At 39.4% G+C, this 541,852-nt stretch overlaps 2 protein-coding genes, 1 long non-coding RNA gene and 3 other non-coding genes across 11 annotated transcripts; 4 read left to right on the top strand and 2 right to left on the bottom strand.

Moving 5' to 3' along the window:
- Window positions 1-6,550: 6,550 nt before the first annotated feature.
- LOC122696701 lies at window positions 6,551-6,657 on the bottom strand. Its single transcript, XR_006341831.1, has one exon. It is a non-coding gene; the product is annotated as a U6 spliceosomal RNA (small nuclear RNA).
- A 7,275-nt stretch (window positions 6,658-13,932) lies between these two features.
- LOC122696213 lies at window positions 13,933-61,757 on the top strand. Its single transcript, XR_006341710.1, has 3 exons — window positions 13,933-14,031; window positions 43,804-43,866; window positions 61,712-61,757. It is a non-coding gene; the product is annotated as an uncharacterized LOC122696213 (long non-coding RNA).
- Window positions 61,758-104,404: 42,647 nt separating this feature from the next.
- LOC122696636 (basic proline-rich protein-like) lies at window positions 104,405-105,692 on the top strand. The gene is made up of 3 exons (XM_043906891.1): window positions 104,405-104,603; window positions 104,790-105,028; window positions 105,345-105,692. Exons 1-3 carry the CDS (start codon window positions 104,405-104,407, stop codon window positions 105,690-105,692), a joined length of 786 nt encoding a protein of 261 aa, XP_043762826.1.
- SLC4A4 (solute carrier family 4 member 4) lies at window positions 104,647-456,216 on the top strand. 6 transcript variants are annotated; one of them, XM_043906523.1, is made up of 26 exons: window positions 104,647-105,155; window positions 154,969-155,042; window positions 175,505-175,684; window positions 248,817-248,952; window positions 259,790-259,950; window positions 269,720-269,899; window positions 309,796-309,872; window positions 344,596-344,753; window positions 351,864-351,951; window positions 354,165-354,319; window positions 355,259-355,372; window positions 357,511-357,685; window positions 372,883-373,016; window positions 380,512-380,783; window positions 394,150-394,220; window positions 403,362-403,553; window positions 418,061-418,174; window positions 420,047-420,208; window positions 429,540-429,718; window positions 430,870-430,942; window positions 439,236-439,304; window positions 442,103-442,276; window positions 444,028-444,189; window positions 448,169-448,265; window positions 450,928-450,998; window positions 451,690-456,216. In XM_043906523.1, exons 2-25 carry the CDS (start codon window positions 154,970-154,972, stop codon window positions 450,969-450,971), a joined length of 3,240 nt encoding a protein of 1,079 aa, XP_043762458.1. In that variant the 5' UTR covers window positions 104,647-105,155; window position 154,969; the 3' UTR covers window positions 450,972-450,998; window positions 451,690-456,216. The 6 variants fall into 6 exon arrangements, with proteins under 6 accessions (XP_043762458.1, XP_043762457.1, XP_043762460.1 ...); XM_043906522.1 differs by lacking the exon at window positions 104,647-105,155 and adding an exon at window positions 119,436-119,564; XM_043906525.1 differs by lacking the exon at window positions 104,647-105,155 and adding an exon at window positions 150,160-150,180.
- LOC122696680 lies at window positions 287,562-287,666 on the bottom strand. The gene has a single exon (XR_006341814.1). It is a non-coding gene; the product is annotated as a small nucleolar RNA U13 (small nucleolar RNA).
- Window positions 456,217-461,162: 4,946 nt separating the features above from the next.
- Window positions 461,163-461,234, top strand: TRNAG-ACC. The gene has a single exon. It is a non-coding gene; the product is annotated as a tRNA-Gly (tRNA).
- Window positions 461,235-541,852: the final 80,618 nt, after the last annotated feature.

Below are 541,852 nucleotides of genomic sequence, written 5' to 3'. Positions count from 1 at the left end.
TGTCATGACTTAAAAGCTGTACCGCTGGATGAGCACGAGAGTATTGAGCCTAGCTGTCTGCGTTATCTGTTGGATCCTGTCTCCAAATCAGATCATCTTTCTTCAAAGTATATGTACTACTTTTTATAGTTTTCTCTTCTGAGAAGGTAATCAGTTGTACAAGACTTATCCCCTCATTAAGAGTTTTCTTACCTTCTATGCCTGGAATTTACAGCAGTGTTTATTCAAGCCCCCAGAAGTTAAGTCTGTTATGTTTTAAAGGACAAGAAGTCCCAAAATGTTTTTTACATAAAGGTGTATATTTCAATACCTCCAGAAAAATGCTGAGTAATACTTAACATACTTAAAGTATTTACAAATCCTGGTAGACAATGGCCTTCCTCATTTGAAAATCTTACTTTTCTTTAAAAAAAAAAAAAAAGAAAAGTTTTTTGGAAATAATTTAGACTCACAGAAGTACAAAATGATCAGAGCTCCTGTGTATCCCCATGGTAACATTTCACTTAACCATAGTATATTATCATGCCCACGCAATTGACTCTGGTACGCTGGTGTTAAACTAAACTACAGAACTTATTTTTAAGTCTTTATTTTTATTTTTCAGAAATGTTTTAGGTTCACTGCAAAACTGACTGAAAAGTACAGAGCTCCCATATACTTTCTGCCCTGACCCTTGCACAGCTTCCTCCAATATCACCATCCCCCAACAGAGTGGTCCATTAATTATAATCAGTGAACCTACATTGACACATCATCATTATTCAAAGTTCATAGTTTGCATTAGAGTTTACTCACTGTTGTAACTTCTTTGGGCTTTGACAAATGAAAAATGACATGTAATCACCATCGTAGTATACAAAATAATTTCACTGCCCTAAAGATCCTCTGTTCTGTTCGTCCCTCCCACCCTCCTAACCTCTGGCAGTCACTAATCTTGTTGTTGTCTCCATAGTTTTGCCGCCTTCCAGAATATCACAGAGTTGGAATCATTCAGTAGAGAGCTTTTTCAGTGGCTTCTTTCACTTAGTAACTTGCATTTAATTCCCTCTATGTCTTTCATGGCTTGATAGTTCATTACTTTTTAGCACTGAAAAATATTCTGTGGTCTGGATGTACCATAGTTTATCCTCTCACCTACTAAGATATATCTTGATTGCTTCCAGGTTGGGCAATTATAAGTAGTATAAATGTTGGTGTACAGGTTTTTATGTGAACATCACTTTTCAATTCATTTGAGTAAATACCAAGGAGTGCAGTTGCTGGATCGTCTAGTAAGAGTATGTTTAGGTTTCTGAGAAATTGCCAAACTGTCTTCCAGAATGGTTGTATTATTTTGCCTTTCTGCCAGCAATGACGAGAGTTCTTGTTCCTCCACATCCCTGTCAGCATTTGTTGTTGTCAGTGATTAGGATTTTACCCATTAAGGTAGACTGTTGTATTTTATTTTAATTTGCAATTCCCTAGTACATATGAGGGCTTCCCTGGTAGCTCAGCTGGTAAATAATACACTTGCAATCCAGGAGACCCTGGTTCAATTTCTGGGTCAGGAAGATCCCCTGGAGAAGGGATAGGCTACCCACTCCTGTATTCTTGGGCTACCCTGGTGACTCAGACGGTACAGAATCTGCCTGCAATGTGGGAGACCTGGGTTCGATCCCTGGGTTGGGAAGATCCCCTGGAGGAGGGCATGGCAACCCACTCCAGTATTCCCGCCTGGAGAATCCCATGGACAGAGGAGCCTTGGCGGGCTACAGTCCATGGGGTCGCAAAGACTCCGACATGACTGAGCGACTAAGCACAGCACAGTACATATGATGTTAATTGTCTTTCTATCTGTATATCTTCTTTGGTGAGGTATCCGTTAAGATCTTTTGTCTGTTTTTTTAATTGAGTTCATTTTCTTACTACTGAGTCTTAAGTGTTTCTTTTTTATATATTTTAGGTAATTATCCTTTATCAGATGTGTCTTCTGCAAGTATTTCTCCTATCTGTGGTTTGTCATTTTCTCTTGACGTTGTGTTTTGCCGAGCAGAAGTTTTTTAATTTTATTGAAGCCTAGCTTATCAGTTATTTCTTTCATGGATCATACCTTGTGTTGTTATCTAAAACGACATCACCATACCAAGGTCATTTAGGTTTTCTCATATGTTATCCTCTAGGGGTGTTATAATTTTGCATTTTATATTTAGATCTATGATCCATTTTGATTTAATTTTTGTGAAGGATGTAAGATCTGGGTCTAGATTCTTTTCTTTTTTTTTGCATGTGGAGGTCCACTTGTCCACTGTTTGTTGAAAGACTGGCTTTAATTGAATTACCTTCTCTTTGTTGAAAATCAACTGACTATAATTATGTGGGTATATATCTAGGCTCTTTATTCTGTTCCGTTGATTTATTTGTCTCTTCTTTTGCCCATGCCACACTGTCTTGATTACTGTAGCTTTATATTAAGTCTTAAAGTTGGCTAATCTTGCATTTGCTAGAGGCATGAGCTACCTAGGTTTAGTAATATTTTGGATGTTTATTGAGGTGATCCTAATAAGGTTTTTCTTCTTTAAAGAATTTATTTGTATAATAAAATTACTTTTTGTCATCTTCAGTTTGATAGTTGAATATTGAAAAATGAAGGCAGACTTGATATATTTCATTTTTTCACTTAGTCTATGTAGTGCCTTGAAATTTTGTCATTAATTATTAATTATAAAATGTATTAGTACTGAGATTAATAATGCCAAAATGTTTAAATACAGTCTTCTCCCGTAAGAACTGTTCAGTAGTGACTTTCTACTATTACATCTATTGTTGTTCAGACAGTCACCTTTTTTTCTGTCCTTGGGTATAAAGATTCTTCCTACTCTTAAATAAAAATATATGAAAGTACACAGTAAAGAACAATATTTATACATTTCCATCTCAGACAAAAGCATAATAATTTACTATATATGCAGAGATTATTAGAACACATTTGAATTATACATTAGGTAAATTTACTTTGCGTAAGTATGTGAAATGAGAGGAATGAAAAAGTTATATCTTCTAGGACTCTTGTCTATTATGTACAGATGCTATTTCCGTGTGTTTTGAAGTTTCTGTGTTATTTTGTATTGTAACTTGATTTTAAGTGGAGTTTGAACAAAGATAACCATTGGTTCCCAAAAAGGGTGGAAAATTGGAGGGAGTAAATGATACAGAAAGCAGAATTCACCTGAATGATTTCTTTATCCTTCTCCTCTACCAACCATCACCAACTATCAAATGTTCTTCTTTGGCAAGTACAGTAAACCTTGTTTACAATGTGTTTTATGCACAATGTATATTGTATGTTTCTTGTAAACTTGTTATTGCTTATGCATGCATGCTAAGTCGCTTCAGTCATGACCAACTCTGTGCGACCCCATGGACAGCAGCTCACCAGACTCCTCTGCCCACCGGATTCTCCAGGCAAGACTACTGGAGTGGGTTCCCATTTCCTTCTCTGATTAATCACTAAGTCATCCTAACTCTTTGGAACCCCATGGACTATAGCCCACCAGGCCCCTCTGTCCATGGGATTTCCCAGGCAAGAAAACTGGAGTCAGTTGCCATTTCCTTCTCCCATTATTGCTCAATCAATGCATTTTTGGAATCTTGGGATATATAATCCATTGCCCTATTATAAAATTAACGGAAAATATTTCATTTAAAGATTTTTACTTAGTGATAATGCTTTTAGGAATAAAAGGCATTAAGTGAGATATAGGTATGTCATTTGAGTTTGATTCAGTTTTACCTACTCCTTTCCCTACCTTTTTAAAGATTATTGTGACTGCGGCTCTGTAATTGTATGTTTCATGCTTGTGCTGAGTCATGTCACTCACCAGGCTTCTCTGACCATGGGATCTCCAAGGAAAGAATACTGGAGTGGGTTGCCATATCCTCTCCAGGGGATCTCCCTGACCCAGGAATTGAACCCGCGTGTCCTACGTCTCCTGCATTGGCAGGCAGATTCTTTACCACTGAGCCACCACCTGAGAAGCACTAATTGTACATGTAATGGGTATAAATTCTTCATATGATATTGATGTCCTCGAGAGTATCTTATATCAATGAAGAGTTGGATTCGGTTCAAAAATTTCACACTAAGTTCTGTTTTGGCAGATTTTGAGTTGATAAATATCAAAGTGTTTCTTTTAAGTGTTAAGACTACCTCCAAAGAAGACTATTAGTAATATGAATACCCTTTGAATTCATTTAATTTTAGTTCTGTGCCTAGAATAAAATAAGTTCTATATCAACCAATGTTCATCAATGTACTAGAGTATAATAGGTAACAATTAGAAGTCAAATTAAGTAACAGTACTTTAGTTTTTGGTTTATGTTTTTATGATGAACTTAAAAATATTTTAGATATATAAAGTAGCAAATACCATAAGTAGAATAAAAGAACCATTAAATATCAGATATTAAAATCATTTCTTAATCATTGTAACTTAGAGTTTGTGGTAGACAAAATTTATCACCATTTTATAGATGTGTGAGGCTAAGGGGTTTTCAAGGTTCCGAAAAAATTAAAGCCGAAACAGCCCAGATATTTTGACTTTCTAGTGTGGGGGTTCATTTTATTTTAGTGAGTAGTGATTCTATTTTTACCTGTGCTCTTTATATCTAAGGTCATTTTCCTTTCCTTCCCTAACCTTGTCTAGTTATTTAATGCCCATTTAAAGTTGCAATTTGAAAATAAAAATCCAGTAACAAAAGTGGTTTAAGCCTGTGATTATGTTATAGTTAATTCAGTAATTGTAGCCCTTTGCCACATGAGGTCATTATATACTTGGTTCTTTCCTTGGCTCTGGCTCTAATCCAAGCATCATAATCTTGGTGATGAGTGGTTGGGAGAAGATAAGAGCTGATGAGAGATCTTTTGCATCGACAAAGCAAAAGCATTAATTGATTAATAAATACTTTATTGAGTGAGATTTTATGTGTACCGATGCAGGAAGGAAAAGGAGCTGTCAGATAAAGGCAATCCAAAACGTAGTGCTTTGAGAATTATTTTACTGTAAGAATGTCTGCTACACAACTCTCGGGATTCTCTAGGTAGTAGATTGAATAATACCTATTTTTTTTTATGGGATAGTACTCAGCTAGATAATTATGCCTAACAGGTTGCCAGGAAATTTAATTTTCTAATGTTCACTCATTAGATGTTTTGTTAAGGGCTGACTTGCAAGACTGTTTACCGTTTACTTAGCAATTAGGTATACAGAGAAACTTCCAGTTATTTTATTATTCTGTGGACATACATGGAGCTCAGCCAGATGCTTGTTTTTTCAAGAAGAAAGTTTACTTAAGGAAATCATGATCTAGAAAGTGATCCAGTATCAAGGGTAGGTGAAACCTGGTCTTCGATTGACTCATCATCTGAAACATAGCAGCTTTAATGTTACTTGGCGTCACTTTGAAATGTTGGTGGTATTTTGGTGACACTGAAGAGATGTATATGTGTGTGGATGCACTGCTTTTACTGCTCTGCCTTGTTCAAACTAATAAGATTCAGTCAAAGATAAGGCATCTTCTAAAGCTGCCTTTTTTCCTTGCTGTTACTGTCAGTGGAATCACTTTCTGTTAGGAGAGTAAATTAGGAAATTGGCTAATGTTATAAGACAATTTATGCTTCACTTGGCTCAGCAACACTATTTTGATATGTTGTACAGGCTTAGAACTTTGAATACTAGCTATCAAATCACTAGTTTGGAGACAGCAGACAATATGGACATAAGTTATTTCACTGGTTGACATGAACTGGTTGCTAAATTAGTAAATGAAAGAGACATGTTAAGTGTGGTAACTTTTAACAGACTGTCCTTACACAGATAATTGAATATTGTTCTCTTCAGAATAGTTACCTTGAGAGACAATACATTTATTCCAAAGATTCTGTCATTATTCAAAACACTCTTGGATCTGAGTTAAGAGTCAGTTGTATATTTTTTAAATGTGATTCAGGTTCTTTTTGTGTGTGTGACTGGATATAGTTTTTTTGTTTTTGTTTTTAATAACCATAAATCATTTAGTGACAAGTCTAATGAACAAAACGGGTAGTAAAACTTATATAAAAGCTGCTTTTGGCCATTAAGAAGGTAATAGTAAGGTACTTAGATGTCTTTTCTTGTTCAGTTTATGAAATAAATGTGAAGGAAACATGTATTTTTGCTAATTCAAATGTTTCTGACTAATGACAGACTCTGAACATATAACCTATTGCTGTGATTCCTTTGAAGGCACTGCTTAGTATAAGGTTATGATATAGTTAAAAACAAACAAACCCTGACATTGTCTCCTATTCTTTTTACATCTGGTATATACTAACAGTCAGCTGTTGTTGTAAGAATCTATCTTTATTATTTTTAACATCACAGAGGCAGTAGTGACTAAGAACACAGGCTCCCAAGACAGACTGCTGGCTTCACATCCTTCCTCTGCCACTTACTGTCTAACTTTAGGCAAGTCATTATAATCTTGGGGAAGTAATATTTTTTTTTTCTTTTTTTCTTTTTCTCTCTTTTTCTTTAAAAATATGGAACGCTTCATGAATTTGCGTGTCATCCTTGCGCAAGGGCCATGCTAATCTTCCCTGTATCGTTCCAATTTTAGTATATGTGCTGCCGAAGCGAGCACGGAAGTAATATTTTAAAATTTCTTTATAAGAGGTCCATAAGTAATAGTACCTACATATAAAGTTGTGCAATTCTAATGTGTTCAGTTCAGTTTGGTATATATTAATATAAAGCATTTAGAACAATGCTCAATGCATGTTAGTCATTACTACTAGTATTTTTATTTCCTTTCATTCAGTATCTTGGTTGCTGAAAGCATCTGGAAAACTGGTAAGTTCATGTAGTTATTAAAATGAATAAAATAGAACTATAGTAGGATAATCTCTATATTTTTTGAATGGAAATAGTTATGGTGTGTGGAGAGATTCAGCAAACTTCATTGTGGTTACCTCCAGTGAGTGGGATTGGAGTGATTGTTGAGATTCTTGGGAGAAGGTTTTCATTTAATATTAGATTTGTTCATTCAGCAAATATTTATTGATTTCCTACTGCATGCCAGAGACTGATAAAAGAACATCTCAGTTGTTAGAAATTACTCTTTCCCTTAAGGAATTTTGGAGTGATATAGCAGATTAGGTTTCTACCCAAGTTCTTAGCATTTTCCTTTTTTGAAATTTTCTGTTCTTTTACTTTTTGAGTGGTACTGAATAAAAACATTTTTGATATCTTCATTAATGTTTCAAAAATTATGATTTCATTTCTGAATGTAAACATCCTGCTACTTTTGAAATAAGTAGCTTTATTTTCAGATGTTATGTAAAGCTCTCAGAAGAATTTGATGCTTGATACTTATAACACCAAGAGACTTTCCTTCTCTTGGGAAGTATATGAGATTAATAGACTCTGGTTTTTCAACCCAATCAAAGAATGGGCAGAAGATCTAAATACATTTCTCCAAAGACCTACAGATGGCCAACAGGCACAAGAAAAGATGAACATTGCTAATTAGAGAAATACAAATCAAAACTACAATGAGGTACAACCTCACACGGGTCAGAATGGCCATCATTAGAAAGTCTACAAATAACAAATGCTACAAAATAACAAATGCTGCAGGAGGTATGGAAAAATTACACTGTTGGTGGTAATATCAATTGGTGCAACCATTACAGAAAACACTCGAGAGGTTCCTTAAAAACTAAAAAAGTTGCCATATGATCCAGTAGTACCACTACTGGAAATATATCCCTAAAGAACTGTAATTCAAAAAGACACATGCACTCCGATGTTCATTGGAGTGCTATTTATAACAGCCAAGACATGGAAACAGCTTAAATGTCCACTGAAGGGAGAACGGATAAAGATGTGGCACATATATGCATGGAATACTACTCAGCTACAGCTTCGCAAATGGTGCTGTGAAGTGAAGTGAAAGTCACTCAGTCCTGTCTGACTCTTTGCAACCCCATGGACTATAGAGTCCATGGAATTCTCCAGGCCAAAATACAGGAGTCAGTAGCTATTCCCTTCTCCAGGGGATCTTCCCAACCTAGGGATTGAACCAAGTTCTCCCATATTGCAGGAGGATTCTTTTCCAGCTGAGCCACCAGGGAAGCCCAAGAATACTGGAGTGGGTAACCTATCCTTTCTCCAGTGGATCTTCCCGACCCAGGAATCAAACCGGGTCTTCTGCGTTGCAGGCGGACTTTTTACCAGCTGAGCTACCAGGGAAGTTAGTAGTAAAGAATCCACCTTCCAATGCAGTTTAGAAGTAAGAGACATGGGTTCGATCCCTGGGTTGGGAAGATCCCCTGGAGGAGGGGGCAGCAACCCACTCCAGTATTCTTGCCTGGAGAATCCCATGGACAGCGGAGCCTGACGGGCTGCAGCCATCAGGTCACAATTTCAGACATGACTGAAGCGACTTAGCACTCTCGCACACGTACTGAGCTATCAAAAGGCGGAAATGATGCCACTTGCAGCCACATAGATAAACCTAGAGATTATATTTATGAAATAGGTTAGAAAGAGAAAATTACCATATGATATCACTTATATGCAGAATCTAAAATATGACACAAATGAACTTTTCTATGAAACAGAGACTCACAGAACAGACTTGTGGTTGCCAAGGGGGAGACGAAGTGGGGAGGGAGGAATTGGGAGTTTGGGATTAGTAGATGCAAACTATTATATATAGAATGGATAAACAACAAAGTCCTACTCTCTAGCACAGGGAAGTATCCTGTAATAAACCACAATGGAAAAGAATATGAAAAAGAATGTGTATATGTATCATGTATGTATATGTAATATATATATTGCTGAATTACTTTGTTGTACATTAGAAATCAACACAACATTGTAAATCAACTATAGTAAAATTTAAATAAAATAGGCTATAGTTCTTATCAATTTTCAGCAAGATACATAAGGATCTTGTACACCTACCTAGGAAAGATAGATTGCAACAAAGAGAACTCTCAATGTCTATAAGTTATCTTTAAAGTCTTTTTAAAAATTGCCCTTGCTCTTTCTATTTTTGTTTAAGTTAGCAAAGATATGTATTGTTTTTGTTTGAGTAAAAGAATATTATGGTTACTGTTATGAGTTTAATGTTTCTGCCCTGGAGAAGTGATAAAAGGACAGAATGCTTTATTCCCCTCCACGCCCCACCAAAACCGTTACCCAGATGTTCCTACAAGGGCATCGTTACAGGCTGCAGGCAAAAATCCTGCACTGGGCCCATACCTGGTTGGGACCTCTGGGCCTTTCAGATAGAAGAATGCTGTACTTTGTGAAGCACTGCAGATAATTCCTATGTTATACTTAATACTATTTAATAGAGACCTCTAGACCATTGAGGTATGACCTAAATCAAATCCTTTATGATTATACAGTGGGAGTGACAAGTAGATTCAAGGGATTAGATCTGATAGAGTGCCTCAAGAACTAAGGATGGAGGTTCATGACATTGTACAGGAGATGGTGACCAAAAGTGAAAGTGAATTCACTCAGTCCTGTCCGACTCTATGTGACCCCATGGACTATAGCCTACCAGGCTCCTCCATCCATGGGATTTTCCAGGCAAGAATACTGGAGTGGGTTGCCATTTCCTTCTCCAAGAGGTCTTTCCAACCCAGGGATCAAACCCAGGTCTCTCACACTGCAGGCAGACTCTTTATCGTGTGAGCCATCAGGGAAACCCAAAACATCCCAAAGAAAAAGAAATGCAAGAAGGCAAAATGGTTGTCTAAGGAGGCCCTACAAATAGCTGAGAAAAGAGAAGCCAAAGGCAAAGGAGAAAATGAAAGATTTACCTAACAATGCAGAGTTCCAGAGAATAGCAAGAAGAGATAAGAAAGGCTTCTTAAGTGAATGATGCAAAAAATAGAGGAAAACAATAGAATGAGAAAGACTGAGAAAGACTAGAGATTACTTGAAGAAAATGGAGATACCAAGTGAACATTTCTTGCAAAGATGGGCACAATAAAGGACAGAAATGGCAAGGACCTAACAGAAGCAGAAGAGGTTAACAAGAGGTGGCAAGAATACACAGAAGAACTATTTTAAAAAAGGTCTTAACGACCCAGATAATCACATTGGTGTGATCATTCATCTAGAGCCAGACATCCTGGAGTGTGAAGTCAAGTGGGCCTTAGGAGATATCACTAGGAACAAAGTTAGTGGAGATGATGGAGCTATTTCATCAACAGTGGAGCTATTCCAAATCTTAAAGGATGATGCTGTTAAAGTGCTATGCTCAAGATGCCAGCAAATTTGGAAAACTCAGCAATGGCCACAGTACTGGAAAAGGATAGTTTTCATTCTAGTTCCAGAGAAGGGCAATGCCAAAGAATGTCCATACTACCGCACAATTGTGCTCAGTTCACATGCTATCAAGGTAATTCTCAAAATCCTTCAAGCTAGGCTTGAATAGTTTGTGAACTGAGAACTTCCATATGTAGAAGCTGGATTTAGAAAAGACAGAGGAACCAGAAATCAAATTGCCAACATCCAATGGATCATAGAGAAAGCAAAGGAATTCCAGAAAAACATCTACTGCTTCACTGACTACGCTAAAGCCTTTGTATGGATCACAACACACTGGAAAATTCTTTAAAAGATAGGAATACACGACCACCTTACCTGCCTCCCGAGAAGCCTATATGCTTGTCAAGAAGCAACAGTTAGAGCCCAACATGAAATAATGGACTGGTTCAAAATTGGGAAAGGAGTAAGTCAAAGCTGTATATTGTCACCTTGCTTATTTAACTTACATGCAGAGTACATCCTGCAAAATGCTGGGCTGGAATTAAGATTGCTGGGAGAAATATCACCAACCCCAGATATGCAGATGATACGTTAATGGCAGAAAGCAAAGAGGAACTAAAGAGCCTCTTGATGAAGGTGAAAGAGGAGAGTGAAAAAGCTGGCTTAAAACTCAGCATTCAAAAAACTAAGATCATGGTATCCAGTTCCATCACTTCATGGCATATAGATGGGGAAACAATGGAAAAAATGGCAGATTTTATATTTTTGGGCTCCAAAATGAATGTGGACAGTGACTGCAGCCATGAAATTAAAAGATGCTTGCTCCTTGGAAGAAAAGCTATGACAAACCTAGACAGCATTTTAAAAAGTAGAGACATTACTTTGCTGACAAAGGTCCATACAGTCAAAGCTATGGCTTTTCCAGTGGTCATGTACGGATGTGAGAGTTTGACCATAAAGAAGACTGAGCACCGAAGAACTGATGCTTTTGAACTGTGGTGCTGGAGAAGACTCTTGAGAGTCCCTTGGACAGTAAGAAGGTCAAGCCAGTCCATCCTAAAGGAAATTAGTCCTGAATATTCATTGGAAGGACTGATGCTGAAGCTCCAATACTTTGGCCACCTGATGCAAAGAGCTGACTCATTGGAAAAGACCCTGATGCTGGGAAGATTGTGGGTAGGAGGAGAAGGGGATTACAGAGGATGAGATGGTTGGATGGCATCACCAACTCAATGGACATGAGTTTGAGCAAAGACCAGGAGATGGTGAAGGACAGGGAAGCCTGGCATGATGCAGCTCATGGAGTTCGCAAAGATTTGGACTCAACTTAGCAACTGAACAATAGCAATAGAGACCAAAAGGGAAGTGAAAGAAATCCTTGACTGGTCTCTATTCCTTCGGTGTTCTGTAATGTCTATTTTATTGCAAACAAAATAAGGTAAATGAGAGAGGTAATAAGGTAAAGGGAGGTATTCTAATTTTTATGCAAAGAGTTGACTCATTGGAAAAGACCCTGATGCTGGGAGGGATTGGGGGCAGGAGGAGAAGGGGACAACAGAGGATGAGATGGCTGGATGGCATCACTAACTCGATGGACATGAGTTTGAGTAAATTCCGGGAGTTGGTGATGGACAGGGAGGCCTGGAGTGCTGTGATTCATGGGGTCGCAAAGAGTCGGACACGACTGAGCGACTGAACTGAACTGAACTGAGTGATATTTAATATAGAAAATTAAAAATCTGGAAAATTATAAATAAAGTATAATCTGCTGGAAATCCTACCACATCCTTGCATATCCATTCAATGTATATACATCCTCATGGGTTGCACCTATGCACATACATAGACCTAGTTTCCACATTTGTGTATATTTGTAATCTTTAGAGGGCTTTCATTCATCTTCAAAAACCAAAATTTTGAATATCATAATGAAAATGTAAAATACAGGGAGGCCCCTGGTAATCCAGTGAAGTCCACACTTTCACTGCCAAGGGCATGTATTCATTCCCTGGTTGGGAAACTAAGATCCTACAAGCTGTGTGCATGGCTAGAAAAGAAAAAAATAAAAATAAAAAACAGGTTGAAAAAAGAAAATGTAATCATACAGAGTTTTTTAAACTAAAATTGGATTATAAGCAAAATTTATTGACTTATGTTTAGTGATAGATATGCTCATTACATAAATTGAAAGTTTTATTATTTAGAATTTGGGTATATTGTTTTCCATTGATTTATAATTTGAAATGATTTTCTTTACTTGATTTCCAGTTGGCAGTGACAATAAACCTAAATATTTTTCTTTTCTTTAAAAAAGTGCAACATGCCCATGAAAACAATTTGGACTTTGCAGAAATATTCAAGTAAAGCAATCCCTGGATCCTATCACTCAGAGGTACTATCCTGGCAGACTATCACCTTCCAGCTTTATGTCTACAAAGAAATATTTTTCTTTTTTATTAAGTTGAGACCGTGCTCTATATTTAACTTTGTGTCCTGCCTTTTCCCCCTTAAAGTATATTGTAAAAAATTTTTTCTTGCATCAAAGTTAAACCCATAATTTCTTGACTCTGTAAAGTTTGAAATGTGCAGAAAATATGAGAAGAAAAAAATATTTGTAATCTTACCACTAAGAGATAACTACTTACACATTAGTATTTCCTACTAAGCTGTGAGTTTCTTTGTTCCCACCTTCAGAAAAACAAAACCTAAATCTTAACTATCCATGGCAATTCCCTATTTCATTTCTTTTGTTAAAAGAATAATAATTCTGAAAAATGAACTTCTTGGATTTATCATATAATTGATATGATTAGTAAATTCATATTTTCACATTTTATAGAACTTTTGTATTTGTGAAGGACCTCTAATTCAAATTTATTGTAACCTTTTTCTCTATAGAATATATTTGTATGTGCTTACATGTGTGTATAAAACTAAAAATTTAATTTTTAAATGTCATTTTATGTTGGAACCTTTAGGGAGAGAGTATATTTGTGTGTGTGTGTGTGTGTGTGTATGTGTGTAAGACAAATGTGAAATTTGAAGATACTCTTTTTTTTTTTTATCTGGATGACCTTGGGCAAACTTCAACCTCTCTGTGAGCCTCAGTTTTATCATTTTTCAGATTGTAATGCTAGGACCTTTCCAAGGAATAAACTTGTTGTAAGGAGCCAGAAAAATCTGTAATAGGACCTCTTAAATTATAAAATATAACAAATATTAGTAGTTATTGTTTAATGAGCTCCAGGAAAGAAAAATAAAAGGCAAAGGCAGTTCTTGATTCCCGCAAGCTTATGGTCAGATTTCCTTTCAGTGCAAGTGGAAACTGAGTAAGGGAATCTTGATGTATGAAATGTAGCTTTACATTGAATTTCACATCAATTTACCTAACTGACCATGCATCTAGATCTTACGACAAGAGAGAATACAATTCTTTTTGTACTATTTTAATTTTGAACAAGTCATGTTTATGGTACCTAGCTCTTAGAAAAAAATAAAAGAACAAGAGAGAAATGGTATATCTGCCCACCACCACCTGCTATTTTTAGATTGGCTAGGAAGCCCTATCTGGCTGCCTTTGTCCATCTCATTTGGCAACTCTTGAGCCTGCATCACTCAGAGAGAAAAGAAGCTTAGAAGGCAGAAAACTGAATTTCTTTGATTTTCCCGTCATCATTGATGAAAAAATATATCACCACAAGCAATTTGAAGGACATTGGCTGTAAGTAAAACAGTAAGTGTTTTTATTTAGCGAGGTGGGCTTATGCAATGTGAATGACATGATATATTTTCACCTTTCTACTTTAATAAGAGGTGAGGAAGGTATGAACCTTCAGTCCTGATCTGATTTCTATTTATTAGCAAGAGAAATAATAGTCTAGAAAAAGATGCAAATACTGTGCATACAAACACACACACACATATATATTTATATGCCCATATATTTTTATGGCCTTTTAGAATAAAATCCTTAGGGAAAAAAGGGAAGCAATATGAAGTCAAGCAAAGAAGAACAGAAACAATTTGAGAAATGACAGATTTTAAGATTAATGTACTCTGATGAATATGAAGGCTAAAGAAACAGTATTTAAAGAAATTAACTTTCCATTTACCTGGATAAAGGGAGATAATATACCCATGGATCAGTTTTAAATGAGCATGCATTTGGGCATCTTATAGATAATAAAATTTAATCTATTTTATCTGTAGTTTCTATGAAGTGTTCTGAAACATTTCTATTGTTGAATATAGTAAAATACCAAAGGCTCTGGTAAAAGTCAGGTTATATATTCTAGGTAGTTTTCCTTTGCCTGTAATTATTATTTTATTAGCTTGCTACACTAACTTTCCTTTTACTTTCCAGTTGACTTTCCTTTAATTGTTAAATTATCATTTTCCTATAATTGAAGAATTTTATTAAATGAGTTACCTAGTGTCAAGTGCTCAATAAATGTTTATTCTAATTGCACTGATATTTTTAATATGTGCACAAAGTCTAATGAAATTATATAAGAAAATTCATTTAAAATCCATCCTGTTGCAAGCCATATTAATTATTTTACATAGTTGCACATTAACAAGATAAAATTCACTTTCATATAGCTGTTCCAAAATTGATATTTTCCTCCATCTCTAAAAGTGTTTGAGAAAAACTTACACTGTAATCTTAGTCTTATGTCTAGTAGTAACATTAATATAAAGTAATTTTGCCTACTAGGAAAAGTTGTGGATATGTTTCTCTCTTTAAGTCTGTGATTATGAAATCAGAGATGTATTCAGGAGAATTCATTTATAATGACTTAAATTCAAAATAAAAAATTTGTTTTATAAGTCTCCACTACTTGTGAGGAAAATTTAGGGAACATTTATAAAGTGCTTTATTTTTACATATTGTATCATTTAATCCTCACAATAACCTTGTGAGACACATAGAAGTATTGCCTTTAATAGATGAGAAAACTGAGATTCACAGAGGTCATAATTTGAATGTGATAAGCCAGTGTTTCTACAAGAGACTGGATCACTGGAAAAGGATACTTTAGAAATGGAGCCTGCACAGGAAAGGATCTTGTAAAGGATCCTACAAGTTCCTTTCAAATTTCACATTTGTGTGATTTCTATATTTTTAGGTGGGAGGAAGCAGGTTATATAGTAGGAATCACCTGGGAAGACCCAAATTTACTATATCCAGGTCTTGAGCAAAGTTCAGCCTCTCTGAATCTCAATTCCTTATCTGTAAAACACAAACATTTTAAAAATAACTTGCAGTGTTATTGAAAAGATAAAATGAGATAATGTAAAGAAGAGCTAGACCCTTCACCACTTAACGATAGAGCTATTGTTAATATATGGGCTTCCCTTGTGGCTCAGCTGGTAAAGAATCCACCTGCAATGAGGGAGACCTGGGTTTGATCCCTGGGTTGGGAAGATCCCCTGAAGAAGGAGAAGGCTACCCACTCCAGTATTGTGGCCTGGAGAACTCCATGTACTGTACAGTCCATGGGGTCACAAAGAGTCGGACACGAATAAGCAACTTTCACAAACTGTTAACATATGTAAATCCAAATACAGTAGCATATAGCAGTGTATAGCGCAACGGGCAGACTTGGGCTTCCCTGATGGCTTAGACAGTAAAGAACCTGCCTGCAATGCAAGAGACCCAGGTTTGATCCATGGGTCGGGAAGATCCGCTGGAGAAGGAAATGGCTACCCAGTCCAGTATTCTTGCCTGGAGAATTCCATGGACAGAGGAGTCTGGCAGGCTAGAGTCCATGGGGTCACAATGAGTCAGACATGAACGACTGAGTGACTAGCACTTTTCACATAGTACTACTAATTAGCAACTGTTTTGGGGAATGAGGAAAGTGAGTGGAGAATTTATTGAAGATGTTAAAGCAGAGAAAAGTGTGTGTGTTAGTTGCTATTTGTTAGTGTGTGTTAGTATATGTTTGAGGTGGGAACTAAAATCTCAATGAACAGCAATACAGATGGAAGAAAGAAACTTGCAGGACAAGAAAGAGCCTGGGACCTAGCTCAGTGGAAGCAAAAAGCATGAGAATCACTTGGCAAATCCTGGGCAAACTGTTTCAGAACCGACCAGGTATCAGAGAGGCCTCCAGCAACCTCTGTCATTTAGGGAAATGGAAAGTTTCAGCACTGAAGTGGAGTGGCTGATGTTGGGCTTTATGAACTGACTGACCTAAGTTAAAATTTTGGCTGTGAAATAAGAGAGATATGTAAAGGATCTATTTGTTTTCTGTTTGTTGCTTCCTTTGCCAACAAAAATATAAAATCTGTCTCTATGGACAGGACCTTTGTTTTGTCCCTGTATCTGTTATATACATGTAATAGTAGACCCTTAAACATTTGTTGAATGACCAAGCGAACCTGTCAAAAGTATGTGTGTGTATAATAAGCCAATTTGAATGATGTGAGGAAAATACTCCCAAGCTGCAGTGGCGCTAATAAGATTTTTATCATGATCCATCCTTGTCTAAATTTCTATTTCACTTATTATCCAATCATTCAAGTAATATTTAATCACATACTTGTTGATACTCTAATTTATTTTATATTTTACTTGCCCAATTGGACTGTTAAGCTTACGGAGAGTAGAAAGCTGTCCTTATCCATCATCATCTAGTCTGATACTATGCTTGCAGTTCTCCAAGTTGTGATAAAAATATATGTTGTGAATTATTGGGCCACATACCAGAAATTTACACTTATTTTTTAAAAGAAATTTATACTTGATAATGGTGGTTGATCATGGCAGGATTTTGGCTGAAATGAAAGTTATGTTTTCTTCTGTTGTCTCCCATGGATATTTGTCAGATGAAAGGCTGAAAGGCATGAGGTCAGTGGATAAGGAAAAGACAGAAAGATCTATATGAGAGTATTTATGTTCTAATCCCAGAACAGAGTGTAAATGTGCTGGTAGATATTTTGAGGTTTCTGTGACAAATCTCTCTCTTGCACATGTCTTTGCCTAGAAAATTCCCCTTACACCCTCTCCTTCATTTGCTAATTCCTACTTAGCTTTCAATTTTCAACTCAAAATCGCTTTCTCCAAGAAGATTCTGTAAGCTTCTTCTTTTGACCAGACTGACCTAAGTCTGGCCAAAGTGTCTCTCATCTGTGTTCCCATTGCACTCTATACCTTCCCTACTATTATACATAGAAAATTATATTGTATTATCTGTTTCCCAGCTAGGCAATCACTCCACGAAGTTAGGAATTGTATATGTCTTGCTTACCATTATACCCTAGAGCAGTGCCTTTTAGTAGTAAACATTTGTTGAATAAACAAATGAAAAGTGACTAAAGGGGAAAAAAATCTGTAAAATAATAGCTGTCATTTATTGGTGTCTGTTAAGTGACTGGAACTTTATAGAAGTTAATATTTAATCCTTGCAGGCATCTAGATGGAGCAATTGAGTTCAGGGAATTTACCTTCAAAGTGATACTGCTGAGATTTGAAACAATGTCTTTCTTGATTCAAAGCCTGTATCCTCTCCGCTTTAATATTGCCCCTCTCACATCTTACATTTTTGTAAGTTGTTACAGGCTACAGACACCCTTCTTATGACACCCTTGTGAAACTAGATCTTATCTTTCATTTTATATCTAGTAAGTGGCAAAGCCATGGCTTTCAAATCAAATAGTCTAGATCCAGGTTCATTTTCTTTCCATTATAATACACCTGTCTTATTCTGGGGACTCAGAGGTGTAAGGCTGTCACAGAAATGGTGAGATAATAAAAGTTTTTAAAATGTCAAGATGCTTTTGATTCATAAATAATAGAAACAATTCCAAGCAGATGTATTTTAGCAGGGCTGGAATAAATTTTATATTTTCTTTGTCATTTTTCTCAAGAAGGGGGGAAATGAATACAGTTGGGAATGATTGCTATTAACACTATCAAATGTTTTCCTCTCTTTTATATCTGATTGCTTCCTGGCCTCATATTGTTATGAGCTCAAAATTCATAGGATTTCGACAGAAGGGACTATTGCTTTGGGGACAAAACGATGTTGTTGGGTGAATTTAATGCAGCTTCTTCCTATCATTAGCCCTTATTCTTGTAGCTATTTGTTTTACAGTTACTCTGCTTATCCCACACCCCTCAGATTGTGGCTTCTGTTCGGAGCAGGCTTAGCTAGGTTTGCTCTGGAGGTCATTGACTTGGGCCACCCTCGGCCTGTGGCTTAACTTTGCTCTTTACCCTTCGGCCAAAAATTACTTCTGTTGAGAAGTAAGGGGGGCGGGGGTAGGTAGGAATAGGATATTAGGGAGTGTTTATTTTCTAGTGAAACAAGCAGAGGCTCAGAACTAAGGAAAGGAAATCTCCACAACCCCTTCCTGAAAGTAGAGGTCTCTCATGTTGACAGATAAAAGAAAACTCAGTGTGAAAAGGGATTCAAATTTTTTAGTCTTGCTAAAATTCTGGTAGCTGCTTTGACACATATAGTTTGCTGGACTGTAGGGCAAAGCAAATGCAAAATATTTCAAAAAGGAAAGAGTATTTTTTTTTAAATTTCAAAAAAGTATTTGTAAAAGCACTAAAATTTATAGTTTTCTAAAGCCACAATTAACCAAAATTTTATTTTTTATATCTTTTAATAAAATGTTAGACTTAAATGACTTAAAAACCAATCACAAATTTGAAAATAAATTGTTCTAAAACAAATATAATCCCAACGTATATCCTGATTATTGGCTGCTTTGTTCTGCCCTGTACTGTTGTGTAAATGTTTGATGAAGCCACAGTTCATTTATTTACTTTTCTTTGATCTCTACACCAGCTCAATATGTTTGTGTTTCTGTTTTCCTTGTGACTTAGCATTTGCACTACTTGGCCCTAGAGTTTTGCTGAACAGGTGAGTTTGACCCTTTTTGGCAGGCAAAGAGAAATGTGGGTAACCCAGGCCCAAGTAGGTTGTGACAGAATAGAAGGAAATCCCAGGGTCGTTTTTAAAAAACTGAGGTATAATTTATATACAGTGGTCTGTAACTTTTAAGCAAACAATTAAAAGTATGTAGACATGCATTTAACTACCTCCTGTCAAAATACAGAATGTTTGCAGTATCTCAGAAGGCTCTTAGATGTGCCTGTCCTGACATGACTGACTCCAAAGGATGACCACTTTTCTCATTTACTTCATCATAAATTAGTTGTGACAGGAGAGCCATTTTTCAGTGTTTTTCACAGAAGGCATCATGAATGGGAATGACTGACAAAGTCTGGGCATTGAGAGTTTTCAAATTCCTTGGGATGATGTACGTAACAGGTGTGGTGCGTTCTTCGTTTCCTAAAGACAGAGACATTCCCAACTGGTTCTACTCAGTTCCAGACTGGTCAGGGGGCAGAGCTTTCCCTTAGGTATCCATAGGATGTGCAAATTGCCCACATCAAGTCCTACACATCTTAAGAGTGTCCAGGTTGTTTAGATGGTTAATTTTCAGAGGCAAAGTGTCAGTGTGGGGTACACATTAAGAATAACTCATCATGGCATCTTTTTCTCTCTGTTCCAGACCTCAAATTCCTACTCCCTCTTTGAAAGTTTCCCCAGTCCTGGACCACATCCAGGTCTGGTCTCCATCTCTACTTGTCTCTATCTCATCTCCATGCATGCTAACTCTTTGGGGAGAAAAAAAGCTAAGCTAGATGCATGCATCCTTACTTCTATCTCACATTTAATCCAAGGGGTGTTGGGTCTCCGTTTCTGCTCCTGCACTAAGGGAAGATAATAGTGATCCCAGAGATCATTTCATACTAGTAAGTACAATTTACCTTACTCTGAGAAAGTTGTGTATGATTCCATTATATAGATGTATTCCAATTGGTACAATATTTTAATATTTTATTTATTATTTATTTATTTATTTATTTATTTTTATTAGTTGGAGGCTAATTACTTCACAACATTTCAGTGGGTTTTGTCATACATTGATATGAATCAGCCATAGATTTACACGTATTCCCCATCCCGATCCCCCCTCCCACCTCCGTCTCCACCCGATTCCTCTGGGTCTTCCCAGTGCACCAGGCCGGAGCACTTGTCTCATGCATCCCACCTGGGCTGGTGATCTGTTTCACCATAGATAATATACATGCTGTTCTTTCGAAACATCCCACCCTCACCTTCTCCCACAGAGTTCAAAAGTCTGTTCTGTACATCTGTGTCTCTTTTTCTGTTTTGCATATAGGGTTATCATTACCATCTTTCTAAATTCCATGTAATGTGTTAGTATGCTGTAATGTTCTTTATCTTTCTGGCTTACTTCACTCTGTATAAGGGGGTCCAGTTTCATCCATCTCATTAGGACTGATTCAAATGAATTCTTTTTAACAGCTGAGTAATATTCCATGGTGTATATGTACCACAGCTTCCTTATCCATTCATCTGCTGATGGGCATCTAGGTTGCTTCCATGTCCTGGCTATTATAAACAGTGCTGCGATGAACATTGGGGTGCACGTGTCTCTTTCAGATCTGGTTTCCTCAGTGTGTATGCCCAGAAGTGGGATTGCTGGGTCATATGGCAGTTCTATTTCCAGTTTTTTAAGAAATCTCCACACTGTTATCCATAGCGGCTGTACTAGTTTGCATTCCCACCAACAGTGTAAGAGGGTTCCCTTTTCTCCACACCCTCTCCAGCATTTATTGCTTGTAGACTTTTGGATAGCAGCCATTCTGACTGGCGTGTAATGGTACCTCATTGTGGTTTTGATTTGCATTTCTCTAATAATGAGTGATGTTAAGCAACTTTTCATGTGTTTGTTAGCCATCTGTATGTCTTCTTTGGAGAAATGTCTGTTTAGTTCTTTGGCCCACTTTTTTGATTGGGTCATTTATTTTTCTGGAATTGAGCTGCAGGAGTTGCTTGTATATTTTTGAGATTAATCCTTTGTCTGTTTCTTCATTTGCTATTATTTTCTCCCAATCTGAGGGCTGTCTTTTCACCTTACTTATAGTTTCCTTTGTAGTGCAAAAGCTTTTAAGTTTCATTAGGTCCCATTTGTTTAGTTTTGCTTTTATTTCCAATATTCTGGGAGGTGGGTCATAGAGGATCTTGCTGTGATTTATGTCGGAGAGTGTTTTGCCTATGTTCTCCTCTAGGAGTTTTATAGTTTCTGGTCTTACATTTAGATCTTTAATCCATTTGAGTTTATTTTTGTGTATGGTGTTAGAAAGTGTTCTAGTTTCATTCTTTTACAAGTGGTTGACCAGTTTTCCCAGCACCACTTGTTAAAGAGGTTGTCTTTTCTCCATTGTATATCCTTGCCTCCTTTGTCAAAGATAAGGTGTCCATAGGTTCGTGGATTTATCTCTGGGCTTTCTATTCTGTTCCATTGATCTATATTTCTGTCTTTGTGCCAGTACCATACTGTCTTGATGACTGTGGCTTTGTAGTAGAGTCTGAAGTCAGGCAGGTTGATTCCTCCAGTTCCATTCTTCTTTCTCAAGATTACCTTGGCTATTTGAGGTTTTTTGTATTTCCATACAAATTGTGAAATTATTTGTCCTAGTTCTGTGAAAAATACCGTTGGTAGCTTGATAGGGATTGCATTGAATCTATAGACTGCTTTGGGTAGAATAGCCATTTTGACAATATTGATTCTTCCAGTCCATGAACACGGTATGTTTCTCCATCTGTTTGTGTCCTCTTTGATTTCTTTCATCAGTGTTTTATAGTTTTCTATGTATAGGTCTTTTGTTTCTTTAGGTAGATATACTCCTAAGTATCTTATTCTTTTTGTTGCAATGGTGAATGGTATTGTTTCCTTAATTTCTCTTTCTGTTTTTTCATTGTTAGTATATAGGAATGCAAGGGATTTCTGTGTGTTAATTTTATATCCTGCAACTTTACTATATTCATTGATTAGCTCTAGTAATTTTCTGGTAGAGTCTTTAGGGTTTTCTATGTAGAGGATCATGTCATCTGCAAACAGTGAGAGTTTCACTTCTTCTTTTCCTATCTGGATTCCTTTTACTTCTTTTTCTGCTCTGATTGCTGTGGCCAAAACTTCCAACACTATGTTGAAGAGTAGTGGTGAGAGTGGGCACCCTTGTCTTGTTCCTGATTTCAGGGGAAATGCTTTCAATTTTTCACCATTGAGGGTGATGCTTGCTGTGGGTTTGTCATATATAGCTTTTATTATGTTGAGGTATGTTCCTTCTATTCCTGCTTTTTGGAGAGTTTTAATCATAAATGAGTGTTGAATTTTGTCAAAGGCTTTCTCTGCATCTATTGAGATAATCATATGGTTTTTATCTTTCAATTTGTTAATGTGGTGTATTACATTGATTGATTTGCGGATATTAAAGAATCCTTGCATTCCTGGGATAAAGCCCACTTGGTCATGGTGTATGATTTTTTTAATATGTTGTTGGATTCTGTTTGCTAGAATTTTGTTAAGGATTTTTGCAGCTATGTTCATCAGTGATATTGGCCTGTAGTTTTCTTTTTTTGTGGCATCTTTGTCTGGTTTTGGAATTAGGGTGATGGTGGCCTCATAGAATGAGTTTGGAAGCTTACCTTCATCTGCAATTTTCTGGAAGAGTTTGAGTAAGATAGGTGTTAGCTCTTCTCTAAATTTTTGGTAGAATTCAGCTGTGAAGCCATCTGGTCCTGGGCTTTTGTTTGCTGGAAGATTTTTGATTACAGTTTCGATTTCCTTGCTTGTGATGGGTCTGTTAAGATCTTCTATTTCTTCCTGGTTCAGTTTTGGAAAGTTATACTTTTCTAAGAATTTGTCCATTTCATCCAAGTTGTCCATTTTATTGGCATAGAGCTGCTGGTAGTAGTCTCTTATGATCCTTTGTATTTCAGTGTTGTCTGTTGTGATGTCTCCATTTTCATTTCTAATTTTGTTAATTTGGTTCTTCTCTCTTTGTTTCTTAATGAGTCTTGCTAATGGTTTGTCAATTTTGTTTATTTTTTCAAAAAACCGGCTTTTAGCTTTGTTGATTTTTGCTATGGTCTCTTTAGTTTCTTTTGCATTTATTTCTGCCCTGATTTTTAAGATTTCTTTCCTTCTACTAACCCTGGGATTCTTCATTTCTTCCTTCTCTAATTGCTTTAGGTGTATAGTTAGGTTATTTATTTGGTTTTTTTCTTGTTTCTTGATGTAAGCCTGTAATGCTATGAACCTTCCCCTTAGCACTGCTTTTACAGTGTCCCATAGGTTTTGGGTTGTTGTGTTTTCATTTTCATTCATTTCTATACATATTTTGATTTCTTTTTTGATTTCTTCTATGATTTGTTGGTTATTCAGAAGCGTGTTATTTAGCCTCCAGGTGTTTGAATTTTTAACAATTTTTTTCCTGTAATTGAGATCTAATCTTACTGCACTGTGGTCAGAAAAGATGACTGGAATGATTTCAATTTTTTTGAATTTTCTGAGACCAGATTTATGGCCCAGGATGTGATCTATTCTGGAGAAGGTTCCGTGTGCACTTGAGAAAAAGGTGAAGTTGATTGTTTTGGGGTGAAATGTCCTATAGATATCAATTAGGTCTAGCTGGTCCATTGTGTCATTTAAGGTTTGTGTTTCCTTGTTAATTTTCTGTTTAGTTGATCTATCCATAGTTGTGAGTGGGGTATTAAAGTCTCCCACTATTATTGTGTTACTATTAATTTCCTCTTTCATACTTGTTAGTGTTTGCCGTACATATTGCTGTGCTCCTATGTTGGGTGCATATATATTTATAATTGTTATATCTTCTTCTTGGATTGATCCTTTGATCATTATGTAGTGTCCTTCTCTGTCTCTTTTCACATCCTTTATTTGAAAGTCTATTTTATCTGATATGAGTATTGCGACTCCTGCTTTCTTTCGGTCTCCGTTTGCATGAAATATTTTTTTCCAGCCCTTCACTTTTAGTCTGTATGTGTCTCTTGTTTTGAGGTGGGTCTCTTGTAGACAGCATATATAGGGGTCTTGTTTTTGTATCCATTCAGCCAATCTTTGTCTTTTGGTTGGGGCATTCAACCCATTTACATTTAGGGTAATTATTGATAGGTATGGTCCCGTTGCCATTTACTTTGTTGTTTTGGGTTCATGTTTATACAACCTTTCTGCATTTCCTGTCTAGAGAAGATCCTTTAGCATTTGTTGAAGAGCTGGTTTGGTGGTGCTGAATTCTCTCAGCTTTTGCTTATCTGTAAAGCTTTTGAATTCTCCTTCATATCTGAATGAGATCCTTGCTGGATACAGTAATCTAGGTTGTAGGTTATTCTCTTTCATTACTTTCAGTATATCCTGCCATTCCCTTCTGGCCTGGAGGGTTTCTATTGATAGATCAGCTGTTATCCTTATGGGAATCCCTTTGTGTGTTATTTGTTGTTTCTCCCTTGCTGCTTTTAATATTTGTTCTTTGTGTTTGATCTTTGTTAATTTGATTAATATGTGTCTTGGGGTGTTTCGCCTTGGGTTTATCCTGTGTGGGACTCTCTGGGTTTCTTGGACTTGGGTGGCTATTTCCTTCCCCATTTTAGGGAAGTTTTCAGCTATTATCTCCTCGAGTATTTTCTCATGGCCTTTCTTTTTGTCTTCTTCTTCTGGAACTCCTATGATTCGAATGTTGGGGTGTTTCACATTGTCCCAGAGGTCCCTGAGGTTGTCCTCATTTCTTTTGATCCTTTTTTCTTTTTTCCTCTCTGCTTCATTTATTTCCACTATTTTATCTTCTACCTCACTTATCCTATCTTCTGCCTCCGTTATTCTACTCTTGGTTCCTTCCAAAGTGTTTTTGATCTCATTCATTGCATTATTCATTTTTAATTGACTCTTTTTTATTTCTTCTAGGTCTTTATTAAACATTTCTTGTATCTTTTCAATCTTTGTTTCCAGGCTATTTATCTGTAACTCCATTTTGTTTTCAAGATTTTGGATCATTTTTATTATCATTATTCTAAATTCTTTTTCAGGTAGATTCCCTATCTCCTCCTCTTTTGTTTGACTTGGTGGGCATTTTTCATATTCCTTTACCTGTTGGGTATTTCTTTGCCTTTTCATCTTGTTTAGATTGCTGTGTCTGGAGTGGGCTTTCTGTATTCTGGAGGTCTGTGGTTCCTTTTTATTGTGGAGGATTTACCCCGTGGGTGGGGTTAGACGATTGGCTTGTCAAGGTTTCCTGGTTAGGGAAGCTTGCGTCAGTGTTCTGGTGCGTGGAACTTGATTTCTTCTCTTTGGAGAGCAATGGAGTGCCCAGTAATGAGTTTTGAGATGGGTCTATGTGTTAGGTGTGATCTTGGGCAGCCTGTATGTTGGCGTTCAGGGCTATGTTCCTGCGTTGCTGGAGAATTTGCGCGGTATGTCTTGCTGTAAAACTTATTGGCTCTTGGGTGGTGGTTGGTTTCAGTGTAGGTATGGAGGCTTTTGGACGGTCCCTTATTACTTAAAGTTCCATGTAGTCAGGAGTTTTCTGGTGTTCTCAGGTTTTGGGCTTAAGTCTCCTGCCTCTGGATTTCAGTTTTATTCTTCCTGTAGTCTCAGGACTTCTCCAACTATACAGCACTGATAAGAAAACTTCTAGGTTAATGGCGAAAAGATTCTCCCCTGTTAGGGACACCCAGAGAGGTTCACAGAGTTACATGAAGAAGAGGAGAGGGAGGAGGGAGCTAGAGATGAGCAGGAGGAGAAAAAGGGGGACTCAAGAGGAGAGAGACAGATCTACGCAGCTGTCTGTTGCCAGAGTTTTCTCTGTAGCCCAGTCACCTACAAAGATTCACAGAATTGGATTGGGAAGAGAAGGGGAAAGGAGGAACTAGAGGTGTTCTGAGGTAGAAAACAGAGAGTCAAGATTGGGAGAGAATAATCTTCGGTTTAAAAATAGGGCTTCTCTTCTTTTTTTTTTTTTTTGGTAAGGTTATAGTGTATTGAAAATGAAAATTAAGGAGTAGTAGAGGAGTACTAGAGGACTTTAAAAGAAATAAGAGAAAAAGAAAAATAGAAAATAGAAGAGAAAAAGGAAAGAAAAAAAAGAAGAAAAAAGAAAAGAAAAAAAAAAGAAAGAAAAATTTTTTTTTCCCTTAATTAAAAATATCGTAAAAATCTATGGAAATGAAAGTTAAGGAGTAATGGGGGAGTAGTAGGGAATTTTAAAGGAAAATAAAAGAGAAAAAATAAAAAAAGAAAAGAAAAAAAAGTAAAAATATATCTAGGAGTTTCTCTGGAGCTGTTGCGGTCAGTGTGGGTTCGGCTCAGTTTCAGATAGCTCCTCGTTCCAGCTTACACTTCTCGATATCTACAGGCCCCTTCCGGTGTAGTCGGTGTTTTCTACAGGGATTATAATCTGTTGCACCAGTCCCTTCTGAAGCGGTTCCCTTTGTTTATTTGGCTTCTGTTTGCCGGTCTCTTCAGAGCCTCATTTCCGCCCTGACACAGGCGGGAGGAGGTGGACTCTTATTCAGGTAGCTAGTTCCGTCGCTCTGCGGGGAGGGGCTGGCCCTGCGGGGGCGGGCTGGCGCTGCCGGGAGGGGCTGACGCTGCTTTCTCCGTCTGTGCTGCTCAGGCTCCCGGCTGTTCTATATGGAGCGCGCCCCGCGCTGTGGGAGGTTCCAGCCCTCGGGTGTTCCACAAAAGCGCAGAGCGAAAAGCTGCGCCTGCTCTCTCTGCCTTCCCCGTCAGAGCGGTCCAGGCAGCCAGGGCTTGGTGGGCGCACTCTCCCCAGGTGTGGCGCGCCCACTCCCTTCCGCGGACCCAGTCTCAGTTTCCGCTGGCGCCAGTCGGGTGCCTGCGCCTTCTGCCCTCCGCGTCCCCAGCCCCAGTCCCCGCCCGCGCCGGTCGGGTGCCTGCGCCCTGTGTCTCGCCGCGACCTTCCCCTCCCCCCTGCCTCCTGCCTCCGGCGGGGCTGGGCCGGTCCGCAGCCTGTGAGCTCTTCTCTGGACTTGCTTGGTCTCTTTGTTCTGCGAACGGTCAGCGGTGTGTTCGGGCGGTTAATTTTCTCTCTCTCTTTTGGTCTCCCACAGTTCAAGTTGGCAACTCACTGAAGCTCCCTCCAATTGTCCTCAGGGCACTCAGGCCCGGACCCTACCCCAAGCAATGCCGCCTAAGACTCCCTTCCCAGGACGGGTCTCCGTCCTTAGCTCTTTTGTCTCACTTTTTATCTTTTATATTTTGTCCTACCTCCTTTCGAAGACAATGGGCTGCTTTTCTGGGCGCCTGATGACCTCAGCTAGGGATCAGAAGTTGTTTTGTGAAGTTTGCTCTGCATTCAGTTATTCTTTTGATGAATTTGTAGGAGAGAAAGTGGTCTCCCCGTCCTACTCCTCCGCCATCTTGGCTCCTCTCTCCCAATATTTTAATATTTTAAATAATGCTGTGTAAATATCTTTGTATATGTCTTTCCTCTCACGTATCAATAAATATTAAGGATAAATTCCTAGAAGAAATTTCTGAGTTAAAGATGTATATACTTAGAATTTAATTTTGATAGTGCCAAATTTCTCTCAATAGAGCTGGTACCAATGTGTACACTCCTACCAGCAATGTGTGGATATTCCTTTTTATACTTGTTGAAATTAAAAAAATTATTTTTTGCTTATAACATTTTTGCTATGTGGAAACTAAAAAATTTTATGTACTTTAATGATTTCCAGATTGTGTGTTATTATTAGTAAGGCCCTCCCTAGTCTGAGTCTCCTCTTTATAGTTTTTTAATGTTTAAAACTTTTATGAACATTTATAATGGTATAAATGATATGACATAATTTTTCATAGATAGCTATCCCACTTGTTCTAAAGCCATTTACTTAATAATCTCCCACTGATGTTATATGCCAACTTTACACTAAATTCCCTAACATACTTATGTCTGTTTCTAGACCTTCTAGTCTGTTTATTCATCTGTCACTCATTCAGTGGCACCACACTATTTTAATTGATAAAGTTTCAAAATAAATATAATTTTCGTAGGCTGGTTCACCTCTTATTGTTACTTTTATATTTTTTAGAGTTTCCCAGGCTTTTGGCTTTTTTTCTTTTCCATATGTACTTTTTAAATATACCTCACTGTTTTTCCAACAAAAATTCTGATGATATTTTTATTGGAATCATATTAAATTATAGATTTAAATTAGGAAGAATTGCTGTCTTCATGGTGTTGAATCTTCCTAATTATGAACTTGATATTCAGTTTCATGTATTCAAGGTTATTTTTTGTATTCCTTAGTAGTGTTTCAAAATTTTCTTCAAAGTTCTTGCACACTTCTTGTCAAGTTTGTTCTTAAGTATTTTGCAATATTCTGTTATTATTGTAAATGGAATTTAATCTTCCTTTATATTTTTAAACTGATTGTTGTTTGTATTAACACATATGAAGGCAATTAATACTTATATATTAATTTTGTAACCATTCAAATTGCTGATTTCTCTTTTAGTTTCAGTTAATTTTTGTTCCTCCTTCAAGCTAAAATGATTGTTAGATGATCTACAAATTATAATGTTTACCTCCTGCTTTGCTATTTTTATACCTAATTTCTTCTGTTGGCCAATTTCATTGGCTATTGTCTCCTCCAGAACATTATTAGATACTAATGATAGGGATGGTCATCTTTGAGCTAACATATTTAAATCTGTGTAAAGTGATCAAAAAGGCTATAAAATATGCTTCCTTAAAAACACCACAGAGAATATGTTTTTAGAAAGGAAATTACATGAAGTAAAATTGCTTCCTGAAAGGATATCTTATATGTTTGAATCTTTCATGTATTTGTTCAAGTGAATCTTCTCAGGGATATCTTCCCTGACCACCTATTTTAAATCACATCTGCCCCCCTCCACCCCTAGTCCTTTTCATTCCCTTCCTTCATCATGTTATCATAGTCCCAAAGCTACTGCATGTTTCCTTCCACTGGAAACAATAGAAGGGATTTTTCAACCTTCTTTTCATTTACCTATCTTTAGCACTCTATCTTTAGCACCTAGAACAATACCTGGCACATAGTAATGTCTAACAAATACTTGATGGATGACACTTCCTAAGACAGTCCAGGAGAGGTGCTAAATAGCTTTGCTTGCCTCCAGTTAGATGTCAGTATAGAATAGGAATTACCCAAAGATCTAGGTGAGATTTACATTTTGTTGTGACATCCTCATGATTTGAATTTCTGTTATATTTCTTCTTCTCCATAGTAGTGAACAATAAATGAGTGTCTTCATATCCCAGTGGGTGCGGGAAGAAAAGGGCCAGGCGGTGGTAGCTGTAAAGACAAGAATAGGCAGGAATTCCCATAGAGCTCTGACTGGCATCTGTTTTGAAGAACAAAATTATTTTTCATCTCTTTTGTAGCAATAATCACAAAAGTATTTCACTAGAAAGTGTTCACCAGGAGGACTTGAACTTCACAGGACAATCCTAATATTGCTCAAAACAGATGTTCTTTTCTTTGAACCTAATTTACCATTAAAATTAAACACAGGAAAGTTCTGTTACTAACACAGGGAAAGACTTCACCTCTAAAAGAGACAAGTCATGCCCAGAATGTAACTATGATTACTAAGAAAAAGAAAAGGAGGGAGGAAGGCAGAAGGAAGGGAGCGAAAGCTTGTAAGGCTTAAACAAATTAGCTGGCAATATTCTGGGCAAGTTCTGTTGGAAAATTATTCTAGTAGCCTCAATGTGGGAAAATGAGTTGCTCAGCATGACTGCTAAAAATACAGCAAGCAGAAAGACGAGGTTACTGCATGCTGGCACATTTGCTGGGCTAGTGCTTGGTCATTTGTTCTGAGGTCTAGCTCTGGGGGACGATCGATGCCTCTCCTTTGAGTTTGCTCACCACAGGATGAAGATTAGCCTGGACCTGGAGAACATGGAATGAGGCTTAATTCAAACGTAGAAATTGGGGGTCTCCAGTTCAGAGGCGCTTTTCACTTTTGTGCTATTATTGACACCATAGCTAAGCTAAATTTAGACTAGCATTCCTATCTCACCTGATAGGAAAATAGGAAGTTACTGCATTTAGATGGAAATCATGAGTGTCAGTGTGCTATTAACAATGTTTTCAGATAAAAATGGCAAGAGCCACATGTTATGATCCTAAGTGGATTTCAAATCAGTCTCTTGTTCACTGGGACTAGTCTCTTCTCTCCTTGGTACTGTGATTCCTGTTAATATATTCCTTTCCTTCCTTCCATTCCATCCCAGATGGAAATGAAGGGCAGACCTCATCAGTAGAGTAAAGGAAACTGAATCCCATCTTTTGTCTCTCATTTCAATCAGAGGCAAGATGAAAGACCTTCCTATTCTTCTGTTTTTAAAAAATATTTTATTTAACTTTTTTGCCGCACCATGCAGCATGTGGGATCTTAGTTCCCCAACTAGGGATTGAACTTGTGCCTGCTGCAGTGGAAGCAGAGTCTTAACCACCGGGTCATCTGGGAAATCCCTACTATTCTTTATAAGGTATTTCATGATCTTCACATCTTCCTGCTTTCCTCCTTGCTCATTTCACAGAAGAAGCCTGGCCTCTGCCAGTCTCGTGAATATGCCAAGCACACTTGTTCCAGGGACTTTACCCTGATGGTTGCCCTGCTTGGGGTGCTTTCCCCCTAGATCTTTTCATGGCTCATTCCAGCACTTCCTCAGGTTTCTTCTCGAATGTCACCTTATTAAACACGCCTTAGCTGACTACCCTAACCACCTGCCTCTCTGCTCCACGATTCCCCTCACACTGTGTTTATTGTATAAATTATGACAAAGTATGTATTTGTTTGTAGTCTTCCTACACTAGACTGTAAACTCCACTGTCTTCCTACACTAGACTGTAAACTCCACCAGAGCAGAGACTTGTTTTCCTTACCACTATGTTCTCAGTGCCTAGAATGGTTTCTGGAAAATGAAGCAGATGCTTGAAAAACACTGATTGAATGACTAAAAGAATTTTTAAACCTTGGCACTTTACTGTACAAATTTGTTTTTGTTTTCTGTAATGTACTTGATTCTTCTGTAGCATATGGGAATGTACTTGTCATTTAGCATTAGCAATCATTTATGTCTGTGAAATGTTTTATAAATGTGAACAAAATATAATAGGATATTTGTAAAGATTCTGTAGGAAGGTGGTTAGTAAAAAATGATCCTGAAGTTCTTAGAGTATATACTTTTAATTGTGGTTTCTGTCTTTTTCTGCCCATCACACTCAATGTTAGGTAGACAAAGATAGACCAAAATAAGATACTCAGTTCTTCATTATCCATACTAATGAACAAATTGTAACTATTTTGCTTGCATTTATTTCTATACTTTTCCTCAGTTAAAGAAGATCAGTATTTTGGTTGACAAAGTTTGGTTATAGACTATAAAAGGGAAAAAGTAAATATGAAATAATAAGCATTGTAGCAGATGGGTTTGTTATGTATTATACTTAATGATGCCCGAGAATTTGAAAGCAAGATTTTTTATGGATCACACTTCCCCTGTTTTTTCTCCTATTTCCAATAAAAATAGATAGTTAAGTTTTTTTTCTGTACATTAACAAAATAATTATTATCTTGCAAGTATACTGAATGATTATGCATTATTGAGAAAAATCAGGGCAAATGTAAATATTTAGGTTAATCAAGTGTGAGTTTCAGGAAAATGCCTGTTTAGATAGAATGGGCCTCTTTTTGTCTCATTACTTAGAAAAACCTTAAAAAAAAGAAAAAAGAAAAAAAAGAAAAACCTTGATAAGGAAAAACAAGATTTTAGAAGCTCTAAGAAAAAAAGGATGCATTCTACGGAGAAAAGATAGCATGAGGAATGATTTGAATATAGGAGTACTGTGTTTCCGTGAATGGGTTCTGGAAGTTAGCCAACACATTATGGGCTCTCAAAATGCATGAAATCCTTGTTAAATGTACAGTTGGCATTTATTAATTTATTCATTAATTCATTCATTCTTCATTTACTTATCAGACACTATAGAATGTCCACTGTGCTCCAGATTCTTTTTTTTTTTTTACTGAAGTATAGTTGATTTGCAATGTTTCGTTAGTTTCTGGTGTAGGGACACAGTGATTCCCTGGTTGAGGAAGGGCCTCTTGGGATCCAACTGTTTCTATAAAGACTTTCAACTTATCTTTGTTTCAGCCACACTGAAGGACAGGTTCAAAATTTTTGGAGCATAAATCTTATGTAACTTAGAGGTTCCGCTTTAAGAAAAAGAATACAAAATTAGTTACTTGGCTTTGGTAGAGCCTATATAAGAGAGTAAACCTTGATTGACTTCCCTCCCTTTTACTCTCATAGGTACTAGTGCCTTCAATTTCAGAGTGGTTCCAGTGTTGAATGGTGAATTAAATGGTTTCTGTGCAGCTACTTAAATCTCTGCTCAGCAAAATCAGTTTAATTGGTCCATATACTTTCTACTTTTGTTTATTTTGTTAACTTATGTATGTATGCAAGCTCAGTCATGTCCTACTCTTTGTGACCCTATGGACTGTGGCTGCCAGGCTCCTCTGTCCATGGGATTTCCCAGGCAAGAATACTGGAATGGGTTGCCATTTCCTATTCCAGAGGAACTTCTTTCACTCATTTATAATTATTTTTCTGGTTGGTATCATTTTCTTGTAAGTTTTTAGGAGGGAGCCGAGCAAAACGAGATTGTTTAATCTGACAAGCTTAAACAGATCTTCCCTAAACTCATCTTGGAGTTGGAAGAAATCTCAAAAATCATCTAGTTCAGGGATTCTTAACCTAAATCTTAAGGTTTGTGACTTACCTCCTAAAATTTGGAAAACTCAGTAGTGGCCACAGGACTGGAAAAGATCAGTTTTCATTCCAATCCCTAAGAAAGGTAATGCCAAAGAATGCTCAAACTACTGCACAATTGCACTCATCTCACATACTAGTAAAGTAATGCACTCAAAATTCTCCAAGCCAGGCTTCAGCAATATGTGAACCGTGAACTTCCAGATGGTCAAGCTGGTTTTAGAAAAGGCAGAGGAACCAGAGATCAAATTGCCAACATCCACAGGATCATCAAAAAAGCAAGAGAGTTCCAGAAAAACATCTATTCCTGCTTTATTGACTATGCCAAAGCCTTTGACTGTGTGGATCACAATATACTGTGGAAAATTCTTCAGAAGATGGGAATACCAGACCACCTGACCTGCTTTCTGAAAACCTGTATGCAGGTCAGGAAGCAACAGTTAGGAATGGACTGAACAACAGACTGGTTCCAAATAGGAAAAGGAGTACTTCAAGGCTGTATATTGTCACCCTGCTTATTTAACTTATATGCAGAGTACATCATGAGAAACGCTGGGCTGGATGAAGCATAAGCTGGAATCAGGATTGCCGGGAGAAATTTCAATAACCTCAGATATGCAGATGACACCACCCTTATGGCAGAAAGTGAAGAGGAACTAAAGAGCCTCTTGATGAAAGTGAAAGAAGAGAGTGAAAAAGTTGGCTTAAAGCTCAACATTCAGAAAACTAAGATCATGGCATCTGGTCCCACCACTTCATGGCAAATAGATGGGGAAACAGTGGCTGACTTTATTTTTGGGGGCTCCAAAATCACTGCAGACGGTGATTGCAGCCATGAAATTAAAAGATGCTTACTCCTTGGAAGGAAAGTTATGACCAACCTAGACAGCATATTAAAAACCAGAGACATTACTTTGCCAACAAACGTCCGTCTAGTCAAGGCTATGGTTTTTCCAATAGTCATGTATGGATGTAAGAGTTGGACCATAAAGAAAGCTGAGCACCAAAGAATTCATGCTTTTCAACTGTGGTGTTGGAGAAGACTTTTGAGAGTCCCTTGGACTGCAAGGAGATCCAACCAGTCCATCCTAAAGGAGATCAGTCCTGGGTGTCCATTGGAAGGACTGATGTTGAAGCTGAAACTCCAATCCTTTGGCCACCTCATGTGGAGAGCTGACTCATTTGAAAAGACCCTGATGCTGGGAAAGACTGAGGGCAGGAGGAGAAGGGGATGACAGAGGATGAGATGGTTGGATGGCATCACCAACTCAATGGACTTGGGTTTAGGTGGACTCCGGGAGCTGGTGATGGACAGAGAGGCCTGGCGTGCTGCGGTTCATGGGATCGCAAAGAGTCGGACACAACTGAGCGACTGAACTGAACTGAACCTCCTAAAATTATGTGCAGAATTTTGTATGGAAGTGTTCGTATTTTTTTTTTCCTAGGGAGAAGATCTATACCTCTTATCAGAGTCTCAAAAGTTAATATCCCTTGATATTCATAGTTGAGGGAGCTATGGTTAAGAGAGACAGATGTCAGACAGCTCCTTGATTCTATGGATCTGACAATAGAACAGCCTTGATTCTTAAAGAGGTCAATCAAAGGAGGAATGTTTCAAGCTGTGAGATTTCATACTCCAGTTTTCCTAAACACATGCCAGTCCTCTCTCTTGGGTATGTAAATATGGACCTATGCAGAATTTTTGTTCTTGCTTAGTTGAAACCCTTTTCTCTTATTTAATGAGAGTTTTGTCTTCCTTTGTGAAGAAGTCATATTCCTTGAGAAAGTGATGTACATGGTCATAAATCAAGTCACCTTAACTGTACTTATCCCAGGTTTGGTCATTCCGGGAGGCCTGTGTCTCAGGCTTCCTTAAATTTGCAAGGTCTCTAGAAGTCTATCTACAAAAGGGGCTGAGCAGCCTGCTCAGCAATAACTCACCCTGAAGAAATAAGGGCTGGAGGTGGCCGGGGGTTGGTGGGGGTGGGATACTTTGGGGGCACATTGACGTTGCTTTCTTCGTCTCACACTCTCTCCAGTCCCCACACATCCTTGTCTGAGTGCTAGGGAGGGCCTGTGGAACATTGGAAGAACAAAGTGTTGCTGTTTTGAGATCTGCGTAATAATTTATGAAGGAAGTTGTGGAGATCTATCCCCTAATCTGGGCTTCCCTGGTGGCTCAGTGGTAAAGAATCTGCCTGCGGTGCAGGAGCTGCAGGAGATGCAAGTTCGATCCCTGGGTTGGGACCCTGGGTTGGGATCCTCCCTTCAAGGAGGGCATGACAACCCACTCTAGTATTCTTGCCTGGAGAATCCCATGGACAGAGAAGCCTGGCAGGTTACAGCCCATAGAGTCCCAAAGAGTCATACACGACTGAAGTGACTTAGCCCAGAGGCACATCCCCTACTTTGATGGAATGTGACGTAATGTTTGTTCTTTATCAGCTTTCAGGTGCTTCTATGGCAGAGCTGAAGCTCTCAGTGGCTTTGGCAGTCATCTCAGGGAGCCAGGACTGCAGGAAGGTGGTTGTCAGTTGTTCATTGTTGAGAACTCTCGTATTTAGAGACACTTTCTGGGGAGAGAAAGGGGCTTTTTGAGTCTTGTAATTGCTAGGCATTCCTGTTCCAAACCTATGATTTGGTCAAGGCAGGGAAAACCTGAGCACATATGCAATGTGTTAGGACACCTAGGGCTGTAGAAGAGATATGTCCTTTTGTATGTTGAATTTCAGGCATGCTATTCCTTTAAAAAGTCTGTAGCCAGGATGGTGTCCAGGTATCATCAAATACTCAGGCCCCATGATGACAGGATTTGAATTTCACCAAAAGGAAGTGCTGGCATTTGATGGTGGACCATTTTTCCACAGAAGCCAGGCTGCCTGCAAGTCACTGTATGTCACTGCCTGGAGACAACCTCCTCTGTGGGTACCACCTTTATTGGAAGCAGAAAGAAGAAGTGAAGTGCAAGGGCTATGGGCTGTTCCCACAGCTGAGCGATGCTGACAGTCTTCTCCGGTGGGATTGATATATTGATCTGCTCTCTGGAGGGCAGTGACCTCCTAGTGGGAGAAGTCTGGCTAATCCCTCAGCTTCTCTGACAGCAGGTCCGGAAGGATCCTGTTGCCAGGAATCTAAGGTAGTTGTTACCTTGACAGCAGAAGTGCAGCATGCGTGCATCTCTCCGGTCCCCTTGTGGTCCTTCGCTGTCACACCTGTGTGTTTATACCTGGGCAGGGCTCGGGAAGGTAGAGCCCTCGGGTAGCCCCCATGGCTGCCACCTGCCCTCTTCAGGAGGCCGGGCCAGGCCCGCTGGGGTCAGCATGCAGTCTCTTTTTGCCGCCCTCTCAGACAGCACCTGATGGGACTGCGTAAGCCGGAGGGGCATCTCTCATTGAAGCCAGCATGATCCCTGATACAGGCAAAGTGCTGGGTGAGTAAAGGCACCTGCGCTTTCAATAAACCGATCAGCTGAGATGCTTCTCCAGTAGGACATGTGAGAGGATGGCTAGCTGCCCTTTCCACCATGTTTCTGGGCATTACTGCATCAGAATTATCTCCAGTGTTTCTGCTGCTCCTGCCTTTCCCTCTTTCATTATTTTCCTTTATTCATATATTCACATACTTTGTAAATTGAGGACTGCTTATATATATGGGCTTTTAAGTGTCTGGGAGTGATTTGGGGGGCTTTTTAGATTTGGGGCCAGCTCTGACATCACTGTTAAGGCTCAGCTCCTCCTCATCTCACCTGGATTTATATCCACTGTCATCCCTGCTTCAGGTGTCACGTCTCCCCTTAGACCATCAGGCTTCAGGCTAAAATTCTGGTTATTACATGAAGTTTCATTTAAAACAGGTTCAAGTTTCACATGTTTCTCATTGTTTGCAATTGAAGCAATTGTCATCATGATGTATTATAAGTGGATATATTTGGTCATTTGCAGTTTCTTCTTTCTTTTCCTCTTCCCTTCCCATTCCCCTTTTTAACCAAAAAAATTCCTCTTATAAGATTTCCTATCTTAGAAGTATACAAAAACGTTGGAAAGAATGATCTAATTCAGACGTGTGTTTTATTTAATCATGATTTTCTTCCTCTGAAGCATGAGCTTCCCTTGTAGCTCAGGTGGTAAAATCTGCCTGCAATGCAGGAGACCAGGGTTTGATCCCTGGGTCGGGAAAATGCCCTGAAGAAGGGAATGGCAGCCCACTCCAGTCTTCTGGCCTGGGAAATCCCATGGACAGAGGAGCCTGACAGGCTACAGTCCATGGAGTCACCAAGAGTTGGATACGACTGAGCAACTAAACACATTCTCTGAAGCACAGAGTCTTTCATAAACGTGCTGTCTTTCACAGTAGCAAGTGATGGTGACTTGAACATCTCAGCTTTTCCCACCCTGGGAGCACAAGCATTCACGTCTCAATTCCTCTATGCCTCACCTACCCATCACGGTTAGTGTGGAGCTCCCCTCCTCCATGTACTTGTGGAAACTCCCTCACAAGATGCTTTTCCTTTCATCCATGCTGAGCCCAGCTGGAGCTCATTTCTGAGCCTTCCTATACTGAGAACCACTGCTGCCAAAACCGGGACTCTGCCGTTGCTACTGCAGTCGAGCTGCAGATTCCAGCAAAAGGCTTGGTCCTGCTGCCTCACTGGTGTCAGCCTGTCACAACGCTGCCATCACTGCCTTGGTGTGGTTCTCATCTCAGATACTGCAGCCAACGAAACATCATTTGCAAAGTGAGAGAAAGAATGCTTCCTTGCTCTATGTGAACGGTGAAGACAAAGGGTTCTAGAATAGGCTTGCTTAGCCGTAAAGCACGGTGAGTTAGATAGACAGTGCTGTCCCCCTGACTTGAATGGCATTGCTCCTGCTGCAGCCAGAACTTCCACCTGGAACTAATCTGGTTGGAACTCTGATGTTGCAGCTGTCTTTGAGCCTGGTAAGTTGGGACTTTGCGGCCGCCAACACCTTCTCGTTTGGGATCCTTGCTAATAGCTTCACCAATTTTGTTTTGGAGAATGAAAATCTGTTTTTTCCCTTCAGTTTGGGGAATGGTGCAGAGGTCTTTACCCTAAAGTTCCTCAGTTGTGAGCCAGATGTTAATTCATATGCACAGGGCTCCAACATGCTGCTGGAACACCTGGGTGCTCCTGGGTTCTGCTGTGAGCTGCTAAATTCTCTGCCCTCCACTTGGGTCCTTTTGCTGAATTTACTGTACCAGGCATTTAGCTCCCTTTGGTAAATTTTCTGTTGTCTCTTGTTGTTTCTGATTTTACTTGAGTTTCCCTCAATTAAACACACATAGTTGTATATGTGTGAAACCTAACTGGGGTCAGGGTTTAACTATTTGCCCAGAAGGATCCACAGTCTCAAGTAATTGAGTTTATTTCAGTAAATTCTGTGTCTGAAGGAGGGGATAAGGATGGTAGATGTCCTCTTATTCTTCCTAACTTGGATGTGTCTGAGTCTGGGATCCGGCCCAGCATCTGCATTCAGTCATCGTTCAGGTTTCAAACATTTCATTTACATATGGCTCCCCCTGAAACAGGACACTGTATCCTCTCAGCCCCCTCTCTCCTCCCATGCTCTATCTAACCATGACTTTGACATCTTCCCTCTCCCCAAACTGCCTGCTCCGAATAGCCACCAAACCGCTCCATGTTCCTTGCATTTACCAATGGCTGGTCAATCTCTTTCCTGTGGCCTTATTTCTCTTTTCTCAGAAGAGAGTATACATTGTCTATCAATACTTTCCCTACCTCACAGTATGTAATTGTCTATTTTCACAACTTTTCCCACCTCAGTTGTGCAGTTGAAATGATAAACTATTTCACACATTCAGAAAATTACATTGAAGTAAAAAACTTTCAAATATTCAGGAATTTATAGAAATGAATATAACAGATACCATTAACCATCTCTTTTTTTAAAATTTATTTTTATTAGTTGGAGGCTAATTACTTTACAATATTGTAGTGGTTTTTGCCATACATTGACATGAATCAGCCATGGATTCACATGTGTTCCCCATCCTGATCCCCCCTCCCACCTCCCTTCCCTTCCCATCCCTCTTGGTCTTCCCAGTGCACCAGCCCCGAGCACTTGTCTCATACATCCAACCTGGGCTGGTGATCTGTTTCACACTAGATGATATACATGTTTCAATGCTATTCTCTCAGATCATCGCCTTCTTCCACAGAGTGCCAAAGTCTGTTCTATACATCTGTGTCTCTTTTTCTGTCCTGCATATAGGGTTATCGTTACCATCTTTTAAAATTCCATATATATGCATTAGTATACTGTATTGGTGTTTATCTTTCTGGCTTACTTCACTCTGTATAATGGGCTCCAGTTTCATCCATCTCATTAGAACTGATTCAAATGTATTCTTTTTAATGGCTGAGTAATATTCCATTGTGTATATGCACCATAGCTTTCTTATCCATTCATCTGCTGATGGGCATCTAGGTTGCTTCCATGTCCTGGCTATTATAAACAGTGCTGCAATGAACATTGGGGTACACGTGTCTCTTTCAGATCTGGTTTCCTCAGTGTGTATGCCCAGGAGTGGGATTGCTGGGTCATATGGCAATATTCTATGCCAAAAGTTCTATTTCCAGTTTTTTAAGGAATCTCCACACTGTTCTCCATAGTGGCTGTACTAGTTTGCATTCCCACCAAAAGAGGGTTCCCTTTTCTCCACACCCTCTCCAGCATTTATTGCTCGTAGACTTTTGGATAGCAGCCATTCTGACTGGCATGTAGTGGTACCTCATTGTGGTTTTGATTTACATTTCTCTGATAATGAGTGATGTTGAGCATCTTTTCATGTGTTTGTTAGCCATCTGTATGTCTTCTTTGGAGAAATGTCTGTTTAGTTCTTTGGCCCACTTTTTGATTGGGTCTTTTATTTTTCTAGAATTGAGCTGCAGGAGTTGCTTGTATATTTTTGAGATTAATCCTTTGTCTGTTTCTTCGTTTGCTATTATTTTCTCCCATTCTGAAGGCTGTCTTTTCACTTTTCTTATAGTTTCCTTTGTTGTGCAAAAGCTTTTAAGTTTCATTAGGTCCCACTTGTTTAGTTTTGCTTTTATTTCCAATATTCTGGGGGGTGGGTCATAGAGGATCTTGCTGTGATTTATGTCGGAGAGTGTTTTGCCTATGTTCTCCTCTAGGAGTTTTATAGTTTCTGGTCTTACATTTAGATCTTTAATCCATTTGAGTTTATTTTTGTGTATGGTGTTAGAAAGTGTTCTAGTTTCATTCTTTTACAAGTGGTTGACCAGTTTTCCCAGCACCACTTGTTAAAGAGGTTGTCTTTTCTCCATTGTATATTCTTGCCTCTTTTGTCAAAGATAAGGTGTCCATAGGTTCATGGATTTATCTCTGGGCTTTCTATTTTGTTCCATTGATCTATATTTCTGTCTTTATGCCAGGACCATACTGTCTTGATGACTGTGGCTTTGTAGTAGAGTCTGAAGTCAGGCAGGTTGATTCCTCCAGTTCCATTCTTCTTTCTCAAGATTACTTTGGCTATTCGAGGTTTTTTGTATTTCCATACAAATTGTGAAATTATTTGTCCTAGTTCTGTGAAAAATACCGTTGGTAGCTTGATAGGGATTGCATTGAATCAATAGATTGCTTTGGGTAGTATACTCATTTTCACAATATTGATTCTTCCAGTCCATGAACACGGTATATTTCTCCATCTGTTTGTGTCCCCTTTGATTTCTTTCATCAGTGTTTTATAGTTTTCTAAATGTAGGTCTTTTGTTTCTTTAGGTAGATATACTCCTAAGTATTTTATTCTTTTTGTTGCAATGGTGAATGGTATTGTTTCCTTAATTTCTCTGTTTTCTCATTGTTAGTGTATAGGAATGCAAGGGATTTCTGTGTGCATTAACCATCTCTTAACAACAAATATTTACATTTTGCCATCTTTGTTTGAGACATTTTGAAATAAATGCAGCAAAGCAGGTATAAAGTCTTCTACTTACTCCCTAGCCCACAACTCCCTAAGTTGCCCAGAAGTAACTAGTCCCGAGGTAGATTTTTTCTGCTTCCCATAAAAGTTTTATGCATTTCATTTACATGTTTGTGTCCATATCAATACATAATGTTATATTATGGGTTTAAAAATTCAATGTATAATATTATTCAGTACATAACACATTCCAACTTGATTTCTTCATTCAAGCTTAAGTTTTTCAGATTTTTCCCCCCCATGTTGCTACATTAGATACAATTAATTTGTTTTAACTACTATAAAGATTACATTTGAGACTATACCACAACTGGATATATCCATTTCTTAGTTGATAAGACAATGAGCTACTTTGGAAATAGAAGTTCCATTCTTTCCCACTCTTCCACATTTTGTCTTCAGTTCAGTTCAGTTACTCAGTCATGTCCAACCCTGTGACCCCATGGACTTCAGCACGCCAGACTTCCCTGTCCATCACCAACTCCCAGAGCTTACTCAAATTCATGTCCATCTAGCCAGTGATGCCATCCAACCATCTCATCCTCTCTTGTCCCCTTCTCCTGCATCAGAGTCTTCTCCAATGAGTTGGTTCTTCACATCAAGTGTCTAGAGTATTGGAGTTTCAGCTTTAGCATCAGTCTTTCCAATGAATATTCAGGACTGATTTCCTTTAGGATGGACTGATTTGATCTCCTTGGAGTACAAGGGACTCTCAAGAACCTTTTCCGACACTGTAGTTCAAAAGCATCAGTTCTTCGGTGCTCAGCTTTCTTTATAGTACAACTCTGACATCCATACATGACTTCTGGAAAAATCATAGCTTTGACTGGACGGACCTTTGTCTTACTACCACTTAAAATTTCATTATTACTTCCTAATTCTAATCACTGTAGTTGTTGTTCAGTCATTAACAGGCCATCTGGACAGGCTATCCAGACAGGCCATCAAGATTAAGGGGAATACCTTGTATTTGCATCTGCCTTCAATGCAGGAGACCCCGTTTCAACTCCTGGGTCGGGAAGATCCACTGAAGAAGGGATAGGCTACTCACTCCAGTATGCTGCTTCCCTGGTGGCTCAGCTGGTAAAAGAATCCGCCTACAATGTGGGAGACCTGGGTTCAATCTCTGGGTTGGGAAGATCCCCTGGAGAAGGGAAAGGCTACCACTCCAGTATTCTGGCCTGGAGAATTCCATGGACTGGATAGTCCATGGGGTCACAAAGAGTAGGACACAACTGAGAAACTTTAATTTAATTTAATTTTGGCTTAAGGGATTTTAGTGACTGTCTTCATTCTCATAACTCCTGTGTTGTATCGCTACTCCCTTGGGGTATTATTCAGTAAAATACACACAGATGTTATTGAAAAAAACATGGTTTATTATTTTCTGGGAAAAATGCTAAGGCTAAAGGTAGTATGGGAACCTCTTCAGAGTGGTTCTTTTTTCCCAACTCTCAAATGATTTGTAGAGATTACTCAAAGATTGGTTATTTCAAGTGGCTCTGGGTGTGTTAAGTCATTTCAGTCATGTCCTACTCCACGACCCTATGGACTATACCCACCAGGCTCCTCTGTCCATGGGATTCTCCAGGCAAGAATACTGGAATGGGTTGCCATTTCCTTCTGGGGATCCTCCCAACCCAGGAGTTGAACCTGCATCTGTTGCCCCTGCGTTGGCAGTCAGCTTCTTTATCACTAGCACCACCTAGGAAGCTCTACTAGGACAAAACAGTGACTGTAGTGATTATAGCCAGAGACAGTGGGGGAAATAATGCTAGACACTTGCACACAAGGAAGGCTGTTCATTGTGGATATACTTTAAACAACGATGCATTAACCCTGAGGATGAGCTGAGGGTATGTGTGTTGGTTAATTCCCCAAATCTCAAGTAATCAGCAATGGGTCATGGTCCTTTCACAGTCTGGGTTCATATTTTCTTTACTCTGTGGGAATTTAATTTCTTTCACAGGGACAGAAAATAAAGAGCTATGAGCTTTGGGAAATACTGCATGTCTATGGCTCATAACATTAGTTTTGCACCTACTTTCCAAAACTGCATGCATTATGCAAAGACTTTCCCAAGTGTAAGAACACCTATTATAACACCTAAAATAACATGAAAACATTTTATTGCATTTGTACAATAACTATTAAATCTTTGAGAACCATATGTAGACCATATGTAGAACTACACGGTAAAGCAATATAAAGATTTTCATTAAGGGACAAGATAGGAGATCATGTATGTAAACAGGAACTGGCAGTCTGCTAAGTAAGGAAAATCTGGTCACAAATTCTATGTTAAAATTCATTTTAAGTATGAATTATTTTTTAAGAGAATCAAATCCTATGGTTAATGAATTCCAATAGATTTCTATTGTTCTATATCTGAATAGGATTCTATTTTTGTATATCTTCTTATAGGGACTTTTTCATTTTGACAAACATTTAAAAATAAATATTTGTATTTATGTGTTTTAAATCTTAGTAAGAGATTAGGAATATATAACCTTATAGAAGTTCTTATAGAGATTTGTTGTGGTAAATTTTCTATATATTTTCTAGAAATAAATCTTTGTTTTTTAAGCATTTTGCCAGTTAATGGAAATTTGCACATCATATTACCTCAGCAATGAGTGTAGAAATCTAAAAATAGAATGCCAAAAACAGAACCTGAAAGGGGGGTAAAAGAGAAGAAATGAAGAAGAGATTCTTATATGGATTTAGGTATCATGAGGTATCATACTTTCAAAGAAAAATTTATATCATTTGAAATTTACCAAGTAATTGTTATTTTTCTTTTTACAGATACCTGCACCTGTTTCATAACCTCTCCTGGCTATAAACCTGAGCACCGATGCTTGACTTATTGTAAGTCAGAAAGTTATGTATGGAAAAAAAACAGCTTTGCATTTTAACCTCTTTCCTGTCTTTACTTTAAAAAAATTAGATTTAAATCAAAAATGGTTAGGAAGAGAAAACCCTTTTTGTTTCTGTAAGCAAATGTCTGAGCTTGTTCTGAATTGATAAACTGCATAGGCCTAGCTTTACTAAGTTAAACTCCCAGAGTTCCTTTTGTGATACTGGTGGGTACTCAAATCATTGCTATTGTTGATAATGAATATAGGTAATAAGGAGGGTAGAGATGCATTTTTCCCTTTTATGACTTGGTGTAAAAAATTCCTTTTCAAACTATTGTAGGAGGATATCTGTAAGGACTTTATGGTGGGTCATTTATGCATCCTCGTATAATTTGTTCTAGATACAACAATTTTTATCTTCTCATGGAAACAAATTGGAAAGAAATAATGAGACGCCATTTGGAATTGTTGGCAACTTTAAATGTTCACACACAAAAAAAATGAAGTCACAAAAGCAGGGGAACAAAAGGCCTCATCCTGGCTGATTAGATGATTTAACCAGCAGTTGTTGTTGGCACCAAAATGTCAGCTAGAATTTTAAAAAAAATCTCAGAGGCCTGGTAACTCTGTCCTCTGTGGGGAAAAGATCTAAAATGTATTCCTCAGTATATCTCTTGGTATACAGATTTCCCTTATGAATTTCTAATTGGAAGAAAAATATAAGGATATGGCATTGCAAGAAAAGCCAGCAGTGAGGCAAACAAGAGTAAAAAGCAGGGCTCTACTGCAAAGGAGCTTTATCCTTTGCAGTTTGGGAAGCAGTCAGAGTATCAAGTCTTGTTCTATTGTGGTGTCTCCTCCTGCTGGCATTGAAATTCCTGTGGCTTACATACTGATGTTCAGAGGGAAAGACCCCAGGAAAAATAGACTGGCAATGTACTCATATGTATTGTAAAGAGCCTCTGCAGTGGAGTAGCACATATAAGATCTTTTTCCAAACATTAAGCAGTATCTGTCTATTTTGGGCATCACATTAAAAATAGGGCTCATGTTGTTGTGATATAGAAAAAAGTGCTTTCAAGGAGAATTCATGTTCAGTTGTATGTACCACTTTAAAACATTTAAGGCTGCAGTGCTTGTATAGATGATGCTCATTTGTTAGTGAAGCTTATTAGTTGTATGTGTCTCAGCCCTTAGTGTACATACAAGGATATGTGGTCAGGGGGAGCTCTGAGTGTCTTCTGACAAATCTCCACATGTTAATAGGGAATATTAACCACATACAGCAAAGTTAATGAAGCTCTTTATTCTGTGTTTTTTGTTATTTATTTAGCACTTTTGGGGGGGTTATAAGAAGCTGGATATCTTGTGCTTATGTCCAGCTCACGTGATAGTTTTCATTCTCCCAGGAGAAGTTTCTTTCTTCTCCTGCACAGTCTTCAGTGAAGTCCCCCCCAGAGCCAAGTTCTATATTTCTAGCTTGACTCTGTTGACTTTTGTTTTAGCTATACTCTTATCAGTTTTCAATGAACAGGCTAAAAGGTAAGCAATTGAATTTTTTAAAAAAATCTATACAGCTGGACTTGTTTCAAATTGTTGTTCAGTAAAATCATATGTGTCAGTTTTACACATCGTATAATATGAGCATACTGTATGTAATCTTCTTGGGAGAACATTATAAACCTAACCATGTTAAGAAGCAGGTCTAAGCTTCACAGTGAGCTCTTGTGAACTATCCAGCTTGAATTTCTTCCTTACTGCTGTGTGAAGCCATTCTGTACTACTCTCCAGTGAGATGCAAGAGCCAGCAAACAGCAAGTAAAACCCTACATCTTGGAAAAGATCAATAGACAGAGCATTTGATCACAGAAGAGCAGAAATGAGTTTCAGGGGGGATTCTAAAGGCCAGATGGCCCTGCAGAGGTATGCCAAGATTTCAGAGGTCCCAGGTCAACCAAGCCAACAAATGGATTGCACTGTGCCTATTATACAGGTAGTACTAGGGTAAGGGGGCTTTCCTGGTGGCTCAGACGGTAAAGCGTCTGCCTGCAATGTGGGAGACAGGGTTCAATCCCTGGGTTGGGAAGATCCCCTGGAGAAGGAAATGGCAACCCACTCCAGTACTCTTGCCTGGAAAATCCCATGGACAGAGGAGCCTGGGGTCGCAAAGAGTCTGACATGATCGAGCAACTTCACTTTCTTTCCCTAGGGTAAGGAGTCCTGGCTATTTAGCAGAAAAGATGTATACAGGATTAGAAAAAAAACCTGGGAGTTTCTACTTAGCTTTTTCCTAATAGTGGCTGGATTCTGTGATCTTTGTGTCTGCTGCCTTTTGCTGATTTGCTCTGTTGCTTATTGATTGCACCGGTTCTGCTTAGATGCTGTGTGATTCTCTCTGACTACCCTCCTTTCCTTATATAATTACTTACTGAGTTGCTGATAAATCCTGAGCAGTGTGCTAAAGCTGTATATATGATGAACAAGATGACTGTGGCTTTTGCCTTTCTGGAGTTTATGGTCTAGTGAGGAACAAAGGAAATGGGATGAGTAGTTACAATAATACATAGAAAGGAATAAAAAAGAGAAGGTACAGAGCCCTTTAGGCACACATAGCAGGGGAGCATAATGTAATCTAGAGGGCAGAGGTCTCTCTGGAAGGGATATTCAGGATGCGGCTTGTAGGAAAAGTACAAGTTTACTAGCAAGTAAGGGAATATGCCAGATAGAGAACCCAGTGTGCATGAAGTTGTAAAGCTGAGAGACTTTGGCAGAGCTGAGCAGTTGGAGGGTGAGGTGGTTGGAAGGATAAAATGGAGGGTTCCGAAGGATTTCTATTTCTTTCTCTTCTGTCCTGTATACTAGGATATGAGGGAGGCATGGTGGAGGGGGGGGAGAGGGTTTTGCTGGGCACAGAAATTTAAATTTTGGCAAGAGGAAGTACTTCATTGGAAGTGGAAGTATGTCTCCAGAAATGCATCATGGGAGCAGAAACTGAATGATCTACAAGAGCAGAGGATTGGGGTTAGATTAGGATTAAGTTATCGATATAGTGTGGCTCCTAGTAGGCTGGAGGGTGAAGTGAAGGGGAAATAGTTTGACAAGCAATAGAATGTAGAAGTAACTGAGATAACCCAGACAATATGTGTAGAGAAAGGAAAGAAAACTTAAGAATCCTGAAGAACATTGGCCTTGAAGTGACAGACAGAGGAAGAGCTGCAAAAAAAATTGAGCAGGAGAGACCAGAAAGCAAGGGGAAGAACTAGTAAACAGTGATATCACAGAAGTGACAGGAAGAGTCCTTTCAAGGCTGGGACTTACCTCAGGACACAAAATTTAAGAGGGTACCAAAAATCCCAGTGATTATGATAGGTAATGTTTTAATGCAGTGTTTGGAAAAAACCAAGTTAATGTAAAAAGCCATGATAAAACATCAAACTTTTAAATAAAGACAAGATCAGAATTATTGAATTTTCCTTTTTGCCTCAGGCTTCAATAGTCTCCTCGGGATACTATTACACAATTAGATTTAGAAATCTTTCATATTTAGATATCTAATATTTTGATCACATAGAAAGAGAAAGTGATAAGCCGTATTAAATGTAGCTGAGAAGTCAGTCAGGAAATGGGTTGAAAAGAGCTCATTGGATATGGAGACAAGCAAGCTATTACTATTAGATCTTTTCTTTACTGTGTTTTAGTAAATCATAATGGGGGTTATCTTATGTCTCTGCAAACATGATTACCATGTGACCTTTTCTGAATTAGGAGATTATATCAATACAAGCGTTCATTTTTCCCCTTAAAATTGTTTTTTATTCTGGTAAAATACACATAATATACAATTTGTTTCCTAAGCATTTTTAAGTGTACAATTCAGTGTTGATAAGTACCTACATATTGTTGTACAACCATCACCACCATCCACTTTCAGAACTCTCTTCATCTTGCAAAACTGAAACTCTATACCCATTAAAAACCTATTTTGATATAAAGTCTATTTTGTCTGATACAAACTAGTATAGCAATATTCTGCTCTCTTTTGGTTACTAATTGCATGGAATATCTTTTTCCATCCTTTCATTTTCCATCTGTTACTGTCTTTGAAGTCTCTTGTAGAAAGCATGAAGTTGGATCATGGTATTTTTTCCCATACTGTCAATCTCTGTCTTTTGATGGGAGAATTTAATCTAGTTACGTTAAAGTAGTTACTGATAAGGAAGGACTACCATCATTCCATTGTTTTTTTGTATATACTTAATAGTTCTTTTGTCTTTCATTTCCTGTGGCAAGAGCTGAAATTGACTAATACCAATAGGACTGCAATTTACTGCCCAAGTCTTCTCCTGAAAGTTGCAAGCCTTCAGTAGACTCTGGAGTTCCAAAATAGTTAAATCAGACAGATTCTGCTAGTGTGATTGTTATCTGTGAGAAGGCAGATTCCTGACACTTCCTATTCCATCATCTTCCCAGGATCCTTTCTCCCCAAACACACATTTTTAACCTTATGGAGTTTTTGTATCAACTCTAGGGCAAAATGAAATAATTCCTTAATGTTAAGAACCCGTCTCTTTATAAGTTCTCTGAATGAATCCTCGTTCTTGCCTAAATACATGGAGCTTGCCTAAATCTATGACCCTGTGTATCTGAGGGTCAGAAATACAGGCTGGGAAGTCAGGTAAATAGGTACAATTGCTAAGCACATACCCCTGTGAGAAGTCAATTGCTGTTTCATTTTTAGGCTTTTGTAACTGGGAGGCACTAGATTCCTACTAAATAATTCACTTCCTGATGGCCTCCCCAATTTGAAGTGCCATGTATAAATCAGTGCTATGTTTAATACAATCCCCACACCCTCTCTGATAAAGGTGTTACCCACATTCCTTCCCAAGTGCTCTGTTGCTTTTTATTCAGATCATACCTCCGGTCCTTTTATGCTCAAATGCTATTTTTATTTCAATCATGGTTTGGATACCTCAGATGATTAAAAATAACTTGTCATATCCCAGCCACCTGTCTAAAATCTGGGGAGCTCCATTTTCACCTCTCAATGTGTCAAAAGCTTAACTACATTTACAAGGTAAACATTTTTTATTTATATCTCATGAACTCAATCTTTGGCTCTAGAATGACCAACCATTGTGTTTTGGCTATGACTGCCCAGGTTTTAGCACTAAAATCCTGTGTTGTGGTTAATCTCTCAGTACTGAGTAAATCTGGACTATGGACCACCCTATTTGGCCTAAAAATATTTCCTGGATTCCTCTATTACAGCCACCTCTTTCTTCCAGGTCTAAGAGTAACAGGTGACTTTGGTAATTTTACATGTTCATTTTCTTGTTAAATTTCTAAGGATGTCATTCTAGGATTATGAACATCCATGGACTGCTGGCAGTGTACAGTGAGAAGAGAGTTAAGAGATCCTGCACTACAAACCATCTCATTTTACAAATGAATAAAATTTCAATTGCATTAGGAAGCTTTTGCTATCTTTGTTCCACTCTGGCTGCCATGGTACCAGTTTTCTGCAATGTCTTCAAACATCTCCTTTCCCACTAATTAAAAACAAACGATTATGTTGGAACATCAGCTACAGTAACAGGAAAAAGTAGTATTCTGTTAGTTTTAAATTGTCCAATAATCTTTTTCTAATGCCCCTATTTGCGTCATAGGCATTTTAACTTCCCTCGTGTCTTAAGTTCAGTGTCTCTCATGGATTACTCATATTATCTGAGTGTGAAAATAAATATGGTTGGGTTAATTAGCATCAACTTTAATAAGATCCCAAAGTAATTTTATACAATGCTTCCCAAGAAAAAAGAAATTAAGCTTGATAACTGAAATGATGGGATCTAAAATAAAAGCAATACAAGGGGTTTGAAAGAAAGAAAATAAGCACAGAAAAGAGAGAAAAATGTTGTGAGTACTGTGTGTGATGGATGAAGAAGGTTTTCTTTGCAAATTCACACAGTCAGTCAGTTCAGTCGCTCAGTTGTGTCTGACTTTGCGACCCCATGGACTGCAGCATGCCAGGCTTCCCTGTCCATCACCAACTCCCAGAGCTTACTCAAACTCATGTCTATTGAGTCGGTGATGCCATCCAACCATCTCATCCTCTGTCATCCCCTTCTCCTCCTGCCTTCAATCTTTCCCAGCATCAGGGTCTTTTCAAATGAGTCAATTCTTCACATCAGGTAGCCAAAGTATTGGAGTTTCAGCTTGAACATCAGTCCTTCCAATGAATATTCAGGACTGATTTCCTTTAGGATGGACTGATTTGATCTCCTTGCTGTCCAAGGACTCTCAAGAGTATTCTCCAACACCACAGTTCAAAAGCATGAATTCTTTGATGCTTAGCTTTCTTTATGGTCCAACTCTCACATCCATACATGACTACTGGAAAAACCATAGCTTTGACTAGATGGACCTTTGATGGCAAAGTAATGTCTCCGCTTTTTAATATGCTGTTTAGGTTGGTCATAGCTTTTCTTCCAAGGAGCAAGCGTTTTTTGAATTTCATGGATGCAGTCACCATCTGCAGTGATTTTGGAGCCAAGAAAAAAACATGTCTGTTTCCATTGTTTCCCCATTTATTTACCATGAAGTGATGGGACCGGATGCCATGATCTTAGTTTTTTGAACGTTGAGTTTTAGGTCAACTTTTCACTCTCGTCTTTCACTCAATGACCTTTGTTGTTTTGCCTCCAAAGAAAGTCAGAGTCCAGTGATTTTCAAAAAGTAGATTGATCTCACCAGCTGGTTGAAAACTCAAGTACCTGACTTCCATGGTTGGTCATTCTGATTCAGTGACTCTGGAGTGGGACCTGGAAATCTCTATTTTTAGACTCAGAGATGCAACTGGTCAATAGAGTGATGTCTGGAACCACTGGACTAGGCTATTTGAAGAGGCTTTCCTAATTTCAACTTGAGAAAAATATTCCTGACTTCACTTTTTTGCAATGGTAGGTATCTTTATGCTTCCTTTAAAGAGAGGAAATTTGAGAAAGTTAGAGTTACATTTTAATGTAAGAATAAGAGAATTTTTACCCTCCACTTTCACTTTTAAGAGTTTATTATTGTCCTGAAATGAGACCTGCTATAAAGAATGAGGGTACATACCCCCAGAGGGCATGTAGGACTATGCAAGGCAATTTGTACATTCTACACTTGACCATAATGAAGTGATAGGGTTGGCTCCTGGGAACTGCTGAAGAGCCCAGCATCTTCAATCTTGTCTGACTTGTGCTATAGAGATTACACAGTCCTAATAGGGTGGAGAAGAAATGTCTGACATCTCTCCTGTTCACTGTCTATGGTAGAAGTATCTCTTACCAAGAGTATGTTTACGTGGCCATGAACACATACCCTGAAAAGTCATCTGGGAAGCTAACAGGAGGCCCTAAGTTCTTAATTAGCAGAGTGGATTCTCCCGCCCTGTGACCTAATGGTATAGCAGAAGATGTGCTCGGCAATTAATTGGATGAGCTGTAAGACTGAAATCCTGACCACTTTAGTCATTAAAGATCCCAGGATACTTTCCTTATGGCAGGTGGAGTCCTGGAATAATTTCAGCCGTGATAATTAAATTAGATTCTGCCCAGCTTCCCTTTACATTTTCAGTTGGACTCTCTTCCCTTTCTATCTTTGATTGCAGTGAACAGGTACATTAATAGAGAGCCACTAGATTCCACAGATGATTAAAATAAGTAACAATGTCTCTTAATTTATGGAGTGAGATTCCCTGAGTTATTGGGAGATAGGTAGCACAATTTATACAAAGAGAAATTGTTGGGTTGGCATCTAAAGAGTCATAGTGAGTGAAAGTCACTCAGTCGTGTCCGACTCTTTGTGACCCCATAGACTGTCCATGGAATTCTGCTCATGGACTATCCGTGGAATTCTCCAGAGCAGAATACTGGAGTGGGTTGCCATTCCCTTCTCCAGGGGATCTTCCCAACTCAGGGATTGAACCCAAAGATACACAGTACTACTTTTGAAAAATTAAACCTGTTAAACATTTCAACTTGTTGATGCAGAATCTGACTTCATGTTTCTTCATTTCTTCACTATAAACAGTTTGATTCTAATCTTCTACTACATTCTTTCAAAGTGAGGAGGTTTGTAGTATAGCATGCTTTCTCTTAACAGTTGTTTTTTATTACCACAAACTGTTTTATTAATAAAGATTTTAAAAGCAGGTTATTTATTTATTTTTGGTTTCACTGGGTCTTTGTTGCTGCACAGACTTTCTAGCATTGCAGTGAGCTGGGGCTACTCTCTAGTTGCAGTGCATGGGCTTCTAATTGCAGTGCTTTTTCTTGTTGCAGAGCACGGGCTCTAGGGTGAATGGGCCTCACTAGCTGAAGCTTTTGGACTCAGTAGTTGTGGCCCCAAGCTCTAGAGCATGGGCTCAGTAGTTGTGGAGCAGTGGCTTAATTGCCCACTAGACCACCAGGACAGTGTAGTACAGATTTTTTTTCAAGTAAATAAAAATTTAGTGAACTGAGTTGCTGAAAATAGAGTGCTGTTACTTATATGCAAGGTGAGTAAACCCCTGCAAATTATTGTTTAGCAGGCTGTCTGCTTCTGGGAATTAAATTTTTCTCTGAAATATTTTTAAAGATATGAACGAAATATTATTTTCTCATTGTGGATAATAGTTTTCCATTTGAAAAGTATTTAAACCAGACTCTGTTAATGGACCAAAATAGTCCTTTATTTGGTATGCAGATTAACTCATACATATTTGGGAAAGCAAAATGTACTCTTCAATTCTATGGTTTGTCACCATGTTTGAGATGATATCCAGTGGTAGTTTGTTTTTGTCTGCTTTGTTATTATTGTTAAGATTATTTTATGTTTCAGATAATATACCTGACTCAAAATTTCCTCCCTTTAACACAAAGTGGGTCAACACACACACACACACACACACACAAATACATAGGATGTTAAAAATTTGAGAATTTTGTGACCATTTTCTGTGCATCTCTTCTCTAACCCATGATAAATGTTGCTTCACTTCCACTGGATAAGAGAAAAAAAATCAGGAGGTGGACACCAGCTGGTTTTCATTACCTGAGCTAATAGGAAGAAGATTTTTTTTTTGAAAGTGCATTAAGGGTGCTTATAAAAATGTTTTAAGTATAAATATATTCTTTTAATGAAAATAAGTGGAATTTTATCCTTAGAAGATTCTTTCAAAATAGTGAAAATTCTCAGAAATATAGACAGCTTGTGAATGAATCTGTCCTGTACTTGAAAATAAAAATGTAGATAGAACTGATGTTTAAATGGGAAAAATTTTAAAGCTGAAGAAGAGAAAAAGAGGGAGAAATAGTACATCATATTGTGTTATATCTTATACCTGTTTAAACAACTTAGTGGAATTTTGGCTCTAAGTGTCTGACTGAAACATGTGTTCATCCCCTTTTCCTCTAGAGACTTCTCTAAAATGAAAGTAAGCAATAAAAATTCTTATACCTGCAATGTCAAAGAGAGTGAGATAGAGGCCATCATCTAGTGGGAGAATTCCTACATTATTAATTTGTTTACCCTTCTGTGGGTAAACAGCTAGCCCTTCCAAGATCAAAGGGTCTGATGTTGCAGTATATTGTAGTTCTAGTTTCTAGTATGATTTCTTCTTTGACCAATTCAAAATTCACAAGTTTATTTCTTAACTTTTAAACATATTTTCTAGTTACTTCTGTTATTGATTTTTACCTTAATTGCATTTGGAAATCCTACACTCTCTTTCTTTTGTGGTTTCCTTAGAAATTACAACATGAATCTTTAATTCATCAGAGTCTAAAGTTAACCAATATCTTTATCCTTTTTTTGGACAATATAAGGTCCTTAGGACACCTTCACCTCACATACCTCGCTTCTGTGTTACATGGTACTGTCGTCAAAAACTAATTAACCCACAGGATACTGCTATTATTGTATTATATAGAAAATGTTTATTTAGCTTTATCTACATTTTTACCATTTATTGTGCTCTTCATTTCTTTCGTCTTCTTTAACCTATCTAGGAGCATTTTCCTTATGCTCAAATCGCACCCTTTAGAGGTTGTTTTTTTTTAATTGAAGATCTATTTGTGGTAAAGTATCTCTGTTTTTGTTTTTCTGAAAGTATCTTTATTATGCCTATATTCTTTAACAGTTACTAGTAGACCTCAAATGGGCAAATATTTGCTTTTAGCATGTTAAAGATATTACTCCACTATCTTCTGGGTTCCATTGTTGTTTTTGTGAAGGTAACTGACAGTCTACTGCCCATTTTAGTCTCCTTCTTACCTCTGGATTCTTTAATGATTTTTAAAATTTATTATTACCCTTGAGGTTCTGCTCTTTCACTATGAAATACATTGGTTTCAGTTTCTTTTTATTTATCCCATTTGCCACCTCCCAGAGAAGCTTTGCATTGTTCCTGTCAGGCAGCAACAAATACCAGTATGGAATTGGCTCAGCTGTGTGCGTAGCTCTGGGTTCCTTGATTCATCCAGATGATAATACTTCAGTATTTTCTGATGTTGCAGTCCTTTGGAACCCTAGTTTACTGAGGAGAGCTTCTTTTATTAGAAACTTCGCAGCGTGTGGGTCCTGGGACTTGAGTTTATTCCCTTTGGTGGTCAATGCCATCATGGCAGTTCTGCTTCTGTGCTAGTTTATCTCTGGAGTCTCTGCATTCCTTTCAATTTGGCCTCAAAATTGCTTAATAACTTGTGATTTCTTTGCTGCTCTAAATAATACTGAACAAATATTTGATCTGGTCATTTTAGTCATTTTCAGTAAGAGAACGGCCTGAACAACATTTTCTGCCATTGTTGGAAACCAGGAAGATTTTAATGTAATTCTGGAATCAGAAAGTAGATGGAATAGAAATAATCAGTAAAACTAAGAGGTGGAATTTTACTACTGAGTGTTTTCAGAAGATAGAGAAGCATGGAAATTTGATTTGCCCCCATAGAATTTCACAAAGGCTTTAGACTCAGCGATGCCAGGTAAAGAGGGGAGTGGAGGTGAAATGGAGGGCCTAAAAGGGATTGATCACACAACACTGACCAAAGGAGCCTTTCCCCTGTAGGAGGTTTCTCTGAAGAAATTCAGCTGTCATAGACTTCCACATGCTGACCTTGGAATTTCCCCCAGAGTATTCTCTTGGACATCTCCTTGTACGTAGTTACCACAAAGTGAAATCCACTGATTAAAACACTGTTAACATACACAGAACTCCCAGCCATTTTTAATGTATTTGTGCCTCATGTCAATATGAACAGCAACCAAGGAACAGCAAAAAACTGAACAGTTTAATTTGTGAAAGAAGAGACAGAGATAAATGCATAACATAAAGTCAGAGAAAACAGCTGCCTACAATGCAGGAGACCCAGGTTCAGTTCCTGGGTTGGGATGATCCCCTGGAGCAGGGATAGTCTATCCACTCCAGTATTCTTGGGCTTCCCTTGTGGCTCAGCTGGTAAAGAATCCGCCTGCAATGCAGGAGACCTGGGTTCAATCCCTGGGTTGGGACAATCCCCTGGAGAAGGGAAAAGGCTACCTACTCCAGTATTCTGGCCTGGGGAATTCCATGAACTGTATAAAACAAGAAAAGGGTAAAATAAAAAGATAGAAGAGAACAATGAAAGTCTTTTGAAAAGCAAAAATTTAATGGCTGAAAAATATCAGCAGAAGAGTATCTCTTAGACAGTATAGCAAAAAAGTCAAAGATATGGAAAGTAGAGAAGAAAAGACTTAAAGGAGCAATAAACTAATCAGTGTTCTAGGAAGAGATAACAGAGCAAATGAAGGGGAATATCTCAAATATGTAAGATAAGAGCTGGAGTAAGCAGGTTTCTGGATCTAAAGGCCATATTGAATACTTTATAAAATAAATCCAAAAGACCCATATCAAGGAACATAAGTTTACATTGCAATATCCTAGGGGAAAAGAGTCAGTAATGTCCCAGGATAACTCTTGTCCCATAAGTCTAGAAAATAATCAAATTGCAGTCAAGTGACAGAGGGCTATAAGAAGGAGTTACTTCTCCCCATACCTGTAAAAGACTCTGTAGCATTACTGATAGATAGAGCTTTCAGAAAGAAAAATGGAGAATTATTATAATAAAAATTCTACCAGAAAAAATAAGCTTCAGGAAAAACATTTCTCCAAGAAAGAAAACATATCTTGCTCTTTGGTGAACTTTATGTTATCATATTATGTAAATATTGTTTATAGACTTAAAAATAGTTATGTAACCAATAATGTGCTAGTGAATGTTTAACAAATGGCTCTCAGAAATGCATGTATTTATATACATACATTTATTATAAATTTCACTTAAACCCAAAATTATATAAAAGATACATGGGGCTTCACCAGTGGCTCAGACAGTAAAGAATCTGCCTGCAATGGAGGAGGCCTTGGTTTGATCCCTGGGTTGGGGAGACCCCCTGGAGAAGGGAATGACTACCCACTCCAATACAGGAGACATGAGAGGGGTGAGTTAGATCCCTGGGTTGGGAGGATCCCCTGGAGGAGAACACCACAACCCACTTCAGTATTCTGGCCTGGAAAATCCCCTGGACAGTGGAGCCTGGTGGGCTACAGTCCATGTGGTCTCAAAGAGGGAGACACCACTGAGCGATTAAGCACAAAGGATACGTAGCCCACAATATACAAACAATGACAAAATATAAAAAACTCTATTGTGCAAATTCCACAAAGCGATTGATTCTCATATAATGTTTTGTTGATTTTTGCTGAATTCTTGAACTATAGCAAACCTATGGTTACAACTGACAAAGGAACATACTTTTAATATGAATGGTAGTTGAGTTTTCTTTTACCCTAACAAGTAAGAAAAAAAATGAAACAGTAAAGACGTATGTCAGAACTTCACTCATTTACCAATGACATGAACAACCTCCTTGCTGAAATGAATAATATTCTTTGAATAATGGAAAAATATTCCCTCATTTTTGTCTATTCACAACATAATGGGTGCAAATATAACACACTTCTACATTTAATCTAAATTATAAAAGTTTTTCTCCACTATTTTCCTGACTCTAAACAAGTCTAGACAATCATCAAGCCAATAAATCAAACCTGAGATTATGGCATTTGCTGATTTATGTGGTAAAATACTCCCACCATGATCAATATCAAGCTACTATTGTGACCTCACTAAACAGAGTTGGGAAGGTATGTGTAGTAACATGCCATTATGTAGTATTTCTACCATACAGATACAATAAATATGAGTAACCTCAGAAACATAGATAATAGTAAAATGAAGTAACATAATTCAGTTCAGTTCAGTTGCTCAGTCGTGTCCAACTCTTTGCGACGCCATGAACTGCAGCACCCCAGGTCTCACTGTCCATCACCAACTCCCAGAGTCCACCCAAACTCATGTCCATTGAGTCGGTGATGCCATCCAACCATCTCATCCTTTGTTGTCCCCTTCTCCTCCTGCCCTCAGTCTTTCCCAGCATCAGGGTCTTTTCAAATGAGTCAGCTCTTTGCATCAGGTGGCCAAAGTACTGGAGTTTCAGCTGCAACATCAGTCCTTCCAATGAACACCCAGGACTGATCTCCTTTAGGATGGACTGGTTGGATCTCCTTGCAGTCCAAGGGACTCTCAAGAGTCTTCTCCAACACCACAGTTCAAAAGCATCAATTCTTTGGTGCTCAGCTTTCCTTATGGTCCAACTCTCACATCCATACGTGACCACTGGAAAAATCATAGCCTTGACCAGATGGACCTTTGTTGGCAAAGTAATGTCTCTGCTTTTTAATATGCTGTCTAGGTTGGTCATAACTTTCCTTCCAAGGAGTAAGCATCTTTTAATTTCATGGCTGCAATCACCCTCTGCAGTGATTTTGGAGCCCAGAAAAATAAAGTCAGCCACTGTTTCCACTGTTTCCCCATCTATTTCCCATGAAGTGATGGGACCAGATGCCATGATCTTAGTTTTCTGAATGTTGAGCTTTAAGCCAACTTTTTCACTCTCCTCTTTCACTTTCATTAAGAGGCTCTTTAGTTCTTCTTCACTTTCTGCCAAAAGGGTGGTGTCATCTGCATATCTGAGGTTATTGAAATTTCTCCCAGCAATCTTGATTCCAGCTTGTGCTTCATTCAGCCCAGTGTTTCTCATGGTGTCCTCTGAATATAAGTTAAATAAGCAGGGTGACAAGAAGTGTAAATTAAGTATTTATTGCCTTTGTTTTAAATATAATTTACTTAACTTTAAGTTTGTGTAATTTAATTTTTAATAATGGTTGTGTTTAATAGTTGGCTTGTGAAATTCCTAAAACAATGGGCTCTTGCAATCTGGCCCAAAATGTTTCCACCATATCACCAGATATAGTGCTGTTGGGTGAACTGGGAATGGAATAAATAGATAAATCTTCATTTCTCATAGCATAAAGCAAAAATATCATGACTGATGATGTTAAATGAAAAAATAATAGTTTTCTAAAGATTTATGTATAATCACTGAATTATTTAAATATGACTATAGGGAGAAGGATTGGGAGGCAAGTTGGTTGTGGGGCAGGACAAAGCTGTTATTAGAAGCCTTTCATTTAATATGTAACCCTGAATATTTACTGATTTGAAAATAATTAATCAAAATAAAATAACTAAATTAAAAATAAGGTTTAATGATATAGACATTTTGAAGTAATGTGAGATGGTATTCTTGCTCCTTCTGTCCTGTCTTATTCAATGCTCCGGTCTATCAATAAGGAAAAAGGTCTAGTTTACTGTTTGAGAATCTTCTACATCAAATCACTCTGAAGATCTAAAATTTGATATAGCCTTTGGATATTCCCAGTTGAGCTGGTTTTAACTGGTATTTTAAAATTTGCTAATTTTTGATAAGACGTGTCGGCTGGGACAAATCTGAGATGTTGCCATTTTGAGTGTCTAATTTGCTGTTTTCTTCGGCAGTCACTGAACTCTCACAGTTTTGGCTTTTGTTGGCTCACAGGGATTTTAATTAGGTAGCTGAATCCCATATGTTTATGTGTATTGCTGTAATTTCTCTAGTATGTGGTTGTAGCACTTTAACACTCTGCTTTCCCAGAGGACATGTAGTCTGCAGTCTGGTAATTTGATATATGATGTAATCACAGGAAATATTGCAGTTAATCAAATGTCCTAGGCCCACCACACCTTCAAAACCTGTCTGATAAATGAGTGTATTGTAAATTCTATTCATTCTTCTTTTATCAAGTCAGTTTGTTGTTTCTTCTTTCTTATTTTCCTTTTCACACTACTAATTTTCATTCATGTTACCTCATTTTTATCTCTTTTTTTTAAATTAATTTTTAAGTTTTTGGCCATGCCAAGTGGGATGTTTATTCCACAGCGAGGGACTGAACCCATACCGCCTACAGTGGAAGCATAGCATATTAACCACTGGACCACCAGGGAAGTCCCTCACCTCATTTTTAGATTATTGTTCTGGCCTCCTAACTCATCTTTCTACCTGCAAACTCAAGCATTCAATATATCATAGGATAATTATCATAGAAAAAAATAATTTTCCAAAAATATTGCTCTAATATCTCTCAAAAATCTTCAGTGGTTTCTTTTTTTTACAAAATAAGTTTACACCCATTCACTAGACCAGTAATCTCCAGAATAGGTTGGGTATGCTTAGAGGATGTGAAAGACAATCCCCTGGAGTAGGAGAATGTGACAGAACTTTTTACTCCTGCTTCCACACTATATAAACAATTGTAAATAATTTTAAGTAAAAAAGAAATTAGGCTTTGCTAACATGTCATAGGGCTTCCCTTGTGGGTAAGCTGATAAAGAATCCAGCAACAATGCAGGAGACCTGGGTTCGATTCCTGGGTTGGGAAGATCCCCTGGAGAAAAAAAGGCTACCCAGTCCAGTATTCTGGCCTGGAGAATTCCATGGATTATACAGTCCATGGGGTCTCAAAGAGTCGGACACAACTGAGCAACTTTCACTCACTCACTCAACATGTCATATACAGATTGATGCAGGGACTGTTTCAGATTCTATGACAAGTGACCATGTCACTCATGGTATCTGAAGTGATATCTTGAAGTAGTAGTTGAAGTTTCAAAGTGCTTAGAGGATAGTAGTTTATCTTGGGGATTAGCTTCCAGCATACTGTGGTATTTTTCTAATTAAATGTGTCTACTTTTGATTTATTGATTGTATGGTTTAATGAATGAGCAAGTGGCTTACAAAGATTTCAGGAGGAAATTTCACAAAATAAACTGGCTTCCATTTTCTGTTAGAAAAAAATAAAATACAGAACATCTGAAAAAAAAGAAATCACAGATTAAAGAGAAGAGTAACTGTAAGTATGAGAGAACAATAAAAATGGCCAAGCTGTTACTTTTCTTCATGTAAACACTTTGTAAGCCATGTTATGCAGTAAAAATAATGCAGTTAATCAGGTCTGACAAGAATTTGGTCAAAATGATTCAAAATTACTGAACTAACAATTTGAAATATGAATTCTTACATTTAATAATATGTCTTACTTTAAGTGTACATTGTGGTTGAGTTGTTAGTAATAGTATGTGTGTGTGCATGCTTAGTCACTCAGTCGAGTGTGATTCTTTGTGATGGTTTGTAGCCCGCTGGGCTCCTCTGTCCGTGGAATTTTCCAGGCAAGAACACTGAAGTAGGTTGCCTTTTCCTGCTCCAGGGGATTTTCCTGACCCAGAGACGGAACCTGCATCTCTTGCATCTCCTGCATTTGATTGGCAGGCAGATTCTTTACCAGTGCGCCACCTGGGAAGCCCCTAGCAATAGTATAGAGCCATTAAATAAGCAAGATACTTGTAAACTGAGCATGAAAAAAGAGCAGATTCAGGTTTTGTGGAGCTGGAACCTGAGTTAGTTTTGGAGGCCTCTTTAAGAGTAAAAAGACAAAATTGCATATGCAAAATCAAGTGTGAAAATGACATTTATTTAGAATGAGAAAAGAAATCACAACAGATTACTCATTTTTTAAAAAGCTAGAAATACTAAAATAACACAAGATCCAGAAAAATAACATAATATTTTTTGTAAGTGAACTGCTAACATGACTCTATAATGCTTTTTTCATATGTGTTTTTAGCTGCATCTTCTTTGAGCACCCCTTAGAATGACAATCACTTTTTAACATTTTCTAAAGAGAAAATAGAAAGATAATTCATGCTTTCCTTTAGCATGACTGATCAAAATTTGTTTTTTATTGTTGATAATAGTTGCTATTAATAATGTTTCACAGATTTTTGAGTTGTAGTAACTTTGGGGAACCCTCTATCATGTTTATATTTGAGCTGTAAGATTTGGGGGAGTTTCATATTTTATCATTGGTGTGGGTTCCCATTTCCTTGCATGATATTTTATCATGCAAGACTAAATGCTCTTTGAATTAACAGTACTAACTTATTAGAGCAAATTCAAGTGCATTTAAAAATTGCCCTTATGTTGTAGTGAGCTATATAATTGTATAATCAAATTATTCTTATGCTGTATATCCTGACTTATTGATAAATATGTGTTGGAGTTCTGTCATAGGAAAACTAGTTTGTGGCAATTTTGTATGCCACTTTATCCAGAACTGCCAGATTTCACTAGAACAAGATACGTGAGACGTGATAAAACATGCTCTGATAGCTAAGAACACAAAATATGTGAGTTCACATGCAGACATACTCACTGATTGCAATATTGCTGTAGGTTTGTGCCTTGAAAACCCCTGAATTATGACAATTTTGTTTCACATTGTTAGGGGAAGCACACTGACTGAAACCGCCCACCCTGGCCAGGCACCACAGTAACCATTTGCATGAATTGTTTTACGACAGGAGGTCCTGGTAAGGAACACGGAACTAATAAGCCACTACCAACCGGAATAGTTCAGGAAAGGTCAAAAGGAGACACCATGTGTCCGTCCACCTCCCAGAATCCTCTCTGGCATCCATCTTGGCTGAACAAGGCGTGTACCACCAGGAAGGACTCAGTCACAATGATTGGCAAAGGACAACCGGAAGCTAATCCCATCACCATAAAACCTTAGACTGGGAGTCACATGTCAGAGCTGTTCTCCTGGGTTTCTTTACCCTACTGCTCTCCACCCGGGTGCCCTTTCCCAATAAAATGTCTTGCTTTGTCAGCACATGTGTCTCCTTGGACAATTCATTTCTGAGTGTTAGGCAAGAGCCCAGTTCTGGGCCCTGGAAGGGGTCCCCCTTCCTGCAACAACATGAATACAATAAAAAAACAAAACTATGATTTATTTAAAGTTGAATATGATGACAGAGATAATTCCTATGGAAAACCAAACCCTTCACTTATCATCTTACACTTCTGGTGACTGGAAGAATTTTTCACAGACTCGCTTCTGGTTCCATAATTTCAAACCTTGTTTCTCATCCACTTTCAAATATTTTTGTCCCTGCACATCACAGAACGCACTGATATTGCATCTTCATGTCACAATCACATATCAGTACAGTGGGCAGGAACATTCCTGAAAGGCATCTTCTATTGGGATGGCTAGTGTTAACCTGAGTTCATGGAAGAGCTTGGGAACCATATAAATATATCCTATTAAACCTGAGCTATGGGCTTCCCTAGTAGCTCACTTGGTAAAGCATCTTCCTGCAATGCAGGATACCCAGGTTTGGTCCCCAAGTCAGGAAGACCCCCTGGAGAAGGAAATGGCAACCCACTCCAGAATTCTTGCCTGGAGAATTTCCCGGACAGAGAAGCCTGGTGGGCTACAGTCCATGGGGTCACAATGAGTCGGACATGACTGAATGACTAACACACACACACACAAACCTGAGCTGGGACTTCCCTGGTGGCCCATTGGTTGAGAATCTGCCTTGCAGTGTGGGGGTCATGGGTTCAATCCCTGGTGCGGAAAGATTCCTCACGCTGCAGAGTGGCTCAGTCCATGTGTCCTAAGTACTGAACCTGTGCTCTAGAGCCTGGGAGCTGCAAGTTTGAACTCATGCCTAGAGCCTATGCTTCACAACAAGAGAGGCTACCACAATGAGAAGCCCACGCACCACAACTAGAGAGTAACCCCTGATTGCCACAACTAGAGAGGGCACATGTGTAGCAAAAACGATCCAGCACAGCTAAAAATAAATAAATAAAAATTAAAAAAGCAAAACAAAATGTGCTCCCAACTCTATTTCCCCTTATTCAGATCCAAAAATAGCTTGCAGTCACTTATGTCTCATCCAACAAAAGGAAGTGTCATAGAGGCTGTGAGAATGTAAAGAAACACAGTCTTAATTGTGGTCAAAATGCCCTACCTTTATCTCACCTCTGCAACCTTTGCTGAAATATATGACCACATGGCTACATTCCAGGGGAGATGTCAGTCAGGTGAGGGCTCTTAAACTCAAGCTTCATTAGTTTCATAGTAAATTTGTCTCTGTCTTCAGAAAATAAAAATATTTTATGGTGACCCTGATGCTGGGAAAGATTGAAGGCGGGAGAAGGGGACGACAGAGGATGAGATGATTGGATGGCATCACCGTTTCAATGGACATGAGTTTGAGCAAGCTCCAGGAGTTGATGAAGAACAGGGAAGCCTGGCGTGCTTCTATGAGGTTGCAAAGAGTCGGACACAACTGAGTGACTGAACAATACCAAAAAGGAAGTGAAACAATAAAACATAGAATGTTGCTGAACTTAATGGTAAATTCTAATGAGAGTCCTTTCTTATTTAAAAGTGAAAAAAAAAAAAAAACACCCACTCACATATCTTTTGCCGCTTACATCAGCCACTAAAACCAACTATCAAAATAAATGTAGTCAGACTTTTGATCACTATGTCACCAAACATTATAAAAGATTAACAAAGTGTATTAAATCATACTGTTTTCATTACAGATATTGATTTTTTACTAATGATAAAAAGAATTTTTGTACCACAATTACAAAATTTAAAGAAATATAATTTTATTTCAAAATAGAATAATTATATAATTACTCACAAAGAATAATTATATTCTTTGTGACCCCATGAACTACAGTCTACCAGACTCCTCTGTCCTTGGAATTCTCCAGGCAAGAATACTGGAGTGGGTTACCAATCCTTTCTCCAGGGGATATTCCCGACCTAGGAATTGAACCCAGGTCTCTTGCATCTCAGGCAAATTCTTTACCACTGAGCCACCAGGGAAGCCCTCTGTAAAGTACATGATATACATGTATAACATGTATTATGTGTACATGTATTATGTGTATTATGTGTATACATATAATTGTAGATGTGCTGAAATATTTGCTAATTAAGATGAGCAATCCAAACTATTTGAGTATCATTGAATTAGGCATTATATCTGAGTATCATTGAATTAAGCATTAAAGAGCCTCAAAATTTGACCGCAAAGGACTCCTTCTCTAGTCTGAATTATTCCCAGTCCCTAAAAAAACTCTTTATACTCTTATTCTAGTGTCATTATCTGAGTGAATCCTACCCCAACTTCCAACTTGGAATATCCCATTTTCTTCTGGCTAACTCAAATTTTGTCTATCTGCAATGACCTGTTCTTCAAACACTCCCTTGGGTTCTTCAGTTTTTAGAGTTCTCTCATTTTGACATATGAATAGTACTTACTATTTTTAATATGCTCTTAGCACCAGGTGATAGCATACCTTAAGGAACCTCTTTTATTGTCTTACTTTTTTTAATGCATGTATATCTTATTTTGCAGTGTCTCAAACTTTTGTATCTCCTCAGCACCTTACACAAGACTTTTTGCTCAGACTTTTGTATCTCCTCAGCACCTTACACAAGACTATGCAAATAATAGATCCTCTCTGAAGATTTGTGGAATCAGTACCATTTTTGGTAAAAATCAAGTTAAGGGGAGATATCTTTGGTGTTCACAAAACCCTTGTGGGGGAGGGCGTGTGTCATAATGACAGATTTTTTTCATCCCAATGACACAGTGGGAGAAAGTTCTCCCCCTTACACATTTATCCCATGCTGAGAGTACAGTCATCATGAAGAATATCAAGTAAGTAGTATACACTCAAATTTCAGACTATGACACTAAAGGGAAAGAATGGCTTTATTTAGAGTCACAATGCCATTAATATATTCTCATTACCAGATGAGATAATTTTATCTTCTCAGCAATTTAGTTTTCTGCCTTATTCATTGTAAGATCATGTTCACTAACAGGAGCAGATGGGAGGTAGGGGTGTGTCTGTCCACCTCACGCTGGTTTGGCAACTCGGCAGAGAGGAAACAAATTGATAAAAAAAGAAATCCTGTTTCCTTTTTGAGATTTTTTGTGATGGCTCCTTAGGGTTTTACCTTTTCAGAATTGAACTTTCACTGTCCCTCTGAAGATGTTGGTTCTTTTTTAACAGCAGAGGTCCTCCTAACTCAGCAGTGCTCCAGGATCAAGTAACTACTCATCCTAAAAGCGTCAGCTAGTTGGGAACTGTGTGACTTAAACGGATTATTAAAAAGTCATTGTCTGTGCTGTAACTGGGTTTATGATGTCTTTTCATCTCGACACCTGCCGACATCTCAAGGTTCTAATTAGCTGCCAATCAGGGTAAAAAAGCTCAGAATAGGCAGCATTGTGCCTAGAATTACTATGTGGAAGTATATGCAAATTACTTGGATTAAAGAAGAAAGACTCTGTACTTTAGAGAAGGAAAAGCTATATTAATCTAGGATTATCAAACACTGGTAAATGTGTTATTGACCTTGTCATGACGCCAGACAGAATAATACCATGATCCAGAGTCCAGATTTCCTGGACACTGGTAAAACATGCTGGCTGTGTCCTGGCTGGTTCCATCTGAATCACCAGGAGTGGAAAGAACTGAGCTTGTGCTAATCTGAGTGTGTCTGAGGTCCCAAACCCATGAGATCAGGACAGGCTCTACCCTGTGCCACCCACCTTTTCCCATCTGTATCCATCTCCTACTGTGTTATCAGACGCTCCAGATGGAGCTTCCTGTGCAATTGTTAATTATTATTATTATTTTTATCTCTTTACCCATAATGTCTCTAAATCTCCTGGCACTGCAACTGTTGTCTTTGTTGGAATGAGATGATAGCCTTCTGAGATGGAGATGGCGGTGTTTCTTTGTGAGCTCTCAGAAGCAATGTGGATACTATTTAAGTTTTAAAAAAATAATAATTATGTCCTGACACTTTAAAAAAGTGAATTTCTTTGTAATTAGTTCTCCTGTTCAGGATTGCTTTGAAATTCACTAGGGCTTTTCCTTTATACAAGGAGATGAGATTCAGCTTGTTTCCCTTGTTTGGGATCCTTTGGGATGAAAAGCACTATAGAAATGTAAGCTATTATTAATCCGCCCCTTCTCAAGACACATGTTGATGGTGGCTTTAAAATGTATATCAGCTGACAGTATGTTTCGGCTCAAAGGAAGCTGCACAATTATTTTTAAGCATGTACTTTGAATTTGCCCAAAGTCTGTCTATTGCCATGGAAATAGAAGTGGCACCCTGTGTCTAAGCATCCTCGTTGGTTTTAGAAATTACTGCAAGTTCAGTCGGACCAGTGCTACCTCTTGGATAATACCTAATGCTTGTCTCTAAATGGGCTGTATAGCAAGGAGGGAGGAGCGGGTTGGGCTCTGCCTGGATGCAGAGCGGTAGATGGATCTTGCGGATTTCCTCCAAAGCTTTGCATACAATAATAGGGCCTTGATAACGGTTATCCCTTTTGTGATCACTTACAGGTATTACAGAGAAAGAGAAAGTCATCATGTCTTGCCCCATGTAGCTTTACCAACTGTGTACCTACTTGGAATTTTTAAGTCCCACTTCCCGCCGCAATGTTACTTCACAACTACTGTTGACTGACCCCCAAACCATCCAGAAATCATGATCTTTGTTACCTTTGTCCTCTGTGGGATTTTAAGTGTCTGCACGTGTGTGCCACTGTGTTGGGCACTATAAAGGCCAGAGAGCTCAAGACCACCCCCTGCTAATGGAGATGTGGAGAATGTGGTGGGAAGCAAGCTAGCAAGCTCTGAGCACCAGAGGAATAGACAAAGTTGTACATTTGTGTCACTTATTAGTTACTGTACATGACATTTGGTGATTTCCATGTTTCTCAGGGTGAGATTTGTGGAAATTTGGGATATTGTCATCATAGTTTGGAAATGGTGAAAGCACTTGAGCTATTTTTAGTTCCTTGTCCCTGTACTCCCCAGGGAAAATTTTAGGAGCCTTAGGTTAGTTGCATGGAAGTGTCCAGCCATCTTTTCAAGGTCCTTGTTCAGTTGCTAAGTTGTGTCTGACTCTTTGCAACCCCATGGACTGAAGCACGCCAGGCTTCCCTGTCCTTCACTGTCCCTGGAGTTTGCTCAAACTCATGTTCCTTGAGCTGGTGATGTCATCCTAACATCTCATCCCCCACTCTGTCGCCTCCTTCTCCTGCCCTCAATCTTCCCCAGCTTCAGGGTCTTCTCCAAAGAGTAGGCTCTTTGCGTCAAGAGGCCAAAGTGTTAGAGTTTCAGCATGAGTCCTTCCAATGAATATTCAGAGTTGATTTTCTTTAGGATCAACTGGTTTGATCTCCTTGCAGTCCAAGGGACTCGCAAGAGTCTTCTCCAGACTTCTATGTTAGTAGCATGGAAGCATCCATTCATCTTTTCAAGGTTCCACTTGGACTTTATTTCTGGCATAGCTCTTTAAAGCTAATGTTTCACCTAGTGTTCCAGGTATCTCTTCCCACAAACTCAATGGTTTAAACAACAATCATTTATTTGCTTCTGATTCTTCAGTCTTTGTTCTCTTGCTTTTAAGTTTTCAGGGATTCTATCAATATATATTCTAATGCAGAGATTCTTTCCTCAGCCATGTCCAGTCAACTCATAAGCCCATGAAAGGCATTCTCTGTTTCTGTTATAGCATTTTTGATCTCCAGCATTTCCTTTGGTTCTTTCTTAAAATTCCCATCTCTTTGCTTACATTGCCCATCTGTTTTTGCTTGCAGTTTATTTTATCCATTTGAGCCCTTAGCATATCAATCATAGTTGTAAATTCCTGATCTGATAATTCCAACATCCTTGGCATGTCTAGTTCTGATGCTTGCTCTGTTTCGTCAAGATGTGTTTTTTGTCTTTTGGTATGCCTTGTAATTTTTTTCTTGATCGCAAGGGCATGTTGTACTGAGTAAAAAGAACTGCTACAAGTCAGCCTTAATAATGTGGTGGGGAGGTATGGGGAGGGAAGTGTTCTGTAGTTTGATGATTAGGTCCAGTCTTTTAGAGAGCCTTTGTCTTTGGAATGTGAACTTCACAAACACTCTTCAGGGTTTTTTTCTCTCTTTTTTTTTTAACCCCTCTTCCCTGATATCTCAGTTAGTACAGAATCTGCTTGCAATGCAGGAGACCCCGGGTTGATTCCTGGATCAGGAAGATCTGCTAGAGAAGGGATAGGCTACCCACTCCAGTATCCCTGGGCTTCCCTTGTGGCTCAGCTGGTAAAGAATTTGCCCGCAATGTGGGAGACCTGGGTTCAATCCCTGGGTTGGGAAGATCCCCTAGAGAAGGGAAAGGCTATCTTTCCTACCTTGCAAAGAGTCAGACACGACTGAGTGACTTTCACTTTCACTTTAGGTGAAACTGGCTAGAGCTTTCCAGGTGGCTCAGCAGTAAGAGTCTGCATTGTAGGAGCTGCAGGAAATAGGGGTTTGACTCCTGGGTGGGAAGATTCCTTTGGAGGTGGGCACCGCAATCCACTCCAGTATTCTTCCTGGAGAATCCCATGGACAGAGGATCCTGGTAAGCTACAGTCTCATAGTGTTGCAAAGAGTTGGATACGACTGAAGCGACTTAGCATGCATACACTCAGGGTGGACTGGTGTTGAGTATTTCCCTTCTCCAGAGCTGTTGGATTTGTGAATTACCCTGCCCCCAAATCAGTTAGGCTCTGCTAATACCCCAGCAGCCTGGACTCTGTTTAACTTGTTTCCCCTAAGGGCAGGCCTTATTAAGAAGAACAGAATGAGGGTATTTCAGAATGGTTCCTTTTTCTCTTCTCCTGCAGGAAATAAGAGGAGATTTTTCTCCTGTATTTACTATGGGAATCTGTTTTGACCTCTTGGTGGTGAATCTCACAATATTGTGGGAGCCCCTCCCAGACCGGGTCCCCTTGGAGTCTTTAGCTCTCTGAGCTGTCTGCCCTGAGCCTCCAGCAATTCCTCGATTACAGTTTAGGTCTTCCTACCCAGGCACGGGTTCCCATGCTGGTATCTGCCAGGAGTCTCTGCTCTGGTAGACTCTTATCCTCTGAACTCTCCTTTTGGCTCTCTAATTTGGGGGGAAGTGGTTTGCCTCATGCCCTTTCCTGTTCTATGGATCCAAGAAGAGTTGTTGATTTTCAGTCTGTTTAGTTTATTGTTAGGACCGAGTGACAGCTTCCAAGTCTCTTACATGCTGAACTGGAAAACCTGCATATGATTCTTTATTTTGACCACTTCTTGACAAGGACAGTGTGATTCTGCTCCATGTGGTGTTATCTTCCAAGATGGCTCAGTCACACGGCTGGCAAATTGGTACTTAGCTGGCGATGACAGCCAATGGCACCTCATCTGCCAGGTTTCCTGGCGTCCTCTCCATGTGGTCGGTCTGAACTTCCTCATAGCAAGGTGGTCCAGATTGTCAGGTGTCATGCATTTTGACTATCTTCCCGCAGAGTACAAAAGCAGAAACTGCAGAACCTTCTTTTTTTATGTTTGTGTGGACCATTTTTAAAGTCTTTCTTGAATTTGTTACAAAATTGCTTCGGTTTTATGTTATGGTTTTTTGGCCATGAGACATGTAGGATCTTAGTTCCTCGACCAGGGATCAATCCCGCACCCTCTATGCAGGAAGGTGGATTCTTAACCACTGGACCACCAGGGAAGTCCCCTGCTTTCCTCTTGTCAGAGCTTCCAAAGACTGAAGCCCTTCTCTTCCAACTTTGTCCTCATACTTCTTTGATACTTGATGTGTGCTCAGTCATGTCCAGTTCTTTGTGACCCTGTGGACTGTAGCCCTCCAGGCTCCTCTGTCCATGGGGTTTTCCAGGAATGAATATTGGAGTGGGTTGCCATTTCCTTCTCCAGAGGATATTGCAGGCCCAGGGATCAAACTCTCATCTCTTGCATCTCCTACCTTGGCAGGCAGATTCTTTACCACCAGCGCCACTGCTGGATGGACAGAACCATTGATTTTTCCCTATGAAGTTTTCTGGAGGCTGTCTACCAGATTGCCTGGGCCTTCACCATGTTGCTGACTCTGAGAGGCCTAAATATAGGCATATGGAACAGTGTGCCAAGGACGTGTGGGAATTGCACAAGAAAAGCATGAATCATTTTCCCTGCAAGTTGATTTTACTCAAAAATAAAGATTAAAAAAATTCTCATTTCAATCATTACTTTTTACATAAAAGCACATGTGAATATGGAAGAAAATGTGGTTCTATTGAGTATTTAAGGTGGAAGACAAGGCTTCAAGGACATTCAAAAATACAGTGTGGCTGCTGGGGTCATGGGTATATTCTTGTATGTCACTGTAGGTCTGTTGAGGTTTTCTTTTTTTTTTTAGTATTTATTTACTTATTTATTTGGCAGTACCAGGTCTTAGTTGGGGCCCATGGTCCTTTTGATCTTTGTTGTGGCACTCAAGATCTTTAGTTGTGCTTCAGTGGCACTCAGACTCTTAGTTGCAGCATGTGGGATCTAGTTCCATGACCAGGAATTGAACCCAGGCCCCATGCATTCGAACACAAAGTCTTAGTCACTGGACCACCACTTAGGGAAGTCTCGCTAAGTTTTTGTTACTAGAGATTCTGCCTATCTTGCTTATCCTGCCATCCATCCAGGTCCTGGTTAAACTTTGTTATGCTCTGGGCCTTGGCTGTGGTACATGCAATGCTTGGCTTCCCTATACAGGGAGAAAGTCATTCCACGAAGGAGGAGGAGCAGTATATTGTTTTCATACCCTCTTTCTGGAGCCCAAATCCTGTTCTAAACATCACTCTATTAAAAGCAGACCCTACCATCTGCACTGCATACCGCCCTTGACACTTGCTTTCTCAGCCTCTCAACACCACTGATTAAGGATACTCATTCAGTACAATGCTGAATTGTATCACTTTGAGTGGGAGCCCCAGAGGCCAGGGATTTTGTTCTCCGTTACTGTCCTAAGCTTGACTAAGAGGCTTCAGTCGTACTACTGGGAACTTCAGCAGCTCCTTCTGTCTGATTCCCAGGTGTTCCATGAAGTCTCTGAAGGCCCTTCTGCCCCACGGGCTGAGTCAGTTACCATGGACCCCAGTCCTGTTTCCCCAGTGGGGGAACAGTGGATCCTAGTGAGATTAGTGGTGAATATTAGACAGGCCTCAGGAAGGCCCACAAGCTTTCTCCTCTGTGTGTGGCAGAGGCTGGAGTCTTCACCTCACAGACATCCAGGATGGTGGTACCTCTACTGAAATGGGAGACAGGAGGCCATGGACTGTGGTCAGTGCTCACTGGGGATCATGGTCGCTGTGAGTCCATTGCTGAGCTCATTTGAGATTGCTCTTTAACATAGCTCGGAGATCTTCATAGAAGCCAGAAGTGACTACTTGTCTTCTTTGAGCTGTTGAGTGGTTGAAGCCCAGCCCAGTGACCATGCCCTGATTGAGATGGCTTGATATACTGGACTCAGCTGAGACCCTCAGCACTTTTAATGCTTTTCTGATTAAGTTTTCAACACTTCAGAGCTTCTTTCCTTGCAGTTCATAGTGCTGCAGGGCTAGGCATGATGGGCACACAGACCTTGAACCTCCTTTTCTTGTCTGGACCTTGTCCTGTCACTTGGGATGGCTTGCTTGAGAGTCTGGTGTAGCCAAGCTGTTTGTAAGCACAGGCTCACGTGTTTATCACATACCCTGTGTTAATCCTTCTGGATTTAGTTAGTCTTATCCCAGGGCCTTTAGCTGAGTTCTCTGGGGCTTGGGAACTCAATGCTAAGCATGTCCTTGATAACCTGGATGCCAAGAGAATTGGCTACAAGCCCAATGTAGTTAGGGAAGAGCCCTCACGCATAGCTGAATGTTCTCACAAATCTTGCACAGGAATATATGTCTTGAGTTCTCTTGAGAAAGAGCCAGAAGTTCACCTGTCACTTGGAACACATTAAAGCAGAGCTAATTATTGCCCTTTAGTAACTGAAGAGTTAGGATTAGGGTGGAGTTGCCTATAAACTCCATGTGTTTTGTGTACCATCCTCTGAGAAGCCATCTGGGAAGGGCCATTTGAGATTCTAAAGTGGACTCAAGACTCTATTATCATGTAATGCTTTCAAGGATCAGTATATTATAAGAGCAAAGGTTCTGGGGTTAGACAAGCCGGTTTGAAATACCAGTTCTTCCGGTACTAATTGTGTAATCATGGACAAGTTATATAATCTCTTGGGGGTCTCACTTGTCTTGTTCATAGACAAGTGGCAACAAGAGCACCTACTTCAAGGGATGTTGGGTGGGCTGCGATAGGGTCTGGTATGTCATAAACCCTCTGAAGTAATAAGAACAATAACATTTTTTGGTATAACTTAGTGTAAGTCTGGCTTTACATACAAAGAGTCTTGATATCACCAGAGTCTTGATATTAACAGCAAATAGATGAGAAAGCTGAAACTTTTGTCTATCTCCAAAGCCTATGCTCTTATTCTTGGCCAAATAGGCAACATCTCTGGTAGTCTGGTAGCGCCTTCCCATAAAACTAGCTATAGGAATCCTTGAGAGGAAGATGGTATAATGACCAATCTGGTTTCCTTGGCATTTTAACTACCATTTCCCAGAATTGGAGTAAATCTCACACTTAAACTAGATCTGGCTCAGACTCTGACTCAGACTTTAATCAGGGAGAATGTTAGCTCTAGGCCAAGAGGCATCTTACTGCTGATTCTGCTCTGACTCTATACCATGTACCATGGTTGTGATAGAAGCTTCCATCTTGGACCCAAGTTCTGATAACTGTCGTATTTCCTTCTGGCCACACCTTATACTTCACCCTGCACCTTACTGCCTTAAGAGTCACCCTCCACTGATTGCTAATCCATGGAACTTCTTATCCTGATCCTTTTTCTATCAGACATCAAGCTGTTCTTTGGACAAGATACCTCAACAGTTTGCTCAGCATTCCTTCTATAGTCTAGAAAGTGATGCTTCCTGGATTAGCTTCTTACTTTGAAGAGACCTTTTCATTCATTCAGTAATTCAATAATATTTAGTGAACATGATTATAAGCTTCCTGACCTCAAGATACCCACAAGGTCTTTTAACTACCCTCTCTTTTAGAGCCTTCTAACTGCTTGAACAAACCCTCACTTCTCCCAAGAAATAACTCCTGGTCACAACTTCATTCTTATTTGCTTTTCACCTATCTTCTGAACATTCAACCATCTTAGGATAGAAAATTCTCAAGTCATTTCTACCTGTCCCCTTTGACCTCTGAGAGTAAGGCTCACTGCTGGTCCCACCGGACAAAAGAAGTGGAGATGAGTACAGGAGCTGTGTTAGTATCAGAGTCCCTTGGGCAGCAAGGAGATCAAACTGGTCAGTCCTGAAGGAAATCAACCCTAAATATTTATTGGAAGGACTGATGCTAAAGCTGAAGCTCCAATACTTGGGCCGCCTGATGGGAAGAGCCAACTCTTTGAAAAAGACTCTGATGCTGGGCAAGATTGATGGCAGGAGGAGAAGGGGGCAACAGAGGAGATGGTTGGATGGCATCATTAACTCAATGGACATGAGTTTGAGCAAACTCAGGGAGAGAGTGAAGGACAGGGAAGCCTGGCGTGCTGCTGCAGTCCACGGGTTCACAAAGAGTTGTACATGACTCAGTTACAGAACAACAACACATGTTAGTGCAGAGAAAGACTCTCTTGTTTCTAGTTTGTTCTGCTCACCAGCTTAAAGGCAAAGGGTCTACTTTACTAGCAAGTTTTACCTGCCAAGCAATTTCATGAAACAGGTCCCAAAACTTTGGCAAGCGCGGCTCCTAGCACACAGGGAAAATGCCCTGGGGACTTTTTCTTTTTGCTGATACTGGACTCTAATTAAAAGATCTTGTTAGTTTTTCAATGTAAGAATGCTCCATGGATGTATTTGCCAAACTTGTTTCCATTTTTAACAAAGTCAGAGCAGGATTCTAAAAGACAGACTTTGTGCATGATGTCAGTGTGGCCTCGGAATGACAGACCAGGTAGTTAAGTTGATTAATGAAGGGAATGTTTAGTCACCAATTCGAATAAAAGGAAGTCAGTGGGGTCAATAAATGAACACTTTCTGGAGGCCAGTGTTATCACTTCTATGAAAATATTAACACTATCCATTCCCTAGCCTCACTAATCAATCCTTTTTTTTATCTATTAATTTAATTTTTAGGTTAAGTTCTTTCCCAAAGCTTGCCCAGGCAAGCAAGACAAACCACAGGTGGCAATCATATCAATAATGGTCATGGCTAGTGTTGACTCTTGCAAAATTCTAAATATGGTCTATGGGAAAGAACTGTCCTTAGGGGGAGAGAAGGGGAAACCAAGGGCACACCAACACCTTCCATCTTTTCAGTTTGAGAAATCAGTTTATTATTAAATCTCACTCAATTCATATTATCTCCAAGGATCTGTACAGTCAGTGAGCAAAGTTCTCTTGAACAAGCATATCTCAAGGTTCACAGATTATCCAAACATTGCTTCTTCTCCATACTGATTGTATCCTTCTACCTTTGTTACAGTGATTCACACTTCCCTGCCTGTGAAACCGAATTTTCTGTTTTGCAGGGGTGAGGGGACGGGCGAGAAGGAGACTGGTGAGGTACTTTGGGGCTAGAAAAAAGAGTATAGGTAAAAAAAAAATCAATAAGTCAGTGATTGATCTGTCTTTCTATATTCAACACAAGGGACTATCCACTTTAGAGGAAAGTGGTGATTAATTCATCAGCACAACTGCTTCTTTGGGGGGATAGTAGAGGTGCTTAATTTTCTGTTTCCCTTTTCTTGGATTTTCTAGTAAAACTGTTTTAAAATAGGTTGTTTTTGAATTCATCGTAGCATCTAATGGTAATAAATAAAACCTGTTAATGATCTCCAAACTGATTTCTCCAAGTTTGACTTCTCTTTGATCTCCAGACTTCTGTATTTAATTGCCTTGCATTTCCACTTGGATTCATAACAGACATCATAAACACATTGTTTTGATTTTCCCTCCAAAGCTCCCTCCCTACCTCTAACTGCCTCATCTCATTAGACAATTTCATTTATGTAGCACTAAAGTGCTCAGGTTCCAAATCTAAGACTCCTTCTTTTTTCCTTTCTCCCTCACTCCCCCACAACATGGCCATCCATAGGTGGTTTACTTTCAGAATGTGTATTAAAAATGATCAGCCCTTATGATCTTATATGCTCACTTTCTGCTCTTTTTTCCCTCATTCATGCTGGTCTAGCCACATGTCCTGAAACATTTCAAGATTTTCCTGTCTCGGAACCTGGTTGGATTCTACATGCCTGGTGAAGCACAACTCTGGCCTGGGTGTCCTGAGGGCAGTTCATATCTTCTCTTGGACATTCTTCCCTCACACCTTCACTTAACTTGAGCGCTCACTTCACTTGGGTCTCAGCTCAAATAGCTTCCTTTCAGAAATATCTTCTACAGCACCTTTTCATAAATAAGTTTTAAAACTTTGTTTATAATTTGTCTTCCCCACTGGGAATTCCAAGAAGTCTGCCTTGAGAGGGCCTTGTCTACCTTCTTCTTTAGTACTGCCAGCGCTTAGAACAGTGCCTGGGACATATGAGTACTTAATACATGCCGAATGAATGGGTGGATCCATTTGTGTATATACTCTACTGGGAACTCAACTAGAGAGAATCAAACGTATTAGAGATCAGCAAAGCTCTCAAGTCAGGGTTCAATGTTTATAGACTAATAGGAGAGTGAATAAGGAAGAAGAAAATCCTGCTTGATTAGGTAACACCTTTCTAACCTTACCTATCTTTTAATCAGAAGGCATAAACTAAACTAAGATAACATTTATTGATAATTTATTATAACCAAGGCATGGGAGAAGGGAATACAAAGTTGTGTAACATATGGCCCCACATGTTTATATGAGGGATGTGTTTGTGTAAGAGGGGCAAGTCGTATTCAAAAAGAAGAAAAGAAACTTCCCAAAACTACAGATAGTCTTTGAGAGTTTAGCTCCAGGATGGAACTTCCCTGTGAATTTGCCAGTTATAAGTGTGTCTCACGAGCAGCCTCTTCCTTTTGTGCTAAAACCAAAATAAACATATTAAAAGTAAAACTAAACACTGCATCAAAAAAAGTGGAAAGCATTTAAGAATGAAACAATGGAGAAAGAGACATGATTTGGAATCTGCTGGGGTAACTTTACTGGGAACTCATGGGGCCATTTCTGGACATCTATGACATTTGAACTTAACCGTGGTTCTCGCTGTCTCTCTGTTTTAGAAGAAAATAGTTCTCAGTGATGTTCCCATTGTCAACTATCCACCTATGTCATTGAAAGCAGTGGTCTCCTCCTATTACAGGTAATTCACCAACCTGGCCTGAGTCCCAGCCTCCTTCCAGTACCTTCCCTTGTTCTGCTTGGAGATAATATCCCGTAGTTGGAAATACAGTACAGTAAACTCAACTCTCTGCAGTCATTCCAAAGGAGTGATTATATATTTATTTATTTTTAAAGACCATTGCATAATGGGGGGCTGGGATTAGTGTGTGTGTTGTTGTTAACAAAATGCCTTTTTCTTCCTCTCCTTTCAAATGTCTCCCCTGAAATTTCTTTTATTCTTTTTCCTCTCCTTTATCTTTGCTCTCTCTCTCTCCTTCCTCTGCTCTTCCTGTCCTCACCTCTGTCTGCCATCTCCTGAATTCTCCCAGGAGCTGGCGGTCAATGACAATCAATGAGTAATAAGCAGCTGGAGAGATGAACTCCAAAGTCAACTGTGAGAAACCAAACCACACACCACAGTGATGTTTTCCTTCCTCTTTCCTTGCCCTTCTGTCCTGTATAAGCCAAGGACTTGGGTTTTTCTGCTAGTGCCCTGTGATGGAGTGAAGCAGGAGAAAGAGGAAACAGGAAACAAATGGGGCTTGACTTAATCACACCAGGAGTTCATTGTCAGAATACCAACTTAATTTATAGCCCTGCGACATGGAACGTCATATTTCAGGATGTGGAATTAAATCAAGGAGGATCTGGTGGTTTTTCAGGTGCGGTCTTTCTGAAGAGGGGTCCTGAAAAGGCACTGCAGCCATCTGCCTGCATGGTAGCCAGAAAAGTAGCTGTTTTCCACAGCCCGAAGGCAGGGTTTGTTTTGGCTAGATTCCTTGTGCCTGGTAAAGCACCGGTCTGGCCCAGTTGTCCTGAGGGAGGGGAGAGTTCTTCCAATAAGCCGTGACTCGAGAGGGAACAAGGCTGATCTCTAGAAAGCCCTGGGCCTGGCCCTTGCGAGAGTCTCTTCTTTCTTCCTAGTTCCTCCGTTCTTTCTGCAGTTCAGATAGGAGACTTGTTTCAGAAGGCCGGGAGGGGAGGCTCATGGAATCACAGAAACTTAGGAGTGGAAATGACTTTAGAAACCCTCATTCTCACTGCTGAGCAAAGCTTCTTCCTTCCTCTCTGCTTCAGCCCTCCCTCTGAACAGTGACAGAACGCTGAGGTAGCACTTCTGGTATTTATAATTTTACAGAGAGTTCTTCTTCCTCTTGAGTCAACCTCTCTCTTCTGCCTAAAGTTTTCCCAATGACCCTTCTTAATGCTCTTATGGGACCCTGTGAAATGAGTTTCAGGTCACGCTAAAAGGAAATAGGGTCTGGAGACCCTCTAGAGGAATAAATCTCCTAAGGTCCTCGGTAGAAATAGCCTCAACTCGAAGCTGGGATAGAAGAAAGTGATTGAAGCGAGATGTACCATAAGCTCAGTGAGTGTAATCAGAATGGTAACACTTTTGTTGTTGACTTTTCTCACTATTAATTCTTTAGAAGATGGCATGGAGTCACTCTTTGCTGTTACTATTAGCAGTTTAAAACTAAAGGACTAAAAATGGACTAATTCCACACTACGAAGAAGATTACATGCAAATTCTCTCCTCCAAATAATATTCTTTTTCTGGGCTTTTTTCTGATATGACTTCAGGGCATTGGTTCAGAAAGGACATATTAATAAGACATAGCTTTTTTTTTTTTTCCCCTAGCAAGGAAAGCAGTGGGTGTGAGAGCATTAAATTCCTTCAGCTACTGGATCACACTAGAGAGGAGACTTCTAGACTTCTTTAAGGTGTGAGTCTGAAGTTCTGTAACTACTCATAGGCACGTGAGTGCATGCTAAGTCACCGTCATGTTTGACTCTTTGCAACCCCATGGACTCTAGCCTGCCAGGCTCCTCTGTCCACTGGGATTCTCTAGGCAAGAATACTGGAGTGGGTTGCCATGCCTTCCTCCAGGGATCTTCCCAGTCCAGGGATCAAACCCAAATCTCTTTTGTCTTTCCTGTATTGGCAGGCAGGTTCTTTACCACGAGCGCCATCTGGGAAGCCCACTCATAGGTATGGAGAGTTTCTATTCTGTTTCTCATTATTTATTTGTTCAACAAATGTTTATTAAGCCCCAATCACCTGTCAGGTTCTGTGCTCCAAATGGATGGGGGTAGGAGAAGGGCAGTGTTCTCATTAACCTTCTGAAGCTTAACTTGGAAGTAGTTTTGTCAATTCTGCTGATAGGTTTGGATGAGATTTGCTGTTAACTAATGGCTTTTCTCTTCCTATCACTATGAAAATGCAGAGGGGCCAGCGCTTTCCTGGCCTGCTTTCAAAGATGGCATTATTTTTTGATTCATCAAATGGAGCCCTTAAATCCAATTAGCCATCTGGCTTAATTTAATTGTTCATAAATTGAAGTGTGAAATATATTACATATTTATATTACCTGCTTATAAATAGTTACATATAGTATATGTTTGTAAGACCGTTTTTTTTTTTTTATGCTTCAGTATCCCTACAATTTTGTGCTTGAAAAAGAAAATGCGTCTTTAGTTTTGAGTATCATTATAGAAATAAACGCTGAGCCCTGACAATCCTAGGAGCGTCCAAGCATTGAGTTTCTGTACACAGTGATGTTGCCTAGGGAAACAGAGAGTATCTGGGAACTGAGAAACCAAACTTGGGTTTGGCTGAGAGCAGAGGGGGAAGTAGCCACTAGGTTCTGGGGAGAACCAAGAGCCACATGTAAGATGTGGCTGAGAAAACAGATGCCCTTCTCATAAATGGAGATGCTCTGCAAGCTGCCTTCCTCTGGGAACCAAGGTTTAGTTTTAGCCAGAAATAGTGGTCTATAAACACCCAGATTCCCTCATGTGCAGACAGAGGACTGAGCCAGTAAATACACAGGACTTTTTTTTAGCCCACAAAAGGCAAAGGAAAACTCAGTTACGTGTGTTACCTAAATGGAAAGGTAAATTCAATTTGCAAAATGCTGTGAAAGTCCTGCCATCCAGCAGGACTAGCAGAAAAGATGATTTAAAAAATAAAATCCTTTGCCTTATCGCATCAACTGCTTTCCACTAGTGACTCTTTAAATAAGTGCAGAGATGGGAATAGGAGGAGGGCAGGTGGGGGTGCTTTGTTGGTGGGGGAGGGGCAATCTGAACTCCCCCTTCGGCAGCTTGCTTTGTCCTTCAGGCTGGCAAGGACTCTGGGACCACACTCTGGCTTTAGTTGACCACGCCTTTTTCCATCAGCTCTTCTCATTTTTCTTGTTATGTTTTTCTTCTGTCTTCTCGTAAGTCTAAAGGAATGTAGGGGTGATGGTAGAAGAAGAGTTATGCTGTGATTCAGGTGTGTTGGAGAAATATTTTGCTGTTTGGCAATGGAGAAACAGACATAGAGAACAGACTTATGGACATGGGGAGAGGGAAGGAGAGGGTGAGATGTGTGGAAAGGGTAACGTGAAAACTTGCATTACCATATGTAAAATAGATAGCTAATGGGAATTTGCTGTATGGGTCAGGAAACTCAAATAGGGGTTCTGTATCAACCTAGAGGGGTGGGATGGGGCAGGGAACGGGAGGGAGGTTCAAAAGGGAGGGGATATATGTGTACCTATGGCTGATTCATGTTGAGGTTTGACAGAAAACAACAGAATTCTGTAAAGCAACTATCCTTCAATTAAAAAATAAATAAATCAAAAAATAATTTTCCTGCTTGAAAGTCCATGCCTCAAATTGTTCTCACATGATTTTATTTCATTCCTAGTTGTGGGGAGATGGGGATACCCTGCTCTGTCCAATACAGTAGCCACTAGCCACATGTAGACATTGATCTAGCTCTTAGACACTGAAAATATGTAACTAAAAAGCTGAAATTTTAAAAAGAAATTAGAGAACCTAAAAAGTGAAAAAGCAAAAAAGTAAAATAGCTTAAACTTTTAATTTATTGACACATTTTAGAGGAACAAAGAAAAGATGTTTTTACAAGAGAGAGTATAGGAAAGAATTCTCCTATTGAAAGGCCAGTGTATAATCAACAAAGAGTCTGGGTGAGTGTTCACAGTTGGGGTTCATAGAACTAGAAAATCGTTATGAAAATGTATACCGGACTTGGTTACAAGGTAAACAGCAAGAGAATAATAAATATTGTAAGCACTGACACTCTGAGGTAAAGTAAAAATGCTAAGACACATTAGAGACAACACAGGAGGACAAAAGTCATATTGGTACATATTATAGATGAAGAAGAAACTAGGGAAAAAAAGCAAATCTATGCCAATTAAAGGGAGAGTAGTTATAAATAATCAATCATTTATTATTTCTTATATTTGTGAAGGAAAATTAGATGATCCATGCTATGGAAAAGATTGATATATAAGTCCATTTTTGTATCATTTTTAAAATGAAAGGAATTGGATTTCATCTATAATTTATTTCACTCATATAAACTGCCAAAGCTGGAGTATGGCCTAAATTTTTAAACTGTGGGTTGAAACCCACCAGTGGGTCACAAAATCAATTTATTCAGTGACAATGAGCATTTGAAAATAGAATAGAAATTCTGAGTGCCTTTCATAGGGTAGGGGTACTTACTGTTTTGTGACACTGTTCTGTGTATGTGTATGGTTGAAAAAGTTTGAAAGCCACCAACCCACATGACATCTCATAAATCCTTCCGCTTCTGGTATACAGCAACTCTGGATGTGTAACAGATTGAGTTCTGTAGACAGGAATCCTTTTGCAGGATTTCAGGTACTTCTATCTGGGAATAACACTAGTTTCTGCTGAATGGAATTTGACTTAAGGTGTCTCTCCACTTTGGACTGAACCAAGAGAGCATTTAATTATTAAAGAACCAAGGAAAGAATAAACATCATTGGCCCCATCTTGAAGCCAGTCCAAAGCTATGGAGCTGGTAGACATAATTAAGGGGAAGCTCCATCACATGAAAATATTTCCGCTATGTTTCTCTGTATGAGTTTACTGGAATTATCCATTTAATTGGAAGCATTCTAAATACATAAATTAAGGTAAAAATAAGTGATCTTTTTTTAAAGTACATTGGTGTTGCAGGTGTTGGAAACATTTATTTGCATTTCTTGGCTATATATATGCATAAACTTTGCACATCCTGATTCTTTATAGAGCAGTTGGTACAGAATTTATAAGAATACACATGAGCTCTGCTGGTTTTTCACACACTAATTTAATAAAAAGGAGCTCAGTCTATCCTTCCTTATTATATTTTTTTGTTACTATCCATAAGAGCCCATTTTTGGACTTGTGGGAGGGTGATGCGCTGTGTAAACAGGCCAGTCCTGTGGCATATAATTCCAGAGTACTGCCATGGAGGCTGTGGTGGATGGAAGTGAGTTCGGTTTCCTAACAGCCTGTTCTGCTTGCGCTTCGGTCAGAGATTCTGGTGAACCTCAGGAAGGACTCTTGACACCTGACCACAGTTGGGTGAGATTAATTTTTTTTTTTTAATTTATAGCCTTAACAAAATTTCATTACACTGATGAATTTTCACTTCATGCACACCTCGTGTATATATGACATTTTTTGGGGTATGTTTTATGGTCTTTGACCAGACTATGCTCTCAGCCTTGCAAGTAAAAATTGTGGGGTTTTCATCACAAGTGACTCTGATACGACCAAACATATTCATATAAAAACAATAAAATTAAACCTTGAGAGAAGCTGGTTTATGTCCAAGCAAGCACACATAGACTGATTTCATAGGCAGCTGATATAAAAATACTTTATCAAAAAATAGGAGCCTTTGAAACAACACAAGGTTTATTTTATAGTGAAGCCATCTTTGCTACCTCTAGTATTCTCCTATGGATTTCTTGCCTTTCATCAGCAGTTTTTGACCTCATTTTAGTAATGCTGAGGCAACATTTTTTTTGCTTCAAACCCTTAACAGTTTTAATTAATAGTACTTATTCAGCTCATGCTTAGCAGTTTTATTTTTGTGAAGCAATTTATAATCATTTTTATTAGTTATTCTAAATTGAGATTTAGAATGGAATGTCATAAAGAAAATGCTTCATGTTTGAAAAAAGACTATTCCTACAGCATTTGTCTAAATAGCATAATTATGGCAATATTACTCATAGATTGTTAATTATCTATTCCTTAATCTGTAGATGTAAATACCTCACACTCCAACCTGCAATTATGGAAGGTCTGCTAACCTGAATTGTGATGTTCAACTTATACCTGTAAGAATTCTTCAGGTAAAGTTGACTATGTGTCTATGGCTAAAACACTATTAAAGGTAAAGGAAGTTAGAGTAATAATATAAATGATTAGACCCTAATGACAATCCAAATTAATAGTATGTATAATGCTGCCATACCATTAGAAATCAAGAGTATAGAATAATACAACTTTTAATGATGTAAAAGTAATACATGTTAATAGTCTATGTATTGATGTGTTTGTAGCAGTATCAAACTGGTAATTGGAAAACACCTTTTCCCATGATATGAATCAAGATTGTCACTAGAATGTTTATTTTTAAATGGAATTGCTAGATTTTGTATACAAAAAGGCAAAAAATTAGCATAAGCAATATTTTTAAAGTATTTATTTATTTATGTATCTATTTGGCTGCATCAGGTCTTAGTTGTGGTGTGTGGGCTTAATTTCTCCATGGCATGTGGGATCTTGGTTCTTCAACCAGGGATTGAGCCCATGTCCTCTGCAGGGCGAGGCAGATTCTTAATCACTGGACCACTGGGGAAGTCCCAGCATATCCCATTGCATATTAAAATAAGCAATATTTTAATGATCCTGCATTTACTACTTTTGCATACATTATAGAATTCAATGTAAAAATTCAAAGCTCTGAAATTAGACAGTTTGAAATGAAATGTGATGTTCTAATTACATTAACTCAGTACACAATTTTTGACTCTTCAGAGACCTGCTAATCTTTGGATTATGTGTACCTCAGTTTGCCTTTTGCACCTGCCTTTTGGGCTTTTACTCTACACTTGTAAGATTTTTGTGAGAGAAGCCCTCCAGAGAGAGATATGGGGAAACACTGACCACCTTCCTTGCTTGCTGGTGTCTCTGTCAAGGAGGAATGGTGGGAAGAGGAAAACAGGACCAACCAGGAAATCTTATATAAAGGAAAACTGGCACCCTCTGACTTAGAGCAATTTTTTTCCAATTTTCATGCAATTTTCAGACTATGGAATGATGAAAAATGAATGTCATGGAAAGTTTTCTTTCACTGATTACCATGGCGTTTATGAGAGAATGAAACTATAAATAACAACTGAGGTTTATGGGAAAAGACCCAATTAAAAAATTGGAATGCCAGGCAAACACATCCTCAACTGTGTCTCTTTTTTAAGGAAGGATTAATATAAACATGCAGCCACATGGTATCTGAATAGATATTAAATATGATAAAGGGATTTATGAATGTACAACTGTGACCTGAATGAAAGGGCATGTCTAAACATAATGAATCCAATTTTCTGCTTACACTGGCAAAGAAACCAACTACTGTGCCTAAAAAAACAGTTTAGTTTTATTAGCTAAATAAACAGACTAATCAACACCTCTGATCCCCTGCTCCCACTTCCCCAAAGCTTTCTGAAAAAGCAGGGATGTTTCTCAAAGGCAAAGTATAGATGTTAAATGCTGAATTGAGGTTTTAAATACACCCAAATTCAAGTGATGGTTTCCATGGTGACCTTCTCACAGCTATTTACTTGGAATGGCAAAGCGCCACCCTTTCAAATATCAGTTCCCTAAGTCCCTTTCACCCTGTAGCTATGTGCTGAAAAAAGAGAGGCTGAAATGGAGAAGGGTATTTGGTGTTGGCAGGCACTTCTTCTGTCAATATGGATTCAGGTTCCTTCTCGGACCTGATTCTGGGATTCTACTGGAACTCCATCTCTTTTTCGCCACCCAGGGTGTTCTGGGTCTGGGCAGAGGAGAGTGTGGGTAAAGTGTGGGCGGGCCAGCAAGAGATGAGTTAGCTTCTGTGAGTCTCAGATTGAAAGAATCTAATGGGGAATCTTTGGAAGGAAAGTTATGACCAACCTAGACAGCATATTAAAAAGCAGAGACGTTACTTTGCCAACAAAGTTCTGTCTAGTCAAGGCTATGGTTTTTCCAGTGGTCGTGTATGGATGTGAGAGTTGGACTGTAAAGAAAGCTGAGCACAGAAGAATTGATGCTTTTGAACTGTGGTGTTGGAGAAGACTCTTGAGAGTCCGTTGGACTGCAAGGAGATCCAACCAGTCCATCCTAAAGGAAATCAGTCCTGGGTGTTCATTGGAAGGACTGATGTTGAAGCTGAAACTCCAATCCTTTGGCCACTTGATGCAAAGAGCTGACTCATTTGAAAAGACCCTGATGTTGGGAAAGATTGAGGGCAGAAGGAGAAGGGGATGACAGAGGATGAGATGGCTGGATGGCATCACTGACTCAATGGACTTGGGTTTGGGTGGACTCCGGGAGATGGTGATGGACAGGGAGGCCTGGCGTGCTGTGGTTCATGGGGTCGCAAAGAGTCGGACATGACTGAGTCACTGAACTGAACTGAACTGAATGGGGAATCTGATGTGAATTGGAAAATGGAGTCCTGAAGTAACATGTTCCAATATTTTTGCCTGGGAGATCTTAAAAGTCCAGTGTTTTAACCCAGGAAACAGCTGGGTGAATTTCACAGTACCTCATGTATAGTTTTGGGATTTCTTCATGGCCCGGTGGTAAAGAATCCACCTGCCAATCCAGGAGACACAAGAGATGCGGGTTCCATCCCTGGGTCAGGAAGATCCTCTGGAGAAGGAAATGGCAGCTCACTCCAGTATTCTTGCCTGGAAAATTCCATGGGCAGAGGAATCTGGTAGGCTACAGTCCATGGGATCTCAAAGAGTCACAAACAACTGAGCAACTGAGCATGCATGCATGTGTAGTTTATTAGAAATATACATGTATAATAAAAAAAGACAAAATGAGATGTAACTTTAATTATAAAAGAGAAATATAAATGCAAAGTGTGTGTGTGTTTGTGTGTGTGTGTAGAGTTGTATGTTTCTGTCTATATAATGAGAAAATATATAGGACTCTCCTGTACTGCTAAATGATGATCAATAAGTCACTCAAAAAATCTGGGTAGTTCTCCAATGCATTTATTTTCTATAGTATTAGGATTCAAAAGAGAAAGATGGGGATTCCTAAAATTTGGAATCTATTGTAGTAATACAATAGCTAACATTTATTGAATGCTTCCTGTGTACCAGAACTACTGAGCATTCTGCATCTGTTTAATTAATGTAATCTTTACAACAACTAGATGAAGTAGATACTTCTTACTAGTGCAGAAGCTGAAACTCAGGGTCGTTAGATAGCACTGACCAGGGTAAGCAGGTAGTAAGGAATGTTCCAGGATTTAAACCCATGTAATTTGATTCTAGAGTTTAGCCTCAATCATGACCCAATGCTCCCTCTTCCTTGATGGTATCTCTATTTGAAAAGCATTTAACACATTCCCTGTTGTTTTCTCTTATACATATGTCCAGGTAAGTGTTAACTCTCACCCTTCCCCCTCCCAAGAACACAGGGATAGCCATTATAAATGTCAAATTTTGCTCAATGCCATTTTTTTGGTGCTTGACAAAATTGTAATTCTGTTATATATGGGGTTTTTCTCATGTGGAATCCACTTTACAGCTATTTAATGGGAAGCAAAGGAACATTCACCTTACATATTCAGGAAACAGCTTATATAATGAGAAGAAGCTTGAAATTGGGGGGAGGATGTGGGCAGAGGGGAGGGAATGTAATATCTTGCATATCATAAGATGGAAGACAGCAGAGATGAAGGATGAGGTAAAAGAAGCAGAGAAAAGAAGGGAGCTATGAAAAAAACAAAAAAACCCAAACAACCTTTGTCTAAGGAAAGTACATAAATGAAGACAGTTTGACAAAAATATCCAGACTAGTAACACAGTGTTGGTGGTTTGGAATATATCTTTTAACCACATTTGAAAAGTAAAAACAATGCAACTACAATCCTAATAATTAGGAAAAAAAGGGCTTTGACTAATTGTTTCCTTATAGTAACACTCTTCTTTCATATACAGGGTAGATGTTAAAAATGAGACTTTAATGAACTCTGAGGGGAGACCTATATTTTAGAGAAGCAGTACCTTCAGTAGTATTTACCTCCAGATAAATATAAAAATCCTAGGACTGCCTAAAATTGTGAAGAAACCATACTTCTACAGTACTGATTAGGGCTGTGTGCCTGAGTGGGGTGGGGAGGGGGTTGTATTTATCAGGGGGCAGAAGGAGAGGAGACTTCAGGGTTTCCAACTAGATTTTCCTTTATGAAGATGAAAACATGAGAGAGTCACAGAGTTCTGATGGAAACATCACCCTGAGTTCTCCTCCACAAAGCAAATAAGCTTCTCAGTGTGACTTAAATAAACAATTTGTGTGATTTCCCTGAAGGCAAGTACAGTGTTATAGGGTGAGAAAAGGTATCATGTGGCAATGTGATTATTTCATTTACCTACTCTACAGGAACATTTATTGCCCTACCTGGGCATCCTCATCCATCTCCCATTGTTGGGTTTTACTGAGGGGATGAGGTCAGCAGCACGGAATGTAGAGACAGGAAAGCTGTCTTCAGTTGCCATCCCAGGAGGTGTAGAGGCAATAGCTCAGCAGACTTCCTAGAGCAAATCTCCATCTATTCTCTCTCCATGAGGATTGTTGTCTGATCCTATCTGTAATTAGCAAATTACTTATTTGTATATTTATTTAGTATCTCTTTTCCATGGGAACTCTACAGTAAGCACCATGAGAACAAGCATTGTGTCACATCGTTAACTGTTGTTTATTCCCAATACTGAGCATGGTATTTGACACGTAAACTGTATAAATTGTTGAGTGAACAGAATTCAAAACAAAATTCAGAGTGAAGAGTAAAATCAACTAGAAGCGTGGCAGGTGATAAAAGACACCCTAACCCTAACCTTAACTCTAGGTCTAACATTGTGTTAGGACAGGGGTTTGCAGCCTCTGGGATCTAATGCCTGATGATCTGAAGTGGAGCTGATGAAATAATAATAGAAATAAAGTGCACCATAAGTGTAATGAGCTGGAATCACCCACAAACCATTCCTCACCCTTCGCAGCCCTCCATCCACCCTCTCAATCCCCTACCACCCTGCCACCCTCAGTCTGGAAAAATTGTCTTCTACGAAAATGGTCCCTGGTGTCCAAAGGTTGGGGACCACTTGGGTTAGAATATCTTTATAGGGACTTTTTAAGACACGAAAGACACCATGATATAATGGGAAAGAATACTGTCTGCTTTCATGATTTTTTAATTCGGTTCTCAGAGTTTAAGAAAGAAATAAAAATGTGTAGAAGGCATCTATTTCTCTCCTCTTCTGACCTTACTCCCACCCCAATCTACTAATTGAGTGTAGGATTACAGTGAGGTTTGCAGCTCCATAGGAAATAAGAGGATGAATTTAATAGTGAAGACTATTCCAGTGCTTATTTCCATGCCAAGCTGTGGCCTTAAATCAATCAATATCACTTTAAAGAGATAATATTCTTGCTCATTCGGTTGAAGATAGAATATGGATTGAGGCATTCAATATGTCTGATGGACCAAGAGGGCTATTTAATAATATTTTGGCACTATAATTGTCTTTTCTTTGCTTGGTTACTGAACTACCAGTAGTACCCCACCTTTACCACCTGACTGAGAGCCCACCACCACCATAATAGTAGAGGGCTTCCCAGGTGGCGCTAGTGGTAAAGAACCCCCCTGCCAATGCAGGAGACATAAGAGACATGGGTTTGATCCCTGTCTCTTCCTGGGTCAGGAAGATCCCCTGGAGAAGGGAATGGCAACACACTCCAGTATTCTTGCCTGGAAAATTCCATGGACAGAGGAGCCTGGAGGGCTACATTCCATGGGGTCGCAAAGAGTTGGGCTCTGAAGTGACCTAGCACGCAAGCACTCCTAGAATAAACAGTTGAGTGAAGCCTCAACCCCAGATTGGTCAGACTCCAAAGCTCATGCTCTTTCCTCTTTGATTCCTGTTACAAAGCAAATCTTCATAGCCAGATCGTCCTATCAGTATAAGGATTAGGACAGTTACATCCCACTTGATACCAAAACTTTCAGGTAAGTGCCTGGTTGTTAATCAGATAATTCCAAGGTTTTAGTGGTCTCAGTTCAAGGCCAAGTGGTGGAACACCTGTGTTCAGTTCCTGGCTAACCTTGCCCTGATCTCATCTTTATCTTCTAAACAGAGTTCATAAGAATGGTTGTGAATCATTAATGATTGTAGAGCACAGGGTAAGGTAGATTAGTGGATTCACTCAAGAAAAGAACTAAAGATTATTACTAAGAAAGAATATCTCACCATTGTGCTACATTTTGGTTCAAAACTTGGAAAGACTGTGGAAAAGAAAAATAATTACTTAAGACCACCACCTATGGTCAAAATTTCTTTATGTAAGATTAAGAAGACAAGACACTCAAGGATTCATTAGACATATTTATTTGATATTTCAGCTCCATTTATTTTTTCACCTCCTTTATTGCTCCTGATTTTATTGTTTATTACTTTCGGTAACACTATTTTTCAACTAAAACAATGTTCCCAAAATTGTTCTGTGCTTCTTTATCAGTAATGATTCAATATTTGGCAGAGATTAGGGGTCACAGAGCTAGAAACCAGAGTCATACAGGTAGAAGAGAGATGACTTTTGTGGAAGTGATTAGTAACGCAAACTGGGAAGAAAAAATTAAGCTAGGTTGACCAGAGGAATATAAATACTTTAGAAAGTTAATCTATTACTCTACCATTTTCTTTGACTTTTACTTCATCGTGAGAATGGTTAGGGTGTGGGCTCTGGGTTTGTTATTCTAGTTTTATTAGGTTGTCTAATTTAAGTGACATGGGAATGTCCACTTCATTGGATGTGCTTTTAGTGCCTCTGAGGAATTGACCCCACATCAACCATCATTTTAAATCTAGATGAACCTACACGAGGTAACAGGATGCTCTGCTAAATATTTTGAACTAGTACTTTCACACCTCCCTCCAGCTCTAAAATGCGAGATGTAGTCTTTCGGTCTGTTTCTTTCTGCAGTGGTGTCTCAGAGTAGTTTTGTGGCATTCCAATCATTGATGCAATATAATTGACTCAGTCTGCTGCAACCACGAAGTTGGCCAAGTGAAGTGGCATGGTAGAGTCTGCAATAAAACAAAACAAGAGGTGTAAAGACATACTAACAAGACTTCAAAGGTAGATCTTTTCATAAATAAACATGTTTATATTCCAGTGTGTGTGTATGTGTGTGTGTGTGTGTGTGCGCGTGCTTGGTCATGTCCAACTCTTTTCGACCCCATGGACTATAGCCGTTTTCTGTCCATGGAATTTTCCAGGCAGGAATACTGGAGTGGGTTGCCATTTCTTTCCTCTTCCAGAGGACCTTCCCAACCCAGGGACTGAACACCCATCTCTTGTGTCTCCTTCATTGGCAGATGACTCTTTACCACTGCGCCACCTGGGAAGCCCTTACATTTCCAGTATATTTTATTAATGTAGTCTGCCTTTAGTTTTAACCAGGGGTTGGCAAAGTGTGGGCTAAGTCTGGCCACAACCATTCATTTGCATATTACCCACAGCTGATTTCTCCCAACAGTGGCAGAGTTGAGAGTAGTTGAGACATAATGTATGGCTGTCAAAGCCAAAATCACTTACTATTTATACAGAAAAAGTCTGATGACCCCTGGCTTAAACTAATTTCTAATCCTATTTCTTACTGAGTGTACATTCATGACATATAACAAGCCCCTAAATTTAAACTGTTTGGAAAACAGATATTTGTTTTGAAGCCGTTAGAGCACATCATTCAAAAAAATGACATGACCCATAATTTCCAAAATAAAAACTTCCATATGGAAGCCAGGGCATTCTAAGGCTCTAAATACTGAATATGTCAGTTTCTTTCTTTGAAAAGAAATGGAAAAATATATATAATTTTTTACTGGTTTCCTGATCTTAACACTCCTGCTGGAGTACCAATACTGGTATTATCCATATGGCATAATAGTGAAGGTAGGGAGTAGGGTCAAGGGCCTTGAGTTCAGTTTATTTTACCCACAAAAGACTAAAAGTTTCATATTGATTATGGATCTGCAAGAGTAATCAAAACTTACTGGCTCATTAAGGAGTTAAATATGATCCAAGATCAACTAAAATAACTGCTGTCTCAGCGATGTAATTTATTGTTAGTGCTTGCTATAGTCACTCATATGAAAGAGTGACCACTCACTAAATATTTCTGATTGTTGTTGAGGTACAACAAATTGACTTTATTCACTCATAGGATGGCAGGCACTAATTCCTAGGAAAACAATTCACTTTTTTTTTAAATTTTTTTTTTGAAAACAATTCACTTTTAAAATTCAGTACATTGTTTTAAGACAGTTTTAAAATCAATGTGTTCTTTTGAAAAAAAAAATATTGTTGGGACTTCCCTGGTGGTCCAGTGGTTAAGATTCCACATGCCCAGTGCAGGGGCTCAGGTTCGATCCCTGGTGGGGGAACTAAGATCATGCATCCTGCAAGGCACAGCCAAAAAACAAAACAGAACAAAAAATCCTACTCTCCAAGGCCAAATTCTCTTGTTTCACACTTTTTGAAAGAAAGGTGAAGAGAAAACATTGATTGTTAAGAGAAGAAATAAAAATGTAGAGGGTTGTTTCTGAAAACAAAACAACTTTGTGTTCCAAGCCCCTAAGCATCATGCAGGAATTGTACCTATCAGCAGTCTATTCTATTGGTAGCTCTACTCATGTGAACCTAGCAATAGCTGTAGGAAAACTGCTTATGAAATACAGGGAAGTCACAAGATTTGAAATGTGGATATGTGCCTCGGGGCTTTAAAATATGGCCCCATTTGACTTGAGCTTTTATCAAAATTGAATATGCTTTACTACCAAACTTAATTTTACCAAGAATTAAGTGCCAAGTTTACATCTGAACTTGATTCTTTGTCTGTCCCATAGTCACCACTCATATGGCTACTCAAACTTTATTTGAAGAGGTAAAATGACAGTTTCAGAACTTTGAGAACTGCATGCTCCTCTGAGAATGTAGTATTCAACTGTACAAGTAGCATCTTGTAGGATTATAGCTTGTGTGTATTTATTCCCTGAATGTTTGATTAACAGGCTGACCTGGATACTACTGCTGCTAAATGAAATACCCCAACATTTAGTAGCTTACAATAATCATTTTATTATGCTCACAGGTTCTGTGGGTCAGGTCAAGGAACAGCAAGATTACTTGTCTCTGCTCCACAGTGTCTAGGATTTTAGCTGAGAAAATGCAAGGGCTGAGGGGTGATTCGATGACTGGGGGCTAGAATCATTTGGAGGCCCCTTCACTCCTATGAATGGGGCCTGTCTGGAAAGGCTAGAACTGTCAACTGGACTGCCCATAGCTGGCCTCTTCATGTGGCGCTTCAAGTGGTTTGGCTGGGAGCCAAGCATGTTAGCTTTAGGACAGTTGGATTTCTTATGTGGCAGCTCAAGGCTCCAAGCATGACTGTTCTAGCAAACAAAGTGATAACTGCATCATCTCTTATGACCCAGCCTTGAAAGCATACAGCTTCACTTCCACTGTATTCTGTTGGTCAAAGCAGTCCCAAGACCATCCAGATTCCAGGAGAGGAGAGTTAGACTCTGCCTATTTATATGGGAGTGGTAAGGTTATATTGGCTTCCCTGGTAGCTCAGCTGGTGAAGAATCTGCCTGCAATGCAGGAGAGCCCAGTTCGATTCCTGGACCAGGAAGATCCCCTGGAGAAGGGATAGTCTACTCCAGTATTTTTGGGCTTCCTTGGTGGCTCAGACAGTAAAGATTCCACCTGCAATGTGGGAGACCTGGGTTCAGTCCCTGGGCTGGAAGATCCCCTGGAGGAAGGCATGGCAACCCATTCAGTATTACTGCCTGGAGGATCCCGTGGACAGAGAAGTCTGGCGAGCTACAGCTCATGAGGCCGCAGGGTTGGACATGACTGAATGAGCACTCACACGAGGTTACATTGGAGACGAGGATGTGGGAATGGGGATTTTTAAAAAGCTTTCTCCAAGAGTAAACTTGTAGTAAAGTATACATATTTTAAGACTCTCAAGTCAACATACAAGCCAAAAAAACTCAAGCAATATGATAATCCCATTAGGTGAATGTAAAAAGGAACACATTTGAGTCAGTTCTAATGAGGTGGATGAACCTAGAGTCTATTATACACAGTGAAGTAAGTCAGAAAGAAAAATACAAATAGCATATATTAACACATATATATGCAATCTAGAAAGATAGTACTGACGATCCTACTGGGAGGGCAGCAAAGGACACAGACAATTTGGACACAGTGGGGGAAGGAGAGAGTGGGTTGATATGAGAGAATAGCATTGAAACATATATATTACTGTATGTGAAACAGCCAGTGGGAGTTCAGTTTATAACACAAGGAACCCAAAGCCAGTGCTCTGTGACACCCTAGAGGGGTGGGATGGAGAGGAAGGTGGGAGAGGGGTTCAGGAGGGAGGGGGCATATACATACCTAATGCCGATTCATGTTGATGTATGGCAAAAACAATCACAATATTGTAAAGTAATTATCCTCTAATTAGAAAACTGGATGAAAAAACCATTAGCTGAATACACTGCCTTTTTTTTTTTTTCAGAAAAGGAGAGAGACTTTTATTTCTTTTAATTGAACAAGTGCCACCATCTAACCTTTAGAGTAGAAACATCTTCTGCAAGCCTTTGAGCAAAGGGAGGTGTTGAATGTTAGAAGTGACTCAGTTCCTTGGCAACATTACCGAGACCCTCTTTGGGAAATATGCCCTGCCACACTGGCCAAAAAAGGGGATACACAATTGAGAAAATATAAGTATTCAGTGAAATGTTAACATTTTTATGATTTGATATTTATAAGAATTGGATGTCTAGAAGTCATCTCAAACCAGCTATATTCAAAGCAGTGTTCTATTTCTTCTTCCTAAATCAAAACAGTGATTTTTGTCTTCTCCAAATTTGGTCTTCATCAGGTATTAGGAAATTGCACAATTTCTCAGTCAAAACTTAGGAGTCACCCTTGATTTTTCTTATCCTTCCAATTCTTCAATCTAATCTACCACGTCCACTTAGTTTTACCCCTAAAGTGCTTCTGAAATTCACCCACTTCTCCCCATCTCTAGTACTCTCTCCCTAATGCAAACCATCAGTTCCTTTCTAATCCATCTCCGTTTAGTATCATTGTTCAGTCACTCAAGCCGTGTCTGACTCTTTGCCACCCCATGGACTGCAGCACGCCAGACCTCCTAGTCCTTCACCATCTCCCGGAGCTTGCGCAAGCTCATGCCCATCGAGTCGGTGATGCCATCCAACCATCTTGTCCTCTGTTGTCCCCTTCTCCTCCTGCCTTCAATCTTGCCCAGCATCAGGGTCTTTTTAATGAGTCATTTAGTATTAAGAACACATTTTCCAAATCCTAAATTTGATCATGTGCCACCCTTGTTTGTAAGTCTTCGGTAGCTTATGATTGCTCTTAGAATATGGTATTAATTTCTTTCTGGCTCTATGAAACTGCAATATCTGGCTCCTGCCTTCCCCAAACCTCACTTCATGCCTTCCTTTGCTCCTGTACTCTACCTCACCAACCCTCAGCTCCCAATGGTTTTTGAAACTGTTGTCTCTGTCTGTTTTCCTCACAGTTTTCCACACAGCTGACTCTTAAAGTCAGTTGTTACCTCCTCAAGTCTTTCCTGACCAGCCAATGTAAAGTACTCTATCTTATTACTCTCTCGTTTACCATCATATTAATTTCTGTAATAGAAATTATTTCGTACATTTGCTTACTTGTTTATTGCCTCTCTTCCCAACTAGAATTTAAGCTCCTTGAAGACAATTGCCTGGTCTGTCTTGCTCACCCCTGTTTCTTTAGTATTTCATTGGATCTTGTACATAATAGACATTCCAAAAGTACTTTTTTGAAAAATAAATGAAAGATTGTTTAAAACAATGAGAAATCATAGCTTAAGCCTAATTTCTCATGAAAACATATCCTTATTTTACTAAAGAATATGACTGAACATAAAAGATGATTTTTAAATTAACAGCCACAAAAAAGTAAAAACTCACAAGTGCTTTCTGAGTTCAATCCAGTCTTTCAAGTGGGATCTTGCTATATCTGAAGTTGTAGTTGTCATTAACTCAGCCTAAGCTTCATTTATTCATTCAGTTTTTAGTGAGAGCATCCTATATTCATGGGATTGTACTAGAGAAGAAGAATGTGAAAATGTAACACATCCATCTCCTACTTTCACAGAACCTACAATTTTGTGGGGGAAATGAAGAACACATATTGAAAGCCTCATTACATTGAGATGTAAGTGGCACAACCTAAAAGCTATCCATACAGAAAAGAGAGAGTTCTTTTGTACTGAACTAATCAGAGAAGATAATAGGGATTAGGTAGCACTGTAATTTGGTATTATTGTTTAGTTGCTAAATCAAGTCTGACTCTTCTTGACCCCATGGAGTGCAGCCCGCTGGGGTCCTCTGTCCATGGGATTTTTTGGGCAAGAATACTGGAGTGAGTGGCCATTTCTTCCTCCAGGAGATCTTCCCAACCCAGGGATCAAACCCTTATCTAGTGCATTGGCAGGCCGATTCTTTACTGCCGAGACACCAGGGAAGCCCAGCACTTTAACTGGATGTTTAAAAATAAAAAGGCTTTCAATAGTTGGAGATGGAAGTGGAGGAAAGAAAGTTATTCCTGGTAAAATAAATTGGTCCCTGCCAGTAACCAGGACCAAGAAAATGAAATGCATGTTTAGGAAATGGTGAGATGCCCATACATCAAACTATGTATGGGGTCAGTAGCAAATACAGCTGGCTGAAACCTGGTCAAGCAAGGTCACTAAGTCAAATAATTTGGACTTTATTCAGTAGTTGATAAAGAGCTTTGAAAGTGTTGTTGTTTAGGGAGGGCAGGAGCTTAATAAAACAGTGCTTTAGGAGATTAACCTAATTATGTGCAGTTTAGACTGAAAACAGGGTGGGTAGTAAGGAGCCCAGACTTCTTCCACCAAAGACCATGTAATCTTAACTTTCTTCATGTACCTCCTAGAGATGGATTGAGGAATCATGGTAGAGTGGAAAATGTGGAAGTTTAGGCCTAGTTTCAGAACCCTGGCTCCACAACTTTGGCCCATGTTTCTGATCTTCTGTTTCCTTAACTGGATAATTTTTATCCTGTCTCACAAAGATTAGGAAATTTTTGACACATGGTAGCTATTATTAGTTATTGAATACAGCATTGAATTTATTTGTTTAAAATAGCATTACACTGGACTACTTCCATCTGCTTGATTGGTGGTCTATGATAAAGCAAGATGATGAAAGCAGTTTGTTAGGATGGCACCACTATACCTAGTATGTCATATTTTCTTCTGTATTCTCTGAAAAATCACCTCCATCTACTTGATTACCCTGCTCTTTATTCCAAATAGTAACTGCAGCATCAGCAGAAACTTTTGAATAGTTGTTTCTCTAAATGGACTGTCTTTTACTCTTGCCAGGATAGACAAAGTGTTAAATAAGTACTCAATACTTATTGTATTTTAATTTAATCAAAGAAGCAGTAATGGAATTTGAGGGTCACTGGCTGGAGCAGCAAGTGCTGTCTAGCACCCTTTCTTTCCATTTTGTCCCTCTTTAGGGTTTATTTTAATACCATCCTTGGACCAGGATGCCACTGTACTGGTTCCAAGACATCACTGCATCTGTGAAGAAATGTGAGTACTGAGGAGTGATTTAGTGATTTATTTACTTAGTGATTTACTTTCCCTGAATCAAAGTTATCACAGTACTCAAATAGAAAATTGAGAGGAAAGGGATTTATCTTTTAATTATTTGAAAATTACCTTCCTCTTTCAGTTTCTGTCTTACCATTATAGATGCTAGCATAGAAGTTTCTGAATGATTTTTGCTAAATACTAAATGTGTTTGCTAATACTAACCTTTAAATTTAAGCAAGTAAATGCTGAAGGAGATTTTTTTTTTTACCCATTTCTGTGTGATGCTGGATGAAAAGTTCATTTATGGTAAACAGAGATAAAAGTCTTAAAATTTAACTTAGAGATGAAGATTGCTATTACCAGCGTATATGCATTTAGTCCCTTAGTCGTGTCTGACTCTGCAACCTCATGGACTGTAGCCTGCCAGGCTCCTCTGTCCATGGGATTTTTCAGGCAGGAATACTGGAGTGGGTTGCCATTTCCTTCTCCATGGGATCCTCCCAACCCAGGGATCGAACCCACATCTCCTGAATTGGCAGGCGGATTTTTTACCACTGAGCAACCAGGGAAGGCCAGGCCAGGGCCTATTTGGTATTTACTAAAATAACAATGACAATACCAGGATACCAAGAAAAAGATTTTCTTCTACCACTTATTTCAATATGAAAAATTAAAAAGTTAAGAAGGGAATGGAACAAATACCATAGTGTTACCAATTCATGGAGAGTTCTTAATGGCCTTCAAACACATGTATGTTGTATGTCTATTTTATGCCCTAAAGGAATGACTGTGGCTATAAAGCACATACACGTGATTGAAGTTAAAAGAAAACAGCACCAAAAAAATCTCATTTTAAATGTTGTGACTTAAATAGCAGCCACGGTTAAAACAACAATAACAACAACAAAAAAGAAACTCTAGTGCTTCAACTTCCCCCAATTCTGGTTTTGGATAACTGAGTTCTCAGAAGGTATACACAGGTGTTTATATTACTGTACGTGTGCTCTGTCAGCTTTGATCGAAACTGGAGCAGCAGATGTAATGTAAGTATCACATTGTATAGATTTCTCCAACAATTAGCCAACTCTCTGGATCAGATGTTTAAGTTCACAGAGCAAGACCAACCCCCAACTCCAAACTTCCACCAATTTTGAGGAAATCTGGAACAGAGTTGATGTGTAAGAAACTGTATGGAGTTCTGGTACTCACATCGCTTCTTTTGGTAATGGGAGTGATAACACTATGAGTGAGTAATAGGCTTATTATGAAGATTAGGTGAGTTCACTTAAGTAATTAGAACAGTCCCTGGAACATGGTAATGACTATGTAGGTCTTGGCTATTAACAGTATTAGTGTTATTAGTGGGATAATTTCAATAATTTCAATATTTTCAGCCAGGTAATAGAAACTGTCAATAGAGAGTGTATTTCATATAAATTTTCATAAGCAGAAGGGCAGTTCTGGAACTGTGATGATGTAAGTGTGTAACAACTATCAACTGGGCTTAGGAAGATGGAGCCAAATTCAGGCCCCACACCCCCTTTTTTCTAGCTGTGTTTGTTAAAGCTTGTGTTTAATGCCAAAAGAGATCATCTTGACTTAAAGTTAGCCTCGATGACCACATCATTAAAAAAAAATACACCATGATCAATCATCTTGAAACCTCAGACCTTAATTATGCAAAAAGGAAAATATGCCAAAATATTAGCAGTCATCTCTGAAGGAGGGTATTTCTCATGCTATTCCATCTAATTTGTCTCTGTTGTACAACTTTTTAAAATAATAAAACTGTTACTACTATAACAGACAAAAAAGCAACAGATTTTCATTTTTGAAAAGCAAACAGCTATAAGCAAAAGTACAGCAAGATGCCCAATAAAATGTTATTTGAAAACTTTGTACTGTATTTTTATTTGCCCAGGTGCAAGAAAAGCAGCAATATTGTAAGATCTTTTCACTCCATGACACTGATTTGAATGAAGCCCAAGTGGGCAGTGAGCAAACCCCGTCAGCACGGAATGGCATTCAGTAACTGTGAAAGGGTTCAGACATTCCAGCACTGTCCCTGGTGTCAGAGTAGCCACTATTTCATAGTTTGTAAGGAGATTAATCTTACTGTCTATCAGAAGGGTTTCTTGTGAATTATATATTACAATAATATGTCATTATATATTGCTTATATGGAAAATAGCAATAGGCAGGAAAATGAAATTATTTTTATATTTTAATTCAACCTTAGGTTAAAAAATAAGTCATTGATCTACAACGGCTCAAAATTCAAAAACTTGCAAGGGCTATAGTGAAAAGTCTTTCTCCCCTTGCCTATCCCACAATCACCTAGATCTTTTTCCTGGAGGTAAATACTGCTTTTAGTTGTTTATATATCCTATCCTTCCAGAGATGTTTTATGTACGTGCAAATAAATACATAGATATGGTTCAAAAGTTATAGATTAGGAAAAGTGATGTTTTAAGGAATTTGTGGAGCCTGAATCTGTCTTAATAGAAATGTATTCTGGTTGAGTAAGGCTCTCTCTTTTTAATGCTCCACAAAAATGGATGTGATTGATCATTCTATAAATAATTATTGAGTTCCTACTATGTGTAAGACTCTGTGTCAAATGCTGTTTGTCCTGTCAAGTCGCCTTTAAAATTTTAATACATATTCATTATCATTCAGATCTGTGTGCTCAAACATCACGAAGTAAGAGAGGCCCTCTCTGACACCCACTCGCAAATGATTCTCCCTATCCTCTCACTGTGTTTTGTTTCTTTTGCAGTTAGGGTGAGTCTGTAACTTCTGACCATTTCTCTTTTGAGAATGGAGAGGGCTATGGCCATGACAGAGGAAAAACAGGGGTAAACTGGAAGTATAAGCTGGGATGGTTGGTCACCCTATTTGTACCATTTACTGCATTTTGCATTCCAAGGAAATGGAGATTATCTTGTTAATGTATTTGTTCACTTGCAAGCTCCACGAAATTGGAACTTCGCTTGTTTCAGGGACCCATCACCTCGAAGAGTCCTTGACACATAGTAGGTTCGTAATAAATATTTGTATGCTGAACAGATGACCCAATCAAGCTTCACGTTCTGTGTGGAAGTGAACCCCTTCTGGTCAGCAAGGGGAAATGGAAAAGTCATAAAGGGCAAATTTGCTCAGAATGTTTCCTCCCTCAGGATAGGGAGCTTTTAACACTCAAATTACAATCTTGCTGTGTTTCCTGTAAAGAGATCAGTCTGGCAGATGTGTACTGGAAGTATCAGCTGTTCGGTTATTTGCAAAAGGATGGGTGTATGGTAGTCTCCAGGATAGGCCTGGTCTGGGGAGAGAATGGTCGTGGACCAGTCTGACCCAGTGGTTGGTTAATCTGTAGAAAACCTGTCTCCACGCAGTGGAACAGCCATGTCCATGTGACTCAGTCCACAGGAGAAAAGGAAGAGCAACTTTAGGGCAAGCAGCTGCCATCTGGGCTTGTTCATCCTCCAGGAGGCGAGAGGCCATCAGGATACAAAGGAACGAGTACCTTGGCTTGTTCATCCTCCAGGAGGCGAGAGGCCAGCAGGATACAAAGGAACGAGTACCTTGGCTTGTTCATCCTCCAGGAGGCGAGAGGCCAGCAGGATGCAAAGGAACGAGTACCTGTCTGTGCCTGGGACGGGGCTGGTGGGACACACACACACACACACACACACACACACACACACACACACACACACACACACACACACACACACACACACACACACACACACACACACACACACACACACACACACACACACACACACACACACACACACACACACACACACACACACACACACACACACACACACACACACACACTGATTAGCAGAGTCAGCAGAGTCCAAGGGCCCTGGGAGTTGGTTTTGGTAGAGAAGTCTGATGTAATTCTCTACTATCTTACCTAAAACCGGACTAACCTTTTTAATCATAGAGGGCATAGGTTTCAGTGGCTTAGTAGCTCAATTTAATTTTCCTTTTTCCTTTTCCAACAGAGAGGCCTGTGTCTTGTTGTTAGGTTGATGTATACAGGAGAATTCCTGTAGGGGAAAGAGGCTGAAACTCTGGCCTAAGGTTATTAAACAGAGCATTCGTAATAAGTGTATCAATGCTATTTCTGAAATATTTGCATGTTTCTCTATCACAAACATATTCAAATTTTATTAAAAGAAAATATTCTAGTATATTGTTGAAATAGTTTTTTTGAGTGATTCTCTCAAGCTCCTTGATTTTATTACTGCGGGAACTGAGGTCTAGAAGGACTGAATAACTTGTCTTCCTTGACGTGAACAGAGATAGGCTTCTGTTTTTAGATGCTAGAACCTTTCTTAATATTTGATGTTAGGTATGTGTTTTAAAAATGACAGTTGGATATGGTTGAGAGTTTAGCAGTTTAAGCTGTGAAGCAACTTATGACACATTTAACCAAATAAAATTATTTTCCCTAACTTGTGCCATGCTGACAGCTTACAAAAACAGTGTTCACCTTTCTCTACTCCTCTTAAAAAGGGACTATGGTTATTTTTAAACTTGGAATCTGAAGGAGGAAATATAGATTGTAAATTGAGGTTGGCTGAATCTATTCAGGAATTTGCCAGACTGAATATGTAATTTCTGGAGTGTGAGTGAAACAAAAATGAAGTTTCTAAGTGATCTCTTTGTTTTTCTCTCTTTGTCTATATCTTCAGTTTCATCCCTGACTAGTCCCAGGATGGAAAGACAGGTGCTTTTCTCTCTCCTTACTCTTATATCCTGAAATGGTTAATGAAACCGATTCCAGATTGGCTACTTTAATGATCATTCGATGGCAATATTGTTTATTAACAAAATAACTACAAGTCAAAATACTAGCACAAAGAAAAATACCTATTCTATATGGCAAGATTTTTGTGATACATTTACTAATTAGTCATATATTTAAAAAGAAGCTGATAATGAGAAACATTACTGATCATTCTTTGAAGTTTATAGTCTATACTGTCTCCTTTTGTTTAGGGCCCTAAATAAGATGTGTATGAATGTTGCAATTTTGTGTAACTCAGGGATAAGCATTCATTGATATCTTTTATCCTTTTTTCTTTTGTAAAACAGTATAATAAAAAACCTGAAATAATATTTATATTTATGGGCTCTGCTATTGAACAAAATCCTTTATAGATAATATTCAGTGACGAGCCATCACTCTTTTTGATTTTATAATGAGGAAACTTAAATACAGAGGTCTTTAAATGAAAAAAAAAAACCACTGAGGTCTTTATAAAGAGGTGTGACTATACGAAGTACACAAAGACTGAGAAAACTTTTTGTGGCAATAATTCTACCCGCAGGTCAGATTTGTAGCCTAATTCTTTGAATAATCATCATGGGGTCCATTAGTTGTATTATTTTTCTACGTACAACCTTCTTGCTTTAGAATCAAAGAGCACCATGCTTCTTCAAGACCAGGAATGCTTGAACCACCTATTCAAAAACTTGCATCTTCATTCTTGCTGGAGACATCACGCTGACACGAGCTTTCATCACCTGCTGCCACTAGATGGTGCCTGTCATTGAGACAAAGGTTCTTCCTCCCATCTTTGTTTCCTTTAGGTGCCTATAAGGACCTTGGATGATATCAAAGAAACTTGATTGATAAGCTAAAAAGTAGTGGGTTAGTATCCTAGAAGGTCATTTAGCAGAGAGAGTTATTTATTAAACAAATAAATCATTATCAGTAAAGATTACTTACACTGTTTTTCTAATTCCATTAATTTTTTCTGTTCATTTTTCCTGTCACCAAGCTGTGTGAACGCCAATATAAAATGAACAAATAAAGCTTTGTTTGGGCTCATGAGAATCAAGGGACATAGCGTGTTTTAGGATCAGTGAAAAAAGGTCTCAGAATTCATTGTCCTAGCTCTGAATAGCAATAGCAAAGGTGACCACACGCAGAGATAACGAGAAAAGTTAATCAATGACCTTTCAAAAGAAAAACACATGCATCTCAATTACTGGACAATAGTCAATAGGAAAGGAAATGGAACCTGCGCTTTTAATTGTGGGATAGCAAACATCAAGTAATGAGAATGATAACAGGTTGCTGGCTTTTTGCCAAAGACAACTCTTTTTTTTCTCATTAATATAAGGGACACACAACCCCTCACCACATAGTGCTCTAATTCTCTCCCTGCCTCCTACCCTACTCTCCAACTTTATACTCCTTTCAGGGTAAAATTTTGTCCATCTTTTTTTTTTTTTTTTTTAATTTTGTCCATCTTGATAGAGAAATGCCTTTAAGGGTTACCTTTATGGTTTGTGTAAAGGCCCGTTTGATGTGTTTTGCAGCAGAATCTTGGAAAATGTAAGTTTCTTGGACTTTTCCTTTCCCAGTCACCAACGCTGACCATTCATGGCTGGTTCACGATGATAATGAGAAATTGCCAGCTATGTTGAAATACATAACCCACAGTGTGAAAAACTGCCGAACAACAATGGCAAATTCTTAATACAAAAGTGGCTTCTCTTTTCCTGGGAACTTACTTTGGGGTTGCTGATTCTTGCTAACTGTGTGCTCAGGGACTGAAAGTTAATTTTAACATTAGTCTAAAAACAAAGTATAGTTATGTAGGCAAAATCTTTACATTATTTTTAAATTAAAAAAAAAAAACCTTTTGAATTTCCCATGTTAGTGCAGTGGGTCATGTAAAATGTGTGAGCATAGACATAACAACAGCCGGACACACGACATTAATGCATTTCAGTTTTAGACATTAGATAGTTTCTGGTCATTCCCAGTGTCTCCTGAGCACTAACCAAGGATTTTAAACACACTGGGTTTTTTTTTTTAAAGGTGCAAGTATATACCTGTTTCGCAAGCATTGGTGAGGTACAATAAATAATGTCTAGTCCAGTTTTAAATACTAGAAAGAAGACTTTTGTCCCCAAGTTATTTTCCTCCAGATTTTTTTCCCCACTAGGGGTCTTATTAATTATAGCTTAGTATTGAAGAAAGGGCTTCCCTTGTGGCTCAGCTGGTAAAGAATCCGCCTGCAATGCGGGAGACCTGGGTTCGATTCCTGGGTTGGGAAGAGCCCCTGGAGAAGGGAAAGGCTACCCATTCCAGTATTCTGGCCTGGAGAATTCCATGGACTGTATAGGCCATGGGGTCGCAAAGAGTCAGATGACTGGGTGACTTTTACTGGCTATTGAGGAAAGAATTTGGAAACAAATCTTTGGCGGAGGTAGTCAGCATGTGACATTATTTCTTGAGGGTTTTATGTGTTCCGGTGGTTACCCTCAGAGATGCAGTTTGGTCAGTGACTTCCACATGTATATTACATGTATATTAAATATATAATATGTATTAATAGGAAATGCACATGGGCTTACATCATATATTGTGTGGCTCAAATCCATTAAGTGGCTCCTCTCTAGCAGTATTCAGAACCTTAGATGGTGTCACTGCCGACAGTCTGTTCCTATATTTATGGTCTACTTAACTGATCAAAATGGGGCTGGGTCATTGATATATTATTAGTAGTATTATTTGCTTGGCCAAGCGGACTTAAACCTCTATTAGCCTTAGGAACAGAGTAAATACAATAATCCATTTATATCCTCAAGAAACTCCCTTGGATGACTAAAGATGTTTCCCAAACTGGTTGAGGAAGACAGAAGTCATCAGTGACAAGCGAAGGACAAGGCTGACAGTTGCGCTCTCCCCAGACATCCCGTGGCAGAGGTGAACGACGACTTCACACTGCGGGCAGCGCGCTCTCTATCTGCTTCCCTCCACTTTTATAAAAGTAGCTTCAAGAGTGATCTGTCCCAGTCACTTCGGTTCTGCAAGAGAGAGGAAGCTCTCCCCGGCGGGGAATTCTTGTAAACCGGACAAAAATGCTGGGACTTAGCAGCCGGTTCAGGGCACGAGAGAGAGACAGAGAGGCAGACAGAGCCAGAGGCAGAGACAGAGTCAGAGAGAGAGAGAGAGACAGAGGGAACCCAGGGAAGCGGAGGCGGCGGGTCGGGAGCCGGGTCTTCGGTCAGTTCCAGCCGGACGCGGCGCGCAGAGCCCGGGCCCCCGGGGGCGGTGCGGCCTGAGGCCCCTCCCCGCCGCCGCGATGCCCGGGCTGGTGACGCCGAGCGGCGGCCCGGAGCGGTGGGGGCCGGGCGGGCGGGCGCGAGCGAGGGCAGGGCCGGGGGGCCGGCCGAGGCCAGTCGCGGCTTTAAATATGGATCGCTGGCTCGCGCTCGTGGCACAGCCTCCGCCACCGCCGCCCTCCCGATCCACCCCCCTCCCCGGGCTCGCTCCCGAGGGGCGTCCGGGCCGGGCGCCGTCGCTGCAGTGGTAGTTACCGGCAGGAACCTCGGCGATCCCCATAAATATGCAGGAGCTGCAGAAGGCAAAGTAGAGTAGACGCCCCGCGCTCTCACACACTCACCCGCCGCGCACCACGCGGGCAGTGTAGACATCTGCCCCCGCGCTCGCTCGCTCCCCTCTTTCAGGGTCCAGTCCCGCCGGCTCCGGAGACCCTCCCGCCCCCGCGCCCTCGCCCGGTCCTCGCCTCCCTCCGCCCCGGAGCGCGCACCCACCCGGGCGGCAAAGTTGTGACTACTTGGGCGGGGGTGGCTCGAGCCCCGCGCCTCGCGCCGACAACTTTCCGCGGTTCGGCCCCGCCGCGCCCCGGGCCCGCGCCTCCCGGGCTCCCGCGGGCTCCCGGCTTCCAGCCCCGGCGGCGCGCCGGGCAGCGCTTCGGAGGCGGCGGCGGCGGCGGCGGCGGCGGTGGCAGCGAAGGCGGCGGCGGCAGCGGTTGCTGCAGCCCCACACTCAACCGCCAAGCTGGACGAGCGACGGAAGCCGGACCCCAGGAGGTGAGCACCCGGCCGGGGCCGGGGAAGGAGGGTCAGCCCGGGGCAGATCCCGGAGGGGGCGCGGGCGGCCTGGGCGCGCGCGGGGAGCCAGAGAGAGAGAGGTCAGTTGCGGGCCGGGCATCTTCGGGGGCTGGGCTCCCGGCGGAGTGTGGAAGCAGATTCCGCAGAAAAGTACTTTTTTCTTCTTAGGGTTCAGAGGGGGACGTTTGCTGCACCCGCAGGGTCAAGCCCGCCCCCGTCCCAGACCCCCCTCCGCAGCGCTCACCTGGCGTGCCTGCCCGGGCTGTGGGGCCATTGTATCCCGGGGGCTGGGCTCCGGCGCAGGACACGTGTGTTCCTGCCTGGGTGAGCTTTGGTGGCCTCAGCGTGGCCGGGCACCTGCCAGAGACGGAGACTTCCCCAAACACACTCGCGGGGGAGGCCGGCGGGTTGGGGGGAGGGGACTTTCGGGGCCACCGAGACCGCGGCCCCCACTTCACTGCCAGCCGGGAGACCGATCATTCACATCCCTCCCTGGCACGCCGAAAGCGGGGGTGAGTCAGGCGGATTCTCCGCAAGTGGCACGCATACACACACTTATTTGCAGTGGATTTGGAAAGGGGAGGTTAAACTGGAATTTCTCTTGGCCGGCGACCGTGGAGCTCTTTCTCAGGTACTGGACACATGTGCGTCTTGGCAAGAGGAGGTGATTTCTTCTTTCTTAAGTGCATTTTGCCCGGCCATTGCCAGTCCGTTAATAAGAGTCGCCAAAGGAAGGTAGCAGTTGGGAACTACATCAGCAAACTGCAGCAAGCCCCACAAGGAGGGAAGTTAATTAAAGAACAAAAGAATCGCAACAACAAAAAAAACCCCCCGAACTTGACAGGAAAGATGGGGAAGGAAGCCATTCTACCTGTTTTACCATCGTAAACCATTTTTCAGAAGAGTTCCTTGTAAAACTTCCTTTTTCCCCCCATCCCTCACTCCTTCTCAAGGCCTTACCTTCACAACATAATTGGCCCTCAGCGAGATCTTTCCAGACTTGACAATGAAGAGCACGTAACAGTTTTGGTTTATGTTCCTCATTTCTTTTGCCATTTCACTTCAGTGCTGGAGAAAGTTGTGGCTAATGGGAAATCGTGAACACTGGACTGCCAAACACACATTGTCTCAAATCCTGGAATGGTTCCTTTCCTGAGAGACACTCTTGTACCGTGTTTCCCGTTTTCCTTGTATCTGGGACTTGGAGTTTGAGTATTACCTGAATTAAATTTAAGCATACTTTGCCCATTAGGGCTTATTTTTTCATGTTGATTTGAATCGATTGTTCACAGCAATGAGAACAGTATCCAGTAGCTTCTTATGGCCAACATGATGTCTTTTGAAAGGTTTCTGACTTAACAGCTCTCTTCCTTGTATCTATCACATTAGCATTTAAGTGATATTCATGGTCATAATGGCACTTAGATTGAGGTTATTGGTATAGCTTCAGTCAAAGGAAAATGTCTGCTTTTTTTTATAGCTTTAACAACTGAGAAAAAAACTTTTACTTTCATTTTAAAGTTAAATGTAGTGATAGGATTCTGTTCTCTTGCTGTTACATCTTGAAATTCAATAGTTTTTACTTTATCTTGGTGTCTCTGGTAAGATGACAAAAACCTGCCACATATATGGGTAGAGAGAGGAAAGTAGTACTCTTATGAACTCTTGAGGCATAGCGCATTTATCAGTGTGTGAGGGTGAGAGGGATAAGATGGGATAGTTTGATAGTTCTAGGCATGTCCACCTTAGTGAAAACAGAAAACAGACACCTTGAAGAAGGTGTCTTCAAAATGAGATTTGGAGTATCATTTAATGTTTCGGGGTCATTCTGTACCCTTAGTAGCATATATAAGGCACACCAGCCAATGAAATATCCAGAATGTACTGTTTATAGTGGTGTATTTCTTTTAGTTCATTTTGTTAACATAAAAGGACTTTAAATGTATGAATGTTAGTGTTATTATTTTCATCTTTTAAAGGATTAAAATATATTTTGGGTTTACAACCATGTGTGACACCACTACAGGGAATCATATTTAGAGAAAAAATGTGATAGAAACGGGTAACCTTTGGGACAAATTCCAGCACACTCTGGTGGTAATTTCATCTTTCACTGAGCTCTGGCAAGTATAATTTTCAGGTTCTGATCCCTCATTCTGATAACAAGATCGATAGTCTGGCCGTCGCTTACATCTTAAAAAAAAACACACACAACACTTAAGGAAAGGAAATACACATTAGTTGGTGAATCACGTAGATAATCAGGTTTCTCCGCCTGCCTCTGAGGGCGCTGCAGTCCGCGAGGACTAGTGTTGTTAGTCCTGTGAGAATTCCCTGCTACTTAAATGTGCCAATACACATCATCCGCTTGTTTCCTGGGGCGTTTTTTGTGTTCGTTTTTAATATGAATGAAAGCCGAGACTGGAGTTGATAGGTATGAAGATTGGGAGTGGAAAGAACAAACTCAGCAGAGAAAAATGTAGTAATGATGAAAGTTTTAAGGAGTCTTTCCTTTACATAGCTGAATGAAAAGAATCAGAGTACATGATTTGATGGGACAGAGGAAGCTGTGAGCGGAACACGTATCTGGGTTCTCGCTGTGGCTGCAGTTTCCGAGGCCAACCTGTGAATTGTGAAATTTATCTGTGTGGGGGAAGCCATTTAGCCAAACACATAGTTTAGGAACATCCAGAAAGTTCATAAGACTTTATGAAACTAGATCTTGTTACTTTCAGGGATTTTTTGCATAATGTCGGAATTTGAAAGGAGGGAAAGAATAATGTTTATTTCATACAAGATCAGGGCTAAGTTGTATTTCACGTACATGTTTGCCTTTCTCCCAATAGCTAAGAGTTTGATTTATGTCACGAATAGAAAATATGCTACTGTCCCTCTAACATTAATGTGATATTTTATATCCCTTGTAGTACACACTGTTGGTTATTTTTCCAGCAGTGAAGATGGATTTTTCTAACCCACCATTTTACTCAGGTCTTTTGTCCGATGTACATCACACACAACACACAGGCACACACACAGGTGCACGCGTACTCCTCATTTGTAGAGGTGGCCAATTTTATTTTATCTGAAGCGGTATTTATGGCTGTCATAATGATTTTGTGGCAATGACTTTTATTGCATTTCTCTAGTCTCCGCAGTGGAATGGCATTTCCAACAGGGCATCAAAAGGACAGCCAGCTATGAAATATGATGGATTTATTTACCTGCTGTGACAAAGAAGAGAGAAAACTTTTTCTTCCAATCTTCTTCATGATGTTCATAATTTCACCCTCGATGATACGGTCTTATTTGCCTTTGGATTAAGTTATGTGTTCGAAAAGATGGAGATGGACCTCATCATGGTGAAACCCTGTACATCTATAGTTGTTTCTAGAAGCCAAAGCATCATCTTTTTCTGCAATTTAAGTAGATGTAAGGGATTATCAGGCTTGTTTAAAAGATGAGGAAGCCAAGGTACAGGGAACTTTGTATGCTTTTCTTAAACTAAGCAGAAAATTATCGGTGAGGTGGGAATGAATGTTTCATCTTTGAACTACTGATACCTGTTTCTGAAATGACTGTCCTCGAATAAGTGTTGTTTTAGTCACAGTTTTTAAGATACTAAAGCAGATAAACATTGATCCTGATGTAAAGTGAGAGTTTCCGTTCCTTGTTTATCATTCATTGTAGTGGATGCACCCACCTGCCTCTTTATTTCAGGACTTGCAGTGCCCGTGGGTGACTTTTTTCAGTTTGTGTGCCCCAGTTCTAGCTCCGGTCTTGAGAACTAACTTTTATTTTTCATAGAGAATGAATACAGAAAGAAGTTACATAAATTAAGATGTAAAAGGATTTTACAACTAATATTTCAGGTTTTTTTTTTTACATTGGGGATTACTGTGTAGAAAGAGGCTATGTCTGTTGCACTTGAGTTTCTGTTTTGGAAACCTTAAAAAAAGTTTAAAATAAAACTTGCAGTATACTTTTTGGGAGGATTTAAAAAAATCAAAGTTAATAAAAATACAAAATGAGAAAGGAATATATTCTTTAAAACTGATAGGATATTCTGTGAGTGACCCAATTAGCGAAGCTGTTCATAATGTCTTAGATAAGAAGTTAGCAGTTCTTTTCTTTTTTTTATAAATATATTCACTAGTGATATTCTCTTATACTATTTGCAAGTAAGTAAACTCCTGGGATCTGGAATTTTATGTTGGTTGATTCTAGCTTTAGCCCAGAGACCTAGTATTCATGGGTAGAGCCCAGTGGATAAATGAAAGTGTTAGTTGCTCAATCATGTCTGACTCTTTGCGACCCCATGGACTGTAGCCCGCCAGGCTCCTCTGTCCATGCGATTCTCCAGGCAGGCATACTGGAGTGGGTTGCCATTCCCTTCTGCAGACCATCTTCCTGACCCAGGGATCGAACTGGGGTTGCCTGGGTTGTTGTTTTTCCTGTTGCTCAGTCGCTCAGCTGTGTCTGGCTGTTTGTGACCCCATGGACTGCAGCACTCCAGGCTTCCCTGTCCTTCACCATCTCCTGGAGCTTGCTCAGACTCATGTGCATTGAGTCAGTGATGCCATCCAACCATCTTGTCCTCTGTTGTCCCCTTCTCCTCCTGCTGGGTTATAGACTGATTCTTTACCAGACATTTGGGCCACGAGGAAAGCCCTAGAGCCCAGGAACATCTCCATCTTTTGGTAACTCCTGTATCTGGCATATTCGTCAGCAAAACAGCCTCTAAGCAGGCAAAACAGAGTTTAAAAAGAAAGATAGACATTAAAGAGCATTCACTTTACTCATAGGAGAGCCCTCACATGAGTGGCTTTTCACACGCAGTGTGGCTGATTATAACATTTCTAGCCCTGTGGTAAGCAGCAAACTACAGATTGGAAGATAGAAATGGCCTGGTACTGTCAGCTGCATGGCTAACATTGAAAAGTGCCCGAGAACAGCTTGGTAGTCAAGGAAGAGATCGGCTAAGAGACGGGAGAATGAAAAGAAGCTTGGTGGTTACGGACTCTTTCCACCATCCTGATAACATCACTTCATACATTTCCTTCTTCCTCCTCCCTTCCTCCTTTCTTTCTTTCTTTTCTCCTACTCTTCTTCCTGCCTGTTAAAGTTTTTATGGAAATACTGTGTGTATAGAAAAGTATGCTGGTGTTTAGTTGCTAAGTCGTGTCCAACTCTTTGCAACCTGCCAGGCTCCTCTGTCCGTGGGATTCTCCAGGCAAGAATACTGGAGTGGGTTGCCATTTCTTTCTCCAGGGGATCTTCCCGACCTGGAGATTAAACCTGCGGCTATTGCATTGACAAGTGGATTCTTTACCACTGAGCTACCAGAGAAAAGTATGGTATAGAAAAGTATGCATGTCATTAAATGATAAGTAAACAGTTCATTGATTTACCTAAGTGAAAAGAGCCCTGGGCATGAGCACCAGAGGCTAAGACATAGACCATTGTCAGCAGTTAGAAGCCCCACTCTCCTCCCCGCCAAGGGTAGCTTGCCTCCTGAAGTCCCTTCCCGGGCTGCAGGTTACTTTTACCTGTTATTGAACTTTCTACCAGAATACATGTTCTCTATCCTTTTGCCTCACTTCTTTTGCTCAGTGTTATGTGTGTGAGGTTCATTCTTGTTTTGCATTTCGCAACAATTTGTTTTTTCTCATTGTACTGTCCTGTTTCATTTGATGAGAAGGCCACATTTATTTATCCATTTCACTCTTGATGGACATTTGAGTTTTTTTTTTTTCCAGTTTTTGGTTATTATGAAAAGCAGTGCTCTGAGCATTCTTACATGTGTCTTTTGGTATGGGTAGGAATTTGGGATGTGTGTGATGACTTGAATTGTTGAGCCAGTCTTAGTAGATAGTGATACCAGCATCTATTGAGAGTTTTGACTGCCCCATATCCTTAAAAACAGCTACTGTTATCTCTCTTTTTAATTTTAGCCATTCTAGTGGATATATAGTGGTATCACATTGTGGTTTTAATTTGCATTTCCTGGAGTACCTTTTGTACTTTTTAATATGTTTATTGGCTTTGTTTTTCTTCTGTGAAGTTCTAGTTCAAGGTTTTGGCTTAGGAGTTTCTGTCCAGTATATTATCCCAACTAAAAAACATATTAGGACTTGGGGAGTAAACTTACCTTATTTGTCTAGAAAGCTCAGCTAACCAGGCAGACTCATTTCACCAGGGTCTTTATATAATAAGTAAAATAAATGGGTGAAGAGATTAGAGCAGTTTTTTAAGTGAAAATGAGTTTATTCAAAGAGACAGAGTTTCCATAGGCAGCAGGTGGCCATCTCAGAAGATGAGAGGGGCTCCAGAGCCTAGGGGGTATGGGGTTGTTGGTTTTTATGGGCTGAGTAATTTCATAGGCTAACAAGTGGGAGGAGAGTCCATCTACTTTGGGGAATGGGCAGGGATTTCCAGGAATTGGGCCACAGCCCACATTTTGGCCCTTTATGGACTGTTATGGCACCTGTGAGTGTGCCCTTTAGCATGTGCTACTGTATTAGATGAGCATATACTTAGCATGTTTATGGGGAAGTGGAATCTTGCAACATCTGGGCCTAGTTGGGTCTAACCAGTTTTTGTAGTATCTTGTCTGATCATGCCCTGGTCTGGATCTGTAAAACTTTTTCCTTGAAAGCTTTAACACAGTTCAAAACTGTATAGAATATATCCTCTGTGGTTACCATGAAACTAGAGCATCTTGTAATGTGGTCCTGCCCAGTGACTGATGGAAATGTGCATTTGGAAGGTATGAGTTGGAGACCCAGCTCTGTTACTTATAAGTTACTTGATTTGGAGAATTTAGAAAAATCATCTAGATCTCTTATTTTTTCATTATTATTAAAGTGGCTGTAAAACCGAATTCATTAGAGCTGTTATGGGAGACAATTGAGGTGTTATTTATAAAGCTTTCTTAAAAACTGTAAATGGCCAAAGATATTTTAGTTATTTTATTATTGTTGTCATGTTCTAAACATACCTTACTCTTGAATTGTGCCAACAGTGAGAACAGTTCCTGACACAGTAATAGATGCTTGTTTGCTGAATGAATGAACTACACACTTAAGCAGTCTTTTTGAGCTGTTAACTCTGCATGCTTCACACTGTGTTTTTACATTTTTTTTCTCTAGGACTTTTACTTTTTATTGCGAAAGCTGAGCAGGAAACAGGATTTATTAAACATCAGCTTGAAAAAATGAGTCTAATAGCCAGCAGCTTGAGATCACCCATTTCACTATATAGCTCATATCAAATTTATGCCTCCAAGTAACACACATAGGACCGGGAGAACCCTTGAAAATGATTAAAGTGCTCTTCACCCTATGGGTGAGCCCTCAGAGCTTACACACTGAATATTTTTTGCTTCTATAATTAGAATGCTGGCCAACAATTTTCAGATTTAAAATCTTGTAGTGGGTTTTCCAGTGCTGATACCCTGGTAACCATGCTTCCTGATAAATTGAATATTTAAAGGTGAACAATCTGATAACTGGAGCTTGTAGAGAGCCCTTTCAGCTTAGTATGGATAAGATCATTCTCAGATATGTTGATTATAATGTCAGAAGCAAACTTGCGGCATATACTTTATAAACTCTTGTGTAAAGCAGTGATTCCTAATCCTTTGAAAGGTCTGACTCTCAACTATTGGTTTGACTTTTTGACCCTCTTTTTTTCTTCATCTGGAAAGTTTAATGCTTATATTTATATTTACATGAAATAGAACAAGAATTTGCATGATCTTTATTTTGCAGAATTACATGATAAACAATAGAAGGTATCCCTTTGCAAAACCAGACTTGCAGCAGAAGGAACTTGGAGTTTGATGTGTAAATCTAGTTAGATTTTCTTACCCAAAGGCTGAATTTTCTTTTTTCTCATATTTGAGTCTTTTTCTTTTCTTTTGAGAGCTAGTGGTGGTAGTGTTGGCTGGTTGGCTTTTGTCATTTGAGTAAAACTGTTTTGGGGTTCTGAGTACTGAGTATGTAACACATATTGCTTCAGAATAACATAAGTTAGTCTACATTTTATGAGGACGTTTACATTTTAGGTAGCATCCCTCATATGTGCTTGACCCGAATGTGGCTGCTTTAGGGTGATTTACTGGAAAAATGGAATCATCTGGAATAACAAGACAGCTTTTGTTTTCTTGTTACAGACATAATGCTATGGAAAATTGAAATAAATACAAGGGGTAATTATGGTCTGCCTTGTTAAATTACTATTTTACAAATAGTGAATTTCAGAAAGCCTCATCTTCTGTTCTGGGTGATTTCATTCCTGTAAGAAGTTAAAGTGGGTCTTTTAAAAACAAAAAGCACCCAGGCATGTCTGGTTATTGCTGTGTTAAATGCTGGATGCAAGGCTCCTCTCTTTTGTGTCTATTCAGCCCTTGTGACTTTTAAAAGACATTGACGCTGTGGATTTAGGGAAGAGCAACTATTTAAAGAATAGGATCATGACAATGATAATTTCTAAACTGATGTCCCAGGAGAGTGGAATGAGATTAGCTCTTCCATTTCTCTGGTTCTTCAGCGTGGAAATCTGTTGTCTCTAATGGCCTCATGGGGAGATTCTTTTTTTTTTTTTTTCAATTTTTTTGACATGTGCACACTGCTATACTTATTTATTTATTATATATTAAAAAATTTATTTTTGGCGGTGCTGGGTCTTTGTTGCTGCATGGGGGCTTTCTCTAGTTGCGGAGAGCGGGGGCTACTCTCTACTTGCGGTGCTTGTGTTTCTCCTTGCGGTGGCTTCTCTTGTGGCTTCTCTTGCTACGGAGCACAGGCTCCGCAGTGGCAACTTGCAAGCTCTAGGGCGCAGGGGGCTTCTGTAGTTGTAGCATTGGGGCTCATTAGTCGTGGCTCGCAGGCTCTGGAGTGTGCAGACTTAAGTAAGGGTGGCGTGTGGGCTCAGCAGTTCTGGTGCTGGGACTGAGTTGCTCTGCAGCATGTGGAATCTTCTAGGATCAGGGATGGAACCCGTGTTCCCTGCATTGGCAGGTGGGTTCTTATCCACTGTGCCACCAGGGAAGTCCCTGGAGGTTCTTAATGTCTTTAACACAAGGCAAGGCTTTGGTCCTTTCTACCCCAGACTGACCGTGAATGAAGTTCTGAAAGTGTTATTTGTGAAACATGTTAGTTCAGAGTGAGGACCGAGTGAGGTCTTCAGCCGGGGAGTTGGATGGGACCTTGGATGGATGGCTGCCGTCCTAGGACCCTCCCCTTGAGCGTTGCATGTCGACTGCATCTGCAGCGAGAGCTCACACCCGGAGCTGCTGCAGAAATGCCTTCACTCCTTTGACCTCTAGACATGTGTCCTTAGGAATGTGAGATGAGCACTCCTGATGTTCACAGAGACTAGGGCTTCGTGGCTGGAGATGGCTAGCGTACTGATTACAATCGCCTTTAGAAAATTGCTGAGTGTTAACAGGTTGAGAAGAAACACACAGCTCACACATTTGCAGTTTTACAAGTTGAACTGCTTTGCCAGGGAAAAGAGAGAAGGCGGATAAGAAGCGTCTCAAAAGATTTAGATAAATGAGATCAGATAATTTCCCTCGAAAAATACCTTAAGATATGAGACTAAAACATCCATCCAGAAACATCAGAAGAAAATATTATTCAAGTACTCACATTTTTTTTTTGCCAAAATATTCAGCAGTGAATTGTACACTAATTGATCCCTTTATTGCCTACTGCTCTGCACTGCCTTTGCTTTCATCTGTATTCTTGTTGTCTTTGTACACTTTCTGTCTCCTCACTGTGAGAACTGTGTCAGAGTCACTTTCGTGGTCCTCACAGTGGATAGCATATTTTGTAGTGAAAATACTTACTTAGTGGAATGATAATTAGTCACCTAAAAAAATCTGGACAGACCAGTCAGAGATGCCCAATCATTACACTCAAATTTAATCTAAAGTCTATTTCTTCTAGAGAAATTCCTCCACTGTAGTATCAATAGGTTTGATCATTGCTATTTGGTCTTTCAAATATTTCTTGTGAAATGTGTTGTCATGAGGTTTGGAATCCAGTAACTTTGGGGATGAAACTTTTGTTATTAGAGTTTGTGATGTTTTATAGTTCCTTGGAAAAATTACCTAAACTTTTTATTTAGATAGGACTGTATTTTATCTGTTCTCTGAATTGGATGCAGTTTTATGCACTAATTTCTTGAAATTAAAAATGAATTGTTAGCACTTAAGAAAGCCTTTTTGTTTTGTAATAATTGTAGGTTCAGAGGAAATTAGAAAAATATAGTCCAGTTTTTACTTAGCTTTCATCCAGCTTACCCCAATGAGCATTGTTTTTAAGATTTCGAAAGAGGCATTTACCTAAAAAAAAGTTTATAAGGAATTGTAATTTTTATGCCTTCTCTGAAGAAAATATATAGAAATTATTGTTTAAAAAAAACACAAAAAAAACCATGGGGAAATGAAGCACATCTAGTACTTTTAGGGTCAGTTCAGTTACTGAGTCGTGTCTGACTCTTTGCAACCCCATGGACTGCAGCACGCCAGGCTTCCCTGTCCATCATCAACTCCTGGAGCCTGCTCAAACTCCTGTCCATCAAGTTGGTGATGCCATCCAACCATCTCATTCTCTGTCGTCCTCTTCTCCTCCTGCCTTCAGTCTTTCCCAGTGTCAGGGTCTTTTCCAGTGAGTCAGTTCTTCACATCAGGTGGCCAAAGTGTTGGAGTTTCAGCTTCAGTATCAGTCCTTCCAGTGAATATTCAGGACTGATTTCCTTTAGGATTGACTGGTTGGATCTCCTTGCAGTCCAAAGGACTCTCAAGAGTCTTCTCCAACACCACAGTTCAAAAGTGTAAGTTCTTTGGCGCCCAGTTACTTTCTGAGTTATCATTTGACAAACCTGAATAGGTGCCTCCTGTGGTAGGCGACGAGGGAGTCATTCACTCACTTAGGTATTCATGTCTGTGAATTTGGTGTTTGCCTCACTCAAATCATTCTTTTATAATATATTGAACTAGGAGTTTTAAATCCAGATGTTGTTCTCGTAAAATCTTTGGAAGATGTAACACAAATAAAAGTGAGGGAAAGTAAAACTTCTTTATGGTACAGCTCTTAGGGCATTGTGATATTACTGGGCTTTATATAAAGGTAAGAGAATATCATTACTATATATATCTGTATTATTCGATGTATATTATTTGCCTTATAGTATGTGTACCTTATGATAGGAGCTAATGCACAATATATTGAGACATTAGAGAACAGATGTTTTATTTTTATTTGTTTATTTATTTGACTGTGTCGGGTCTTAGTTGCGCCATTGGGATCTTTTGTTGTGACTCACAGTCTCTTTAGTTGAGGCACTTGAATTTAGTTGCTCTGTGCCATGTGGGAACTTAATTCCCCCACCAGGGATCGAGCCTGTGTCCCTTGCATGGCAAGGCAGATTCTTAATCACTGGGCCACTGGAGAAGCCCCAGATGTTTTACTTATTATGTGTAAATGATATTTCCAGTGAAATCTCAAGAATTTCACTGTTCTTTGGTGTATTGATAAATATTGCATTTGAGCACATATTTGAGTTCAGTTATCACCTCCTAGGACTTCCCTGGTGGCTCAGATGGTAAAGAATCTGCCTCCAGTGCTGGAGGCTTAGATTTGATCCCTGGGTCGGGAAGATTCCCTGAAGAGAATGGCTGGCCACTCTGGTATTCTTGCCTGGACAACTCCATGGACAGAGAAGCCTCATGGGCCGCAGTTCATGGGATCACAAAGAGTTGGACATGACTGAGTGACTAATACACACACACATCACCTCCTAATAGGGAGCTTTTCATGCTGAATGTCTATGTTCATCCATGTATCTGAACCAGGTGAATTTTTCCTACATGGCTCCCTTGAAGGTTTGTTCTTGCACCTCAAGACAGACATACCTGGGAAAGGTCTAGAGAAATGCACTGCATATCATGAGGGTAGGGGGGTGTCTTTAAATCGATGTGAATGCTGTAGTCTTAAACAGTGAAGTCTCAAAGGAGACTTCACCTCATCTGAGTCCAAGTCTCTGCCACAAATCAAGAACAGCAGTGCTAGGAGGACCACATACAACTGACAGACATAGGTTTAACATAAAAGAAGAGTTTAAATTTATGTAGTAGGTATTTCTGTGAGCAACATTTTACCCCAGGAGGAGAAACTGGCTTCTCAGGAGGCCCAGAATAAATCTTTAGGTAGATCAAGTATTTGTACAATTTAAAAGAAAAGATGGATATGTTTGATCTGTAGATCTCTTTGGACAGTCTTCTGTCTTGACTCAGAGCTCTGTCGCAAGACTTTGTTTGAGTCACCTTTCATTCTGTAGAGTGATTTCTTGCTCTTTGATGTCGCTGTCAGATGTCACAGAAGGGTGGTCTGGGGGATCGTGGGTCTGGCTTCACATGACATTTCCTATAAAGTTAACCTACTTCATCTGGTCTTATCTTAGCTCTTAACCTTGACCGGAAGGTACTAGTCTAAGTGCATTGTTTTACTTGAGGCTATAAAATGATCACATCATTTAACACTCCCTGTAAAATTTCTCTAAATCAAGTCCACACCTTGCTGCTGAGAAAATCAAATTGGGTGTTTCTGAATAATTAAAACCAACACTTTTGGTTCAGGGTTCGTTTGGGATAATTCCATTACTCTAAAAGAGTTTGCTTTCCCAACTAAGTGAAATTTATTTTGTAGATTTAAAAATAAGTGAGTTGGATACCCTAGATGTCATATTATATCCACAGATTAAATAGCTTGGAAAGTCCAGTGCCATGTATTCCTGTTTGACCCACAGCTCTTAGCTTCTGTGATGGAAGGACTCTAGTATAAGGATTTGAATAATACGGTGTCCTTTATATAAAAACCGAAGTGGCAGAAAAAACCAGGCTAGAGTAGGTGGCCCAGGCTTTAAGCAGGTGGCTGCCTGAATCAGGAGCTGGTGGTATAACTTCTCAGTCTTACTTAGACAGTGAAGGATTCAGTTCTAAGGTGGGTATCCAGGGATATGGGATCTAACAGGGCCCTGACGACTAGGGGAGCGGTGATGGCAGGGTGTGAATGCCTGAAGATTGGGCAGTAGGTACCATGGGTCCCAGTCTGTGGAATCAAGGGAGGGGAAGTCATATTTTAGGAAGCCCATCTCTGGGAAATAAAGCTCTTTCTGCTTAAACTGCAGGAGTGATCTATTTATCTACTGTCATTACAGTATGAAGTATTCACTTTAATTGAATTTTCTGATAACTGAAGCTTACCTAATTAAGCGTCCAGTAAAAATTGTCTTAAAATATGTTTCTGATGTATATCATCCTAAAATGAATTGCACACACTCATCTCCTTTCTTAGCAATCTATTGAAAATAATTTCCCATTCTGTTCATTTCTCAGGGTCTTCATACAGTTCCGCGGTGCTCTTTGGGCTGGAGGTGTGTGGAGCTGTTGCTCCTGCCCCACCTGTTCTAATATTGCTCTGCTTTAGACGTTCTTTTGCTTATCTTTTATGTTTGTAAAGAGATGTCTGAGCTATGTCTAAACAAAGATTAAGGGTTTTGCTATTTGCTTTCATGGTGGGCAGTGACCCTCAAAGTGTGTATTCTCGTGAATTGAGCATGTTTGAGCCTCTTGAACAGTATTTTTGTTGTTGTTGTTGTTATTTTGGTTTGGTTTCTTCGGCAGTGCCACATGGCCTGTGGAATCTTAGTTCTCCACCCGGAGATGGAACCCACACCCCATGCATTAGAAGTGCAGCGTGCTCAACACTGGACTGCAAGTGAAGTCCAGAGGCTGCGATGAGAGAGGGACTGGTCGGGTACTGTGCCCTAACAATGAGGCCTTAGCTGTATTGAGAGAGAGGCTGTAAGGCCGAGTGGAAGGACCCATTTCCATGAGGGAGTCTGAGAAGCGTGGGCCAGCGAGGGCTGTTTCAACCAGCTAGCAGAGTGGGGCTCTGGGGTGATGGAGCCTGAGGTGGTGGCTGTGTCTTCCTCAAAGGTTCTGAGGATTAGGAGACCAGGAGAGAGGATTCTGGGCAGGTCTCGAGGCCTGTGGAAATACCCGGGGAGCGTGTTTTCTGAATCTGCCTTACCGTCAGGATTTCAGTGTACTGTTTATGGGCATGGACTCTGGAGCCAGAGTGCCTGGACTTGAGTCCTAGGATGGTTTTAGGTTGGTTCCTGGAAAGCAGGTTCTGATTGGGCGGGATGTTTATTGGGGCTTGTGCTGAGGTATATAATACCTGTGAGGGAGTGAAGGACGTTGGATGGGGCAGGAGGAGGAGGTGAAGTCGATACGATGGCAGCCGAGGCCTCTGCTGACCCCCTTGGGAGCTCCGGAGCTGGGCAGACCCTTCAGAGTTGCCTTGTGTCGAGGTAAGGGAGCCAGGCCTTTCTGCCTCATGTCAGCCAGTCGTGAGATGGGGGCTGTCCTTGGAGAGGGCTGTGACCTTGGCTCAGGTGACTTTCTGGAGTAAGACTGAGCTGAGCATCATCAGTTACCCAGGATTCCCACTGGGGAAGCCCCTCCTTTGTGAGGAGGAGATCTGGGTGGAGCAGCCCGGACCCCAAGTCTGTAGTGCTTCAACTCTTCATCTGAACCTCCCTCCTGTAATTCCGAGGCTCTTAAGTGAGTTAATAAATGTGAAATGCTTAGAAGGGTTTGTAGCACACGGTGAGAATGATTTCTTAGTTATTATCATCATACATGACTTTATCAGCTTTACATTTCCCTTATAATATGGTTCTTCTAGTACAATACGAGTTTAAAAGATAATGCTCTCTTTATTAATTTTTTTCCTTGCAAGAGGAAAAAATTTGACAATATCCTTGTAAGAAAAATAATTTAACGTGGTATGTGTCTTAGTATTCACAGTTTTAATTTTTACCGGAAGAAAGGAGCAAAAGAGATAATCCCTGATGATGAAATTTGAAGGATTTGGACGTATGGTGAATGACATTTTTAGGTAGTTGTGTGTGTTAGTTTTAGCCTCTCTCAAAGTAACTTAGGTAAGGACCTTCCAAATATAGGGGACATGGACTCAGCTCTGCTGTTGTGTTGGGGAGTGGCTGGATAAGGCAGTTCATGGCTAGGTGATAGTGTCCATCTCAGAAGGTCACCAGGCTTCGCAGGTGGCTCAGTGGTAAGGAAATTGCCTGTAAATGCAAGAGACGTGAGCTCAGTCCCCGGGTTGGGAAGATTCCTTGGAGGAGGAAGTGGCAACCCACTACAGTAGTCTTGCCTGGAGAATCCCATGGACAGAGGAGCCTGGTGGGCTGCAGTCAGTGGGGTTGCTAAGAGTCAGACACGACTGAGTACACACACCCACATGCAGATCACCAGTCTTGCTCTTTGTCTTTCCTCTCACTCTGGTTCTACATCCGAACATTACAACACAATCAGTAAATACAGCATTACCACTTAATTAAATTGCTTCATTTCTTAAGCCTTTCAGAATCGTTCTTTTCAACAGTCCAGTATTTAAGTTCCATAAATATAGAGCGGATCACCTGGAGTGTTTTAGAAATTTGGTTTTGATTCAAAATAATGTTCTCATGGAGGCTCAGTCCCTGCCAATTCATTTCTCAGTCACTTGGGAACATAGCTAATTCCTTTGGACAGTTTCTGTCTTCTTCATATTTGTATGGATGGAAAACATTGCACTTGAAGTTACTTACTTCCCCTCCACCCCAACACCCCCAGGCAATTATATTATAGTAAATTGTTTATTTTTAAGGAACTGTCCGGTTGCCCTGTTAACATTGAAACAGAGATAGCTAATCATGTCTGCCACAAAACACTTCTTTAAGACATAAAGTGTGCCCATTTCTTCTGGTTGCACTAATAGTCCACTGTTGGCATATCTTATTAAAGCTGGCAGAACAGAGGAGGAAATACTGTGATACTTCCTTTGAAGGAATTTTTTTTTTAAGAAAGGCCTTCCTTGGATTCATTTTCTTCCCTAGTTTGCAATTGTTTGAAAGTATTCTCAGTTTCTTTAAAATAAATGACAATGTTAGGAGTGAACAATGAAAAATCATTTGTCTGCCTTTTTATTACACAATGATTCATAGAAGTTGAAGATTATATGGAACACACAGTAAATATCAAGCTGAGTCAATAAGAAAATTTGTCTTTCGGTATTACCTTATTTGGGGGTTGAGCACTTTATTGTGGGTTCCACGCAGAATTCCAGTTAGTTTTGTTCCGTGAGCCAGGAGCCTTATGGAGAACATCTCCTTCAGAAACCAGAAGGGCTTTTTTTTTCCTATTGAGGTTAGGAATGTTGAATACATTTAAGATTTTACATCCATGCTTTTTTTTGTTTTCTTGGTGGGGGAGATCTTGGGGAAGGAAGAATATGGATAAAAGACTTAAGACTGATAGATGGGTAGAAGGTATTCATGTTTAAAGTGGTGAAAACTCATCTCGTGATAAGCCCTTTCTAAAACCAAAGATGACTTTTTAAAAACTGTGCATTTTGGGGATTAAAATGCGTAAACCCTCTTTTTAGAGAAATGTTGTTGAGCTCGATGTAATGGAAATAAGTCTCAGATCCAAGAAGATTATGTCAGTACAGCTTTTAATTCTCTAAAACATGAAATTATGACATTTGCGTATATGATCTTTCACTGTGTAAGAGACAGGAAGTAAAAAAAATTAATATTCTGCACAAAATTGTTTCCAAAATGGACAGAGGTAAGAATGATTGTATATCTTGTATGTTGTATATTTAATCCCAGAGTGACCACAATTACCACATGATGCCTTTGCAGAGTGTGGCCTGCTACTGTCTCATCGGATCGACACATATACACTATTGAAACTATGTATAAAATAGTTAACTAATGAGAACATGCTGTATAGCACAGGAAACTCTGTTCAGTGTTCTGGGGTGACCTAAATGGGAAGGAAGTTCAAAAAAGAAGGGATATGTGTCTCTGTATATCTGATTCACTTTCTGTGCAGCAGAAGCTAACACAGCGTTGTAAAGCAATCATGTGTGTGCTAGTCACTCAGTCGTGTCCGACTCTTTGCAGCCCCATGGATTGTAGCCCGCCAGGCTCCACTGTCCATGGAATTCTCCAGGAAAGAGTACTGGAGTGGATAGCCAGTCCCTTCTCCCGGGGATCTTCCCACCCCAGGGATCGAACCTGGGTCTCCTGCATTGCAGGCAGATTCTTTACCGTCTGAGCCACCAGGGAAGCCCGTGAAGCAACTATAGTCCAATAAAAACTGCTTGGAAAAAACTGCTTCATGATTCCTCCTTTTTTTTTTTTTTTTAGCATGAACTCAGGTGGGTTTTTTTTTTTTTAATTTATTATTGGAATATAATTACTTTGCAATGTTGGGTTACAACAAAGTGAGTCACAACAAAGTGAATCAGCCATATGTATACATGTATCCCGTTCATCTTGAGCCTTCCTCCCCACCTCCCATCCACCCTCTAGGTCATCACAGAACACTAAGCTAGGCTTCCTGTGCTATGCGGCAGCTTCCCACTGGCTATCTGTTTTATACCTGGGAGTGTATGTATGTCAATATTATCCTCCCAATTTGTCCCACCCGCCCCTTCTCCCTCCCTGTTCCACCTGTCTATTCTCTGCCTCTGTGTCTCTATTCCAGCCCTGCAGATAGGTTCATCGGTCCCATTTTTGTAGATTTCATGTATATGCATTAGTATGCGGTATTTATTCTTCTCTTTCTGACTTGCTTCGCTCTGTGTAACAGACTGTAGTCCACCCACATCACTATAAGTGATCCAGTTTTGTCCCTTTTTATGGGTGAGTAATATTCCATTGCATATGTGCTTCACATCTTCTTTATCCATTCATCTGTCTGTGGACATTGAGATTGCTTTCATGTCCTGACTGTTGTAAAAATAGTGTGCAATGAACATTGGGGTACATGTGTCTTGAATTATGGCAGATTGGCTTTTATGTAGGTTTTAGTTGTACTTTGGTAAAAATAATTCCTAAATTTTGGACCCCTGTTTTGAGTTTTAAAATGAATAGATTAAAACCAGAATATACTGTAAATAAGGAAAAATTCTTAACAAAACCTAATTTTTTAATTTAAACAGAATGATTTCTTGCCTTCACTAGAATATTAATCAGTCAATTCTTAATTGTTCATCTAAATTTGTGTATGTGGTATAGTCATGAACATTAAATGTTTGCCTAATGATCACTAATACAGTAGAAGTATGTTAAACTAAACTTTGATTACTCTCAAAGCTTTTACACATGAAATTTTTAGTAAATTAACTGTTCATTATGTTACTTAAATAAAAGGCAGAGAAGGAAGGATCCTTAATAAGCATCTCACTGTGAATTCCAGTGAAACCACATTATTAGAATTTATATATTTTAAGGACTAGTTTTTTACTCAGTGACACTCAAAGGTTGTCTGAAGGGAAAGGAAGGTTGCATGTGAGTGTCAGCTGTTTGGTCTAATGTTCTAAATGAAATGAGAAAAAAAGAAAAAGAAAAAAATCATGGACTTAGACTAATGGTTCAGTTTCCAACAGTAAACCTGGTGAGTTCACTTTAAGTGCGGTTTGCTGCAAATTGATGGTGGTTTTTAGCACTTAGCTTCTTATCTCTAAAGCACTTTCCAAATGTTGAATAATTAATTACCACAATCTCTGTGTGGGGGTAAAATAGCAAGCATGTCTTTCTGTTTACCAGGAAACCATTATGGCAGAGTCTGTAAATGTTGATTTTTATTTTTAGAGGTTTCTGTGCTTTCCAAGGTGACCAGCTTTTAAAATGCTGTCCTGATTTTCAATCACAGGGTCATGGGAAAAGTAAGCAAGGATATTGAGTACTTGAAAACTTTTTCTTCTCATTGTTCCTGTTGTTTTCATTTCAGTTCTACCTGCTCATCATTTTGGAATACACTTTTTTTTTAATGGAATAATAAGTTTAGTCTCTGAAATTAATATAGTCTTAATCTCACCTGGTAAATTCAGAATTTGGGAAGCCTGGTGGAACGATGGGAGTAAATCTAAGTGGCAAAAAAGTCACATTTGGAAGACCTCTTTTTTAGCATTAAATCAAATTGTGTCTTTTAAAAATTTTATTTATTTTTGGCTCTGATGTGTGGCATGTGGGATCTTAGTTCCCCAACCAGGGTTTGAACTCATTCCCGCTGCAGTGGAAGTGCAGAGTCTTAACCACTGGACCGCCAGGGGAGTCCCCAAAAATGGTTTTAATAAATTAATGAATCTCTCAAACACTAGTTTTTGTAACTTAAACTGAACCTTGGAGTCTGAGGAATAATGAATATATCAGTGTATGTTTTAGTAGTATATTATAGACAATTGAGCTGTGTGATATATAGAGAGGACAAACTTTTAAGAAACTAGAGAACAAGAAAGAGGATAAGAGGCTAATTTAGTGTAGAATAAAATGTGTAACTGAACACTGCTTTTAAAAAATCTGAAGGGAATTTAAGAAGACAGCTGTCTTAAGTGAAGGTGCAGGATGGCAAGAGCCTTGAGGAGGTGGGTGGCTGAGCAGTGCTGGTGAGATGGCTTCCGGTGGCGACCTCAGTCTACCAGATGGAAACACCTGCATTAGCCAGGCTAATTCCTGGCTTGTTTATGTTGCCAGCGTCAGAGTGTCTACTGATTAGCTCTCTGGAGAGATGCAGTGCGAAGTCCCTGTGGCAGAAGCAGGAGGCTCTCCATCCCTCAGCTTCTCAGCCTTCCAAACAGAAAAGAGCCAGAGCCTTCCTTTAAGAGGAATTAACTAAACCGTTTCTGTTTTGAGAAACTGACCAGATAACGAAGAGAATGCGGTGGTGACTGTTTCTGATGAGTGCTGAGTTCTTTGCATTGGATGCACACCTTTAAAGGCAGTGCAGAGTTCACTTCTTCATGTCGTTTTCAAGGAGGTGAAGTCCTGGAACTCTTAGAGGTGTCTGCTCACACTTGTCTGCTGAATGCAGAGATAGGTTCTTTATTTTGAGATCAGGAGGCCACAGCTGGGCTTTAGGTGGGGCTCATGATCACCCCAGATATCATACATAGAATTTATATATGCATATGCTTTTGGAAGAGTGCATCCAGAGCATTCATGTTGCTAAAGTGGTGACATAATACAAAATATTTAATATTTAATAAGGACTAGTATCCCTTAACAGTGTTTACTTATTAATCCCCTACAAATAACAAAACATTATAGTTTTCAGGTTTATCTACTGCCCCCCAAATCTGGGTGGAAGGGAAATGAGAGACTGTCAGCTGTAAGGTCTCACCTCTAAAATCCAGTCTTTTTTTGGTATCAGAAACATCAGAAAGTGCAATGATGCAGTTAAAACCACTGAACACGGTTGTTTAATTAGAGCACATTAAATTTGGAAAGGTAGTGCTCGAGTCCAGCTTATCTACAATCAGTCATGGAGCTTTCTTCCTATCAGAGCTGAAGAAGGTGTGCCCATAAGAATAAGGCAACTTTGATTATATTTTTGTGGTTTAGGTTACTTTCAGATGTGAGGGGCTTTGATAGCATTTTTGTGGGAAACTGCTCACTGAATATGTGGTACATATGGGCAATAGGGAATTCTTTGCCCATGGGGTTCTTTTTATAAGCAATGGAGTTATTTTCCTGAATGTTTATAGGTTAATTTTTATAAATGAAATCATGTTTATGGGAAGTTTTACAAATAAGATCTTGATTACAGCTCCTTAGGGGAATCTTGATATTTCAAGGAACGATGCACATACAAGAGAATTGGTAAGTACTAGTGCAAAATAATGCCAGAAAATTAGGGATCTTTACTTAAGTTCATAGTTGGCCTTTGAGGGAACAGAGGTTCAATAACCTCATGAAAATAGAGCACCATTTAAGTTATATACTCATATATCCATTTTATTTTGATATATTGACTACAGCTTTCATCAGATTTTCAAAAGGTCTGTGGTTCCAAAAGCATCGTTAACTTATATAATGTCAGAGTCTCATATATGCTTATCTAGAAAGAAGCCTTCTATATTGAAGATTTTGTTCAACCTCAGAAGTTTAAAGATGGGTCGTTGATAAAGAATAAAATGGTGCAACAGAATGGACCACAAACGTGTTTAGGACTGCTGTGGGCTGAATGTGTGTGTTCCTGTCTAAATTCATATGTTGTAATCTTAATTCTCAAAGGTTACAGTATTAGTAGATGTGGCCGTTGGGAGGTGGTTAGGTCATAGGGATGGAGCCCGTGTGAATCGGATTTGTGCGTTTGTAAGAGATTCCCAGAGCTCAGTAGCCCCTTCTGCCATGAGAATGTACAGTGAGAAGTCTGGAAGAGGGTGACACCTGACTGCTAGTGGCCTGACGTCAGACTTCTGGTCTCCAAAACTGCAAATAGTACATTTCAGTTGTCTGTAAGCTTCTCCTCCATGATAATGTGTTACCGCAGCCTGAAGGGACTAAGACAAAGGCTGAAAGTTCTGGAGATTTATTACACAACAATGTAAATGTATTTAACACTACTGAACTGTGCACTTAAAAATGGCTAAGATGGAAATTTTTATGCAATTAAAAAAAATAATTTAAGGCCGAGTACAGTGTTTGATAAATATGTATTAGATTTGACAAAGACCCAAGAAGATAAGAAAGGTCAAACCAGTACCCTGCAATTGACTGAGGGCCTGGGATTGAATATGTGAGTTAAAATCTATGGATAATCCATGAATCTCATTATGATCAGTAGTTGGAAGCATTTCACCCATGAAATGCACATTCATTTTGATTATGTATATCGGAAAGGGATAGGGTGGTTTCTCAGTCTATTGATCAGTTTGGATTTCGTTTCCTCTATCATGGTTATCTCTTGGAGGCAGATCTTGAAGTCCTTAAGTATTAAGTCTCTGGCATCAGACTTTGGTCATTTTGCTTTGGACAAGTCATTTAGCTTCCTTGAGCCCCTCTTCTGGAAAATAAGCATTGTAAGGGTACTGATCTCATAGAGCAGTTGTGGGAAATCATATGCTCTTGTATATATTGACAGTAGGGCCTGTCTCACAGTAAGGACTTAATAATTGCCAGTTTATTACTACTTTTGGAGTGATGCCTGCCAATAAGATAGATAAGATACAGCAGGCTGAAAGGACAGTGAGAAGAAATGAGGTGTTGGCCATGTTCCAAACGCTATAATCGTCCCTTGAATAAATGGGAGTTGATACTTTATGTTATTGATACTAGTGTGAAGGCACTTGGAGAGTTTTGATTTAATATGTCTAGACACATAGGCCTTCCAAATCGAATATTTCTAAGCTTCTTAATTCAGAATTATAGAAATTAAAACGAATCTATAACCATGTGTGAGGATAAATTTATAGGATATGCTCCCAAAACCTTAAAGGAAACTGTGCTTATAGGTATGTATCACTGTCGATTTTAAATCTTAATATGATTTCCCAATATTTCATACACACATACAAACTAAACGAAGGCCACAGACTGTGAAATGCATTTTCAGATGTTGAGATCAGACTATTCAGTGAATAAACTTAGTTTTCGTCTTTCTGCAGTGGTAAAGGAAGATCTGGAAGTGGGAAAGTGATGCAGAGTTTGCTTCTTCAGATTCTCCTTTATGGATCACTTCATGGTCTTCTAAACATATTTGAATTTTTAAGAACCTCATGAAAGCCTTTTCCTCTTTATGTAGAAAAATTAGTGCTTGAATTCTGTTTTTTCCTCTTTCATTTACATTTGGGTTTAAGAAGTTTTTGGAAGGCTTCCTTCCTTGGGGAAATTAAAATAATTTGATATATCAAGGTTACTATTACAGATATCTTCTTACTATTGGCTAATTGCATCTCTAGAATTAAAAAAAAGATTATTGGAAATAAAATCTGACATTACACAGTTTATCACATTACATTAAAAGGGTTGTATTGTAGTGTGTGGAAGCACACTTGGTTCCTTTTTTTTTGGTACTAAAATCTTGTAATCTCATTTAATGATTTATCAATTATAGTTTTCCTTCCTGTTATGGTATTAATATTTGCTTTCATTTATTATCATCTGGACTCTTCCATTTGAAGTCACCTTCCTGTTTACGCCTGTGAGAGCAAGCTAACCTCATTAATTTGGGTTCTAGTATGTCTGGATCAGTTTTTCAGGTCATTTGTACCATCTCTTGAGGATTGCAGATGGTACTCAGAAAACCCTCACTTGGCTCTAGGGTAACTTTCTTGTCATAACCAAAAAACACTTGACTTGAGATGAATATCTCTCAGCTTTTTTCCTCCAGTTTGCAGACTTGATATTGCTAGTAAGCAAGGGCAGAGTTATCTTTTTTTTTTTGACTGTTGAATAGTCATTATTTGGTTTCAGAAGAAATCATGACATTTATGTAGTTACTGTCTAAAGAATGAATGACCTCAGTGTACTCAAAGTGACCATCGCAAGAAATGCTGAAGCGTTTTTGAGCTGAGTTTGTAGTCAATGTATTGTCCATGTTAAAATGACTATAATTTTTCCGGAAACATTTTCCTATGGTTTATTTCTCATAAAAAGAATATTATTTGTGATCTCTCTCTTTTTCTGCCTCTTTCCGTCCACTCATCATCCTCACCCCAAGTAGAAGCTTAGGGAGATTAACCCAACTGAAGAGAAGGCTTTCTTCCTGCTACTGGGAATGCTATCTTTGTAGACAGAAAGGACGAAGAAATAGCTCTGTTAATCTTGAACAAGTGTATTTCTTGGTGTTTGAAGCTATGCAGAATTGTCTGTAATGAGTCTTTCTGTCTCAGTTGACTAGACTCTCTCCTCTGTGAAGGGACTGTATTTTATTTATTTATTAACCAGTAAAACGATGTTTTTATAATAAATATTTATTTTTTATGTCACTGATCCTTGACTTGGACTGCTACAGAGTAGGTCTTCAATAAAAAGTTAAGTGAGCTGAACTGTAGGTGTGTACAGTTGCAGTAACAAAGGCGAAAAGTGAAAAAGAAAGAGTGTCGGATAATCAGAGTTCCAAAGAGTTGTCTAAAAAGTCTGGAGAGACTTCCAAATAAATATACGACAAAGCAAAGTCACATTCAGAATGTTTTTCTTTGTAATTTATCTTGGGAACATTTATTCATTTGCAGATCCGTGTGGTTTTTAGATTGCTTTCAAATAATATCTTTGTATGCCAGAGTAACTGCATCATCCCCTTTTACCACAAAAGCACCTTCATAAAACAGTTTATCTTTTCATAATCACCTTCCATCTTTTCCCTTGCTTGTGCCTACAGATTTTGGTCTTTGGCTGGTGATTTAAAAAGGATTTATAATTTATTAGCTTTTTAACAAGATAAAGGCATAGTGATACTCCTGTGTTTTTATACCAGAGTGAATTTAGATCTGTCATTACTGTTTCATTTAAAATGCAAAAGTTTTTACAGACTGCCTCTGAAACACCAAACAATTTGCAAGATTAAAACATCAAAATGGTGAATGATTGTTTACACCATTCCCTAGGTACTTTTATCAGGGAGATAGACACTTTCTATTCAAATTTCTTTTATATTTCTGTCCGAATTATTAACAGTTTACTGGCATAAATGTCACTGCATTTGGAGGTTTGTGTAACAAAACTTCCTGATAAATGTGGGCATGAACCTGGAGAGTTGGGCCCCTGCCCCCATCAGGCAGACGGGCCTTTCCAAATCTCTCTTGCTAAGAGGGTGGAACATTTGGCAATCTAAACCTGCATAGGTTGGGAGTAAACACACATTGGTGATACTATCTTTCGATTTTTTAAAAAAATTTTATTTATTTTAATTGGAGGCTAATTGCTTTACAATATTGTAGTGGTTTTGCCATACATTGACATGAATCAGCCATGGGTGTACATGTTCCCCATCCTGAGCTCCCCTCCCACCTCCCTCCCCATCCCACACTGTGTGTGTGAAGAGCTCACAGTGTTTTGTGGATCTTTTCAGAACACACATAGCATCATCAGGCCTCAGGCTGTGTGGAAAGTGAGCCTTGTCTCTTGAAGCTGAGGAAACAGATGCAGACAGCAGGAGACTTGTTTGGAGTTACCCAAGTCAGGGGTTGTAAGACAGTCAGCTTCATGGACGTGATGACTGCAGTGCCTGTCACTAAGGAAGTCAGCCAACCTCCAGGATGCCTCATGGGTCATTTACAGAGACAACTGAGATGACATCCAAGGAAAGTAAAGTGATGGGTCCAGATGCCATGATCTTAGTTTTTTGAATGTTGAGTTTTAAGCCAGCATTAATCTTCCAACCTTTGCTTGTCCAAGTGTGTCTGCCCTTAGAGAGTCTGTCTTCCATCTGAAATAATGAATTCAAGCCTCATTCCAAAATTGCCTAATTCCCACCTGAAATTTTGAGATTCATGTTTCTATTCTTCTTTGATTTGGAATACTTTGGTACTTTCTTAATATTCTATGCCCTGGATTTGGTTTCTTGGTTAAGTTCAGGGTTAGTTTTAATATAGTCTTCCTACTGTGTCTAATCCTCAGGAGAAGGAATGGATGTAGGCAACATTGTGTCTGGCTGGGAAAGCAGCAAGGCAGAGGCCCAGTGCTCTGAGGCTGGGTGGAAGGCGGGGTGGCCTTTGCTTAGAGCAGGTGGTGAAGAGCAGTGCTGACCTGCTCTGGTCCAAGGGTCTCACCAGAAATGAGAGAAGAGCCAGGAAGTCACTAAGACCAGAATTGGGCTCCCCAGGGCAGAGTTATATTGGGATCAGAGACCTGTGGAATGTGAAGGTGAGAGGCAGAGGTTGAGACTAGGTGAATGAGGAAGTGTTGGCCTATATTCCAAACTGGTAATGATGTTGCGTGTGTGTGTGTATGTGTGTGTGTGTGTGTGTACGTGTATGTGTGCACTTGTGAATAGGGTGCCAGGTGCAATTTTGGGTAAGCCAGGTCACATTATAGAAACTGGGATGAAATAGATAGCAGAGAGCCAAGCAGAGTGATTTCCATGAGGCCCAAACTCCTCCAATGCTGGGGAGAGTTTTCTAATGAAATTGGGAGTGTGAGATGTGATGATATCTCAGACTTTGGGATCATTCTACATGCATTGTTGCTAACTGGCACGTAATTTGTACCTTCTTTTATTCTCTAGCAGTAATCCTGAAATTTTGCGTCATAAAAGATTGGCCTGGGAATGCAGTTCTTGATATGTTAGAAGGAGTCAGTGAAGCAGGAGTAAGGGGTTTCTGTTCTTTGAGGCTTGCGGACGCAGGCGAGCGCTGATGCCCGGCTGGTGGGCTTGAAGGCAGGGGCCACGTTTGCCACCACACAGGCTCATCGTCGCGTGCAGAGCTGAGTTTCCATTGCACATCAGTTGCTCTTTAAAACAGTCATTTCTGAGGCTGTCCTTACAGTGGGTATTGTTAGATACAGCGACAGATGAAAAGGCAAGAAGGAAACCTGCCTCTTCTCTGCTCCACTCAGGCTGCTGCTCCTCTGCGGTGTCATCCTGATGCTTCACATAGCACTAACGCCTCCATGGCTGCTTTCTTTTTTAAACACTGAAATGTAGTTGATTTACACTATTGTATTAGTTGCAGGTGTTCCCACAAAGTGATTCAGTTATACACCAAATATATGTATTTTCAGATTCTTTCCCATTACAGGTTACTACAAGATACTGAATATATTTGTGCTTTTATAGTAAATCCTTGTTTATCTACTTTATGTGTATTAGTATATATCTGTTAATTGCATATAACTAATTTACTCTTGAGAGTCCCTTGGACTGCAGGGAGATCCAACCAGTCCATCCTAAAGGAGATCAGTCCTGGGTGTTCATTGGAAGGACTGATGTTGAAGCTGAAACTCCAATACTTTGGCCACCTGATGTGAAGAGTTGACTCATTGGAAAAGACCCTGATGCTGGGAGGGATTGGGGGCAGGAGGAGAAGGGGACGACAGAGGATGAGATGGCTGGATAGCATCACCGACTCGATGGACATGAGTTTGAGTAGACTCCGGGAGTTGGTGATGGACAGGGAGGCCTGGCGTGCTGCAGTTCATGGGGTCGCAAAGAGTCAGACACGACTGAGCGACTGAACTGAACTGAATTTATCCCTCCCTCCCACCCTTTCCCCTTTGTTAATCATAAGTTTGTTTTCTGTGTCTGTGGCTCTATTTCTGTTCTGTGAATAAATTCATTTGTATTATTTTTTTAGATTCCATATAGAAGTGACTGTTGTATAATACTGTCTTTCTCTGCCTGACTGACTTCACTTAGGTCTCAATCACTTGTTAATGGGGCTCCCGGATACGCCCCAGCACAGTTTGTGAATGGTCTGTGCGCAGAACTGAACCCCGTGGGGCTCCCCCTTGTGCGTCCGCTGACCCTGCACTCAGGGATGTAGAAGTGCCTTCTCCGTGGCCTCCCACCTTGGTTCACTTGTATACAGCACTTCAGACAGCGTGTCCTTCTCAGTCTGGGATGACGCTGGCCAACAGCTGTTAGAAAAATAATGGCCCCGTGGTGGAGGGACCAGGATGAAGGGGGAAGTGGTTATTCAATGTTTTTCTAGGGACATTCTAGACTTTCTAAGCTGTTGACATTTCCTGATCAAAAGGTTGGTGAAACGATGCATTCATTTGCTAATGCTTTTGACCTTTGTCATGTCATAGAATGCTTAGTAAGTAATAATATTTGTACGGTACTCTGGGTGAGCAGTCTAGACATCCTGTGGATGGAGGTAACTGGCCTGGGGCCCTGTCTGTGCCTGACTCTGCCTGGAATGAGGAAGGACGTCTCAGCCCACCTGGAACATGGTCCCAGCGCACTGGCTGGGAAGCATCAGGATTCCTGGTTGACACAGTGGCAGTCTCATCAGAGAAACAATTTCTGTGCTAGGAGCTTGGATTGCGATTTTTGCTTTTGCTGTGACTCCTTCATGTGCTTAGAACTTCCTTTTGTTTGAATTGTTATCAATTCAGTTGTCTCGCAGTCGTGTCTGACTCTGTTATATCTCTAACCTATGTCAGCTAATATCCTATTAGCTATTAAGCATATTGAGAAGATAAACTGTGTGAACTCTTTGAGCGCTAGAGTAATACCCTGGACGATTATGGTGGTATCACAGGAATTTAGAAATCCTTGTGTTTATTCTCCTGTGCACCTCTCAGTCCTATTGATTGTAGACTGAAACAAGATGGGCTTGTTTTTTTTTTTCGGCAGGGAGTTATGGGGGTGGGGGAATTCATTAATTTGCTTCTTACTGCTTTTTTTTGGTTTACTAAGAACTTTGTATTCTGGCCCTGTCCAAGGTGCAGATAGTTGTGCTTTCAAAACAACTTAGCGTCATAATGGCACCCGTTTAGATGAATCAATATGTGCTCTCAGCTTCACTATATTCGGCATCGTTTGCTAGGTCCTTCAGGGAAAGGCGATGCTCCTCCACTGATGCTCCGGGTCTGCTTTTCCAGGAGTCTCCATCCACTTTGTACCTTTCCCTCGTCAGACTCTTGAGAGTCCCTTGGACTGCAAGGAGATTAAACCAGTCAGTCCTAAAGGAAATCAACCCTGAGTTTTCATTGGAAGGACTGATGCTGAAGCTGAAGCTCTAATACCTTCTCCACTTGATGCGAAGAGCTGACTCATTGGAAAAGACGCTGATTCTGGGAAAGACTGAAAGCAAACGGAGAACGGGGCGGCAGAGAGTGAGATGGTTAGATAGCATCCCTGACTCAATGGATTTGAATCTGACAAACTCTGGGAGATGGTGAAGGACAGGGACGCCTGGTGTGCTACAGTCCACGGGGTCGCAAAGAGTCAGACACGACTTGGCGACTGAACAGTAACAGTGACAAAGGGTGGGAGGACACAGGAAATGGACCCTATGCTGGGCACTTTCATAGCTAACAAGGGAGAGGCTTAGTTTTCAAGTCAGATCTGAGTGTGAATTTCCACTCTTCCTCTCTTAATGTCTGCATTCTTGAGCCTTTCCCTTTATGGCTCTGAGACTAGATTTCTTCCTAAGAAAAATGAAGCTTAAAGTAACTTTAGCGCTTGTGCCTTATTATGAAGAGCCACAACTGATCCATCTGTATGGATGAGAACTAAGTGTACATGTAATTATCATTATTGGTAATTCTTTAGCATTATAGAGAGTCAGTAGTTTAGTAACACAAGAAAAATTATTATTACTCATCTACCAAGTCTGTCATTTCTATTTTAGGAAATCATTAATCTTAGAAAATTAGTTCCTACCAAAGCTATATATTGGTAAAGACCCAGCAACACATTTTTTTTTTCTTTCTTTTCTTACCTACGTCCCTCTGTCACTTCTATTTTTTATTTTTCCTTTACTCTGATGGTTAAAAATTGGCATTTGGGATCATTTTCAACATTTTCCAAGCCTGAAAAATTGCACAAGCCAGTCTGTATGTCACAGGGTGACCACCTTTCAAAAATACTCCGTTGGCTTATTTCCAGTCCTCAGGCACTTTTCCAGTGAGTCGTCTGAGCGTTATCAACCAGTTGTGACCTCTGGCATGTGAAGAGGTGCAGGTTGATGACCTCTTTCCTTGCTGCCCCTGCGGGTCACTTAAGGTTTAGAAGAGGGAAACTCTTTCTTATTTCTGGCTCCCAAATTGGGACTCGAAAGTATGGAGAGATTTTGGAAGAACTGCCTGGTTATTTATTCCTCCTGTTCCATGCAGGGGTGGAGGTGTGGCATGCGGGCATTGGGATCAGGCACAGCTGGGTTTGAATTCCCTCTCTGCCAGTTGTTAGCAAATGTAACCTTCATGAACTTGTGCCTGTCTGGGGAAAGCTAAGGGCCTTGCTGTGTAATAAAACCAGCTGCCTGGGTAGACTGCAGATCCATGACCAGCACCTATCATGTGGTGTGCTTTTTTAAAACAAATTATTTATCCTTTGTACTGTTTGATTTTTTAAAAATGATATTTGCTTATTTAGTCTGTGCTGGGTCTTAGTTGTGACACCTGGGATTTTTGTTGCAGCATGCGGGATCTTTAGTTATAGCATGCAAAATTAGTTGTGGCATGTGGGATCTAGTTCTCTGACTAGGGATCAAACCTGGGCCCCTGCAATGGAAGCAGTGAGTCTTAGCCACTGGACCACTAGAGAAGTTCCCAGTGTGCTTTTGTCTATATTATCTTGTAAGTTTCCCACAACTGAACAATGTAGGTATTCTTAAACCCATTTTTCAGAGGAGGAAATTGAGACTTAGAGAGTTAATAACTTGAATTACTTTAATTCATAAAATATTCTTTTCTTTATTGAAGGATAGTTGATTTACAATATTGTGTTAGTTTTAAGTGTTAACATAATGATTCAGTATTTTTATAGATTATATTCCATATAAAGTTGCTATAACATATTGGCTCTTATATCCTGGGCTGTACAATATATCCGTATGGATTATTTACTTTATACATACATCCCCTACCCATATTTTACCCCTTCTCCTTCCTTTTACCCATTGGTAACCACTAGTTTGTTCTCTGTATCTGTGAGTCTGTTTCTGTTTTGTTATAGTCATTTGTTTGATTCTTTAGATGCCACATATAAGTGATAATGTCTAGTATTTATCTTTATCTGGCTTATTCACTAAGATTTATAGCCTCCAGGTCCATCCACATTGTTGCAAATGGCAGAATTTCATTCCATCCTTTTTATGGCTGAATAATATTCCATTGTGCATACATCTTTTTTATTACATTCATCTGTTAATGGACACTTAGGCTGTATTCTTGGCTGTTGTAAATAATGATGCTGTAAACATTGGTATGCGTGAATCTTTTCAGATTAGTGTTTTCATTTTCTGTAGATTATACTCAGGAGTGGAATTATTGGATCATATATTCGGTAGTTCTGTTTTTAGTTTTTTGAGGAACTTCCATAGTGGCTGCATTGTTTTACATTCCCACCAACAATGAATGTACTGTGTCTCCTTTTTCTCTATCCTTGCCAGTGTTTGTTGTTTGTAAACTTCTTGATGACAGCCATTCTGGCAGGTGTGAAATGATACCTCATTGTGCTTTTGTTTCTCTAATAATTAGTGATCTTGCGCATCTCCTAATGTATCTGTTGGCCATTTGTATATATTCTTTAGAAAAATGTTTCAGTCTTTCACTCATTAAAAAAATTTTTTTTTGGCTGTACGGGGTCTTTTTTGTTTTTCATTTATTTTTATTAGTTGGAGGCTAATTACTTCACAACATTGCAGTGGTGTACGGGGTCTTCGTTTTGGTGCATAGGCTTCTCTAGCTTTAATGTGCGAACTTAGTTGCCCCACAGCATGTATAATCTTAGTTCTCCAACCAGGGATTGAACCCATAACTCCTGCACTGGATGACAGATTCTTAACCACTCGGCCACCAGGGAAATCCGTCATTTTTAAACTGGACTGATTTTTTTTTTTTTTAGAGAATTTGAGTGTGTGGAATAAGGTCAGGGGAACCAGAACTGGACAAACAATACCACTTGTAAGTTTGCCCAGACGTCAAAGTTTCTTCCCTTAAGTAGGCTAATCCTGACTGAGGGTGAATAAGATGTTTCCGCTAGTGCATGGGCCATCAGTGCCAATGACCAAACTGTGCAAATCAATAGTGTAATGAAGTGATAAATGATTTCGCTGCTAAGAAAATGGCATCTGTATAGGTTAGCAGGTAGTTTTTAATCTCTGGGTGCTTATTATATGCTCGCCTTTCAAAGCCCATTGCAAACAAAAATGAGTCTATGAGGGTCGCAAAAACAGGCGGTGCTCAGCTAGGCAGGGTTTCCCTTGGGTATGAGAACTATCGCTTGTTCTTAGCTCTCCTTTCCCACTGTTGACTCAGTTTTACAGAGCTGTAAGCATAGGTAGGCAGACTTACAAAACAGACTCGAAGGTCTCCATCAAGGCTGGAATGTGGTAGTGACAGTCTGACTTGCATTGTTTCTGACTCTTTCTTTTCAGCTTGTCTGCAACTAGTAAGCTGGGCGGACTGCAGAAGGACTCTTAAAGCTCCAGGAGGACTGTAAAGTCTCCAAATGGAGATTGGAGAGAACGTCATCATAACTTCTAAGACTCTTCTTGGTGAAGGGAATTATCTTCCGCTATTTAAATGAAGAAATAATTCTTCCTTTTAAACTAGTGGTTTGTGAAATTGGTTCAAGTTGGTAAAAGTTCACAAGCTCCAGAGACGAAATGTTATGACACTGAATAGATCTTTAAGAACTGACCGGTGTTTTACTTTGGTCTTTAGCGATCATGTGTTTATATAGATAATTGATTTTTGAGATAAGGAGAAAAGCAAATTTAGAAAGTTGCCTTAGACAATATGTGTATGTAATTTCTTCTTGGAGTAGGTTTGTCTCAACTGATTGCAGTTCATTTATTTGTGATTATCTATTAAAGATAACACTGATATTTATCCTCTAGTTTCAGTTATTTGTTTAATGCCCTTTCTAACCAAATGCATGCTGCTTGCTACTCATTTTTGGAATGCCATCATTGAATATGGTTATTTGAAACTCAAGATGTATTTTTTTGATAGAAAATAATACCAGAATGATGCTTGGGGTTCCATTCAACATCACTGAAGCCTATTTCACCCGTTCTCTACCTAAAACACTCTTTAGTACAATACAGTTATTAATTATTTCAATACTATTAGCTGATAATCTATGTGGATTCCATTATTATGTAACCTTGACAACTGCTTACATCTTCATGTCTCACTTTCATCATCTGTAAAATGGGGATATTAATAGCACTTATTTCATGGACTGGTATTAGGTTTTAAATTATTCATACAGTGCACTTATTGTATTAGCTTTTATTATTATTACTATAATTTGGCCACATTTGCAGTAAATAGCTTTTTGTGAGTTGTCTTTGGAACCTAACCAACAAACGTAATATTATTTCTTTGGGAAAAAATAGGTGCCCTGTGTTTGGCAAGAAGGGGATATTGTGTCACCAGGACATCCTTCTTCCGCTTTCTCCCTGCACCTCGCCTAGCAATAGACGGGACTGTGCTGGCTTTGGATACTTCTCTTCTTCCAGGATCCCAAAGAAAGCTCGCTGTCCTGTGCATGGACATCATTCATTTGTACATACAGGCAGCCCTGACTTCCTACCTTCAGCTTTGATGCAAACTATGTTTTACTATACAAAGAGCACCCCCCGCCCCACCTGGTAATTGCCGTTTCACACTGCGCTTGTGTTCTTTGCGCTGAGTGGGGAGCTGGAGGGAATTTGCAGAGGCATCTCACACAGCCTGTGGCTCTGTTTTGTCAATGTCGCCAGGTTTATTAGCACCTCAGTGTTTGTTGCTGCAGATAGATGGATGTTTTGTTGCATTTTGTGTGTGCACTCAGTCCTGTCAGACTCTTTGCAACCCCATGGACTGTAGCCTGCCGGGTTCCTCTGTCTGTGGAATTTTTCAGGCAAGAATACTGGGGTGGGTTGCAATTTCCTACTCCACAGGATCTTCCCCGACCCAGGGATCGAAACTGTGTCTCTTGTGTCTCCTGCTTGGCAAACGGATTTTTCTTTACCACTGTGCCACCCGGGAAGTCCCTGTTGAGTTTTTGACATGCAGCTTTACACGGATGAGGGGAAAAATTTCAAAATGCTGATGCTTGTATTGGGAAACATAAACATACCATAAACTTCGTTTTGTTTTGACTAAAATGAAATTATTGCGTACACTGAAGTCAATCCAGGAGTCCTTGGATGACAGCCTGTGGATTAAGGTGTGAAGGAAAAGAAAACACATGTTGAAATCTTCCTATACACTTTAATTTATTATGTCTAAAATGAGGGACGAGAATGTGGACATTCGAGTTTATAATAATCTTTGGGAATGGAACTGTCTCTATAACTTGTGAATATATTTGTTACAACTTTTCTATTAATACCTGTTTTCTGGAAGGCACTGGACGTAGAAGAATGGAGACTTAAATAGGATAGTTAGGAATTTTTTTTTTTTTTGCTTTTATTTTTATTTATTTATTTATTTATTTTTTATTAGTTGGAGGCTAATCACTTCACAACATTTCAGTGGGTTTTGTCATACATTGATATGAATCAGCCATAGAGTTACACGTATTCCCCATCCCGATCCCCCCTCCCACCTCCCTCTCCACCCGATTCCTCTGGGTCTTCCCAGTGCACCAGGCCCGAGCACTTGTCTCATGCATCCCACCTGGGCTGGTGATCTGTTTCACCATAGATAATATACATGCTGTTCTTTCGAAACATCCCACCCTCACCTTCTCCCACAGAGTTCCAAAGTGTTCTGTACATCTGTGTCTCTTTTTCTGTTTTGCATATAGGGTTATCATTACCATCTTTCTAAATTCCATATATATGTGTTAGTATGCTGTAATGTTCTTTATCTTTCTGGGTTACTTCACTCTGTATAATGGGCTCCAGTTTCATCCATCTCATTAGAACTGATTCAAATGAATTCTTTTTAACGGCTGAGTAATATTCCATGGTGTATATGTACCACAGCTTCCTTATCCATTCGTCTGCTGATGGGCATCTAGGTTGCTTCCATGTCCTGGCTATTATAAACAGTGCTGTGATGAACATTGAAGTACACGTGTATCTTTCAATTCTGGTTTCCTCAGTGTGTATGCCCAGCAGCGGGATTGCTGGGTCATATGGCAGTTCTAGTTCCAGTTTTTTAAGGCATCTCCATACCGTTCTCCATAGCGGCTGTACTAGTTTGCATTCCCACCAACAGTGTAAGAGGGTTCCCTTTTCTCCACACAAAGAGGGTGTTTTTAATTTGAGAGTACCATGCTTCTTTGGGATGGCCCACCCCTTGCTAAGAATCCACTAGAGCCAAACAAGCATTTCTTCCGCCCTTAGGCAAAGGATGACAAACTGAGGGCATTTACCTTAAAATACAATAGATGTTAACTAAGGAATTTGCAATTGTTCCCTGTCTTTCCTAGTCTCACAAGATTAACCCAGAAAATTTACTGTTAAAGACAAGTGTTAAAGACAATTTTAAACATATTCCTTTATTATGTAAAACATAGATTTGAGTCACAGGTGTTAAAAAGCCACCAACAAATCAATTCCATTCTGTTCTCTTGACACGTACGTATTAGTCATCTGCTTTGGCATCTTCTAGCACTGAGTTGCCATCCCTGGGGCACATTTGGGTAGGTGAGCATTCAGGTGGCAACTGCAGAAGTCATGAACTTTGAGGCTAGTTTGCAGAAGTTAATAAAGATTATATGAATATAAAGTTAGTGCAGATCGGCCGTCGTTGGAGGACTGACCCGAGGCAGACGTCATCACACAGGCTTTGACCGCTAGGGATCCAGTCTTCTCAGGTGGGTCTGCACCCAGGGGCCTGGCTGCTGTAGGAAGCTGCCCTGGCAGACCTGCTGGTAACTTTCATGCTGTGGCTCCTGGAAGACCTTCTGGGTAGAATCAGGTTCCAGGAAGGGCCTTCATGAAAATGTTTATTTAATGACAGAGATTTAAAAAGTAAAGAAGACTGTAAGCTTGAGGAAATATCACGGCTGCTCACAATCCCCCAGTGGTTTCTAGTTGCTCAGAGTAAATGGCTAAGCCCTCTGAGTAGCCACCCAGGCCACGTCAGCTGCTCCTGTGTTAGCTCTATCTCTCTGGACTTGATTCCCAGCCTGCTCTGCTCTAGCCACTGGCCTGCTTGATAGTCTAAGACTCTGCCACTCTTTCCTGCCTCAGGGTCTTTGTATTTGTTGTTCCCTTGAATAATTACTTCCTCATCTCCTTCAAGTCTCTGCTGAAAGTGTCACTGAGGGAGATCTCTCCTAACTGCCTATTTAAAACTGACTCCCACCCCATCTCATCCCTCCAGCACCCCCTAAATCTCTTCCTTGCTTATGTTTTTTCCATAGCAGGATCACCTTCTAATGTATTATACAGTTTTAATTTTACTTCTTCCCTATTTTTCCACTATGGATTTATCCTTAGTGCCTAGAGTAAGGCCTATTGATAGGAGACACTCAATTAATTGGTTCAAAGAGTGAGTAGATGAATTAAGCTTTGGAAAATTTGATCACAAGTATATACTGAGAGATTCCTTGAGGAAACGGAAGGATAAACCTTGAACAGTACAGTAAGTCTGCTTCATATGAATGAGTTCTGTTCTGAGAGCATGGTTGTAATTCCAGTTTGTTCTTAGGACCAACAAAGTTAGCCTAGGTACCCAACTAGCACCATTGGCTGTATAGTACTGTACAGTAATAGGTTCATAACACTTTTTTAATACAAATAATACATAAAAAACAAACACACAAAATAAAACATTTTTAATCTTACAGTTCAATACCTTGAAAAGTACAGTAGTATAGTGCAGCAGCTAGCATACGGCAGTAAACTGGTGGGAGATGGATGAAGGATTGTCAGCAACAGGAGGTGGAGGGCAAGCTGCAGTTTCCCTCATGCCTGACATTGATGCACAGGTTCTGGTTCCTTGCTTGATTCAACTCTATCTGTAAAGATACGGTACTGTTGTCCTCTATACAGTTCTGTACGGTAAACTACACAAGAGCCCAACTCCTTGCAGAGGTGCACACGTGTGACAGAGTACACCAGACACATGAATTCCCTTATGTCATTGGACACTCAAATGCATATTCACATGTGATTGGACATGCGAATGCATACTCACATCTTTGAAAGTTTGCAACTTGAAGGTTCGTATGCAGGGGACTTACTGGGTATTGTGGTAAGAGACATTGGTAAGGGAATGTGGATTAGAGAAGCGCTTTCCTTGTTGATGTAACAGTGAGCAGTGCTTGTAAAGTTTATGAGATAAAGTAGTTTTTCTGCTTAGTAGTCTAGTCCACATGGGAAGTGATGCATTCTTCTGACTTTTGGTACAGTAGGACCTTTTAGCTATTGGCTGGTAGCCCTGAAGGGCCACACCATGCCGTCATTTGTGCTCTGTAGAGATGCTCATGGTGAGCCCTTTGCTACTGGTGAACCCAGGCTGAGCCTGGCAGATGGCACACGCCCTGAACTGCAGGTCATCCTGGTTTCCCTCTTTTCCTTGAATTCAGAAACTCGTATAGGTACACTTGACCACATATTATATCAGAAATCATAGGTTACCGTGATATTTGTGAGTTTGAACATTGGCAGAATAGGATTGAGAGGAGGAGTTTTATGAATGTCTAGGGTCTGCATGCTCTGGAGGTATTCTGGCGAGTCTGCTATTTCTCCAAAGATCTGTTTAATCTTTGTGAGCCTGGAGATTTGTGATTCTTTGTGAATCACAAAGATGAGCTTTGTGATTCCTGGAGAGTTTGGAAGAGATCAGTCAAATTAGGTGAAGGGAGGCAGCATGACATGTAGTGGCTAAGAGCACAGACTTGGAGATCTAGACAACCTGGGTTTGAATCCTGACTTTGACAATTATTAGCTGTGTGACTTTGGGTAAGTTACTTAATCTCTCTGAGCCTCAGAGTTGATGATGATAAAAATGATACATACTTCACTAGACTGTTGTAAGAATTAAATAATCTAATATTTGTAGCAGTTACAACAGTGACTGGCACATAGTAAGCTTGACCTCAGTGTTTACTCAATAAAGATATTTATTTGGGAAGCCTGTCATAGGGTCCTTCAACTTTTGGCCAGTAGGTACACCCAGATAGGATAAGAGGTGAGTGTAAGTGGTAGAATCTGAAGTTATGAGAAGGCATATTGAAGTTAAGTAAGATAAAAAAAGATTCTTGAAGGTAATCCCTGATGGACATCCGTTAGTTAATTGTGAAGGGGTATAGGAGAGTGCTTAAGATAAACTTCCTGCCTGGGTCTTCTTGTCACACTTATTGTGTAATTTTGGGTAAATTATCAACTTAAAATTACTATTCTACATGGGTATGTTGAAAGTATTTACCTTATGGGGTTGTCGTGAGGACTGAATCAGACAAGCATTATAAAATGATGAGCCCAACACTTGGTATGTAGTACATGTTTTATACATGGTACTTTTGAAAAATTAATTGATAATCAGAGTCCCTATCCTCAGTCCCCACATGGTTATAGGTATTGAAGTCTTTTAACTAGAACCTTCAGCCCTGTCCTGTTATTAAGGCAGCTGGGCACAATTTTACAGCATCATGAATGAAACATTACATGCGTGATGCTTAACACAGTGCCTGGCATGTAGCAAGAACTCAGTAAAATGCCAGGAGCCTCATCCTTGCTACCTGTTGTGGTGGTTCAAGACAGAAGATGTGAGTGGGGTGACTGCCCCTTCAGGTGGAGGTGGGAAGGGAAGGCTGTTTTCTTCAGGGTCAGCTCTGGGTGTCAGAGGTGGGAGGTCACGGGCTGTACCTGCTCAGCTGCCCTTCAGCTGACTCCCAGCGCTGTGTCCTGGAACAGACGCCTACTCTGGAGTTCCTGTCCACTTGCCAACCTGGATCTGACCTGAGGTCACTGTAAAAGCCGCAGTGAATGTCTGCCAAATCACAGACTCAGAGGAGAAATACGAAATTAACTCTGGTTATCTGGGCTGGCCCTGTGCTAATTACTATAGGTAATTAACATTGACTATGTATAATTTTAAAGTTAGGCTGCAATTTCCAGAGCTCAAAGTTTATGTTGACATTTCAAATCCTAATTTCCTTTTGCAGGTATTTGCTATCCAGCGTCTTTATTGGTTTACCTAAACACATTACAGGGTTTTATTTGTTCAGTTGCAGGCTGAGGAACAAAATTGAGCCTTCTCTTTATTTTTTTGGGCTCCAAAATGAGTGCAGATGGTGACTGCAGCCATGAAATTAAAAGACGCTGGCTCCTTGGAAGAAAAGCTATGACAAACCTAGACAGCATATTATAAAGCAGAGACATTACTTTGCCGACAAAGGTCCATCTAGTCAAAGCTGTGATTATTCCAATAGTCATGTATGGATATGAGAGTTGGACCATAAAGAAAGCTGAGCATTGAAGAATTGATGCTTTTGAACTGTGGTGTTGGAGAAGACTCTTCAGAGTCCCTTGGACTGCAAGGAGATCCAAGCTGTCAATCCTAAAGGAGATCAGTCCTGAATATTCATTGGAAGGACTGATGCTGAAGCTGAAGCTCCAGTACTTTGGCTGCTTGATGCTGAAGCTGAAACTCCAAAACTTTGGCCACTTGATGCAAAGAACTTGACTCATTGGAAAAGACCCTGATGCTGGGAAAGATTGAAGGCAGGAGGAGAAGGGGATGACAGAGGATGAGATGGTTGGATGGCATCACTAACAAGATGGATATGAATTTGAGCAAGCTCCAGAAGTTGGTGATGGACAGGGAAGCCTGGCATGCTGCACTCCATGGGGTCACAAATAATTGGACACCACTGAGTGACTGAACTGAACTAAACTGATGGCTTCTCATGCTTCTTCTGGATTTTTAAAGCAGTTTAAACTGTGATTTAAGTTTGTTCATTTATATAGTTATTAAGCAGATATTTGCTTTGAACCTATTGTGTGGCAGATCTAGATACTGCTTAACTTTAATAAATTAAAAAAAATTATTTTTTTCAAAAGTAGACAAAGAGAAATTCTCTTGATTTTAATTTTACATATTGCCGTGCAATTATAATTATAGTCTATAGAAAGGGTTAAGTTCTCAAGTTAGGTAATAAGGAGAAAATTAAATAATTTTGATTATTTAAAAAAAAATCTCATAATTCACCCACGGACATAACATCATTCAGGGGATATAGTGTAGCCTCTTCCCCGCTCTAACTTTGGAGCAAATCTCTGTTTTGACACGTAATTAAAAGTTAGCTTGCTCCGGGCTGGTGCACTGGGATGACCCAGAGGGATGGGATGGGGAGGGAGGTGGGAGGGGGGTTCAGGATGGGGAACACATGTAAATCCATGGCTGATTCATGTCAATGTATGGCAAAAACCAACTATATTCAAGGTCTTTACATTTAGAGATGCATTTAGTTCCAAACGTGTGTGCGATCAGTGTACCCCTTCCTCACTTGTTTTTTTTTTCCCCAAAGTACATATTTTATTTTCATAGAGTAGTGCAAGTGGAACGTGAGTAATGGTTTGTAATCCAATTTAAATTGCATCATGTGCTGGCTAGCTGTCCTGACTATGGGTGGTAGCAGATGTGGTTGGCCTTTATAAGGCAAAGTCATAGGTATAGCATCCTGGGTTAATTGATTGATCGATCCATTCATGCTTCAACATTTAAAGAGGAAATGGCAACCCACTCCAGTACTCTTGCCTGGAAAATTTCCATGGGGGTTGCAAAGACTCAGACATGACTGAGCGACTTTACTTTCACTATACTATGTGTAGTGACTGTGCTTGAATCTGGAAGTAGAAAGACTTCAGAGGATGGTATTTGTTCTCGAAGAGCTTATACGGTGGTGCGGAAGACTTCCATGATGTGTCCCAGGACAGTTATATGAGGTTCAGTGATGGTGATGTTCTCTGTTGTACATGATCCATGAGAAGCAGACACATTTAATGAGCCAGTGAAGAACGGGGAAAGGAGTGTGGCTCTTTTTGGGGAAGGGTGTGTCTAAGAATGTAGAGAGTGTTCTAGAGAGTAGGGTCTAGAAGAATGGGTTAACCAGGGCAATGTGTTATTTAGGGAAAACAGCATGTCCACAAAGGCATGGTAGCCTGATCCGGGAGTGGGATGGTCTAGAGAGTGGCAGGAGCTCTGTGTAGAAAGCTCATGATAAGCCTTCAGTTCCATGTTGAGCAGTTTGGACTTCATCTTCAATGTAATGAATGATCTTTAAAAGGAGAATGATATCAGACTGTGTTCTCTAGATGGATGGATAAGCGGGGAGTGAGTTCAGAGCCAGGAAGACCAGTTAGAAACCATCGGTGGGAGGGCAGGTAGCAATCCAGCCATGATATGCTCACTTCTTAGCCTGAAGTTGGCGTGTGGCAGGGTGGGTTCCCAGCTATCGAAGCCCTTGCTTCCACTTTTACCCTGCGGGTTGCTTCCCTTCTTCTCTTTACTCTGCCTTCTTGACACGACAGCTGGTTCAGTCCGGCTCTTGGCTGGAGACCTGGCAGTGGATTTGGGGGGACAGGGTGGACCTGCTCAGTGCTACCCTCCTGACCCCTGAGGAGCAGCCCCAGTCTTCCCCTTCTTGCCTCCCTCCCCCCTTTCTTAGGATCTTTCTGTTTTCACTCTAGGGCCTTTGAGGAAGGGCAATTGCAAGTTATGAGTTGAGAAGGGAGCCATTGTTTCCTGTCCCTAACAGTCAAAACTCCAGGAAAACTTTCACTGGGCAAAGTGCTGAATTTTTGATGTAGGAACTCTGGTCAGAAGCTGTAGCATATGGTAGTCGGGGAAGCAAGTAGATCCACCCATTAAAATAAATTAAAGGGTGTAAGGGTAATTTGGGCTTCCCTGGTGGCTCAGATGGTAAGGAATCTGCCTGCAATGCAGGAGACCCAGATTCAATCCCTGGGCTGGGAAGATCCCCTGGAGGAGGGCATGGCAACCCACTCCAGTATTCTTGCCTGGAGAATCCCGTAGGCAGAGGAGCCTGGCGGGCTACAGTCCATGGAGTCTCAAAGAGTCGGACGCGACTGAGTGACTAACACTTCACTTCACTTTTCAGGGTAATTCAGGCGGGTGTCCCAGGGGGTCAGATGAGCTGTTCCCTTTTCAGCACGTAATACCCTTTCCAGCAGATTCTCCTTTCATCTGTCACCACTCCTGAGATTCCACGCCCTTCCTCACCCCAGAGTCCCTGTCTCCATCCTGTACAGTTCTTTTTTTAAAATTTTATGTATTTATTTTGCTGCACTGAGTCTTAATTGTGACATGCAGGATCTTTGATCTTTATTGCTGCATATGGGGCCTCTAGTTGTGGCATGTGGCATCTAGTTCCCTGACCAGGGACCGAACACAGGTCCCCGCCCCCCCCATGCATTGGGAGAGTGGAGTTTTAGCCACTGGACCACTAGGGAAGTCCCATGCCACCAGTTCTTTTCTTGTCCTTTATTGCTGAGCCTGCTCCAGACTTTCAGAACTCAGTCAGCCATCTGAAGACAGTGTAGGAGACTGTCCCCAACATGCAGAAGATGAGAGAGGGGTTTGATACCCAGCCTCGAGGGGCAGTTCATTGCTGGTCTCCCCAGTTGATACTGCCATGCATTTGCTCATGGGGACAGAATTACAGCCTTTGGGATTGTAAGACTGTTAATTACTATACTTCCTGGGTCCTTGAAGCCTTAGATTTAGATTCAACTATAATTAATTAAATTTATTTACTCTGGGAACATATTTAATCCCCTAAATCACTTATCAAGTGTTTTAGGGTCATTTGTAAGGACAGTTGAAGCGAGTGGTTAGCTAACTTTCCCAAGGTTACAGTCACTAAAGTGCATGTCTGGGATTTGTACCATTTTACTTGATTCTGCATACGTGTGGATGGACCAGCTTCTGTAACTGACCATTGTGTGAAATAAAGTTTTAAAAAAGCAGATTTGCAGATGAGCCTTTTTAATTGAAACTTTTATTGAAATAAATATAGATTCACATGTATTTTTGAGAACTAATACAGAGAGATCACTTCTATATTGCTAGTATTCCCCCACTGATGATTTTTTGCAAAACTTTAGTATAATATCACAACCAGGATTTTGGTATAATGTCACCATGATTTACTGACCACATATAATGCAGTTATTCAGATCTCCTCAGTTTGTGTATGTGCATGTGTTTTCTGTTCTGTATAGTTTTATTACCTGTGTAGATTCATGTATTTATCACCACAGGTGAAATGCTTAACAGGACCAAGTCAGCAAGGAGTTGGATTTGAAATTTCAAAATCTATTTTCTGTCACCTTTTTATAACAAGGAACACCACCTCTGCCATCTCTGTACTCTGGTCACACTAACCTGTCCTTCGTATCTAAAATTTGGTCATTTCAAAAATACTGCAGTTCATAAATCCAGAATTATGTTTGATGTGATCCTGTTCCGGATTCAGTTTTCACCGTTTCTCCAGTCTGCAGTCTGGTTTTGTGAGGGACTGTCACCCCTTTCTCCCTGGACCGGGGCCTGTGTATTGATGCATTTACAGCCTGATGAGGCATCACCGACTTGATGGACATGAGTTTGAGCAAGCTCCGGGAGATGGTGATGGACAGGGAAGCCTGGCGTGCTGCAGTCCATGGGGTCGCAAAGAATCAGACACGACTGAGCGCCTAAACTGAACTGAGGGCCCTTGTGAACTCTGCTGAGGGGACCTGTTTGGCTTTGTTGACTCCTGATTGCTGGGACTCGCCTCTGCCATTAGTCATCTTTCGGGTTTGCCACACGGAAGTTTCTTTTCCCCAGCGGGTATGTCCAGAGCTCCAGCAATCTCCACGGTTACGCCAGCACGCACGTCCTTCTCTTTCCAACCTGTGGAAGCCAAAGGCCCTCTCAGCAGGGGTGGGACTGGTGAAGTTAGGAAGGAAACAGTTGCAACTTTTTCTCCGCTCCTGCCCGCCGCTTCCCTGTAGTGAACACGTGTGGCCGATAGATGGCAGTATTCCTTGCAGCGCTGGGATTGCTGGCCCCTGTCGCCTGTGCTTTTGGAGAACTAACCGATGCTGTTCTTTACGTGTATGTTGAAAACGTGGACAGCAGATTTTCCAAAACAACAAAGACACCAATAAAACAGTGTGTGGTTTCCAAAGTTTGAAAACAGTACACTGGCAAATGATCGGTGATGCTAATGGTTCCCCACTTCTTACAGATGATTTGAATAGGAAATAGAATTCGGAGAGGGGTGTGTGTGTGTGTGTGTGTGTGTGTGTGTGTGTGTGTGTGTGTGTGTGTGTGTGTAAAAGACCTGTGAAAATACCAGTTTTTTGCCTCCCACGTGATCTAACCAGCTGAGGAGCAGGGGCATATGTGTGTGTGTGTGTGTGTGTGTGTGTGTGTGTGTGTGTGTGTGTATACTTGTAGATGTCAGTACCGGTGGCTCCTGAAAAAGATCAGTGAAAATACCAATTTTTTTGCCTCCCATGTGATCTAACCAGCTGAGGAGCAGGGGCAACCTGCATTGAGCTCTGAGACTTGAGACGAACTCTCTGTACCCCTCAAGGAAAGGCCCTCACACACAGTGTAAATATAAATTCACAGCAGCAACAACTAATAACAGTGAGAGCACAACTGTTCACTTCCCGGTACTTGTCCACTCCCTTGCGTGCGTCACTTTGGTGTGTGCGGGCATGTGTGTAAACGTTTGCTGTGCATGGGAAAGCTGTTGTAAAGTGAGAGATGACGGGGTTCCCTGGCTCTTGTAAACAGATCAGGCTAGTGAGGATAAAGTGAGATGAGTTTAAATATGAGGTTAAGTAGTACATTTTAAGCTGTATTCACGGAAAGAACCAGTGGTGTCGAGCTCAGATACAGACTTATGAACAAGTGGAGCTCCTCTGCTCCTGAGGGTGCCGTGCATGATCTGGCGCCTTCTTGGAAGGAGTGAGGAAGTCCCAGTATTCATTCGATCCCCGTGCAGCTAAGTGGAGAGCAGGGTGTGGAGGAGGGGGGCTGGCGGTGGGAGTGGGGCTGCAAGCTCCAGAATGATTCCTGTCTGTACGCATGAGCACGCCAAGGTGGAAGGGCTGCTTTCTGCTTCCCTGGGTCTGAGCGGTGCCGCTGCTGTGACCCCGCAGCTGAGAACATAGCTGCATTCCAAGGGGGGTGACGAGGGAACATGTGGCTCCGCCTTAAGCAGCAGCCTTTTTGCTGCTGGTGCATCCTTTGGCAAAAGCCCTTGCTTCGGAGGGGAAGTGCTCTGCATAAAGTTATAACCCTGAAACCAGATGCTGTTACTATAGAGACGAGTGAAATGCTACCGTGGGAGGCAGAACCCGGGAGGGATGGGAGAAGGGAGGTGGGAGGGCAAGTGAGGCGAATCTAAAGGCTAGCACACGGAGACCTTCAACCTTTAGCAGCACTGTGGCGGGGCATGCTCGCGTTCTGAAACTTGCATGCTGGCGGCCCGCCACTTGCTGACTGGCTGAGTGGCAGCTGCGTGCGCTGTGTGGACTAGCTGGTGAGCACGTTGGCAGTTGGCGAGTGCTCTGGGGCTGGGAACTCAGAGGGCTGGAATGTAGACGGGTGCCCAGGGCCCAATGGCCGACAGTTTTGCACAAATGTTTCTCGTGCCAGGCTTAAGTCACCCTTACAAGCCTGTGGAGTGATTAGGACCGGCTGTTGAGGGCTGGTCTGTTTGGCAGCTGATTTGACATGGGTTACAGTTAAATCACTTGCAGCTCCCAGCATAACGGAGGATGGGAGAAGCCCCACCTTGGGTATGTGGATTGCTGGGGGAAGGGGTCTGACTTCTGCTGTCAGAGGTCCTGCTGAAGGAAGGCCGTGTTGGCCCCGTGTGGATTTTATACTGACGGGTATGACCCTTCTCCCCGTGATGCTGGTGAGAAGCTTCCAAATCTATTCTGAACTTTGCCTCATGCTGGCGACAAGAGCAGCCTAGGGAACTGTTTAGAAGCATACTCCCTCCCTTCTTTGTTTTCAGCAAGTGCAGTTGGTGTGAAAGGAACAATTTAGCGTCGATTTTGGGGGCCTGATTAGGAACTAGAGGAGCTCATTTCTTCCTACTGATAGAGGGAAAAAGTGGTTGGGTCAGATGGGTCATTTTAAAAGATATCTCTGTCTTACTAATAATAGCAAGCAACTGCTGAGAGGATTTGGTCTGGGGTGGGGGGGCACGAACCCCAACAATGGACACTTGTGGTGTAAAGATGGAAGAAAGCTATCAAATCCCTGAACCCTGTGTCAAAGCGCAGATGTGCCAGGCTGCACTTGCTCTTGACGAGGAAAGGGCTGCTCTGGGCATGCAGGTTCTGTATTTTCAGTTTGCGTTTTCCTTTGCACTTTTTACAGGGACGAGGGTGCTTACAGATGCTCCGCATTGTCCACCAGAAAGAACTAGGTTTCTAGTTACTTGCTATGTATAGTCTTGGAGGGAATGTGAAATATGTATCAAAGAGCCAAAGAATGCCCCTGCCACTATGCTCCCTCTAACCCGGAGCCTGCGGACAGTGCTTCAGTCAGGCTGGATGGTTTTTTCTGCCTAGGCGGTGATTCCGACATTAAAGCTTGTCCGATCTCCTTCAGTTGTTACTGCTTACTTCCTTCACTTCTGCTTTGCTTGCTTGTTGTGTGCGATTTGGGGACGAGCTTAGGTGCAAAGGCTAAGCTTTTCATTTAGGAAATGTGTGAAAAGTTAGTAAATGGCTTTGGGACCAGCTTGGTTAATGGTAGGGGTAGAAACGATGACAGGAAGTTGTGTTGGATTCTGTAGGTTTATAGGACCAGAAGGCGTGCATTTTGAGAAGAAATGTGGGCTACATCACTCTTTGTTTCCTGAGGGGGAGATCGTAAGTACTAGGAGTGTAGATGCAGTAGTATAGGATCCAGTATTTTGTTGTGTCTCCAGGGTCTTTTAAGGAGATTTCTCCATTAACCTGTCACCTTTATCTAGGTCTACAAATGCTGTATTACTGGTGGGTTCTTGCTCTTTGGATCAGCTCTCAGATTGCTCGGGGACGTCTTCGAGAAGGCGGATGTGATTACACTAGAGCCTTTGTCTGTCTTGCTCATCACTGTATGTCCAGTTCCCAGAAGGGCCCTTAGTAGGTACTAAGCAAATATTCCCTAGTGAATGAATGGAGGATGTCAGGAAAGAGAAAAGGGGATGATTGAATGCTGTCTCTGTGTGTCTAGCACTGTGCATGGTATGTTTCAAGTGCTTTGGTCATCATCACCAATGGCCTCCCTATGGCCAACCCCCTTTTTATTCTGATTCTTTCTCAGCCTCTCAGTAGCAGCACTCTCTTTTCTCAGCTTCCTTGACATCACTGTTTCCTGGTTTCCCTCTTACCTCATTGACTGCTTTTGTTCCTCTGCTGTGCTTGTAAATGTTGGCATGCCCGGCATGCCTGGCACTTGGTCTTAGGTCAGCCTCTCTATTTCTGCATTTTCTTCCTGGATGATATCATCTAGTAACAGCTTCAGACACCAGCTTTATTCATTGATTCCCAATTTTTATCCCCAGCCCTCGGCTCCTGAGCTCCAGACTTTGACCTCTAGCTGTGTGCCTGACAGTTCCTTTTTCATATATAATAAGCATCTCAACCATAACCTTGCCAGAAAACAACTCTTGATTCCTTCTCTGAAACATGTTTTTCCTGTAGTCTTCCCTGGGCTCCTGAGATACCTGGAGACTTAAGAGATGCAGTTTCTATCCTTGGGTTGGGAAGATCCCCTAGAGGAGGAAACGGCAACCCACTCTAGTATTCTTGCCTGGAAAATTCCACGGACAGAGGAGCCTGGTGGGCTACAGTCCATGGGGTCGCAATGAGTTGGATATGACTGAAGTGACTTAACGCGCATGCATGAATTTTTCATATAACAGCCAGAGTGGTCTTTTAAAAGACAAAGCAGGTCAAGTCCCTTTCCATCCGAAAACTCTTCAGGGGCTGCCATAACACCTAAAATTCTAATTGCTTACCGTGGCCTGGGTGGCCCTGATTCCCTCCACATTGTTACTTCCCAGTGACCTTCCATCCCTTTGTCCAGTCTTTCTGGCCGTACTCTGTTCCTGAAACATGCTAAACTTCTTCCTCCTTTAGGGCCTTTGCATTGCTATTCCCTTTGCTTGGAATATCCTGCCCCCAGGTTGTTAAATGTCTGGTTCCTTCCTATCATTTTTGCCTCTGCTCAAATGTCACCTCTTCAGAAGCCACATCTGAATCACCTAATGCTAAGTAGCCCACTACCTTATTACTTTTTTTCCTGCATCACACTTAATCATATCAAAGATTATCTTGTTCATCTATTTATTATTAGTTTCTGAGGCATTTTGCCTGCCTTATTCAAAGATGTGTTCCTCTCCCTCCAAGAGTACCAGTTCCAAGAGTGGCAGGAACATAGCAGACACTAAATAAATATTTGCTGAATTGGTGAGTATGTTGGACAATTTAATTTTCATGGAAAACAGAGGCTCATAGAGACTGGTAACTGATTTGACCTCTCAAGTCTTCGTGGCATTTTCTTTTTTACTGTGATCCTGCTTGCTGACCCATTTCCTGTTTGCATTTAAGTTTATATTTTTAGTTTGAGTATAGAAAAGGAAAAGATGAACTTCTGTGTGTAAGAGCCATATTCCAGAAGAGAAGATTCTTCAACTTTCCAGAGTAATGAGCTTCTTTATGGCGTTGTCCACCAAACAAGATTAGGCAAAAAAGAAAAAAGGAAAGAAGACAGGAAAGAAAACATAACTTTATTAAACACGTAATAGATGCTAGGCATAAAACTCAGTGCTTTTATGTGTGTCACCTGATTTTAACTTCAAAGCAATCCCACATAGTTGATATTTTTACCTCCAGTTTCCTAGATGGAAAAGCTGGGGCTTAAAAATTTGGATACTTTGCTCCAGGTGATACAGGTACGAATAAGCTTTTTAAACTGGTGTCTCCCTGACACCAGATTTCTGACTTTTTAAGCTCAGATGGTTGCTGTGGGCTCCTGAAATAGAAAGGAAGAAAAAGTGAATTCAGTGCATTTCATATAGACGATAACAAATATGGGAAGCACAAGAGTAAGTTACAAAGACAATATGGAAAACAGAGCTGCAGTGTTCCGTGCCCGAGCACATAACCGGGTGAACAGAATACAGAGTGAACATTTGGTTCTCTGGTGGGGCTCATGCATGGTATGACATAGAGCAGCTGTCCCCAGAGAAAGTTCTTTGTTTCTAGACCAGTACGACAGTAGCAGCATCTGAGCAATTCGAGAGTTCTTTCTGCTTTCACTATAAATAGAGTTCATGGAATTCTGTATGTCAAAGTTGATGCAATGAACAGGAGTCCCCGAATATGGAAATCAGCCTTACCTCGTTCTATAAACCAGAGACACATTTGGTGTTGGGAGGCCGTACAAACGCTGTCATTACTTGGATGGATCCTGAGGTCTTATTTAGCCTAGGAAATTGCAGAGTAGATCCTATTATGTAAGGAGACAGGAGGACAGCATAATATGGTTACAAAATGCAGCACTTCATGCCCTCCAGGGAAGAGTTAACAGGACAGATATACATAGACAGAGACGTGTGATAAGAATGTGGAAAATGAATGAATGGGTGGCATGTATATGTGACTGTTGCCGAAGCCGGGGTTGCTGGATAATCCTCAGATGTCAGATTTCCGTAAGGCCAACATGTGACTCAAAGCTTGCCACTCAACAGAGAATACTGGGCTGTGCTGGTATTAAGAGGCTGGCTGGAAGCTAGGCTCCCACTGTGCGGTAGTCTAACTCCCTGTCGCTTTCTGTGTGTGGGTGGGTGTGCATGTGTGCGTGTGTGTGTGTGAGGGTATACATTTTTATGCAGTGGGTGTTTAAAGAGCTAAGCACTGAAGCTGGATTTCCACAAACGACCATCACGAGCTCTCCAGGCACACCACACTTCCTCTCTTGGTATTTTTTTTTTTTCGTTTCATCTTTTTTTGTTTTGGGGGCAGATCCCAAAGGGGAGAACCCCCAACATCCAGCCTCCAGGATTGAGATGACTTTCTCTTACCTGTCCCTGCGGGGGCCCTGTCAAGGTTAGGACGGAAGCTATGTGGGACCGGCATATTCTCAAGCACCCGATGAGAGGAGCTGAAGGAGCGAAAGAGCAGCAGACGCCGAAGGAAGAGGGACTCTGCCCTGTTAACATGAGCAGCAGCTTGCAGGTTCACCTGCCCAGAAGCTGGGCTTCGTCCGGTGGCTCCCTCCAGGAGAAGTCTGAGCATTCTTTCTTTCTTTTTTATTACTATAGGATGGAGGATGAAGCTGTCCTGGACAGAGGGGCTTCCTTCCTTAAGCACGTGTGTGATGAAGAAGAAGTAGAAGGTGAGTTGGATGGGCCTGGGGAAGTCTGTATTTGTATACATACGTCTTTGTAGATAATAGCACCCATACGTGGCATATGTCTTATAATTTTGAAGTTAAAAAACCCAAGCTGATCCCTGGAGTTTCATTTCATCTCCACATTTTGCTTCAGCACAGAAAGTAATTCTAAGAACTTCCCTGGACTGTCAGAATCTGAATGTAGTGTGGTCCTGCCTAGGTAACAACAAGAAAAAAAAGATCTGACTCTGAAGCAGGTTTCTATGTTAGCTGTGCTGCTCTGTCAAAAATGAATATTTTGCCAGATTATATTAACCACCCTCCAATGACTAATTCAAGGAGGCTGCTAGATTTATATAGACATATTTGGCAGTGTCTTCTAATATCTTCCTTGTAGCCTGCAGGATAGAGAAGCAGATGTTACAGAGAGAGAATTGCTGCCAGAAGCATGGGTCTAAGCTGAGGATATAAAGAGTAGCAATTACAGATGCATCTCTGTTACGAAAAGATGGACAAGTATTTTTTTTTTTTTCACTTATAATCCCCAAGGAGCTCTTTTGCTAATCTTCCCCAGTGCCAGTTAAAAACCAAAGGAGGGTTAACTTTTAGCTGGTACCATGGTGCTCTCAGTATGCTTTCTCTTCTCTTGTCTCTTGACTTCTCAGTAATATGGGAATAATCCTACTTATTTGATAGTGAGAAGGCAGGGTTTAATTAATAGTTATTAAAATAAGTATGCGAGGGCATCACAGATATAAGGCTATGACTAACATTTATAATGACAGTTTTAAAAATAAGCAAGGTTTTAGATAGTATTCATAAAGTTTAGTAAAACTTACTGGTTAACCACATCATAAATTCTAGCCTTTAAAATCACCCGAGAGTGAATTCATATGTATTGGGAAAACTCCCTAGTCTGATTGGTACTGTTTGGTAAATTACTTAATGCCTACCAAAGACTGGGACCAGAGAGGTGGTGGGGTTGGGTAAACAGGGTGGGTGCTGTGTGTTTTGGAGTGATTCTTCAACCAGACTCAATAGCAGATTCCAGACAAGTGATGCTCTTGTGCCACCTGGGGTAGTTTGAATAATATGGCCATTAGGTCTCCTTGGTGAGTTTCTTCTGATTGTGTAGTGTTGGAGGGGAGTTCCCTGCACCCCCACCTTCCCACTTCCCGCATGTACGCTCTTGAGACTGACTAATTAGAAGTTGATGCCTATGTTTCTTAGGAAAAAGGAAACCACAATATTTTTGTTCTTATTGTTTTACAGGTTCCTTGCACTTTTACAGCATGACTGTGGGAAAATGCCAAGCTAGTGAAAGCAAAATAGTAAAACTTTTGTCTTAAGATTCTTGTAACCCTTGATGCTAAGTCTCCATTGTGGTGATTCTGTCACTGTCCCAGTGTCAAAGAGGAGAGAAGAATCTTAAAGTTATAGCAGATAGCTATAAGAAACACTGTAGGACTGAGCAAATATGTGATCATTTCAGAACAATTAAAGTAGAAAAATCAGTGAGCGCTTGGGGATGAGATGTACTCTGTGTGTGTGTATGTTCCTTGAGAATAACCCTCTAGCTAAGTTCTCAGGAGATGTTAATCACTTCTTGAGTTTGTAATATCTGTAGGATTGACAGGGCTTTACTGGAGCAGGATATTATACATGGGTTTCTTAACACTTTGACTAAGACGTTTATTTCCTGCAGTTTTCCCTTTGATTTTTCAAGCAGAAAATTAAGACAACAGTGTAATGAATAGCACACAAATCTGTAGATAGATTTTTTTAAGGACAACCCAAAAAAGACAAAGGTGATCAAAGTATCTGTAAAATTGATTGGCTTTGTGGTGATTCACCTTGCTATGTGGATTTTGTGTATTTTCCTATTCTGGTGAAACTTCTGTTTTAATGATAATCTTTCATGTTGAGTGGAGTGTGGGTTGGTTACATTTCTTTCAAAGCCTGTTTAGCTAGTTGCTGTTGTTGAATGCTGAGACTATGTAGGATGGCTGCTTTTGGCCATGATTTGGGGGAGGCATCCAACAGTATGGGGTCCTTATAGTACAGGTCATGAAATATAATTAGGAAGTACTGTTTCTAATTCAGTGCCTTCCCAGTTGACCTTACCATTTTCTCACCTGGCTTCATCTGGTGAGGGTGGTAGCACTTAAATTTTACAGTAACTCTAGGTGACAGTGTAAAGAACTTGAAATGGAGATGGGTTTGAATGGCTTACCATGATTCCAGTGGTTGAGAATGAAGATACAATTGATTTGACTGTCAATACCTCTGATCAGGATTTTGATGGGATTATTTTCCTCAAGGACATGAGTCTATCTCTTATTTTTAATTGCATGGAGAAGAGTGTTCTTAAAGGAAAGAAGACTTATTTTTGTTGTGAAGTAGCTGAGTTTCTGGTACATTTATGTCCGAAGTAAGTGCTCTATTTTAAAGATCAGAAATTCAAAGGGCAAGGAGCTGGAACACCTAGCATTTCTGTTATCAAACATATTTCCTTTTACCCAAACAGTATTTCTCTTGTTTCTGGAATAACTATGGTTGAGGTATATTGCAGCACACTTGGCAAAAGTGAACTTAAAATAAAACTTTGTTTTTTAAAGTAATTTGCACTAATAAGATGCACTCCCATTAAACGAGTATTAGGGTGACCTCCAGTAACACCGGTTATTTTGATATGATTATGCTTTAAAAATTTTTCTAAGGTCACTCAATTTGGGATGATTGGATTCATCTCAGCTTGAAGGCAAAAAGAGTCAAATGCTGCCTCATAGTTCTTTCTAATGCTGTAGTTCTGAGAAAGGTAGACAGTCTGAGACTTTCAACCACACCTTCAATTCATCTGGTTCAACTTTACTCATGATACTTAATCTGCATTCTAAAAACTCAATAGAAAACCATCAGCTGCAAACTCGCCAGGAGTAGAGTGAATCAGAAGAGGAGGCATCTTCTGTTTAAATAGTGAGTTTATCTATGTGGGATATGTTTAAAGATCTAAAGCTCTTTTTCATGTAGTAGCCTGATAAACCGGGCTTCCTGGGTGATGCCAGTGGTAAAGAACCCTCTTGCCAGTGCAGGAGACAAAAGAGACACAGGTTTGATCCCTGGGTCAGGAAGATTCCCTGGAGGAGGGCATGGCAACCCACTCCAGTATTCTTGCCTGGAGAACCCCATGGACAGAGGAGCCTGGCGGGCTATAGTCCATAGGATATGGAGTCACATATGACTGAAGCGACTTAGCATGCAGGCCTCTTGTACATTTATAATAATGGTTTAAAAAGATACTCTTGAGAAAGGAAACCCAGTGTCAATTTTAATCTTTAAGATAAAGAAAAGCTTGCATGTCTACTCTTTCAGTGGTTACCTTACAGTGTGTTTGTTGAAGCTAACATTTTTGGCATAGAATGGTTACTGTGGGTAAACTTATTTAAAGTTTGTAGCATTTCAATTATCATGTTTGTTTTTATACCCAGAGGCTCCAGCTCCAGCCCAGGCATTCCTGTAGAATTGGTCTGTTAAATGACCAATTGACGTTACCAGTTGTTGTTCAGTCGCTAAGTCAGGTCCAGCTCTTTGTGACCCTATGGACTGCAGCACTCCAGGCTTCCCTGTCCTTCACTGTCTTCCTGAGTTTGCTCAAACTCATGTCCATTGAGTCAGTGATGCCATCCAACCCATCTCATCCTCTGTCACCGCCTTCTCCTTCAATCTTTCTCAGCATCAGGGTCTTTTCAGCTCCGGATCAGGTGGCCAAAGTATTGGAGCTTCAGCTTCAGTCCTTCCAATGCATGTTCAGGGTTGATTTCCTTTAGGATGGACTGGTTTGATCTCCTTGCTTTTCAGGGGGACCCAGAAATGTCCACTCTGAGGAACAAGACTGATTTTTCATTTCAAACACACTTAGGGGAAATTGGCAAATTTTGTTGGGTGAACCAAGGTTGAGAGAGGAAGATCCCAGGTAGCTTTTTCTAAAGAGCAGGAAATTCTATGGATATTTTATCCTTTAAAAAGTCAGCCAGGGTTTTGGATCTGTATGATATAAACAGATTACTTAATATTCTCATATTTCGCAATAGGGGGAAGAGAGCAAACTCCACCTTATCCTTTGAGATAAGGCCTTGGCTCTGCAAGGCTAGGTAACTCCCCGGCAAGCCTTGGCAACTCTGACTTCATGACGAGGGGCCCTTTTCTTAACATCAATCCTAAGCCATGACTCAGGAAACATAAAGTACAGAAATACAATATTGGCTGAAACGGGTCTGCATTTCTGAAGTTTGATCAGTGCTCTCAAATCCATTATGATATATTGTAGTGGTTTTCCTCTTCCATTCAAAACCTAGTCCAAGAGGAAATGTGCTCCCATCTGTCCAAATGGAAGAATAATTCTACAAATTCCCAGGTCTACTGTTGGACATTAAGAGAGTGTTGTTGAAAATTCCTGGAATTTACAGGAAGGTTATTTTTAGGGAAATAAAAGTAAAAAAGTAGGACAGGGTCAGGAACAAAGTAGACAGTCACTAAATATTTGTTGAAAGAGTGAAGAAATGAATGTGTAAATAAACCAAATGAAGCATACATAGAATTAATTTATATAGTCCTCCAAAGCCTTTGTTTAAATTTTCAGTTAGAAATGTTTCTCTTCTTTTAGTCAAATGAGATGATATAGTCTCTAATGATCCTAGTGCTTGCTATTAATCCTACTTGATTTTGCCAAGATCATTCTTATATGTATATCATTTACACTGATAAGAAAAAGAAGCCCCATAAACACATCCACCATATTCTTTTTCCTTCTTTTGCTTTGTATTTTGAAGAGAGAGACTGAAGTAATGAACTGGTGGCTTTCGTGTTTTGGGAGGTCAAGATCTCAACATTTTACAGACATGAAATCATAATGACTTAAACCTATTTTTCACTGGAGGATATTGTGATGATGTATTTATGTGTATTGGAGGAGGTAGTATTCTAAAGAAAAGGCAGGGCCTGGTGGACATTTGTTAATAATTACAATGGTCAAAAAACATAATTGCCAAGAAGGAGTGAATGAGAACCTAGTGGATGGGAAGGAAGGAGATGGGAAGGGAGGGGCTGGTTGGGGTCAGCGCTATTCTGAGCATTGGATATAAGTGTCGGGTTGCATTTTGCTGACCTCCTCTCTCCTGTTCTCTGTAATTGCCCAGAAAACAGTGTGTACAGAGGAAATACTTGGGCAAATATTGCTGAAGGAAAAGCCTTCTTAAAAGAAACAATGTATCCACACGTCGGAGAGCTTGGAGGAAGTGTGGTCAGGTGTTTTAAGGGTTGACGCCTGAATAAGTAGCTTGGGTTCCCAGAGCACATTGAACCCACACAGACCTTTCCCAGCGTCCTGCTTCTTTCTCGTCATGGCTTCAGCTGGAAGTCTGCCAGAGGTCCTAAAGCAGGCAGCACCCAGCTCTCTGACACCTCCTTCTGTGTCACTGAAGTTAAGTATTTGTGTATAGATTTCTTGAGCTTCAAGGAAATCAGATGATAATTCCATGGGGTTTGGAAGCAGGAATCAGACATCCCTTCTCAGAGTTTTCCAGTTGTAGAGAATTCCCTGTTAGTACCGTATGGGCTAAAGCCTTCTGGAAGCCACTTTCTGTCCTAGGTGATTACATTCTTTTATGCAAGAAGTTTGCAGAATTGAACTTGGTACTTGAGTCATGTTTTCCAAGGATCCAGAAATTCTGAAATAATACACTTGCAGCAGATTTTGTCTACAGTGGAGTTTCTTTCTTGAAGCTTTGTATCTGCTCATATTTTTGAGACGAATTGTTTCATATTTATTTTGGGGAGTCTCTATCATTTGCATCATTTGTGTGTTGTTAAGGCGGAGTGACTAAACATCAGTTTGGGAATAAACGTTTAAAACTTGCTATATTGCTGAAGCATTGCATGAGTGAAGAACAAAACTTAAAGTTTGGATTTTGAATTTCTCAGTTCTGCACAATGAGAATCAAACACGTTATTCACTATAGAACTGCTTTAATAATGACCAGAGACGGTGCTGCTGCTGTCCTTGGCATTAGGCATAGGAGTACTTTATACAGTGCGTGTGTGCGTGCTAAGTCGCTTCAGTGGTGGTCAGCTCTTTGTGACCCTATGGACTGTAGCCTGCCAGGCTCCTCTGTCCATGGGATTCTCCAGGCGAGAATACTGGAGTGGGTTGCCATGCCCTTCTCCAGGGGATCTTCCTGACCCAGAGATCAAACCCACATTTCCTGAGGCTCCTGCATTGCAGGTGGACTCTTTATAGCTGAGCCATCGGGGAAGCCTACTTTATGCTCTATCACTGTCTTATTCTTTTGCTTTCTGATTGATACAGCCTCACCAATGATCTTCAGTGATTAACATTCAAAAAAATTTGAACTACCAAAATGTTTGTTATTTTCTTTTAAAAAATTTTATTTATTTATTTTAGTTGGAAGACAATTACTTTACAATATTACGATGGTTTTTGTCATACATCAGTATGAATCACCTATAGATAGGCATATGTGTCCCCTCCATCCTGAACCCATTATTTTCTTAATTCATCTTTACCAACATCTATCCCTTGCCTTCCTAATAACCATACTTACCTACTACTTCTTGTTTTGGAAGAGGCAAGCCAGGAAGGTCAAGAGAATTTTCCTGAGGGCTGCTGTCTGTTTCTCTTTGAACATGTTCTGATTCCCTTTAGGCTCTGGGTGTGAGATCTGGTTTCCATGGTTAGATTGCTCCGATAGACAGTACCTCTAATTTGTGAAATTGTCTCCTCTTCCAAGAAAAGATATACTAACTGTACTTGCCTACAGGGTAAAGTACAAATGTTTGCCCATTATAATAAGGCCTGCGAAGTTACCCTTCTGGAAAGCAGATTTAAGTGTGTGGTAGTTTCCTACCAATGAGGAGGATTCAAGTGTTTATTATATGTGTAACATTTATAAACACACAAACACACTATATATATATTGTTCTTTTTTTCCTTTCCCCATATACAGCATGAACTACAATAATTCTGTTCTCTACTGGCTGTTATATAATTCAGGTGCCAATTCAATGTGATTATGCAATAGTATAGAAATATACTAAGTGTTCAAGCCTGAGCTGTTTCCCCATTTTTATCATTATAAGATTCAAAGTCATTGGGAATTAAAAATTGGGTTTGATGAGGGAAAGTAGAGTAAGAATAGAATAAAATTGAATAAAGCTCAGTGGAGGCTCTCCCCTTGCTGAAATGGGCATGCTGATGGGATTTGGTTTTGTTCTGGCTCATTTCACTTTCTTGGCGGATAGCACGTAGGGGACTGAGATGAGAGCCTGCCGTGGTAGGAGTTCACGGGAGGTTCCAAATATTGTGTCCCTGAAGCTGCTGATTGCCAGGTGGGATGAAGGTGAAGGGAAGGAGGGTGGTGAGTGACACCCATTGAATCATTAGTAGAGGCGACTTAAATAACTCCCTTCCCTGAATAGCTGCAAAAGCTTTTAAATCTGATGAATCGTTTTTACCTTTTCCAAGAGTTAGAATTAGAAGGCAGCCATCCTAAGTGCTTGCTACATCCGACGTGTTCACCTTTCTTGATACTCTGTTGACTTTGAAAGGAGAGCGGACTCAAACCTCTCGGGACATGGTTTTACTCCCTCTTGATGGTGGGTTACTCAATACCTCTGACAAGGCCAAAACTTCTGGAAATCAAAAGGAGTGTCTGAATTTTAGTGAAATCAGTCAACGTACCAGCTTGAGAGGGCCAGAGTCACACATTTTATGAATTAGTTAAATCACAACCCTGCCCTCTAGTTGATTATTACATTTTCATTGTGATTCTATCCCTGCTGAAAGATAAAGACAGTGTCTTGGATATAGAATGAAAGCACAGAGTTGAATCCAGTGGATACACGTATTTGGCAAATTCAGTCAGTGTCTGGTGTTTGAGGTACTTTAATTCAGTCTGTATTGTGGGTTAGAGAATGTGGTGGACAACCAGGAGTCTCAGGACCTATTTCTGTTCTTGGCTGTGCCCTGTCTTTCTGGGTGACATGAGGCCGATCGTGTTTGTGTGGTTGTGTTTCCTTCATGCAGAGTGCAGTTAATAACCTATCTTCTTCCCCACCTACTAGAGATGCTCTAAGGATTCTTGGATAATACCAGAAAAATACTTTGACATTTGCAGTAAGCCATTGTCCAATTACTTCATTTCTGAATCGCAGATTTTCGTGCAAAGAAATAGCATTGGTACTTCCTTATCTCCTAGTTTTGCTAGGGGTATAAGGAAACTAATTTGAAATCCCCAGGATGAACCCTGTAAATTTAAATGTATTAACTTCTTTGGGTCTAGTCCTTGCCTGTGATTTACTTTTGTGTTTAACACTTTCTCAAGTGCTTACGGTGATTGCAGAGTGCTTTCCGACTAAAGCTAGTACTGATATCTGGTAATCAGCAAGTTAGCTGATTATTATCTATGTTAACTCTTCTCTTCCTTTGTGGTTCAGCTGGCAAAGAATCCGCCTGCAATGCGGGAGACCTGGATTCGATCCCTGGGTTGAGAAGATCCCCTGGAGAAGGGAACAGCTGCCCACTCCAGTATTTTGGCCTGGAGAATTCCATGGACTATATAGTCCATGGGGTTGCAAAGAGTCGGACACGACTGAGTGACTTTCATTAACTCTTCTCATTTAACTTTGATGGACAACGCTTTTATTAATTTTTTTTAGCTTATAAAAATAGTAAGAACACTTGCAGATATATAAGCTCAAATATGTTGCTTTTCCAGTATTACTGAAAGTGATAACATATTCCAATTAGGTCAGTAATTAATGTGTCATCAAATGAACTCATCATCATTTAAGGACACAAAGTTGGTCGATATGATAATTTAAAGAGTATATCATGCCTGTGGGTGAGTTTACATGGAGACCAAGATGTGTCTCTCCTATAGAGTGATGTTAACTTGAGACCTAAAGGCTGAAGAGGGTTATCTAGGTCAAGAAGGAGGGAAACCTCCCAGGCCAGCATGCGTGAAGGCCCAGTGGTGAGCAGGCCTGTTTGAGAAGTGAAAATAAGGCCCATGCAGCTGGACCACATGAACCAGGAGAGAGTGGCCAGAAGTGGATGGAACCCAGATAATTCATGACTTTTGCTAAAGATTTAGGATTCATTTAGTGTGCACTGCGGGGCCACTATAGAGTGTTGTAAGCAGGAAAGTGACAAGACAGAATTTGCATTTTAAAAAACATCTCTTTGGCCGATGGGTGGAGAAAGCATCCCAAGAGGACAAAGATAAAAGTGGGGAGACTGTTGCTAAGATTCAACTGAGAGATGATTTTAGGGTTTAGCCTGGGACAAAAAAGATGGGTTGAATTGCCAGCACTTGCTGATGGACAGATGTGCGGGTGGAGGGTGATTACTTTTGGATTTCTGCTTTGAGCAGTTTGGGGACTTACATGCCATTTGTGATGAGGGACACTGGAGGGATAGTAGTGAAGGACGGTAGGCGTTCAGCTTTTTGACTTTGAGACCCCTGTGGGACATCCAGTAGAACTCTAAAGCAGGTACTTGGCCACGCAAGCTGGAGCTAAAAAGAAAGGATGGGGATGGGGATAGAAGTTTGGGAATCCGAGGGAGCTAGCTAGTATTTGAAGCCATAGGGGGACTTCCTTTGGTGGTCCAGTGACTAAGACTCCTTGCTACCAGTGCAGGGGGCCTGCATTTGATCCCTAGTCGGGGAACCAGATCCCATATGTTGCAGTGAAGACCTGGCACAGCCAGATAAACTGATAAATAAATAAATAAATATTTTTTAAAAATCCCCAAAACAAAATGTTAAGAAATAAAGCCACATGAACGGGTGACATTACCAAAGGACGAGAAGGGGGTGGGAGGAGGACTGGTCTGTTCTTCAATGCCAATGTTTGGAGACTGAGAAGGAGCAATCCTAGAAGTCTTCTGAGGCCAAGAGAAGACTGTTTTCAATGAGGAGCCAGTGATGGACAGTGTTGAGTGCTGCCTGGAATCAAGTAGATGAGGAGCGAAAAGTAACTGGTAGATTTGGCAGAAAAAGGGTGATTGGTGGCTTTTAGCAGTCTAGGCGGCATTGTCAGGAAAGAGGCAAATCAGAGGAGACTGAAGAATGCCCAAAGAGAAAACTACCATCGTAAGTAGTTGTGGAGGGACTTTGAGAAATAATAGAAAGACTTTTAGCCTTTCCCTTATGTGCTTTATTACACTTCACCAATTAAAATCCTTGGAATTATTACAGAATTTTTAGAGCTCAAAAGGATCTTTGAGAAAATGTAGCTTAGTGTTCTTACCTTACCGATGGAGAGACGAGCCCTGGAGAAGGTAAAGTGATTTGCTTGCAGTAACGCTGATGGTAATTTGGAACCCTAGGACACGGAGCCAGACTTCTTAACTTTACCAGGGCAGTGCTCCTTCCAAAAATGTGTGCTTGAGGTCTGGTCCCTTTCCATCTTGGAAAGGAAGCTGGGTGAGAGCTGGAAGGAGCGCCTGGAAGAGCAGGGAGTAGGAAGAACTGGATGGAGAAGAATAAAAGGTGTTGGGAGAGCTTGTGAAAAGGTGTGAGGGAAAGCAGGCGTAAGCCCGGCTGGCCTCATTGTTTGCACGACCACAGGTGCTCTTGGGAGGACGGGTGTCTGCCAGAATGTCTTCATATTCTGGGGCAGTTTACAGAGCTAAGCGTTGTAGATTTAAACTTGTCATTCTGTGATAATAAGACACATTTTCAGAGAATTCCTGAGCCTGTTTTGTCCTCTTTTGTAGCTGCTAACTTGAAAGCGTAATCTTTTTTCTCTCCACTTGGCTGTATTTTGCAGACAGTGGAATATAGGGGGTAGGGTGGAGTTTTGGTCCCATGGTAGTGGGGAAGTGAGAAAGCTTCTGTAACCAGGAGCTCCAAGAGTCCCAGCCTCTACCTCATTAGCTATTTAGCTTTACTTGGTTCACTGGTACATGGAGAGGTTTAATCGGGTGATATTTAAGGTCATTTCAGTTCTAAAAGTGCGATTGTGTGCTGCTGTGTCAGTGAATGTTGTCCTGTTTTTATGGGTGCATATGGGAAATCATAGTCGTGACGATTCTGGGATCGGGCTTAACTATGCTAGTTTGAGTCATTTGTAGCACTTTGTCTATTTCTTGGTCATTGTTTTAGCCCCCCTAATCTGCCCCCTGCTCCCCACCGCATGATCCAAATCTCATTTACCTATGTACAGGTGTGTGAGAGGAGGGAATTATGTGAACTAGTATTAGATGTTTGATACCTGATTAGCTGTGAGTGCATTGACTATATAGTGGATTATCTGTCTATAGTGACTAAGTCTACTCTTCCTATTGCCCAGCGGGGCTTAGGCTCGTGCTAAAAGGGAAGCCAGAATAGAGTCGCAGACGGACAATGTGGTTAGAAAGAGAGTGTGAATGTGTGCATTTATGTGTCTGTCTAAGCTGCCTCTCTGGCTGCAATTGCAAATCCGGTTATCAATGACCATTGGATTAGCCTTTGTTTTCTCTCTTCCAGCCCTACTTGCCATTCAGTTGTGCAAGTGGTGACCACAAGAGAGATAATGGAAACTGTCAGTTCTCTGCGTTGGGCTCACAGGTGGATTTTGTCTGACTGCATGTGTATTGCACATTAAAATTCTCCAGCTCTTTCAGGGTTCTGGGGCGTCAGGAGGAGTCAAGGGTTCATCTCTTCCTGTGACGTGGCTCCTCTTTGCACTGCCCTGGCTGGCTCTGACCTTCCAGGCCTTTTGGATCCACTCTCCTCTGTGCTGTCAAGTAAAAAGGACGACAGACCTGAGCCCTGGGGGTTGGCACCCGCAGTGTGAAAGCTCCGGGAAGACCCTCCCACAGCAGGATGGGGATGACCTGATACTGGCTTCTGGCAGGGGTAGGGGAGACTGAGGTTATGGAAGCTATTGCCTCTGCTGCATAGTTAAACTCTGCATAATGACTAGACAGCTAACTGAGGGGTGAGTTAGCCTTGATCTAAAAGTGAAAGGGAAGTTGCTCAGTCGTGTCCCACTCTTTGCGACCCCATGGACTGTAGCCCACCAGGCTCCTCTGTCCATGGGATGTTCCAGGCAAGAATACTGGAGTGGGTTGCCATTTCCTTCTCCAGGAGCCTTGATCTAAAGTTGGATTTTTTTGTCTTGCCCAGGGGGAGTGCTCTGGGGGAGTGCTCTGGAGTACGTTCTCTGGAGAACAGAGGGTGTTCACAAGTTATTATCAGGGCTCAAGGTGGGTGGGAAGGAAGAGAAATAGGGCTTTCTTTCCCCCCTTTGGAAATAGGAGGGAGAGATAAGAACAGCATTTGCTGTGAATCTTTGTGCACTATACACAATGGAGGATTTTTTTTGACATATCAGATTTGGATTGTCCATAAAAATGATACTTAGCTCTCTATCTCTCTATGTAGAGATTTTATATATTATACATATACATATATATATATATACACACACACACACACACACATCTCAATATAAACGTGTTAAAAAATGTTAGCTGCTCAGTCGTGTCTGACTCTTTGCCACCCCATGGACTGTAGCCCGCCAAGCTCTTCTGTCCATGAAATTCTCTAGGCAAGAATACTGGAGTGGGTAGCCGTTCCCTTCTCCAGGGGATCTTCCCAATCTGGGGGTCGAACCCAGGTCTCCCTCATTACAGGTGGATTCTTTATTGTCTGAGCCACCAGGAAGACCCCATAAATATATATAGATATAGGTATAAATATAGATTATACTTTAAAACTATGTGCGTGTGTGCTGAGTAGCTTCTGTCATGTCCAACTCTTTGTGACCCCATGGACTGTATAGCCCACCAGGCTCCTCTGTCCATGGGATTCTCCAGGCAAGAATACTGGAGTGGGTTGCCATTCTCTTCTCCAGGACATCTTCCCCACCTAGGGATCGAACCCTAGTCTGTTACATCCCCCGTGTTGGCAGGCAGATTCTTTACCATTAGTGCCAAAAGAGGTTTTGCTAGAGCAGAATTAAGATGACTTTGGAGAAGCAGTTTTTTAGAGATTGTGAAGCACTTCAGGAGCTGCAGTTTATAAAAGATAACATGATTTTTAGTCCTGTTTACTCATCAAAGTTGGCTCCTGTAGTGCCTTTAAGTTGTCGTTGTGGCCTAGATATTTTCAAATAATGGATGATCACTAAATATAAGAAAGCTGTATTTCTTTAAAAATATTCACTAATTCAGATTTTATACAGTGCTGGTCGGTTTTAGCCTCTGGAATCAGCAGTAATGGACGCTGTAATGAAAGGATAACTTCAGTGTGTGGTCATAGGTTCCTCACCTTTTCTGTGCTATGCTTAGTCACTCAGTTGTGTCCGACTCTTTGCAACCCCATGGACTGTAGCCCACCTACCTAAAGACTTTGATTAGAACTACTTTGCTAAAAATGAGCACTTGTAAAGCAGGTGCAAAAGTTTTCTGAGCTTTAGCTTTTTCTTTAAGACAAGAGTTTAGCTAAGTTAGCATAAGCTCAACTCCCCTTTGAGACTTTTTCCTTGTGCTGTTTGTTTTGCCTCGAGATTGTTATCATTTTCATCATCAAATATTAAATATTAAAAGTACTCTGCTCAGTAAATACCAGGTAACAAGCTGAGATTTCTTATCAGTCTTGCTTGGGAAACCTCAAGCTACCTTAAGAATTTCTGGGAGGTTTTCAGTGGACAAAAGTCACATGTCATTTCAGTGGGAAGAAAAGTATTTTCCTGTTTTTCATCACTTTTACTACTTATTCGCTTGCATGCCTGCTCCTAAGTGTAATTGGTAGCATTAATATTAAAATAGATTACTAATCAGTACTCAGAATGGTCTGTAAATAAATTACATATGTAGCATGCAATAATCTATTAAGAAACACATGCATTATTATTTTTTTTTTCTGTGTGAAAAGTCGGCCCTATCCAAAATATAGAAATAGAAATGATCCCTTCTCTTGAGTAGTCGGATCTGTTTTGTGGACTGTCAAGCAAACATCTAACCAAAGGGGCTGACTTACCCCCTGTTAAATGCAAAATTATAACATGCCTTTCAAAGTGAGTTTTCTTTTCATGAACTGGTATTTATGCTGAAGTAAATTAGCCGTGTTGCATGGACTATATCTTAATAGAACTGGTTACGGACACTCTTATGGGTCTGTGGGTAAAGCACTAACAAGTTACTTGTATTTCCTTTATTGAAGTATTTAGGATTAGACAGACTGATCTGTTTCTTATTATATAAAGTGCTAAACACACAACCTCTCTGGCATCTGGACTTGATACTATGATTCTCTGTAAGGTTTCTTACGCGTGCACTTCCAAAATACCTTTGAGATGCATTTTGGTATAAGATATAAAGTCTTTCCAGCATCTTTTAGACACTCTATCCCACATCCAGGGTCTCTGCCTCCTCTTCCAACATTTTTCTTTTCATAATTAAAAAGAAATAATAAATGTCTCTTTAATTTGTCTCCTTCCCCTATATCCTTTTTGGTAATAGCTACAACAAGTTTCAGGCACCTTGGCATAAGACCAGGTTACTTTAGATAAGCCAAGGAAGGCAGTATTTAACTTATGTTTGGGGAATATTGGTGATTAGTTCTGAAAGAACGATGTAAATTCCCAAGTGTTGTAGAATCTTTGCTTTGAACCAGAGAGAACAGAAATCCCATTGATTATAGAAAGAGGAACAATGTGGGTAAAAATCAAATTGGGAACATCCCTCAGAATTTAATTAGTGATGTTCTGTAGGAGACTGGGGCTGGCGGGTGGTGGGGTGGCCTTGGGGGAAGGTAGATTTCTGGACAAAGATTTAGACTTGTAGATTTCTATGTACTTAAAGGACCACCAAGGATCGGTTAACTCTCTGGTTGGAAATCTACATTCCCCCACAGCCATCCCCAGCCTCTACCCCTGGTACTGACATCTCAGGTTTTAAAAAATACTTATACACTGCCTTATTCTAAAAAGTTTCAACGCGAAGGGGAAATAACTATTGAAAAGTTGGAAGAGTGAGGTTAGTGTTTAAAATGCATGTCACAAAACTGTCTACCCATTGCAGGTTGGCCTGAGATTTGTCTCTTATATTTCTAGCTGTCAACTTGAGGAAGGAAACATCAGTTATAAGATAGTATAAATATAGTGTCTATCACAAAAAAGCCCCCTAAAAACAGACAAAGCACCACCAAAGCAGTGGTGAAGCACTCACTATTTTTAATGTTGAGACCTCGGAGATATTTCTCCTGAGGGATTTTTAAAAAGAGATTAATATCTTTTTTTTTAATTAATTTTTTTTTTGTTGCTGTTCATGCTTTGCAGCACGTGGGATCTTAGTTCTCCGACCAGAGGTCGAACCTTGGGTCCCTGCATTAGGAGCTGAGTCTTGACCATTGGACAATCAGGAAAGTCCCTTTTCTGTAGAATTTTATGAGTTAGCTGGTGACAATATCCTTGACTTCCCTGAACCTTGGTTTCTTTGCTTGTACGATGGCAATGTTTTTGTTGTTCAGTCGCTAAGTCATGTCCAACTCTTTGCTACCCCATGGACTGTAGCCTCCCAGGCTCCTCTGTCCTCCACGGTCACTCAGAGTTTGCACAAATTCATGTCCATTGAGTCAGTGATGTTATCTAACCATCTCATCCTCTGTCGTTCACTTAATTCGTGCAGTGGTGAGGATGGCATGAGGTAATAGAAAGAGGAGACCAGCCACAACCTGGCACATTTGTAAGAATTCCATAAGTGGCTTCTTTCATCTGTATGTATATAAACATAGTACCATGTTTCCTAAGGGTTTCCCTGGTGACTCAGCTGGTAAAGAATCTACTTGCAATGTGGGAGATCTGGGTTCAACCGCTGGGTTGGGAAGATCCCCTGGAGATGGGAAAATCTAGCCACTCCAGTATTCTGGCCTGGAGAATTCCATGGATTGTATAGTTCATGGAGTCGCAAAGCGTTGGCAGAACTGAGCGACTTTCACTTACTCACTCATTCATGTTTCCTAAAGGAGCTAATGATCTGCGTTGCATAGAGAGGCATATATTGTTAACCACTCAGTTCTCTACAGAAATTTTAGCTTGACTCACTTGATGGGTTTTGTTCTTCAAAGTCCTAAATCATCTTTGGTAGTGAAGTGGGTATCCGTGGAAGCCTCTTTCACTTAAATGACTACAGTTATTAAGTGTAAGAGTTCTCTGGTGGCCTCAGATCACAATAGCAACTCTCAACGCCGTTAGTGTAGGAATATTTTAGGAATTGGGAGAAGTGAACATGACAGCATCTCAGGACGTCTGCTTGCCCCTGAGGTGGAGCATGTGAAGACGGGAAGAAACATGGATCACCTAGTGATAATTTCCAAAGGCCAGAGGTTACCAGAAAAGCTATGTTTTCTTCCCAGGAGTACTGGCTGGGGATGGATTGTGAGGTATTTCCAAGATATTTAGAGTTTGTTGAGAACTTGCACCATCTGTCACAGAAAGGTATGCAGGGTATTTATTTGAACACATGATACTGAGGCCCTGCCAAATCTAGGACTGAATGCCCTTTGACTCACACCTAAGTGAACACTGTCAAATGTAGATTCTAGTAGTTCTACTCTACAAAATTTTGAGTAGCAAGAATGTAACCTTTATTTTAATAACATTTAAACCAGTCACCGCCTCCTTATGAATTATAGCTATTAAATTTCTTTGCTCCTTCTTCTTTTTACATTATCTTTGGAAGCAGTCTTTATTGACATTTGGTAGCTCAGCTGTTAAAGAATCCACCTGCAATGCAAGAGATCCCAGTTTGATTCCTGGGTCGGGAAGATCCGCCAGAGAAGGGATTGGCTTTCCACTCCAGCATTCTTGGGCCTCACTGGTGGCTCGGCTGGTAAAGAATCTGCCTGCAATGCGAGAGACCCAAGTTCAATCCCTGGGTTGGGAAGATCCCCTGGAGAAAGGAAAGGCTACCCACTCCAGTATCCTGTCCTGGAGAATTCCATGGACTATACCATGGGGTCGCAAAGAGCTGGACATGACTGAGAGACTTTCACTCACTAGAGGAGAATTCTTTTCTTTGGAGCCTAAAACTTATTCCCTCGTAAGTTAAACAGGTAGCTATCTCTGATTCTCCGAGCATCTTACTGTTTTGTAGACTGCTGCTGAATTGGAAGGCTTGTCTATCAAGTTTCCCCTTTTCATTTTATACTTAAATTAATACTATATCATCCACCTCTATGGCTTTCCTAAGAGTTTGCTGTCATTTGGTGACTTGTAATTTTAAAAATAGCCATCAGTCTTCATGGCACATCTCTGAAACAGGTAAAGATATTTTAATGAAAATAAATATTGAGATTAACTATGATATTCTTATTAGTGATAGCGTTAAAAAAAAAAATCAGTAACGCTGCTTCTATTGATCCTCAAGACAGGTATTTTGTGGGGGTGGTAAGAATGCTTTCATTCCAGCTCATTTTACTTTTGGTAAGTTTGGCACTAGCATATACAGCTTATAAAAATATTTGATCATCATTTTGAGAAAGCGTGCCTTTCCCCTACTCCAGAGTGATGCTGCCTTCCTCTCTTATGGTGGGCAAAGAAGCTGAAATGAAAAGAGGTTGAGAAGTAATCGCTGAAACAGAGACACTGTTCCTTAGGTCCTAAAGGTTTGTTTAACCTTGGGACTCTATGCCTTTTCCTTTATCTGAACAAAGACAGAAAAGGAACATTTAGTTACTAGTAATGTCTGAGAGGAAAAGGAGTATGCTTTGCCTTTTTAAAAAAAATTTTTATTTATTTTTTTATTGAAGGATATTTGCTTTACAGAATTTTGCTGTTTTCTGTCAAACTTCAACATGACTCAGCCATAGGTATACATATACCCCCTCCCTTTCGAAACTCCCTCCCATCTCCCTCCCCATCCCACCCCTCTCCGTTGATACAGAGCCCCTGTTTGAATTTCCTGATGCTTTGCTTTTGAATTACTCAGCTCAGTGATGTTTTCCTCTGGCTACTCTTGGAAGGAGAGAGCTTCCTTACCCAAAGCATATTCTATTTTACTGTGCTGTAAGGGGTCCCGCAAAAGTTCATAGCCTGTGGGTACCAGAGAATTGTAGCTTCCTGGAGCCCATCCCTGACAGCATAAAAGATGCCTGAGAGGTAGTAAGGGATGGGAGTGGGAACAGAGAGTGATTGTGGATGAGCTTGAGGGATGTGTGTTGATTGGTAGACAGGTTCTGAAATTGGATTATGGCGATGGGTGCACAACTCTCTGTAAATATGCTAAAAATCATTCAATATATACTCTCCTTTTCTTTTACTTTATAAAATACTAGTTTTTATTCCAGAAAAATCTCAGACTTGTCAGAGATTAAAGTAGAAAGATAAACTTAAAATGAGTGAATTTTATGGCATGTGAAGAACTGTACCTTAATAAAGCTGATAAAAATGTCTGAAATTGGAAATGTCTTAAAAGGAACCACCTTTGTGGTTGGTATATACTATGCAGATTTGGCTAAGTATATTAAAAAAAATCTTTACGTATAACATCAGTTTGACTCATGCAGTTTAATGACTGTTTTTTTTCTTTTTGCTTAGTTACCATTCTTTAATAAGAAAATAGTTAATGTGACAGGTTAAAATTTTTTCTTTGACTTCTTAACATTTTTCATGATGTTTTCCTATTTCCTGACCCAAGGCAACAAAGCTTTCAGTGTTTGATTTACTAAAGAAACTGGATGCTTTGCTTACATATATTGTGTGACTTGAGATAAAGCTTTAGGACTCCCTCAATAACTGGAGCACAGGAAACAATTGACACTGTTTCTTAATTCACATTGTTTTTTAGACATTTCCTACTTCCTAGTATAATATAGCTTCCCCATGAGAACAATTTGCTTGTAAGTGGTTAGACAGATAAATTTCTCATTGGCACCACGTTCTGCGGGGAGAACTTCACTGTGCTTTTTAGTAGTTGAGTTGGCGTGTGTGTCTGGGTGTTTGTGTGTCTGCGTATGTGTTGGGGGCAGGACTTCATGTTTTATGTAGATGCCTCAAACTTCATTCCAAGTATCAGATTTTTTTTTTTTCACTGCTTATTCATTCACATGGGGCTCTGCATTCTTGGTTGGAACATCTTTCTTGATATAATTGTTTTAATACTTCCAGTTTAAGGGAACACCCCTGCCAATTACAGTGCTTTTAGATATGCCTGGTGAGTGACAGTGGAAAGGAATTCATGGTATTTGTGTATGTGTGTGTGTGTCTTGTATGTATGTGTGTGTCTTGTATGTGTGTGTCTTGCATATGAGTGTGTGATATTTATTGTCTTTGGTGCTATGCAGTGGTCATTAAGGAATAATTCCAGAATGTGGAGGAAATCCCTAGATAATCTCATCTTTTTTTGCAATTCCCATTTACAATTCAAAAAGAAAAGAAGTTTTCACATTACTTCCGAAGTGGTGGTTCCCACATTCAGAAGTTAGACTGCATATAAAGTGAAAGTAAAAGTTTTCCGATGAAAAAGAAAAGATGTAGAACTTTGAGTTCTTTTTTTTTCTGTCTTATCAGATTTTGTAAGAATAATACCAGTTGTCAGTATTGCAGTTCCTTCCATCTCGAGAACTAAAAGCATCTCACAATCTTTTTTCCTCATGCCCTTCTCTTCAAGGCAGTCTTTACTGGGCTGGGTTTATTTTTATCACAGCATCAACCGGTTTTTAGAAACTTTTGCAAACGAAAAAAGAAAAATGAGAATGGCGCTGTAGCTGACATTCATTTTAGCTGTTTCCTAGTGTGAACATTTGAGTATTTCTAAAATTTTCTCTCTAAGTATGTCTTATTTTTTCTTAGTTTGTCCCAGTTCTCAGTCTCTATTCTGCTGATTGGGTAAAAAAAGTTTTAGTGTAAAACCTTATACCCGCAGAATGACTTTTTGAACTTTGAGTTAGGTCTTTTGCCCTCCTTTTTCCAATAATTCTTCTTTCATCACTCATTCAGTATAATCACAGGCTCCAGGAGAGTTGGCACTGGAGAGGACTCTTAAGGATTACCCAGTTTAAGAGCTTCATTATATAAATGAAGAAACTGAGGCTCGGAATGGTTAAGGGACATTCTCAAGGTCAGATAGCTCATTGATGGCAGAGGTTTGACCAGAATCAAGGATTCCTGATTTCTAGGTCAATATCCTTTGACTTGCCTAAACAAAAAAGAGTCTATCTGGATAGAATTAGAGCACGCCCTCACCAGATCCTGGTGCCAGCCAACAGGTTGAGTTACAATCCAGTTCAGTGAAAATTGGAAGGTGGTTTTATTTTTCCAGTTTGTCAAATGTGAAATGGTAATGTTGAATTTATGGACATTTTTTTTTTTTTTTTACTGACCTCTGGGTCTTGTGTGATTTCTATGTAGCCGAGACTGTGGTTTGAAATGACTGGTGATTTGTGTTCCTTCCTCAGGCCACCATACCATCTACATTGGGGTCCATGTGCCAAAGAGCTACCGGAGAAGGAGACGTCACAAGAGAAAGACAGGCCACCGAGAAAAGAAGGAAAAGGAGAGAATCTCTGAGAACTATTCTGACAAGTCAGATGTGGAGAATGCGGATGAGTCCAGCAGCAGCATCCTGAAACCTCTCAGTGAGTTCCCCCTGGGTGGCTGGTGCCTCTCTCTGCCTCCCTCCCGTGGCCTTGGGAAAGACAAGTTTGAAGATCTTAGGGCAAATGGATATGGGTGCAGCGATGCTGGGATGCTAGTCTCTGAAGCATAATGTCTCTGGAGATGATGCTTTTCTTGTTCCTGTAGGTTGATCTAGGAGGAGATCTGGTGAAATTCTGAGCTGGTCAGAAGAGATCTGACAGCGTTTAGGCATTTAGCGTCTTGTGTTTCCATTAGTGAAGTAGGACAGAGTATTATAGGTGGTATTTAACTGCAGTTATCAGCAGTAACTGGGAAATTTTTCAAGAAATTTTTGGATTGTTTCTGCTTAGAAGTAGGTTCTATTAAGAAAGTAGGTCAAGATGAGGGTTCTATATATATATATGTATAATCCATAGGGGCTTCTCTGGTGGATCAGTGGTAAAGAAGCCTTCTGTGAAGTAGGAGACACAGCAGGAGACACAGTTCAATTCCTAGGTCAGGAAGATCCCTTGGAGAAAGGAGATGGCAACTCACTCCAGTATCCTTGCCTGAAAAATCCCAATCTGTGGGATCGCAAGAGAGTTGGACATGACTGGGCCAGTAAACAACAACAAAATATAATCCATAATGTCTTATGAAAAAGTGCAAATGAGCTTTTGGCTATATACACACATATATATGTATATGTATATGTGTGTGTATAATACATGTACTGTGCTGTCCTTGGCCACTCAGCTTTGTGCGACTCTTTGCAGCCCCACAGACTGTAGCCCACCAGGCTCCTCTGTCCATGGGGATTCTATAGGGAAGAATACTGGACTGGGTTGTCATGCCCTCCTCATATATACACATACATATTTACATGACATTTATAGGATTATAGGTTACATTTAGCCAGGTTGATTTGAATAAGAATAGTGGGAAAACATCCTGAAAATCAGAGGGTCATGTAGAGTGACACAGCTCTGAAAATGTTGAAACTATTAGCCATCAGACTTTGGATAGAGGTGTTATTTGGAACGGAGGAGCAGGAGGTCAAAGCACATCCTTGGATTCAAGCGGATGGATGTGTGCTTGGGTTTATGTGTCTGTTGCTTTGGTTTCTTTTGATGTGGAGAACGTTGGGCTATCTGGGCAGCTTTGTGGCTCGAGTGAGAATAAATGTATGCAGTAGAAGCGAAAAGCAGCAGAAACATATGCCAGTTTGGGAAGACTCCCCAACATGAGTTTCATAGTGACAGCTTTTCATGCTGGCGAGCTCAGCCCAGTTCTTCGTCTCTTTGCTACAGTTGCAGAAATCCAGAACCTGTAATAAAATCCATCATGGGTGGCAGAGATAAAGATCCAGCTCAGTCTTTGTAGGTGATGAGAGGCTAAATTAGAATTAACAGCTCAGAACTGTTGAAAGTGAGTTTACAGAGTTAAATATGAGGGTGTGAAATGTAGTGATGCGAATCTGTGAATTTTTTTATAGTCTGTCTGCTGGAGCTGAGCAGGTGGCTTAGCAGCTAGAGAGGTACTTATGTGGAGAGGAGCCGTCAGCTGGACCACCGAATTAAAGAGGAATGTTTTGAGGACAGTTTGGGGATGGACCACTGAATTAAAAGTTTAAAGTGTTGGAGTAAATGTAAGACTTACATGGGACCAGAGGACAGGAGGCAGGAGTTCCATGCTTTTCACTGGAACACTGGGGGAGAGCCTTGCTGAAAGGCATTGTTTGTATGTTGACTAAAAAAATGGGGTCTGTTTCAAGCAAAGTCCTTGAAATGCAGACAAAAAAGGTCACAGTTAATAGTCTGGAGGAACGAAAGATAACATTCCTTTCCAAATACATTACTAGTTTATCTCAATTTGCTATCTGTTTTGGCAAGACCTGGGCCAGAATCAGAGGTGCTGTCTTCAGTGTGTGTGTATGTGTGTGTGTCTGTCTGTCTGTCTCTCGCATCATCTGTCATTCTGCAATTTAAGAACAAGAGTGCATCACCTCTATAAATACTAAAAGGGAAAGAGATGCTCACTTACACAAATGGGCCACAGGGTTTTGAGATGATAATTATGTAATAGCTTTTTAGGAAGGGCAGTGGAAACTATGCCAGTAATACTCGAGTAGGTAATAGGGAATGAACGGGTCAGAAAGGCACTGAGACTGAATCTCTGTCTTCCATGGAATGCTGTGACTTCTTGTGGTCTCCGGAGACCAGTTTGAGTAGAGCATGTAGAATACGGAAGGCAGTTCATGCTCTTTACCCTTAGAGGTCTCCTCCTCGGGGAGTACCGGACTGGTTGTATACTTGGTTTCTGAAGTGATCCTACGGAGACATCATTGTGAAGGACAATGATAACAAAGAAATGATTGATAAATTTGTATTTTACAGTTAGTTATGTTCTGCTAGTCAGTAAGTTATGCTCTCATATGCATGTGACATGTTTGACATGAGTCATCCAACGTGAGATGAAGATCTTCAAAAAAATGACTGTATTTTCTCCACTGCTTATCATGGAGACTAGATGGGTTGGTAGCTGGTTTATCTGGTGCAATTCTATTTAAAAATCGTTGCACTCAGATGAAAAGGGGCATGGAAGCCTGTGATTTCGGGGAAACTATAGGGCTTTGGTGCCAATGTGAAGACAAAAGTTTCTCTTGCTCTTAGATCTGTGGTTTTAAAGTCACTTATGTCTACAGACATGCCAGGCCCCCTAGGGCAGATTCTTGCATGGACCTGGCGTTATATCAGGTGATGCTTATCACTACTGAAAAAACCCACCTGGGAACAGAGCCCCTTGATGAGAATCATCTCTGATTTTTTCCTTCCTGTCACCCTCATCTGCAATATGTCAATAACTTTTGTTGGTTCTACGTCTAAAATACGTCTGAATCTGTCTAATGTTTTTTGATGTGACTGCCATATTCTGATCCAGGGAATCCTACTCTCTTGCTTAAGACAACTGGAACAGCCTCTGCTTTTCATATCTTTTCCCACACAGAGGGAGTAGTGATTATCACGAAGTGCAAATTGGGTCATATCATCCCCTCTTTAGAATGAAATCCCGGTCAAGCTGCAGGGCCCATTGTGTCTCACCAGAGTCCTCTGCGTTACTTGCTCCTTGTTCACCGTAATTCAGCCACACCACACCACAGTGGTGTCCAAACCTTTTCTGCCTCAGGACCTTTGCTTGTGCAATCCTGTCTTTCTAGAATGGTCCCTCCTTCTTGCCCTCCTTAACTCTTCTCTGCCTTTATGTTTCAGCTTTAAAGTGTTGTCTCTTCAGAGAGAGATGCTTTGCCCTGCTGTTCTATCTGATGTATTAATAGCTTCTCTGGTGTTGGTCTTCCACAGTTCTCATCTCTTTCCTTCATAATACATGTTTCACTTTGGGATTTTACTAACCTACAGTTAGTAAAAACCTATAGTTTTGTCTTGTGCTAATGGGACAGCATAAGCTCCCTGAGAGCTTGGATCAGGTTTGTCTTGTTCACCTATGTCATCTCTGGCACCTAGCACAGTGCCTGGTACATAGTATGTGTGTGTGTGTGTGTGTGCGCTAAGTCAATTCAGTCATGTCTGACTCTATGCGACCCTGTGGACTAGAGCCCGCCAGGCTCCTCTGTCCATGGAATTCTCCAGGCAAGAATACTGGAGTGGGTTGTCATGCCCTTCCCCAGGGGATCTTCCCGACCCAGGGATTGAACCTGCGGTTCTTAGATCTCCTGCATTGGCAGGTGGGTTCTTTACTACTACTGGGTTCTTTACTTCCCACCTGGGAAGCCCCATGTATGTGCTTAATAGATGCTTATTGAGGAGCAGTTGAGTTGATAGAATACCACTGAGGAAGACATCTACATTGCTTCTATTGGTCTCACTCTTTTCCACTCTATAGATAAAGATCCAAGTGATTTTCTTGTTTGTAATCCTCATACATGATCTTTATATTTCCTGCTCTGCCTTTTTCTCTTGCCATGTTAACGTTGGCCCTGATTTTTAATTACCCCACTTTGGAAAGTGCCTCATTATTTCAACTCTTGCTAAAGAATGACTTTGGTCTGGGCACACGGCTCCCAAGGGTGTTGAGCTGCTTGTCACCCATAGCTGTTGGAGGAAATCAGTCCACAGAGCACGCGGATTTATCATTTACATTTAAAAGTACTCACTAGTCCACACAAGAGCTCAGGCGACTCAGCTTTGGAAACCATATTAAGGGGGCATAGGACAAATAGTAAAGGACATTTGCAATAAGACATAAGCCAAATATCTTCCAGTATTCAGGCTCATCTGGAAGATGACATAATGGGCTTATTTAGTTTATAACACAGAAGCTTTTTCCCCTCTTCCCTGTGGCTTTGGTGTCAAGACAGGGCTTCTAAAAAGTGGATGCATGTTTTGAATCTTAGGCATTGGGAGCTTTGAGGAGGAAGCTAGCCAGTTTCTTCGTCCCCGTCCTCCTCTTCCCATCCCCAAGCTCAGCAGCAGCTCCGAGGCCTCGCACGGCTGTTTTTCTCAGTGTGGCATTTGAACTGGTGTCCCACCTTGGGACACAGAGAAGAAAACGCTTGTGAGAAGTGTGGGACACGCGCAGTGGGGCGGGAGGCTGGGGAAGACAAGTGAAGTGGAAGAGCAGGCAGGAGGAGAGACAAGGGAACGAGGAGGTGGTGTGGAGTGGGTGGTGGAGAGAAAAGCTCGATTGTGCTCTTTCTTAAAAATAACCCTTTGCCTCCCCCACCGTGCACTTTTTTTTCCCCCCTAAGTTAGCAACTGCCGTCCTCCGAGGGTTGCCCATTCTGGATGGGGAGGTGGTCCTAGACGAGCTAAACTCCTACCATCGATGGAGTGACCTCTGCACTTCGCATTCTGTTAGTGTCTTGGGTGCTTGTGGGGGACTCACAGGCCGCTCCGTGACTGCAGAGACCCTGAAGATGTATAAGATGTTAGCAGACAGAGCTACAAGCAGAACATCCTGTTCAGAGTTTCGGTCTGATGTGTAATCTATATCTTGACAAGCTCGCACATGCCTCGGCGCTGGGAGGTGCTAACTGCCTCTCACACATATGTCTTGCCCGTGCTAGGATCCTGTCGCTAGGTATGCGCACACAGACGTTCATTCAGGCGTGTGGTCGTCTTTTTTAGCTCTTTGGATGAGTACCAGGACTGATGGATTTATGCTAGTGAGCTTTGCTCTGTGAGCCTGGAACAATGGATGCCCGTGGGTGATCCAGTTATAGCCAGGAAACTGAAGCAGAGAAATGGGCAGCCGCTTTTGTACAAAGGTACTCAAACAAAAGCAGAGTACCTTTGTACAGAGTACAAACACACAGAGAGTACCTTTGCATAAGAGCCAAGATTATTTGGGATTTTGTCATTTGACTTCCCCTTTTCCCAGCGCATACACCCCTGTGCCCTCCCCCCACCCGACTTCATTCTTCTGGGTGCATTTCTACTTTTTCTTGATTCTTACATGTTTTCAGGCGAGGCCTTGAATACCGATATGTAAGATTCTTACAATTTTCTGTGCGCCATTTGCATATCCCCCCAATGAACCAGTATGTAGGAGAGAAGGAAGTCTGAAATGTGCATGCAAGTAGGAGATTCTGTCCCTGTTAAGAAGTAAAACACAAAAGAAATACACTGTCTTTTTCATCCTCCTCTCTATTTCTCATCCTATATACGTAGGAGGATGTACTTTATCTTTAGGTCTGAAACAAAGGCTTTTTGTATTAAAAAGTAATTGAAAACCTAAAAGTGGCCTTTTCAGAAGGGTCACTTGTGATGGAATTTTACTGAAAAGGCAGTGGGTCACGGCAGTTAGAAGCACATTTGAGCTAGACGGAGTTCGAATACCAACTCACACCAGCAGCGTGATCTTGGCAAGATACTTAAGCCCTTAGTACTCCACTTTCCTCTCCTGTAAGCAGGGAATAATGATAGAAGTTAATCCATAGTGCTCTGTGTGTTAAATGAGCGGTGTATCTGGTTAGCAATTATTATTTTGAGTTATTCTGAACACTTTCTTCAAGCTCATCTTTTCCCATCCACTGTACACAGGTAATGCCAAAGCGTCAGACTAAAACTTTGCAGAGATTACTTCTTTAAGCTCTTCTGCCTTTTGTGCTATCAATGCCCACTAGCTTTTCCTTTGCTTTGGCTGTCAGCTTGACTCCTGGATCCCAATGGCATCTTCAGGAGATCTAACTTAAGTTCAGTCTCTTATTAATAACTTGCTGGTGGTGCAGCCTGGATGCTGCATATCAGGAAAGGACCAAGGAAACAAGATGTTCACCAGGCAGAAGTGATACTGATCATGCTCCTATTTTGTGGAAAAGACAGCCAGCAGAGCAAGTGACTGTTTATTACCAAGTGTGTCCTTGAATTCAGCCAGTAGTTGGAATTTCGCTTCTGAGCCCCTGAAGGCAAATGGGCTGTCCCTTCTTCCCTGAGAAGGATCTCTTTTCTGCCTCTTTCTTTGTGTTTCTCAGTGAAATTAATCTGGCTAAGAAGGGCAGCTGGGTGGGACAAGTCAGCAACTTGAAGGCAGGGCTGTGCAGAGAGGAAGATGTTTGGCATACTTGTGTTTTTGGTGGCATGAGGCAGGCTCAACAATGTTGTGTTTTGTGTGATACACATAATTGCTGTTTCTCCCTCTGTGATGCTGAGAGTACAGGCGGGCTGTGTCACAGCGCTTCCACCTTCTTTCACCGGTTAGCTATGTAAACCTCATGGGGAGCCTGGTGTTTTGGAAATGCAATTCTCTTGAAGTCACCTTGTAGCTGTCTCCAAGTGGCAGTCCTTCACACTATGGACGAGCGTCATTTCTCGCAGCCTCTGACTGCTCTATTACAATAGTTATTCCATTTTATCATGCCATGAGATGTTATGAATAGTGCGTTTAGGTGTCATGGGAGAGTTGATGTTGTTGCTATTTATAGTGACTCATGAGTTCTGGAGGCCTCAGAGGGCTCCACTGTGCTTCAGGGGCTGGGGTACGCAGGCTAAGAAGACTGTGACTTGGGGTGGAAAGTGGGAGAAACCCAGAGCCCTGGGTAGAATGTCACATGTGAAGTGTACTTTCATGAAGCAAAGAGGGTGTAAATGGCTGTGGGTCACAGGCCTTAGCTCCTCAGCAGAAGGCAGGACACATCCTGTGCTTTGGGTTCAAGGTTATAAGATAGGAATCTTGAGGGTGTGAGCATATTTGTGAGTATGTGTGTGATTAAAACACAGTGAAAGGAAGAAAGATATCGGTAGGAATCGTCTTGAAATGGTAATTCTATTTAGGAAATTTCTCATATAAAAAGTTCCTGAAAGACTCAATGGGTTCTTAATGCCAGGGATTTAGATTCAGGACTTTATGGACTTGAACTGTTAATGCAGAAATTGCAATGAGGGACCATAGGGGACCATGGGTATACTCTATAAATAAAGTCTCTGGAATTCTTCCATGACCACAATCTGGAAGCAGGAATGTTGGGTTCTTTTAATAACTTTCCCATGGATGGGGAGTGTTACTTGACTTTTCATCACGTTTCTGTAGAGGTGTGGTGAGCACAGAGTCCCTGTCATCTTTGTTACCTGTATAATCAAAATCTTCCTTATCTTTGGCTCTGAAGTATTCTTCTTCCATAGACAGCCACTCACTGAGTCCTGTTGGTTTTCCATCAAAGTGTCTCTTGTGTCTGCCGTTTCCTTTGCAGTCCCTAAGGCATTATCTTCTTTGGGTTTTCTGCCTTTAGGGTCTGACTTGAAATAGAAGGGAGCTATTTCTGACAAGGTTTCCAGATTGCTAAAGTGTTAAACAAATAATTTACAAATTTTGTAAATAATTTGTAAATAATTTTGTAAATAAATAAATTTTGTAAATTTATTTATTTTGTAATTATTTAAAAAATTAAACAAATAAACAAATAGTAATGATAATAATAATAATAATAATAAAACTCTTACAATGCTCCTCATTACTGAAAACAGTTTCCTAACTTGGGCTCCTTGGACATTTAAAAAGAGATTGAGACTCTAACGGAGCTTCCTCTACTGTTTTCAATATTTTAAGTAGTTTAATGAAAGTTGTAGGTTTCCTCAGATTCTGCAGGCCTTATAGAGCATTTATAGCAGCACATAACGACTTTCCTAGTTTTTGAACTCCTGTGGCAAGTATTTTACATTATATTACAAGTATGTTTCATGCTCTGATACTTAGACCTGTGATGGTTTGAGTATTGACTCACTTCTTTAATTCAAGTGTGTGTCGTCTCTCCAGCCATATCTCCTACTGGCAGGAGCAATATCTCATATTTAATTTGAGTCATGTTTTGAAGTAGCATATCCTTTGAGTGGGTGTACAAATAAAATGTCCAGAAATGATCAATTAGGTTAAAATATTCTGCTCTGTCTGCAAAAATAAAAACTGAAGAGAAAAGTTTAATATTAACAACTACCTTAGTTAAAAAAAATGAGATTTTTCCCAACCTAAATCTGACTCAAATGTGATTAAAATAGAAATCACTGGAGTTGTGCAGTAGAGTGAGTTGAATAATAGTGACATGAAAAGAGAGAAGGCCAGGATAAGTTTTTTTTTTCTAATTCTGTATAATTCTGCAACTTTGCTTTGCAATGACTAATTAGCACATAAAAAAATAGAGATTGTTCATATTTTCAAAACAGAACTAAAGTGCTACCCTGCATGTACGTTTTCTCATGAGAAAATATTAAAGTGTGTGAAGATATGCATGTCAGTGCAAGAATGCAAAATGTTATTTAAGATGGCATTTCACTAAAGAACTGTATTAGCAAGTTGAGTTGGAGTAAGCTTCCCTCTGCATGAGACTGTTTGGGGTACATATTCCACTTTTCCGAGTGAGGTTACTTATGATAGTGAGATTCGTTAATCACTTTATGTCACCGAGGCTGTTTGTGGAGTGTCTTGCATGGAGAATTTTAAGAATTGTTTATGTATGTTTATCATGGATAAACAGATTAATCCGTGTTGCTGCAGAGATGAACTTAGGTGACCTTTGTACATCCTTTTCAGAATTATGATGTAATGGTTTTGAAACAAGAATGTCCCTGAAATTTTTTATTCTTTTGCTGTTTGCCAATTAAGCCAGATTCCTTTTTTTTTTTTAAAAAAGCAGAGTGTACTCAATACCCTTAGGAGTTACTTCTGGTAGTGTTGTTACCATGTTCCAGCAATCTGTATTAAAATTATCCTTTGTCAGTTACCAAAATTTTAACACAGAAGCTGCAGAGAAATTGCATTTAATTGATTCTGCTTCATTTACGAGGTTTTGGGAAGGAATAACTTAGGTGTAATGGAAAATGTGACTTCTGGAAGCAGATTTACAGGAAACATGCCGACCATATAGCCGGCTGTGTTTGTTCAAAACTGAAGTTGTTTTCAGCAAAAAATAGGATGATTTCTGTTACCAAGTCATGGAAATAGCAATTTCTGTAACTAGAAATTCGCTGCAGATTCATCTAGTATCCAGAATGCATGCATGAGCAGCTTATAAAATCCTAGGTCAGTTCTTTGACTCTGCTTTGTTATTTCTTGTGAAATTGCTGAATTCCCCAAATGAACAAAAACCAAGGAAACAAACAAGCAAAAAATTTCAGAGAGATTTTTGGATTTTTTTTATTGATGTCCACACCCAGAGATGGCTAATATTCTCCCTTGTTCCTCCAATTCTTAAATATAGATTTTGAACAAGAGATACTATGGTTAATGAGAACTGAAGGTAGATAACTGGTATTCCACTGACCACTCATTTAGATCAAATGCTAATCAAAGTTTTCTAAAGTGTGTGAGAGGTGTGTGGCTAAAGGAAACTTTTCCTGAGTTATTATTTGCTTGCTCAAACCAAACTTGGAAGGTTTATAGATTTTTTTTTTCCCCTGTCAAATGGACTGGAAAATGTTTATGCCACATTCTCTTTAAGCTCCTTTTATTCTATTGTTTTATGATTCTTTCTGACATTTGTAAAAACACCAAAGTGATGAATATAATGGGATAAACTTGAGGATCTGTGTTGCATATTTTTTGTGTACAGTAGAAGTGACAGGCTTTCCTTGTCTGGCAGGTGGGGAAAATGTTCTGCCTTTCAGTGTGAAGGTGGGGAATTTTAATAGAAGGCTCGTACTAGCTTGGATGAAAAAGAGATCAATCAAGGGCAACGTATAAGTAGAAAAACCAACCTGAAGCTTGTATTTATTTTAAGTAACAATTAATTTTTAAAAATGTCATTGAATTCCACATTTTGGCCGGGGGGGGGGGGGGACACAGGAAAAAAGTACATGAATGGCACTGAAGGTAAGGAGTTAGAAAATTGTTAGACGCTCCGTTGTGTCTGATTCTTTGCAGTCAGTGAACCGTAGTCCACCAGGCTCCTCTGACCATGGAATTATCCAGGCAGGAATACCGGAGTGTGTTGCCATTCCCTTCTCCAGGGGATCTTCCCGACCCAGGGATTGAACTCTGGTCTCCTGCACTGCAGGCAGATTCTTTACCATCTGAGTCACTAGGGAAGCCCAAGGAGAGAGAGGAGATGACCAGTTCTGAGAAAGAGAGACTGTGGAGGGACCCTATTGAGAAAGACAGTGAGACCAAAGAACAGAAAAATCACTGGGTGAGTGGCAGAGGCTAGCTTCTCACCCCTCAAAATAGAACCACATTTCTTAGCAGGACCAGATCTCTAATGCTGTCCTCAGACAAGTTTCAAGTGGCCTCTGCCTGTCTTATCTTTAATCCTCCAAGGGATAGTTTTTCTACCATGATTATGAAATGATTACGGTGATTCTCTAGCTTCTTTTCATTCTTCTGTTTACATTACCTCTTTGTATTGGTTTTGGAGTCCTCCCTAAGAAATGTTCCTTCTATCAGAAACTTGGGTCTTACTAGACCTCTTCTTAATACTTGATTATTATTATTATTTTTTAAATTCCAGAACACTAAGGTATAAATAACCATTTTTAGCATTCTGAAAAATTCTTTTGGTTAATCTTTAAGATTTCTAGTAGGCCATTTCAGATAGCTGCAATTCAACTTACGTTCCTTATAGGAGATTACCCCCAGGATTTGTTCAGCCACGAGATAAAGCTGGGGGAAAGTACTTTCTACAAAGGTTGCCCTGAGTGTTCACATCTAATCCAAGACTGGTCCCTTAGTAATCTGCCTCATGACAGTGGAAATTCAGTGAGGCAATGGGACTTTTTTGGAAGACAGCTGGATCTAGGGAAATTTTTGTAAGCAATGAACCATTCTTTAATTGAAACCACTGGATGTGGTTAGTAGTTTATTTTAAAAACACCATATGTTAGTTCATTCCTATATACTGTGACAATCGTAGTTTAATTAAAAGCTGCTTGTGACATTTCAGTTTAGTCCTGTTCATGAAAGAGTGGCTCACTTCCTTGAAATCCTGATCTCTGAGCCAAATGCCAGCACATTCACAATTACAGTTTGGCTTTTAGGCAATTGTGCAACTTTTTTTTTGAGTATGTGGTAGGTTTTTATTTATTTTTGTCACTTTCACTAATTTGTCGTATTCTTAAATGAGAAAATGTTTTCTCAGCCTTTTGTTTGGTAAACAGTGACTTTTACTCCTTTCTCCATAGTTCCCCTGAGAGGAAATAAGCTAATGTAACTTTTTTTTTTTTTGGACTCTCCTTTTTGGCCAGAAAGTCAAGCTAATGCATGATCTCATTGAGACATGATCTACTTGTATGAACCATAAGCTAGTAAGCTTATTATCATCCTTCATGGTTCTGGGGCAGACACCCCATGAGCCACCACAGCAGGGTGAGAGGAGAGATGCAGTCAGATCCCTAAGTCTCAGTGCCGTGCAATGCGAGTCAATTCAGTTTAATCCATTTTGATTCAGTCCAAGAAGTATTTTGTTGTTGTTCAGTTGCTCAGTCGTGTCTGACTCTTTGCGACCCCATGGCCCGCAGCACCCAGGCTTCTCTGTCCTTCACCATCTCCTGGAGTTTGCTCAAAGTCTATTGAGTCGGTGATGCCACCCAACTATCTTGTCCTCTGTCATCCCCTTCTCCTCTTTCCCTCAATCTTTCCTATCATCAGGGTCTTTTCTAATGAGCTGGCTCTTCACATCAGGTGGCCAAAGTATTGGAGCTTCAGCATCAGTCCTTCCAATTAATATTTAGGGTTGATTTCCTTTAGGGTTGATTGGTTTGATCTTCTTGCAGTCCACGGTACTCTCAAGAGTCTTCTCCAACATCACAGTTCAAAAGAAATATTTAGGGAGTACTTTTTCTTTTCAGGCATAGACCTGGGCACTGGGCCTGCAGAGATGAAAATTGAAACCTGAGAAAATGACACAATTCAAATTGCAGAGACTCTGACAATTACTATAGTAGAGCTGTACTCGAGGTGATATGAGGGCATCAAGGAAGATGTCTCGGTTTGACACGGGGAGTAGGAAAAGGCATCACAGAGAAAGGAGCATTTGAGTTGAGCCTTGGAGCAACAGGAGTGTCTGGAGGGTAGGGGAGGGGAGTGAGGCGCTGGTGAGGTTTCATGGCCTCTTCACCCAGGAATGGACCAGCATGGAGGGTGAGCAAACTGCGGGGCTTCTACCGGAAGATCCCTCCCCCCTTAGAAGAAAATAATGTGGTCATTATATTTCTTTTTTTTTTTTTTATATTTCTGTAGTTAAACAACCATGTGGGACTTCCCTGTGTGTCCAGTGGTTAATAGTCCACACTTCCACTGAAGGGGGCACAGGTTCGATATCCGGTCAGGGAACTAAGATCCCACATGCTGCATGATGGGGCCAGGCAAATAAAAGCCAAAAGGAAAAAAACAACCTTACAAGGACATTTCAGGAGACCCTGCTTGATAGCCTGCCTAGTATGTATTCTCCTTTTCTTCTTTCTCCTCTAAACGCCGATTTCGTTCATGACGGCAGTGTGGCAGCTGAAAACATGGATTTCCCAGCGTCCCTTGAGGCTAGGGACTAAGCCATGTGACTTAGTCCTGACCAATGAGATGTAAGCTTAGATGGACTGGGTGGTGCTTGGAGAAATGCATGTTTCTTAATGGAAAGGGATAGCTGACTGACACTTATTTTAATGAATATTAGTGAGTGAATATTTTAGTTCCATTATTTACTCCATAAATGGTAAAAAAAAAAAAAAATCTTCTATTTAGAGGAAGTGAAGACCTGGAATCTCTTAATTTTGTCCTTGTTGTTGGTGAGCCTGAGCAGCCCACAGATTTTCCAGGTTGGTCTGTTTATGTGACTACCTATCCTGTGACACTCATCTTACAAAGGAGAGCTGTCAGAAGTAATGTGAATAAGTCTGTGTAGCAGGTGACGAATTTTGTTGATGAAATGTTGCTGAGAATGATAACAATGAATATTTATTGGACACAATCTCTGCAATAGGTACTCTGCAGGTACCTAAAAATTGTAATCTTAGTTTTCCTCTTCAAAGCCCTTGAGGTTAATGTCCTCATTTTTAGGGTTAGGGACCTGAAGCTTGCAGAAGTGAGTGACTCACCTGACATTACATGGTTGGCAAGTGGTATTGCTGGGACACTGGCGTCCGTCTGACTCCAGGCAAAGTTCTTAGAGTGATTAGGACAAAGGTTAGATCAGGCTTTTCACAGCATCGAGCTAGAGTGAATGAAATTAGAAAGTCATTGTTCACATCCAAATTCATCTTGTGTAATATTATCAATATTGATTCCTTTTTCTTTCACTCTGGAATGGTGATGAACTTAAGCACAATAGATGAAGTAGCCTTTCCTTTTCTCCCTTGAAGTCCTACATGGTTAATCCAGAAATCTTAGCTTAGAATCAGAAATCATATTATGTATCTTTTTATTACTTATTTTCTAAGTGATTACATTTATTAGTTGAGAAAGTATATAAAACAAACTTAAGTAAGGTAGCCGACATTGACTGGATGAAATGGGTGGTGTGGCTAGATTTTGCTGCAGATACAGATAGTTTTCTTTTCTGGGTGAAATGTCAACTTGTTTCTCATATTAAAATCTGTTATCTGTCGCTTGGTCATTTGATCATTTGTTCATTTGTTCTTTAATTTTTTAATTTTAAAGTTCTAAAATTTGTCAAATTTATCTTGCTTGCATGTTTTGAAACTATTTTGCTTTTAAGGGATTTTACTGTAAAATATTACTCAGCTTCCCTGCTCTAGGAGATCCTTAGCTCTCTAATCTATTCCTTGTGAACAAGTGAAGTCACAGGAAAGTTATTCAGTACTGAAAACTCTAGAGAGAGTCTCTCAGTAAACCCCAGGACCACAACAGTATCAGGAAGACTGAGTTACCTCATTCATACATCTGTCCCTTATTTCCTTCATATAGGATGCTTATTGAAGATCTACTGTGTACTAAGTATGGTGCTGGATGCTGGAAATACTCTGGTGAACAAAATTAAAGACTGTTTCTACCCTTAGGCAGCTAGTAGTCTTTTGGGAGAGACACTAATCAAATACCATACAAATAAATGTTAAATTGTATCTATGGTACGTGCTATGATGGAGCAACTCATGGTGCTATAAAAATCTGATAATAGTAGGATTTGCTAGGGAGGTCAGGGAATGACTTCCCTGAGAAAGTTATACTTGAGTTGAGTTCCAAAGAATGAGAAAGAAAAAAGATTGGGTGAAGGTTGAAGAGAACACTGCAGGTAAAAAGGAGAGCACAGAATCAAGCTCTGTGCTCACAGGAGGAAGCGTGATGAGCGTAAGCACTCTTATATAAGACATGCCGTTCAGCTCTATAGGGGTTTCCAGGTGCTCAGGAGTAAAGAATCCCCCTGCCAATAAGGCGACATAGGAGGTGTGGGTTCGATCCTTGGGTTTGGAAGATCCCCTGGAGGAGGGCATGGCAACCCACTCCAGTATTCTTGCCAGAGAATCCCATGGACAGAGGAGCCAGTCCATGGGGTCTCAAACAGTTGGATATGACTGAGCACCTGAGTGTACACACACACACACACACACACACACACGTGCACACACACACAGTCACACACGCACACATCCAGCTCTATTGAAAAAGAAAGTAGATTAGTGGTTGCCAGGGGCTGAGGGTTGGGAGAAAGAAGAATGAGTGCATGGCATTTCTTTTTGGGGTGATCAAAATCTGTTCTAAAATTGATTGTGGTGAGAGTTGTACAATTCTGTGAACATGCAAGGAACATGAAATTGTATACTTTAAATGGATGAATTATATGCTGTATAAGTTATACTTTAACACAACTTTTTTTTTTTTTAAAGCAGAGATCATGAAGGAAAAAATAAAATAAAAAAAAAAAGACATGCCATCAACACTGCCCAAGTATGGGCATGCCTCTATTTCACTAAGAAAATTTCCATCTAGAAAATAATTCCATTTTGTTTGACTAATAGTTGAGAAAATAAAAGGTGCCGATTTCAGTTTAATAATTAGGCATCTGAAATGTTAGAGGAGCAAATTAAAGCCTCAGTTTTTTAAATCTAAATTTAAATAGAATCCAATGTCATATTGTTTACTCGCATGCTGTTTTATGTAGTAAATCACCTCCAACTTCTGTTTACAGGCTGTTAGCTTCTTTTCTGCAAATGTTGCTTCTTACTGTATCAGGGTGTCAAATAAAACATTTGTTTTTGAGCCACTGGTGAGTCCCAGTAAAAGCCTTTGGCCTTGGCAGGAGAAGTGCATTCCTACCTTCTCTAGTGACTCCATGGCTGGCCATTTTGACGTCATACCCTACTGGCAGTCAGAGTCCTCTCCCAGTTCCACAGTTTAGCGGGTAGAAGGGCAGAGGGGCACACCATTCTGGGGAAAATTTCAGGAGCTTTGACTTTAAATCATACGCATGCCTTTTCTGTCTGTGACTCACATGATGTAAGGAAGAGAAGGAGGATTAAATGACAGGGTCAAGAGGATACAAAACCTCAGCCCTGCTTCTGCTTACTCAATGATTTCCTTCCAGAATGCCTTGCGTCTATCACTGGAGCATGGAATGGTATCTTACCATGACAGTTTATGCCATGGTTTTGGTTTGTTAGCTTATTCAGGGCGAGAAGGGAAATTTCCGATGCAAGGGAGATTTTGTTTGGCCAGAGGAGTTTTGAAGCTTTCATATATTTGAAACTTTCACATCAGTATATTTTTGTCCACTGTACTTTTAAAGCCTGTGATCAAGAAATGTGTGTCTTCCCTAAAAAGAAATCAGGAAAGGTCCCAGGAGGTCCTCATTGACTATAGCAAAATATATTTTTTATGGCACTTTTCATGTTTTTACACTTTGCTTTTTCCTCCTTTGCTCCAGCTTGCATTTTTCCATCAAAGTTATTTTAGATGGCATTGAAAGTTTCCCCTGGGCACAGTTCAAAGGGCATTCAGAGAGTTGAAGAAGCTGAATTGAGTATATGTTACAAAATACTTTATTTTTGTGTAGTGCTATATAACTTATAGAGGCTTTTATACACTGTACAGTTGTTCCATAACCCTTGATGCAATTAGAGCAAGCATGATTTCTATTTTAGGAATACAAATCAGAGCTTCCCACAGACTAGCAACTTGCCGGAGGTCACACACTCTGTATTGTCGGGGTCAGGCTTAGGACACGGTCTTTAGACCCCCAGCCTGGCTCTCTTTGTACTGTATCATGCAGCCATGATACTGGAGTGGTTCAGCTGGGAATGAGAAGCATTTGATCAGGTGCAGTCAAGTCCCAAGGATTCTATTATTCATTTCTCCAAAGCTTGGGTATTCAAAATTAGAAAGTCACAGCTATGAATAGTTGTTTTCCACTTGATTGGTCTAAAGTCAACTAAATCCTGGAGAAAACTCCTTTGCAAGTGGGTTGCCTTGGAAATGGATGAGCATTGCAGCAGAACAGCTTTTACTGACTGAAATTCCAGGTGTGGAGGTGACAGTTGTGTCTTTCTGAAGGGCGCGGGCAGGTCCTGAACGGGTTTTTCCCATTGCTCATCAGCTTGGCCATCGGAGCTCTCATCTCTGAAGTCACACATTTTCACAGATGGCTTCTCAAAGTCTTTTTGTTGCTGTTGTTTCTTTTCCATGTTCAGAATGTATGTAGAAGTAACTTCCTTCTAGCCCTGTAGTTGGTGTTTGGAAATGCGTGCTGACTTGAGTAGGAACGTGTCCCGTTTGTGTAGCACTTTAGACTTCTTGAAGCGATGTCACCTCTGTGAGTGCATCTGATCCTTGGAACAACCTTGTGGGAAATCTACTGCCTGTTTTATTATTCCCTTATCTTGCAAATGGAGAAAAGCAAGATTTACGAAGGCACTATGGCACAGTGGTCAAGACTCAGGGGCGTAGAGTCAGATCCTAGTGTGTCTTACTCCCCAGCTTTTTGATAGGGGACAAGTCATTTGACTTTTGTAAGTCTCAGCTCTTACAGTCTGGACAATAAGGTGAGAAAGGTGTCTACCTCACTGAGATGCTGTGAGGGTGAAAAGAGCTATGAGGCCCTCAAAGGGCACTGGCAAATAATATGGCTCAGTATGTATGAGTTACTGGACTTCCCAGGTGGCCCAGTGGTAAAGAATCTGCCTGCAGTGCAGGAGATGCAAGAGATGGGAGTTCGATCCCTGGGTCAGTAAGATCCCATGGAGTAGGAAACAGCAACTCACTCCGGTATTCTTGCCTGGAAAATTCCATGGACAGAGGAGCCTTGTGAGTTACTGTCCATGGGGTTGCAGAGTCAAACATGACTGAGCATAGCACAGCAGTAGCATGTATGAGTTATCATTAAGTGATAGGATCACATTAACTCATTTGCAAGGAGTGGAGGTGGCCTTTCAACTTCTCCTCCCTCATGATCTTCCCAACATGTCATTCTGTATCAGTTCCTCCCTCTCTCCTCCATGGGTAGGCAGCTGCTGCACCCAGTGGTTAGTGAGGGGATGGACTTTTGGAATAAAAGACTTAGAGATGTTAAGAAAACGTTTGAACTTCTTGGGATAAGTCAGCAAGTTATTCTAAAAATGGAGAAACACCTACTCTCACCTAGTTACTAAGAGCTGCTTGATTATAGCCCAAATTTAACCTTAAAAAAAATTCCCCTCTCTGAATTACATTAATAGTATATGAATACTTTTGTATGCAGCAATTGGTGATATGTCTGCTGTCACTGGTAGATAGTTAAGGAGAGATGTGGGTTCCCACAGTGTAGACCCCTGGTGAACCACAGCCTGTTCCTGTGATGGGTCTGGTGAGGGAGACAGGTGTAGCCCACAGGTTCCTGGGGAACAAGCCATGGTCCAATTCCCACTAAGTTTAAGCTGATCAATTCAGATTAGTGACCAAAAACAAATTGACTTAAGATGTTTACTGAATTGGGATTGTTCCTGGAGGTGTTTGCACTCATTTCCACCAGGCCTCTTCCTTCTTGGGGAGTCCTGCTGAAGCATGCTAGCGAGCCTAGCATGGTGGCTGCTTCGGAGCGCCCTCACTGCTCATCTTGACTGCTTGCCTGCAGGGGTCCTCAGCGCTGCATTGGAGCCATGGGGAAGTGCACACCTTCACTTGAGTGAACATCCACCTCTTTTCTGATTGTGAAAATAATCATTCTTGACCTTACAGAGCACTTGACAAGCACACTTGTATATGTAAATGATTTTGAGAGGTCTTTAGAGATTCTTACTCCTACTTGACATGAGAAACTATAGATCCGAAAGGTTAGATGAATTGCCCAAGGAGAGGGGATAAATGTGAGGAATAGTTAGGTCCTATTCTAGTATCTAATATTCTGATATTCTTGAATATCGCAAGTCAGGTGTTCTTTTCCTAACACTTAAGTCAATATTTTTCTCTTGAGTGAATTAGTTAGTAAATGGCTTCTCATATTCTATAGAAGATTTAGGTGTCTTGTAATTATTAAATATGGGTAAAATAGATGACAGAACCAGGGAGAACATAGACTATGCAAAGCCACTAGGATCAGTACTATATGGAGGTGAATTTTCTCTCTTAGCTTCCTGGCAGCCAAGATGAAAAGAGAGACACAATCAGTAAGATATATATATATTTTATTAATTTATTTTTATTGAAGGATAATTGCTTTACAGAATTTTCCTGTTTTCTGTCAAACCTCAATGTGGATCAGCCATAGGTATACATATATCCCCTCCTTTTTGAACCTCCTTCCCATCTCCTGCCCCATCCCACCTGTCTAGGTTGATACAGAGCCCCTGTTTGAGTTTCCTGAGCCATATAGCAAATTCCCATTGGCTATCTATTTTATATATGGTAATGTGAGCTTCCATATTACTCATTCCATACATTTCACCCTCTCTTCCCCTCTCCCCATGTCCATAAGTCTGTTCTCTATGACTATTTCTCCATTGCTGCCCTGTAAATAAATTTTTCAGTATCATTTTTCTAAATTCCATATGTATGTTTTAGAATATGGTATTTATCTTTCTCTTTCTGACTCACTTCACTCTGTATACTAGGTTCTAGGTTCATCCACCTCATTAGAACTGACTCAAATGCGTTCCTTTTTATGGCTGAGCAATATTCCATTGTGTATACATACCACAACTTCTTTATCCATTCATCCATCGCTGGACATCTAAGTTGTTTCCATGTTCTAGCTATTGTAAATAGTGCTGCAAAGAACAGTGGGATACATGTGTCTCTTTCAGTTTTGGTTTCCTCAGGGTATATCCCTAGGAGTGGAACTGCTGGGTCATATGTTGGTTTTATTCCTAGTTTTTTAAGGAATCTCCATACTGTCTTCCATAGTGCCTGTATCAATTTACATTCCCACCAACAATGCAAGAGTGTTCCCTTTTCTCCATACCCTTTCCAGCATTTATTTGTAGACTTTTGATGAGGGCCATTCTGACCAGTGTGAGGTGATATCTCATTGTACTTTTGATTTGCATTTCTCTAATAATGAGTGATGTTGGACATCTTTTCATGTGTTTGTTAGCCATCTGTATGTCCTTGGAGAAATGTCTGTTTAGGTCTTTTTCTCATTTTTTGATTGGGTTGTTTGTTTTTCTGGTATTGAGTTGTATGAGCTGTTTGTATATTTTGGAAATTAATCCTTGTCAGTTGTTTCATTTGCTATTATTTTTTCCCATTCTGAGGGTTATCTTTTCACCTTGCTGATAGTTTCCTTTGCTGTGCAAAAGCATTTAAGTTTAATCAGGTCCCACTTGTTTACTTTTGTTTTTATTTCTGTTACTCTAGGAGGTGGGTAGATTTAAGGGGCTAGATCTGATAGACAGTGCCTGATGAACTATGGATGGAAGTTCGTGATATTGTACAGGATATAGGGATCAAGACCATCCCCAAGAAAAAGAAACGCAAAAAAGCAAAATGGCTGTCTGAGGAGGCCTTACAAATAGCTGTGAAAAGAAGAGAAGTGAAAAGCAAAGGAGAAAAGGAAAGATTTACCCATTTGAATGCAGAGTTCCAAAGAATAGCAAGGAGAGATAAGAAAGCCTTCCTCAGCGATCAATGCAAAGAAATAGAGGAAAACAATAGAATAGGAAAGATAGCGATCTCTTCAAGGAAATTAGAGATACCAAGAGAACACTTCATGCAAAGATGGGCTCAATAAAGGGCAGAAACGGTATGGACCTAACAGAAGCAGAAGATATTAAGAAGAGGTGGCAAGAATACACAGAAGAACTATAAAAAAAAGATCTTATGACCCAGATAATCATGATGGTGTGATCACTCACCTAGAGCCAGACATCCTGGAATGTGAAGTCAAGTGGGCCTTAGGAAGTATCACTATGAACAAAGCTAGTGGAGGTGATAGAATTCCAGTTGAGCTATTTCAAATCCTAAAAGATGATGCTGTGAAAGTGCTGCATGCAATATGCCAGCAAATTTGGAAAACTCAGCAGTGGCCACAGGACTGGAAAAGGTCATTTGCATTCTAGTCCCAAAGAAAGACAATGCCAAAGAATGCTCAAACTACTGCACAATTGCACTCATCTCACACACTAGTAAAGTAATGCTCAAAATTCTCCAAGCCATGCTTCAGCAATATGTGAACCGTGAACTTCCAGATGTTCAAGCTGGTTTTAGAAAAGGCAGAGGAACCAGAGATCAAATTGCCAACATACACTGGATCATCAAAAAAGCAAGAGAGTTCCCGAAAACCATCTATTTCTCCTTTATTGACTATTCCAAAGCCTTTGACTGTGTGGATCACAATAAACTGTGGAAAATTCTGAAAGAGATAGGAATACCAGACTACCTGACCTGCCTCTTGAGAAAGCTGTATGCAGGTCAGGAAGCAATAGTTAGAACTGGACATGGAACAACAGACTGGTTCCAAATAGAAAAAGGAGTATGTCAAGGCTGTATGTTGTCACCCTGCTTATTTAACTTATATGCAGAGTACATCGCTGGGCTGGATGAAGCACAAGCTAGAATCAAGATTGCCAGGAGAAATATCAGTAACCTCAGATATGCAGATGACACCACCCTTATGGCAGAAAGTGAAGAACTAAAGAGCCTCTTGATGAAAGTGAAAGAGGAGAGTGAAAAAGTTGGCTTAAAGCTCAACATTCAGAAAACTAAGATCATGGCATCCGGTCCCATCACCTCATGGGAAATAGATGGGGAAACAGTGGAAACAATGGCTGACTTTATTTTTTTGGGCTCCACAATTACTGCAGATGGTGATTGCAGCCATGAAATTAAAAGATGCTTACTTCTTGGAAGGAAAGTTATGACCAACCTAGACAGCATATTAAAAAGCAGAGACATTACTTTGTCAACAAAGGCCTGTCTGGTCAAGGCTATGGTTTTTCCAGTAGTCATGTATGGATGTGAGGGTTGGACTATAAACAAAGCTGAGCACTGAAGAATTGATGCTTTTGAACTGTGGTGTTGGAGAAGACTTTTGAGAGTCCCTTGGACTGCAAGGAGATCCATCCAGTCCATCCTAAAGGAAATCAGTCCTGGGTGTTCACTGGAAGGACTGATGTTGAAACTGAAACTGCAATATTGTGGCTACCTGATGCAAAGAGCTGGCTCATTGGAAAAGACCCTGATGTTGGGAAAGATTGAAGGCAGGAGGAGAAGGGAATGACAGAGGATGAGATGGTTGGATGGCATCACCAACTCAATGGACTTGAGTTTGGGTAAACTCTGGGAGTTGGTGATGGACAGGGAGGCGTAGCATGCTGTGATTCATGGGGTTGCAAAGAGTCTGACATGACTGAGTGACTGAACTGAACTGGGGTGGTGGGTCATAGAGGATCTTGCTTTGATTTATGTCATTGAGTGTTCTGCCTGTGTTTTCCTCTTAAGAGTTTTATAGTTTATGGTCTTACATTTAGGTCTTTAATCCATTTTGAGTTTATCTTTGTGCATGGTGTTAGGAAGGGTTCTAATTTCATTCTTTTACATGTAGCTGTCCAGTTTTCCCAGCACCATTTATTGAAGAGGCTGTCTTTGCCCCATTGTGTATTCTTGCCTCCTTTGTCAAAAATAAGGTACCCATAGGTGCATGGGTTTATTTCTGGGCTTTATATCTTGTTCCATTGGTCTATATTTCTGTTTTTGTGCCAGTATCATACTGTCTTGGTGACTGTAGCTTTGTAGTATAATCTAAAGTCTGGAAGCTTGATTCCTCCAGCTCCATTCTTCTTTCTCAAGACTGCTTTGGCTATTCGGAGTCTTTTGTGTTTCCATATAAATTGTGAAATTTTTTGTTCTAGTTCTGTGAAACATACCATTGGTAATTTGATAGGGATTGCATTAAATCTATAGATTGCATTTGGTAGTATAGTCATTTTCACAATATTGATTCTTCCTACCCAGGAACATGGAATATCTCTCCATTTGTTTATGTCATCTTTGATTTCTTTCATTAGTGTCTTATAATTTTCTGTGTACAGTTCTTTTGTCTCCTTAGGTAAGTTTATCCCTAGATATTTAATTCTTTTTGTTGCAATGGTGAGTGGGATTGATTCCTCAGTTGCTCTTTCTGATTTTTCATTGTTAGTATATAGAAATGCAAGTGATTTCTGTGTATTGATTAAACAGTTGGTAAGATATTTTTTATCAGAAAAGGAAAAGCATGCTAAAGGGAAGTGAAGATTTTTCTGGATTTGTATTCTAAAAAGGAATGTTTCCCTTTTGATAAGGAGCAATAAGAAAAATTGAAAATAATGTTCTCAACCAAATTTTATAGCTATGCAGTGACATAAAATGCATTGCAAGGGGGCATTCATTGAGTGCCTGTTATGTGTCAGGCACTGTACTAGGGAGTTTGCATAGTTAATCTAATTTAACCCTCATAAACATTTAGTTATTGCAACTATCATTTAAATTATTGTTATGCCCATTTAATGATAAGGAAACTCAGCCCCAGGGAATTTATACAACTTTCTCAGAGTCACATAGCTTGTAAGGAGTAAACCTGTGAGACCCAATCCTTGGTTATTCTGGAGCCCATGTTCTCCCCACTCTGTCTTGCTGTTACAATGCTTTACAGAGATAAATTAACTAAAAGCAAGTATTAATATGTCATCCTTAGTGGTTCTTTGGACCTACATTGGAGGATCATCTTTTGTAAACTTCACTTCTCTCGTTTGGATTTAGTACGAAGTGGATGGTAGAAGACTCCTGCACCATTGCTGCTGATGGTGTTTCCCTCAACTGGGAATAATGGTCTTTGTTGTTGTTGAATACTACGCACTTTATATACCCTGTCTTCGTTAGTCCTTTCTGAGCTCAGTGAAGAAGGTACCATTATTATTCTCATTTTGCAGATGAGGGAAGGAGGTTCACTGAGGTGAAGTAATTCAGAAAGTGTCATGTAGCGGCTCATGGGCAAGATTGAAAAATGGAACTGTCTGACTCGAATGAGCTCCTGCATCACCATTGTACTAGTGGGCCTCTTGCTGAGCAAATGGTCAAGTTGTTCATGACTTGAAAAGAACTGAGATCCTGATCTAGGTTCTCGTCTGGACAGAGGGTGCTCTCAGCTCAGCACTGTGATCCGTGCCGGAATAGCTACGGACAAGTGAAAATTCTCCTTGACGTGCAGTCGGGCCAGTTTCAGCATGTGCCCAGGCTTTCATGTGCAGTTTCACATTGTGGAATGCAAATGGGGCGGCTTTGACCTGAAAAATTTCTAAAAAACTGTTCCTGATGACTCTTAAAACCCAAAGGAAGACCTTAAACACATTTCAATGAGTTTTATCTTATGGGGTGTCTGAGGAACTCGCCAGGGTGAATTAACTGCTAGATATAGGGGTGTCAAGAATTGATACAGACAAGTTTAATTTTGGAACCTGCACCCAAATATAATGACTTTAGTTGAGAATAGTTAATACAGAATTGTGCATTTTGATAGTCCTTCAATACCATTATCAGTGATGTAAGTGAAGTCACTCCCAATTTTGTGATTATTCTAGTAGTAATAATGATCATGTATCCCATCACCACAGTAAGAACAGATAACATGCACTAAGTATTTTTCTGAATGCTTGGTAAGTAGTAGCCTCATTTAATCTTCATAACCAGCCTATGGGGGAGGGAGAACTATTAACTCCATTTTATAGATGAAGAAATGAAGAAATGTAGAGAAGTGAGTACCTCACCCAAGGTACGTAGCTGATAAATGGTTTACTCACTGCAATAGTCTGTTCTTTATATCTGGTGACTCAAATAAAGCTACTTACACCCCTCTTTTTGTTGCAGGTTACAATGCAACCAGTTCCTTTGTAAATGATGTAAAGTCCTTAAAAATAGAAATAAAAATAATGGGGACAGGGATGCAAAAAACAGTGTGAGTGCTAGGTCACTTAGGAGAGACCATTCTTGCCCAGCCCAATTCTTGCAGTGGGGCAAGGACCAAATGACTAGGAGTCTCTGTTGAGTTCATGCAGTTTGGTTCATAACTGGTTTCAGTCCACAGTGTCAAAAGCTAATCCTGTGACATTGTCCTTGAGAGGTTTCTTCTTTAGGTAATGAACACTGTTTCAGTTATTGAAGGTAGCATATTTTTACCTGGAGTCCACTTTCTCCTTAAGCTGAATATTGCTCTGAGAATTCTACAAATGTATATATATATTTTTTTAATTTTTTTATTAGTTGGAGGCTAATTACTTCGCAACATTTCAGTGTACAAATGTATATTAATAAAGAAAAAATTAGCATAATGATTTGAAAGAATAGCTCAGTGATTAAGTAGTCTGTAGAAGCAGCTCTGAGAAACATATCGGGTAAGCCTTGGATGCTGAAATCAGACTGACCTGGATTAAATGTATATAGCCTTGAGCCATTTTCCTGACTTTTCTAAGTCTCAGATTTCTCACCTGAAAAATGGGAAGAAGACTCCCTAACTCAGAGTTTTTGTGATGATTAAATAGTATAAAATGCTTAGCCTAGTGTCTTGAATAAATATGTGCCATCTTTATTCATTCTTTCATTAAAAATGGGGTAGACTGAGTCCTGAGTCCATTCAGGTAGAATCACACATGAAGAATTAGAGGGGACACTTCGACAGGGATTCAGGGTCACCAAATAAAATATTCCTGAATAATTTAGGTGTCAGAATTTAATTTTCAATATGCAGTCAGTATCTTTGGAGGAGTTGGAGGCTCTTATTAGCAACTGTAGAATTTTTTTTCAGCCTGAGAGGGATGGAGTGTTCCTGTGATAGAACAGAGAGAGCCTGGAGCTGATACTCAAGAGGTAGAGTTCTAGCCTGGCTGTGCCACTTACACTCTCTGACCCCGGGCACTTCATTGAATCTTTTTGGGCTTCAGTTTACTGTGTCTTGGAATGAGGAGGTGGTGGTGGTGGTGGTGTTCAGTCTCTCAATTGTCTCCAACTCTTTGTGACCCCATGGACTGTAGCATGCCAGGCTTCCCTGTCCCTCACTGTCTCCCGGAGTTTGCTCTCCTGGGGTTGGTATAGGCAATGTTTGAATTTTCTTCCAGCTCTCACATTCTGCTGTCAATTAACTTAGTTTTATGAAGCTGGATAAACTAACCAGTTTAAAAAAAAAAAAAAAAGAGAAGTGGCCAGAAAAGAGTTTTTTTCCAGATAGTCACAAATGAAATAGAGAGGAAATGAATGAAAACAAAACAGAAGCTCCCAAGTAGGTTGCTGGACATTGCAAAATGTCCCTTAGGCCAAAAAGACCCTTTATATTGTGTTTCATTGATTCCTTTGGAGAAATGTCCTCAGTTCATTCACAGGCTTAGAATCTTTTGCTTCCTTCCTTGACTGAAAAAAAAAATTCTTTTAAATTCTTTCAGTGCAGCAGCAGGAGTGGCCCCAAAGGATGGAGGCACAGGAAGCGTCTTTATTTTAATTGTTGCCAGTGGCAGAACAGCCCTTTTCTGAGTTGCCTTGAGCTGTCACCAGAGTGAACGTATGAATGAATCAAATGAATAGGGAAGATAAATCCAAATAACAGAACACAATTTTTTTTTTTCCCTCCCAAAGAACAATTTTGTCTTGAGCAAAGGGTCATTTAAACTGGAGATGTAGTTGGCACGGTGCCTTGGAAAGGCTTGTCACTTTCTTTCTACAATACTTCCTGAGAAGTTTCCCTTTCATTTGGGACTTGTTTAAACTGGCTGTCAAAATTTTTTTTTGACATAATGGTGACAGAGACTGATGATTAAAAAGTAGATTCTAGAACTGGTTTTCTGCCTTTCAGCATTTTCAGGTAATAAGATTCTTCTCAGAAATTTAGCTCTTCTTTCTCTGGTAGTGCTTTGAGAACAGTAGTCATATTTAAGGAGTTAGTTAAACCTCCACATTTAATGTATGAGACGACGGAGGAAAAATGACTTGGCCCAAAGGGTTAACTTCGGTTTCTAGCCCTCAAGTGAGTGTTTTCTCTCCCACGCCAAGTTTCCTTCCTATATTGGGCTGTGGCTTCCTAATTCTTACAGAATAACTTGAATTTGCCACAGCAGTGCCCATCCTCCACCAACATCAGAACTTTAGAGAGTTAAAAGACTTTCCATCTTTCTGAAGAGTCAAGTCCATGAGGATATGGCTGTCAGACTCTCCTGAAAATAAGAGACAGTGGAAGGGCCGTGTGAAAGCATACGTGACTGACTAAAGCTTCTGAGGCCATTAGTGAACAAGAGGGCTTTGGCTTCAGATAGGAGAACTTTTCTAAGCTTGAGACTGTGACAGTCTATCTGGAATAACTCCATGGCAGTGAAACTGGAATAATGTGTTTTTTTCCAAAACTTTTTTTTGTTTAAATTTTTGGCTACACTCATGGCATGTTGGACATTAGTTCCCCGACCAGGGATTGAACCCATACCACCTGTAGTGGAAGATAGAATCTTAACTATTGGACCACCGGGGAGAAATCCCTTTTCAAACTTTTAATTTGAAAAAATTCTAGATTTACAGGAAACCGCAAGAGATAGCACAGAGAAGTCCCATGTCCCCTCCATCCTATTTCCCCCAGTGATTACATCTTGTATAATTATAGTTTAGTATCAAAATCAGGAGATTGACACTGGTACAAACTGTGTGTATAGTTCCAGGTCATTTTATCCTCTGTATAGATTTGTGTAATCACCACCACAGTCAAGATATGAAATAGTTCCATCACCATAGAAACCTTCTGAGGGCTATTTCTTTATAGTTACACCCTCTCCTGCCACACTGTCCATAACCCTTGCACCTACTAATCTGTTTTCCATCTCTGTAAGTTTTTCATTTTGTGAAAGTTATAGAAGTGAATCATACAGTATGTTAACTTTTTATATTGGCTATTTTTTTGAGCAACGTAACGCCCTTGAGATCTGTCCAAGTTGTTGCAAATAGTTCACTTCTTATTGTTGAGTAAAAATCTACAATATGGATATACTAGTTTGTTTAACTACTGACCTACTAAGAGGCATTTTCATTGTCTGCAGTTTCCGGTTATTACAAATAAAGGTGCCATGAGCGATTGTGTACATATAGGGGTTTGAAGAGATACTATTTCATGTCTGAGATAAATGCCAGGGAGTGATTGCTGGGCAGTATGGTAAATGTATTTTTAGTTTTTAAAGAAATTGCCAAACATTTTTTTCAGCGTGAGGGTAACATTTTACTCTCCCGCCACCTACGTATGAGTGATCCAGTTTCTTTGATGATATCACTATTTTTTGTTTTAGTTGCTCTGATAGGTGTGTAGTGATAATCTTGTTTTGATCTTAACTTACATTTCCCTGAGGGCTAATGGTGTTGACAGCTTTTCATGTTCCTGTTTGCCATTTGTATAATCTCTTTGGTGTAATGTCTCTTTGTACCTTATGCCTATTTATTGTGAGACTGTTTATTTTAAATTTTTTTTCTGTTGAGTTTTGAGAGTTCTTGAAATGTCTAGATATGAGTCCTTCGTCAGATATGTCATCTGCAAATATTTTTTCCCAGTCTATAGTTTGTTTTTTCATTCTTTTAACAGTTTTTCACAGAGCAAAAGTTTTAAGTTTTAATAAATTCCAATTTATCGATGATTTTTTTCTTTTATGGATCATACATTTAATGTCATTCTAGTAATTTCACTAAGCCCTAGTCCTGAAGATTTTTCCCTTTGTTATCATTTGAGATTTAAAAAAAAATTTACATTTAAAATCTATGCTCTGTTTTGAGTTAATTTTTATATAGGATGTGAGGTTTAGATTAAGGTTTAGTTTTTATTTTATTTTTAAGATTTTTATTTAGTTTTTAGAGTTGTTCTATTCTGAGTAGTATTTTCATCGCATGCTTAGACTAAGAACCAAAATTTCTGAAAGCAATATTCTTATAAAAATTTTTTATTTTATGTTGGAGCATAGTTGTTACATAGTTGTAACAATATTGTGTTAGTTTCAGGGGTACAGCAAAGTGATTCACTTACACATATACATTTATTTTTTCCTTTAAATAAAAAGATACCTGTATGAAAAGGCACATGTAATAAGTCCATGTAAGGTGATCATGTTGCCCGCTTTCTATATTAGACAATGTGTACTACAGAGAAGTGGTCACTGTGAAGAAATGAAAAGGAAGAAATTTACCTAAGTTGGATGCCTTTTCGGGGCCTGGGAAGTATTAAATAGGTGAGAGCAGATTTCAGGCAGAGCAGAAATCTAAAGGAGTGCATCTCCCACCCCGAATTTTATTTCCTGATTACCACGCGGATGCACCGCAGTTGGTTGGAAGTTGGATGGTAGATGCTAACTACAAAGCAGACCCTCAGGCTTGTATTACGGGCTGAAGATATCCTGCAGTGGAGGCCCTGTTGAGGGCTCTACTTAAGGGTTGCAAAGGGAGATCTGAGTTCCCCTTTGTATTTGATACAGTGCTCAAGAATGACTAGGTAAGAAGATTATACTAGAATTTGATTTTGAGGGGCAACATAATGTAGCAGAAAAACACTAGGGCAAGAGTCAGTAAGCTTGGGTTTAATGTCAGTTCTGCAGTAAGTGGTTTTATGACTTTCTGCAGCTCAGATAACCAACACAAACCCCAATTTTCTCCTTCATGAAACAAGGGCTTAGACCCTAGGTGATTTCCAAAGTCTTTTCCAGATTTACATTTCATGGTTCTGCAAAAATAATTTATGTTTTTTTCATTTATTTTTATTAGTTGGAGGCTAGTTACTTTACAATATTGTAGTGGTTTTTGCCATACATTGACATGAATCAGTCATGGATTTACAAGTGTTCCCCATCCTGATCTCCCCTCCCGCCTCCCTCTCCATCCCATCCCTCTGGGTCTTCCCAGTGCACCAGCCCTGAGCACTTGTCTCATGCATTTAACCTGGGCTGGTGATCTGCTTCACCCTTGATAGTATACTTGTTTCAATGCTGTTCTCTCAGAACATCCCACCCTCGCCTTCTCCCACAGAGTCCAAAAGTCTGTTCTGTACATCTGTGTCTCTTTTTCTGTTCTGCATATAGAGTTATCGTTACCATCTTTTTAAATTCCATATATATGTGTTGTATGCTGCATTGGTGTTTATCTTTCTGGCTTACTTCATTCTGTATAATGGGCTCCAGTTTCATCCATCTCATTAGAACTGATTCAAATGAATTCTTTTTAATGGCTGAGTAATATTCCATGGTGTATATGTACCACAGCTTCCTTATCCATTTGTCTGCTGATGGGCATCTAGGTTGCTTCCATGTCCTGGCTATTATAAACAGTGCTGCGATGAACATTGGGGTGCACGTGTCTCTTTCAGATCTGGTTTCCTTGGTGTGTATGCCCAGAAGTGGGGTTGCTGGGTCATATGGCAGTTCTATTTCCAATTTTTTAAGAAATCTCCACACTGTTCTCCATAGTGGCTGTACTAGTTTGCATTCCCACCAACAGTGTAAGAGGGTTCCCTTTTCTCCACACCCTCTCCAGCATTTATTGCTTGTAGACTTTCGGATAGCAGCCATCTTGACTGCCGTGTAATGGTTAGATTCTCTTTGAAAACTATTTGAGGGCTTATAATGAGATGTTAAACATTGTGTGTCCTCTTTGAAGGGCTTCCCAGGTGGCATTAGTGGTAAAGAACCCACCTGCCAATGCAGGTAGACATAAGAGATGCGGGTCCAGGGGAAGATCCCCTGGAAAAAGGAAAGGAGACCCACTCCAGTATTCTTGCCTAGAGTATCCCGTGAAGAGCCTGTCCTCTTTGAATTGACAATCTGTTAGCAGTATCTTAGGCCTGCCTGTGAAATGTGAACTGTGTATTCATTTTGAACAATACACAGTATCAGTGACTGATGGCAACGGACATTCAGCTTATTTTCTCTTTTAAACATTTCCCTTTAATTTTCTAAATAAGGTGACTGCATGCTGCATGTTATTTCATTATTATATTTCTTATTTACATAATCTCAGTTCTTGCTCACTGGTAAAAGTTCTAAAAAAAGAGCAGGCTTTCCTTGTGGCTCAGGTGGTAAAGAATCCGCCTGCAATATTTGGGAGACCTGGGTTCGATCCCTAGGTTGGGAAGATCCACTGGAGAAGGGAAAGGCTACCCACTTCAGTATTCTGGCCTGGAGAATTCCATGGACTGTCTGACTACACATGGGGTAGCAAAGAGTCAGACATGACTGAGTGACTTTCACTTCACTTTTAATGAACCCTATTTAAAAAAACCTTCAAAACTCTGGTTTGGAATTTGAACAGAAAAGAAATGGAAGAATGATCTGAGTTTTTAGGGCAAAAAAGTAGCCATGGGTTGATAGGGTTACAAATAGGCTTTGTGGAAAGCCAGAAAATAACCTGCTTGGCCAGAGTATTATAGTGTATGGCAAGCAGACAAGTACGTGAGTTAGGAAAAGGGCAGCTTTAAAGCTGATTTTAACTGGACCAGAACTGTGTCAATCCATATTAATGAGTGGAACACCCATGACTGGTCACTGGATGTTTCAAATAAGCAAAGAAAAGGGGATCATTACATTTTTTAATATATATTTGTAGTTTATTGAAGTATTATTGATTTACAGTGCTGTGTTAGTTTCAGGTATATAGTACAGTGACTCAGATACACACACACACTCACATATATATATGTACCTATACATATTTTTCTTTTCAAAATCTTTTTCCTTATTGGTTATTACAAAATACTGAGTATAGTTTCCTGGGCTGTACAATAAGGGAGATCGCATTACAGTTAAAGCTGAGGTCCGATGATGCCAAATGCACATGGTTTGTGAATCTGATGAGCAGAGTTCCATTAATGAGAATACCTACCAAATGTGCCATCATGCGTTTTTGGGAAAGTTCTATCACTCTTTGTCTTTTATGATAACCTAAAACTGTTTACCTGCGTCCGTGCGGTGACAGACAGTGACTATGGCTTTGCTGATTTTGTATTTCTTTAATATCATGACAGTCTTCATTCCCCTCTCTCCCTCCTCCCCAGATCCTCATTTCTTTCTTATTGTCTTAGGGAACCTTTGGATGAAAAACCCATTTCTGTCTTCGATACGCTGTTTGATGGTGACATTTCCCAGAATAAGGCCTCTGGGTGTAGAGTTGCCTGCAGTGGCTGCAGTGTGTGCAGTCCTGACCTTTGATTCACAGAAGGAGCTTCTCTTCCTTGTCATCAGAGTCACACAGGGCCAAACTAGTTCTGCCTCAGTTGGTCTGAATATCTTGGCTTTTGTGGGGGGGAAGTCAGCAGATCTCAACAGGACTGGGTGTGAAGGCCACTCTTGTGTCCTGCAGGCAAGGCCAGAGCCTCATTACCCTAAGTTCTGGGGAAGGGAATGTGAGGCTGTTGGGGGAGTGGCATTCGAATCAACATTATTGCTATTTGATACCCACTTTCTTTCCTTAAGATTCATGACCGTGGATCACCAAATTGTACCCATTAAGATGTTACTGCTATGTAGGGAATTCAGGTTGGATGTGAAAGTGATTACTTGTCTTTTACAACATTTCCATTGGTTTTGCAGACGTTCCAGGTCAGAGGGAACTTCTCTGCAGAGTTCAGTGTAAGCTGATCTCAGGCTGGTCCAGAGTGTCATCCTTTCAGACCCAAGTGAGCTTTTTATAGTCCTCTGGCTGCAGAGCCCTCCTTCTTTTGCTTCTTTATGCTGAATGAGGAGAGTCAATGACCATCTTAGAATTTTCTAGATAGTCAGCTTTCAGGAATAGAATCATGGTTTTTCTTTGTCTTGACTTATAAACTCTATAAACTTCTGTTGGAAACTTAACCCACAGTGATAAGGGTAATAGGAGTAAGGCTAATAGTAGTATGATGTCATAAGATAAAAATAAGCCTCTATCAGTTGTATTTCCCAGAATGGAAATGGAAGGCTTCTACTTGTAATTTGCCCTGGGGTCATTTTAGATGTTATGCTCTTTGCCAGTTTCATTGCTACTCCTTTAATGGTAGAAAGACTCAGTTTCTACCCAAAGTATTTTTTCATAGAATTTGAGCACAAACGGAGTTTCAGGGAAGTTGTTCTGTCTTTTGCCAAAGTAGAAATCCTTGCTATGACTTTTCTGACTGGTCCTAATTCACACTCTTAGGGCCAGAGAGCTTACTTCTTTCACTGTGGTCCATCCCATTTGTGGACAGTTTTAATCACTAAGATGCCTTTCATTACACTGGATCAAAATCCACCTTCCTGTGATGTTGACCTTTTGGTCTTAGTTGTATCCTGGATGATACAATTAATCCTTTCTCCTTTCCCCTACATAACAGCTCTTGAAAATAGGAAGGAATCATAACATCTCTCAGCTTTGGGCAGCTTGATGTTATTATAAGCTATATTCTGTTTATCTTTTTTCTTCCAAGTCATTGCTGATAATGTCGAATGTAGCAGTGCATTACATGTCCGGGCTAATCTTGCTTTGTCAGTCAACTCTCTTTGTGTTATGTCTTTCTGAACTGTAGCATTTAAATGAGGACAGTGACGGTGCGTGTCCTGGTCTTGGAACCCCTTTAAGTCTCACTAGTGCCTTTGTTCCCCATCCGTTTGTTGCACGGGGACACACAATGTTTCTGATTCTTACACTTTGGGTTCCATTTCCAGTTGTAGGTTGTCCCTTTGTCACCTCTGGTTTCTGGTCTTTCCTGCCAACTTACATCTCTCACTGTTAAGATATCAGCCTGATGCCTCTGATGGGGAGTCTGATTAGGTGACTTTTTAGTCATGGAGTAATATTCGGTGGAGTGTTCCTGTTGGGTGTCCTGCAGCAGTGGGTTACAGATACACCGAGAGATTGAGCTTCAGCGGGGCCTCAATGGATCCAGTCTCCTCTCTTCAATTTCAGAGTGACATACCAGCATCATCCCTGTGTCTTCCATGATGGGACAGAGTCACAAGCATTGCTTCAAGGAATTGACTTGAGTGCCACTAAGTCATTGATGGGTTAGGGTTAGATATTTCACTTAAGATAAATGAGGCAGTCATTTAATCAGAAGAGGAAATGAGGCTTTCTTGGTGTAGCATATTCTTTGTGATCCCATTCTGGCTCCTGGTAACCTTTTGGGTTGAAAGAACTGGGTGCCCCCAGAGGTGGTCTGTGATGTCTCTGGGCTCAGAAGGTGGGTGCTAGTATTTCAGGCAAGTTCAGTAAAAGCTGGGGCTTGATGAAACATTGGAGCTTGGAAGTCCACTGACTTTCACCTCCTGCTCATATTGCTAACGTCAGCATGTGGGCAAGCATAAGGGAAACAAAGTCAATATCCAGGACACTAGAGATACCAGACTGCTCAGTAATGACCAGCGGTAAAACAGTTCTTGTGTTACTCTATAAAATGTCATTGAAAAGATGTAGTTAAAGAAAAGTGAAATCTTGATTTTTTTGAACTTTGTCTACCCTTTTCAGTTCAGAATTTGTACTTGAAATGTTTTGGTAAGATCTATTTCCTTCTTTGTTTCTGGTAAATAGTTTTCCATAGTGACAAATGCTAGCTGTATTTATTATGATTTTTCATAATAAAAACTTTGAAGCAGAAGTATTGACACTTGAGTGGACATCAGAATCCCTTGGAGGTCTTGTTAAAATTTCAGATTTTTGACCTTCACTCTGAGATATTGACTAATACACAAGTTGAGGGTGTTGCTTAGGAGTGTTTTATAAAATCAGCCACATGGCTTCTCTTGGAAGTGGTCAGAAGATCGAACACTGAAAAGCACTGAGTGTGAAGGATGATGCTTCCCTACTTGCCAGCTGGTGGATCCTTTTTTTTTGTATTGTCAAAGGATTATTTGCTTTGAAAGCTTGTATTTTTTATCTAGCATGTGTTTCTTCTTATGCTGTGTTGAAATACAGAGACACTCAACCAAACCGGAATCATCACCAGCAGTTTCTGTAACTTTGTGCAAATTCAAGTTGATCATTTTATGTTGCTTTTGGTTATGACATTCAGAAAACACTGAACTTACTAAGTTGGATGGAGTAACATCACCTTACATTTGTGCATAGCTGTACAATTAAGTAGTATTTTCACTGACATTATCTTGGTTGATCTTTATGATAGTCTTGTGCAGTTGGTATTATTTCCGTTTTATGAAGTAGGAAGTTGAAGTTTGTGAGGGGATGTGGACGTGGGTACTCTAACCCACATCATTTATACTTCAGCATTAGGCAGGATTTATTATGTGCTAGAGACTATGACGTACATTTTGTTCATTCTCTCTTTGAATCTTCATAAGAACACACTGTGAGGTATTATGATTATCTTTATTATTATCATGACCTTTTAAAAAAAAGTTGGCTCTTGATGAGGTTAAGTAACAGTAACTTCTTGAGGTGACGCCTTTAAGTAAATGGCAGAGCCAGGATTTGAGTTATGTTTGTCTGACGCCAGAGTTCACGCTCTGACTCTGGGTAGCATGAAGGCAGATTGCCTGGATTGATTAAAATCCTCTAATTAGATGTCTCAGTCCTCAGGAAGCCGAGCAGTAGTACTTCCAGGCAAGTTACCAGTACAGATTACAGCAAGTTGCCAGTATTCATTGTACCAAAGCCCTGCTGCACCTCATTCTAGAAAGAATGGAAAGGAACAGAAAGATCTACTAGGAAGCAAATCAGACATACAAAACATAAAAATTAAAACCAAATGAAAGGAAACACAATTGCACGTTTTTAGAAAACTTGATAAAAATAGCATTTTATGCTTTTGAGACACTGGAAGTACAGAAGGTTGGAAGGACATAAGTTCTAGTCTATACACACTCTGATAATGTTAACCATTCTTCTTGAAGCAGTAGAGTTCTGTGTTTTATGGCCTTTTGAGTGTCATTCAGTCTTTCATTTATGGGATCATGTTTCCATTACTGATACCAGCTGGCATTTGACCTTCATGTCTGTGCCCTTCACAATGATTGTCTCTATATCTTCGCTGCACAGTATGGTCTTTGTGTTTTGAAGCAGAAGTTTGCTTTCATCAGATACATCTATTTCTTGTGCTAGTGTTTTTCTCCCATTGATAGAAAAGTCTCAGTGATGCTATATTTATCCTGGATTTCCTCTTGAAAGTTCAAAATGAAAACTTTTGGTTTTGGTAGCTTTGGTTAAAATCCAAGACCAGTTTTAACATATAAGAAATAAACAAAATGTTTAATTGTTTTTTTTTTTTTTGCCCTGAATCTATGAGGTAGAACAGAGTATTGAACTATGAAGTAAAACAGAGTATTTTCCGTTTACTAAATTTCACCAAGATTTGTGTGAATAAATGACACAAAACATTTTTTTTTAATCTCAAGTTAAACTTTTATCATGAGCTTGTATCATCTATTACTGATGGTGATGAAAATCCCCAGGCCATGTTGCTTTGATATTTTAAAGTTCTCTATCTAACAAAGTGCATTTAGCAATTCTCCATGTCCATCTGATTTTGGATATGTAGTGATGGCATACTGACATCTTTTGGTTCTGATTGTCTAGTGGACTGGACCAGCAAGGGGCCACATTCAGGATGATGTCCTGCTCAGACTGGGTCCGTCTCACATGATGCCCTATTGGGAGCCGTGGGTAAAGATCTAGGATATATCAGTTTAGCCCTGTGTTTTGTGAATGCATTTTTTTCAGAGGCCTTACTTTCTGATGGAGACACTGAGTCCATGCAGCTCCTGATGGTTTGGCTTGAAAAAATTGCTAATGCTTTTGTCATGGCTGACTAATGTCATAATCCTATACCCAAATCCTGTAACTATCAGAAATACTGTGCATCGAATGCACATCTCAACCAAAAGTCCAAGAAGATACAATTTTCTTCAATAACAAGTTGGAGATATAATCTGAGATTAGTACATATTAAAAGTTGCAGTACACATTAGGAGTTGGAGAGCAAAGGTAGACCAGGGCTTCTCGAGGAGCTTTCATGGGCATCTCATGTCATCAGGTCAGTATCTTAACTCAAGACATCTTGTGTAGTTCAGTTATAAAAAAATTCTCCATGGAAATTCTATGGAGAGTACCCTACTTTTTTCTTCACTCCATGCTTTAGATAAGAGAAAGTCAATTCTAATTCTTACTTTTTTCTCCTTTTGTATGACTGGCAAAATGTGTGTGACCTTTGTACCCTTCAATCAAATGCAGGTTGTTTCTTGACTTTGAGGGTGGCTCATCGAATTAGGTTCTAGGTTCTCAGACTTTAGAGACTCAAGCAGAGGCCTCGGCTGACCTTGATAAGGTGCTTTCGTATTCCTTTGAGAACAGCACAGAGTAAAGTGGGTGGAGGAGCCAGGATTCCAAGGCAGAGAGGAGTTAAGTATTTACATTAGGTAAGAAATGACTCCTGTTTCTTCTAGCAGGTAGACAAGCTAAAGAGGAAAGTATGAGAAAAGAAATAAAGCTCATTTGAAGAGGGAAAGTGTCTAGAATGGAATATTTTAAAACTTTTTATTGAAGGAAATTGTATCTTTTGGGGCTGTTGGTTGAAATCTGCACTGTAGCATTTCTTAGGATTTGTATACAGGATTATGACATCAGTCAGCCTTGACAACTGTGTTATTAATTAACAGCTAGTTAGTGGATACCTGTTGGTATTGTACTGTATGGAGTACCACCATGTTCTAAATGTTTTTATGTATATTAACTAAAATATTATAAATCAAAGAGATTCCCTTTTTCCAGGAAATTTTATCATTTAGCAGTGATAAAGATAATGTGTACTTATGATGCAAGTGGAGAGTGCTCGCCAAGTAACATATCAGTAAGTGAAAAAAATAGTGTAAATAGAATATCTGAGTATTGAGCAACAAAAAGAGTCGTGATGAAGATGTGGGGCTAACTGAGGCAGGAGATGAATTTTGAACTGGATAAGAGAAAAGCATAAATTGGAAAATAAAAGTGAGGATGGCATTCTGAATGGGAAGAAAGGTAAATGTGAGGACACAGGTTTGCAAACAACAATAAGCAAGTTCTATGGTGGTTCCTAAGCCCACTGGCTTGGATAAGATGGCGCTTTGCATGGTCATGGATCATTTGTGATGAATTTGATTATGGCTTTGATGTGGTAAGACACTAGGAACATGCCATAGATTCTTGAATACATGCAGTGTGCTGAAATATGGTAGTTATTAGGCAGCATAAATGTCTACAGTGGATTGGAGAGGTGGAGCTAGAGGTGGGGAGAGTGTTAAGGGGCTATTTTGTAATTGAGGCATAAATAATGAGAGTTTGGGGGGGTTATTTTTGGGAAAGTCTGCTGGACTGGAAAAAATGAGCTTGGATTTTTGAGTTGTTACATTTTTATTTTTTTTTAACTTTTAATTTTATATTGGAGTATAGCCAATTAACAATGTTGTGATAGTTTTGGGTGGACAGCAAAGGGACTCAGCCTTTTCATATACATCAATCCATTCTCCCCTAAAATTTCCCTCTCATCCGGGCTGCCACGTAACATTGAGCAGAGTCCTCTGTATTATTCAATAGGTCCTTTTTGCTTATCCATTTTATTTATTTATTTTTAAAACTTTTTATTTTGTATTAGAGTATAGGCTATTAGCAATGTTGTGGTAGTTTTGGTGGACAGACAGCACAGAGACTTAGTCATACATGTACGTGTATCCATTTCCCCCCAAACTCTCCTTCTGTCCAAACTGCCACATAACATTAAGCAGAGTTTCATGTGCTATTCAGTAGGTCCTTGTTGAAAGTGAGAGTCCTCAGTCATGTCCTACTCTTTGTGACCGCATGGACTGTACAGTCCATGAAATTTTCCAGGCCAGAATACTAGAGTGGGTAGCTGTTCCCTTCTCCAGGGGATCTTCCCAGCCCAGGGATCAAACCCAGGTCTCCCACATTGCAGGTGGGTTCTTTACCAACTCAGCCACCAGGGAAGCCCAAGAATACAGGAGTGGGTAGCCTGTCCCTTCTCCAGGGAATCTTCCTGACCCAGGAATTGAACTGGGGTCTCCTGCATTGCAGGCAGATTCTTTACCAGCTGAGCTACTAGGGAAGCCCTGGGTCCTTGTTGGTTATCTGTTATAAATATAGCAGTGTGTACATGTTGATCCCTAAGTGTCCCTTCCCCCCATCCTTTCCCCTGGTAGAGATGTTAATTTTAGGTGTCAGGGTCATAACCTAAGATGACCAGTCAGTCAGTAACTGGAGATGGATCACAATTTGAGAGGTCAAGCCTATTGATTTTTGAGGCATCCGTTTGAGATGACGGTTCAGTTGTGCATGTGGTATATTCTTTAGAGTGGAGAATACAGAGAGAGAAATGCAGAAAGCCAGTTTCCAACCTTAGGAGCTGTTGCCAGCCAAGGGGGTGGAGGCAGGGAAAAAGGAAAGTCAGCAAATGAGACAAAGAGGTGGTGGAAGAACACAGAGAACATCCAGGGAAACCATGCGAGGAGAGAATTTCAACAGTGCTAAATGAAGCATAGAGGTCAAGGGGATTGAGAACTTGAGAAAGGCCTATCGGATTTGTTAAGGGAAAGGTCTTTGGAGTCTTAGAAAAATGTGTTTCCAGTGAAGTTTCAGTGCAAAAGTGCATCAGGGATTTTCTAGGTACTCTGCATGACAAGGGGATTAATATTTAATAAATCAATCCCTTCTGTAATTGCTTTAGCACATATGACTGGCTATCTGGGTCTTTAATATTTCAAGGGAAATTATGAGGTCACCTCAGGAAGAAGTTGAGGTTAGATTGCTTGTATTAAGCAAACCAGTCAGGTGATTTGGTGTGTTCCATGAGAGAGAAGCTCTTGAAGCTAAACTATTGGGCTTGGATTCACAAGGTCAAGCTGGCTCTGGGGAAAATCCCTTGGTAAAAGGAAAATCCAATATTTGAAAGTCAACTCATGAGTACAATTATGTTTTAATTTTTATTTTATGTGGCTTTTAATTTTATATTGGAATGTAGCCAAATAACAATGTTGTGATAGTTTAAGGTGGACAGCAAAGGGGCTCAGCCATACCTATACATGTATCCATCCTCCCCCAAATTCCCCTCCCTTCCAGGCTGCCACGTAACCCTGAGCAGAGTTCCGTGGGCTGTACAGTGGGTCCTTGTTGCCTATCCATGTTAGATATGGTAGTGTCATGGATACTATTGTTTGGTGTATGGTAATGGACGAGTTTGAAAAGTATTTGTCCAAAATGTTGAGTTGTGAAAAACAATAAGTATCCAATTAAAGGTTATGAAAAAATTAATATTAATTTACATGACCAGAGAAATTTTGGTCAACATTGCACCAACACTCTAAATGTAGACTTATCAATGGAGGTGATAGGTTAGATATGGTGAAGACCTCAAATTGTCCACAACTCAAAGGAGAGGAGTTTGTAGAAAGAAAAGACTTTCCAGTTTATCTCCTCTTTAACTGATTAGTGGTAGTCTCATTAGTTAGAAAATGTGGAACTTTAGGTATAGAATAATGAGATGTAGATGTAAGTAGATGAAAATATACTGCCTTTTCTGGTGAGTTAAATATGTGATTTTGAATTTATAATCACAGCAAGCTACTTGAGAAGGGGTGAAGGTAGAGATAGGATGAACTTTTTTTTCTTTAGCTCATTTTTCTTTCTCTTCTTAAGCATATACTTAGGTAGTAGATGCCCAGAAATAACTAGGGGCTAAATACAGTTTTGCTATAATTGAAGATGTGACTTTAGTGTTTCTACAGATTTTCGTGTCTCTACAGCAAAACATGAACTGCTTGTGTTGTATCTCTGATATAAAATACAGTGTTTTTGAAGTACTTTATAAAATGTCATTTAGGTGGGTAAACTTGGAACTGTGCTTAAACGCAGATTGCATGGACTCTGAAAATTTCCTGGTTGTTCAAGTTGATACATGACTGTGATATTCATGATAGCGTGTTTCATCTTGATTCCCCCCCAAAGCTGTAGTATACAGTGCATATAGAATAGAGTCAATAGTTGTTGAAAGGTCTAGAAACTTTCTAAATTTACTTATTTGAACTCTACATTGTTACCAAAAAACAGATGACAGATAGTTACTACATGAATGTAAAATAAATTATAAGTAAGTGGGAAACTGAAAGGGAAAAAAAAGATGGCAAATTAAAAGGAGTCAAGAAAGAACAAATGTAAATCAATGAATAGTCATGGCCATGTGGTATATGTAGGCCTCATTTTTGTTTTTAAATTTTCTATCAATAAGAAACTTGATTGCTTATTCCTCTCATAGAGACAACAAATTAGAGACAAATCAGTTGTTTAGGAGAGGCACAGGTATCACCAACCCAGACCCAGAAAGAAATAAAGAGAGCTTTATATAATACAGTGAACAACAGCTTGGTTAGAGACCAGGCAAGTTTTCATGAGCTGACTCCGTGGGTCCATAGACTGCTGGTGTCACATGAAAAAGTCAATTCAGTGGTGGCTCTCCAGGGTCAGTTAGATCATTCTCTTGGTCCTTAAATTGAGGGTAACTGCATTTCTTTCCATTTCATGTGTTTTGAGCTTTCCGGGTATCCATTTACAATCCAGGATGTAGCCCTGTCACACTTAAGGTCAGAGCCCTCCTCCTGAAAGCATTCACTCTATGCTCATGCTCAATCATGCTTCAGTCATGGCCGACTCTTTGCGATCTCATGGACTGTAGCCCACCAGATTCCTCTGTCCATGGAATTTTCCAGGCAGGAATACTGGAGTGGGCATGAGCTGTCCTCTTACTGTGAACCAGCGAAGAGGATGAGTTTTCATCACATCAGTGAGGGGTGAGGTAATGGTTACACAATAATTTTTTGGAGTAGATGATAAAGAAATTCCAAGGAAGAAGTTAGGGTCTTTGGTTCCCCAGTGAATTTAAAGGAGAACTTAACCTGACAAAAATTTCCAGAAATAGTTTTCATGTTTCTTCCAAAAAACTAGGAGTATACTAGTAACCTCAGTAAATTCTTTCTGGAACCAGATGGAACATTTCAGAAAAATAACAGATTTCTGTGAGTTGAAGGGAGAAGCAAATTCTCCCTCCCGGAAAGGTTTCCCCTGTGAATCTGTTTAGTGCTTCAGTAGAACAGATTCCTCTAACAGGTATGAAGTTTTCTTCACTCTGGAGCTCCCTGCTCATTGTATTTTGCTTGGCACTTGATTTGGGTTCTTGGAGACCTTGGTAAACTCATCACATTAGATCATGGGTTGATGTAAGTTCATGTTGGGATGTTTTTATATTGGTTGGGACTTGGCTAGGGGAGGAATGTATGTCTTCAACTGGTCCTGAAAGAGATTAAACTCATTTGAATTTTTTTTATGTCAGTGGAATGGGTAGTAATATTTCTTTTGCACTAAACTAGCAAGTGTGCCTGTTAGAATAACATTCCTGAGCACATGATGAATCAGTGACTGATTCAGGAAGGCATCTGGAAACCACTTTTGAGGGAGATTTTGCCATTAATTATAGATGATACACATGCCACTGATTTAAGGACGAAAGACAGAAATTACCCCTTAACAGGTTGATTTCTATCTATTGAATGTTCTCTTTTATTTTTACTTTTTAAAATTTATTTATTTTAATTGAAAGATAATTGCTTCACAGTATTGTGTTGGTTTATACCAAATACCAACACGAATCAACCATAGGTTTACCCGTGTCCCCTCCCACTTGAACATCCCTCCCACCTTCTTCCCCATCCCACCCCTCTAGGTTGTTACCGAGCCCTGGTTTGAGTTCCCTGAGTCATGCAGTAGATTCCCATTGGCTGTCTGTTTACACATGGTAATGTATGTTTCTGTGTTCCTCTTTCCATACAGCTCACCCTCTCCTTCCTCCCCCGCCTCCAGTTGTGTCCATAAGTCTGTTTTCTAGGTCAGTGTCTCTCTCCATTACTGTTCTGCAAATAGGTTCATCAGTACCATCTTTCTAGACTGAATGTTCTCTTTTAATTTAACCTTTAGGATGTGTCCTAAAACTAGTTGGTTTTCTTCAACCAATGATATGGAAAGAACCAATGATACCCACAGTTGTTACAAATATTATATTTATAATTATACTGAGATTAAAGCATAAGTCTCTAGTCAGAAGGGTAGTTTTTCCATTGCAAAAAGTTTATCTTGTTCCCTAAAACAGATTCTTTATAATGTACTGCCTTTTTTCTTTTTAAATTTCAGTTTTATTGAGATACATATTGACATACAGGACTGTATATGTTTAAAGTGTGTACAGCATGATGACTTGACTTACATATATATTGAAATGATCACCACAATATATAACTTAATGCTGTTATGAGACCATTTATTTACCTTTCTACAGTTCTGACCATTTAGGTATGCTCAAGTTATAATATATGCTTATTCAGACCTAAAGTTTTTAGGTATGGATGACCGAAGGCAGTAAATTTCAATGACTGAATAGGGGAATAGAGCTCCTTTCTGTTAGAAATGATAATTGGAGACTAAAGTTTAGGAACAGCATAATTATAGATGTAGATTTAGGAGTTATCTATTTTACCTCAAAAATATTTTTTAATTGCAAAAGTAATGTATATGTGTATGTATTGAAGAATATCTCCTAAATTTGTATATTAAGCATATATATTTTTGACAAAAATGGTAATGTGCTATAAATACATACTATCTTCAAAACCTACTGTTTCTTCCTAACACTGTCTCACAAATGTCTTCCTAGATTATTATATAGTTTTACAGCCAACCCAGTATCATTTTAAGGCTGTTGTACAGATGTACTGTAATTTACTTAACTGTTTTCCTGTTTGGGGATGTTAGGTTCTTCCTCATTTTGGTTACTATAAGCAGATATTTAACAAATATCTCTGCAGTTAAATTCTTGAAGCCATCCCTAGTTATCTCCTTAGAATAAATTGCAAAAAGTGGAATTGCTGGGTCCAGAAGCAGAACTGGAAGCTTCTGCTACACATTATCACAGTTATTCACAAAGTCTGTCTCAGTTTGCAGTATGGTCAGTGGTATATGAGAGGGTAGATGTAGGTGGCGTTCTCTTCAGAGGTGAGAGCCGAGGCTTTGCCATCGTAATGTAACTTGGAATGATTGACAATTTAGCTTAGCACCTGGGACCTCCTTCTGGGAACTGGACCATTCTTCAGCTTCTACTTTGTCGCGGTTGGCAATAGTTTAGGCTGAATCTATCCTGAGCCAGACTCCTCCTTCTTACATACAATTTAAAACGGCATTGTTGGAGCCAGACTCCTCCTTCTTACAATTTAAAACGACGTTGTTGGATCAATCATGGACGGTGGCAAAGGGAGGGCTCCTCCCGCCCCCCAACACTTGCCTTTCTGTCAGATTCTTCTTCAGAGCTCTCTACTGAGATTCTTGCCCTGCTCAGAGCTAGGTCATTTCCCATTTGAGTCCAGCACGCAGAAACTAGGGGCTGCTGCTCTGCCTCTGGACTGAGAGCTGGAGAAAAATTGTCCCTTGATCCTATGGGACAGCTTAGACCCTGGAACTGCAAAGCCAGGTATTTATGCTGCAATGCTGGACTGGCTGTTTCAACTCTAGTTTGGAACACACAGGTCCTTTTTAATACCCAGGTAAGGGATTTTCAGGGGATTTGCCTTGGTTTTCCTAAGAGAGGAGGCAATCACAGAACCGAATCCCTTTTCAAAATTGATTGGAGAAGAAAATGTCTGTAGTCCCGCCTGCCTTTTCACATTGAAAGAGTCTTCATTATGGGAGTGTGCTCAACCATGACATGGTAGAAGCCGTCCACTCTTCCATTTCTAAAGCACTGTGCCATTGTGCACTTGTTTCCAGGTCTTTAGTTGTCCTGCTTTGAACCACATCTTTTAAACTTGTTTTTTTTTAAATGTTCTTTCTTTAATTCATGCAAATAAAATTTTAACATATTTTTATTTCCACAGTCAAAGCAAAATGGAGTCAAAAGCAATATAATAAAGAACAAATATTGGAGCAGCAAGTCAAAGCCTCTTTTAATCCTTTTGCTCTTGAGTCCTTTCCAAGGTTATCTTTCTTCTCTTTTCTCTTGGGATTTATATGCATTTAAATGCACATATAGAAAGATTAACTTGTGTTTTGTAATAGTTGGTAATTAACCTACCTTGTGTGTAACGGTTGATGAACTGTGAGCCTAAAATTTCAATTTGTACCTTTTAGTGGCATGCAACATTTCTGTGTCATAGGATATGTCTGGATAAATGGCAAAGCTGTAGGCTTCTCAGGTTTATTCTTATTTAGAGTTGGATGTGTTTTCTGTTTGGGGTCCATTAGTTACTTTTGAACATACTGTGTGCATGCTCAGTGGCTCAGTTGCTTCTGACTTTGCAAGCCTGTGGACTGTAGCACTCCAGGCTCTTAAGTCCATGGGGTTCTCCTGGCAAGAATACTGGAATGGGTTGCCATTTCCTTCTCCAGGGGAATCTTCCCAGTCCAGGGATCCAACCTGCCTCTTCTTCATTGGCAGGTGGATTCTTTACCATTGAGCCATCTGGGAAACCCTTTAGGCACACTAAACTAAATCATAATGTTTTAAATATAAAAAAAGGCTTTGGAAGACTGAAATATAATTTGATAATTTCTATTGGTTCTTTGTATTGTCTCCTTAATGTTTTATTAATTTCAAAAGTGGCTTACTTCTGTATATTTGGCATGCCTTGGATTTGATCATTTCAAATGTTGCTCCACGTATGACATATACTTAACTCTGCTCTCTCAGGTTAAAATGGAGAAGTAGTCAGTCTTGTTAGATATGTCATTTGCACAGACATATCGGTTTGCAATATTGGCTGAATGATAGGAAATAAAGGGTAGAAAATAAGAAATTATCCCCCATTGGCTAGTATGCTGTTCTCTCAAATTATCTGGATTTTAAAGTATTATTGGGAAAAAATATCCCCTAATCTTTTATTAAAGATAAAAGACAAGCTCTTACAAAGTATAGGTTGTTTGCAGGACTGAGAAATATTGGAAATATGTCTTGGCTCAACTAGCTGGCCACCCTCGAGAGCCAGTAATACCAAGTGGCTCAGCTTAGTTTCTCTCAGTGGCAAGAGACATTCTGAGGTTTCCCATGTGTTGGGAGGGTGCCCAAGACAAAGAGGTCCTTGTAAAACTCAGCTAGAGACTTGGCCATGGGACAGAGTCCTTGAAGAATCTGCATTAACCGTGCCTTGCCCAGGGGCATGCAGCTACATCCCCAGTACTGTAAACCGTCAGCATCATGGACTGAGTCTGCATCTCCAGGTAGATACTTTGAGCTTCTTTAGCTTATTGACCTTACAATTATCCCTGAACCCTGTAGCTGCCCTTGTAACATCACATGCTCTTTCTCCAGAATCATATCACACATTCATCGTTAAAAACTGCTTACTCTTTGTTTTGTCACATACGGTTTTTTTTTTTCCTGTAGAAGATGATTACTTAGCCTCACATCTTACTTTCGTATTTGCCCTATATATGTACATATTGTTGTGTAGTTGCTGAGTCACATCCAACTCTTCTGCGACCCCATGGACTGTAGCCCACCAGGCTCCTCTGTCCATGGGATTTCTCAGGCAAGAATGCTGGAGTAGGTTGCCATTTCCTTCTCCAGGGGATCTTCCTCACTCAGGGATTGAACCCATGTCTCCTGCATTGGCAGGTGGATTCTTTACCACTGAACCACTAGGGGATTTCCCATGTTGCACATATTAGTAAAGTTTTAAAATCCACCAATACATTTGTTTCTTTTGCCATAGTAAAAAGAGAACATGGTATTGTAGTATTTGAAATCAGGGGACTGTGGGTTCAGGTTTTGCTTCTGCCACTTAATAGCACTCTGACCTGTTGAGGCTTTCTTTCCATCACCCTTTCCCGTCTTGGTTGGGATCTGTGAGCTTCAAGTGAGGTAATATAGTTAAAAGCATTTTGTGAACTGTAAACTGCCATGCAAATGTTAATTATTGTTATTATTTTAAATTTACTCTGTCTAGTATAATCCAGCATTAGTAATGAATGCCTCATGAGTCCCCTTAATCCCAGAGAAGGTATAAACTTAATATACCCTACTTTGGTGGTCAGAAGGTATATTCATTTAAGAGCTACTGATAAGGAGTGAAAGTTGCAGATATACTGGGGTTCTGCAAGCAGCCTTGGCTGGAGAAATGGAAAGAGGCTGAGAATAGAGATCAGTAATGTCTTAGTTTCTGTACAGCCTGGTGAAAGACTACAGTTTGAAGGACTAAGTTCAGTGTTGAGACTGATAGTGTTTTATACTTCACATTGATACTCCAAGGGTAGCATTTATCAACTATTAAAAACAGTAATTTTGTGAATCACCAAATACACGCATATGGTCAGATGTGTATTATGCTTTTTCAGGGAAATTATCTAGATGTTTTGGTGAAAGTAGGAGTCCTTTGGTTACACAATCAACAGGATAGGAAGGAAGATTCAGGATTTCCGAAGGTGAGTTTCACATCCTGGAAAATGTGTTTCCCTCAGTTGGACGCCAGGGTCGTCTTCAGGTTAGAAAATGTCAACAGGAAACAGTTCCGGTTCAGGAAGAGATGGGTTCTGTTTCTCACTTTGCAGAAAGGCTTCTGGGGGTCAGTAGGGGGCTTGATTTTCTTCCAGCTAGCCTCATAGATAAGTGGCCGGTTTAATTTCATTTTTTTGGCTTTGTCTTCAGTGTTTCCTTGTTCTTTCCTTTGGAAACTTCTGCTAAACATGTGCTTTGGGGTTCAGCTTTAGTGAAAACTTGGCAAGTTTTATTTATGAGTCTAGTTCTTACATTTATCCTTATAACATCTTTTTTGAAGCAGGACATCTGACACATCTAAATGTCCACAATGTGAATGTCGTATGTAATCCTAAAGAAAAGTTTTGTTCTAGGTTTTCCTGAAGGGTTGAATTAGCCAAGTTGTGAGATTCGGTTTTGCCGTCTGTGAGACAGAAAAGTGGCGGGAGAGTGTGCTGTGACTTCAGCCAACTGGCTGTCTACCAGCCTCCCTGATTTCTTGGCCATAGGAAATAGGGCATTTGGAGACAGGTGCTGAGGAAATGAATAACACTTACTATGACAAGTCTGACACATTCCCAGTTTTGTTCTCTATTTTTGGTGTTTGATGCTTTTGTTGTATTGGGAAAGATGGTATAGCTTAGTAAAGATGCTATTTTATTTTAGTTTCTAAGGTAGGAGTGATTACTATAGATGTGGCTAGGAGGCATGTATTTGAGTTGAGAGCTATATACTTATTCTGGTGGACTTGGAAATAATGGTGATTTTTTTTCAGTCTTCACAAAGGAAATACCTTAAAAACAACCTGGTTGTTGATAAAGTGTGTTGTTGTGGTAAAAAAAAAACCAACGTTGCTGAGAGTAATGAATTGAAAAAATTCTTGCTGAACATGGATGTTTCCCTTAATGTCTCTAGACTTGTTTTCTTGTTTATAAAATGATATTTCTTTGTAATTTTTAAGGTCCTTTCTAGATCTCAAATTCTGTGACTGTGATTTTTCTCTGTAACGGTAATGACTGATTCCTCCCACAGAATATGATGGTAAGAGATATTCCTTATTAATGAGAATTACCTTGAAAGATATAAGGCAGCACACTTTGTTGCCAAGGGAACGTGTGGATACAGACCTCTGGGCTTGCACTTAGCTGGTTGTCTGTGGTTCACCCTCTGTGATGTGTGGACCACCTGCTCTGTGAACTCTAGGCTTTCTCCATGCCCAGGTGTCCTGAGATTCAGGAAGACAGGCATTCTGTCCTCAATGTGTGGTTTTCAGTAGCCTGTGTCTGGGCAGGACGCATGTATTACAGTGGTGACCTTCAGTGGCAGCCTTCATCGTATGACTCTGGTAACACTAAGCCTGGGACTTTGCAGCCATATGGGAAAGGAGGCAGGTGCTATGTTAGGCTCACACAGGGTGTTTTGGAGATGGAATCATCACATACTGTAAGCACAGATTTTGGTAAATGGATTGTAGATAGATTGCTTTTCAGACTCTGTCATGTTTCCTTAAACTTTTTCACTTTTAGTGGTAATTGCATTTCTGGGGTTTATGGTAGGTACATTTTATTATAAATGAATTTTCCATCTACAAAAGAAAAGTCTAAAAATCAGATTGCACCCATCTTTTACTCTAATTTCCATCAGATCTCATTTCCTCTCTTTTAGTCTCTGCTATGAATGTGGTGGTGATCTTATGTGGTACATCTCATGAACTTGAGGCACATTATGGATATAAATCTGAGGATTTAGCAGAAGAAGGGAGGGATAGGTAAATGCTCAGATGGGATGGTGGGGTCAGTTGATCTATCATTCATGTAATGGTTCTTTGGGAGTAAAGAAATGCACGCAGATTGCTTGTTGAGAATAAAATTTAGCTCAAATGGCACTCACACAGTTGTAAGTTTCATTTCACAGCAGTGCAACAAGCCTCTTAATGTTTCACACATTTTTCTGTCCTACTGTCAGAATATCTGAAGATGATGTTGCTGCTCAGACTTAAAGGCGTTTTTTTGGTCTCCCAATGTCTTTCCCATGGACCATCACTTGAAAAACAACTCTTCTAGTATATATGGATGAAAAGTATCTGTTTATGACCCATCCCATTTTACTTTTTGATTAGGAATCATAATTTCTGTTACCCTCAGCACAGAGAATAAAATGGGAGGTCCTAGTTTAACTATGTAAGCCAGGATCAGAATCACAAGATTTTGTATGAATTCAAAGGCTGCCTGCTCTTCCTCAACAGATCTGCAGCTATAGCATCCCAGGTATTTATTTCTTTGTGGCTGCACTGAGTTCGTTGCTACATGCAGGCTTTCTCTAGGTGCAGCAGGTGGGGCCTACTCTCTAGTTACGGTGGGCAGGCTTCTTACTGTGGTGGCTTCTCTTGTTCCCAAACACGGGCTCTAGGGTGCATGGGCTTCAGTAGTTGAGGCCTGTGGGCTCAGTAGTTGCGTTGTGTGGCCTCGGCTGTGTCCTGTCTGAGTTTCATTTGTTCTTTCATTCCTCAAACATCTGTGATGGAGAGACACGGCAGCGTGCCCGGGCACGCTGTGCTAGGCATGCAGGTACTGGAGGAGGAGCTAAGACACGATCCCTGTTCCAGGCTGGCCCATGGAACCTAACAACCTCATAGGAGGAGCGGCAGAGTTAGGAAGACCTAATTATAATTTTGCAGTGTCAAGAGTGATGTCATAGTGCTTGAGAGACACTCAAGTACTTTGTGCACCTCCAGGAGACAGGAGACACTGATTAATTCTATCTGGACTTAGAGAAGGCTTTAGGAAGGCATTGACAATTAAATCAATCAGTGAAGATGAGAATGGGTTATGTCTTATTCATCTTTGTACTGATATTTCACAGGGTATTGAATGCAGTGCCTAACGGATAGTAGGCCCTCAGGAATAAATTGGATACTGATTTGCAAGCCTGACTTGGTTTGAAAATCTCTTCCTTCCCATGCTTCTCGTCATAGCTCTGTATCTCTCTCAAACCCAGTTCAAGCCCGTAATTCTTTTTCTGTCGGTACATCATTATGATTAAAAGCATTGACTCTGGTTTCAGTTCCTACTTCTGCTACTTATTGGCTATTTGACCTTGGGCAGGTAATTTAACTACTCTGTGTCTCAGTTTCCTCATCTATAATATGGGGACAATAATGGAATCTAGCATTATAGTAAATGGAAAAAAATTAAATGCAAAGACTGAACTTTAATAATAGTAGTCATTTAATAGCTATTAACAATTATTGTGTTTCATTTACACATCTTTGCTGTGGGTTTCCCTGGTGGCCCAGGTGGTAATGAATCCACTTGCAATGCAGGAGACCCAGGTTCAATCCCTGGGTGGGAAGATCCCCTGGAGAAGGAAATGGCAACCCACTCCAGTATTCTTGTTTGGAGAATCCCATGGACAGAGGAGCCTGGTGGGCTACAGTCCATGGGGTCGCAAAGAGTTGGACACGACTGAGCGACTAAACGAATTGCCCTGAGTTCATTTATCTCTAGTGTCACCTCACAAATGCTTGTTGTGACCAGAAAAAATAGCATTTTCCTGTACATATTTTGACTGACAGGGAAAAAAAGAGAAAGCGACTTATTTTAGGAAGCGAGCTGTTTATTCATGGTCTGCTCTTTCTTTAAACTTTTGATCATAAGGACCTGGTTAATGCCACAAGGAGCTCACATGTGTTTTGCTAATTACAAATCATGCTTCTTGGCAGCCCCTTTAACTGTTAAAATGACCTCCAGATTCTGATTTTTCTTCACTCTTTATTAATAGTTAACAAACTGTTTAATGCACAGCAGGAAAGCCAAGTAAGCCTGAAGGGTTTAGAAAATGGCATGTGAAATAGTTGTAAACTGTTTCAGTAAACATTAAATGGGTAGCAATTACTTAACGTGATTGCCTAAGTTTCATTAAAGTATTTAAGAGGAAAATATGTGCTTAGTACTGCTTTAATTATAAGGAACTCATTAGGGTAGCTTCGATCTAAGGTTTACCAAACCAACCTAATTCATAAACTCACCCAGGAGGTCTATTAAAAATACAGATTCCTGTCTTGCCTCTCTCCCTTCAGACCAACTGAGACTTGAGAACTTGGTAATCTGTATTTTTAATCACCTCAGGTAAATGTGATGATCAGGCCTATTTGGAAAACACAGCTCAGGTGTTGTCTTGGCTAAAAGCCTGCTTTAGATTTTTGCTTTCAACTGTCAGAAAAAGGACTTAAAGATGGGCCAAATGTAACTGGCTACCAGGGGTTAACAGTGGTGGATGTAGAATGAGAGTTGTGAAGATCTGAGCGTCGATTGCCTTCCTAAGCCATTGGCATTGGAAGCCACACTGCCATTATTTGACTATAGCCAGAGCTGCTGTCTAGCTCAGTTCACAAATTAGTTTAGTTTTTTCAGGTTGGTGAAGACTATAGAATGAACATAAGGTCAGCTTATCAACGGAGAAGGCAATGGCAACCCACTCCAGTACTCTTGCCTGGAAAATCCCATGGATGGAGGAGCCTGGTGGTAGGCTGCAGTCCATGGAGTCGCTAAGAGTCAGACACGACTGAGCGACTTAACTTTCACTTTTCACTTTCCTACATTGGAGAAGGAAATGGCAACCCACTCCAGTGTTCTTGCCTGGAAAATCCCAGGGACGGAGGAGCCTGGTGGGCTGCTGTCTATGAGGTCGCACAGAGTTGGACTGAAGCGACTTAGTAGTAGTAGTAAGCTTATCAGATGTTGTCTGATAAGTGGAAATGGTGTTTTTATGAACAGATTTGCAAAAGCTCAATACAGTTTTGAAGCCAGGTAGCTGGCCCACAGATTGTTAAATTGTTAGAAACACACAGAAGCAGCCACTATGTTCTCAAGGTGTGTGCAGCTTCTTTGTAGGTATGTTTATAGCTCTTTATAAGAACTACTGAATATCCTCCTTCCCTACCCCACCAGCTGGTACTGCCCTGAACAGCTTTCTAAAACACATACCTGGTTTCGCCACTCCCTGTTTGAGGCCCTCAGCACTTCCCTATTGGTATAAGAGGATAAAGTCTAAGTGCCTTATCAAAATATATAGGGCCATTCACAATTTATCATGTATCTATTTTTATACTCACCTCTTTCTTCTCTTACCACATTTTAATGCTCTGTGCTCTAATCACACTGAACTGTAGGCCTCTAGAATGCTTTAAGGAAAAAAAAAACAGCAGCATTTTTCTGTTAGGGCCCATAGCATAATACCTAGTAGGGGCTCAATACACAGTAGGTGTTTAATAAGCATCGATTGGATGAATGAATAAATCAAAAGCCCTTAACACAATTGCTGTAATTATCTGTTTACATGTGGGTTTTCCCCTTGTGAGATGTGAGCCCACTCAAAGCATTATGATATATAGTTTACTCATTGCAGTTATATAGTATACTCATTACAAGTATGTAGAAACTTGTTACAAATGTGAATGAATCAATAGCCTACCCGAAAGGATCACAGACGACATCTACTTTGCACATTCATGGTCAGCCCTTCGTTATCCATGCTATTGAAGGGAGATTGAATAAGCCAAACATATTAAATAATAGTATATTTGATTTTCTTGGAATTTATAAAATTATCAAGCCAAACAATGACTGATGAATCTTGAGAGACTGGAAATTTGGCTGACTTTCTAGGTTCCTCCCTTTTCAGTGGAATTATTTGTTTTTTTTGTTTCCTCTATTCTATGTCCAACAGCATCAAACATAAAACTCATGCAAATATCATATGTTTAGGCAGAGCTGACCTGTCCAGAATCACATCTCATCAAGGTTGAGAAGGCAAGTAAGTGTGTTGAGCTGAGTAAGGATTGGGCTTGTGCGCTTGTGTTGATTTTCCTGGGAAGACAAAAATGGACAAGAGATTTTGAATAGTCATTGTATTACTTTATCATGGCCAGTTCGGTTATGATGAGAAGCTGAGAGGAATGGATGAGTGTTGGTCTGAGTCACTTGGATTCATTTTGAGCCATTGCCAAGCTGTGTGCTGGCACTAACTTAGCCCTTCTAACGGGTACAGAAAAGTCTTCCTTCTCAAACGGGGCTCCAGATGCTTCTGAGCTTGAGTGGTGTGGAACATAGGATAAATATATAATATTTACCTGAAGCATCACTTTTATTTGTATATTTGGAAGGAAATATGTTAAAATAAAACATAACTTTATTAATTTTAGGTGTAAAATCCATGAGAGTTTCAAGGCAAAGCATAGAGATTTACAGAGATATTTTGAGGCTGGGTGGATGCCTCAGTTTTCTCCCCTGATTAAAGTTTTAAGAACACATTAGCACATTAGACTAAAGTATTGGTTGGTAACATGGATGATTTAATAACCATAGCATAGCAATTTTCAACTTAAAAGTGCACATTTTAAAGTCTTTGTTTTTGACTTCTTCACCGAGGGTTCTGCAGTTTTCTCTTACCACTTCTTGGGCACAGAGGACAGTGTTAGGATCTTTAGCTTCACTTTGTTGCATGAAAAACCAGTTAGGACCCAAAGCTTCAGAGAGAGATGCCTTTCTGCTTCTGAGAACAAGTTAAATCACAAACTGCTTTATTTAGAGCCAGTTGGAGGTAGCATACTGCTGGCAATTCCAAAGCATTAAAGAAACAAAAGTTATGGTTATTAATTTTTGAAGACACAAGAATACTAATCAACATTATAGCTGTGTCAGTATCGCCATAGGAACTGGTTTCTACTGAGTGTGGCAGCAAAATAAACATTTGCAGATTGTTTTGATGGACCGTCATCCACCGGGCTTCAATTTATTCACCCGGCAGCCTTAATTTTGAAACAGAGTTGTTGCACTTGAAGTAGAGAAAAAATCCTTCCTCTGAACATTTCTGACATTTCTGGACTTAGCAAATAGTTCTATTTGCAAGCATTTGTAATGTAGATCTGCAAATGTTTTAATTGGAACTGAAAATGTTGCTAAGAGATGTGCCTCGAGACATGTCTGACATATTTCACTGAGGTGGAGATTAGGGAAATGAGTCCATAAAGCAGAGTGGTCAGCTGGTCACCATGGTGGTACAGGCCATCTTAAAACACAGATTACATGTGTTTTTAAAAGTTCTCTAGACAGGGCTGTAAAATGGAAAGGTACTTTTTAAGCTCATGTGCTGAACTGTTGTAAGCAGTAATTGACCCTGACAGTTAGATAGGCTTAAAGATTGTAGATGAACCGAGAACTTCAGATATTCAAGCTGGATTTAGAAAAGGTAGAGGAACCAGAGATCAAATTGCCGACATCTGTTGGCTCATAGAAAAAGCAAGAGAATTCCAGAAGAACATCTACTTCTGCTTCATTGACTATGCTAAAGCCTTTAACTGTGTGGATCACAACAAACTGTGGGAAATTCTTAAAGAAATGGGAACACCAGACCACGTTACCTGCCTCCTGAGAAATCTGTATGCAGGTCAAGAAGCAACAGTTAGAACTGGACATGGACAATGGACTGGTTCCAAATTGGGAAAGGAGTATGTCAAGACTGTATATTGTCAACTTGCTTATTTAACTTGTACACAGAGTACATCATGCGAAATGCTGGGCTGGATGAAGCACAAGCTGGAATGAAGGTTGCCAGGAGAAATGTCAATAACCTCAGATATGCAGATGACACCACCCTTATGGTGGAAAGCGAAGAGGAATTGAAGAGCCTCTTGATGAAGGTGAAAGAAGAGAGTGAAAAAGTTGGCTTAAAACTCAACATTCAGAAAACAGAGATCATGGCATCCGGTCCCATCACTTCTTGGCCAATAAATGGGGTAACAGTGGAAACAGTGAGAGACTTTATTTTCCTGGGCTCCAAAATCACTGCAGATGGTGACTGTAGCCATGAAATTAAAAGACACTTGCTCCTTGGAAGAAAAACTATGACCAACCTATACAGTATATTAAAAAGCAGAGAGATTACTTTGCTGACAAAGGTCTGTCTAGTCAAAGCTATAGTTTTTCCAGTAGTCATGTATGGATATGAGAGTTGGACCATAAAGAAGGCTGAGTGCCAAAGAATTGACGCTTTTGAACTGTGGTGTTGGAGAAGACTCTTGAGAGTCCCTTGGACTGCAAGGAGATCAAACCAGTCAATCATAAAGGAAATTAGTCCTGAATATTCATTGGAAGGACTGATGCTGATGCTGAAGCTGAAGCTCCAATACTTTGGTCATCTGATGTGAAGAACTGACTCAGTGGGAAAAGACCCTGCTGCTGGGAAAGATTGAAGGCAGGAGAAGGGGATGACAGAGGATGAGATGCTTAGATGGCATCACCGACTCAATGGACATGAGTTTGAACAAGCTCTGGGAGTTGGTGATGGACAAGGAAGCCTGGCGTGCTGCTGTCCATGGGGTCGCAAAGAGTTGGACATGACTGAACGGCTGAACTGAACTGAAAGATTGTAATTCTCCTTGGCTGATTTTTATGGTATTCTGTTAGTTTTTTTTTAACCTCTAAGATTTTTATGAACACACGTGTGTGTGCTGTTAGTTGATTTTATTCTTATTTCCCAGCATCCATTCATCACTGGAAGTTAGGCACATACAACCCTAGGAGGTTAGTTTATTCCCTGTAATGAGCATTTTTTAAAAATATTTTTGAAAGTTGTTTGATGTGTTTGAAGAAAATAATTTTCCAAAGCAATTGCATTCATTTTATACAAAACTCTGCTTGTGTGGGTTTGTACACATTTCATCTGACTCTCAAACAGATCTGTAACCCTCAAAGTTAAAACTGACAAGTTTATAGGCTATGTTGTTTGAGCTCTGGAATGAATTTAGACAGCTCTTAAAGCCACTTATAATCAGAGGAAAATAAAAGTAATAGAATGGATGGCTTGTTGAATATTAAAGGAATAGTGGCTCAATCCCAAGCTTGGTGTAGCAAAAGTTGAGTACTCATTGGAAGGCCCTTGGTAATATATAATGCTTGGTTACTTAAAAAAAAGAAAAAATATGTGTTGTTATTATCAAGATTTTAACGTGACTCACTTTCACAGAGTTCAAGTCAGTGACTAGATCTCTTTTTGAGTTATGGCTCATGGACTCTTGAAGGGTACCCTGTGTAAAGAAAGACAGTATAAATAGAAATAAAGTCTGTACTATAATAAAATATAATTACTATAATAATAAAATAGTGCAGACTTTATTTCTATAAAATCGTATATAATAAAATAGTGCAGGCCTTGTAGTCAGCCAAATCTACATAACTGCATTCTGGCTTAGATTCCTCCATTACTAGGTTTGTGATCTGAGTAATGTTTGTAACCTCCTTGAACGTATTTTATTTATGAATATAAAGATAATAATACTAGGTTATGAAAGTGTTCTTCGAAGAGATAATATGTTCCTAGTTTGTGCTACTTACTGATCGATGTTCTTATTAAGTAGTATTTTCAATCAAGTGCCCTAACTAATGCAAATATTACAGTTTATACTGATTGACTGGAAAAAATAGAAAGCAAACTGAAGACTATTCCATAAACCCCATATTAGTAACTTTTTTGAAGTTCAACTTCTTTTGAAGAAACTTGCCTGTGGTGCTCAGTTGACAGAGGAAGAATGAAATTTTTTGATCCTGGACAAATTTAGGAGTATAAATTTTGGAAGAAGAGACTGAACTGGATGTGTAGCCCAGTTTGCTTACATGTGATTATATCCCAAACGAGATTGTAAGCCAAATTTTTATTGTTCTCGAAGTTTTTGATCATTTAAAATAGTAATAGATTCAAGATAGAAGAGATACTCAATTCTGAATTGAGCTTATTTCAGCATGTTAAAGAATAAATATTTTTTGTCTCAGTTCAGAGCATACTAATTTCTTTGGCAAATTAACCAACTGTCATTCATGGCAGGATGTACCATACAAACATTTCAGAAAAACTTTAATGGCAGTTGATGTTTCTGAAGTGAATTCTTGGACATAGCCATCCGTATGACTCAGATGAATTATTCTGTAGGAGAAAATTTAGTAGCCACTGATTTAATGTCCAAAAAATACAATATTAATATTTAGGTCTATTTTATAATAGTGACCAGGAAAAATGATTATAAACTGACTTTCAGAATTCACTTTAGGGGATTTATTTAGCTGAGATCACAAGTAACCATTAGATGGCATTTTGGGGTGTGGTTTAAAGTAAGAGTAGATGAATATAACTTTATAAGAACTGGGCATTGGCCAGTTTTTCTTTGAGCATACAAGGCAGAAGTTCAGAGTGTATTTTAATAATTATAATTTATTTTTATGTAAATCAGCAATGAAATATATAAAAATATTTAGACCCTTGTTTTAAAAAACTAGACTTTTTAAAGGAACATGGTAACAAAACTTCCTAAATCTCTGTTAGGCAAGAGTAGAGACTGATCATACCTGAGGGTATAATAATCTTCATGTATGTCTGCTTTGGTGCAGCTCAGAAATAACCAGGGTTGTTTAATACTTATGAATAGCTCTTGGGTTGCTGATGTATATTTGCTTTGAAAACAGACACTACTTGAAGAGAAAAACTAGATGGTTGTCAGTAGGATCTGTGCATCAAAATGTATGTGCTACACAGAATTTCCACATTCATTTCAGTAAGTCACCCTTGCGCATAGTTTAGTTCCTTTCACCATGTATTCTTTTTAATCTGTGACCCATCATGCATACCTTTCCTTTTCTGCGTTTGGAATACCTCATCCTTCCAGCCTTTGTTATTCTTCCAGTGAAGTCTTGCTTTTTAAAATCATCTTAGATATTTCATGCTCACTTAGGTCTCTGGGGTGGGTTATGTGCTTTACCTCTTTAGATCTTTTTAACAGGTTCATTTTTGTTGCCACTATTGATGATAAATTCATTTAAAATAGAAGAGTAAATATTTTCATTGATTTTACAATTCCTTTATGTAGCTGGTGTTTAAATACTCCTAGTTCCTGCTCACCACATGTCTTTAACTGAAAAGAGGGATAAATAAAGGGTGAGAACATTGCTAAGGTTTACTAGTTTTTACCTTCAGAAATGCCAAATTTAGTTTTTTTAGTCTTTGCGTTTGAAATTTTGTTCATAGGTATTGTTTCTCAAAGGAAAGGTGAAATAAAAAATAACAGCATGAACAGTACTTTAGTAGACTGTTGAATCTAATAGCACTGTCTTGTATTTCTGAATAGATTTTGTAATGCAGAACAACAAAATTCAATTCCAGCATCCATGGATATACCTTGTAATAATCTCTTTCTTTTTCCTTTTCCTGTTGTTATTATATGTCAAACAGACGGGGAAGCTGAGTCAGAGGGTAAAGGGGGATTTGACCATTTGGAATTGGAGCCAAGCATGGGATCTAGGACTTATAATTCCGATTCCATCACTCCACCCATGATTACTGTTTACTCAGGGTTGTGTTGTCTCAATAATTAAGTTGCCTGGCAGTCGTTAGACAGGAGGGCATGTGCAGAACTCCATCTGAACGATGAATGCTTCCTAAGCTATAAAGATATATTTCCCCTGAGATTGTGAGAAAAAGCTCCTGTGTACATTTTGTTGATTACATGGGGGGAATTTGCCAATCTATCAGCAAGATTTGGAGAGTCTTTAGTATCTTACGTGGCTTCCCAGGTGATGCTAGTGGTAAAATATCTGCCTGCCAATGCAGGAGACACAGGAGATGTGGGTTTGATCCCTGGGTCAGGAAGATGCCCTGGAGAAGGAATTGTCTACCCACTCCAGTGTTCTTGCCTGAAAAATCCCATGGACAAAGGAGCCTGATGGGCTACAGTCTATGAGACTGGAAGGAGTTGGACATGACTAAGTGACTTAGCACACATAGTTATGAAAGTCCTCCTTAAAATATATTGAGAACAATCACCACATCTCATCATACCCCCTAAAACAACAGTAGTTCTTTAGGTCATTTTCACACTATTGGTCAACTTGAGTATTTATATTTAATATTTGCTTTGACCTACTGACTCACTTACCTATCGATACTGTTGCTTTTATCTCAGTTTATCCTAGCTTTTCACTCTTAATTTGGTTACTAATCAAGTAACCAAATTAATTCTGGTTCCTTTAGGACCAGATTCCTTTAGGAACCAAATTCTCCTGGTTCCTTTAGGTTTGCTGTTTAGAGTTGCTGACTTTGGCATTTGGCCTTGGCTTCCTGTCAGAGATTTTGACTTGTCTCATTTATTCAGACCCAGAGATCTTCTATTGCCTTATTAAGAGTTTCCTGTCTCATTCTTTGTGTCCCTTTATATCTGAATCCCAGATACCCCACTTTGTTCATGGCTCCTGCCTGCCCCTCCACATAAGGAAAGTGGCAAAGGGGTTGGACAATTTTGGGGTGAATGCATAATCTCTATAAGGTTACTAGAGCGTTTTTTGAACATAGTTTTAGGAAAGACAGATTTGAGTTTATGTAGGTTTTCAAATGGAGAAGGCAATGGCAACCCACTCCAGTACTCTTGCCTGGAAAATCCCAGGGACAGTGGAGCCTGGTGGGCTGCAGTCCATGGGGTCACGCAGAGTCAGACACGACTTAAGCGACTTAGCTTAGCAGGTTTTCAAAAATGCGATAAATTGACAAAAGTATTTCTAAACCAGCTTAGATCCATGATGGATCTAAAGAAAGAGTGGTCTGAGAAGGCAAAGGAACTCTAAATTTTGTGACTGATAATTAATTGGAAATTCTGCAGCCGATTAAGGAATGGCCAAGTCTTATACATCACCACAAGCCTTGGAAGTGACTAAATACTCTCTCTGCCTGTTCTTTCTGCAGACTCAGGCTGTTTATAATGAATGACTTTTGAAGTGGTGCTCATTTACTTTCTCCTCTGATGAACTGAGGTTATCTCCAGATGACTTGAAGTCATACATAGAATTTTTATATAAGGGATAAAGAAATGTCAGATAGAAGGATTATAGTGAAAACATACTGTGTTGAAAAGGGTGACTTCCTTAGTTTGTTGACATTACTCTGTGAAATCCATAGATGATTCACAGCAGACCTTAATGGGTAATGAAAATCCCTAGTCAGCCCACACGCACAGTCTGATCTATGTTGTCCATCAGCTTTGTGTGGTTTAACTGTATGGATAACTCAGAAGGAAGTTTATTTCTATAACAAATGATGCTCTTATCTTCTAAAATATGGTTCTCAAAACTTAGCTGATCTCATTTAATTGTCTGTTGAAAATGGATTTAGCAAATCTCTATTGATAATTTGGGAAGGTACTTAATGAAACAGCATGAAAGCTTATTGTTTATATTAATTGGGCTTTTGTTATTCATGTGCCATTTTTGAAGTAGTTGAATTCAGGCTTTACCAGCAGTCTTTAAAATTTCGGCCTGGTTTTGAGATCTTTGCTGGCCAATGGACTTATGTTGCTAGTTGGCTTCAATAATGCAGAGCCTTCTGGGTAGATTTTGTTGTTGTTCAGTTGCTAAGTTGTGTCTGACTCTTTGTGACCCCATGAACTGCAGCACACCAGGCCTCCCTGTCCTTCACCATCTCTCAGAATTTGCTTAAACCCATGTCCATTGAGTCAGTGATGCCATCCAACCATCTCATCCTCTGTCACCCCCTTTTTCTCTTGCCCTCAATCTTGCTGGCCAAAGAATTAGAGCTTTAGCATCAATCCTTCTAATAAATATTCAGGGTTGATTTCCTTTAGGATTGACTGGTTTGATGTCCTTGTAGTCCAAGGGACTCTCCAGAGTCTTCTCCAACACCACAATTTGAAAGCATCCATTCTTCAGTGTTCAGCCTTCCTTATGGTCCAACTGTTGTATCCATATGTGACTACTGGAAAAACCATAGCTTTGACTATACGAACCTTTGTCAGCAAGGTGATGTCTCTGCTTTTTAGTACATTGTCTAGGTTTGCCATAGCTTTTCTTTCAAGGTTAAAACAAGGCAAATGAAGCATCATGTTGTGTGAGAACAGTGAAACTATTAAAGTCACATCTGTCAGGTTGGAGGAACTGCTGTATGTTTTTCTTTGCCAAGAATGGAAGAAAGCTTTAAAGAAGCAGGAGATCACTTACCACCAATTTTGGATCTTCAAGTCAGAGCAGACTTAAGGCAGAAAACAAGAAAAGCTTACTATAGAATCTCGCTGATGTTTCTGTATTACATTCAGAGTTCTGTCAAAATCCTTAGAGCAGTGATATATCTGTGGAGAATGTGACTTTGTTTTTCTTTAGAAAGAATTAGAACCTATGTAATGTTTCCTTTTTGACGGGATTATGTTTTGAATCACTTTCTCAATATCACTATCCAGGAAAGATGGGTAGAGTATTTTGGCCTTGTGGGTATGAGGTCAGAAGTCCTAAAGATTGTTTCAGGCTTGGTGCCTTTATATTCTTAGGCATCTTGAAAGAGAGTCTCCAGGAAAGAGGATGCCTTCTTTTGTATATGCAGGCATCTAATGGCAGCATTAGCCGTGGTGGTTGTGATGCTAATATTGGAGCAATAAATTTAGCTACTTTGCATAGAAGAGAGTTGCACTCGAGCAAGTCTGTAGAGGATATTTTGGGAATTGGGTAGGTTTCTTAATGTTGATGAGAATTGAGTCTGACTTTCGGAACCTCAGGGTATAAATTCTGCTGATAATTGTTCTCAGTTGAACCTGGAGAAAATGCTGATGTATTCACTCTTAAGCAGAGTGATTCATCATGTAAAGCTTATCATGGACAGCTCTGGCAGAGCAAAGAGAAGTGAAGTAGGGAGTAAGAAATTAAAGGAAAATGGAAATGGAAACTGTGACATGCATTGGGAACTTTTCCGTCTTTTAGGAAGAGCTTGCTGGTGGCCATTTTCTTTACCGTCTTAATTAGAGGGTGAGTTCCTCTTTACAGAAAGCATCTTGCTTTCCCAAGCCAATTGCATGAAGCCCCTCACCCCGTCCCCATTCTTCTGTGCCCATGGAATTATTTTTAGACCTTTGTGGCTGCTCCATCAGCTTGCTTTCAGAACCATGGCCAGTCCTGTAACATGGTTCAGAAGTGGCTATTTGAATCCCTAGACAGCAGTAAAGGCAAATGCATGAGGGTTATGCTTGTTTTGTTGAGAAAGATAATTGAGATTCTGCAATTTCAAGTATGGTAGGGAAGTGCCTGGCACTAATTTGGCATGACTGTCCTCAAGTTAGCAATTAAGTATACCTTAATAGGTTTGTTTTCCTTATAATAATGACTTTAATGTTAATTTTAGAAAATTTGGAGATTACACATGAGCAAAATGAGGAAGACAAGAATCATCAATAATTCTATCATTTAGGGATATAATTGTTAACATTTGGTTCTGGTGTTTTTCTATACATACTATATAGATCGGTAGGCCTGAAGAAGCCCAATTATAATTGGAATAAACAAAATGGAATGTATTGATTCACTGAAGGATCAGGATAAAGCTGGTTCTTTGGGGAAAGGAATTTGATCTGAACAAAAGACTAGAAGGGAGTTAAAAATAAGAAGCAAAGTTAATGCTTATCCAAATGTGCAAGGCATTAGGTATCTTGTAACTTTAACAAGGCAGATACACCCTCCTGGTTACATTTGAGTGAATAGGCATGGTTATGGGAATTCTTCTTCCTTGCTTGAGTCGTTTTTCTTCTGGAAATTCTCTGGCATGTAATAGGTGTCAAAAGACATAACTTACAACTCTAGCAGGGGCCAAACAACACTCTGAACAATGTACTGACTCATCAGATCCACATTATTGGTCATGACATTCCATCCAGACTTCTTGGTCACTTGCCGTTTTTTTCACTACTGTGTTGCTTTGGCACTTTGGGTATTGCCTCCTTGGGAACTCTGGATGCTGGCTTCCTTAGCAGGGTATTGACACTGTCACACTGGGCCCTAGTGACTGTGTCTACAGTGTGGTACTCTCTCTAGATGATTTTGCAGACAGAGGGCATCAACAATGGGGCTGGAGCCAAAAGGATAAGTGTGAATCATCCCTTGGGGACCCAGAAAATACTTGGGAGGTAGGTATATCAGTGGGGTGCAGACTACAGATTTTTCACGATATGCAACTGGGACGGTGTCAATGAAATTGGGTTATTACTATTTCTGTGAGCCCATTTCTTCCCCAAGGGCTCATGAATACCATGCAAACTTGGATTCAGTGAAGTAGGGAAAATGATAGGGTGATAAGAGAAGTCTAGAAAAAAAATCAAAAAGTTCAGTTTTACTATTGATTAGTTTAGTTACTGTATTAGTTCAGGCTGCCATAACAAATTATAGTAGACTGTGTAGCTTGAACGATAGGAATTTATTCATCACAGTTATGGAGGCCGAGAAGTCAAGATCAAGGTACCAGGTGATTTTGTCCCCTGGTCAGGGCCCAGTTCCAAGCTTCAGATGGAAGCTTTCTCCCTGTGTCTCCTTCATATGGCGGAGAGAAAGAGGAAGTAAACTCGCTGATGTCTCCTCCCACAAGTGCCCTAAGCACATTATCAGGGGTCCACTCTCATAACCTTATCTAAACTCAATTGTCTCCCTAATAATCTCCAGATATTATCACATCAGGCTTCCCTGATGGCTCAGGCAGTAAAGCGTCCGCCTGCAATGTGGGAGACCTGGGTTTGATCTCTGGGTTGGGAAGATCCCCTGGACAAGGAAACAGCAACCCACTCCAGTATTCTTGCCTGGAAAATCCCATGGACAGAGGAGCCTGGTAGGCTATAGACCATGGGGTTGCAAAGAGTCGGACATGACTGAGTGGCTTCACTTTCACTTTCTATTATCACATTACAGGCTAGAGTTTCCAACATATGAATATTGTCAGGGACACAATCCAGTCTCTAACAGTTAGCTAATTTAGATCGCTACTGAGCTTGCTAAAACCCAAAATGACTGATTGAAATTTTATGTCTTTCTGATAGAGATTCTTGAAATATTGGAATAATGTTACTAATATAATTAGCATCAGCAGACCCAAAGAGTTTGAGCCAATGTTTTTTTCAATATGATGTGCCCTGAAGTTTCATAGATAAAATTTGTTTGACTGCTAGGTCATCACTGGGACTGCTTCTTTGTGAACGTCTTAGCAGCATTTATTTTTTTTTATTGACTATGCCGTGGTTTTGTGAGATCTCAGCTCCCTGATCAGGGATTGAACCTAGACCATGGCAGTAAAAGCACTGAATCCTAAACATTGGACCACCAGGGAACTCCCAGCAGCATTGTAAATACACATAGTGACCCCACTGAAAAACCTAGTTTTAATTTTCCAACCCACCGTGTTAGCAGAAATTATGAAGAAGAAATGCAGAATAAGTTGGAGAATGGGCTACCACCTTTTTGTTCTAAATAAATCTGAATAGCTTATAGACATGACTGGCATCCTGATAACATTTTTGTAATGCTACCTGTAGGTAAATTATTTTTTTCCCAACATTTTGAAGATGAAAGGCTAAGACACAGGTATTTTCCAACAATGTCTCAGCAAACTCCAGTTTTTATCACTTCTTGCTGGCTGAAATTGGTAGCATTCTGAAATCCAGGCTTTTACTGCTGTTGACTCTTTATAGCTGAGTAATAATGTCATGGCATATTACGGATAATTGTGATAATTGGCAGCTTTTCATGTGTGGGAGCTTAAAATACATGGATACCTAAGTATTTTAAAAAATTATCCACCTTAATGAATGCTATTTGGCTGTTTCAATTTCTTCGCTAATTTGAAACAGAAAAAGTAACCGTCTAATTTACCTGTCTAGAGCCTGCCAGCATGTAAATCAATAGTCATTTTCTGGATATGTTGAAGAAGAGGTGAGTTCAGGCATGGAGAAAGTCTCATGACTTGAACAGATCACTCCAATAAAAGTTGGATTTATAAAAACAGATTCTTCAGTTAATTTGAGGGAGCTGATACATGGATGGCTAATATAGGTTCGCTCTACCCTAACTCATTCAAATGGAAGCATAGGCATCTATATCATAACTCTTTGGTTGCAAGCGACAAAAAAAATTGCCTCCAATTACTTTTAGCTTAAAGGGAATCCTTACATATGATTGGAAAGTTACTGACTTCAGGCCTGGTCGGATCTAGGTGCTTCAATGGTGGTATCAGGAACCTGTTTTTGTCTTGGTTCTGAGTTCCTTATTTCCAGGCAGGCTTTTTGCCCTGAGGGTTGCAAGGTGGTCATCTACACTGAAAGCTTTTATTACCATCTTTGCACCTTTTTTTTTTTTTTCCCATCTTTTCACCTTAAGCATAAAGTGAAGATTTATTTCTTGGAAGTTCCAAAAAAAAAAAAAAAAAAAAAAAGCTGATGCTTATTTATTCTGTTTGGCCTGGATTAGATAAAATATCCAGTCAAAAGTTAATTATTGTGGCCAAGAATCGTGATGTTCTTATTTTCCAGGCCTGGCCCACAGTGTGTAATTCAATCTCAGTGGACTTCTAAGTATAAAGATGTTTCTCCAAGGAAAATGAGGTGCTGTTATCAGGAAAAAAAGGTCAGGGTTGCTAGGTGGGCAGGAGTATCACATGCCATTGCAGTGTATGTGTGTATGTTAAAGATTTATCTGAATATGGAGATTTATATATTTAGCTATTTAATCATCTCTTGTTGTTATGAATGTGAAAAGAAGTTTGAGGATTTTATATATACGTTTAAGTGTATTTGAATACTACAGTGGCCTAATAGATAAATTGTGAAAGTTTTAACAACCATGATATCGACCTACCAACTTTTATCTCAGCATGAAGAAGAGAAGTGAATACTTAAAATGATAACTATATAAACCAGTTGGTGATAGCACATTAATAAGTTGGAGAAACAAATAGTTATTTCTTTTTATACTTTGGTTTGAACGCTAAGACTTTACCAGATGGTGGACTTTGACAAGGAGAAAATACAAAATCCAGAAGTCCTCATTTAACCCACAGAAGGGAATTTGCATGTAAACTTGTCATGCTCAGTATGAATGTTCATTATGATCATTATTTCTATTGGAAAAAGTTTTTTTGGGGTAGCCTGCAGGGTGACCACAGTGGGAGGTTTTACAGACCAAAAATAAAAGAGCATGTTGACAAATTGCCTTTCAGCAGATAATGAACCAAATGTTCAATTAATTTACTTTAGGACTATTTCAAATGCCATTATGATTTCTGCCTCTTCTGAAATCCAGTACATTTACTGTCTGTACTGTTCATATGGAAATCTGAGCATTTTTAAAGATGAGATCATCCATTAGAGTGTGGTGGCTAAGAAGTGTGCTTGGAAATAACACAAGTAGATTTGAGGTCATATCACTTATTGTTGTGTCAACTTGGAGAAGTCTCGTAGCTTCTTAATACTCAGTTTCCCTAACTGTAGTGCGAGAGAAATACAAGAGAATAATAGTAGAGGATATTTCATAGGCTTGTGTAAAATAAACTATGTAAATGGAAAGTGCGTCACACAATGCCTAGTCCAATGTAACCATTCAGAAGTCTTACGTATTGAGTATTACATTTTTATTGACAGCATGTTTTCCATTATTATATGTTATCTTCCAGCATCAATTTTCTTGAAGATAGAGATCTTAGCTTAAAAATTATTTGTATTATCTCAACAAATACCATAGCGTGTTGCATACACTGAAAACTCATCAATTAAATTACCAAATGAAAGTGTAGGAACTATACTTCAAATCTTGCTAACCCCCGTTTTCCATTTTTTGCATTTTTCCATGATGTCTTTTTCCTAGTTGAGCTTATTAACAAGAGGCAGAGGACAGAAGCATAGAACGAACGATATCTTGTGAGGCACTGGGGCATAATAGAAAAAAAATACTCATTTTTTTTCATTCATTCTTTTACTCAATTTTCCATCCATTCTCTTTTGTATAACTTCACTGTGTATGTGATAGGTGCCAAGAACAGTTTAGGCAAGGCATGAAAAACTGTGAGGACAAAGTACAGCAATGAATAACACACCGAGCCGTGGATATCAAATGTCTTAATAGATGTGCACATTAAATGTTGTGGTCCCTCACGGTAGGAGGAGATTGCATCTAGCAGAGGAAAATAGTTCACCTGAAGTATTCATTCTTTTATATGTGACATGACAGGAAATGGTGACTGTATTTTGGTACAGTTCATGCAAAGATCGATTAAGGGAAAGGGTAGAATAAGGGAAGTTTTCAAAATTTAGATATTTTCCATTTCAGAGTCCTTAATGTCAGCTGCTTTTTGCAAGAAGTTACATATTTGTGTGCTGGAAAATGTACAAGGTTTGTTTAGCCATATCTAATTCATTAATACTCAGAGTGACTCTTAACGGGCACAGTATTGTATTAGTCTTTAAGGAGGGTGCATAAAACACAGTCCCTGGGTTCTAGGACCTCAGTGACCTAGTTAGAGAGACAAGGCACATCTAGAAATGTTAGGTAATAACAAGCAAGCCATGTGTTGGTTGGTGCCTCAGTGAATAATTCAAAGTGTAGTTATGATTTCAGTAAAAGAGAGACTCACATTTCTGGGGAATGGTTACTATAGGTCATTGGAAAAGATAGAATTTTCAACTGGGCCTTAGAGATGGAATCAGTTAGAGAAGAAAGGAAAAGAATAGTGTAGTTGTATTCTGTCATGGGACACTTCTGGGTTGCTGTGGGAGACAAGGATGGACACCCAGATTGAGGCGAGTGACAAGAAAGGCAAGTGGGGAGTAGACTGCTGTGTAGCCAAGGCATGGTGGAGAGGTTTCATTGCATCTGCCACTGCGGATGAGTGGAGAGTGGCTGCCCAGATGAACGCGGAGGCCAAGTTCAAGCTCTGCAGGAGAGAGTGTGAGGATGATGTCTGCTGTGGTGGCTGGTGGTGGCAGTGGGTGGACAGCATTCCTGCCCTGCGTTTGCCTTCTTCCTGTCGGTAGCAGGGGTTTGATGGCACCAGCTGTCCCCAACCCCTGCAGACCATCACGTTGTCCGCCAACAGGTAGACCTGGGTCAGAGGTAACCACATTCATGTAGGACCCTCCAGGGAATTCTTGAACCACTCAAAAATCCAAAATACATTTTAACCCAGAGGATGAATGAAAAAAGGAAAAAAAATCAAAGCAGATTAAAGGCATTAACTTCATTTTGATCTGCAGACCTTCTGTTCTGACAAAGGTGATTGGATGAATTTGACAGTTTCTCTTTCTTCTTCCTTTCTTTCTTCTTCTGTTATCCTCTCTCATTTTTTTTCTCTAGGTTTTCTTTTATGATGAAACTAGATTGGTTATTACTTAGAATTGTAATCTGTTCATGTGTAAAGCAAGTTGATTTTCTGATATTCTTTTTTTTTTATTTTTTTTATTTTCTGATATTCTTAAACCCCCTACTCCTCTGGTATTAAATTAAGATCAAAAGGGCTTATTTATTTTCCCCTTGTTCTTTTATTGGCTATTTCCTGGAATGTATGGACACCTTTGCATTCTCAATACTGAAGCCACTTAATTTACTAAAGTAAAATATGCAAAACTTTTGGCTCTTTTCTTTCTTATCTGATATCTTTTCAACATAGAGGGGTTGTCAAGGCTAATATCTGTGAGAGCTTGCTTTCTTAGAAGCCAGGCAGGTTTTGCTGGTAAGGGCTGGCAATTTTAAAATGAATCTATACCTTGTATTTTAGCTACTCTGGTGATTATCATCATCCCAGTTTTTAGGTGGGGAAACTTGAGACACAGAGAAGATAACTAACTTGTCTCAGATCACACAGTAAATAAGTAATGGAGTTTGGATTCAAACCCAGTTTGGCTCCAGAGTCTGAAAGTAGTGGTGTGGCTTGTATTTAGCTCATTTCTTTATCTGATCAAAAGTTATGGGGGAAAAATGAATTCCTGACATACTTCATTGCACCCTGCATATCTTTGTGTTAATAATGATGTTAGAAATTGGGGAGGGTGTTCGTTGGTCATGAAAGATGCCTCTCCCACATGTTGATATTGACAGTACAATACCTCTTATTTCTGATTCTTGGAGAAGCTTTCTTTTGGTGAGGGGAGCAACTGAGGAAAGAAACTAGAGTGGCAAGCCAGTTTATGACATATGATTTTGGAATTTTATCCTGGAGACTGTTATATTGGTTGCTCGGAGGCTATATTTAATAAATAAGACTTCTTATGAAAGGTGCTCAGTCACGGTGCCCAGAGAGGAAGACCTGGATGTAACATGACATCTTTCTTTGATTCCGCTTTGCAGAGCTGCAGCGAGTTGCTGTCTGATAAGCCGTGAGCTGTACTTTGCTAACTTGAGAACATCAGACCGCAGAGCAGGGCTCTGTGGATCCCAGTTCAGCGCAGATGAGCTGCGCAGTGTCTGGGTAGGAGAGTCTGTTCTTTAAGCAGGAGAGATGTTCATTCTTCTCTGTTAGAGGTGAAGACAAAGCCACACGGCATCTTTTAGAAATGAACAAATAGTTGATTCTCTAAACATAGACTTTTCTGAAAGCTCATTCTGTCTCAGGGATCTTTGATGTTGAATGTTGATGAAAAATCTGTCAAATTTGTGACTGTCAGTTTCAGAACCACTGTGCTGAATAACTGGATCTTTAGTAATGTGAACACTTTACTTGTTAGGAGTAGTACCTAGATTCCAAATTCTGCCAATCGTTTCTTACCCTCCTATCATTTCTATTATGGGTTGTCTGATCCTTTAAAATAATCACACATCCCATTTCTTGATTGGAAAGGCATTGCAAATGTTTTTACACAAAAATCCTGGAACTTTAGTGTTTTTTTTCTCCCAGAGATTTAGGAAATTTCAAAGCCACTTTTTTTCTAATTACAAAAGTAAAACATCTTGTATCTTATATTATTATGTATTCAGTTACCTTGTTTTAATGTTCTGCAAGCACAGAACAATTTGCAGATGTTTTTCTTGTTTGCTGGTTTATATACTAACTTACTTATTCACTTAACTAATTAATTAATTAGTTAATGTTTGTTTTCCCTCCAGCATATAAATTAGAATCTTTTTGCTAGGTTCTTTGCTTTTTCTTCAAAGCCTGAAGCAAAACCTATTTAGAGCATAGACGTCACTCAATAAATATTGCTGAATGAATACATGAATGAATTATGCATATAGAATTGATATGAAAGTGAAAAGAAGAAAATAGAAGCCCTAGAAATAAACTGAATAACATTTAAAAGATATGTATACAGGCAGTCCTTGCTTTGCATTGTATTGCAGGACCATAAAAATGACTATGCAAGCTGAAATTATATAAAACAATCCTAATGATGAATGAGAAAAGTTATTATTGTTCTTTGACATCTAAAAAATTTTCCAAATCATTAAAATTTCTCTTAGTGTTGGCTGTAGAGGGAAATGAAAGAAATAATAAAACCACTATTTATTTAGTACAAGCTAATTTAAAACATTAGAAGCATTGAGATTGAAGTGGTTAATTTCTTTGTAAAATCATGTCAGAAGTAGTTTGCTCGTTTCCTGTAGTACAGTTTATGAAATGGAGTGAGCATCTTTTCTATGCCCAGAGGAATTGTCATATTCCTAAGTCTGGATCAGCTTCCAACATTTTATCCTTTGTGCTTTCGGTGTCAGGAAATGTGTATGAGAGTTCCTTTAATGTGAAGGTTTTTTTTTTTTTTTTTTTTTTGCTAATATCACTTCCTCTGGGACATCATTATATTGTTACAACCACTTGCCTTATTATTTATGTTAATGAGTTTGCTTTCACTAAGTTCCCCTGACTGTGCATCTGGAGTTTCTCAAATGGGGAACGGCAGCATTATCTACATTCCCATAATCAGCTAGGTCTTAACTCCGTTTGTATTTGACGTAGGTTTCACTTCCAGCATTAGTACTTTTTGTTCCTGGGCTGTACTTCCATCTTTGTTGGCCAACTCCCTCTTTTCATTACTCATGTCATATGCATTTATCATTGCAAGAAAAGGAGGCCGCACCACTATGCGCTTTGCTGTCTGTGCGTGAACTAGATAATAAATGTGTGGTGACCAGTCACTGGCAGACTTAGAAAGGGGCGCTATGATTGGTCATGATCATGATGCACATGTGTTATTTACATGGTGGCTGATGCCTGAAGAGCTGGCAGTGAACTTTGTATTTTATGCAATTAGTCATAGTTAATGTACCACACAACTGAAACGTAAGCTGTGGTGCTGGGCTACTGGTGTTATTTAACTCAACTGAAATTCACACTCATTAGAACCATGCAAACTGAGGGACCCCTCATTTCCAGACTATTCTTATGGATACATGTGTATTTTTTCTTTGGCAAAGTGGGGTTGCTTTACACATGTGATTTTGTATTTTTATTTTTTTCAATTAATATTATATGATATCCGTGTCAAAAAACAACAATCTCATCTTCATGTTTTATGATGACATCATATTTGATTGAATGGGCTTAACCAATGGTTTGTTTAACCAATCCTCCTTTTTGGACATTTAGGCTTTTTCTATTTTTCTCAATTAAAAAATATGCTACAGTGGTCACCTCTGTAGATAAGATGTTGCGACAGCAACTGTTATTTATTTGAAGTGAACATCTTTCTAGGGGTAGAATTGCTGGCTCACAGGATAGATATACTTTGAAAACATTTCCATATTTTTTTTCAAATTTCCCTTCAGAAAGATGATTCTGTTTGGACTCCTACCAGTGATGTAAACTGAAAAATGCTGGTGCATATGTCCTAAACCCTTGCCCACATTGAGAATGTCATTCTTTGAAGTTTTTGCCATTTGTATAGGCAAAACATGTATTTTGTTTTAATAATTAGTTTTGATTACTAGGTAGGTTGAATATTTTTCATGAGTTTGTAGTAAATGTATTTTGACCTATGGAATTTTATTCTGCCTAGTATTATAGCAGTTTTCAGATGGTAGGAATTTTTTTGTTTTATTAGGTTGAGAGCATATATTACTACAAAGCTCTACAGATGAATAAATCTGTGTACTTGGACCACAGTCACATGTATATACCATTCTTTGGGGATTATAAGGAGTATCCATGGGCTTTATCTTAGAACCATCCATTTCCAAAAGCTTTCCTTTTTTTTTTTTTAATTTTTTTTATTTTAAAGAAAGAGAAAACAGCCCACATCTAGGAGGAGATTCTAGTTAATTTTTCATTACATGACTTTTAGGAGATGGGGTCAGAAGGAGCTAGTAGGGCATTCAATTATATGCTCAAGCAAGTTGGAAGGTTTTTTTCCCCTTCTGGTGTACAATATTTTACTTGGGCTTGTTTTTCAAGTGCACTGAAGTGTGGCTAAACATTTTTGGGTACTGCCATTATGTAAAGAAGAGGCTCCGTCTTGTTAAATATTGCTTCATCAACTGTGCAGCTAGGCAGTTACGGGCAGTAAGGAGCCTGCAAGGGCATGGGCTTTGGGCATTGGGCATAGGGAGGGTGGCTGGGAGGCGGGGGCCAGGGGGAAACTTAGGATTGGGGTGCTCTCTTGTCCCCTCCCACTGCTGTAGAGAAAATGATTGGCCCCAGCTGGTTTCTGTCTCAGACTTTTGGATGGGTCATCAGTGGAGAAGGAGAGGAGCTCACGTGGTTGGGCCTCAGCTCATCTGAGGGCTAAAGGTTCTCCGTCAGTTGGGACGTGGAATCGGAGCTCTGTCCTAGAGGGTGGTGGAGAGCTGAGACACCATTCAGAACCAAAGGCGTAGAGAAGGCCTTGGATTCCTTTTGTCTTTAGGTTGGGGACGAGGGAGGCTCGGCGAGGAAGATGTCCACTGAAAATGTGGAAGGGAAGCCCCCCAGCTCTGGGGACAGAGGAAGAACTCGGAGCTACACCTTGCTCAGGGTTGTCCAGCCGATGTTTAACCGCAGTATTTTCACTTCTGCAGTCTCTCCTGCCGCAGAACGCATCCGATTCATCTTGGGCGAGGAGGATGACAGCCCAGCACCCCCTCAGCTCTTCACGGAACTGGATGAGCTGCTGGCCGTGGATGGGCAAGAAATGGAGTGGAAGGAGACGGCGAGGTGAGGCATGGCTGAGCATGCAGGACTGAGCCAGGGAAACAGGGACGGGGCAAGATTCTTGACTATAGCCCCTTTCTCTAACTTGAGCACTTTGAATGACCGATGAGCCTGAGGTTGGCTGGTTAAAGAGTGAAAGGATTCTTTTTCTTCTCTTTGACATTGACGTGGATGCAGGACACCCTTTATTTCACTGCTGGAGTCATTGGTCTGCATTTTAACCTTTATAAGATATTAGAAGTAAATCGCCATTTATAGGTATTTAACAATAAGAATATTTTAAAGAGAGGAAGTCAGGCACCTAAAATGATGGCCTGGATATATATACCCATGGTCTCCACATGCCAAGGTATCTTGTGGTACCATGTCTCACTTGTTACCCATTCCCTATTAGGGGGAGGTGGCAAAGACAATGACTTTTACCCACAAACTTGCCATTATTCCAAGTGAAAACCTATCATCTTTTAAAAATAGAGTGAAAACAAGTAGAAGGTTCACTTGAATTGGGAGTGGTAGGGACCCGAGTTTAATTTCAGACCCTTGTCAACTGCCAGCTCATGACATTCATCATCATATATAGATATACATATAATACATATATATGCAACTTAAGATATGCAATATATAAATATATGTTAAAATATGTAGTATTTATATTATATATTTTATTTATAAATATATATGGTGTTAGATATATCATTATATCATGGACATTTACCTACATACATGTATATATGTGGAAATGCTTTATAAATTGTTAAGCACTGCACAAATATCTAAAGTTTCACTAATCTCACAACAGAGCTTTTCTTTCTTTCTACATGTAGATTTAGTTATATACACCACATTAAATCATCTATGACATATAAAAATCATTTAATACAAAGATGTTGATATAGTGGCAGTTATTGGTCTGTTGACATCACTATATGGAGGTTCAATGTATTTGACTTTCACCAACAAAATAATATTGACATATCCCTTTTATAGGCTATAATTTAATTCACATCAATTAAATTCAGTCAGCATGTTTTTAATGACTCTAACCCGGGTCTCCTCCATTGGAGGCAGATTCTTTACCATCTGAGCCACCAGGGAAACCCAAACAACATGTCTTTTATAGGCTGTAATTTATTTCAAATCAATTAAATTCAGCCAGTATGTTTTGAATATACAGTACATGTTGGGCACTGTTTTAGGTACTGGGAATACAGAAGTGAGCAATGACTCATTTCTGCTCCTCCATCTCAAATGCTCCCCCCTGAAGCTCTTCATTCTTTGCTCTCTTGGGGGCCTCTTTCCAGTCATTATCTCTTTTTCCCCCTCTCTTAGCACCAATCACCTGGATATTAAAAGTCTTTCATAAAGTATGCTTTTAGTTCATAAATCATTGTCCCGAAGAATTCTCTCAAACTGAAAACTTGTACTAGTATCTCTATTTCATTCTTTCTTTTTCTTCTTTCTAACAGAAAAGATCAGAGTGATAATTATACTGGGGCAGCATTAAGTGTTGGGGAGATTTTGGCTTAGTTTTGACTTTGCTGCTAACTAGGGGTCACACGAGTCGGACATGGCTTAGTGACTAAACCACCACCACCAGCAGGTCATATAGTCGTGCAGTTTTCCTGAGCTTGTGTCTTCTATGTTGTCAAATGAGAGTCATATTGGGTTGCATTGTTTCTAGTATCATTGTATTTTATAGCTCTGAATTCCATCCCTCCGTGTATATTGGTGTCATCAGCTGCACCTAGAAGAGTTCCATTGATTCTTACCTTTCATCTTAAAATTCTATGCAAGTACCTATATAGAGTAGAATTCAGGTACAGCATTCTGTTTTTAATTTCAGCCAAATGCAGACTGTACTTTATTTTATGTGACCCCTGGTCCCAGAAATGTGGAGGGATCACAGCTCATTGTATCAGTAGTTCAAAATTGGATGAGATGGACATAGTATTTTCATTTAAGATTCTTAAAGGTTAAGATGGTCACGAATACTTTACCATCTTTAAAGGCTGGCTATTTCCTTGGGAACAACGTATGTGTCCTTTTGGTGATGTCATGGGTTCCTGAGACGCTATACTGCTGGAGAAAAAGTGTGGTGTGTGTACACCATGTCATGGAGGAAACTGTCCAGAAAGAAATGTACTGACAGATAGTCTCCCTTCTATAACTTCTCCTGTATAGGGCTTCCCACAGTTACTATTAATTAATTAATCATATATGTGATGTTCTTTTTTTCATTTTGTCTACCTCGTTATACTCATTCACCTGAAGGGAGAGATTATGATTATGATTAGTTGAGAACTGATTACCTTAGAATTTACTGTTCTAAATGTAATAATTTCTTAGAAATATTATGTGATCGAAGTTGGAGGTCTGTGATAATCCATTTCTTTCTGACTGATGTACAGCCCAGTGTACGCAGGTACCCAGCCCAAGGTACCCGGCACACCGCTGACAAAGCCCGAAAGAGGACCTTTGTTTGGTGTTTCAGACGAATTCGTCAGTACATGGTTGCCATCTGCGTATAGTTCTCTAGCCCAGACTTCTTTCCTTGTTCGATTGAAAACAAATATTTGGATGGATAGTTCACATCTCAAAGGGCTTCCCAGGAGGTGCTCGTGGTAAAGAACCTGCCTACCAATGCAGGAGATATAAGAACCACATTCTCATATCGATCCCAGGATTGGGATAGATCCCAGGATTGGGAAGATCCCCTGGAGGAGGGCATGGCAACCTACTCCCGTATTCTTGCCTAGAGAATCCCCAGGGACAGAGGAGCCTGGCCGGCTACAGTCCATGGGGTCACAGAGAGTCAGACACAGCTGAAGTGACTTAGCAGGCATGCAGGCATCTCAAAGTACAATGTCAGAAGCTGAGCTTCTGATCTTCCCACCTCAGACCTGCTCTTCCTACAGGGTTCCTCACAATGAACAACTCAATTTTTCTAGTTGCTCAAGCCAGAACGATTGGAGTCTTTTTTGACACCTCTCTTTCTCTACATCCCTTACTTGATTCACTGGCAAAACCTATCTAGTTACCCTTGACATTATTCAGATATTCAGAGTCTCACCATTATATTACATTGAGTGCTACCACAACCCTGGTCCAATCCACCATTCTTTTTCATCTAGATGACTGCAAATGCTTCGTAATTAGTCCATCTCCCTGAACCTGCCCTTACTTCCCTCATGAACTGTACGCTATGATCTCTTGACCTCATCTCCTACTTCTCTCCTCCTGGTTAGCTCTGCTCTGGCCTCGCTGGCTTGGTCATGGCGCCCGTGTCAGGGCCTTTGCACTTGCGCTTCCCTTTGTCTGAAATGTTCTCCCTGTGTACCCCCTGTCATCTCTGTGGCCCATTTCCTCACCTCCTTCAGGTCACTATTCAACCACGCCCTCCTCAGTGGAAACAAGCAACTTTCCCCAAACCTTCCTATCCCTCATCCTTTATTCTGTTTGTCTTTAGTACTTATCAACGTTTGGCATGTTAACATATCTTGTTATTGTCTTTCCCCAATAAAGTAAAGTACCATGAGGGCAGGAATTGGGGGTTATTTTGGTCACCACTATATTCCTAGTGTTTTCAACTACCTGGGACACAGCCCACAGTTGAAAATTGTGTGTTTATAGAATGAATGGAGAAATAGAACCTTGATTCTTAACTTACTGCTCCACCTGAATTCTGTTGGGAAGTTTGGAGATGGTTGCATCTCCAGAAGCAATTCAGATTGTCAGTGGGTTTTATTTCCTGCAACATGACTCTGCTTCTGAATATTATGATAGTAATTTATGACTGCCATTTATGATGTCCAGTTTCCAGGCACGATGGGGCTTTTCTTCCCCACGAAAAGCTCTAAAACCTACCAGACTAATAAAAGTTTAAGACTTAAAAGGGACTCATTTTACGTATGAAAATGCAGCATGAATTTTTTTTTTTTGGCTAACATTCAAAAGAGAATTCTTTGCTTTTTTTGTGAAAACTCCAATTAAAAGGACTGTTTATTCCGTAGAGAACTAACCTGCCAGATCTCTCCAGTTCCATGTAGTTTCTGCTGAGTCCACACCCCATAGAACACAATAACACCCTCTTTAGTATTTTCCCTTGTAATGTTTTATGCTTTTTTTCAGTTGACTAATGACTTCATTTGACCAAGAATATCTTACATGGAGTCTCAGCATTACTGCAGTTTTAGTCCTACTTCAGGAAGTTCAGGTTAGCTCTGTGTCTTAAAAAATAAGGAAAATGCTTTCACTGGTAGGAAAAATATCCCCATTTAAGTCTCACAAAGCACAGTAGTCGTGTAAAACTATAAACAAGGGAAGTCTTTATTTATATGAAGTTTGAAGTATAGCCAACCCTACTAATTTTTTCCCACATCTTTTCCCTGATTTTTTCTTTCCTGAAAGTCAGAACTTTGAATTTTCACTGGCTTTCCCAAAGGTAGAATGATCAGACCTGAGAAATATATATGATCAGTGGAATACAGGGAATATTATTTTTCAAAAGAGTATCCTTAGTGTTAGGTCATTAGAATACTGACATTCAGAGACTCCCCTGGTGGTCCAGTAGTTTAGACTCCATGCTTCCACTGCTGGAGGTGGTGCAGGTTTAGAGAACCCCGGTCAGAGAACTAAAATTCCCTGAGTGCACATGGGATGGCAAAAAGTCAAAAACCCAAAACTTTAATACTGATTTTCAGTGATGTAGCAGTAGTTCTAGTGGAACCTTTGGTACTAGTGAATGATCCTGTGTTGTTGTTTTTCCCATTCCTAAGTTATGTCCAACTCTTTGTGACCTGGTGGACTACAGCACACCAGACTCCTCTGTCCTTCACCATCTCCTGAAGCTCACTCAAATTCATGTCCATTGAGTGGGTGATGCTATCCAACCATCTTATCCTCTACTGCCCCCTTCTCCTTTTGCTTTGTACCTTTCCCAGCATCAGGGTCTTTTCCAGTGAGTTGGCTTTTCACATCAGGTGGCCAAAGTATTGGTGCTTCAGCAACAGTCCATCCAATGTTCAGGACTGATGTCCTTTAGGATTGACAGATTTGATCTTGCAGTCCAAGGGACTCTCAAGAGTCTTCTCCAACACCGCAATTTGAGACCATCAATTCTTCGGCACTCAGTCTTCTTTATGATCCAACTCTTATATTCATACATTACTACTAGAAAAACCACAGCTTTGACTGTATGAACTTTTTTCAGCAAAGTGATGTCTCCACTTTTTAATATGCTGCCTAGGTTTGTCATAGCTTTCCTTCTAGGTGACTAGGCATCAGCTAGTTGACTCATGAAGCAAACTGGTGAAAGAATAAGTCATGATCCAGTTTCGGTGATGGCCTTAAGCCAGCTAGAAAGGCTGTCACAACCACCCATGACTCCAAACTCTTTATTTCTGTGAGTCAGTGGCGTTTGCCAGCATGGTTTTTGGCTTTCATTTTTCCCTCAGTGAATATTCAGATGGACCATGTTGGAATTCATCACTGTTATAAGAATCTGTGTTAAAGATCACTTCCCCAGTGAGACTCAAATTCTTCTGCCAAACCTGCGTAAAAAGAAAGACATCACAAGTTTCAACAAACCCAACAAGCCAACAAAGGAAAAGGGTACTGATGTTTCAGTTCTAGTGGGCCACATGGAGGAACAGTTTCTGCTTGGCCGAGTGACCTGGCCTCCGTTTGGAGAACCTGACTTCAGGGCCTGGCCATCAAACATAGCCACATGCCCGTACCCTGGGGTTTTGCAGAGGGACCCTCATCTACACTGAATCCTCTATCTCTTCTTCACTGTGTTACTCTGGAAAATTCCATTTGAGACCAGGTTTATTTTTTCTGTAAGAAAAAGGAATTTACTCATCTATGTAATTATATGTGGTTACTACACTGTTTTGCAATAACTTTTGCAGTTGATCTAGAAATTTAAGAATTCTCCTTAAAAACATCATTTATCCCAGATTCACACTAGCATTGGCATCTTTTATGTGTGATGAGACGTTTATTACTTAACAAGAATTCTTTTTTTTTCAAGAAATTTATTATTGTTTTAATAGCTTTATGTAGTTGGATTATATTCTAGGGCAAAGGTCATGTCTATTTTCCACTGTAAAATTGGCATGTTTTTAAGTTAGAGGTCTTCTCTTTTCTTAATTATATTTAATCACATGATTGGAAAGTTGCAAAATGTTCAGTGTTTCCCGTGGGCCTTTTATTTCTTCAACAAACTAGTGAAATACTGTTTGGTTGGCAGTCACTCAGAGTGTGTTAAACTGCAGTGTACTTTATCATTATTCTTCTAAGACCTTGGAAAAAATAAAATTCACCTAATAAACTCTTTCTTCAAGGTTATAACAGTTTTGTGATTGCCAGCATTTAAAAAGCCAACTTCTAAAATTAATTTTTCTATAACATGTCAAGTAACTAAGACAAAAGGATAAATAGGGAACTTATTGCAAATATATGGTTATTCATAGTTATTATGAAGGGTTAGATCGTAGCTTTTAGTACATTTTACAGTAAAAATGTCTGGTCTTTAGAACTGTAATTACATGGTTCTAAAGCACCTTTACAAATTCATTGACACATGAATAGGCTGAACTTCGGTACCTTTGCCTTAGCCTTTTCTTTAATGGGTTCTGATTTGAACTGAGTCATTTTCAGTTTTTTCTCAGATTTGCCCTTGATATGTGAGGAAGATAGACATAGCATATACAGTTTCTGTAATGAAACTACCTGCGGTCTGTTTAAATGGGCAAACCATCACTTTATGCCTGCATGTTTGAAGTACAGTTCCTTGAACAATTCAAGCAGTGTATTTTAAAAAATTCATTCATTCATTGGTTGGCTGCATCGGGTCTCAGTTGCGGTACACGGGGTCTTTCACTGTGGCACACAGACTCTCTAATTGTGGCGTGTGTGCTCAATAGTCGTGGTATGTGGGTTTAGTTCCCCCTCAGCACGTGGAATCTTAGTTCCCAGACCAGGGATTAAACCTGTGTTCCCTGCATGGTTCTTCACCACTGGACCATCAGGGAAGTCCCTCAAGCAATGTATTTTTTTTTTCAAATATAAATTTATTTATTTTAATTGGAGGCTAATTACTTTACAATATTGTAGTGGTTTTGCCATACATTGACATGGATCCGCCATGGGTGTACATGTGTTCCCCATCCTGAACCCCTCTCCCACCTCCCTCCCCATCCCATCCCTCTGGGTCATCCCAGTGCACCAGCCCCGAGCACTTGTCTCATGCATCCAACCTGGACTGGCGATCTGTTTCACACTTGATAATATACATGTTTTGATGCTGTTCTCTCAGATCATCCCACTCTCCTCTCCCACAGAGTCCAAAAGACTTTTATATACATCTGTGTCTCTTTTGCTGTCTTGCATATAGGGTCATCATAACCATCTTTCTAAATTCCATATATATGCGTTAGTATACTGTATTGGTGTTTTTCTTTCTGGCTTACTTTACTCTGTATAATAGGCTCCAATTTCATCCATCTCATTAGAACTGGTTCAAATGTACTCTTTTTAATGGCTGAGTAATATTCCATGGTGTATATGTACCACAACTTTCTTATCCATTTGTCTGCTGATGGGCATCTAGGTTGCTTCCATGTCCTGGCTATTATAAACAGTGCTGCGATGAACATTGGGGTACACGTCTCTTTCACTTCTGGTTTCCTTGGTGTGTATGCCCAGCAGTGGGATTTCTGGGTCATATGGCAGTTCTATTTCCAATTTTTTTAAGGAATCTCCACACTGTTCTCCATAGTGGCTGTACTAGTTTGCATTCCCACCAACAGTGTAAGAGGGTTCCCTTTTCTCCACACCCTCTCCAGCATTTATTACTTGTAGACTTTGGGATAGCAGCCATTCTGACTGGTGTGGAATGGTACCTCATTGTGGTTTTGATTTGCATTTCTCTGATAATGAGTGATGTTGAGCATCTTTTCATGTGTTTGTTAGCCATCTGTATGTCTTCTTTGGAGAAATGTCTGTTTAGTTCTTTGGCCCACTTTTTGATTGGCTTGTTTATTTTTCTGGAATTGAGCTGCAGGAGTTGCTTGTATATTTTTGAGATTAATTCTTTGTCAGTTGCTTCGTTTGCTATTGTTTTCTCCCATTCTGAAGGCTGTCTTTTCACCTTGCCAAGCAGTGTATTTTAAAGGAATTTAACAGTCATTATCCCAGAATTACCTTGTGCTATTTGCTATACTATGATATGACATCATCACAACATATAATATTTACTGAACTCAAAGTGAAATAGATACTTAAACCTGAACTTTGTGACAATACTTGTCTTTCGTATATTTTAAGGAACTGGCTAGTTTTGAGACTTGACATTCCCATTTCATTATGGTTAAATCTTGACCAAATCTTAACTGGTATAATTCAGGAGGTTGAATAGTACTGTTTTCTAAATCCAAGTTATTTGGGATTATTTCTAAATATGCTTCTGAAACTCATTCAAAGTCATATTTAAGATGAACTATGGAGATTAATTGGTCACAAAAGAATGCAATGGGTTTATTCCTTTTTTAAAAAAGAAGATTTTGTCAAACATATATTGTTTGGACAATTGAAGATCATGGCAGAAAGAGCTCTTGTCATATACTGTATGTAAGTGAGGCTTAGTTTTCTTTTACAAAATGCATTTGGCTATAAAGACTTATGACAACTGATAGAAGAGCAAGTGGTCATCATTCAGGGGAAATAAGAGGGAAGTAAAGGCTGAATATATAGAACACTCCCATTTACTGACTTTCTAGCTGGCCCTTGTTATTTATCTTGGACTTAAATTCTGTGACCAAAGATTCTATCCCTCAGATAATAAGAATACTCTTAGAAATAAAAGCAAGACCACTACTACCATCTTTATGGATAACATAATTATGTGCAATTCTGACTAGGTTTCATATACAATGGAATCTTCTAGAGTCTCATCTTGAGCGATAAATTATAATATCAAATAGAAATATGATTCACATACTGGTCACCAGTCAACATGTTAGAGATTCTGTAAGTCTGAAAAGATAATATGCCTGAAGTTAGCCAATGTAATATACACTGTAACATGATTACTTTCAAAATAACCCAATTACCTTTTATCCTCTGGGCAAATCCATAGAATTCTGTAAGAATGTGATGTGAAGTTGTCATTTTCCTCTCATTTCCATCTACTTTTGTGGTTCTATACCAACAAAGTTGAAGAACTTCTAATTAACACACACACTTGCATGCATGCTTATGTGCGCCTGTGCGCGCGCGTGCACACACACACACACACACACACACACACAAGAATATTAAAGGTCTTTCTTTTAGAATGTTTCAAAGCCACTTTTGTAGAATAAACAAGGTCCAGATCTTAAGTTTTAGAACTTTTTTGGTGTTGGTTTTTTAATGTGAGGGAAAACATGTGAAAACCTTCAGTCCTTACACTTTTGGGGATCCTGGAGGAAGGAGGAGGGTCTTAGGGTGGAGGGTGAGGTTGGGGATAAGGTTGGCATTGAAGTGTGAGAACTTCCTGGGTGGGAGAGGGAAGAGGAAATTCAGAATGTAGCTAATATACTCATAAATCACATGAGTGTTGGGCTTGATTAAAATTCTGAATTTTCCTTGACATTGTGGCTGATCTGTTGATCTATTTTCACTCATGATTCTAATAATGTGTTCTTTTATTCCCCTTGGGAGTGGTGAGCAGTCTATAAATAATACCTTATGTAGAGCTTCCCCTGGTCTCTGCCCTTTGTTCTCATCTTTAGTGAGTTGGATGAGTGTTTAGCGTTTCCTAGGAAAACATTTTTCAGTCATTAAACTTTTGGAAGAAGAGTGTAGGAAAAGAATTTTTAATCCCCTCTTTATCTTGTCCAATATCTTTCAGAGTTTTGAAGTGATAGAAAGCAACATTTTCTCTGGTCATGAATAGCAAAATCATGATGTTTTCCTGTTTTCTTTACCAGTGTAGAAAGAGTCAGTATATATAATATGTGGGATATAAAGACTCTCAAATGTGTTTTGCTCTCATTTCCATTCAACTTTTTTTCAGTCCTATATGTTGCTAAGTTATCAAAATGTCTATAAATCTTGGAAAGAAGAAACTATAAAATAGGGTTATTTGTTCCATTACTAGAGTTAATAAGAGATCTGTTATTATCAGAGTAAATGCATTATTTACTGAGCTTGTATATTTTTAAACACACGTGGAGCCAAGCTCAAGGGGTAAAAGCTTGTTAGCATCTTGATGAGAGGGGAACTTGTGTCAACCTAGAGAGAGTTATTAATGTAAGATACAGCAACACATGCTGACCCTCTTTAAGCATGAAAGGGGGATTTTATATTTTTCTGACCATTTTGCACACTGTATTTTTAAATATTTGCTATTGGTTCATAACTGATTATTTCACCTTGTATAAACTTGTCTTGTGAAGTTACAACAGAATTCTCACAATAGTGATATTTTTACACACTGTAGGCTCTACCCCCATGGAGAATTTGAAATGCATATTTTCCTACATTATTTAAAAAAAATTGGTTCAGTAATCATTCTTAAAGATTTCATGGTTACATGTAGATAGATATAAAACCAAGGATGCATTGATTTGTTTTCTTTCTCTCTAACATCAGGGAGAGGAGCAGTCTGGTGAGTCTGTTTGGTGTATATTTAAAGGTAATTCAGTTAATGATAGAATAAGCTTTTAAGACTCCACAAAAGGAGACATTTTGAAAGTTCTGGTGGGGGTGGAACTGGAGAGGTTGGTGTTGCTATTTCCAGAGGTGATGAGAACACTTTTAATTGCTCTTCACTTGAATCTCATGTTTCTAGGTGGATTAAGTTTGAAGAAAAAGTGGAACAGGGTGGAGAGAGATGGAGCAAGCCCCACGTGGCCACCTTGTCCCTTCACAGCTTATTTGAGCTGAGGACCTGTATGGAGAAAGGATCCATCATGCTGGACAGGGAAGCTTCGTCTCTCCCACAGTTGGTGGGTAAGTATGTTGTCTTAAGTTCTTAGCGTTTTTTCTGTGCTATCTGCCTCTCCATGAATCTTTCTCAGTGCAGATGACTTCTGGGTATAAGCAGAGCTGAATATTCTATAGCATTTAATCTCTTTCTCCTTTTAATTTTTATTATTATTTTAAAAATATTGCCTATTTATTTTTGGCTACATCAGGTCTTAGTTGTAGTACTTGTGATCTTCATTGTAGCCCATGGGATCTTTCATTGAGGTACGCAGGCTTCTCTCTAGTTGCAGAATGTGGGTTTTTAGTTGAAGTGCCTGTGTTTAGTAGTTGTAGCAAGTGGGCATAGTTGCCCTGTGACAGGTAGGATCTTAGTTCCCCAAATAGGAATCCAATCTGCATCCCCTGCACTGGAAGGCAGATTTTTAACCACTGGACCACCAGAGAAGTCTCTCTTTCTCTTAAGGTTTATTGCAGAAATTTTGGAAAGTACAGACACATACTGAGAACAAAATTTCAAAAAATCATCCATTGTACTTCCATCTGAACATAGCTGTTGTTAATATTTTGGCATATTTCCATCCAGTTTTATTTCTAAGTCCTCTCTCTTATGCTTTTCACTTTTATGTTATTTTTAAAATTATAATTGGTACCATGTTTGCTTGTACAGATTGCATTCCTTCAGATATTAGCATAGATTGAGGTTTTTAAATAGAAGTCTCCCCCCATATCCTTTGCTATAGTGGACTGGAAGTCTGCACACTAGATTTCTAGAACTTCTTGATCTTAGACATTGTGTTGAGCTTCTCTGGGCCTCAATTTTGTCATCTGTAAAATAGGGTTTAAGTCCTCTGTAAAAAGGAAGCTGGTCTATGTCTAGTCCCTCAGTTGGGTTGATTTTGTAGGTGACAGTCAAGCTTCTATACCTGCATGTAGAGAAAATTGCGTGGGGCAAGAAGCCCGTGGAACCTAATGGATTAGTGAATGGGTTGGGTTTCGTTGCTGCTGAGGATCATTTGTAGAACCCCCGGCAAGGCACTGGCCTCATGGTGCAGGGCAACTTTGGCATCTTTGTGATTAGTGTCGTGTGGTATTGAGTCCTGAGTGTTAACTTATCATGTCAAACACCTTGTGTACACACTGCTGCATGCCAGAGAGGAGTAATTGTTTTCATTTTCTAGCAAGCACCTGGCCTAAGCTGCCTTATCATTCAGATTGATGTGCTCAAGACCATGTTTTCCTTAAGGAGAGGTGTAGAGGCTCTGCTTGTTATTCCAAGAAAAATTCCATAGCTTGGTGACCTCTGCCCCTGTAGGGATGACTGCACTTCTTTAAGGGGCCTGCAGTGTCCTTACTCTGGGACTGTGGGAAGAGGATGTGGATCATGGCCCCACTGACCGGTGTAAAATTCTTATGTAATCTCAAAATTTCTTTGAATATCAGAAGGCAAAGGTTTGTCTCTGGCATCTGTCTTTATGGACAGCGGGAAGTCTATAGCATGTGTATTAGACAAGAAGATTAGCTCTCAAATTGGGTATATATCTTGCTGATCTATACATATCTATGTCCTCCTCAGAGGGCTTGCTAGATTTACAAGGAAGCTCTACACTTGACTTGCAGCTGAAGTGCTTATGGTGCAAGTGGAGAAGGGAGGAAGTCTAATGTGAAGATGCTAGGTGAATAGAATGAGTTTATGCATTTATTCAGCAGTGGTACATGGCCTTCTACTGTGTACCAGACACTATTCTGGGCCCTGGAATTAGGTTTGCAAATCTACCACTTTGTAAATGGAATATGTTTCAAATCCATGTCCACATAAATAAGTAGTGAGAAGATAATATAGGAAATACTGCTTTCTACAGAGTTTTTCATAGTTGACAAAGCAGGTGAGACTGAAAATGGACCTTTGATATGTGAGAAGAGATGTTGGATTATTGTATCCAGGGAAGATCTGCAGCGATCTGAGAGAAGCAAAGGAAGGGAATGGTTTTCCAGGCTATTTGTTTCACTGACTTACTTCCATTTGTTAAGAGCTGCACGTGAGATTGTTATCTAAAAATGTATCATGGTTGATGAAAAGCAATCCAATTTTTGAGTGAGAATCACAATTTCTGTATTTTCAGGCTTTAAGAACTAATCTGGAGCAAAGATGTCTGAATTTAGAAATGCCTAAAGGCAGAGCCAAATGGGATTAAACTTGTGACTGGGCAGTGGATCAGCAATCTAGGGGGAGAATATATGTTGTGGTTTAAGGGTCATTGAGGTTTCCTGTGTTGAATAAAAAAGTCCTACCTTAGACCATGGTTACTTCCTGTAATTCCACTATTTGGAGATTCATTTCACTGAACCCAGGGTTTGTTCTCTATTAAAAAATACCTACTCTCTGGAAGAGGTATGTATTCATTCCGTGACATGCAGAGTGGTGTCATGGAGAGAATGGTGGATTTAAAGTTGGGGAGTGGTTAATTAGGGTCTCCCTCTTGTAGCATGTATGACCATGGACAAGGCTCATTACTTAATTCTTTGTCATTCTCTGTATCTCATCCATGGAAGGTGGATAAAAGTAGACCTCTCAGGGTTTTTGATAGAAATGAATGAGGATCTCAGGTGTAATTTTTCTTACTTCCATGACTATTCCAGGATAAAGTTTACCTAGCAAGACCTGAGTATAGACGGAGTCAGGTCAAGAGATGCTCAGAGACTTCACGAACAGGAGAAAAGATTCTGAAAGGTATAGTGGATAGAGCTAGAAACAACCTCATACTTCTTTGCTCTGCCTAAAGGTGATCAACAAGGGTGATGTATGTTAAAGTCAAATTACACACTTGCGCTTTTTTTTATTAAAGTGTCTTCGAGATCTTCAGAACCTGAAAACAGCCATCTTACAGAGTTTCTGGTCTTTAGTAATTTGCTGACCCTTTCCATTATGGTAGAAGATCAGGTCCCACAGGATACTGGAGCCTCATTAACCAGTAGCCAAAGAGAAAGTTTCTGGTATTTACTACATTTAGGTAGCATAGTCGGTAAAGAATTTGCCTGCAGTGCAGGAGACCCCGGGTTTGATCCTTGAATTGGGAAGATACCCTGAAGAAGGAAGTGGCAAACCACTCCAGTATTCTTGCCTAGGAAATACCATGGACAGAGGAGCCCGGCAGGCTATAGTCCATGGGTCTAAGAGTTGGACATGACTTAGCCACTAAATCACCACCAAGAAAGGTTCATCAAGCAGTTTACAGTCTCACTTTAATTTTCCATTACTTTTTATTTATCAGTTGTGGCTTTTTTTCTCTAACCTCCACATGTTTGCTTTAATACTGCCATTCAGTTTTAAAATTGGACACCACTAGGTCACTTTGAGGTGTCATCACTTAGTATTATGTTTGCTGTACCACCCCTGAGGCAAGTGGGCAGAGAGACAGAGCTGTCATTCTGGAGCCGATAACACAGAGAAACAATTCAGAGGCAAATAACATACTTTAAAAGGAAAAGAAAGAAAAAAATGACCAGATTTGGAGGAGTGAGAAAAAACCCTGTTTGAGAGAGTGTCAGTGACTGAAAGAAATACTTAAAAATCTTCTGAAAGAATCAAAGCTTTACAGCAGATTAAACAACATGAAAGAAAAAAACTGCCATGGTTTCGAGTGATAAAAATTGGCGAGGTACCTTGAGTTACTGCCGTTATTTGATTATTAAAAAATCTTTTTCTAGCAGAGGATGCAGTGGATTTATTGTCTCCTGAATGGTGCTGTTATTCAGAGTTGAGAATTACGTGCAGCTAAGTTTTAAGATACATCTCTTCACCCCACTTTTATTTCCACAAAAGAGAAGAAAAAGAAATCATAGCAAGTGTAATAATGTGAAACAAACAGCAGCATGATTTTAATCCTTTTTTGCAGTCTACCTGCTGCTCCTTCTCAGTCGCCTCCAAGGGGCACCCTCCCTTTGTGGGTGCAAAGTCACCACCATGTGAGGCCACAAGCAGTGGCTGAAGCTATATCACTTCTCACACTTGTGTACAAAATTCAGCCTCATTCTGATTCTTCCCAGGACCTAGTTTTCTTCATGAAGATCCCCTTCTAAATGCTGATAGAAAATTTGTCTTATTTAAGGGATAAACTGTCATTGTATAGGTTATTTTGATAGTTTCATTATTGCAATCATATTATAATTTTACACTTAAAGAACGTCATTCACATATGAAGTCAAGTACATGGGAATTTTCCTCCCTTCCTAAGTTAAAAAAAAAATTATAAGCCATTTCAGGTATTATGATGAGAAATGGATTAGGAAAATGTAGTTCTATTTTTGGAGCTCTCAATTTTATATTTAAAGGCATTCCTGAGCTGTGCATGTTGGCAGATATATTAGTCATGTTGTTTCTTGCTTTTAACACCTTTTATATTTTCAAAATGGTAATATACTTATTTTTCATCACAAAAGTAAAATATGTTCATTTTTAGTAGTGCAGAAAAATGTAGCACATGAAAATCAAAATACCACTAATCTTATCTTAGAGATATTTTCTCAACAGTTTTTGGGTACATCTCTGTTTACACATATGAAATTTATTTTAGAGCTGAAATCATACTATAACCCTCTAATCTGCCCTTCCTAACTGAAAAGCATAGTATGAATATTTCCATGTTATTAAACATAAATATAAACATAATTTTAATAGCTGCAAAATAGTTAATAATCTATAATTGGGCTTTTAAGTTGCCATCAAGTTTTTATCATAAAGACAAGAAATGAACATTTTTGTTATTCTTTTGTGAAATTGGCTTATTTCCTGATTATAGGTTTATAATGGTGAAATATTCAAAGGGTTTGAACATTGTAAAGGGTTTTGTTTTGTATTGGCCAAGTAGCCTTCAGGAAAGCTTGTCCTGGTTGTTACTGTCATCATTGACACTGTCTATTACATAAGACATTCACATCGCTGGAGACTGGTTTTTTAAATTTTGCCAACTGGATAGATTAACATAAAATGGGTTCAGTCAGTTCAGTTCAGTTGCTCAGTCATGTCTGACTCTTTGCGACCCCATGAATCACAGCACGCCAGGCCTCCCTGGCCAGCACCAACTCTCGGAGTCCACCCAAACTCATGTGTATCGAGTCAGTGATGCCATCCAGCCATCTCATCCTCTGTCATCCCCTTTTCCTCCTGCCCCCAATCCCTCCCAGCATCAGGGTCTTTCCCAATGAGTCAACTCTTCGCATGAGGTGGCCAAAGTATTGGAGTTTCAGCCTCAGCATCAGTCCTTCCAATGAACACCCAGGACTGATCTCCTTTAGGATGGACTGGTTGGATCTCTTTGTCGTCCAAGGGACTCTCAAGAGTCTTCTCTAACACCACAGTTCAAAAGCATCAATTCTTCAGTGCTCAGGTTTCTTCACAGTCCAACGGTCACATCCATACATGACCACTAGAGAAACCATAGCCTTGACTAGACGGAGCTTTGTTGGCAAAGTAATATTTCTGCTTTTTGATATGCTATCCAGGTTGGTCATAACTTTGCTTCCAAGGAGTAAGAGTCTTTTAATTTCATGGCTGCAATCACCATCTGCAGTGATTTTGGAGCCCCCCAAAATAAAGTCTGTCACTGTTTCCACTGTTTCCCCATCTATCTGCCATGAAGTGATGGGACCAGATGCCATGATCTTAGTTTTACATTCGTATAAATCTGAGTTGTCTGTTAGTCTTGAAACTGTATATTTCTTGGGCCATTGTGTGTTTTTAAAAGAATGTTACCCTTAATCTTTTTTGGGGGTGCATGACCATCTTTCTCTTCATTTTTTTTTTCCTTTGGTCTAGAGTTTCCTTTTAAAAGAAAGAAAAGTATTGTGTGATATGGAAAGAGATCTAAACTTTGGATGAGAAAACTTGGTTTAATTTTGCGGGGGGACATTGCCCTACTAAGGCTGTGTCTGTGAGTGTCTCCTCTCTCGTGCTTTTTTCCATCTGTTTAAGAGTTTGAACCTGATGCTTTTTGAATTTTCTTTCACCTCTGGGAGCACTTTGAGCAGGAACTTTCTCTCCCTATTTGTAGTGTTTGTGGGATTTCAAATATTGAAGGCTTAATTTCAGTGTAGCTGTGAAATGTTAACCGCCTCTACTTTCCTTGAAAGGTTTTGTAGTTTATGCTTAAGAGACCCCTGTAATGTGGGCCTTTTTTATGGAAAGTTAATAAAGAGCATAAGCTACACAGATGTTTTAATGTGTTCTAACTGGTGATTTCCAGACATCAGTAACAGAGGGCTGGCTGTGCATTATATATGGATTAGCTTGAGATTACAGGGGAAGGCAAGAATAGGGGGAGGCCCTGCCAAGAGAGGGTAGATAAGAAACACTTTAATCCACAACCCTGGAATTAGAGTAGGAGTTTGATATGCTTGCCGTAGATATGCCAGGGCTGTATGTTTATTTTTATGGTTCTTCTGTAAAATGGACTTTTCACTTTGATTAAGACTTCAAGGGAAAGGAGAGAGGTTTGTGTTCAGTAGCACTTAATTATTTTAATATGGAACAGAGGTTAATTATAATTACAGGATCTGTTCTGAGAGTTTTACTGAGTAAGGGTTGTGTAGTTAAAAATACTCAGAGCTAAAGGCCACTCTCAAACCAAAACATTCCTATGGTAGAAACTCTTCCTGCCTTTCCCAGGCTGTCTGCAAAGTGGTCCAGTGGTATGTGACATTGACAGCATCTGTGTAAGGCATGTGATGGAAAGCCTGGATTCAGCTTCTCCTTGGCTCCCAGGCAGTTGACTGTACACTGTGTGAACTGTCAGCTCTCACGGTGAGGTCAGTTCTGTGAGTGCTTGTTAGAAAGATGGACTCATGAGAGGTACAGTCGTGCTGAAGCAAAGCCCCTTGAACATCTGTAACTTCTTTGCAAAGAGATGGCAGTGTTTGGGAGATGCTGTTATCCTATCAGTACCCATTAATTTTCTTGTCAGACTTTGGGAAAAGAAGAGCTTTTGTTCTCTCCTCCACTTTTGTATACAGAGAAGTTTGTGCAAGAGGACACTAATTGACGTGTGCTCGATGCAGCCACGTGTCTGAGCAGGTCGGCCCGGGACCCATTGTTCTGGTTCTCTGCTGGGGACAGAAGCCCTAAGCGCAGACATGAGGTGTTGTCCCACCACTGCCTATCTCACACAGATTCTGTGATAGTTTCTCCCGTGCCCCGTTTTGGACAAAGGAGTATCAACCTGCGTTGTGACATGACAGGAGGATGCCACCAGGCTACATTTATGTCCTACTGCTGACACGTTGATTTGTGGGAAAGAGGACTTCTTGTTTTCTGTTAGAGTAACACATGTCCTTCAGCAGACACACCCATGGAGCAATTACTATGAAGCACATTCATCCTTTCTAGTTAGAACCATTTTGGAACATAAAAGAGTGAATAGAAATTTGGGGGAAAGATTTTTCTAAGATTATTTTATTTTATTATTTTTTATTGGAGCATAGTTGACATACAATATTATATTGGTTTTAGGTGTACAACATATGAATTGGCATTTATATAGTTTTTAAATTGACAATCACGAAAAGTCTAATAAAACTATCTGCCACCATACAGAATTATTACCATATTATTATTGATGGTATTCCCTGTGCTATCATTACATTTTGTGGTTTACTTATTTTAGAACAGAATTTTATACCTCTTAATCCCTTTCATCTTCATCGCCTACCCCTTCATCTCTCCCCCACTCTGGCAGCCACTATCTTCTCTGTGTCTTTTGGTATTCTTTCTGTTTTGTTTGTTCATTTTGCTTTGTAGATTCCACAAGTGAAATCTATTTTGTAGATTCCATAAATGACATCATTTGGTATTTGTGTTTCTGTCTAACTTATTTCACCTAGTGTAATACCCTTTAGATCCATCCATATTGTTACAAAAGGCAAGATTTCAGTCCTTTCTTATGGCTAAGTAATACTTCATTATATATATGTATGTGTCTATATATATATAAGTTATATATCACATTTTCTTTGTCCATTCATCTGTCAGTGCACACTTAGATTGCTTTCATACCTTGGCTATTGTAAATAATGCTGCAGTGAATATAGGGGTGCTTATATCTTTTTGAATTAGTGTTTTGTTTTCTTTGTCCAAGAATCTAGAAATGGAATTGCTGAGCTGTGTGATTGTTCTATTTTTAATCTTTTGAGGAACCTCCATACCGTTTTCTATACTGGCTGCACCAATTTACATTCCCACCAACAGTATACTAGGGTTCCCTTTTTGCCACATCCTCACTAACGCTTGCTAATTTGTTGTCTTTTTGATAGTAACGTTCTGATAGGTGTGATATATCTTTGTGGGTTTGATTTGCATGCGCCTGATGATTAGTGATGTTGAACACCTTTTCAGGTGTCTGTTGGCCATCTATATATCTTCTTGGAAAAATGTCTATTCTGATCTTTTGCCCATTTAAAAATTAAACTTTTTTTTTTTTATATTGAGATATGTGAGTTCTTTAGTACTTTAGATGCTGTTGCTGCTGCTGCTGCTAAGTCGCTTCAGTCGTGTCCGACTCTGTGCGACCCCGTAGTCGGCAGCCCACCAGGCTCCGCCGTCCCTGGGATTCTCCAGGCAAGAACACTGGAGTGGGTTGCCATTTCTTTCTCCAAACTTTAGATGTTAACACCTATTAAATATATTATTTTCAAATATCTTTTCCCATTCAGTAGGTTGTCTTTTTGTTTTGTTGATGGTTTCTTTTACTGTGCAAAAGCTTTTTATTTTGATGTAGTTCCATTTGTTTATTTTTGCTTTTGCTGCCTTTGCCTGAGGAGACAGATCTAAATAAATATTGCTGAGACTGATGTCAGAGAGTATCCTGCCTATGTTTTTTCTATGAGTTTTAATGGTTTCAGGTCTTACATTTACGTCTTTAACCCATTTGAGTTTATTTTTGTAAATAGTGTGAGAAGGTGGTTTAAAGCTAGTAGAAATTCTAGGTTGTTTTTTTTTTTTGGAGAAAAACTAAGATATTAAACTTTCTAGAAAATTCTGGTCAGGTTATACTTTAGAATGAATAATAGAACATGTGGTAAAGGCTTTAGTTGGATCTAAATAAGAATAAACCTCCTTTCTTAGAAAAGACTAAGGTATAATTTTGTACTTTAACCTTTCTTTCACTGGATTAGTGTTCAAATAACCTGATATGGGCAAAGGTATTATCTTTTTTTTTACTTTGTCCTATTATAAAGAAATTACAGAAGGATTTGGGAGAATAGATTAAGAAAATCAATAATGACATGATGCTAAATTTTATATATTCTCTTCAAGATTTTTTCATATCATTTATATTTTTGGCACACTTCCTATGAAAGAGTACATGAACTTTTCTAATCTTACTTTTAAACAAAACAATTGGAAAGCTTAAATTATTTATTGTGTTACTCATAGAAGAATGTGATTAATATGAATTCACTCTCAAGCAGGATTGAAAAAAATTTACAAGACAGTTCTTCTTCTCCAAAGATTTAATTAATACTGGAATATTTCTAACTCTCTTTAATGCCAAAAGCACTATACCCTGTATCTTTACCTTCACAGAAAGTGGGAAGTTGGAAATTGAAAAATAATATATTGAAAACAAATAAAATAAAAAAAGAAAAATAATATATTGATATGAAATTTGAGGATAACATCCATAAAATTAGGGTTAAAAAATGTAGTTAAAAAATAACTTATTAAAAAAATAAGTTAAAAAAATTTAACTTCGTGGTCTTGTGACTGAGTTTTGTTTTTGGTTTTGCTTTGTTTTTATTTCAGAAATGATTGTTGACCATCAGATTGAGACAGGCCTATTGAAACCTGACCTTAAGGATAAGGTGACCTATACTTTGCTCCGGAAGCACCGGCATCAAACCAAGAAATCCAACCTTCGATCCCTGGCTGACATTGGGAAGACCGTCTCCAGTGCAAGTAGGATGTTTACCAACCCTGATAATGGTAATGCAGGGGCCGCCTGGCTGCTGCTCTTTCTTACCTGCCTTACTCACTTTACTCCACCTCTTGTCACCTTTTTTTTTTTTTTAAATCCCTCTTCTTTTCTTCTTTTCTCAACTCATATGCCACAGCCATTTCATAATGACATGTTTTAACCAATTGGGCAGATTTGCAGTCCTGTTGGAAAGATTTCAGCAGTTACTGTAGGCTGCAAATGCCGACACCATGGTTGCTCCATATACCTATATTCGGACTGATTGAGAGGGTTTGGTAATAAGGCAGTGATGAAACAACTGAATGTTTCCAGTGAATCAGCACGCTTGTATATTATTGAGTACATCAAGGAAGATGCTTTTGACGTGGTGGTTTGTCAGAATTAGGAGGACAGACTAAGCTTTGATAGGTACTCTGAAATCTTGTATTGTGAAGTGTTTGCTTGATATATGAGATGGTGTCCAGCCTATAAACGGTCATTCATCAAGATAAGGTTCAATATTATTTTTACTGCTTAAAAAACCGGTCTGCTCTTTTACTATGTGATAGATGTGAGAATAATTATTCAGGTAGGGTATTAGCCCCATTATGTAGCAATAGGAAAGGCACTATGTTTTATTTGTCCTCTTACATTTACCAGAATTTCTTGCAAAGTGTCTGTCTTCTGTATCATTGTCTTTGTTTTGAATAAATTTCATAATCGGGTGTAGGCTGAGAAGGGAGAAGTTATTCTCATGAGGTATGGAAAATTAAGGTGTAAAGACTTGCTAAGCATTGGACTGGTCAAACTAGGCCTCTTCCTTCCCACCCCCAGTCTTTTTGGTATTAAGAGAAATGAGTAGATAAGGGAACTTTTAATTCGCTGTTCTCAGCTGCACTTTCAGAATAATATAAAACATGTTGTCATAGAAAAGATGAACTAAGTGAAGTGTATAAACTGAATTCTAACTCAGTTCACTCTATCTCTGGAAATTGAGATTTCTTACTTAAAATTAATGGCTTTCTGGGAGAGAGCTTCCTATTAGCAAACTGTGCTATATTTTGGAATCATTCCACATAGTTTTTTTAAATGAGTGTTTAGTAAGTAAGCAGAATCAGATAAAAAGTTCAATTCTGTTGAGTGACTTTTATATTTATGTAATTGCTGCTGTGTTTCTCTTTTTGAAGTGCAACAAGTTATAAATAATTAAAATAAGAATGCTTTTTATAAATGAGCATTCACAAAAGGAAGAATCTAATCTAGAACATTCCTATGACAATTTGATGATTCTACCATATCTGGAATATTGCTGCTGATAGGAAATGTTTTGATTTCTCTGCATCTCCCATTTTATTTATTTTTTAAATTGCATTTTGAATAGTTTAATGGCTGGAAATGTTATGTGATACAGTTTGTTGAAACTGATGTCACAAATAATTTTAAGAACAAGTCATATTTTAAACATGATGGCATTTAAACTATAGGTCTGTTTTTTAGTATCTTATTTGTTAACCTCTGTCTCACATAAAATGAAGTTTTATGATTTGAAGATTTATTTTTTATCACGAAGTCAGTGGTAGTATAAAGAAGCAAGCATTGTTTTCAAATGTTGCTTTATTTGCAATGAGAGGGGGAACGAGTATGCAGAGCAAGGGTGCCTTCACCACCAGTGTGGTGTGAGCTTAATTTCCTTGGACGTGTAGGTAGAGTGGAAATTAGGAACAGTTGGGTCTTTGTGGCAGTATCTTGTGCTTTAGGGGAGAGTATTTGTATGTGAAATACAATGAATGAGTTGATATTGCTCGTCATTCAATCTTTTATCCTATCAGTAGATCTTTGTACTTCAGAGAAAAGTTGAAATTGCCTTCATCACTCAGCTTCTCACATGTGAAATGCCACAGATGCTTGGCAGAAGGCAAGCAGGAAGTGCAGGTGTTTTTCTTTCTGACTTGTCAGCTGATCAGCTAACACCCTCAAGCATGGAATATGACTAGGCCTTTAAAACATGTTGTTTTGGCCTTTTAAATATCTAGAGGCAAGTTTTGCCTTGAGAGATGCTATAAGAATGACTTTCAGGTGATTCCAAAATACTTTATTATAAACTATCAGATGGCAAATTTTTGATTTTCTACAGGCACTTGTTCTTAACTTTTAAGTTTATACATATAGTTATCTTTGTATGTTAGGATTTAAATACTTAATATCTTTAACAACTATGACATGTTCTTAGGATAAAATTCTAAAATAAGGTATAGAACATTTTCTATTACTTTAATAAATCAGAATCTTTTATCTATGGTAGTTGGAATAGATTCTAATATCTCCATGTAAAAATGTAGATAAACTTGTCACCTTGGTTTTCTATCACAGACTAGAAAATAAACTCAGAATGCTGCCAGCTTTAGTTATAATAACACCAGTGCAGTTAATGGCTGAAATCTTTGGAATTACTCTAGAATTGGAAATTTTTTCATTCCCTGGTCATGTGCCACCTCTTATATGCTTGCAAGGGCCAGTTGTTACCAGGAATTTTGAGGACTGTTTGTTAAACACAGCTACTATTAAAAATTAGATTACATAAATATACAATTAGATATTAATATTAAAAATAATGTTAACGAATACTCAAAATGCATTATCTCCTACTTATTTTGCTATACGCTGCGCTATAAAATAGTGTGTTGCTGTTAACCTCTTCCCAAATCCACATTCAGGGACTTTATACTGGAAGCTTGCAATCAGTCCTGATGGCGGTATAAACACCATAGACATCAGCAAATACTACAAACCAGGGCTTGATATAATGTTTTGCCAGTTATTTACAGCTTTAAGAAGAGAGAAAATGCTAATAATGCAGGTTAAGCTTACCTATGTAGTATCTATAGCCGACATCTTAGCTTGCACTCCTATAATATGTTACCAAAGATTGCTATAAATACTTAAAGAACAAGCATTTATTTCTCATGGTTCTGGAAGCTGGGAAATGCAAGATCAAGAAGCCACAAATGCAGTTCTTGGTGAGGGTCCACTTTGGCTTGTTAGATGGTCACCTTCTCATTCTATCTTCAGGTGGTAGAGAGAAATTGATCATCTTTCTCCTATTTCTTTTTATAAGGATGCTCTTTTGGAAGCCAAAATTTATATGCTGAAATCCTAATCCCCAATGTAATGGTACTAGGAGGAGGGGCATTTGGGGCAGAGTCTTCATAAATGGAATTAGCACCCTTTACACCGAGGGTTAGGATTTCAGCATATGAATTTTGGAAGAATGCAAGCATTCAGTCCATAACAACTGTTAGAACGTGAATCGTACAAGGAATTGAGGAAATACTCTTTCAGTATTAAAAAAACTAGTATTCAGTTTAATGAAGGAATCACCCACGGCATTAATGATTGAGTCAATACATTTTCATTGCTTCACTTTTGTCTTACTCGATAGCATATATGATAATGGATGTTCAACATGGGTGTTGGGCCTATGCTTGTTTGCCAGTTGCAACCGTAAGTCAGCTGCTGATAGAAGAGTTTGGTAAAAATCAACAAAAGCATTGAATGAGAATCAACTGGCTGTGTGCAGTTTACAATAGAGTATTGTATATTTATTATTTGTATGTATGCTATACATCTTTAAATCAGTAAAATTTACCACTCACACCCATTTGCGCTTGCATATACACACACACACACACACATGCACAAGTTTTTTCACTAGAGAGCTGGTTCTCAAACATTTACCAAAACACCCACTGCCAGCCCACCACTTTCTATCCGTGGCTAAATTTCTTAGGGTCCTGATATGGCTTTGGATTCAAGATGATTGATTTTAAAAAGAAATAAAAAACATTTTTATTTGTAATAAATTGGGGAATAATCAGGTTTACAATATCTTAATTATCATGAAATTTCCACTTATCCAAGACATCTGTGAATTCTGGTGGCTATATCTGCCAGCTATGAAATTTGAGGCAAGTGCCATATTTTATATATTGAGGCAAGCTCAATATATTAATGGAGGCATTTCTATCAAGTTAGTGTCACAGGAAGGAAATGAATGAGGTTTTCATTTCCTCTGGTGTTAGATTTTCCTTTACTTACTCTCATTTTCTTTCTCACTATTATTTTAGGCTGAACCATATACAGTTGCCATTTTTGTGGGTAAAATATAGTTGACCACCAACAGTTTCATGTAGTTCTACTTAATAATTTGGTCAGAGATACTTAGGTAATAATTCTGTATTATTTTAGTTTACTATGAAAGAATAACATTGAAGCCTAAGAATGTTCCTCAATAGTGTTTAAAAGTCAAATAAGATATATTTAGTTTGCATTTTATTAGAAAGTGAAAGTTTAGGCCTAACTGATGTTCTTTCAACAATATTTAGTAAGATATTTCTGACAAGGTTACCTAATAACTCTGTTTTAAAGAGCTATGTTTTATAGGATTATACGATTTTTTTAAAATGTCATTTACCACTTAAATGGATACTTTTGATATGTACTGTCTAGTCTTACAAAAGATGGATAAGACCCAACTTTAAGACCAAGAACCTTAATTTGAGTATTCAGCTTTCACTGCCTGTATGGAAATTTGGACAGTGCCATCATGAATTTGTCCCTGGTTTTTTCCTGGTTTCATTTCTACTCCCTAGACTCTCATAAAAATCCTTGCCCTCCATGGTCTGGGAGATGCCCTTTACTGAGAAATGACTTTGGTTATCCAACTAGACCTAAACTATGAAGTTCATATTGCCCAATCCATTTTTATGACCCCAATTTTCATTTTTTTTTTAAGTGAAAAATTGTAAAGGTAATTTAGCACTCAGTTTCTATGTCTATAAAACAGAAAAATGAAAATTAAATGAGATAATCCATGTAAAATGTTTTGAATGGTAATTATACATAGTACCATCACTGGTACTATATACGGTGGTACCACAGTACCATCACTCAACAAATAATATTAAATTATATGTAATATGTTTAAGCACAGGGTAAGGAAGAAAAATCTCATATTTTTTGGAGTGATATTTGCTCTGTAACTTACCATTTGGGAAGAATCTTATGGATATATTGCTGATTTATTTCCTCTGCCCTTCATACCATTTCACTAGCAGTGGGAGAGGAGGAAACTCGTTCTCATCACAGCCCTCTTATAGAATAGTCTGTCCCCGTCATTGATTTTCCTCTTTGCCAGCTGTCAGGGAAACCCTAAACCACACTGAGAATCTAAGACTTAAAGCTTCTCCAGTAGGTAGATGAGGGTTTGGAAAAGGTGGCATGTCAGGGCAACTGCTTCTAGATCTCATCGGGCTGCTTCTGGTGCACTGTGGCCTCTTCTGTAGTTACAGGGACCCAGGGCCTGCTCCTGATGGCATCTCTGAATTTTACCCCAATTTACCTTCTTTTTTTCTATCAGTTATGAGAAATGCAGTACCACTTTCTCCTACCCCGTACTTTCTCTGCAAATTCCTCTTTTCATTGTTAACTTCCAGGCAAAATGCTGATTCCTAGATCTTTCCTGCACTGCAGTTTCTAACATTAAAACACAACAATTTTCCAGGCATGAATCCTGGAGTGGGTTGCCATGCCCTCCTCCAGGGGATCTTCCCAACCCAAGGATTGAACCTATGTCTCTTATGTCTCCTGCATTGGCAGGCAGGTTCTTTACTGCTAGTGCCATCTGGGAAGCCCCTTAAAAAGTGTGAAAAGTGAAAGTTGCTAAGTTGTGTCTGACTCTTTGCGACCCCAAGGACTATAGTCTGCCAGGCTCCTCTGTCCATGGATTTCTCCAGGCCAGATTACTGGAGTGAGTAGCTGTTTCCTTCTCTAGGGGATCTTCCCAACCCAGGGATCAAACCCAGGTCTTCCGTGTTGCACGCGAATTCTTTACCATCTCAGTCACCAAGGAAAAAGTGTAGTCTCTTGCTATTACCAACAGTAACATAAATAGTGGTTAGCGACAGAGAACAATGAAAAGAAATCAGTGTTTTTTTCTGTTACTTCTTGGCCCCATTGAATTGGAAGTGGAATTAGCTAGGCTCTCACTGCTTTGCACCCAGTTGGAGGTTAGACATATTCCAGCTACTTGGTTTGGGTATTAGGTCAAACTGCCTGGATGCTGGCACGTGGTGGATCTGGCTGGGACCACTGCCGGGTTTGGTAGCTTTCTCACTCCCTGTAGACATTCTTAGGTTTTATCTGGGTTTTGGATTCCAGCTTATCCCAGTCATCTCTGTCTGGGTTGTTCTACTCTGCAGTTCCCCTCTTCCCTCCATACCCTTGAACTCAGACCTAATCCCTGAATCAGTGGGGAAGGCAGACATTTTCCTGACTTTCCCCAAAGGTTCTGTCCCAGAAGCGGTCGTTGTGGTTCTCCAGTTCTAAGACAGGTCAGCTTGCAGGCCTCCATCACCTTCAGAGGAGTGTCAGCTTCCCAGGTGCCTTTCTGTGTATAATCAGCTCTTTCCAAAGCCAGCAGCTCACATCCATCGGTTTTGTTCAGAGCTCTAATTCTCCGTTCATTTGCACAGCACAGATGAATGTCCTGGCCAGAATTCAATGAATGACCAAGCTCTTCTCAGCCTTAGATTAAATGAACCCATCCATGGAAAGTTACTAGAAAAATGCCTCCATAAATGTAATCATTAATAACAGTGATGAAATAACAGTAGTATTTCTAAACCATCTATCAGACACTATTCTTATTTTCTTTTCCTGGGCAGGTGACTGATCATCCAGCTTTATAATGCTCAGATTGTTAAATAAACAGCACAGTTTTCTCCAAGAGTCACACTCACTCAGTATTTGCTAGTCTAGTCTGCTCTTTATGGAAATGAAGAGTCAGGCTTAAGAGATACAACACAGGTAAGTGTTTAGGTTTTGATATTGAAGGCCTACTTTATAATCTCCTTGAAGACACACCATCTTTTCCAAAGCCTTCCTTCTAATCCAGGAGAAATACTTAGTAGCAGCATGAGTTTGAGCAGTTTACATTATCATAGTCTTAAGCCTCAGTTTCTATACCTGTAAAATAGGATAATAATGTCTCATACAACATATACAACCAGGAGTAAATGAGTATCTTTGTAAGACGTATTTAATCATCATAATGCGAGATACCGTTGTAAGGAAAACTATTATTCAGAAAGATTTTGAGGAGAAAATGTAGTGCCTTTCAGATTTAAAACTGAATACAGAGCTTCAGTCCCCCACCATTATTTTGTATTCTTTTAACTTCTGCATCTTTTAGTTTTTTTCCCCTACTACTCCATATGTGAAAGCATTCTTGGAGTTCTGTTTTTAAAACAGTGCTACTTTCATTATCCGCCTTACAGATGCCAAATAATACATAAGGAGATGCCACTCATGGGCTTTATAATATTTTTAACTTAGGAGTATGAAGATTGATTAATATATCTGAGCAACGATAGTTCTTAGCTATCAGTAAATAATATTGGAGAAGGGCATGGCAGCCCACTCCAGTATTCTTGCCTGGAGAACCCTATGAATTGAGGAGCCCTGTCGGTGGGCTACAGTCCATAGGGTTGCAAAGAGTTGGACACGGCTGAAGCAACTTAACATACACATTAGTGCATTTTATATATATATAAATCAGGATGTTGAAATAAACATATTTAAAATTTTTACTAATTGCCAGTCTATTTTACAAAACCAGGGTCTGTAATGGAGTAAAGGAATGGAATAATTCTCATTGTCTTATCTTACCACATAGGAATATTTCTTCTCCATTACTTTCTTTCTTTGAAAAGGAGTCCTTAACTGATTTTCTGCTGCTAAACCAGGAGTAAATCTTCTTCTGAGGCTTGAGATCTTGATGGAGATGCCCTTGTGAAGTCTCACTTTCCCCAGCCTCAGGTTACTCTAAGAGCAGACGGGAGTGGTTGTATATCCTGCTCTCTGCCCCGGTCCCCATGAGAGAGAAATAGGAGAGGAAAGGGAAGGACAGGAAAACGTGAGGAATGAGGAAAGGCAAAATGGAGACGTGAGATGCGAGCTCTGTGTACCCTTTACTCCCAAGTGTACCCTTTACTCCCAAGAAGAAAAGGGGGAGAAGAAAACCAGAGTCTTCTGAGAATAACTAAGCATGTCTCATTTTACTCAAACCCTGCTTCAGTAAAAGTATAAAGGACAAAAAGATTTTTTTTCGGGTTTGTGAATCTGATTTCTTAAAAATCACATTTTGAAATTAAAGCTGCATCAAATGAGGCCAAGGTTGCTGCCTTCCATGTTTTCTAACACCCTTCAGGATGTTGAATGAAGGAAACATTGTTCCATCAGTGATAGTAGTAGTAATAGCAGCAACAGTATTACCTCCCATTAACTGAGCACCAGGTATTGTTCTCTAGGATGTTTTTAAAGTTTATATGTAGTATCTCCATTTGCACATGAAAAGCCTGAAGAAATGTAAAATAAAGAAACCTTAGAAATGTGAAATAACTTACCCAAACACATAAAAATAGAGGAACCTAGTATACTTAATAACAGTATTCTAATTCAGCTACAGTGGTCATGAACTTCCTCAACCACAATTTATTTCCCACACATCAGTGAGTCCAGGGCTCTCACTTTGTGATGTTAAAAGAGCTCTGAGGTCTTTCTATGTCTAGGCAGAAATCTATATGAAAGGTGGCGGTTGGACATCTTTATTGGCTTTCCAAATGGAGATTTCTAGGCAACATGTCATGTGTTTATGGGTGAAATAATGCTAAACTCCTGAGTTAAATTTCTTGGCTAAATAACGGTGTTGAATACATACAACATTGCAATCCTGAAAGAATCCTAAAATTTTAACAGTAGTTAAATTAATCATCTTTTTAATAAGATTGTTAAAAAAAATTGATAGGCTTTTTTTTGGGGGGGGGTTATTTGCATGATTCAAGTAGGGACACTGTTACTTGAACAGATTTAGGATTGATGGCTTTAGACAAGTTGATTTGCAAGGAAAAGATGAGTCATTACAAAAAAAATTCCTGTTCAGAACACCTTTTTCTACAGTCTAGATATTGGGAACTCAGAAATCTTCACTCAGTCACTCAGAAATCTTCAGGGCTTTATTTTTCCTCATCAAGTCAGAATAATATAAACCAATTTCTACCTTGTTTATGCCCGAAGCCAGGTAAAAGTGATTTAAAAGAGAATATGTAAGATAGTAGCAAAGCTAAGTTGTTTATTTTGTAGCTTAAGTGTGGAAGAAGTACAATGAAAGCATTATTTGGAAAAGGCTTACATAATATATCATTATCATGGTATAATCATAAAGTTTGGCTTGGCTTTAAGAACAGCTTTTTTAGCATTTTGTCTATGGAGTAAATTTGTGAGGAGAAGAAAAGCAACATGAAAGGGTTACAGAGTTCGTATCCCTTCCTGCACAGAAGTACAGGGAGGGTCTAACAATCCAAATGTTGGAATTTGCCAATACAAGTAATGGATGCTGTGAGCCTCCCAGTTTTCATGCGGGTAAGCAGCCAGATGGCTCCAATCAGCTTTACTAAAACACAGGTGCCAAGTCTCGATGGGCCGTTTCGTTTTCATGCTTGTCTTTGGAGCCAGGTTTTTTGCCAATGTGTGCCAGGCTCCATTCCACTGTCCCTTTGATGGCGAGGCTCAGCATTCGTGGAGGCTGTATATGCAAAAAGGTGTCTCCATCTTTAGTTCCCAACTATTAACACCCTGACATGCTGTGAGGAAAGTAGAGGAAAGAGAAGCTGTTTGGGGAAGCCAGTCATCAGCATCTGAGTTTTGGAGCAGATTTATTTTAGGAGCAGGCCATGGTATTGGAGATAAAATTTGGGTATCTTTGTACTGTTCAGCCACTGAAGAAAGTGAAGGCTCTTTTTAGTTTACTTTGCATTCCTAACCTCTGTCTGCTCTCACCGAACTGGAATTTTTGTTGGTCCTTTCTTGGGCCCAGATAAATGGCAGCCAGTAGTCTGGCCTCCTTCATTTCCTTTAGCTAAGCCTACAGGAATATCGGCTCACAAGCTGGTCCCCCCATTGTCAGAAGAAACAGGAGGTGAAAGTTAGCCTGTATGACAAAATATATTTCTAAATGCCTCCCTCTTAACAAAAGCAATTTTGGAATTATCTCAACTGGTTCATTTCCCTTTTTCATTTTTCTTAGTGCAGTACAGACTTGCAAAGAAGTTCAATTATGGGAAACAATTAAAAATTCAGATTGCAAAGAAAAGACATCAGATTTGCCTCAAACAGGTGTTGGCACAGATGGCCCACTCACAAGTCCTGGCTTTATTTACAGCTTTTAAACACAGACAGATAAATTGACAAAAATGTTTCTAGATTTTATAATGTGCTGAATGTCCAAATTTGGCCATCAACTTACATTAATTTGTAATTGATTTAATTTAGAACTTGACCTCCCCAGTCACCAATAGCCTTAAGAGCACTATTTGTCTGCCCTGTCATTTGCTTACTTGTGTGAATAGATTATCTAATGTTTGGTTCTGTTTGGATATGCTTGCTTTGTTACTTTGATCATTTAATGACTATATTACTAAGGGGAAAAAACTCTCTCAAGTCAAATTGTATGTAGTCTGATGGTTCGTTATTTCCAACCTCATTGTTGTTCCTTGAAGGATAATTATGCTGCCTATTTCTTACTAGGAGTGGGGCATTTGATGAGAATAGCAAAACAGATGACATAAAACCCAAATGAAACTGTCTCCAGGCTGAAGTTGATGGTGTTCTCCAGTTGATTAAAAATATCTGGAGGAACCATACTATATATTTAGCCTACATCATTATTCAGTCTCTGATGTGGTCTAAGATTTGGCGTGGGTGCACCACATATTAAAATTATAGTAAAAATAAGGATTAAAGAGCAACAGAAAATGAGAACTAATATGCCATTCTAAATGGATTTGTATTACAATATTGATTTATCTATATCCTAGTCTCATGTTGCTGAAGGGCTGAAAAAAAGGAGGCAAAGGGTATTAAAAACCAGTTTTATATTCATGAAGGAAAATATTTCCTAAGTCAAAATATGAGATGTTGCTTTCTGCTTTGGGTAAAAGATCCATAAAAACGTGTGTTGGACAGATCACAAGAGAGTGCCTTGCTAATTTAACACCCTGCTCACTGTGCATTGCACATCTGTGTGTAACTTCCCTCTGTGTGTGCTTGTGTGGTGCAAGATTATTAACAGTCTTGATCTTACATCTTGAGATTGGTGTTCATTATGTAAATCTTCTCTCTGGGTACAATCCATGTTTTGTGTATTAGTACTTCAGGGCGGATCAGCCATTGGTAGCCGGGGAACGATGATGATTAAATGTAATTTGTTTCAGGCTCTGAAATTCTGTGTTGGGATTTGTTCCATCTAAGAATGCAGGGTCATGGGAGGGGGTGTGTGTCAACGTTAATATGTCATTGTTCTCTTTTAACCCGCTTGTGTGATTTGCTTTAGTATTTTTTTCTTCTTAATCAATGCTTTCATCCTCATCCTTGCTGTGGCTGCTCATGTGTCCTCCTCCTCCTGTCTTCTGCTTCTGGCACTAAAGCCCGCAGCCCGCTTGAGAATTCAGTGCCCTGCCTAGCAACCCGCACCTTGGACGATGACCCCCGCGTGCGGCGCACTCCCAGCGTGGGATGGCTAAGTAAGTCACTGACCCGGGAGAGGGCAAGGATGGTGGCGGTGGTGGGCGTGGGAGGGCGTGAAGATGGGGCTTACGGTAACTAACAGAGTGAAAGCGTCCTCAACAGTGCCTGAAAGGGTAAGGCTCACAGATTGCTAAATTCACAATTATGCATTCATTTCTTCTACTAGCAAAGAGGACAGTAATAATGTATTCTCTGTGTGACCTGCCATCCTGAATTAAGCTAAGTCCCTTGTAAGCCAGTGGAAAGAGTTGGACACGAAGGGCTGGGCTTGGCACTGGCAGTTTCCCTCCATGGAACATTTATCAGAACCTCAGTTTCCTCATGGGGGTGATGATGTCATATTTTCTTATTTCAGAGGATTGTGAGGAAGATATCATGAAGATGAGGTCTCTACAGGAGGTTTGAAAGCATTCAAATGCTGGTCAAGAGGAAAAACTTACCAAGTTAGTGGTTTAAAAACCCCTCAAGTACTGCTTAAGTGCCGGAAGAGCAGTAGGTGCTACAGACAAAAATGTAGCGTAAGATAGAATCTTTATTTTTTAAAGTCATTTTGTAAAGAGATAGGATATACATGCCTAAAACCAAAAGAGAACATGTACCCAAAACAACATGAAATTTCCCCCAAGATTTCCAGATTTGATTATATGTGATATAAATTTCTTTTAATTGTGCAGAAGCCCACTTGGTGACACCATTGGGCTTTTAGCTGTATACTGTTACCTTTCTTAAAATGAATCTATTAATTAAGCTTTTTGCTGTCTTAGTGTAAGGAAATTTCCCTTAGCAGAGAAGATGTTTTCTCAGATGACTTAATGGGGGAAGTTTTACTTCATCCCAAAATGATGTTTGTTGTGGTCAAATCTTCCAGGATTTATTGGAGTGAATTTGATCTTTTTAGAAACTGTAGTCATGATCTCCATGTCCCATAGAAATATAAATATGTGTTGTTCATTACACCATGTCAGGCACGGTACTTGACACTGGGTATTTAGAAATGTATAAGTGAGTCCTTGCCCTCAGCAGGGCTTCCTTTTTAACGAAGAAGGCAGGTAAAATGGATAACAATTGTAGCATATGTTAGGTAAAATGAATGAAAGTACATACCCACCCACACATACACAACCCCCCCCCGCAACACACACAAGATTATGGGAACATCTGCTGGGCCTGGGAGTTGTGGTGGTAGAAGAGGCTTTGGACGAGATGATTTGGAGGCTAATCTTGAATAAAAAATAAGAATTTGGTGGCAGGAGAATTAGAAGGGCTAGTTACTGAACTACTAACTTTGCAATTATTTTTGCTGTACAGTAGGCTGAAGAAGCTTGAATGATAATTTTGTACTGAATAATAATGAGTTTGCAAACATTAATTCATCACTTTCTTGGTACAATCCTTGAGCTAAGAATTGGTACCTTTATGGGGTCCCATTTAATTTTCTGAACAATCCTGTGAAATGTCTATTGTTACCCATGGTTTACAGATGAAGAAATGGGGATTAGGGAGGTTTAATAACTTGCCCAAATCATAGAGATCATTAAGTATCTTGGGCAGGAATTGAACTTCATCATGTAGTAGTTTCATCTATAACTTTGATGAATAGTGTCTTACTGAAGTTAAGGTATAAGAAATTCACATGGTTACATTGCCAGAAAGACTTACTTACCTTTCAGTGAACCTTCAACAATCACTTGATTTTCTCTGCAAAAGTCATGCATTTCTTTTAATAAACTTTTTTTCTCAATTGGGGAAAAAATAAATTCAGGTACAGAGTTTAGTCACTAGAGTTTGGAGTCAGACAGAACTGGATTTGAATCCTACACCTACCATGTATTAGCTTCTTGACTTTGGGCAAGTTACTTCTCTGCTGTACATTTGGGTTTACATAAAACCCAGCCATAAAATTGGGTTAATCTTATCAACATAGGATTGTTGTGGGAATTAAATTAGAAAATGTATAATGATTAGTGTATTGCTCAGCCCTCAATAAATAAAGCATTTACTCTTATTAGCCAAGTGCTTATAGGAATTGCTTAAGACATTGTAGCTGTTCTTATCCTTTTAAAGTTTTATTTATTCCATGTCAGGCATTTAGACATTGATATACTGTTGTGGATGAAGTATCAAGGAAATTGACCAAAATGTTCATTTTGGTCATATGGTTCATATGGTCATTTGGTTCATATGGAAATATGGCAACTATTTGGAAATTAACTTAAGACAACACCCTGGGCCAAGCCTTCTAAGAAAACATTTTAGTCATGAGAGAATATTCTGTTCATTGCCTGTTTATATGATATATTCTCTCCCTAAACAAACAGCTTTGATATATCATCTCAGTCACCTTCCCAGAGCTTCCTATTACCTACGACATCAGTTCAATACATTTAATATACACATATAAAAGAATAAAGATGTGCAAAGTGGTGTTAAATCTTGCTAGTATCTTACCTGCCTAGCCAACCTCATTTTCATCTCTTCTCGGTACAAAGCTTTATCTAATACGCTTGTCCTTTTTCTCTTGGCTTATATTGTGGTGAGCCCCACTTCTGTGCCCTCTTGATCCCTTGACCCTTCTGAGAACACCTTTTTAAGTATGAGCATCCAAGACTATTCAGTAAGGCCCAAATGAAGTCCCATTTCCTTTTATAAAATTGTTCTCAGAAACACAAAAGATCTTTTCAGGTTCTATATGTCATAGTTCCTGATGTCTGTGCTTCACAGTTAAGGATTTACTGTGTGTTGTTTTATGTAGCTATCTGATATTTCATTATTTGCAATTTTTAATTTCAATTATATAAAAAATCTCCTTTAGGTCAGGGGCCGGGTATCATGCTTTTGGATCCCCTGCAGTGCATTGTACATACTTGAAACATGGGCGTTGTACAGTAAATATTTATTAATCCTTGACACTCCACCATCTCATTAAGATTAACCAGCAGCCCAGTTTTCATTAGGACCCATCTTGACCACAGTAACCAAAAGTGAATATTGTTTACCAGGAAAAATTATTTCCTCATATTTCTGCTCACTTCAGTTTGATGAGTTTTGATCAGTTCATTCTAATAGTCAACATAGAATTATTTTTCAATAATATAAACACTGCCCAAAATGTCACCTAAAAACAGGTTTGTGGACAAGGTTCCATTAGTTTAATCTTTTTGTATTCTTAGAAAAGATATTCGAAAAGATATTTTCAGACAGTGTTAACTTGAAATGACAGCTGCCTTTAACAAGCTACCTTTAAAGTTGCTTTTGGGAAGTAAGCGCTCATCATTTTTACATTGTGTGCTTCTTATCTTAGTTGTCACCTGAGGCAGATGAGAGCTTACAACTCTTACTCATTTCAACTGCGGCTAAGGTATTGAATTAGAAGTTGGAAGAAAACCAAAAATGATTTCCTCTTAGAGATTCCCCCCGGCAGGTCTAAAACCAGTCTGGGCCTCTGAGAACAAAAGAGAAGCTTTTACCTCTGCTTTTCAGGACAAGTTAATACCCACCTAAATGCCTTGCCATTATTAGAGCATAGGTGCGTTCCCTGTCTTGCTAGATTCGGAATGGCTCTCCTCTCGGAGTGCTTATCTCTGAATTCAGTTTAATGGCTAACAGCCCACATCCTCTGAGCCCCTTAGAAAACACTTGTGTCCTTTTCAAGTTATGGGCAGTGGAGATCAGCTGCTTCAGACTCTTAGGTCTGAACTTTATAGAAGAAAAGGAGGTTTAGGGTTTTTTCCTGCCGCCATCTGCAGATTCCGGCATCTGTCTTCACTTTGCTTTGTGTGTGTCTTTCTGTCTAGTTTGTAAATCTACCAGGCAAGGATCTCCTGGTTCAGCTCAGTGTTTTGTTTTTTTTTTTAATAGGTGCTTATCTAGTGGTGATATTATTATTATCCCAAGTATTAATATTAGATAATTTTTTTAAAATGAAACCATGGTGGTATAATTCTATAGATTCTTGTTTTGTCTTACAACCAGGTTATACAGTTAACATTAGAATTTAAAGAACTGAAATCTAAGTGAGGCTCTTTTGCTTTAGGAAAAAAAAATTTTTTTTAATTCTCTTTGTGGGCATTTCTGGAATTAAGCAGTTCAAGTCTTTTAACTGTTGGAAAGTTTACTGATAAAATAAAAATTGTAATTTTCTCTGGCTCAAGAGTTTTCTTAAAGAGTTTTGGAACTTCTTTAGGAAAGTCTTGAGCCCAGAGAGTTCACTTGAACAGGTTCAAGTCAACAAACATTCCCCATGCTCTTCCTCTTCTAGTTTTGTAGTCCAGTGGGAGAGAAAGAGGTGAAGGAAGTTCCCAGCTGACAACACTTTTGAGAGAAGCAGGGCCACCACAGAAGTATGAGGGCAGACCTGTTTGTCTGCAGCATGTAACATAGTGGTACATGCTATACTCTCTGAAAATGCTTGTCGGGAGAATGGATAGTGGGCATAAAAAGCAATTTGGGGGAATTCTTCTTCTCAGGAAAGGTAGACTTTCAATGGGCCATAAAGGGTGGATTGTCCTTCCATACATGAAAGTTGTAGTGAAAGCAGGATGAGACGTGGAAAGGTGATATTACACTGAGGGAAAAGTATAAAAGCAACTAGACTGTTGAGAACAGAGAAGAGTTTGTGTGACATGGAGTATATTCACACATTTAATTCGCAGACAGGGCATGAGAACTGAATATGTGAGTGTTAAGGTGGTGAAATCATGAAGCTGTTTCATGGAATGTCTGTGCATGTCAGTTAGCAAAGACATAGCATGATCAGAGGGCTTCCCCCATGGCTCAGCGGTAAAGAATCTGCTGCAATGCAGGAGGCATGGGTTTGGTCCCTGGGTCGAGATCACCTGGAGAAGGGCATGGCAACCCACTCCATTATTCTTGCTTGGAGAATCCCATGGACAGAGGAACTTGGCAGGCTATAGTCCATGGGGTTGCAAAGAGTTGGACACGACCACAGCAGCTGAGCACACACATAGAACTGTGCATTAGGGAATTAATTATTAGTAGGGGGACGCCTGGAAGTAGGGAGAGAGTTAGGTGATCGCAGATCAGTTGGAGAGAATGCGGATCTGGGCTAGGACTGTGACTGTGGGGATGGAAAGGTGGTGATATTGCATGACATGTGAGGAGATGGCATCTGCAGGACTTGGCACCAATTGAAGGTCAGGGGAGGAGGAGAAAGGAACTCAGAATTTGAACTTGCAACCAGGGAGATGCTAGGAAACCCACCATAGAAAAGGGTGGTGGGGTTTATAGAAACACAGCAGTTCTGATTTCTGCCCCTTTCATGCTTGCTGTGACCATCATTGAAGATGCGTTTCACTAGGTTTTGGGGTTTTGGGTTGTGTTTTCTTTTTTGGGGGGCCATGCTGTGTGGCTTATCAGATCTGAGTTTCCCCACCGGGGATTGAACCCCAGGCCCTTTGTCGTGAAAGTTTGGAGTCCTAACCACTGGCCTTCCAGGGATGTCCTCACTAGGAGAGTTTTAGATTATTTATCATGGGCCAATACTCTTTTAGAATTGTGCTTTGTTATCACATTCTCACCTTAGTTTAGGGCACCCATTTAAATTTACCTTTGGGGTACAGAGTGACAGCTCTCTTTAGGGAACTAATAAATTTAGAGCATTTTCATCTTGATTCACCTTCCATCCCTGTGTTCGAGATGTGGACTTGTTCTTAATTGGGAATATTTATTTGGTCATTTACTGTATGGTTCTTACATACATTTTTTTGGCCTTTAAAAGGGCAAAAGGAAATCCAAGTATAACTTTCAAAATCCTTTCACTGTAGCTTTTCATAGTTACAATTTTCAAAAGACCATAGGAGATGAAATCTTTCAAGAACCTGACAGCTACCTTCAGATTGTTTAGTTAACATAGACGTTCAGTAAAGTTGTGTAGTATCCAATAATTAATTACAACATTCTTCAAATGCAGACAGCCCTTACCGCTTTTAAAAAGAGGGGGTGTTGGTTACTGTTTATCCTGAGCTCCTTAAAGATGGCCCATTAGTTATTTCATTGATATATGATACTGCATTTATTTATTTATTTATTTTGCATCAGACAGGTAATGCGCCAGTGTCGTAACAAGGTTTGGAGGGAGGCACATATCACGCAGCAGCTTGAGCACCCAGTCATCATGCTCATGAACTACAAAAGGATCTGATACTGCATTTATAATGGACTAAAGTATATGCTGACTCCTGAAGTTATTAATAGAAAGAATCAAGGTGGGAAAAGAACAAAAACTTAGAAATTCTGTTGTATTTTGGAGTTCTGGGGGCTTGGAGGAGATTTTAAGAGACACAGATTTCAAAAAACTTTGACCATCTGCTTTAATTATAAAATAGAGGTTTTTTCCCCCAACAAGAAGAGCTTGAGACTTGTGAACATTCACACTTGTTTTCAAATGGCAGTATGTGGAATATGTTCACAATCAAACTCTTCTTCTCATCACCAAATCTGGCCATTTTCCTGACCTTGCTGTCTATTACCATCTTTCTCCCTTCTTTCAGGATTGGAACCTTAAAGTCATCTTTGATTATGCGTTCTCTCTTCCCTTCTACCTGCAGTGGGAAGGGAAGAGATTAATTTAACAGATTGACTGAGTCTGTTAAATGATACCTGTCATGTTGCTTGCGTCTGTCTTCTTTCTGGTCTTATCGCCATTGCTTTTGTTCAGATTCTTATTTTCTCTTGCTTGTCCTGTTATCTGGGGTCACTGCTTATAACTGGGTACAGGGAAATGTGTCCTAAACTCTGTCTTCCAATTAATCTTATCATTTCTGGCTGATATCCTCATGTAGAAATGGTCAGTGGCACGTCAATGCATTTCAGATCATGTCCAGCCCCGCTGGGCCTGGCATTCAAGCCCGTTGGACAGTGCCCTGAAGTTGAGGAAGCAACATCTTAGGCTGCTGCATTTCCCTTCATCTGCATTAGATTTCAGAAGCTGCTTATCATTTCTTGAATTTGCCGAGTTCTTCCCTCTCTTTTTGTCTTTGTCCTGAACATTCTCTCGACTTGGAATACTCTGCTTCCTCCTGAGACTGTCTGTCTGCTGGTTGTTCAAGGTCCACATTCTCCTTGCAACCTTTCCAAGCCGAGATACCCTCTGTTGACCTTGAACTCTGCAGGCACCTTTTTTTGTACCACCTCCTATGACCTTGTCTCATTCAGTTTTGTATTGTTGTGTGGGGGTGCATCTTACTTACTGGAGTGTGTGGTCTACAATAGAGGTAGGACCCATATCCTTAAGCAGAACCCATATCGAATTGATTTAGGTATCGTCTATTGCAGGGATGAATAGTTAAGGCTCATGGACCAAATCTGATATACTGCATGGTTTTGTGAATAAAGTTTTATTAAAACACAGCCACGCTCTTTAGTTTGTGTACTGTCTATGGCTGTTTTCATGCTTCAGTGATAGAGTTCAATAGTTGCAACAGAGATTGTATGGCCTATAAAGCCTAAAATATTTACTATGTTCCCCTTTACAGAAAAAGTTTTCTGACCAATCACACTACAGAACTGACTCTCAAAATGGGGACTGGGGACCCCTGGGTACCCCTGAGACTCCTTCAAAGAGTTTGAAAGGCCTTTGGATTTTCTCTGTGTCATTTTCAACCAAAACAATATGTCTCAAAAGATTGAACACAGAATCAGACAAGAGAATCTAGATGTAGAGTAAATGATACATTGAAGAGATGTGTAAAAATGTGAAAGAATGCCATTCTTTTGTTTTGTAAAATGCAGTTATTTTTCATAAAATACATTACTTATGGCAACTTGTAGTTGGGTTTATTATGTTATTGTAAATTAAAAAACAGAAAATTTAAAAACCCACTGAAATGTTGTGAAGTAATTAGCCTCCAACTAATAAAAATAAATGAAAAAAAAAAAAAAACCTTAGTTTTAATTCCTGACATGGTTAAGACTGTTATCTTAATTTTAGGGCCTTCCTACCCTTCTTTCTTTGCTGCTTTCAGGACAACTAATAATTAAGATGGGCTGGATTTTGCTACAGTGACAACTAACCCCAAATGTCTCTCAGTTAACACCATAGAGGTTTCTTTCTCACACTATTACCTGTTTAATATGGGACTCCAGAGAGCTGTGTTCATCATCCTTAGATGATGATCGTGGCCCATGATCCAGATCTAGATCATGATGCAGGCCAACAGTAGCCTTATCTCAGTTCATGCTTCCACAATCACTGTAGCATGAGGAAGAGTTATGGTGACTCATGGGTTGCCTCAATAACTTGTGTCCAGCAATGACGTGTTACTTTCACTCATATTTCATCCACCAAAGTGAGTCATATGTCCACACCTAATTTCAAAGAATTGTTATCCTACCATGTGCCTAGAGGGTGGAGATTAGGAAATCTTTGGTGAATAGCACCAATGACTCCCACCCAGTTGTAACAGAAATCGTGGGCTTGACTTTGGAGTGTGTCCTTTTGGGCAATGCTGAGAACTATGTAAAGCTATGCAAGTCCAGTGTGAAGAAAATATTCACCTCCTGCATACCCTCGTAGATGGAGGAAGAGAGCTTTTCTCATAGTGAGAAAGGACTGGGGTTGCCAGTTCAAGGCCTCCCAAAGAACTGCTGAGGCTGTGGTTTTACGGGAGACTTCTGAGATAGAAGGGATTCATTCAAAACTGATGGAGAATGTTTCATGCAGATACAGAGTAAACTGCTTTTATGAGACCAAACAATGCCTGAATTTAATTCTTGGAGACCACTGAAGATCTAACTACTTGAATTAGTGTGTCTGTCTACATGTGAGCGAGAGAGACTGGAGGAAAAGCAAATGTAATATTCTAGCTGCAGATATCAATTCCAAAGTTAATAATGAAATTTCTTCTTGGCAGCAAGCAGGAGAATTTTACTTTGATGAAAATCACTGGCAGAATCTTCAGAAATAATGGCCTTCTTTCTGTGGTAAACTGAATGCTTATGGTGTTTAGCATTGTCCTGCTAATTTGGATCCCAACTGTTTTCCTCTTACTGTGTCCCCCATCTCAGGAGCCTCTCATCCTTCCCTTGTCAGGTCAGAAGCCCCTGTCGTATCATCCTCCTCCTTGTTCTTCATCTCCTTCTGCTATTTTCCTTCCTAGTCATTCCTGCCTTTCCCTAACTCTCCATGACAACATCTCTACTTTGGATCTGTATTATCTCTTGCATGAATTATTTTAATATCCTCCTCTTTTCCCAGCCTTCATTCTTACTCCTTGAAATCCATCTTTCACAACTGCCAGAAGGACCTATCTAAGTCACAGATGCAAACGTATCACTCCCTTTGCTCAAAAACTTTAGTGCCCCCTCGCTGTCTTTTTTCAAGCCCAAGCTTCGTAGCCTTGCCGATGTTGAGAAGGTCAAGTTCTCTAAACTATGAGATGATGCTCCTTGCATTGGTCTCTTCTTAACTCTTCTTAATCATCTCTTGACATTTCCATTTTAATACTACAAGCTCCAGTAATATTTGGGGTCCTCATTTACTTAGGTTCCAGAACTTTCAATCTCTGTATCCCTTATTCATGCTGTTGCGACTTCTCCCATGCGACTGAATACATTTAATTAATCCTTGAAGTTCTTATTTCCTCTAGGAGACTCTTTTTTCATTTCTTTCCTTTCCTTCCCTCCCACCCATGTGCCTCTCCTTCATTTCTACGCTCATTCTCCCAGCCATTACTTTATCACCACACCATAGTACAAATATGCTTCCTTCATGGTTGGCAGAGTGCTCAAAGAAACTGAACCACGTCTCACTCATCTTTGAATCTCTTCTGCAAAGCAGAGTGCAGCACACTTAGTAGATGTTTAGTAAATGTTGGACTGGACTCATCTACCCACCTCTTGTTGTGGGTACATTAACTGCAAATCATATGCTATCAGTCACGCTTGTATCTCCTTTGCCCCATTAGATTTGTATGGACAAGATGGGCTCTCATCATCTTTAAGAGCTTAGTCAATCTGAAAACAAATAAGAAAGGGCATAGAATTACTGTACCATCTACTTAACTAGAATGTACAGAATCTATTTACCTGAGGCAAACCTTCTCTTTTTTCCATTTTAGTTTTTGACTGTTGGGTAGTCTTTTCAAATTCATCTACATTTCCTTATTTGTGTGACTTAGTTTTAACTTTTTTTTCTTTTGGTGAGGGGTGCTGATGGTATGTGGGCTTTGTCTAGAACATAAATGGGGATTCTTATTACCGAAATTGGTTCTTTTGGGAAAAAACTGTGGTTCGCTTCTAACTCAGTGGCTCAGTATAATACCCAACACACAACACTTTGTGGATCATTTGTTGATTAATTGAACACTTAACCTGAAAATGGGGGAAGAGACCGAAACGAGAGATAATGTGCAAATCCAGAGTGAGAATGACTGTTTTGAATGTGTTGGATCATAGTCTTCATAGCATCCCCAGCTCACCAGCTTCACTGGCATGGGAAGGGCCGCTGCCTCTTTGTGACTGCTAATAGTAGTAGAATTTGGGAATTCGATTGCTTGGCAAAGGCATCCATTTCTGTCTGACTACATCATTCTATCCGTGGTTGAGATACCAGTACCAAAGTAACTAGAACTATTACCGGCTATCAGTTATTCAGTCACATGCCATCCCCATCAAATATTCTATGATGTAAGCATCCTTAAGCCTTGTTATAGATGAAATTGCTGAGGCTCAGTGAGGTCAGAGCTTCCATGGTGGCTCAGCTGATAAAGAATCTGCCTGCGATGCAGGAGACCTGGGTTCAATCCCTGGTTCAGGAAGATCCTCTGGAGAAGGGAATAGCAACCCACTCCAGTATTTTGCCTGGAGAATCCTGTGGACAGAGGAGCCTGGTGGGCTACAGTCCATGGGGTCGCAGAGTCAGACACGACTGAGGTTACATACTTATGCTGATATAGTGCTTTAGGGCTGTTCACAACTGCTGCAGCTCTTTTTTTCTCTGGGCATGTATGAATGCTGTCTTCCTCAACCACATGAAGTTAGGTGTGACCACATGATTTGCTTCAGTCAATGGAGCATGAGCAGAAGTGATGGGTATCATTTCCAAGGAAAGCTGTGAGAGTCAACACATGTCTTACGAGTTTCTTTTCTCTCAAACAAGCAGTGTGTCTTGTGAGGACTGCTCTGTGCATTTAGGTCCTGGCCTAAGGGCAGAGATGTAGATCAGAAACCCCAGAAAATCCATGTGGACATTATTATTATAAGGGAGAAATAAATGACCTTTGTTTTTAGCATTGAGAATCTGAGGTTGTTCTTTTGCCCTGACCTTGCCTGTCTGGCGGGGAGTGTTTGAGATCACGTGGTAAGTGGGGGACCAGGGTTTGAACTCAGGTGTGTGGACTCCGGATGACATAGTTCTTTTCTATTTCCTTCTCTGCTTGTCATTTTCTGTGCCCTCAGATCTCTCTGCTTTTAGCCACGGATAGTGCTCTTGTCTGCTAATAAGAGATGTGGACACTGATGACTCGGTTTTGTTGTTTCAGATCAGAAAATGAAATTCCTGGTGTTTCTCAATGAGGGGCAACAAGGCAGCATTCAAAAGTATAATTTTCTGGGATGGTTCTATTTTCTCAGGCCCATTCTTATCAACTCCAGGAAGCAGCTGGAACACACAGACTGTTATGGGCCATGATCAGCTTTTACCTCAAAAAAGAGCCATACACTATGATGGGTTCTTCAAGTAGTAACCATGGTTACAAATCAAAGAACAGTCTCGTTAGGTGTATATAGTGGAGAGACTAATATCAGCATCCTTTTTGAGGAGAAAGAGCAGGAGAAATCCAATTATAATGACAAAATTTTCCCTTAATAAAAATCTTCCTTTAAAAATCGATTCTTGTAATATGTTCCTAAGCTGGGGTCTGGATTTTAGGAATTGCTGTGTCAATATTGAATCATTTCCCCAGTTTCCAAAAGACATCTTTGAATAGTTTCTGTGTTTCTATGGAAGTGCCTCAAGCCTATAAGAAAGTGGTATATCCTTTTAACCATCTAGAGGCTTAAGCTGTGTAGGTTGTTATGATAATGTGTAGTAATTTCGGTGATAGCTGTGACTATTGTCTTTGTAAGAATGATTGTTATCATCTTGGATTGGGAGTGTCCCATCCCCTTTGGTACTTCACTGGTAGCTCAGATGGTAAAGAATCCGTCTGCAGTGCAGGAGACTCGGATTCGACCCTTGGATTGGGAAGATCCCCTGGAGAAGGGAATGGCAACCCATTCCAGTAGTCTTGCCTGGAGAATTCCATGGACAGAGGCTACAGAAAATGGGGTTGCAAAGAGTCAGACATGACTGAGCAACTAACACTTCCCCTTTAGTGGTGATACTTTTGTTATGTTCAGTTGCAGTGATACAGTTTGGGGGTGTTATATTAAATTTTTTTCAAATGATCAGTTCACTCATTCACTTAAATAGTTTTAAGTACCTCTCTTGGCTGGTGCTCACCTAGTCCTGGGAAAATACACTGAATGAGGCAGACACCTACTTCACAGACCTACTCACTAGACCTGCTTTTGCCAAGGGGAGAGCGATGTTGGTGCTAAGCTGGTTCTCTTGAATAGAGTTGGAAATGCTTGTGGAGAAGGGTGGATCATATCTGAAGGCAGAGAATGAGAACCTAGAGATCTTTGGGGACATGATCAGATAATGAGGAATCTTCCTCGGCCATCAGGGTATGGATGAAAGGAATCAGAGAAAGGGCATTGTAGTTGTTTCATGAGATGGGCTTAATCCAAACACCTAGAGGAAGGTAGACTTTGCTGCTTCAAAGAACAGAACCAGAAACAGTTTAGGGAATAAGATATTACTTGGACTCCTGGGAGAGATTGAAAGCAAAAGGAAAAGGAAGCAGTAGAGGATGAGATGTTTAGATAGCATCACCAACCCAATATGAATGGGTCGGATGTGAATTTGAGCAAACTCCAGGAGATAGTGAAGGACAGAGGAGCCTGGGTTGCTACAATTTATGGGGTTGCAAAGAGTAGGACATGACTTAGCGACTGAACAACAAGAATGTTTTAGATTGTTGTTTTAGGATTTGAGTGTAGTTTTTATCTTCATGATTCAATGATTCATGAAAGTCAGTGATTTTTAAGAAGGACTGATAACTTGATTCAGGTTCAGTCCCTGTTGACAAGGATAGAGGTCCATCCCTCTTATATGAGGATACACAGTTTTCTTACTAAGGGCCTTCGTTTACCAGCTTCTTGGGAGGGAATGAAGACTGCAGGGATCAACTTCGCAGTGTTAGGAAATAAAGGATAAAGCAAGGGCTCTACCCTTATGAAAATGCTTAGTTAAGTCTGGGGGCATGTGTGACTGTACATTATCTCTAGGAAGTTCTGTGTGTTTAAATGAAATCCAGCTGTTTCTTAGCATGTGTGTGCTTTGATTGGCACATACTGTCTCTTGGTCCGTCCAGATGCTACTACTAACCTGGGAAATCAGGTGTTTTACTGAATATAAGAATGAGTTTGTTACAATAGAATAGATCGCTTCATTAAGTGCCAAGTTCCTGGTCATCAAAAGTATATAAACAGACCTTAGAATAGTAGCTATGTGTTGTTACAGGAGAAAAAAAAGACATGGAAGACATATCTCCCAAACGTGGGAGAGAAGTCGGTTTATGTTCTCCGTGTCCTTTATCTCTGTGATTTCTCTGAGTTGCATCTCTGATAACATAGCCACAGTGTATCTATCCTGTGGGGCATTTAACCTTCTTGTGCTCTCTGTATTATTTCCCTGTAAGAGACATGTATAACAGTGAGAAACTTCCACTAGTACTCCGTTGGAGGAATTTCTGAAGCTAACTTTTTGATACTGATTCAAGTTATTACTGACATGAGTTTTTTTTTTTTTTCTCATCCTCTGCTTTTTTCTCCTTTTCATCTTGGTTCAGCAGAAAGTAGATTTTCTAGTAGGTACCTTTGCCCTCTGATTTAAGCAATCTTTAAACATCTTAACTAGACCCAGTGAAGTATTAGAGTCTCTGCATCTTTTTTGTTGTTGGTCAAGGCTTCATATAACAACGGAAGTGGCTTAGCACAGCACACAGTACAGCAAGGCTTCATATATTTTATCACTGTCTGTTTTCCTACCCAAATCACCCTCCATACCACTTCAGGAAGAAACAGAGAAAGGCATTTATTACCCTCAATTCAGAATGACAGGTGCTAGATGGAACCTGTGGTTCCAAGGAGACCAAGGCGCCCTTTGAACACATTAGTGATTACCTAAAGAACTTCCCTTGTACTGCAAGGAGATCCAACCAGCCCATCCTAAAGGAGATCAGTCCTGGGTGTTCATTGGAAGGGCTGATGCTGAGGCTGAAATTCCAATACTTTGGCCACCTCATGCGAAGAGTTGGCTCATTGGGAAAGACCCTGATGCTGGGAGGGATTGGGGGCAGGAGGAGAAGGGGACGACAGAGGATGAGATGGCTGGATGGCATCACCAACTTGATGGGCATGAGTTTGAGTAAACTCCGGGAGTTGCTGATGGACCGGGAGGCCTGGCGTGCTGCGATTCATGGGGTCGCAAAGAGTCGGACACGGCTGAGCGACTGAACTGAACTGAACTGAAAGAACTTCCTTTCAGCATGATGGAACACGGCTAAATAAGTTAGGTACATGTTGCATAAGTTTCTCAAGTAAATAATTACTAATGGCGTCTGTGCTCAGGGAGACATTGTAACACTTTTGCCAGAAGTGACCTAACTTTGGTTTACCAGAAGTCACTGCATACCTTCTATGTGATGAGTGACACCTATGTTTGGGCCTCAGTCCTCATCTCTTGAACCAACTCAGATGCTTTTAACCTCCAGCTACAACCTCTCAGTTCTCTGGACTCACCTCCTTAGGCTGGAAAATGACAAATAGTAGGGTCCTAATCCTGGCAATTGTAGTTCATGTTCTAAGGATCTTGATTTCATAGGGAATTTATGCTTATGGTTATAGGCCAAAAGGAAAGAGAAGAAACTAACATTTATTGAACATCTGTGTAGGACACTTGCTCATGCATTTCCTTGCTTAATCCTTTTTTTAATGGGAGGATAATCGCTTTACAATGTTGTGTTAGTTTTCTGCTGTACGCTTAATCCTTACAGCAATTCTATAGGGGATTATTATTTCATTTTATAATCTTTTCTTACTCTGCCTTTGACTTCTTTCCATCATGTCAGGCTGATACAAGTTATTCCTTGGATTCCTTTTATATTTCTCCTCATGGACCCATTAGGTTTATCTGAGCGAGATGAGGTGTGAGTTACCACTCTGTACACCTCACCCACCAGCCAGAAAAATCATGACCAAGGCAGTCCCTGTCACACAGGTCTGTGTCAAGGAGTTGAAGACTCTCAGCCTTGGGATTTCTTAGAACAAGATGACTAGATGACATTTAGGAGTGAAACAGTATCAACTGGGCATTCAGTTCAACTTGCGCTTTCCAATACGAAGGAAATCCTAAGCCTGTGTTAGTTCTGACCAGAATTCCCCAGAGTAACCCTGGGATCGCGTGAGGCCTCAAAGCTATTTCATCATTTGGAACCTAGATGTCACTTTGGCTAAATTGTATACTAAACCTCTCCAAGGCAGAGAAAATGAGTATACGAGCCAGCATACACTGGGAAGGTTGTTGGCTTGGACCTGTTACCAAGTTCAAGTTAATATTGCTTGTTGCACGACAGACTGATAAATTGAGAGACAAGGAACTGGGGCAAGGGAAGGCAACTTTATTCAGAAAACCAGCTGACCAAGAAGATGGCAGACTACTCTTCCAAAGAATCATCTTGTGTGCTAAGTCACTGCAGTCACGTCTGACCCTTTGCGACCCCATGGACTACAGCCCACCAGGCTCCTCTGTCCCTGGGATTCTCCAGGCAAGAATACTAGAGTGGGTTGCCTTTTCCTTCTCTCGGGGATCTTCCCAACCCAGGGATTGAGCCTGCATCTCCTAGGTCTCTTGCATTGACAGGCAGGTTCTTTACCATTAGCGCCACCTGAAAAACCTGAGTTAGAATTCAGGCTTCTTTTATACTAAAGGGGGAGAGGGTGTGGCAGGTCTTTTGCCCACCAGACCCTGGATGGAATGTGATTAATCTTTTGTTCTTAAACAGCTATCCATGGAGGATCTGGTCATGATGTCCCTATAAACCTTCAACAAGACAAATGTTATTTTCTGTTCTGTAAATTTTATCTCTATATTACGTTTCTGAAGGTCCAGCCTGGGAGGCAGAACTTTGCTATTGCTATTATGTATATTTCAGGATATAGGTAGCATTCTTTTACTGTTTGGCTAGGCAAAGGTGCAGAGCCAGCATGACTAAGCACAAACAACAGAGCGTGCACGGTTAGAGCTGAAGGAACAGATCCAATATGGAGTCAGGTTTGTTCTCCTCTGTTACACCCTGTGCCTTTGTTGTCACGCAGACACTCGGAGCCGTGTATGTGATAGTGGCATAATGGGCCCAAAGGTCCGTGTTCCCTTCTTTCCTGGAGGCTGCTCGCTGACTTGAGTATGACCTGTGATCACCAATTGCCCAATGTGTATCAACTAGTTGGATGTGTATCAGCAAGGCCATGAGGAGTTACCGCACAAGGCTTTTCTCCAGGTCACGTTTTGTGAGCCATAAATCAAGAGTGGTTAGGAGGAGCTGTGTTTGTAGCTGGAGGCCCAGAGAATGTGTCTGTTACTCTTTTAAAGTTTTATATCTGTATCTATGTCTATATATAATACTAATAAACTATATCTATATAAACATTGATATTGACATCCATATCTATATATTTGTTTGTCTGCAGATGTAGGACTGTGTTAAATGGCTTGCTTTTCTGCTCATACTTTTTTTCTTCCTTCATAGACACTTTGGATATAAGGCCTTTTGTTGACTAAAGTTATTGATACAAATCTTTGATAATTCAGATAGAGCCTCCAGGAAAAATTTCCTTTGTCATCATTTTAAAAATAATGTAAATATCACTCGATGGAGCATCTTAAAGCTACTTACAAATGGATTTGGGGACTTCCCTGGTGGTCCAGAGGTTAAGACTCTGTGCTTCCAGTGCAGAGGGTTGCAGGTTTAATCTCTGGTCAGGGAACTAAGATCCCATATGCCTTGCGACATGGCCAAAAAATAAAGAAAAAAAATGATTTTAAACTCTTCTAAAAAAATTGATTTTAAACTCTTCATGATCTCCATGTTTATATTAGAAGTTTGATTTAATTAGAACTCCCAAGATTGTCTACTAATCAATAGACAACTTAATCTCAGGTATTTCAAAATAATAAAAGTAGATTTAATTAACACTATCATATGATGCATAAACATATGTATTAAGATTTTTTATTAAAGTATTATATGTAAATAATCATGAAATTGAAGTAAACAGAGGACTTCTAATGAGAAACAAGCACCTTTGTATTATCTTCCCTATTTCCAGACCTTGCCCTTGTAGCAATCCCTTTTAATGCTTTTAATTGTTTCTATTATTTTCTTTTGGCTTTGTCATGGTTATCTTCTTATCTTTATATCATAAGTTTATCCTGCTATCTCTGATTTATCAATCTTAGATATTTCCTATTAATTATTATTTTTTTCAAAAGATCTTGGGCTTCCCAGGTGGCTCAATGGTAAAGAATCCTCTTGCCAGTTCAGGAGAAGCAAGAGGTATGAGTGTGATCCCTGGGTCAGGATGATCCCTTGAAGAAAGGAATGGCAACCCAGTCCATAATTCTTGCCTGGGAAGTTCCATGGACAGAGGAGCCTGGCAGGCTACAGTCCTTGGGGTTGCCGAGAGTCAGACACAACTGAGCGACTAAGCAGCCGTTTGTCAGTAAAGGATGGTGGTTTCCTGCTCTTCCCTGGCCCTCTCCTCGCCACTTTTACTTCGGGATTTCTGTCATTGGTGCTTTATTTATTGTCAATATGTGAAGGTCGCTCAGGCATGTCCGACTCTTTGTGAATCTATGGACTGTAGCCTGCCAGGCAACTCCGTCCTTGGGATTTTCCAGGCAAGAATACTGGAGTGGGTTGCCATTCCCTTCTGCAGAGGATCTTCCCGACCCAGATATCAAACCGGGTCTCCTGCATTGCAGGCAGACTCTTTACCATCTGAGCCACCAGGGAAGCCCCTTTCTTGTCAGTATTGGTTAGATTTACATCCTTGACTTTATCTATCAGTTGTCTTTTTCTGTCAGTTGATGTTAAAGTCAGAAATTCATAAATAGTATTTACATTATTATGACAATAGGAATATAGTTTAAAGCTATGACATAGTTTATAATTACATCTTCTTTCTTGTACAGTTTTTTTTTAACCTGTAGTTTTAAATTGTATATTTATTGTATATTTAAATTGTATATTTTCAGATTGATATTGTTATTGTATCCCCAAGCTCTTTCAATATCTGAAGGGCACGGATAAACCCTATGACTGCTTTCTTCTCGCTGGTCTCCCCCTCCTTGCTGTCTCCCCTCTTCCCTACTCTGTTTTCCTGTGTCTTAAGATACTGCTACCCCAACACGTGCTGCCCAGATTCTGTTCTAGCATTTACTCTCATTCCTCTCCTGAATTGGAGACCATCCATCTCTTTTTCTTTATTTTTTCATTTTGCCAAATCACATTTCAGGTAACTTTGTATGAAAGGGCATATAAAGGTTGACATTTTGTTTGGTTTTCTTTCTTTTTTTTTTTTTTCTGATCGAAAGTTTCCTTATTGTTTTTTCACACTTGATTGTTAGTTTAGATGAGTATACAGTTGAAGGTTGAAAATAATATTTCTTCCAGAACTCTGAAAGCATAGCTTCATTCTCTTCTTCTGTTTTTGTGTTGCTTAAGAGAATTCCGAAGTGCAGTTCTTATTGCTTTTCTCTCTAGATAGAAAATTTTAGGGTATTCTCTTCACTCTGAGTGTTGTGAAGTTTTCTAATGATTTATTTACATACAGTGCTGGATTGTGTGTATGTGGTTTGTTTTGTTTACTTTCTCTAGGGACCTTTGTGATTGAAGAAATGTGTCCTTAATTTAGCTGTAGGATATTCTCTGTAACAGCATTCTCTTTTTCATTTTCCTTGTTCCAGCTTAGTAGGACTTTTAATAGTCTTTCTAATTGGCCTTCATGGATTGATACTCTGTACTCTCATATTTTCTGGACCTTTGCCCTCTTGACCATTACTTTTTTAGAAGATTTGCTTGATTTTATTTTTCTAACCTGTATATATGTACATATAATGTGTGCTTAGTCACTCAGTCATGTCTGAAGCTTTGCCACCTCATGGACTGTAGTCCGCCAGGCTCCTCTGTCCATGGAATTTTCCAGGTAAGGATACTGGAGTGGGTTTCCATTTCCCTCTCCAGCAGATCTTCCTGACCCAGGGGTCGAACCCACATCTCTGCATCTCCTGCATTGGTAGGGGGATTCTTTACCACTGTGCCACCTGGGAAGCCCATATACATTTATTACTATCACATGTAGTCTTGAAAATTATTAGAACTGTACAGCATTTTCCTTTTCTATTTTTTATAGCATTCTGTCCACACTTTATGGATACAGTATCTTCTCAAATCTCTTGCAAACTAGTAAGAATCTTTATTTACGTTTTCTAAATTATAATTCTTTTAATGAAGTTGTGTTTTGGTTGTGTGTGTGTGTGTGTTTAGTCTTGGGCTTCCTCTCATATATCTGATAACTCTCAATTGTTCATTTTTATTCAAGTAAAAGGATTTGTATTCAGGTAAATCAATCCTAAAGGAAATCAGTCCTGAATACTGATGGAAGGACTGATGCCGAAGCTGAAGCTCTGATACTTTGGCCAGCTGATACAAAGAACTGACTCATTAGAAAAGACCCTGATGCTGGGAAAGATTGAAGGCATGAGGAGAAGGGGATGACAGAGTATGAAATGGTTGGATGGCATCACCGACTCGATGGACATGAGTTTGAGCAAGCTCCGGGAAATGGTGAAGGACAGGGAGGCCTGGTGTGCTGTAGTCTATGGGGTAGCATAGTCAGAGACGACTGAGCAACTGAACTGAACTGAAAGAGGATTTGTTTTAGAGTGAGTAGGAAATGTCATCCTGTCACCCTGAATTCTAGAATTCAGAACATTTTGCTATGAGGTACAAACTCCTGCTCTGATTCTCTGGTCTTTTCTAAATCCCACTTCAGCAATGAACCCTGTGGTGTAAATGCCTCAGCTGCTGGGTGTGCACCCACTGGGATGGAAGCAGACTTTGGTGCAGTGACTTTCCAGGAACTTATCCCTTTCTGTTTGCATCTTACTTGGGCCTCCATTGTACTTGGCCTCTTCCAGTGTGGACCTTCTTCAGTGTTTTTCATGGAAGATCTCTTTTTTGACTCCATGACTTTCTGCACATATTTCACACTGCAGTTTCTATGTAGCACAAATAGTATCAAGTTTTAATACTCTTTTTTTTCATTCCCTCCCTCTTGATCCTCTCTCAGGTTCGAATACACTTACCTATTCCTTTGCTTCTAGAAAATTTTTGAAGTCTCTTGTCTCTGTTGGTTGTCTATTAGTTTTTTTAATTGATGTGGTTTTATAATTTTTTGTTTTTAATATTTTTAATCTGTTATTTTAAAAGTATCTAGGAAGGGAGAAGGATAAACTCATTTACCAAGTCACATACTAAGTTGAATTGGTAGCTTTCTTAATTGTTTTCAATTTAGATACTTCATCAATTCAGAGAACTTCTCCATTAATTAGTGAAATTTTTTCTATGTCTTGGATCCAGTATCAACATATAGATATAAGAGAGTCCACATTAGGAAACCCGACACTGTTACATGTGCTTGGGATACTGTGGCTATGGGGACCTATTGCAGTTTCTCAACCTGATGAGAGAGTGTTTAGTAAAATCACTTTGGGTCATGAAGACAGTGAGATGTTCCTTTCCTTATTTCTTAATGTTCCATCAATCTTTCTAACTTACCCTATTACTAAGTGGCATAGTCTTGCTGACATCACTGTTCTTTTCTTTTTCTACTTTCATGAGATAAGGTAACAAATTATTTTCTATACTTCCACCTATATTCTTTGTACAGGGTAACTTCTGGCTCATAGTTTTATGTTTGTGTGTGTGCATGCGCACGTGTGCTGATGACACAAAGAATTACAAATACTATATGTAATCACAGGGACCACAGATGCCCTAAAGTCCTTTATGAGGACTTTCCTATTTTAGTAAGTTTTTTAGTTCTTGTTTGTTTCTGAATGTTTCCGCAACTGATTAGAGCTTTTTCAGATGTCACGTGTGTGTTGTGTGTGTGCAGAAAGAGAATGAAAATGCCTTTAAAATTTTTAATTACCTATTTTAGATCATAAAGTGAAGTTTCTCAGTCGTGTCTGGCTCTTTGCGAACTCATGGACTGTAGCCTGCCAGGCTCCTCTGTCCATGGGATTTTTCAGGCAAGAATACTGGAGCGGGTTGCCATTTCCTTCTTCAGGAGATCTTCCCGATCCAGAGATCAAACCCAGGTCTCCTGCACTGCAGGCGGACTCTTTACCTTCTGTGCCACCAGGGAAGCTATTTTAGATCATAATAAATGTTTTATTTTTATTTTAGATCATAATAAAAATTAAATATCCAGTGCAATATTATTGGAATGGGAACGGGAATCACTCTAGTGAGAGCATTTTGCTTTTGCTGGTTGAAATTTTAAAAGACTTAGAAGAAATGAAGGCTGTGTATTCAACATTGAGATATTGAAGCCCTAACACTGAATCTTGGGAAAAGCCAACAGAGTAGTTCAAAAAATTCAAAAACACAGAAAATAGGGTCAAAGAAGTTGAGGGTGGGTAGATTATCAAGGGGCATGTGGACAGCGGAGATCTCAAAAAGATAGAGAATGGTCTTTAAAATAGAGAATAGTCTTTGTGGTTGCACTGCCTTGGCCTCTGCTTTCTTCCATTTCTCTCTGTAAGGATGTCTTCTCCATTATCCCATTATCCTTGCCCCACACATTAGGGATGATTTCAGCTTTTGGCTAGAACTTGACTCACATACTTCCATAGTTATCTGGATCTATTGATGTCTTCTTCCTTTCTCCAGATTTGCTTTGACTTTCCAAACTAAGCACATTCTTTATCTCTGGTCCCCAGACTTTTCTCTACCCAAGGCTGTCCTTTCCTCTCAGGGACGCCCTCGCTTGTGTCTCCTCTCGTTCTTACCTGATTCTTCCTGCACACAGGTTCCCTTTCTCACTTTTGTCGTTTCTTACCTCTCTTTCTGCTGCTGACTGACAGGCGTCTAGCCAGTTTGGCAGTGTGTTTCCATTCCGTTAGTTCTGGGCCAGCTACAAACTTCTTCCTTATTTACTCTAAGGCTTTCCAAGTCTGAAGTTTCTTGGAGTCTGCACATCGCATCTCCCGCCATAGGAAATAGACTTTGAATAGTAGTGTTTATAGTAGTAACTCCAAATGGAAGTAAAGTGATACCCAGTTGCTGTTATTCATTCATTCACAAATATTTATTAATTGCCACCGGTGCCAAGCTCTGGGACTGTAGCTGTGAACAAGACAAACCAAAGGCCTTGGCTTTCCGTTCTTGGAGTTTACGTGATATTAAATCATCAGCAAACAACAGAAATCCTCTAAATAAAACAAAATGATTAAAAATTGTACAAGCAAAAGTATCCAAACTGATTTTCTATTAGTTATGAGATTCTTTCAAAGAGCTCTTACTGATAAAATTTTAAACTTTCTTTAGCCTCATATTTATATTTTAAATATTTCTGCATTTTATTTGGAGGTGGGCACTGAGAATGGGTTGGAGGTCTTGATGACATGCTTTTCTTAAAATCACTTTTGGTGGGGACAGCTCTTGGCGGTCTGTTGCCATGGAGGACTAGGAAACTGATCTGACAAAATCCAAGCTTATCTCAGCCATTCCTTCTGGAATGACTTTCTCAGTCCAACTTGTTATATCCCAACAGATTTATTATCCCTGTCCTGTTATATTCCTATTCTTAGTGGTTGAAATGGGAAGAAATTGCAATTTCTTGAAAGGTGGAAAACCAGTATGGAAATAGTGGAGCATTGACTGTATGTTCACTGTGGAATCTTACAAACACTTGGCTAGGACTGTGAATTAGGACATTCAGAAGTGTGTAGCACTACCGCTTTTACAATTATTTTGCTGTTGCTTTTAGTATCCTTTCTCCTTTTTTCACAGAGCTGTGGTTTTGGGCTAATCACTGTGGCAAGCAGAGTAGCTGAGCTGAATATTTTTCTCCTTTACTTTATGAAAATGAAAAAGTAAAGAAATGCAATCTCCATCTTTGGGAGAAGCTAAATTGGAAACCAAGAACATTTTTGACTTAAACCTCCTTGGTGATTTTATATTGCACATAATTGCCATGGAAATAGGATATATCTTTTGTGGTTGTACATTATATTTTCTCTTCATTAGAAATGATGACGTTTGTATGTTTATTTATGTAAATAACATAGAGAGACCAATCCCACCCCCCATGTCCCTAGATTGTTATTAAGAGATCTGGATTTAAATTGATACTTGTTGTGTGATCATGAACTTGAAGTTCATTTTGTGTATGTGTAAGTGGTAATAATGATACTGATCTCAGAGTGTTTATCTGAGGATTAAGTAAGGTAATGTAAATTAAAGTACTTAGTGCTCAGAAAGATTAGTTGACTCTTAATCTTAGATATACACATCTTCTAGTGGATTTTTTATGTCAACAAAGGGGGAAAAAGTATCAGTAAGTCAGTGAGGTGTACATAGAATATATACTATAGGCTCATTTTGAGGGTATGAGATGGGGAGGTCAGTTTATGTGTCATTGCATCACATACACATTTACATTTTTACTTAACATGTATACATATAAGTATCATCATTTTTCTATGCTGTACATTCTCCTACCTCTTTTTATAGTATCTAACAGATACAATTGCAAAGGACTTTATGAATTGCTACATGTGTGCTAAAGAATAACAATGATTTTCAAACTTAGTACAGAATGTAATTAATTTTTATAGAAGACAGTATGTACCTGCCAAGTGGGTACTTTGAAAATGAAATTGTTTTCGATTGTGTGAAACTGCTTGAAAATGTGCTCCTCCAAGCTTTCTTTTTCTTATGGCCAAAATACAATGATACGGAAATCATTATGATTATTCACTCAAGGTGGGTTCTTCTTTTTCTGTTGTAAAAGTCAGACTTGAAAAAACAAAGTTGCTTTAGACCAGGAGCAGTTATAAAACATTCATTTGCCCTGTGTATTAGATAGAAAAGGCCTACCAGTGGTGGTGGTGTTTCAGTTGCTAAGTTGCGTTCAACTCTTTGCAACCCCATGGATTGCAGCACACCAGGCTCCTCTGTCCTCCACTATCTCCCAGAGTTGGCTCAAATTCAAGTCTGTTGAGTCAGTGATGCCATCCAACCCACTGCATCCTCTGCTGCTCTGAGTCGATGAATCTTTACCTGCACAAGAAGTAGCATACTTTTGGGTACATTTCTCTTTCACCTTTTTGATTCACAGTGACATTTGCTTCCGCTACCCCCACTCACTCAATACTGCAGTATACTGAGTTTACATCATATGCCAAAACTCTAGAAAACACTGACTTAGCCAGACAGTGTGTCTTATTGACTAGAACAATGTTAGGGACTCTTTGTGTAAGTTTCCCAGGTTTGCTGAAGTGCCACATGGAAATTTCTGATTCCCAGGTATAATCTGGTTTGTAATCTCTTGTCCTTGCCTTCTTTAATTTGGGTGATATGTTTCTGGAAAAGGCTGATTCAGTAGTGAATTCTGATAACAAAGTTATTCATTGAATGTGTGCGTGCTAAAGTCACTTCAGTCATGTCTGATTCTTTGCGACCCTGTGGACTGCAGCATGCTAGGCCTCCCTGTACCTCACCATCTCCCAAAGTTTGCCCAAGTTCATGCCCCTTGCATTGGTGATGTGATTCAGCCTTCTCATCTTCCTCCATGAGATCCTTCTCCGTGAGATCTTCCCAAATCAGGGATTGAACCCAGGTCTCCTGCCTTGCAGGCAGATTCTTTCCCAGCTGAGCTACCAGGGAAGCCTACTGATTGTGTAGGTGAAGATTTAGAGGAAAGGCTGTGTACAGTTCTTTTTGTGTGTGTTTATGTGGCAAAGAAGCTAACTCCATGATTTGCTTGAGATGTGACAGTTTGGAGCAATGGCTTGGAAGAGGACAAGGTTATCAGATCTGCCTCTTTTGCTATTTCAATTTGTGTATGTTTCATGCAGTTCAGTTCCAACTAGGACACATTCTGTGGTTAAGAAACTTGTTTATTTAGAGAAGTGGTTCTCCAGCTTTCACTTACTTCAAAATCATTTCAAAGGTTTGGTAAAACCCACCTTGCTTGGCCCCATACCCAGCGTTTGATATAATTTGTCTGGGGTGAGTCAGAAGAATTTGCATTTCTAATACGTGCTCAGGTGATGCTGCTACTGCTGGTCTGGGGACCATACTTTGGGAACTACTGAGTTGGAACATTGGGAAGCCTTTGTCTTTGGTTCAGGGTGTTGTGGAGGATAGAGGTGGAGAGTTTACTGGGGAGGGAGGTGGGAAAGGATGCAGGAATGCTGATCATCTTGCTTAAGGTTTACCTAGAAGTGTTGACTTCTGAATTCTTTCAGTCTATTACAAAGTTAAACATCAGTGAAGCTGTTAATATTACTTTTATTAATGAGAATCAGATAAAGTTGGGAGGGACAATGGATGTAATTGTTTCTAACAGTGGCCCCTTCTTCCCCATCTGGTTCCTGCATCTTCCTTGGTCCTGTGCCTTTTTTATGTCCCCCCCACCCCACCCCACAATATAATACAAATACAGAGAGCTATCCTGTAACTATCTTTCAGAAATGAGAGAAATGTGGCAGCATATGAACTTTCTTGGAAAAGTTGTAATGTCAGTCAGGATTATCATTATAATGGAAACCTTACTTGTTGGCTTCAGATTTTGCAGCAGTTAGGACAGTGTTTGGGTGAAATGTACCATTGCAGTATTTATGAAGAATTTCTGATGTAAATCAATGAGTTTAGAATTTTGCCTAGAAAATTTAAATTACTTAGTGAAAAATTGCTTTCAAATTCATTTCAGTATTAATGCTTATATACAGTTGATTTAATAATTAGAAATCAGTATACCTATTTATTTACATAAGCTGCTTTAAACTTAGGTTGCTAAGGCTTCATTGCTTTAAGAATATATAATTCAGTAAGTAAGTTAAGTCAGATAGAGAAGGAGAAAGATCATATGACATCCCTTATATGTGGAGTCTAAAATGAAATGATACAAATGAACTTACCCAAAAAGCAGAAAGGGACTCACAGACTTAGGAAAGGAACTTATGGTTGCTGAGGAGGGAGGGATAGTTAGGGGGTTTGGGATGGTCATGTATACACTGCTATATTTAAAATGGATAACCAACAGGACCTATTGTATAGCACATGGAACATTGCCCAGTGTTATGTGCCAGCCTGGACGGGAGAGGGGTTTGGGGGAGAATAGATATGTGTATATGTATGGTTGAGTCCCTCTGCCGTTCACCTGAAACTACCACAACATTGTTAATCGGCTACACCCCAATACAAAATAAAAAGTTTAAAGTTCAGGGGAAAAAAGAATACATAGTTCAGTTTTGTTTTGTTTTGTTTTTTGCTTATGTAGGTAGAATCTTCACCCATTTAGTAAAAAAAACACCTGGTTTTGTTTTTTAATGTAAAGTACAAAATTGTATGTACTCATCAATTCCTGTTAGTTTCTAGCCCAGCATTATTTGGGGGCATTCGTGTTTGTGCCTGGTGTCTTTTGTATTGAATGGACCCTAGAAACCTTGTATGCGGTTCAGAGAAGAAAATGTGGCTTTCAAAGAGATTCTTTTAATTGTGCTCGTAAAGCAGTTTTTCAGATGTTACTTTCCTTTGAAAAATGCCCTATGCTTAAATTTTCCTAGAATAAAACATCCTACCAGGTAAAGGGTTTAAGAGATCTAGGCCATGCTTACTCAATGAAATGCAGCAGAGTGGAAAATAATTCTGGTTTTGCCAGCTCAAGAAAATTGATCTAGTAGTTAAAGACAATTATATTATTTAAAGAGCAGCTGTTATATAGACATTAAATTATTAGGAGTAGATTTTAGTCTTTGGTAAAATTTTGTGCTGACGTTTTGGCCTGAAGGAATGGAAGTCTGTGATCTGAAGAATTATATGGAAGCAAGTGTGAAGTTGTGTTCGAACTTGGGTGCTTGTTTTTCAACCCTTGTCCTCCTAGTGTGAAGACCAGACTGAGTCAGATCGCGGAGGATTAAATGGGGAACACATTACTCAGCACCTTGCAGGGGTGGGTCAAACACCCTGCCTTTGAAAAGTTATTCTTTTGCTTAGTAAGCTGAGAAATTTCAAGTTTACCTGCAAAATGAAAGCTCAGTATTTTGTTGATTAACCAGACTATTTGAAAATGGTCTCTCATCTACATGTCCCCTTCTCTGTTCTCGTGTGATTGCATCTGAAGTCACTGGCTGATTTGCCAGTGGATTTTTATCTACAGCAGCTGTACTGCTGGGGAGCTTGTCCATGGAGTATTCCTGATAAAATCTGTCCCTTGACTTGAATGAGAAGTTTGGCATATTAGGGAGGAAGATGGGATATGCTTATTTTAATCTGGTAAATGGGAATGCAAGAAGTAAGGGGAGCTGGGATAACACTGAGGAGAAGTATAGGGGTCCTGGCTCAGATGCCCACTAAGGAGAAATATTCTTGATCAAAATGTTAGCCAGAGAATGGAATACAGATGGTTTGGGGGGTTGATGGCGCCTAGGAAGGACTGCAGAGGCTGACAGAGAGGAGGTCCAGGCCTTTTGTCCTGGGGCCAGCTTTGCTGAAATGAGGAAGGAGTCCACGTCTATAGGCAAAGAAATAGATCGATTAGGATGTGTGTAAAGGGCAAGCCAAAACCAGGAGTAAATTTATTTTTATGCTTATAAGTTTTACACCTTTCTTTCAAAGCTGAATTTATCTTGAAATAAAGCCAAGAAAGAAGACTTAAACAAGGTCCTTGAGATATTTTTTGTTTAACCATGTTAGTGCTCTCACCTTACTTTCCAACTCTGGAAAACTCTTCGGGAGAGTCCTAACACAGCTCAAGCACCATCACCATTCCCATCGTCATCTACTAGCGTTCATGAAGTGTACAACCAAAAGCTTTGTGCTTTTGACAAGAAGTCTTTAATGACGGGCCCCTTCTGTTTTTACAGGTAGCCCAGCCATGACCCACAGGAATCTGACTTCTTCCAGCCTGAATGACATCTCCGATAAACCAGAGAAGGACCAGGTAAGCCAGGAATTCTTGCTTCTTTAAAGTGTAAGACTAAATGTATATCTAGAACATGCTGGGAAGAGATGAGAAATGGTGGTTTCCTAACTTAAAATGAACCAGTATGTGTTGATGGCTTTTTTTTTTTTTCTCACTTCCTTGGGAAGAAGGGGAAGCAGTTTGTGAAGGGACTTGAAGTCCAGAAAATAAGAGTTAGCTTAGTCCAGAGATCTTCACTTGGGCAGTATAAATATTGAAACTATAGTTCTCTCAGCTTTAAAATTGTAGTAATAACTCTTACCTCAGGTTTGTTGTAGTGCTTACATAAGGTAATCTATGAAAAAAGTGCTCTGCTGAACTGTGAAGGGCTAGGGAATGCTGTGTGTTGTGAACTTTGGGGGGATACTTCAGGCAAAGGTAATGATAGTCTTGTTAGCTGTGTATTTGCCTATTAAAATATATGGTAAGTAACCTATTTGAAATGAAAAGCAATTAAGTTTTGAACCTCAATTTGTTTTCTTTTGAAAAGAATATAATAGAAACTGGATCATTTTCCTAGTTGAGTGAGTACCTGGACTTGAACAAGTTAAAAATGGTGACTAGGTATAATTTTGTACTTTGTTGTTGTTCAGTCACTCAGTCGTGTCCGACTCTTTACAACTCCATGGACTACATGCAGCACGCCAGGCTTCTCTGTCCTTCACCATCTCCCGGAGCTTGCTCAAACTCATGTCCATCGGGTCGGTGATGCCATCCAGCCATCTCATCCTCTGTCATCTCCTTCTCCTCCTGCCTTCAGTCTTTCCCAGCATCAGGGTCTTTTCCAATGAGTCAGTTCTTCACATCAGGTGGCCAAAGTATTGGAGCTTCAGCTTCAGCATCAGTCCTTCCAATGAAAATTCAGGACTGATTTCCTTTATGATTGACTGGTTTGATCTTCTTGCTTTCCAAGGGACTCTCAGGCTTCGCCAGCACCACAGTTGGAAGGCATCAATTCTTCAGCACTTTTGTACTTTGCATTAAAGAATGAAATGAGTTATTTGAGCTAATGGGTTGAAAATTCTACTTGAATAAATAAATAAATCTCAATTATATATTCCTAAGGCAGTGACGCCTTATTTACAACAGTGCTCCTCTTTAGACAGAGGTTTTCAGACCTTAGTGAATTCTTAAAAATACTGGAAAGGTGAAGTTATGTTCTTTCTTGTAAAGTGACTTTTGGATTCTTTATTCTCCTTCTAACCAGCTTTGGAATAACCCTGTCCTCATTTTCTTCTAATTCAGTACACTTTTCATATTATTGTTCTTATCTTTCCCCTCTACCCCCAGGTCAAAAGCTTGTACTGGCTTCTATCACGTTAAGTTCAGAATATGCCACCTTTGAAGATTCTCTGAAATCTGGTATAATCTTTCTCATTTTAACTTACCTGTGTTTCCCAGAAGAGAGACTCTGCTTTGGTTAGGTTTAATTACTGCACCCCCTTCCCCAGCATTGAGATTAATTCTTGACTTCTAAAGTTGCCGCCTACTCTTAAATGCTAATATGGATGGCACTCCTCCCTACCACTGGCCTACCTCTTGATATGCTTTGGAGGATGATCATCTAAATATTGAATGCATTGGTAGGATCATAACAGTACTGAAAGGGAAAACTCAGTCCACTAGGAGTTGTTGAGAATTTTACTCAAAACTAGTTTGTACATTTTGGTTCCATAGATTGACAAAGCAGCATTCTAATTATGAGATTTATTGGAGCCTTGATACAGGATAAGGAAGTTAGGAATATCTGGCAGTTTCTCAGGAAGACTTCTTTTACTGGGGACAGTTCTTCTCTTGTCAGGCATTTATCAATAGCTGCTGGTAAATGTTGAGAGAAATTTCTTACCTTCTTGGTTGTCTTCATATCTGAGCATATACAAAAGAAATTTGATGGTTTAAGATATGTATTACATAAGATTTTGATTCCTGTGTTAGAAGAAATAGTTTGGAACTTTATGATTTGGGGTGTTGATTTAACTAAATTAAGCCTGTGTCATCCTTAAAACCAGAATCTCTGATGCCTATCTCCAGTGTCTCCTATTTGTCAAGGTTCATATGATATTGAAACCAGGAAGATTTAATTCAGGAATTTTGTTCTTTTTGTTTTCAAAGCTAGAAAATGCAGCTGATGAGTATATCATTTAAAAGAACAACTGTCCATCTTCATTTATCTAATACAATAGCCATTGTTCATCCAACGAACCCTTCATCCCCTCAAAGAGAAAGAAACTTCATCTTTGCTTCCCACCAACGAGTTTGAAGAGGCGCTTTGTAACTGACCCACGATCTCCTCTATAATCAAAAGTAGAGTACAAATGCAAACTAATATTTCCAGCTTATATACCTACAGTCTTATTAACTTCAAATACAAAAGCTCCTGGATCATTTTCTGGTGAGAAGAAAATAGGCTTGCTAAGAAGATGAAACCCTGGCACACACACACAAAACCCTGCAATAAATTTGGGCTTTTTATTTTTTAGCCTGTTTTTTCTCTGTTTGGGTAGGAAAAAAGGTTGCCAGGCTCAAATTTGTTTTGAAAAAGCTTTTATAATTAATTAGCCAATGTCCTGGAAATGATCTTGGCAGTGAAGTCAAACTTGTTCGGTATGCTTTTCCAAGTTGGCCCAAAAAACTTCCATCCAACTGGAACTGAAGTTTTCTGATGGATTGATTATTCTGCCTGGATACAATCTGAACAGTTGCGATGGTGCCTCGCAGCTTCCTGGAGCTATATAACTTCCCAGTAGCACAAGGAATGGGTTTAATGTTCAGAGGTACAAAGAGAAGCAGAATTTCTCTTTCTGACAGCTACATAGTGACAAAATTTGAGGGCATATTTTTTATGAGATTCTGTTTTGGGAAAACAGAAGAAGCAGATCTGTGGATTGCACTTTTTCTCTTTGGCTCTACCAAGCCTAGTACTTAACGATTTCAGTAGCGGCTGCTTGAGAAATAGCTTACAATAGTTAACAGCAGAAGAAAGAGCATCGCCAAAATTTAGATGATGCAACACTTCAACAGTATTCCAACTTGGATTTTATATTTATTAGGCAAAAAAAAGAAAATACCTGGGGAGAAGTAGATTTTTAAAAAATACATCTGGAGCTCATTGACTTGTAAATGTACATAAATAATCTCTATTTTGTTGCCATGGAGGATTTTTTTCTTCATTATCCAGTTATCTTCCCCAATTACCTTAGACTGATTTGTTTTTCTATTACCTTTTATTTCTTTTCTGTTCTTGAAAAAAAAATTTAAAACTTCTGCAGGTGCTTATCAAATGCAATGGGTTAGTTATAATTTTCATGTGAGTATGGACTCATCTGTGAGGATAAGAAAATTCCTTCTTACTATTTTACCTTGTAGCTTTAACTCTCTGGACAAAATACTGTGCTCAGTGGTACAATAACTTTTAAATTTATTTTTATTTTTTATTTACTTTGTGTTTTTTAGATTTTTTGGGGGGGGTGTGGATCTTTTCTTTTTTTAAGTGCTTATTGAATTTGTTACACTATTGCTTCTGTTTTTTTATGTTTTGGCATTTTGACTGTGAGGCATGTGGGGTCTTAGCTCCTCAACCATAGATCAAACCTGTACCCCTGAAGTGGAAGTGCAGAATCTTAACCACTGGATTGCCAGTGAAGTCTCTCTACGATGACTGTTTTAAAAGGGCTTTTTTTTTTTTTCATGTTTATCAGTAATGCAATAACATCTCACAATCACATAAATATTAAGTGAAATCACAGTCTGTAGATTGCAGTGAAAGCAGTAGATAAATTTCTTGCAGATGCTTAGAGAGACACTTCTGCACACATATCCTTGTAACTTTCTTAACTAGTCACCACTTCCTTGATACTGGTTATTTAGCCAGCTTACCCGAGAGCTTATCCATGGGTTTCCTGGTGGAACTGGGCCTAACGTTAATTTCTAAAGTGTACTGTAATCATTTTTTGCATTATCTTTAAGTATACTATTACCCTTAATATACTTTGTGATCTCTATTTTTGAAATCCTGGTCTTTGTAGAGATAGACCTGAATTAAAATTTTTTTGTCAGGGAATAAGAGGATGAAATCAGTAAACCATGTAGAACTTTGAAACTGCTCAGCCATGACTGTCTTAAAATGGAATCTAGAAAGATACATTTTGTGATTGGACAACCCCCTAATCCTTTTCTTACACATGTGAAATACAGGAGCAAGTCACCCTGGTGGCTCAGATGGTTAAGAATCCACCTGCAATGCAGGAGACCTGGGTTTAATCCTGGGGTCAGGAAGATCCCCTGGAGAAGGGAATGGCTACCCACTCTGGTTTTCTTGCCTGGAGAATTCCATGGACAGAGGAGCCTGGCAGGCTGCAGTTCACGGTGTCTCAAAGGGTCTGACACGACTGAGCGACTGACACTTTCACTTTCATCTAAATTCAGCTGAGATGATGCTTTCATCATTTTGATTTCCATCCTGAGGCTCACATACAGCTTCCCTTAGCATTCATAGCTATTTCATTTTCATAGTGATGGAAAAGTACCATAGCACCTGCTTTTCCTTTTTCACCGCTCAGCCAGAAAACCCTCTGTTTCACACGGAGCACTGGGTGGTCTTGCTCTGCTCCTCAGAGAAGGCACAGCGGTGGGGAAAGGCTTGTATTTGCTCACGTTATGATACTGTCTTTTGCATGTGTCCAGGGACCAGTGAGACACTGCTGGGAAAGCTCCAGATGGAATCACATCTGTGAAAACCCGAGAAGAAAGGCATGTTGTGAGGAGGTGGTTACAGTCATTAGATGGTGCTTAGTTACTGTGGTGATAGTAACTGCAGAGAGGGTCTCTGTGGCTGCAAGTTCCCTTTGACCAGGAGCCCTTGATGAGAACTGGCATCACCACGGCAGCGGTTATCTTTGGAGCCCCTTTCCCGGGGGTTTAGCTTGTCACTGAGATAATTATCAAAACTGATGTTTGTCATTCTCTTTTCCTTCTCTGCAAGCAGTTTAACCTTCTGTAGCCTCCTCCTCCCGCCTTATGTTCTCTCCCATATTCTGAAAGAATTAACAAGTAATTGTTATTAGTAGAGTTTGAGAAGCACAGATAGTCATACTGATTTTAAGAACCTGTGTCCCAATTGAAACTGACAGTTAAATTTCCCCATTTTCATACTGCTGTGTTTCCTGTGAAAGCCATTTATCTAGATCAGAACGCTAGCCTTCGTTTAAAATTTTTGTGTCAGCTTGAAAGTGAAGTAGATAAACTTGTCTCAGGTAATCTAAGCTCTATGTTGGGTTTTCAGGGGAGAAAAGAAGAAATCTTTTGTACAATTTAGAACCGTGTAAAATTTAAAGCCAGCTGCAGCAAATTTGAACTTCTTAATCACCCCATAATTGTAGGCTGCTGAACTCACTGATCCATGTAAAGAGTATATTCTATGCTAGCAAATGTTCTTGGTGGTAGGGTTCCAGAGGTAAATGAGACAGACAGATCTTTTGACACGTGGAACTTCTGTGCTTCAGGGGACAGATAGACAATAAATAACAAAGATAAGTAAATAAACAAGTAGGATAATGTTATGCAATGCTAAGTGTTATCTAGAAAATATAGTAGGATAATGTGGAGAGGTACAGCAAAGCTGGGTTAAGTAGGAGGGTTACCCAGAGAAGAGAAGTTCTGGACAAAGAGGAAAGCCTTGAGGCAGGAATGAGAGTGATGTATTTAAGACAGAGGAAGAAGAAAAATTCCAGAGTGACTGGAGCAGAGGAAGCAGGTATGTCGAGGTAGATGAGGCCACAGGAGACCTTTTACTTGTATTCTAAGTACCAAGAGACACTATTGTAGGAATTTCACCTAGAGAGTGGTGTGTTCTGATTTACTCTGAAAAAAGATGACTGAGAATAGTGTGTGATGGGATGGAAGAATCTGCTAATGTTCTGGATCATCTGGTGTTGTTCCTATAATTAAACACTGGATGAACACCACAGTGCAGTAAACAGCTCAACAGACAGGAGCCAGTTTCTTAAGGGGTTTGCCATATAGGTGTCAAGACCTTATTCCTATCGACAAAGCAAGTTCTTCTGTACCATGAAAGTATTATAAGGGAGAAAGTGAGTTTTCTAGTTAGCATATTTTCCATGCACTATTAATAGATTTAACTATTAGTTACTATTAATAAAAATTAAAATGTTTTAATGCACTAGAAGTGAACATAGGCCACCAGGAGTAGTGAGACTGAGCTTATGAATGATTGTATCTGTTTACGTGCTTTTTTTGATGTTGCCTGGTAAAACGCATGGCTCATGAGACCTTCACCAGAGGTCTCTCTAAGAATTTAATGGTGATAAGCAACTTACTCCTTACTGTTCTGAAAGAGGCATCAGGACGTGTGGATGAAGGACAGAGCTGCCTAAGGGGTTCCTAAGCCTTGATCTCATCTGTTCCTGTGAAGTGAGTGAGTGTTAGTCACGCAGTTTGACTGTTTGTGACTCTTTGGGACCCTATGTACTGACTGTAGCCTGCCAGGCTCTTCTGTCCATGGGATTCTCCAGGCAAGAATATTGGAGTGGATAGCCATTTCCTTCTCCAGGGGCTCTTCCTGACCCTCCCCGGTCAAGGGTCTCCTGCATTGCAGGCAGATTCTTTACTGTCTGAGCCACAGGTACCCACGAAAGAATCTCAGAACTGCAGGAGCACCACAGGCCGATCCCGTGTTCACCATTTAACAAATGGCATTGCTGGGTTTATATGCTTTAAATGGTTATCTGGCATGCTTTTTATTTGATGTCACTTTTTTTCTCTTTTCAGTATGTAGCAGTTTGCTGTATCCCAATGCAAAGAATATACTTAGAATAGATTGCAGAGAGTAGTGGAATGTGATCAACAATTATCTTTGATGGATGTCTGCTCTCATGTCACATATTACCTACCTCTGATCAGAACATCATTAAAAAAAACCCCAAAAAACAAAAAACACCCCTTTCCCCCCTTGGAAGTGGAAAACCAGAAAGCAACAGCCCCTTTTGGTAAATACCCTAAGGGCATGTTTAAAAAACCTTTATAATAAGTGTAACTATAAACATTGACTTATTCTTTACCTGCTGTAGTAACATTTTTTACCTAGTGTTTTTTAAACTTTAGTTTTTTTCTGATTCATAGTTATACAAAATTGCTATAAAAATTCAAGCAGAACAAAAATGAATAAAATAGAAAATGAAAGTTCACAAATTCTCACCCTCAAAATAACCAGTATTAGCAGGTTGATATAGTCTTCTAGACTTTTTCTAGGCATAAAAATGTATATGCTTACTTATATAAATTACAAATGAGATCATATTGTTCTGGAACTGGATTTTTTAGAAACCTAACAATACCACAGACATCTACCTTGTTTGCCTTAAAGGCTACATAGTACACATGAATCATGTTTCATGTAAATGATCTATTGATAGATATTTACTTATTTCTTTGCAATTACAAGCAGGCCTTTAAGAAATGTCCTCATTGTAACTGAGGTTTTTTTTTTTTTTTCTTTTTTTTTGCATTCTTTCATGAGTACTTCTGAAGGAGAAATTTTTGTAAGTGGAATTGCTGGATCACCTTGTATTGCCAATTACCTTCCCAAAAGATTATGTCAGTTTTGTCCTAGGTCTTTTAAACACTTGAATAAATCTTCCTCACTGCTGGGATACTGTTTGCCAGTCAGATTTGAGTTTCTCCTTTGTGATTCACTCCACTAAAAGCTTAGCGACTGAATTCAAGTGAAAAGGATCCCAGTTACTAGCATCTGCCTCCTAGTTCACTTTGGGAACTTTTTTTGCAGAAGCTGAAAATATCAAGGCTAAAACTGGGTTTATTTTCCTGGTCTAATTGGATCTCTGATCTGGCTAATCTGCCTGATATTTTGAGGTAAAGAGGTGAGAAATACAGTGGTTGTAGACTTGGCTGCCTGTGTTTCTGATTGCTTCTCCTTAAGGAGAAGCTATTCTCAGCTCTGAGAGACACCCTGTGACTTTGTGAGAATTTCCTTGGCAACCAAAAATGGCTTCCTCTTAAGAGCCCTTCTTGGTGGTCAGCATTTGGAACAAAAAGGAAACTTGCAAGAAGGGTTGAACAAGTATTCTTTCTGAAGCCCTATCCAGCATATTCGCAGCTTGGCTCTGCATCTCTTTCCTCTCCAGTCCTCCACCCTCAAGAGAATTCTAAGTGAACTTACATACATAGTGTACAGCGAGTTAAATGAAAAGTTTATGCCTTTATGAGGAGTGTTGTCATCTAGGATAACTGATGAAAAGATCAGCAGACCATTCATTACATGTTGGGAGGTATTTGCAGATTTTGCTGTTTCCTGACTTCCCTTGCAACAGGGAATCTCTGTAGCGTAGACCTGTAGTGACCTCTGTAGGGAGGTCAAGCCATGGGAGGAAGTGTTTCTTGCTCTTCTTCACAAAGAGAAGGGATTCCCACTGTTTCCGGCTCACTTGTCTGAGTGGTCAGTGGTAGTTGATTTTTTCACCTCCATAGAATCTCATGACCTTATCAGTTGCCAGCAGAGCTTTCTATCTCTGGGTGTTACCACCAATGCTCTGGTTTCACCCCCTCGTATTGATCTGAAATGGAAACTACCATACTTCAGTTTTCTCTGCTGCCATGTTAAAATGGTAGCAGTAATTCTTTCTACAATCTGAAGGGCAGTTGTTAATCACTCCCAGTCGATACTACTGCCTTATCAGTGTTCTATGTGTATGCATACAAGAGGCTAGAAGTAATCAAGTCAATTTAGAGGTTACCATTGTAATTTCAGTATTAGTGGCACTGTTGACCATTTGGGGGCTGTCTCTGAAAGTGATGAGTCTGTTCCTCTCTAAAGAGTAATTAATAATGACAAACATACATTCAGCACTTTTTTATACTAGTGCTTTGGTTGGTATTATCAACCCTGTTTTATATTAATATGTTGGTAAATTTAAGGTGCAAAGACATTAAGTAGTTTTTTCTGAAGTCAAGTAGCATCTGAGTGGTAGCGCTGGCCCTGGGGTTGTGCTCTGAACAAGTACAGTGAATTCTGCTTCTTTGCCTTATGGTCGTTTTTAGATCCGACGCCCCAGGTGTTTGATTGATAATTTATGAGTTTAGGTTTGTCTTTGGGGCATGCATTGTGCTGAATAGGCTAATCACCGAAATTGTTATTAAATAAACCAACAATTAAAAAAAAGTTACTGAGTCTTATGGTGATTGGATGTTTCTGCTGCCACAGTGATTAAAAGACTCTGTGGATTAACTGTTTGTTGTATGCTCATTCCCTGAATGGTGTTGGTGGAGGTCAATGAGGGCTGATAGAATAAAAATAAAGTATAAAATATGATTTCAGAATGTGAGTTTATATCTAGATGAAGAGACCGAATAAGCATGTGGTGCTGATACTGAAGTGCAAGCATTTCAGGGAAAGGCAGGATAAATAACTGTGTGGGCCAGAACCGTCCATCAAAGAGGAACGAGATATTTTAGAGGCATCTTTTCATTTTAGAGAACATAAATAACAGAAGATAAGAGTTTCAGTCAAATAAAACATTCTTCGTTGGAGAAGGAGTTACGCAGAAAATGTGAGAAATACATTGGAATGTAACTTTCTGCAGTTTACCAGGTACAAGTGAATGACTTGGTTTATCCAACAATCGGAATATAATGTGACTTTCAAAATTCTTTGAATGATGGCAGTAATCCCCCAGATTTGATGAAATACAACACGGTTTCAATGTTAACCTTTTGCAAATTTTAAAAAATTATACTTACCTGTAGAATTAGCAAAAGTAGATGACATTAATTAACCAGTTGACTTGTCCACAGACCATGCTGGATACTCATTTGATGTACAAAATTTTACTTGTGCTTTGAGAAACACCCTACAGTCTCTCAGCTTTCAGGCCATTTGGTATTGTATTTGTTCTTATGGATATATGTTCACTTCTGTGTCATTAGGTCTGATAGATAAATATCACTGTAGCCTTCACTTTTTTTTCTGGTAAAGAGGAAAAAGCAGTTATTATTGAACTGATCAGTAATAAGCTTTTTTTAAGCTGATCATAGGGATAGGTTTGAAGACTTAAATAAACATGTTGTACCTTAACTCCTCTAAACCTGTTTCCTGATTCATAATAAGGTTTTATAATTCAGTCTGAACTGCCTTCTTCACAGAGTTGTTATGTGAAAAAGAATGTGCTTAGTATACTTTAAATATTATATAAGTTTTAATTTATGTCCATCATTTTCATTATTTATACTGCTTTCTGGGCTTTCCTGGTGCCTCAGACAGTAAAGAATCCACCTGCAATGCAGGAGATCTGGGTTCAATCTCTGGATCAGGAAGATCCCCCAGAGAAGTGAATGGCTACCTTCTCCAGTACTCTTGCCTACAGAATTCCATGGACAGAGGAGCCTGGCGGGCTACAGCCCATGGGGGTCACAAAGAGCTGAACATGACTGAGCGACTTAGCACATACACACACATACTCCTTTTTATTTTTGGTTTTGTTTGACAGGAAGGTTGGTTAGGAGGGAGGTCAGTTTCACTTTAGATGTCATCCCTCACTTCTCAGATTTACGTTGCTAATCTGGCTTTTGGGGGTTTCATGTTCTTAGCTTCCTCACTCCACTGCTCCACCTGCACACCCATGAAACGTGTCTGATTCGCCTTCCATGGATAGTGGTACGGCACACACATTTCTGTTGGACCCACATGTGTCTTTTCCCAGTTCTATCTTTCCTCCAGGATCTAAGTCAAGTGCCACTTTTTCCTTATATGCATCTTTGCGTTTTCTGACTCATGTTAATTATACCTGTCTCAGGGAGACCTGGGTTCGATCCCTGGGTTGGGAAGATGCCCTGGAGAAGAGAAAGGCTACCCACTCCAGTATTCTGGCCTGGAGAATTCCATGGAGTGTGCAGTCCATGGGGTCACAAAGAGTCGGACACGACTGAGCAACTTTCACGTTCACTTTCTCAAATTCTAATACCATTAAGCACTTACTGTTTGTTACTTCACAGGGACTCACTTGTTTGTTATTGTTTTTTTTTTAATATGAATATCTAATGTTATTTATGGGGTGGGAGTGGAAAGGCAGAGAGTTTGGGGTGGAGGGAGAGGCAGGAGTCATGGAAATTGTTGATGTCATGATGATGGCTAATTGGGGGAGAATCAGGTTCTAGTCATTCTTTTTCTCAAAAAATCTTTTTTTTTTTTTTAAAGGCTGAGAAAATCACTGTGACTCAGAGTTTCTCAGAGAAAGATGATTTCTGAAAGTATTGTTAAGGTTTTATATTTTCATTCTGGCAGCTTTGAAAATTAGTATTTCTTATCATGAGCATTGACAGAGTATTTCATTAGGTTAATCAGTTGCTTGAAATGAACATCCTTGCCTGTGTCATACATTAAAATTTTTTTCAGCTAGAACAATCATATAAATGGTAACATTTCAAATATAGTTTGCTCTTTAATTTGTTAAAATTCATTTATACATTTTTTTTCTCATAATTGAAAGCTCAGTGAACATAATTACCTGGCTGATTGACATAGCTTACAGAAAACACCAAATATTTTTCTTTCCTTTATTTAAAACAAAATACAGTTTATCATGAGGACATATTGGAAAAGTCAACTGTCAAGCACAGAAAGATGTTCCATTGCAAGATGACGTGGTATTGCCAAGGTTTCCCAGGCGGAGACCATTTCAAATTGTGGACTGTCCAACACTCTACTTTTAGACATGAGTTCCTTTATTTTGCATGATATGAAATAGTGTGAAATTAGGTAGGGGTGAAGCATATCAGACTTAGGAAGGATTTATCATTGATTGTGATTTATTATAGAATTTACTAGTTTTATACATTAGTGTTTTTTTACAAGATATTGAATATAGTTCCCTGTAGTATACAGGGGTCCTTGTTGTTTAATGTTTTATATTCAATATCTGTCAATGCCAGACTCTTAATTTATCCCTCTCCCCCCATTCCTCCTTTGGTAAACATATGTTTGTTTTCCATGTCTGTGAGTCTGTTTCTGTTTTGTAAATAAGTTAATTTGTGTCATGTTTTTAGATCCCATGTGTAAGTGATACCCTATTTGTCTTTCTTTGACTTCACTTAGTATGATAACCTCTAGATTCATCCATGTTACCAGAGATGACATTATTTCATTCTTTTTATGGCTGAGTAATAGTCTGTTGTATATTTCTACTCTCTACATTGTTATAACTGTTTCAGTTTAAATTTTTTATTATAATTTTGAGTCCAGGAGTGCATTATGGTAAGATCCAAGTATATCATTAAAATTTAAGAAGAACAAGTCAAGTTGAAATACAACTATGTATCAGGGTGACACATTTTCAGAAAGATGTGTGTTCAGAGGTGAAAGAAGTTTCTCTTCTTATAGTGCCTTTGGCTGCATTACTGTCTCTCACATGACACTTAATGGATAAAGTCTGTTTCTGTAGCAGCTTGTTTATGACAATGCAAAATAAGCAAAGTAATTTCAGAAATTTCAGTGAGTAGCCTCTGCATTGAAGTTTTGTATGAAGAAAAGCTGGTTGCATAATTCTTTGCCTGTTGAATGATCATCTCTAAGATGATATCCCCAGGCACTCACTCTGGAGGAAGACTTTGTTTAGAAAAATAGCAATTGTCACTACTACTTAAAATGGTGATGAAGCTCTTTTTCAAAGTGTGGAATTCTCTAGGAGTAGCTCTTTTCATCAGGACATCGTGAAAACGTCTGTAAATATGTGTCATAAAGAGATTTTGGGGCATGATGGCAATGTTGTGCTTATTACCACCTGTCTTTGTGGAAGCCCCTGATTGAAGTCCTGCTGAGGGAATGGAGTGTAATCAGTTCTTCTGAAAGACCTTGACTCATGTCACATTTTGGTTTTCAGTTTAAAAAATTTTCTATAGTGTTTCATTTTTCAGAGATGTGCGAAAGTAGCACAGCATGCATGTTTTATTAAAATAAAAATCAAGAATAAATGAAAATAAAAGGCTTTTAGAAGATTCTCTCTTCTCTGATATTACACTAGGGGCTATGTGGTTCTGTGCTTGTATATTTCTTAACCTGTGCCGTGATAGTCTGAACTACACTATAGACTATGTTGTCTTCATTTTAGCTGTGCCTTCTTGATCTAAATCACAAATTGTAATATTTCAGTGTGGAAAAGATAGAAGAAAAGGATGTAAATCAAAGGAATGGAAGACTTAGAGCCCTTTTAGAGTTTTCTGGGTTAGTAAGAAATGCAGTAGAAAATCTTGGGTTTTATGTAATCCTAGAGGTGTTGGTTCACATCCTGGCTTCCCTTCTTACTAGATAAGTGATCTTGTATAGGCAGTTAATGTCTCTAAGCCTTAGAAAAAGTTGGTAAAACTTACTTTTCCTGTTCTTATGAGGCTAAAAAGAGGTAAATAATATGTGAAGTATTCCAGGCACAGACTAATTAGGTGCTAAAAAAATACTACTTCCCTTTCCCCACCTGCTTTCTGCTGCCTCCTTGTGAATAGAAGAATAAGACAAACTATGAAACAAAGTAAGGGGAAATGGAACCAATGAAATAAATGAGACAATATATTTGTTATTTTGGGAATGGTTCAAGAGTAAGTAGCAAAATAAAACAGGGGAATTTCTAGTTCTTACTAGAATAGATCTTAACTTAGAATGATTTTATATTTAAATAAGAGTATACAGGTAAGATTTTATAGTGGTGATGTTTTCTTTTTCCTCTCTTCTTTCCTGAAAGTAACAAGCCACTAGCCAGTCTTCTGTAGTAGTATATTAAAAATTGTTTTTACATTCATGCAAACCATGTGATTTTTAAACCTAGGAATGTGTAAGCTTTGCAAAGCACTTTGAAAGTGTTGAAGTTAGTTGCTCAGTCGTGTCCGACCCTTTGAGACCCCATGGACTGTAGCCCATTAGGCTATTCTGTCCTTGGGATTTTCCAGGCAAAAGTACTGGAGTAGGTAGCCATTCCCTTCTCCAGGGGATCTTTCCAACTTAGGGATCGAACCTGGGTCTCCTGCATTGCAGGCAGATTCTTTACCATCTGAGCCACCAGGGAAGCCCATAAAGTATATAGATATTACAAGAGAGGCTGTGTCTTGAAGGAGGGTACAGAGAGTATCACTGATGACTTGAAACTGTTTTTGTTTTTTTTTTGCGATGACCCCAGAATCCTGAGCATGGTCTTCAAAGCCCTTTGTTATCTTGCTCAACGTCTCTCTCCAGAGGCCTTTTGCAAGGTTCTTTCCCTCGTCGATTTTACTCTGACCATGCATGTGTACTTCCCAGGTCCACTATTAAGCCAGTCTTCCCCTTCCCCAGGCCCTTTGCACATAGTTTCCACTGACTGAAGTGCTCTTCCTGCCCAGGCAACTGGGGTTCCCCCATAATTTCTCAGTCTGCGTCACCTCTGCAGGGGTATCTCCTGGGACCCCTGGTTTAGGCTAGAGAGCCTATGCTGTGAGCTCTCTTCACACGTTGTGCTGCTCCATCGTGGTGCCCCCCCAGCTGCCATCCTCTGACTGCTTATTGTAACTTTTGGTTCAGTGTTTGTCTTCACCAGTAGGGCATTTGCTTCAAAGTTGCAAAGATGATATCTGGCAAACTGTGGCTCATTGGTAGTGACCCTGCTGGTAGTCTGTTTTTGTATGGTTGGCAAGCTAAGTTTTAAAGGGTGTTGGGAAAAAAAATAATGTATGACTGGGACCGTATGTTGCCTACAAAGCCTAATTTGGCCTCTTTAAAAGAAAGTTTGCCAACCTGTGATCTGAATTATTGCCCCATATTTTTAAATAGAGGAACAAAAGTATATTTATATATCACATTTTTTTTTCTGGGCAGGCCACTTGGATGTATGGTAGTAAGGCATCCATAAGGTTCCTGATGATATAGTGGTAAACACTTTGATGAACCAAGGGCTTGCAACCATCAGAGGTTCTCAGCTAGAGAATAATTGTACTCAAGTGTGTGGATTAATAACCAATGTAGATGTGGAAGGAACTTCTAAAACCATGGTACTTTTTAGCATCCTGCTGAGCAGATTTATTAGCAGTTTGGTTTAAGACACAATGCTTGCTTATCAGATTCTCAGAGGACACAAAACAGACATGGCTAGCTACTTAAATTTTAAATGATTAGAATCAAGATGGAGAATGATCTTGATGGGCTGAACCCACAAAGAATTTAACAGGAATGATTATATGCTATGTAAGTTCAAACATGAGGTGAGTAATGGAGAAAATTCCACTGTATTTGGACAGAAAATTTGCAACTTTCATTGGATTCAGTTTTTTTTTTAAGGTATTCATCTTCTTTTTAAAACTGTTTATTTTATTATTAGTAGTAGGATTTTGTTTTGGCTGCACTGTGTGGCTTGTGGGATCTTTGTTTCCCTATCAGGGATTGAACCCGTGCCCTCAGCAGTAGAAGTGTGGAGTCTTAACCACTGGGCCACCAGGGGGTTCCCCAAAGGTGCCCATTTTCAAAGACAGTTGAGGAGACGTAGTTATGGGAACTAGGATGGTGAGGTGCCTGGGCACTAGCCAGAGAAGAATAATTGAAGTAACTCACCCTTAACTTGTAGCGATGAGAAGGTTTGAGGGATAGGAAGTTCATGAAGCCTACGTTCCAGTAAAAGAGAATAGGTTTATTGTCTGTTGCTCTTGTCATAAACTTGTGTTTGTGGGGACAGTTTTTATTTTTAATACTAGTATGAATTAGATAGGAACCAGAGCTTCATTACAAACTTATTAATGAAGTTTTATTAAGTCCCTCTTGGCTAAGCATTGCATTTGCAATCAGGGCTATAGAAATAATAGGATACAGTTTCTGTCTTTTAGGGGTTCTGATTATAGACTGTGGGAGAAGTCTGTAAATAATGTAGGGTCTGCCTGCCTGTTCAGTTGCTCAGTCCAGTTGCTCAGTCGTGTCCGACTCTTTGTGACCTCTGCACTGTAGCCCACCAGGCTCCTCTGTTCATGGGGATTCTCCAGGCAAGAATACTGGAGTGGGTTGGGTTGCCATTTCCTCCTCCAGAATGTCTTTGACCAGAGAGTGGAGAATGAATTATGCCAGGGGCTGGGGAGTGGACACAGGTGATATTTGAAGTAATTCTTGAGTTGAATGCTTTTTTCTTTCACTATCACATTAAACACACACACACACACACACACACACACACACACACACACACAAGTGACTTGATGTTAGGAATATAGTTATTGGATGGAGTTGCACTAAATCATTTTTGAGTTCTTTTTAAGATTTTCTGATTTGATGAGTGTCAACTGAATGATACATAGGGATTCAAAATTCAAAGAGGTAGACCTTTGCAGTGGAGTGTACCATGGAACAAAGGAGTGAACAGACCCTTGGGCTTGTGACTCATGTCAGTAAAGTGATCATCGCCTCCTGATGCTCAGTCAGGTACAAGTGAAGAGCCTCCCGGGGAGATTTTCGGAAAGCTGTTGCCTGTGGCTGTGTCAGCCCCGTTTCCCTTTCTCTGCTCCTTCAGTATTTTCCATCGTTCTAATTTGGTGTGTGTTCTCAGAGACCTCGGTGAAGGGTACATTTAAAAAAATCTGCTAAATAAATAATAGCATGACTACTACAGATTTAATTATAACTGTACAGCTGCCTGTTTGAAGTGTTCTGCTGGGACCATATGGTCCCTTGTACATCCTAGCCCTGCAAGGACCTGGTTTGAATGTTTCCTGGCTGATAGTACTGAATTCTCAGAGAACTGCCGGCAGCCATTCAGAAGTCGGTAGACGGTATGCTTTCCCTCTGTTGTCTCCATGCAGATGGCCATTTTATCCATAATTTATTAGACCCCAAGCAATCAGATATTGAAGCACCCACCCAGACAGGTCTTAAGAGTTATGTCTACTTGTTAGTTTCCCGGTCTGATTTTTGTTACCACATTTGATGTGCGAAGTGAAAGGTACTTATGCATTTATTCAGTTTCACTCAATTTTTTCCCAAGTATTTCAATGAATGGTTCTTTTAATTGTTTTCTGTTCCAGTGGTGTGGTGGAAACAGAATAGAGGAGGGCTTAGGAGAGGGCATCTTTTCTACTCCTGTCTGTGTTCTGGGAGTGTGATCTTGAATGAATTTTAGCTTCTCTGGGCCTTAAAGGAGCCAGAACTGGCCCTTTTAGGTCCCTCCCAGTTCCAAAATTCTGGGAAAATCAGTTGGGGACCATGTTCTTTCCAAGGACATATATTCTGAGGGCATTTTTCCATTGTGGCATTCCTTTTCCATTGTGGCATTCTGTGTGTCTCTTTCCCTATTGCTTAGAAATCCCAAATTCCCATTACTTGGGTCACAAAAATTGTTCAGTATGAACATTGTATAAAAGCCTACACCTCAGTATCAGTCTAGGTCTTCATAGGTACGTTTTTGGTTCAAACACTGTCTAGTGCAGTGGTTTTCAAGCTTTTTCCATGTCAAGAATCCATTTGCGTTTGTAATGAAACATTGGGGGCTTTCACCAGAGAAATGAACAGTAAGTGTGTAGGCCTAACAATGTGCATGTAATTTCAAAGTGCCCATGGGCTCCCTGGGCTCCTGCCAAGGACCCCAAGTTCAGAACTGCCTCTGTGCTTTGATAAGAGCCCTGCCTTTTCCTTTGATTCTGCGTGAAGGGAACTGCAGGGAAGATTGAAGACAGAGAAGCCTAGACCACGAGTTCCAAGGTGGTTCACACGGTGCCTATGGCAGAGCCTTGCCGGCTCCTGGGCTGCAAGGAGGGAGAGCAGATGGTAGGGGTGCTAGGCAGAGTTTGCTGGGTCCCACATGAGAAAAGCACTCTGCAGGGGTATTTGCAAGCCATTCACTTTAGACTCTTGGTTGTCTACATTGCCTCTGATGGTCACGTTAGACTCTTGGTTGTCTACATTGCCTCTGATGGTTCCATCCTCTTACCCCTCATCCCTTGAACTTTTTGTTTTTAAAAGAGCAGTCTGTGTTTTTTTATTAGCTATCCTGACTGGGATGAGTGCAGAAGAGAACGCACATGAAACATTTCCCCTTAAACTATAATTTTCTCCTGAAGTCACAAACCCCTGATGCTAATTTTTGTTTGTTTTGTCTTCTTCAGTCACTCTTTCCCAGTGGCAGCTGGAGCAGAAAGACCGAAAGAAACCCTGTGTTTAGGATCTTTCCTTTTGGGATGGGAGAAGGAAAGCTATAAACAGATATTACTTTTAAGATATTAATAGGTAGGGTGAGAGTTAGAAGTAAACCATGTCATGTATTTTTTTGTTTTCCTGCTGAAAACACAGTCATTCAAGGACAAGTGGGGATGCAGATAAATTGATGTTGTTATTGTGAATAATTCTATTTGTTTTACAGTATAGCTGCACTGGTCATGCTCACCTTAGCCTTTGATTTATCTGTTCTTTTTTTTTACTTTTTATTTTTTCAGCCTTACCATAGTGAAGATAGCTCTGCAAACTTTTTAAGTCAAAACGCATGCAGCTATACATTTGGTAGAATGAACTTACATAGAGAGGCACTGTACTGGATGAATATATGTTTTTAAGTCCACAATACAAACTGGGGAGAGAGATTTCTATCTAAAATTCAGAGAATTGAGTATTTGAATTAAATGTAGTGCCAATGTAACTTTATTCCTTTAGGAGAGAAATTTTTTTTTCTTATTTTGCCCATCATCTATTTCTGGTAGATCCTAGGATTATATTAAAACTGTCAAGATGATTATTGTTACCAGTTATGGAATAGCCACTGTGCTATTCAGCCACTGTACTAGGAGCTTTTTACATATTATTTATAACATGTGATATATTATTATCAACTCGACTTTACAGATTGAAGAGGCTAAATGCAAAAGATAAGTAACTGTCATCTTCTCAGTAACTATTGCTTTGATTAAAATACAGTGAAAATTGAGGACACCTATTTTTAGTGCTGGGCCAGACTCACAGGTACATCTGTTATTCACCTGTACTGGTGAAGTGTTTGCTCTTGATGTCAGGGAGCATTGGGCATTTGAAGAAGTGCAGTTCTAGTCTTGTGTGTCATTCTGGACCCTTCCTTCTGCACCCTTCCTTCTGCTTCACTCCCTCGGTCCAGGATTCAGCATGTCCTATACATTCTGTCTTTTAATTTTTCTCAAATCTCTTTTCATCATTCTGAACCCACTGATGTTCCCTTGCTTCAGAGCCTTATAATATTCCTACATTTAACACATATATTGAGGGCCTATTACTTGCTCAGTCCTGGGCTTAAACACTTTCAGACATCATCTCAATAACTTATCATAACCATAAAGGAGTTACTTATTAGTTATTCCCATTTGAAAGATTTTAAAGATTCCCATTTTAAAGGGGTCACTCATTATTCTCATTTTATTCCCATTCAGCTTAAAGAGGTGAAATAATTTGCCCCAGGTAACCACAGCTAGTAAGAAGAAGAACTGAGATTTGCTGATAACTCTGACTCTAAAGCATCATTCTCTTTTTCTCCACTTGAATTTAAATGAACTGGAGGACTTCTTTGGAGGTCCAGTGGTTAAGACTCCATGCTTCCAATGAAGAGGGTGTGGATTCTCGGGTAACTGGATTCCCACGTGTCATGTGGCATGACAGAAAAAATTTTAAATGAACTGGAGAATCATCACTAAACTTAGCATGGTGAAGCTTGGTCTGGAGACAGACAGACTTTGCTTTGCACCCTCTCCCTGCCTGTCCTATTTTCTTGACTTTAGCCAAGTTATGTCATCTCTAAATCTCATTTCCTCAAGTGTCAACAATGACAACAGTAACTGCTTGTAGAAAAGGGATGAGAATTCAATAAAATAGCACATGCAAAGTTCCTGGTCTGGTGCCAGTTGATTAAAAATAATTATTAGTGTTACTACTAATCATTTTAAAATGTATTACTGGAGGCTTTGAGGCCTCTTGGTAACAACAATGCCTTCAGAGTGCAGTTTTACTAATCAGAGATTTGAAATCTTAAGTTAGGAAGGGTGCAACATGCAGTTATTCTCCAAAAGCAGGACTCCCTTTAAAAATCTCACTGATAAATCCTGGAGAAGGTAGGATTTTAAGGCATTTTGGCAGGGATTTTTTTAAAAAGTCACAATGAATGGTAGCTACCAGGCAACCCAAAAGTAAAAGTTATTTTTCATTGACCTACGCTCATAAGTTTTAGAATTGATAAAGGCTCTTCATGTTATGCCCAACCTAGACAGAATATTAAAAAGCAGAGACATTACTTTGCCAACAAAGGTCCATCTAGGCAAAGCTATAGTTTTTCCAGTAGTCATGTATGGGTGTGAGAGTTGGACTATAAAGAAAGCTGAGTGCCGAAGAATTGATGCTTTTGAACTGTGGTGTTGGAGAAGACTCTTGAGAGTCCCTTGGACTGCAAGGAGATCCAACCAGTCCATCCTAAAGGAAATCAGTACTGAATATTTATTGGAAGGACTGATGCTGAAGCTGAAGCTCCAATACTTTGGCCACCTGATGCGAAGAACGGACTCGTTTGAAAAGACCCTGATGCTGGGAAAGATTGAAGGCAAGAGAAGGGGCCGACAGAGGATGAGGTGGATGGATGGCATCACCGACTCAATGGACATGAGTTTGTGTAAACTCTGGGAGTTGGTGATGGACAGGGAGGCCTGGGGTGCTGCAGTCCATGGGGTTGCAAAGTGTCAGACACGACTGAGTGACTGAACTGAACTTCGTGTCTCGCCAGAGACCTTTCTTAAGTTTGCTTCCACCAAATGGAGGACTTTTCCTGGCACCTTCAGTATCCTTGCTTTTATCTTTGCAGATTGTAAAGATGACACCTCACAGGTATGATCACATGGATTCCATGCATTAAAGAAACGTGGAGTGAACACTTACTGCGAGGCAGTGCCTTTATAAGCCACTGGGGAAACACAGTTGAATAATATGTAGTTTCTTTTTATAGGGTACTTTAGAACCCTTTTTAAAAAAGATACTTTTCATCTAATAAGAATCACAGTCAAGCCAGCTGGTGAATGCATTGGTGAAAAGTATATTATCACAGAGGGAAGGCAAGGGCCCTATAAATGAAATCAGAGAAAACTGGGGCAGTCAGGGTCAGACTCGGCTAGAGAGGTATAGGTTACAGGTACCATCTAAGAGACATCCAGGTAGAGAGCCTTTTCCACCAGGCAGATTGATAAGTGTTTCAAGTTTCCTTCCCTGACCTGTGTTTATGTGTGGTGGGGTTCATGACACAGCAATGAAAGAGGAAAAAAAAAAGAACATTACTTAACTCAACCAGCATCTGGAACTTGCAGGTTCCTGATTTTCTTTAAATGCTTTTTAAAGTTTGGTGTTTATGTGACTTTCTGCTTTCCCCCTCTCTGTGTGGCTTATTTTTATTTTACATAATTAAATCCTGTTGAATATCCTAAGTGTGCTTCTTAACAATTTTAAAGGCTATGTTTCCAGAGCCGAAACTGTTGTTGGGTTTCCCTGGAGGCACAGATGGTGAAGACTCTGCCTGCAATACAGGAGACCTGGGTTCGATCCCTGGGTTGGGAAGATCCCCTGGAGGAGGGCATGGCAGCCCACTCCAGTATTCTGGCCTGGAGAATCCCCATGGACAGAGGAGTCTGCTGGGCTACAGTCCATGGGGTCACAAAGAGTCAGACATAACTGAGCGACTAAGCACATAAACCATTGTCAATACTTAGCATTAGTGCACTATATGAAAAGGTTAGAAGTTTTAGGACACTTTTTTCTGAACTTCAGGTAGTAAAATATATTCATCAGAAATGGGAAGGTTTCATAGTGTAGCACAGTGGACATAATTCATGTTCTGGCTCGGACATTTAGCTGTACGAATTTCGTGAAGTCCTTTAAAATGCTTGGACTTTTGTTTCCCTAATCTGTAAAATAGTTAAATAGTACATTTCTTATAAACTTTCTGTGAGAATTTAAGTGAAATAGTAAATGTGAAAATGTTTTAAACACTGTAAATAGCTGGCAACATATTGATGTTTTTTAGTGATGTAAGACATAAGAAAATGTGACTAGAGATTTTGACAAGTTGATTTTTAAACTAGGTCAGTACTTGAAGTTTCATCCTGTTTAGGAAATCAGAGCTGATGGATTGTGCTTAATGTTTTATTTAGTTTAATAGCTGTTTGTAAATGTGCTGCTTTGGAGAATCATTTGCATTAATGGTGGTGAGATGGCTATATTTGAAAGGAAAAATTAGAAAATCAGATTTTCACCCTCAGGGAACTGTTTTCATTTTTAAAAATGGGATAAGTAAAAGCAGAAAAGTTTTCAAGAAGTAAGAGCATGTAGCCACAGCCTTTTGACATTTTGTCTTATTTAATGACTTTGTCTTCCTTCTTTCATATTATATACACTCTGGAAATCTCAGACCATATTACAGAAATTCAGTACTAACATCTTCATAAGTGAGTGTCTAAATTTTGGATTCTGTAGGCAATCAAGCGAGAGCTCCTCTTTTTAGGCCTCTTAGACATTGGGGTGATGGTTCTTAAATTTAGCCAGTGGAAATATTCTTCTAAATTACAGCTTGAAGATAACCTAAAGGGCAATCATTAAAGACAAAATAAAAAACGTTTAAACTAATTTATTCCAGCAATTCTCTGTATCACACCAAAAAAATCCTATCCCACAGATTTACTTAGGGGTTGATTAAAGACTGTCTTTATTTAACAGGAAAGTTTTGAAATAATTTTTCTTATGTAGTCTTGAAATAAAAAGCAGTACTCTATTAAGCTTATAAAACAGCAGTTCCTATTTTTTTTTTCCTTCCTCTGACATTTCTTTGTTGGGAAATTATACAGTTTACAGTAAAGAAGTGAGATTTAGGAATGGAACGCTGGGGTGTGTTTAAGACGGTATTTGTCCAGGCTACTGAGGAACACCCAAACCTGTTCTCAGTCCAACACTCCTGAGAAGGTCAGGGTGAGAAATGTGTACACAGGTAATCAAAGGTCAGGGAACTCTTACAGACTGAGACTTTGACTGCAAACCCCACAGTAGAACCTGGGTGACTTAGGCAGAGCCTTCTGCCTCATCTTGGTAGCTGGAAAGAGCCTTGAAGCAAAAGATACTTCTTGTACTTGGGACTTGAGTAGACATGCTCTTTTTACTGAGAATCCCTACCACAAAGAGAGGCCAGAGTAGAGCTTTCAGTGAAAAGAACTATTTTCCTAGTGCCTGAGAAAAGCTTGTGTAAGCTTATTGACTTAGAATTTAATTTGTTCAGGCCAGTCCTCTTCTTTCTTAGATATGGGATGAGAGGGCTGCTGGAAAACTGGGAGAGGATGGGCAATAGTGTCAGTCTTCGATTAACCATAGAAGCCAACTACAGCCAGTGCCTGGTCTCCACCTCTCATACTCCAGGATTCCCAGAATTTGAGATGGTAGTTCTGTTCCAAATATATACGCATAGAGCTTGCTAGGTCAAACCTATTTCAGAATTATCCCAGGGATTAGTTTTCACATGGCTGCTTTTGATGGACTGCTTCTTCTTCCCACCCCTGTTGGAGGCTAATTTTAGCCCAAGGGAAGTGTACTGGGTTAAGTTATGTTTATGTTGCATAGGGTTCACACACCTTTGGAAGGTAAAAGCAGGAATATGTTACCTCCAGCATAGCGCAATCAGGTAGTCTCCTGGATATGCATGGTAGGAGGAAAGAAGGCAGTAGAGAGGTTTACTTTCCATGTTAGAGAAACTAAAAAGAAGCCAGGAGGAGTGAGCCTTATATTTGTTTGTGTCTTGCTAGGCATTTTACCTCTTATCTTTTCTTATCTTTACAAAAGCCTTTGACATATGAGGTAGGGCTATGGAATACAGTTTCGTTTTTCACTATCCTTGATTTCTTTTAAGTTTCCTGCCAGGGGAGCACCACATGTAAGCAGTATTGAGATGAAATAACAGTTTATCTATTAAGACACTCTTTGTAGTATAATTGTTTTATTAAAGTAAAACATATTTGTGATAAAATCTACTTGATAATTTTTTAGAATGTGGACACTTGTATAATTGTCATACTGATTATGAAATAGAACATGATCAACATAGTATACTTGTTTTTTAATGCCATATTTCCTCTCTTATTTTTAATTCCTTCTTTATACCTTCTATGAGTTTCATTTGCTGGTTTTAGTCTTAATCCATGAAATATAGATTTAGATCATCACACTTTAGCTTTTGTTCTTTTGAAATATTTGCACTTAGGCTATGAATTTTACTCAGTGCACATGTTTAGCTGCATTCCACAAATGTCCCATTTTTATATTATGAATAATATTACTTTAACAAGTCATTGATGTTATTAATGTTAAAATAGCAAGTCATTTTAATCCCTAGGACATCTACTTTGTGTTTTAAATGGTTCTTCTGAAAGTCTTCATCTCCTCAGTATTTTAGAAATATTAAGTTATTTCAAAGTCTACCTCTGGTACCTAGTATATAGCTCCTTTAAATTTCTTTCTAATTTCTCCTTTTTTTTTTTTTTCTCTTGGGTTCTCGTCATTCAATCTTGTCTACTAGTATGCCTAGTAATTTCTGATTGAATGTCAGATGTTGTATTAGAACTAGGTTGATACTTTAGATAACATTTTCTTCAGAGATTATTTCTTTTGCTTTTGGCTGGCATTTAGGCTGCGGGCAGGCCAACTTACTATTTAGTCTGGAATTGAACTGATTTGAACTTAGGTTTTGGTCTTTATGTGTGTGTGAGTAACTTAGTTGTGTCCGACTCTTTGCGACCCCATGGACTGTGACCTGCTAGGCTCTTCTGTCCATGGGATTCTCCAGGCAAGAATACTTGAGTGGATTGACATTTCCTTCTCCAAGTCTTTATGTGGGTTGATTTATTACTAGTTTTCCCTTTTACCTTTAATCTTGTCTTTTAGGGGTTCCAACTGAATGCTTGGCATGTTTGCCCATCACTTTGAGACTGCTGAAGGCTCTACTCAATTTCTGAATCTCTACAGCTACTTAGGAGTCATCAGATGCCTTTAGAAGAAACAGATGAGCTGATTTTAGCCTCACCTTCATGCAGTTTTCTTCTTTAGGGATATTGGCTGCTTAGGTTTGTTTTTTTTTTTTAATATCATAGTGATTTTCTGATTCCTTTAAACAGATTATGGAAATCCAGCTTTTCAGTTTTTTTCACTGGAAGGGTTAGTATGATACAAGCTAATTTATAATAGCTGGAGCTGAAGTCTCTTAAAAACATCAATTAGGTCAGAAATTTCTAGTTCACCAAATATACAGCTCCATGCCTAAAATCACCCATAAACAGAATATAAATTCTGGGATTGATAGATTTAAAGAGACATGAGTTCTGGTAGTTAACTGAGCATATGAAACTGACTCTGAACCTATTTATTTAATCAGCTACATGGATTAAGATGTAACTCTCTGTTTTTCTGTTCATTTGCCTTGCTGTAAGAGAAAATAGCGTACTTCTCGTCTTCATCACTACAACCTTCTCGTTAGGAAAAATCCCAGTGAATTTTGTCAAACTTTAATCCATCAAATTGGCTACTTTTCCCAAGGTGTAGAAAAAGGGAGGGGGCAGAGGAAGAATCATTTCATTTATGGTGAGCAAGAGAACACTGTTTTCCTGCCCCAGCAGTTAGTATTGTTTGCATATAGTAAACAAATAAATTCATACTCAGAGAGCATGGTTTACTAAGGTGCTGTTTGATCCAGTCATTTCCTCATACTTTTGAGTTCCTTGAATTTTATGCCTTCATAGCATATAATTATTTTTCAATGCCATATCCTAGGCACTGCTCAGGAGCTGACCTCAGTGAGCTTAAAATGTGGGGTGATCATATAGTTTTTTTCCTTAGCCCGAGACACTTTTGAGAATGAAAGAAGGTAATATTAATATCTGCCCCAATACAATGGGGGTAAACTGGGCCTTTCATACATGTCACTCAACTCATAAGTATGGTGCCCCTCTTTACCACTAACACAGATGGATACCTTTGCACTGGAAGGACATGGTAGCAGGGTGAACCTAGCAGGATTTTGAGATTGCCAGATGAGTTTGTTTGGCAAAGAATAAGAGCTGCCAATTTTCAAAGAGAATGGAAGGGAGGAGATCAGCAGGAAAAAGGGAAGCTAAGGAGAACAGAAGACAGGAAAGAATAACAGGAAGAAAGCTGGGCATCAGCTCTTTGCCCAGGTAGCCTGTTGACATGAGGCATTAGGGTGAATTGAGAATAAGTATAGATTGGAAGATTAAAATCATTCTTCCTGAGAGTAAAAGAGAATGTATGTAATGGGGGATAGCTTTGGAAAAATAATGAGAAAATATACTCAAATTTAGGTGATTTTTGTTTTTTATTTTTTTCAGGTATTATCAAACTTTATTTTTATTGAACTATGAAGAGAAACTAATGTGATGTAAATATACATGACATTGGCAATTATGTTTTTATTATCTATTTTTTGTAATTCATGTAAGTTTCCATCTTTTATTTTATTTTATTTTTAAAAAGGGCATTGAACAGCCTATAGGGTCAGCTTCTAATAAATCAGACTCAAATGACAAATTGTGAGTACTCCTGGTTACAAATGACACTTTATTACATTTATTTTAGCATATGCTGCTAATGGCAAAGAATGATAGGTAGGGTTTAAATACTTGCCTAGTGACTGCATTAATATGATAGCCTGAATCTACTGACCAGGTGATGCTGAAGGTCTGAGGGTGATGGTATGAGTGAGAGGATATGTTACCCGAGTCCGTTGAGATTGATTATAGTATGATTTTTTCAGTTAGCTATATGTGATGCGTATCACTTGAGTGTGAGTAACTTTCCCATCATCACAGGGGGTGATCATTCCAAGAGGCTATCACTGTTACAATCGGTCCACTTGTTCTGCTTTATCTGTTTATAATCTCTAGTTTCTTGTTATGCTAGTACTGTGATCACTGGGTTGTTAGAAAGCCAATCAGAAAGTAAAGAAGTTAACTGAATTATTGGAAGAAAGAATACAGGTTAGCGTTAAAGGAACCTGAAATGTACATCCCCGGACTCACAGAGTTGGGATTGTTACCTGGTAGACAAAAAAGTGTTCCCAAATTGCTAAGATGGTCAGATTGCATGTGTGCATGCTGTCATGACCGACTCTTCACAACCCCATGGACTGTAACCCTCCAGGCTCCTCTGTCGATGGGATTCCCAGGCAAGAATACTGGAGTGGGTTGCCACTTCCTCCTCCAGGGGATCTTCCTGACCCAGAGATAAAACTTGAATCTCTTGCACCTCCTGCAGTGGCAGGCAGATTCTTTACCCCTGCACCACCTGGGAAGCCCCTGAGCTAGCCAAATTATCTCTTACCAGATGCAGCCCTTTGAAATTCATTTCCTTGGAATCAAGGTTGTCTAAAACAGTTTTTTCTGCTGTATGTTCTCGTAGTTGGCCCTGCATGAAATCCAGGCTATGTATCCCTTGGAGCCTCAGCTAGTAATCTATAAGAAAGAAATGTCAGACTGTCTTCGGAATTCAATCCAGATTAGCTTGTTGGGTGATCTTCAACCTGATTTTGTTCTTATTTTCATTTTGCTATTCTTATTTTGCTGTTCCTTGTAATTCCTGAGTTGTTCTTCACCATTCTATGTAATGTTAATAATGTTTTTGTTAGTACTTTATTACTGTTCACATTTTATTGTGTAAGCCCACAGTTGCTTTTTATACTTCAGTCATAACTTTTTCCTTTATCAGGTATTGTTGAGGTACTTGAAAAAGGAAACCTGTATGAATCAATATCTGATGAGCCACCTTTATGAGAGGAATCTGTAAATTTTGATTCATAGAAAAACTTTCCTTGAACTCTATTGTTATATTTTGTGACCTCCATTGAACAATATACTTTTCATATTATCTTTATGTGTCTTATTTCATCAGAGCTATATTTGCTTCTCTTCATTGGATTTTAAACTTTAGGCGAGCAGTCTGTTTGTTCCTTGCAGTGCCCACATCAGGCCTTGAACATTTGAGGCACCCGTTAAATTTAAAGAGAATTAAATGGAGCTGAGAGTAGGATTAAATGGGAGATGACAAAATTTCTGTCCCAAACAGCATTTTAAAATCTGTTTTCATATCAAAATGTGCCTTATTTATCTCCGAGTGGGAGATAAAGCATTCTTTGGCATACATGCCTATTCAAAGCTCTAAGAGAATGTATAGCATAGAAACGTATTTAATTCTGTCTGACATGGTACTCCTCAAATTTATTTGACAAAAACACTTTTTTGTGAAGGGTCTGGACTGCAGTAGACAGAAATCACCTCAAATTAATTTAAGCCCCAAATGGAATTTTCTGGCTTATATAACTAGTAATAATTCTTGATGAGTTCACAGAATGGAGAGGCTACAGGACCTCAGGGCCTGAGGCTGGGGACTCAGCAATCTCTCTTTTCATCCATTTTTCTCTCCTGATTTTGTGTTTCATTTTGGGCATTGACCTCATTCTCTCCTAGTGTGGACAATCCTGTGACAGGCCCTTCCAGCAAAGAGGGTAACAACCTTAGGTGAAAGGGAAACATTGATTTTTACACATTTATTTGAATGTTAATTTTCCAAAATGTTTTGATCCCTGTGTAAATGGTGCATCCATCCTTTGGACCAATCACTGTTATCAGTAGGGGAGTTTACTAAGATGAGTCCTATCTAGGCCTTTTGTCCACTTAGATGGCCTGGTTGGTGGTGGGATGCCCAGAAACCACTGCTTTAAGAGAAGAGTTAGGAAAGCTTATTGGAAAGAGCAGAAATAATAACCACCATTCCTTCACTGAACAAACATTTATTTCATCTTTTCTTCTAGGCATTAAGGATGTAACACTGAGCAAAAGAGATGGATATTATCCTACTATTAGGGAACTTACATTCTAGTGAGGAGGCAGATAATAAGGAGGATAAGTAAAAATTGTAACATGTTTGACTGTAGTAAGTACAAAGAAAGACATAAGGTAGGACAGAGGAGTAAGAAGAACCTGTGGGGAAAGGGAGGTGGAAATTTTAACAATGTGGCCAGGGAAGGTCTCAGTGTTGAGAGGTGACTTAAGTAAAGATCTGAAGGAAGTGAGGAAGGGAGCCCTGCAGACATTCCATTCAGACACACAGCAGATGTGAAGGCCCTGAGGGAAGAGTGTGCCTGGTGTGTCAGAGGGAAGGTTTGGACCCAGGGATGGTGGGTCTGAAGAAGACTGGGAAAAAGCAGTTGGAAACGAGGTCAGGGAGCTGATGGGGAGCCCAATGCTGGAGTTGTGGCTTGTCATAATGAGATTGCCTTCTCTCTTAGTGAAATGGGGACCAACAGAGGGTTTTATCTGACTCCTGATTTGATTGCTCTGGCTGCTTTGGTGAACAGACTGGAGTGGGGCGGGGGGCAAGGGCAGAAGCAAGCAATCCAGCTGGGAGACCAATGCCATAACCCAGGAGGGAGGTGCTTGCAACGTGGCCCAGGGTGGTGGCAGTGAAGATGGTGAGAAATGGTTGGACATCTCTGAAGATGGATCCAACGGGATTCACTGATAGAATGGACATGGGGTGTGAGAGGAGGAGAAGTGTGGAAGATGACAGCAAGGTCTGTGCCTGGGCATTGGAAAAATGGGGCTGCCATGAACCAGATGAGCAAGACTCCAGGATGAGCAAGTTTGAGCGGACTCTTGGGAGGGGGGCTCGGTTTTGGGTTTGTAAAATTTGCAATGCCTATTAGACATCTGAGTAGAGATGTTATAGGACTGGACTGCAGGGAAGAGGTCCTGGCTGAAATAAATCTGTTCAACTTTTTGTGACCCCTTGGACTGTAGCCTGCCCGGCTCCTCTGTCCATGGAATTCTCCAGGCAAGAATACTGGAGTGGGTCCCTTCTCCAGGGGATCTTCCTTATCCAGGAATTGAACCTGGATCTCTTGCTTTGCAGGCAGATTCTTAACCATCTGAGTCACCAGGAAAACCCATAGATCTGTGAGCCATTAGGACACAGATGGAATTTAAAGGTAGAAGACTTGACGAGATCACCCAGGAGTGTGTGTAGAGAAGAGTCATCTGAGGACTAAGTTCCAGGGCACCTCAGGCACCACACATTTTTATTTTGGAATAGCTACTAGTTTCTCCAAGAACACTAGTGTCTCACAAACACAGTGTGAGATTTGCTGATCTCAAAGAATATGTCTTTATAACTACTTCTCTTCTGAGCACATAGAATGCAGTTCCTCTAGCTTTAAAAACATGCTTCAATTTTTCCAAAATGGTGTAGTCATCTTAGTAAAGGTACCATACAAGTAAAACATTTTGTGGAAGAATATGACTGTGGGATATTCCGCATGTTCTGTGAGTCAGTAGTTGCTTAGTGATAGATCCAGACAGTTAGTATGTTCTAGAATGGGCCTCTAAAACCTCTTGAACTTTGCTGGGCGTTTAATGTTCTTCTGGTCTGATTGGAAATTCTGCAGGGCTCATTCCTTCCATTCAAAATATTTACGACAGCTGAATTACGTGCAGAGGAAGCGATCAGTTCTGTGGGGGATAAACTGTTCTAACCCTCAGGGAGTTCAGAGCAAAGACTTCAACCTTGGCAGAAGCATAATTCCAAAATGAATGCTTCTGGGACAAACTGAGAGAGTAGGATTGCCATATATACACTGCCACGTGTGGAACAGATAGCCAGTGGGAAGCTGCTGTAAGGCCAGGGAGCTCAGCTCAGGTTCTGTGATGACCTGGAGAGGTGGGATGGGGGGCTATAAGGGAGGCTCAAGAGGGAGGGGAGGTATGTGTACATACAGCTGATTGACCTTGTACAGCAGAGACACAACATTGGAAAGCAGTTATACTCCAATTTAAAAAGCAAATGAGTGCTTCTGGAGTTCCCTAGGAGCATTGCTGAGAGAGTGGAAAGACTTGTTCTGCGCTCCGAAGGAGGTTTAGAAAAGGTAGAAATGAGGAAAGGACGGTTTTTTGGTCCTAAGTGTGGGAGGCTAAGTACCTAAAACAGGAGATTATGATCAGATTACCTACCTAACTACAGCAAAGAGTGTTGGAGAGAATGGCAGGTACAACCAGATGATTATAGAGCTTCATGGCCTGTGTTGGTAATGGGAGCTGTCTCTGGAAAGAGTCGGAAGATTACTCTAGCAGTGGTATTTCATTATTCCTTTGGGTCATTTGACCATATCCCACACTGTACTCCATGTTACATAGGGCAATTCATTACTGCAACTTCCTTTGACTAGAATAACAATTTGATGGTTTTAGACTATTCCCATGGCTGCTCTTTTCGTATCTGTAGAAATAAACAGACTTTTTTGGAAATATTAGTATTGCTTGAAGGATTAATGGTATAAACTTTGGGAAAGTCTTTTACTGCTAGAAGTAGTCATGTTTCTAACATCCAAAAATATATAATCTTGCCTTTGTGGTTTTTTTTTTTTTTTTTTGGTTTCCACTAAATTATTAGTTCCAACTCCCTTCTTTTCTTTTTTGCCTCGCAGTTTTCTTCTTGTATGAAGTTCCAAAGGCAAGAATCTTATTAAAATGCTACTGAAGATGATGGTTTTGGGGATCAGTTTTCATGGCACTTATTTTCCCTTATTGAGAACTATTTATATGGAAATAGAAAATAAAACTCTACTGTAATTTTTCATTACTGGGGAAAATTGGGCCATGCCTCCCACTTCCCATATAGGTGATAACCCCTGGCAGAAAAAAGTTCACTGGTAACTTTTAACTTAAGCGGGGAGATATTCATATTGGTGAGAAGTGTATATCAGAAGTCTTCTTGCAAAATTCTTATCTCTATCTATTTGTGATTGTTGAGATGTTTTCCTTGAGCTGTTGGAAGACATTTCCCACTCATTGAAGGATACTTGAACAAGCCTATTCTAAGTGGGAGCTGGGTTGGGAGGGGAAAGGAATGAATAACACCTACAGGATAAGGTTTCAAAGTGACTGTTAGGCAACCTTTCAGTTCAGTTCAGTTCAGTCGCTCAGTCGTGTCCAACTCTGCGACCCCATGGACTGCAGCACGTCAGGCCTCCCTATCCATCACCAACTCCCGGAGTTTACCCAAACTCATGTCCATTGAGTCGGTGACGCCATCCAGCCATCTCATCCTTTGTCGTCCCCTTCTCCTCCTGCCTTCAATCTTTCCCAGCATCAGGGTCTTTTCAAATGAGTCAGTTCTTTGCATCAGATGGCCAAAGTATTGGAGTTTCAGCTTCAGCATCAGTCCTTCCAATGAACACTCAGGACTGATCTCCTTTAGGATGGACTGGTTGGATCTCCTTGCAGTCCAAGGGACTCTCAAGAGTCTTCTCCAACACCACAGTTCAAAAGCATCAATTCTTCAGTGCTTAGCTTTCTTTATATTCCAGCTCTCACATCCATACGTGACCTCTGGAAGAACCTTAGCCTTGACTAGACAGACCTTTGTTGGCAAAGGCAACCTTTACTCTCCAAGAAAAGCACTCTACACCTTTACCTTTCTCCTCAAGCTCCCATGTACGTCTGTCTTCCTCCTCCTCACCATCAGGTCATTCATATTTCACTGAAAAAATGTAAGTCCTTGGAATTCTCATCTTCACCCCACAGACTTCCCAGATCACCCCTGACTGAACCTAGAGTCTGCCTTCCCTGGTTAGAATGGATGAGCTGTGTTCCATCTGGATTTAATCCCTCTAGCTATGCATGGACATCTCTCTTCTCAATAGTTCAAGGTTGCTTGAGGGGATTTGCAGTTATGCCCATTTCTCCTACAGGACTGATCTGTCTTTACTAGATCATCTTCATGAACATTCCAAATTGTGATCATATTCCCCATGAAAAAGTAATTCTCCATTTTATCCCTTTCTTCACCTACCTCCTTAATTCTTGGCTTTTCTTGGTAGCAACATTTCTCAAAAGAATTCTCTCTTCTCCCTGTCTCCATTTTTTCACATCTTATTCTTTACTGGGTAGCCTGGTGTCCGCTCTTGTATGGATCACCCAGCACTTCCATCTTGTCAAATTCATTGGTCTTTACTTTCTTTTTAAAAACATTAAAAAAATAAAATAAATAAAATAAAAAACATTTTTTAATAATTTGGCTGTGCTGGGTCTTTCGGTTTCTGCATGTGGGATCTTTTTAGCTGTGATTCTTTTTATAGCTGCTGCTGCTGCTGCTAAGTCGCTTCAGTCGTGTCTGACTCTGTGTGACCCCATAGATGGCAGCCCACCAGGCTCCCCCGTCCCTGGGGTTCTCCAGGCAAGAACACTGGAGTGGGTGGCCATTTCCTTCTCCAATGCATGAAAGTGAAAAGTGAAAGTGAAGTCGTTCAGTCGTGTCCCACTCTTAGCGACCCCATGGACTGCAGCCCACCAGGCTCCTCCGTCCATGGGATTTTCCAGGCAAGAGTACTGGAGTGGGGTGCCATTGCCTTCTCTGTTTTTATAGCTACAGCATGCCAACTCTTAGCTGCCACATGTGAGATCTAGTTCTCTGACCAGGGATTGAACCCAAGCCCCTTGCATTGGGAGTATGGAGTCTCCCATAAGACCACTGGGACTACCCTCGTGGTCCAGGTCCCATGATTAGTCCTTTCTTAGTTTTCATCTTATTTGAACTTCTAGCAGCCTTTGACACTGAAGCAGATAGCCCTGTCCTCATTGGTCCCTTTCTTCACCTAAAGCCCTGGTTGGTGAAGGCCTGCTTTTATTCCTACCTCACAGGCTGATCTTTTTCAGTGTCCTCTGCCAATATCTGCTTCCATTCCATTCCATTCCAAGGTAGCCCAGGGTTTAGGGTCAATGGACAGATGTTAAGGGTCAATGGACAGCCCTTTCCTCTGTCTACACTTACTCCCGAGGTTGTGTCATCCTATCGCATGGTCTTAAAGCCTGATTACATGGGGATTTCTCTTAAATTTAGGCCTTTCTACTCCACCTTGCCATGGACTTTTCTTTAGTGGGTAAGTTCTATTTAAAACATCTGAAACTCCGTCCTGTGGCCTTCAAGACCCTCACCCGCTGGCCCCCCTCACGTCTGCACCTTCATCTGCTGCCGTTTTCTCTCCTGTGCTCCATCTGCTCCCACACACTTGGCCACCTACTGTTGCTGTAACTGCCCGACTCTTGCCTGGCTCAGAGGCTTTGCACTTTCTCTTCTCTTTGCCTAGAATTTTCTTTGCCCAGATCTTTACTTGGCTTGTCCCCTTACCCCAGTGTCAATGTGCTTCTTCACAGGCCTTCCCTGACCTCCTTGTCTAAAGATGTATCCTCTTACATGTCTTACTTTTTCTTCTTACCACTTACCACTACTTTAAGTTCTATTTTACTTCTCCCCTGCTGGAATATGAGCTCAAGAAGGCCATGTCATTAGTTGACACATCTCTTATCATCAGGGCTTAGATCAGTTCCTGGCTCCCAGGAGACTCTTAAACTCGTGTTTATTGAGTGAATAAGTAAATGAATTGATACGTATATAAATACTGTTTTATATGTAAACCACATGACTATATGCTTAATGTTTTTGCATCCAAAATACAGAGAAATGCTTATTAAAATAGAATGGTTAGACATAATAGAAGAATGGCTAGCTAGGGCCTGCCTGGTGCACATAGGCTCACAAAGAAATTTCTTTGAGTTCCCTTCTCTGGAAATAAGTTGTGTCTTCTTGGCTCTTCCCATGCAGCTGAAGAATAAGTTCATGAAAAAACTGCCACGTGATGCAGAAGCTTCCAACGTGCTTGTTGGCGAGGTAGACTTCTTGGATTCTCCTTTCATTGCTTTTGTTCGGCTGCAGCAAGCAGTCATGCTGGGTGCCCTGACTGAGGTCCCTGTGCCCACAAGGTAAGCTGCTCCCTGACCCGCTGGGGTCCACAGTGTGGTCATAGGGAAAACTCCTGCCCCTCAGGCTAGAGAGCCAATAGGATGAGGGTACATCCAAAGCAAGCATGTTAGAAAGGTTTAACTTGAAATAATGGTTCAGTCTGACTTTCATGCTCTCAATTGACTTGGCACGTGTGTAGTAGTAATAATGATTATAATAATTCATTGGACTGTGGAATAGTTTCTGATGGATTAGCCTATTTAATACTCATAATAATTTTTAAAGTATAAACTATAAGGGATTTTATAGATGAAGAAACAGTTTGAAAATTTAAGTAACTTCTCCAAGATCATATAGATGGTAAATGGTTCAGAGGTCTGAGTTGCTTTTATTTGCTCTCTGTTTTATTAGAAAATTGATAGTGGGTATGTTCATACATACATATACACATTATATGTATCAATATATGTAAATGTGTCCATGAGTACATATATAGACATGTATATATGTGTTTTGACTCAGTGGTAAAGAATCCTCCTGCCAGTGCAGGAGATACAAATTTGATGCCTGGGTCGGGAAGATCCCCTGGAGAAGGAAATGGTAATCCATTCCAGTACTTTTGCCTGGAGAATGACATGGACAAAGGACCCTGGTAGGCTACAGTCCATGGGGTTGCAAAAGAGTTGGACACAACTGAGCGACTAAATAACAATGTGTGTTTATTATATATATGCACAAAATAAAAATCATTAAGTGGTACACTTAAGTTTGTACATTTTACTGTTATGTGTTAGGACTCATAAAGTTTTATTTTAAAAGAAAGCATACTACTGGTATTAGAATCATGTACTCATACTGGACAGTACCTTAGAAGTCATCCTTTTTTATTTCCCTCTGTAACTGAGCCCAGTAGAGGAAGCTTGACTTCTATGTCAAGTGTAGTAGGTAAATAGAAGCTAATGCTTCAAATAAACTTGTGCTTAGGAATAGGTTAAAGAGAAGTCTATAATCTTTAGGTTGAAATTAGAAAATTATTATAAAATAGGGCCTTTTTGGAGGGGCGTGCCCAGGGCAAGGGCAGGGAACTTTTCTTTAGGTTTCTCCAGGTGAGCAGGAGAGGCTATGGATTTCCAGTAGTCTCAGATGGTCTGAGCAAGGTAAACCAACAAGATAAAGGGCTCAAGGTTTGTTCTGAGCCAATTCAGGAGGAAAATTAGGAGAACATTTCCTTATGGCCTTCCATTTTATACATTACAGGCCATTCTTTTTTATGTGGGCATTTTTATCCCATTTTTCTATTTCTTAGACACTAACAACAGGGAGAATGCTTATCATATTACAATATAGGAATAATATAAGCAGTCGTTGGACAAATGGCAGAGGAAAGGGGGTCATTATAGCTTATTCAGTTAACGGGATTATCATGATTTGTGTTTTCTAGAACTTAGCTTTTTGCTTGAAAACATTCCAGCAGAGCCTTGCAGGTCCATCTGAGCAATCACCTGGCGAACAGCTAGCTGACTCAGTCATGGCCGAACCCCAGCTTGTGTGTCCCTTTGGTTTTATTTATGTCTCTTTGGACCAACTTTTCTGGAGCTTGAAGGAAAAAGACATGCCAAGAAGTGTTCAGTTGCTCTTTTTCATTTTTTAATTCTTTTTCTCTAGAAGCTACACATAAAAATATTTTAAAAGACTTTTATTTAAACAATAACACAAGCTCATTGAGTAGCATGACCATTTTGGAGTCTGTCTTATCATCTGCTTCTGTCCGGCTCATGTTTTTCTGTCCTGGACAGTGGTACTAGTCTAGAGGTAAAATCAAGCATCATTTGAATTGAGAAAAGGAGCCCAGTCTATTCAAGGGAATGTAATTCAATAATGTCATAAAGCTATTTCAGGGCAGTAATCTGAATAATATATCCTAGCATGTTAACGTTTTTCCAGGAAATAGTTTTATCCATTTGCTATCCTCTGAACCAGGGCAAGCTGTAATCACTGAGAAGGGAGTCTCACTAGCTTTTTTGTGTGTGAGTAATACAGGGCCACTTACAATGGCTGCATCCTGTGAAATCCAATAAAGGAAATCCCACAAGGAGCGTGGTGGTCATTGTGGAGGATGTCTCTGCACTCAGCTGTGTGCTTAACATGCATGCCACCCCGCTAGCCTGCGCAGAGACCTGAGAAATCTGTTTCTGTGCACATCTTGTAACTACAGTCATTTTTCTCTTTTGAAAAATTTTTCCATTTTTCCTTTCCTTTTGAAGGTGGAAGACAGGCTCTTTTGCTTATTATTATTATTCTTATTATTTATAATAAATAGCATTACTACCATGCGTCTTTTAGGAAATATGATTATAGCCACTCCCTTTGTATAGAATTCACCAGTTTCTCTATCCACTCTGCTCTTTGCTTGATCTGGTTTAGCTTTCTGTTTGCAGCTGGACTCCTACAAACTGCGTAGATGTTTTATACCCACATAGAGGACCTTCTTGCCATCCATGTGAAAGCAGATTAAACTCTGTTCTTTGGTGACTTAGTTGGATATGTTTATGATTTTCTTAGTGTCTTAACAGGCACTTGGCTTTGCTATCATCTTACATCTGTTCCATTGAGGCTGCCACTCAGTCATATTTATGGGCCACATGGAGATGAATATAATTCCCATTTTACAGTTCCGAGATGGAGCCACATGGATGACGCACTGTCAGTGCAGATTTCTGACTCTGAAGCCAGGCTCTTAGGGAAAATCTAAGGAGACTCCTAGAATGGATTGCAATAAAATGCTTTAGGGTTTTCCCATGAAGACTAATCAAAGCCTTTGATCAATCTGTGCTTTTCTTACCTTGATTTTCACATCTAAGGCAAATAATTCTAAAGAGAGATCTAGCCCCCCATAAAATTAGAATGTTTACCCCTTTGTGTTACTCTTAGTTAATATCTGTTTTATGTTATAAATAATGATCTGCCTGAAAGCAGTTGTTTGTGCCTAATTGTCAAAACCATAAAAATTCTATTAGAGGAATTGGGATGGAGGTCTTGCCAGTTCAGTTCTGTCTTGTGTAACAGTCTTCCAGTGACTCACTGCTGTTTACTATGTGCAATATGGTTGGTTATGATGGGTTTGTGGTCCTTATGAATTTATTGAGGAAGCTACAGTTTAGCCACATTTTCCAAAGCCACTAGATATGAATAATGGGTTATTTGATTCACTGTTGTTTTAAAAAAAGGGAGTTAGGGATTGGTGCATGCTGAGTTTATTTTAGAATGGCTGTGATATATCAGGAAGGAGGAGGGGTGCACATCTCTGAAAAGATGGAGTAGTTTAGGAAGGCTGATTCTTTTTCTGATATTATGCTCTGTTTCTGCCTATAATTGTTTTGTGAATATGAGTATAGTCCATTGGTTCTGGATGCAGATCATCTGGTACTGATTTTTGTTGTGGTGAACACTAGAGGCATTCTCCCCAGGCACGATAAATGAGCACAGCAGAGTGGAAGGGCCTCATGAAGATTCTCAAGACAGCCAGGCACTATTATAAATTCTGTGACTTGTGTCTAGTTATAAGCGAATACAAAGAACTCAGCAGCTTAAATTATGTCCCCCAGGCCAGCAACATGGACTGTGCCCTTTCAACCACACAAATGTGATGTTTACTGTAATTCATTAATAAAGAGAAAAAGCTTCTGGTTAAAAATAACATCTGTCCATTGACCAAAAAAACAAACAAACAAAAAAAAAAACAAAACCACTTGAGTCATGAAAGAAGTTTTCAGTACATTATAAAAGCCGAGTTTGGCAAGATGTACTTCTGTCATAAAAGTTGTAACAGCTTTTGCGTCTTGGAGGGTTAAAGAAGAGAGAACATGTTTCAGGCAGAGGGAACTTCAACTCGAGTTGTTCTGTGTTGTTAGTTTTCCCAGATCTCTCATCTCTCATCCCCATTTCAACAGAGCACTTCAAATTACAGTCTTCCTAAGGGTCTGCTTTCCTACAGATGAAATTCTTGACCTGAGGTGATGTTTCCTGCTGCTTGTGGGTGTCCAGAGTTCCTCTCTATGCATTTTAAGAAAATGGATTTACTCAGTGCTTCCTGACTGAAGTAATGTGAAAATTGTAACTGATACGTAACTTTTTATTTCTATTTGGCACTTGATGATTTTCTTTATATTATATATATATATGAACACATATATATATATATATGTGTTTTAATAAAGATCACATTACTCAGGAAAGAGGAGTTGTACCTTTATACCTAATGTAATGAAAACACTATAGCTCTCATATACTGGTTTTGCTACTATGATAAATGGTTTTTTTATGGTCACCACTGGTCTGTTACTGCCATTTCTTCTTTGGTGCTATTTAGTAAAGAGCAGAGTAAATATTTGTAGAAAATGTATGCCCTCATCTCATAGGATTTAAGGTGGAGGATCCATTACTCTGTCATCCCTTGGACTATAGCTGCCCATTGTCTGCCAGAATTTATACTTGAGGACTATTAATGACTGAGAGCATTTTCTGCACTTTCTAATAAGACACTATTTTGGCTTTGTTGCCATATAGTTAACCTGATAATTAATTCATGTGTCAGTTGATAAATGTGCATTTCCATATTGTATATTTATAAATGTAAAATAATCAGGATGCAGATACTAGGGGGAGGTAGGAGGATGTAGACAGTGGCTGGAAAGGGTTAGATATTGTGTAGTGCTTAGATGCTAATATTTGGATGTGTCAGATGCTCAGTTGTGTCTGACTCTCTGAGACCCTTTGGACTGTAGCCCGTCAGGCTCCTCTGTTCACAGGGTTCTCCCGGCAAGAATATTGGAGTGAGTTGCCATTTCCTTCTCCAGGCGATCTTCCTGACCCAGGGATCAAATCTGTGTCTCTTGAGTCTCCTGCATTGACAGGTGGATTCTTTACCACTGTGCCAGCTGGGAAGCCTGAAATAATAAAAAATGACAGGCAAAGGAAATACATTATTTAAAAATGTATTAAGTAAAGCATCCAGGTGTTATATATGTTCTCTTGCTGTACCACATTTGCCCACTTCTGTCTAAAGCTATGCCCTATTGTTCTGCCTGACAACTGGCCCTTGGTAGACAAGTAAATGGAATTGGGACGTATGACAAGTACTGTAGGTGTTTCTTAGTGAGATTTGTATTTTACTTTAGTTGTTAAATATTTTTTTTAGGTGTGGCACTCATTCAGTGAGCCATCCCTTCAGAAAAGTGCATCGTACTTTTCTGTCAATAAAAAAAGCTCTTGATAATACTATACGTGGTGGCGTATAATTTAGGTTCAGCTTTGGAAAAAGGCAAGTTCTAGTTAGAAGAATTAAAACCCAGTTCTAATAATGACTTCCTTCATACTTGAATGACTTTCATGCCTGCTGATTGCTTTTGCCCGTTTCATCTACTGTGATAACACTTGAAAGCGAGTGCGCCGCTCCACTCCAGAACTGGTTTCTAAGCAAATAAATACCGAATGGGTTTATGGTTATTCTGGTGTAAACTCTGAGTATTCAGACATTCAGATTTACCTTCTTACATTCTCAATTTGTTTTTTTTTTCTTTACTCTTTAGATTAAATTTTATGATGAAAAATGGAATTGTCTTTTCAAGGGCATTTGAGAACAGACCCTAATACCTTGAAGAGTGTTGGCTATCAATAGCCCTTTCTTAAACAACAAAAATATGAATAAATTAGTAAAAAAAAATTTACCAACAAAAGTCCTAAGCCATTCGTGGTTTCATAAGATCTCACTTAAGCTTTCTTGTCCCCAGCTAAGTATCCACAACCTCTTTCCCCAGAGTGGCCTATGGAAGTCATAGTTGGATAGCTTTTCTCTGGTGTATAGGTTGTGCAGGTATTATTAAGCAGAATTGTGTGTGGAAAAAAAACAGGAGGTAAAAAGTCCTATCTATTTTATTGTTCTTCAGTTGCTTAGTCATGTCCAACTCTTTGTGACCCCGTGGACTGTAGCACACCGGGCCTCTGTGTCCTTTACTACATCCAAGAGTTTGCTCAAACTCATGTTCATTGAGTCCATGATGCCATCCAACCATCTACTGTGTCATTCATTAGGGACAGTCTTTGAGCCCATCCATTACCTTCCTTGAGCCTAGGTTTCTTCACCATTAAATGGGAGTAAGATACGTGTCCTTATAGCAAAGGATAGTAGGAGTTTAAATGATATGTGAGTGTGAAATGCTTTGCAAGCTTTAGAAAGCTGTGCAAACATAGGATGTGATCATTTTTATTGTCCTCATTATCTCCATGTTAGGTAAGATATGATCATAAATAAGCAAGGCAGGGATTTTTCTAGTATTGCCTTTTGTCTGTGTTTTAATTCATTTACCTCCTGCTCCCCGGTTGAGAGTTGCATCTTTGCCCTTGTGATCAGTGAGGGATTCCTTCCAACATGATAAGGGGTGAACTTGAGTGGAGATAAGCTTGTTACTGCAAGTTTCAGGACCTAAGTACTGTGGAACAGTGCATTATCAAGAAAACAAGTTTGGAAAAGAAAATGAGGAATCCTGTAAAAGAATTTTAACTGTGAATGATGTTTTATATTGAATTTCTCTCATATTTTTCCTCCTTTACTTTGGTTGTCAGCATGTGGCTTATTGTAGAGGAGTTGGATTTTGCTGACTCCCAGCCACTTCTGAGTAGAAATATTTCTTTAAAATATGGAGAGGATCATTTGTAACCATCAATATTGGGTGAAGAAAAGTCAGAAAAATCAGAGGATGTGCTAAGTCTTCTTAGTTATTGTGCTTAATGGGTTTTCTCCAAAGTTTCTGAAAAGTCAGAAGAAAGAGAAAGAAAAGAAAGTTTAGAAAAGAAAGACTTACTCATATAGTGAACCTTTCCTTCTTCATGAAGAAGCTTTTTAGGGTTCCATGCTCAATTCTCCCTTGCTTCCAAATAAAATGAACAACAATTTGTGTTTCACAATAGTGTGGAAGTGTGCCTTTCATATTACCAAGACTATAACCTTTGTTTTAAAGATGAATTCTAGACCTAACCTTTTTATGAATTAGGATTAAACATGTCTCAGTGTTATGTGTATTGAGTTTGATGAAATATGTGTTACAGCCTTTGCTTCTTTCCTCTCCCATTAGGTTCTTATTCATTCTCTTAGGTCCTAAGGGGAAAGCCAAGTCTTACCATGAGATTGGCAGAGCCATTGCCACGTTGATGTCTGATGAGGTAGGGAATCGGGAAGACTGTGATCTGTGAATGTCATTCTTGTATTCTCATACTGTGAGTTGGCTATCACATTTTATTCATTAGAATTATGTAGTTACCAACCTTCTTTAAAAGATGAGGGGCAGTCATTTGTGCAAATGAGCTGACATCTGCTTTTAATAGTTCTCAAAAAATAAATTTTGTGTTAGAATAAGTCATATTTTCCTTTTTCTAAACATTTGCAGTTCTGAAAACTGAAGTATGTTAAATATTATTTAAAAGGTTCAAGTCCCTGTATTAACATAATCTCTTAAAATGTTTAATATATTCATCCTGCAAATTCAAGTGTTTTGTTTCAGAAATGGGTTTTATAAAATAATGCATAGTGAAATGCATTTTCCCTTAGGTATCAGATAGCACCTGTTTTTGTGGTTTGCTTATCTTGTGGGAAGGAATGACACACATACTAAAATGCATTAGCAACCATTGCTGCAAAGTATCTAGCACTTTGGAATTTTGACTGTACTCTCATAATAGCTTAAATGTCACTACACACATCTTAGACATGTTGAAACTCCAAACTAGTCTCATAGTAGGAGAAATACTATTAGAATATAGGATCACTGATTTCTGCTTTTATGCCTTTCTAGCTTGCTATTTTGCCAAATGTTTTGTTTTTGCTTCATTGCTTGATATCTTAGCTTCTCCATGTGTTGAGTGGAGAATAGAGCATTTAGTTATGGCAGTTCTATTTGGTGATTACTCAGATGGTTACTTAATTTGGGAACACTGATGAATAGCAATACTGTTTTTTTCCTTTGAGGCAACTAAACATCTCAGTGGGTTCTTTTATTTATTTCTGCATATTTACAATTTCTTAATTCTTCGCCCTAAGGTGTATTGATTAGAAATGCTTTGGGCAAAAAAGAAAAAGAAGAAAAAGAAATGCTTTAGGCTGCAAATTTCAGAAAATCTGACTTGTGGCTTAAACAATTTAGGGTTTGTTTTGTACACGTGTTAGGAAATTCGGAGGTAAGTGCATCCTGGAGTTGGTTTACCTTAACTGCTTAATGGTAAATCAAGTACCAAGGCTCCTGCTTTGTGGTCTTAAGATGGCTACTGCTGTCAACTCCAGTCACACCATCTGTAGCAAAGCAGGAAGGAGGAGGCAGGGTATATTAGCTGTGTCTTTCTTTTTGAACTGGTATTTTAGTGCTCCCCCCACACATTTTTTTTTCTTTTTTTCTAATCCCATGAGTCAGAACTGCCCATCTTTACCTGCAGGCTAGTCTAAGAAAGTGACTGACTTTCCAGCCTCCGTAGTGGAAGTAGCAAGAGAAAATAAGGCTGTAGACAGTTGTGTCTACTGGAGATGTTATGCTTACACTTTGAATGACCTCCCCTAAACCCCAAAACCCCCACGCCATTACGTGTTGTTTGATAGCTTTTACAAATTCTACTGAGGAGAAAGGCTTAGTAGCAATCTTTAAGAATAGCCAAAGGTATCAAACAGGGGCCACCTTCTTTCCTGGAGACTGAAGAATTTGACTTATGAGGTGTGAAAGGCTTGGGTTAGGTATTAAAGACTTTCAGATTATCAGGCACATTAGAAGAATGGAATTATTGACAAAGAGTATGATACACGTCTGGAAGCTCCTGCTGTGGATATTTGCATAAAACACATGGAACATTTGCTGCCTTGGATGGTTTGGTTATTGGCTTCCTAAAAGACAGACAGATGATCACCTACTTAAAACCCCTTTGCTTTAACTCACACTATTTGTGTGTTTGAGAGCTGCAGAGTTTGAGTTTTAACCAGTCTTAACACTCAGCTTGAACTTTTCCTTCTTGAATTAGAAGCAGTGGTTTGGCCCAGTAGTTTTTATTTCAGGGAATGATTGTGTATTTCTCTAAACTATTTTCATCTGGCTTCCATAGCAACCGTATCAGTAATAGTACATACCAGTGGGAGATGAAAGGCAATGCTATTTTATGGTATTGTTAGGAAAAAATCATATAAAAGAAGCACAGCTGTTTTCTCATGCCTCTACCTATATTCTTTGGGTTCATAATCTGGATACTGAACTATTTCGGATTAAGCTGAACAGTAAGAAATATGAGGCTATGGTCACAGTAATGTTAAAATAGATTTTGGATTGCATTCTTCAGCCTCAACATCTGAGGCATGTGGAGAGTTCTCTTGTTGGATCAGCACATCTCTTCTTACTCTTTAGGTGTTCCATGACATTGCTTATAAAGCAAAAGATAGGCAGGACCTGATTGCTGGCATAGATGAGTTCCTAGACGAAGTCATTGTCCTTCCACCTGGCGAGTGGGATCCAGCGATCAGGATAGAGCCTCCTAAGAGTCTTCCATCCTCTGACAAAAGGTAAGATGATCAGGCCATTGAGAGTTTTAATCTTTGAGAAGGAGATTTTTTTTTTTTTTTGGAAGAGGAAAGAAGTTCTGTCTAGTGCCTTAATATTGACAGATTTCCATTCAACTCGAGGTATTATCTCAAATGAATCACACATGTGCCTTTGTTTGACATTTGGTTGACACTGGAAAATGAGCATGTGGTGATATTCTTCAGTGATTACAAATTAGAGATCTCAGATTACAATATTGGAATACACTGTAGAGATTCTTTTGGGATGTTTCTGGGACTCCTATATAGGTGGAAAGATCAGTTTATTTGAGGTGACTCCCTGTAGATTTAAGAGGTTAAGAAACTGGGTGAGATAATTGAGGGGAAGCCATTTTCTAGAAATCTGTGATTTTCCAGATGAAACAATTTCCCTTTCGTACAACATATAGTTTATTCAACTTTTTATTCATCTACTCATTTTTCTTGGCACTAACTGGAACACTTTAAAGTTGTCTACTTCCCTGGTAAAGAATCTGCCTGGAATGCAGGAGACCCCGGTTCAATTCCTGGGTCAGAAAGATCCCCTGGAGAAGGGATAGTCTATCCACTCCAGTATTCACGGGATTCCCTGGTGGCTCAGACGGTAAAGAATCTGCCTGAAATGTGCGAGACCTGGGTTTGATCCCTCAGTTGGAAGATCCCCTGGAGGAGGGCATGGCAACCTAGGCCAGTATTCTTGCCTAGAGAATCCCCATGGGCAGAGAAACCGACAGTCCATGGGGTCGCAACGAGTCAGACACCAGTGAGCGATTAAGCACACACATGATGGTAGTAGGAAATAATGATCTTTCTCCCAGACGGTTTTTGGTCCATCTCTTCATTAGTTAGTGCACGGTGTAGCTAAGAGGCAGGTGAATAAAATAAAACTAATCGTCTCTTGGGCTCTGTTGTCTTGATTAGAAAGAATATGTACTCAGGTGGAGAGAATGTTCAGATGAATGGGGACACGCCCCACGATGGAGGCCATGGAGGAGGAGGACATGCAGATTGTGAGGAGTTGCAGCGCACTGGAAGGTAACTGATGGATTCTTCTGTCGTTCATGATGAGGTTCCCTTCTGGTCTGAATTCCCCTTAATCGTTCTATCGGTGCTTTGCTCACTGGTTTGTATGTTTGGTCAGCCAGCACAAGTTTATGGTGTATCTATCAGTCAGTCACACGTGCTTGGGCTGCAGCAGTGAATGAATGGAAAACCTCTGTCCTTAGGGGTCTTACTTTGTAGTGGTGGGAGACAAACAATGAGCAAATAACGAAATGTGAATCTGATTGTATGGGGCAAAGTAAAGCAGAAGTAGGGAGTTTTGCAACAGGCGAAAGGTACTAGGTAATACCATTTTACATAGCGTGGTCTGTAAGGAAAGGCCATAAAGGGAATTGCAGCATTTGAGGGAAGTCCTGAAGAAGTGGGGAGGCAGATCCTAGGGTTGGGGGGGGGGAATGGAGAAGAGCAGGGTGCCTAGTGGGTGCTGGGTTGGCACAGAGGCCAGTGTGATGGCAGGGGCCTGAGTGAGAGCTGTTACAGAGAGAGACGGGGGGTGGGTGTGGCAGAGAGGCCAGTCTCCCCTGCCTCCTTGACTTTCTTGATTCCATCTCTTCCTGATACATTTACTCAGAAGTGTACCCATATTACAGAACAGAGTGCAGAGTCACAGAACATGTACAGAGTTACATGTTACAGAAATGAGGGACTGCCGGGCCACCGTCTCCTCGGCCTGCAGTGGGGAATTCAGGTTTCTCAGGCAGCTTTGGCTAAATCTCTTTTTATTAGAATTATGCCTGAACTATTATGTTCTCCATTTCAATCTGAGTTAACTACAGTTTTAAGTAGGATACTCGTTTATGAAGATATGACTTTTTAAAAAACACTTCAGATTTTTGAAAACACAGAGGTATGTCATTTTAACAGACAACTGAATCTGAATGAAATGACGTTCTTTTCTTCCTCCAGTGAGCCACTTGGGCTTGTTTCCCAAATGAAGAGGATGTTATTTCTCTCCTCTTCCTTCTTAAAGACTAGAGAACAGAACCTTCTCTCTCCCCCATTTTTTCCCTGAATAGTTCTTTACAAACTATTCCCATTAGAACTATCCTTTTCCTTTTCTATAGATACAATTTCTGGGATTTAACTTCTTTATTTAATCAGACTGTAATCTTTGATGTTTTAACTTTCCTAAGTGCATTGCATGTCTGCAGTATGTCTGCTGCCACGCAATATGTCTGTACATAGCAAGAAAACTGAAGCAGGGCATTTGAATGCAGCTAAGACAGACACATAATCCTGAGAATGTGTGAGAGCCCCTAGTGCAAGTCTTACCATGAGTGGAGGATCAAGACTTCCAAGGGTTGTAGAGCTCTGAAAGAGGACATCAAAGGCAGAAGGCACAACGTGGGGAAAGCTGAGTGAGGTTTGGTTGAGGGAGTGAGCTGACACGTGACAGGCAGCTGACCTGCGTGTGGACATGAGGAGGCTCAGCTTGCTACGCTCCTCCGTGACACGTCTGCATGGCTCTCTCCCTTCATTCTTTCCGATCCTCACCCCAAAGTCACCGGTTAGGAGTCCTGTTCTGGCCGCTCTGATATTTCAGCCATAGCAACTCTAGCATTTAACCCAGATCCCCACTTAATTTTTCCTTTGATTTTCAGCATTTTACTTATTTTGTTCACCTCACTCGGAAAATAACTCCATGAGGGTGGGTATTTTTTTCCTGTCTTATTCACTGCTGTATTTCCGGTACTCAGAATAGTGCTGGGCCTATCCCAAATGACCAGTACACGTTTGTGGAATGAATGAATGAGTGAATGAATGAATGAGGCTGGGATAGAAGTTCTGACAAGATTAGAAAGGGCCTTATATGATTGGCTCACACGTTGGGATGTTTTCCTTTAGACACTGACACCGAATTCATCTACACAATTCACTCTCATCTAAAGACCAACAGTCTAGGGAATGTGACTGCCTAATTTGGTGATCAAAAAGAAGACAGAAGAAAATGTATTCCTTTACAGTTTTCTGATTTTATTGTAAGGGCTAAAATAGTATCTTGCTGATTCAAACACTTTAAATACACCTTCTCTGTGATTAAATAAGTTATCTCTTGGTTCATTGCATGATACTTTATTTTACATTGTCACGTTTGCTTTTTCCCTACCCAGGTTCTGTGGTGGATTAATTAAGGACATAAAGAGGAAAGCACCATTTTTTGCCAGTGATTTTTATGATGCTTTAAATATTCAGGCTCTTTCAGCAATTCTCTTCATTTATCTGGCAACTGTAACTAATGCTATCACTTTTGGAGGACTGCTTGGGGATGCCACTGACAACATGCAGGTGGGTTTGGTTTGGGAAGACACAAATAGTACAGCCAGATTGCCTTCCTCACCCCTACAGCTCAGCGAGAAGCAGATGGCCTTTCAGTTACTCAGCGTGATTTTCTTTCTTTTGCTGGATGCTGCATTTTACTTTGCTTCTGGTCTGCTGCTGTATTTCCAGCCTTTTAGTAGTTACAAAAATAGCTCGATGAAATCTGGCTTGAGTCACAAGTGGGGAAAAGAAGGGAAGGAAATGAGGATATATAGCTCTATTTGGGCAAAAGCAGATCAGCTGCTTTAATTTTGTGCTGGGTATAAGGTTTCGATCTTCTATTACCTTGAATGTATGGACCACACTGTTAAACTTGATGTATCAAGTTTTGGGGAAATGCCTGGTTAGCTTCCTTCTACATGTGAGCAGCGGATGGGTGTTTTGCTCAAGACTGAATTTGTATCTTTGTGAGAAGAACTCAGCTTTAAGGATAAAAGCTATGAGTTGGTTTTGCTATTCCTGGATCTGCCTCTCATTAAGCCATTAAGACTCTAGCTTATTTTTTTGGTTGCTTTGCAGGTGGCATTTGCCCTTCTCTTGTAGCCATAATAGCTGAAGTTTTAGTGATAGAAAGATATTTTTAATTCCCATAATCAGAAAGATATGTACAAAACCTCTTTTAGTTGATCCAATCATTATGGAAAAAAATAGGCATTGTGCTAGTTGCTGAGTATAGAGTAGTGAGTGAAGCTGAAAAGAACCAGATTCAAAAAAAAAAAGAACCAGATTCAAGCCCTTTTCAAACACTGTTCTTCTGTGTTACTACTTATTACTGTTTAACCTATGTGACATTAATAAGTGCTGCCAACCAGCTTATTTGAAATAATAGAGCTGCTTCCAAAGGATTGCTTTTCTTCTACATCTGTTTTCTCCCCTGGGCACATTTCATATTTTAGATTTCTGCTTAAACACAAAATTAATATGGAGACGCTCTGTGACACCTGTGTTGACCCAAGCAAAAAGGGAGACATTGGTTTAAGCAATTATATTTCACTTGTTAAGAGCACTTTCATCTTTTAGTCTTTATCTATTACTGCATAGCATGTTACCCCCAAATCTGAGGCTTCAAACAACCATTTTTTCCTTTTCTCTTGTGGTTTTGGTGGTTGATGGACTCGGGTGGCTGGTTCCCTTTGGTCCTTGTAGACTTACAGTGTTTTGGCAGCTGAGTTTGGAGTTGCCTGAGGGCTTCTTTCCTCACGTGACTGCTGGTGGGGCTGGGGGCTCCCCCTGTGACTGTTCCAAGGCTGGCTTGGGTTTTCTCACAGCTGGGCACTGTGATGCCTCCCGTGACCTCCTGCTCCTTTGAAAGGGGGCGGTTGCCACTTGGCTTTCCTTGTTGCCATGTGAATATGCACTCATGCATTTTCTGATTTTCAAAGAGAGGTTGGAAATTCAAATTCTTAAGTGAAATCTGGTGATTCTGAAATATTGGCTTCTGAAATATTGGCCAGTGATTAACATTTTTTTTTTTTTTTAACATTTAAAAAATTACATTGTGCTGGCCAGAAAGCACTTAACTGTGTATTCCCAAGTATGGGGAATAGAAGCCAAGCGTTGTAGACATGGAGATGAAGTATACAAAGAGAGTGTCTTCCCCTTTTTTCTCATTCATAGGCAAAAATGAGTAAATGTAACAGTAAGTCAGTAATGATATTGCTACAAAATCTGTTCTGAATTCAAATTGCGTGGTATTTCTTCATCTAAATGAAAATCTAATGATAATTAAAATACATCATTCAAAAGAACAAAGTGGGGGAAAAAGGCACTGGGGAAGTACCCTGAGGCCAGCACGAAGAAGATAATACAGGCAACCTCGTGTTAAGTGAAGGACAGGGAAGCCTGGCATGCTGCAATCCATGGGGTCGCAAAGAGTTGGACGCAACCGAGCGACTGAACAATATTTTAAGAAAAATCACAGAAAGCTGTGATTTTGAAAGGGCAGCAAGAACAAAACCTCCTTCTGTCTTGCACAATATAGAGAGACTTTCTGATGAAGATAATTTTTCAACTTTTTTTTTTTTAATGTTCTTATTGACATGGAGACATAATGACACTTCTTATGTGTTAGCCTTTTGCCTTTTTAAGCTGAATAGAACTCTTCAACTTCATGAGACTTAGCTTTATAAAGTTGCATCAGAGAGAGAAATCTGTTCAAGTCTATTGTTGATCCCTCCTGGTACATTATTTTGCTTATGAGCGAGTTCTGTAAAGATTCAGTTGTGTAACATACGTAGTTACTGTGGGTTTTTCCCCTGTGACAAGTGTTATGGGAAAGGCCTTGCTGGTGGAGTAAGCTGTTTTCTGGATTCTAAAGATTTTAGGAGAAATGTCAATGCTTTCAGTGTCCATTAAAATGACCATTTGCTGGATGTTACTTCTGGGAGTTGACTTAATCAAGTATCTAATTGAAACCTATGAGGATAATTTGTCAGACATAATGGACCATTGTATCAGTAAATTATGTAACCTCCATGGATAATTTCACTGAAACTGAATTTGTTTTTTTTTAAACTTTTTCTGAATGAAAATAGTGTTGGATATATTTAACACTCATATATACATATATTTAGTCCATGTCATTTCTGAAGACTTTTTTGTTTTAAGAAATATGTTGATGAAATACTACAATTTGGTACTTTCAGTGGGTGGCAGAAACATTGGAAAACAGGGGTTAAAAAATTAATGATCGCTAATAGATATTTCTTGAACAGAATGCTTTCATATCAATTTCTTTCGGGTGGAATGATGCTGTTAGTAAATAAGTTCATAGGTTCAATGGTTTTTTTGATATAATATGTGTAAATATAGTTTGATTAGGGCGTGCACACGCATACCCAACTCAATAGTTACATAGTAATTTTACATATCCTAGAATTTAAATATGGAAAAATTTTGCTTATAGTCATCTAATTAGGTTTTCTTGCAGTAGTAGATGACTTATATGGGTGTATCTATTGGTTTTATCTATTTTGAAGACCAGGGAATAAGGTGAATTTAATATGTTGACGACTGTCTCAAAACTGAAAGGGTATATTCTTTAACATACAGAGGTGTTTTTTGCGATATGAACATTGGGGTGCATGCATCTTTTTGGAATTACATTTTTTTTTGCTAAATATATGCCCAGGAGTGGGATTGCTGGATCATGTGTCAACTCTGTTCCTAATTTTTTGAGGAACCTGCATACTGTTTTCCACAGTGCTGCACAGTTTACATTCCCACTGACAGTGTAAGAGGGTTCCATTTTCTCCGTACCCTTTCTAGTATTTGTTATTTGTAGACTTTTTAAATGACAGCCATTCTGACCAGTGTGAGGTGAAACTCTCATTGTAGTTTTGGTTTGCATTTCTTTAATAATTAGTGATGTTGACCACCACTTCGTGTGCCTGTTGGACATCTTATAACATACAGAGGTCCTGATGCTCTGGCAGTAAATGTCTTCTTGATTTGGCATCAGGAAAAGAAAATACTTTGTGGATTTGCTGTCAAGGCCCAGATTATTTTACCAGTCTAAGGCAGACGTTGATACATTCCTTTGTGAATATTTATTGTGTGTCTAGTGTGTACCAGGCATTATTTTAAGTGCTGGGGATACAGATCACATGCCCAAAGTAGCTAAGAATCCCTATTCTGATGGTATTTACGATCTAGAGTTGATAAAACAATCTTTTTTATGCCCCCCCAGAGATACCAGTAGTGGTCTGTAGTGGACTTATTTAAAGGGGTGAAATCTTCTTTCTTCACTAAACTTTCTAAACACTAGATCAGGATTGAGCAGAAAAGCATTGGCACAGCCTGAAATAATCTTCAGTTATATCACATGCCTTCATAAATGTGGCAGTGGGTTATTCGCAAAAGCACAGGCAGCTCAAATGAGTCAACCGGGTACAGTGTCCTTGCTTTTAGAGGCGGGCAGCTGAGAGACGTTCACGTAGGACCTTTATTGTGAGGCTACAAATAGACATGGATGCTGGGCAGAAGCATGTTGTGAAAACATGAATGAGTCACCCACACTGGTGTTGTTGAAGCAAACTCTTCTGCCAACTTCTCTTCAGGAGGTCTTGCCTACTCAATGACAGGAATTTACATTTAAGCATTCATTTCAGAGCAGAAATATATATGTATATATGCATATATATGTAATTAGTATTCACATACATTCTCAGTTATATAAATTCAATAATCACACATATATATGTAATGATATAAATATCACATTATGTGTGTGTGTGTTTGTGTATATACATACGCACACACCTATTTTGAAGCAAATCTTGGGAGGCATATGGATCGTTTCCCGTGGAACTGTGTTCAGAATAAATCAGTTGAGGCTCCAGAGGCTCCAGTCAGTTCAGTTCAGTCACTTAGTCATGTCCAACTCATTGTGACCCCTTGGACTGCAGCACGCCAGGCTTTCCTGTCCATCACCAACTCCTGGAATTTACTCAAACTCATGTCCATTGAGTCGGTGATGCCATCCAACCATCTCATCCTCTGTCGGCCTCTTCTCCTCCCACCTTCAATCTTTCCCAGCATCGGGGTCTTTTCAAATGAATCAGTTCTTCTCATTAGGTGGCCAAAGTATTGGGAGTTTCAGCTTCAGCATCAGTCCTTCCAATGAATATTCAGTACTGATTTCCTTTAGGATGGACTGGTTGAATCTCTTTGCAGTCCAAGGGACACTCAAGAATCTACTCCAACACCACAGTTCAAAAGCATCAATTCTTCGGCACTCAGCTTTATAGTCCAACTCTCAACATCCATACATGACCACTGGAAAAACCATAGCTTTGACAAGGTGCACCTTTGTTGGCAAAGTAATGTCTCTGCTTTTTAATATGCTGTTTAGGTTGATCATAGCTTTTCTTCCAAGGAGTAAGCATCTTTTAATTTCATGGCTGCAGTCACCATCTGCAGTGATTTTGGAGCCCAGGAAAATAAAGTCTCTCAGTGTTTCCATTATTTCCTCATCTATTTGCCATGAAGTGATGGGACCAGATGCCATGATGATCTTGGTTTTCTGAATGTTGAGTTTTAAGCCAACTTTTTCACTCTCCTTTTTCACTTTCATCAAAAGGCTCTTTAGTTCTTCTTTGCTTTCTGCAGGTTGTGTCATCTGCATATCTGAGGTTATTGATATTTCTCCCAGCAGTCTTGATTCCAGCTTGTGCTTCATCCAGCCTGGCATTTCACATGTAAATTATATAAGCAGGGTGACAATATACAGCTTTGACATATCCTTTCCTAATTTGGAACCAGTCTGTTGTTCCATGTCCAGTTCAACTAGCTACTTCTTGACCTGCATACAGATGTCTCAGGAGGCAGGTCAGGTGTTCTCATATTCCCATCTCTTGAAGAATTTTCCACAGTTTGTTGTGATCCCTTGTGACTCAGCTAGTAAAGAATCCGCCTGTAATGCAGGAGACCTGCGTTCGACCCCTGGGTTGGGAAGATGCCCTGGAGAAGGGAAAGGCTACCCGCTCCAGTATTCTGGCCTAGAGAATTTCATGGACTGTATAGTCCATGGGGTCGCAAAGAATCGGACATGACTGAGCGACTTTTGCTTTCACTTTCTCTTAGTCAAAGGCTTTGGTGTAGTCAATAAAGCAGAAGTAGATGTTTTTCTGGAACTTTCTCCAGATATAATCAAATTATAATGGCAGCATAGATAGCTGTATGAATTCTCCAGTTTGCCACATACATTTGAGCCATCATGCTTCTCTGAGAGGACTCCGAGGTTTCCAGAGTGGGTGTGCATGGATTTCTTAAGTGTAGGCAATTAAAGTTTAGCCTGGGCTTCTGGGAGTAACTGAACTGCTTTGCCAAGAGTTGACCTTACGTTCTTCTGGGATCTAGCCCTGGCTTGTTTGCCGTTCTTAAGCAACAGAGTACTAGAGCTTTGGCTTTCTGAGCTCCAAGAATATGCAGTGCTCTCATTGCCCTTTTCAGTAAGCTCCGCTGTAATAATGCTCTGTTCCCCCTGCCATGAAGTGGAAGTGTGTTAGTCCCTCCGTCATGTCTGACGCTTTGTGACCCCATGGACTGTAGCCCATCAGGCTCCTCTATCCATGGAATTCTCTAGGCAAGAATACTGGAGTGGGTAGCCATTCCCTTCTCCATGGGATCTTCCCAGCCCAGGGATCCAACCCGTGTATTCTGTATTGCAGGCAAATTCTTTACCATCTGAGGGAAGCCCTCCCCTTGCCATGAGGATGCATACAGTCATGTCCAACTCTTTGCAGCCCTGTGAACTGTAGCCTGTCAGGCTCCTCTGTCCATAGGATTTTCCAGGCAAGAATACTAAAAGTGAAGATGAAGTCGCTCAGTCGTGTCTGACTCTTTGCGACCCCATGGACTGTAGCCCACCAGGCTCCTCCATCCATGGAATTTTCTGGGCAAGAGTAATGCAGTGGGTTGCCATTTCCTTCTCCAGGGGATCTTCCCAACCCAGGGATCAAACCCCGGTCTCCCGCATTTCGGGCAGATGCTTTACCATCTGAACCACCAGGGAATCCCGAATACTGGAGTGCGTTGCAATTTCCTCCTCCAGGGGATCTTCCTGACCCCAGGGACTGAATTCATGTTTCCTGCATTGGCAGGTGGATTCTTTACCACTGAGCCCTGCCATACTGTTAAGTAAAAATCAGGGCTTTTATCTTCACTATCCTAAAAACATGTCCTTTCCACAACTAAAGTCTCTTGTGACCATGCATGTGAACTTATTGCATTAGATTTATATTCTTGGTTGCCAAGTGGGTATACTGTTCTATTAATTAAATTGGTAAATGTCGATTTAACAAATATTTATGGATAGGTTAGTCTATGGGTAAGATACTGATATAAGGGACACTGTTTTGATACTTTGTGGCAAGTCTTTGTTATTTAAAAGCTGTCCTTCTTAGCTTTATGGAACACAGAGAAGTGCGTTCTTTTAAATCAACTGTTGTTGGTTATGAATGACTGAGTATAGTCTAGAGTGAAGACTGAGTGAAGAAAGTCATTTAAATTTTTTTCAGGAATAAATATAATCCTATTTTCACAAACCTTTTAGTAAAAGAAGACAGATTTTTAGGATTTTAGAATTTGTTGAATTTTGTGATATTTATGGAGCCTAACAGAGCACATTTTAAGGGAACTTGTTTCATAATAAGGAACATTTATAAATATAAATTTGGCATCTCCAACTTTGAGGTTTTATTTTAACATACTGCTGTGCTGAGAATATTGGATCAATCTGCTTAAGTTGGAAATGTATCATTTCTTACTCATATATGATGTTCCTCAATAAGATAGACACTTCTTTACGAAGCATCATGCACAATTTGTAACAGTGGGATTAAAGCAACTGATAGTTACTGCATGAAGACTATATAATAATTTCATCTTTCCTGAATGTTAAGGTGACGTGTTCATCTGCACCAGAAACATATTCCAGTTTGGGCAGGGTTGTCTGTTGGAATGATCCAATTAGGATGTGTTGGTAAGAAAACAATAAGTGTGTATTCAGTTACAAAGTAAGGGCACTGCGCTGTTTACTTGCCTCCAGGGTATATTAGTCATTCCTTTTCCCTGGAAGAAACTTTAACTTTAGATAATTTGCTTCATTTTATGTATAAGTTTTGAATGAAACCTGTTTGATTGAAGTTTGTTTTTTTTGTTTTACCAAATTCCATTTAGCAGAAACCTATTTGGTGGTTTTTTTCATGTGAATGACCTCTGTCAACTCTATTTTCTTGGTGGTCAGAAAATGATGGTCATTTGAGCAGCTGTGAAGATCCCAAACAATGCTAAATTCTAAAAAATATTTTGTATTTAGCTTGAAATCATTTTGAAATAGCTTTGGTTTGAATAAGATAAAATTAAGCATTGTACGAAATTCAAATACTACAGAAACACTGCATAGAAGATCGTTTTGCCCTTAAATCCATGACTCAGGAGTAACCATTATTAACCTGTTCATGAATATCTTTCTGTGTGTCTTGCAATGCTTGTGTAAACAGATCACTGTACAGGATTTTCTGTAAATGAGATCATATATGCGATCATCTATGTAACTAGCATTTCAAGAAAATCTTTCTACCTCAATGTGGGTCTTGTACACAGTATTTTTAATGGCTGCATTTCTTTATACACATGGTGTACGTGCTGTGATTTGCTTAATAAATTCTCTTTTAGTGGACTTTTAGTTTTTTTTCAGCCTTTTAATTTGTAAACAGTCTTGGTGCTAAACTCCACTTTCCTTCTTTGTCATTACCTCTTTAGCTAAATTTTTAACAGAATGTGATGGCAGTATATACTTATTTTATTTTTGATATTGATTTCAGATTACACTCCACAAAGGTATACTGATTTAAACTTCTACCAGTAACGGACAAGAGAGCTGGCTTGCTCACTTTCTTGCAAAAACAGGATTTGTCTCATATTCTCATTTTTGTCATTCTGTGGCTTAAAAATGACGGCTCATTTTTATTCCATTTACATTTCTTTGATTTTTACTGAGAGGTAACATCCTTGCATACTTATTGCTTACTTGTGTGTCTTTATATTTGTACACTTGGGATATTTCTCTTTGGGGCATTCTTTTTTTCTCATTGACTTATAAGAACTCTTTGTATAATAAGGAGATTTTCCCCTTGCTTGTTAGAAGTATCACAAATATATTTTTCCTAGATCTGCTATATGTCTTTTAATCTTATTTATGATTTTTTTTGCTGTAAAGACCTCAATTCTTATGTAGTCAAAATCTTCAGGGTTTTGTAGTTTCTTATATTCATGATATATTTAGAGCAGTTTTCCCACCCCAAGGTTAGAAAAATATTTACCCACATATCTTAGTTCTTTTATGTTTTCATTTACATTTTTCATCCATCTGGACTTAATTTTTGTGTAAGGTTATACTGGTATTTGATGTTTGGACACTTCAGAGGATCTAGATACATATTCACAGCTCTTCAAACAAAACAATATTGTAAAGCCTCCCTTTCTTGCTATCCATTCTATTGGACTTGGAACTGAAGCTCTTTAGTAGAGATTTTGGCTCATACTTTTCTTCAAGCAGAGAGATAATTTGTTTTTCAAGTCTTGCCTCCTTTTTTCTGTTCCTACTGGGCAGTGTAAACAGAAATCCTGTTTATGACGACAGAGCAATTTTAGGCAGAGATGGTGCACTAAGGATTTGGCAGCTGTGATCTGTCAGGAGAGAAATCACTGATTTATAGTCTGTAGCTACACAGGTGAAGTAAAAAATGAGGGTTGTATATCCAGTCTTCCTTCCTAGTGTAGATGAATGGTCTGTGTAACTGCTGGTTATTAACCATGCTAGCAGGTAGTTCTTGTTTTGATAGAAGAAGGAAGATTGCCTGAATGGGTGCACCTCAAATTTGGACCATATAAAAATCAGTTGGGGAACTTTGAAAACCTATGGATTCCTGGGACCTGATCTTTGGAGATCCTGATTTAGTTGTTCAAAGTGAAGATGTGTCTAGTCGCTCAGTCGTGTCTGACTCTTTTTGCAACCCCATGCAAAAGCCCGTCAGGCTCTGTCCATGGGATTCTCCAGGCAAGAATACTGGAGTGGGTTGCCATTCCTTCTCCTTCTCCAGGGGATCTTTCCCACATGTGTCTCCTGCACTCATGAACTGACAGGCAGATTCTTTACCGCAAAGCCACCCGGGAAGCCCAAAGTGGAAATAAAAATTCAGTATTTCTTTTCCCTAAAAATCAAAAAACAAAACAAACAAAAACAACCCTCCCAGATATTTTTCATGTGACTCAAATTTGATTTAGGTACTTACTTGCATCATCTCATCACTTATTTTTTATCTTGTGGCTTTATGTTGGGGATCTGATATCAAACTCCTGCAGTTAATTCAGGTTTGTTTGCTTATTTCCAATGGCCATGTTTAAAAGTCATTAGGCTGCATCGTTTTTCTTGGTTAAATTTCAAATTCAAATGCTAGAGAAGTTTAATTTTATTGATCAACATTCTACACAGTTTCAATAGATTACAACCAACACAGGCTGAAATTTCTTTTTATGGTTAGTAGACATTTTTTTTAAAGTCTTGAAATCTAACAATAATGTTGGTGAATATTTTAGCATTTATTGCCCCCCTAAATATTCTTTTCTCGTTTTATTTGGTTGATAATTGTCAAAGAGACAGAAAATCTTTTGTTTTTTAAGGCAGTTTGGGGTTAATTATTAATCCAAGTAATACATTTCTTAATAAAAAGGACATAAAACAACAAAGGTCATTCTTTAGTGTTATATGAAGATATTAAATGTACTAAATTGCAATAAAGTCAAAGTTGACAGCATAAATGTTGAATGTTTTGTCCGTGAATGCATTTGCTTTGTGTTAGCCATGACAGGTGTGATGGCCTTGACTTATCACAAGTAGCTCACAGACAAAAAGCTGGTGCTACCAATTGTAGTTGGATTTTTTTCCTAAAGAATCTTGCTCCTATGGTGAGATTTCTTCCTTTTTTTCGTGTTCTTATCACTTTTTAAACGCTTATTTATTTGTAATTAGAGGATAATTGCTTTACGGTATTGTGTTGGTTTCTGCCATACATCAACATGAATCAGCCATAGGTATACATATGTCCCCTCCCTCTTGAACCTCCCTCCCTCAAATTTCTTTTATGCTTGATCTTTCTGAGACTTCAGTTGACTTTCTTGGCCCTTCTATAAAACAAGGACCATCTTGGGTTTAACGTTATACCCTCATGTGAGCAGAAAAATGTTCACAAATTGTTTTACACATGGATTTTGACTTCATTGCTATAAAGGGAAATAAACCATTTTGTTTTATTATGGTTGATTCCGTATGTTTGATACCACAAGGAATGAAAAGCAACAAAATCAGTGGCTGTAACATTGCCGTCTAAGGCTTCTGTGGATTCCAGGTGGCGCTAGTGGTAAAGAAACCACTTGCCAATGTAGGAGACACAGATTGCTGAGTTTGATCCCTGGGAAGATGCCCTGGAGTAGGTCTTGACAACTCACTCCAGTACTCTTGCCTGTAAAATTCCATGGACGGAGGAACCTGGAGGGCTACAGTGCCTGGGATCGCAGAGTTGGACGTGACTGAACAGCACACCTGAATCCTGGGAAACAATGAGAATCTAGAGGCTTTTGGCCCCTTTTTGTCTGAGGACTAATCTTCATGTTTTCCTGTCACTCCTATTGACTGTCACGCTCCATCTCCTTCCTCTGTTGAAGGAGAGAGAAGTAATTGAGGCAGGCTGGGAAGAAGGAGACGGGAAGCAGGAAGAAAAGAAAACCAGCATCTTACCGTCTCTCTACTTTATTCTTAGCTTTTTATATGGTATTATCATATTCAGTCCAAGTAATTATCCTGTGAAGTAGCTGTTGATTTTACAGAGGAGAGAATTAGGATTTAGAGAAGTTCATAACTAGTGGACCTGAGATGAAACTGCAATATCCCTGACTCCAAGACTTGCTCTTGTGCTGAGCCACCTGGAGGAGACCTTGGACGAGGCCTAGTTCAGCCTCTTCATCTCTTATCTGAGTAGATTCATTATGTATACATTGTTGTTGTTGAGTCACCGCGTTGTGTCCAGCTCTTTGCGACCCCACAGACTGTAGCATGACAGGCCTCTCTGTCCCTGAAGTTTACCCAAGTTCGTGTCCATTGATTCGGTGATGCCATCTGGCCATCTCATCCCCTGATACCCTCTTCCCCTTCTGCCCTCCATCTTTCCCAGCCTCAGGGACTGATGTATATGTTACTGTTCATCAAAAACACATCTATCAATGACTGTGATAAACACATTCTAATCTGATGTTCAGGTTATAAGGCACAGAGAGGTTAAGTAACTTGTTTAAGTCATTACAGAGTAAATGGTATACAGTCTGGATGTCAACTTGAGGTGATCTGACTCCAGAGTCTGTTTTTATGCTGTACAGTATGTGCACTAGCCTCGATGTTTTCCTCCTACATGAAGAAACTGAAATTGACAGAGGTTAAGTGACATTCCCCGGAGAAGGCAATGGCACCCCACTCCAGTGTTCTTGCCTGGAGAATCCCAGGGATTGGGGAGCCTGATGGGCTGCCGTCTATGGGGTCGCACAGAGTCGGACACGACTGAAGTGACTTAGCAGCAGCAAGTGACGTTCCCAAGGCCATCAGCTGTTTGGTGGCAGAACAGAGTCCAGTCTCTGGGTTTTCCGAGGGCAAGTTGTTAGCTCCTTCTGTTGTGTGGTGGGTATCATCTGATCAGAAATGGAATAAAATAACTGAATCGAAATGGAGCTGAAGTGCTTTGCTGCGCCTGATCCTGCCCCCCTCAGAGTTCAGCCATGCACATTACATTCTCATGAATTGCTAGGGAGTGTGTTCCTCTGTGGGGAATCAGATGTAGAAGTGTTTTTATGAGCCATAGCTATTAAAAATGCACACATCCACACATTATTTCCTTTTTATATTCATGAACACTGACTATAATAAATCAAAAAAAGGCTTTTTTGATAGTTCACTTTACAAATTGCTTTAAATTCTAGTTAAAGTTATTCATTGCATGAGATTATTTTTTAAAATTTCTGTATTGTCAAGACCAACATGTCAAAATGTGGTGAAAATAGTTCTTTTCTCAGAAACACTGGAAACACCTCTGAGTTTAAGCAAGTTTCCAGTGTAATGTGTATAATAAATCATCTGTCTCTGTTTTAAAATTGTCAGCAACAGAATGGAAACTGTAACACTTAGCAAAGGATCAAGTACTGAAATAAAAATAATCTTACCATTTTAACAATCACATGACTTTCCATAAATCAAAGCTGTTTTCGGGAAGAGATTAGTTGTTATCTTTATTGGATGAGCAATCATGGCTGTTGGCCTTTGATAAGTGGGACCTAGGGTGTGATTTGGGCGTCTTCTTAGATTCCTTTAGTGTTTCCTGGGTACCTGGAGAGCATGTGGGGAATGGTGTGTAGCATGATGGGGGGAAGAGAAATACAGATGACGCTGGAGACCTTGCTCTTGCCCCTCACAGAGGTTAATAGCTACATGAAATCAAATTTGTTGTTGTTATTTAGTTACTGAGTCACGTTTAACTCTTTTACAACCCTATGGACTGTAGCCCGCCGGGCTCCTCTGTCCATGGGATTTTCCTGGCAAGAATACTGGAGTCGGTGGCCATTTCCTCCTCCAGAGGATCTTCCAGACCCAGAGATCAAACCCGCATCTCCCACATTGGCAGGCAGATTCTTTACTGCTAAGCCACCTGGGAAGCCCATCAAGTCAAACAGAGTATTCTTAATCTCATATCCCTCCTTTTTTCACTGTGTTCTCTCTTACCCCCAGGCTGTGCGCTTTAGTTTGATCCTGCAGTAGTGGTGAGAAATAGTCACTCATCCATACTTGAGAGAGAATGATGCATGGACACTTGGCCTGTCACCTGTGCCCAGAGCATGGCTTGTCCTGCCGTGAGGAGCCTTCCAGCCCCTGCCCTTTGATGTCACACACACGAAAATAAGGCACACGCACACAAAAAGATAAATGACAAAGACATAAAAAGCCCAGTGTCAATGCACAGGAGGTAAAAACAAGTGCAAGTCTGAGAAAATCCCAGCCGCATGCATACCTTTTCCCTTTCCAAGGATGCAGCAGTAGTTGGGCAGGTAACCATACGCCAACGACTTGTGCCACAGTGACCATGGGTTTGTGCATATCATTTAACCCCCCGAAACTCAATATCTTCAGGGCTAGGAGATCAAGACTGATACTATTTAGTGGGCACTGGGGAACCTTTTTCTCTCTTCTTTGCATAAATGCAGCCTGGTTCTACTGGCTTTGTTTATCATTCTGCTTGCTGCTCCCCTAGGAAGAGTGAACTGGAAGCAGTGATTATGTGTGCAAAGACTGTAAATAACAAGATGGTACCCTTCGGCCATGCAGTAAGAGTTTATGTAAATGGGGTCCTCTTGAAACACTCACCTGCCAGACTTCAGACCTAAACATCTTGGGCAAAAGCAGGTGTGCTGAGGTATTTAGAATGTCTGGACACTGTGTCAGGAGCTAGTCTTTTTACTTGTCAACTCTTGCTTTTTTATGCCATCTCCACCCCAACCTCATTATTACTTAGTGCTGTGCTAAAGGATTTTTGTGTTTTCCCAGTTGAATCCTACCCTTTACAAGAGAAGGATGTACTATTGTTAATGTCATCCTGAAGAGAGTATTACTAGCTCTAAAGCCACACAAAAAAGTATTTCAAGTAATCATCTTAATAAGAGTCTTCTGGGATGGCTTTTTAGTTGGGATAGCACTTAAAGTTCTGTAAATCAATTTTAAAAGACCAATTTCTTTATAATAATTACATTATATGTATACATTATATGATTATATGATATTATATATGTGTGTATGTATATATGTATATTTATAATCATTTGTTCTTATGCTAAGGGGCAATAATGGTTGATTCTCAGAGATACATCTATGGGGCAATGTGGCTACAAAGATTTAGTTACTCATGTCTCCACATGTTTATTACTTCTAGAGAGAAAGTAATTTGAGGCTCTTGTGTATATTTACACTGGACAATGAATATGCAGTAGAATATTTTTTGGAATTGATGTCTTAGAGACTGCAGGATAGAAGGCAGATCATTTTCTTCTATTCTCTTTGCTCTCCTTTCCTCTTAAAAAGCTTTCCTCTGTAGAAAATAGCTATTGTGCATAAAATGTAGCTAGTTATAAGTACCTGCTATGTGCGAAGTGAAATTCAGCTAAAACATTGAAAGTACCCACAGAGAGAACAACTCCAGAAGTACTAAATCACTTCTAGACACTTGGTGGGATTGTATAGTGTGATTTTATGTATGGAAGCATCAATGAATATTTTTTTAAAGAGTATTGGAGTCACCCTTTGCCTTCTGTAGTCAACTGCTAGTCATTACAGTCATTATAGTACTTAGGAGCAGTTCAACCCTTGGAATAGGCAGGAATGGCTAAATCATATGTGTGTGAAGTAGAAGGTGGTATCCATATTGGTAAAAATCAATATTCTTTATATTTGTTTGATGTGTTTGGGACAGCCCTCAAAATAGCATGCTCATGTGCTTTAGTTCCGCTGGTGACGTCACACCTGAAAGAAAGAAGGCGTGTTTCTATTAACACCTCTGTTTTCTTCCTATTAGGGCGTGTTGGAGAGCTTCCTGGGCACCGCTGTCTCCGGAGCCATCTTTTGCCTCTTTGCTGGTCAACCACTGACTATTTTGAGCAGCACGGGACCTGTTCTCGTTTTTGAGAGGCTTCTATTTAATTTCAGCAAGTATGTATATAGATATCAAGTTATAAATTAGAGTTGTTGAGTTGTAGAACATTCACAGTCTAGACAGAACACAGAACAGTGAATTGAAAGTTCCTCAGTCGTATCCGACTGTCTGCAACCCCATGGACTATAGACCACCAGGCTTCTCTGTCCGTGGGATTCTCCAGGCGAGGATACTGGAGTGGGTTGCCACGTCCTTCTCCAGAGGATCTGTGTGACCCAGGGGTCAAACCCAGGTCTCCTGCATTGCCTGTGGATTTACTGTCTGCGCCACCGGGGAAGCCCACACAGAATAGTAGTTAAGTGGAATTTGGAACTTGTAGCATCTGGAGATTGAGAGGCCCTCAGAGATTAAGCCACCCAGCAGGTGCTAACATTTGATTCAGTGGAGGTCCCTCTGTCGCATAACCTCTCCTCCGCCCCCATTTTACTCTGCCTCATTGTCCTGCTTTGCACCCCGGTGGACCCCAGCACGCAGGCTCCTCTGCCCTCTGGCTTCCTGTTGGGTTTGGCTAAAGCAGAGCCTCAGGAGCTCGGGGAGGCAGAGAGGTCAGGGGGTGTCTGCTTCCCCCGCCCCGCTCAGCCACTGCTCTCCCGGGCAGCCTGGCAGCGGCTTGTTCCATCCGGTGGCTCCTCCACCCTGGCTCTGCCCTCACCAGCCTCTGGTGACTCTTCTTTCCTTGGCCTTTCTAAGCTGGAGGGACGGGGGCGGGCAGAAATGGCTTCCTGACATCTCTAGTCACCGAGAACCTTGCCATTGCTGTTACTCATTCCTCTGTAAATAGTTCACATTGTGAAAGTTTTTCCTCAGAATCCCATCTAAGGTTGCCTTCTGTTTCCTGCTATGATCCTGACTGACACTAGAGAAGTGAAGTGACTTGTTCAAGGTGACATAGCTTGTCTATGAAAGAGGCTGGGTGCTCCCGTGGTCCATTGCTCCTATCCGCTCCTGTGTTCTTAACTAATGGTAGAGTTCCAGAATCAGCTGAGCAACAGCTGACATTTATTGAGTGCTTGGCCATGTTCCAAGTATTGTCCTAAATGCACTACACGTACTGCCTCATTTATTTCTTGCAGCAGTCCTGTGAAGTAGGGACTGTATCCTGTTTTATCAATGAGAAAGCAGGCACAGAGTGGGTAATAAATTGCTGAAGCTTGCATCAGCCAGTAGTTATTGGCAGGGCGGGGATTTGAATCCCTGCTTTGTGACTGCAGAGCCTAAGCCTCTTGTGGAATCACTAGATATTACTAATGGGCTTGGCAGTTGTGGTACCAGTATTTTCTTTTAGAAATTGATGGATCATTTTAAGATGTGGAAAATTGAATTAACCAAATTGTCTAAATAGCCTCATTAGTGCACAAATGGCTTCAAAATCAAATTGGGAATTCCAGCTTCTTTCTAATGAACTTGATACCTCTGAGAGAGAACTGCCTTTACTGGCAGATCTCAGTCCACAGATAGATTGTAGAACTTCATGTGGCTTGCTAGCATTCCTTGTTGGAATTTCCATATACCTCTACCGTTACACAGTTTTAGGATTTTAATGTGAGAAATGTTATTACCCACTTAATGCCTCGTAGACTTAAGGACTCAAATAGTAGGCTTTGCAATTGTGTGGGGACTTCCCTGGTGTTCCAGTGGTTAAGAATCTGCCTGCCAATGCAGGGCACATGAGTTGAATCCATAGTCTAGGAAGACCCCACATGCCTTGGAGCGACTAAGCCCATGAACCACAACTAATTGCATGTGCCTGGAGCCTGGGCTCCCCAACTAGAGAAGGCGAAGACACAGTGCAGTCATAAATAACCAATAAATGGATAAATAAAACCTTAAAAAATAAACTTAGAGGAGTAACAATTATTAAAAGAAAAAAAAGAAAGAAACCAGGTATGCTGTCAAAAGTGATCACGAGAGAGGAGGGAATGAGAATTTGAAACTAGCGTTTTGAAAACTGGGTTAAGGGGAAAAATTGAAGGTCTTCCAAGCATTTAAAGCTTCAAATTTTAAGTAGTGTTATGTTCTCTGTAGATCGTTACCCCAAATTCCTCCATTACAATTCTCAGGAGACCACTGGAAAAAATTCTGCCCCTGTCAGTTTATAGAAAGAGTCAAACAGTTTTTATATGTTTAAGAAAACATCGTGTGAGACAAGAAAGCCTTTGTGGGAAGATTAAACAAGCATGTACTATAAACAGGGACAGATGTGCAACCTTTGCAGTGCAACCTTTGTAGAAAGATTTATTGTATACAATGTGATCAGAGCCTTAATCTACAGAAAATGTGTGCACCCTGGTTTGCTTTAGGTAATTGTAGGATCGAGATTATTTCCTTTTGCTGAACAAGTTCCTTTCTCATTTTCCCTTCTGTTTCATCAAAATTGGAAACTTAAACATAGTTTCAAGTGATTTATTTGAAAATAGTTGTAAAGCAACAAAAAGCATTTGAGAAACTGTGCTTTAAATCCATCACCGAGTAACATATGACACTTACGTGGCAAACCTTATTCTTTTATTCACAATGCTATATCATTTCCTTATATATGGTAATAGCAGTGCTGACATGTCTAGATACAGAGTATTTGTACAGACCACTGTTTCCCAAAGTGTGTTTTGATCATTTACTAGTTCCATTAGATTCTCAATGATAAAAGAAAAATCTGTGACTCCAGTAATTCTAGGAAGTGCTGTACATTATTTATTATATCCTCCTATTGATAATTCACTTTACCCTTCAGTTTGCTAAGGGCTCTGCTAAGTCCTTCAGTAAAGAAAGTGTTTTACTATCTTTTGCCCAGGTTTTCCCCATCATATTTTACCTTCTTTATTTTTTTGAGAAACAGATAAACCCTTGTTTTGTGAGTTTAGTGGACTCAAACAGTCACTCCAAATAATCCACAGATTTATCTCTGACTTGGAATACAGGATTTAATATTTGCCTTATCAACTGGAGAACCATAAAAAGGCATGTAAATGATATGCTGTCACTCTTTAAAATTAGTAACAAAATGAAAGAACAGCTCATAACTTTCCAAAACACACATAGTTTTGTTTCTGCAGTTCTGCAGTCTCTTTTGAGCTATTTTTACACACTGTATTTCAACAATGGGCTTCCCTCCTGGCTCAGTGGTAAAGAACCTGCCTGCCAATGCAGGAGGCATGGGTTTGATCCTTAAGTCAGGAAGATTCCCTGGAGAAGGAAAAGGCAACCCATTTCAGTATTCTTGCCTGGGAAATCCCATGGACAGAGGAGCCTGGTGCTACCATCCATTGAGTTGGAAAAGAGTTGGGCATGATTTAGCAAATAAACAACAATCCCAGTGATAGAGAATTGGATTCCTTTTCCTTTTCTTCTGGGAGAAATCTGAAGGGAGTTTAAGCAGTGTGGCCTAAGTCGTATAGAAACTTCATGATTAAAGTTGGATTTTATCCTGCTTGGCATTGGGTTATTTATTAATTTGTTTCTTATATTATTTGAGCAGTTTACTTGTAGGCCTTCAAATTATTATCATCTTCTTATTAAGTACTGGGGTTTGTTCATTCAGTTTCGGGAGTTTATATTTGTCAGTGACTGATTTCTGAAACATGCTTCGAAGGTTAGTTCTTCGGTTTTCTTGTACCCTTGGGTTTATGCTGCTCAAAACTATCTTGTAAATCTCTAGAAACGTTGAGTATTATCAAAAAAATGTACACTGATTTTGTCCTTCTAACTCACCATAGTTTCTTTGGTCTCTACTGTCATTTCCTTTCTATAGCTTATAACTTTTTATAATTTAATTGCTATTTAAACTTGGCACCAAGGGGCCTGATAGTCTTATTGGACATTAACATTGCCTTTTATTGTAGTCATTACTGGTGATCAGCTTGTTTAAGGTTTCTCATCTTTTATTCCTCTTTCTTCTTGCTGCTGTAAACATATCACTTTCCTAATGGAGTGATTGGTATTAGTGAATTTATTTGGGTTATTCTTATAGACACACTCTGGGAGTATTTAAGTATTTTAGAAGAGCTGTTTTGGGTATCCTGTTTAGGTCCTAAGATTCAAGTTTATACATTTTTCCCTTTTGTACTCAAACTGATAGTGTTCCTGACCATTAGCTGATGACTAGATTTTTTCTTATCCTTTCCTGTAAACATCAGTTCTGTAAACAAACATTAGCATTCTTAGAACACATTAAGATTGTTCTAACTTTAATCTTGTTAGGAAAGCAAAACTAGGTAATTGTTTAAAACTTTATTTTAAGGAAAATGTCTGTTGACTCAGAAGTAATAAAACTGTTTCTAGGTTCTGACTCATTGTGTGATAATGTAAATCATAGTGTAAATTCCTAGAATTTAGCTTTTTCTAGAGTCTACTTATCTCAGAAAGACATGATAGGATTAAATACTGAGGTTCCAGTCATGAAGGGAACTGTGAAAGGAATGCCAAAGATGTCTTTAGAAAGATTTTGGGAAATCTGTAGAAGATAACTTTCTACCCAAGTGTTACTAATCTCCTGCTTTGGTAATGTATTCCAATGTGTGTGATTTGATAAGAAGGAAATAAAGGATAGTGACTCTAAGGCCCACTCTACCACGTGCTGGGGCTTCCCTGGTAGCTCAGATGGTAAAGAATCCGCCTGCAATGCAGGAGACCCAAAGTTAATTCCTGGGTCAGGGAGATCCCCTGGAGCAGGAAATGGCAACTCATTGTAGTATTCTTGCCTGGAGAATTCCATGGACAGAGTGGCCTGATGGGCTATAGTCCATGGGGTCGCAGAGTCAGACATGATGAGCAACTAACACACACATGCCACACACTGAATATAAATTGAACAGGAAGAACCATGCTGTAATTTTTAAAGGACCTGTCCAGTAGCACAGAGAATTGGTTTCTGGTCCAGCTGTGCCATTAAAGCCTTGACATTGGATAAATGGCTTAGTTTCCGTTGGCCTTGATATCTTCATCCATAAAGTGAGGCACATATGACCACTTGGTGATTAATCAGGATTCTCCAGAGAAACAGAACCAATACGATATGTATATTCATCTATAAGAGATTTATCCTAACTAATTGGCTCACACAGTTCTAGAGGCTGGCAAGTCCAAAACCTGCAAGGTGGCCTAGCAACCTGAAGACCCAGGAGAACTTATGTTCCAGTTCCAAGGCCTTCTGCTGGAGAACTAGGCAGAGCCTATGTTATCGATCAAGTCCAAAGGCAGCCTGTCTGCTGGAGAGTCTTCTCTTGCTTGAGGGAAGCTGACCTTTTTGTTCTTTTCAGTTGAAGAATTGACTGGATGCAGCACACTCTCATTATGGAAGGCAATCTGCTTTACTCAGGTCTACCAATTTAAATGTTAACCTTAACCAAACCATCCTTAAACACCCAGAATAATGTATGACCCAGTACCTGAGTACCTCATGGCCTAGTCCAGTTGACATACGAAATCAAGCAACTTTTAATTCTAATATTCACTAAAAGTTTTGGTGTCATCACTTGGTTACCTGTGATAGCTCATAATCCAGTGTCAGTAACTTTCTGTCAAGTTGTAGCCTGCAGGTATGGCTTTATTGGAAACTTTTTATGTACCAGACATTGTGTTAGGAAGAGAATTTGAATTTTTATTCTAAGACAGTGCAAAGCCACCAAAAGACTTTAAACTAGGACATTTGATTTACATTTGAAAAGGTTATTTTGGCTGTGATGTAGAAAACAGCTTTGAGCAGGGGAAGCATGGATATTGGTAAGGAGGTTCTTACAAGAATCAGGGAAAGGCTTCTTGGTGGCCTAGACTAGGCTGTTGGTAGTGGACATGTTGACACAATGTCTTTGGGGAAGCATTAAAATATGTGGCTGTCAGTTATCAGAAACTCATTGTCTAAAAGGAAAGCCATAGAGCTTTAAGCATGCATGATCCTTGATTTATTTTTTCTCATACAAGAAATATGATTACCAATATCTGTTCTTTTCATTGCAAATGATGATTAAAAAAAACTATTTTAATGCACTGTCCACATAATTGTAAAATAATCAGTGTGAAGTGGTAAAATTTAGGAAATGGTTTTCCTAAATATGAATCTTGAACTCACTTGTAAGAAGTGAAAAGGATATAGAAAGGATATAGAAAAATGGCCTTCTTAAATGGAGGCATCCTATTCTTTTTCAAAATATGGTATGATTTGTTTATTTTTACTTTTCATTGGAGGACAGTTGCTTTACAGTGTTGCGTTGGTTTCTGCTGTACAACAGAGGGAATTATCGTAATTATATATTTTATATATATCTCCTCTCCCTCTTGAGCTCCCTCCCTGCTCCCATCCCACTCCTCTAGGTCATCACAGAGACCCAGGCTGGGTTCCCTGTGTATATAGAAGCTTCCAACTAGTTATCTATTTTATACCTGATCGTGTATACATGTCAGTATTACTTTCTCAATTTGTCCTACCCTCTTCTTCCCCAGCTGTGTCCTAAGTCCATTCTCTACTTCTGCATCTCCATTCCTTCCCTGCAAATAGGTTTATTAGTACTATTTTTCTAGATTCCCCATTTAGCCATTAATATGTGATATTTGCTTTTCTCTTTCTGATTTACATTACTCTGTATAACAGGCTCTAGGTTTGTCCACCTCGCTATAGCTGACTCATATCCATCTGATCCCATTTCCCTGTATTGGTGACACTCCGTTCACAAGGGGCATTGTATGCAGTTCACGCAAAATCTCCTTGAGTACTTTTTTGTCTTCCTGACCTGACCGTCCCTGGTCTATCTCAAAAGTTCCTGCTTATCCTTAAATACTTTTAGTTTTTTCTGCAACATTATCTATCCCCACCACCCTCGCTGAGCCCAGATTAGTTCCACTTCTGTGACTGTGGGAACTTTAGGTATCACTTAGTATTTTGCAGTGTGATTATGTTTATCAGTTTGTCTTTCTCAGTAGACTTTGATGACTTGGGGAAGAGAAAATACTTTCTTAGTGTCTTCCTTAACCAGAAAGCTCACAGAGCATTTACTGAACATGTGCTGGGTACCAGTGTTATGCTTTCAAACTGTTTATTTTGTAAATTCTACATAGGGATCATCTTTTTTGAATGAGAAGATTGAGTGAGGGGCTAGAGAAAGATATTTCATGCAGACAGAAATGACCAGAAAGCGGGGTTCACAGTATTCATATCGGACAAAATAGACTTTAAAACAAAGACCATAAAGAATGATAAAGGACACTCTCTAATGATAAAAGAATCAATACAAGAAGAAAATTAGTCATTTACATTCAAATGGTACGACTACTTCTATTGTGCTTTTCTCAAACACCTGAAATTATTTCTTAGGCTAATATCACTAGGTCAAATCCTAAAGATAATACTTTCTGGATAAAATTAAGAATGATCTTTATATCTAATATCTATAAGTGATCTTATATTTTTACCAATCACTCTACAGTCATTTGGTAGTTTTGTATTGCAGTTTGTGTTCCATGGAGGAGGAGTCTAAATACCTTTTTTTTTCTTCTTTCCAGGGACCATAATTTTGACTATTTGGAGTTTCGCCTTTGGATTGGCCTCTGGTCGGCCTTTCTGTGTCTCATTTTAGTAGCTACCGATGCCAGCTTCCTGGTTCAGTACTTCACTCGCTTCACTGAAGAGGGCTTTTCTTCTCTGATTAGCTTCATTTTTATCTATGATGCTTTCAAGAAGATGATCAAGCTAGCTGATTACTACCCCATCAACTCCAACTTCAAAGTGGGCTACAATACTCAATTTTCCTGTGTTTGTATGCCGCCCGAACCAGGTCAGAACATCATGCTTAGTGTTTATGCTTACCTTGTGTTTGGAGGAAGCTGGAGGCTCCATGCATGCAAACTTTCAACCTGGTATTATGGTCCTCAAAAAAAGGTTTTATTTTATTTTCTCTGAGAAACCATGCAGCTGGATTTATAGTCTCTTTGCCTGAGGTGTCTTAGCCATGTGACTCAACCAGGAGGTGTAACTAGGAGCTCTGGAATGTGAATATACATTCACATTAGCTCAATACTTTGAAACTAACTCAACCGACAGAATTTGCAAGGAAATTTTGTGTACCTTATTCTTGATCTTCTCTGATAGGTGAGAAATAATTTTGTGTACCTTATTCTTGATATTCTCTGTATCTCTATAACAGATAGAAGAACCAGACGAACCTAGTCCTCTGAACTTCTGTTCCTTATTTCACAATTCCTTATTTCTTTTTTTTTTCCTTATTTCTATAAGAATCTCCTTCTTAAGTAAATTCTAAGTAGGTTATTTTAAACTTACAGAATAAACAAATATTAATTCACTTTATATTTGAAACAAGAAATTAAAATGAAATTCAGACTAGAATCACCTAGTGATAAAATAGAGCTTTATAGTTCATCTGTGCTAGACAATGTAAATAAGAAAGGAAAGGGAAAGAAGGAACAAAAGAAAGAAAAGGAGAATATTATGGTCTTGGAGAAGATTTATATTCTAGAGTTAGGAAAGCTGTAAAAGTAACTTCTTAGCAAAGAATATGATTCTATAAAACCTAGCACTTTAATATCCATCTTGCTAAACCTGAGTCAGCATAAGAACTTTAACACAAAAAAAAGTGCTCAATTTGGTTTTTGGAATTTTTTTCCTGAAATTATTTTTCTTGGAATTTTTTCTTTGGAATTATAAAATTCATCATATTTTATAATATGGAAGGTATTTAGGAAAAAAGATTCACTACTGGGAAAGTTGCTTTAACATCTGCTTTAGTCAAATGAGGCTTCCCTGGTGGCTCAGATGGTCAAGAATCTGCCGGCAATGTGGGAGACCCGGGTTCAGTCCCTGGGTTGGGAAGATCCCCTGGAGGAGGGCACGGCAACCCACTCCAGTATTCTGGCCTGGAGAGTCCCCACAGACAGAGGAGTCTGGTGGGCTGCAGTCTACGGTGTCCAAAGACTGAAACACGGCTGAGTGACCAAGCACAGCACAGTAGAATGAGGAGTAAATATTTGTGTCAGTCAATTAATGCTAACAGTCCTCGTGATCCTTGGTTGTGACATTAGCTACATTAGCTTAAAATAAAAATTAGTGCACAATCCACGCTTTTGTGGCTAAGATCCTGTAGCACCAGAAGCCCAGCAGTGTTTTGAGGCTTGTGTACACCTGGGCTTAAGTCGGGCAAGTCAAAGTCAAAGTGTTAGTTGCACAGTTGTGTCTGACTCTTTGTGACCCCGTGGACTGTAGCCCACCAAGGCTCCTCTGTCCATGGAATTCTCCTCTGTCCATGGAATTCTCCAGGTCAGAATACTGGAGTGGGTTGCCATTCCCTTCTCCAGGGGATCTTCCCGATTCATGGATCAAACCCAGGTCTTCTGCATTGAGGGAAGATTCTTAACCACTAAGCCATCAAGGAAGCCCATTAAAAGTTGGACACATTTATGTAATAGCCACTTTCATCTATAGATTCTAAGGGAAAAACCACTTACTCGTCACAGTAAAACAGACATGGTTATATTATAGACTAGAATGAATAATGCTTATGAATTGAAAAACGCAACAAGATCTTATAAAGAGTTTCAGAGCCTGTGCAGGCTGTGTCCTATGACTCTCAGATATTTTGGTGATGTATCTGCATTGTTCTCTACCATTTTGGTGGAGAAGTCTTACAAGACCTATATGCATCTTGAGAGATGAAAAAGAGCAGCATCTCTCTACAAATGGGTCGGTCAGTGACACTGGTGAGAAGATGGGGCCTTGTTGGGCTTTGCACTCATGGTTTCTTTTTCTCTTTTTAAGGGAAAAGTCAGTTCACATTAAAATAAAACCCGATGCTTAAAAGCAAGGAGAAACAAGTGAAAAGTGGAAATTTAAAGATTCGGGCAACATGAGTGCCATAGATATAAAGGCCTATTACCATTAAGATGTACACTGTTTAGAAGTACTTCCGAACTTTAAACGTGCTTGGAAAGAGTAAACAATACATGATAGATATGATTAGAATAAGTTAAATATGCTTCCCAGAGTAACCCAGAAAGCATGTATTACCACTACACAAGTCTTAGAGCTCTTCCTAGGAGAGGAGGTGATAAGACCTCTTTTAGTTATGCATCCTAGACTTTGAGGGTAAGCCTAAACTACACATGTGCAAAATCCTGGATCATAGACATATTTAATAGTGGGATTTTGGACTTTTATTTTTACTTATTTCTATGCATTTATATGTCTTTTTATTTACTTGTGGAAAAGTCTGTATGCTGACTTTTTAGGCATTCTGAGTAATTGTATGTTAAGAATTTCTAGAGGAAAGAAAATACTGCCAGCTGTCTTGAGGTTTGAAGTGTTCATAAAGCCAGATGAGGGCTTTGTCAGCTCACCTGTCACAAAGATCTCCCTAGTGTCAGCCCCACACTGACCTGAGGCTAATGGAAAAACTTGCGTGTATTGTTTTAATTGGATGCTGGTGGAGTAGGTCATTTGGAACCAGGAAGACATACCTGAATGCATTTTCACTGTGAAAAATACAACGAAGATTTTACATGTAATTTTCCTTTCAGGAAGGATCTCTGTTTTCTTGAGACACTGGTATTAAGGCTTGAACTGATTTTACCCATGTATAGCAACTGCTGGCTGAAGTGGTGATAATCCTTCCTTTGACGTGTTTCCCCTTGGTTGTGTAACAAGCCTGTCTTAAATAGCTAGTTTTTGTCTTGGGAAGATTTTGACAACTCCCACTGCCTCTATGGGGTACCAGTGAAGCAGGGTAGCGGGACTTTGAAGTCAGAAAATCTTATGTTCAAGTCCTGCTTGGCTAAGGCCCCGTGTATAACTTTGGACAAGTTCCTTTCTCCAAGGTAGCTTTGCCTCACCTCCTTAATGTGTAAAATGGGGTTAATAATACTGCTACCTTATGGAATTGTTTTGAAGGAAAAAAATGAGGCATTACAAAATATTTAGGACAGTTTCTAATAAGTAAATGTTAGCCATTTAACAACCATTATAATTGTGTTGTTATTAAAATTTAGGGTTTGTAAGTGTGAGCAATAGGACAAACAAACCAGTCTTCATCATCTTCTCTTCTAAGCAAATGTTGTTGCACAGTTGGCTCATTCTGCAATAAGACTGTTGCTTACACCCCTTAGTTTTAGAATCATTCAGATAAGTGGTGCTCATGGAAGATATGTACATAAATGTGAGGGAGTATGGGCTTCCTCTGTTGCTCAAACAGTCAAGAATCTGCCTGCTAATGCAGGAGACCAGGGTTCAATCCCTGGGTCAGGATGATCCCCTGGACAAGGGCATGGCAATTCACTCTAGAATTCTTTCCTAGAGAATCCCATGGACAGAGGAATATGGCGGGCTACAGTTCATGGCATTGCAAGGATTTGGACACAATGAATAACACACACACACGCAGATGAAATCTGTTTCTGGTGTAGACAAAGGCAAATGCATTTCCAGGACAATCTCATGTTTTACAAAACTTTTTTTTTTTTTAACAAAACTTTTAAGATTAGTGATTGTGTTATTTCTCTCACAACCTTAATACTTTTTGATAGAAGACTGCATAGACCCACAATATATTTAGTACTTCGACAACAAACTGAAAACCAATAGTGAGAGAATAATACAGTTGCATGTACAGCTAGAGTAAGTGTTCTAAAAACAACAAGAGACTGGCCTTTCATCGCAACATGCACTCCTAGTAAAAGAATTCAATCAATGAGTCAATAATATTTAAACTGGCGGACGACTTGTTTTTCAACACTGGTACAGTCTGTAACAATGAACAAGCAACTGCGCAGATGGAGTCGTGATCCTGCAAACTGAGAAATGATTTTACAGGAAAGGAAATCGGGGTCATTTAATCACTAAGAAAACTATTTTCATGGCCACAATAACATTGTGGGGTTTTTTTTTTTTTTTTTGGTGCTTTGTGAAGACAGCTCTTTCTCCTTCCTCCCTGATCTTTCTTGTTCTCACTTGCATAAAACTTTATCACTTCCTGAGTTTCCATTTCTTAAGGCACCTTTTCCTCCATTCTTCCTGCCCCCATCTGCTGCTCAGTAAACCCAAGTTATATATTCAGCTTCTCACCTACTGAAAGACTAGGAAACCCCCGTCTTCAATTGCCAAAAGGAAAGTTAGCTGTGGAATTTGACACATCAGGTTTTCAGCACATGGTTTTTGGGCTTACATTCACTTTTCATAGAAATATGATCGTTATTAGTTAATGTAGAGGTAATAGGTGTTCTGTTTCCCACTATGCCTTGATGGTTACATTGCAGAGGTGTATAAGGAAGAAGATGGTTCAGAAAACCCAAAGTGGGATGAATTGGGAGATTAGGATTGACATGTATGCATGACTGATACTACGCATAAAATAGATAACTAATGAGAACCTGTAAGTTAGTTCCCTAACTTATAGCTCAGGGAACTCTACGCAGTGCTCTGTAGTGACCTAAACGGGAAGGAAATCCAGAACAGAGGGACTGTCAGTATATGGATAGTTGTTTCACTTCGCTGTGCGATAGAAACTAACAACACATTTAAAGCAACTATGCTGCTGCTGTTTCATCACTTCAGGCGTGTCTGACTCTTTGTGACCCCATGGACTGTAGCCCACCAGACTCCACTGTCCGTGGGATTCTTCAGGCAAGAATACTGGAGTGGGTTTTGCCGTACCCTCCTCCAGGTGATCTTCTTGACCCAGGGATCGAACCCACATCTCATGTCTCTTAAACCGGCAGGTGGGTTCTTAGCCCCTAGCACCACTTGGGAAGTACAAAGCAGCTGTTACTTCAATAATTTTTTTCTTTAAAGTCCCAAGTGAAGACTGAAACATATCCACTTGAAAGGCAACTCATAATATTTTATTTGTCACCAAAATCCCAATTTAGAAAATTGTTAGTGTGATAAAGTGTAAACCAGAAGCGCGTTGGAGTAAAGAAAACTGAGTTTGAATTTTAGCTCTGGTTAGCAGTGTGACCTTGGACCAAGCTAATTTCTTAATCTCTTTGTTTCATAACCTGTGAGCCGGGTTAGTAATTGTACCTACTCTTAGAGGTTACTATAAGGATTAAATGAAATAGTGCATGTAAAATTATTTGGCTCATAATAGACACTGAGGAAATTTTTGTTCTTTTTCTCATTCCCATTATCCCACAAAAGATGCCCCAGCAGTTAAATCTTTTAGTTGTATTCTTTTAAATGGATTCAAGCATTTAACTTCCCATGAAATTTCCTAGAAAAAGACTCTGACTAGGCTTCCACTGGAAGCTTACCAACCAACAAACAAAAACCAAGGAACTGTTGTAGATAAATATGAAGCATTATAGCAAAATTGTTAGAAAAAAAATGTTAAGAATATCAGTGCATCATAGTTAGATCATTTACGACTATTCCCCTGAATCTCAAGACTACAGAAGTGTTGTATGCTATACATAGTCATGTAGAAAAAGGCTTTCAAGCCCCCAGAGATGAGATGTTTCGTTCCTTTAGGAAGAAACTATCTATTCAAAAAGGTAAATGCTGAAATTCTATAAATAGGGACCAGGAGGCAAACTTGACCCCCTTTTTTTCCCACTCCTTTTCTTCTTTCTTCTGACTTTTCTTTCCCTTCCGCTTCTGCCATCAACAAAAACTCACCAAGTTTCTAGTTCATTGCTTAAGAATTGTGCTACTCTCAATGACGTAGAACACATGCCCCCTCACGTGCACGTTGCTTTTTATAAAATTTACTTTTAAGATAGTGTTAATTACCTTTAGAATGAATAAGTTCAGAAATACATTTGACCTAGACGTTAGAAATAAATTTCTACTGTAATACCTGAGTTCATTTACCTAATGTGTCAAGGGTGGCACTGACTCTACCCCTAAGGGCATGGTTAGTGTTTTGGAAAGGGTCAAAATAAATTTTCTGAGCAGGTGTTGGTTTTGTATCTGGAGAGAAAAAAAGGCTTGTTAAATATGACAAGCAAATTAGATAGGCAAGAAAAATCACCTCAAGGGGACAGACACGATACTTTACTCTTAACAGAAGGGATATATTTTATTGATTCACTGTTGACTGTTCCAGGGAGAACATGCTTAATAATGGATGAATGATGAAGAGGAATAAAGCCTCTCGCAGGCACCCAGTGCATCACTGTCTAGTATTTCTAAGTAAAACGTGGTCTTTTCCCCGGCGTGAAACTGTCAGACCAAGTCAAGTGATGGTAGTAAGCATGGCTTCCATTAGCTTGAGGAGGTTTCCAAATGCTCTAAAACAGTTCTCTCTCGAGTGGAATTTTATTACTATTTCTTTGTGTATAATTTTTCTGTTATCTTAGCAAATGCTGTACACCTATATGTCATAACCATTAAAAAAGAACTGCTGCCTCATTGTCTCCTGTGGCCCCATATTAGTCAGTGAAGGAAATGCAGGGGACGCAGGAGATGCGGGTTTGATCCCTGATTCAGGAAGATCCCCCGGGGGAGGAAATGGCAGCCCACTCCAGTATTCTTGCCTGGAGAATCTCGTGGACAGAGGAGCCTGGAGGGATATAATCCTTGGGGTGGCAAAGAGTCCGACACAACTGAGCATGCGCACATGCATGTAAGTGCTTCACAGTTAGCCCATTAAAAGAAAGTTAGGACATAAAAGGTAATCCTAATTCGTCTTCCATATAATCTTCCTGCGTCATATTATATGCAGTTTGACTTTTATTCTGTGTTATTCCCTCTTTAGATAAGATAGATTTCAATTGCAGTCTGAGGGTTGAAGAGGAAGGGCAGAGCCTTCTGGTGTAGTCTTGTTTAGGTCTGCATTTGGTGTGCTACTTTACCAGCGCAACTGACATTTTGTTTTTCATGGTAACATGGTCTTTTGAGATAACTGTGGACATTTGAAAGACCCATCATTTTAATTTCCTTTAACTGACCTAACTTATATTTCAGTAGCATCTGTATAACACTTGCAAGAATCGGAAAAGGGGAAGCAGTGAGTTTGGATAACCACCAGACCTGGATAATTCTCTAGCTTTGGGTTTGTGTAAAATCCAGACTTGGAAAATGTACCCCAGAATATGTTTTATGTATTTTGCAGATGTAAAGATGGGTGGGGATGGGAGAGAAGTTTTTGTATAAGTAGTGGCTAAATATATCCAGCTTAATGCCAGATAATAGCTCAGCTCCAGGGCAACATCATAAGTGAGTATGTGAATAGTGTTCATGGAATAAAGAGTGTCATAACTTAAACTTGTCCATTGACCTTGAAAATCTCAAGCATGAGGCTCGGTTAACACAGGAAAACAAAGGATAATAACAAGAAATAGTGAATAAAAACTTTCTGTTAATTTTAAGACTTCAGGCTGGGATAATGACAGATAACTTCCTAAAAGTTACTCCTCCCAAAGTTTTCCTCCTTCACTTTGTCATCCTTGAAGATCTGTATTTGTCCTTTTATTTGCCCTGGGCACTTAAACCATAAATATGTGAGTTATCAAGAGGCACTCATGTGCTCAAGTTTTTCAGAACCCTTAAGTAAATCTGACATGAGCATGCTGGCAAGAAACTTATTCAATTTTATTCTGTACTTATTTTCCAGTTACTCTGTTGCCTTAAGATGTTGCTTAAATAGAACGTGAATACAGCATTAAAATTTCATTATCATGGAGAATATTGTTAAATTTTTTCTTATTCAGAGCAAGTTAATCAGTTCCCCCCTAAGAAGCTAGGTTGAAGATACAAATTCAGACTTGACTAACATTTACTAAGTACCTTTCAAATGCAACACATTTTATTGATATATAGTTGATTTATAGTGTGTTAATTTCTACTGTACAGCAAAGAGATTCAGTTTTTATATTTATACACACACACACACACACTCTTTTGGTTTATCACACATTTTGGTTTATCACAGAATACTGAATACAGTTCCTTGCACTATGCAGGAGGAGCTTGTTGCTTATCTATTCTCTATGTGATAGTTTGCATCTACTATCCCCAAACTCCCAGTCCTTCCCTCCTCCACTCCCCCTCCCACTTGGTAACCACAAGTGTGTTCTCTATGTCTGTGTTTGTTTCTGTTTTATAATTTCATTTGTGTCATATTTTAGATTTCACATATAAGTGGTATCATATGGTCTTTGCTTTCCTCTTCCTGATTTCCTTCACTTAGGGTGATAATCTCTAGGTTCATTTATATTGCAGCAAATGGTATTGTTTCATTCTTTTTATGGCTGAGTAGTATTCCATTGTACCACATCTTCTTTATTCATCTATCAATGGACATTTAGGTGTTTCCATGTCTTGTAGATAATGCTGCAGTCAACATTGGGGTACATGTATCTTTTTGAATTATAGTTTTGTTTGAATATGTGTGCAGCTTCCCTGGTAGGTCGGTTGGTAAAGGATCTGCCTGTAATGCGGGAGACCTGGGTTGGGAAGATCGCCTGGAGAAGGGAAAGGCTACCCACTCCAGTATTCTGGCCTGGAGAATTCCATGGACTGTAAAGTCTAGGGGGTTGCAAAGAGTCGGACATGACTAAGTGACTGGCACTTTCACTGGATTTGTGTGCAGAATGGGACTACAGAGTCTTATGCCAACTCTGTTTTTAGTTATTTGAGGAACCTCCAAATTGTTTTCCATAGTGTCTGTGCCAATTTACATTCCCACCAACAATGTAGGAAGGTTTTCCTCTCCAGCATTTATTATTTGTAGACTTTTTAATGACTTCCCAGGTGGCACTAATGGTGAAGAATCCTCTTGCCAATGCAGAAGATGCCAGAGATGCAGGTTTGATCCCTGGGGTGGGAAGATCCCCTGGAGTAGGAAGTGGCAACCCACTCCAGTATTTTTTTTTTTTTTCACTCCAGTATTTTTTAATAACAGCCATTCTGACCAGTGTGAGGTGGTACCTCATTGTAGTTTTGATTTGCTTTTCTCTAATAATTAGCTATGTCGAGCATCTTTTCATGTAACTGTTGGTCATCTGTGTGACAGACACATTTTTAAATGTCTATTACTATGTTCCTTTCTCCATTCCAGAGGATCAATTAGCATTTGATACACAGAAAAGAGGATCAAGATGTGAAAGTTCAAGGAATATAAAATGACCAACCTGTGTAAATTACCTGAAACCAAGTATGGGACACAGATTGTCCCAGTGATAACTGGCTCATTCTAAATTAGTCAGGTTCCTAGGGCAAAGTGTTCTCTGCTTCATAAGCTGAGCAAATAGTGAAGACACAGAATGAAGTGTTTTGGCTTTTCCGTTTCACCTTTCCAGAATCCTAATTAAGGATATTACAGATTCTGCATGCACAGATCATTCTGCAGTTGGTTGCCAAAATATTTGTATTTTATGTGTCTGGATCCAAGTGGTGATCAAGGGCTCTTGTAGACCAAGTTCCCAATTGGAATTGATATTTTCTCGCCTGTGAGCTTATAGAAATTTACTTTTAATCTTATTTATGGGCTCTACCATATTTTGCCAATATGTATTTATAGAAGTGCTTGCTTATATATTTATTTTGAAGTCTCTCTTTTGAAGCAACTACTTATTGTAATAAGTAGGAAAAGTATATTATTCTTACCATCATTTTGATACTGGCCTTTCGGGATTTGGGGAGCCAGTGTGCATAGCTTGTCTCAGAGGAAAATCAAAAGGACAAAAGGTATATAGATGAGCAGATTGACATATATCAAGAACTGGAGAGCAGTTACTGAAAGTTCAGATTGGAACTCAATGGTCTTTATTATCTGTCATTTATTTCACACACACACAAAAAGGAGCCTGGAATATCATCCTCCTCCCCTTCTTACTCCTTGAGTTTAGGCAGAAAGGTATGTTACAAAATGACCTTCACTCTCTTATGACAGAGAGCTCACAAAAATGCATTAAAGAATCTAGCTCAGAAAGGACAGCTTCACAGACACCAGCTAAATAGTGCCTTTGAATTCACATATGCTGTTTTTCTTCAAATGCTCAGACAGGTCAGACATTTCAGTTTACAGTAGAGAGAGCCATCTAACGTGGGTGAATTGTAATTCCCCACCTTGAATTCAGTGGCCAACGTAAGTAATTTTGATTCTGATGAATAGAAATGCAAGGTGGGGAAAAAAAGGGTGAACAAGGTTTTGGTACCAGCTCTCCTTCTGGTTGATTCTGTAATCCTGGGCAAGAAACCTGGCACATCTTGCCTCAGAGTCCCATCCAGTGTAAAACAGGTGTCAAAGTATACCTGCTACATGTGTCTTCTCTGTTTTAAAATGAACAAATGGAATAATGTAAGAAAATCTACTTGAAGCTTTTTACAACATAACAGTAATAGACTTCTAGGCTTTATTAGTTGTAATTTACTAACATCTTCTTTCTTTGGGCCAAGCATCCTCTATCCTATTTTGATTCCTTCTGTGACCTGCAGTGAAACAGTAAAAATGAGAAAACTGAGTCTGCAAGTGTGCTAGTTTCACTGATGAAGTAGGGAAGCCCTCCCTGGCCGCAGCTAGAATTAAGTTAAAAGTTTAACAATTGCAAAGCCTTCAAAGATAAGAATGGGTTGAGAAATGGACTGAAGCTAAGTATTTTCTTCCCTTTTATTTGTTTTCCATATTTCAGTTCTTTTGCCTTTATCTGCTGTGATTCATTTGTAGTCACTACATGACCCCATTCCTAGTTTCTTTTATTGTTAGTAAACAAATATTTTTTCAGCTTTATTGAAGTATGTGTGTGTGTGTGTGTGTGTGTTTAGTCGTGTCTGACTCTTTTGCAATCCCATGGACTGTAGCCCGCCAGGTTCCTCTGTCCATGAAATTTTTCAGACAAGAATAATGGAGTGGGTTGCCATTTCTTACTGCAGGGGATCTTCCCAACCCAGGGATCGAACCTGTGTCTCTTGGCGTCTCCTTCATTGGTAGGCAGATTCTTTACCACAAGCACCACCAGGAAAGCCCTTATTGAAGTAAAGCTGACAAATAAAATTATATATAAAGTGTACAACTTGATGATCTCATTATGCATATACATTGGGAAGGGATTTCCATTAAGTTAATTAACATATCCATCACTTCACATATTTATATGTATTTGGTGAGAACACTGAAGTTATACTCTCTTTGGAAATTTCAGTGATACAGTATAGTATTACCAACTATAGTCATCATCTTGTAATTAGATCCTCAGACCTTAGTTCTCTTACCACTGGAAATTTGTACCCTTTTACCAACTATCCCTATTTCTCTCACCCCGAGGCTCTGGGAAACACCATTCTATTCTGTTTCTATGTGTTTGACGTTTCCTTTTTTTTTTTTCATATTCCGCATATAAATGATATCATGCAGCTTTGTCTTTCTATGTCTGACTTATGTTGATTAGCATACATAATGTCCTGCAGGTTCATCCATTTTTTTGAAAGTGGCAGGATTTGCTTTTTTTAAGGTTGAATAATCAACAAATATTTTTGAGCTCCTGTTAGTTAAGTGCCAGATTGGGCAGATTCTGGGAAAAAACAGTGAATAGGGCATGCCCCCTTTCACCTTCCTTCAGGGCTCTTATGTCCTAACTTTCAGTAGTCAAATAAACCTGTTTGTTTCCTCTAAAAAGTTTATATAAATGAGACCCAAAACACGGCAAACTAAAAAGACAAGTTACAGATGTTGGGACCTGGGTTGGGGGTGAGAATGATCTGGGACCAAACAGTAATTAGCAGTTTGGATATTGAATGAGCTTTGTGATCCTCAAAAACAAAAACTTGATGTGCTTTTTCATATTTCCATATATTAGAGATAGTCTCTGCATAATAATATATTTTCTAATACATAAAGCTCCATGTAATAGGAAAAGGGCTTATCTGATAAAGAAAAATCTTTTATAGAATACCTTTGAAATATTATGTTTTAATTTTGGACTCATAAATGGAAAGAAAACAATGAAATATTTCAAAGAGGAGTGTTGGTTTAATAAATAATTAAGGTTCTTCTACAGTTCAGTTCAGTTCAGTCACTCAGTCGTGTTCAACTCTTTGTGACCCCATGGACTGCAGCATACCAGCCTTCCCTGTCCATCACCAACTCCCAGAGCTTGCTCAAACTCATGTCCAACTAGTTGGTACTGCCATCCAACCATCTCATCCTGTCTTGTCCCCTTCTCCTCCTGCCTTCAATCTTGCCCAGCAACAGGGTCTTTTCCAATGAGTCAGTTCTTTGCATCGGGTGGCTGGAGTATTGGAGCTTCAGCTTCAGCACCAGTCCTTCCACTGAATATTCAGGGTTGATTTCCCTTAGGATTAACTGGTTTGATCTCCTTGCAGTCTGAGGGACCCTCAGGAGTCTTCTCCAACACCACATTTCAAAAGCATCAATTCTTCAGTGCTCAGCTTTCTTTATGGTTCAATTCTCATATCCATACATGACTACTGGAAAAACCATAGCTTTAACCAGACAGACCCTTGTCAGCAAAGTAATGTTTCTGCTTTTTAATACGCTGTCTAGGTTTGTCTTAACTTTTCTTCCAAGGAGCAAGTGTCTTTTAATTTCATGGCTGCAGTCACCATCTGCAGTGATTTTGGAGCCCAAGAAGTTGTTATGCAAGTGATATTTTATTATCCATAAATGATGTCAAACTATATGAAAATAATTTAAAATTAGATTAAATGTGCATGCCCCTTATAATAAATTATATATAATTTACTATTTAGTATTTTTTTGTTTGCACACATCTTGCAGAGATATACTGCCTCCTATGAATTCCATAGTTCCAAAATCAGATGATTCTAAATTAGTAAAGCTTCAATTTATAAGATTTAACTGTATGTGAAGCCATAATCAACCTATTTCCTCACTTATTAAGTCATTTTTTTCCACTAGGTAAAATATGTTGAATGCCTTTTTGTAATAGAGGAGATTTCTTTTTCTTTTGAAACCTTAAACAAATTACAATACCATTTCCTTAAATACTTGTCATTCTTTCTTATCAGATTAGAGCATAAAAGAGGTGTCCAAATTTTTGGTTATTTTATCTAGCTGAAAGGTAAATACAGTTATAATAAAGAAAAATTTATTGTGCCTTTATGTTTTTGTTGAAGACATTTTTAAAATGCCTGATCCTGCTTTTTTAAATTACTAATCATGAATTTGGGTCACTTTAATCTTATTTTTATAGTAAAAAATGGTGTTTTTCTTACAGTTAATATCTCAGTGTCTAATGATACCACATTGGCTCTTGAAGATTTGCCAACTGTTTCTTCTTCTGACATGGTAAGTGACTTACTATTTTAAACCATTTGCATATTGTGTATTCTAATTATAATAGTCATGATATGATGTTTCCTACCAATCAGCAATCCTAGTCTGAACACATATTTAATAGTCAGTGATATTGCAGGGAACGAAAAAACAGTTTCTGTGTTCTGATCAACTGTTTTTTTCCTTTTCCTTTTTTCTTTCAAACTTAAGTGTTTGTTACTATAACACAATTTTCAAACCTTCTCAGGAATTTGACTGCTATCTCCATTAATTATCAGCTTGAAATATTTTCACAAGGGAAAGTGAGGTACGTTGTGAAGTGAGACCATGGAATCCTCTCTTTGTTTCTAGCACGATTACAAATTCTTCTGATGACCAGATGGTACTGTGTTCCCTTCACTGAGGGTGATTGTAGCAGGACATTTCCCGTGTCACTTAGAAAGGACTGTGCCTCTGTCACGTGATATCCTTTCCCATGGCTTGTAACCAAGGCTCTTTAAGAGACTGGAACTAAGCTTTAAAAATGAGCTGTTTTGCATGGAAGGTCACACACTGGAAGAAGACTTTTGTGCTGGAGAAAAAGGGGCAAGTGCTGTTTCAGACTCGCAGTTGTGTTCCTTCTGCGCTGGATATGGAATCTTACCAAGGAATATCAATCTCTCAGTTATAAAGACAGAAACCACAATACTTTGTATTGATAGAGTGCCCATCTCTCAGGAGACCAGAGCACTTCTGGAGATATTATATAATCAGTGCCCACAACATCCCTTTCAAAGATGACGCTTTGTATCTTTCCTGAATATCCCTCACTTGACCCTGTTTCTCTCGTTTTCACATTCAATGGCTCTCTTGACTTCTTTCCTTACTGTTTTCTCTGCCTTTCTCCAAACTTTGCCTCTTTATTTCATCCATGTTTGAGAGCACATGTGCATGCACAAGTGTGGGGGTGTGTGTGTGAAAGAGATATGTATATGTCTTAAGGGCCACATAACTGAAAAAAATTCAGTTTTCAATCTTTGAGCCAGCTGACCTGGTGCCTAAAAGGATATAACTTAAAACAGAGAAAAATACTTCCTTCTAGACTTTTAAGAAACTTATTTAAAACCTAATTAAAATATATATGTAACTAATTAAGATGGTTAATTTGGAATAAAAACTAATAAAACATTTACTTCCAATGAGTTGAAAAGAGATTGTTTCCTAACTTAATTCTTTTTGTAACTAATCAAGTAAAGTTTTAAAATGAAAGTGTGAGTCACTCACTCATGTTTGACTTTTTGTGACCCCATGGACTGTAGCTCACAAGGCTCCTCTGGCCATGGAATTCTCCAGGCAAGAATACTGGAGTGGGTTGCCATTTCCTTCTTTAGGGAATTGTCCCGACCTACGGATTGAACCTGGATCTCCTGAATTACCAGCTGGTTCTTTACCATCTGAGCCACCAGGGAAGCCCTGAACTAAGAAATTTTTAAGTACTGTCTTTGGGCAAGACCTGGAGAGACTCTAGTAATTGACGTGTAATTATACTAAGATGTCACTATAAGATTCATGGAAAACAAATGAAAGTTGTGGTTGACTTCTGATATGACTGTTACGTAGACTCACACTAATGATAGTAATTCAGCTACCATTTATAAAGCATCTACAAGAGACCAGGTGTTTTATACATATTATCATTATTGTAAACCTTTATTTGTATTATGATCATTTACACAACCTACCAGGCATAATTATCTCCATTTTATAAATGAGAGTGATTGAAGCCCCAGAAGGTAAATAACCTTTTCTTGCTTTAGGTCACGTAGCCATAAATTAGTAGAACAAAGATTGAACTGAAATTTGGGTGGTTCCATAACCTGTGGTATTGCTAGTGCACCATGATGCTTCAAAGTTTTCAAATTGGAATGTTTACTATTGTTTACTCTTTTCATCCCTATGAATGCTCTATACTCCAGGGCAATAGTTCCCTCGTGTGTGTATCAATTACATACCTTAATTAATATGTTCAGTTTCTATGTCCAGCTTCTCTAGAGAAGAAATTAGGGCAAAATATGTAATGTGTGTGTGTGTAATTATAAAGGACAACTTTTTTTCTAGTCTTCATTTCTCCTTTTCTATCTGTATCAATCTCTTTATATGTACTTCGCATAAACACACACACACACACACATATATATTTACATGATCCAGGAATGAATGTTAGAAAGGTAATATGATTTATTATCATCAATTATAGCACCTACTAGGGGTCAGGCTATTTACATTAATTGTCTATAATCCTCACAATACCTTTATGAATTATGGTGTTACCTGCATTTTATAGATGAATCGGAGGCTTATAAAGCTTAGCTAACTTTTCAAAGGCCATATGACCAGTATACAGTAAAATCAGAATTTGAACTCAGGCTTTCTAACTCCAAAATCTGCCTATGTCCATTCTTTGGGGAAGCAGAACAACACATCATGTAGAAGGACTTACAGATACTGAGTCCTCATGTCAGACTGCCTGGCTGCAAATGCAGGACTCCACTACTTTTTTTTTTCTTTTTCTTTTTATTAGTTGGAGGCTGATTACTTCACAACATTTCAGTGGGTTTTGTCATACATTGACATGAATCAGCCATGGAGGACTCCACTGCTTTAATCACGAGCTGTGGAACCTTTTCAGCTTCCCATCTGTAAAATAATGATGAGAAGAGTATTTCCCTCAGAGACCCTAGAAGAGCCAGATTAATAAATAGGCGGCCAGCAAAGTGGCTGGCACGTACTTGTCTCTCGGTCAATGTTCGGTGCTGTTTTTATTCTTTGCAGGTGTTCTTATCGTTCCACTAGGCCATTGGCCACCATCACTCAGGTTGGTGGAGAGAAGAAATTGATAGCCACTGCCTCTGACCACCTCCTGGGTCCTCTGTGTGTTTGGCCATCCTAGCTCGGAGAGCCTGAACCTTTCCTAGGACTTACAGTCAACAGGGCTTCATTTCCTTCTTTTCATTCAGCAATAATTAGGTCAGGAAAGAAGATGCTGTAAAAGTGACGTGCAGCCCTGGGGCACCATGAGACTCCCTCTTGGGAGAGGGAACAGTAGGTTCCCTCTCAGTAGGTTCTCCTTCATTACCTCTTTTATACATAGTATCAATAGTATATATGTGTTAACTCCAGTCTCCCCATTCCTCTCACTCCTCATCCCCTGCTTTCTTCCTTAGTGTCCATACCTTTGTTTTCTACATCTGTGTTTCTATCATTGTGTCTTTAAATTTACCCTCCTTGATCAGTTTTCCCATGGATTTCTCACTTGGAATATCCCTTTAACCTGCAAACGAAATTCCCGCAAAGGTCTCTGTAAGTCTTTGAGACCAGCCACAATTGAGATTGGCTGGTAATTGAGATGACAAGCTCTCAGAGTCAGAGAACAGATTTCAGAATCGAATGTCAGAAGCTTCTCTTATGAAGACATGATTGAAGGGATCAGTTGGTATTTGTTTTTCATGAGAGATTTATTTTTATAATTTGATTTTTTTTATTAAATTCAGTCATACGTTAAGATGCACAGTTCTTAATATGCTCATTGCAGTGAGTTTTGACAATTTCATACCTCATGTAACTACTGCCTGAAACAACATAGAAAACATTTCCATCATCCCAGAAAGTCCTCTGAAATGCCCTATTTCTTGTTTTATGCCCCCAGCTTTTTGAGCCTTGGGAGATCTTTGCCCAACTGCTCTGCTGACTCCATTCCTTCAGAGGGCAGATACCTTAGCCCTTTCAGAAGTGCCTGAAAGCCTCACAGGGATTTCTCTCACCTGTCCTTTCCTGCTTCCTGTCTTAGGAAAGTGTCTTTCTTGCATTTGATGGAGATTCTGTGTCTAAGTGGTGTTTCTCTCAGCTGTCTTGTCAAATCTCCAGCCTTTTATGAACTCTCTGTGCATTTGGCAAAGACCATTAGAAAGTTTGGTGGATGGATGCAGGCTTGGTCGATGCCTAGGGAGGGCTTCACAGAATTCTAACCTGTCTCCCAGACTACAGAATCATGAAATATTCATGAAAGATGTGGCTCATTTCTCCAGACCTCCAGTGCATTGATCTTCCACCTGCATTGATCTTCCACCTGCAACTCTGCCAGGGATGAGGCAGCCATGGACCTCTTCTCTCCTATGAAGATCTTGTAGCTTTTTGGCATTTAATTTACTTAGGATTTTTACATCCTTATCTTGTTGGTGGAATTTTTAAAACTATGACCTTTTGAGAACTTCCCTGGTGATTCAGATTATAAAAGATCCACCTGCAATGCAAGTCAGATTATAAAAGATCCACCTGCAATGCAAGAGACCTGGGTTTGATCCCTGGGTCAGGAAGATCCCCTGAAGGAGGGAATGGCTATCCACTCCAGTTTTTATCCTTGTGTTTTGGTTGTTAGGTTGGGACTACTAACCGTCTCCTGCAACTTTCTATATCTTAATCATAAGTAGGACAACCAATTACTTTTGATATTTCACAACAATATATGTAACTACAGTTGCAGCTCATATACGTCCAATAGATCATAAAGTAAGGTTGCAGATCACTGCAAATCTGGCTTACACACTGCAGGGAACAAATCCTAAATGAGTACTTTAACTTCTTAAGCTTGAGACTTTTATTTGTAGCATTACCCATAGGTATGTAAACACACACACATATATTGTTTAAAGACATGTATTTTACCAGTTGATACTCAGAGAGCAATGTAGAATCTTTAATGTTTATGTCTGAATTTTTGCTTATTGTATTGCCCAGTGACACATATTATGTCTACATGGAGATGCTGTTAATCATGGGCCTAAGAACTATTACAGTCTCATAAATTCCACTTGGCAGTCAGACATGGAAGCAAAAGTGCTTTGATTTGATGTACCTTCAGGGTGATTCTAGGAGTTAACATTCTTTTCATGGGAAATGGAATATCATATTAATCTTCCTGTGCAATAACATTTTTGTGATTTTATCTCATTAAGAAAGTCAAGTGCACAAACCATTCTGTCCTTAAATCTCCTTAAAGATTACATGTTTCTACTTTTAAAAATATTATGGAAAATTTCAAACATGCCCTAAAATAGAATAGTACAATAAATCCTCATATATACATATCACCTAGCTTCAATGACTGTCAAACATTTGCTCATTCTCACTCATATATCCCCCACTTTTGTCTTTGTGGAGGATGCTGTGGTATTTTAAATTTTAAAATTAACCCTTCAGTATACATTTTACTTTTAAGGTTTATGAATGTATTCACTCAGTACAAATAGGGTCATTCTCTAGAAAATGAGATTCAGAAAAAAATAGGTTGAAATATCTTTTCATGAGATTGAGCTCAGTTAAGACCCTCAGCAACTCAGTCCCATTTCCTTTGTATCTTTTCTCTCACTGCCCATTTACACAGACACTCAGCTCTGGCCCACCTGGTCCATTCACTCTGAGTTCCTCCTCATGGTGAACATTTCATAAGTGGTACCTAAAGGACTTATTAGATAAGTGAATGAAGCATCATATGTCCCCAGATCCACATCTTGGCTCGTGGTGTCTATCTAATGCTATACCTCTCTGTTTCTGCTAGTACAGAAGAAATATACACCCAAAGTTTGTCACATTTATTCCCCTTTCCATGGGCTTTCGTTACTCTCTCTGCATTCCTTTCTAGTTCTTTGTCTTGCCATACTTCTGCCTACCGCCTTTTGAGTATGAGTTCTATAGAGACCAGTCATTTTTTCAAGGTGCAGTTTAACTTTTGTTTTCCCTGTGCTCAATGAAATTAGTTAGTCCCTCTTCTGATCTACTAATCTCTGTACTATTTGTTTAGACACGTTCTTTTACTGCCTTGCATTGTTAATATATAAGTGGACATATTTTATTTCTCTAATAATAAAATGTTGTTTTTATTCTTCTTTATTGCTCCCTTAAAGCTTAACATAGTTATCCATGTAATAGGGACCCAATGCATTTTTTGTTTTCTTTAGGCTAACTTTTCCACTTTTTGTTTTGTTACTCAAAATAGCCTGTGTCTAAGTGAAGTTGCATCATCAGAGTTAGAAAAAAACAGAGTCCCAGTTACATTTGCATTTCAGAGAAATAATGAACGAATTTTTTTTTAGTGTATGTCCTGCATACTACATGTATGTGTGTGTATAGTTGTGTGTGTGCGTGCTCAGTCGTGTCCAGCTCTTTCTGAACCCATGGACTGTAGCCCACCAGGCTCCTTGTGGTGGGTTTCCCAGGCAAGAATTTCCCAGGCAAGAATACTGGAGTGGGTTTCTGCTTCCTACTCTCGGGGATCTTCCAGACCCAAGGATAGAACCCCTGTCTCTTGTCTCTCTTGCATTGACAGGCAGATTCTTTACCACAAGCACCACCTTGGGAAGCCCCACATATTACATGGGACATTCTAAAAATGTTATTCGTTGTTTACTTAAAATTCATATATAACTGGAAATACTGTATTTTACCTGATAATCTAAATTGAAAGTTTATTTTACTTTAACTTTGTCCTTCAGATAGAAAGAGTAGCTATATTCATAGATAATCTTACTTAAATATGTCAAGTGTTAGGATCTTGATGAGTGATTTCACTCATTCAGTTAACTGAGATTTCTTTTGGTGCCTGCTGTATCCTAAACTGAATTCTGCCCCTGTCTTGGTCCACTCTTTCTTATTTTTTGTTGGCACACAGTCCCTTCAGTTTGTAGACACTCTACTTTAGTCTTTTCTGGGTTTACTTGTCTGTAGTCCAGAGAGGCCAGAACCTAGTCGATCTTCCTCTCTTTCCATCTTAATCTTTCACCTTCCTCCATTCTTGTTTTTACCCACACCCCATTTTTCCTTCCAGACCCATAACTGAGTTCTTTCTCTACCACAAACATCTTCATGTCCAAAGGAAATGGCAACCTCCAGTATTATGACCTGGAAAATTCCATGGACAGAGGAGCCTGGTGGGCTACAGTCCATCGGGTCACAAAGAGTCAGACATGACTGAGCAACTGAGCATACATTTATTAGCTAGGGTTTAAGTTCTATGGGAGTAGGAAACTGTGTGTTAAGGTGTAGATACCAAGGTTTATACATGCTACCTAAAGATTTTATGCTGGAACCCTTAGTGAAGATGATGTCAGAGGCTATATTTTCTGTACAATGACACAAAGAATCATTTGAGGCATGCAAAAAATGTGATACTAGCATTTTTAAGGTGACAAAAGTAAGAAACATGTCTATCATTTCATGCACATCTGTATAGTTCTCATCTCTGTAAGAAAATCAATAAAGCGTCCTGTTGAGATTGTTTTAATGCAGCTCACCTCTTTGGGGAGTTGCAGCTGTAATGAAGGATTCTGCTGATCTTAAAGTGCTGAAATTATGGTAAATTTTTGTTTATTTTAAACCAAAGAAATCTGTTACCTGTTATGACCTCTAAACTTTAAAGGTATTGGGCTTAGAAATATCTGTTTATAGAAATCTGCAAAACAAAATGAAACATGATTAATCACCTCTCAGAAACAGAGTTTGATAAAAGAGTAATTTTGAAATTCAGCTGTTTACAAGATGAAACTAATATTTCAGGGGAAAATCTAGAGTTTATTTCTTTTTCCTGACTTACATAAGAACTTTACCTTTTGAGCCCTATAAAAATATGAACTCTTTATGGCCAGAGATTCTTCTTTAATCTCTGTATGATCTTTTATTACTAGATTAGTTATATCAAGAAAATGCATGAATAGTATAGGATATTGATGATGCATTTGGTGTGAGGTAGAACTCCTGCCTTCAAAGGACAGGAAAAATTTATCTTTTTGTATTTGAGAAGTATCTTGGAATTACTCTTCTGTGAGTACATGACATACACATTAGCCTTGCACCTAAGAGGAAGTCTGATCTCCTAGTACCAGCAGATTCAGTGTCTGGTGAAGCTCTGCTTCCTGGTTCTAGGTAGTCTCCTCACGTGTCTTCATGTGGCAGAAGGGACAAGGAGCTCTCTGTTTTGCAAGGGCACAAATCCCATTCATGAAAGCTTCCCTCTTGACCTAATCACTTCCCAAAGGCTCCACCTCTGAATACCATCACATATGAGGGTAAGGTTTCAGCATGTGAATCTTAGGAGAGCCCAGATATTCGGACAGTAGCACCGCATTAGTGTCGGTCAGTAAGCGGCTGCAAGAGAGCATAACCTTCCAAATGAGGCTGCTGTTATATCGTGAAAGGCAGTTTTCAAGAGAAGAAGACAGCTGTGAGCTTATAACAGCGAAAACTCAGCATCTGGAGGATGGGTGTCCTGGCCTTACCTAGTACCATAGCTAAAGGATTCTCCCGCGTTTTAGGAACAGTGAATAGGAACAGAATTACACTGCTATCGAGAAGTGCGGCACTGACAATGTGACCGCAATTCATGAGACAGAAGAAAATTTGAAAATGGCCTTGTGAGCTTGAGGCCATGAAGCAGAGGGATGGAGATCCCATACCCTACTCCTCAGCTCATAACACATTCCGGTAATGGATGCTCATGATGCTGACCCTGGAGTCAGAAAGAAAAGCTATGTTTCATTAGGATAGACAACTGGAAAAGCAGAGCTCTCCAACATTTTTAGAGTTTAGTTCCTCAAGTCACCAATCTCTAGTTATTTTGAAAAGAAATAGCTCATTTGTGAAAGTGTGGGGTAAATTAGTTAGCCAGATATAAACTTTAGAGCGCTGAATCTGGGGCCATCAGACTGAAGCCCAAGAAGCTGTGCACCGCAGAAGTCAGGGCTTTTTGGACATCAGAGATGTTTCAGAGTCTCACGTTTAGAGACTTAGGAGATTATTGTGTCTTGGTTTACTCTTAGGAAGGTTCACAGGCAAGGGCTTTGTGGTTTGTGTCTGTTGAACAGATGGGTGATTGTAGGGTTGTAGTACAAACCAGGTAAGGGATTGCATCATTCTCACTGTATTTTCAATAACTGCCAGCCTCCTGGCCCCCCTTACCTGTTATTCCGTTAACACCTCCTCAGATTTCACCCTTCAGTGGTTTATCCTTGGACTGTTTTACAGAAACTTCTAGCATAAATCCCCAAATAGACCATCAAGGATCAAAAGCTGCTTTTGATGTATCACAGTGTTCTCCAGAAAAATTTTCATGTTTTTCTTCTGCAGTACCATAATGCTACCTTTGACTGGGCATTTCTGACGACAAAGGAGTGTTTGAAATATGGAGGAAAGCTTGTGGGCAACAACTGTGGTTTTGTTCCTGATATCACACTCATGTCTTTCATCCTCTTCTTGGGCACTTACACTTCTTCTATGGCTTTGAAAAAATTCAAAACCAGTCCTTACTTTCCAACCACGGTGAGTACTTGAGCTTTAAATAATTTTCATTGAATTCCCACTGTTTCAATAACAATACAGTTTTACAAAATGAAAAAGGCACCTGTAATTCAACCTTTCCAATATGATTTCGTGTGTTAAAAATTGCTTTCCAGTCTCTGTGCATACGTATTTTTGACATAATTATAGTCTAGCTTCAAAAAACCTTTCGGGATTTTGCTTGCATAATTCTATCCTAAATTGTGCCTGTCTGAATTCTGACTGTATTGAAAGGAAAAAGCAGGTGTATTCTATATAAAAATGCACGATACCATTTAGATCCATGGATCTTTGAGATCCATGGTGTGTTTTAAGTACGTAAGCAAAAACTCTTTCCATATTAATTAGCAATTTTGACATAGAATTCTTTGTTCATCAGCTGTACTTGTGAGTAATTTAGTAGTTGGACTATGGGCTGTGGGAATAAATGTAAACCGTGTTGTTACACAAGTACTGGTGTAAGATATGGGTGTCATCTGAACCAGCCTTCCCTTCCCATAGTGACGAAGGCCACGGTAGAGAAACACAGGTAATTGAGCTGACTTGTCTTGTGCAGACATCCTGTCTCCCATTAATATGCTTGGGTGAGCTTCAAGTCAAAACTGTGCTTCCTGGAGAGACTACAAGATAAGACCAACATTTAGTTAATGGCATTTTGTTTTCTTACTTGCAGAACGAAGCTAATCCTTTGCTTTACAGTTCAATTCTCACTATTTAGGATGTCAGTAGTTCTTAGTAATCTTGATTATACTTGATTTTTATCAGTGAGCTGCTCTCTACAACTGGAATCTCATGAATCTTTCCTCCCGAGCTCTGTGTAGAAGGAGCAGGAGAACTTGGAAGACGTGAGATGTAGTTGATAAAATTCCTTTTTTATTCCTGGGAAATGAGACTGAAAATTAATATATTCACTTTCAGCTAGGAAATACTTTGTTCCTGATATCTCTTATGAAATGGAAAATGAAGGCAAGAGTTGATGATTGTCTCAGTCTGTCTGGGTGGCTATAACAGAGTATTAGAGATTAGAGGACTTGTAAACAACACAGATTTATTTTTTATGGTTCGGGAAGCTGGGGAGTCCAAGATCAGGTGCCATCACGGTTGGGTGAGTGCTCCCTTCCTGGTTCTTAGGCAGCGTCTTTTTCACTGTGTCCTCAGGTGGCAGAAGGGCTGGGGAGCTCTGTAGGGTGTCCTTTATAGGAACATTAATACCATTCTGAAGACTCCATCCTCATTCTCTTCCGAAGGCCCCACCTTCTAATATCATCTTCTTTGTGGATTAGAATTCTAATATATGGATTTTGGAAGGACAGCCTTCAGACCACAGCAGGTTACTGTGGTCTGCAGATTTCATTAGAAATGTCCCGAACTAGCTGGCCCAAAGGATGAAAAATTTCCTCAAAGTGAAGTTTAGCAAGAAGTGTTCAACTTTGCCTTGAAAGGGCATCACAAAGTGGTGGTCCTTAGGCAGAACTCAGCCCTCATCCATTCTTTGTTTAGCCCATAGTTTGTACACACACAGACACACTCACACTTGAGGGCATAGGTGGAAACTGTCCTCTGCAGGCAGATAATTGTTCCCACTCCTGCTGCTCTTTATTGTCTAAGATTTGTCTTCTGCACACATTCAGGTTAAGTGCTTGTCCCTGAGACTTTGAGCGTGTAACACCAGTTCCCGTACTGGGAAATGTGCTTACTTGGTCCCCCTCTTCAATGGTATGTTACGTGTAGAACAGTTTCCTGGGTAAAGGTCTTTGAGGATGATTTCTTCTTCTATATTGAGATTTTTCCTTCTTGATTATTAATTTATGGGACATCTTTTTTTTTGGCTCACATTTTGGGAATCATCACCCTTTTTATCTCTCTCATTTGCCATAGTGTGAAAATGAAAGAATTTGTGAAGCACTTGTAAATCGTAGTTAGCAAAATAATTTCAACCTTAAGATGAATAGTGGTCTTTTTAACTGTTTATGTAAACATCACCTTTTCTTGCCCTGCAAATTCCAAAATCGATAATAGCTCTTTGGACTTCAAGAAATTTCTCCTTATAAGAGCCCAAGCAGGTAGTTTCTCAGACATTGATAAATGCTGTTGAGAAAAGTTGGAAAAATATTGAATATGTGAAAATAAAATAATGAAGGCATTCTAGTTACAATTCCTGTTGAGAAGGTTCTCAACTTTGCTTACAGCTGCTTACCCCAAATTATAAAATAAACAGATAGGAGGACATAGATTTGATTTCCAAGGAGTAATGTTTAAGTGTGTAGGCTTTCACACTATCATCTCCCTCCCCTACTCACTTCACAGTGATAGCTAACTAATAATACCTACATACATAAATTATAAGAACATCTTTTTTTCCTTTCATTTGCCAAAATATGTTTTCATTTAAGCTGTCATTTAGAAGTATGATCTCTGTAGGTAGGAACAAATATGTTTATAGATTCATATACTTGTATTTTGGGCTTCCCAGGTGGTGTTAGTGGTAAAGAACCCACCTGCCAATGCAGGAGACTTGAGTTCTATCCCTGGGTCAGGAAGATTCCCTGAAGGAGAGCATGGCAACCCACTCCAGTATCCTTGCCTGGAGAATCCCAAGGACAGAGGCTCCTGGCAGGCTAGAGTCCATAAGGTTGCAAAGAGTTGGGACACAACTGACCTGACTTAGCATAGCACATCCTTGTATTTTATATTCTACAGTTAAAACTTAGATGCTTAAATGTGATTTCTGTGCTAGTACTCGAGCCTAACTGTTACTACTTCCTCAGTCTCACCAACAATTCACGTGAAACCTCTAAAATCGCAAAATGCTAATCCTGGATGGCAGTGCCCTTGCCATAAAAGTGTCCACTTCTCCTTTAATTCACACAGCCTTCACTCTCTTTTTGTACTTCTGTTTCTAAATGTTTGTATGAGTTGTTAGTTGATCAAGACTGAGAGTTGCTGGGAAACTCTTACACTTCTGTTTTATTCCTCACATCAGTTAGCACCGGATTGGATGCAGGCTAGGCCCTCAATGCTTGTTGGCTGGTGGAGCCCAGTCAAGTATAGGTAAATGCTGCAATTTATGGAAAGAGCACATATACAGGAACCCAGATATTGTGGATGCTAAGGCCAGCACTGCCAGTAACTAACAGTGCACCCTTTGATAGCTAACTGTGGACTTTAGTCCACACCCATAACAGGGGAGCCCAGCTAGATGGCAGTTAACATCCTTTAAACTCTAATATTCTATAATCTTAAAGAGAGTTTTCTGATTCCATCTCCTAAAATAAAATTCTCTATGTTTAACTTCTGCTTATAGCAGTGAGAAGGAAGTATAGATTCCCCAGAGTCCATTGTTATCTCCATTTTTATGCCAGGTCTGCCTTTGCAGCTGCTGCCAGCCTCTGTCTGTGGATGATCCACAGTTGTCATCTAGCAAATTCAAAATTATACACTCAGATTAGGATGGTCTGAGGGGTTTAATGAAAGCATGATATACAAAGGCGACACTAGGTTGAAGGAAACTCCAAGGGAACATGTAATGTCCAGTGATAATAACAGTGGAATTGTTATGATCTCTGGCTCAAAGGATGTGGAATGGGAGTGGTTGCTAGAACCTGGGAGAAGAGAGAGTGGTAGAGCTTTCCAGAGAGGCCCCATGACCTCCTTTGGACTGAGGAATTTAGCCAGCCTGAGGCAACCTCAAAGGGATATCGCTATGGGAATCAATAATCTGATCTCTCTCTCCCGGACAGGCTGAAATCTTCTGAAATCTGGAGAGCAAGGGAGTCTATTGTAGACCACACAGGTCAGCTTCCCAAGGCAGTGAACTTGGTAGAGGAGTAGAAAAGGTTCTGATATGACAAAAATGATATCCATCATATTTATCTTTCTAGGATTTTCTTTATCAAGTTAAACTCATCAGTCCACGTGATTATCCTGCTATAATAGCTCTCCTTTACATGAGCTTCCCTGATGGCTCAGGTGATAAAGAATCTGTGTGCAGTACAGGAGACCTGGGTTCAATCCTTGCGTCGGAAAGAGCCCCTGGAGAAGGGAATGGCTACCTACTCCAGTATTCTTGTCTGGAGAATTCCATGAACAGAGGAGCCTTGGCAGGCTACAGTCCATGGGGTTGCAAAGAGTCAGATACTACTGAGTGACTAGCACTCTCACTTCACTTACATGTATACCTCTGTCCCCGAGTTCAGTCTCTCTCATTGTCTTTGCCCACATCAGGGTTGGTTATCCGCGCTCACCTTCCCTCATGAAGCCAGTCGCTGGCAGTCCATCAGTTTGAGCACTTAAGATGAAACAGTTTGTCTTTGCTAACTAATAGTCCATCAGGAATTTTGCTAATTAATAGTCTTTGTTAACTAATAGTCTTTTGCTAACTAATAGTCCATCAGGAATTTTTCTTATTTTTGATGTGGACCATTTAAAAAATCTTTATTGAATTTATTACAGCATTGCTTCTGTTTTATGTTTTGGTTTTTTGGCCATGACGCATGTGGGATCTTAGCTCTCTGATCAGGGATCAAACTTACGTCACTTGCATTGAAAGGCGAAGTCCTAACCAGTGGGCTGCCAGGGAAGTCCCAGGAATTTAATCTATCAGATACTTTCAGATTCTCAGTGGAATACGGTAGAGTAGCGATATCCCGCTGACTGCCCCCTGTGCTTCCCATCCTTTTAGGAGGGGTGCAGTGGGATCTGTTGTCCCATATATTTCCTGTTATATCGGCCTCAAGCCTTTCACCAGTATTTTGTCATCAAAACTTCCTGAAGGAGCATCACAGCATAATCTGTGATCTTCTCTAGCAGATGCCTCAGGGCTTTAACAGGAAATGTTCTTACAGAGTCCCCTACCAACCAGTGATGCTACTCCTGGAGATAGATGCCATCAGTGCAACATATGGTGGCAAAATGAAAGCAGTCATCTTAAGGATAGAGGAGGATTGTGATTAGAAGAACTCATAAATCTATCAGTGCAGTTCAGTCACTCAGTCGTATCTGACTCTTTGCGACCCCATGAATTGCAGCACGCCAGGCCTCCTTGTCCATCACCAAGTCCCGGAGTTTACTCAAACTCACATCCATCGAGTCGGTGATGCCATCCAGCCATCTCATTCTCTGTCGTCCCCTTCTCCTCCTGCCCTTAATCCCTCCCAGCATCAGGGTCTTTTCCAGTGAGTCAACTCTTCACATGAGGTGGCCAAAGTATTGGAGTTTCAGCTTCAGCATCAGTCCTTCCAATGAACACCCAGGACTGATCTCCTTTAGGATGGATGGTTGGATCTCCTTGCAGTCCAAGGGACTCTCAAGAGTCTTCTCCAACACCACAGTTCAGAAGCATCAGTTCTTTGGCGCTCAGCTTTCTTCACAGTCCAACTCTCACATCCATACATGACCACTGGAAAAACCATAGCCTTGACTAGATGGATGATTGTTGACAAAGTAATGTTTCTGTTTTTTAATATGCTATCTAGGTTGGTCCTAACTTTCCTTCCAAGGAGTAAGCGTCTTTTAATTTCATGGCTGCAGTCACCATCTGCAGTGATTTTGGAGCCCAGAAAAATAAAGTCAGCCACTGTTTCCCCATCTATTTCCCATAAAGTGATGGGACCAGATCTATAGAGCCTCTGAATTAGGCAGAATTATTGGTACTTTGGCATAGTCAAATGCAGTGTGCTGACTGATGTATGTAATTGGCATGAAAGTGTTTTTCTCAAGGATCTACTTAATTTCCTCCTCTTAGAATAAGCAACAGTGCTAATGCTCCCTTGCATTGATATAATGATGAGATTCTTTAATAGCCTCCTGGTTGTTATTGTCATTTAAATAGAGAAAATCTGTAAGTTCCATGTACTATTAATAGCTTTGACAATTTCTTTGCTTTATTTAGATGACATTTGAGCAGAATGTTATTTGATATCCTTCTTTTTTAAAAAAGTATTCTATACCCTACAGTTAATATATTCATTCAATATTGAAAAAATTGTTTTGACTCTGTGTGCTTGATATAATACTAGATGATAAGGATACAAGGAGAAGTAATTTGTGGGTTTGGAATATAGTAGGAACTTAATATGTATTTGTTGAATAAATTCAATTTTTGAATTTTTAAATGAGATGATTCAATTTAATCCTTTGTCCCATTCATGCTTACAGTGGGATCACACTTTGGTGACTTCATGTGACCTAAATAAATTGATGGTGGTCTTTGAGGTATTGGCTTTGTGGATGAGAAAAAAGTGTAGGGCTTCAGGAATTTGAATAAAAACATAATGAGCATGTTTGTTAGGTAACATACTTAGTTTTTATCCATGTAAAACAGTCTGGATTCCACAATTAGCTATATTTTGGAAACTTGATTCTTATTTGTCATTTTGGCCCGTAACAATTCTATTAATGTTGTCTGTGTTTACTTAATAAACAGATCTTTACAAGAATCAGATGACATCCCTACTCTCTTTTTCTCTCAGAAACTTTCTTGGTGAATAGTAAAAACTGTCAAACTGAAATAAATAATGTATCCAAATATGAGGAAGAAATAATGGGCCCGTACTCTTTGTCACATTCTAGCGTTGATAACACTGGGTGATAATTTGGCTAGTTCTTGTAGAATTATCAGACCACATCCTGCCATTGAAACTCATTTAAGAAATGACTTTGCTCTCGTTGAAGGGGAATCAGATTTTCAAATTCTTGTGTTATTTTGTACCAAGAACAATAATTTTTAAAGTCAAATTTGTTTTTAATCCAAAACTGGTTTTCATATTTTTCCCTTAAGAATGACAAAGGGATATTTGGTTTTGAACACAACCCAATCGGTTCAATATTCAACAAAGATTTTGGACATATGACAAAAATTACAGTTAACCTAAATTGAGAAAAACCCAAAGGAAAAAAAAAATATTGGGAGCATTGATTGGCTGGACTGTTTTTTGAGAGTTTTTCTTTGTCTGTTTTTTGCAAAGTCCATTTTGCTATGTGATGCGGGAGATTTTAATAATTGCATAGAGGTAATCTGTGGAAAGAAGAAGCCTTTTTGGCCGTGGTACCTTGTTGCTCAGAAGCACTATCAACTTAGTTATCCATCATAGAAAAGTCCCCAGCATTGAAATCTATCCATTAATACAAAATGGTCTCCTGCTCCATTTCTAGATTGTTTAATTTATACACACGTGCATGCGTGCTAAGTCGTTTCAGTCATGTCTGACTCTTTGTGACCCTATGTACTGCAGCCCACCAGGCTCCCCTGTCCATGGGATTCTCCAGGCAAGAATACTGGAGTGGGTTGCCATGCCCTCCTCCAGGGGATCTTCCTGACCCACCTAGGGATCAAACCCAAGTCTCTCATGTCTCCTGCATAGGCAGGCAGATTCTATACCTCTAGTGCCACCAGAAAAGCCCTTAATTTATACATATGACTTACTAACTATTCTTTTAAGATGTTTAATTTTTATACCTTAATATTAAATTATAGAACCACCTTCTTTTAAAGTCCTGGAACCCTTTATTTTAATGGTTTGAGGAAGAGGAGATATAGCCAAGACAGCCCTATTAGAGGATCAAGAAGTTTTGATAACTGAGTCTTAATCATCGAATTTTAGTGTTAGGACTTTAAACAGCATTGAGTCCAATGTTGCCTCTTCTTTCCTGACAAGTGCTCATTTGTGGGCTGCTTGAATGCCTCTCAGATAGGGAACTTCACATCTCCAAGGCATTCCTGATAGAAACAAAAATCAACTTTTCCATGGCCTCTATCCTCGGGGTCTGCCCTCGCCTTCTGAAGCTACACAGAACAAGTGTAGTCTTTCTTATCTATGACAGATTTCACATGTGTGAAGGTAGTTTACTCATAACTTCTTGAGGTCTCTCATCATTTTTTTTTTTTTTTGGTATGTTTTCTGGAGTCCTATTCTACTGGTCATCCTTCTCTGAATCAATTCCAAATTTTCAGTTTCAACTTAGAATATAGTGACCAGACTGGGACGTAGTATTTTCCAGGTGATTTACTTACTTGGGTCTGGCAGTCATTCATGTGGGTCTTTTTCTTCTGCACAGTTTGAGGCAGAATGGAGGAAGAGGCTGTGACTGCTGAAGTCTCCTTAGCTTCCCTGTTGAACCACTTTCTTAGGCCTACTCCCCTCTGCCCCTACTTGGAAGAACAATCTCTTTCTGGTAGACACTTAATTTGTAGGCTCTGAGGTCCTCCTAGATAAGTAACACAATTCAATTCCCTTCTTAGTTCCCTGAATCTCTCTGAGTCTGGAGCTTGTGACATAGAAATCCTGGAGTCTAAATCAGACTTTCCTGTTAGTGAACTCTAAGTGTGTGTGTGTGTGTGTGTGTGTGCGTGCGCGCGCACGCGCACATCCTCAGTCTTGTCTGACTCTTTGAGACCCTGTGGACGGTAGCCCACTAGGCTCCTCTGTCCATGGAATTTTCCAGGCAAGAATACTTGGGTTGCCATTTCCTCCTTCAGGGAATCTTCCTGACCCAGGGATCAAACGTGAGTCTCTTGTATTTCCTGCATTAGCAGGCAGATTCTTTACCAACTGCACCACTTGGGAAGCCCAAATTCTAATTCTATTTGGGGGGATCAAATTTTAAATTTTTTATGATATTTTCTGCCTTTTCATGACTGCCAAAAGGCACATGTTTGTCTGACATACTCTTTTTTTCCATCTAGAATAAATGCTTTTTACAGTGTTGTTTAGCGTTTTCCATGCACTGCAATCATGGAAGGAATTGACATCATGAATTAATATTTATTGAGAACCCACAGGGTGCCTGCTGCTGTGCTTGTCTCTTTGTAAGAGCTCCATCCACTGAGAACCGCTCTGCAGGCTCACAGCCTCTCCCCCAGTTAATTTGGGAGCAGCTGCAATCCTCGCAAAGTGAAAACCAAATACCCTCTGGGGCTTCTAAGGAACCCAATTCATTTTTTATCCCTGTAAATTAACTAGCTTCTCACTGTTGGTGTCTCAATGATTATGACTCTCTTAATAATTAATACAGTATCATCCTTCATGAAGAGTATGTGTATAATAGATTTATTAGGTTGTTTTTGCCCAAGAACAAGAGAATAGCATATGGTTATTTGAATTTCCCTTCCCATCAACTTAATTTCTTCTTTGCTTTGGTAGTTTAAATATTTAAGCCAGGTTGCTTTTTATTAGATTCATTGAGATATTTTGTAAGTGTGCAGAGGACAGAAATATTTTCTTTTTTGTTTTTATAATTGAAAAATGGTAAATAAAAATATAAAAACTCAAAACTGTTCTGATATAAAAGAGTCTTCATTGAAATATGCTTTGCTTTTCACCATTCATGAGTGGAGCAATTATCATATGTCATAGCACATCTGTGTACCATTCAAAAAAGAGCAAACTTTTTTTTTTTTATAGTTAGTCCTTGATATATGAGTCAACTTGTGTTTCACTTAGATTGTAATAGTTTATATTCCTAGGATGTTGAAATTTGAGCCTGGAGAGACTTAGCATTTAACTGGATAGACCCATTAGTTATGATGTTTGTCCAAGCTAAATTTGAGGCCTCTGAATCCACAGGGTTGGCATGAAATCTTGTGGGAAGTTTTCTCATGAAAACTTTAGCGCCTCTTCTAAGCATTATCAGTAATAGCTAGTAGGAAATTAGGAACTATGGGTTTCTAATTTGATTTCTTTATTTATATAAAAGAGTACTATTTTGGTGTTTTTGAAGGAGATCAACTTTGGTGAAAAGGGAGGATAAAATAAACTAAAAATGAAAGGAAATCCATACATGTTTCTTTGCTAAATATGTTTGGAAATGTGAGAAAAGCCCAAAGAGGGTGATTCTTATTCCTTAAAGTCAGATGCCACGCTCTTGTATCCGAGTCCTAGAGTATATCTAGTAAACTGGGTGTACTCAGTGCTTGACATTTTTAGAGCATTTTTAATGCTTGTGTTTGTAGTTTCTGCTGTTCGTTTTGCCTCATTCAAATTAAAGATTAATTTTAGTATAGGATAAGAAGAGCCTGCTAAAATAGCACCCCTACCTACCTTCGCTAATTAGAAGATTTAGAGTTGAATAGAAAAGTGGCCGGGGAAAAATCAATTTCCTTGACTATGAAGTTTAAATTAGATCCAATATCTTAGAAATGAATGTCTTACAATAAACACCCTCCAGGGGCGATTTCTGCTGTTCAGAACAGTATTGTACAATTTAACGGGAAGGAAGGGGAAATAAAAGCCAGTTTATTGTACAGAGCATATCACCCTGGCTGTGATTTTTTAATGGGGTTAAGCAATATTTATGAATAGAGTAGCATTTTTTCCCCATACATTTTAAGAAATGTAATCCTGAATTATTAGCATTTGACTTCTTAGGTACTGTTATACACGTAATATGGGCTTCCCTGGTTGCTCAAGGGTAAAGAATCTGCCTGCTAATGCAGGAGACGCAAGTTCAATCCCTGGGTCAGGAAGATTCCCCTGGAGAAGGAAATGGCAACCCACTCCAGTATTCTTGCCTGGAGAATCCCATGGACAGAGGAGCCTGGTGGGCTATAGTCCATGGTGTTGCAAAAGAGATCAGACATGATTTAGAGACTGAACAACAATGATACATATAGTATAATATTGCCACACTTCACAAGAATGCCATTGCCAAGGGGTTCTTACAAATTTATATGTAATATATGAATTTGTGAAACTAATGATTAAACTAAAATAGATAAATTATCTGTTTATATTATTTTCCCATGGCTGCTATATCAAATTACCACAAACATAATGGCTGAAACACACTTATTGTCTTGAGATCAGGTGGTCAGAAATCTGAAATGTGTCTCAGTGGCTAAAAATCAAGGTGTTGGCAGGACTGTTCTTTCTGAAGGCTTTAGGGGAGACTGTTTGCCTGCCATTTCCAGCTTCTAGAGGCTGCCCACATTCCTTGGCTCTTGGGCCCTTTCCTCTGTCTTCAAAGCCAGCAGCAATCAGTCCAGTCTTTCTCATGCTGCATCACTCTCTCCTGCCCCCTCTTTCACTTAATGGGAATTCTTGTGATTACTCTGGACCCACTGGAATAATCCTAGATAGTTTCACCAATCGCAAGGTCATCTGATTAGTACCCTTAACTTCTACCTGCAACTCGAATTCTCCCTAGCCATGTTACATTACATATTCACAGAGTCAAGGAATTAGGCATCTTTAGAGGGGCATTATTCTACCTTCCACATTATCTAACCTAAATTTTTGCATAATTATCCTGGTTGATATCTTGGCGATGTCCTGAAGCAGGTGAGCAGAGAGACAGGAAGATGGGACGCAGGAACCATATGAGATAACACAGTGGTTTAGGTAAGGGTGGGAATAGAAATGGAGGTGATGAGAAGAGACAGGATCTTTGAAGGTAATTGGCTGACCTGTTAGATGTAGGATGTGAGAGGAAGAGAAGAGTTGTTTGGATGGTCCAAAGTTTTTGGCCTAAGCAATAGGAAGAAAAAAAATTGCCATTAATGAAGATGGAGAAAACTACTGAAAGAGCAGTTTTAGGGCTTTGGTGCTTAGTGTGTGGAAGGTTGAGAATGCCTCCTCTCCTAAGTAAGGAAGCAACATTGCTCTGGTACTTGGTAGTGATTCCAGTCGGGCAGGTCTTTCCCCTAGGAGGGCCAGAGATACGGGCGTTATGGAATTTCTACCAAGAAATGGCAGATTGGACTCATTGCTAGCCTCTGCTTCCCTCCTCCTGTTTATGGAGGGGGCTGAGGTGAGGAGAAACACTGACCTTTTAATAGCCACTACCCTCTTTTGGAGCAATTTCTAGGATATCGGAGTTGTCAAAAACTTGGACTTGCTAAGTAAGGATTGGGAGGGTGATAAAGAAGAGAGAACTCCTTTTTTGCCTTTGCAGTGACCTCTGGTCTTCAGTGATTCACAACCTACTGGACCAGAGCAGTTGTAACATCTTGATATTAAACCTGCTTCACAATGACCATCACTTGCCAGACCATCCCGAATTGCCTGTGTCAAAACTTAACTCACACAAACTAAAGAAATGAGTGTTTCTTCCAATATTGAGCCCCTGGAAACATCCTTTTTTCTGCAGGGATTCCAGATACTTCCAACCAAAATGAGCTCTGCGTGGCAGTTTCATATTATTACTGGGCTTTTATTTCTTGTTTCTTGGAATTCAAGATTCATTTCAAAGACCTCCTGACAGTAGATTAGTTATTCCAGTGGTTTCTGCAGCCAAAGAGACTTTGTGGAACTTGAAATAACCCGAGTTAATGTATATTAGGAGAGTTTATGTTGTTGCAGGTGTTATGCTAAGCACTTGCATGGCTTATCCTATTTAATTCTTGTAACAAACTGATGAAGTCATAGGGATTACTTTGGCTACATTTTGTGGTTGGAGTAATTAAAGCTAAGAAAGGATAAGTATTTACAACTAGGAAATAATGATGCTGGAGTTCCAAGCCAGACAATCTGATTATAAAAACTGTGTTTCTAACTGCTGTACTATATGTTCCCCAAATTGATCTCTGCCATCTATTTGTGCTTGTATAATTGTATGCGATTGGTGTTAAATTGCCCCTAAAGTCTCATAGCTGGCTCTCTGCTCCTCTGTGTGGACTTGTCCAGAAAGCTAGACCAGTCCTCCAAGAGGGAAAGGAACTCCAGGTCAAAAGGGTCATCTCTGATCCTGCTGCTGGTGAGTCCTCAAGACTCTTGCCACCTAGTCACAGTCAAGAATTGAGCATGACTCTGCCTTCATTGAAGGCAAAAGGAGAAAAGGGCAGCAGAGGATGAGATGGTTAGATAGCATGAACTTTAGCAAACTCTGGGAGAAAGGGAAGCCTGGTGTGCTGCAGTCCATGGGGTCGCAAAGAGTTGGACACAGCTGAACGACTGAACAACTACAACTTGTCCTTCACACCCACATTGCCAAGTAATTCCAGCCTCCACTTTAGTTTCTGATGAATACCTGCTTGCTGTAGTCATACTGCTCTTTCAAAAGACCCTCTGTCCTAAGAACGGTGAAGCCACTAAGCCCCATCACTGATCGCTCTCCATCTAGCAGCATCAGAAAGCTGACTGCTCACCCTGAGATCATGTGACCACTGCTGAATCAATCCTGATTTTGTTTAGGAGCAGGCTTCCTCGAGAATGACTTGACTGTGAACTTCATGAAGACATGGATTGTATCTGTTTTGTTCCCTGGTATCCCTGGCACCAAGCAGGGATAGGTTCAGTTGGTCCTTCATTATGGAAGCAGAAGTTGTGAATAGAGAGAGCTGAATGTGCTAAGTAAATTTCTGTTGAACGATCAAACTATGTACTACCGTGAATACATACCTTACTGGGAAACTCAGCCCTTCGTGCTCCAGTAATGCTTCTAGGCCATTGTCAGTTCCACTCGTCACTGCAGAGGCCCTGACAATCAACTCAATGGTCCCATGCTCCCTGCTGAATCAGATATGGCCATTCTGCACCCACTCCACGGGGAAGACTTGAGTTTAATGCACACCCCACAAAGCCCAGCCCTTGCCCCTAGCCAGAGGCAGGTACTTAGGAAGTTTAAAGGCTGTAAGCTAATGGTAACCACAGTTAAGAAGTAGTGGAGAGAGAGAGAGGCTCCACATACAGGAAATTTTAAGCACTAGCCTAGAGTAAAAAAATACTTTCTTTGGCCAATTTAATGAAGCCATCAGATTTCTGTCTTCCATCACTTTTTGTTTCTCTGAGGTCTTCAGTCTACTCATTACCCTGAAACTGTAACCCTTTCTCTGCTAAGTTCATGGAGTTTTCAGGTTACCTTGTGGAATTTATCTTGCTTTGTACTCCTCATTGTTGTTATTTAGTCACTCAGTCATGTCCAGCTCTTTGTTACCTCTTGGATTATAGCCCACCAGGGTCCTCTGTCCATGGGGTTTTCCAGGCAAGACTACTAGAGTGGGTTGCCATTTCCTTCTCCAGTGCATTTAAACAATACTACCTCCCAAGTAGTAAAAAAAGAATTCTATGTCTCTGTGCAGATTTTTATATGTCTTGAAATTTCATCCTATCCAGCTCTCCTTTCTGTGACATACAGGAAGAGAGTACAGTACTTCAAGGATAAATTTTCTTTGATTCCCTTCCTTTATCTAAACACACACACACATGCACACACACACAACACACACACCTGCTTGGTGCAATTAGATTATTTCTGGCCAGGTAAGAAAGTGATGCAAAAGCAACTTAAAAAAAAAATCTCCCGGCAGTATGACACCTCCTTTAATTTGTTGATGAAGCTGTTACTAGAAACTGTTAGCAAATAACAGAATTCTTCATTCACTTCAAACAGAGACATACACACACACACACACACACACACACACACACACACACACACACACACACACACACACACACACACACACACACACACACACACACACACACACACACACACACACACACACACACACCCAGTGCTTAAAGCTTCCTGTTTCTTTTTTCTCTTCCCAGGCAAGAAAGCTCATCAGTGACTTTGCCATTATCTTGTCCATTCTCATCTTTTGTGTAATAGATGCTCTAGTAGGTGTGGACACTCCAAAACTAATTGTGCCAAGTGAGTTCAAGGTAGGTGAATTTCTGTCTTTTGGTCATTCCCTGATTTTCTTTCCTTTCCCTTATTCCATTTCGTCTTATCTCTGAGTTAGTTTTGTATTGTTACCCATTTCTTTGTTATAACTGGTCTCTTGCTATGCATTTTGTCTATTCTTTCACAAAAATCAAATGCCTGACTAGAACTAAATGCAAGGTTCACATTATACTGATTTTGATTGAAAATACATGCATTATAAAATCTGTTTTATCTATTTAGAGTATTTAAAGTATCCAAAACATTTTCAAACAACTTGTAACCTTGATGCATATAATAATTCTAGAATGCAATATAACTATCATCACCCTGATTTTGTGAAGTTGAGATTGAAGCTTATAAAAATTAAATAAACTTTCCAAGGTCACGTTACTAATTCAGTGCTGTTTTCCTGCTACCAAACAGCTTGCTATAACACACGTTTCTATATAATGTGCATTTTAATTGTTACAAAGACAGTATGGGAATTATTCATTTTATAAACCTATTGGTATGTGAAGACCTAATGGGTAGAATTTACATTTCAGTCATTCTTGAATATCCCTGTCTAAATTTTCCATTTTAAGTCTTTCACTTATTTTCTAAAACACCCGTAATCTTTCTCTTCATCACTGATAACCATATATTTGCTAAGAAAAATCAAACTAACAGCAGTTTTAGCTTCATGACTCCCTAATGAGAAAGGAATATTAGTGTTATAGCAAACAAATTTTTTTTTTTGCATTTTCTCTGCCATTAGCAAAGATAAGTTCTCATTTATTCAGTTATTTAAGTCAACATTTATTGAATGCTTGCTTTAAGTCAAGCCCTGTACTGGGGATTTGAAATACATTGAAGAGCAAGACAGAGTTCCTTTCTTTTTTTTTTTTTTTTGTTCTCTGTACATCCCTTCCCCAGGGGATCCTCCCAAACCAGGGATTGAACCCGGGTCTCCTGCATTGCAGGAGGATTCTTTTTTTTTTTTTTTTTTGTGAGAACTCAGGGGTGATGCCCAGCACCTTGGCTGGCAGAAGAGTCCCCTTCTCCCTCATCCTCGTGGCTTCCCCTGGTGAGGGGCTGCATGGGACCCCACGGACTGTAGCCCGCCAGGCTCCTCTGTCCATGGGGTTTCCCAGGCAAGAATACCGGAGTGGGTTGCCATTTCCTTCTCCTAGAGTTCCTTTCTTTTTAAGCTCACAGCCTGGTAAAAGTAGTAAAATGTATATAGGTTCAGTGATGGAGTTATGAGCAAAGCGAAGCAGAAGTATCTTTAGAAGTGGGAATTTCTCAATAGTAAATGTGGAGAAAATAATTCATTGATAGAATTCTATTTTAGTTTATTTGTATTGTTTAAGATTTGGAAAAGAATAGGAAAATATGAAAATAAGAAATATTTGGTATAACATTAAATATTTGTAGCTTTTAATGTATTAATTATGAAACCATTTCAATTTGGCAGTAGTAGACACAACTTCAGTGCAATTGCTAAGACTTATGGACAAAATTCAAGGTGATTTTGTAGTTTCTTGCCTGCCTCATTACTGAATATTGCATTTGGGTTTTTCTTATGGCCATCCCTTAAATCACTTCCCTCCTGAGTCTTATCTTAGATCATCCTGAACATTCAAGATGACATTTGCTTCTTTTCCATCACCCTGTATTCTTAGTTTTCCTTCATTTAAAACATTGCCTTAAAAATAACCTCCTTTAGGAAGTTTTTGGTGAATAATCTTTGTCTAACCTATCAGTAGAACTGTTTCTGTTGTTTTAACTTGTTGACTCTCCAAATAGAAAACTGTCTTCCCCACTTATTTTTCATTGTGGAGTATGTGTTAGTATTGTTTCAAATAACGTTTTCTCTCTTCTTCAAGCCAACGAGTCCAAACCGAGGGTGGTTTGTTGCCCCCTTCGGCGGGAACCCCTGGTGGGTGTACCTTGCAGCTGCCATACCTGCCTTGTTGGTCACCATCCTGATTTTCATGGACCAGCAAATCACAGCTGTGATTGTGAACAGGAAAGAACACAAACTCAAGGTAAATGTTCATATCAACAGCTATCATTGCTTTTTCCTTCCTTTGTACGCACTACTGAAAAATACCGATTACTTCAAAAGCAAGATAGTTTAATTGGCATGTTATTTAAGACTTGACAGAGTCATAGATCACCCTCTGTGGACACATCTCCTTGATGTACTACTTTTGGAAGACCTTCTTTAATCCTGGAAAAGATTGTTTCAAATCATGTTTTCTTCACCACCGGAGAGGGCAACATTAATTAGTTTAGTTTACCACTAAGCCACTGTTATGCTTCCGATTTTAACTTGGTAACTGTCCTCTATGAAGGCAAAGACAAATGCTTTTTCTAAAAAACCACTGAAATAAAAGTGTGGGTGTTTTTCAACCTTTGCCAGAGTCAATTGGTCAAAATAGTCACAGTGTCATCCTCCATTCAAGGAGGTGCAGATGGACTCTGCTGTTTGATGGAGGAATGGTAATGTTACACTGCAGGACAATATGTGGCAAAGAAGGTATTTTTGATTGCTTAGACGCTTGATGGATATAGTGTTCATACTTTATATCCATCGATAGATTTTTGAAGGGGTGGTGGTAAGACTAATTCATGGAAGGCCAGGTTCCCTTCACACTGTGTTTTAGGCTTGAAGTTTTCCAAACTGCAAAGGTAATGGGAATTCCAGCCCCAAACTCAGTTGTAGTTTTATGGTTAGGAATATCTTTAGAGATTTTTTGTAATGGCATTATATCTAGTGGCAAGGCAAAAAGAAGTATGTGTCTTCACTGTCTCTCTCTCTGTCTGGGCGGGGTGGGGGGCGGGGAGTGTTTTGGCCTTTTTTCCTAGTTGACCAAATGGCTATACTGTGTTTAGAGTATCCTAGTTTTATTTTAGAGGATGTCTGCCATCTATACCCTTACCCCTTACGTCCCTAGGCTTGGTGTTAAGTCCCTAGGATTCATATGGTCATCATGCCTGAGCCCCCCAAGGATTAGCCCAGTGTTAGAGGGCAGGCTCAAGCTCTTGGGTTTACTGATGTGGTAGGTTTATTCTTTCTTGTTGCCATTATTTTTTGTTTCCAGTATTTCTCTTACTTTCTGACAGATAGACCATGATTTCGATGAGACATTTTTTGTATTTTGCTGAGCATTTTTAGATGTTCTATACTGGGAGGCATTTTGGTCTTTGTTTAGTTTGAAAGGCTGGAAATGGATGTTGACTAATATATTTTATTCCTAAAATATTTGGAAACATCTTCTTACTTTTGAGATCTAGTTGGTCAGATTTGGTATGTGTCCTTGAAGCCAAACACCTATTCTTTTTTCCCATTAAGTTTCCTTACTAATAAAATGCAGAATTTTGAGTTTAGCAAGTTTAGGATAGATAAAATATTGAAATTTTATTCTTCTATTCCCTGTAGAAAACATTGGAAAATCAAGGCATATTAGGATTTACCTCTTAAAATAGGAGCTGGATATATTTAAAAAGTGTTTTCATCACCATTGGAATTGCTTATTTGAAGTTTTTCCTTTGAATGACAGTAGTTATAGAATAAGTGCCAGTGTTTTGACACAAATCTAAAGATACCAGTGGAGCCATGATCATGAATTGAAGGCTTCTCACTCTGGATATTGTTTTGTTCAGATTTTGTTTGGAAAGAGGCTGTGGAATGTGAACATTGAAAATTCTGTCTAAAACGATAAAGAGCCCTGAGTGCTATGAAATTGATTCAGAAGAGAAACCTGAAACAGTGAGAGAGATGGAGGCATTGTGATGTGAAAGGCGGCATGTTCAGGGGTGGTGTTTGCTTTGGCTCTGCGTCCAGTGGCCCTGGACGGCCGATTGCTCTGTTTGGAGTGGGACCCACCTTTCCATTGTGCAATCAGCTCTGTACTGATGAGGAACACCAAGGCACTTGGCTTTTTGTGGCCATCCCTTTGCTTAGTTACGTTCCACATTATTCCTACAGGGCACTCGAAAGCAAACGAGGTTCGGCAAGGTCACAACTTCTTCAGGGCTTTTCCCTGAGTCATTGGCAGAAGCAGAAAGAGAGTTTGAGCTTCAGACCTCAAAGCAAGGGATACTCCTCATAAGGAAAGTGATTTTAAGTGTAAAGATAGGACGTGGGAGGGAAAATCATTTGGAATCAGTATCTAGAAATAGATATTAGATCATTGTAGCAGTAAATTTTGTGTGATATACTCTATGGTAAAACCTTTGAGTGTGTTTTCTTGGATAACTACAAAAGGTGCCTTGTTGTAACTTTTTCCTTTCTATTCCTTCTCTCATACGTTAGATTCAGTCCTTTAATCTCATGTCTAGACTGTTCTAATGGTTTAACCATGAGTTAATGACCGATCTCCTTTGCGTCATTTCAAAACCTGGGACTTTTTTTTAAAAAACTTTGTTCTTAGATGTCAGTCCTATAGTTCTAAACATTTATGCACTTTATTTCCTCTAAACCTTTCCCCCTTGAAGAATGTCCATTTGCCCTAGCTTGGAATTTAAGTGATATGATCTCACCCGAAATTTAAAATGATTCTGCATCCTATTCAATGTACTGATCAGATGAATTATTGGCATCAAATCTGCCAGTTTCTTCTGCTGGTTATTCAAACTTTCCTCTCTACTCCTCAGTGATTACCACCTATCAAAATTATCTCCATCCTTGTAAAAACTTGTCAGTGAAATCTTCACTCATAATGTAATTTCCATTGCATTATGTAATCACATATACAATATATAATTTCTATTACACCTGTTTTTGCTCTTACTATGTTTGTACTACTCTACGCATTGGTCTTCCCTGGTTTCTCAGCGGTTAAGAATCTGCCTGCAATGCAGGAGATGCAAGTTTGATCCCTGGGTTGGGAAGATTCCTTGGAAGAGGAAATGGCAATGTATTCCAGTATTCTTGCCTGGGAAATCCAATGGACACAGAGGAGCCTGGCAGGCTATAGTCCACGGGGTCATAAAGAGTCAGACACGACTGAGAAACTGACCCACACATACACGCTGTGTGTTGGTCACATAGTATCTTGTGCAGTAGTTTTTTAGTATAACTTCCTTTTCTTCTTTTCTGAGCCAAAACATTTGCAAGGCAAGGACCATGTTTTAGTCCTTTTTCCAGCTCTCATGTGGCCCATCACTCTGATTTCCATAAGGTAGGTAAACGAAACACATACTGAAGAATTTTGTTATCTGGGCTACATGGTCCTCAGAGTTGTACTCAATGTGTAAGGTGGGTAATAACTGAGAACCTTCCAACGCATCTCTGGTTCTCATAGGGAATGTGAGAACTTTAATACTAGTCAAAACCCGTTTAGATGTCATCACTGCAGGAAGATTTTGTGGGTTCACACTGGACACGCTTAAACACTCTGTACTCTTGGGTGTCTTTTTCAGACCTCTTTGAATCTCGGTTTAGAATACATTATAATTTATGTACAAATCTGTGTCCCTTCCCTTGGTGGGAAAAACTGTGTCCTGGTTCTCATTGTCCCCATAAACCACCTTGCTCTCTGAATCCAGGGGGGCTTTTAGCATGAATGTTTATTCTGTATCTGTTCTTATGTGCGTACTGCCCCTGACCCCTTTGTTATCATCTCTTTATCAAATACACTGTCGGGCTTGTCATTTTCTCTCAAGAGATTTTTTATTTCTGTGGATTTACTCCTGAATGACTGGTGTTCTATGTTGGCAAAGTACGTATAGTATCAAAAGGAAGTGAAAGTTTCAATGTCTGTCCTTGTACTTAAACTATTCTCCAGTTTAAGAAAGCAGAACATCCTTTGGATTCATATCCATGAAGATAAAAACTTTTATAAACTTTAGAGGACAGACTTAACCTTTTGCAAGCTTACTGAGTCCTTGCTATGTATAGAACAGTTGCATTAGATATTAAAGATTAAAATTGTTCTCAGTCATGGTCTCTACCCTGAAGGAGTTTCATGGATTTCCCTTCTTCACTACTCATATCCACCGCTAGGTTGGAATTGACCTTGTACTTGTATCTTGCACAAACCATGAGTTCTTTTCTTCCACCTCTGACTTCAACTAATAATCTATAAACCTTTCAAAAGGAGGTATTCTGTCTTATTGTTTTTATCTAACACAAGATCTAGCATAGGTGTCCAGTGAATGTTTATTTAAAAAATAGTTTTCTAAGCAAAGATATGAGCAGATGCAAAGGCCCTTGGGTGAGGACGAGCTTGGTGTGTTGGGAAACAAGTAATCAACTAGTGTGACTAGAGCCTCTGGGAATTAGTGATTCAAGATAAGGTCAGCGAAAGTGGGGCCCAATCACCACTGAACAGACACTCTCAACTTCGGCATTATTGTCTTTCTGAATAATTCTTTGTTGGTCTTGTGTATTGTAGGCTATTTAGCAGCCTCTCTGGCCTCTATTCCAGTCACATTCTTTCTCCCAAGTTGTCGTGACCAAAGATATATCTCCAGACATTACTACTTGTCTCCTGGTGGGCAAAATGGTTATGGTAAGAAACACTGGTGTAGGAGAATTTTGCAGTGCTTAGGTGTTACATTCTAAGTGCAACAAGAAGCCACTGAAAGGTTTAGGGCAGGGAAGTACCATGCAGTGACTGAGATTTTGAAGAGATTACTCTATGAGGACAGTGAACTGTCAGGGACAAGTATAACACAGAGGTTTGTGTGGCTAGAGCTGTATTGAGGGCCAAGGGTTGCTGAGTGAAGGTAAAGGAAGCCAGGAAGCTGAAGAAGGCAGTGGCCCTAGGGATGAGGGGTGAGGAGAAGATGTCACATGGCATTTTACAAAAATGCTTCCCATTGCTCTTATGATTAAAACTTCCAAAGCCTTTAACAAAACATGAACGTTCTTAACTTCTTTAGCCTTATTTTATACCTTTCCCATCTCCTCCTAAGCACCAGCTCAACTTAATTTTCTCAGAATGGCAGCCCATTTGCCTGTTGTTTTCCCCCTGATTGCCTATATCTTGTCTTCCAGCTGGTTATGGCTCATGTTTTAGGGCTCAAGTTGGATACCACCTCCTATGTAAACCATCCCTGACTTTAAGCTGAGTTGAATAAAGGTGTTCCCCATCATGGCATCCCAAGCTCATCCTTACTATCGACCTTTAGCACTGTGGTATTGAGAATGCCTGTTGATTTCTCCAACTCTTTTATTACTCTCTAAACCATTTGAGGACACGGACTGTGTATTAACTGTAATTATATTTCTAGGATCTAGCAGAGTGCCACTGAACAGATGAATTAACCTGCGTTCATTTATCCAACGGACATTTATCTAGTGTCCATGCTGTGGTGGGCTCTGTGTCATGTGCTGGAGTTTCGGTAGTAGAGAAAAACTTTGCATGTGGTCCCTGTCCTCATGGACCTCCCTTCTTGTCCCTGAGGGAGATGTGTCATTCCAGTAATCAATCACATTGTCGTATTGCAGATAAGTATGGTGCTGTGAAATCAGGGCAGGGTGCTTGAAGAGTCTGTAAGAGAGGGTTTGATCCAGTCCAGAGGTACTGGGGGTTCCAAGGTAGCAGCACTTACACTGAGATCTCACAGGCCATCAGTAGGGTTAGCTGAGTGAGCCTGGGTAGTAAGAGGAACACAGGAGGGCACAGGACTCATTATGTAGGAACAGGATTTAGGGAGCCAGTAACCTGCTGAGAATGAATGACTTAAATAGAGTGTGGCTGCAGTGAGAGAGGGAGGGTTGGGTCTGGAGAGAGAACAATGTGGAAACAAACCATGTAGGGCCTTCGGGTCAAGTTGATGATTTTCTCTTCCTTTTAAGAGCATCAGGTACTCTCAGCCTAGTTAAGAGAAAAGAAGACTTTTTGAAGGGGGTGATGTCAAGAGGCAGGGTAATTATGTGTTTATAATTACTTTGTCCCAGAACTTTTATTTGTTCTGATGGTTTTGCAGTTACCTTTGTATTCTACTTTCTACAGTCCTCATTCCACCCTCTTTGGTATTATGTGGCCCCTTTTTGCTAGTCTCCAGGATATCTAGTTCAGACTTGTTTTACTTGAAATTGTTTAAGAAACCCTGGAGGGACTTCCCTGGTGGTTCAGTGGTTGAGAGTCCACCTGTTGAGACACGGGTGTGATCCCTGGTCCGGGAAGATCCCACATGCCGAGGGGCAGCTAAGCCCGTGTGCCACAGCCGCTGAGCCCACACTCTAGAGCCCGGGCCACTCCACAAGATAAGCCACTGCAATGAGAAGCCCATGTACTGCAACTCAAGAGTTAGCCCCTGCATATCACAGCTAGAGAAAGCCCATGCAAAGCAATGAAGACCCAGCACAGCCAAAAATAAATAATTTTCTTTCTTTAAAAAAAAGGGTTAAAAAGCTGGCTTGATTTAAAAAAAGAGAGAGAGAAAGCATGGGGGTAGCTCACCTCCATGACTTTTTCTGCAACCACTATACTTTTGACCCATTGATCCGGTCAGTGTGAACATCCTTAGGTTATTACAGTTTCCATGATGACAAGATATGGGGATTCTGCCCATCAATTACCATGTTGGTACTTCTAATATAGTCTTGAGTGATTTAGTCTAAGTAAAACTTGTAGCTATGTGATATTTCCAGATGTTGTCCACCTCCCCTTTACCCCCACAAAAGGTTCACATTGCTGCCAATCAGCAAGTAAGTTTTAATTTTTTTGTATTGCTAACTAAGAGTTTATATTTGCCACTCAAAAGAATGTACACATTCTACTTGTCATCCACTTTTTAATAAACTTCAGTTGAGCATTGACTATACATCATGTGCTCTGCTTAGGTATTCAGGATGCAGTCCAGTTCCTCATGTTACTTATAGTCAAATATCAAAGACAAATAAACACACCTACAATTTCAAAACAGCATGATGAATGCCGTGATAGAGGAAAGCATAATTTAACAGGGAAACATAAAGGAAGAGACCTAACCTAACCAAACTCACCTATCTCACCTGGGATAAGAAAGGAAAAACAATCAGGAAAAAAAAATTTCCTGAAGGCTGATTTAAGAATGAGAAGGACTGAGCCAAGGGGAGAATATAGGCTTTTCTAGGGAGGGATGTTACGTGGGCAAAGACGCCAAAGGCATCAGTAAGACGTATTTGAGGAATTGGTTGAAAGTGGCTGTAACATAAGATCCAAGTGGGACAGAGGTCAAAGACGAGGCTGCTGATGTGAACAGAAGCTAGGTTGTGAATGGCCAACACACCCACAGCAGAAGTCAGCAAATCCTCTATGTCCCACCTCAATATAAAGCCAGAATCACCCAGTTTTTACTCCGTTCACTGGTGCCCCCTGATTCCAGCCACGACAGTCACTTGCACGGGTCATAGCAGCCGCCTCTTCATGGTTACTGTTCTCTTCCGTCTGCTCCTAACACAGCATCCATGGCATTTAGAATGTAAGCAAGTCATGTCATTCTTTGCTTTAAAACCTTACAGTGGCTTCCCACAGTATTCAGCATACAAATCCAACTTTAGTTCTCCTTAGTGCTTTCCACTGGTTTAGATACTGTATAGATTACTTGTTTATGTTCTTTACCAGTGCCTCCTTCGGTAGAACGGAAACTCCACTAGTGCAGGAATTTTTGTCTGGTTTATTTGCAAATATGTCACCAACACCTAAGCCTGTGTCTGTTCATAAGTTGGCAGTCAGAGTTTGTTGACAGAGTGAATGACTGAGACCCTCAGACGTAGCATATATTCACCTCATTAGTCACTCCCTTGCCCTCCTCTCCCCTACCTTAAACTAGTCCCAGTTCAAACCCTTATGCTTTTTACTGCAATGAACTGGTCTTATGAATATATATTAACCTATTTGTCTCTCAAGGAGGCTTTCATTCTTAGTTAAACCTGGACAAAGTAAAAATATGCTTTTCTTTCTTTTGTCAGTCATCCTTCCCTGTGATGAGTTCTCTGAGAACAGGATTAGACCCATGTGTGCAAGCCAGGGGTAAAATCTTGGCATTTCGGTGAGAAGAGAGTGGTGTTCTGAATAATGTAACAGGATCTGAATGATGGAGTCGCCGGGTTCCTGGTGTAAAGCCCACTCTCATTTTTCACAGTCAGCCTCCCCACTCCCTCAGGTTGCTCACACACTGGCTTTTGGCGCCGCTGCTCCCATGCTGTGAAAATGGACTGCTCTGTTTTCTCAGGCTCCATGGGGGGGTTAGGCATTTGGTTTCTTCACAAACAGAGCAGAGAAATATAATCATAGAGTAACATCGTGGACACATTTAACAATATTTATTTAGTGAGTAAAAGAGCTAGACCTTTTGTTACATCGTCTGCTCTTCCAGTCAGTAAATGTTATTGTGACTCTCTGGCAGTGTTTGAAATCAGCCTATTCTTATTAAGGGAGTATAATTACCTTAAGTGTAATGTTTCAGAGGTTGTTAAACCATTATTTTCGTGTACAATGAGAGGTGAGAGATGGTCTTTTATGTACTTTTTTGTCTTTATTTTTTAATTGAAGTACAGTTGATTACAATGTTGTGTTAGCTTAAAGTGTTCAGCAGTGATTCAGTTTTTCATATAATATATTTATATATACATACATATATATAAATCTTTCTTTTTAAGATTCATTATCGGTTGTGTTATACAGTCAGCTACTGTTGGTTATCTACTGTATATATATTACTGTGTTTATATTAATCCCAAACTCCTAATTCCCAACCCCCATTTTTCCATTGGTAACCATAAATTTGTCTTCTGTGTCTGTGAGTCTATTTTCGTCATGTAAATAAGTTGTTATAGCATTTTTTTAGATTCCACATAAAGTGCCAAGGTTGCTTTTCTTAAGGTTTCTTTCAGATCTCTAGTCTACATGTGCTGCGTACTCTCTGAGTGAACAGCATACTGCGAAACAGTCAAGCAAAGAATGCATTGTATCTGTTTTTAAGGAGCTTATTGTGCTTACACTAAAAACAACCAGTATCGCTGTTGCTATTGTCATCATTCATTGGGCTCCTACTCTATAACCATCACTACCGTTTATGCTCCCACAAGAAACTTTGCCTCAGTTACTTTATTAGGGGATCTCAGTAACTCTTCAAGGTAGTTGTATATGTCTGTTTTTCCAATTATGTGATTGGATGCAGAGAGGATAATTAACAATAAACAAACAAGCTGTGACTCAAGCTCAAGGAGGTATATCATGTGACAGCTTTGCATTTGGTTATTGAGAGATAGCCTGAGGAAGATGAAGCCTCGTTCAAGGAGCTCACCTTCCAGTAGATATGTATTCCAAGCAGAGTACATTGGTTTCTTTTGGTAATCTTAACTCCCATCTGGAAATATGAGTAAATAGAAGTATGTGTGCTTTCTCCACGTGGCTTTGTTACCTCTTGCTGCAGAAAGGAGCTGGCTATCACCTGGATCTCTTTTGGGTGGCTATCCTCATGGTGGTGTGCTCCTTCATGGCCCTTCCGTGGTATGTGGCTGCTACTGTCATCTCCATCGCTCACATTGACAGTTTGAAGATGGAGACAGAGACTTCTGCACCTGGAGAACAGCCCAAGTTCCTAGGAGTGAGGTATGTTAAATCAGAAAAAAATGGCTCTACAAACCATCCCACTCACACATCTATGTGTCAGTCAGAAGGAGATGGGCCAATGTGGAGGAGAAAGGACTGGTGACAAATGATTTATTTTGGACTTGCTATTCTAGAAAGGACCAAGTTTTCATTTGAAAGAGAGTCTTCAACAATTTCTTGAGTTCACTTCTCAAGTTACATATATTTCCTTTGAGTACCAAAAGGCTAAATGGTACAGAGTAAAATCTCAAACAGGTCATTCCATTTCTTCAACATGCAGGTAATTTTAGAACTGTGGTGTGTACTATATCACAATCATAACTAAAGGCTAAAGCCTTTAATTTTTCAGCTCTGTTGAGACTTTCTAAAACTCTTGAGTCTGCTTGTGATTTTCAAGATTCTATGAAAGGAAAGGAATTCTTATTTTCCACTTAATTTTCTGTCTCATAAGCACTGAGAAAACCTTGACCTCCAGCTGTTCAATCTGGGTAGCCATGAAGGGCTTTTATGAGACCTTTATACTCTACTGTGTATTTTTTGCAACAAACTCTGCTCCTAAGTGCTCAGGCGACTAGCTCACATGACCGGGCCATCAGTTCCCACGCCACAACAGTGGGTGATTCTTTCTTGGGAGCTGGGGGAGGGGGTTGTTGTATGAGAATCATATTTGTTAAAAATTACTTTAGTTGTTGTTGATTTGGAAATGAGACTGATGGGATTTACTGCATTTGGGAAATTCCCTGAGCTGTTTGTTAATTAGAATGTGGGGCAATGTAATAACTGTCTCCTGTGAAGGAAGATGTAATTATATAGTACAACTTGTTTAAAAAATAAGGGTTTCTATATAGGCCAGTAACTGATTGACCAAGAGCAAGGGATTTTTTAACCCTGATTCTAAAAGGACAAAGGATTTAGCAGAATTACTTTTTTCCCTTGATGAATTCAGATCACATACTGCAATAGTTTTAAGAGAATTTTATAGTCCTGTTGAGCCTATAAGCTGCCATTGAGGTGTTAATTACGCATGATATCCACACCTTTGTGAAATATCGATTTGGTCAATGTAGAGTCTCTTTTTTTTGAAGGTGAAAAGACAAGAGCATGTTTACGAAAACAAGAGGTAGACTGGTAATCTTTTGATTTGGTTTCAGGGAACAAAGAGTCACTGGAACGCTTGTGTTTATTCTGACTGGTCTGTCAGTCTTTATGGCTCCCATCTTGAAGGTAAATATATGAAATACTCACCTTCTCCTCCTTCTCAGAATACTGACAGATAACTGGATATGTGAAGAATAGAATTCTCCAGGAAGTATCAACAAGTTTCTTATCACATGCATAACACACTGAATGAAGCAGGGATCAGGTAGAATGAAGACTTTAAAACCTTTTATCTTTATCTTCTTCTCACTCCTTCATTCCTTCTATTATTATTATTATTGCAGTAATTTGGTTGAACCATATTAAATTACCACTATTCAAATTTTTTGACCTATAGCTAGGGCAGTTTCATATAGTTCACTTACTACCTGAACTCCACTCCCAACATTTTTCACTCTGCTAGTCTCTCTACATCCTTTCTTCCCATCACTTCCCATTTACTTGTCTTTAAATCATACCCTCCCTTCCCACATTAGACTCCTGGATAACATGAATGACTCAGGATGATCATTTTGTAATTGTTCTCTTATTCTTAATGATTGCTGACTGTTTCTATTTTCTTCAAATCACAAGACCTAATATCCACAAAGAGAGACTGAAATTAATGATTTATAACTGGAAAACTTTAGAAATGAACTTTTGAGGAATAAAAATGATAGATTATTTAGAAAGTTAGGGTCAATATGCAGGTTTGATTGATGGGGTGAATGTCTCTTTAACTGTATATGAAACTGTATATGAAAGCCTATTTAGAAGTAGAGATGGTACTAAAAAGTATAATATATATATGTATATATATGTATGTCATGAAACTTCCCATTTTCTTTTGTGACACAAATATTTTATTCTTTTTTATTATAGAAACCATACTTGCCAATGATTGATAATTTGTATCTTATGCTTGGCATTACAGTACAAAGCATGAATATCACCTATGGACCTAATAATAACTGTCAATAACCTCTGTTAGCAGTATCTTTCCAAATTTTTCTCTGAAAATTTTTGTTTGCTTTTAAACAATTCGCATTTTTAAATTGGTTTTTTAAATGCCTATTTAATTATACAAGTAATGAAACAGTACATTCTTGTAAAGAACGCAAACAATTCAGAAGTACAGGGCAAGGCAAAACTTCATTTCTTTCAAGTTCACACATTTATATGACAATTGCCACCTAGATGAATTCATGGAAAGTAGAAATATAATCCCAGTTTACAGTTTGGACTGACTTTACCTTCAGAATAATTAGATTAATGCATACAGTATGCACACAACAGTTTGTAAACAGTAAAAAAGGCTTAAGTATTCATCCTTTGCCCTTGATTTCCACAATATCAGTTAATCATACAATTAATTTTTGACTGGAATCATGAAGGAATGTGTATCTCATGTAACACATTGAGAAGTAATAGTAACTGCAAGGAATTTGTTTCTGGTTACATACAGAGGACCTTAAAAAAGGACAGATCTTATGTTCTGTGGGGACAGAGAGAAATCTGTTGTCCCTTTGCCAATACAGAGCAAGTTGTCGGGTAGATTTGAGTTGTGAGTTTCATAGCATCAAATTCTCTGCTAAAGTGCTATGTGTCTTCTGTCACCCCATAGACCCCAGCACATCAGCTGGTGGAAAGTCTAATGACAGTTTTTTCCCACATGGCCAATGGAACCTCATGTGGACAGGGCAGCTCTTAGAGAGATCATTATAGCCTCAAGTTGTGGAAGGCTCTACTCAAGTTCCTCAAGTTGTGGAAGGCTCTACTAGGAAGGAATTTGCCCCTGGAGCCCCTGAAGGTGGACTCACATAACACAACTGCAGAGTTTCTTTTATAGGATCTCTTAATACATCAGTTCAGTTCAGTCGCTCAGTCGTGTCCGACTCTTTGCGTAGGACGTAGCCACTAGTAAAGATAAGTCAGAATCTTCCCATCAGTTCCTATGTACTCATCACTACCCACTCTTTTTTCATTTATTTTTATATTATTTCTTTTCATGAATGCAGTATAAAATCCTAACTCAAAAAAGTCAGATGTGTTTAAATTTTTTTGTTTGTTATAGCAAATTGGCTTTAACTTGGAGAATCTCAACTGAGTAAATCATGCCTGATTCCAAAGGGACATAGAGAACAGTGTATAAACTGCTATTTTTAGGAAGAAATGCAAAGTCTCTTCCTAACTCTCTTCTCACCCAAGTATGGCTGCAGAGAAGTTAAAGCTGAAAGAACTTTATTTCTTCGTTTTATGCTGATTCTTTTTGCCCCTGATTTGTAAAACATGTTAGTGTCTACAGGAGCAGATTACAGTGCAGAGAAAGGAGTGATGTAGATATAAGGGATCCCTGAGCATAGCTTGCTTTTCCTTTGACCTTCCTTAAGTACTCATGTTCTGGCTCCTTCTCATTCGGGTACTAGTATCCATGATTGTGGCTATTTCCACCTGGCAGCTTTGGGTCAATACAAAGGAGTCAATATGAGAATCAGTGAAAAGTGAAAAAGGAGTTCAGCAATCATTTGTGCTGGGCAAAATTTTGCCCAAAATTGTGGGAAATGAAATTGTTTTGTTAATGTAGTTTCCAACATATTGTAGGAAATATAGATTTAAAAACAAGGGTTCAATAGTCTAGCATTGACAATTGCAATTCATTGCTTCAGTTAGTGAGGCTATTCCTTACTTCAGGAACCACATCTGAAAAGGTCAGCCGGTTTCAGATCAGGTGCCCTTCTTAGCACTGAAGTTTGCTAAATTACATGCATTTCACTACAGGAACCTTGTTAGCTCATTTGAAAAGTTAACACAGGAAAAAAACAGATGTTGAGAGTAGTTTAACTGAAACCTAAGTTATGACTGAGAAAAGTCAAGATTAACAATTAACCTCTGAATTCACTTAGAAAGTGGTATTAGCACCTAACTTGGAGGAGGGAATGTGACTATGTGTCTATACAACTGTGTGTTTTAACGAAACACATGACAACTTTAAGGAATGGTTTTACTTCAAAGAGCTGCCTTTGAAAGGTAGATCAAATGAATGAAACAGAAAGAAACATGTGATTTTTTAAAATTTCCTCCCAACTCCCTTCCACCCTTTCCTCCCAACTCCCAGGACCCCTCACAGGTTTGGTGGCCTCCAGTGATGCTAGTTATAATATTTTCTGCCATGCATTAAGTAGTCTGGGTAGTCGCTCCCCATGCCTAGGTAGGCAGACTTACTGTGAACATTGATTACTTTGAAGTTGATGACTTCTGTTTTGATCTCTTTGCCAGACTCTGTCTTTTTACTGAGAGGAATGCAATGTGGGGAATCGTGGTATACTAGCTTTAAGTTCAGGAGGATACCCCTTGACCTTGGCCAGCAACCAGTGGTACATGCTTCACGTCTCACCACTGGTTCAGTACAGCACTGCTGAGAAGCAGGAATAGCCGACTTCCCAGGCTAGCTAGACAGTTTAGATCTGTGTTTCTGCAGCGGAAATACTGACTGGTAAGCTAGTGTTCTATATGGGGAGACTCAGGGAGACCAAAGAGCAGGAAGAAGATGAAAGGCAGTTTCTGCAGCTTACTTTTTCCATTCTTCTGGCTAGCCGAAAGCAATAAAGATCAAGAAAAGTTCACTGCTATTTCTGTTGCCTTTGCTTGAATTAGTTTATCTTTAACATGAAGAGTGACCAGAATTTATCCTTCACATTTGTTCAGTGATCTAGAATGTGGAGGAGAGCCTTTAATTTGTGTTTGGCAGACATTTGTTGAGCTCCTGCTATATGCTGTATACTCTGCTTAGTAACAGGGAAACAAGAAGTGATAATGAAAATGATGATGTTGATGATAAAGATGGTTGTATTCATAGCTCCCGTTTATTGAACTTGGCCTTGAACTAAGGACTCTGCACATACTTTTTATATTTAGTTCTCCAGTAACACCTACCAAAAGTATACTCACTTAGGATTTTTTTAATCTTAAAAAAGGTTTTAATTGGATTTCTTCACCAACCATATAATACACAGTTACTATGTTGTTAACATCTCAAATTTCTTTTTTTTAAAAATTTTTTATTGGGGAATAGCCATTTAACAAACAATGTTGTGATAGATTCAGGCAAACAGCGAAGGGATTCAGCCAAACATAGACATGCATCCATTCTCTCCCCAACTCCCCTCCCATCCAGGCTGCCACATAACATTGAGCAGAGTTCCATGTGCTATACAGTAGGTCCGTGTTGGTTATCCATTTTAAATATAGAGTGTGTACATATCCATCCAAAACTCCCTAACTATCCCTTCCTGAATCTACTTTATAGTTAAGAAAAATTGTGAGTAACTTGCCAGGTCACAAAGTTCTTGAATTGTTCGAGCCAAGATTTGAACTCAGGCAGTTCTGAGTCCAAAGCCTGATCTCATAGCCACATGGTGTACCACCTTTGAGATAAAACAGTATTTGCCCTCAAAGAACTATTCACTTTCATTTTCCTTGAGATGATCTTACCCAGCTTTTCCGACCCAGTATCTAATTCTCTCAAGTATAGAGAAAGATAGCCTTTTTACAAACTTCTTCATCATAGCTCACTCCACAACTTCAATGCTTATGGACCAGATTGCAAGCCTGCAGCTTCCTTATGTTGATTTTTAAGGCTTAAGGGTGTGAAGATATTGTTTTAATAATATGTTCCTGAAGAGAGTTGTTTGTGTTGAAAAAGCAATATTGTAAAACTTCGATAAAACCAAGGCTTGTCTTCTGACCTTTGTGGCCCTTCTTCTGTCCTAAACTCCTGCCACATCAGGCCCAGCACAGAGGAGCCAAGGAAACTTGTGCTTTGCACTTGTAGGCTTCTTGACTTGCCACTAAAAGCCCTCTTGATAATGATTTCAGTACAACATTCATTGAGGAGGGCATGACAACCCACTCCAGTATGCCTGCCTGGAGAATCCCCATGGACAGAGGTACCTGGCAGGCTACAGACCATGGGGTTACAAAGAGTTGGACACAGCTGAGCAACTCAGCCCAGCACATCTCTACATTCGTCAGATATCTATGATGAGCCAGACCCTGAACTAAATATCTGTGCTATGCAGTCTTTGTTATGGGGCTTCCCTGGTGGCTCAGCAGTAAAGAATCTCCCTGCCAGTGAAGGAGAGGTGGATTCAGTCCTTGGATCGGGAAGATCCCTTGGAGAAGGAAGCTCCAGGATTCTTGCCTGGTCAATCCCATGAGCAGAGGAGCCTGGTGGGCTACAGTCCATGGGTCTCACAAAGAGTTGGACACGACTGAGGGACTAAACAACAGCAAATCTTTATCATAAGCTCTGTATGGATGAAAATACTGAAGATGGGGGAAGTTAATCATTTTCTCTGGGTTGCACAATGTCAAGTACCAGAATTGTAACCCAGGTCTGTCTAACTTCTGTGCCCATGCTCTTATCAAGATCTCATTCTCGGTTTTATACACACACACACTGACTGTGATTCTGCTGGGAGACCTCATTCTCATACTGAAATCTGTGCTGTGGACAACTGCAGACCCCCCCTCCCTCCCCTTCTTTTTAAAATTAATTTATCTTTTTTACATTTTTTTTTCTTATGGGGATAATCTAACAGTATCAAAATCAAAGGGAGGAATATGTCACCAGAATTTGAAAATTTTGGTAACATTGTCTGAATATGTTAATATTGATCTCATCTCTGTTTTATTATTCTACCTAGTGATAGGATCAAGCATTTAATTTTTTTCATTTTTAATGTTTATTGAAAGCATTGTACAATAATATTTATCTACAACTATGCTTTTTGGCATTCTGGGTATGATTGCTTATTTGTATGATTTTTGGCATAATTTTATCATTTGACACTTCTTGATATGCCTGTGAATTTAGTATACCTTGTGTTCTATGTTTTAATTTCTCTTGTCTTACTTTATAATAGTGTCCCCCTGCTATTACTATGTATATCATAGTAGTTAAAATGGGATCCTATCTTTTTAAAGCACATTCTTCTTTTCCTTTCTTCGGGAAATTTCTATTGTGATTAATGATTATATTGTGATGAATTTTTAGGGATTGACCTTCTGATATGACTCATAAATCAAATCCAATAAAAAATATCCTTTAACCCAGTAACTCTGTTATGTTTCATCAGAATTTCCAAACTGAAAGATTTTTACTGAGACACCACACTACCTTAAGAAAATGGTGGATTTAATTTGTATCACATTGAACTTAGCTAAAATCAAATTAATAGCTTTCTTCATATGTACTGTTTTCACCACAGAATAATTTTTTAAAAATACGATCATATCTAAAGCTATTTTCCTCCTCATACCATATTCTGAGTTAATGCTACCTTCTGATTTCATCTTGTGATTAATTTGGCATTATGTGTCATCATCAGTTCAGAAAGAACAGGCCTAGGCATGGGCGCAAATTGCTTTCACTCTGGCATTAGAACCATGTTCAAGAAAATGCTTAGCTAAGCTCAGGTGACAGGGGGGATAAGGTCCAAGATCATCTTTGTGATTACTTTCTTTTAAGCCAGATTAAAAAGTAACTATGGCAGGATTTCTAACAAGTTTCCCATGAACGATACACTTCTTTTCTCTCCTTCCACCTTTCATTTCTTCCCAAGAAATTAGAAATGAAATGATAAGAAATCATCATATATTAAGGAAGAATGGAAGTGGCCTTGTCTGTGGAAGATATTTTAAAAATTAAGGAATAAGTCAAAATAAAACAATAAGTCAAAAAATAAAAAGAGGTGACAATATGTGTACAAATAACTGATTCACTTTGCTGCATAGCAGACACTAGCACAATATTGTAAAACAACTATACGCCAATAAAATTTAATTTAAAAAAACAAGTCAAAAATATGAAAGGGTCTTTTCGTTAGTTTCATAATAAATTTGTATGGAGGCATCATAAGGAATGGAAACACGCATGTTCTAAGGAAAATGAAAACAACTGTCCAGACTCAAGTGTCTGGAACATGATACATTCACCTCTGTGGTGACTGTTGGGAACACACAGCTTCACTGCCACTCAGACTGTCCTTCCACCACCTTCAACTTTCGAAGTCATTTAATTTTCTGGGTTCAATTTTTTTTTCTGGGTTTAATTTTCTGGGTTTAGCTATGTTAAAATTGTTAGTCTTTTTTGGAAGAGGCACATAATGTTTTCATAAACCGGTATATTTGCTCTATATAAATGTAACAGTTTTTATAGCTAATCAATAACAGTTGGCAGTTATGACCTATTTTGGAATTTATCCTATTTCTCTAGTATTTGCCAAAGGGTCTCAGATACAGAACTGTTGGAGGTAATCACAAGGAAAGGCTGATAAACATTTTGCTTCAATTTCTTAATACATGTGATAGTTCTTTAAAAATTACTCTAAAGTCATACTGTTTTCTGGCTACAATAGCCTCCTTTGTGCAGATTTGGTAAGACTGGACTTAATTGACTGTGGTTTTAGTATTTGAGCTTTGAGAACTCCTGAACTTGAACTTCTTTTCAAAATCCAAGCTTGAGAACCCCTTTTTTGTTGTTGTTTGGATAGAAGACTTCCCAGAAACAGTCATCCCTGATTTGATTTGTTTCCACAGTGCTAGGAACATTTCAAAGGTTTAGGAATAGACAAAAGTTACAAACATCATATTGGAACTTCCCTTACACTACTGTATAAATTCTTGATAACTGATGCATGAAAATGCATTAATTCATCATTAAAAGATGTGTATTAATCTGTGTGTGTGATTAATTGCTTCCAGATGCTCCATGCTCCTTTCAAGCAGCATTTTCATTAGTTAGTCCTCTTAATATTCCCAAGAAGAAGAAAGGGGACAGTCATTTGATGTTTACTTAATTGAAAGAGGCATTTATACCCCGAGCTGATATTTGGTGTATAAATACTGCAATTTTCACTTGGTGAAAATTAGAGAAAATTCAGCAGACTCTTGGGACAGAAATTTGGTCTCAGGAGTGGGGCAACCCTCTGCCTTTCTTTCTACTGCACAGTTCATGCAAACATCTGATTTACATGGTCATTCCTTTTAAGGGGAAAGAGAAACAGACTTTTTCTCCATTAAAAAAGTCATTTTAAGGTCATGCATGCTAATTGCTTTTAAAAAGTGCAAACAAGCATCAGATGCAATATGAAAGTCTCCTTCACCCCCCTTTATTTCTTTCTAGGACAAAGTGCTTAGAAGTTGGTCAATGATGAGTATAGCACACTGATTAGTGGTCACTGTGTTACTAAGTCCTGTCTTTTAGTTAGTTTCAGATTTAGCTTTTATTTAAACTAACCCTCTCTTTTACTGTTTATTATTATTATTATTATTATTTTATTATTGTTTTTAAACTTTCTCCAATTTTTTTCCATCCTAGTTTATTCCCATGCCTGTTCTCTATGGTGTGTTCCTGTATATGGGGGTAGCATCCCTTAATGGTGTGCAGGTAAGTTTTCCATAGCAATTTAAGCATAGTTTACATTTTCTAGTAGTCGTATAAACAGTCCAGTAATAGATCATTGAAAAAAGTGCTAATCCTTAACTGCTGTTTTAAAATGCATTTATTTTCTCTTTTCTCCACCATTCACCTGTGTCTCTGATTTAGTTAACAAAGTAGATTTGTTAACAAATGTCATACATAATCATCCTTGAAATAAGCTGTTAAAGGCCATTTGACTAGGAAAGTAGGAAATCTCTCTGTGATCTCCCTCCCTCCCTCCCTCCCTCCCTTCCTTCCTAAGAAGGAAGTCTAACCTTTGAATGTGCTCGAGGCACTATTTATCCATTTGCCTTTACCCTATACTAAGAGCAACCTATTCTCACTTGATTTGCTTTTCCCATGGCTGAGATCACTGATCAAGAGTTTGGACAAATAAAAGGATCGAGTCAACATGGTTAATGTGCTACTTTTGTCAAAAACTTCAGTTTGTCGCATCTTGGGTAAAACTGGCCGCCTTTTTAAAAAATCGTTAAGGAAAACTTTGTAAGGGACTTTGTCTTTCAGTTGAGGTTTAATTTAATTGGCACCAGGAAACTGGAAGTACTGCTTTCTGGAGCCTTGTTAACTGTAGCCTTATTTAGCACTTAGTGATGTTTTAATGGAAAAGACTGCATGTCCTGTGAAGATCATAAAAATTTATTTAAACCCCTTTGTAATAATCCTTGTTTTCATTTATTGAATTTAGATTAATTTGATTTTAGAGTCCGATAGAGTGGCCAGAACTCCAAAAAGAGAAAGGCTATTTTATTGAGTAGAGTTCCTTGCTTAGAATTCTTCACCATTTCTATATTTATTACAAATACAAGGTGGTTCTTCATAGATTGGACTAGAAGAATGTGAATGTGGATTTATTTCATGAATGTCCATGAAATTCCTGAGAAGTATAAATGTGTAAAAATATTTTTACCTAACATAGTAAATATTCTTTCTTACTTTAAATGGAAAAATGAAACAAACATGGTCCCCAAACAAATAGTTCATATTTTTGTTTGGCCTAAATAAGTCAGTTTAGATCAAAAGTTTGATTTATGTGTTCTAGATGTATAATCAATGGTTGGAGCTACATGCTTATTAAGTCAAACAGAAAGGAAAAAAAAATCAGTGAATTTATAACAGTAGGGGAAAAAAGATCACTTGCTGAAAGGACAGCTAGTGGATTTTTAAAATTCTACTGTGGTACTGCCCTATTGCCGTTTCTCTTAACTTTTTCTCTTGACTCTCCCTCTTTTATTTTTATTTATTTATTATTTTGGCCATACTGTGCAGCTTGTGGGATCTTAGTTCCTCTACCAGGAATTGAACCTGTGCCCTCTGCAGTGAAGGCTCAGAGAACTACCCCTGGACCCCCAGGGAATTCCCAACTCTTCTTCTTTTAGACCTTTTTTGGCAAGATTTGAGTTAGTAAAAAATTTTGTTACCTCAATCTTCATAGGTGGGACTGCTCCTATCAGTCAAAAATAACTTTGGAGGAAGGAAGAAAACTCTTTAAATAGGAAATCACTTCAGGGAAGATTGTGATAGCCTATTTACTTTACGTTTTCCCCTTTTCTCTAGAGAGAAAGTAGAGATATTATTTCAGAGTTCTTATTAAATGGTTGTTCAATTCAGCAGATGTTTAGTAAGCATCTTCCATGTGAAAATTCCTATGATAGGTATTTAAATATCATCCTTATTATCATCATTGATGTAAACTCAGCAGTTATCCTTTGAACCACAACACCTGGCACATAGGTGCTCAGTAGTCATTTTAATACCTGTTTATACATAACAGTGTGCTAGCCTTTCCTAGATCAGGTATCTAGTTGTTGGTGATCTGAAAGTCACTATGATATTCACATGGCTTTTCTCTGGGAAATGGTAATTTATTGCTGAATATATTAGTGAAATTATGCCATAGATAAATAATGTGAAATTTATGAAAATACCAGTGCATTCCCATTTTCAGGTCAGATGCTTCTTTTATATCCTTTTAAGTATATTCAATACTTAAAACAGTATTGAAATATACATGATACATAGCATCTCCTCTTCTTTTCAGATAAGACAGCTTAGGCACAGCTAACACATGAGTTCGCTATCTTCCTTCAAAACGTTATTAGTAGCATAGACCCAGGCACCTCTCTCCTAAGGTGTAGACAGTATATGTAGAAAATAGGAGCTGAGGACTTCCTTGGTGGTCCAGTGGTTAAGAATCTGCCTGCCAGTGCAGGGGACATGGGTTCGATCCCTGCTCTGGGAAGATCCCACATGCTGTGGAGCAACTAAGCCTGCACACCACATCTATGAGAGTGTGCTCCAGAGCTGGCAAGCCATGACAAGAGAAGCCACTGCTCACTGCAACCAAGGAAGTTCATGCACAGCAATGAAGACCCAGCACAACCAAAAATAAATAAAGTGTAAAAAAATGAAAGGAAAACTCCAAGATCTTTAAAAAAAAAAATGTAGGAGATGAGCATCTTGAGTTTATATTTGACTTTGAGACTTTATCCTTTAGTGGCCACTTTGTCTCATATTGTCCTCTAGCTGCCTAACTTTCCTGCAAAGTAACAAAAACCGGAGTCATACTATGTCTTACTGTGTGAGATGATGCTTCTTCTCTTCCTGACCAGTGTCCTCTAACAAGGTCCCTGCTTGCCTAAAATATAGACTATAAAGCACCAGTGGTTAGTTAGACGGAAAGAAATGACTTGGTGCGTCAGCCCTTGCAGTAATGTGCTTGTCCTCTCCTTCCCTTTTCTCCCCAGTTCATGGATCGTCTGAAGCTGCTCCTGATGCCTCTGAAGCATCAGCCTGACTTCATCTACCTGCGCCACGTGCCGCTGCGGCGAGTGCACTTGTTCACTTTCCTGCAGGTGCTCTGTCTAGCCTTGCTCTGGATCCTCAAGTCCACCGTGGCTGCTATCATCTTTCCAGTCATGGTAGGGATTGTTCTGATTGAACCCACCCGTGAGATCACACCAACATCATGTAGTTATTGTAATATTGATGACACATGTGTCTTTTATGGATAGTTCCAGTTTTTTTTGTTTGTTTGTTTTGTTTTTTTTGAGTTTTGACCTAATCAGTTTGGTGGGTTATAACTTAAGGTTCCTAGAACTCTGGTTGTCTAGGCTGGACCTTGTAGTCAGCTGAGTTCAGGTACTGGCTCTGGTTCATGCTGGCCCCTGAACTTCCCTGAGCCCCCATTAACTCATCAGTAAAATGAGAATGGCATCTTTGTTTTATTCTGTGCATCAATAATGAATATAAAGTGGATAGCACAATGCCTGACACGTGGTAGACACAAGTACACATGACATTAATTAGTTTTAAAATATTGCTGTACATTGGAGTCAATCAGAATATACTTCAGGCACACTTCAGGTCAAATAATAGAGGACCAGTTTGGCAACTTATAAGAGGTCAATGAGTGAATTAGAAGAAATGGAGAGAGAAGCTTAGTTTTTGAAGCTCTTCAAATTTGTATCATGCTAAGTTGAAGGGTAAGTCTGGGCTCTCCTCGCCACATTATGATGTGAAGGAAGGTGAAATAGCTAATGTTCAACTCTGAATCACAAATGAAGAAGGACATAAGGAAATGCTAGCTCTGTATTTGACTTCATCACTGAATTTGTGTGTGTGGGAAATAATGCTATGTTAGCTTTGCTTTTTTTTTTTCTTTTTTTTCTTTTTAATTAAGTTATTATTTCTCTAAGAGATGCAGAGGCTGACATAGAGCATAATATAAAGACAACTGTTAGTTTGAAGTAGAGTCAGGACTTCCGGGTCCTTTGTTGAGCAAAAGCATCTTTAATATACCTCAAGAGCAGTTCATAAAATCAAAGATACAAAGCTCAAGAGTCCTAGGGTTCGAGTTAGAAAGCTGGAACCTTTTGTATTCTCCCATTATCTGGCTTTGTGATCTTGGATAACCTATGTATGTCCCTAAGCTTCAGTTTTCTCTGCTTTTAGGTCAGAGGTATTAACATCTACCTTTTGGGTTGGTCGTCATGGGAATAAATGAGAAAATATTGTCTAAGAGTTTACCACAGTGTCTGACTAAGGGTAAATATTCAGTTAAAGGTGGTGATTGATATCACCCCATTGGAATAAATGGTCTGAGCAAACTAAGTACTCCCCCATTATTTTTTTTTTTTCATTTATTTTCATTAGTTGGAGGCTAATTACTTTACAATATTGTAGTGGGTTTTGTCATACATTGACATGAATCAGCCATGACTCCCCCATTATTAATATTTTGGAGATGTCTCTATGAACTGTGCATTGTACAGATTTTTTGACTTTCAAAAACCTGTATAATGTTTTAATTTTGAACAATTAGCAACCATATGCAGGCTATTTTTCCTTTGAAACTTTATTTTATTAGAAATCTGAGATGGAAGAAAATGCTTTAGAAAATAATGCTTTCACACAGAAATTCCAAATGGAGGGATCACACATGACAGTGAACAAAATTAAGTGAGCCAAAGTAAGACTTCTATGAACCAACTTTCCCCGTGAAGAAAATGTTTATGGTCCCCTTAATATAAGTCCATACAAGCCAGACAAGTTCTGTCATACTTCAGCCTTGTACAAAAACGTTTCTACTGGTTTTGGTAGAGCAGTATTAATACGCACTCAGACTTCTCTGACATGCATTCTTTCCTACCCTTTATATCTGTCCTGCCAGATCTTGGCACTTGTAGCTGTCAGAAAAGGCATGGACTACCTCTTCTCCCAGCACGACCTCAGCTTCCTCGATGATGTCATTCCAGAAAAGGATAAGAAAAAGAAGGAGGATGAGAAGAAAAAGAAGAAGAAGAAAGGAAGTCTGGACAGTGACAATGATGATGTAAGGGGCTTTCTAAAATTCCGAAGTAAAATTCCAAAGTTGGTTAAACAAATGTGAAAATTGTAATTTTTTTTTTTTAACCCTTCTGTGCGATGTATGTCTGGTTATTCTCTTTGTCATTTTTCACCTTCCTTTGCTGTTTATTTTCTTTCTTTGTTTTTTAAAAATATTTTCTGAAATCTTCTGTAACTGAGAATATGCTAATAATGATATAATGACTTCTGAAAAATCAAGCCCACCATATTTAAAAAACTTTAATCTCTGATCACCTAGATAAAAAAAAAGGAAGCTTGCTTCATAGCTATAAAATGTATTGGGTTTATTATTGATAACCCAGGATTTAAATTTGAGATAATAACTCAGTTTTATATAATTTTAAGCCTGATGAGGACAAATGCTTGGTGACCTCCCCTCCTTGATTTCTGTATCTACTTGAGTGGGCCCTCAAAAAAGCTTCTCAGCTATTTTATTTATCCTTGCATTGGACTTTGACATAATTTTTAAAACTTTATTGGGGTATAGTTGCTTTACAATGTTGTGTTAGTTTCTGCGAGACAATGAAGTGAGTCAGCTATATGCATACATACAGCCCCTCCCTCTTGGACCTCCCGCCCAGCCCATCCGTCTAGGTCATCTGAGAGCACTAAGCTGAATTCCCTGTGCCATCCAGCAAGTTCTCACTAGCTGTTTGTTTCACACATGGGAGTGTATGTCTGTCTGTCTTACTCCCAATCTGTCCCACGCTCCCTTGGCCACACTGTGTCCACATGTCCGTTCTTTACTTCTGCATCACTGTTCCTGCCCTGTGAGTAGGTTCGTCTGTACCATTTTCTAGATTCCACACATTGCGTTAATATATGATATGCTATTTGTTTGTTTCTCTCTGACTTCACTCTGTATACAGACTAGGTCCATCCATGTCTCTTCAGATGACCCAACTTTGTTCCTTTTTCTGGCTTAGTAATATTCCATTTTACGTATGTACTACGTCTTCTTTATCCATTCATCTGTCTGGGCATTTAGGTTGCTTCCATGGCCTGGCTATTGTAAATAGTGCTGCAGTAATGAACATTGGGATGCATGTGTCTTTTTGAATTATGGTTTTCTCAGGGTATAGTCCCAGTAGTTAGATTGCTGAGTCATATGGACTTAAGCGCAATTTGAGATTGCTTTTCTGTAACCCTTCAATAAAATGGAAAGGAAATTGGCATTTGGGGTCTTTTTACATAATTATAATAGTCAGTCTTGTAATTTAGGTGATCCTCTTGCAATCGTATGACTAAGCTAAAGAATAAAATCATTGTCCACTTTTTAGGAAAATATTTCACAGAAATCTTGGTGTTTCAGTAGAGTCTGTAATCAGGACTGGGAGAAAATCTGGGATTTGCTTTTCTTTCACGCACACACACACACTCACACAAGTAGCTTATTTCAATAGCTTTCTGAAAGGACAGCCAAAATGACACCTTTTACATGAAGATTTGTAGATTTGTTCTAGGTTTTACACAGTGCAGTATCCCCACTCTAATGGAATCCCCAGTATCCTTCTAACATGAGTCTTGTTAGTTTTTGTTGTCTGGTCTGTACTTGATCATTTTGATGGATCAGGCATACCTTGTCCTTAATTGCCAAAACAGCTCTTTACTTTTGTTCCTGTTCTACGGATGAGGAACTTCAGACTGAGAAATGTTAAGTCATTTTTCTAAGCATACACATATTGGCAAAAGCAAAGCTCTCGTCCAGGCCTGTCTGGTTATTTTCGATTGGTCAAGCTGTCTGATATTGTATTCCTTTTGGAGAACTTGGAAAGAGTACAGCGAAGGAAGGCAACAGATGAAATTGGATTTCAGATAAATTGATCCAATAAGAAAAGGCTAAATACTTGAGGCACATTTAGCTAAAGAGAAAAGGAGTCTGAGGGAGCTTTTGTGGCCGTCGTCATCCATCTTCAATGAGAACAGGTGTATAGATTTTCTGTTTCCAATGATGACAGAAAAAGAGAGAATGTGCTTAAACTGCAGCACAGATTAAGATGCAGTGTTAACAAGAACGATGCGTTTACACATTGAATAGAAATCAAATTTTGAAATAAATGTCTAGGCTACTCAAGGCAAAGAAAAGATTGCCTGAAATACTGAGATAATTAAAGCAGTATTTCATCTTGAATTTTCAAGACCAGTACCTCAGTTTATGTACATGGACACCAAACTTAAAATTCATTGCATGTTACAAATGTATGAAATAATTTTATGGAATCATCTTCTCTAATGAATTTTAAGGGAAAAATAGTAATAAAATATCTACTTTTAAGAATGTTTTAAATTTAGCACTCTCTAATGTCGGAGGTTGGATCAAATGAGCTCCTGAGACAGTCTTCTAATTCTTAGATTTTATTTTCAGCAAATCACATTTTATTTAAGCAGTGCTATTCTTTTACTAACAATATTTATCATTTTCAATCCACATTTCCAACAGATTTCTTGAAGATAATGTGTACTATGTGTTTCTTTTCCTCTTTCTCCTCTTTCCCCTACCCCCTTACCCCCACAAAAAACAAACAAACAAGCTTATATATGTATCCTAGACACTGAATCCAGCCAGAGTATATCTGTGCCATAAGTTCTGAGTATTGAGCCCATTATTGGGGATTCTCCATTTGAAATGTGGCTTTCCTGATGTTCACTTGGTCATTGTGTGGTTTGGCATCCATGGATATAGGGAGCTAAACGAGGGTATGAGAATTCCAACTCTAATATTTGTGAGCAAAAGTAGTGAAAATTATGGCTTGCCCACTTTTGAGCCACTCAGTCATTTTTGAACCCACCCATTAGGCTATGTATGATTAAGGGTGAGCTGCCAATCTTTTCATCTATAAATGCTATTATTTGGGGGAACTTTGAAATACTGTACCAAAACCTGTTCTTGACATTTTCATTTTTTTTTCAACTCCAGTGCATATTTTAATCTTTTGAAATATTTTAATTCAATATTTTAATTTAATATTTAAGGCTCATTATCCTCTTTACATTTATCATAAAGGAATTTTCTATATGTGTAGTAGTTTTATGATAAGATTTGTTTTTTATTTTCTTTAATCCCTAGTTCCCATTTTTCCCCTTTCAACTAAATGTCATCTCCTCGGTACTTTCAGTGAAGAGCTGAATTCCATCTTTTGGGTTCAGGCATAGCCATGGATTCAGTATAATGAATCCTGAAAAACAGTAAAGTGTTAATCCTATAGAAATCTGTTACAGTTTTGTTTGGCTTAAGTGGTCCGTTCTTTAAGAAGCTTCACGATTTTTTATTTTGGTGATGCTTCTTTTCTGCTTATCTGACCATCTCAGGCACCTTCCTTTTGACTTTATCTTCTCATGTTTTGCTAAATTTCCAAATATGTTTGGAATAAGCTAGTGAAGATGAACCTTTATGTACAAAATAGTTTTGATAGAGTATTACAGTAAGGGACGGAGGGTTATTTTCAAGTCTATATGGATGACTCTTTGGGAGTGAATATTAGAAAAAGTATTCTTATGTGTCTTGGAAGGAAAGATAAGTCATCATTTTCCTGGGGGTAGTGTTGGAAAGCATAAATGAAACAAAATTTCAAGAACATATAGTTTAGGAAGTCTCCTAAATTTAATCTTTCACACTTAACTGTTTGTTTCAAAGACACATACAGTTAACCCATAAATATTTGATTGTGAATCCAGCTTATGGAAAACTTTACAATTGTTTTCATTTGTGGTGGGCTCCATTTGTGTGGTTCTAGTTTTAACTGACTTAATTCCCTTAACCTAGAAGAAAGGAAAATAAGTGTGATGGGAAGATGCCATAGGACTTGAAAAGTCAGCAGAGAAGTGATTGTATCTAAGGCTGTTCTCCTTGGTACAGTGTAAATGATAATGTGATAGGTTTAATCCATCCTGGGAGGTCTGTGTAGTAAAAACTTTCTAAAAACTGTTGTAAATTTCTTTCACAGTCTGACTGCCCATACTCAGAAAAAGTTCCAAGTATTAAAATTCCAATGGACATCATGGAACAGCAACCTTTCCTAAGTGATAGCAAACCTTCCGACAGTGAGTAGAACTAACTTCTTGCATGCCGGCTGGAATATGATTTGCACTTTACAGAGAAAAAACTTAAGGACTGTCATCTCCATTCACTTCCCCTGTTTTCTTTTTTTTTTTTTCCTATGTGCAGATTTATACTTAATTATTATGAAATTTCATTTTTACATTCCTTGATCTTTATTCTTTACTTTTTCCTTTTATCTGTAACCATTTAAGTTTTTATTTGTTTGTCTTTTCTCTGATCCAAGTCATCGCCAGTTTCTTTGAATTGCTAAACTCATAACCATGTTTTTAATTGATTTCCTTTTTTTCTGCTGGTATGTAGAATGGCAGCTTCTAGTACTACCTCACTGTCTGTTACTGTTTGTCTTCCTTAGGTTTCCACCAATGATCAAATCAGTTCAAAAGAGAGATTGCATCGTGGGTTTCTCAAAGATCAATGAGTCAATTGTTAATACTGAGAATTTGGCATAAATGTTATTTCAATTCAATTGGCAATCATTAAATATTACTACCCATCTTTGGGTATAGCCTATAAGATATTTTCATTTTCTTCCTAATTTCTTCATTCTCCTTCTGCTATTTCAAAATCATCTTTGTAATTATACTGGTCTTTCTGGGAGTAATAGCCTGGTGGTAAAGGTGTAATGATTTTTGACATGTCATCTTCTTTTTTTTTTGTAATTAACAGGCCAGTTGAAAAGGGTGAACACTTTTGTAGTAACATTACTGACTATTTCAAGCTTTTTCAATAGCAAGTACCAATTGCCTCCACACTATTTTGAGTTTTCATTTGAAGAAAACATACTCTTTTAGCTCCAGATGCACTTCAGCGTATCCTGATCTGTTACAGGAGAAGACAGTTGAAGCATTTTTATTTCTATTTGACAGTGCTATTTCAGCTTCAATAAGAAGTTACCAAGAAAAGTTTGAAATGAATGAATATTTATGGAAAATGGGTATTTTAATTATCTCTTGGTGTTTATCACAAAGCTCAGCAGCTTAAAACAACAGACCTGGATCTCCTCACATAGTTCCTGATGTTTAGGAGCCACTGGTTTGATGATTCTGGCTCAAGGGCTCTCTTGAGGGGGCAACTCTCAAGCTCTTTTCTGGGTCTAAGTCTGAAGGCTTGACCAGAATTGGGGATCCACGTCCAGGCTCAGCACAGGGCAGTTGGCAGGAGATTTTAGTTCCTTGGCTCATGGATATCTGCTAGGGCTGTCCCTGCCATGGCTGCCAGCGATAACAGAGGAAGAAACCAGAACAGAAGCTGCAGTCTTTTATAATAACGTCTCAGGAGTGCTGTACCCTCTCCTGAGCATACTCTATGGTTACACAAACCAACCCTGGTACATTATTGGGAGGAATTATATAAGGACATGAATACCAGAAGGTAGGCAGCATTGGTGGAGAAGGAAATGGCCGCCCACTCCAGTGTTCTTGCCTGGAGAATCCCAGGGACAGGGACACCTGGTGGGCTGTGGGGTCGAACAGAGTCGGACACGACTGAAGTGACTTAGCAGCAGCAGGCAGCATTGGGAGCCATCTTGGAGACTGGTTCCCACACTGGTTTGAAGAAAAGAGAATTAAAGCAGTCTCACCTTTGGTGTCCAATCTGTAATCTGTGACTGAGACTACTTTCTTCTCGATCCTATCAGCAACATTTAGTTGAATATTTTTTTTTAAGTTCAAGCTCCCCAAACCATTATTTGGTTTCATTTTTCATTTCCAGAGCATTAAAGAACAAAAAGAGACTGTAGAAGTCTTCTATTGGCATCATGACCTGGCACACCTCTTCCAAATACAATTTTAAAACCACTTTTAAAAAATCAGAGTGGTGGCTCAGAATGTAAAGAATCTGCCTACAGTGCAGAAGACCTGGGTTCATCCCTGGGTCAGGAAGATCCCCTCGAGAAGGGAATGGCTGCTCACTCCAGAATTCTTGCCTGGAGAATTCAATGGACAAAGGAGCCTGGTGGGCCCCAGTTCAAGGGGTAACAAAGAGTCAGGCATGCCTGAGTGACTGACACTTTTACTTCACACTTTTAAAAAAAATCACCAGATAGAATTTGAGGCTCCTGGAAAAAGTGTATGGCAGATTGATTATTTATTGCTAGTTGTTCTTCATTTTCTCAAAAACCTTTAAAAGGGTATTTTGAAAGTAGTGGATATGACATGAGAAATTTACTTAAGCAAAATACCCATGATCATTCTAAAATCTTTTCTAGTATCATATAAATCCATGAAAGAACAAAATTGATAGTGGATTTGCAGTAGAAGCAAGTTCCTCAAAATCTTTATTTTACCCCCATGAATAGTAGCAGGACAAAGTTGTGAACGCTAAAGATGGCAGGAAACCCAAGGGCAAAGACTTAGGCATTCAGTAGATGTTATCATCCTCTAAAAATTCTTTAGCTTGCCCTCTCACTGAAAGCAACAGTGGCCCATCCCAGAAAACCTAGAATAAAGGAAACTGAGTGATTTTGTCTTCATCACACTACTTAGATTCTTGATACAGTGTTTATTTAAATCATGTAAACTTGTCTTTCTTACTATTTCCAGTTGTGAAAGATGTATCCAATTTTTGTAAAGACTTAAAAATTTTTTCCTTCTAGTGTTATACTTTACCAATGACTATTTATGATTAAAAAATTTTTCTTTTTAGGAGAAAGATCACCAACATTCCTTGAACGCCATACATCATGCTGATAAAATTCCTTTCCTCGGTATGCCAAGGTAAAGGACAGCCCAGTATCTTTCGTTGTTCTGTGGGGTGATTGCCCTGCAGACATGGAATCAATGGCAGGTTATTGGCAGGACACCCTGTTCTCCATCCTCCCTACAAATTTATCTTAGAAAAATTACCAAGACGTCAGACCTCATCCAAGCTTTTACTGGTAGAAAACATTCTAAGAGACCTATTCCACCTACTCTTAGAAATAATGAAATCTTTCAGGATCGTTAAAGTCCAGGATCATACCAGTGTCATCTCTGATTTGAGGGTAGCTGGCATTTCCTGGTGGTTCTTCTCCAGTAGTTTCCTTCCTTTTTAACACAGCTCTAGAGATTTCAGATCCTCCTTGATTTTCAAAATCGTGAAATCTCTGAGTATTTTTCACATCAGTCTTTTTGTCCTTTAACTCCTGACAGCGTCAGCTACCTGGTAGTTCTTTCTAAGTTGTTGGCTTTTTCTCTAACCTAGGTATGAGAGCTTTTGAAACTCTTACTTGAATTTCTTAACTCCCATTTGGTAACTTCATCCCATTTTTAAAGTGTTTATTTTTAATACAGAAGGAGGAGATAAGTATTTAAAGAGAACAAAGAAGGACCCACTTGACTTCTGTACAACGCATAAACATTTGACAGATGGTAAAGGAATTCTGTTGTACTTACTATTTCCTTTTTTTTTCTTTTTCTTTTCCTCTAGTCCTCCTAGAACTCCAGTAAAAGTCGTGCCTCAAATTAGAATAGAACTTGAGCCTGAAGACAATGATTACTTCTGGAGGAGCAAGGGAACAGAAACTACATTGTAACCTGTTTGTCTTTCTTAAAACTGACCGTTTTTGTTGTTTATGTTCTCGTTTTTTGTCTGATTATTTTTTAATTTTTGTTTTCTTTTGGTTTTTGGTCACTGGCCAAACACTACAGCTCCCTCTCTGCTTCTCTCTTGCATAGGTTAAAATCCAGACAGTAGTGCACCATTCCTTAAAAACAACATCTGAAGAACCCCTTTTTGTTCCTACACTTTCAGATGTGTCCTCTGACAACCAAATTCCTCTGTCACTCAAGACATGCACAGACCCTGTCATTTTCCTTTATTGAGCAGAGGGCAAAAGCATTAAGGATTTTATAACACCTTTTATTAAAATATTGAAGGAACTTCCAACATTAGCTTTGGAGCTGTGCTTACCGGCTTGTGTTTCTGTCTGGTCGAACAAACCTTGACCTCCAGACAGTCCCTTCTTGCTTGTATTGCTCTCCAGGACTGGAAAACGTGCTGCTATTCTAACTTGCTCTTGCTTTTAAACCCTAATCTTAGAATTATCAAAAGAAGGAAAACTAAAGGTACTTTATTCCCATTAGAGAAACTATTGCCATCATTGTAGCAAGTGCTGGAATGTCCCTTTTTTCCTATGCAAACTTTTTTTAACCCTTTAATGAACTTATCTGTTGAGTACATTGAAAAATATTTTTCTTCCTAGATTTTGTTGTTTAAATTATGGGGCCTAACCTGCAACTTATTTTTTGTCAATTTTTTAAACTTTTTTTTAATTACTGTAAAGAAAATGAATTTTTCCTGCAGCAGGAAACATAGTTTTGAGTAGTTCTACCTCTTATTTGTAGCTGCCAGGCTTTCTGTAAAAATTGTATTGTATATAATGTGATTTTTACACACACACACACACACACATACACACACCATCTCTAGGGTATGCCTGAGGGCTAGATTGGACTAAAAACACCATGTTTCTGAGCATCCATTTTTCCCTTTCTTTAAGAGAAATTTAACTGTTCTATGAAGGAGATTGGGGGAGGAGGGAGACGCTCCTTTGTAATGGGAATAACTGATGTTTTGATAATAGTATCCAGGCACAGATGCTGATGGTATTACCATGTCAGTGTCCTATGCAGTATTGTTAGACTTCTTTTCATTTGGAAAATATTTGTGTGTTTGTGTATGTGCTCTGTGTGTGGCTGGTGCACATATGTGCAAAGTTAGAACGAGACAGAGTTATGGTAGGGAAAAGGCAAAGTTACTAGCCTCTTGTGTCAGTTTTTATAAAATCCAAACCACTTATGAAAAATCTATCAGAGGTCCAAGAGATTTACCATTATGCACATGAGGGTAAATATATTTTATTACCCAGATAGCAGTCACTATCACTGATACAGTAACCCTTATTTACAATACAAAATCCATAAGACTATATAATAGACCATTTACACATTTAAAAAGTGTTTATGGGAATGCAGATAGATCTCAGAGGTATTATATATGTATACATTTTAACAATACTCACATTGTCTTTAAGATTGAAAGGCAATTATTCTTTGTTATTGGGGCGTTTAGAATATATATGTCTATATATGTGTATATGTGTATTTCAAAGTACCATATTGAAAATTAGACAAATGAAAATTAGATCTTTTACCAAATTTAGCATGTTATCTAAATGTAATATCTTAATAGTCTGCATTATATATTATGAATTTACATTAAAAATAGCATTTTAAATGGTGAATCCATAATTTTGGATTCCTAAAACCATATTTGTGATGTATCCTGACTAAAACAGGTTATTGGAGGAGTACTAGAAGCAGAATGAAACCACTTATTTTGGTTTCATAATATGTACATATTGACTCCCACTCATTCTTATATTAATTAAATTATAATTCTGTCCTTTTGAAATTTTCATTATAAAAATTTTATTGTCCTAAATTAACTGTTAGTTTTATAGTATCTGATAATCTTAAAACTTTTAATTTTATACAAAATAGACATAAATGACCTACAATTTTTTCATTAAAATGAAGGTGGCAGAATAAATGTTATTTGTTAAAATCTCACGTGCCAAATTTTGGCATCATGTTTGTATTTAGAGCTGTCCTTAAAATGATGATATTATCTTGTTTTTCATTATCCTAATTTAAAACTGTATGAAGCTTTTCTCTGTCTTTCTTATGGGAGCATTGATGAAATGTTTAAATGCCATGCATATTAAGATTAGCCTAACCTAGGATCTTGTTAAATTAAAGACACATTTGTTCACTTTTATATTCTAGATAGAATAATTTATATTTCTGATCATGAATCAAGTATCTGAGGATTCGTGTCCCTTTCTGTCCCTTTCAGAGAACTCCTGAAGCAACTTAACTCAGTATTTCAGCCATTGAATAGATAAAGCTACCTGTACCTTCATTTATTACCCATATTCTGTGACGGAAGGTTGATACTCATGAATGCAGAGAAGCACCTTGTGTTTGCTAAAAGGAATAGTTAGTATCAAATCTTTTCAATATTTTGGAACCTAGGGAAGTATTTTAAAAATCACTTACTTTCAGAGGCACAAGTAGTTACCAACCTAACAAACCAACCAACCCTGAGGTCCACACAGAGCTACCAAATTATCTGTATTTTAACTGAACGTGGGCTTCCCTGGTAGCTCAGATGGTAAAGAATCTACCTGCAATGCGGGAGACCTGGGTTCAGTCCCTAGGTTTGGAAGATCCCCTGCCTGGAGAAGGGAACGGCTGCCCACTCCCAGTATTCTGGCCTGCAGAATTCCATGGACTGTATAGTCCATGGTGTTGCAAAGAGTCGGACACGACTGAGCGACTTACCCTTTCACTAACTGAATGTACTATCAAAGAACTAAAGCAGATTTTGGGGTGGTTTTGTTTTTATGTAAACTGGACACACAGAATACAATAGTAAATTTGTTTTACCAAGTGTTTCTCCCTGATGTAAACACAGAGATAAAAGGTTTATGTTGTTAGAATAAAGGACTAAGGGTACATGCAGATTTGTTAAAAGTCCTATGGTTGTACTGACTCAGTGTTGGAAGGAGAGCATCTGCTTTGTCAGAGCATGAAGACTTGCGGTCTTGGATTGGAAAGATGTTTTAGAGACACTGTTTTCCTGGATAAAATATGTATTTTAGTAGATGTAGATGTATTTAGTAGATGTATTACATCTACTATGTAAAATAATGATTAAGTTGGGATCCTAATTGTTTTGTGTGCCGTAATGGGTACAGTTCCTGCCTCTTTTTCCAGTCAGGCAGTGGAGTAGGGTAGGGGGGTGGAGGAAGTCAGAGAAGTAGGAAGACAAACCTTCTCTAGTCAGCCCCCAACCAATTCAAAGAATGGAGAGAAGAGAAACAATTGTCTGCCATCAGAAATTCAGTTTGAATGTATTCTATGCACATGCACCAACACACACAGAGTAAATCTTTAATCAGCTATGTATTGGTGTTTAAAACAAAGAACGATTGTCTTCCAAGTTTTTGGTTCTTTTTTAAAAAACTGTGTTAAGTACTTGAAATGTGTTGACTGCTGACTATCTTTCAAAAACAAAAACAAAACCGTTTGAGTTGTATTACAGAGGTTGACATTGTGCAGGGATGGGACAAAGCTTTCTTCAGTCCTTTTCATACCACTTCATGATTTTGGTGCAGGAACTTGAGATGTTCTTGTTTATTCCATGAGATTTCATATCTACTCTTCACAGTATGAGCATGAAGCCCAGTGGCACCAAGTGGCTGAATACAATTGAATGATACTTTGCTTGGGCCTTGGGAGTTTTCAGATGATGATTTCATCGAGCTTCATTGTAGCCTGAAATAAAGAAGTTCTGTGATATATGCTAACCAGTCAAGTTGCTTTTTGACCAGAAATTTAGATATGTTCTATTTTTTGGCTCTCATTTTTTTGTGCTCTATGGGTACATACAAAAATCCTGAATTCTGTTTCTTAGGCAAATATTGCAACTCAGGGCTAAAGTCATCCAGTGAAACTTTTAGAGCCAGAAGTAACTTTGTCCCAGTCCTACAATGTGAAAAGAATGAATAGTTGCCTCTTTTTAGCCATTTTCATGGCTGGTACATATCCGTACACATTACTTTTCAGAATCAATACGCACTTTCAGATATTCTTATTTTTATTCTCTTAAGTCTTTATTAACTTTGGAGAAATGATGCATCTTTTTATTTTAAATGAAGTAGATCAACATGGTGGAACAATGATAAAGAACAGAAAACATTTCAATATATTACTAATAATTTTTTTCCAATATAAAACCTAAAATTCCTATAACATTATAGTATTTTACAGTTTTATGAAGCTTTCTATTGTGACTTTTATGGAATTAAGAGATGAAGAAGATGAGATATTTTAGCATTTATATTTTTCAAAATTAAATGTATACTTAAATAAAGTAACTTTATGCATTTATGAGTGTCAAGTGCTTCTGTTCAGCTTCTCAAATAATTATTAAGTGCCTGTTATTTTCCTCCTTTGGAAGATGTGGGAAATACAAAGATGAGTAAGTTCAAACCCCTGACCTCTGATTGCCTTTCATTACTCTAGGAAAGAGGATAAAATAGATGTCTAAATTATGTAAAATAAAAAATTGTAAGAATTATCTGTTCAAGTCTTAATGAAGGGCTATGATGCAAGGACTCAAAGCAAGAAAAAGTATGTCCACTAAGAGCAATGAAATGGTTTATTGAAAAGGTGACATTGTTATTCTTTAATATAGTTAGTGATATAGAAGATGAGTCTATATGTGATATTGATGTATATAGTCAATTCTCAAAGCAGAAAAATTGCTAAGCATAAGCACTTACTAAAAAGTATTCAAATTAAAATCCTGGAATGGTGCTCCATAGAAGATACATAATACATCCTCCCCAGGGTTCCATGTAATATTTACAACTGTCAAGGAAATTTCAGTTCAGCCCTAACTTATAATCAGAGAATGGTAGCGGGGTTGGGAGCAGATGTCAGGGGAACAAATAGGAGGGATGAAAAAGAACCATTGGTAGCAATAAGCAGTTACATTTTTTTAAAAAGGTCATGACAGTTCAACATGACAAAAGTTATTTTTGTCAACCACAGCTTGACATTGGGACACTGGTTAAAACAGACTTTTAATCTGGAAACAATATAGAGACAGTGGCTCCAAGCATCTTGATAGTGGCGGTGACAGTGGACATAGGATGAGGTTTAAATTATATCACTGAGCTGGAAGCAGCAGCAGAAAACATACTCAGAATAGATCACAATATGGGAGAATTTGGTTTTTCAACATACCCACCAATGATGCAGTAAATGAGTCAAGAAATTAGGTTCACATTATGCTTAGCATGTTATGAAAAGGAAATGTGTACTTCAGCAACCCTTCATTACGCTGCCTGACCTACAGGAGAACAGGGAACTAACACACAGAAGCCTCTGAAATACCAAGCCATCTATACCAATGTCTAGAACCACAGCTTGAGCACCATGGTTCTGAGAGAAGAGCTCAAATCCTCATTCAAAATGTTTCCACTTATTTTTTTTCAAAATGCTTGGATTTGTGAAGCTTAATAATCTATGGATTTCTCATAAGAAAGCTGAATTAGTAAGAATCAATAACTTAGTCTTGGTAGGAAGAGAGGTGATACAAAAACTATATAAAACATACTCAAGAAGTCAAGAATCAGGCTATTTATTACACAGGCCAAGGACACCACAGCAGGTCTTACAGGCAAAATGTATTGGTTTTATACTGATTGAAATCTATTGATTAAATGTTTAAAGGTAAAAATATATTGCAATTAATATTCAAAATGATTTGGGGCCACCAAAAATAATAACTATGTTCCATTTTTGTTCATTCATTCATTTACAGTTGTTGAATAGGGTAGTTGTTAGAGAAACAAAAATTAGATATGATTTCTAATTTCAATTAACTTACAGTCAAGTGTGAAAGACATGTAGACAAAGTAGTGAAATGAAAACTTGTAAGTTCTATGATAGAAATATGTGTCAGGTACAGTGAAGGCCCATATGAGGAAGTTATCAATTTCTTTTGAGAGTAAGAGACCAAAATGTCAGGAAAGGTTTCTAAGGCAATGGTTCAGTTTGGGTGAGAAAATTGTTTGCTGGACAAATGGTATCAGTGGAATTAAGAAAGTGATTGAAGGCCTCCCAAATCTGGGAGGTATAGAAGAGAATGGTGCAGGGCAGAGAATTGCTATGTGTGTATTCACCATGTACCAGATTCTCTACTTGGTCAAAGCAGCGAATAAAATAGTTTATGCCCTAATGAAATGTGTGGTCTGGGAGATACACAATGAAGAAATAAAAAATAACTTGAATTGTGAATTATGAATAGTACCATGAATAAAGAAGATGGGGTAATATAAGAGTAAAATGGAACTAATGGAGGTTGGCTGAACAGGGAAGGCCTCTCTGGGAAGAGATGGCTGAGTGGAGAATCAGGTGGACAGTGAGCAGAAGATGGTCTTAGACAGAGGAATCAGCAGTGGAGGCAGAAGGGGTCACAGGATTGGGAAGAGGTTAAAGGTTCATGGGACAGGGTGTAACCACACAGACATAGTGAGGAACACGTTGGCTGGTGAGGAGGTTGCTGTTTTGAGAGGACAAGGTTTACATGCTAATTTATTTCATTATTTCTATAACATCTTTATAGAGTTGGAGCACAACATACCCTAAATTTAATTATTCAACTCAAACTTTACATTTTTATACACAAATAACCACCACTTAGATCAAGATGTAGGATATATATATTAGAATACATAAAACATCCCCTCCTGCCTCTGCTTCTAATAAGCCTAATACCAAGCTCTTAGCTTCAGGTTGGAAAAAAAAAAAAAATCAGAGGGTTCTCTAAGATAACAAAACAAATTTCCCGAGGAAAACTTCAAAACTTCTGTTTAAAAAGATCTCCTTATCTGACATTAATGAGTAATTACCTTTCTTTACACACAGCAAAGCCTGAGAGTCAATAAGACTCACCCACAGACATAAAGCCCCCTGTCAAATATTCTCTTTCTAAAATCTGAAGATAAGTATAGACAGTAAGAATTACAAAATGTTTGAAGAAATCCCATAGGCATTACCAAGAAAGACTGAGATTAATAGAAAACATCAATTCTCTGAAAACAAGTATTTCAAAGACTAGGACATAACTTCAGAAAAATCCTAATTTTGTTTTACGTTTTAGAGAACACCTGTACAAAATTTGAATAGGATCATTTAAAATAGAACAATCAAGAAAGAAAACACTTGGAAATTTAAAATTCCATTCCAAATCTAAAAAATAATAACAGCTGAAAGATAAAGTTTATGAAATATCTCAAAGTATATTAATAGAATCAAAAAAATAGGAAAGAAAAAGTATATGGTAACAATATATAATTTCTCAGAAATGAAGGTTGTTACACATCTTCATATACAAATCTGAACAACTCTGAACAAATAATTTAAAATACACATTCATAGCACTGTTGGATTTCAGATTACCAAGAATAAAGTTTCAGAACACACACAAAAAGAGAGTATCTTAAAATTTTCTAGAAAAAGGGGCCACATACAGAGAAATAAAAACCAAGGTGAAGTCAATCTTTTCAACTGAAAAATTGGAAGCTAGTCAAAGCTATGGTTTTTCCCTTAGTCATGTATAGATGTGAGAGTTGGCCCATGAAGAAGGCTGAGCGTCGAAGAATTGATGCTTTTGAACTGTATTGTTAGAAAAGACTCTTCAGAGTCCCTTGGCCTGCAAGGAGATCCAACCAGTCCATCCTAAAGGAGATCAGTCCTAGGTGTTCATTGAAAGGACTGATGTTGAAGCTGAAGCTTGAATACTTCGGCCACCTGATGCAAAGAGCTGACTCATTGGAAAAGACCCTGATTCTGGGAAAGATTAAGGGCAGGAGGAGAAGGAGATGACAGAGGATGAGATGGTTGGATGGCATCACTGACTCAATGGACACGAGATTGAGCAAGCTCTGGGAGACAGTGAAGGACAGGGAAGCCTGGCGCGCTGCCGTCCATGGGGTTGCAAAGAATCCAACATGACTGAGGGACTGAAAAACAACAAAGAAGACATTAGTGCAATGTCTTTAAAAAACTCTGAAGGAAAATAATTTTAAACCTAAGATTTTTGACCCAACCAGCCTATCAATCAAGTGTAAGGCAGAATAGAATATTTAGAAACCAAATTCCAAACTGTTAATCTTCAGTTCAACTGCTTCTAGGAAATTACTTACAAAGGTACTTCGCTGTGAGGGATTTAATGAGACAGAGTCAAGGTCACAGAAAGCAACTGATCCAACCTTATTGAACAGTCAAGTCATAGAGTAACAGATCTACTTCAGGCTTAGAGATCAAGACTAATGAGGCAGGACAGAGGGCTTTGGGAGAGCACATAGGAAAAGTACTCCATAGAATGGTTAAAATGACTAGAATGTTGGAAAACTTGGGGCTTCCCTGGTGGCTCAGATGATGAAGAATCTGCCTGCCTTTAGGTCACCACAGAGCACTGAATAGTAGTCCTGCAAGGTAGGAGACCCAGGTTCAACCCCTGGGTCAGGAAGATCCCCTGGAGAAGGGAATGGCTACCCAGGCCAGTATTCTTGCCTGGAGAATCCCATGGTCAGAGGAGCCTGGTGGGCTACAGTTCATGAGTGTAAGATAAAAGCATTGAAAAAAAAGGTGCATTTGCAAAATTCTGGGAGAAGAAAAGTTGCACAAGAAAATGGTCCAAAAATTAAGAAAGCAGTCCAAATTGGAATGGAAGTTACCAGACATCAAGGAAGAGAATGCGCAAGATTCTTAGAAGGAGTAAGAATCTGGAAGATATTAGGGATCTGGTGAAGAAGGCATATGTTTATCTTCCCAAATTAAAAATGGAGAACAGACGTGGACACAGTGGGGGAGGAAGAAGGTAGGATGGATTGAGAGAGTAGCATTGAAACATACACATTACCATATGCAAAATAAATGGCCAGTGGGAATTTGCTGTATGCCTCAGGCAGCTCAAACCCAGTGCTCTGTGGTAACCTAGATGGGTGGGATGGGGTGGGAGGTGGGAGGGAGTCTCAAGAGGGAGGGGACATATGTACACTTGTGGCTGAAACCAACACAGTATTGTAAAGCAATTATCCTCCAATTAAAAGTAAATAAATTTTTAAAAAAACTAATTAGAGATGTCAGGAAAAATAAATGCTGTATGGGCAGTAAATACTCCAAATATGTACAAGTTTTGAACTATTGATGGAATATAAGGAAAGAGAATTTACTTGAACTTGACATTCTCCTTTGAGTGGCTCAGGCGTAATTATATTGAATTTGTAATTATACCCCACTACTTGGTTCTACTGGGCTTCCCTGGTAGCTCAGATGGTAAAGCGTCTGCCTACCATGCAGGAGGCCCGGGTTCGATCCCTGGGTGAGGAAGATCCCCTGGAGAAGGAAATGGCAACCCACTCCAGTGTTCTTGCCTGGAAAATCCCATGGACTGAGGAGCCTGGTAGGCTACAGTCCATGGGGTTGTAAAGAGTCGGACACGACTGAGCGACTTCACCTCACTTGGTTCTACTAGAATATTAACATAGCCATCGTGCTAACATAGAATATTACCATAGTCATAATAATGGAAACACTATTGGTTTCAATATTCAGAACCAGCCATAGAAGTAGCATGGAGCATCAAAAAATGTGAGAGAACCACTGACATCACCCCTGAGACTGAAGGAATGTTGGGAAGGAGGGAAGAAGAAAAGGTGGAGAGAAGTGTGGGAACACAGTATCCGTTAGCAGTATGTTTGGAAGAAGTGGCAAATTTTAACTGTGGCTTAAACAGTCTGGGGTTAGGCAGCTTCTGGTTTCTGTTCAGTGTCCAGATGCTGTCAGGGTCGGCATCTCTGTGATTCTCTTGGTTGTTGCATTCATGTTCACAAGAGAACTATTATACTTTCAGTCATCATACCAAAGCTAGAAAAATGGTATGCGCTCAGTCACTTCAGTCGTGTCCAACTCTTATAGATGATGTTACTCGCAAAGCAGAAATAGACACACAGACATAGAGAACTGGATGAAATGGATGGATACCGTGGTGGGAAGGGGGTGGGGTCAGATGCATTGGGACATCGAGATTGACGTATATACACTGCTATGTATAAAATAGATAGATAATGAGAGCCTCCTGTATAGGGCAGGGAACTCTATTCAGTGCTCTGTGGTGACCTAAACGGAAAGGAAATCCAGAAAAAAGAGGGGATATATGTACAGGTACTGCTGATTCACTTTGCTGTAGGGCAGAAACACACACAGTTTCTGTGTGACAACTCCAACTGAAAAAAAACAGAATTAAAATTGTTTCAGCAGAAATAAATGGAGAGATTGGAAAAAAAAAAAAAAAAAACATGGTAAAAGCAAGTAGACAAAGGACTCTCTCTTAGCTAGACTCTACATATTTGAGAAAGGAAGCTCTACCCAGCAGACTTCCCCTGTGACTCTTTGGATAGATCTGAATGACTCCTCACATTTAGATCAACCACCATCTAATGGGAATCTGATCAGCATCTTCTGGGCCCAGGTTGTGGTTGGGGTCTTTCTTTCCTGAGTTCAAAGTCTCTCAGTCTACCATCTGAACCAACTGGGGCTGGTGTCAAAGGGCGGGGAGAATGGATGCTGAAAGTTACAGAAGCACAGTGATAGATTCAGTTTTGGAAACAAGCCATTCTCTAGTATCTGCAATGCTGTTGTTCTTCTTTTCCCCTGCTTGACCTTGAATGTCAGGCTGACCTGGTAAAAACTGAGCTTAGTCAGGCTATTTCAAGGACTGAGACTCAGTGAGAGAATTATCAAGGTGTTGCATCAGCTGAGCATTAGCCATGGTGGAGCTTCAATTATTGATTAGGTTTCTCAACTGGCAGACACAATTGCTAACTTTGGGCAGAACTACAAATAAGTATGAATAGATTAGTAACTATATATAGGCTGTTTTTAAAGGATCAGCTTTTTGAAGGGTGAAACTGTGATTAGATGCTATTATTAGAAAAGTGCTGAGTATGTTTTTGATGCCATGATACATATCCTCATACTAAAATATGCAATTTGATACAAAATGCATCTTTTTACATAATGCTTCTAGAATACCATGAAAGCTGACATCTTCATTACAAATACAAGTTAGATTTAACATTTCAAGATCTTAATTATTTATCATTATGAAGTGGGAAGCTTGAGCCTTCCATACAGTTCAGTTCAATGCAGTTGCTCAGTCGTGCCCAACTCTTTGCGACCCCTGAGTCTTCCATTAAGAAGTTGCAAAATGATGCTGTTGAGTTATTTATAAATCTTTTGAAGGATAACACTGGCAGGCTACTTCTTTTGAGTGCAGTGCTTAAGAGATCAAATATATTTCAAAAACTTAAGCAACTGAGTATGTGGGTAACTTAAATGGAGCAAGTGGAGTACAGGAGTTATGCATCAAGGCTTTGAGGTCAGCTTTGAATTCCAGCCTTGCAAAACCTTCTGAATCTCAGTTTCCCCTCTGTACATAGAGGTAATAACAGTACAGTTATCTCTTAAGGTGGTTGGAATGAAAGAAAAGATGTGTAAGATATATGAGGTATTCAGTACAGTAACTGTCAGAAAGCATACCCCTTTGATTCATATTTTAGCAAGTCAAAATCTATCATCATTTGAATAAAGCCTGAGATAAATTTTAGATTTGCACGATTGCTAAAATGTAGATTCCAAGCAAATTCATGCTTTTCTTAAGGTTTCTATGGAGAACTTCTAAACTATTTGAGAATTAACTGATTTCAAACAGGTCAAGGGCTTCCCAGGTGGCGCTAGTGGTAAAGAACCCACTTGCCAATGCAGGAGACCTAAGAGATGCAGGTTGAATCCCTGGGTTGGGAAGATCCCCAGGAGGAGGGCATGGCAACCCACTCCAGTATTCTTGCCTGGAGAATCCCATGCTCTGAGAAGCTTGGCGGGCTACAGTCATAGGGTCACAAAGGGTTGGACACAACTGAAGCGACTTAACACACACACACACACACAAACATATCAAAGCAGGCTGACTATCAGCCTGACAGATCCCCCATAGGAACAATGAATAGACTAATTATAATAACTTTTTCCCTGACAACCTTCACTAGACAATTATTACTTAACAATCAAATATGTAGCCTCACTATGTGATAGCAATGTTGCACATGCCTTACAAATATTAATTTGTCCTCATAACAACCCCATGAGAGAGGTGCTATTGTTTTTCCCATTTGATAGTCCAAGAAACCAAGGACTAGAGAAGTTAAGTGATTGCCCATGGTAACTGCAGTGCTGTGATGAACTTCCCAGCACTCCTTCAGGACTCAACTTCTCATTCAAGGTGAACTGGCTGCTTATGGTTATAGATGAGTCCCTCCCCAGAAATTTCCTTCAGCCACAGGAATACTGGGAACCCCCAGGGTCATTTTTAGCCAAGAACAGTCACAATCATATTTAGTCTCAACTAATACTTTCAGAATAAGGCTTTTATGTTTATTTGATTCTAGCAGTTTCACATGCCTATAACGTCATCTGCAATTCTTTTTAAGACATGCCTATTTCTCTAAACTTAATTAAGGTGATGAGCTAATCAGGTTTATTGGAAGTGGGTAGACTGACGCTTTTAAGCTCTTATCCATGAGCTAGTTCATCCAACTGAAACGACTCCATCTTAATTAATTCAAAAATTTTAACAAAGGACATTATGGTCATATTTGATTTGGTCTTTGGAATGAAGTGAATTTTATTTTTTTTTTTTAGGATTTTTTTTAGGACATTTTTCAAATGTCCTCTCACTTTTACCTTTTGGGAAATAATGTTTGGGAAAGAGAAAACAAATGCATCTTTTAATTATATTCCCTCTTTGATTGCAAATTGACTTTTTTCTTAAACAAATTAATTTGCCTTGTATATATGAGAAGGAAGAAGTACCACCAACTTTGTTTACCAACTTCTCTGCAGAATTTCAAAGATCATTCAAAACATTAATTGTCTTCCATGTTAATGCAAGCAACAGTTTTACCAAATGTTTTGCCAATGCATAATATGTATTGTCATCTTCCCAGACTCTATTTACAAAATTTCCTCACCACCATAGGCTGGCCTCGGAACTAAAGTCACATAACAGGTTTTTATTAGAGTAGCACTACATTTCTAGGCACCAAATAGATGAGGAAACAGTGACAGATTTTATTTTCTTGGGCTCCAAAATCACTGCAGACGGTGACTGCAGCCATAAAATTAAAAGAAGCTTGCTCCTTGGAATAAAAGCTTTGACAAACCTGGACAGCGTATTAAAAAGCGGAGACATCAGTTTGCCAACAAAAGTCTGTATATTCAAAGCTATGATTTTTCTGGTAGTCATGTATGAGAGTTGGATCATAAAGAAAGCTGAGCACTGAAGAACTGATGCTTTTGAACTGTAGTGCTGAAGAAGACTCTTGAGAGTCCCTTACACAGCAAGGAGGTCAAACCAATCAATCCTAAAGGAAATCAACCCTGAATATTCTTTGGAAGGACTGAAGCTGAAACTGAAGCTGAAGCTCCTATACTTTGGCCACCTGATTCGAAGAGCATTGGAAAAGACCCTGATGCTGGGAAAGATTGAAGGCAGGAGAAGGGGATGACAGAGGATGAGATGTTTGAATAGCATCACCGATTCAGTGGACATGAGTTTGAGCAAACTCTGGGAGATAGTGAAGGACAGGGAAGCCTGGCATGTTCCAGTTCATCGTGTTGCAGAGAGTCAGACTCGACTGAGCAAGCAAGCAAGCAAGCAATTTCTATATAAATCAGCTTAAGGTAAATTATGCTAACAATCTTAACAGGTAGTGGGTTTTAACACCAAAGATTAATTTCTCAGGGTACAAATCAGTTTGGTCCTGCACCAGACTATCTTCATTCCAGAATGTAGACTGATGGAGCAGCCTCTGTCAAAACATGACCAGGCATGGTAGAGGGACTGGAGAATCTGGCACATGCAACAGCTCTTCAATCTTATGCTCACAAGTGACCCACCTCTCTGCCAATCACTTTTCTTGACCAAGACTGGAGGTGGTAAAGTATAATACTTCTAAATGGAGGAAGGACACATAAAATCTAATACAACTTTAACCTTGTCAGCTCTGTAGTAGAAAGCTAAAGAGAGACACATTTTATCCATCTTACGTACATCTGTTGCAAGACTGCTTTGTTTTGGCTGATTAAGAGCATTGATATAATCCATGGGGTTGGAGACTTGGTGTGGTTGTTAAGGTGGTTCTTAGTGAAGGAAGATTGCTGGTAAAAGTACCGCTTGCTTGTGAGATTTTGTTTGTTTCTTTTGGAATATTTTATCTAGCATGGTTTCTATTTTCCATGTAAGATAACCTATATGTTAATTTATTTCATTATTTCCATAACATCTTTATGGAGTTGAAGCATAAAATGAACTACATTTAATTATTAGTTCAATGAAAATTTACATTTGTATACATATGTGTAACCACCACTTAGATCAAGATGTAGAATATTTTCCAGTACGCCAAAAGGTGCCCTTGTGAGTTTCTGTCAATGCTATCCTATCTTTAAGTAACCACCACTCTGACATCTCTTGCCTTTGATCACCTTAGTTTTGTCTCTTCTTAATTTCATGTAAAGAAGACCATGTATACACTTTTCTATTTCGTTTCTTTGGCTGTACATAGTATCTGTGAAAGCTATCCATGTTGTAGTGTATATCATTAATTTGCTTTTTTTTAGTGTTGTATTGTTTTCTATGATATGAATATATGTGTGTATGCATATTTATTTATCATTCTTCCACTGATGGGGCTTGCTTTTTCATTGTATTAATAGTGTCTTTGAATAGTGAAAGCTTTAAAATTTGAGGCCAACATATTGATTTTTTTCTTTTAGATATTTTGGAGTTTTTTTGTGGTGCATGTAAGAAATCTTTAGCAAACCTAAGGTATTTGAGCTTTTAGACGTTTTATAATTTTAGCTCTTACCTTTACCTCTGTGATCTATTTCTAGTATATAATATGAGGTAACAGTCAAAGTTCATTTTTTTTGCATGGGGGTATACAATTGTTTCAGCACTGTTTGTCAAAAAACTGTTCTTCCCTCATGGATTGCTTTGTATCTGCTAAAAATCAATTCACATTATGTGTGGGTGTATTTCCAGACTCTATATTCTGTTCCATTGATCTATTTGCCTATCTTGACACGAATAGTATACTATCTTGTTTACTGTAGCTTTATAATAAGTCTTAGAGTCAGGTAAAGTCCTACAACTCTATTCTTCTCTTTAAACACAGTTTGAGTTATTCTTAATCCTTTGATTTCACATATATTTTAGAATAAGCATGTCAACTTCTTAAAAAAAACTTTTTTGTTAAGTTAAAAAAAAAAACCTACAGCTATGCTGAATCTACAGCTCTAGCAGGAATCTTACTCCTAGTTTTATATCCAAGAGAAATTTATATTCATTTGTACCAGGACACATGCACAGGAATGTCTGTATCATATTATTTATAATAATCCTCAAATTAATATTGTAATAATCCCAAACAGAACAATGATCTATCAATATTAAAACAGATAAATATATTCTCTGTAAGTACCACACGACTACGAATTCTGCCACTGGAACTCTTAGATAAATTCATTCTAAATAGAAAAGTAAATGAACAAATAATTATATTTATATTATATTTATAATAATTATATTTATCACTGCTTTAGGTAAGGTGTCTCAATATCCCAGAGAGATAGGGCCAGTTGGATGTGGAGAGAGAAAAACAGAGAGGGAGAGAGAGACATTGATTATATGGAATTGGCTCGTGTGATTATGGAGGCTGACCAGTCCTGAGATGGGCAGAGTGAGTTGGCTAGCAACCAGGAGAAGGTAGTTCATGGTGTAGCTCCAAACCCAAGTTCAAAGGCCTGAGGACCAGAGAGTTGATGGTGCAGTTCAAGCCCGAACGCAGGAAGGTTCAAGACTCAGGAAGAGCCAGAGTTTCAGTTTGAGTTCAAAGGCAGGAACTACAATAACATCTCAGCTGAAAGGCAGTCTGGAAGGAGGAGTTCTCCTTTCTGCCAGCAGGGTCAGCTTTTTGGTTCTCTTAGGGTTTCAACAGATTGGATGAGACCCATCACATTAGAGGTGGCACTCAGCTTTATCCAGCCTACTAATTCAAGTGTCAGTCTCATCCAAAAACACTCCAAATGGACGCTCCTTTCGGCGGGAGTTGCTGCGCCCCTTGCTGGGCCGATGTGGTGGTGCCCGTGACCCCACAGGGGCCTGTGGCTGGGGCCTCCTTAGGCTTTGCCTCCCCCTCCCCGCTGAGGTCGCGACAGGAAGGACGAACCTCCCTCCCTCCAGGCTCTTGGCGCTAGTCTGGGTGATTTCACAGGGCAAGCTGCAGGCAGGAGAGGCTGAATAAGCTGCTTTCAAGTCTTCCCTTGTGGCTCAGATGGTAAAGACTCTGCCTGTAATGCAGGAGACCTGCGTTGGAGCCCTGGGTCAGGAAGATCTCCTGGAGAAGGAAATGGCAACCCACTCCAGTATTCTTGTCTAGAGAATCCCCGTGGACCGAGGAGACTGGCAGGCTATAGTCCATGGGGTCCCAAAGAGTTGGACACAATTGAGCGACTAACACTTTCACTTTAAATAATCTTAGATTTATAGACCCCTTATTGTAACATTTTACATGACCATGGTACATTTATCAAAACTGACACCACCCTTATTGCAGAAAGTGAAGAAGAACTAAAGAGCCTCTTGATGAAAGTGAAAGAGGAGAGTGAAAAATTTGGCTTAAACCTCAACATTCAGAAAACTAAGATCATGGCATCCGGTCCCATCACTTCATGGCAAATAGATGGGAAAATAGTGGAAACAGTGGCAGACTTTATTTTGGGGGGCTCCAAAATCACTGCAGATAGTGACTGCATCCATGAAGTTAAAAGATGCTTGCTCCTTGGAAGAAAAGTTATGACCAACCTAGACAGCATATTAAAAAGCAGAGACATTACTTTGTCAACAAAGGTCTGTCTAAGGGCTATGGTTTTTCCAGTAGTCACGTATGGATGTGAGAGTTGGACTGTGAAGAAAGCTGAGTGCAGAAGAATTGATGCTTTTGAACTGTGGTGTTGGAGAAGACTCTTGAGAGTCCCTTGGACTGCAAGGAGATCCAACCAGTCCATCCTAAAGGAGATCAGTCCTGGGTGTTCACTGGAAGGACTGATGCTGAAGCTGTAACTCCAATACTTTGGCCACCTCATGCGAAGAGCTGACTCATTGGAAAAGACCCTGATGCTGGGAAGGATTGGGGGCAGGAGGAGAAGGGGATGACAGAGGATGAGATGGTTGGATGGCATCCCCGACTCAATGGACATGAGTTTGGGTAAACTCCGGGAGTTGGTGACGGACAGGGAGGCCTGGTGTGCTGCAGTCCATGGGATCGCAAACAGTCAGACACGACTGAGTGACTGAACTAAACTGAACTGAGGAATTTAACATTGGTACAATACTACTACGTAAACAACAAACATTATTAATATTCCACCAATCTTTCCACCAATGTCCTTTTCTGTTCCAGGATCCAGTTTAGGACCCAACATTGCATTTTGTTGTCATGCCTCCTTAGCCTGCTCCAATCTGCAGTAGTTCACCAGTGTTTCAGTATCTTTCACGACTCTGAAAATTTTAAAAAGAAAGGGTCAGGTGTTTTGTAAAATATATTCCAGTTTGGGTTTGTCTGATGTTTTCTTGTGATTAAGTTGGAATTACGAGTTTGGGGGAAGAATTCCACAGAAGTGAAGTGTCCCCATTGCATCAAAGCAGGAATGGATGGTAACAAGATGACACAGCACCAAGAACCAAAATCTATTCGTTATTGTGCAAAATGCCTCCAGGAGGCATGTAAGGATTTGATAAATACGTGTGTTCCAGCCAAATTGGTCGTGGAGTTGAGCACAGCTGTCTCAATGTAAGAAGTAAAGTGAAGAAAAGTCACCAGTTACTACTTCCTTAAAAATCAAGTTTCCACTGGAATATTCCTTTCTGTTTACTGCTTGCTCTAAAGCACACTATCTTTCTTTGGAAGTAAAATACAGCCCAAGGACACTGTTTCAAATTATAAGGAACTAGAGCAACTCTTATGGAAAGCAAAGGCTTAATTCACCTTGTTTTAGTGGCATTTTTCCTGATAGTAAATTAAGCACCCTAAAAACAATACCACTCCTAATTATTAAAGGAATTATACCTTTACAAGTAAAGGCCACAGAAGCAGGAAATACTTGCCATTGGTAGCCCCTTGGTGTGGTTGTTTTTCTTTTATCTTTGCCTGTTTCTTTTCCATTAAATGATCAGAAAATTACCATGACTTTATTCCCATAGGCTGAAAATTAGCCTGCTAAGCTTGAGCCCAAATCAGATTCTGATGACTAAGAATTAATCTCTTATTGGCGGAAGCATGTCTAACGGAAATCTGTACAGCTTTCCTTGGTCACTGCTGTCGCCTGTGATTGACAGGCAGTGGCCACATGTGGAAATCATTCGGGTCTGAATCTCTTTGTTCTCTGGCCAATACTGATCAATTTTTGTTTTTCTAGAGCACATCTGTTTACATGTGCAGTGTTCACAAATGAAAACCCTTCATTCTGAAGGTTAAACAGAAGTGTTTTAAGAGAGTATATACATTTCTTATATATATATATATATATATATATATATATATATATATATATATATTTCTTTAGCATAACTACCTATAGGACTGATATCCGAATCCTTACTTTGTGATTCTGACTGATTCCAATTTTTTTTTCAGATTAAAAAAAAATTATTGAAGTATGATTGCTCTATACTGTCGTATTAGTTTCTGCTCTACACCAAAGTGGATCAGCTATATGTATACATATATCCCGTCTTTTTGGATTATCTTGCCATTTAAGTCACCACACTAACTTCAATTATTTTGAGAGATGGGGAAAAGTTATTATTTTTAAATTCCAAGTTTAAAATCTTTCAATTTAGTTTACATTTTAATATATCACAGGAAAATTGCAAATGATAAAACAGTATGAGAAAGAACTGGAACTCTATGAAGCTACACTTGGGGAATTTATTTATTTACAATATATTCAGCCTTTACGTATCAAACGCCTATTGCAAGGTATTGTGGTACATGCTTAATACCTAAGATTGAGTAAAGTAGCTACTGTCCTTACCCTCAGTCTGAAGAGAAATAAATTAAAAGGATGTCCATGTTAGATTCACAGTTGCTTTCATTACATTTATCCACTACTTAGTGATGCTTTTTGGCTTCAATCAGAAACTCACTTTTAAATATGATTCAAGGGTGAACAGATATCTAAGAGTTGGTCAAAAAAATATTTATCTATGTGGTAGGATGTGAGGGTTCTGCTGCTTTAAAATATCTCTTCAATCTAGGTGTGTCACCGTCTAACTTTCCAGGGTTAGTAATCCTCTTTAAAATTCGAATAGTCCTGGGATTTATAAACTGCTTCTGTGAATAGTATCTCCCTCTACTCACCTGCATACACATACTTCTCAGAGGTGCTAGCCTCACAGTTCTCCAAGCAATGCCCTGGAGTCATTCTTTCTGCCTCCAATCCTTCCCTTCTACTATCCTTTCAACAAAGACCCACATCAAATACTACCTCTTCCTTTATGAAACTTTTCCTGGTGTCATTCTTCATATTACTTTTATTTTTTGTATCATTTATTTGATACCAAATATGTTTTGCCTTGCATCATAGCAATCAGGCCATAAATATATAGGATTTTCTTTCTCTGTAATAGTGCCTATGGGTCACTAGCACAAGGATATATGAACATGGCTGCATAAATCACCATTTTCCCTCCGCTCAAGAAGGCTGTTCTCATGCTCCCTGTGCCTCCCCTGGTCAGTCAGTCCCTGCTTGCCCTTCCCCTGGCTAGTGATTGTTCTAATCCTTAGGCCAGAACAGTTCCACTTGCTAATGAATTAAAGAGAAACAGTTGCCCTCTCGATGGTCGTTAGCCTGAGGGGCTGTGAGGGACGTGCCCCAGCTACTGGTTTCCCTGGTAACTGGTGAGCCAACCTGACATCAATCGCCCCTGTAAATGGCGCCTCCTTCTCCCCGCAAGGAGCAAAGATGGCTGCCACGCTTGCTCGCTGTGCACGATGGGAGGGTATCACTCTAGGAACTTTCGCTTCAGACTGGTAAGATCCCCTTTCCAATAACCATTGATATCTCTGTCTCTATTTCCGGGCTTATTCTTTGGTCTTGGGGTTGGGTAACTACAAGGCTTACAGGTCTGTGGGGTACAGCCCAAGAATTGGTGAGTCAGCCAATATGCCAAGGAAGCTCCTAGGAGCGCTGAGATGTCGGGAAATAAGAAGAAGAAGAAGCAGAGTTGACTGTCTTTAGCATGTGGGACATGAGAATCTCAGTCTCTTTCCAGTTGAGAAGTAGCAGCCTGGCCCTCATGACTCATCTGACTGCACGGAGAAGGCTGGTGAAAGCAGACAAAATGCAAGGAGCTGGGTTATCTACTAAGTACTTTGGTGTTATCTGGCTGGGTAAGAAAAGCAGCTTCCCCAGTGGATAAGCGGGAAGAGAGTCTGCCTGCAATGCAGGAGACATAAGAGACTGGGGTTCAATCCTTGGATCAAGAAGATCCCCTAGAGAAGGAAATGGCTACCCACTGCAGTATTCTTGCCTGGAAAACTCCATGGACAGAGGAGCCTAATGGGCTACAGTCCATGAGGTTGCAAGGTGTACAACGTGATAGCACATTGTACAACACGGCAGAGCACGAACACAGACTCACCGCCCCTAAATAATTACAGACATGGACTTTAGGGATATTAATTAAGTGACTGGTTGTGAATTAGACATGGCCAGTTACCTGGAAGGGTATTTCTGGGACCTGTGTCAATGGCAAAATAGTAAGAGTACTCTTGGGGCTTCTGGTCCTAGCTATGGAAGGGGATAGAGCAATCATATAGGGTGATGGGACAGCTGTGTGCAGTCTACAATGCGTTATGACAGGTGTAAGATATTACAAAAGGCTTACCTGAGGTGCTGAGCAATGCAAAAAAACACTACCTGAGGACTAGAACAGTTGTGGATGACACAGAGACCCCCCCATGAACATTGCTAGTGACCAAGGAACTCACTTTGTCAGCCATGAAATTCAGGAATGGGCCAATAAAAATCACATACACTGGCATTTCCATCTGCCCTGCAGCTCTACTGCTGCTGGGCTAATTGAAAGGAAGAATGGACTACTTAGCAATTGATACCGGAAATTCACTCTCTCAACGTATGGTCCAGAAGGCCAGCTCAAGCCCTAAGAACTGAACATCTCAGGAGCAATTGTCCCAGGACGTATGCTATGTTAAGCCAGAGGCAACTAACTAGTCAACACCATCAACTGTTAATCACCGGAACCACTGCCAACTATCAGGGCAATCTTTTGCCCTATAAGATGATCCCTAGAGGAACATGTTATAAAATGGCCCTGAAATTGGCAGGGAAGTTCTCAGAGACTCAGGTGGGGCCAGGAAAAAGACAGGTGAAATCTAAGACTACTAAAATAATCAATCTGGGCCCCCATTGGAGAAAGGCATTGTTATGTTAACCCCATGGTCTGTTATACTGCCTGTTTAGAATTTAGCATGGCTCTGGGGACTGAGGGTGGACAGGCAATATGATACGGCAGGCAAGGGCAAAAACCATAGGCAGGGGTGGTATTATCTCAGAATGCTGTTACTGCTTGTAATCTGCGTAATGATCTTCCCTTGTTGTGCCTGTTAAACATTTTGTACCAGTTAGAGTGGAGGGATCTTTGTGAACTGGCAACAACGGTGGGATCTCACTGAGAAATTAGTCTGATTGCTGGGTCTACGGCGTTATGCCATTGTCGTCATCCTCTGGACTTCCATGAAAAATTGACCTGATAAATGCCAGGCTCCCAAGATTGCCCACCTCTTGGATCATGATGTTCTTTAGCTGCTGGTGTCTGTATTGCATTTGTGGTATTTGGTTGCAGTGAACCTCTGCATACCTGAACGCAGGGATATCACCCAAGAGGGGTGGTCCAAGATTGTAAAGGTCATGCAGGGCATGTAGGGGTGGAGTGTGTGGTCAGGCCACTCAAGATGGCTGTGTTTGTGCTCTCTGCACATCCCCTGCTCACCAGTCCCTGCTACACCTACACCTTACCAGGTGAATGTGCTTCCCCCTGCTCCAGTTAGTGATTTTTCTAATCATTTGGCCAGAACATCTCCACCTGCTAGTTGATTGAAGGAAAATATCTGCAGCCATGATGGTTGTTAAACAGGGCAGAGGGAGGCAGTGGGACTGTGAGGGAGGAGCCCTGGCGCTGGTTTCCCTGGTAACTGATGAGCCAACCTGACATCAATTCCCCCTATAAATGATGGCCTTCTTCCCCAGTAGTGCAGATGGCTGTCACGTCCTGCCATCTGTCTGCCATACACAATGGGTGTTGCTCTGGACCTTTCACTCAGATGTGCGTGATCACAAGTCCAATAAACCTCCATTTCTGTCCATGTTTCCAGGCTCCTGAATTTCAAGATTGGGCAACTACAAGGCTTGCAGGCCTGTGGGTTACAGGCCAAGAGCCTCTTACAGATTATTGAAAAATAAGGATCAAAACCTCTCGGTGGGGGGGAAACCTCTGAAAATACCATTCATGGTGAAAATAGATAAGCATGATCTTCAGTTATGTTAAAGTGTTTCAATAGGCCTTTAGGACTGAGTAGTCATCCCTTTGAAAAGAAGTGTAGATCAGAAACAATTGAGAAAAATATTAACAGTGGGAGGGCCAGTGGCAGTCACTCATAAAGAAGGTCATCTGGGCTTACATTTTTGGTGACCACAGAGGTGGGCGTTGTGTGACCTACGTTGATAGAATTACCTTTGAGCTGGTTTGGTTCCAAGAAGCAGAGGATACTGCGTTTGCAGAGGAATCACACAGACAAGCCATATTTGCTGGAAGCAGTTTGTTTCTGTAGCTGAAAAATGGGAGAGACTTTTAATATAACAACACGATGTACCCTTGGCTTGGCGACCACTGAAAACAGCTGGTCTTGCAAAATCCAAGGCATTCATGACAAGTAATAAAAAGGAACTGGTAAAATTTATATGCTAAGAAACACTAATAAAGGAAAGTGGGGAAAGTAGTAGTAAATTCTTATTAACAGAATGCTAACCATAATAAATGTTATGTTGCAGATGAAAATTTTAAATGTTTTACTTTAGCGGGAAACCACAAAGAAAAAAATGGAAAAGCTCAGAGAAAAAGTGCTGATGAAAAATGAAAAGATATAATATGAACTGAAAAAGAGAAGAAAACTTTTATAGAAATTAAAATACATTTAAGAACCCAAGGCAGAATGGACACTGCAGAAAACAATGAAAATAGAGAAAAATGCAAAGTGAAATAAAAGGAAGTTGGGAACAAATCACAGGTGAATGGAGAAAAAAACTGGACAGTGGTGGCTCAACAGTGCAGGAGACACAGGTTTGATCCCTGGGTCGGGAAGATCCCCTGGAGGAGGCAATATTCTTGCCTGGAGAGTCCCATGGACAGAGGAGCCTGGTGGGCTACAGTCTATGGGGTCACAAATAGCTGGACACAGCTGAGCACCGATGGAGGAGAAATAGAAATCCAAGGTATATACCATTAAAAAGCCCCTCCCAAATAAAATAAAAATGATGGACTGGAACAAATATTCACAAATGTAACCAGGAAAACTTCCTTGAGCTAAAACCTGACTCTCTATATTGGAAGAATACATCTTGAACCATGGAAATTGACTCAAAATAGCCAGTGGTGGAATATATAGCTAATAAAGTTGACTTCAAAGGAAAGTCCTTTGATTATTTTCCCTTTATCCTTTGGGAAACATGCCAGAAACAGTCTGTTACTCAGACCCTATTCTCTTGTGTATTGCTGGTGGGGAGTATGCCACATTTTCCAGGTTCTTTTTGCCAGATGTTTCAGTTAGAGTCTGCCAGTGGGAGCCAGTTGTGAGATTAGGAGGCAGGAAGCAAGTGGAAGAAGCACCAGTTCTGCCAGGGACCCAGGGCTTCAGTAGCAACAACAGTGAGTGCTGGCTCCTGGGTGTCCGATCATTGCAGAGCAGCAGTTCCAGCAATTTCCATGGCAAGGATAGTTTTGTGGGTTCCTACAGGTCGTTGCTTCTACTTACAGTTCCTGATCTCTGAATATCATCATCTAATTCCTTTTCCTCTTACAGTTCTGCCAACACTTTTGCAAGTGTTGTTTGAAACATCTAAAGGATTTTCTGTTTTTCCAATTGGACTCTGATAGAAATAGCCTGGCAGGAAAACAAACAAACAAAGCATTAAATCACTCAGAAGAATCACTAGAAAACTAATATAAGGCTGATCTCAGATTTTGTCATAGCAACATTAAATACCAGAAGGCAGAGGAGAATACTTATAAGAATCAAGGAAATGCAAGAATAAACAAAAGCAAGACTACCTCAAACTCAAGAGCTTTTTGTACAGTGAAGGAAACTATCAACAACATGAATAGGTCACTACTGAATGGGACAAGATATTTCCAAACAATATATTTGTTAAGGGATTAATATCTAAAATAAATGAACTCATAAAACTGAACATCATAAAAACCCAAACAACCCAGTTTAAAAAAATAAGCACAGAATCTGAATATACATTTTCCAAAGAAGACATGCAGATGGTCAACATTGCTAATCATCAGGCAAATGCAAATCAAAAAAAGTTATCACCTCACATGTGTCGGAATGGCTATTAATAAAAAGACAACAAACAAGTGTGGGCAAGGGTATGGAGAAAAGGGAACTCTTGTGCATTGGTAGTGGTAATGTAAACTGGGGCAGCCACTATGGAAAACAGTATTGAGATTCCTCAGAAAATTAAGTTACCATATGCTTCATGAATTCCACTTCTGGGTATTTATCTGGAAAAAAAAACCCTCTAATTTGAAAAGATATATATACCTATGTACATTGAAGGATTTCAGGAAGTGGAAGCAATCTAAGTGCCTATCAATAGATGAATGGCTAAAGAAGATGTGGTACATGTGTGTGTATATAGTGGCTCAGAGGTTAAAGCGTCTGCCTCCAATGCGGGAGACCTGGGTTCGATCCCTGGGTTGGGAAGATCCCCTGGAGAAGGACATGGCAACCCACTCCAGTATTCTTGCCTGGAGAATCCCATGGACAGAGGAGCCTGGTAGGCTACAGTCCACGGGGTTGCAAAGAGTCGGACAGGACTGAGTGACTTCACTTTCACTTTAAGCACACACATACATATACACATGCATATATATCTATGTGTGTGTGTGTGCACACTTAGTTGTACTTAGTTGCTTATACTGTATTTAGTTGCTCAGTTGTGTCTGACTTTCTGCAGCCTCATAAACTGTAGCCCGCCAGGCTTCTCTGCCCATAGGATTTCCCAGGCAAGAATACTGGAGTGCATTGCCATTTCCTTCTCCAGGGCCTCTTACCCATCCAGGCATCCAACATGCATTTCTTGGGTCTCCTGCATTGGCAGGCAGGTTCTTTACCACCAGCACAACCTGGAAAGCCCAGGATTTACTCTCTTAATTTTTATGATGTGCTACAGCATTAATTATATTTTTCATGTTGTACATTACATCCTTAGCACTTACTTATAACTGAAAGTCTGTACCTTTTGACTGCCTTCATCTGATGCCATTTTCCCTACACCCATGTCCGGTCACCATAAATCTGATTTCTTCTATAACTTTGTTGTTTCTAAAGTATAATTGACCTAAAACAGTAGGTTAGTTCCTGTTAATGCAGTGATTTGTTATTTCCATATATTTCAAACTCATCACCACCATGATTCATTTATTTTGCAACTGGAAGTTTGTAGTTCTGTATCTCCCTCTCACACATTTCTTTTCTTCCCAACCCTCTTCCCTCTGGCAACCAACTGTTTGTCCTTTGTATCTATGACTGTTTTGCTATGCTTATTCATTTATTTTTTGATTCCACATAAAGTAAAATCATAAAGTATTTGTCTTCTCTGACTTGTTTCACTTAGCAAAATACACTCTATGTCCATCCATGTTGTTGAAAATGGCAAAATTTCATTCTTTTTTTTTGGCTGAGTAGTATTCCATTGTATATATATATATATGTATAAGTTTACATGTATACAGAAAATAAATACTGCAGACCTCTCTTTCAGTGAGGGGTTGGCTGCCTTTTGAGGGAAGAAGATCTGATCTGAGTGTGGGAAGAGCTACTACCTGAGCTCTAAGTAAAGATAATACCACTTCATTTAGCTTGGAGGAGTTTAGGAAAGCATCCCATTTTTTGATTATTCCTAAAAACAAACACAAGTTCCAGATTTCTTAGTCCACAAATCTGCCAGTGTGCATGGGCATCTAAACATAGATCTTGAAATTTTCTGAGCCTGTTGTCATGACCAGAGGTTTCTCTCCTCTTTGCCCACCTCCCCAAACACCTCCTACAATACCCATTACCCACAACTACTCACCTCTCCAACCTCCTAACTATCATACTTTTTCTTTGATTTGTTAGAATTCTAAGTAGAACTCTAGTCCTACTGAGTAGAATTCTGATAGTCTAACTCCTTCCAATCCATGTTCAGGGACCCTACTGATCAGTTACCTTTGTTTTGCTTGCAATTTCTCTTAAAGTTCCTTCTGTAATTTTAAGATTCTCAGGTGATTTAACCTGGCCAATTTCTTGGCTTCCTGTGTATTCCTTGCCTTAAATGAGGGCACGGTGTTTGCTCTTTTCAGCAACTTGAGAACTGATATCTTTGCGATGGTGATTCTGCTGAGAGAAATATGGCATAATTTCCCAGTTCTTCATTCCTGGCCATTGTTTCTGAATTCCAGGGTTTCCTTCCAAAAAACAATGACCATGTGGCAAGACAATGAGGACACACACATGACTTGTCATTCAGATGTACTCCTCTTGGAGTCAACTTGAGAAGCAGCATGTGGCAGAACTCAGAGGATCTGGGTTGCCTCTCATCACAGCACAGGCTCTAGGTAACACTTCTATTTGTCATATTCTTTCACTTCGTGATAATCACTCTTGTTCCGTGTTGCAAACCATCCCCCTAAATCCTTCCCAGACACTTCACGATTGTGGTAATAAACATCTTTAACTCTGCCCCCTAGCCACTGTGGACTCCACTTGCATGTGGCTTTCTCATGAGGAAACCATTGCCACAAGGAGTTGGTGCAGGGCTGGAATGACTGGGAGTTGAATTTGTGCGGTGGAGCTTTGGTGAACTCAATTTGCTCTTTTCTGGGCTACTCTAACTATTGTGATTGAAAAACACAAATGATTCTGCCTGTTTTCTCTCCTTGTCTTCTCTGTCTCCTCCAGTTCTGTCTGACTGGCACAGTGCTTCCTGGATTTAGTAGTTCGGCTCTTTCTATTTCTACTGACTGACGTTGATATAATACATTTCTACTTCTTCTGGAGCATAGATTCCTCCCTGACATCTCCTTCCCACAAAATTGCCAGGATTGATGATTCACCTAGTCCTCACTCCCTGTTGTTACCTCAAAGTGTAATAGAATTAAGATTCCAAATAAATGCTATGTTTTTATATAGCTAAACACCAGTATATATCCATCATTTCAAAAGTTGTTCCCTTAAAATTTTTTAAATAGCTAAACTTAGAACATATTCAGATGGTTTGCCTCTTCTGAAAGGTGCATTATAGTAGGGAAAAAAAAAAACCTGGATAAGGAGTTACGTATAGATTTGAGATCCACCTTCTACTGTTATTACCTATGGCTTTGGAAATTTGGACACATTTCTTAAACCCTTTGAGCCATGTTGTTATCATTTGCAAAGGAGAATAACAAAACCCACGTCACACTTGGAACTGAATGGGAAAGAGTACGTAAGCACCTCAGTGCATGACATGACCAGTATATTCAGGAGTTGAGTGGATTTTGGTATCACATAGGCATCTCATTCCTGGCAATGCTGTTCAATTGTTATGTGACCTTAGAGAACTATTTATCTTCTATCTCCTGTCCTGGTATGTTAAATGAGGATAAAATTTCCTGTCTCATAGGGCTGTTGTGTGGATCAAATAAAATGATGAAAGTAGTTTTTTTTTTTTTTTTCTTAAAGAATGTAGTGTTTAGCACAGTGCCTCAGTTCAGTTCAGTCGCTCAGTCGTGTCCAACTCTTTGTGACCCCATGAATCGCAGCATGCCAGGCCTCCCTGTCCATCACCAACTCCCGGAGTTTACCCAAACTCATGTCCATCGAGTCAGGGATGCCATCCAACCATCTCATCCTCTGTCATCCCCTTCTCCTCCTGCCCCCAATCCTTCCTAGCATCAGGGTCTTTTCCAATGAGTCAACTCTTTGCATGAGGTGGCCAAAGTACTGGAGTCTCAGCTTCAGCATCAGTCCTTCCAGTGAACACCCAGGACTGATCTCCTTTAGGATGGACTGGTTGGATCTCCTTGCAGTCCAAGGGACTCTCAAGAGTCTTCTCCAACACCACAGTTCAAAGCAAACTAGTAAATGTTCAAAAAGTGCTAGTTGTGTTACTGTGTTGTTATTCCATAGTTGCTCAATGAATGCAGTTACATCTAAATTTGACAAAATGGAAGTTCTTTCTGGAAAAAATTATTTGAAGCAAAACCAGGAGGCCCTGTGTGTCATCTGAGTAGGTAAATAGGCAGCCTAGCTCAAGATCATGAGCCATTTTACAAGCAGATTGTAACAAATCTTAGGAAAAAATCAGCATTGAGAGAGAGTGATAGAAGTTGGCTCTTGGAAAGTTTCACTCTTGCATAAGATGACACCAGAGACTGGTATGTAGATAGCACAGTGGGGGATATGCATCAAGACATGATATTTTCCTTTGCAAGACAGACTCAACAACAGGGCTATTTTCCCCTAAATGATCTGAGGAAAGGCTGATATGAAATTTCTTTCAAGTGAAATACCATGGTCTACAGGTTACATCTTTACAGAACTATCAGAATGTAGATGGTATTCTTCTCTTCTTGGATCATGCTGATCTTATTTTCCTCTATTTGAACACTAGTGAGGTGAGTAGATGCTATTAAAAAAAAAAAAAAAAAACAATTCCAAAACTTTTCTTTGAATGGTTTGAAAACAGGCGGAAGTTTTAAAAGACCTCTTTAATCAGCATTCTGTTCATGAAGAATCATTGTAAATGTTAATGCATCTGCTGGTTTTATGAATACTACTTATTAGTTGCACTCATAGAGAACAAGTGGATCTGGTACCAGCATACACTCTGTCTCTCTCACCACAGCCCTGTGGCTAAAAGCTCCTGTCCAAGAATTTCTGGTAAATATTTAACAACCTGCCCTCAGGAAATTAAAAAAGCCCTGGTTTGCAGTGTATGCTTATTTTTGTTGCGTAGATATTTCCACCATGGCTGATTTTAAGCTACCTGTCTGGATTTGAGAGGAGATATATATATAGCAACTGAACCAAACTGAACTGATATATATAGTCATCTCTAGTGGGCTGGAGCTGGGGGCAGTGTACCACACCTCTTATCCCTTACCTGACATTGACTCTGGTGTGACTGATACTAGCAACCCTCAGACAAAATGTGGACGAGATGCAACCCATCCCTAAACACTGTTCCTTTGCCTCAGATATTCATTCGTCCACAAGTGAACATGTGTCCCAGTTTGGGTTAATCAAGGTAGCTATTTTGTTATTGTTCACTCAGTTGTGTCCCACTCTTCAAGACCCCATGGACTGCAGCTCATCAGGCTTCCCTGTCCATCACTATCTCCCAGAGTTTGCTCAAACTCATGTCCATTGATTTGATGATGCCCTCCAACCATCCAATCCTCTGTCACCCCCTTCTTCTGCCATCAATCTTCCCTAGCATCAGGGTCTTTCCCAATGAGTCAGCTCTTCCTATCAGGTAGCCAAAGTATTAGAACTTCAGCTTTAGCATCAATCCTTCCAATGATTATTCAGGGTTGATTTCCTTTAGGATTATTTGATTTGATATAAAGAATCTGATATTTGAACACTGGAGAGAAGTTCTTGTTTGTTCTTGAATAATGAGCTGTGATGTCATCAACTCAGACCTTCTACAGCCTTATTCTTTTTTTCTTTCCTTTGGTTGCCCTTTGAGCCTTATGAGATCTCATTTCACTGACCAGGGTTCAAACCCAGCCCCACCCCTGCAGCAGAAGCTTGGGGTTCTAACTACAGGACCACCAGGGAAGTTCCCCTACAGCCTTATTCTTCATGGATATGTGAAGGGACAGAATGAGGGTCAGCAGAAACTGGGTGAGGTGCAAAATGGAGAAACAGAGAGATTAACATCATCATATTTTCGGTATTTTTACAGCTACATGAGCTAGAATTTCCATTTTTTGCTGAAGTTAACTTGAATTCAATTTCTCCAACTTGCTGTTTAGTGCGTATCTGGCATATTCAAACAATAGAATACTACAGATCTATTAAAATGATGATTTGGAAGCATAAAAATTCACATTTGAAGATTTCCCTTCAATTACCATAAATTTTATTTAAGATGTTTTAAAAGTTGAAAAAAATGTACACATTGGAGTTGCACATTTTCTGTGGCTTTTGGGTTCCCTGCGGTCTCTTGAAAATTTGCCTTTTAGTGGGTCAAGTGATCCATTCTCTCTCTATATATTATTTTTTATCAAAATGGAAACATACATATACAGAGTTCATAACGAATAACCTCCGATGCCAATTGAATTCGGGATGTAGATGAGTAGATCTAGAGAAATAATGGATAACAATAAATATATTTTCTTCAAAAAACAAATGAAAAAAAAATGAACCCCTTCTCCCAGTACTGTACACAGTATCTTAGAACCATCTGTCGCCAAGGCTGCTCAGATAGCTAGCTGCCTCCTATGGTGCCAGGAGTTGAAATTGTGATTGCAAAAATTTTCCACAAATGCCTCTTGTTCATTTTTGTTTATTAAAAAAGCTGCCACAGGGATCTGAGTGTGGAGGCACTCCTGCATCTGGTTGAGTGCACTGGCTTGGTCTGTATTGTGGCTCAGCATTTCCTGACCATGTGATCTTGGTTCGTTACCTGTATTTGTAAGAATCAGTTACTTCATGTGTCAAATGAGAATATTTATGTTCTAAGAGATTCCTAGTTTTTCATCTGCCCTGTAACCCAAGTCAGCACTTTTCCTGAAACTTTCTCCTTCCTATCCTGACATTTACATGTGAAGTGAGTGAAAGTCGCTCAGTCGTGTCCGACTCTTTGTGACCCCATGGAATTCTCCAGGCCAGAACACTGGAGTGGGTAGCCATTCCCTTCTCCAGGGGATCTTCCCAACCCAAGTCTCCCACACTGCAGGCAGATTCTTTACCAGCTGAGCCACCAGGGAAGCCCAGGAACACTGGAGTGGGTAGCCTATCCCTTCTCCAGGGAATCTTCCCTACTGGGATCTTCCCAACTGTCCTGGAAATTGTCAGGGTAGTGAAAAGTGTAAGTCACTCAGTTGGACTTGACTCTTTGAGACCCTATGGACTGTAGCCTTCTAGGCTCCTCTGTCCATAGAATTCTCCAGGTAAGAATACTGGAGTGGGGAATTCCTTTCTCCAGGGGAATCTTCCTGAGCTAGGGATCGAACCCAGGTTTCCTGCATTGCAGGTGGATTCTTTACTGTCTAAGCCAACAGGGTGGTAAAACAAGGGTGAACTTTTCCACTCTTCAGCATACCCCGGTAACTGTACTAGAACTTTCCCTTTCCCATCACTGTTGTCAGATGGTGGGTGAAGTTTCCTGTGCTCTCTTTGGGGTACTCATGAGTGTCCTGGGTGGATGAAAGATAGTGAGAACAGGAGACTCTGCAAAATCTTGAGCATAGAAAGAGGTGGTGACAGCTGGTAATGGAGCCATTCTCTACCCAGGGAGGATGACAGTCACTGACATGGCTTTTCTGTAAGCAGAAGAGTAGTCTATTTTCTTGGCTTCCACTCTGCTGACCCCTTACTGATGATTAGACACATTTCCATGCTAATACTTCCCTCTCATCCCTAACTCCCCTGAGACCCTTCTGGTCTGGAAGTTTGGTCCTCTTCTGAGGTTGACCTCACCATTCCCTTTTCTCTTTCTCTCAGCCCAGGGAATCCTCAACTATCATTTTCCAAATGTGGGAGTTGGAGTCACTTCCTTCCCTCTTTTTTTGCTTTTTAATCTCTGCTTTATAAACCCTTTGATCCACTTCCTTCAGGGACTTCCCTTTGAGTCTTAAGAGACTAGTTAGGAAGCATAAAAAACAAAACAAAGCCAACCACCAACAACCAAACCAAACCTACAAATGAAAGTACATGTATTTTTTTCTCTTCGCTTTCCTTGTAGAAAAATACTAATGCTTCCACACTCCTCTGACAAATTGGCGGAAGAATGAAAGTGCATGTAAAAAAGTAAAATCTTAAAGATTGACATGTCAAGGTCTTGTTACCTTGATATAATAGACAGGATTTACCAAACCCTGCTGATCTGGTGTTGGACATCTGAATAAACCTTGCTCAATGGTGGTTCTTTGCCAGGGATATTGAAATTGCAACTCAGAAAGGATAGCTTTTGCTGGTATGCAAAATTTGAGAATTGAATTATTAGTGATCTTGTTTTCTGTCATATAGACACAAGGACCAGAGGAAACTCAAGAAAGAAGATTGTGGGAGACTTGCAAAGAGGAGCAGAGAAGGCAGAGTAAGAACTTGAGCACTTCTAAAACCAGTGGGTGGGTGGCTGTGGTTTGAAAGTTCTCTTTGCATTCTGAATACTGGGTTCTGTGAGTTGGTTTCTGTCCTTGTGATCCGGAGTCTTATCACAAATACTCACTTCATAGGATTTCTGCTCAGTGTAGATGCAGCAAGCCTGTTCAGTTTCTTATTAGAATAGCTGGCACTTAAGAAGCATACAGAATGTTGTTATTATTTGAAGCAATACACTTTTTCATATCTGACTTGTATTTTTCCAGATTTCCTAATCACTATCCATGCCTGTCCAAGACAAAATGATTTACTCATTTACCATCCATTCTGTTCATGTTTAGGTTAAGCAATCATTCCTGTTCTTTTTCATCAATACATGCACTTAGGTACTATTACTCACTTAGGGCAGTATCTGGCACATAATAAACATCAAATGATGATCTGTTCAATGAATGCATTTGGGATATAATGTGATAATGATTGATTAATTTCTGTGATTTAAGAATAAGAAAACCAAAATATCACTCCTAACTGTTGCCATACACACGTATATTAAAATCTAAACAGTGTTAGTTAAAAAAAAGTCTGACATTTCCTTGAAAATGTCTGATAAAACTTCTATAGAACAAAGCATACTTTGGTTTTTCCATTTTGGAATTTCCTTAATAAAAATCCGCATAAGGATATCATGTTCTAAGCTTATCTTAATCTAGCAGAGGAAGAGCAGTTTTACTTGGGAATATCACCATTTTGTGAAATTTACCACATATCTTTTACAACATATTATGTGTGGAGGAGGAAATGGCAACCCACTCTCATATTCTTGCCTGAAAAATTCCATAGACTGAGGAGCCTGGTGGGCTACAGTCCATGGGTTCGCAAAGACTCGAACATGAGTGATTGACTGAACACACACACACACACACACACACACACACACACACACACATTTTACGACACTTATACTTTTCCCTGTCTGCAGATTTTAAAAGATATTTCAAAAATGACTTCTGTTGTGCATTAGTTGTATGATTTGTGGTAAAGAGGTATCATTTTCTAGGAAGGCATGTTAATATTTATCTCCACTATTTGAAGGAACTGTTGACTTCTCAAAGGTAAATACTTTCCTAATGACTTACCTGGCTTGACATTCCATTGTGATTTCATTCAGTACTACGGAAGTTACACCTTATTTATCAGCAAGTTTGGTACTTTATCCTACTGCTCCAGAGTGGAAAAAAAAAATTTCTAAACAGACTTTGGCAATTTTACTTTATTTAAGACCGTTCCTCTAAACAATTATTCTTTCCAGTGAGCCTTGTTTGTCTCTCTTTTGGAGACGAGCATGTCTGAGTGTCATGCTCTCAATGAGGGCTCTCAAGAGCTCTCTCCTAATGAGAGCTCTCAAGAATAAATTGTGCAAACACTAGGAAAAAAACTGTGTTAGATCTTATCTGAAGACAGATGCAAAAGATCTAAAGTTTAAATTATGGAATGAGAGAAGAAAGATTGGCTTTAAAGCAGTAAAAGTTTGTCTTGTGATGTTTTTGCTTGTCATGGATGCCTTCAGGAGCTTCTGAAAGCTCTGAATTCATTCCCTAGAGAAATCTATACAGCAACATACACAGAATTCTTCATGGCAGTTTAGAGAGTTCACAAAGATGCTAAAACTTTTCTGTGAATTTTATGTTAAAAACACCTGCTCTAGAGACAGTTCCCCCAAAATGAAGAACGTTTAATAGTTAACTAAATTGCTTACCATGAAAATGTATTTTTTAAAAAAGGAAAATGTATTCAAGTGGGAAATAGAGTCTTAGTACTTTTGCTTCTGAACTGACAATATTGTTATTGAAGTCCTGAGGTACCAAAGCCACTTTCTGCTCTGTGAATCTTAGAAAGTTATGTTTTCTGCAAAATTCTTGGGCATTCATATTATATACATTGAAACTAAGCGAAGCATCCGCTCTGTCTGAAATAGTACCAGCTATAATAATCTGACATGCATCATAATTTTGGGAGGAGAATCAATTTACAAAGAGTTGACTATATAGAATTGGATGGAAAATTAAATTCAGGTTCATTAATCATAGTCAATGGATTGAAATGCTATAAGTATTATCTTCTAATATCATAAATAAAATTGGAGTGAGTTACTGTTTCATGTATAGTAATAAATCAAAAACATAAAAATGGCTAGGGAAAATTTATTTCTATTTTATTCTTAACATCTCAGCAGGATACAGCCAGAAGACTTCTGCTGTTGGTAATGAATTTGCATATGGTTTACAAGAGTGTTTATTCCAGAGGGACATCTCAACTCTTTTAACAATACATATTTTAAAAAATATGAAGGGACACCATGGTAGCCAAAGGATATTTGATGTTTTCCATCGCTCATGTGAGCAAAAACTTGTGATACATATATATTACATATTATATATATAATATGTATTACATGCATCTTGTGTAATAATATACACAATTGTTTACTTTTAATTCTGAAATAGACCAGAAAAGACTGATACTTTCAGAGAGTTTTGGAAATATCTGAAGTCAATATATACCTTTAAATTACTGTTTTCAGAGTATTTTGATTGAAACCCAGGGTAAGCTATACATATAACCTATTATACTCTGCTGCTGCTGCTAAGTCACTTCAGTTGTGTCCGACCCTGTGCGACCCCATAGATGGCAGCCCACCAGGCTCCCCTGTCCCTGGGATTCTCAAGGCAAGAACACTGGAGTGTGTTGCCATTTCCTTCTCCATTATACTCTACATATTCATAAAAATTTCACAAAACTATTCTTATGTTATCTGCAATATTTAGGTAAATATTTAAATAAAATACAATGCACTTTATTATTTAATATTTCTTTCTTTCCATCTTATTTTAATCTATTTTGTAAAAAATTGCTTACCCCCTAAACTTATTTCACAACCCCTGAAGAATAAATACAGTTTAAAAATTCTTCCTCAAAGTTAAAAGTTCTCAAAATTTGGTGTATAAAAGAAAATCCCAAACAGCTCTTACAAAATGCAGATTACTAGGCCTGCTTTCAGAGATTCTGATTCACTAAGATTTTGTGAATGAAGTCCAAGAATCTACATTATTCAGAATCTTCCAAGATTATTCTGATGCAGATTTTGAGAAATAGGTTCTTTCTAGTAACCCAGGTTCTATCCTTGAATTAAGTTCAGTTCAGTTCAGTTTAGTTGCTCGGTCATGTCTTACTCTTTGTGACCCCATGAACCACAGCATGCCAGGCCAATTAAGTTAAATCAGCTAAAAATTACACATTTGCACTAAGCTGTGTTAACCTTTTACTGAGGTCAACTTTGGTGTCTTGTCTTTAGTTTTCACTGAATGACGTACTTTTCATAGGTATGTCGTTGAGACAAGGGTCTTTGTAACACAGCAGTGTTACATACATGAAACTCTGAGTGAAATTATTGCTCTATGCCAGGGAAGGCTTCACCTGCCTTAAAGAATTGCTATTTCTTATCATCAAAGAGAATTAAATAATTGGCTACTCTGTGCTAGAGCGACCAAGACATTTTCCGGGTTTAACTAATGTATTCTTGGCACCTAGAACAATGCTTGGCTCATAGCAGATCCTAAAAAAATCAATATTTGTTGAATTGAATGCTTCTCCTTCGCGTTGGCTGTCAACAAAATTGGAGGCAAATTCCTACGTCAGCTTTGACACTAGTTGATCTTATGTCCTCTGTATGTGCACATTTATGACCTTTGTGATTTTGACATTCTGTGCCAGTTTGTTTGCTTCTGGGTTTGTATTTGGTAAGCTTATATACGTGGCGAGGCCTATATAAATAAATGTTATCAGCAACTATTAAGTGTCTGATACATAACAGTTGAAAATTATTTTCTCCACATAAGAGGCTGATTTAAAAACTAAAAAAATCATTTCATGATTTACCCGATTCAGATTTCAGGAGGGTTGGAGGACTTCGATGAAATCATTATGAGTACAGCATAAGCCAGTGGTCATAGAGTATCTGTTTCCCTGCAAATATTGTGGAAACTTGGCCGCCCAAGTCTGCTGCTAGCTAGAGCTTGAGGCTGCCAGTGGGTATTTAATTACGCTTCAGACCTGTTGTCTGAATCAGCCCTCCTCTCCACCCTCCTTTTTGTGTTAAAGCACATGGCAAGAATGACTTGTGATAATGTTGAGTATTCATAAGAAAGATCACTTTTTTCTTAAGATCAGGGCAGATCTTTTATTGTTCTAAATAGAATATTTGAAGATTTTAAGTCACATCTGAAAAGGTTGCATTTGAGCAGGAAATTTAGCCCTTGTGAGCATGTTTTCTCCTGTGTGTTTTGCTATGCTCTGCCATAAAGAGCTTGTTACTCCATAAAGCTCGTTACTCCAGCTTCACAAAAAGGATTGAGGGGCAGAACTTTTAAAAAATTTTATTTTATTGAAGTATAGTTGATTTATAATGTTGTGTTAATTCCTACTTTATAGCAAAGTGATTCAGTTGTACATATATATGTTCTTCCCTGGTGGCTCAAATGGTAAAGAATCTGCCTGCAGTACAGGAAGCCTGGGTTTGATCCCTGGGTTGTAAAGATCCTTGGAGAAGGGAATGGCTACACACCCCAGTGTTCTTGCCAGGAGAATTCTATGGACAGAGAAGCCTGGCGGACTACAGTCCATGTGGTCTCAAAGAAGCAGACACAACTGAGCAACTAACATTTTCACTTTTACTTTTCATGTTCTTTTTCATATTCATTTCCATTATGGTTTATCACAGGATATTGACTATAGTTCCCTGAGCTAAAGAGTAGGACCTTGTTGTTTATCCTTTCTATGTATAATAGCTTCTTTCTGTGAATTCCAAACTCCTAATCCATATCTCCTCCCATCCCTTGGCAATCACAAACATGTGCTGTGAGTTTGTTTCTGTTTTGTAAATAAGTTCTTTCACATCATATTTTAGATTCCACATATAAGTGTTATCATATGGCATTTGTCTTCCTCTTTCTGACTTCACTTTGTATGATAATCTCTAGGTCCATCCATGTTGCTATAAATGGCATTATTTTATTCTTTTCGTGACTCAGTGACATCCCAATTGTACACACACACACACACACACACACACACACACACACACATCTTCTTTATCCATTTCTCTCAGGGGATGTTGAAGCTGTTTCCATGTCCTGGCTGTTGTAAATAGAGTTGCTGAGACCCCTGGAGTGCACGTATTTCTTCAAATTAATTTTCTCTAGATATATTCCTAGAAATGGGGTGTCTGGATCATATGAAAATTCTACTTTTACTTTTTTGAGAGGGGCCAGAATTTTGATATTCATTTTGGATAAGTTTACTTTGACAGAGGTTCTAGTTCTAACACTTTTGGGGGGCAGGATGAGGGAGCCTGGGCATGGCTGAGCCTCAGCAGCCTCACCTGCCCTTATGATTGGAGGCGAAAGGCAAGATGCTGATCAGACAACTCCCTTGACTGCCTTCTAACTCCAGTTTGGAGGTCTTGCTCTCATACTTTTTCTCATCCTTCATGTCAACATATTAGTTTTACAAAATTGTTGAAAGTATGCTTCTTACAGAAAATGAGATCCGGGCAGAAATAGCATACCCGGCTCCTCTGCTATGGGACTTCTGCTCAGCAGAGTTGGAATGTCCAACAGTTTGACCATTCTTGCTTAAATGGCTGTTGATTAATTTGTCTCCTTCGTTCATTCATGCCACAGATTCTATGAACAGGGAACTAGGTACATGAAGAAGGGGAAAAAAGATGGAAACTAACATTTCTCATGTATCTATGCACTAAGTTATGTGCTTTAAGTGCATTTTTTTACTTTAAACCTTGGAACCATTTCCACATGTGACTAGCCCTTTGAAAATAGCTGTGTTATTTAGGGCTATTATTATCCACACTTCATTGATGGAAAAAAGCTAGTTCTCAAAGAGATTAAGCAACTTGCCAAGATTACACGTCAGTGGCCATCACATATGTCTAAATTCACTGCCTGTTTCCATCAGACCACATGCTCTCTCAAATCTGTGAGCATCTCCACTTTCTCTGAGAGTAATAGTAGTAATTACATTACTGAGTTTCTCTCATATACAGAGGCTGTTGTCCAAAGTTGGTGTATTTTCTCAATTACAGAGAAATTCTATTAGAGTTTCTGTCTTCTTGTTTTGTACTGATTCAGGTAAACAGGTAGAGTTCAAAGTTTTTTTTGGTACTAATTAAGTACCACCCTATTACAGCTCTACTGTGCATTGCATTGCCTCTTTATTAATAAACATCAGCCATTCCAGAACTTTTTACTATATCCTAACCCTTGTCTCTTTTAGCGCTAGGTGTCTTGGGTATGTATCTGAATTTTTCAAGATAGGTTTTTCTTACTTCCCAGAACATCATGCCCAAACATCTATCCATTTCTTCATATGTGGGCCTCTAAGATTTCTCTTCCATTCTATCTAGTCTATCTTCTTGACAGACTGTCTGTGACTTAAAGTAGGGTCCAGGATTTATACATCTTCAGAATGCAAGGAAGAGAGCATGAAAACAAGAACAGATAAATGAAAAAATAAAACAAACAAAAAACGGTCTGCTCACTGGCAGACTAGAAAAAGCAGCACAGATTGTGGCGAGAAAGAACACATTTGTATTTCAAAATGGTTTTTGCAGCTTAGACACAAAGACTGGTTACTATTGAACCCACTATTTTTCATCCTAGGTAGTGATTTAGATAACCTGTAATGGCCACCTCTTTTTCTGTTGATGACTTATTTCTTCTTTATCTGTGTTGATTAAATATGCCATTCTAAGTAAATCTCTCAGCTGATATTACAAATCAGTGACCAGATGAAAGTGATCTAGCACCTGCATCATCACTAGCTAATAATCTCATTACTGTTCTCAAACGATGTGGTTATTTCACATCACACACGCGGCTCTAACCAATGGAGCCCAGAGCAATTTGCATTCAGTTCTTATAAACATATCCAAAAAATTAAGTTGTGGAATATTAAAGCCTGTATAGTCTTCAGGCTAGAATGAGTAAAAGATTCAGCAGTCCCCCTTGGGAGATATATTGTGCCTTTCGTGACTGTCCTTGTGGGGATCACAAAGGACAATGGGACTTGTGACTTTTCAGCATGTGTCAGGTCAGCACTCTTCAGACAGGTCAGATCTGCTTATTTAGATACACAGATATGTTTATCTACATATGACATGCTTACCATGTCATATCATTTTGGCTGAAGTCAGTTTTTATCTCTACTATTATAGAATTCGATAATACTATATTTGCATGGTAGGCACTTTATTTGATAGATCAGTTTTAAGCAATACACTTAAACTTGACTAAAGAGTTTCTTAGAAAAAAATTTGTTCCTTCAAAAATATCCATTGCAACTCAGGAGTTTCAGGGTGGTATTTAGAAAACATGACCAGTGATGGCTACATTGGTGTCAAGTTACTCAGGGGCTTACAGATGTTTGTGTGCCTGTGTCCCAGCCTATCCTAACAGTTTTAGATAAAAGTTCTTCTTATGGTATCAATATCATCTGGTACTCTCTCTATTTTAACTGTGGGTTATGGGAGAAGGAATTAAAATACTTCTTAGAGAACCTCTAGAATACCTTTAGAGAACCTCATTCATTCATTTCAGCTCAGCTTATAGGCCTTGCTGTATTGGCCTCCCCTGTATTCGCATCCTTTGTAGGTCTCTCTGCCTGCCGATGAAAGAGATAAGGATTCATTCCCTGGTTTGGGAAGATCCTCTGGAGAAGGGAATGGCAATCCACTCCAGCATTCTTGCCAGGAAAGTCCCATGGACAGAGGAGCCTGGCGGGCTACAGTCCACGGGGTCGCAAAGAGTCGGACACGACTGAGTGACTGAACATGCACGCATGCCCTCCAGAGTAACAATGGCTCATCCACTTGCACAATGGGTTGGCCATGGATCCAAGGTAAAAAGGAAAGGAGAGTCTTTAGCAGTGTTCTGGAAATACTTTATGATCTGGAATAAATAATGAGGCACTAAATCAATACAGAAAAACACTAAATATAATTCACCATTTTTATTCCACAATCTGAGATACTTTCCACAATCCATAAACATTTCCCAGGTTTTATCAGTGTTCAGCATTACTGTCCAGTCATGCTTCTCCCTGTGGAAACATAAGAAAAGCATGCTTCTTCCAAATCTGAAAGCTGGAAAAGTCTGCCAAGATAGAGATGTATTATTTATAAAGCAATATATGGAAATGTTTCATTTCTGATAAACTGTAGTCCTGGAGAGGTTTATGTCATTAAGCTCCACCCCTCCCTAAAAAATGGGTGTCATATAGAGAGAACTGTAGAAATAGTTTTATATTTTGTTGATGACTCGGCACCATCATTATGAATATTAAATCTCTGCACCTTTCTAAAATAATTATCTCTTCACTGATTGGTAAGTAGATCTTATACTGTTGTTGTGGTTGTTCAGTCACCCAGTCATGTCCAACTCTTTGGAACCCCATTGACTGCAGCACACCAGGCTTTCCTGTCCCTCACCATCTCCTGGAGTTTGCCCAAGTTCATGTTCATTGCATTGGTGATGTCTCCCAGTCATCTCATCCTCTGACGCCCCTTTATCTTCCTGCCTTCTGATCTTGCTAGCATCAGGGACTTTTCCATTGAGAATGAATCATCTGTTTGCATCAGATGACCAAAATACTGGAGCTTCAGCTTCAGCATCAGTCATTCCAGTGAATATTCTGGGTTGATCTCCCTTGAGATTGACTGGTTTGATCTCCTTGCTGTCCAAGGGACTTTCAGGAGTGTTTCTCCAGCACCATAGTTCAAAGGCATCAATTCTTTGGTGTTCTGTCTTCTTTGTGGTCCAGCTCTCACCACCGTGTGTGACCACTGGGAAGACTATAGTCTTGACTATACGGACCTTTGTCAAAAGAGTAATGTCTCTGCTTTTCAACACACTGTTTAGGTTTGTCATCACTTTCCTGCCAAGAAGCAATCCTCTTCTGATTTCATGACTGTGGTAACCATCCGCAGTGATTTTAGAGCCCAAGAAGAGGAAATCTATCACAAGTTCTACTGTTTCTCCTTCTCTTTGCCATGCAGTAATGAGGAGAGATGCCATGATCTTAGTTTTCTAATATTTAGTCTTAAGCCAGCTCTTTTGCTCTCCTCCTTCACCCTCATCAAGAGGCTCTTTAGTTCCTCTTCATTTTCTGCCATTAGAGTGGTATCTTCTGCTTATCTGAGGTTGTTGATATTTCTCCTGCCTATCTTGATTCCAGCTTGAAACTCATCCAGCCCAGCATTTCTCATGATGTGCTCAGCTTATAGGTTAAAAAAAGGGTGACAGCAGACAGCCCTGTCATATTCCTTTCTCGATCTTGAACCAATCAATTGTTCCATATAGTGTTCTAACTGTTGCTTGGCCCACATGCAGGTTTCTCAGGAGACACGTAAGATGATCTGGTATTTCCATCTCTCTAAGACCTTCCCACAGTTTATCATGATCCACACAGTCAAAGGATTTAGTGTAGTTGGTGAAATATACTAGTTGAGGGAGAAAAATACTGATTTTTTTTCTGATATTTATTTCTTATATTTATTTATTTCTAATAGCATATATATTAGTTTGGTAGGACTATCATGGAAAATACCTGGTCCTAGAGCCATGTAATGTGCTAGATTTAGAAATAGGAAGACGATCCAGCCCTTGTTCCTAAAAAACCCATGCAGTAACTGTTAGATTTATTGCCTGTGAGTGATGAAAACACACTGTATGTAATTTTGGAGAAGAACATGGGAGAATCACAGGCTTGAGAACAGATAAAAAAAAAGAGAGAGAGAGAGAGAACAGAGACAGTAGAAAAAGGCAGTAACCAAGGGCACCTGGACAGTAGAAAGGGGAGCAGGCCCAGGGCCACAGCAGGAACTGTTTGGTTAGCAACAGCCACCATGATGGGTGATTGGTTTCCAACTATTTCTTCTCTCCTTTAATGTCTCAGTCAGCATTCAGAACCCCATGAGAGAGTGCAGAGTGACCAAGCTTAGGTTCCAGGCCTGGCCCTTGGTTCAATGTGGAAAGAAGACATATTTCCTTTTATCTCCTTTATGGAAGATGATACCTCCCATCCAACCTAAGATGAGTGGGGAAGAAGCAGTTGTTTGTTAGGACCAGCTTGTATTGCTCACAAGAGCCAATTAGTACATTTTCAGAAAATTTATTAAATAAATAATATTTAAAAGCAAAGGTTATAAATACTCATGACTTATGACTTCTAAATTATTTTACTATCATTTATGTTCTTGAGGTTATTTACATCTAATATGGCTGTGAAGTGGAAATATCATATGTGGGTGTGCCTATAGGTCTCTTCCCAGCTCTGTGTTCAGTGACACCAAGTTGGTAGCTCAAAACTGGCCAAAGTGGGACTATTTTATACCATAGAGGTTCACAAATGCTGCAAAGTAGTGCTTGGTTTATTGCTGTGTTGTCTAGATTACAAAAGTGATGGAGAAATATAAATAATGCAGATAGGCTTAAAATTATGTTACGTTTGTAGGCATTACGTTGTGAAGAGCACAAAAAAAAAGGAAATTGTCTTCTAGTATTTTCAAAACTATTATCAAATTCAGCAAAGAACTCGTTTATATCAATGATGAACAAGAACATTCTGACATACATCTTTGTTGTTTCATCTTGCCTTACTCAGTCATAGACCCAAAAAAATCCAACAACCCTTGAGTTGTATTTACATTCACTCATCAACTACAAATGTAGCTTGGTTGTAAGAGTTCGGCCAAAAAACCAATAAAAGCATTCTTTTGTTGGGAAAATTAATTGACTACATGGAATTCAGAGTGTTATATTGTTGTTTATTATTGTTTATAAAATGTTACATATTCCTTGGGGCTTCCCTGGTGGCTCAGAGGGTAATGCGTCTGAACATATTCCTTACATGAGCAAAATTTATAATTTGTATATTTATATAACTCTATCTATCTGTCTATCTATATATCTGTCATCTCCACATTTTCTTTTCCTGGGGAGCCAGTTGTTAAACATTTATCAACTTATCACTGGGTAAGAGTAATTGTCAAAAGGAAGTGAGGATACTGAACAGCCAAAACTGTAAATAGAAAGTGTCTCTTAAGACGCAGATATACAAACAAGTTGCAAGACTAGGCATGGAGCGTATGTGAGGCAACTAGAGTTCACAAAAGAAAACAATGTAAGCAAAGAGAAAAGAGTGAAAGCAAATAGAGGACTGAGTTGAGGGTATGTCAAAGTTAAAGGAAAGTTATTTTTTATCCCATATTTCAATCATGAATAAGAGACTAGATTATATCCTTTGAAAAATGTGAGAAAGGGGATGGATGAGAGGGGCAAATGTTTGTGTGAGAGATTAAGGAATATTTTAGAGCGTGCTACAATCCTATTATTCCTTGCAATGTCTAGATGATACTTTGTATATAGTAAATTTAGTAAATATTTGGCCTTTGGATATATAAATCCACAAATGTGTTATATAGTGACCTTGGATTTGCTTTTTGCTAGCTGAATGACAGTGGGCAAATTAATCTATCACTCAATTTTCTCATCTGTCAAATGCAGATACTATTAGATCATTTATTGTTTCGTTTTGAGAATTAAAAATATTTGGCATGTGTAAAGCCTTAGCTGATGATGATGATTATTGCTGTTTCATGTTTTCTTTTTAATTTTTGACACTTCCCATAATAACAGGTAGTCAGTGATTACTTCCTCTGTTAACACTGTGTCTGCCCTTCTAGTACCACTTATCTCCTTATTCTAGTCCTTTGGTGAGAAATTGAAAAATGGCCTTGCTGACCATCAGACCACAGTACTCTCAGTAGAACATAAACAATACTGAGAACAAGCCATAAACAAGGCCCGTGTGTGACCACAGAAATGAGTAAACACCCCTCTCTTTGTGCTAACGTGAAAGGGTGTAGTTGCTTTACAACGGCAACTCTAGACTGATTAATCTTCCCACCTCCTAGAGGAAAAGTTTTAAGACTCCCAACCACTGAACTTCCCTAGCTCCTTGAGAGCTTCCAGTCCAGAACTGGTCCTTGCTTCCTCAACTTCTCCTTAGAATCCTCCAGCATGAGCTCAAACCTCATAAGAATCTTTTCTCAGCTTCCCCTGCTAAGATGCTCCTGGGCTTCCCAAGGGCTTGCAGCCTTCCTTACTGTACAAGCTAAATAAACTCACTGTTCTTTGTTTGTTTTTTCTTTTCCCAGGTATATTCCTGGCACTCTTTGATATTCAGTCTCAACAGCGGTGATGTAATAAGTAATTGGCAGGAAAGACTGAAACCAAGTATAACTTGCTAAGGATGTGTGTTAAATAAGAATGAATGTGATGTTTAGTATGTAACGGAGGGAAGCAGTATATTGCCAGGGGTTAAAAGATGAAGATTCACTTTTATTCCATTCAAGTTCAATCTGAGTTGTGGAGAACTGACATCAGTGTGATATTATTTGTTTGAGAGCCTCTTTACTTAAAAGAAACATTCCCACCACCAAAAGGTTAGATTACAGTAAGTAATCCAACAGAGAACTTTTTTCCTGTCTTTGTTCTGAGTAGATTGCTGATCGTCTTCAGCATCCCAATTACTTTAATGTGCATTTCCTACAGACGAAGACATAACCACAATACAACCCTCCAAATCAGGAAATGAGCATCGATACCTTACTCCCATCTCATTCTCAGACCACATGGCAGTAATAGCCTTCATAGCTAAAGGCTGCAGCTCAAAATCACTTGTTGCATTTAGTTGTCTTATCTCTTTGCTGCTGCTGCTGCTAAGTCTGACTCTGTGTGATCCCATAGACGGCAGCCCACCAGGTTCCCCCGTCCCTGGGATTCTCCAGGCAAAAACACTGGAGTGGGTTGCCATTTCCTTCTCCAATGTATGAAAGTGAAAAGTGAAAATGAAGTTGCTCAGTCGTGTCCGACTCTTAGCAACCCCATGGACTGCAGCCTACCAGGCTCCTCTGTCCACGGGATTTTCTAGGCAAGAGTACTGGAGTGGGGTGCCACTGCCTTCTCCTGCAATCTGGAACATCTCAGTCTTTCCTTTACTGAGGATCCTAACACTTTGGAATATCACAGACCAGTTACTCTAGAGAATGTCCTTCCATTGGGCTTGTCTAATATTTCCTTATCTTTAGATTCAAGTTGTGCATCTTTGGCAGAAATACCGCAAAAGTGATGCTGCATTCTTTTCTTTGCATTTTATCAGACGGAGCATGGTTTCATTTTGTCCTCTTGTTAGTGGTGTTCACATTAATTGCTTCAGTAAGGTGGTGTCTACTTGTGTTGTTCACTGTGAAGTTACTCTTTTACTCTTTGCAGATAATAACAACTTTTTTTCCCTGTGGTAAAGGGTTTTGAGACTGTAAAATCCCCTTTCTCATCAGTTTCAGTTACTTGTTTATTTATTTAATTACTTACATGAATATGGACTCATGATTTTCAATTTTATTTTTAAAGTTGTTTTTTTTTTTTTAAGTTTTAAGTACACAGCAAAACTGAGAGGAAAGTACACATATAGTCTCCTCCTTTGTCATCATCCCCTACCTGAGTGGTCCATTCCCTACAGTTCTGTTTAATTGATTATAATCTGCTCCTATGTATTTATTTTGACATTCAAATTACCCCTGACTTGTCCAGTAGAAGTCCTTCAATCTGGCTTTTGACAGGTCCTCATCATTTTTTAATACTCCCTCACTTTTGGACACACAAAATATTCTAGGCTCATCTTCTACCTTTTCTTCCTCAGCCTTGAAATCAGCTAATTCTTCAAAGAAGTCCTGTTTCCAGTGGATAAAGGTCTTCAGAAAGGAAGGTTGGGTCTTTGGTGTGCATATTGATTTTGCCCTTACCATGGCATCTTCATGGACAGAGATGGGAATTACACATACACCCCTCCACACAAAAACACATACACACACTTACATCTGTATTTATTTCTGTATCCTATAGACAGTTTTGTAAAACACTGAGTTTACACTGGAGCGTTTGATTCCAATCAACACCACAGGGTTTCTTTCTATACTGGTAACACCATTCTCTGGCAGCGGAAAACCTGTCCCGTCACTCTTCATATATTTATTGATTGATTAAACTGTATGTATGTAATTCCCTCCCATCATTGATCCAGTCCATTTCCTCTTGGAGATGTTGTCCTCACTTCATTCAGGTTTTAAGTCCCCATGCTACACTGCTGCCCTGGCTGCCTCTCCCATACAAGCATCCTCTTTACTCCATCTGGGCCCTCATGCTCCACGCTGGGCCACTTTCCATCCAGAAGCCTTCCTCACCTGCCCCCCACCCCCACCCCAGGCCACCCTTCCCCCGCTTACACCCTGCTCGTTCTGCTTGGCCTTTGACATCCTGGGCCAGGCATCTGCCTCTATGGGTCCTTTTTACCCTTCTAAGCTGTCGTATCTTGCCGGGGACTATGTCTCCGTGGAAATGCTCAGTTTTCTACACCACGTACAAGGTTGCTTCCCATGGATGTCTGCTCACCCCGCTTGAGTGCTGACAGCCCTCCCTGGCCTGCCTTCCTGTGTGGATGCTCATCTCACCCCGATCTTACTGCAAAATCTAGCTCTGGGCTCCCGTGGCTCTCCTGTGCTGAGGTGGACACCCACCATGCTAGGCCACACCTGTTTGTCTGGGACCAATGTGTCCAGGAAAGGAAGTCAAGGGAAGAGGAAGACAGCAGTTGGCTTATTAGTAAGTAGGAATCTCTAGCATTTTGTCTTTGATTGTCCATGTGTTTTAATAAGGCTGACACTTTTGCTTTTCTGTGGTAGAATCTATGTGCTGTGCTATGCCAGTTGCTCAGTCGTGTCCAGCTCTTTGCGATCCTTTGAACTGTAGCCCACCAGGCTCCTCTTGTCCATGGGATTTCCCAGGCAAGATAACTGAAGTGCGTTGCTATGCCCTCCTCCAAGGAATCTTCCTGACCTGGGGATCGAACCCACATGTCCTGGGTCTCCTGCATTGTAGGCAGATTCTTTACCTGCTGAGCTATCTGGACCTAGTGTTTTAAGAGATAAGTTACCTGGAATATTTTGTTGTTGTTGTTGTTAGACCAAAACTACCACTGGCTTTCCTTTCATCAGATTAGAATTAACACGGGACTTTCTTTATTTTTTAATAATTAATTTATTTATTTATCTTACTTTACAACATTGTATTGGTTTTGCCATACCTTGACTTGAATCCACCATGGCTGTACATGAACACAGACTTTCTCAGTTTGATCCCAACCTATTTCTTTTGCTTCCTTTCAGTGTGACTTAGCACTTCAGCTCCTCTGACTCTTTGCCCTGCAATAAATATGCCCTACTCTCTCACACACTTGATTCTGCTTTTTCTTCCTCCCAGCATGCCTTCACCTCTTTCTTTCTGGAAACGCTTGACTCATTCTTTGAGATGCAGATTAAGTGTCGATTCTTAGTACAATCTGTCCCAGCTCCCTAGGGAAAGGTGGGTGTTTCCTGCCTCTGTAGAGAGTATTTAGAACACATGTGATTAAACTTCTGCCTTTGATTGGCTGAGTAACTCTGGACAAATTGCTTATCCTTGATGAATCTCAGTTTCCTCTTCTGTGAATTGGGGATAATAATACAATAGTATCAACTTCATAGAGTTGCTGTCAAGGTGGATTTTGATAATGCATCATCCAACACAAATTGTCAACATGCTAATGATTGCTATTATGATGATTATCTAATTAAATGTCTGCCCCCAAAAGATCATATGTTCTTAGGTATACTCCCAAAACTTAACCCAAGATCTAAAACATTGTATGATAAACATTTTCTCAGCTTAGTCACTCAGTCGTATCTGACTCCTTGTGACCCCATGGACTGCAGCACGTCAGGCTTCCCTGTCCATCACAACTCCCAGAACTTGTTCAAATTCATGTCCATTGAATCAGTGATGCCATCCAACCATCTCATCCTCTGTCATCCCCTTCTCCTCCTGCCTTCAATCTTTCCCAGTGTCACGGACTTTTCTAATGAGTCAGTTCTTCACATCAGGTGGCCAAATTATTGGAACTTCAGCTTCAGTGTCAGTCCTTCCGATGAATATTCAGGACTGATTTCCTTTAGGATGAACTGGTTGGATCTCCTTGCAGTCCAAGGGACTCTCAAGAGTCTTCTCCAACACCACAGTTCAAAAGCATCAATTCTTCTGCGCTGAGCTTTCTTTATAGTCCAACTCTCACATCTGTACATGGCTAGGGGAAAAACCATAGCTTTGACTAGGCAGATCTTTGTCAGCAAAATAATGTCTCTGCTTTTTAATATGCTGTCTAGGCTGGTCATTGCTTTTCTTCCAAGGAGCAAGCATTTTCTGGAGGAGTTTATTCATTCAATTAATATTTTTAAGTGTGTATGTGGAAGTGGACATCAGAAGGGTTGAGACTAGTGAGTTGTTGGGAACTGTGGCAGGACTGAATCTGAAGTCAGATGGAAAGTTTGGGTAAGTATGGTTTATTGGCCTTGAGCCAAACATCAGAGTTATACGATTTACAACCTTAAACCCAAGGGCATGCTTCTCTACCTTTGAGGTATTGGTCTTTCTAGGCATATATAGAATAGACACCTGCTTCTTAAAAATTTGGTCTCAAGTATAGTCTTTTCTTTCAATTAAATTCTGTATCACTAATGGAAACTTTTTTTGTGCCTTTCTTATTTTACTTCTGGTTTCATCCAACAGTTGAAGGCTTTGGGAGTCTTAGCCATGTTTGAAACTGCTGACGACCCCACTGTGTTTAAAAGTTATGATTTGAGAGGTCAATTTCAGAGTCACTTTCAGGCTGAAGGTCTTTGTATATTTTTTAGATAGTGCTTTCTCTTTGACTGTCAGGAAGATTGTTTCTGATTTTCTTTTATTTGGTCTTCAATTCATATGCTTACCAATCTTTTTTTCTTGCAATTTAACACATACTTTAACAGAGGTAGTAGATATTTAAGGTGTTTGCATGAATGTGTTTTGTGTGAAATTTTGGGGCATAATGAGAATTTCACATTTATTTAGGTATGATTTTATCTGCAGAGGAAAAAAAATTACACCAAACTGAACTGAAATGAGTCAGAATACACAAAACACATTCATGGAAACATCTTAAACATCTACTACCTCTGTTAATGTATGTGTTAAATTGCAAGAAAAAAAAATTAATGCTTTTGAACTGTGGTGTTGGGGAAAACTCTTGAGAGTCCCTTGGACTGTAAGGAGATCCAAATAGTCCATCCTAAAGGAAATCAGTCCTGAATATTCATTGGAAGGACTGATGCTGAAGCTGAAACTCCAATACTTTGGCCACCTGATTTGAAGAACTGACTCATTAGAAAAGACCCTGATGCTGAGAAAGATTAAAGGCAGGAGAAGGGGACGATAGAGGATTGGATGGCATCACTGACTCGATGGACATGAGTTTGAGCAAGCTCTGGGAATTGGTGATGGACAGGGAAGCCTGGCATGCTGCAGTCCATGGGGTTAAAAAGAGTCAGACACAACTGAGCAACTGAACTGGACTGAACTGATTCCCTAATATGTCAATTACCTTGGAACACATTTGCACTTTCAAAACAAGCATTCTAGAAGAACTGGCTTTATTAACTTTTATTCTCAAATTTTCCCAGTAGAATATCCAAGTTTTAGAAAACAGAAATACTTGTATTAGACTGGGCAGCAAATTTTCCTCCTGGAAGTTTGTGGTAAATCAATCCTTGATAAGATGGAAAATGTTGGTGAAATGGGCAGTAAGTGGATAACTGTTTGATTTATATGCTAGATCATGAATGACTTTTTAAAACTAACCTCAGCTTTGCAATAATTTAGATTCCAAGAAATGACAGTTTTTGTTTATAAAAGTATCACAGAAAAATTTCTTTGTTCACTTCCTTCTTTGATTTCTTTCTTTCTTCCCCTATCTATCTATCCACCGGTCCATTTGCCTTGTGCCAATTCATTCTAAATATAGGTACATATATATGGCAAATATAAGAACCCTAGAATAGCTTTTGAGATTATTTTAAATTTCAAAAATCACAATTTTAGGTATAATAGGTATAAAGTCTACATGGATTTTAAAAGGAAATCTATTAATCATTATATCAATGTTATTTTGCACGTATTTCTATGAGGGATCTGGTGTTTTAATTTTGCACTCTGTGACAAATACAAACTGGTTGCTATTCATGAAAAATTATATTTTGCTTGATAACTGCCAAAATTAGAATTCTTAACAGCTGAATGTAAAAATTTCACAACTTATTTTTGGAAAAATTATAGATTATTTATTTGTACCATAAAGTGAGTCCAAGTTTAGTAAAACCAAAAGTTTAATTCAAGTCACACACACACACACACACACACACACAAACACCACAATAATAGGGGATTATTGCTTATTGTATATTTTACTTGGTCCACAAATTCTGCTAGGTACTTTAATATGTTTTATGTAGTCTCCACTATAAATCCTCATATGATAGGAACAACCTCAAAAAATCAGAAATAATTCACATTGACCAATAATCTTTAAACTTCAGAAACTATATTCCCAAGGTCCCTAGGCCTTCCGAAAGGTTGAATCATGGTACAGTACTTGCATAGGGAAGAAATTTTTTCTTTGCCACATCCGAGTTTTGTTAGACTCTTCACCATACTGTATATGCCTTGACATGAGTTTTAAATTAGTAAAATAAATAAATAAATAAATATTGTTTCTCTTTTTTAAATGTATAATTTTAATTTTTTAAAATTCACTAATTAAAAAAATGAAACTAAAATTAAAATGAAAAAAATTATTTTGAAGTCTGCCCCTTCCCTGGTGGCTCAGATGGTAAAGAATCCACCTGCAATGCAGAAAGCCCTGGTTCAATCCCTGGTTCGGGAAGATCCCCTGGAGGATGGCATGGCAACCCACTCCAGTATTCTTGCCTGGAGAATCTCATGGATGGAGGAGCCTGGTAGGCTATAATTCATGGGGTTGCAAAGAGTTGGATGTGACTGAACAACTGACTACACACACATTTTGAAGTCTATAAATGTACTAAACTATATAGATTGTTTTTTAGAGCAGAGACCCAAGAAACTTCTATCTACCAATTTCTTGATCATTTGCTATCTCATTTCTCTAATGCCTGAAGTCTGCAGCTGATGTAGAGATGTATATAAGTTTTTGAGTTTTTTGGGGAAGTTACTCTCTCCTTTACTAGGTTGTGGTTGTGATTATGTCATTTTCCAAGATTTGGCATTCTTGTACTTGGTAACTACAAATTCTCATGATGAATATATTTGATACATGACTAGATCAACAAGAAAAAAAATTTAGTTCTGTAGTTAGACAATCATTTTTACCATTAAATGTATTTTAGAAATTTCAGTGCTGAAAAATGCAAAATAGTACTTAATGATTATATCCAGTGGATGTGATTGGAAAGTTAAGAAACTTAAATCTGTCAGGTGAAAACCTGTAAAAATTATGTTAAAAAAAGACTAAAGATAAGGTTATTTTATAGTATTATCAAGAATGATAGAAAATATAGTCAAATGAGAGAGAGAGAGAGAGATGTGCAGGTACTCCCTCAGATATCAGAGGGTTTTTTTCACTCACAGTTGAAATTGTTCCCAGAGTCAGTCCCCTTGCAGGGCCTGAACCCACAAATGACATGCTGAGAGGTAGATGAATAAATCCTACACGTGCTGTGGGATTGTGTGCTGTCTGAGGATCCAGAACTGTGAATTTCTCCCCCACACAGAAAGGGGCTATATCTGCCCTTTCTCCTGAAGGAGGGGGAAGGATACTAGGTTCTTACCCCTGGAAGGCAAATACATCTCTTTTAGGGATTTTAAGACCTGTTCTGAAATTTACAGCCCTTGATTCTGACTCTGTGTTTTGAAATGTAAATACATGGGAAGATAACTGTTCTAAATCCCTTCAGAGGTCTAGGCGTTACTCTGTCTCCCTTTCCTTTAATTCAGCTGCCTAGCCTGGAATGGAAACTTTTTAAGGATAAAAGTTTACAATCCTCTGCACGTGAGCAATAAGTTCCACCATTAAGGAGGTAAAGAGCCAAATATCTGATACTCAGTGAAAAGCAAGAGATACAAGTGAAAAGCAACTTTTTTACTGGTGAAGTAAAACAAAATAATCTCAGTTTTTATGGTGTATCCATTTCCATCACTCAGGAGGCCAGAACTTTGCAAGAACACTGAAAAATCCAGGGAAGATATTTTCCCACAGTGTACATTATAATACATATATTAACATATGTTAAAGTCTTTCAATAAATGGTACTACGAAAAATGAGTTTATGATTTGGGGAAATATTTAAAATGCTTTTTAATGTAAAAACTCAGACTGTAGAAAGTCTAGGGAAAAATAGAAATTATTATATTATCAAAAGTCTGTAGGAGAAAAGTTTTTTCAAGCAAAAGTAGTGCAAGAAATCAGAGAGGAATGATAAATTTGATTATATAAAACCATAAAATGCCTATAAGCCAAAAACATAAAAGGCAAAAAAGAAAGGATTCCAATAGATATGGTGAAGAAGGAATAAATACTTCCAACATATATGACAGGACTAGTAAAGTGATCCAACAGTTTTTGTGAATGTAAACACAGGTATTATCTCTTTGGAAATTAAGACAGCTCTGACAGTTATTCAGAATTGTCTCCCAGGCTATAGTCCTCAGTGAGATGCTGAATGAAACTTAAACTCACAACTCTTATGTTATTTGTTTGTCTTTAAATTGATGAGAAAGAAATGAAAATAAATGAAAATTTCAACTATACACTTCTTTTTGTGATAATGTGATATCCATGTGTTGTTATTATGTAGCCAGTAAAATGACATTACTAAGGGAGTTACGCTAGTGTTATCAAGGTGACCTGAAAAGCAGAATACAAAATTCTCATGAGCACACGGATCCCAGTAAAGCAAAGAGAAAATCTGGCCGAGAAGGACCCAAACTGTTAAGAATAGTTATTTCTCAATTGTAAGATTATGAGTAACTGCAATTTTGTTCAGTAGAATTTTTTATTGTCTTTAAGTTTTTTGATAAGTTGGACTTCCGTGGTGGCTCAGTTGGTAAATAATCCACCTGCAGTGCAGGAGACCCAGGTTCAATCCCTGGGTGGGGAAGATCCCCTGCAGAAGGAAATGGCAACCCACTCTGGTATTCTTGCCTGGAAAATTCCATGGACAGAGGAATTTTGTGGTGGGCTATAGTCTATGGGGTTGCAAAGAATCAGACATTACTTAGCAACTAAACCACAACCATAAGCAGGTAATAATTTGTGATCATAAAAAGGTGATTGCTTTTAAGGGTGATTATTAAGAAGAACTTTAAAAATAAGGAGTAAAGTAAGAATATACTTCACAGTCCATAGCTATCTCACCGATAGGAATCCATAGTGGCTGCCAGGAGCTCCAATTGTCATGCCTCTGTAAAGGCTGTGTGTGCACTTAGCTGCTTAGTCATGTCCAACTCTTTGTGACCCCACGGACTGTAGCTCACCAGGCTCCTCTGACAATAGGATTTCCCAGGCAAGAATACTGGAGTGGGTTGCAATTTCCTCCTCCAGGGAACCTTCCTGACCTAGGGACCAAACCTGCTTTGTGACTCCATCATTGGTATGTAGATTCTTTACCCTGGAGTGACCTGGGAAGCCCGTAACCAGCACCAGGGGCACTTTAATAATTGCCACATTGTATGTTTTTCTTGGAAAACTCTAAATTGGAAAATAATGTCACGTTGGATCCTAGGAATGTCCTTCAGTCATTGAAACCTGTCTGTCACTACTGGCAACACCAATGACAGAGAACTTCAGGGGTCTCACAAAGATTAGGTACAAATCATCAGTCTCACTGTTACCACTAAACAATGCTAACAAGTTGGTCCAGATTCTGAAATTTCTCGGACCCAAGGGTACAGGGCAACACTATAATCATATGTTTCATATCTTAACCAGGATAAAGGATTGTTGGTAGCTCTTTTTACTTGGTAAAATAACTCATGTCTCTCCTAGTTTTGCTGGATTTAACCTTCAAACGACTTGAAATATAAGAAGAGGTGCTGGCATGGAAATCTCACATTAGATTTGGGATGACTTTGTTTTTCAAAAGGGTGGTGAATATATATCAGTGGCCCTTCATAGAGTGACTGATCCTTTGACAGATGCAGCTTTTAGATTGTACTGTTGACTGCATATCCATCTTGCAGCTACTATTGCATCTGTGCTCAGAGAATCCATCAGGAGCATCCAAGACTTGAAGGACAGAGTTGTGAATTGTTCATTTAAATGCAAATTGGATTCACCAGCTGTTGTTGCTACTACTATTAGCAACCTTAAGGAGACATTTTATCCTAGCAACCAAAGAGGAGGCAGATAACAAATTTCATTTTTATAAGGAAAAAAATGGTCAGAAAGCATAGGAGGAATATTTCATTCAAATTCATCTATTTCACAACAGAAAACCTTTTAAACAGAATCTAGGAAGGCTGCAATCAGTAGTTTCAACAGATTTTGCAGGATAACTATCATTGCCAAGATGGATGAGGTCAGCATTCTATAATATTTGGTAAGTTCTATTCTAGGCAGTGACTTCATAAGTTAACAAAAATTGTGTGAGTAGAGTCAATAACTCTTCAGCATAAACTCATCAGTGTGGTAAAGCCAAATTTGTATGGATTTTCTTTAATTTAACCAAAAAATTTTAAAGATTATTTTATATGGCAAATATTTATTTCATTGTCACTGTTCCCCTCGGAAAAATTATCATCAAGATATTTCAAAACACTTTGGCTTCTGACAGACTTGAACTCTTGACATGTAGGACTGATTTCCTCCTTGTCATGCACAGACCCTCTTTTGTAGCATGTTCTTGGTAAAAAATTACTGAATTAAATTCAAATATTGTTTGATTTAGCATCATGTTTTATCACTTATCCAGGTTGTTCTTGAAATCTCATTTTCTAGTGTCCAAGGCTTAATCATCACAATTTCCATAAATTATATATAGGACTGTTTCCTAAAAAAACTAAATATATGCAAAAAATCCTATTAAAAACATCTAGAAATATTTTCATGAGTGTATGTAAACATATTGTATCTTTTAGCATCTTGATCCTGTAGCAAAACTCAGATAGGTAGGTAGGTAGAAATATTATTAGCCAAGAAGCTTTCAACATTCTGTAATTTTCTTAAAGCTTCAGATAGAAAGTGGCATTATTTGATAGAATATGGGTTTTCAAAATTGTACATATTCTAAACCTGCAACACAAAATCACTGCTAGATATTTTCTAGTGTACCTCATTGCTCTGGGTCTCATATTTTAAATACATATATATGAAGTTAAAAGAAAAACAGTGTTCAAATATCTTCATAATTTTGTCAGAAAAGTATAACTGAATTATTATAATTTTTCAGTTATCAGTGCTGCTTGGACAATTGGCTCAATTATTGGTCCAATCATGGTCTTTTAATCAATATATATATATATATTTTTTTAATTGGAGGATAATTGCTTTACAATATTGTGTTGGTTTCTGTCATAAATCAACATGAATCAGCCATAGGCATACATGTGTCCCCTCCCTCCTGAACCTCCTTCCCACCTCCCACCCCTAATCAATAGTTTTGAAGTCTAAGTTTTGGTTGCTCATGTTTTTATTGTCGAGTTATTATCAACTAAAACTACTGGTTTCGTGTGACTTTTAATTTCTTCTTTAAAAATTGTATCAGCCTTAAATGGATGACAAGGAAGAATTTAGAAGAAGGAATTAAAATGGTTTTGTGTACATCACAAATGAAGATATAATCTGACAGTTCCCCGAATCACTGAGAAATAGAGAAGTATATGGTGACTAAAACAAGTCTTGGTGATGAGAACCAACTCATATCTGGAGCAGACTTTCCCTGTCTTTGGAGTACATAATTGCTTTGGGGAAAGTTATTTTGGCTGCATTAAGGTATGCCTGCCCTTGCTGGTCTGAGGATTTTGAGATTCTTACCTTTAAGTCCTTCACAGTCAGATGGACTGACTTCAAGGGCTGATCATATAGTTTAAAGATTATCCAGGCTGGCAAGCTGGTTCTATGGTCATATCATTTTGAGAAAAGCTGATTAGGTCATTCTAAGTAAATCTTTACTATGGGACTTTTACTGGGCTAATGTGTTTGGAAAACCTTGAAGAGAAGAATAGAATATATAATAAAATCTGTTGGTCGCTCAGTTGTGTCCGACTCTGCAATTCCGTGGACTGTAGCCCGCCAAGCTCCTCTGTCCATGGAATTCTCCAGGCAAGAATACTGGAGTGGATTGCCATTCCCTTCTCCAGGGGATCTTCCCAACCCCTGAATCAAACCCGGTTCTCCTGCATTGCAGGCAGGCTCTTTACCATCTGAGCCACCAGGGAAGCCATATAGAATAAAAAGATACAGTGTTTTTTAGAACTTATGTGTTCTACATAATTCAGCTTTTTTGGGGAGAGAGCCCATTGTCCCTGTGTTCCAGAGGTGTGCTGGAACTAGCTCCTACTGGCTCCTGAAAGCTGGTTGTGTGCGTCACTTCCCAGCTCCTTGGTTATGTCATGTAAGCAGATTGAAGTCAACCACAATTGGAGTATTTACACTATAGGAATCAGTGAAGTTTACAGGTCAGAACAATTTCCTCTGGAGAGCTGGTTGTTAAATATTGACCACTGTGGTTTTCACAGGACATACTTTGTTCACTGCTATGTCTCCAGTATTCAGAGAAAGTGCCAGTCAAATATAAAATAGATACACTGTAAATATTTGTGGAATGCATTAAACTGTACCAAACCAGCCAGAAATAAATATTTGTTTTTACTTTTCTCAAAGATCTTTCCAGGATGTATATTTTACCATCCCTATCCCTAAAATGTCAGTAACTTCTCTCATACTGAACCTACAGTTTTTATTTCTGCTGAAATTTAATGGTTTTTTTTTTTTTTTTTTTTAACATTTTCAGTAATTAGGAAGCTGGAGGAAAAGTGGCCTCTTTATGTTACGTTTTTGCTACAAGAAATCCTCATGCAAAGTTGACAGAGATACAGTCTTCTGTTGAATGGTGCATTAAGTCAGTCTCTCCGGTGGAAGGAATGTGTTTGTGTTAGTGACAGGGCAACCAGGTTGTACCATATTATGAATTTAACATGAGGCAATTCTTAAGTTTGAGTGGCCAATCATGAATCCATCCTGCTTCGTCCTGGAGCTGCCTCAGTTGATATAATTGATATTCATCCAGTGCTTATTAGAGACAGAGTAAGAATCATTTATATTTTGGCACTTGGATTTTTTGCTTTAGCTTGTTTTTTTTTTTTTTTGCTTTTCAATGTTTCTCCCAGTTCCGCTCCTTTTGCTGGAAGTTTCTGCTCAGAATGATGTCTGACAATGGTTAACACACCATTTGGTGATGTGCCAAGGTAGTTACAGGAAGTCTGAGATATGTACAGTTAAACTTTTTGGAGAATGCTAATATGACTTTGTAAATTTCCATATTGAAACTGAACACCTAAAATAGACAATGTTCTGGGTATTGATACCTGTAGAATGGTTAAAGACACCCAGATCTCTTAAGAAGGAATTCTAGTATTGTCCTATTAGGCCTTGGTTTTCAAACTTTGGTAAGTATCAAATTAATCTGAGGAGTTTAGTTTAAAATTCAGTATGAGGATTTCATAGATTTTTATGAAGATGTGTATGATTTCTTTCACTTGACTGCTATTAAGTACTTAACTTTCATATCTAAAAGGAGGGAAAAGACGTTAACTATATCTTTGTTCCTCTATTCATCTAATCCCCATTTTCTATCAGTCAGTGAGTCCTGTGAACTCCTTTTCGTTAAGACCTTTCAAAACTGTCCCTTTCTCCATTCCACCCACAGTTCCTTGGTTAATGCTCTGGATACTATATTAATAATAGCCTCCTTCTTTCTAAGGATGGAGAGGCAGGTTTTCAGAGTATGGTAGCATATGGAGTAGGTCCTATCAGTGCCCCACCATTTTTCCTCAGCCCACCTGGATCTCAAGGTTATACAAACCCACTTCTGGCTAACCGATTGCGGGAGCCTGTTTGACCTGTGCCTGGGGATGAAGGGAGCTGAGAGTCACTCCTCTCAGTTAACAATGGTGAAGGTCAGGATTTTGTGGATAAATACCTTAACTTCTTTGCTCCTTCGTGGTATAATTCAGAGGTGCATTCTATAGTTTTCCAGTGAATGTCAGTTGTTCACTGTGAAATCCTTCACTTTAACATCCTGTTGATGTGATTTCCTCCATCTCTGTCAAAATTCCCTATATCATTAACTTTCGTTCTAGAATTACTTCCCAAGGAAACTGCTTGTATCCAAATCCTTGACTCAGTTCAGTTCAGTCACTCAGTCGTGTCTGACTCTTTGAGACCCCATGGACTGCAGCACGCCAGGCTTCCCTGTCCATCACCAGCTCCTGGAGCTTGCTCAAACTCATGTCCTTCGAATCGGTGATGCATCCAACCATCTCATCCTCTGTCATCCCCCTCTTCTCCTGCCTTCAATCTTTGCCAGCTTCAGGGTCTTCTCCAATGAGTCAGTTCTTTGCATCAGGTGGCCAAAGTATTGGAGCTTCAGCTTTAGCATCGGTCCTTCCAATAAATATTCAGGACTGATCTTTAGGATGGACTGGTTGGATCTCCTTGCAGTCCAAGGGACTCTCAAGAGTCTTCTCCAACACCACAGTTCAAAAGCATCAATTCTTCTGCGCTGAGCTTTCTTTATAGTCCAACTCTCACATCCATACATGACCAATGGAAAAACCACAGCCTTGAATAGACGGACCTTTGTTGGCAAAGTACATGGCTAATACTGACAGGGAATGGGAGAGCATGTATGGGAATAGTGAATGTTAGAAGCAGGGGCAAAATATAAGACTGGATAGAGAAGAGTTTGTTGCTATGGAGTTTAACATATCATGACTGAGGTTTTAAGCTACTGACAGTAACACTTGGATCTGGTCCTAATGTGCTGTGCTTTTCACTCCTTAAAACCATGGAGATGACAGCGATAGTGAAGAGGTGGTGGTTGTTTCACTGCTAGGTCATGTCCCACTCTTTGTGACCCCATGGACCGCAGTGATCCAGGCTGCTGTTGCAATTGCCTTGTTAGATCACTGAGCAAAGGATCAGAAAGTGCAGAGAGGTGGCCATGCTAGCATACATTTATAGCGTAAGCAGCTGACTATATTCCCCTTGAAGGCAGGGGACACGTCCTTCACTTAAGCATTGAAGAATGCACTGGTGCGGGGCAGGGAGCCTGGGGGTGGGGTGGGGAGGGGGCATTGGCATCACCCAGAAACTCAGTGAAGGTAGTCCTCTGTAAGCAAGTTGACAGTAGGAGGTGCTATTGTTGAACTAACTCTGTAGTGTCAGTGGGATGATAGGATTCTAGGACAAAAGAGGCCCAGTGATGGCGCTTATCTACCAGAGACAAAGTGGTCAAAATTACTAGAATGGGAAGCATAGCTGGATAGCAACCAGAAGGCCTTGATGTTATGGAGCTCTGTGGCAATGGCTGATGGACCATGGCTTCCTAGGGTCAATAGAGATGGGCAGTCAATAAGAGGATTGCTTGAATTATAAAACCACATTATTAAGACTTCGTAAGTAGAAGATTGAAGTCAACTGCTTCAAATCCAAGATGAGGCTAGTCTCCATGAGGAAGGACTATGTATTGCTAAAATATTATTTCCAGAAGCTTTTACTTATTTATTTTTTCTTACCAATTTATTACTAAAGGGCTGTAGAGCCATTTACCAATGCACTGTGTGCTGGGGTTGGGGAAATGCTCAGATCTTGTGAGGATTATTGAAAAAGGAAGCTGAGCCAGTGCTAATACCAGTGACCTCGAAATGCTGTCACGGCACCCTGCTCAACAAAAAGGCAGGGAAACAAGCAGAGTCCTGGCCTCCATTCAACTCACAACAAGGCCAACCCACCCCCATCTGGGGTCATTCCTTCAGTTCTTGTGGATCTGATCATGTAACTATACCCTGCAGCTGGCAGAAATATCACTTTGATTCCCTCACCTGTGGAATACAAGGTGTTCTGTTAAGAAAAGCCAAGTGGAAACCTCTGACATTGCCCTCCACCTCCCAACTCCCACCCTGTGCTCTAGTGAAGGTGGTAAATCACAGGACTCCATCCCAGGAGGAGTTACAGTAATCTTGCAGACGACTAATAAGATGGAGGGCTAGCTGTTGCTGCTCAGTCACTCAGTCGTGTCCAACTCTTCGCGACCCCATGGACTGCAGCACGCCACGCTTCCCTGTCCTTCACCATCTCCCAGAGCTTGCTCAAACTCGTGTCCATTGAGTCAGTGATGCCATCCAGCCATCTCTTCCTCTGTTGCCTCCTTTGTCTCCTGTCTTCACTCTTCCCCAGCATCAGGGCCTTTTCCAATGAGTTGGCTCTTTGCATCAGGTGGCCAGAGTATTACAGCTTCAGCCTTCACCATATCAAAGCTAAACTTATCTGTAGTCACCTTTATGGAAAACCAGATGTATCATAGTAGATGCAGGTGAACTTCAAAATGGAATAGTGTTATCTTGTATGAGTCATTATTATTGTTTTTATAATGATTATCCTGGAAGCTAAATGAAGAAACTGTTTCCAGGAAAAGGAAGTGACCATCTATGTCCCACGCTGCTGATACGTTGTCTAAAATGAGACCTGAAACTTGGCTGTTGGATTTAACAGCATGAATGCAATTGTTGAGTTTGGCATGAGCTTTTTGGGTTAAGTAGTGATGGCCAATGGAGAAAGCAATGGCACCCCACTCCAGTGCTCTTGCCTGGAAAATCCCATGGATGGAGGAGCCTCATAGGCTGCGGTCCATGGGGTCGCTAAGAGTCGGACACAACTGAGCGACTTCACTTTCACTTTTTATTTTCATGCATCGGAGAAGGAAATGGCAACCCGCTCCAGTGTTCTTGCCTGGAGAATCCCAGGGACAGGAGACCCTGGTGGGCTGCTGTCTATGGGGTTGCACAGAGTTGGACACGACTGAAGCGACTTAGCAGCAGCAGCAGCAGTGATGGCCAAAGCCTGGTCAGGGTAGGAGTCAGGAGAAAATGAAGGAGAATAATTGGAGAGAAGACATATAGGCAGTTCTTTGGGGGAATTTTTCTACAAGGAGAAGAAAAAAACTAGAGGGATTGTGAAGTCAAGAGGGGTTAATATTTTCATGGGAGAAATTATAGCATTTTTATACAGATGGGGACTATTCAGAAAAGATGACAAATTTATGTGTGTTAGGGAAGAATTGCTACAGAAATTTCCTTGAGTAGGTAAAAGAGTTGGAATCTAGGGTGTAAGTGGAAGGATTCAATTTTTTTTAAAAATTGCTTTTGAATAGATGAAGTGGCATGTAAATGAATGAAATGAATGAAAAGTATTTTCTTCAGATAGCTGTGGTTAGGTTAGTAGAAGGTAATTGTGGCTTTAGAGAGAGCCATAACTAGGGAATTAAGAAAAACTTAGGATAGTTTAAGTGTCTTATCATTTAGAATGTTCAGGTTGTGAAGGTTGGAGATGCCGTGCTGTAATTACGTATGGTATCAACGTTGACAGCTTAGCTTTTTCCATTCACTAAGTGCAAGACGTAGGTACTCTTACCCTTCAGGTTCTTTTTATGTCTAACACGTACGCCGAGGGAAACTGCTATGTTTCCTTCTAATAGTTCAGGTGAGATAAGACTCTAAAATTATTCTACATATACCTGAGCATTTGTGTACTCATAAACATAACCATAAACATAATAATTATGTTTTCTTATTTCCTTATTGGGCTTCCATGGTAGCTCAGATAGTAAACAACCTGCCTGCAATGCTGTAATTTTTAGGCTGTGTCTCCAATTTCCAAGAGCTAATCTCTGAGAAGTGGTAAGGTCCTTGGTAGCTTTGTGTAGGTTACAAGTATCAGGATTATTAGTTTTGTTTTTGGCGTAAGTTGTATTAGTATTAGTATGTGTTTTTTGTATGTTACAATACACGAGGAAAAAACAAATCTCAGGAAGACTGAGTATCTGTAAAAGCACCAAAAAACAGAGACATTTCTAGGGTAAAGAGCCTGAGAAATCACCCAGCTCAGCTCCATGAGTCTGCAGATGAGGAGTAACTAGGGAGATTAAGTGATTCACCCTAATTGATATGATTAACGATGGCAGAGTCAGTGTGAGAGGCACATTTTCCTGACTCTGGCTCTAGTTCTCTTTACCATATCTTCCCTTTGGATTGTCATAAATTTGTAATAAGGCTAATGTGTCAGAGTTTAGGATCTAAATAAATATTTTTCAGTATGATATGTGGACACAAAGAAGGAGTTCACATAAATAACCTATCCAATAATTCTTTTATATATCCAAATATAATTTTTATTTTAGAATAAAATAACTTAGGGATATTTTTGGGCAATGATATAAATTAGCTTCATGAGAAAGTAAGTTAGAAGACTTCTCTGGCAGTCCAGTGATTAGGACTGTAGTGCTTTCAAAGCAAGGGTCATGGGTTTGCTCTCTGGTCTGGGAACTAAGATCCCACTTGCCACACAGTGTGAGAAAAAAAAAATAATAATAAAAAAGTACAGTTTCCAGAAGATCTATTCAATCATTTACTTACTTGTCAAACATTAAAAGAAGTAAGTTAGACTGCAAGATATTTTTCCTGATTTGATAGAAGTAGAACATGAGAGTCTAAGAAATCATATTGTCTTAAAGAGATGAAGAAAGAAAAGATGCTCTTCATCAGCTGCCATGAAGCAAGGATTTATATTAATCCTTTAATTTTTCCAACAGCCTTATAAATAGGCATTATCTCCAATGTACAAGTAAAGTATCAAGGTCGCAGAAGTTAAGTAATGGTTCCAAGATTACCCAGAAAGTGAGTAACTGGTATTCCACTGAAGAGAAATTTGTGAAAGAAAGGAAAACCTTACTGAGCTCACAATTTTGTGTGGGTCTGGCTGTTCTATACTACTTTGCTTAAGTTTACCCTGCCATGAATAATGGTTTCGTGATAAGAGCAAAAAAGTATGGGTAGTCAATGAACAGCTGATTGATTGATTTATTGTGTATACTGTATTTTCTTTCACCAACTTCTTTGAGACTGTGAGATTGTAACTTAACCTCTCTCTGTCTTCATTTAATTATTGAGATCAATTTTGAGGATGAATATTTATGAGTCTATGGGCTTATAAATTTCCTGAGAATTTAAAATTTTCATGTAATAGACACAACCTTCGTACCATTGAATAATTTTGGTGAGTATTCTGGTTCTATTTCTATTGAGGAATTGTTTGGACATTATACAAGCTAGTAATTTGCCAGATGCATTGCTTGATTCATATGCTATTTAAAGAGACTCAAATAAGTAATTTAGAAACAAAATAGAGATGTGTGGGTTTTGTGTGTTTGTGTGTGTGTGAGGAAGAGAAAGAACAGTAATATATATATAATCTTTAAAAATGATATAATTTCCCCAAATATATATTATATATATGCAATATATATAATATATATTCCCCAAATATATAATTTTCAACCAAAATTCCAGATTTTTTTAATCCTGTTCTGAGACTTCTAAAATCCTCTCCCTTGCATTACAATTGTTGTATGTATGTATCCTCAAATGACTTCAGGTTTTGGAGAGGAAAGCAAGTGTACAACAATTGTGATGCAAAGAGGAAGATTTAAAAAGTCTCAGAAGAGGGTAAAAAAAATCTGAAATTTTGGTTGAGATGACTTTGAAATTGTAGATGTTAAGACACCCCTCTGTCCAACATGGAATATCTACTCCTTAGAGTTCTTGGGCATTCCTTATAAGGTTAATTCCAGTTTATGTTGCTATTGTAAATGAATCTCCATTTGGTAGCTGGTTATTCTGGTAGAGAGGAGAGCTTTTAATTTTTCAAACTGATTTTTAAAAAGCTTGCTGATATATTGAAATTGTACTGATAGATCATTCCTTTCATGTTGATATAGAATTTTAGTTTTTAAGTAATAAATATTCAACTATTTCCCGTATCATTGGTTAAATCACATGATAATCCAGATAATCATTGATTTGGTGAATTAGATTTGGTAGGTTTTTCTATTATCCAATCTTTTTTTTTTTTCAGTCTGAGTTGACCTTTAACTGATTGTTATTTAAAAATGGAATTGGGAGACTAATTGTTATTCAGAACTTTGGTGTCTGCATTCATAAGTGAAATGGTCCTGTGTGTGTGTGTGTGTGTGTGTGTGTGTGTATGTGTGTGTGTGTGTGTGTGATTGTGCTCAGTTCAGTTCAGTTCAGTCACTTAGTCGTGTCTGACTCTCTGCGACCGCATGGACTGCAGCAAGCCAGGCCTTCCTTTCCATCACCAACTCCTGGAATTTACTCAAACTCATTTCCATTGAGTCAGTGATGCTATCCAACCATCTCATCCTCTGTCATTCCCTTCTCCTCCTGCCTTCAATCTTTCCCAGCATCAGGGTCTCTTCAAATGAATCAGTTCTTCGAATCAGGTGGCCAAAGTATTGGAGTTTCAGCTTCAACATCAGTTCTTCCAATGAATATTCAGGACTGATTTCCTTTAGAATGGACTGGTTGGATCTCCTTGCTGTCCAAGGGACTCTCAAGAGTCTTCTCCAACACCACAGTTCAAAAGCATCAGTTCTTCGATGCTAAGCTTCCTTTATAGTCCAACTCTCACATCCATACATGACTACTGGAAAAACCATAGCCTTGACTATACGGACCTTTGTTGGCAAAGTAATGTCTCTGCTTTTTAATATGCTGTCTAGGTTGGTCATAAGTTTCCTTCAAAGGAGCAAGCGTCTTTTAATTTCATGGCTGCAATCACCATCTGCAGTGATTTTGGAGCCCCCCCAAAATAAAGTCTGTCACTGTTTCCACTGTTTCCCCATCTATTTGCCATGAAGTGATGGGACAGATGCCATGACCTTAGTTTTCTGAATGTTGAGCTTTAAGCCAACTTTTTCACTCTCCTCTTTCACTTTCATTAAGAGGCTCTTTAGTTCTTCTTCACTTTCTGCCATAAGAGTGGTGTCATCTGCATATCTGAGGTTATTGATATTTCTCCCAGCAATTGATTCCAGCTTGTGCTTCCTCCAGCCCAGCGTTTCTCATGATGTATTCTGCATGTAAGTTAAATAAGCAGGGTGACAATATACAGTCTTGACGTATTCCTTTTCCTATTTGGAACCAGTCTGTTGTTCCATGTCCAGTTCTAACTGTTGCTTCCTGACCTGCATACAGGTTTCTCAAGAGGCAGGTCAGGTGTTCTGGTATTCCCATCTTTATCAGAGTTTTCCACAGTTTGTGGTCAAAGGCTTTGGAGTAGTCAATAAAGCAGAAGTAGATGTTTTTCTGGAACTCTCTTGCTTTTTTGAAGATCCAACAGATGTTGGCAATTTGCTCTCTGGTTCCTCTGCCTTTTCTAAATCCTTTTCTAAATCTAAATCTAAATTGTGCTCAGTCATGTCCAACTCTTTGAGACCTCATGGACTGTAGCCTGCCAGGTTCCTCTGTCCATGAAATTTCCAGGCAAGAATAGTGGAGTGGGTTGCCATTTCTTCCTCCAGGGGATCTTCCTGACTCAGGGATTGAACCCGAGTCTCCTATGTGTCCTGCACTGGCAAGCAATTCTTTTCCACTGTGCCACCTGGGAAGCCCCCTGAAATTGTCCCATAATTTTCTTTCTTTCTTTCTTTTTTGTACAGTCAAAAACAAGTTTTGGAATCAAGGCTATACTTGTATCCTAAGATCTCTTAACTTCTTCTCTAACCATAATTAAAATTATGAAACAGTTAGAAAGAAAATTATGGGACAATTTCAGGGGGATTCCCAGGTGGCACAGTGGAAAAGAAATCCTCTAGGTCTGAGATTTAATTGCATTGTTACTACTCCGTTTGAGGTGCTATATTTTCTTGATATTTATATCAACATTTTGTGTTCTGGTGAACATAACATTTGTCTATTTAATTTAGATTATCAATTTTTTAACACAGAGTTGTTCAAATCATCTGCTTATTATTTTTAAAACCTCTGTGTGCCTATACTTACTGGCCGCTGTTCACTATTTTGATGTTTGTATCTTTCTAGTAAGAAAAAAGAAAAAGACAGTGGTTTGAGGAGACTAATAAAGACTTCATGGATCAATTGCCTTGTGGGGAAGGCAAGATTGCAAGAATAAGACAAAATAAGTAGAAGTATGAACAGTTGTCTGGTTGAAAATAATTTTTTTTAAATGGAAGGAGCGGATAGAAAATTATTCAATTTTTGGAGAGTTATAAGGAAAAGACCTGGATAAAAATGCTTTGAAAACAGGTTTTGCATTTGAACTAGAGCAAAAATTGAATCTAAGACTTTAAGAGGTAGTGACCAATGGAAGTGTTATGAGGAAGAAAGTCACAAGATTAGATTTTGGGATTTACCTGGCATAGAATGTGAAATCACTGAACAGGGAAAAGAAAAAAAAGGATGTTAGTCATTCATGCAGGGTTATGGGTTATCTTAATTCAATAATTTAGAACCTCCTGACCTACTACCTTATTCCTTGTTTTCCAACTACTATAAATTTATTTTTTTATAAAGTTGAGAGCGAATGTACTGCCTTGACTCACACAGACTTATTGTTTCTTTAAGAGCTTGCTATCTCATTTCTGCACCTGCTGTTCAAATCCTAAAAAGCATCACGGGCCTGCTGTTGCTAAGTCAAATAACATGTTAGTTTTTTTGTCCTGCTAAAAATTGTTAGTCTTCACCTACATAACATTTTCTCTTAACATGGCTTCTTTTCTGTAATTAACTCCTTTGATGGCTCCAGCTTCCTCTTTGTTCTCCCCCCTTCACTCCTGCATGTTCATATTCATGGGGATTTTGCCTTAGGCCAGTTAGGACTGGGTAAAGGATTCTAGGCGATTGTATTTCTGCTAATGGCTTCAGCATGACTTCTACGGTGATAACACTCAAATCTAGGCTGTGAACTTCCTGAGAGTATGATCCGTATCTCCCTCACCGTTGTCGGTCCATTGCCTGGCATTCATTCAGTTGGTATGTTCCAGGAGCCTGTGCTAAACCAGGAACCTGTTAATACTAGACATACAATGGTGAAAAGATGGGGTGGCCCCTGAGAAGATCTTGGTAATGCATGGTTCTTGGATAGAAGAATGAGTATCTGTCTTCAGCCTAGTCTCACTTTTAATCTCTGCACCTGTCAAATATCCTCATCTTGATACTCATGCTGAGGTATCAAGGAAAATATATCAAAAACTAACTGTTCATCTTCTCTGAGTCTTTTCTTCTTTCTGAGTTTTTTGACTTCTGATAATTTTACTACTCTTTTACAAGTCTACTGAAATAAAAAAAAATCTCAATTATCTTTGATGCTTTTGGGTTTTGACTCTCTACTGCCAACTAATTGCCAGTTTCTTACTAATACTTTTCTGGATCAAGCAGTTGTCACACCTTCATAAATATTCTAAGAATTTACTAATGGTTCATCCTCCATTCAATCTCTTTTCCTCCAGAAAGTCTCATGCGTGCCTTACTGCTAAATTGATAGCCCCAAAGCCCAGCCCTGACCGTGTAACTCCAGTGCTTAAAAGTCAGGTGGGAGGGGGGTTGAGGATGGGGAACACATGTACACCCATGGCTGATTCATGTCAATGTATGGCAAAAACCAATACAATATTGTAAAGTAATTAGCCTCCAATTAAAATAAATAAATTAAAAAAAAAGTCATTTACTGACATCCACTGCTGAATAAAATCACTTTGCATTTTCTCTGTCTACTGCCCTATAGGTTCTCTGTGTCCTAACCATTCAATATTTAAATATGTTCACACATTCCTACCTCTAGTCCTTTGCTTTGACTGTTTCATCCCCTTGAGATATCTAGGTACCTCTGTCTCTACAAGTTCAAATGCTTTCATTATTCAAGGACTACCTGAAATGAAACTCCTTTCATGAATCTTTTTTCTTTTATGATGCCCTAGCTTTGAAACAAATTCCACTGAATTCCACTGGCCTTTATTAATGTGTCATCTTTATGTCATTGAACCCTTTATAAACTGAATTACAGTAAGTTCTGATTCTATCTATGATAGTTTGAATTATTGCCCCACAAATATTCGCTCCCCGTCCCTCCTCTGGATGGAATGTATTTCTCTTCTTCATAAGTGTTGGGTCTGGCCATGATATTTGTTTTGGCCAAGGAATGCTAGTGGACCTGACATGAGCAGAGGCCATAGATGTATTCGCGATTTGGCTTGGATCTGCTGCTCCTGGGGCTTCCCTGGTGGCTCAGATGGTAAAGAATCCGCATGCAATGCGGGAGACCTAGATTCGATCTCTGGGTTGGGAAGATCCCCTGGAGAAGGGAAAGGCTACTCACTCCAGTGTTCTGGGCTAGAGAATTCCATGGACAGAGGAGCCTGGCAGGCTACAGTCTATGGGGTCACAGAGAGTCAGACATGACTAGGTGACTTATTTTTCTTTTAGTGCTCTTCACTTTTCTATGAGATCATGTCCTGCAGAAGACTTATGAGGTAGACTAGGGTGCAACATTCAGCCTAAAGCCAAATGCAGTTGGGTCTAAGGTGGAGTCAGCTAGCTGAGTCTACCCTAGGTTGCCCATAGACAGATGAGTGCATGAAAAAGTGCTTTTTTCTGTGTACCACTAAGTTTTTTTTGGTTGTTTGTCATAAGGCAAAAGTTAATTAATGTACTATACTATACAATTTAACAATTTAATTGAAATCTTACTATGTCCTGAATACTAGGCCAATGGTTAAGGATACAATAATTAGCAAAACCAAGCATGATTTCTGTCCTCATGGAACTTATAATTGATTTGAGGAGATAATAATTAATAAAATTATATACTTCTAGAGGAAAAACATTATTCTTGGAACATATAGGCAATTGACCTCATCTACCCATGAGCATCAAAGATGATTTTCTAGGGAAGTGATTGAATCTGAGATTTGAGTGAAAATTAGAGGTTTGGGGTCTAGGAAAGGTAGGGTGAGGTGGAAAAAAATGTTCTTATATTTCAGACAGAGGGACTAGTTGGTTAATAGCACACAACATGTTCCAAGACCACAGAGAAGGCCACTGTGACTGGAGCCCATAGGCTAATGGTGCTATCATATTAGACATAGGACAATGCAAGGCCTTGATAAAGATTTGGGATTTTTTTCCTACAAGTTCTTGGAAGCCATTAAAAGCTTTCTATGCAGTGGCATTATCAGATTAGTATTTTGAAAACAAAACTCTAGTCTTTGGATGGAGAACAGATTGGATAGTAGAACTAGATTAGAGTGGTGAGACCATTTAGACAAATATTACACCTGATCAGGCTAAAGATGATGGTGGTTGTACTAATTAAGGATGTGGAAATAGAAGAAAGTAGATGGCTTCAAGATATCTATAGGAAGTAAACAGAATAGTTTAGTTTTGAGGTCTGAGGGAGAAGGAGAAGTCAAGGAGGTCTCTTAGGTTTATGATTTGACAAAATGAAAGTTGGTTTCATTTCTGGAAATTAAAAATGAGTCTGTGGAGGAGTATTTTGCTTGTTTGTGAACAGTTGATATGAAAGCTGGGAGGTTGAGTAGGCAGTCTAGAACTTATTTGCCAACCTCACTCCAAGACAGCTACCTGCCTGAACTTCTGTTCATCATTCTCTGGGAGTAGAGATATTATTATCTTTTAGGCAGAGATGGGGAAGAATAGTTCGGAAGTGACAATGGGGAGTAAGAAATTCTTGATTCCAACTGCTGACACTGAGGCTGCTAGGAACATGGAGTCCTAATGGGAGAATCAGGAGTAAAGGCAAAGAAGTAGAGGACATACTCAGAAAAAGAGATGGAAGGTAAAGGAAGACTTACTGACTATAGACCAATAGCTCCAGAAATCAAATTCTATCTCACATACTAGAATTTCAGCCAACTGGGGTATGGGAGGAGATAACTAGATAACTAAAAATATAAATTAGGAAGAAAATCACCAAGGTCACTGTCACATTCCTTTCATCTATTTTACCATCCAATTGCATTAAAGAATTAAAAGAATAGTTTGGACAAAGTTTGATCATAGCTTTCAATGTCCTTGGAAAGAATAGGCAGTCTATTTCCAACTTTGCTTTTATGATGATAACAAAAAAAGATTTAAAAGTATTTTATATTTTCTCTGAATCTGAATTTCTGGATATATAATTGTGCTCTTGCCACTTAAAATAGAAACCTGAATGAAATTGGGGAGAAAATTTAGTTCAGATTTATTAGGAAAATTCTCTCTGTAATGGTAGCCAACACTCATCTAATATTTTTAGAAAATTGTTGGAAATAGTTGATAGGACCTTAGCCACATACTTCTGCCTGGTCATATTTGGGGGATCCCAAGCTGATGGTTGCCAAGTCAGGTTCCCAGGACATGAAATGAGACACACAAGCAGACAATAGCTGTCCCTGAGACAGAAAGAATTGACAACCAGTAGGTACCTGGCAGCAAATCAGAGATTTAATTCTTACAAATGTTTTTTGCCTACCAATATGAACTTGGAAAGGAAAGGACAATCTTACATTCCTCTGTCAATCAGGTACCAGAGATCTGGGAGAGTAGACTTTGGTAAGAACTCTCACCCTTTGCTAGCTTCTGCCAGTTTTCCCAGAATCCTGGCTGCAGGCTCTGGACTGAGTGGCTACTCCCAGCAGTTCTTAACCTGGTCATCAGAAACTATAGAGGAGGAAAAACGATTTTCCCTCCACCCTTAATGGCAGTGCTTGACTAAGGGCCCCTTTTGTCTGATGTGTTAGTCGTGTCAGACTCTTTGAAATCCCATGAATTGTAGTACGCCAGGCTCCTCTGTCCATGGAATTCTCCAGACAAGAATACTGGAGTGGGTTGTCATTTCCTTCTCTAGGGGATCTTCCCAACCCAGGGATTGAACCCAGGTCTCCTGAATTGCAGGCAGATTCTTTACCATCTGAGCCACCAGGGACGCCCTGAAGATACCTCATAAATGGATAAACTTATCTAGGTTAGAATTTCTCCATTGTGGCCACTGTAATTCAAGATTATCTGTGATAAGGTTAACCTGCTTGCTCTGCCTTCAAACAGGATTTTGTTCACCTGAGGCCTCACATTGGGTGCAGGCTTACTTAAGTTGGACTTAGTCTAATCTTGGACTCAATTTGGTTTCTAAGTTGGGCCCAGTTCAGTTCTGAACCCTGTCTGGTTTTTATGGCAAACCCAGTCTAAACTCTTCCTAGCTCCCAGGCCCAGTTTGGGAAAAAAGAAATGCTCCAAAAAAGTCTGAAAGTTCCTAATGATGGCTGCTGCAGCCCTAGGGTTTTGGAAGGTTTACCTGCCATCTGAGGCAGTGAGCAGGCAGCAGGTTCAAGGGGCTCAGCAGGTACCTGCATGATTGAGTTAATTCTCAGGTTGGTGATGAAGAGCTTAGCATAAGTGCCTTCATCTTGGTCCTCTTGTCTTGTTTTTAGCAATGGTTACTCCTTTTCTTATAGCTGGTTGGTGAAGTCTGCCCCTGGTGAGAAACAACTATGCTCTTTCTTACTTCTGGGCTCAACGCCACACTTCATCTTGGCAGGAAGGTCGCTGCTCTGAATCCTGAACCTTAGAAAACAGCCCTCTGGCCCTCCTCTTGCACTGCTCCTCTCCTGAGGTTTAGGAGTTTGTGGAGTCACAAAGATGGGCTGATCTGAAATCCTTGCCGTCCCTCCCTACCTCTCCATCTAGCTGTGTTCTGGATGCTTTGGTCCCTGGAATGCCCCATCCAAACACAGTGAATGTACTCCAGGGGACTGATTGAGACTTTCTGTGGGAAAGGCCTTGTTGCTGACCCTGGTGATTTTGGAGGTAAGCTTGGGCTGGGAAGTGGGGAAGGGATTTTAGGCTAGGGACTGGGGCCAGGACTGGAGTTTGAACTTCCCCGTCAGCTTCATGTACAAAACTCCAAAAAAAAAGTCCACTCATTCTAAATTCAAACCTGCCTGTCCAGTTTTAAGTTCCTTTGAGGAAACTAAAAGGCAGATACCAACCTGGAGAAAAGGCTGGGACAGTGTGTGTAGAAATTACCTAACCTGAGTGGGATTGGGGTCACAGTAAATCTCTGGGCATATGGAAGGAGGGCCCCTGTGCAGAGATGGACATCTATCTTTACCATTTCCTGTGATTTTCTCTTCTGTTTTTTTACTAACACAGACAAAATATTTGGTTCCTCTAATTTTTCTCTGTTAGGCACTAAAATGATACACATAAAACATTTTTGATCATTTTTATAGCAACTAATTTATCCTTAAGACCATTTGATTATAGAACTCATCATATTTCATGAACTCCTTTTGATGTCCCAGCAATATATCATGACTTTAAAAGCATTTCATGGTCAAATAAGTTTGGCTAACACAGATATGCCACATCCTTCAAACATCTGAGATTGGCCACATAAAACCCACATCCCTGGTCAAGACTCCCAGATAACCTATCTTTCTTTATCTGAAACTCATTTCTAAGTTGCCCTACGTTCCTCCTAATCTATTCTATCAAGCCTCCCATCACCTTCCAGAACTTTCCATTGGGGCCTCAAGAACTCATGGTCTATAGCTAACAAACCACCTTACATGCTCAATGTCCTCTGTGAACAGTCCATTCACCTTTTTAGTCTAACTGGAAAACCTCTGAGATGAGTTTCATGCTCTCCCTGTAATTTTTCTCCCCGTGTGTTCAGTACCTGGAGTTGGTATTGGTGACTCACTTTGTTGTGAAGATCTTGTTTCTCCCTATTTCTTAAATTTTTCCCTTTTGCTTTGTTCACACAGCTCCCCTGATTTGTACTCATTAAACATCTCTAGGTCCTACAATTGCCCCCTAACTGCATTTCCTGTTCCCCGAGTGGCTTCCCTTCAATCTGTCGGCACTGCTGTGATATTGATCTTTTTAATCATGCCATTTCCTTGCTTAAACTCCTTCAATAGCTCCCCATAGCTTTCAAGGAGAAAGTTCAAACTCTTTCATTTAGTATCTAAGGCTTTTGTGACCCCATTTCTTTCTATATTTTCAGCTTTATTGCCCACACTCCTTCACATTCACCCTTGGCTCCAACTGTATCGAGCAATTTGTAGTCCTCTGCAGTCTCCCAGGGAACCGGACAACTTTTCAGGACAAGTCCTCCCAGGATGACTTAGATGCCCTATACCTGTGCCCCTAACACACTGTCCTCCATCCATCATCACAGCACTGACTGCACTGTGCTCTGGTCTGATTTGCAGCTTTCTAAGGGAAAACACCATGTCTCAGTCAGATTTCAATCCTTAGGACCTGGTAGGTGCTTGTTAAATGAATAAATAAATAAATGAAGGAAGGGATAACCAAAGCTGCTCCACCGATATTAATGGGACATCATTTTGAGTCGGTTTTTCCCCTTCAGAAGTGAAGCTGTTGTCTGTTGATTAGTTGATCTTCTTTCTGTTGGTTTCTCTGGAGGTAAGTGTTATACGCATATGTTGGGTGGTGATGGGTGATGAGGAGAGCCTGTGCGTGTTTGTGGATGGGGAGGCAGCAGGAAAAATGACTTTCCTAAAGCTGTCCTCAAAAACCTGACTCTCAGGAGCAGTGGAGAATAAATTCCTGGAACTAGCTGTTGAATGAAATCCTGGGACTGCCTGTCTCAGAATGCCCTTATGGGCTGGGATTAAAGTCTTTTACGGTTCTTACCCTGGTTTCTCTGTACACTTTCTTTTGGCAAGCTATCCAGTTAACTTGGGGCTCTCATTAACGTCAAAGTCTAATCAGCTAAATTTACTGTTCACAGAAATAAGCCTTGGAGATTTGACATGGACTAACCGGTTAATGACGATAATGTGCTTTAAAATCAGACTTGCTGAGGAATTAGGCAGTGAAGGTGTCTTTCATGCCCTTCCCTTAGCCTGGAATGTCTTCTCCATGCTTTTCTGCTTGGCAGACTCTCTCACTTGTTCTCCAAGACTGATGTATGTATAATGCTGGATTGATGTAAGCATTGTCCTGTGTTTCCTCTGCACCCTGGAATATAGCACTGACTGGACTAAACCCTCTTTAAGAACAGGGACTCTGTATGTGTGTGTGCACATATCCCCAGTTCCTAGTATTGTGTCTAAAGCAGAGTAGAAATCAATTAATGTTCCGTGGATTTTTGAATCTTGGGAGGTGACAAAATATGCTGATGGCTGTGTGGCTTGACCAGAAAAATTAGTTGATATACAATAACTGTATGTTTTATTTGTATGAAAGTAACATACTCTACTTGTAGAGAATTTGGAATACATAGAATTTCACAAAAAAAAGAAGCTTAAATTTTCTGTAATCTTCATACCTACCCCAAATTAACTATTCTTAACAACTTGAATACTTGACTTTTGTGTACATACAAATATTGAGGGTCTTGCTTCAATATTTATGATGCATTTAAACATTTAGCTTAACTTCAGATTGAATCAAGAATCATAAAATGTGACTTCTAAGAAATTGAATACTCCCTTGAGGGAAAGCAGTTTCAAGGACAGAGGGGACATGTGATATTAAAAAAAGGAAGTTCAATTTAGGGAACCATTTAGCCTTGAAGGAACTATTTACCCTGTATGAGTGAGCGTTTTATTTGAAACCAGATTTTATTTGTATAGGATTAGTCTTTTGACTTTCTCTACTTTTTAAAACCTATTTTATAAAGACTGAATAATCAATCCAATCTACAGAGACTTGTTTATCCAGTGTATTAGCTGAGGGGTAGCTGGCAGGCACAATGAAGAGAAATGATTCTGAAAGTTTGAGTAGATGTTTCCAGGTGGCTCCTGGCTTCCAGACCCACAGCAATACCCCGATTGTTCCTAACACGAGCAGGTATATACCTGGTTCCTCAATTTGATCCATGGGCCAGTAGCAGTGACATCATCTGAGCAATTGTAAGAGATGCAGAGTTGCTATCCTACCCCACATCTATTGACTCGGAATCCATACTGTAGCAACACTGCCAGGCGACCCTAAGCGCATGACATTTGAGAGGTATGCGACAGCTCCACGGCTTCCTGGAATCCTATGGATTACACTAGGAGGTTACTCTTATCTGATGACCTTGACTTTTAAACCATCATCCTTGTCTGGCTCTGTGGATGGGCCCCTTGGCCTCACTCTGCTGGGTGGAAAGGTGACTTTCAGCTTAGTTTTTCTTTCCTCCTGCCCACAGCCTGGTGTGGGTCTGCTACTGCTTCCACCTCGCCTGCACCTTCCATGAAACTTCATCCTGTCGAGATTCCTGGCTTTCCTGCACTTCTAGAAATTACGCTGGATGAACACCCTTCTGCTGGCTTTCCACAGTCAACAGCTGACTTCACCTCGGGATGCTGTGATTCTACTCTTCTTGTGTCTTGTTGCTCTTTTTTCACTTGCATGCTTGGAGCCCCACCCATCTGACTATAAGATGAAGCAGGTTTTGTATGTGTTATTCTTATTCTATAGACCAGACAAGTGAGGTTTAAAGGAGATACAAAATTTCTTTTAATGAATGGCTTTTAATTGATAGAATCAAAACTGAAACCCCTAAAAACACATCGATGTAGTTACCCCCAGAATGGCCTGCTATGATCCCTCTTCCTCCCTCTCATTCTGTATCAGGGTTGGTCTGTGTGGCCAGTAGAATATGGCAGAGGTGACGGCTTCTCACATCTGATGGATGCATGCTCAGTCGTGTCCAACACTCTGCGACCCCCTAGACTGTAGCCTGCCAGGCTCCTCTATCCATAGAAATTTTCCAGGTAAGAACACTGGTACAAACTAAGTTGCTTCAGTCATGTCCAACTCTGTGTGACTGTATGGACTATAGCCCACCAGGCCCTTCTGTCCATAGGATTCTCCAGGAAAGAATACTGGAGTGGTTTGCCATGCCCTCCTCCGGGGGAACTTCCCAACCCAGGGATCGAACCCAAGTCTCTTACATCTACTGCATTGGCAGGCAGGTTCTTTACCACTAGTGCCACCTGGGAAGCCCAAGAATACTGGAGTGGGTTGCTATTTGCTTCTCCAGGGTCACCTCTGATATTAGGTTATAAAAGAAACATAACCTCTGTCTTGGTTTCCCTGTCTTGTCGTGGATCATTCATTTGGGGAAAGCCAGTTGTTTTGTCGCGAGCAGCCCTGTGGAGAGACCAGGTATTGAACAACTGAAGCCTGCTGCCTACAGCCATGTTCGTGAATTTGGAAGCAGATCCTTCAACTCAGTCAAGGCTTCAAACGACTATGGCTGTGCAGGTGTAGATACCTAAAACATGTTTTCTTTTGTCTTGATCAGAACACAAATGCCCTGAAGACTTTATAAACAGTCATCGTGGCCATATAATTTAACCAAACCACAACATTACATGAGAAAAAAGTCATATGAAAAAGTTTAAAATTAAAATAAGTAACCTAGGATTAAAAGAGGATGGGGTGGGACTAGCACTCTCCATTTAAGGAGGCACTCACGCTTAGATAAATGCAAGCACTGGGCTGAGAGCACCCCCAGAGCAAGTGCCTCCTCAGGTATTTGTTACAGCAGCACCCACTTCTCAGTACTGATTTCTGGCTTAGTTCGATTGGGCTGCTAAGACAGAATCCCTCAGACTGGGTAATTTATAGACAATACAAATTTATTTCTCCCAGTTCTAGAGAAAGGGAAGTCTAAGATGAAGGTACTGATTTGGTGTCTAGAGAGAGCCTGCTGTCTGGTTCACAGACTACTGTGCTTTCCTCTTTTTGCTACATCCTCACGTGGTGGAAGGGACAGGGGAGTTCCCTGGGGTCTCTTTATAAGGGCACTTATCCTATTCGTGACAGCACCACCCTCATGACCTAATCACCCCAAAGACCCCACCTCCAGATATCATCACATTAGGAGTCAGAATTTAGCACATACATTTTTAGGAGGACACAAACGTTCAGGATACAGCAAGCTCATTGAATCCTCTGACACCTCTTGTGAGTAATTTACTATTAAGTACATTTTAGAGATGAGAGAATTAAAGCTCAGAAATGAAAGTGTCTTTTAAAATTAGGAGTTATGGAGAGAGATTTATTTATTTTTGTTGACACTGGATTTTTGTTGCTGTGCACAGGCTTTCTCTAGCTGCAGTGAGCAGAGGCCACTCTTCGTTGTATTTCATGGGCTTCTCGTTGCAGTGGTTTCTCTTGTTACAGAGCACAGGCTCTAGGCATGCAGTCTTCAGTATTTGTGGCATGTGGGCTCAATAGTTCTGGCTCACAGGCCCTAGAATGTGTGGACTTCAGCAGTTGTGGAGTATGGACTTAGTTTGTCAGTGGCATATGGACTCCTCCCAGACCAGAGATCGAACCCATGTCCCCTGCATTGGCAGGTGGATTCTTATCCGCTGTACCATGAGGGAAGTCTGTGGAGAGAGTTTGATTCCAAAGCTGTACTCTTTTCACTCTACCATCACTCCTGATCGTCCTTGGAGGGTTAAGTTTCTAATTCTGTGAAAACTAATGAAAGGTAACATTTCATGAAAATCAATATTTAATCATATGATCCATGGAGGAGAAAAACAGTGTAGATAACCTAAACAAATTTCTACTTGATTTGGGGAAAAATATTTTTTTTGATTGTCCTAACATCCTAGTATTAGTTTTCTCCTAATAATATTACAATTTAGTTTACACTCCATTTACTGAGTGACAGGAGTTGTTGACAAAGAAACATGCTGTTGCAAAGGTAGAAAAAAAATCTGAATTGGCAACAAAAATTATTTGGGATAAATTCTGGCATATACAGCTGTGAATGAGTAATTTGAAGCTATCTTTGAAAGTTCTTCTAAGACTTCTAAGTTTGAAACAGTTTATCTTAAACATTGGAAAAAGAGACCCATGATGTAAAAAGCATAGTTTTATTGGGATTTAATGAATTTTAAAGCGTACTGTACCAAATTAAGTAGATTTAATTCATGCAGGTGTGCTGCTACATAATTCTTCTCAAATAAGCAGCTTTATCAATAAAACTTGTTTGGATTAAAGTTTAAAAAGTTTCAGTGAATAACCAATATAATTTTATCTCTAACCACTAATACATGGGCTATTGAGTCATTGCATTTTACTTTTAATTATCACAACAGTGAACACTCAGTATTTAAAAAGCATTTCATGATTGTTAATTAGTTGACACTAACTCCTATTTCCTGGGCATGATAAATTTCCTCTTTTGAAAGACAAATTGAGCTAAATTTGATCCTTCGAGCTTAACTTGCTTTAAATTACAATTTATTCTGAAGCAAAACTGAGGCTAGGATGGAGATATGGAACTTCTAGGTGAGAAATAAAAATTAGGTTGCCCATTAGGTCGCTAACAATGTTAGATCTCTTGATTAAAAGAGAGACTTTAATTATCAAAGAAATAGGAGAGTAAGAAAAAAAATTATGGTGAAATGAACATACCCAATAAACTTATCTAATATTTTTTTGTTATTAGTGTCCCCTTTTACATAAAATTGTAATCTACTTAGAAGAGACTATATTTCTTGGATTTACCATGATTCCAACACATTATCAAGTACAAAATACAATCAATGTCTCAGTGATCATTCCAGAAAAATCCATGAAATTGTAAGTGGGTATCCATCTCATTGTGCTGGATACTGTATAAAGCACATGGCCTAATGGTGCAGTTCTGTACTTTCTATCCTGAGACAAAGCATTAGAACCAAAATATCTAATTACTATTTGGTCATAAAATCATTCTGGGAATTTTCTAAGTGAAATATGCATACTTCCCTTATTCTGGTTTTCACTGATGTTTGAAGTGATTATTCACAATAGAGGAACAGCCTGATCCAAGAATAGTTTCAAGCGGAGGTAAAGCACCACACAAAACAGGATTAAAACCAGAGATAACTAGAAGGATTGTTTCCACCAAGAAACAATTTCTTCCTAATTCTCAATTTCCTTTTAAGGCCCCCTTTTGCTCAGGAAATGTAATATCCCTCATCCCACAGTTAAGACCAAAATCAATAGAAACCTTAGGCAGTTATTTCTCATCTTATGAGTCTAGTGTTATTAAGTTCACCTAGAACCTTCTGTAGCCAATTCGGGTAGATGGAGTCATCTAAGGGTAAGAGAAAGATTCTGTGAATTTGCAGAAAGAGAAATATATGAAACAATATCAGCATTCACTCTTTGATTTATTAATTCATGAAGTACATACTTACTATTTCAGATACTAAGTAGTGAAGAAAACCAGCCCCCCTTCCCCCTGCAAAAAAAGGACCCTTTCACATCCTCATTGTGCTTACCTGCTGGAGAAGAGAGAAATATAATCACCAAGCAAAATCCACAGGATATCAAATATTAATATGAGGAAAAATAAAACAGGGAGGGGGGATAAGGAGCTGCTAGGTGGTGAGAGAGTATTAGGGGTTTGTTACTTAAATCGGGTGATCAGGAAAGCCTCTATAAAAAGCCGACATGGAGCAGAGATCTAAAGAAAGTGAGAAAGTGAGGAATGGGGCACGTGGATAACCATAAAGGGGAGTGGAAAGGAGCCAAGAATTTTAAGATGCCTCTTGGGATGCGTTTTAGAGAGGGTTTTTTGTGGAGCACTTAATGTGGAATAAAAGGAGACCTTGAGAACAGATGTTTGCCAATTATTTTTGGATCCTAGCACCTGTTGGCATGATGGGGCTTTGGTGAGTCTGTTTTACATAGGTGACCCTGGCAATCAGACAGAAGGCCAGGAGAGCTGGGTCAGGGGTTATTTGAGGGGCAGGCTCTGTGAGTTTTCCTTTCTGACCTTGAAACATCTGCTTTCAACCAAGCTTGTGTAGCTGATTCTCACTTTCACAGAAGCAGACCAATCTTTCTGAAGATAGTCCTTGGTCTGAAAGAAAACAAACTCCTATAACATCTGCTTCCCGCTTCCCAGGTCTGAGCCCCAACTGTGCTACAGTTTAGGCACCTGCTGGGCACCTCAGGTGACCAGTCCTCTACACCGCTCCTTCTGCCAAAATTCAGCCTTTATTTCACCAGTGAATGTTGCTTTGGGCCTTTAAGAAACCTTAGTAACTTTCTTTAAATATTCTTTTCTTAAGGTTTTTTTTCTTTTAATGTAGAATATAGTTTAAAAGTCTTTATTAAATTTGTTACAATATTGCCTCAGTTTTTTGTTTTTTGACCCAGAGGCATGTATGATCTCAGCTTGCTGACCAGGGATCAAACACACACACCCTGCTTTGGAAGTTGAAGGCTTAACCACTGGACTGCCAGGGAAGTCCCTAAATATTCTTCATGTATACACACACACATGCACACACACACACACACACACACACACACACACACACACACACATATATATATTTCACATCTCTCACTGGACTGTAACGTTCCTTACCTGACCAAAAGAGGGAGTTACTGAACAATCCCTTTTGTGACTCAAAATATATTCTCCCTTACTTCTCTTCACTTAAAATAATTTTATTTATTCTAAACCTGGGCCCTCTAGAAAGACAGAGGTAACAAGCTTTCAGAAGCACTGATATTTAACCAGGCCTGATATTGCCCCCCACAGTGTGGAGCAAAAAGTTAAGCGAGGTTAAGACCATTTACTAAATATTAAATATGGTGGCTTCCCAGGTGGCTCAGTGGTAAAGAGTCTGCCGGCAATGCAAGCGACTCAGGTTCTATTCCTTGCACTCTCCACTTCCTCTGTAAGGGAAGGAATAAATCTGCTCCCTCTCTCCTCTGCTTTGCTTCTTCCTAAAAATAATCCCTTTGGATTTAAACCAAAGTGAGGTTGGAAAGACCTTTGTCCTCCTATAAAAGGCAAATCCTGAGGAGAAGAAATTCATTCATTCTTACTACTCATTTAGGTACAGCTTCAGGGTGAAGAAATTTGAGAATATTTCCAAAGAGCCAGCAGACAGTGTGGGAGAAAAAAGGCCACATGAGAGGGCATCAGGTTACACAGGGGAGACAAGCCATTCCAGAAGGCACACTTTGCCTCTGTCAGTTTTGCCAGCCTTTTGCCCTGGTTGGAACAAGAACTTCTGGAATTCTCCCAGTAGTCTTCCTGACTTCATTTTAGTTTTGTCATGTTTTCTGCATAGCTCTCTATTGTTCAGACTTTGTTTCAAATACAAATAGTAAATTAGTATTGAATAATTATTAAATATTGAAGATCATTTAGCACAAATGGGTTTATTTCCAGATACCAAGAGGAAATTAGTTTGCATGGGGTGCCCGGACTCTTTTATCTGGAAAAGTTATGCCAATGTAATTTTGGAAATCCATGAAAAGATTTGTAAAAGAATGTGCATACATCCAAACCTACAGGTCACAGACAATGCAAATGCAGGAAAATCAAGCTCTAGAAAGGGGAACAGCTAATTCCAGAGGGCTGAGAGGTGGGCATAAGCTAATACTCTGTGGATGGTGAAAAGAAAGTGGGCAAACTTCCTTGGGCCAAACTTCCCTGACTTTCTGGGAGAGAGTTCTTTATTTGGTTGCTATAAATATCTCCATTCTTCCCTGGGGAAATTTGTCTAGTGTGGAAGAGAGAGTGGAAGGGGGTGAGAGTGAATTTGAAGATTGAGGTAAAATGAGGCTATAGATGACATATTATAAAAAATCTCTTGGATTTAGTATGGGAAACTAGAAATAGTTTGTGGAGCTTGTGGTCAAACATAATTTCCTCAGAACTGCTTTAGATTAGAAGTAAAGCCAGGATGAGGAGGGAGCCAGAATAAGAATGTTTAATAATTCTTCCTGTTATGAAATGTCCTTTTCATATTTATCTTAGCCAAACTTAGAGAAGGGATCCCACTCACTTCTGAAATTTAACCTGTTTTGAGTCTTTCATCTTTGAAAGAACTCCTATTCTGTTTCATCCAATCAGTAGATCAGACTCTGATTTATTAAAAAAAAATTGCCAAGTGCTTACTATGTGCCAGGTGAGCTCCTAGAGCTGGAGAAACAAAAATGAATGAGCTACAGTTCCTATCCTCAAGATGGAGATCACAAAAGAGCCCACAGTCTGTTTGGGGGAGATAGAGATTATCAAATAAATTATGGCAATACTGATGAAAAGGGCTAACACAGGGTCCTACAGACTTAAAAGAGGCAGTGGTTAAATCTTGGGTAGATGAGAAAAGTCTTCATGGATCAAGGTCAAGTCTGGATCTTGGAGGGTAGAAAGGAGTTCACCAATGGGATAAAAGTGGGTATTTCAGTCAGAAGGCATTGTAAAGAGCAGCAGGTGGGTTCTGATCTCAGAGTGCCTTGTATTATCCTGAGGGATCTAAGCTTTATCCTATTAGCCCTGGGGAACCATAAAAGATTTTTTAAGTAGATGAATTACACGATCAAATTTGCAGTTTAGTAAGGTCACTCTAGTGATAGTCTGGAGGACATACTGCAGGAGGGCAAGATGATTACCATATTTGAAGTCAGTTTGGAAAGATTTGTTTTCTAAATATCGATTCTTCCACTCCAGAAGCATGGTGTGTGCTCAGTCATTTCAGTTTTGTCTGACTCTCTGACCCTATGGACTGTAGCCCTCCAGGCTCCTCTGTCCATGGGGATTCTCCTGGCAAGAATACTGGAGTGGGTTGCCATTCCCTACTCCAGGGAGAAACATGGTATCTATGTCCATTTCTTTTGATCTCCTTTAATTGCTCTTAGCAATATTTTGTTACTTTCATTAAATAATTCTTGAACATATTTTATTGAATTTATTTCTCAGCATTTCATGTTTCTAATGGTACTATAAATGGTATTATTTTAAAATTTCAATTCCAATTGTTTATTGCTATGAAATAGAAATATAGTTGATTTATGTATATCTTTTAATCATGCTTAACTAGATTGTTGGGCTTCCCTGGTGGCTCAGCAGTAAAGAATCTGCCTGCCAATGCAGGGTTTGGTCCCCGGGTAAGGAAGATCCTATGGAGAGGGAAATGGCAACCCACTTCAGCATTCTCATCTGGGAAATCCCACAGACAGAGGAGCCTGGTGGGTTACAGACCCTGGGGTTGGACACAATTTAGCGACTGAACAACGATAACTAGATTATTAGTTTTAAGTACTTTTAAAAACTAGATTCTTTATGCTAAGTTGCTTCAGTCATATCTGACTCTTTGCAACCCTATGGACTGCAGCCCTCCCTCCAGGCTCCTCTGTCCATGGGATTCTAGATTCCTTAGTCATCTAAAAAGTGGACATGATTATGTATTCTGGGAAGAGTTTTATTTTTCTTTCAAATTTGAAGTTTTAAAAATTTCTTCTTTTTGCACAAAAGCTTTCAATAAAATTTTGAGTAGAAGTCGTAGTGGACATTCTCACCTTCCTCCCAATCTTGGTGGGAAAACAGAGTTATTAGAATTAACTATTAGAGTCATTCTGGCCTCTTAAGCTCATTAGTTCATTTTGTGTGTGTATGTGTGTGTGAAACTCTACTTTATTGGAATAGAGCAAGTAGGTAACAGGAATCATACTGGTGCAGGCAGCTTTGGGCCCCTGCCCTCATCCCTTTTAGCCCCAAAGGCCTGGAGGGCTCCTGCCCCTAGGAGGCTCTCCTACTTGCTTGCACCAGGAGAGGCTTCCACTTTGGAAAATTGCACTGAGCAGGCAATTCCAACGTGCATTTTGCTACCAGGTTCACAATTAGCAGCAAATGCCCACAATGACAGCAGTAGTGATAAGACTGGACTTGACATTTCAGGAAAGGATGAGTAAAGGGTTAAATCAGACCCAGGCACCACGTGTTAACAATGGTCTCACAGCAGAAGAGGATGAAATGGCTGGATGGCATCCCCGGCTCAATGGACATGAATCTGAGCAATCTCCAGGAGATAGTGAAGGTCAGGGGAGCCTGAGGTGCTGCGGTCCATGGGGTCACAAAGTCAGACATATCTTAGCAACTAGACAACAATGAGAGACTTAAGGTTGTTGAAATTTTCTTTTGCTTATTCAGGCAGTGTTTGGTAATTTGCCTTTCAAGAAAGTTTGCCATTTCATCAAAGTTTGTCAATTTTTTGGCCAATATTTTTGTTATATTACTAGTGATATTATCAGTTTCATTCTTGATATTAGTAATTATTTCTCTTTTTTTCCTTGTAAGTTTAGCCACTAGTTTTTGAACTTCATTGATTTTTTTTTTGAAGCAGCTTCATATTGGTTTGATTCTTTACTATTTGCTTTTCTACTTTTCTTGATTTCTATTATTTATTACTTTCTTCCTTCTACTTACCTTGGGTTTAATCTGTTCTTATTTTTCTAGCTTCTTAAGAATGACACTTAGGCCATTGTTTTGAGATCTTTACTAATACAACCAATTAAAGCTGTAAATTCCTCTAAAAGATCTGTTTTAGCTATGTGTCACAAATTCCAATATATTGGGTTTTAAGCTCATGTATTTTAAAGCAATTTTGCATTTTGTGTGTGTGTGTGTATTTTATTCTTTGACCAATGATGCTTAAAAATTTATTTTCCAAATATTTTGGAATTTTCTATTTTTTTTGTTGTTGCTATTTCTAATTGAATTTAGTGTAGTGAAGTAATGTGTGTATGTATGTTCAGTTGTAGTCTGACTCTTTGTGATCCCGTGGACTGGGGCCCGCCAGGTTCCTCTGTCCATGGAATCTTTCAGGCAAAAATACTGAAGTGGGTTGCCATTTCCTCCTCCAGGGGATCTTTCCCACCCAGGGATCGAACCTGGGTCTCTTACATTTCCTGCACCGGCAGGTGGATTCTTTACCCCCACCACTAGTGCCACCTAATACGTGTGGTATACTTTTAATCCTTCTAAATTTGTCGAAGCTAGTTTTTATGGCATGACATTTTAGTCTATCTTAATGAATATTCTGTGTGCTCTTGAAAAAAAGTATAATATTTCATAATAGCATTATATGTGTTAGATATACACAACATATATATATACACACAACATTGTCTGATATTAATAGTCATTCCAGCTTTCTTATAATTGATTTTTACAAGTTACATCTTTCTTCCATTCTTTAAGTTTTAACTTATGTCTTATTTTTAAAATTAATTTCTTGTAAACACTATATAGTTGTCTTTTTTTTTATAATCCAGTTAACAGTTTCTATCTTTTAATTTACATATTTAGACTGTTTACATGTAACTATTGATATGGTTGAGGTTAAATCTACCATTTTGGTATTTATTTTCTCTGCTTCTTTTTTTTTTTAAATTTAGTTCCCTGACCAGGAATCAAACTTGTGCCCTTGGCAGTGAAATTGTGGAGTCCTAGCCACTGGACTGCTAGGGAATCCTCTGGGTTTATTTTCATTTTCCTGCCTTATTTCAATAACTTAATAGTTTTAGGGTTCTGTTTTGCTTACCCCATGGCTCAGCAGATAAAGACTCCACCTGCAATGCAGGAAATGTGGGTTTGATTCCTGGGTCAGGAAGATGCCCTGGAGTAGGAAATGGCAACCTACTGTAGTATTCTGCCTGAAAAATTCATGGACAGAGGAAGCCTGGTGGGCTACATTCCAAAGGGTTGCAAAGAGTTGTATGTGACTGAGCACTCACACATTTGTTTCCATGAATAGTTTATTCATTAGATTCTCTCAGCTTTTGTTTTTCTGATAAAAATCTAATTTTTTCCCCCAAGAATATTTTCTCTGGATATACATTTTCTGGTGATAGTTTTCTTTCTACACTGTCCTACAGCTTGCTTAGTTTCTGACAGGATGTCTGTGAACATTCTCATTTTTTTTTCCCCTGTGCATATGTCTTTCTTTCATGTGATTTTTTAAAAAATGTTCTCTTTAATGCTTTTTTTTCCCCCCACAGTTTAATCGTAATAGCCTTTTGTGTGATTTTCTTTATGTTCATCTTGCTTGGGTGTCATTGAATTTCCTGGATCTGTTTGTTGATAGAATTCTTCACATTTGGAAAATACCTGGCCATTTGTTATTCAAATATTTTTTCTGCTCACCCTTTAGACTCTAATTATATCTGTTAGACTACTTGATATTATTCTATAGGTCACTGATTTTCTGTTGATTTTTCCATCTTTTTAATTTTTGTGCAATATTTCATTTGGATAAGTACTATTGCTATGGCCCCAATTTCACTGATTTTTCTTCTACAGGGTTTAAACTACAATTAATTGTTTCCAGTAGATTTTAAATTTAATTTTTATGATTTTCATGTCTAGATGTCCCATTTGGTTCCTTTGCATATCTTCCATTTCATTTCATTGTTATGTTCACTTTTCCCTTTTGAGTAAATAGATGGTAATATTTTAAGGTCTCATTCTTCTAATTCTGTTTCTGTTATTTCTGGATATGTTTCTATTGATGATACTTCTGATCATTTGTCATATTTTCCTGCCTATTTGCATATCTAATCTCTAATGATTGCTAAGCCTCTGATTTTGTTATTGAGTGGTAGATATTTATTTCTGTGTTCATTTAATGTTTTTATTATTTTCTGAATACAGTTAAATCACTGTGGATTAGTTTAATTATTTCACAACTTTTTTGGAAGTTTTTTTAGCTTGGGCGTGAAGAGTGAAGAAAATACTAAGATGTTACAAAAGTGGGAGAAATATTGGGTCCTAGGCACCATGGTTATGAGAACATTCCTCTTGAAGTTAATGTTTGCTTCTCATGGAAGCATAGTTTTAAAGTCTACCCACAATCATTTATCATTCATATTTCTACCTGGGAGAATATTTATTTAAGACCTAGGGAGGCCAGCATGAATACCCTGGGGAATGGACTCAGAAGATAAAGTAGATTTTTCCCATATGACCTGCTTTTTGTTATTTTTTATGACTTTGACATAACTGGTCCTTCCTTTATTTATCTCAAAAGATACTGAAGCTATTTTTCATAGGCACTGTTTTCTTTAGGCAGAATGAAGCCAGGTTAATAAACTAGTTAATCATAATATGTATAAATGTCTCACCACCACTGTATTTTGGGAGATGATATTTAAAATTGACAAATACTCTTTATACTATGTTGTAATTTTATTTTCCATAGTACTTATTATCATGCTATATACTCAATTTGTTCTTACAGATTTACTGCTGCCCAACCCTGCACATTCACTTCTATCCTTTTCTGCTTTGCTTTGACCCCCAGTTTTACAAATGCATTGTCTGGCCTTTGTATCTCTCTTGCCTTGATGGTTGAGTCCAGAAAATTGAGAGTCACAGTAGAAGACTGGAGGGGGAAAGAGAGAGAGGAAGCATGTTTATTTTGCCCCAATTCTTCCCATCATCTGACAGTGGCAGTGTTCTTCCATAGATAACAGCTCCTGTGGGTGATCTCCTTTTCTTTTGGCTCCCGCAGGGTTCAGGTACTTTTCTACATTCTTTGTCCCTTTAGTCTTTGTCATAGTGATAACCCCTCTCTGTTGTGGGGAATTCACTAAGCTTTGTTAACTGCCTTCATCTACGCTTTACTCTGTATGTAGTCCCTTAAACTCTCTTCAGCTAAACACTTTTGAGCGTGACTCTTTTTTTTATAGGGACCTTGTCTGAAATAAATTCCTTTCCATATAGTATCTGAAGAGCTCTTTTTCAAACCTAAATCAAATAAGGTCACTCCCTTATTCCAAACTCTCCAATGACCTTCCTTTCCAGTTAGAATCAAATCCAAGCTTTTTGATGAAACTTCAATGTAAACTCTTCCATTTCATCTTTTTCCAGTCTCTCCCTCTCTTACACTGTTCCAGCCACACTGGTTCTCTGTCTCCCAAGAACATGCCAGATGCATTCCTGCCTCGGGGCCTGGGTATACTTGCTGTTCTTTCAGCCTGGCAGGCTTGTTTCCTAGGTCTTTACATGACCAACTCTTACCATTTGTGTTTCTACTCAAGTTTCACCTTCTCTGAGAGACCTTCATTGATCAGCTTATCTAAGTCACTATTTAATATCCTATTACTTTCAATATTCTTTCCAGCGGAGTCAACAATCCTAGCAGGATTGTTTTCTGTTTGAGATACCATCCCTCTGTCTAAAGCCTAACAGGCTCGGCGCATATGGACTCTCTCACGAGCATGGCCATGGTATCTCTGCAGAGTGAGACATGCTACCTTTCAACTTCCTGTTTGAAGCTCAATTTCTACCCCTAGCTACAAGAGACTCCCAAACCCCTTTTCTTCTCAGACACACTAAACATCACGTAGACTGCTGTGTGCATCCTGTCTTTCAACAACAGGGTGGTCCAGCCTCCTTCGCACATATCCATTGCTTACTTACCCCAAAGTTGCTGAGGGTACGCCGTTGTCCTAAAACATAATCTCATTAGGCAATGGGTGAGAAAATATCACCTTAGCAAAAGATATCCGTGAAATATTGGTTACTGATTCTCATTCTAGATGGAACTGAGCCCTCCTCGGTGGCTTCTAAAAATCTCAATGGCTTGTAGGGAAGTCATTAAGCATCCTTTGTAGGTGTAAGGAGGAGTTGGGCTGAACTGATGATTTTGAAACACTCTCTTGCCACACCAAATGTAGCAGAATTACTTTTAAAAAATCAGCTAACTTTTTTCCTTGGGGAAATTCTCCTCTAGAATATCTCTTGTTGAATAAAATATTCTTTGATGTTGGAAATGTCCTATATCTGCACTGCTCAATGAAGGAACCATGAACATGCATGGCTATTGAGCATTTGTAGTGTGAATAGTATAGTGAGCTACTGAATTTTAAATTTTATTCAAATTCAAGTAATTTTAAGTTTAAAAAATAAGATGAGGCTAGTGGCTACCATATGAGACAGCACAGCTCTTGAATCTTCCTACCAATACACTACAGCCCAAGTAAAAAATTTTGCACTTTACTTTATGAGATATGATCCAGTGAGGGACTGGTGAGACTCAGAATTATTCTGGAAAGTTTCTATATATAAACAAGGCACTAATTTGTAAAGGGTGTTGCTTCTTTGTCTGTTCATTCTGGAAATCATACTGAATAGAGCCAGACAATGTATTTCAAGTGTTAATTACCAATCACTTCTGTATGTGGTGTTGATACAATCTGTAGTCAGTGTAGCTCA

Source organism: Cervus elaphus, chromosome 6, assembly GCF_910594005.1.
Source record: "Cervus elaphus chromosome 6, mCerEla1.1, whole genome shotgun sequence".
Lineage (NCBI taxonomy): Eukaryota > Metazoa > Chordata > Mammalia > Artiodactyla > Cervidae > Cervus > Cervus elaphus.
The sequence above is the reverse complement of the archived record's forward strand: the minus strand, read 5'-3'. Positions and strand labels throughout refer to the sequence as shown.

Coding starts and splice junctions, on each gene's coding strand:
- LOC122696636 (XM_043906891.1), top strand. CDS start 104,405: ATGCCCGGGCTGGTGACGCCGAGCGGCGGCCCGGAGCGGTGGGGGCCG. Junction 104,604..104,789: donor CGGGCTCGCTCCCGAGGGGC/GTCCGGGCCGGG, acceptor CCCCTCTTTCAG/GGTCCAGTCCCGCCGGCTCC. Junction 105,029..105,344: donor CAGCCCCGGCGGCGCGCCGG/GCAGCGCTTCGG, acceptor TTTTCTTCTTAG/GGTTCAGAGGGGGACGTTTG.
- SLC4A4 (XM_043906520.1), top strand. CDS start 154,498: ATGTGTGCGTGTGTGTGTGTGAGGGTATACATTTTTATGCAGTGGGTG. Junction 420,209..429,539: donor GGAAAGAACACAAACTCAAG/GTAAATGTTCAT, acceptor CTCTTGCTGCAG/AAAGGAGCTGGCTATCACCT. Junction 444,190..448,168: donor TGGACAGTGACAATGATGAT/GTAAGGGGCTTT, acceptor TTTCTTTCACAG/TCTGACTGCCCATACTCAGA.